The sequence below is a fragment of the Oratosquilla oratoria genome, chromosome 20, assembly GCF_046742065.1.
Source record: "Oratosquilla oratoria isolate Oo_2021 chromosome 20, ASM4674206v1, whole genome shotgun sequence".
Classification (NCBI taxonomy): Eukaryota; Metazoa; Arthropoda; class Malacostraca; order Stomatopoda; family Squillidae; genus Oratosquilla; species Oratosquilla oratoria.
This window is the reverse complement of record NC_134796.1, coordinates 25,433,564-25,944,230: the sequence shown is the minus strand read 5'-3', so window position 1 is coordinate 25,944,230 and position 510,667 is coordinate 25,433,564. Positions and strand designations below refer to the sequence as shown.

General features: G+C 40.1%; 1 protein-coding gene and 1 long non-coding RNA gene across 5 annotated transcripts; one reads left to right on the top strand and one right to left on the bottom strand.

The window, feature by feature from the left end:
• The first annotated feature begins 99,563 nt into the window (after nucleotides 1–99,563).
• LOC143036416 (putative ATP-dependent RNA helicase vasa-like) lies at nucleotides 99,564–488,523 on the top strand. Of its 4 annotated transcripts, none has more exons than XM_076203753.1 (16): nucleotides 99,564–99,622; nucleotides 179,356–179,446; nucleotides 204,693–204,879; nucleotides 250,537–250,583; nucleotides 273,191–273,247; nucleotides 273,497–273,569; nucleotides 298,522–298,649; nucleotides 327,421–327,609; nucleotides 364,907–365,125; nucleotides 369,814–370,035; nucleotides 446,135–446,297; nucleotides 460,051–460,248; nucleotides 480,340–480,512; nucleotides 487,099–487,209; nucleotides 487,850–488,003; nucleotides 488,276–488,522. In XM_076203753.1, the coding sequence occupies exons 2-15, from the start codon at nucleotides 179,369–179,371 to the stop codon at nucleotides 487,994–487,996; spliced, it is 1,992 nt and encodes a 663-aa protein (XP_076059868.1). In that variant the 5' UTR covers nucleotides 99,564–99,622; nucleotides 179,356–179,368; the 3' UTR covers nucleotides 487,997–488,003; nucleotides 488,276–488,522. The 4 variants fall into 4 exon arrangements, with proteins under 4 accessions (XP_076059868.1, XP_076059870.1, XP_076059867.1 ...); XM_076203755.1 differs by lacking the exon at nucleotides 99,564–99,622 and adding an exon at nucleotides 99,788–99,920 and having other exon boundaries at nucleotides 460,054–460,248; nucleotides 488,276–488,523; XM_076203752.1 differs by lacking the exon at nucleotides 99,564–99,622 and adding an exon at nucleotides 99,789–99,920.
• A 5,697-nt stretch (nucleotides 488,524–494,220) lies between these two features.
• On the bottom strand, nucleotides 494,221–503,273 carry LOC143036415 (uncharacterized). Its single transcript, XR_012967351.1, has 3 exons — nucleotides 503,125–503,273; nucleotides 500,381–500,681; nucleotides 494,221–496,904 (listed from the first exon to the last, which is right to left on the bottom strand). It is a non-coding gene; the product is annotated as an uncharacterized LOC143036415 (long non-coding RNA).
• Nucleotides 503,274–510,667: the final 7,394 nt, after the last annotated feature.

The following is a 510,667-nucleotide window of genomic DNA, read 5'->3' as shown; positions in this document are numbered from 1 at the left end:
AATTGTCAGAGAAACCTACAACTTTCTAAGATATATAAAAGTGGCTTTTACTTACTTGGATGAAGAAATGGTAAAGAAAATACTAGTCACACTGATAAGGCCTAAATTGGAGTACACAGCGACACTTTGGTCACCCAGTACCAAAAAGAATATAAGGAAAATTGAGAGAATCCAGAGTGCAACTACGAAGATGACCCCAACACTTATAAAACTGTCATATGAAGATTGTCAAATAACTAAAATTACCAGCTCTGGAACAGAGAAGAGAAAGAGGTAACTTGTTTACTATCTAAAGAATCATGAGAGGTATGGAAATCCTTGATAGAGAAGACTTACTAAATTGGGATAAGAAAAATAGAAGGGGATGGAAGAAAAAAAAAAAAAAAAAAGTTACAGAGACCTGAAAAACAACAGCTTACCCCACAGAGTGGTGGATGTATGGAACAAACTAGACCAAACAATAGTGTGTGCAAGAACTATACATGAATTTAAGAGCAATTTAGACACTGCTAGATACAGAGATGAGACACCATGAGCATAGCTCCTCTTCCCGTAAGATACAACTAGGTAAATACACACACTTTCTCTATGTATTTATTTACCTAGTTGTATCTTATGGGAAGGAGAGCTATGCTCATGGTGTATTGTTTTTGCACACACTATTGTTTCATCAAGTGTGTTCCATTCATCCACCACTCTGTGGGGAAAGCTGTTCTTTTTCAGATCTCTTCTATAACTGTCCTTTTTGAGGTTCCTTCCTTGTCCTCTTGTGTTTCTCTTATACAAGTTTGTAAAGTAAGTCTTCTCTATCAAGGACTTCTATACATTTCATAATTCTGTAGCTGGTCAACAAGTCACCTCTTTCTCTTCTTTGTTCAATAGTTAGTAATTCTAATTTTGACAATCTGTCTTCATATGACAGTTTTGATAGTGTTGGGGCCATCTTTGTAGTTGCTCTCTGGATTCTCTCAATTTTCCTTACATTCCTTTTAGTACTGGATGACCATAATGTCGCTGCATACTCCAATTTTGGCCTTATCAGTGTGACTAGTATTTTCTTTACCACTTCTTCATCCAAATAAGTAAAATCCACTTTCATTGATCTTAGAAAGTTATAGGTTTCGCCAACAATTTTATTTATCTGTTTGTCAAGGGACATATCCTTTGTAATGTTTACTCCCAGTTTGTTTTTTTCAGATTCCACTTTTTTTTTTTTTTTTTTTTTCACCAATCTTATATTTTGTGTTTTCAAAATTGAGGTGATACTGTTGAAATAATAGGATTCTTTTTTGGTTTAGTATAATTTTGCATCAAAAACTTGATGCAACTACTCATGATATTTCTTGTTTTAGGAAGCATTGCATAGAAAATTCTCTGACATCTCAGACTCAGAGGTTCATATGAGATATAGGTAATTTATCATGGAAACAGGTATCATTCAAACGATTTTGTCTATATATTTTAGAGGTTGTACAATGGTTAACAGTTTGGATGAATTGTAAATAGTCATATATACCTCATAAAATGCATCTCATGAAGCCAAGATGTATTTCTGAAAAGTTGCAATGTAGCTTGTGGTTATGGATGGGTTCTAGTCATGGATATATTTTGTAACGACATTAATATTTGCAGTTCTTGAGACTGTCAAGTGATAGTCTAAGTTGTTTGCATTGTCACTTGATAAGACCCAGATTTAGAGTTTGATCTGACAAAGAGCATTTATGTTGAAAAATGAGTAAATTATTCTGCCCATCAAAAAGAAATCAAAATAAGTTTTATAAAAGCAGGGCTAGCACAAGTTTAATTGGGGCCCATAGAAGGACTGCAGCTGGTGTCCCCACCTACCTCTCACTTCACAACTAGATTTATATACAAAGTTATCCAGATACCCTTTTGAAGAAATTGTTAACCTTACACTAATTGATTTTTTATTTGCTAATGAATGTATGTCATACATATACTAAAGGCGTTTTCCCCCTTACACTGGAGATAGCCAAAAATAGAAAGGCATAGAAACCACTCCCACCCATTCCATCCCCTACATACTCCACTCCCATCTACCCTCTTCCCTTCCTTTTATCTTGGTACCTCCTGGATGAAGGGTCATTCCTGCATCTTTTCCATTGACCTGGGTCAGAAGCAGTGTCACAAGACACAGCACATCCACAGCAAGGCCGCTTCATTAAATCGGTGACCCCCCTCTCCATCCCCTCACGCAGAAAAGAAGATGGGGAGAAAAGTTTTTGGGCTGCGTCAATTTATTTCTCATACATACTCTCTCACCCCCATCCCCCACCCACTCCCCCTCATGCATCATAGCATCATCCATACATGACCATTCTCCATTCACCCCTATCTTCTGTCCTCTCCCATCCTTCCTCAACAGACATTCCCCTCTTTCCCAATGCGCCTTTTACACCATTCATCTCATCCTAGGTTGCCCCCTCATGTTTACTCTTTCCACCTCTGCCTTCCACACCTCTTTTACTAATCTTCACTCATTCTTTCTGTGTGTCCAAACCATCCCAATACTCTGTCATCAACCGTATCTCCCAACTCCCTTTCCACCCCTGTTCTCCTCACCTCATTCCTCACTCTAGCCTAGTAACCCCTAACATACTTCTCAGGCATTTCATCTGGAACACATTGAAACTCCTCTCTTCCTCTCTTATGTTCCATGTTTCTGCTCTGTACAGTGCTGTTGGCACAATCACTTCTTCATATAATCTGTTAGCATCCATTCCCAAATGTCTGTTTCTCATTACACTTTTTAATCCCCCAAGGCATTTACTTGCTTCTCTCAATCTACATTCTACCGCCACCCACACTCCTCCCTCTCCTGCCACATTTGCACCCAAGTATCTAAAACTATCCACTTCCTCCAGTCTCTCTCCCTTAATACTCATTTCCAGTCTGTTGCCACATTCTCCCCTTGTACCTCTCATCACCTTACGTTTTCCCACATCTTCAACTTCTTTCACACACCTTTCCAAACTCACTAACTTCCTCAGTCCCTCCTCTGATCCTGCTACAAGCACAGTGTCATCAACAAACAAGAACTGGCTTATCTCCCACTTTTCTCCATTTTCTTTAACCATCTCCAATCCCTGACTCACCACCCTTGCATTTATCTCTCGCACCACCCCATCCATGTATAAATTGAACAGCCAGTGCAACATAACACATCCCTGATGAAGCCCACCTTTACCCAAACCACTCTTTCCATTTCTAATCCTAACACATGCTCTACTACTCTCGTAAAAACTCTTGACTGCTCTTAACAGCTTTCCTCCTATCCCATATATCTGCAATACCTCCCATAGTGCCTTCCTGTCTACCCTGTCATAAGCCTTTTCCAGATCCATAAAAGCCCAAAATACATCCTTACCATTTCCTATAGCTTTCTCTTATGTCTTACTGCAAGAATCTGATCTACACAACCCCTACCTGTCCTAAACCCAAACTGTTCCTCACCAATTACTCCCTCTGTTCCTCTCCTAATCCTCTCAATCAAGACCCTCCCATAAGACTTCCCAACTACACTTAACAAACTGATCCCTCTGAAACTACAACACTCACATTTGTCCCGTTTTCCCTTCTAAAGTGGAACTGTACAGGCACTCCTCCAGTCCTCCAGCACTCTACCCTCTCTTAAACAAACATTAAACAACCTCACCAGCCAGTCCACCATCACTTTTTTCAGACATTCTGCATGGCATCCATCCAACCCAGGTGCCTTACCTGCTCTCATCATCTTAACAGCTGCCTTCACTTCATCTTTCCTTATTTCTCCTCCATTTTCCTCGCTCATCATGGTCATTTTCTTAGTGCTTCCCACTACAACTACCTTTCCCTCCTTATCCTCCTTTACTTCTCTTCTTTACTTTGTACCTCTCATATGATTCCCTCGTCCTAATTTGTAACCAATCTATGAAAGCCTGCTTCTTCTCTTCTACACCCTTCTTTGCTTCCTCATCCCACCACTCACTACTCTTCCTTCTATTTCCTCCCATCCTCCTTGTTCCACACACTATCTTTGCACACAATATAACTCCCTTCTTGAACCATCCCCATTCCTCCTCCACTCCTAGTTCTACTCTATCCTTCACTCCCTCCCACTCCTCTCTCAGCTTCTTATACTCCTCCTTTTCTTTCTCATTTAAGCAGTTCACTCTAAGTACCTCCCTACCTTCTGCCCTTTTCCTCTTTCTCCACCTATCCTCCACTCTCAACTTACCTTCCACCAAAAAATGGTTTGATATTTCCCCACTCTCTCCCCTTAGAACACGTACATCCCTAACTCTTCCTACTATACTCTTGGTTACCACTAATTAACAAATCTGTTTAAATTGTGAAATCTATCTATATATACCTAGAGCTTTTTCCCCCTTATAAGGGAGGTAACCAAGTCACAGGCATGTACCTACTCCCATCCATTCCACTCCTATCCACCACCCTTTCCCTTTCCTTCTGTGAAATATCGAAAGAAAAACGAAAAGCTCAGCAACTTAAAGTAATGACATGAAAAGTAACTAACAAACACTCAAAATCAAACTACCTTTGTAGTTAAACAATAATTGGTTGTTTTGTTGGATAATGATGAATAAGATGAGCATACCTTTATTCTTCTCTTACCTCTTTTCTTCCTTATTTCTTCTTTTCCTTTCCTAAACATCAGATAGCTATTGCTGTCATGATATTCTAACAGTAACTACTTGTAACTTTTAATTTTCAACCAGTGTACAAATTACATAGAAACAGGTCATTTGAGAATCACTTCACCAACGAAGACCTTGCTTGTGATGTTCTCAGTAGGACTGGGCATACATCGATAACTGCTCATGATTGAAAGTGGTTGTTTTTTACTATTTGCAGAGTGGATGGTGACTTGATGACTATTTTTTAAAATGATACAAGGCTCAGAATTTTCAGTAAAAAAAAAATTGAATTTGTCAAAATCATTAAATTATGTGGTGTTTTTTTTATCATACTGTTTGTACATGATACAATCATATGTGTTCAGGGTAAACGGGGGGTGGGGCAGACTTTTAGTGTCCTTAGCTTTTGCTAACCTTGCCAAATGGAATTTTCAGCCTGGGTAAAAAGAATGAAAAAGCTTCAAGAGAGAAATGGTTTAAATTGAATTTCAAGTATTTGCTTTGCTCCTGCCATGCAAAAATTTTTGTGTTGATGGAGAAAGGCAGAATGGATTACATTTGTATTTTCCTTCATCTATGTGTTTAACTGGTCAGGTAAAATTAACGTGTTATATGCTGAATTGCACAACATTCTTCCTTGTATATTCTTGTTGTGATAGTTTACCCATTGATCAGCATATGCTTTAAAAATGCTGAGAAAATTTATAATCTGCTCCATTCTACATCTCATGTTACTTGTGTGAGAATTTGAAGTATAGTTAAGTAATGTCTGACAATAATTATATATTAGATAGCCAGAAGAGATGGATCACCAAGCCAGTTAAGGAAACTCACATGTTGTTCATTTTCCTCTGGTTATAGTTTCCTTATATTTGTATATCAAAGGTCATTGTCATGCCTTTCACTCTGCTTGTACCTCCACTGTTTACCTTCATACATGTATACCAGTACACATCAGAAATGCCTTTTCACCCATGTGTGGGGAGTGACTGGTTCAAAGCACACACATGCCCCACATTCACTCCACACCCACCCAAATCCATTCATTGCCCTGCCCACCTTAGCACCTTTTGGATGAATGGTCATTCAAGTTCCACCACCATACTCAGATCAAAGGCAGTGTAGTGAAACACAGCACCTCCATAGCAAAACCCAACAGTTAGAGCTGATTAACCCCCACTGCTTCATTATATGGTGGACCACCAACCCTCCTCATCTGCTCAAAAAATATGAAGCAAACAAGCACATCCCTTCCAGCCAAGTCACTCCAATTCACTCCAACATTTTATACACACACTTCCTTGCTCAGCAGACATTCCTCATGCATCCAATACCCCATTACATCCATCCACCACATTTATATTAAAAATAAAATTGAAAAAACAGTTTGTCAGTGTGTGGTAGATGTGTAGATAGGCCTCTTTATATGAAGTTACAAAGTCAAACATTTACTTTTTTCATGAAATTTTATTCATATCTGAAGCATTTCCTCTGTTAGCTTGCAAAATAGATGTACATAAAGTTATCCTTTCCCAGTACTTGTTGTCCTTTTTCACTGCTTATTAGCTTCCAATGGTTTATTTACAGCTGTATTGTTACTAGTGATATATGTCTATTAATTATGAAGGCCTTACTGTATTGATACTTTCTTGTGCCATAATACAAGTTTTGAACAGTTGTTTTGCTTATTGCCTGCAGATCTCATCAAAATTATTTGTGTTAAATGGATATAGATGTGCATGAAAAATACATCTTATCTATAAGTTGTCTGCAGATTTCATCAAAATTATTTGTGTTAAATGGATATAGATGTGCATGAAAAATGCATGTTCTTGTTTATATATATGTTTGTATATATTTTGTATGCTCTACAGTTCTTCCCTCATAAATTGGGGTTATCAACCCACCTATTACTGGTAGGTCATCAAACCCCAAAAACCAATAATGAGTTCTACTTTTTCCTTCCATGTATATAGAATAGAAAAAAAACAGTAAAGCTTCTTCTCTCAGGTGTTCCTCCTACATCCTTCTAGGTTAGGAAACCTGTCCTTTGTGAATGGGAAATCAGATGTAGATGAAATGTGTACTGTATATACATATATGGAGAAAAAAAAAAAAAGTCATATCCTTTCCCAGGCCCTTTGTTTTCAAGAGGGAGCAGTGATAGTTGCCTGCAAGTGGTGGTCCTGCAGGATGGACATCAGTCCAAGTGAATTATTTTCCATCCATCTTCAAAACCTATGAATACCCTGACCTCCATCTGGGGGCTGACACTTGGTGTGTAGACTTGGACCAAGATCTATTTTTCAGTTTCAGCTGTATTTCCTCCAGCATTTCACATAAGGTGAGCCAACAACCAGCAACTGCTCCCCTTTTACTACTATAAACCAGTAACAAAGAAACCTCCACAATAGTACAACACATACATCAGTGTTAAATTTATTCCCAGAGAGAGGGACCCATGATGGATACCTGGTTGTGGTGGTCCTACAAGATGGATATTAGAGCTGTCCATTTTCAAAACCTGTCAACCCTCACCTTTACTGGGTACCCAGTGCACCCCTCGGGTTGATAATCAATCAGTCTCCAGATTGGGCCCAGGATCTCACTCCATCAACTTCATTTGTATTTACACCTTTTCATTGGAGAGCTGATACCTGATAACTGCTCCCTCCTATTAATGATTTCAACTAGTGACATAGAATCAATCCCACACCAATACAACACAGACAACAGGCCAAAGTTTCTTCCCAGAGAGATCAGAGGAAGGGCTCAAGGACTGTTGCTAGCCATTGTGGAGTTGCAGGTTTTCCACTCTTTAAAATTTGAGGGAACAATTATTATTATCATTATCATTCACATAAAAGAGACTTGACACTTGTGACAGTAACGAATAGAAGTGCAGAGGTAATTATCAAACTCTAGTGATTGCTAGACCCATCCTTGACTATGCGGTACAGTTTTGGTCTCTGTCCTACAGAATGGACATCAATTTACTAGAATCAGTACAGAGAAGAATGACCAAAATGATACATGGACTCAGAAATTTGCTTTACGAAGAGAGGCTAGGCACCTTAACTTACACTCTCTGGAAAGATGCAGAGTGCAGGGTGATCAAATATAGGTGTTCAAATGGATCAAAGGCTTTAACAAGGGTGATGCAAACAAGGTCATCATATTAAAAGAACAGGACATGACTCACAGTAATGGATTTAAACTGGACAGATTTAGATTTAAAAAGGAAATAGGCAAGAATTGGTTTGCTAATAGGGTGGTCGACGAATGTAATAAACTTAGTAACAATGTAGTAAGCACTGAAACTATCAGTTGTTTTAAGAAATGATTAGACAACTTTATGGATGGGAATGACAGGTGGTGATGGATATGGAACTGCCTAGTGTAGGCCTTATGGTCTCTTGCAATCTCCTTCATTCTCATGTTCTTGTGTTAACTATTCTCCTCTTATCAGCCAGTGACAGAAACAAGTCAACATTAATATGACACAGACAGCTCCAACATGTCTTAGTAGATCAATGGGAGTACATAGGACTATTGCTTGTTTCTGCAGTGCTGTAGGTTTCCATTCATTTAAACTGAAAAAATTATATAGATTAATTATTACTGCATGTTGTCGACAAAAGCTACATTCTTGCCTGTATTTGTATATTTAACATCATGAACTCCTCCTTTCAGAGAGGGCTAGGACTGTCACACTTTAAGGAGGGCTTTTTGGAGAAGGGAAATTAATGTTGTATGCCCTTACGATGAACTTGCTTTTTGTCAGGCATACTTAATCCACCTCCACTCCAGAACACCACAGCCAGTAGCTGGCCACTCTGAACCCTCCCATAAATCTAACTAGAAACATTGGACTATTTTCTTTGTTGTATTAGTTCAGGACTGTGTTGACAGACCAAGTCTCTACTTCATCACTTCACTCAACATTTTACATGCACTCTTTCTTGCTCAACAGACATTCCTCTTGAATCCAATATTCCATTTACTACATCCATCTACCATATTTATACTAAAAATAAAATTAAAAAACGGTTTGTCAGTGTGTGGTAGATATATAGAAAGTCAAACATTTGAAATGATACGAAGCAGTCACCAATTGTTGGTTCTCCTTTACTGAATGAATACAGTTGAAGTTGATAGAGAAAAGTGTCAGGTTCAGAGACCAAGTGTCAGTACCTCCTGATAGAAGTGAGGATGTTAGGTTTTGAATGTTGGTAGCCAGAGATGATTCTAAAGTCCATCTTGCAGGACCACTGCTTGGAGATACCTATCTTAGGTCCTTATATAATAAATAAATTGCCTTGGTTTTCTTACAGGAGTCCTGTAGCCCTCATATACAGTAAACCTTTGCCATAACAAACCTCAGCATAATATATTTTGGCTTTAAAGAAACTCTGTAAGCCTATCAAATGACACCCCATATTTATGGAATGATATTCATTGAAAATGGACGTACTGAATGCCTGCATGTATTTGTGACTCGTGCAGTCATATAAGGCAAATGGCAGGTCATACACATGGGTGGCAAAGTAAAGATCAGTTTGTACCAAGCACTGTGTACAGTGACTTCCTGTTTAATTTTTTCTTCTTTTTCCTCTTCTGAATAGCAAATTTCTTGCCCAATTTGTTTATCATAGTAAAGATTTACTGATCATACATATACATATATTTACATTCAGAACAACCCCAAAACTACAAACACTGAAGTAAATTCTGGAGAATAATGATTTTGGCCAAAATATGAAAATTAACACATGTGGCAACACTGGACCAAGATCAGTAATAATTGTATTAGTATACAGGACTGTTCTCTTGTATATGCACTTAAGGCTACATTACTGAACATTCTTTTGAATAATATCAATATTATGTTAATACTGTACTAAAATTAAGGTATGATTGTATGATAATGCATTTATTTACTGACAATTACCGACAACTCCAATTATATTAGTTGTTTTTAATTAGTATTGGTATAAATAAATTATATGTGCCATAGCTTATTGTTTCTGTAATTTTTAAAGCATTTGGCCACATCCATATCAAGATAATCAAGATGTGATACACTAATAACAAATCTGAGTTTGATGTATTCAGTCCTAGTCCTACTCCAACTACTCAATATTCAAGATAGGTCCATCCTCAGACTTCCAAAGTTCATCTTCCACAACAAACATGATGGCTCAAAGCTTGCATTTAGCTGTGAGTTGTCAGTAGTGTATAACATCTTGATTATCTCTATTGATTTAACCAAATGCCTTAAAACTTACAGATATAATGAAATATAGCAGAAATTATGTTAATATTAACTAAAAACAATGAATATCGGAGTTCACAGTAGTTATTGGTAATTAGTTCATCTATGTCATGTTCAACACACAGAACCTATGGACAAATGGCTTTAATGGACCACTCATCACCCCATGTAGTCTGAAGTTTCAGGGTTCTTCTGTATATGTATACAGGGGGTCCTCGACCTATGTCACCCTTGATGTGCATCATTTTGGCTCTATAGAATGTACAATTTCATTTTTCATTTTAGGGATTGCTCTTATTTTTATATTCTTTTAAGGGACTGTAGGGCGCGAAAACACAAAAAATTCTGGAAAATTAACGAATTTTAGGTAAACATTTCAAAAGATTCTCTATGATGGTGGTAACACTTTGGCCAAATATTACAGCTCAATTCCATTTCTTTTCTTATATATAAAATAAAATAGATAAATTTTTGGCAACCTCTGGCAACCCCATTGCATGAAAAAACATTCTGTATATTGAAATAAAGTCAAAATTTTGATACCCAGTTCTGTTTTGTTTACTATAATTAATATATATGGAGATATCTGGCAACTTGCCCAACACTAATCGTCAATCACCACAAGTATCAGTATCTCTTCAAAGCTAAAGGAGAAAGGATGTCGCCCTGTCGCGTATCTGTTAGCCTACCAGTCATGCATGCGATCGTATTATCTTTTTTTCTACCAACAGGTATTCAAAATATTCTCTATGATGGCTGTAACACTTCGACCAAATATTATAGCTCAATTCCGTTTCTGTTCTTATATATAAAATGAAATAGATAAATTATTGGCGACATCTGGCAACCCCATTGCATGAAAAAACATTCTGTATATTGAAATAAAGTCAAATTTTCGATAGCCAGTTCAGTTTTGTTTAAAGTTTTAAACGGAAACGTAAAAAAAATAGACAATGTCACGAGTGAGTACACGGCCGGAGGATTTTAAATGCTGGTGCGCTCCTTTAAACTTTAAATGCCTCTCCTGAAAAGTTTGTTTTTTATATTTAAATAACCATATCTCTGTTTCTTTTTGTCCGATTTCATTCATTCTTTCGAATTTGTAAAGAGAAAGAGTAATTCTTTAATTTGATCAGAAAAAACAAAGGAAACTGTAACTTAATTTTTTTGTTTAATTTATCATAGCAGATTTTCACTGAAGTTTCTACTATTCAAAATAAAAAAATAATAAAAAAAATATAAAAGAGAGTAGGAAAAAATCTAACTTAATGAAGCTGTTCCTAAGACTCTAATCTTTCATTTCCTATATAGTAGGCTGATTTCCTATGCCTATAGATACTTCAATGATTACAGATACTATCATAAAAAAAAAAAAAAAAATTAACTACACGTAATATATACATGTTACTAAAACAATTTAGTATGCAATAATACTCTTTCCGATAGAGTAAGTATACATAAGTTCACCAAAGAAACTGAACAACTTTTATGACACATTCACCTATAAGCACTTCCCACAGTCCCTTAATTGCAGTTTCATTTTTGTCATTTTTCTGTACTATAATCATGTTCTCCCATTTATTTTCCTATGAAAACAGTGGGTCACCTAAATGGCGTAAAATCCAAATGGGGGGAGTGTTACTAGTGGAGTTCCCCAGGGCTTGGTTTTGGGTCCCTTATTGTTCATTATGTATACCGCTTCTGACCCAGGGCAGTGGACAAGATGCAGGGATAGTAGAGGGTGGAGGGGAGTGGAGTGTCTTGGGAATGGAATGGATGGGAATGGTTTTTATGCCTTTGTTTTATGGCTACCTCCCTTGTAAGGGAGAAAAAGCCTTTGTATATGTATGTATGTATGTATATAAATGACTTGGACAATGAGATTAACAGTGATGTTAGTAAGTTTGGTGACAACATTAAAATACATATATACATATACCAAGGGAAAGAAAAAGGCATTAAATCATTCCCACCCATTCCATCCCCAAATACACTCCACTCCCCCCACCCTCCCTCTTATCTAAGCACTTCCTGGATGACGGGTCATCCCAGCACCTTGTCCACTGCCCTGGGTCAGAGGCAGTGTCGCAAGTCACAGCACATCCACAGCAAGGCCACTTCATTAAATAGGCAACACCCCCTCTCCATCCCCCCATGTATAGAAGGAGAAGACGGGGAGAAATCCTTTAGGGCTGCGTCAAATTTTGCTCACACATACTACCTCACCCCCCCATCCCCCACCCATTCCACCTCATGCATCACAACATCATCCATATACAACCATTCTCCATTCACCCCTGTCTTCTGTCCTCTCCCGTCCTTCCTCAACTGACATTCCCCTCTTCCCCAAAGCCCCCTTCACCCCATCCATCCATCTCTTCCTAGGACATCCCCTCATGTTCACTCCCTCCACATCTGCCTTCCATACCTCTTTTACTAGTCTTTCTTCACTCATCCTTTCCATGTGTCCAAACCATCCTAATACTCTTTCATCAACCCTATCTCCCAACTCCCTTTCCACCCCTGTTCTCCTCCTCACTTCCTCATTTCTCACTCTATCTAGCCTAGTAACCCCCATCATACTTCTCAGACACCTCATCTCAAACACATTCAAACTCCTTCTCTCTTCCTCTCTTATGTTCCATGTTTCTGCTCCATACAATGCTGTTGGCACAATCACTCCTTCATACAGTCTCCTCTTGGCATCCATTCCCAAATGTGTGTTCCTCATTACACTTTTTAATCCACCAAGGCATTTACTTGCTTCTCTCAATCTACATTCTACCTCCACCTTCACTCCACCTTTTCCTGCCACATTTGCACCCAAGTATCTAAAACTATCCACTTCCTCCAGTTGCTCTCCCTTAATGCTCACTTCCAGTCTGCTGCCACTTTCACCCCTTGTACATCTCATCACCTTACTTTTACCCACATTTATCTTCAGCTTTCTTCTTTCACACACTCTCCGAAACTCTGTCACCAACTTCCTCAATCCCTCCTCCGATCCTGCCACAAGTGCAGTGTCATCCACAAACAACAGCTGGCTCACCTCCCACTTTTCTCCATTTTCTTTAACCATCCCTGACCCACCACCCTTGCACTAAAATAGGAAGCCTAATTAGGTCAGGAGAAGACACAAGAACATAAGAATGAAGGAGACTGTAAGAGACACATAAGGCCTACACTAGGAGTTCCATGTCCATTATCACCTGTCATCCCCTTCCATAAAGTTGTCTAACAGTTTCTTAAAACAGCTGATAGTTTCAGCACTCTCTACATGGTTAACTATATTCCATTCATTGACCACCCTATTAATAAACCAATTCTTGCCTATTTCCTTCTTAAATATAAATTTGTCTAATTTAAATCCATTACTGCAAATCCTGCCCTGTTGTTGTCACCCTTGTTAAAGCCTTTGATCACTTGAACACCTCTATTAGATCACCCCACACTCTGCATCTTTCCAGAGAGTGTAAGTTAAGGTGCCCAAGCCTCTCTTTCATAAGGTAAATTTCTGACCCCATGTATCACTTTGGTCCTTCTCCTCTGTACTGACTATAGTGAATGGATGTCATGTTTAACATGCTGCACTTTGAAATATTGAAGTTCATTTGCCATTTCACCGACCATGTGAACAATTTAAGATCATCCTGCAGAATCTCAGCATCATCTCCTGACTTTATTAGGCATCCTATTTTAGTGTTGTCCACAAACTAACATCAACATTAGTCCTATTGTCCACGTCATTTATGTACATAATGAACAATAAGGGACTCAAAACTGAGCCCTGGGGGACCCCACTAGAAACAGTCCCCCACCTGGATTTTACACCATTTATGGTGACCCACTGTTTTCGGTCACTGATCCAATTTCTAATCCATTCTAACACTTTTCCTCCTATGCCATGGGCTTTATATTTAGTAGTCTCTGGTGGGGCACCTTGTCGGATGCTTTGCTAAAGTCAAGGTAAATAACATCGTAACTGTCAATTGTTATCCGACACCTTATATACTTCAGTGTAAAAGGATAGAAGATTAGTCACACATGACTTACCCTTGGAGAAACCATGCTGTGTGTCAAGAATTAAATTATGTCTCTCATTATGTTCTCGGAGTCTATTAACTGTTATTGATTCAAGCATTTTACCTATAACTGATGTCAAACTGATTGGCCTGTAGTTGCATATAGACAATTTATCTCCCTTTTTGAAAACAGGAACAATGTTTGCCTACCCCCCAAGCAATAGGCACAAAACCAGTGTCTAAAGGCTTGTTAAATATTTCTTTTAACTGATTGCAGATTTCAATTTTACACTCTTTAAGCGCTCAGAAAATTTTCATCTGGACACAGGGATTTTGGAGCTTTAAGTCTTTCAATCTGCTTGACTACTTGTACCTTACTAATGCTGATATTAGTCTACTTTCTTCATCCCTCTGAAAATTGGACACTGAGGTTCTGCAGGAAGATCATACATTCACATGGTGGGTGAAAGGACAAATGGACTTCAATATCTCAAAGTGCAGCATGTTAAATGTACGGTTACACGACCCCAAAAGCAGATATACAAGGTCTGTTAGAAAAGTATCCTTTTTTTTTTCTTTCTTTTTTTTTCAAAAAAAAAACCCTCATGGATTTGAATCAAGCACGCTTTCATGAGCCAATCTTGAACCTTCATGTGCATGCATGAATTTTTTCCTGCCTGTCAATAGCATCAGTTGTTGGCAAGCAGCATTTGGGTGAGGTAGTGTGTAGTGCTCTCAGTGGTTTTTCATTGCAAGGAAAATGACAGAACGACTGGAGCAGCACTACTGCATCAAATTTTGCCAGAAACTGGGCGACAGCCAGGTGGAAACCATTCGGAAGATTCAGACAGCTTTCAGTGACGATGCTATGGGCATCACACAGATTAAGGAGTGATCCAACCAGTTTAAAGACGACCGCACAACAGTGGAGAGCAAGCCACACTCCAGTCGGCCATCAATGTGCCGAAATGACCAGGTCATTGCCAAAGTGAACACTGTGGTGATGTCGGACCGTCGTGTGACTATCTGAGAAATTGTGGAAGAGGTGGACATCAGCTTTTTTTTGGCACATTCCATTGTGACCAAAAATTGGCCATGAAGAGAGTGGCAGCGAAATTCGTGTCGAAGCTGCTGACGGTGGAGCAAAATCATCTTCATGTTGAATTTTCAAAGGACATGCTGGACTTCACAGTGACCCCGACTTCATGAATACCAAAATCACTGGTGATGAGTCCTGGGTGTACAGGTATGACCCAGAAACCAAATCCCAGTCGTCATAGTGCAAATACTGCTTGCCAGGAACTGATGCTATCGACAGGCAAGAAAAAATTCATGCATGCACACAAAGGTTCAAGGTCAGCTCATGCAAGCGCACTTGATTAAAATCCATCAGGTTTTCACACAAAAAAATAATGATAATAAAATCGGATACTTCTAACAGACCTCGTAGCTTAGATAACATATTTTTAGAGAAAACTGAGTGTGAGAGAGACTTGGGAGTTCTATTGGATCCTGACCTTAAATCCAAGAAACAGTGTATTAGTGCCAGGAATAGAGCTAACAGAGCATTTCATTGCTAGGATGTTTATGAGTAGAAGTGCAGAGGTAATTATCAAACTATCTGGCATTAGACCCTTCCTTGACTATGCAGTACAGTTTTGGTCTCTGTCCCATAGAATGGATATCAATCCACTAAAATCATTACAGAGGAGAAGGATCAAAATGATACATGGGCTCAGAAATTTACCTTACAAGGAGAGGCTTAGGCACCTTAACTTACATTTTCTGGAAAGAGAGTGTGGAGTGATCTAATAGAGATGTTCAAGTGGGTCAAAGGCTGTTACAAGGGTGAAGCAAACACAGTCATATTAAGACAACAGGGCAGGACTCACAGTAATGGATTTAAATTGGACAAATTAAGATTTAAGAAGGAAATAGGCAAGAACTGGTTTACTAATAGGATGGTCAACAAATGGAATAGTCTTAGTAACCATGTAGTGAACACTGAAACTATCATTTGTCTTAAGAAACTGTTAGACAACTTTATGTATAGGGATGACAGGTGATAATGGACATGGAACTACCTAGTGTAGGCCCTGTGTTCTCTTGTAGTCTCCATTATGTTCTTATGGCCCACTTCTATTTTTTGATGTATGAAGTTAGGGCATTTTAGGTTAGGTAAGTGACTCAGGCTATGGTAATTCTGACTTGCATTGAAAATTGCCTTATACAAGTCTGTAGGAATGGATCTCCAAAGTAACTCGAGAACTCCATGTATGTATGTATGTGTGTGTATATATATATTTAGAAATGTACATACATGTATATGTGTACATGTATTTATGTAACTGTACTACACAGGAAAGGAGCAGTGCCCATAGGGTCCTGTCTCTTACTCTCCAATTACTTGGCTACAAATTGCATGTATTTACCTAGTTGTATTATACGGGAAGGAAGCTATTCTCATGGTGACGCGTCTCTGTATCTTTCAGTATCTAGTTTGTACTTAAATTCTTGTATTGTTTTTGAACACACTGTTGCCTCATCCAATTTGTTCCAGATATCTACCACTCTGTGTGGGAAAGTATTCTTTTATAACTATCCTTTTTGAGTGTCTTTTCATGTCCTGTTGTTTTTCTCTTATCCCACATTAATAAATCTTCTCTGTCGAGGACTTCCATCCCTTTCATAATTCTTTAAATGGCCAGTAGATCTACTCTTTCTCTTCTTTGCTCCAGGGTTGGTAGTTCCAGTTTGGACAGTCTTTGTTCATATGTCAATATTGAAAATTGTTGGTGCCATTTTTATTATTGCTCTTTGGATTTTTTCTAATTTCTTTATATTCTTTTTTGTACAGGGAGTCCATAGTGCTGCAGCATACTCCAATTGTGGTCTTATCAGTGTGACTAATATTTTCTTTACCATTTCCTCATCCAAGTAGTCAAAGGCCACTTTCATTGACCTTAGTAAATTGAAGGTTTCTCCGACTATTTTGTTGATATGCTTGTCTGGTGACATGTCTTTGCTGATAATTACTCCTAGGTCCCTTTCCAAGCTAACTTTTTTTTTTTTTACTTTGTACCAATTTTATATTGCCCTGATATTCTATTTTTACTTTTTCTAAATTCCATTATACTACATTTTTTTATGTTGAAGTTCACTTCCCACCTTTGATTCCATTCCCAGACTTTATCTAGGTCTTTCTGTAGTGATTCAGTCTTCCTCTGTATTTACTTTCTTTTAGTAGTTTTGCATCATCTGCAAAGAAGTTTATATAACATTCCACACCATCCATGTCATATATATGGCAAACATTATTGGAGCCAATACAGAACCTTGTGGGACTCCACTTATCATTTCTTCCCAGGTCGAGTTTTTGTCTCTAAGTACCACCCTCATTTTTCTCCCATTCAAGAAATTTTCCATCCATTTCAATAACTTTCCTTGTACACCACCTATTATTTTGATTTTTCTTTGTAGCTTTTTGTGTAGCATAATCAGCCTATCCATCCCTTTCTTGCATTATTTCTATTAGCCTCAAGTAAGAGCAAATCAAGTTAGTGGCACATGATCTTCAGTGTCTAAAGCCAAGTTGTTTTAGATTCGGTATATTATATTTCAGATGTTTAATCCATCTACTTTTAATAACTTTTTCACATGTGTATGTACAATTAGGTAAATATGTGTGTATGTGTATTTATCAAATTGTATACAGAAAATGAGCAATGCTTATACAGACCTCTCTTTGACTCATTCTTTCAGTGATAACAGGTCTTATGTTTCTAATCTCCTCATATGGCTTATTTGCCTGACTGGGCTTATATCATTCACTCTGTATTTACCTAGTTGTATCTCATGGGAAGGGGAGCTATGCTTGTGGTGTCCTGCTTTTGTATCTTGCAGTGTCTAGTTTGCTCTTAAATTATTGTATGGTTTTTGCACACACTATTATTTTGTCCAGTTTGTTCCAAGTGTCCACTCTGTATAGGAAAACTTTTTTTTTTTTTTTTTCCTCCAGATCTCTTCTATAGTTTTTTTTTTTTTTTATGCCCTCTTGTGTTTCTCTTATCCCAATTTAGTAAGTCCTCTCTATGAAGTATTTCTGTGCCTTTCATGATTCTGTAGATGGACAGTAGGTTGCCTCTCTTTGCTCCAAGGGCAGTAACTTCAATTTAGCCAGTCTCTCTGTATGTGACAGATTTGAAAGTGCTGGGGCCATTTTCGTGGCTGCTCTCTGAATTCTTTCAATTTTTTTTATATTCTTTTTGGTACTGGACGACCATAGTGTTGCAGCATACTCTAGTCTAGGCCTTATTAGTGTAACTAATATTTTTTTAACCATTTCTTCATCTAACTAGGTAAATGCCACTTTTATTTTTCGTAGCAAGTTATAAAATTCTCCAACAGTTTTGTTTATTTATCAGTCAGGGGACAAGTTGTTTGAGATAATTACTCCCAGATCTTTTTCAGATCCCACTTTCATTACTTCCTATGTAATTGTATATTGTCCTGATATTCTCTTTTTAACTCCATTATGTTATATTTCTTAATGTTGAAATTTACTTCCTACTTCTAACTCCATTTCCAAACATTGTTTAGGTCTCTCTGTAGTGATTCACAATCTGTTTCAGTTTTCACTTTCCTCAACAATGTAGCATTGTCTGCAAAGAACCTCATATAACATTTCACATCTTCATACATGTCATTCACATAAATAGCGAGTATTATTGGAGACAGTGCTGATCCCTGCGGAACTCCACTAATCACCTCCTCCCAACCTGAACACTTTTCTCTGAGCACTACTCTCATTTTTCTACCACGCAGGAAATCCTCCATCCAGTTTATTAGGTTACCTTGTATCCCACCTATATGTACCAATTTGTTTTTAATCATTTTTTGTGTGGTATTTTGTCTAAGGCCTTTTGTAAGTCTAGGAAAGCACAATCCATCCATTTTTTGTATTATATCTATTAGTCTTGAGTAGAAACAGATTAAATTTGTAGCACATGATCTTCCCTGTTTGAATCCAAATTGTCTTGAGGTTATTATATTGCTTTCTTCCAGGTGTTTTACCCATCTATTCTTGATCATTTTCTTACAACTTTTGGATACAGTGTTTGTAAGGGAGACCAGTTTGTAATTAGTTGGTTCTTCTTTGTTTCCTCTTTTATATATTGGTAGAAGGTTGGCATTTTTCCAGTCCTTTGGTATTTTTCCTTCTTGAGTGAGCAACTTATTATGTTGTATATTTTGTCCGTTAGTTCCTCTTTGCACTCTTTTAGTATCCAATTTGCAATTTTGTCCAGTCTGTGCAATTCCCTAATGTCATGGTTCATTAATTAATCCAGTATTTCTTTTTGTGTTGTTGTTATTTCCCTCGTGGTGGGGAGATCACACATCACTTCCTTTGTCCCAGTGTAGTACTTTTTCTCTAGTGAAAACAGACTTAAAGTGATTGTTCATGACTTCAGCCATTTCTAGATCTTCTGTGTATTCTGTATTTCCATAGCATAGTTTCACCATTTCCTTATTTACCTAGTTTTTACCTAGTTGTATTATACGGGAAGGGGAGCTATGCTCCTAGTGACCCATCTTTATCTCTCTCAGCATCTAGTTTGTTCTTAAATTCTTGTATGGTGTTTGCTCATACTATTGTTTCATCTAATTTGTTCCAGACATCTACCATTCTGTGTGGAAAACTATATATATTTTATATATATATATATATATATATATATATATATATTTTTTTTTTTTTTTCAGATCTCTTCTATAACTATCCTTTTTGAGTTTCTTTTCATGTCATCTTGTTTTTCTTTTATCCCACTTTAATAAATCTTCTCTGTCAAGGACTTCCATGCCTTTCATGATTCTTTAAATGGCCAATAGATCTCCTCTTTCTCTTCTTTGTTCCAGGGTTGTTAATTCCAGTTTAGACAATCTTTGTATGTAAATTTTGAAAGTGTTGTTGCCATCTTTGTCGTTGCTCTTTGGATTCTTTGTAATTTCTTTATATTCTTTTTTTGTGCTGGGTGTCCATAGTGTTGCAGCATACTTCAATGTTGGTCTTATCAGTGTGACTAATATTTTTTTACCATTACTTCATCCAAGTATTTAAAAGCCACCTTCATTGATCTTTGTAAATTGTAGGGTTTTCCGACTATTTTGTTTATATGCTCATCTGGTGATGTCCTAGGTCCTTTTCAGAGCTAACTTTCTTTACTTCCTTTATACCAATTTTATATTGTCCTGATATTCTTTTTTTACTTTTTCCAAACTCTATTATACTACATTTCTTGATGTTGAAGTTCACTTCCCACATTTGACTCCATTCCCAGACGTTGTCTAGATCTCTCTGTAGTGATTCACAGTCTTTCTCTGTACTTAATTTCTTTAGTAGTTTTGTGTCATCTGCAAAGAAGTTCATATAACATTCTACATTTTCATCCATGCCATTTATATATTTAGCAAACATCAGAGCTAATACTGAACCTTGTGGGACTCCGCTTATTATTTTTTTCCCAGGTCAAGTTCTTATCTCTTAAGTACCACCCTCATTTTTCTCCCATTCAAAAAAGCTTCCATCCATTTCAATAATTTCCCTTGTACACCTGTTATTTCAAGTTTTCTTAATAGCTTTTTGTGTGGTATTTATCAAATTGTTTTGGATTCGGTATATTGTTTTCTTCCAGATGTTTAGTCCATCAGTTTTTTATAACTTTTTCATATATTTTAGCAATTGTGCTTGTAAGGGACACTGTTGAATCTTCCTTATGTCCCCCTTTATATATTGGCACAATATTGGCATTTTTCCAGTCTTGCAGTACCTTGCTTTGAGTGAGCAATCTATTATATGTTTTGTTCATTAGTTCATCTATACAGTCTTTTAGTATCCAGTTTGCAATTCTGTCTGGTCCATGTGATTTTCTGACATTAAGGTTTATTATTTGGTCCAATATTTTCCTGTGTCACAATTATATCTCTCATTTTTCATTGGAGGGATCTTTCTCCCTTTCCTTCATCCCAATTTTGTGTAGTTTCATTAGTGAATACCGATTTGAAATGTTTGATCATAATATCAGTCATTTCTATATATTCTGTATTCCCTTGATGTAGTTTTACTATTTCCTGTTTATTTTTAATTTACCATTTACATATCTAGAATAATTTAAGTCAATCCTAACAAGCATGGCTTTGTGATGCATTATTGATCATCAGGCAGGTCAATTACCCCCAACAATTACTAGATGCATTAGGATGGGTAGTGGGAGGAAGAAGGGGAGGAGGAGGAAGGAAGAGGGGTTGCAGGACCTTGTGACCCCTCAGGGGGTTAGGACCTCCACTTTAAGAACCTCTGGTGTAGAGTTGTTCAAAATACATACCAACTATTGTTGGGCTGCAGGTTTCCTGTGAGAGAGACTTAGAGCAACAGCTGTTTAATTGGTAATAACCAGTTGCTGATTTGTTTGTATAACACTACATACTTTCAGTCACATCCAAATGTAGTCCCCTTTTTTTTTCAAAATTTTAAAAGTTGATATGGAAAAGAGTGTATATAGAAAGGCATGATGATTATAGGTAATTATGTAAGTTATCTCTGACAATGTGATGCAGCACACTTTAATACATGACACATTTTAGGCAGACAATATTTCTGGTACATATTTTTAAAGTTTTATTCATAACAAACACATACCTGTCAAGCTACAGTGGTGTTTTGCCATGAAATTTTGAGTTAGAGACCATAATTTTGTGTATAAAATGGCAAATAAACTATAAGAAAACCATATTTTTTTGTCATTCAATATTTATTTGTTTCAAAACAAATGCATATTGAAAACACATGACAGTATGAACATCACATAATGAAAAACAGTACTGTTTATAAAGGTTCTTGTAAACAGTACTGTTTTTCATTGTGTGATGCTCATACTGTGTCATGTGTTTACACTGTGTACAACAACATTACAACAAAGACCATCAGTGAGGCAGAGCTGCAGTGAACCTACTGCAACTCACTGATGCTCTTTGTTGTACTCGGCAGTACAAGACCTAGCTTCCTCTAGCATGCTGGCAATCACATGGAAGTCAATACAATACTCATCTGAGTTCAGTTTGATCCACAAGAAAGCAGTCAGTGTGGCTGCCCCCAAGCTGCTCCTGGCTTCAGTGTAGATCTTCCTGACCATTGAGATCCTCTCACTGTTATTGTTACTGTGAGTGAGGCAGAGAAGGGCAGGCAACACTTTGCCCATCAAAGGGAAGCTTGGTGCTCCAAAAGGAGTTTTCTTCTTAAGTATGTCCTTCCAGGCAGCATCAAGCTTCTTGGGTTGCCTTTCTTGGTCCACAGAGACCACCTCCTGATCGTTCATGAGCTGGAAGTCTTTCCACTCATCTTTCAGATATTCTTGGTCAATAGCAGGGGCGAACTTTGTTGCAAGGCTCACAACATGAGTGTACAGCAGCTCCACCCTTTTGCTGGAGGTCAGGTAGGATCTCATTGTCAAATGGGAACTTGTCCAGCATCTTCACACATGCCATGTAGAACTGACAGACATCGAACATGAACTTTCGTTGAGTGGCTGGTGCAATTTCCTCGCAGTCAGCAAAAAGTATACGGCACTGCATACCGATGGCCAGCTCATCATCATCCAGTTGGTTCAGCCTGTCTGAAAAGTCAATTTCACTCCGGTCAGTGCTCTTGATCAATTGTGTCATGACAAACTTGCACATGAACTTCCTGAGTAGTTTTGCCATCTGGAATTAGTATGCCAACCTTTGACATGTCAGCCCGGAAGACTTTGTTGAAGTCATTGAGAAGTGGCAGTGCAAATGTGAGGAAAGTGAAAGTGAGCCTTGTCATGGGATCTTCCAGGTGCTCTATGAGTAAGATCCTCTTCACCTTGCCTCACTTGTCATATTCAGGGTGACTTCTGAAGTAGCTGAAGAGAGTTGAATACTGCTGCAGCATTGTTGACCACCCTTTCCAAGCTCAGCCATCAGGAAGGGCAGTGCTTGAGAATAACTTTGTCTTCCACTTTGGTGAACAGCTGAAATCCTTGAACTCAATTCTCCGCTTGGAATTGTAAAGACACTAAAGAAAAATATAATTATGTACCCAAAAGAGAGAGAGAGAAAAAACAGGCTAATACTAAATTAGACTGGTTGGCACGACCTCTGCAATACTGAAAATAAACAAGAAATAAGAAAACAACATACCTGTGTTGAAAGTAATAGTAAATGTCAATCAAAATCTGATCTACTGGAACACATATCACTTTGACTGCAGAGGTTGGCCAGATGGCAGATGGAGCTCAATGTGAAGATGCCCAGGTTCTCCTGCAAATGGGTTAGGACGGAGTTGTTCCAACCCATCATATCACTGCAATTGTCACTGGTGAAACACACCATGTTATATCAGGGAATTTTGTGCTTCTGTAGAAAGAGGAAATAAATTAATTAAGAAAGCTAAAAAAAATTACCAATTTTTTTATAATTCATGAAAGCTTCATTGATGAATATGATGTTCATCTGAGAATATGATGTTCCTTTGGGCTAAATGATCAGGAAAAAAATTACTCATTCATTGCAGCGATTGCAGTAAACCCTTTCTCTGCTGTTCCTCCAGACAGCAGTGGAAGGTCAAGAATCCAATTGTTCATCCCAGACTCCAGATTGTAGAACTGCACCAGCACAACAAGGCATTTCTCATAGTTCTTGTCATTACTCTCATCAATCAGTAATGAAAATGGTCCATTTCTGCAACTGATATAAACAGCAAATAAACACTCACCTCAACAATGTTCTATTCGAGTTATACTGCAAAAAGTCAATATATTCAATTTCACATTATAAAAATTAAAATCCACAACCACCAACCTGTTGAGCACAGAAGCTGTTAGCTCCGTGGCGAGGCACATTTTGATGACCTATGTGGCCTTGGTTCGTTTGCAGGCAAAGGCTTGAGCGGCTTTCGATTCAGGAAACATTTTACATATCAAATCAGTGAAGTGGTCAGCTGTTGTCAATGGCAAATTATGTTTTGCCAAAAACTGGCAAAATAGGATTTCTGATTCAGCTATGTTCTTTTCATTGTCAATCTTGTTGACTTGCTGACGAAATTGCTGATCAAATAGTACATACTGTTTGGCCATTTTGAATGTAAGCTTGTGCTTTTTGGATTCCATGTGCCACAAGTCAAATCACAGTAGATTTCGATGCCATGCTGACCATGATGACATATTAAATCTTAAAAAATAAATTGAGCACATGATTAGAATAAAACCACATGACCATAACATAATTATTGCAGGTGATATAAACATTGCATCATGGCTTCCTGCTATGCCACCACCAACTTACCACCACCGTGTGGGACAACGGTAAAACGAGAGGACATGGAAAAAAACTGAAAAAAGATAGCTATAGAAAAAACTTGAAAAGGAACAGTTTCCCACACAGAGCGATTAATACATGGAACAAATTAGACAACAAAACAGTATGTGCAAACACTATACAAGATTTTAAAATAAAACTTGATGTGGAGAGATACAAAGACGGGTCACCACGAGCATAGCTCCCCTCCCGTATATTACAACTAGGTAAATACCAGGTCCAGGAATTGAGAGAGCTAGATGACCCGCAGGTCACACTTATATGCCCCCAAAACCCACACCAATTCCTAGTAGGCTCCACCTACTCTTTCTCGCTCTGGAACTTGCCATTGCTAACACAGAAGAAATTGATGCACCCAACGAATTCTGATGATCGATGATGCCACTGTTTTATTTCAGAATGTCAGTCCTGTTGGAAATTTATGTGTTAAATAATACCCACCTGGCAAGTCTCCGGTTCCTTGCAAGTATCATATTTAAACTGTGACTAGTAACCATCACCTCAGCTTAGTGGGATGGTGTGAGATGATGTCTGCGCTCCCCTCCTACACTCATGATACAACTTGCTCATCATTTCAACATTGGCATCTTCCAGAACGCTCAAAATGGGACCTACCAAGCTGGACATGACAAGAAAAGAGTATAATGATGGCTTTGGTGGATTAAGCAATCAAGAAATTGGAAGAAAATTAAGATCAGGGGCAGCTGTCCGTCATATCAAGAAAGCCGCCACCGTGCTCAGGACAGGCACTGCACTGGAGAGAAAGAAAGGGACAAGGAGGAAGAGAAAGACACACCCAAGGACTGACAAGCTGCTGGAGCATGAAGAGAAAAAGACCTTTTCATAACTGCCAAAGAACTGAAGGAAGCATACCCCGATGTGTGTATATAACACTTGGAAAATGAAATTCATTTCAAATTGTTTAAAACAAAGACATTAAAAAACACATTGCATACAGAGAAAAAACACAAGATTTTCAGTTTATGCCGTAAAACTTGAAAATCAGAGAAATAACATAAGACTTGCACAAAAAATTTAAGACTTGACAGGAATGCAAACATGTAAATTTTAGAAAATGGTAAAGCATTGAAAGTGTATACAAGAATTTTTTTTTCACATATGAAATGTATGAGGAATTTTTCATGAAGTTTTTCAAGCCAGTATGTGGTTGTAGTCTCTTTTTCTCATGAGTCCATATTTATGAATAGAAGGTAAATAGAAAAAACTCGTGTTTATTCATAATTTCAAAATAATTTGGGTGGTGAACATATGCCAGAGGACATTCAGATATGACCAAAGCTATGTACCTTTGCCCTTTGTACATTTTACTTAAATGTCTTGGGAAAGTGGAAATCACTTGTAACTTTTGAGACTCAAACCAGACCTTTACGTCTCACAAGGTAGGATTAATGCCAAGAGTGTCACAGTGGCATGTATAAGAACTAGCTTTCTTCACATTTATCCTAATTCTTACATTATAGGAAAGATCATTATCATGCATCATCAGATTCTCCTGTCTTGAAAAGTATTCTTGTGTAACATTACAAGGATTTTTGAGAGGCACAAAATAAATTACATATTCCATTGTGACCATATCTTTACCACAGTACTCTGTAATCTTCATATAATTCATAATCAGTTGGTTCAACCAGAAAAAATATAAAAGAAGATTATTGGCAGCAGTACACACTAGTAAAACTTTTAACGGTTCTCAAGATATATATTTAAATGAATACAAATGGAAAATAAAACATGCATATTTTGTCACTTAGCTTTTCTGAAATGACAAAAACTGTCATAAACACCTTGTCATGAAGACCCACAAGGTTCCATTCTTTATTATTTAACCATTTCTTTTAAACTTATTATTGCATAACCTACTTTGCTCATACCAGAGATAACTCTGTCCTTTGCAGACATTTTTAAAGCAACCTCTCAGCATAAGTACCGTATTTTTCGGACCATAAGGTGCTTCGTACCATAAGGCGCACCCGTAATTTGCTATTCCCCATCCTTACATAAGGTGCACCTGGTCTCATCATCGGATAATCATGTATATGTGAGTGCATTCAGAACTGAACATTTTCGTTGTTGAATGAGAAAAATCGGTTGGGATTTAGCAAAATTACAAAAATAAATATATTTCTTTATTTTGGTCAGTGAAATCAGACCACCTCCATGGACAGTCTGCCCTGCCAATACTAAAAAACAACATAAACATGTTACGGGAATTGTGGGGAATAAAACCAAAATTAGCAATTTTATTCCCGGAATTCTCTATTCACAAAACACAAGATTTATTACAAATGGTGGTAAATTTTTAGTTTCGACCATGGGCGCAATATAGCAATAGAAAATTAATTATTAATTTTGTAAATTATAATGTATCAACGTAATATGCAATTTTGTGAGCGGAAATAAAATACAAAAAAGGTGCTAAACAGATTTCATAAGTATCGAAGTCTTGTCGGACGAATGGTACGCCATGTTTGTTATGATAGATGCCGACGTCGAAGAAATGAAAGGATAAATTTGTCTAACCTAACCTAACCTGCAAATTAAATGTCATCCGGCTCGTTCTCGTTGTCGTCGTCGTGAGAGACGTTGGCGGGCTTTTCAACCACTCTCTCAGCTTGCGGGGTATACAAAGTTCTTGCAGCTTGAAGGCATGCATGTATCTCCGCTCCATAACATTCCTTCAAGAAAATGTACCTGGCGAGGTACTGTTGGAAGTACCGAGGCCGTCAATTGACAGACAACAAGATGGCATCCCGATTCTACGCTACTGACTTCGTTCATAAGTATATTTGCTTGTAGCAAGGCATTTTTTATTTTCATTTCCGCCCACAAAATTGCATATTACGTTGATACATTTTAATTTAAAAAATCAATAATCAATTTTCTATTGCTATATTGCGCCCATGGTCGAAACTAAAAAATACCCAAATGACTACAGTCGGAGTGGAGCGAGACTAGACCAATGCAAAATGGCTGTCTGTGTTGTGGACGCTATCATGTCATAGCCATGATAGTATGAATGAATGCGGTGGCATGGACTCAAAAACTGTCGAAGTTTTCGCAATTTTCTTGTCAAGATACATGCATCTTGGTTATAACTTGGTTGTAACTTTTGCTAGGCCTATGCACTGTCGCCGTCAGCAGGCTAGCTACGAAACATGTCAAAATAGTATGTCACTGTCCGAGGCATTTCTTTGCACTGAAGCCACACATATGGCGCACCTCACGATAAGGCGCACCACCTATTTTTGGCCGATTTTAAGGATTTTGCCCGCATCTTATGATCTGAAAAATACGGTACTTCCATTAAGCAGCTACATTCTACAATAGTACTTGCTCTGTAAAAGAATAGATCTCAACACTATCCAAATCTATTGTGATATTTATAAACCCAAATTTACATGAACTATACAGCTACCAAGTTAATTTCCACAAGAGAGGCAGCCTGCTATATTTGGCATAGTCCTTAATCCACACATGACATTAGTTAAGCACTTATAACACACAAAACTCCCTGAAACCAATCTGTTGCCACTTGTCTCTCTTGCAAACCAAACTCACTCCTAAACCAAACTCGGTCAAACCCCTCTCAGGGAATGCCTCTGGGCAGCACACATTAACTTGCTCAGTCTATAGACAGTAATAAGAGCAATGCTAGCCCTTACTGAGGCTCTGCAGAGCTAATCTCAAATACTAAAACTCGGAACAAAATATTAAGAGTAACAACAGAATGCACAAAGACAAGTACGGGTATTAATCATCATTTGCACCATAAGACCACAATTCTTTCAATTGCAGAACAACTGAAAGAGGTACTAGAATCATAGCACAAAATTCACCCAGTATGTACAATGACTTGTTTATGCACCCTTTACCCCCACAGACAGAAAATTATAACATCCTTACAGGACAGCATAGATATACAAAACTCCATTCCTACTCATAGTATGGTAAAAGATACGAGTATACAGCTATATTCACATATACTAAACACAGCACAAAGCAGTTTGGTTCCTGAATTGCCTATTGCACCATATCCATCTGAAGAAATTTCAGTGAGTCCATAATCTAATGTGCTTGATAACACAGAATAGCAGACTCCAGCAAACAAAATATTCTCTCTAACCACAATGTAAAACATCCCAGTACACTATAGTGCACATGTTCACATCATGTACCTCAAGATTCTAATATCAATCAGAAAGTCTTCATACCATAACTCTGAGCCCAGAAACTGTGATTCAGGTTCAACAACAATTTTATGCATACATAAGGCCTTCCCATTTTAGGGGGATGGCTGAGTCAAAACACCTACTCATATAAATAAAAACATATATTGTAATAAATCACCTCATTTATCTCAACATCTTGGGATGAAAGGTTCCTGTGTCCCTCAACACACTGCTTGCCTCAAAAGCAGTGCAGCAGAGTACTGTAAGGCCCAACAGCTGAAGCTGGTTTACTTCACCATATACTGTACAGTAGTGATTTCCTCATATTCGTTTATCCATACATGTATGGAATAAAGTAGGGGAACAGTCTTTAGAGCCATTTCATCCCATCATCAATTACCCTCTTTTCTTACTCTTCAGATTAATTTGAGTAATATTTATTTTATAGAGAAAAAAAAAGTGACAAATAGTGAATGGTGCCTACCCTGCATAGAGATGAAAATGAATATGTATATACATGATGGTTGTCTGGAAAGTATCCAGCCATTTACAATTTCAAAAATGCTACTAACCTACTCTCCTTCAAAGTAGTCTCCATTGGATCTCTCACACTTCTCCCAGCATCCCTTTCATGTTTCAAAACATTTCGCAAAGTCCTCGTTCGTGATCTTCATCAGCTGGCTCATCACATTATTCTTAATCTTGTTTATAGACTGAAATTTCCCATTTAATGGCAACTTCAGCTTTGGGAAAATCCAGAAATCACAGGCTTTAGCAGGGCTGAGTGAGCTGGGCGATGGAATGTTTTGCCAAAATCCCTGCAAGACATGTGAAGAATGGACAGGTACATTATCATGATGAAAGATCCAGTCTCCACTAGCCCACAACTGTGGCTATTTTCTTCACACTGCATCCTTCAGACAGCAAAAAACTTTCATATAATACTCCTTCATTATTGTTTGGCCTTGAGGAGCTTACTCGTGGTGGACAACACCCTGATAATCAAAAAACACTGTCAACATGACCTTGACATTGCTTCGACTTTGCCGTGCCTTCTTTGGATGTGGAGACATAGGTGACTTCCATTGGCTAGACTGGGCTTTTGTTTCTGGGTCATAGACATAGACCTAGAACTCACCTTTGGTTATTACTTGTTTCAGGAAATTAGGGTCATTTGTAGAAACTTAAAGCAAGTTCTGTGAATTTTCAGCACAAAATTCCTGCTGCTCATGGGTCAGGAGACACACAGGACAAGTTTTGCTGCCACACATGTCATGCCAATATCTTAATCAAAATCTCTGAAACATTTTTGGGTGTTCTTTGAACCATTTGTAACACATTTTTATCAGTGCTTCACTTATTGAATCATCCTGGAATTCTTTCTTAATCATTCAAATAGTTTCTGCTGATGAAGGTTCAAATTTGCAACAAAACTTGATACAGATTTGCTCATTTACTCACTCAGTCATTGTCAATGTGACAGTCAAACAGTACAAACCTTTACTCAGCAATGTCTGGCAGGTAGCTGAGGTGTCATGGTAGTAAGGCTGCCCACACATGGATTGTATGGTCCTCTATCAGTGTCCACCAAGTTCTGTTAGGATCGCATGACCAGTTCTGCAAATATTCATAATGGCTGAATACTTTCCAGACAGGCCTCGTGTGTATATGTAAATATATGTGTGTGTGGGTGTGTATATATATATATAATATGAAATAACAATAATCATAATTATAATAATAATGATATTCAAACTTACACACATGTACATAAAGTGGGCTTGAAACTTCTGTGTAAGTTGACTGTGGTGATTCACAAGGACTGCATGATACCCTAAACTCCCCAATTTTCAACATTTACACTTGATGCTCACAATGTCCATAGACTTGCCACACATTTTTTACATCTGCAACCATCATTATGATGTCACTGTAAGGATGTTGAGTCTATTTGCCTCATAAATGGATATGAAAAATAATTTTTGTAAGATGCTTCCTTGTAGTACCACATGTTATGTATATGAGCTTGAATCACACTCATAAAAAAAGAAAAGAAAAAAAAGAGCTGTTGTCCAATACACCAGGTGTCAAATTTCAAACTTTATGGAAGCCCTAGATGTAATAGGTAACACAGGTAAACACTCAACCTTCCATTTAGAAGTGTAAATCAGTAGCAAGGTTTTACCTAAAAAATAATGGTGAATTAATCCTTAATTGGCACATTAATGGACAGCTGGAAACTAGACAACAGTGGAAGTATATGATTAGGTGTTTGTAAATACAGTATATATGTTTTGAATACCTGTAATATTTCTATCACATGTCCATGTGTCTCATTTCCTCTACAATAATGATAAAATTTGTAGAATAAAAGTCAGTATTCCATTTGGACATATGAAGTAACTATAAACTGAAATAACACCACAATTTGCCACAACTGATTGATTGTAAATGCAGTTGCAATATTCATATCTCAGTAGTTTTCTGCTGTGGACCTTGCGTAAAGTATTATGCAGTCACATGAAATTTTGCCACAAAACATTGAAATATTTTTACACGTCAAGAAATAGTAGCCAGCGGAAGAATTTGCTTAGAACTGCATAACTAGTAAATGGGCGAAAGTGGAAGTATGTGATTGGCCACTCATAAACAAATATATGCTTTGAATACCTCCAATCTTAACTCCCATGTCCCAATGACTTTTTCCTTGCTCTAGAATAATGCTAAAATGTGAAAAAAAAAAAAAAAAATTGTCAGGAATCACCTTAGTAGTCCATTTGGAAATGTGAATTGATATTAAGCTAAAATAATACACTGCCATGTGCTACAGCTAGTTTGTAAACAAGATCTTGATGTTTTTCTGTTGCACACATCAAGTGAATTATTAGCCAGTGCTTGTTACTTTAGTTCTTTGCAAGAAACCAAAATTTTAATGAAAAAGATATTTCTTAAACTTCTTGATTAATATAATGTAAATATGACGTGTATATTTCAAATGTGATAAAATGTTGACTGACTTAATTATCAAGAAATTCACACAGGATTAACCTAACTGAAAGGCAGTTAAAGTGAGTCCAACTGCCCACATCCCTGTACAGTTGGCATATCTCCCTATTGTCCATGTACCTTTCCTGTGTATATATATATATATATTACCACAACATTTATGTCTTTATTACTCTGAGGAAGTAATACATGAAAGTACTGTTGTCTTTAAGTTTCTCCTTTGGTAAGTTTACATATATATATATATATATATATCTATATATATATATATATATATATATATATATATATATATATATATATATATATATATGCTACAAAGTCCTCTGTGAGAGGCATCGTCCTAGCCCCCTGATAGGAGGAGTTCACTATGTTAAACCAAATCAATCAATAAATATATAAATATATATATATACACACACACTATTCAAGATTTCAAGAAAAACTTGATGCTGAGAGATACAAAGACGGGTCACCACGACCATAGCTCCCTTCCCATATAATACAACTAGGTAAATACACACACACACACTTTCGTCGGATTCACGGCATGGATTGGAACTCCGGAAAAAAACGCATTTTTCGTGGATCTCAACTACGAGGAAGTACCTTATTGTATTTGTAGGGAAGGGGAAATCTCGTGGTGTAGTAAAAAGGTAATGAAAGGGGAGAAGGGGAGGGATTACTGAGGGAAATGGAAGAAAATGAGGGAGATGAACGGGCTCCCCCTGACAGCAGAAAAAATGTAAACAAAAGAGCAGCTGACGACACTGGGGAAATGGAAAATATCAGTAAAAGCATTAAGATTAGAAATATAGATAAGAGCAGCACAATGGAAGGTGAAGAAAATAATTTCCAGGGATTTAATGAGGGGGGGGGAGGATACCAACCTCCCCCGATTGGCAAGACTAGAAGAAAAACTTTAACAAATGACCGAACATTGGGAGAAGACGTTCAGTAACATAGCAAAGATTGCGCAAAGAGTTGAAAAACTGGAAGAACTTGAGAAGGTGAACAAAAACTTAACTAAAGAAATAGAAGATTTAAAAAGGCAGTTAAAAGAAGTAAAAGAGGAGAATGAGGAATTAAAGAGGAATAATAAAGACAATAAAGAGGCCATAGCAAAGGAAGCATAGGGTTGGAAAAAGATCCAAGAAAATAGTAGAGTTGCATTTACAGTACTGACATAATTAAACAGCAAATGAAAGAACAAACTGAAGACTCAGTTATTAAAGTGATGAGACAGAAGGAGAATATAGTAAGGGACTTAGCAGATAAAAAGAAATGTATAATTATATTAGGAATGGAAGAGAAATATAACCTAAGTGGAACCGCAAAAATGAATGAGGAAAAAGAAAAAGTAAGCAGTTTACTAGAATTAGTTCAGGAAAATGAACCTGAAATCACGAAACAAATTGAAGAGATGTATAGACTTGAGAAGTATAGTACAGATAAGTCCAGACCAATTGAGATTAAATTCAGGTCACAAACGACGGCAGAGAATATAAAAAGGTATGAATAAAAAGAGAAATGAATAAAGAGGAAAAAAGAAAAGACATGAAGCTAAGGAAAAAAACGAGAACAGAACAGAGTCGGAAAAAGAGAAATTCTATTGGAGAGTAGTGAATATGAAAATAAGGAAATACGACATACTAGAGAAAAACAAAAGGAAAACAGAGAATACAATGGAAGTGGCAGAAAACTAAAAGTGTCTTACACAAATATAGATGGATTAATAACAGGACTGAATGAGCTGAATGATTATCTGAAGGAAAAAGAACCGGACATAATGGGAATTGTAGAAACTTAATTAAAAGGTCCACTACCACCCAACAGTGTAGGCAATGATGCATATAATTATTGGATTAGAAACAGAGAGACAAAACAAGGGGGTGGAGTTATGTTCCTGACTAAGAAGGATATAAACGTGAGGTGTGTCACATATGGAAAGAATACAGTAGAGATGATTATGATCGAAGTGGAAGACAGAGATAAGAAGAGCAGAAAGTTTGTGATAAATTATGTGCCTCCAAAAACAGCCTTGTGGGAAGAGAGTGAACATAAAAGTATGTTAGAAGACACAAAGATAACATTAAATAAGATAATGGAAGATGGAGGAAAAATAGTTATGATGGGCGACTTTAATTGCAAAGAAGTCTGCTGGGAATAGATGACAGTAAAGGGTGGAGACGGTTCATGGGGAAATGTTCTACTCGAGATGATTATTGACCATACAATGACACAGTGGATACAGGAGAACACTAGGTATAGAAATGAAGAAGAACCATCGAGACTAGACCTAATAATCACATCTGAACCTAGAATATGGAAAAGATTGAATATAAAACACCAATAAGTAAAAGTGACCACATATTGATTGAACTGGAACTAAATGAGGAAAAATACATGAAAAGAAATTAACAATATAGAAAAGGAAGAATGATGTATGAAAAAACAAACTTTGATAAAATAAGAGAGTTCTTTAAAAAAGAAAACTGGGAAGAAATATACAAAGAAGAAACAACAGTGATAGAGAAATGGAATATTTTGAGAAAAATTTATTTAAAAAGGAGTGGAAAAGTATGTCCCAAGACTTTTTAAAACAAGAAAAAGAATATAAAAAGTGCTGGTAGAGCAAAAGTTGTAGAGTTAAAAGACAAAAGAGATCAAGCTTGGACCAAATTGAAGAAATTCAAAAGGCCAGAAAATTGGAAAATATATACTTGTTATAGAAATGAATATGTACAAGTGTGCAGAGAGGAAAAGAGAAAATATGAAAAAGATGTCATAGAAAAATGTAAAGATCAACCAAAATTATTTTACAGATTTGTAAACAACTGTAAAACAAACAAGATTTGGAGAAATTAAGACAAGAAGGAGTTGAATATACAGAGGAAATAGAAATGGCAGAAATTATGAACAAGCATTTTAAATCAGTGTTTACTAGGGAGAACATACAACTGGAGCTGCAACGTCTACGTCGTGGGACCACCCCCCAACCCCAAGAGTTGGGGGCCAATCAGCAGCAACTACCCCTGGCCATCAGCTATACGCAGATGGCACCGATCCCCAAGGAGGAGCTACGCCTACATGGGGGAGTACCACAATCCTTTTTTCTCCAACACACAATGTTACGTTTTTTCTGCACTGAGGGGTCATTTTCCGGCGATCACCCCTCTTCTTCTACTTTTAGCCGGAGATGTAGAGAGCAATCCTGGGCCCACCACAAAATACACATGCCCAACATGCTCTAAACCCATTACTTCGAGCAGACAGACAAAGGGCTCAGTTCAGTGCAATATGTGCAAAAACTGGGCCCACCTCACTTGTACAACACTTGCTGACACAAACCAATACACAAACACTTGGACATGTTCTACCTGCCCTCCAGTAACCCCAATCCCACCTCCCCAACCACAGCCAACACCCTTACCCACTCCCAATTTCCCTTTGCCCTTACCCCCGATTAGTACTCCCCTTCCTTTGTCCCCGATCTCTCCTTTCCCCCCCTCTGACCCAGATCCTACACCTTCCCCACTACCACCCCAACCTCAACCCCAAACGGCAACATACAACACATACAAAACACACAACATCAACATATTACAACACAACATTGACGGCATTAACACTAAAAAATATGAACTTGAACACTTTCTTAAACAACACAACATACACATTGCAATTCTACAAGAAACAAAATTAAGACACTCACACAAAACACCATCATTTCATAATTACACCACCATCAGACAAGACCGGACTGACGGCAATGGCGGTGGACTCATCACCCTGATCCACCATTCCATCTGTTTTGTGGACACAAGTGCCACAACCAAAATTCTCCTCCCTACCACAGATAACACAACAGAAACCCAATCCATTCGTATCCGCACAGGCAACAATTCAACACTAACAATAGTTAACATGTACATTCCCCCCCAATCATCCCCCACAGTTCCAAACACCTTCAGACCTCAACTCAGCCAACTAACCTCAATCCCCAACCTGATCATGGGTGGTGACTTCAACGCCAAGTCGTCTGCCTGGTTTGTCGACAACCCTGACACAGACAGAGGGCTTGATATACAGACTCAATTCGACTCATTGACTATCATGAACAACACGCATAATCATACACATATCCCATACCAAGCCCTCTACACTCCCTCCTCTCCTGATATCACCTTTTGCTCCCCCTCCCTAACCCCAACAACATCATGGAGAGTGGTCGGAGCCCTTGGTTCTGACCACCTTCCAATCATCATCACCACCAAAACAAGATGCACCCCAGCTGGCCACAGACACACTTACACCAATTACAAGAGAGCTAACTGGGAGGCCTTTAATGAAGAGACAGAACAACATTTTGAAACACTTAACAGTACACCAATCACAAACATAAACAATGCTGTGCACGCTTTTAATACAATCATACAAAACGCAGACAAGAGATACATCCCTAGAGGCAACAGAAAATCACACAACCCCAACTTCACACCAGAAATCCAAGGCCTCATCAGACAACGTGACACACTTAAACACGATACCCCCACACCTATCCCTCAAAACATAGCAGACCAAATACAAACACTAAACACTGTGATTGCCAATAAAATACATGAACAAAAAACACAAAATTGGCAAAACTTTATCAATACACTTGATCACAAAACAAACACCAGCAAATTGTACAAAACACTCAACAGCATCACACTATCCAACACTAACACTACACGCTCTCACGCAGCAATAATCACAACAACAGATAATCTACCCTCAAACAGACAACAAGCAAACGCACTCATACGTCATTTTGCACAGACGAGCCATCTTACATCTCACCCTGACGACCGACGCACCATTCGACGTAAGAAAGACTTTCCCACAGACTCAGACTATACACCCTTCATAGACAGTCAGACAAAACTCATAATGCATAGTCTCAAGCACTCATCTGCCTATGGCCCTGATAACATAAGCAACATCCACCTAAAACACATTGGACCACAAGGTATACACGCACTCACAAACATTGCAAACTACAGCTATTCACACAACACTATACCCGACATCTGGAAGCATGGTAAAATAATCACCATTCCAAAACCGAACAAAGACCCAACAATCCCAACATCACACCGCCCAATCACACTTCTCTGCACCCCCTCTAAAGTCATTGAACGCCTAATACTTAAACTTGTCACACCATATATTCCCCTTGCTGACTCACAACACGGTTTTAGGCCACTACACTCCACAAACACTCTTCTGACAAACCTCACACAAAGAATTTTAGATGGCATCAATTCAGATAGGCCCCACCACAGAACACTTCTTGTAACATTGGACATTAGTAAAGCTTTTGATGCTATCCCCCGCCACAACCTAACAAATAAAATATATAACACAGACATGCACAATAACACCAAAAGATGGCTGGCCAATTATCTGGCAGGCAGGAATGCTCATGTGTCATATAATGGCCAATCATCGCACATCAGAAACATTAAGAACGGAGTACCACAGGGCTCAGTTCTATCCCCCTCATTATTTAATCTATACATGCATGACTTACCCACGCCAGACACCTCAGAAATACAAATCTCTTCCTACGCAGACGACATAACAATCACATGCACACATCGTAACACAGACAAAGCTGCAGAAATAATCCAGCCTTACCTTGACACACTCAACACATGGTTCATCACAAACAGACTCAAAATAGCTCCAACCAAATCTACAGCAACACTTCTCACCAACTGGACAAAAGAACACAAATACATACCTCATCTCTACATCAACAACACTCTAATACCACACACAAACACACCGAAAATTCTTGGTGTAACATACGATACATCCATGTCTTTCAAACAACACCTCACAAACATAAAAAACAAATGCACACCTAGACTTAACGCACTTAAGTCAATCACTGGAACAACATTTGGACAAAACAAAGAAACTAATATAACAATATACAAACAATGCATACGCTCAGTGATGAATTATGCGAGTCCTGCGTGGGCTCCTAATCTCAGTGAGACACACCACAACACCCTTCAAATCATACAAAACAAAGCCCTAAAAACAATTACAGGCTGCACAAATACATCACCTACAGACCATTTACACCATGAAACAAAAGTCCTCAAAGTCAGGGACCACCTCGACATGAGAGGCACACAAACACTTGCTGCAGCCACCACAAACACATCACACCCGCTACACTACATAGCAGAACACCCACACACACCAAGAAACATTAAAACTACACCCAAAGACCTTTATTACACACAGATACTCTCTTCTCTTCCTCCACAACCACCAAATACCAGCCTCCGGAAACATATTAATAATCATATCACTCACCGCTCCATTAACACACTGAAAGACAACACACTGCTGCATGCCAGACCCCCTGATATCCACCCTTCTGAATCCTCTCTCCCACGTAAGGACAGAGTCCACTTGGCCAGACTGCGATGCGGTCACCACCCAGCACTTCTAAGCTACCAGAAGAGGCTGGACGACCGTGTTGTGAACAGCTGCCCAGGTTGTAACACTTCACCCCATACCATACAACACATAATGGAAGACTGCATTATACACAATCATGCACGCAAACAACACAACATACACTCTATAAAGGATTTGTGGGAAAACCCAGTTTCGGCTGTGGCCTTCCTTGGGGAGACGGGACTGCTCGGACAGACAGTCTAGGGAACGACAACAACAACTGGAGGAGATCGAATGGAAAGAGAGAGTCCCCCCTATGAAAGAAATAGAGGTAACAAAGAATGAAATAATGAAACACTTGAGTAATCTTGATGTCAGAAAATCGCATGGACCAGATGAAATAGCAAACTGTATTTTGAAAGAATGCAGGAATGAACTGGCTGACAAAATACATAACATAATAAACAGTTCCTTGAAAGAAGGAAAAGTTCCAAAAGATTGGAAAAAAGCAAATATAGTACCTATATATAAAGGGGGAAATAAAGAAGACCCTACCAACTACAGACCAGTCTCTCTAACAAGTACAATAGCAAAAATTTGTGAAAGAATTATCAAAAGTAGATGGGTAAAATATTTAGAAAAAAACAATGTGCTAAATCCAAGGCAATTTGGATTCAGACGAGGACAATCATGCGTCACCAATTTAATATGTTTCTATTCAAGGCTAATAGATATAATACAAGAAAGAGATGGGCTGATTGTGCATTTCTAGACCTAAAAAAAGCTTTTGACAAAGTACCACATAAGAAGTTGCTTAAGAAAATAGAAACTGAAGGAGGAATACAGGGCAAACTGCTTAAATGGATGGAAGAAAGAAAAATGAGAGTAGTGATAAGACACACTCAAAATGGGATGAAGTCATAAGTGGTGTTCCACAAGGAACAGTTTTGTCCCCAATAATGTTTGCTATAGATATTAATGATATGGATGAAGAAATTTAAAGTTATATGAGCTTTGCAGATAATGCAAAACTATTAAAAAAAGTAAACACGGAAGAAGATTGTGAATCACTACAGAGTGATCTAAATAAAGTCTGGGAATGGAGTAAGAAGTGGGAGATGGAGTTCAATACTAAAAAGTGTAGTATAATGGAATTTGGAAAAAAGCAAAAACAGAATAACAGGATCATATAAATTGGGAGAAGAAAGTATAAAAAAGTTGAAAATGAGAAGGACTTGGGAGTCATTGTTATGAATAATATGTCACCTGAGAAACATATAAATAAGATTTTTGGTGAAACTTATAATTTAATAAGAACAATCAAAGTGGCATTTACATACCTGGATGAAGAAATGGTGAAGAAAATACTAATCACTGATAAGACCAAGATTGGAATATGCAGCAACGATGTGGTCACCAAGTACAAAAAAATGTATAACAAAACTTGAAAGAATACAAAGAGCAATTACAAAATTGGCACCAACACTCTCAAAACTATCATATGAAGAGAGACTAGCAAAACTTGAACTACAGACACTAGAGCAAAGAAGAGAGAGAGGAGATTTGATAGCTATTTACAGAATCATGAAAGGCATAGAAATTATTGATAGAGAGAATCTGATAAAATGGGATGATAGAAATACAAGAGGACATGGAAAGAAAATCAAGAAAGACAGCTATAGAAGAGATGTGAAAAAGAACAGCTTTTCTCACAGAGTAATAGAGAGTTGGAACAAGTTAGATGAGAAAGTGGTGTGTGCAAAAACAATACATGAATTTAAAAATAGTTTAGATAAAATGAGATATGAAGATGGGACACCACGAGCATAGCTCCCCTTCCCGTAAAATACAACTAGGTAAATACACACAGTAACAAACATTGAATAAGACAAAAAAAATTCAATAGTGCAAGGAGAGCAGGAGGCCTGGGTTGTATTGACTGAGAAGGGGAGCACTTGTGGTTGTCCAAAAAGAGAAAGAGGAGATTTGCTAACTATCTACAGAATAATGAAAGGAATGGAAGTTTTAGACAGGAACGACCTGTTAGTGTGGGACAACGGTAAAACGAGAGGACAAGGAAAAAAACTGAAAAAAGATAGTTATAGAAAAAACTTGAAAAGGAACAGTTTCCCACACAGAGTGATTAATACATGGAACAAATTAGACAACAAAACAGTATGTGCAAACACTATACAAGATTTTAAGATAAAACTTGATGCGGAGAGATACAAAGACTGGTCACCACAAGCATAGCTCCCCTCCTGTATATTACAACTAGGTAAATACAAAAGGGTCTAGTGCAGTGCTAATAGTGTCTATTGAGAGAAAATGGAAAGGAAACAAGGCAGAACAAGGAAAAATGGTAACGAGTTTGAGCTGAAAGATGACACAAATGCAGAGCCCTCTAGAGGAGCCAAACAGAAATTTAATGTAAACAGAGGCCTAGAAATGCCAAGACATCTTCTTAAGCTAGGTGATGATGACCCTTTTTCTTGATTTGGTAAGTATGAGGGAAGAAATTTGAGTTGAATTGTAGACATGTAAAGGGAAATGAATTTTATTAAAAGTTTATGGGATAAAGAATTCATGGAACTAAAGAGATTATGAATTTAAGAAAGAACTACCTCAAAGTAAACAAAGAGGTTTGTGATCTAAAGAAAAAGAATGTTGAAATAATGAACTGAGTGAATTAAGAAAAAAGAACTAATAAAGGTAAAATGAAAAGATGAAAAACAGACACCAATAGTGAGAATTAAAAAAAAAAAAAGGTAAATTATCAAATACAGGCAATGTCTGAAAGAATTTAAGAAAATTTAGAAGTGGACAATTTGCGGATCAAGAAATGGCAAGAAAACAAGGAAAGCAAAGAGATAGATTTTAAGAAATAGTACAAAAAATACAGGAGAATGTAAAGGACACACTTATACAAGTAATCAAAGAAAAAGCAAAATGGGTTAGAGATACAGTGGATAATTTTTTTTTTATTGTAGTATATGGACTAAAGGAAAAACATGGCCTGGTTAGGTACTTGAGAGAAAAAGCAGAAAAAGAAATAGCAAATACAATTCTAAAAAGTACAAGGTGGAGATCAAGAATGGAACAATATTCAAAAAAAAGAAATTGACCTCTAAAGATAAAATTAAAGTCACAAATGATAGCAGAAGACATATTCGCAAAATCAGGAAAGTTAGCAAAGAGTGAACTACAACAATATATGGATAAAAAGAGAAATGAATGTTGAAGAAAGAGAAAGAAAAGACACTAAGCGATGAAGCTTAAAGAAAAAAAAAAATGCAAAAACAATGGAGACCGAAAGAAAGTTCTATTGGAGAGTCTTAGACATGAGGCTGAGAAAATGGTATACTGAGGTAAGGGAAATGAAAGGAACAGAAAATGAGATGCAGAAGGAAAAAGAATTAAAATGGCTTATACTAACATAGATTAATCTCAGGATCAAGTGAACTAAATGATTAATTTGAAAAAAAAGGGAAATGTAGAGATAAAATTAAGGGGTCCACTACCACCAAGTAGTGTTGGATATGGATTATCTAATCATTGGAATAAAAATAGAGGTGAGAAACAGGGTGGAGGAGTCATGTTTTTGGCCAAGAAAAACTTAAAAGTAATGAAGGTTACAGATGGTAAAAACAGTGTGAGAATTATCATGATAAAAGTTGAAGATAGCGACATAAAAAGTAGAAAGTTTGTGGTGATTTGTGTGCCCACAAAAACAGGCTCTTGGAAAGGAAGTGACCATTCAAAATTTTTAGAAGATATTAGGCATTCATTAACTGAGATGCTGAAAGATGGGGTTAATCTGGTACTTATGGGAGCCTTTGATTGCAAAGAAATTTGTTGGGAAGAGATGACAGTGAAAGGTGGAGAGGATCTATGGGGAAATGTAACTTGACATGACTATAGAACACACACTTGGTAAAAGAAAATACCAGATTTAGAAGTAATGAAGAACCGTCGAGACTAGATTTAATATTTACAACAGAACCTGAAATTGTGGATAAAATTGAATACAATTCACCATTTGGAAAGAGTGATCACATATCAATAGAGTTTGAACTAAAGGAGGAAATATATATAGAGAGAAATGAGAAATATAGAAAAAGGAAGACTGATGTATAACAAAAATGGACTTCTGAAAAACTCAAGAATTTTTTTTCACAATGCAAGTTGGGAAAGATTCTACAATGAAGAGACACAAGTAGAAGGGAAATGGATGATTTTGATGGAAATTTATAATGAAGGAGTGGATAAATGCGTACCAAGACAGAAATGGGAAAAGGTGTATATAAAGTGCTGGTTTAACAGAAGGTGCAGAGAGGTAAAAGAAAAGACAAAGCTTACAAAAGAAGAAAAAAAAAATTAAAAGTGGCAAATATATATCAACCAAAGGAATTAACATTTAAAAGTATGCAGAGAGGAAAAAAGAAACCATGAGAAAGATATAGTAGAAAAATATAAAGACCAACCTAAGCTATTCTATAGATTTGTGAATGGAAACTTAAGAATAAGCAGGAAATGGTGAAACTGTCATGGAAATATAGAGTACTGTACATAGAAGATTTAGAAATGGCTGAAATCATGAACAATCACTTTAGCTCAGTTTTCACTAGAGAAAAAGTACAGCATCATGATGAAGGGAGAGAAATGCGATCCCACCCCCCTGAGGGAAATGATAATATAAAATGAAATAATGGAACAATTAATGAACCTCCATGTCTGTAAATCACACAGCAGAGATGGAATTGCAAATTGGATACTAAAAGAATGTAAAGAAGAATTAATTGACAAAATATATAATAACTTGCTCACTCAAAAAAGGAAAAATACCAAAGGAATGGAAAATGCCAATATTGTACCAATATATAAAGAAGGAAACAAAGCAGATCGAACAAATTACAGACTAGTTTCCCTTACAAGCACTGTAGCCAAAATTTGTGAAAAGGTTATTAAGAATAGATGGATAAAACATCTCAAAGAGAAGAAAACAATATAATAAAACCAAGACAATTAGGATTTAGACGGGGAAGATCATGTGTCACAAATTTGATCTGTTTCTACTCAAGATTAATAGACATAATACAAAAAAGGGAGGGATGGGCTGATTGTGCTTTCCTAGATTTACAAAAAGCCTTCGACAAAGTACCACATAGAAAATTATTTCAAAAAATGGAAAACGTAGGGATACAAGTTAAACTTCTATACTGGATGGAGGATTTCTTGCATGGAAGGAAAATGAGGGTAGTGCTCAGAGAAAAGTGGGAGGAGGTGATAAGTGGAGTTCCACTGGGACCAGTATTGGCTCCAATAATGTTTGCTATTTATGTGAATGACATGGATGAGGGTGTGGACAGTTACATGAGCTTCTTTCCTGATGACACAAAGTTGTTAAGAAAAGTGAGTATTGAAATAGACTGTGAGTCACTGCAGAGAGATCTGAACAGGGTTTGGGAATGGAGGCAGAAATGGGAAGTGGACTTCAACATTAAGAAATGTATAGTGGGATTTGGAAGTAAAATCAGGATATTTGGACAATATTAAATCAGTGAAAATGAAGTAACGAAAGTGGAATCTGAAAAAGACCTGGGAATAATCATCACAAAGGACATGTCCTCTGATAAACAGCTAAACAAAATTGTTGGAGAAACCTACAATTTGCTGAGATCAATAAAGGTGGCATTTACTTAATTGGACAAAGAAATGGTAAAGAAAATACTAGTCACACTGATAAGGCCAAGACTGGAGTATGCAGTGACACTATGGTTACCCAGTACCAAAAAAATATATAAGGAAAATTTCAAGAATCCAAATAGCAACTATGTAGATGGCCCCCACACTTTCAGAACTGAAAGAGATATTATCAAAACTAGAGTTACAGACCCTGGAACAAAGAATGGAAAGGAGATCTGGTGACCATCTATAGAATCATGAGAAAACTTACTAAATTGAGATAGAAATACAAGGGGTCATGGAAGGAATCTCATAAATGACGGTTATAAGAGACCTGAAAAAGAACAGCTTTCCCCACAGGATAATTGATGTTTGGAACAGGTTAGATGAGAATGTGGTGTGTGCAAAAACGATACACGAATTTAAAAACAGTCTAGATAAAATGAGATATGGAGATGGGACACTATGAGCATAGCTCCCCTTCCCATAAAATACAACTAGGTAAATATATATATATATATGTATGTATATAGCCCTCCTACCACCAGAGTTTTGGCAATACAGTCTCTAGAAATTCAATATGTGGGTTCCTGTGCATCCAGAAAAGATTTTGCTGATTTGCTTAATAGTTGTGCAAAAAAAAAATAATAATAATAATAATTTAACATTACAGGTATTAATTGAGGTCTCACACAACCATGTGACATCATGGCATCACATTACCTAGAAGTGTTGTCATGGACATTTTGTAAGACCCAATTGTGATTTCATTGGTATTACATGTAACTCAAGTGTGATGTTATTGGAAGCCTGATGGGAATTAGTCTGAATCACCAGTGAGAGGTAGGAACTTGATGAAGGTTTTGGTTTTCTAGTATCTTCATGTGTATATATCATGTATGTCATGTATGTATGCATATTTGACACAAGGGACCAACAATAGGTACCTGCTTATGGTCCTGCAAAATGGACAGCAGACCTCATTTTCAGAACCCATCAACCCCTAACTTCCAAAAAGAGGTGCAGCCCTGAAGGGCAGACACTTGGTCAGACTGGGCTGAAGATCTCTTCCTATAAACTTCAACTGTATTTCTTACACCTATTTACACATGGGGACCTGATAACTGACAGCTGCTTCCCTCCTACTACTTTCAGTTGGTGACACAGAAACAGTTCCACACTAAACACAGACAAGAGTCCAAACTTGCTTTCCAGAGAGGTCTGTGGGAGAGCCCAATTACCATTGCCAGCCATTATGGAGCTGCACATCTTCCACTTTGTAACATTTGAGGCAACATTTTTTATTAAAAATTACATATTTTTTTATTTACAAAAAAGTACATGGTTGTGATGCCATATCTTCTTATTATCAGCAACATATCTCATATTTTAACATTTCCAAAGCAGTGTTCCTGGGTTGTATCAACGCAATGCTTTAAAATGAGCTCTGGCTTGGAAAGTATAATTTCTAAATGTGAAAAAACATTAATTTCTTTGAAGTTTTTCAAGGGGATAAAAAAGGATATTCTAGCCAGTACCTGGTAGAAATTTCTAAGTGAATTTTTTTTAACTGAAATAGTATTTTTTTTTTTTTTTTTTTTTTTTTTTTTTTTCTCCAGTAACAAAGTACACATGTAAGGATAATAAGAAATATATAGTGTCCATTACTATTGAATCACAAGCAGAGCTCTTACATGCCTAAGTGCTACCCCGGGGCAAAGCTCTCAGTGACACACACCCTCTCCCCCATCACCACTTCCAATTTCCACCATCACTTACAGCCTGTTTTAGCTATTGGCTTGCAAAATAATTAAACAGATTTTAAAAATCTTATTTAATGCCCCTACTGCAGAAAGGATAATGGAAAAATATTTCATATTCCATTGATTCTAATACAAAATTCATGTATTATGGTAAAATATTCAGGGCTCCTTTGACTTTTTTTTTTATTATGATTACTTTGTTAGCCTTGTGGGCGGCATGTCCAGACTAGAATTGGCGCCCCCCTAAATGTGCCACCCCATGTGAGGATCCTGATCACAAATAGACTACCAGTTGCTTTCCTTAGATGAAAAAAAAAATCACATGGCAAGAAGCTTATGGTGTTGAGGATGCTTAAAGAAATAGACATGTATTAACACTAAACCAGGAAAGTTGATTTTGTATTAAAAATATTTATTATTATTATTATTATTATTATTATTATTATCTATTAATTTATTTAATTTTATTTTACTTTTTTAAGTCATCAGCACTCCTGTCAGATGTTAAACTGGTAATGGCAAGTTTCAACAGTACCTGATACAGCCATCTTGTTTTCTGACTGTTGATAGTAAACTTAGCAAGTTTACTACAGCTTAAGCTTATTTAGTAGTATGTCATATTTTATGAATCTGATTTTGTTGCATTTTGTTCAAGTTGGGTAATGTCACTAATATATTGCAAAGCTTAGTATATGTATATATATATATATATATATTGAAGGGCATACTTTTGGTTGTACTGATTCTTAATTTCCCTCTATTGTGCCAAGATGTTTATTTGTGGAAAGTAAAAGAAAATAATTTCAAGTGTAAAGTGATCATAATTCTAACTGTATCAAAATCATGTGATGCTCTTATTACGTGTATATAGCACAAAAATAATCATTCTCTTAGTACTTTGTAGAAAGTATGGTCAGCATGTGTGTGCAGTTCTCCAATTTGCCTCATGGTATGTTGTAGTGTGTGTGTATGTACATACATGATGTCAGGCATGGTGTGCTCTGCAGCCTTGTGTTATACAGTAGTGTGTGTATGTATGTATTGCCACCAAGAAAGTGCAGTACATCTCTGGTGCACTTGCTGCCTTTCTTTTGCATGGCTGGTTCTCATTTATAGACTACACAAGTCTTAGTAGTACAATATTCAAATGGTCATCCATATGATTTTAAAACAGCATAAAGGTTTTGAGGTTTATTTAGTTACACATGCATTTTATCATATAAATCATGCCAAACATAACTGTACAACATAGTATTTTTCATCCTCATAAGTTTCATCAAGTCATGTATTGTGTCAACATAACAGAGTTTAAATATTTTTATTCTTCATACATCTGCTAAAGATTTTCAGCAGTGGTCACATTGTTGTATTTATTTTCATGTTGAGATCCTTGTTTTTCTTGTGCTTCACTTGTCATCTGTGCAAGTGCTCATCTGCTATTTGTAAGTTGTTTAAATGAAAAATAAAAAAATTGATAAAAATAAACTTTTGACATTGTTGAATGCAATCCTACAGTTTGATGTCAAGAATCCCAATGCTTATGATTGCATTACAAGTTTTTGCTAACATTCTTAATACCTTTGTACAGCTTATGTCAGCTGGCATACTAGCAAGAAGACCTGTAACACAGGTTACTCTGCAAGGTGTTTAGGTGTACTTGAGTGGTTTCTATATGAAAATTATAGTGTTCATAGGATATTTACTATCTTGTACTGAGCAGTTGTACTAACTAATCTCCTGATGTATGAGTAATGTATTGTACACAGATGTCTACCTAAGAATAATGTTTATACTCAGTGTTGCCAGTTATTGGTCAGTGTGTACCTTCCAACCTCATTTAACTATTAGGTTGATTTGTATGCTCTGCCTGTTTATATAGCTGAAAACAAGCATTCTGTCTACATAAAAAGTAGTCTTTTTTTAAAACCATATACAATATTTACAGTGTACTGTAATGCTTCCTCTTCCTTCTTTTTTCAAATATCTTTGGCTCCCAGAGTTAAGAAAGAGAGAAAAAAAAAGTGAAGTTTAAAAAGGATGGTCAATTTTCAAAATTATTATGAAGGATAAGTAAAGTTTAGGAAAAGAAAGTACAAGTAAATTGAAATTGATTAACATGGAGCTCAAACTATTTGTGTGTGTGCTGCCATGCAAAAAGGCATAATATTATTATGATTATTATGATTATAATAGTTATTATTTTTTTTTTTTTGTGAATTACTTTATAGCATGTAGTATTTGGGTTCATGTTACATTGAATGGGCATTAAATGTCACAAATGGTCTTTGTTTTACTTTTAATCCCCCAATTAATCTTTTTTTATTGCAATTATTTTATTTCTTCATGGATCAAAATATTTGAATTGTGATCACACTTCTGAGTATATATATATATATATATATATATATATATATATATATATATATATATATATATATATATATATACATACATATATTATAAATGAAGACATTGACAAATAAGAGGAGTGTAGAGAAAACAAATAGAACAATAGTTTTTGTGCATATATATATATATATATATATATATATATATATATATATATATATATACAGTCGAACCTCAAAAGCCCGGACTAATTGGGGGGAAGGGTGGTCCGTTCATGCCAAAAGTCCGGTAATCGAAAATATCGCCCTAACACCCGTAGATTTTCGTATAGGTAATGTATGATATGGTGGGTAGTGAATGGTGGGATGAGGAAACAAAGAAGGTTGTAGAAGAGAAGAAGCGAGCTTTCACAGATTGGTTACAAAAGAGGACAGGGGAGTCATATGAGACGTACAAAGAAAAGAAAAGAGAAGTAAAGCAAAAGGTAAAGGAGGCAAAGAGGAGAGCAGATGTGAAATGGGGTAGGAGTATGACAGAAAATTTTGAAAGTAATAAAAAGATGTTTTGGAAAGAAATTAAGAGAGGAAGAGGAGGCGAATCAAGTAGGGAAGAAAAGGTAAAAGGTACAGATGGAGAGATGATAATGGAAGAGATGGCAGTGAGGGGAAGATGGGCAGAATATTTTAGGGAGTTGCTGAATGTGAAGGAGGATAGGGAAGGAAAGATAGCTGCAGTGGGAAATGCGAAGAAAATGAGAGTGATGAGTGAGGAGAATGGAGGAGAAATAAGGAAGGATGAGGTGAAGGCAGTTGTAAAGATGATGAAAGCAGGTAAGGCACCTGGTCTGGATGGATGTCATGCAGAATGTCTGAAAAAGGGAGGTACAGTGATGATGGACTGGTTGGTGAGGTTATTTAATGTTTGCTGGAGAGAGGGTAGAGTACCGGAGGACTGGAGTAGTGCCTGTATAGTTCCTCTTTACAAGGGAAAAGGGGACAAGTGTGAATGTAGTAATTTCAGAGGGATTAGCCTGTTGAGTGTAGTAGGGAAGGCTTATGGGAGGATCTTAATTGAGAGGATTAGGAGAGGAACAGGAGTAATTGGTGAGGAACAGTGTGGATTTAGGACGGGTAGAGGTTGTGTAGATCAGATCTTTGTGGTAAGACAGATATGTGAGAAAGCTATAGGAAAGGGGAAGGATGTTTTTTGGGCTTTTATGGATCTGGAAAAAGCTTATGATAGGGTAGACAGAAAGGCACTGTGGGAGGTTATGCAGATTTATGGGATAGGAGGAAAGCTTTTGGGAGCTGTCAAGAGTTTTTATGAGAGTAGTAGAGCATGTGTTAGGATTAGAAATGGAGAGAGTGAGTGGTTTGAAGTAAAGGTGGGACTTCGTCAAGGATGCGTTATGTCGCCCTGGCTGTTCAACTTATACATGGATGGAGTGGTGCGAGAGGTGAATGCTAGGGTAGTGAGTCAGGGATTGTAGATGGTTAAAGAAAATGGAGAAAAGTGGGAGGTGAGCCAGCTGCTGTTTGCGGACAACACTGCGCTTGTGGCAGGGTCAGAGGAGGGATTGAGGAAGCTGGTGATAGAGTTTGGGAGAGTATGTGATAGAAGAAAGCTAAAGATAAATGTGGGTAAAAGTAAGGTGATGAGATGTACAAGGGGTGAAAGTGGCAGTAGACTGGAAGTGAACATTAAGGGAGAGCGACTGGAGGAAGTGGATAGTTTTAGATACTTGGGTGCAAGTGTAGCAGGAAAAGGTGGAGTGAAGGTGGAGGTAGAATGTAGATTGAGAGAAGCGAGTAAATGCCTTGGTGGGTTAAAGAGTGTAATGAGGAATAGACATTTGGGAATGGATGCGAAGAGGAGACTGTATGAAGGAGTGATTGTGCCAACAGCACTGTATGGGGCAGAAACGTGGAACATAAGAGAAGAAGAGAGAAGGAGTTTGAATGTGTTTGAGATGAGGTGTCTGAGAAGTATGGTGGGGGTTACTAGGCTGGATAGAGTGAGAAATGAGGAGGTGAGGAGGAGAACGGGTGAAAAAGGATTTGGGAGATAGGGTTGATGAAAGAATATTAGGATGGTTTGGACACATGGAAAGAATGAGTGAAGAAAGACTAGTAAAAGAGGTATGGAAGGCAGATGTGGAGGGAGTGAACATGAGGGGACGTCCTAGGATGAGGTGGATGGATGGGGTGAAGGAGGCTTTGGGGAAGAGGGGAATGTCTGTTGAGGAAGGAAGGGAGAGGACGGAAGACAGAGGTGAGTGGAGAATGGTTGTATATGGATGATGTTGTGACTGTATGAGGAGGAATGGGCGGGGGGGTGGGGGGTGGGGTAGTATGTGTGAGTAAATTTTGACGCAGCCCGAAGGGATTTCTCCCCGTCCTCGCCTTATATGCAAAGGGGGACGGAGAGGGGGGGTCGCCGATTAAATGAAGCGGCCTTGCTGTGGATGTACTGTGTCTTGCGATACTGCTTCTGACCCAGGGCGGTGGGCAGGGTGCAGGGATGACCCGTCATCCAGGAGGTGCTCAGATGAGAGGAAGGGTGGGAGGGGTGTGGAGGGTATTTAGGGATGAAATGGGTGGGAGTGTTTTTATGCCTTTCCCTTTTTGGCTACCTCCCATGGAAGGGGGGAAAAGCCTTGGTATATGTATGTATGTATGATATGGCATAGAAACACAAGAATAATACTCTAACACTGTAATAATAACAATACTGTAATAATAATACTATAATACTAATAAGTCTGTAATAATTGTAATACGGGCATGTAAATGTACTGTATATACAGTGTACTGTACTGAACTTTTTATTACGTACACTGTAAATATCGGAAGGTATGCACGCGGGACAGTGGTGGCGGGCAGGGTTGCCGCGTTTTCTACACTGCCGTGTAGAATGGGAGTGTTGCCATACCGGGGCATACATTTTTCTCGGGAGTGTGCAGACTTTCATAGCAAGATATACTTGTCAAACTTTGACAAAATGTTGGTTCTATTTTTTTTTATTCTTGAATGTATATAAGTCCCTCATGCCCTAACATATTCAGTAAGATATAAAAAATAGTTTTTTAATATTATTATCGCTAAAAGAAAGCTGAAACTTTAGCGTAGATTTTTTTTTTCTACACGGTAAAAACGTATCTTTTGGGGTATGATATTTTATAAGTAACACAATTACCATTAAAAGTCAGATTTTGATGTACCATTTATTATTTGATAACTAGTTCTATGATTTTTAAACAAAAGTTTGAGTTTTTGAATGTTTTTAACAGCCCGCTGATATGTAGAAAAAAATGACTCGTGTCCTTGTGCAGTTGCCACATGCCGCTATTTTACTACGTTTTGGTACAAAATCTACGAAACGGCAGCCCTAGTGGCGGCTTGACTGGGCCGGGTTTGAGTACACGTGTACGGCCGTCGCTGCCACCTACCAGACAAATAGGGAACTTTGCTAGAAAAGTCTGCACTTTGTTCATTTCGACCGGTCATACGAGGGTCCGGGCATTCGGGGCCCGGGCTTTCGAGGTTCGACTGTATATGTATATATATATATATATAATATATATATATATATATACACGTCTATACCTAGTTGTATTTCATGGGAAGGGGAGCTATGCTCATAGTGTCCCGTCTTCAAATCTCGTTTTATCTAGACTGTTTTTAGATTCGTGTAGCATTTTTGCACGCACCATATTTTCATCTAACTTGTTCCAAATGTCTATTACCTCGTAGGGAAAGCTGTTCTTTTTCAGGTCTCTTTTATAACTCTTTCTTGGTTTTCTTTCCGTGTCCTCTTGTATCTCTACTATCCAATTTTATTAGATCCTATCAATAGTTTCTATGCCTTTCATGATTCTATACATATTTATCAAGTCCCCTCTCTCTCTTCTTTGCTCTAATGTATGTAGCTCAAGTTTTGCTAGTCTTTCCTCATATGATAGTTCTGAGAGTGTTGGTGCCACCTTTGTAATTGCTCTTTGTATTCTTTCAAGTTTTGTTATACATTTTTTTGTACTTGGTGACCACGTCGTCGCTGCATAATCCAATCTTGGTCTTATCAAAGTGACTAGTATTTTCTTCACCATTTCTTCGTCCAGGTATGTAAATGCCACTTTGATTGTTCTTATTGAATTATAAGTTTCTCCAAAAATTGTGTTTATATGTGACTCCCAGGTCCTTCTCATTTTTTTTTCTTCCAAATTCCATTATACAGATTGACCTCTCATTAATGGACACCGCATTACCGGGTATCGGATACAATGGACAAAATCCGCTGGTCCGGTTTGACAGTCTAAATTTCGCGGGTAGGGTGAATGCGTCCGTCAGTTCGGCGTTCGTCCGCTGAGTGGCTGATGGCGTGATGGTCTACACTTTGTTTTGTTAGTAGTTAACAAGATTGTGATCGGTGTGGAAATTTGGACGTTTATTAGCTGTGTTTGCGGTGTTTTCGCAGTGTCTTCTGTTTTTGGTGATCTCCCCCCAATACACACACACACAAACCACTCCATATAAAGAAAATAGAAAGAATCCAAAGAGCAGCTACAAAAATGGCACCTGCACTTGCAAACCTATCATACGAAGAGAGATTGGCTAAACTGGAGTTACCGACACTGGAGCAAAGAAGAGAGAGAGGTGACCTATTGACCATCTACAGAATCATGAAAGGCACAGAGGTACTCGATAGTGAGAACTTACTTAACTGGGACAAAAGAAACACAAGAGGACATGGAAAGAAAATAAAAAAACATAGCTATAGAAGAGAACTGAAGAAAAACAGTTTTCCTCATAGAGTTTTGGACACTTGGAACAAACTGGACAATGGAATAGTATGCGCAAAAACCATTCATGAGTTTAAAAACAAACTAGACACTGCAAGATACAAAGGCGGGACATCACGAGCATAGCTCCCCTTCCCGCAAAATACAACTAGGTAAATACAACTAGGTAAATCAACAGATTATTCACATCAACGGGCACCATTACCCCCCTTTTAGTCCGTTAATGAGAGGTCAATCTGTACTATACTTCTTAATATTGAATTCCATCCCCCACTTCCTACTCCATTCCCATACTTTGAGATTACTCTGCAGCTACTCACAATCTTCTACAGTGTTCACTTTTTTCAACAATTTTGCATCATCTGCAAAGAAGCTCATATAACTTTCAATTCCTTTAGCCATATCATTAATATATGTAGCAAACATTATTGGGGCCAGAACTGTTCCTTGTGGAACTCCACTAATCACTTCATCCCAATTAGAATGTTTGTCTCTTATCACCATTCTCATTTTTCTTCCATGCAAGAAGTCTTCCATCCACTTCAGCAGTTTGCCCTGTATTCCTCCTGCAGTTTCTAATTTCTTTAGCAATTTCTTATGTGGCACCTTATCAAAAGTTTTTTTCAGGTCTAGAAATGCACAATCAGCCCATCCATCTCTTTCTTGTATTACATCTATTAGCCTTGAATAGAAACACATTAAGTTTGTAACACATGATCGTCCTCGTCTAAATCCAAATTGCCTTGGATTTAGTACTTTGTTTTTTTCCCAAATGCCTTACCCATCTAATTTTGATAACAGATTTTAGCTATCATACTTGTAAGAGAGACCAGTCTATAATTAGTAGGGTCTTCCTTGTCTCCCCTTTTATATATTGGTACTATATTGGCTATTTTCCAATCTTCTGGAACTTTTCCTTCTTACAATGAACTGCTTATTAGACTATGTATTTTGTCTGATAATTCCTTCTTGCTTTCTTACAAAATCCAGTTTGCCATTTCATCTGGTCCATGCGATTTTCTGACATCGAGATTGCTCAAGTGATTCATTATATCTTTTCCTGTTACTTCTATGTTTTTCATAGGGGGGACTTTCTGCTCACACTTGACATCTCTAAGTTGTATGTTCTCCCTCGTGAACACAGATTTAAAATGCTTGTTCATAATTTCTGCCATATCTAGTTCCTCTGTGTATTCAACTCCTTGTCGTAGTTTCTCTAATTCTTGTTTGTTTTTCAGTTTGTTGTTTATAAATCTATAAAATAGTTTCGGTTTATCTCTACATTTTTCTATGACATCTTTTTCGTATTTTCTCTTTTCTTCTCTGCACACTTGTGCATATTGATTTCTATAACTATACTGTATGTTTTCCATTTTTCAGGTCTTTTGTCTTTTTTTCCCATTTTATCCAAGCTTTATCCTTTTTGTCTTTTAAATCCCTACATCTTTTGTAGTACATATAGTTTTTCTCGTTTTTGTCTTGGAACATACTTTTCCACTCTATAATTTTTTTTCAAAATACTCCAATTCTCTTCTACTGTTGTTTCCTCCTTGAGTATCCTTTCCCAGTCTGTTTTTTTTTTTTTTTTTTTTTTAAGAATTCTCTTATTTTATCAAAATTTGTCTTTCCATACATTAATCATCTCTTTTTATATTGTTCGTTTTTTCCATTTATTTTTCTTCATTTAGTTCCAGTTCAACCAATATGTGGTCACTTTTACTTATTGGTGTCTTATATTCAATCTTGTCCACTATTTCAGGTTTTGAGGTGATTAATAGTTCCAGTCTCGATGGTTCTTCCTCATTTCTATACCTAGTTTTCCCTTGTATCCATTGTGTCATTGTATGCTCTATAATCATATCAAGTAGTAAATTTTCCCATAGGTCATCTCCACCCTTCACTGTCATCTCTTCCCAGCAGATTTCTTTACAATTAAAGTCACCCATTATAACTATTCTTCCTCCATTGTCTTATTTAGTGTTATCCTTGTGTCTTCTAACATATTTTTGTGTTCTCTCTCTTCCAACGAAGCCATTTTAGGAGGCAAATAATTTACCACAAACTTCCTGCTCTTCCCATCCCCGTCCTCCACTTCCATCATAATCAGCTCTACTCTATTCTTTCCATATGTGATATTCCTCACATTTATATCCTTCTTAGTTAGGAACATAACTCCACCACCTTGTTTTACCTCTCAGTTTCTAATCCAATAATTATATGCACCATGTCCTACACTGTTGGGTGGTAGTGGACCTTTCAATTTTGTCTCTACAATTCCCATTATGTCCGGATCTTTTTCCTTCAGGTAATCATTCAGTTCATTCAAGCCTGTTATTAAGCCATCTATATTTGTGTAAAACACTTTTAATTTTCTGCTACCTACATCCTGTTTTGTTTCCCTTCCGTTCTTCTCCACTGAACCATTTCCTCACTTTCATATCCACTCCTCTCCTATAGAATTTCTCTCTGACTGTTCTGTTCTCGTTTTTTTCCTTAGCTTCCATTCTTTTTGCTTTCTCATCCTCTCCTCTTTATTCATCTCTCTTTTTATCCATACCTGTTTATATAGATCACTTTTTGCTAGTTTCCCTGTTTTTTGCTAAGATATTCTCTGCTGTCGTTTGTGACCTGAATATAACCTTAATTGGTCTGGTCTTATTTGTATTGTATTTCCCTATTCTATATATTTCTTCAATTTCTTTCCTTGTTTTTTGTTCATCTTGAACTACTAATATCTTGTTTACTTTTTCCTTCTCCATTACTCTTGTAGTCCTATTTGGACTATGCTTCTCTACCATCCCTAATATAAATTATACATTTATTTTTATCCACTAAGTCTCTTACTATACCCTCCTTCTCCATCATCACTTTAATAACTGTCCTTAGTTTATTCTTTCATCTGTTGGTTTACTATATCTAAATTAAATTTTGTTGTTCTCTTGGAATTTTATCCAACCCTGTACCTCTTTTTGCTATGGACTCGTTATTCTCTGTATTATTATTTAATTCCTCATTCTCATCCTTTACTTTTAACTGTCTTTTTAATTCTTCTATTTCTTTATTTAGGTTTTGGTTCTCCTTTATTTCTTCCAATTTATCAACTCTTTGTGTAATCCGTGTAAGTTGACGAACGGCCAGCTTGGTTCTTCGTGATGCCGAACGGAGGTGCATGAGGAGCGAAGAGGAACGGGGTAAGCTGTGAATATATAAGCTGTCAATGATTTGTTTGTGTACACTCTGAGGGAGTCCTTTCAGGACGAAACGTTAGCAATAAAACTCAAACGGTTCCTGTTTACCTCACCACCCTTCCATTGAACCTAACCTCCCACTGTTCGTTCATTTTCTCTAGTTTTTCCTCTAGACTTGCCAATCGGGGAGGTTGTCATCTCCCCCCCCATTAAATCCATGGAAATAATTATCTTCATCTTCCATTGCCATGCTCTTATCTATATTTCTAATTTTTACATTTTTACTAACCTCTTCGATTTCACCTCTATCGTCTGTGCACCTTTTGTTGACATTCCTTTTGATTTCCGGGGCCCGTTCGTCCCCTTCCTCATTTCCTCCCCCCCCCCCCCGCCCACCCAGGGGCCCAGTACTTTGATGTAGTTCGGGGGCTTGCGTGAAGCAATGAAGGGTAAAGCAGTGGCAACGGGGTAGTCTTTCACCCTGGTAGGTTTGACCATGCTGCTATTGACCCAGAGCTTCCAGACGAAATATGTTGGCCTCCTTTTCACCCTCAGCCTAATATTCCATTTTTCCCTCCATCCACTTCCAGTTTGTGCTGGCACTAACTGGATAGGTAAAAATGGGCGACCCCTCACTCTTCCCCTTGGTGAACTCGCCTATCCCTTTTCTTCATATTGCCTACCCAACTCTGCACTCCAGTCTTTCTCTTGTACTTACTGGGAAGGTTCTGGTAACGTGGTGCCTTCCAAGCTGCATGCTTAAACCCAGTCAATTGGGGATGTATACCGTGAGGTCCCTACTCCCTGCGAGGGCCGAAAGCCCGCCGACTGGGGAATACATGTTTGTGATGAAGGTACCTGGCTGCTGACTTCCTTTCCCCCCTTTCCTGTACACATGCAGGATGACTACGCCGGCCCCATTCTTTATGGGACAAAACTCCAGAGGACAAATCGGGTTTTCAAAGTCTACAGCTCAATTCCGAGGTCCTGCATGTGTAAATCACCATATTCTGGAACTTTCTGGTCCTATGGGGAACTTTCCTTCACCTCCCAAGGCATTGGGAGGCCATGGTATCTTTCTTTCATGCATTTCTCTTAACTAACTTTCAAATATGACCACAACCAATGCAGAAAACGAAAAATCTGCAGCAAGTAACAAACTGGCACCTATACCTCCACCTCCAGACCCCCCAGATCCTCCTGACAAACCTGGACCTAACTTGGACCCCTCTCTCGACACAACCAAGGATAAGGAAAAAGGCAAATCTCAGAATAAATTTATCAAGCCCCAGACGGGAAAGTCAACAAACATTAAAAATCTTAAGGGTTTTTCACATTGAAGATATTCCTCTCCAATGTAATTATGAGATTATCTCAAATACCCTAGGTGATTTTGGTAATATCTCTGAAATTCGAATGAACTTCCTTAAAATAAACAAAAGTGGGAAGCTTGGGTTAATTTAAGTAAATATGAAGATGCACTCAAAGCCAGCTGTTACATAGGCAGCCTAAAAAAATATATGAATATGATTTACGAGGAGCTTTAACAGACGGAGTTCCAACTAATCTAGACATATTTACTATCTGAATGGGCTCCAGCTATTGATCAGCAGAGGTGGGCGCGCGAACCTTTTTTTGTGTTCCGAATCCGAACCCGAATCTTCGCCGGTTTTGGGTTCCGAACCTCCGAATAGCGAACCCGATTTTCAAAATTTCGGTGCGAACATTTATTCCGAACATTTGTCCGCGAACCTCCGAATCTTTAAAAAATAGCAAAGCGAACCTTAATTCCCATACCTTCCGAACATTTCCAAACCTAAATTTTACTCATTCCGAATCTCCGAATCTAAATTTAAAGCTTTCCGATTAATTTTTTTTTTAAGATATCTACATTATTTATTAAACAAATTATTACTAGAATTTTTTTTTATTAATACAAGACAGTAAAAAGTAAAAACAAAAGTTCACAAAACAAACAGTAAAAACATTTAAAACAAAAATTCACAACACTTCAGTCTTCACTCTTCACTCTTCACAGATTCACTCTAATTAATTTATTAAATTATTTTCATACTAAACCATTGGAACTTTTAAAAGTAAAACTTACCTCAGGTCAAGGGCCTTCTGCTGGTCAAACCTCTCAGCCATAGCTTCCTCAATACAGCCCTGCCTGAGGCTTTTGGCATCCCGACCACCGCCAGAAGCAGAGCGGCCACGTTTACTGCTGCCATCTAAGGCTGCTTTTAAGGCAGGACTATCTAAAGGGTGCTTGGTGCATAATGCTTCTTTAAGTTGCTGTTGGTGTCATTGTGAAGCTTCAGCCTCGCAGTGCAATTTTTATTGGCACAGAGGGCAAACCCGGCGTCCCTGCCGACACCACACTTGAAGAAGGGCTTAAGAATGTCCCAATCTCTGTAGAGGTCCCTTTCCCTCCTGGAACCGTGACCTCCCTCGGCTTGCTCGGCCTCGGTGTCGGCAATGTCCATGTCCTCGGCTCGACTTGTGCCAGGCATCAGCTCCGGACTCGAAAACTCTGGCAATTGGATATCGCTGGCGTCAGATTCACTCTCAGCGAGGCCGCTTGGGTTCGTGGACTTTGGTGTGTCAGACTGAGCACTTGGGTTTCTCGACCTCGGTGTGGATGTCACGTACTTATCCATTGTCAGCGGTGAGTGTGATGTGAGTAGAGTAGTCTAGCCTCCTTGGGTGTTCTCTCCAGAGTGTTGTCAGTGCAACGGTTGAAGAATGTCTGACTATTGTAGCACTGTTTAACTAAATCGTAACTTACGGGACGTGGTGACAAGAAGGTCTGCAGACTGTGCAGATTTGTAAACATTAAACAAGCGCTCTGATTGGCTGCTGCAGTCACCGGCGCATGCGCGGTGGCTGCGCGTCACTAACAAGCGTTCTGATTGGCTGGCAGCCAGCTGCGGTCACAAAATGACGAGTCTGTGTGGTACAGATAAAACAACGAGTTAAACACCACGAGTATATTTCCAAGTTCAAAGAAGGGCAGTCCAGGCAGTACTACTAGTCTTTGTTTCGCATTACTACACACAGTCACACAGGCTTGCATATCGAGCACATTTCGAGCAGTGGTTATTTGAGACACACACACACACTTACACGCCCATACTGAAATAGAAGTAGAGAGAAGCGATAAAGTAAAACACAATGCTAATGGTCAAAGGCGTCTCTAGTTGTTACAGAAACATAGGCGTCACCACATCTGTATGCCGCGGAAAAGTTGAAAACCAATGTTTGGTCGTCTTCGTTTTTTCGAATTTTTCCCGGGATACGGAGGTTCGGATTCGCGAAAAAAGACGTTCCGAACCCGGAAGTCCGAATCTTTTTTGACGTCGGTCCGAATCCGAACCTCCGAACCCAAATCCGGGATTTTGCCGGTCCGAACAAATCCGCGGATAAATGTTCGCGAACATTTGTTCGGAACGCCCACCTCTGTTGATCAGCAACTAGATGATGATTACTCAAGGACTCACAATCCTCCTATGTGGTTGATTGCTACAGCAAAGGAAGAAAATTATAATTATCACAAATTTAGCAGGTACCTCCAATAGAAAGTAGGTGGCATTAAAAGTGGAGATATTTCCCGCTTTGGAAAATTCACTGTTAGTAAATGCAAAATCCAAAGCGCAAGCCCAGATGATGCCTCTGCTGCAGGTTTAAGGGAGCCGTCGCGCTCGAGAACGAACTTCGCCAATTACGTTCGGAATTTCGCGAATTTTTAATGTGTTATATATACATAAACTGAGATGTTCACCACCAATTTTCATATCATTTGGTTGAAAAACAATGAAGTAATTACAAAAAATATATTTTTTGAACAATCACAAACGTTCTATCTCCTCATCCATTGACTGAACATACTGAAAAAATACCACAAATGCTCTATAGCAATACCTAAATAATTATTGTACAGTTTTTGGAATTTCCTATGGTTTAGGAGAAAAAAAATTAATGTCCATTTTTTTCTTTTTACATAAAATACAATATATGGACTTCTATCACAAAAAATGAAAAACGCAAAAAAAAAAAATGCAAATTTATTCAGCTTTCAAATTATCTAAACCCCATTAAAATTGGCCAAGTAGTCATGGAGGAGATAGAAAAAATGTAGAGAAAATTGTAGTTTTGAGATATTGAGCTTTAAAGTTCAAAATACATTTCCCTGCATTTTATTTTATATTTTTCATTTAGATTTTTTTTTTTTTTTTTTTTTTTTTTGCACCAATCTTCATGCATTCTATGTCATTCACATGTTATAAAGTGTAGCTGGTACCTGGTCCCCCCTTTTACGAGGTATTAGCAGCTCAGAAGGCGAGGGTTACAGGAGGCACCACCTCCCTCATTGTCGCCAGGTTCGCTTACTAGATAGCTCCCGGCTGGTAATCGGAGCTGAAGGATAGTTTTCTCTTCCTCTTTCTGGTCTTTGGTGTCCCTTTCCGTTCTGTGTCTTTGTCTTGTTCCTCAAATGCTTTTGTAATGATGGGATTGACTCCAAGTGAGAAAGAAGATTATGTGTCCTTCCAAAGTTATGATCAATGACAGTCGCTCTTGTGACGAAAAGCACTCGGAGCGTTTCAGTTGAAGAGGCACGTGATGGTACGTTACGCATGCTTGATGTTGATGGTTGCGGTGACGTCATTTGACAAACAGGATGTGGAGGGACAGAGGAGGGTGACAACGCGGTCAGCCTAGGCGAGCCCGGCTGCACCGCAGCACTGCTATGATCATCTCCAGTAATAACCGAGGCAGAAGTACACTCTTTCTCAATAATTTGCTTCAGTTTCTAAGCTCTTTCATGAAACGCGCGTTTCTTCTTTAAATGTTTAGGCATTCTTGAAATGATTATAGCTTCAAATAAAAGTAAATAAAAGTTCTCCAGGGAGCGACAATTCGCTTTCTCCGCCTACTCACAATAATTCTCTCAGTTTACTTACGTTTCTGACGTATTCGAGTGCGAAGTGCTTTCTAGTGGTGGGCAGTAGTGGTGGGCAGCTACCGGTAAAGTTACCGGTTTTATCGGTAACAGCCTTGACGGTAGCTTACCGGCAATAATTCTGCTACCGTTAAGGTTCCGTTAACCGATAAGCTATACCAAACACTCGTGGAGCGGTAAGCACGTCTCGGCTTGGTGGTACTGAGTGACGGTAGTGGTGGGCAGCTACCGGTAGTTACGGGTTTTATCGGTAACAACCTTGACGGTAGCTTACCAGCAAAAAATCTGCTACCGTTTAGGCTCCGATAAGCTATCCCATAATACTCAGAGAGCGGTAAGCACGTTTCGGCTTGGTGGTACTGAGAGACAGTACTGACGGCCCTACGTAGGATGAAAATTAACAGGAACGTATTCAACGTGCTAGATCGTCCTGCTCCCTTCTCGGCCCACAGATGCACAGTACGAAATGTACGTATTCGAATATGAAAATTAACAGTCGTGCTAGATCGTTTTGTTCGCATCTCGGCCCGCAGAGGTTCAGTGCAAAATGTACGTATTCGATTAGTCAGCCTATGTTCCGGTGGGCATGTATCCAAATGGATGCACAGAATAAAAAATTAAAATAAAACATATGCGTGTGTTTTTTGTCCATTTAAAGGTACTATAATATAAATATAGGGATCGTAGAGTCCTGCTAATACAAAATTAACGTAATTCCAATATAAAAAATGGCAACTATGAACAATTGAAAAAAACTTTGACAGAAATTCAAAGGGTTGAGATTGTGTTCCTGAGCCTAATATAAGAGGAACTTGGTAAAAAAAAAACATTATGAAAATGACCTACGTATGTCAATTCATCTCGCACAAAACCTTTAAAACCTCAATTGTACAAAAAAAACTTTGTCCTGACTAAATGAAAAATGGGTGATTTTGGAAATGAATGTTTATGTGTAATGTGTAAAAATGATGCATGTAATTATTTTTCTTTTATGAAATTGTGTTTCTATGTGAAAAATATATTCTTTGTATGAAATTGCACTTACATAGAGACGGAAGTGGGGTGTGAGAGGGGGAGGGGGGATTGGTGCGTAGGCCTATGCACTGAGGGAGAGGAGGTAATGCTGTGACCTTACACTCGGAGCGCAGGATTTTTATAGTGACGACGTTACAAAACTTGTGACTACACACCATAGTAGGATGAAATTTGTTTAGATTTAAGTCATAAAGGCGACTCGAACTTGGGACGTCACTACTACCTCACGAGTCTTTTACCGGTAAATTACCGGTAATTCCGGTAACGGCATTGTTGTTTACCGGTAATTCCGGTATTGAAATTAGCTGTATTTGCCCAGCACTAGTGGGCAGATACCGGTAAAGTTATCGGTTTTACCGGTAACAACCTTAACGGTACTTTACCGGTAAAAATTCTGGTACCGTTAAGGTTCCGTTAACCGATAACTCGATAAGCTATACCATAACACTCAGAGAGCGGTAAGCACGTCTCGCCTTGGTGGTACTGAGTGACGGACTGACGGCACGGGCCCAGTGTGCCGCTAACTTTACCTGTAAAATGCCGTTAAGGGGTGAACCGCTAAGGTCTCGGTAAGCGCGTCTCGGCTTGGCGGTACTGGCGGCATGACGGGCCCAGTGTGCCGCTAACTTTACCGGTAAAATACCGTTAAGGGGTGTAACGGTAAGCGCGTCTCGGCTTGGCGGTATTGGCGGCCTGACGGGGCTAGTGTGCCGCTAACTTTACCGGTAAAATACCGTTAAGGGGTGTACCGCTAAGGTCTCGGTAAACGCGTATCGGCTTGACGGTACTGACGGGCCTAGTGTCCCGCTAATTTTACCCGTTAAACTTTTACCATTAAGCAAGTATGTACAGCTAAGGTCTCGGTAATTTACCATTAAAACCGTTTTTTCGGCACTTTTTTAATTTCTCAATAGAATAAATGTTATTTCTGTGATCAGCATACGAAACTATATCAATTGTGAAAGTTTCATCGAAGAATTCCGCGTGTCGCCAAACGAAGACCCATATATGTATGTATATATATATATATATATATATACATATATATATATATATATATATATATATATGTGTGTGTGTGTGTGTGTGTGTGTGTGTGTGTGTGTGTGTGTGTGTGTGTGTGTGTGTGTGTGTGTGTGTGTGTGTGTTGCTTAAGTGATGAAAATGCCAATATGTTTCTGTTTCTAAATAAGAATATGAACTAATTTGTATGAAAAAATAACTGAGGAAAAAAAAATGCTGACAATGAAATCTAATATATCCTTGGGTATTCACCTTGGTCTTTGGATCACGTGCTGGGCTCGTGATCGACAGCTATTTCCCTCTCGGTAAAGAGCTCAGAGCTCGTATGACCGATCTAGGGGTAATGCTGTGACCTTACACGCACCCCCTCCCAACTCCCCGCCCACGAGAGTTGGAGTAACGACTCGGAGCGCAGCGATACTGAAATTATTTCAACCCTGGACAGATGTGTGTGTGTGTGTGTGATTCACCTTGGTCACCTTGGTCTTTGGATCACGTGTTGGACTCGTGATCGACAGCCATTTCCCTCTCGGAAGAGAGCTGTGTGTATGTGTCGTGTATAGTTTTGAATGCTGATTACAGAAATAACTAATTTTTTTGAGAAATTGAAGAAAGTGCCGAAGAAACGGTTTTAATGGTAAAAATTTACAGAAAATCTGTTTGAATGAAAAAAAGTTCGATTCCTTTTTTTTTTTTTCGTAAACAAATTAAAGTGGTGCTATAGTATGCTATCTACCGCGCGAGTGAGTGAATGGAGGGTGTCTGAGGGTGGGTGTGGTGTATAAACTTTCGTCTGCGTCTGTCTGCATGGCATGCAGACAGACGTGGACGAAAGTGTATACACCACACCCACCCTCTACTCACTCACTCGCGCGGTAGATAGCATACTATAGCCAGACGCGGATCCAGGGGGGGGGGGGGGGGGGCTGAAGCCTCCCCCAAATTTGTTCTTCCATGAATCATTGTAAGGATGTCATTTAATCGATTTTAGTACTTTCTGATGTTTTGCCAGGTCCGGGGGTCAAATAAATTGACAGCATGTGTGTGGTATTTGGGCGGAATTGTGCTGTGTTTGGCATTTGTTTAATTCCATTTATCTGTTTTGTGATGCGCGTGTTGTAGGGTTGCCAGGGTTCAGTGGCAAACTGAAAATTTAAAACACTCATTGAAATAATTTTATTAAGTGGAATTTTTAATTGCCAGGGCTAAAGATTTGTCAGCCATCAGTGCTAGCCCAACCATTAACCCCCTCCCCTTCTGAAATGAGGATAATATATGTGTATTATCATATTCTATTAGCCCCCCAAAAAATTTGCTATGCCCCCCTTAGCCTCCCCAACTAAAGATTCCTGGCGCCGCCGCTGCCAGGGTTGTGTCTCAGTTGCGCCGAAAAGGGATAGAAAGGAGATATACCACGTTCTTTGGCCGTTTAACATACCTGTTTTGTCACCTATATGATTGTTTTGTGTTGTTGAAGCAATCAAGTTGAAGCAATCAATCAAGAAGTATCATCTGCAAACAGTAAGTATTCAGGAATACCACAGGCTTTATAGATATCGTTAATGTAAATCAAAAACAAAATAGGACCTAGAATATTACCTTGAGGTACCCCTATACTTACACCCATTAATCTCGATTTAACACCGTTAAATAAGACAACTTGATTACGATGAGAAAAATATGACTGAAACATTTGAAGTTCAAAGTCTCTTATTCCGTACTTATTTCACGGAATCCAAATCGATTATTGAAAATTATCCCATGGTACTCAAGGTAATCCACCAATTGCTCAAGAATAACGGTTTCAAGTACTTTAGACAATACCGGAAGGATCGAAATCAGACGAAAATTTGATACGTTTGATGTAGGCCCATCTTTATGGATCAGGTGTACTACAGCAATTTCTAGGACATTAGGAAAGCAACTCTGTTGAAAGCACAAAGTGATTAAATGCATGAGTAAATGAATAATTTTGGGAGCAGCAAGTTTAAGGATCTTTGTATTAAGGCAATCATAGCGGGTGTGCAGCTGTGGTAGTGCGAGAATACCCGCTCGCAAAGACGATTCATTGTTTCAGTCATCGTCTCAACCTCGTCTCGACCAAGGCCTGTGACACCAAGGAGGTAAAGCTCGCTCTCCAGACTCTTAGCGAGGTGTATAACTATATCTATTCCTCAAACATGCGCTCGATGAGGTTTACTGAGCTCGTAAAAGACCACACGTCCACGAAGCGGAAGAAGCTGGTCAGCCTCTGCGCTACTAGATGGGTTGAGAAACACGACTCAGTCATTGTGTTTATGGAATTCCTGCCAGTTATTGCCATCTTTCTGGAGAACGAGAGCAACTTGGACGCGACGGCGGGACTACTACTAATAGCAATCCGGAAGCCGCGCTTTCTGATTGGTCTCGCCATCACTGAGTCTGTGCTAGCTCACACTGTGGAGCCGAGCCGAGCCCTGCAGTCCCCTATGGTCGATCTAGTCTCAGCGTACGCTACGATTGATGTGGTGACGCATCTAAACAAGACCCGGGAAGGTGCACTCACCAGCTTCCAGGACATCTTCAAGAAGGCAGAGGGGCTCCTCCAGGAGATCGGTTCATCACACGACACCATTCCTGTACCTCGAGTTTGCAAGCACCAAACGCAGCGAGCGAATTTACCCTTCCAGACAGCTGAGGAGTATTACCGAAGATCTGTAAATGTCCCATTCATCAACCATGTATTGACTGAGCTGCAGAACCGGTTCGGGAATGATACTATTCCTGTTGGCTTCAAGATCAAGAATCTGCTCAGCAGCGCTGACGGAGATGCTGCTGCTGTACTGGAAGCGGCAAAGGTTTGTGAGGCTGACATCGAGACCTTGAGCCTCGTGAAGGCGGAAGCAGAGCGCTGGTATTCAACAACAATGAAGTTCGAATCCATTGGAGATGCCCTTGCCCACGCCCAGACCCGAATGTATCCGAACCTGGCCAAGCTCCTCCGAGTTTTGATCACGCTCCCAGTCACGAACGCAGAGGCCGAGCGTTCATTTTCAACCCTGAAGCGACTGAAGACCTACCTAAGGAATACTATGGGTCAAGATCGCCTCAACGGCCTGGCGCTACTCGTTCACAATGAAATAAATATTGCAATAGTGTAATCAATGTATTTGCCCAAAAAAAACAGGAGGTTGATGTTTGTGTGAGATCCCATGAACAATGCTGTGTGTTATTAATGTAATTTAGATACTTTTATTAACAGGTTCAGAAGTTCATACACGTTTTTGTTTGTATTTGTTTTCTAAAGCTACTTTTATTTTTTATTACTTCCATGAGTCCATGTGCACTAACACTACACACGGATCCTGCAATAATTTCTCTCTATGCGAGAGTATACGCGTGCCAGTGCCTTATCACTGACTAGCACAAGCGTGTAACAATATAAAACGAATATACATTCTATTATATACAGTATGTCTAAAATACAGAAAAATCTGAAAAACATTATTAAATTAAGTATACCTCAGACTTCTTATACATCAGACTACTCAGAGGAAGGAATTCAGGTTAGCCCCCCCAAATTTTTATCCTGGATCCGCCACTGACTATAGCACCAATTAAAGTATGACTTTTCCCCTTTACAATGACATAAAAATCAAAATAATATGTAAAATAGAACCAGAGATATAGCTTATTAAAGGACAAAAACATTGATTTTTCAGGAGAGACATTTAAACTGGGAGGCTGGATAGGCGGCGTGCTTCTACCTCTTTGATAACGCACTGATATAAATAAAATTCAATATCATATGTTTACTGTTTAGAATCATAGCTTGCTTCCGATTGGTGGGAAGAGTTGCCAGATATCTCTATAAACACAATATCGTAAACAAAATAGAACTGGCTATCGAAATTTTGACTTTATTTCAATATACAAAATATGCAATGGGGTTGCCAGAGGTTGCCAATAATTTATCTATTTTAGTCTGTATAAAAAAGAAACTGAATTGAGCTGTAATATTTGGTCGAAGTGTTACCACCATCATAGAGGTGATGGCGACCGCTAACGTTACCGGTAAACTTCTACCGTTAAGCGAGTGTACCGCTAAAGTCTCGGTAAGCCCGTCTCGGTTTGGTGGTACTGACGGGCCCAGTGTCCCGATAACGTTACCGGTAATCTTGTACCGTTAAGCGAGTACCGCTAAGGTCCCGTTAACGTTACCGGTAAACTTTTACCAATAAGCGAGTATGTACCGCTAAGTTCTCGGTAATTTTTAACCATTAAAACAGTTTTTCGGCACTTTCTTTAATTTAAAAAAAAAAAAAAAAAAAAAAAAAAAAAAAAAATCTGTGATCAGCATACGAAACTATATTAAATGTGAAAGTTTCATCGAAGAATTCCGCGTCGCCAAGCGGAAAAGACCCATATATATATAATATATATATATATATATATATATATATATATATATATATATATTGAACATTTTTAGTAGCTCCGCCATGGGATACGAACCCTGACCCGTGCGTCGTTAATCACGAGGCCAAGACGCTAGCGACCATGCTATATGGTGTTCACGTAACATTGGAAGATCTAGTCTCATTTTCATCTAATCCCGTATTAGGCGAGCCCTCCGACAAGTTGTGTATGTTTTAAGACAGATTGAACATTTTTAGAAGCTCCACCATGGGATACGAACCCTGACCCGTGCGTCGATAATCACGAGGCCAAGACGCTAGCGACCATGCTATATGGTGTTCACGTAACATTGGAAGATCTAGTCTCATTTTCATCTAATCCCGTATTAGGCGAGCCCTCCGACAAGTTGTGTATGTTTTAAGACAGATTGAACATTTTTAGAAGCTCCACCATGGGATACGAACCCTGACCCGTGCGTCGATAATCACGAGGCCAAGACGCTAGCGACCATGCTACATGGTGTTCACGTAACATTGGAAGATCTAGTCTCATTTTCATCTAATCCCGTATTAGGCGAGCCCTCCGACAAGTTGTGTATGTTTTAAGACAGATTGAACATTTTTAGAAGCTCTGCCATGGGATACGAACCCTGACCCGTGCGTCGATAATCACGAGGCCAAGACGCTAGCGACCATGCTACATGGTGTTCACGTAACATTGGAAGATCTAGTCTCATTTTCATCTAATCCCGTATTAGGCGAGCCCTCCGACAAGTTGTGTATGTTTTAAGACAGATTGAACATTTTTAGAAGCTCCACCATGGGATACGAACCCTGACCCGTGCGTCGATAATCACGAGGCCAAGACGCTAGCAACCATGCTACATGGTGATGGTTCAAAAGGACTGTACTAGTCCCCGACCACGCTTCACGTAACATTGGAAGATCTAGTCTCGTGATTATCGACGCACGGGTCAGGGTTCGTATCCCATGGCGGAGCTTCTAAAAATGTTCAATCTGTCTTAAAACATACACAACTTGTCGGAGGGCTCGCCTAATACGGGATTAGATGAAAATGAGAATAGATCTTCCAATGTTACGTGAAGCGTGGTCGGGGACTAGTACAGTCCTTTTGAACCATCACCATGTAGCATGGTCGCTAGCGTCTTGGCCTCGTGATTATCGACGCACGGGTCAGGGTTCGTATCCCATGGCAGAGCTTCTAAAAATGTTCAATCTGTCTTAAAACATACACAACTTGTCGGAGGGCTCGCCTAATACGGGATTAGATGAAATTGAGACTAGATCTTCCAATGTTACGTGAAGCGTGGTCGGGGACTAGTACAGTCCTTTTGAACCATCACCATGTAGCATGGTTGCTAGCGTCTTGGCCTCGTGATTATCGACGCACGGGTCAGGGTTCGTATCCCATGGCGGAGCTTCTAAAAATGTTCAATCTGTCTTAAACATACCCAACTTGTCGGAGGGCTCACCTAATACGGGATTAGATGAAATTGAGACTAGATCTTCCAATGTTACGTGAAGCGTGGTCGGGGACTAGTCCAGTCCTTTTGAACCATCACCATGTAGCATGGTTGCTAGCGTCTTGGCCTCGTGATTATCGACGCACGGGTCAGGGTTCGTATCCCATGGCGGAGCTTCTAAAAATGTTCAATCTGTCTTAAACATACCCAACATATATATATATATATATATATATATATATATATATATATATATATATATATATATATATATATATATATGACCATTTTTAGAAGCTCCGCCGTGGGATACGAACCCTGACCCGTGCGTCGAATATCACGAGGTCAAGACGTTAGCAACTATGCTACATGGTTCGTATCCCACGGCGGAGCTTCTAAAAATGTTCAATCTGTCATAAGAAACATACACACACATATATATATATATATATATATATATATATATATATATATGTGTGTTTTTTTTTTCAGGCCTATCACCCGCCTGGACCTCAACCTTGTAGCAGTCCAGAACAGCTCACACATGAAACAGGTGTTGGTGTACACATGATGGCTCTGTTAGTAGCGACGTTGCCCAGAGGAGATCAGGGAGAAAGGCAACCCCTCAACATCAGGCAGTGCCAGGAGGAGGGTGTGCCTCGAAGAAGCTGAGAATTGCCTCGGAAGAGAAGACGGTGAGGTGCCACGCCATCCCTCCTGCGGTGAGTGGTAAGCTGAGACCTATGTGAAGAATGGTAGAAACTCTGCACTCTAGCAGGCAGGGGTGGAGGGACTTGCACAACAGTCCCACAAAGTTTGCAGCACTCGTGATTGCCTCCCTACACTTAACACTTGCCACCTACAGCGATATTCTAGGCGGATCCTGTGAACGATAGATCCGCCCTTCTACCAGGAAGCAGGTGGACTGCCTCATACCTAGTGACGAGGTAGTACCACAACGCGGATTCCGAAGTACGAATGTTGCTGCTGTCGGCCCTTGATCTGTGTAATCGTGGGTGCCAGGAGCAGTGCGATCCTGCTGAACCTTGTCCCTGCCTTGCCACCAGCATCTGCAATAGTGTTCCCTGGAACCCCAATATGACTGGGGATCCAGTGAAATGTTGTAGACCTCTCATGCTGGTGCAAGAGATTCAGTGAGTGCTGGATTGATTGTCTTCCCCGACCGGATGACGTCAGTAGCACTCCTTAACATAAGAACATAAGAAAATAAGAATTAAGGAAACTGCAAGAGACCATAAGGCATACACTAGGCAGTTCCATACCCATCACCACCTGTCATCCCCATCAATAAAGTTGTCTAATCGTTTCTTAAAACAACTGATAGTTTCAGCGCTCACTACATGTTACTAAGTCTATTCCATTCGTTGACCACCCTATTAGTAAACCAATTCTTGCCTATTTCCTTTTTAAATCTAAATTTGTCCAGTTTATAACCATTACTGTGAGTCCTGCCCTGTTGTTTTAATATGATGACCTTGTTTGCATCACCCTTGTTAAAGCCTTTGATCCACTTGAACACCTCTATTAGATCACCCCGCACTCCGCGTCTTTCCAGAGAGTGTAAGTTAAGGTGCCTAAGCCTCTCTTCGTAAGGCAAATTTCTGAATCCATGTATCATTTTGGTCATTCTTCTCTGTACTGATTCTAGTGAATTGATGTCCAATCTGTAGGACGGAGACCAAAACTGTACAGCATAGTCAAGGATGGGTCTAACTATTGCTAGATAGAGCTTGATAATTACCTCTGCACTTCTATTCGTTACCGTCCTAGTAATGAAACATAATGCTCTGTTAGCTTTATTCCTGGCGCTAATGCACTGTTTCCTATGTGGATCCTGTGTGGTTTCCTGTGTAGATCATGACTGCCCCCCTGCCCAGCAGAGATGGCCTTGGAGATGGCAGCAAGCTCCATCTGAGGAGTGGAGCTTCCGTCACTCACTCTCCTTTGCGTGGTCACCCCATCCCCATCGGCGGTTACAAAAGCTGCGCCAAATCTTCCTATGAGGGAGTCCACAGAGTCATTCGTGCAGTGCGACGAGCTCGCTGGGGGTGGGGGGTGATGGACCTTATTGCCACAAGGACCATGGGTCGCAATTGTCCCGGGTTGCAGTCAGCCTTCCTCCTGTTGAGGTGGAAGAATTGGAAGGTGGCTGGCGCAGGGAGATTGCCACGGGGGAGAAGGGTCATAGTCTGGATTAGCTTTGTCCTGAGCACGTCACCGAGCCAGTTCCTGGAGTTCGAAGGCACGGATCGCACTCACTGCATGGGCACTCCAGGAGTGACCGGTGGGGTCTTCCTCGACGTCCAGGGCACTCGGGAGGGAGGCCTTGACTTCATTCTCCCTTGGGCAGGTCAAAAATCGGACGAGAAGACAGGAAGAAAGTTTCTCCAGTAGGCGAAGAGAGGTAACTCCCGCCTCCTAAGATTCACCACACTGGTCCGTGTGTGTGTGTGTGTGTGTGTGTGTGTGTGTGTGTGTGTGTGTGTGTGTGTGTGTGTGTGTGTGTGTGTGTGTGTCTGTCTGTCTGTCTGTCTGTCTGTCTGTCTGTCTGTCTGTCTCGGGGGTGTAGTGATTGTGCGGAAAGCCTGATTTTGGAGGACCTCAAGCTTGTCCCTCGAGTTGAGACGGAATAGTTCACCAACAAACGTACCGCTTGAATATGGTATGCCTAGAGGACCTTGCGCCCGGCACCCAGCCGTAATCTCGTCATGGCTCTGGGGAAGATTTAATCTCGTCTTCGTACTTCACAGAGATACCCGGCCTCCGGAGCGAAGGAGAGTCTGGAATAGATCCAGACGCCCAAGTACTGATAGACATCCAGGGGAAGATATCGCCTTGAGTAAGATGGTGGCGTTGCTTCCACGTCATCAGACTCATTGCTCTGATTTTGGCCGTTGAAATCTTCAGTCCAAGCCGTCCTGGGAGAAGCAAATGAGTATCCGCTGAGCCCTACAAAGGAGGCAACCGCTCCAAGTGACCACCAGCTTGAGATCGACCGCATAGCAAAGGCGAGCATCTTCCCCTAGATCGAGGAGAACCAGGTTCTCCATGAGCGCGTTGAAGAGAGTAGGACTAAGAACACCCCTTTGTGTAATCCCATTTTCCTTCCTGTGGTATGAGGATAGGTGTCCCTGGAAGCGTACTCTCGCCACCTTGTCCGTGATGTAGTCTGCAACTTAGGACAGGAGTCTGCCTTGGACCCACTTGGTAGTCAAAGATGCAAGAATGGCAGAAGAACTCGCTAACTTGAATGCTTTATCTAAATCCAGAAACACCACAATAGCAGGCTGACTGCCGACCAGGCCAAGAAGTTTTGCCACACATTCACATACATATTGTGATGGAAGGGTCCCATCTACCATTGGAGGCGATTGAAGACAATCCGTTCAGTGGTTGTGCCAATGCAGGCCGTGGTGGAAATGTGCCTGTAGCTGTGTGAATCCCTGGGCTTGTGAGTCGGCACCACATCCGCCTTTTTCCATTCCGCAGGGAATCGCCCAGCCTCCCAAGAAGTATTGATGAATGCCAGTGTTGCCTGGCAGCTTCCCAGTTGCAGACTGCACCTGTTGCCTCGGGAAATGAGTAAGAAAAACAGTCACTACGTGGGGCAGCATCATAACTCGTTTTGCGAGCTCATCGTAACTCCAAGTGTAAAGGGACAGTCCGTCGGGACAGCTTTTGCCATGGCAGTGTGGACCACATCCTTTCTACCCCGTCGGAGATGCAGCCCCTGCCGGACAGGAAGAGGGAGATGGGCAGTGGAAAAGCGGTCCGCAGATTGCTGCGTCAACAGCTCCGACTGTTGTTTGAGCTGTGGGGAAGCGGGGGAGGGGGGGGGGAGACTGCACCTGTTGCCAGCCGTAGTTTCCTCCAGAGAGCGCTAGCGGTGGTTTTGGCAGAGAAAATGGCAAACCATTCCAGCCACTTTTCTTCCCAGGCCCTACGCATGGCAGCCCGCGCGTGCCTCAACCTGATGGCAGAGCGCAGGAAAGCCCGTACTTCAAGAGATGGATGGCGCCACAGAAATCTACGGAACACGTTGAATCAGTGATTCTGCTCCCATACAATACCGTTGCAATACCATCGGTCAGCGTGCCTATTGAATCCTAGCTTCGCCCTGGGAACAGCTCGTTCATCAGCGGCTATGGGAGGACATAGGACTGGTACCAGCGGGCTAGTTCCTCCACAGTCCAGAATTTATGGATGACGAAATGAGCAAAATTTATGACATCAGAACACAGTTGAGATATCCCAAATTCTTTTTTGAACAAATGTTTAAAAAAAAAAAAAGCAAAAAGAAAATTCTATAAAGGTGAACCAAAACAAAAGTTTGAAAAAAAAAATTTACTTGTACTTTCTTTTAATGAAAATCTTATAGTGATCCCCAATATACTTAAAAATTTCAATGTAAATGTAGCTTTCAAGAATTATGCAACCCTAAAAAATCTTCAAATAAAAAAATTCCCCTAATAAATCTACAGGCTGTAGTAAATGTGACAAATGTTATGTAGGTCAAACAGGAAAAGAATTAGAGGTAAGAATTAAACAGCATAAAAACAGTATTAAAAAGGGCCATGAATCTAGTGCCCTTTTTAAACATGTTCGTGAATTTGACTATCCCAATGACTGGAAAAATGCTTCAAAAATTATAGTGTAAGAATACAACAGAAAGAAATATCATAGAATCGGGAATTATTAAATACAATTATGACCAACTTATTAATAATAGTTTATGGTTATATAAATTAGATCCATATATTGTCAATAATATAAATAGTACATATTTTAAAAGTTAATGTGATAATAATGATCTGTTTTCACGACCTCGCCGAGGGACCCAGCCTGAGCTTTCAGACTTCGGAGAGGAGGGCAAATGTCTCACTTGTCCTATTTATACTCTGTATCTCCACTTTTTGTACTCACTTTTCTGTACTCCTTGATAATGTGAACATATCACGAAAGCGCTTGGACTCCGTGTGTTTTTCCTCTTCCTAGTGGACTCTGCATATATATATATATATATGTATGTATATATATATTCATGAAAGTGGCAGTTGCCGACAAGACTGACGAGTTAAACACCATATGAGGACGGAGCCTTATTACAGCTTTTTCAAGTACTTGAAAAAGCTGTAATAAGCGAAACGTCGTACAAATAAAGGCTCCGTCCTCATATGGTGTTTAACTCGTCAATATATATATATATATATATATATATTGTCATGGGTTGCTTGCTTGGTTTGGCCTGAGTTAACGTAATGAGTGGAACTTCAGTCGAATCTAGGGCTAAGTCGAGTTCCAGTTGAGAAGCAAACCCACAACAATAACGTGGAACGTATAGGTAAAATACGTTCCGAGGAAAAGCTCTATTTGAGACTGAATGTAAGTAAGAATTATAAGGATTATGGTTGAGGTAAGATGGACGTCTGCACGAAACTTAATTAACTATATTTACACATAAAGAAAAAAATAAAGTTTTACTGATCATTTACAAACATACACTCAACGTACACTGGGACATTTAACATAGACAAATACATACAAGACAAATAAAAGTTCAATACATGGAAAACACATAACATAAAGATATACAAACCTCATTGTGGGAGTTTGTAATGAACTAGCTCCTTTTTTTAGGGTAGAAGGCCAAAGGGAAGGGGAAATAGAATGTACTTGGGAAAACAGTGTAGAGTATAGCATTAATGTAGAACAATGTACCAGTATAGGACAAAATATAATTTTAGGATTTAATGTCGCTAGAGGACGAAATGTCACATTAGGATATAATGTCATAGGACAAAATGTCGCAATGGGATGTAATGACAGTGGAGGACAAAAGATCACGATGGGAAGTAATGATAGTGGAGAACAAAATATCACGATAGGATGTAATGATAATGGAGGAGAAAATATCACGGTAGGATATAATGTCATTGAAGGCCAAAATGTAATTTTAGGAAGGGATACCGGACAGAATGTCAATGAAGGCCAAAATATCATGATAGGATGTAATGTCGCTAGAGGACGATATGACACATTAGGATGTAATGTCATAGGACAAAATGTCACAATGGGATGTAATGACAGTGGAGGACAAAAGATCACGATGGGAAATAATGATAGTGGAGAACAAAATATCACGATAGGATGTAATGATAATGGAGGAGAAAATATCACGGTAGGATATAATGTCAGTGAAGGACAATATATAATTTTAGGAAGAGATACCGGACAGAATGTCAATGAAGGCCAAAATATCAAGATAGGATGTAATGACAGTGGAAGACAAAAGATCACGATGGGATGTAATTATAGTGGAGGAAAAAATATCATGGTAGGATATAATGTCACTGGAGGACAAAATATAATTTTAGAAAGGGATGCCGGACATAATGTCACTGAACGACGGGAGGCCGGCGTGAATCACGGTGACGTAGGGGGACAAAATGTACAAAATAGATCGGATGACCGTAATCCACCAGATGTCCGTGATGGGGGAAATGTTAATTTTGATAGGAGAAATGTTAATGAGGCATTGAATGTCAATGAAGGACCAAATAATAATAATATAGAGCAAGGCATAAATAAAAAACAAAATGATAATATAAGACATGATATTGAAACTCAAAATGTGTCAAAAAGAAATAATCACGAGTTCCTTAAAACTATGTGCTTTAATGCTCGTAGTATTAGGAACAAATTTCAAGAAATACAGGCGTATGTCAAAAGCGAAAATCTCGATATGATAGGAATAACTGAGACATGGTTAAATGGTACAGAGTTCGAAGCTGAATTTAATATTGCGGGATTTAAACACTTTCATCAGGATAGAAACCACAAGAAAGGTGGGGGTGTTCTACTGTACGTTAAAAACAATGGACAAAAAATGAATATAGGTGTAATATATAGGCCAAAGACATTATCATTAGCAGACGACAAACTGTTATTTCAAGAACTGTCTAGTTTCTGCAACCGGGATTTATTGATAATGGGTGATTTCAATTTTACTGACATTGATTGGATGACCCTTGAACATGGCCATATAGGTAGTCGCTTGATTGATTTTCTTGGTGACAATTACTTAATTCAGCATGTAAAAGAGCCCACAAGATATGGAAACTTACTCGATTTATTGATCACTAGCCGCGAAAGCATGGTAACTGATGTAGAAGTCGGTGAATCTGTTGCAAATAGCGATCACAACTTAGTCAGATTCAAACTCCTAAACAATTTTAGAATAGATACTTGTGCTTCTAAAATACCCGATTTCAGTAAAGCTCAGTTCATAGAACTACGTCAGGAGCTTCAGCTTACAGATTGGGAGGCAAAATTAAACGAGAGGCCTGTAGATCAGATGTGGGAAATATTTCAAAATACGCTCACTAAGATGATTCAAACTTACATTCCTTAAGGACAGACGTCCACCAAATCAGGCTCGCCCAAAGTGGCTCGACAAAGAAACTGAAAAAAGTATTGCTAAAAAGAGACAGGCTTATAAGAAATATAAGTGCATCTAATGACTATGAAAGTTATGTATCAATACAGAGAGATTTAAAAAAAGACAATAAGAAAAAGAAAACGACAATACGAAATGAACATCGCTGAGAAATCCAAAGAGAATCCCAAAGAATTCTATAGTTACATTAGAGATATAAAGGTTGTTAGGAATCACATTGGTCCACTATTATCTGCTGACGGTCAACTTGAATATTCAAATGAAGGAATGTGTAATATCTTAAACAATTATTTTAGCTCGGTATTCGTAAACGAAACACCTCAAAGTGAATTCCAAACTGAAACCTGTGAAAAGTCTGGGGTAAACTTACTCACTACGGTAAATATAACAAAAGATAAATTAAAAGGTGTATAGACAAACTCAAAGTTAATAAAACACCAGGGCCTGACGGTTGGCATCCAAGAATCTTAAAGGAAATGAAAAATGAGATTGTTGTTCCATTAGAAATTATTTTCAAGAAATCCATCATATCCGGAGATGTCCCAAGAGAATGGAAGCTAGCTAACGTTACTCCCATATTCAAAAAAGGTGACAAAAAGAAACCAAATAACTATAGGCCTATAAGTTTGACTTCGATCGTAGGAAAAATAATGGAAACTATCATCAGAGATGCCATCGAATATCATTTAGAAAGTAACCGTTTGATAAATGATAGCCAGCATGGTTTCAGACGGAAACGTTCTTGCGTGACTAACTTACTCGAATTCTACAACACAGTTATCTCGAATTATGACAAAAGAAACAATATAGATTTAATATATCTAGACTTTGCAAAAGCTTTTGATACCGTCCCACACGAAAGACTACTTACTAAATTAGCTTTGCATGGAATAAGTGGTAGCCTATTAGGTTGGACTAGTAATTGGTTGAAAGGTCGAAAACAGAGAGTTGTTTTAAATGGAAAAACTTCTGGATGGAAAAGTGTTGCAAGTGGAGTTCCTCAGGGTTCCGTTCTTGGGCCACTTCTATTCATAGTATATATAAATGATATAGACCATGGACTAAAATCTACTGTTTCCAAATTTGCTGATGATACAAAACTGTGCGGAGTGGCAAATGATCACTCAAACCAATTAGATATTCAAGAAGATTTAGATCAATTACAGCAATGGTCTGAAAAGTGGCTGATGAAATTTAACACAAGTAAATGCAAGGTAATGCACATAGGTAAAAATAACAGTAAGTACGATTACAAGTTATTTGGAAATTCGTTAACAAAAGTGGATAGTGAAAAAGATCTCGGCGTAATTATCAGTAACGACCTCAAATCATCCAAGCAGTGTATTTCAGCCTCTGAGAAAGCAAATAAGATTCTGGGATTGATTGCGCGATCTTTTGATTTCAAAAGTCCATCACTCATTAACAAGCTATATAAATCGTTAGTTCGTCCACATTTGGAATATGCTGTTTCCGTATGGTCACCGAATCTCATTAAAGACATTGACAGACTGGAAAAAGTACAACGGCGAGCCACAAAACTGATTCCAAATATCAAAAATAAATCATACGAAAATCGACTTAAGCACATGGATCTGTTTTCCCTAAAAAAGCGTAGACTCAGAGGTGACTTGATACAGGTCTTTAAGATTTTAAAGGGAATTGACAACATCAAAAGTGACCAAATTTTCACATTGAATGAGAATCAGACAAGAATCAATGGTCTCAAACTGTCCGGAAATAGATTCAATTTGGAAGTAGGTAGAAACAACTTTGCCAACCGTGTAGTTAATGAATGGAATAAACTTCCTGCACAGGTAGTGCAATGTAGTTCAGTTCAAAGCTTTAAGATAAATACCTAAGTAAGATGCTGTAATGATTATAATTTATGTTATATTATTTGTTTTTGTTTTGTTATAATTTGTCTGTCTGATTTTCATTTATTATTAGTTATATGTCAATTTATAATCATTTACTATTTACCTGTTTGTTTGTTATTCAACTATACCTATGCATTTATTTATGTATTTTATTTGTTATTTTTACATTATTATAGTTTTAATTTATTATTAATATGATATATATATATGTATATATATATATATATATATATATATATATATTTATATGTGTATGGTTTTTTTTTTTTTTTTTTTTTTTTTTCATCCGACCTAGATATGGATCAAAAGGTCTCCTGTCGGCATGCTCCGCCTTTGTAATCCTTTGTAATCCTTTGAATTTGGCCTACTAAAATACTTGCGAACAAAACAGCAATGCACCAATATACAACGTTGAAGAGGTGAGACCTGGGGTTGTGTGAGAGTGGGGGTGGACAGCCGGGGTGGCTCTTTTTATACCCGAGGAAGGCGGGGCCAATTGTTTCATGGCAAGGTTCGAACTCATACGTTGTCACGTCGTATGCTGGCCACGAGTCATGTTCGAAACCACAAGTAGTAGGCGGGCGATTTGAAAGTGGTTTGATTCACGGTTGGCTATAACAATATATATATATATATATATATATATATATATATATATATATATATATATATATATATCAGATAATTTTTATGACAGTTGCATGCAGGACTTAAACCTACTGCTCAGCCACTAGTGGGCACAGGCAGGATAAAGATCAGGGTCATCAAGAGGGGGATCTAGAACAAGGTTAGGGGTTTCTGTAACAATAGGCAAGGTTACTTTACTACCTGCAAAGTCGTTAGCTAAAAGTAGCTGGATCACTGGAACTGGCAACGAGTCTATTACCGCTACTTCAACAGGACCTGTGACCAAATCGGATGTTAGATATATCGTAAGCAAAGGACATTTACGGGTTCCACCGATTCCATCTAGGAGTACATCAGAATGTAAGTAAATTGAGGATTAGTAAGAGCCTGAGCCAGTATGAGACTCTGTTTAGCTGCTGTATCTCTAAGAATGGACACTTGTATAGGAGTATCATGTTCTGTCGTGGATATTGTTCCTGTAGAAATAAATGGGAGGAAACATGGATCTACGACATTCTTATAATCACATGTGGGGCTAGCATTACTAGACAAAACTGGAGGTTTGGAAGTTAGTTCTAATGGCGTAGCTTTGGGAGGACTAACGGGTTTTTTCTTGAGACAGACTATCAGAAACACAGTGTTGTGAGTCAATGTTGTTCTTTGGTTAGTCTGCATGGATTTACCTTGTTTCTGGAAACAGGTAGAGACTGTATGCCCGTGTCTGTTACACCAAGTGCAATGTAAGTCTCGGGAGTTTGGGTAGGACTTGAAAGGGTTAGTGTGAGGAATTTCGGGTTTTGAACTCTGAGTGGGTGTACGCTTAGTATTTGTGTTATAAGTAGTCCTCTTAAGGTTATCCGTATCTGCTGTTTTGTATTTCTTGGAGTGAGTCAGGGCATACTCTTCTGCTAATATAGCAGCTTTAGACAAACAATTCGGTTTCTGTACTTCTAGATAAACCCTAAGATCTGAGTCTAGTTGGGATTTAAACTGTTCCACTAAAATTAATTCTCGAAATTTCTCTAGAGAATCGACTTCACTAGCCGCACACCATTTATCTAGGAGGCGTTCTTGCATCGCCGCAAACTCTACAAAAGTTACTTGAGGCAATTTCTTAAAGTTTCGGTATTTTAGCCTATATGCCTCTGGGACTAACTCATACGCTTTTAGGACCCGAATTTTAACACTTTCGTACGAGTTTTCACTCAGGGGAAGAGAAGAATATATCTGTTGGGCCTTTCCTATGAACCGAGACTGCATTAACATAGTCCAGTATTCTCGGGGGATTTTGAGTTGAGTTGCAATTTTTTCAAATTGCACGAAGAAAGTCTCCGGCTCTTTCTCCGAAAAATGGGGAACTAATTTAATGTATCTAGTGACATCAAAATCTCTAGGCGAGAAAGAACTAACTCCAGAACTCAATCCTGCTCTACTTAATTCAATTTCAGCCAACCTAATTTTCGTCTCTTCCTCCTTAGCTTTCAACTCTAACTCCATTCTGAGCCTACGCTCTTCACTTTGCAATTCCATTTCTCTAAGCCTTAACCTCAGTTCTGAATCCTCTGATCTAGGGGGACGGGTATATAGAATAGCCTCTGGGGGTAACAAATCCCTCTCAATTAACTGGGATACCACTACTCTAAGTATATCTGCCTTATCAGTGTATCCGCTCAAATCTAACTCTAGGCTATCTCCTATCTCAAGCAACTGTGAAACGTCTGCACTTAGCAAAACCCTAAGGTCTCGGGACTCAAAGAAATCTCGGAAATTAAACTCCATCTGACCGGAATTGAGAGTTAAATCCGTTGGCTATCTTCTATCCTTCGATCCTTGGCAAAGTCGTCAGGCTTTTCCCTTCTCCCTGTGACGACTAGGGGGAAGAGCCAGGTTAAAAAAACTGAGTTCTAATAAAAGATTAATTATTTCTTTCAAACAGAAAAAAGAACAAGATCGAAAGATAGAGGTCGCCAAGCGAGCATAAGTTACAAGTTCCGATACAAAGTAATGTTCACAAAATCCTAAAAAATTGCCAAAACAAAATATATAAGAACCAGACAATGAGTCCTTTAGAACATAAACGGCTAAAGTCGCCAGGACATACGTAAATAATCAAAGTCGAGAAATTCAACGACTTTAGACACAAAAAATCTAAGTCCAGCAAAGTGGAAAATTTAAGTATAAGGCCAGACAAAGAAAGTGAGGGGTTAGCGGGGACTCTGTATGAACAGATAATTCTGAATTCTGAATTCCTAGGAAGAACAGAGACAATTTGTCCGTTGCAATCACCAATATATATATATACACTTCCCGGCTAGATAATGAAGGGCTGCCAAATGTCGCCAGAGGCAATGAACAACAAGGGTTTAGAATATATCCATGGACATATTCTTTACAAAAATGGGCATACGAATAATATATAATAATGTTACCTTGTCAATCTTAGATACAAGAAAAAACTTAATAGTTTTTATATGAACGTCTATACATTAATACATACGTAAATGGAACCTGGAACGTTGTTGCCAAAAACTACGCTCCCTCGCAATTTTTAGCTAAAGCGCGCACGGACAGGTGCAACTTTTTTCTCACACTAATGCATGCGATATCCAAAACCAAGAAAAAAAATGCAATTTCCCAAATATTACGTAAATCAGTTCCTAAGATTGACAAGATAGGTCCATAAGATAATACACATACATAAATTCTTATGCAATGAATGAAACACGTTGACAAAGCAAAAGAAGAAAATAATACGTATATAAAGGTAGCAATGACTAATTTGACAGTCTTCGTATGTCGCGCTGACAGTTGCTCGGAGAGGCGAGCTACATGACAATACCGTGGGAAAGCCGGCATATCTCGCACCTTACGTGCACATAACCTATACTTACGTATATACGTAAATATTTTAGTTCTTGACTACGACGGGTCTATAGTCGTAACGATATATATATATATATATATATATATATATATATATATATATATATATATATATATATATATATATATATATATATATCATCTCACAGTAATATGAATAATGTGCATTGCATACTCTAAACCAGTGGTCTTCAACCTTTTTTAATGTCGTCCACCCAGGGCCGTTTCTAGCTATAGGCGGTATAGGCGATTGCCTAGGGCCCCCAACCTACCAGGGGGCCCCCGGCCGGCCCAATGGCTAGGTAACGCTACCGAAGGTCAAATATGAGCCTGTGCCTCTCCCGCCCGCCGACGCAAATAAACAACACACCTCTTGCAGTGTTTGTTATTGTTTGAAATGTTTTGATCGTCTGCTAAAAATACTATCTTGTTAAAAATCACCTACATCTTATCTAATCTAAAGATATAATATGGTAAGCATTAATTGGCTTTATGCATTCATTTATGTGTTCACTAAGCTAGGGCTTATGGCTACAGATGTTATTAATTGTTGATTACAAACTCTTTTTGGCCATTAGCTTACTATTCTTTGTCCAATTGTTTGGCTTTATTTGTCACTGGAATTGGCATCACTAGCGTTCTTGTTTACTCTTTGGTCGCTTCATGCTTAGCTTCTAATAGTGTAAATTTGTAAGTTTATGTGTTCTGTGACTGTAAGTTGGAATTACTTTTATTATATTTGTATGCACAATAGGAAATGGTTGTATTCTATGGAATGTTTACCTTTTCCACCCTTTTCAATATTCAATGTTCATATATGTTCATATGTTCAATTTTGTTTATTTTGTATCGATATTTTATCCAATCCCTTATTCATTTATTCGCTTATTTCTTTATTATCAAAATTATGATTATTTATTTTCTCACTTCACCTACCTAATGAAAAAACATTAGATGGCTGGACCGAGGTTAGCTCAAAAGGAAGTGACAGAAATACATGAATTCTATTCCGTTTGTCGTGTGGTCCGTTTCTCTAGTTCGTATATAATATTAAGATAACCACAGGCTCAACAAGCACCCATCTGTTCACCTTTCAGGTCTACCCGAATTTCGTGTATGTAGAATTACACCATGTAACACATGTTTTGTTTATTTGTATTTTTTCATGTTTATATAGGTATTTCGTGTCACTGAATCCAAATATCACATTAGTTTTGACGTAACATCGATATTTCTTTATTTATTCTTGATTTTATATTTTATTGTTATATACGCAACCTTTCTCTACAGTAGTTAATTGATTCAATCTACTTTAGCATTCTAAGGATAATTATACAACATCTAGTATTTTTTTCATAATATGAAGTGTATTTAAGAGCTACAATATTAGTAAGAACAAAATAAACAACACAACTTTGCACTGCAAGTGTTTTGATGACTCTTCTGATGATTAGAAGTGCTTTGACGATCGAGATTTTCTAGAATGCATGCTTTCGTCTTTTCTGACTAGTGACCATATGTAATCTCCCATCATAGCAGTATTCCATCGTCCTTGATATCTTCTTTCCATAGTTGCGATATCCTGATGAAATCTCTCGCCATGCTCCTCACTGACAGCCCCCAAGTTTTCGGGGAAGAAATCTAGGTGAGAATGCAAGAAATGTATCTTCAAGGACATACGACAACCAAGTTTCCTGAAGTTCTCAATAAGCTTTGCCACTATTTGTTTATAATTAGGGTCCTTGTGATTTCCTAGGAATTCACGAACTACATCACGAAATGAACATCAAGCTTCTCTTTCAACTTTCGTCATCGCTCTTTCCAGTTTCTCCGACTTCAACATTTTGTTTACCTGGGGTCCAACAAATATACCACCCTTGAGCTTAGCCTCAGATAGCTTGGGAAACATGAGACAAATTTCTTGGAAAGTTTCGCCTCCAAAATCCAAAGACTTCACAAACTGTTTAATTAACCCTAGCTTGATATGAAGTGGGGGTAATAAAACTTTTTTCGAATCTACTAGAGGCTGTCTGAGAACATTTAACATTCCTGGCTGCAGTTCAACTCTTGGGGGCCAATGAACTTTATTATAATGATCATCATCAGCCCTGCTGTCCCATAAACAAAGAAAACAGGAATAATTTGTGTATCCCCCTTGTAAGCCAAGCAAAAAGGCTAGCATCTTGAAATCACCACAAACATCCCATTTGAATTCAGCAAATTGATTTTTTCAGGAAGCTGTTTGACATTATGATAGTTTTCTTTCTTCTGTACTGAGTGTGCAAGAGGCAAAGATGGGTTTTTATTTCCATTGTGGAGAAATACTGCTTTGAGACTTCGTGTTGAGCTATCTATGAACAGTCGCCATTCTGCAGGATCATGTTCGAGTCCTGCAGTCTTTTCCTAGTAGATTCCATTCTTTCATCCTTGATGTAAGAAGCTCAGCTCCTGACTTAGTAAGAACTAAGTCTCTGATTAAGTCATCTAGCTCACTCTGACTTGGAAAGTGAGGCTCCGAAGTCGTTCTTGGTGCGAAATCTTCGTCTCCCATTTTATGGCTGCTGCTACCTACTGACCCTTCAGATGAAATTTCCATTGCATCTTCCATCTGGAAAGAAAGAAATAACTAAATATAGCAACTTCAACAAAGACGAATAGCATTAGTATTCCATATATCTTTAGGAAAGTGAATGTATATTAAGTACTTAATATTGAAGTTAATTAAAAGTAAAGAGAGTATGATAAAAATAAACTTGCATTTTCTGGTGGTTGTGGTACTGGTAAGCTATCATCATGTGGGACAGGTGCTCTAGATGATGGTATGTCTGGATACTGCAGAGCTTGTCTTCCTTTCACTTTCCTGTACTTCGTCACATCAATCATACAAAAGTAGCAGTCGTCGTGATGGTTCTTCGGCTCTCTCCATATTCTAGGAATGGCAAAAGGCATTGCCCTTCCTGTACCTCTCAGCCATCCTTCTAGAGTAGATCGGCAGCTTCCACATATCACATGAGGTGCCCATGGCTTGTCCTGGTCACCCATGGGCATTCCGAAATAGAGTCTGTACGCTATCCACACTTTAGCACCTCTCACGATCTTATGTAGTACTTGTTTTTTCCCAATATAATAACCACACACATAGCAAAATGTATCAGGAGAATTTTCACATCCTCTAGTAGCCATCTTAACAGGTAAATAGTTCAGTCATTGATCTGAAGGAGAAAATTAGATAAACATTTAGTAGCAGACCACACAACAATTCCAAAATATACATAGTAACATTGAAATTATATGTATTTCTATAACGGTCGATGATACAGAAAAAATAATTGCATATTTGAAATCAGCAGGAAAAATGGATTAATAAACTCTAAAAAAAATACAATAAACAAAACTTTTGAAAAAAAATGTTACATTGTGTTATTTTTATTAATAAGGGGTATTTAAAAGGTTTACACTTTACAGATATCTGTGTTAGGCCTACACTGATAAAAATAATCATATTTATTCTACTCGAATATCGTGTATGTAAAATTGATTCCATGTATTTATAAGGTTTTCACTTAATTAACAGATTTCTGTGCTAGGCCTACATTAGACTCTAAGACTCGCCAATCATCATTCCCGTAATGGCATCAAAACGAATTTATCTCAGCGGAGCAGAGAAACGAAAGAAAAAGAAATTTGACGAAGAAAAATGGTCAAAAGAAAAAGGTAATTCATTATCGTTTATTTAATAATTTTAAGAAACATATTAAAGTTTGGTTTTATTATGTTTTCTGAATGGTGAGTATTATTTTAGACTAACGCCTAATCATCTAAGGAAATTTGTAATTTTGCAGGATCAATTCTAAAATATATTTGAACTCCAGACAGCAAGCCAGAGGAATATTCTGAACTTCCTGAACAGGATGCTCCAGTGCCATCACATTCATCAGAATCTGTCCAGGAAGCTGTACTGCCACCAAGACCACCACATTCCCCAGAACCACAGAAGGCATCATCTACTTCTGAGCAGCCTCCCATTTATTATAAACCACTAGATCCTGCTAACTGGCCAATCATTCTGTCTGATGCATTCAGAACGGATGCAGTAGGTAGAGGGCCATTTCAGATTAGTTCTGATTTCACATTTCCCCAAAATGAAGACGGAAGAAGTTTTCATTATCATTATTTTTGTAGAACATTGGTTAATGGAGAAAAGATGACGCGGACTTGGCTTATCTACTCAAAAACAAAAAATGCTCTCTATTGCTTTTGTTGTAAACTATTTTCAACCAAAGAACAAAAGTTAGTGACAGAAGGACTGACAGACTGGAAAAACATAGGCACACTTTTGAAAAGTCATGAAAGCAGTCCAGCACACATAGCGCACATGGCAACCTGGAAAGATTTACAACTCCGTTTGCAAACTGGAAAGACAATAGACCAAGCTGAAAGAACACTATTGGAGGCTGAAAAGAGGCGCTGGAGAGATGTCCTGACTCGCTTAATCGCCATTATCCAATCCTTAGCCGAGAGAAATCTTGCATTTAGAGGTTCATCAAACACGTTACACCAGCAGAATAATGGGAATTTTCTAAAAGAGGTGGAGCTGCTTGCTAAATTTGATCCTGTCATGAAGCAGCACATTGAGCGTGTTGAGAGTGGCCAGTTCAGTCATTCCAGCTACCTTGGAAATATCATCCAAAATGAACTTATTGCTTCAATCAGTACTAAAATAATGGACACAATGGTGACTGAAGTTAAACAGTCCAAATATTATTCAATTATTTTGGACTGTACTCCCGATGTAAGCCATCAAGAACAGATGTCAGTAGTTGCCCAGTGGGATCCTTTGGAGCAACTCATGGTTACCCTTAAACGAAATCTGGGTGTCCCGGGCGCGCCGACGACCGAATTGTCCACCCCACACCCCAGCCCGAGTACCAGCAGGGATCCTCGAGCGGGCTGGAATTCGATTACCAGCCCGGATCCGAGTACAGCCGGGACCCGAGTACCGCGCGGATCACTCTCTCTCCCCGTGCGCTGTAGGTACTCAGATCCAGATTCGAATCCCACGGATCCAGTAAGCTCAAGTACTCGGATCCACGAATCCTAAAATGTCGGATCCTGCCCAGCAATACCCGCGGGTCATGCTTACATGTCCCCGAAACCCACGCCGACCCCTAGTAGGCTCCACCCACTCCTTTTTCTCTCTCTGGAATTTGCCCTCGTTAACGCAGAAGAAATCGACGCACGCCACGGTTTTATTTCGGCATGTCAGTTCTATTGGAAATTTATTTGGCATATAATATCCTCCTAGCAACTCTCTGCTTCCTTGCCAGTGTCTTATTTAAACTGTGAGTGACTAGTAACGTCACCTCAGCTTCTACGCTCGTGATACAACTTGCTCATCATTTCACCGCTGGCATTTTCCAATACGCTCAAAATGGGACCTACCAAGGTGGACATGACAAGAAAAGAGCATAATTACGGCTTTGGTTGGTGAAGGATTAAGCAACCGAGAAATTGGAAGAAAAATAAGATCAGAGGCTGTTTGCCGTCGCATCAAGAAAGCTGCCACCGTGCTGGGGACAGGCACCGCACCGGAGAGGAAGAAAGGGACAGGGAGCAAGAGCAAGACAGACCCAAGGACAGACAAGCTGCTGGAGCGTGAGGGGGGAAAGACCCTTTCATCACCGCCAAGGAACTGAAGGAAGCATACCTCAATGTGTTGGGAGAGGTATAACACTTGAAGAGGGGAATTTATTTCAAATTGTTTAAAACAAACACATTAAAAACACATCGCATGCGGAGAAAAAGCCTAAGATAACTTACGCCGTAAGACTTGAAAATCATAGAAATTACGTAAGACTTGACAAGTATGGTACCAGATGCTTCTTCAGACAGAAGACGAGAGACGTAAAATGTAGGCAGATTACAATAACGAATGACAATTTCCCACTTGTATTGGACCTCTGGCAAACCTGTGAAATCTGGGGCAACATACTATAACTACAAAAGCAACACATTAGTGTAATTATGCTGGCTCTTATTGATGCCAGATAGAGTACAAGTTTTTATATGGTGATGTTGGTGGAGTTGGGCGTGCAAATAATGGAGGCATCTGGGACAAATGCTCACTGAAAAGAGCTTTACAGGAAAACATTATCAGAATCCCAATACCTACTTCACTTCTATATTTAAATCTTATCTGTTCAAGTGTTGTAGCTGGTGATGACGCCTTCCCCTTACGAAAGAACCATACCCTGGTAAGGACTTGACCCCTGAAAGGTTGAACTACAAATATCGGCTATCACGTGCAAGGCGCACCTCTGAAAAGGCGTTCGGTATATTGTTTGTAAAGTTTAGAATTTTCCGACAAGCTATATATCCTAACTTCTCCCCAAAATGTTATTTAAAACCACGTTGGCAACGGTTGTCTTTCATAACTACCTCCATCCAGACTCCTGACGAAAACACATGTGATGAGCAGGCAAGGTAGGAACACCATCGGGGCAGTGTAATGCCGTGATTCCGGATTATATTAATTGCATGTGTATGTTTATAGGGTTAGGAACACATAATAAATCTAATTAGACGTAAGACGTGCCACCCCTCTGGGGCTTCCTCAGACTTACAATTTGGTGTCTGGCTTATAACTGGTCCAGAGGGACTAATGCACAAATGGTTAGCGCCTAATGTCCCTCTGGACCAGTTATAAGCCAGACATCAAATTGTTATCCCCATATGCATGAGGTCACAACTCCTGCAGTTGGCCCATGACATTCCTTTGGCAAGCCATCAAGGAGTCTGAAAAAACACACATCACGAGACATTTTCATTGGTCTCCTATCAGAAAAGATGTATCACGTTACTAAAAAAAAAAAAAAAAAAAAAAAAAAAAAAAAAAAAAAAAAAAAAAAAAAAAAAAAAAAAAAAAAACGTGTCAGATGGTAGGCAAACCAAATCAGCCCGTTCCTAAACCCCCCTTACCACCCATTCTTGCTTTGGAAGAACTTTTCTCCAAAATTATCATAGTTTGCGTAGGACCGTTACCTCCTTCAGAGAAAGGACACAAGTTCTTGTTGACAATCATGTGTCTCAATACCAGATTCCACGAAGCAATTCCACTGAGAAACATTAGGTCTCAAACGATTGTGAAGGAATTCATTAAGTATTTTTCTTTGGTAGGTTTCCCCATGGAGATACAAAGTGACCAAGGCACAAACTTGATGTCAAACCAGTTTGAACAAAACTTGAAAGGATTAGGAGTGCATCATACTATCTCTACCCCTTAACCCCCTCAATCTCAAGGTGCATTAGAACGATTCCATGTCACACTAAAGTCTATGCTGAGAAAGTATGTTTTAGAAAACGGCCCTGACTAGGAGGAAAGATTACCTTTATTAATATTTGCAGCAAGATCCACCAAACAAGACTTTACAGGCTATAGTGTAGTCAAACTCATTTTTGGTCATGAAGTCAGAGGACCCCTTAAACTATTGAAAGATAGTTGCCTTACTCTTGATTCCAAGGTCTTAACCACTGTACATGTAGAGAGAATATTAGAAAGATTAAAGACAGCTTGGAACCTAGCCAAGAAAAATCTGACTCGGGCTCAAGAGAAGATGAAGAGAAAGTATGACAAAATATAAAGAGTTTCATCCAGGTGATGAAGTCCTCCCATATCTACCTATACCAAGAGATTCTCTTCAGAGTAGGTTCACCAATTCAAGGGTCATATACCACCAAAGAGAAAGTAAGCCCTTTAAATGATATTATAGAAACTCCAGAGATACGAAAGAAATTTAGGAAGTGCCATATAAACTCAGTGAAATTATTTCATTCTAACAAAGCTGTCTTGGCTAATATAATAAAGGAAGACACAAGCGAATACTACTCACCACATCCTGATCTCCCATTGCAGAACTCCGTAGCGTTGATGAACTTGGCTACGATAAACAGTAAAATGTTGTAAGATTAGTTCGGGATTACCCACAGTTATTTTACGATGTTCTGAGGCAAAACACAGATTTATTCATGACATCGAACTAACTTCTACTAGACTCATGAAGAAAGCCCTTTACAGGTTAAATCCAGAGAAAAAGAGTATCCTTAAAACTACTACAATGACTAATAGAACCATTCTCCAGTCCTTGAGCTGCTCTCTGTTTACTAGTACCAAAACTAGGAGGGAAACATAGATTAGTAATAGATTATAGGAAGTTGAATGAAATGACGAGAGCAAACGCTTATCCACTTCCTAGGATTGATGATCTAATAGATGATATTGGCTCTTCTAAATGTGTCAATACCATAGATTACTAAAAGGTTATTACCAAATATCAATGCACTCGATGCTCAAGACAAAACAGCCTTTGTAACACCAGATGGATTATTTCAGTTTAAGGTTCTTCCCTTTGGATTAAGGAATGCTCCTGCTACCTTCCAAAGAATGGTTAATAATATTATTTGAGGCATGAGAGGAATTAAATTGTATCCAGATGACATGGTGATATTTAGGGACACATGGGAACAACATCTAAATATGTTGCATGAGTTCTTTGAGAGAGCCGACAAAGCTAACCTAACCATTAATTTAGAAAAAAAAGTCATTTTGGACATGCCCAAGTATCCTACTTAAATTTCAAAGTAGGTCATTCTAAAATATCCCCCTTATCAGCTAAAGTTCAAGCCATCAGAGACCTCCCTACATCCACGAATAGAAGAGAGCTAAGGCGATCCCTAGGAATGGTAGATTACTATAGAAAATTCTGTCCAAATTTCTCTGATATTGCAGAACCAATGACATATTTGTTGAGAAAAGAGCGGAAGTTTGTTTGGATAGAACAATGCCAGCAAACTTTAAAAAAATTAAAAGTAATTATTATGAATGACCCTGTCCTGAAAAGCCCAGATCCATCAAAAGCCTTCCACTTGTTCACAGACGCAAGTGATGCTGCTTTAGGAGCAACACTAATGCAAGAAACAAATGGAGTATTGCATGCTACAGCTTATTTCAGTAAGAAATTGAACCCCAGCCAACGTAACTATGCCACAATCGAAAAAAGAATGGCAGTTGTGACAGTTTTGCAGAATTTTGAACCCTATTTAGTATTTACATCCATCTTTAGCCATTCATTTACATACTGACCACAACCCTTTAGTCTTCTTAAACAAGATTTCCGTTACTAAATCTAACCAAAGACTCACCAGATGGAGTCTCCTTCTACAATCCTACTTTTTCCACATACATCATGCATGCCATCATCATATCTTGTCGTACCAGAACCGTGTCCATATACGGGCAGTTTCATTTGCTTCCCTAAGGTCTTGGTCGGAGCAATGGGGACTCAATGGACATTCCCGGAGGACGTGGACCAGTCTGTACTTCGCCACAGGGACATTGGGGGCTATTGGTGTATCCCCACTTGTGTTGATTTTCTCTCGTTTTGCTCACCTTGGCTCTTCCTCTGTTTATGGTAACCCAGTCCTTTCAGGTTAGGTTTGCTCCTGGGGGCAAGGTCTCGTTTGGGCATGGTATGGCCATACATCATGTAAAAGGATCAGATAAAGTCCTTGCAGATTTCCTATCGAGAATCGACTTAAAAGGGTGAGGGTGCCACGTCCTTAGCGTGAATTGAATCCTGTGATTGTGCTGTGTTACGCCCTTGTATGAAATAAAGTATCCTATTTGTAATTTTAAGGCACGCCTTGCATAAATATGATGTGTATTATCATTAATATATATTATAATTGCATGTCAAAATTTGTGTTGTGGCGCGCTTCATTACGTTGTCATGAAGCCAAGCTCGGTAAAACCAAGGTCTAAGTAAACAGGTCTAACCGCTGGAGCAGTTCTGCGCAGCTTCTGACGTCAATTGGATGCGTCCATTTTCTCTTTGTGATACACTGAAGAAAACTGTGAAACGCCAAGGTAGACAGGAACTATAATATTATATATCATATATATTATATATTCATATATATAGACAGGAACTATAATATTTTATATATATTTATATATATATTTTATATAATATTTGTCAGAATATAACTAATTGAGTGGAGCGGTGCGAGCGAAGGCGACGTCATTTTCGAACGACGGACCAACTTCAACTGACAGCTAGTGGTGGGCAGCTACCGGTAAAGTTACCGGTTTTATCGGTAACAGCCTTGACGGTAGCTTACCGGCAATAATTCTGCTACCGTTAAGGTTCCGTTAACCGATAAGCTATACCAAACACTCGTGGAGCGGTAAGCACGTCTCGGCTTGGTGGTACTGAGTGACGGTAGTGGTGGGCAGCTACCGGTAGTTACGGGTTTTATCGGTAACAACCTTGACGGTAGCTTACCAGCAAAAAATCTGCTACCGTTTAGGCTCCGTTAACCGATAAGCTATCCCATAATACTCAGAGAGCGGTAAGCACGTTTCGGCTTGGTGGTACTGAGTGACAGTACTGACGGCCCTACGTAGGATGAAAATTAACAGGAACGTATTCAACGTGCTAGATCGTCCTGCTCCCTTCTCGGCCCACAGATGCACAGTACGAAATGTACGTATTCGAATATGAAAATTAACAGACGTGCTAGATCGTTTTGTTCGCATCTCGGCCCGCAGAGGTTCAGTGCAAAATGTACGTACAGTATTCGATTAGTCTGCCTATGTGATCTAGAAATGAAGAGGTGGTCAAACTACTCGAAAACTTTTCAGTCTGCCTGGTTAAAGGATCCCCTGTTTAAAAAATGGTTAGCGGAAGTGAAAGAGGATGGAAATAAGGCACGTTGTAAAGTTTGTAGAACGGACATGAAAGCTCACAGAACGGGGAGATTGGAGAGACACTGTTTCCACACTTATCAGATCTTCATATTTAACTTTATATTTAATGTTTATTAATATATGCATATTTACATAAATGTACGCAGTTGCTCATGAAAGACACCATCTGCATGTTACAATCTATTTGTACTGTACTTGTATTGGAGTTAATCACAAACAAGTTCACAAATACACTTATCAGACACGCACGAGTGATGACTGACAAGGATATATATATAAGCTATGGGTTGGGGCAGGGAATACAGTAATAAAGGTCTTTGGGTGTAGTTTTAATGTTTCTTGGTGTGTGTGGGTGTTCTGCTATGTAGTGTAGCGGGTGTGATGTGTTTGTGGTGGCTGCAGCAAGTGTTTGTGTGCCTCTCATGTCGAGGTGTTCCTTGACTTTGAGGACTTTTGTTTCATGGTGTAAATGGTCTGTAGGTGTTGTATTTGTGCAGCCTGTAATTGTTTTTAGGGCTTTGTTTTGTATGATTTGAAGGGTGTTGTGGTGTGTCTCACTGAGATTAGGAGCCCATGCAGGACTCGCATAATTCATCACTGAGCGTATGCATTGTTTGTATATTGTTATATTAGTTTCTTTGTTTTGTCCAAATGTTGTTCCAGTGATTGACTTAAGTGCGTTAAGTCTAGGTGTGCATTTGTTTTTTATGTTTGTGAGGTGTTGTTTGAAAGACATGGATGTATCGTATGTTACACCAAGAATTTTCGGTGTGTTTGTGTGTGGTATTAGAGTGTTGTTGATGTAGAGATGAGGTATGTATTTGTGTTCTTTTGTCCAGTTGGTGAGAAGTGTTACTGTAGATTTGGTTGGAGCTATTTTGAGTCTGTTTGTGATGAACCATGTGTTGAGTGTGTCAAGGTAAGGCTGGATTATTTCTGCAGCTTTGTCTGTGTTACGATGTGTGCATGTGATTGTTATGTCATCTGCGTAGGAAGAGATTTGTATTTCTGAGGTGTCTGGTGTGGGTAAGTCATGCATGTATAGATTAAATAATGTGGGGGATAGAACTGAGCCCTGTGGTACTCCGTTCTTAATGTTTCTGATGTGCGATGATTGGCCATTATATGACACATGAGCATTCCTGCCTGCCAGATAATTGGCCAGCCATCTTTTGGTGTTATTGTGCATGTCTGTGTTATATATTTTATTTGTTAGGTTGTGGCGGGGGATAGCATCAAAAGCTTTACTAATGTCCAATGTTATAAGAAGTGTTCTGTGGTGGGGCCTATCTGAATTGATGCCAGGGGTTGGGGGTGGGGGTGGTTAGAGAGTGGTTATTTGTGAATGATATTTTGACGCAGCCCGAAGAGATTTCTCCCCGTCTTTTCTTTTTCTGTATGATGGGACGGAGAGGAGGGAGGTCACCGATCGAGTGAAGTAGCCTTACTGTGGATGTGTTGTATCTTGTTGCATTCCTTCTGACACAGGGCAATGGGCGAGATACAGAGATGACCCGCTTTCCATGAGCTGAGACGAGAGGGAGAAATGGGTGGTGGGTGGGAGTGGATATATGCTTTTTGACTTTGGCTACCTTCCTAATAAGGGGGGAAAGCCCTTGGTATTGTAGCGATGTTACTGTGAGAAGAGAAAGAGGTTTTGGTGAGTTCGTCTCCTTTATTGTAATGTAAGGGTGAACTGATTTTACATGCGGCAGGATCCGATATATACATATCGCGTGGGTAGTCACACGTGGTGCGTAATTACATAATTGCACTTGATTAGGTTAGGTCGGGTCAAGTAGGGTCGCACTCACAAAGTCACGTCAGGTCTACCCTTGTGGTCGACATAACGCGCATTCTCTGACACGTGGTTATCGTGGTTTGCACAATATTCCCCTCTCAAAATTGCCTTGGCTTCAGAAGGCGTCCTGCATGTGAGAATTTGGTGGGCAGAATGTCGACGTGTGCCTGTTTTAGGCGATCGATGAAGACCCATTCTGGCCTGACGAAGATAGAGATGTGGAAGGTCTTGTCCTTACATATAAGGACAAGATGGGGGCCAGTGTAGGGACAGGTTAGTGATGGTGTGTGAGCGTCCGTCCTCAGGAAGACGTGCGTCGAGGTGTGGAGGTGTTTTGGAAGGTATTCCTTGACCTCCCGGTGATGTGTCGGCACGCATGGGGCGAATTTGCCGACAGTGCGTCGCAGCTGCTGCAGGCTCTCGGGAGAATCCTGTGGAGGGAAGAATTCGACGGGCACGACGAGGACCATCTCTGCTGGAGACACGTTGAAGTCGCCCTTGATAGCTGTCCTGAGGCCAAGGAGTATCCATGGTAGTTGGGGTAGCCAGGAGCCGTTGTTGTAACGTGCCATAAGATATGCTTTGAGTGAACAGTGGGTTCGTTCGACCATGCCGTTGGCTGCAGGATTGAGGGATGGTAGTGTGGTGGGCTGTAGTACTCAGGAGTTCAGCGAGGGAGTGCAACAGCCGCGACGTGAAGCAAGTTCCTCGGTCAGAGGTGACGTGCTCCGGGAGGCCAAATTTGGTGATCCATCCACTGAGGAAGGCTGTAGTGCAGGACGAGGCGGTACTGTCCTTCACGGGGATAGCCTCCAACCAGCGGGTCGATCTGTCAGTGGTGGTGAAGAGGAAGCGATGGCCTTCCGACAGGGGGAGTGGGCCGTCAACGTCGACATGAATATATGCGAAGCGTCGTCGGGACTGATGGAATGATCCTATGTCTGATTAAGTGTGACGATGAATCTTACTTTGCTGGCAGGCGATGCAGGATCTGGCCCACTCTTTTACGTCCTTGGAGATGCTGTGCCAGATGTATTTATGCTTCAGGAGCTTCGCAGTGACGCGCCCTGAAGGGTGAGGCAGGCCGTGTATTAAATTGAACACTTGACGTCGGAAGGCGGCTGGGATGAGGGTTCGTGGGCGGCCGGTACTGATGTCGCGGAAAGGAACGTCCTGCCACTGAAGGGATGTGATGGATGTCCTGTAGGCAAAAGTTTCACGATTCTCCCGTTGCTCTATGGCGATGGCTTCGTAGTCGAGGCCGAGTTAAACTGCGTCGGTGGCTATTCGGGAGAGGGCGTCTACGACAATGTTCTTTGTACCGGGTACGTGCCTGATGGTGCAATTGAACCCGGCGATGGTGGAGAGGTGGCGGCGCTGTCTGGCAGACCAAGCGTCCTGTTGTTTCGTGCAGGCGTGCACCAGAAGTTGATGGTCGGTGTTGATGATAAATGAAGAGCCTTCGAGGAAATTGCGAAAGTGGCTGACGGCGTGGTGGATGGCGAGGAGCTCTTTGTCGAAGGTGCTGTAGTTGAGCTCGGCCTTGGAGAGTTTCCTGCTGAAGAAACCGAGGGGTGTAGGTGTGCCACGGAAGATTTGTTCGATCGCACCCAATATGGCGACATTGCTGACGTCCGTTGACAGTTGTAGCTGGGCCCCTGGTGCAGGGGAGAGAGTGGTGGTACGGGCAAAGGTTTTTTTTGGCGTTGACGAAGGCAGCTTGCATAGCGGGGTTCCACAGGAGGTCCTTCGGTTTTCCATGAAGGGCGTTATAGAGTGGGTGCAGCGTTTGCGCGATGTTAGGGAGGAAACGGTGGTAGAAGTTGACCATCCAATAAATTCCTGCAGGGCTTTGATGGTAGTCGGTTTGGGAAATTTGTGGACTGCGGCGACTTCATCCTGCAAGGGGGGGGGGGGAAGAACTCCGTCAGGAGAGATGAGGTGTCCCAAAAATGGAACGGACTTTTCCCAGAAACTGCATTTGTCAAAACGGACGACGAGGCCGTTGTCCTGGAGACGCCCGAGGATGGTCCGCAGATGTTGAAGATGCTGGTCAGGCGAGTTAGAGAATACCAGAATATCGTCGACGCAGCAGACGCAGAAGTCGAGGTCGCCGAGGATACCGTCCATTTGGTGCTGGAAGGTCGCACCTGAGTTTCGCAAGCCGAAGCAGGAGTAATTAAAGGTGTACGTCCCGAAGGGGGTAGTGATGGCGGTCTTCGGGATGTCATCTGTATGTACCGGAACTAGGTCCAGTGTCGAAAAGATCTTGGCGCCGTTGAGGTATATGGTGACATCGACGATGTTTGGGAGTAGGTAGTGGTCAAGTTCCGTCATCATGTTCAACCGCCGGTAGTCTCTACTGGGGTTCCGCAGTGGATGCAGGAAATATGGACCTGCAAGCGCCAGTGTCGACAAGGAAACGACGTTTAGAGGCCTTGTCGTTGATGTAGAGGACGGTTGCGTCTGTAGAGGTCACCGTGATGGACGGTGGCCTTTGTAGGAGTTTTTTGTCCAGGTACATCCTGGTTGGCAATTCTTGGCGAAGGTGCCGAATCTTGTGTGGTAGTAGCACAGGTGGAGAGAAGCGGTGGTCCGGCGTCGTTATTTTTGCTTGTGTTGGTGCCTGTTGGTTGGCGATGCTGCTGCGGTGGTGATTTCTTACGTGACGTCATCAGCAGTACAGACGTCCTGGCTCCTTGCTGCGGCGGCGTGGGCTTCGGCGAAATGGTCCGCCTTCCGTGAAACTTCGTCAATGGTCATGTCCTCGGCGTTGCCAAGAGCGGATCGGACAGGCGCTGGGAGGAGTAGGAGCCGCATTTGACGGAGCATATCGATGGTTCTGCTGGTTCCGTTGGCTGTGGGTGGGAGGCGGGCGATAGACATCATCTTGAGGTATGCTGTACTTGGTTTAATGTACCTCAGTGGCTTTTGGGAGAGTTGGAGGGTGTTTGCGGCTCTGAAGGCCGCTGACGGCGTGAATTCCTGAAGCAGGTACTGTTTCAGAGCGTCATACTGGATAGCGCCGTCATGTTGATCGAGCCATTGGGAGATAAGTGGAAACATCCTCGGGGATTGCCTCGAGAACATAGTCTGCCTTTGTTTGGGACGCGTTAATGGATTTCTGTGGATTTACAGTTTCTTTTGCGCCATTCTTTTAATATTTAGAGCAAAACTAGGATACCAAATGAAAGAAGAATCTTCACTCTACAATGTCATCTATATTGCATTTTGACGAGAAATTAGTAGTTTAAGAGTAAGCGTGAAATGCATCTTTTTTAGATTTTGGCGAAAATGCATCTTCTACTTTCAGGCTCATTTGCGCAAAAAATATAATATTTAGAGCAAAAAGGCATAGAAATGTATTTATGCAAAATTTATTTCTATATATTTTTGCACCTATACCTTTTATCCGTATGATGCACTGTTTTGGAAACGTATGATGCACTGTTTTGGAAACGGTAAATATGGGAAAAGGTACCCTACTAAGAGAGGCGTTCCCCCCAAAAAGGGGGGTTGCACCCATCTGACGGAGGGAAACTCTTTGGATCTTTGAATTGTGACTCTTGAGGAGTCTTTCTGCCAAATATGAAAACCTTATTATTTTTCCCCTAAAAATGCTAATTTGCCTGGACTATTATTACAATAACCAAGAATATCTCGTGCGTGTTTAATTATATTATGTATATGAAATTAAATAAAAAATTAAAAGTGCATTAGCTTATCTCACTTGTTCTCGCGGAACCCTTAGGGAAAAAGCAAGTCCACGAGACCATAAAAATAACCGAGCAGTGGGTCTGCCCCACATCTATTAAAACTCTAAATTCCTTCCATTTCATGCTTTCCTTCCACTAAACCCCCAAATCCCCCCTCCCTCCCTCTCCCCCATTTTATCTATCCTGCCCCCCCCCCCCTAACCCTTAGGGACCTTTTGCGGAACCTTAGGGTTCCGGGGCACCATGGTTGAGAAACGCTGGTCTAGAGGATGCGGTATCACTCCCAAAATTCGACAGATATCCAAACCTGTATTCCAGTCAAGATGTAACATGTTAGAACGTAGGCTAACATATAGCAAAGTTAGCTGTTATGCATTGTGCATACATAAATGTGAAACAGGAGAAGAGTGCTAGAGAGGGGTCCTCTAAAAACACTGATCTATCAGTACCCAGTAAAGGCACCTGTAGTTTGTGGGAGGTGTTATAGTGGGGTGGTTACCAGAAAATTTGAAGTTAAATTTTTGAAATATTCCAGGAAGGGCAGTCGACTCCGACCTCCCCCCCCCCCAAACCTGACCCCCCGGAATACGGCCCTGACCTCAATGCTCCGAGTCTAGCCATTAGCTATTGATGGAGATCAGTGGCAGATCCAGGATAAAAATTTGGGGGGGGCTGACCTGAATTCCTTCCTCTGAGTAGTCTGATGTATCAGAAGTCTGAGGTATACTTCACTTAATGTTTTTTCAGATTTTTCTGTATTTTAGACATATATAATAGAATGTATATTCGTTTTATATTGTTACACGCTTGTGCTAGTCAGTGATAAGGCACTGGCACGCGTATACTCTCGCATAGAGAGAAATTATTGCAGGATCCGTGTGTAGTGTTAGTGCACATGGACTCATGGAAGTAATAGAAAATAAAAGTAGCTTTAAAAACAGAAATACAAACAAAAACGTGTATGAACTTCTGAACCTGTTAATAAAAGTATCTAAAGTACATTAATAACACACAGCATTGTTCATGGGATCTCACACGAACATCAACCTCCTGTTTTTTTGGGGGGCAAATACATGATTCATACAATGATTCATGGAAGAACAAATTTGGGGGGGGGCTTCAGCCTCCTCAGCGCCCCCCCCCCCCGTGGATCCGCGCCTGATGGAGATGACAAGGACAAGGAAGTAGAAAATGCCATCTGGCAAGAAAGGGGTTAATTGGGTTATATTCGTAATATAATTATTTTACTATCGAGGTGGTACCAAGGAAATGGGGTGACTATCCTGGGGCAGTCAGAAGTAAAGGAAAAATGGAACCACGAACTGAATCGAGATCTATCTAAGGAAACTTATCCGAATACATTAAAATACATGTTTAAGTATTTATCATCATCTATTTACATAAAAAGACATTGATATATATCCTGTCATATATAGATACCAAGTGGTTATAATTTTCTTTCGATAACGTTTTATTCTTTTGCGGAATTGTATTAAATTTTGTATTGAATGCGTGCATAAATATTTGTCCCAATTCATTCAAATTTTGACTTCGCACAAATCTAAGCACAAATCTCTTTGCGAAACCAATATGAACAATATTATTTGTTTTCATTTGTGATTAAATATACTTTTGTTAATTTGTATTTGTATTGACTTTTATTTGTATTATTTGTAATTATCAAACATAATTTGATGTGAACTAAACAAACGGATCGAAACACTGAAGCGAAAAACAGTTACCTATCTGTACCCGGACGATCGGAAGAATTCAGTGTTTATAGGTAAGTATATTGTAGGTTCATATATTTCATCAAATTACTTTATAAAAACATTTGTATTATGTAAATTAGTAAGCCAAAAATTGGATATAACTGAATTGTATTACCGTCCACACAGGTCAGAAACGTTGATATGTACATTGGTATTTATGTAGAAAATGGGTTGTTTTAAAAATGTTCGTACCATTGGAGCTTGGTTTTGAAATTCAAAAGAATTGAGATCGGTTATCAATCTGTCCGGGAAGGATCAGAATGTTTTAGTGGCAAAGGAGAAACATATCAGTATATATCGTGGTAATCGGTTAGTACAATACAGTTTCTTATATTTCATCAAATTACTAAATATTAACACATTGATTATGTAAATTAGTGAACCGGTTAGTAGACAAGACAATGTTTTAGGAAAGCTCTTGAAATTCAGAGAAATTTTGCATTTTCATGGTAATCTGGCATTGTAAAGTGGCTGAGTACATCATCAAATTACTTTACTTTACAATAAGAAATGTTGAATCGTAAATTAGTAAATATTTAATGTAACATATGTATTACCGTTCGTTCGGGTGAAACGTGGATGTTTACAGATTTCATTGAGAAAATTGGTAGTTTTAATATATTTTGTGAGATATCTAGCTGAAACTATTGCACTGACTGAATGTTAAAGTTATTTTTTTTATTCTCCAAGTGCTATGATATAAATAATGTTACTTATTGAATATGCACTATGTAACTTTTTTAATGGGGGGGTCTATTTGTATGATTTTTTTTATTTCAATTCTGGCTGTGTGTATTTCTAGTGTAAATAAACTTTGTAACATGTATATATTATGTATCAGATTAAAAGAAAAATTGTCAGTCCTAGAGAGTGGTCTGGCATAATAGGACAAAAAGAACAATAAGTAATAATTGAGAAGAGGTTTATTCAATGAAAGGGCCATCGTATTTTTCGTAGAATTAGGTGTCATCCATATGGCCAGTATGGGGATCCACCACTTCCACACCTATTTTTCTGTCTTTGTGTTTTGGAGTATGTTGATGATAGTTTTATGCAGCTCTTGAAGTAGGACTGAATGGGACTGGAGGATCATTGGTATTTTTTCAAAGAATATCCAGTCACCTTTTGATCACATGTGCTGAATCTAGTTGTGCCTCTGATCTCTCAGGGCAGGCTGTGAAATAGCCATAGACCTGCACAGTGGAAATTTTATGTAGATAGGCCCAAAAACAAGTGCGGCGTCATCTTTTTCGACCCATTGGATTTTATTGGGATTAGTTTGAATGCTTTGTGCATTCAGCACATGTGCAGGATATTCATATTATCTTGTACAAGTGTGTGCCCGATTCTTCCACAGGAAACAAATATTCACCGATTCCAATGCAAATTTGGTTATCAACCTTGGCAAATTAGTTTTCCAATTAAAAATATAAAGGTAAGACATCAATAAAATACTTTAATGTAAAAAAACTTTTTTAACCTAATTTCTCCCATATATGAGCAGCTCAAGATTGTTGGGTATTATACACCCGGTGATTTGACCTAAAATCTTTCACATGCCAAGTTGCATGTGCACTGAATGGCCTTCAAGCCAAAATTTTCATAAATCAGTCAATCAGCCAAGTTGCATGTCAATTGGGTCAGTGGTTTGGATTTTGTTGATTATTTCTAAATTGTCGACATAAATTGACAACATTGACCCATAAATTTTATGGGTCAATAAATCACCTGAGCATGTCATTAACATTACAGGACCTTCTTCTTGTACCATTCTTACTAACACCTATCATGTTGCCATGGCAACTGTTGTCAATTTAGAAATAATTGATAAAATCCAAACCACTGGCCCAATTGACATGCAACTTGGCATGCGAAGGTTTGTGTGTCAACAAATCACCCAGTATATAATACCCAACGATCTTGCTCAGCTCATATCTGGGAAAAAATATATTAAAAAAAAAAAAAAAAAATCTTAAAATATTGGTTTCTTGGTGCCTTACCGTAATATTTTTACTCAGAAAACTAATTTGCTGAGGTTGATAACCAAATTTGCTTTTGAATCGGTGAATATTTGTTTGCTTGTGAAGAATCAGGCTTTATGGTAAAACCTTAACATGCCAAGTTGCATGTCAATTGGGCCTGCAGTTTGGATTTTATTGATTATTTCTAAATTGAAAATTGTTTCCATGGTAACACGATAGGTGTTAGTAAGAATGGTATAAGAAGAAGGTCCTGCAATGTTAATGAGATGCTCAGGTGATTTGTTGACCCATAAAACCTTAACATGCCAAGTTGCATGTCAATTGGGCCAGCGGTTTGGATTTTTATTATTTCTAAATTGACAACAGTTGCCATAGTAACATGATGTAGATACTGGCGCATCCGCTCGTGGTGTCATGATCGCACGTGTACTGTTTACAATGCAATCTTTTGCGGCCCATGCCTCAGTTTGAATGCTTGCATCGTTCAGCGCATGCACAGAGTATTCAAATTATATTGTTGTGCAAGTGTATGCCCAATTCTTGAAATACAAATTTTCACTGATTTAAACGGAAGTTTGGTTATCAACCTCGGTAAAATAGTTTTCCGAGTAAAAATATTAAGGTAAGACATCAATAACCAATATTTTAACCTAAATAAACATATTTTTCAACTTAATTTCTCCCGGAAACGAGAAGCTTAAGATCGCTGATTAATTGATATTTGAGCTTAATGGCAATACATGTAGGCATATAGTCACGCACGAAACCATGCGCGGCGCCGCTATCGCCATCTTTTGCGCCCCCTTGGATTTTTATTTTTGTTTGGCTTAGTTTGAATGCTTGGAGCGTTCAGCACATTCGCAGGGTATTAAAATTATCTTGTTAAACAAGTTTATGCCCAGTTCTTCAAAACTTTACTAATTCTTACCGATTTCAATTTAATTTTTGATATTAGCCTTGGCAAATTAGTTTTCCGAGTAAAAGTGTAAAGGCAAGAAACTAAATCATATAATATTTAATGTAAAAATGTTGTTTATTAGCCTCTAGTCTACCGGATATGAGCAACTTTGAAATCATTGGTAATAGCGCAGTTGTGCAATCTAAGTTTCTTGAAGCTTAGATGCCTATTTGACATATTGTTGCCATGGCAATGTGATAGGTGCCAGTAAGAATGGTGTAAGGGGAAAGTCCTGCATTGTTTTAGACATGCTCAGGATATTTTTTGACCCATAAAACCATTACATGCCAAGTTGCATGTCAGTTGGGCCAGCAGTTTGGATTTTATTGATTTCTAATTTGACATCAGTTGCCATGGCAACATGATAGATGTTAGTAAGAACAGTATAAAAGGAAGGTCCTGCATTGTTTTTTATATGCTCAAGTGATTTGTTGACCCATAAAACCTTCACATGCCAAGTTGCATGTCAGTTGTGCCAGTGGTTTGGATTTTATTATTTCTAAATTGACAACAATTGCCATGGCAACATGATAGGTGTTAGTAAGAGCAGTATAAAAGGAAGGTCCTGCATTGTTTTTGACATGCTCAGGAGATTTGTTGACCCATAAAACCTTCACATGTCAAGTTGCATGTCAGTTGTGCCAGTGGTTTGGATTTTATTGATTATTTCTAAATTGACAACAGTTGCCATGACAACATGATAGGTGTTAGTAAAAATGGTATAAGAAGAAGGTCCTGCAATGTTAATGACATGCTCAGGTGATTTGTTGACCCATAAAACCTTCACATGCAAAGTTGCATGTCAATTGGGCCAGAGGTTTGGATTTTATAATTTCTAAATTGACAGCAGTTGCCATGGCAACATGATAGGTGTTAGTAAGAATGGTATAAGAAGGTCCTGCAATGTTATTGACATGCTCATGTGATTTGTTAACCCATAAAACCTTCACATACCAAGTTGCATGTCGATTGGGCCAGCGGTTTGGATTTTATAGATTATTTCTAATTTGACAACATTTGCCATGGCAACATGATAGGTGTTAGTAAGAATGGTATAAAAAGAAGGTCCTGCAATGTTAATGACATGCTCAGGTGATTTGTTGACCCATAAAACCCTCACATGTCAAGCTGCATGTCAATTGGGCCAGCGGTTTGGATGTTATTGATTGTTTCCATATTGACAACAGTTGCCATGACAACATGATAGGTGTTATTAAGAATGGTAAAAGAAAAAGGTCCTGCAATGTTAATAACATGCTCAGGTGATTTGTTAACCCATAAAACCTTCACATGACAAGTTGCATGTCAATTGGGCCAGCGGTTTGGATTTTATAGATTATTTCTAAATTGACAACAGTTGCCATGGCAACATGATAGGTGTTAGTGAGAATGGTATAAGAAGAAGGTCCTGCAATGTTAATGAGATGCTCAGGTGATTTGTTAACCCATAAAACCTTAACATGCCAAGTTGCATCTCAATTGAGCCAGTGGTTTGGATTTCATTGGTGATAATCTGAAAATTGACAAGTTCATGGTTGCCATGAAAAGGCAAATATGGTATGATGATGTCTCACATTGTTTTTGACATGCTCATGTGAGTTGTTGATCCATAAAACCCAAGTATTCCAAATTTTAATAAAATTGGACCAGTGGTTTAATGTGTATTTACCGAAATCTGTACAAATTACTACCCTTAATTCTAACATTTTGTTATGGTAAAGTCTAGCCAAAAATAATTAAAAAAAAATCGTATCTCTTGTTTTTCAAGCTATTTCAAAAATTTAAAAAGCATTTTGTTGCTAATAAAATTCTTTCATATGCAACTGATTTTTTTTTTTTTTTTTTTTTTTTTTTTTTTCCCCTTCCCATACCTATTGATAGGTCTTAATAAGAATGGTATAAAAAAAAGTTTCTGCAATGTTAATGAGATGCTCAGGTGATTTGTTGACCCATAAAACCTTCACATGCCAAGTTGTATGTCAATTGGGCCAGTGGTTTGGATTTTATTTATTATTTCTAAATTGACAACAGTTGCCATGGCAACATGATTGGTGTTAGTAAGAAAGGTATAAGAAGAAGAGAAGGTCCTGCAGTGTTAATGAGATGCTCAGGTTGTTTGTTGACCCATAAAACCTTCACATGCCAAGTTGTCAATTGGGCCTGCTGTTTGGATTTTATTGATTATTTCTAAATTGACAACAGTTGCCATGGCAACATGATAGGTGTTAATAAGAATGGTATAAGAAGGTCCTGCAATGCTATTGACATGCTCAGGTGATTTATTGACCCATAAAACCTTCACATGCCAAGTTGCATGTCAATTGGGCCAGTGGGATTTTATTGATGATAATCTGAAAATTGACAACTTCATGGTTGCCATGAAAAGGCAAATATGGTATGATGGAGATGTTTCACATTGGTTTTGACATGCTCATGTGATTTGTTGATCCATAAAACCCAAGTATTCCGAATTTTAATAAAATTCGACCAGTGGTTTAGAGTTAATGTGTATTTCTTCACCGAAATCTTCACAAATTACCACCCTTAATTCTAACATTTTATGGTAAAGTCTAGCAAAAAATGTGGGCTAATTTTCGCTCTCTCTCTCTCTCTCTCTCTCTCTCTCTCTCCAAAAAAATTGTATCTCAATTGGGCCAGCGGTTTGGGTTTTATTATTTCTAAATTGACAACAGTTGCCATGGCAACATGATAGGTGTTAATAAGAATGGTATAAGAAGAAGGTCCTGCAATGTTATTGACATGCTCAGGTGATTTATTACCCATAAAACCTTGATATGCCAAGTTGCATGTCAATTGGGCCAGTGGTTTGGATTTTATTGATGATAATCTGAAAATTGACAACTTCATGGTTGCCCTGAAAAGGCAAATATGGTATGATGGAGATGTCTCACATTGTTTTTGACATGCTCACGTGATTTGTTGATCCATGAAACTCTAGTATTCCGAATTTTAATAAAGCTGGACCAGTGGTTTAGAGTTAATACATATTTCTTTACCGAAATCTTTACAAATTACCATCCTTAATTCTAACATTTTGTTATGGTAAAGTCTAGCCAAAAATGTGGGCTAAAAAAATAATTCAAAAAATCGTATCTCCCTTATTTTTCAAGCTATTTAAAAAATTAAAAAAACATTTCGTTTCTAATAAAATTGCCTTCCATATGCAACAATAATTTAAGGATTAGAAAAAAAAACCAAATTGTGCCCGTACCTACTTTATGCCTGGATTGTTTTTGTGCCATGGAAGTTTCCTCTTGATGTTTTCCTATCTTGCTGCCCTCCGAATCCTAGGGTGATTTTGGGGTGTGATGTAAATATAACAAATGAAAAAATTAAAAGGTGTATATAGAGAAACTCAAAGTTAGTAAAACACCAGGGCCTGACGGTTGGCATCCAAGAATCTTAAGGAAACGAAAAATAAGATTGTTGTTCCATTAGAAATTATTTTCAAGAAATCCATTATATCTGGAGATGTCCCAAGAGAATGGAAGCTTGCTAACGTTACTCCATATTAAAAAAAAAGGTCACAAAAAGAAACCAAATAACTGTAGGCCTATAAGTTTGACTTCAATCATAGGAAAAATAATGGAAACTATCGTCAGAGATGCTACCGAACATAATTTAGAAAGTAACTGTTTGATAAATGATAGCCAGCATGGTTTCAGACGGAAACATTCTTGCGTGACTAGCTTACTCGAATTCTACAACACAGTTATCTCAAATTATGACAAAAGAAACAACATAGATTTAATATATCTAGACTTTGCATAAGCTTTTGATACCGTCCCCCACGAAAGACTACTTACTAAATTAGCTTCACACGGAAAAAGTGGTAGCCTATTAAGTTGGACTAGTAATTGGTTGAATGATCGAAAACAGTGAGTTGTTTTAAATGGAAAAACTTCTAGATGGAAAAATGTTACAAGTGAAGTTCCTCAGGGTTCCATTCTTGGGCCACTTCTATTCATAGTATATATAAATGATATAGACCATTGACTAAAATCTACTGTTTCCAAATTTGCTGATGATACAAAACTGTGTGGAATGGCAAATGATCACTTAAACCTATTAGATATTCAAGAAGATTTAGATAAATTACAGCAATGGTCTGAAAAGTGGCTAATGAAATTTAACACAAGTAAATGCATGGTAATCCACATAGGTAGAAGTAACAGTAAGTACAATTATAAGTTGTTTCGAAATTCGATAACAAAAATGAATAGTGAAAAAGATCTTGGCGTAATTATCAGTAACAATCTCAATCCTCCAAGCAGTGTATTTCAGCCTCTGAGAAAGCAAATAAGATTCTAGGACTGATTGTGTGATCTTTTGACTTAAAAAATCCATCACTCATTAACAAACTATATAATTTGTTAGTTCATCCACATTTGGAATATGCTGTTTCCATATGGTCACCAAATCTCATTAAAAACATTGACAGACTGGAAAAAGTACAACGGCGAGCCACAAAACTGATTCCAAATATCAAAAATAAATCATACAAAATTCGACTAAAACATATGAATCTGTTTTCCCTAGAAAAGCGTAGACTCAGGTGACTTGATACAAATCTTTAAAATTCTAAAGGGAATTGACAACATCAAAAGTGACAAAATTTTCACACTGAATGAGAATTGGACAAGAAACAATGGTCTCAAACTGTCCAGAAATAGATTTAATTTGGAAGTAGGTAGAAACAACTTGGCCAACCGTGTAATTAATGACTGGAATACACTTCCTGCAGAGGCAGTGCAATGTAGTTCAGTTCGAAGCTTTAAGAATCATTTAGATAAACACCTAAGCAAGATGCTGTAATGATTATCATTTATTTTATATTATTTGTTTTTGTTTTGTTATCATTTGTCTGTGATTCTCATTTACTATTAATTTGTTTATATTTAACCATACTTATGCATTTATTATATTTGTTTACATTACTATAGTTTTTATCTATCTATTATTATGATTCTCTCTCTCTCTCTCTCTCTCTCTCTCTCTCTCTCTCTCTCTCTCTCATCCGACCTAGATATGGACCAAAAGGTCTCCTGTCGGCATGCTCCACCTTTGTAATCCTTTGTAACACCCTCTAGGCAGTGGCAGATACAGGATCAAAATTTGGGATGGGCTAACCTGAATTTTGTAAATGTAGATGATGTCTGGACCTGAATTTTGTAAATATGGATGACACTTTTAACCATTTTGGTAAGATGATGCCTATGTAGGAGTCATGAGAGGCGAGTGGGTATGTGAGGATGCCAGCATCAGCGTCTTGATTATGTATATTTTTTGTAATTGTACATGAGTGACCCCCAGATTTTGTGAACTGGTTTAATCATATTTTCAGTGTTTATTATTACTCAGAGTAAAAGAGAATGAGTAATACAGCACTGAGTATATTTTATAATGCAAGTAGTGTGATGTAAATAACATATGGCAGCTGATGCTGCACATAAGAATTTGAGTCGTACTGAAGTGTTTAAAGAGATGTACTCTAGCATGAATATGATGATTTTGAATATAAGTTTGTATGTTCTCACTTTTAAGAATATAGGGCAAAGGTTAATACTAATCATACATTTTAAAGACTTAATCTCAAAGTTGTGTTGAATATACTGCCACTGTAATACTGCTTTCTGGAATGTATCAGTGTATCACTCCAGTTGGGAGGGTCTCAGGAGTGAAGAGAGGACAAGGAAGAGAAGGGGTGGCTACACTAGTAAGTGAAGAGGGTAAGCAACTGGTGGAGTGGAAGGAGGTTTCTTGTAGGTTAATGTGGATGAAGGTGAAACTGGGAAGGGAGATTATTTACCTAGTTGTAATCAGGAAAGGAGCAACGCTTATTGGGTCCCGTCATATATTCTCTAATTTTCTTACCTAGACTTGAATTCATATAAGGTTCCAACTTGATTCACATCTTTGATTTCCAATTATAGTTAGATTTGAACTTGTTTGAGCTTGGGCTACCAAAGCTATTCCACATTTATACATCTATATGGAAAATTGTATTCCTTCATATCCTTTTGACATGGTCTTAATTTACTTCCATGACCTCTTAAAGCCCTCCCATCTTTGCCCAGGAAATCTCTTCTATCAATGTGAGTCTGTATGTGCAATGGGCCTGGAAATAATAGTGTAGAGGGAAGGGAGGCTTTTTGGATAGATTTAACCTCTTCACTCCGGGGCACATAGCACGTCTGGCAGCATTAACTGCCTGACGTGCGATGTTGCGTCATAATAATCGCATTATAAAAAATAAAGTTGGTACTCAATCGTTCATTCTCTTTCACCCGTGTATTTTGATAACCATAGAAAATTGATGAAGCCAGTTTAGAGAGAATGGAGATTACGTAGGTACGACTACATTAAATATAATCAAGATGCTGACGTGGACATAAAGTACCCACTTGCTCCTCATGCCGCCTACGTAGGTGTTATGAGGCATGAGTAGGTACACAAGATGTCTGCATCGTGATTATATATATACATATATATATATATATAATTTTTTTCCTTTTCTTTCTTTCCTTCTTTCTTCCATGAGTTATCCCTGGATTCTGTGAACTGGTTTGATCATATTTTCAGTGTTTATTACTACTCGAAGTAAAAGAGAACAAGTAATACAGTAGTGATTATATTTTATAAGGTGAGTAGTGTGGTGCAAATTACACATGGCAACTGATGTTATGCTTGAGAATTTGAGTTACTGACGTAGTTCATGGACTGTATAGTGGTACACGAGTTTTAGATGTACAAGTTCTTAGGGGGGAATGTGGGAATATCAGATAATTTTTTGGTGGAAGGTAAGGTGAGAGTGGAGGATAGGTGGAGAAAAGAAAAGGACAGAAGGTAGGGAGGTGCTTAGAGTTAACTGCTTAAAAGAGAAAGAAAAGGAGCACAAGAAGCTGAGAGAGGAGTGGGGGGAGTGAAGGATAGCATAGAGGTAGTTGAGGAGGAATGGGGATATGCATAAAGATAGTGTGTGGAACAAGGAGGATGGGAGGAAATAGAAGGAAGGGTGGGATGATGAAGCAAAGAAGATTATAAAAAAATTAAAACTCATTCACAGACTGGTTGCAAAATAAGATGAAACATACAAGAAGTACAAAGAAAGAAGTAAAACAGGATAAAGTAGGCAAAAGGAGAGCAGGTGTAAAATGGAGGAAGAGTATGATGGAAACTTTTGAAAGTAATAAAAAGTTTGGAAGGAAAATACAAAAGGAGGGGGAGGCAAGTCAAATAGAGAAGAAAAAGTAAAAGGTGCAGATGGATAGATGATAATGAAAGAGGTAGCAGTAAGAGGAAAGTGGGCAAAGTATTTTAGGAAGTTGCTAAATGTGGAGAAGGATAGGGAGGGAAGGGTAGTTGCAGTGGGAGGCACTAAGAAAATGCCCATGAATGGATGAGGAAAACGGGGGAGATATAAGAAGAGATGAGGTGAAAGCAGTTATGAACCACTTCAGTAAGAGTCAAATTCTTGTATTTACCTAGTTGTATTTTGCGGGAAGTGGAGTTATGCTCGTGGTGTCCTGCCTTTGTATCTCGCAGTGTCTAGTTTGCTTTTAAACTCATGAATGGTTTTTGCACATACTATTTCATTATCCAGTTTGTTCCATGTGTCCACTACTCTACGTGGAAAACTGTTTTTCTTCAGTTCTCATCTGTAGCTACGTTTTTTATTTTCTTTCCATGTCCTCTTGTGTTTCTCTTGTCCCAGTTTAGTAAGTCCACTCTATTGAGTATCTCTATGCCTTTCATGATTCTGTAGATGGTCAGTAGGTCACCTCTCTCTCTTCTTTGCTCCAGCATCGGTAACTCCAATTTAGCTGATCTCTCCTCATATGATAGGTTTGCAAGTGCAGGTGCCATTTTTGTTGCTGCTCTCTGGATTCTTCCCCCCCCCCCTCGAGGCCCAGTACTTTGATGTAGTGGGGGGGCTTCCATGTAGTAAGGACGGGCTGAGCTGTGCCAGCCAGGTGCAACCATACTGGAGAGGTCAGCCCCGAGCTACCAGACGAAAACTGAGCCAAAACTCTTTTTGTTGACGACCCTAGCTTGGCACTGATTATGGACTGGAATATTCGTAGGATTTGTCGCCCTCATCCTATGACAGTTGTTTTAGGATGAGGTTTTTGGGGTAGTGAATAGATAAGGGGTCCCTCACCCTTTTCCTTTGTGAATTCCCCTATCCCTATCCTTCATATTTGCTACCCTACTCTCCTTTATCACCATCTTTCTCTAATACTTGTTAAGGAAGGTTCTGGTATCTTGGTGCCTTCCAAGCTACATGTCTGAACCCAGTCAAGTGGGGATGTATACCGCGAGGTCACTACTCCCTGCGAGGGCCGAAAGCCCACCGACGAATGCATGTTTGTGAGGTAGGTACTAGGCTGCTGACTTCCTTTCTCACACATGCAGAGTGACTACGCCGGACCCATCCTAAATGGGACAAAACAAAAGAGGACAAACCCCGGGTTGTCAAAGTCTCTAACTCACCTCCGAGGCCCTGCATGTGTAAATAGTCGTTTCTGGAACATCCCGACTCTGCAGAGACTTTTCTTTTATTGCGCGTGGCAACGGGCAACTGCAGTATCTTCCTTCTATGCACTGATTTTTCTTTCTTAATACATGGTGCGGCCTCATAGATATACACGATGATGGCGGCTGATGAAACAATGTTCTAAACCTCCACCACTACCTGATCCTCCTCCTAAAAACCCCGATCCCTCTCCTAATATTGCCAATCCTAATGTTGACAATATTGACTCGACAAAAATAAAACCCCCAGTTGACGACTCCGGCTTGAAAAAGGAACTCGGTAAAACCAATCAATCAAAAACTGTCCCTAATAATCATAGAATCTTACATTTACAATATGTCTCTCTTGATAAGAGTTATACAGACTTGTATGAAAAGTTCCGTAAATTTGGACAAATTAAAGAGATCAGAGTTAAACTAACTGACAACTTTAAAGCTTGGCTAGTGTGGATCTCATTTCTTTCTAATCAGGATGCAGCTGCTGCCTGCTTGGATTATAATAATTGTAATGGGAATGAATCTTCAGCCCAACTTGTTGGTAGAGTGCCACCTAATTTGGATATCTTTTATCCAGAAAAGCCGGTAGAGGAAAGGAAAGAAAATGTGCAGAGACCTCCCAACCCAGCTAAGTGGCTCATTATCACTCTTGCAAAAGAACGTGCTAACTTGTTCGAGTTCAGAAGATTCTTGAAGAGTCACCTTGGCTCTGGTAATTGAATAACTCACAGGTATCACTATTTGGAAGAAATTCCTTCTTAATTCATGTAAAATCCTATGAACAAGCTGCCATGGTGCTTAACTTGAAACAGAAATCGGACATTAAGGAAGTTAAACCCCACTACACCTTTAGTTATGCCAAAGGGGTAATTTTTGATAGAGGTCTGTATGACTTTGATGAAGAGATTTTAGAAATGTGCCCAACTAATGTTTGGAAGGTTGGTAAAAATCCCTCGTTCTTCTATGGTTATCCTAAGTTTTTGTGGTGAAGATCTACCTCATTATGTAGAGATAGAAAAAGAAATTGTTTATGTGAAGCAGTTTAAGCCCCGTCCCCTTCAGTGCTTTAACTGCTATGGTTTTGGCCAGCCTTCCCGCAGATGTGCAAGGGACAAAATGTGTTTAATATGTGCTCAGCCTGAACATGGGGATTGTTCCCGCCCAACAGTCTGTATAAATTGTAAAGAAGAGCATGATGCCAGAGATAAGAACTGTGTAATTTATAAGAAGGAACAGGAAATACTACTAAAAGCTCATGCTGAACATATAAGCGTAGGACATGCTAAAAGACTATTAAGTAATTCCTAAAGATACAGTGATGTTGTTAAAACAAATAATAAAGTGGATCAGCCAACAGTAGAAGGCAATAGAAATAAAAATGCCAATATAAATTCTGTTAACACTGAACCCAAACCTCAGTGTAAAAGTGTTACTATGAAACCTAATGGTCTTTCTTCTTCTCAAGTAGGAATTTCTATTATTTCTAAAGCCTCCTTTGCGAAGGTTTCCTCACCCCTTGTTGAAGGGGTGTCCCCTGCCCCATCTGGAGGGTCACCTAAGGTTTCTATTGTAGAAACCTCACAGGCTTCTTGTAATGAAGCCTCCTCTCAGGCAATCTCTCTTCCAGACTTGGGAGACTCCCCAGTAGAGGGATTGCTGACTAGTGTGCCTCACTCGGTAGAGGTGCACAAGAGCAATGAGGATCAAAGAAATGCTGAACCCAAGCCTCAGCGTGAAAGAGTCACTACTAAACCAAATCGTTCCTCTCCACAAGTTGGAAATTGTAGTACTCGTCAACCCTCCTCTGCAGAGGTTCTCCCATCCCCAGTTGAGGGAATGCCCCCTAACCCATCTAGAGGGGCACCTAAAGTTCTCATTGCTGGGACCCCACAGGGTTCCTCTAATAAAGCCTCCTCTCAATCAATCAAACTTCCAAACTCAGGGGGCTCCCCAGTAAAGGGATCACGGACTGCTGTGCCTCACTCAGTCGAGGCACACAGAAGTGAAGCTATGGAGTCTGAAGCTGTGTGCAGTAAAAGACTCCACAGTCCACCCTCATCTCCATCCTCTTCCCCAAATCGTGATAAACAATCTAAGAAAGAAACTAATAACCCGGACTCTACATCGTCGGTTGGACCATTGTCAGAGAGGAGGATGCCACCCGCGAAAGCAAAGACATTAGAAAGAACCCACCGTGTAAACCCTCTCTCCCACAGACTTCTCTTACCAGACCAGTAGACCCCAAAAAGAAAAAGAAAACAGTATAATGTCCATAATTCAATGGAATATTCAAGGTTTTAATTCTCATCGAGAGCAGGTTGGGATTCTCTTTAAAGAACATGATGTGTCTGTTTTTTGTCTGCAAGAAAATATGCTTGGCAATTTATCCCCTAATGTTGGACTTAATTATAAATTTTACAGATTTCCTATGATTGGGGGCCGTGCCCATTGAGGTACTGGTATCATTGTTAAGAAATGTGTAAACCACAGAAGTGTCCACCTACATTCGATGTTGCAGGCTTGTGCAGTACAAATCTTTACCACTAAATGGATCACTTTGTTCTTTATATTTGGAACCTGAACTGGAAGATCGACTCATAGACATATATAAGCACCCCCGTCAGTTTGAGTTAAATGACCTACAATCTTTGGTTGACCAGCTCCCTGAGCCTTTTATTCTAATGGGTGACTTTAACGCCAAGCATCCTCTATGGGGTGAATCAAGGTGTGACCCTTGGGGCAATATAATTGAAGAATTTATTGATAGTAACGATGTCATTTTGATGAATGACAGTTCCAAAACTAGGTTTGATGTCTTTCACAACTCAAGTTCTGCTATAGACCTAACTATTTGTTCATCATCCTTAAGATTAGACTACAGTTGGTCAATAGATGAAGAATTACATGGTAGCGACCACTGGCCTATCCATATGAAATATTTAAAGAACACTCCCTCCTGTTGCTTACCTAAATGGAAGACAGGAGAGGCTAATTGGGAATTATTTAGGAGATCCACAGAGATTGATTATAAGACTAGTGATTTTGGTAGTAACAATGATGCATATGACTACCTGGTAGACATGATACTCTCTGGTGCTTTCTCTTCCATTCCTAGGACAACTGGTAAACCTCAACGCCCAGTAGTCCTCTGGTGGAACGATGAATGTACTTTAAGCAGAAAGATTACAAGAACTTGCTATTAGAGATATCGGAGATACCCTTGTTTAGTCAATAAGATAACGTACAGAAGAGCTCGAGCAAAGCAGAAGAAAATCTTCAAGAAAGCAAGGAGGGAATCCTTCATTAAATATATTAGCGAATTGAAATATGACTCTTCCCCTACCTTAGTATGGAATAGGATTCGAAAATTACAAGGAAAGTTTACTCCATCTCCTTTACCCATTCTGAAGATAAAGGACTGTTTTATATCAGATACAAGTAGAGGCTTTTGGAAGACATTATGCTGATATTTCAAGCCCACTACATTATTCAGATAATTTCAGAAGAATTAGAGCCAAGACCATGATTATTCCTCCTACCAATACGAACTCGGAGGCATATAATCTTCTCTTCACCTTGGATGAAATGGATCATGCCTTATCTCTATCCTCCCCAACCTCTCCTGGAGAGGATGACATTCTTTATTCCATGGTTGGTCACTTATCCATATCGTCGAAAAAATTCCTTTTAAATGTGCTGAACAAATTTTGGTCTTCTGGATCTTCTCCTAAATCTTGGAAGACTTGTATCATCATAGGAATCTTAAAGGCAAGAAAAGACTCTCATGACCCACAAAGTTACAGACCTATTGCTCTCACTAGCTGCATTTGTAAGATATACGAAAGAATGGTTAATACGCGTTTAGTTTGGTTTTTGGAATCTAAAAATCTGCTATCTAACAGACAGTTTGGATTTAGAAGAAATAAATGCACTCTGGACCCTTACTTTTTATCACTCGTGAGATTCGGAATGCTTTCGCAATTGAGAACTCTAGCATTGGTGTGTTTTTTGACTTGAAAAATGCCTACGATACTACCTGGTGGGGAGGCATTCTGAAGCAAGTTGCAGAGTGGGGTATCGGGGGTAATATTTTCAATTGTTTAAAGGACTTCTTATCTGACCGTTATCTAAAAGTCCGAGTGGGCTCTTCTTTCTCTTGTGCATATCTCCAAGAGGAAGGGATTCCCCAAGGAAGTGTTCTGAGTCCTACACTCTTCAGCATAGCCATTAATAGTTTATTAGAACAAGTTCCCACAGGAGTTCATGGATTGGCTTATGCTGATGACTTCGCTATTGTGTGCAGCAAATCGACAACATTAGAAACGGGCCAAAAGACTCAAGAGGTTATTAACTTAGCAACAGCATGGGCTAATTGCAGGGGCTTCAGGTTCTCTGCTGGAAAAAACCAAAGCCATAAGGTTTTCCAGACTAAGACGCAAGGAAGAAATACCAACACTATTCTTAGAGGGTGTCATATTACCATATGAAGATCAATTAAAATACTTTGGTCTGGTATTGGATAAAAGGTTGACATTCACAAATCACATAAACGAGGTTGTATACACTGTCAAACAGTGACTTAATATACTAAAAGTAGTGTCTCGTTTCAACTGGGGGAGCAGATCGTGTAACTTTAATTAGGCTTTACCAAACATTATGCCTTAGCAAAATGGATTACGGATGTCAAATTTATGGATCGGCATGCAAAAGTTCACTGAAGAAGCTTGATATAGTCCACAATATGGCTTTACAAATCTGTTCGGGAGCCTATAGAACATCTCCAATGGATAGCTTGCATGTGGACGCAGGAATTCCTCCCCTGTATATTCGCAGGGAGGAATTAAGCCTTAGATATATATCTTGTGTCTTGACATCCAAACAGAATCCAAACTTCAAATTTGTAAAGCAGCCGGTAGACAGAGCTCCAAGGAAAAGTACTCTGCCAAAACCTTTAGAAGTGAGATGTAAGTTGGGACAGAATTGCCGAGATCACACCTCCCAAATTCCCACCGAAAAGTCCCACATACGGACTTGAAACAAGTGATCCATTGTTATACAATGAAGAAGTGGCAAGAGCAATGGACAAGGCTGGACGGCAGTTATAAATTAAAAGAAATTCACCCCTTAGTGAACCCTTGGAAGTGTCCTCCTGGGGACAGAAGGTCAAGCATTGTCTTGACAAGACTGAGAATTGGCCATTCCTACATTACACATTAATTTTTCATGGCAAGTGGGGGCAGAAAGGCTGGCCCCCCAATGTCCCACTTGCCAAGTAGTTTTGACATTAAGACACATTTTAGTTCAGTGCCCTGCATTCTCTAATAAGCGCAGGGCAAATTTTTTAACAGATTTATCTTTTAAACAAATTTTAGAGGAGGAAGCTTGTGTGAAGAACGTTTTAAAGTTTTTAAAAGACATAAATTTGTTTTATGAAATTTAAAATTGTGTGTGTGAATGCTTGCGAGTGTGTTGCTGAAGTGTGTTCGTGAATGTCTATTGTTTTAATTGTTTTACTTGAATTCTATTTTTAAACTAAAAGATAAATATGTGCTGAATGGCCTACCGGCTCTGGCGCTTGGCCTTCAAGCCAAAAACTCCATAAATCAATCGATCTGGATTCTTTCTTTATATTCTTTTTGGTACTGGGTGACCACAATGTCGCTGCATACTCTAGTCTAGGCCTTATCAATGTAACCAATATTTTTTTTATCATGTCTTCGTCCAAGTATGCAAATGCCACTTTTATTGATCTTAGCAAGCTGTAAGCCTCCCCGACAATTTTGTTATACTGTTTATCATAGGACAAGTCGTTTGTGATACCGTATTTTCCGGCTTAAAATGCTCATCGGGTTATAATGCGCTCCCATGCACTACGTTATCTCAGTACACAGATAGTGCACACCGGCGTATAACGCGCATGCCAGGAAAAGTCACTGGTGGCTAAAGCTCGTGAACTGCATGTATGCGACTCCTGCTTGCGTTGGTCCATTGTTTTGTGGGAAATTTGAGCCATGAAAAGTTTATTGAATACAAAATGTACATGAAAAATTTCGGATTTTTACAGAAAAAATTGTAATTTACTATCCTGAGGGAATAATTCATCTTACAAGTTTTTATCGCCATGCAGTAACTATGTTTCGGTTCATAAGTGTCTTTACTGAAGTGACGTTTAGTTTAACAAACTCTCGCAAGAGGGTGTTTAGTGTAGGCTAGATTGGCAATGGAACTGTCAATCTCGGCCCTGATCTGCATATTCCGGGTGAGCTAAAACGGCCAACGTTCATGATGTTGGTACCAGTGCTGTTTTACGGATCCCAAATATTTGCATAGACTACGATAATTAATGTTAGTAAAAATAAACCAATGAAATAACGGCGATTAATTACTTAGTATCATGTGAACGAGGTTACATGGAGAAGTATTTTTCATTGGCTAGAGCCACCGCTGGGAAATCTGTTGATTTGTCACTAAAGTGTAAGTTTAGGCATCAATCAGGACACGACTAAGAAAAAGTCGGAACTACATGTACCGGTATATGACTCATGTTGTGCGTTGGTCCCTTATTACTTTGTAGCTTAAATAGTTTGTAGGAAATATGATCTAAAAAAAGTTTATTGAAAGTAAAATATACAGAAAAATTTCGGGATTTTTACAGAATGTTCATTTTATATCTTAAGAAAATAATTCGTCTTTACCATTTATTTCTAATACTGAAACAAACTACAGACTGCTTCGTTTTAGCTTTGAACCTGCAATAACAGTGGTGAAATAGGACAGTCTCTCATCGAGGTGACGTTTAGTTAATATAACTCCCGAAAGAGGGTGTTGTAGTCACGAGTTTATGAACGGCCGCAACGGAATTTGTACCATACCTAAAGTGAAGCAACAAAGCCAACATAAAAATTCAAACTAGGATGCTGTGAACATGGGCAAATGTTATGAATATTGATCATATTTCACGGTGTTTAGGCCTATTTAAACATGAAAAATAAGATTCGATAGATACCTACCTATACCAAATATTTACATGGCCCATGCTGGCGTATTCTTTCATATCACCATGGCTGTTCTTCTTGTTCTCACGGAACGTCACAGAGAAGTGTCCGTCCCGATTTGTGACGGCCAACATCGTCACGTTGTTGTGACAAAAAATGACACACAGCCGCAGATTTTTATCGTAGGCCGTAGATAATGCGCACCACCGGATAACGCGCACCCCCCATGTTTAGGCCCTTCCAACGGAAAAAAGTCGCGCACTATACGCCGGAAAATACGGTAATTACCCCCAAATCTTTTTCGGATCCTGCCTTCTTTACCTCCTTGGTTCCAATTGTATATTTTCCTGATATTCTGTTTTCGCTTTTTCCAAACTCCATTATGCTACACTTCTTAGTATTAAAGTCCACTTCCCATTTCTGACTCCAGTTCCATACCTTATTCAGGTCTTCCTGCAGTGCTTCACACTCCTTATCAGTTTCTACTTTCCTTAACCTCTTCACTCCGGGGCACATTGCACGTCTGGCAGCATTAGCTGCCCGACGTGCAATGTTGCGTCATAATAATCGCATTATAAAAAATAAAGTCAGTGCTCAATCGTTCGTTCTTTCACCCGTGAATTTTGATAACCATAGAAAATATGATGAAGCCAGTTTAGAGAGAATGGAGGTTACATAGGTACGACTACAATAAATATAATCAAGACGCCGACGTCGGCATCATCGCATACCCACTTGCTCCTCATGACGCCTACGTAGGCATCATCGTATGGAAGTGGTTAACAGTTTGGCATCGTCTGCAAAGAAGTTCATGTAACATTTCACATCCTCATCCATGTCATTCACATAAATAGCAAACATTATTGGTGCCAATACAGATCCTTGCAGTACTCCACTGATCACCTCTTTCCAATCTGAATATTTTTCTCTGAGCACTACTCTCATCTTTCTACCAGTCAGGAAGTCCTCCATCCATTTTAGTAGTTTCCCTTGTATTCCTCCTATGTGTTCCTTTTTGTAATTTTCTGTGTGGTACTTTGTCAAAGGCTTTTTGCAAGTCTAGGAAGGTACAATCACCTCATCCGTTTCTTTCTTGCACTATGTTTATTAACCCCTTCCATACGGTGCCGCACACGTAGGCGTCATGGACTTAGATCTCGGTGGCAGCAGCCAATGCCAGCCGTACGACGTGTCGTAATAATACTCGCATCATAAAATATAGTCACCGCTTATATCGATCGTTCTCTCTTCACCCGTGAATTTTGATAACCATAGAAAATGCGATTACAAAAGAATTAGAAAGAATGTCATTATAGAGGGGCGACTACAATAAATATAATCAAGACGCCGATATGGCAGCCTCGCGAATACACTCGCTCCCCATGACGCTTACGTGTGCGGCACCGTATGGAAGGGGTTAATCTTGAGTAGAAGCATATTAAATTTGTGGTACATCATGTTACTTGTCTGAACCCAAATTGTCTTGGGTTTATCATGTTTGTCTTCCAGATGTTTTATCCATCTATTCTTGATGATTTTCTCACAAATTTTGGCTTTAGTGCTTGTTATTGATACTGGCCTATAGTTGGTGGGTTCTTCCTTGTTTCCTTTATATATTGGTACAATGTTGGCATTTTTCCAGTCTCTAGGTATCTTTCCTTCTTTGAGTGAGCTATTTATTATGTTGTGTATTTTGTCCGTTAGTTCTTCTTTGCATTCCTTTAGAATCCAATTTGCCATACCATCCAGGCCATGTGATTTTCTAATGTCAAGTTTTGATAGGTGTTCTGATATTTCTTTTTGTGTTGTTGTAAACTCACTCATGTGGGGAGATTGCTTGTTATTATCTTCATCCCAATTTTGTATATTCTCTCTGGTGAAGACAGATAAAGTGATTTTTCATGACTTACGCCATTTCTAATTCTTCTGTGTATTCTATATTTCCTTGGCGTAGTTTCACCATTTCCTGTTTGTTTTTAAGTTTACCATTCACATATCGATAGAATAGTTTGGGTTAATCTTTGCATTGTACAATGCATCACACCACTTGCATTATAAGTCAGTGATGTATTATTCATTTTCTTTAACTCTGAGTAAGTATAAACTCTGAAAACTTCAAACCAGTTCACAGAGTCCTGGGGTAACTCATGCACAACTACAAAAAAATATGTAGTCAAGATGCTGACACCAGCATATTCATGTTTCCTTTCGCGCCTCATGATGCCTATGTAGGCGTCATCTTAATAATTATAATAATAAATACTTTATTTAGTCAATTTGTAATGATACATACAAATTGAAACTCGTTGTGGATCCAGATCATTCAAAGTTACAGTTACAACACATACAGTACAACCCACAATAAAAGTATCTGTGACAGGGTAAGGTCCAAGATTAAAACTACACACAATACACTATTTTAAAAACACCATGCTGTAGATTTATCATTCATCAGAATCGAAAATGCAATGGAAGCAATAACTTTACCTTTTTGCATAGACAGAATTATACAATTTAATGCTAACTGGTACAAATTAATTTTTATATCTAGATGTTTTCTGTGAAGGCAAACCCAATCTTTTTCCAGATCTTAAGAACACATAGTTATCATTGAGAGGATGGGTATTGTTCATTATTTTCCTAGTTGTACACAATACGTTTCTAGAATATAGGTCATCTAGTGATGTTACCTTTACACCCAATTTACTAGCAATTCTCACAACCTTTTTGAATTTCTTGTTTTTTATAGTTAAGCACCCATACAGTGTTGTTAAACCAAGACATAGAGTTGACTCAATAACAGACTTATAGAACATAGTAAGAACAGTATTTTCAACTTTATGATTTCTTAAAATTCTCAGAAAATTAATTCTCTGCATACATTTGCCATGCACCTTTTTTGTGTTTACATCGCCAGTTATTTGATCATCAATTTGCACCCCTAAATATTTATAATCATGTACAATTTCTACCTGTTCCTCTTAAATTACAAGATTTTGAGTACACCTCTCCCTCTTACGAAAATCTATTTACATTTCCTTTGTCTTTTTTACATTTAAATTCAAATAATTATCATCACGCCATTTAACAAAATTATTTACTTGAGAACGGTATTCACTTTCATTATCATCTGTTATTTTCCCAATGATCACAGTGTCGTCAGCATATTTAATTACTGAACAGCTTTCATATTTACCAGTGCATCATTGGTATAAAGAGAAAAAGGGGCGAAAGAACACAGCCCTGTGGGGCACCAGTGTTTGTGACAATAATATCTGATCTAACATTTTTTAGTTTAACAAATTGAGGTCTTTCTGTTAGGTAGCTATAAATCCAGTAGATTAGTCTACTGTTAACATTCATAGAGAGGAGTTTATTCAACAAGATGTGTGGTTGTATGGTATTAAACACTACTAAAATCAATAAATAAGATTCTTGCATAGGTATTTGATCTTGTGTCAAGGTGTTGTGTCACTTGGTGTAACAAAAATGTAGTGGCATCCTCTACACATCTTCCCTTACAATAGGCAAATTACATACTATCCCTGAGTGGATCAACATATTTACATAGACATTTTTTAACTATCTTCAAAACATTTCATCACTAATGATTTGAGAGCAACAGGTCTTAGGTCATTTATTACAACAGGTTGCTTTATCTTAGGGACTGGTATTATTTCTGAGGTTTTCCACAATGATGGAACTTTACACTGATTGAGTGAGGCTTGAAATAGAACATGTAAGGGCTTAAGCAATTGTTGACAACACAAGTTCAACACATTTGCACCAATGTTATCCGGACCACCAGATTTACCAGTCTTACATACATTCATACATATATTCCTCATAGAGTTTTGGACACTTGGAACAAACTGGACAATGAAATAGTATGCGCAAAAACCATTCATGAGTTTAAAAACAAACTAGACACTGCAAGATACAAAGGCGGGACAACACGAGCATAGCTCCCCTTCCCGCAAAATACAACTAGGTAAATACAACTAGGTAAATATACCAAGGCTTTTTCCCCCCTTACCAGGGGGGTAGCCAAAAAGGACAAGGCACAAAAACATTCCCACCCATTTCATCCCCGAAAACACTCCACACCCCTCCACCCTCCCTCCCATCTTAGCACCTCCTAGATGACAGGCCATCCCTGCACCCTGTCCATTGCCCTGGGTCAGAAGCAGTGTCGCAGGACACAGCACATCCACAGCAAGGCCGCTTCATTAAATCGGGGACCCCCCCCTCTCCGTCCCCCCATATAAAGGAGAGGACGGGGAGAAATCCCTTTGGGCTGCGTCAAAATTTTTGCTCTCACACACTACCTCACCCCCATTCCCCCGTCCAATCCACCACATGCATCACAACATTTTCCATATACAACCATTCTTCATTCACCCCTGTCTTCTGTCCTCTCCCGTTCTTCCTCAACCGACATTCCCCTCTTCCCCAAAGCCCCCTTCACCCCATCCATCCATCTCATCCTAGGACGTCCCCTCATGTTCACTCCCTCCACATCTGCCTTCCATACCTCCTTTACTAGTCTTTCTTCACTCATTCTTTCCATGTGTCCAAACCACCCTAATACTCGTTCATCAACCCTATCTCCCAGCTCCCTTTCCACCCCTGTTCTCCTCCTCACTTCCTCATTTCTCACTCTAGCCTAGTAACCCCCATCATACTTCTCAGACACTTCATCTCAAACACATTCAAGTTCCTTCTCTCTTCCTCTCTCATGTTCCATGTTTCTGCTCCATACAGTGCTGTTGGCACAATCGCTCCTTCATGCAGTCTCTTAGCATCCATTCCCAGATTCCTATTCCTCATTACAATTTTCAAACCACCAAGGCATTTACTCGCTTCTCTCAATCTACATTCTACCTCCACCCCCACTCCTCCCTTTCCTGCCACATTTGCACTCAAATATCTAAAACTATCCACTTCCTCCAGTTGCTCTCCCTTAATGCTCACTTCCAGATTACTGCCACTTTCACCCCTTGTACATCTCATCACCTTACTTTTACCCACATTTATCTTCAGCTTTCTTCTATCACACACTCTCCCAAACTCTGTCACCAGCTTCCTCAATCCCTCCTCCGATCCTGCCACAAGCGCAGTGTCGTCCGCAAACAACAGCTGGCTCACCTCCCACTTTTCTCCATTTTCCTTAACCATCTCCAATCCCTGACCCACTACCCTTGCATTCACCTCTCGCACCACCCCATCCATGTATAAGTTGAACAGCCAGGGTGACATAACGCATCCCTGACGAAGTCCCACCTTTACCTCAAACTACTCGCTCTCTCCATTTCTAATCCTGACACAAGCTCTACTACTCTCATAAAAACTCTTGACAGCTCCCAGAAGCTTTCCTCCTATCCCGTATATCCGCATAACCTCCCACAGTGCCTTTCTGTCTACCCTGTCGTAAGCCTTTTCCAGATCCATAAAGGCCCAGAACATCCTTCCCCTTACCTATAGCTTTCTCACATATCTGTCTTACCACAAAGATCTGATCTACACAACCTCTACCTGTCCTAAACCCACACTGTTCCTTGCCAATTACTCCCTCTGTTCCTCTCCTAATCCTCTCAATCAAGATCCTCCCATAAGCCTTCCCAACTACACTAACAAGCTAATCCCTCTGAAACTACTACATTCACACTTGTCCCCCTTTCCCTTGTAAAGTGGAACTATACACGCACTCCTCCAGTCCTCTGGCACTCTACCTTCTCTCCAGCAAACATTAAATAACCTCACCAACCAGTCCACCATCACTATACCTCCTTTTTTAAGACATTCTGCATGGCATCCATCCAGACCAGGTGCCTTACCTGCTTTCATCATCTTAACTGCTGCCTTCACTTCATCCTTTCTTATTTCTCCTCCATTTTCCTCACTCATCACTCTCATTTTCTTAGCATTTCCCACTGCAGCTATCTTTCCCTCCCTATCCTCCTTCACATTAAGCAACTCCCTAAAATATTCTGACCATCTTCCCCTTACTGCCTTCTCCATTATCATCTCTCCATCTGCACCTTTTACCTTTTCTTCTCTACTTGATTCGCCTCCTCTTCCTCCCTTAATTTCTTTCCAAAACATCTTTTTATTACTTTCAAAATTTTCTGTCATACTCTTGCCCCATTTTACATCTGCTCTCCTCTTTGCCTCCTTTACCTTTTTCTTTACTTCTCTTTTCTTTTCCCTGTACGTCTCATATGACTCCCTCGTCCTACTTTGTAACCAATCTGTGAAAGCTTGCTTTTTCTCTTCTACAACCTTCTTCATTTCCTCATCCCACCATTCACTACCCTTCCTTTTATTTCCTCCTGACCTTCTTGTTCCACACACCATCCTTGCACACTTTGTGACTCCCTCCTTGAACCATCCCCATTCCTCCTCCACACCTACCTCCACTCTATCCTTCACTCCCTCCCACTCCTCCTTCAGCTTCCTCTTGTACTCCTTCTCCTTTTCCTCTTCGTTTAGAGAGTTCACTCCAAACACCTCCCTACCTTTTGTCCCTTTCCTCTTCCTCCATCTGTCCTCCACTCTCAACTTACCTTCTAGAAAATGATTTGATATTCCCCCACCCTCTCCCACATGTACATCCCTAACTCTTCCTATCATAATCCTATTTACCACTACATAGTCCATTAAAGCTCTATCTACCACCTTTCCCTCTACCACCCTCTCCCATGTGTACTTATGCTTGACTTTCTTCCGAAACACTGTATTTGCTATCATCAACTCTCTAGACACATATCCACCATCAACTCTCCACTACGATTCTTTCCTGGAACACCACATTTCCCAACCACTCCATCAATTGGCTTCTTTCCTACCCTAGCATTAAGGTCTCCCAGTACTATTACATTTACACTTCTCCCTAAACCCTCTATGCACTCGTTTAAATCTATCCAAAAGGCCTCCCTTTCTTCTACATTCTTCTCACTGCCAGGCCCATATACACTTACAAAAACCCACATCTCCTTTGCCAGTTTCACCTTCATCCACATTATCCTTGAGGAAACCTCCTTCCACTCCACTACACGTTTACCTATCTCTTCACTTACTAGTATAGCCACCCCTTCCCTCCCTCGCCCTCTCTTCACTCCTGATAACCTCCCACTTACACTCCCAAACTTACAATCGCCCTTCCCTTTCAGCTTAGTTTCACTCAAAGCCAACACATCCATCTTTCTTCTCACAAACATACTACCTATCTCTTCCCTTTTACTCTCATCTGTACCACATCCACGCACATTAAAAGACCCAAACCTTAGGGTGCTGGACCGAGGCCCTCCAGCCCCTCTTATGCCTCTGCCTTTTTTTCTAGGAATGTGCCCTGTAGGGCTACAAGGAGAGGGATGCATAGTCCCAATCCCCGTCCCTTTTTTTCTCGCCTCTTACGATCCAAGTGGGAATACTTGGCAGTATTCTTTTCCCCCACCTTCTTGAGAGATCATGATAGATGGATCATTTACACTATTTATATTTCTTTACACATCAAAACATTCATTTGAAAAAATTTTCGTCAAACCTAGCATAAAAACGATATAGTTAATTTACGTACTCAACTATGTTATCTGGGTCAGGCATAGAGTTTTTAGAAGCCCAGTCCATGCATTTTTAGTCTTATTTGTACGAAATAAATGTTCAACTGTATTTTTATACATCAATTTAGCATGCTTGATTTTAATATTTAACTCCTTCTGTACATTCTTAATTACATTCCTATTACCAGATGACAAAGCTATTTTCTTTTCGATTAACCAAACTTTTAGATCTTTAGTAACCCAAGGTTTGTTATTCGGATATATTTTAACTTCCTTGATGGGTACCACCATACTAACACAGAAATCTATGTAGCTTGTAAACACTTCGACATTAAAATCAATTCCACAATTTTCATCATGCATCACTGAAAAATCTGTACAACCGAAGCCTTCCTGTAAAGTAAGAGAACAATCGTTGGACCATTTACATAGACATAGTTTCTTACATTCATCAATTTTCATTTTTTGTCTGTATATAGGCAAACAATACAGCATATTATGATCAGTTTCCTAATGCTGGCTTTTTGATAACCCTATAACCATTTTTCACATTACAAAACATCAAGTCAAGAGTACTATTTTCTCTAGTGGAACATTTAACAAACTGTGTGTAATTAGGTATTGTATAGTGGAAAACACAACCATAAAAACCACCGAGCACAATCTATACCCTCAGGACATTCGTTATCAATTTTGTTAATACAGTTCGATAACTTTTCTGTTGCCTCCGAATAATCATTTGATGGTGGAATATAAACAATCGTAAAATAAACATTATTAAACTCATGTGGCAAGTAAAAAGGTCTACGAGATATCACTAAATATTCAATATAATCATTGCAAAACTTCTCTTTAACAGTACTCTGCTCGCACCACTTTTCATTCACAAAACAAACTGAAAAACAAACAAGACTTGAAGAAATTAAGACAAGGAGGAGTTGAATACACAGAAGAAATAGAAATGGCGGAAATTATGAACAAGCATTTTAAATCAGTGTTTACAAGGGAGAATATACAACCGGAAGAGATCGAATGGAAAGAGAAAGTCCCCCCTATGAAAGAAATAGAAGTAACAAAGAATGAAATAATGAAACACTTGAGTAATCTTGATGTTAGAAAATCGCATTGACCAGATGAAATAGCAAACTGGATTTTGAAAGAAATCAGAAATGAACTGGCAGACAAAATACATAGCATAATAAACAGTTCCTTGAAAGAAGGAAAAGTTCCAGAAGATTGGAAAAAAGCAAATATATTACTTATATATAAAGGAGGAAATAAAGAAGACCCTACCAACTATAGACCCTCTCTAACAAGTACAATAGCAAAAATTTGTGAAAGAATTATCAAAAGTAAATGGGTAAAATATTTAGAAAAAAACAGCATGCTAAATCCAAGGCAATTTGGATTCAGACAAGGACGATTATGCATCACTAATTTAATATGTTTCTATTCAAGATATAATACAAGAAAGAGATGGATGGGCTGATTGTGCATTTCTAGACCTAAAAAAAGCCTTTGACAAAGTACCACATAAGAAGTTGCTTAAGAAATTAGAAACTGAAGGAGGAATACAGGGCAAACTGCTTAAATGGATGGAAGACTTTTTGCAAGAAAGAAAAATGAGAGTAGTGATAAGAGACAAACACTCAAGATGGGATGACGTAATAAGCGGTGTTCCACAAGGAACAGTTCTGGCCCCAATAATGTTTGCTATATATATTAATGATATGGATGAAGAAATTGAAAGTTATATGAGCTTCTTTGCAGATGATGCAAAACTATTAAAAAAAGTGAACACGGAAGAAGATTGTGAGTCACTACAGAGTGATCTAAATAAAGTATGGGAATGGAGTAGGAAGTGGGAGATGGAGTTCAACACTAAAAAGTGTAGTATAATGGAATTTGGAAAAAGCAAAAACAGAATAACAGGATCATATAAATTGGGAGAAGAAGGATATAAAAAGTAGAAAATGAGAAGGACCTGGGAGTCATTGTTATGAATAATATGTCACCTGAGAAACATATAAATAAGATTTTTGGAGAAACTTATAATTTAATAAGAACAATCAAAGTGGCATTTACATACCTTGATGAAGAAATGGTGAAGAAAATTCTAATCACTCTGATAAGACCAAGATTGGAATATGCAGCAACGATGTGGTCACCAAGTACAAAAAAAGTGTAAAAAAAAATTGAAAGAATACAAAGAGCAATTACAAAATTGGCACCAACACTTTCAAAACTATCATATGAAGAGAGACTAGCAAAACTTGAACTACAGACACTAGAACAAAGAAGAGAGAGAGGAGATTTGATAGCTATTTACAGAATCATGAAAGGCATAGAAGTTATTGATAGAGAGAATCTGATAAAATGGGATGATAGAAATACAAGAGGACACGGAAAGAAAATCAAGAAAGACGGCTATAGAAGAGATGTGAAAAAGAACAGCTTTCCTAACAGAGTAATAGACAGTTGGAACAAGTTAGATGAGAGAGTGGTGTGTGCAAAAACAATACATGAATTTAAAAATAGTTTAGATAAAATGAGATATGAAGACGGGACACCACGAGCATAGCTCCCCTTCCCGTAAAATACAACTAGGTAAATACATATACTGCTACACCACCTCCACGTTGTTTGTTGGTGTACTTCCTATCCGATCTGACCAGGTGAAAACCATCAATACTCATAGTACCGTCGGAGTCTTTTTCCTTGGGCCAGGTCTGTCAGGGCTATCACGGCACTTTCACTATACTCATGTTGGAATCGACAGCAGGCAGCCAGTTCAACCATTTTTCTATGAAACGACCACCACATTACCAAACACCATAGGGGGAAGGTGGGGTCTGGCTGCACGTCTACAATGTCGTACCCGGGCACCCCCTCATCTACCACATCTACGTCCACCAAGTCGATCTTTATCTTATGCTATCTTGGTATTTAGCCATCCCAGCCTATTTAATAAGAGTTCACTGGGTTGGGCAGCCGTAGACCTTAACGCCAGTAGAGCCTGACGGCCATATCGGATGTTTACAGTAGCACTAGCCAAGGTCATAGCAAGTGTTATGGCTATACCAAGCTACCACAGCAACAGTTTCATCCAAAACATTGTGATATCGAATCTCGAACTATTCTGTCACTTCACACATACTTCACAGCAAAATACAAGAGTCTAAAAGTAATAAAAAGAGTAAAAAACTAAAAAAAAAAAAATCACGGATCTCTGGATCCGTGGCAGCCAGCTGAGCAGCGCCACCTAATAATGATGAGAGCAGGTAAGGCACTTGGTTTAAATAGGTGCCGTGCAGTGTGTCTAAAAAAAAAAAAAAAAGGTTTAATGTGTGTAAGGGAGGTTAGAGTGCTGGTAGTAGTGTAGTAGTTTCAGAGGGATCAGTTGTTGAGTAGTTGGAAAGGCTTATGGGAAGGTTTTAATTGAGAGGATTAGAAGAGGAACGGGGTAATTGGTGAGGAACAATGGGTTTAGGAAAGGTAGGGGTTGCATGGATCAGATTTTTGTGGTAAGATGTGCGAAAGCTTTAACAAAAGGATGTATTTTGGGCCTTTATGGGCTTGAAAAAAGCTTATAACAGGGTAGACAGGAAGACACTGTGGGAGATTTTGTTGATATATGGGATTGGGGGAAAGCTGTAAAAAGCAGTCAAAAGTTTTTATGAGAGTAGTAGAGTGGATACATGCCTTTTGACTTGGCTATCTCCCTTGTAAGGGGGAAAAAGCTTGTGGTATATAGACAGATATACCTTGAACTTTTTTCCCCTTACAAGGGAGATAGCCAAATCAAAAGGCATGTATCCACTCCCACCTCTTTCACTCCCATCCATCACCCTTTATTAAAAACTAATTCTAGTAAAATTAGACACATTTTATTTGCAAACCAGTTACCCCTAATCAGCATGGTTTGTCCCTTGGTCCTAGCAACTTCCTCTGTTTGCCTATCCCATTCAACTCCATTTCTGTTACATGGTGTGGCTGATGTCCTTCCTGAGTCAGTATTACTGACCTGGTGCTAAGTGGCCATAACTTTGTTGCTCGTTTCAATAGATGGTTTGCTAGGCTGGTTAAAAGTAGTTGTATGTCAGGCACACACTGCTCAGAAAAGTTCACACTCCTGGCTGGCACTTGTGATCTCATGGCCTCCTCTTTGTCCATGTTGTATTTCTTTGTGCAACACTTTTTGCACATGTACAACCTACTAGTTCTGACAAAGCACATTAGATGGTAAACTGTGAGTTTGCTACTATTATAGGGTACCCAGTCTCTAGTCACATCTTATAGTGTGTTCCATGTCTTCCAATTGGTCACAAATGCCACACCAGATCACTTTGTTGTGCACACATCTGCTGTGGCACTCATAACCTCCCACCCTCTTGATATGCAGATCAAGTAACAGTGTTACACATTTTGGCATGACTCCTTTTGAGTAATTTTGATCAAGTGTGTGACAAGATCAGGGGATATTGAGTGTGTCACACTATACTGATATTAAAAGTTGATATTTCAAATACACAATGAAAAAGGAACTTTGTAACTTGTTCTTGGGTATTCATTGGCTTTCTGCACGTGGTTTTGTTTTACTGTAAGATTAAATCTAACCACCCAAATAAGGCATTTTCAGCAAACTACATTTGCACTGAAAAATTCTGTATTCTTTTGGAAGTGCACACCTACATGATATAGCAATAGAAAATTGAATATTATGTAAATTATAATACATTAACATATGTGTTTCTCAGCAGAAATCAATAACTAAAAACATTACTAAAAGCAATACACAAACAAATGGAATTGTGGTGACTCCTTGAGACACAATCTTTTGATAGATTTGAAGATGATGACGACCCTGATGACCTCAAGAATTACAGATACCGCATTACTAAATGCAGGTTAGGTAGGTAAGTTAAGTTAGAATAGACTTTATCATAATTTAATTTCCTTGACCTCTGCATCTACCAAAACAAAGATGATGTCACAAGCAGTTACTGCAACTATGAGTATCACTTTTAGCAACTTTTTCTGTTATTACTGCCAAGGAAAATGTATATTACATTGCTGTATTGTAATTTACAAAATATCTAATTTTCTATTGGTATATCATGTAGATGTAGACTTCTAAAATTTAACCAAAAATTCCTCTAATTCTGAAAAAATTTAACAAATGATAGGATGACATTCAGAACAACATCCAACCCAGACATCTACCTTGCCCTTGTATAATTCATCACTGCATCGCTCAGTGATGAATTATGGAGTCCTGCATGGGCTCCTAATCTCAGTGAGACACACCACAACACCCTTCAAATCATACAAAACAAAGCCCTAAAAACAATTACAGGCTGCACAAATACAACACCTACAGACCATTTACACCATGAAACAAAAGTCCTCAAAGTCAAGGACCACCTCAACATGAGAGGCACACAAACACTGGCCTCAGCCACCACAAACACATCACACCCGCTACACTACATAGCAGAACACCCTCACACACCAAGAAACATTAAAACAACACCCAAAGACCTGTATCACACACAGATACTCTCTTCTCTTCCTCCACAACCACCAAATACCAGCCTCCGGAAACATATAATAATCATATCACTCAGCGCTCCATTAACACACTGAAAGACAACACACTGCTGCATGCCAGACCCCCTGATATCCACCCTTCTGAATCCTCTTTTCCACGAAAGGACAGAGTCCACCTGGCTAGACTGCAGTGCGGTCACCACCCAGCACTTCTAAGCTACCAGAAGAGGCTGGATGACAGCATTGTGAACAGCTGCCCGGGATGTAACACTTCACCCCATACCATACAACACATAATGCTCGGACAGGCTGTCTAGGGAACGACAACAACAACCTTGTCCTTGTTTGTCTTCTTTATATTACAGAATTGATAGTATTTGCATTATATTTCCTGTATAGGCTAGTAGTTCAGCAGAATGTTACGTGTACCAATGGCTTTTTCCCCCCCTTACAAGGGAGGTAGCCAAAGGTCAGGCATAAATCCACTCCCACCCATTTCATTCCTACATACTCCACTCCCATTCACCACCCCCACCTCCCTGTTTTCTTGGCTCCTCTGGGATGACTGGTCATCCCTACATCTTGCCAACTGCCCTGGGTCAGAAGCAATGTAGCAAGACACAGTACATCCACAGCAAGGCTGCTTTGTATATAATCAGCGACCTCCCCCCCCCCCAATCATCATCCCCTCATGCAGAAAAAGAGAAAACTTGTATAAATCCCTTTGGGTTGCATCAGAATGACATTCACACATACTCTGTCAGCCTATCGCCCACCCACTCCCATGCATTGCAGCATCATCTATATACACCCATTCCCCACTTGCCCCTATCTTCTGTCTTCTCCCTTCCTTCCTCAACAGACATTCCCCTTTTCTCAATGCCCCTTTTACCCCATTCATCCATCTTATCCTTGGATGCCCCCTTATGTTCAGTCCTTCCACCTCTGCCTTCCACACCTCTTTTACTAATCTTTCTTAACTCGTTCTTTCCATGTATCCAAACCATCCCAATACTCTTTCATCAACCCTATCTCCCAACTCCCTTTCCACCACTACTTGCCTCCTCATCCTCACCTCGTTTCTTCAGATGTAAAAGTACCAGAAAAGCAAGAGAGCAAAGAAAATAAAGTCACTGCCCATCATTCAAGAAATGGAATGGAAAACTTGAAACAGATCACCAAGGAATCCACCCACCAAAAAGAGAAAACAAGATCTGAAATAAATAATGAAATTAAAACTAAAAAGAAAGAGAGAACTCCAGAACAAAATTCTAATGAAAGAATTCCTAAAAAATCCAATAATGTAGCTAACAAAAACACTTTAACTACAAATAGTATAACCAAGATAAAACATAAACGGCCACCGTGAATAACAAACTCACCCTACTACAATGGTGTTGTCAAGGCTTGAGAGCTAAATACGAATCTTTAAAAATACTAATAAAGGAAAAAATTTCCCATCTGCATCTCGTGACAAGAAATAATGCTTGGACAAAATAGAATATGCCCCCAAAAAAGATCTATTTTATTGTAATGAACATGAAACAGATGGAGGACTAAATCCACACTGTTCCTCACCAATTACTCCCTCTGTTCCTCTCCAAATCCTCTCAATCAAGATCCTCCCATGAGCCTTCACAACTACACTTAACAAGCTATCCCTCTGAAACTACTACACTCACACTTGTCCTTTTCCCTTGTAAAGTGGAACTATACAGGCACTCCTCCAGTCCTCCGGCACTCTACCCTCTCTCCAGCAAATATTAAATAACCTCCGTCTGGGGTATTGGCTGTATGTTATTGTGGCAAAGAAGCATGCAGTTGATACTTTAGGGTCTACATGGGGCACCCCTACGGACCAGAGCCACACATAATTTTGTCTGTGATAGAGAAATGATGACACTTTTATACTACGACTGTCCCTCCGTTATGCTGTCCCCCAACCCCTTGTTACTGTCCTGTACAATTTCTCTGAATATTTATTTCCTTTTTCACCTACCTACCCTGTGGTGGGGGCAAAAGAATACTGCCACCAAGTATTTCCACTTGAATTGTAAGAGGCGAGAAAAAAGGGATGGGGATTGGGACTAGGCATCCTTCTCCCTGTAGCCGCACAGGGGACATTCCTAAAAAAAAAAAGTAAAGGCATAAGAATTAAAATTTAGAACAACGAAAAATGAATCTTATAACCTGCCATTCAGCATGAAAGAACTCCTTTATCTTCATGTAATGACTCCTCTCCAGGCAATGATGAAATAACTTACTCTGATCAAGCACTTCACTGTGGAGACTAAAAGATTTTTACTAGGTATAATAAATAGAATATGGAAAGAAGTCATTCCCTAATATCTGGAACATAGCAATAATATTGGTTATCTTAAAACCAGGAAAAGATAATAAAATCATGACCCACTATCGTCATATAGCACTCACATCTTGTATATGTAAATTAATGGAGAAAATGGTAAATGTACGCCTAGTCTGGTATTTGGAGAAAAATTGACTTTTTAACCCCACACAGAGTGGATTTCGTAAGATGCAATCGTGCACAGATGCATTGATAAGATTGAAGACATCAATTTGCAAGGCTTTTGCTAATAAGAAACACCACTGGCCCATCCATATTAAATATTTAAGGAACATTCCCTCCTTGCTTACCAAAATGGAAGACAGGAGAGGATTGGGAATTCTTTAGGAGATCCATAGAGATTAATTATAAGAATAGTGATTTTTCTAGTAACTGATGCATATGATTATCTGGTAGGCATCATACTTTCTGGTGCTTTTTCATCCATTCCTAGGACAGCTGGTAAACCTCTATGCCCAGTAGTCCCCTGGTGGAATGATGAATGTGCTTTAAGCAGAAAGAACTTGCTATAAGAGATATTTGAGATATCCTTGTTTAGACAATAGGATAATGTACAGAAGAGCTCAAGCAAAGCAGCACCCCCTGAGGCCCAGTACTTTGATGTAGTGGGGGGGGCTTGCGTGTGGCAAGGACGGGCTGAGCTGTGCCAGCCAGGTGCAACCATACTGGAGAAGTCAGCCCTAAGCTACCATATGAAAACTGAGCCAAAAGATTTTTGTTGACGACCCTAGCTTGTCTTTGACCATGGACTGGAATGCTCATAGGATTTGCTGCCCTCACCCTATGACAGTTGTTTTAGGATGAGGTTTTTGGGGTAGTGAATAGATAGGGGGTCCCTCACCCTTTTCCTTTGTGAATTCCCCTATCCCTATCCTTCATATTTGCTACCCTACTCCCCTTTTTCACCATCTTTCTCTAATACTTGTTAAGGAAGGTTCTGGTATCTTGGTGCCTCCCAAGCTACATGTCTGAACCCAGTCAAGTGGGGATGTATACCGCGAGGTCACTACTCCCTGCGAGGGCTGAAAGCTCACTGACTGGGGAACACATGTTTGCGTGGTAGGTACTAGGCTACCGACTTTCTCCCTATCCAGTACACATGCAGAGTGACTATGCCGGACCTATCCTAAATGGGACAAAACAAAAGAGGACAAACCCTGGGTTGACAAAATCTCTAACTCACCTCCGAGGCCCTGCATGTGTAAATAGTCATTTCTGGAACTTCCCGACTCTGCAGAGACTTTTCTTCTATTGCTTGAGGCATCAGGCAACTGCAGTATCTTCTATGTATTGATCTTTCTTTCTTAATATATGATGTGGCCTCATAAATATACACGATCATGGCGTCTGTTCAAACTGTACATTCTAAACCACCACTACCTAATCCTCCTAAACCCCCTGATCCCTATCCTAATGTTGACAATATTGACTCTGCAGAGAGTATGTGATAGAAGAAAGCTAAAGATAAATGTGGGTAAAAGTAAGGTGATGAGATGTACAAGGGGTGAAAGTGGCAGTAGACTGGAAGTGAACATTAAGGGAGAGCGACTGGAGGAAGTGGATAGTTTTAGATACTTGGGTGCAAGTGTAGCAGGAAAAGGTGGAGGTAGAATGTAGATTGAGAGAAGCGAGTAAATGCCTTGGTGGATTAAAGAGTGTAATGAGGAATAGACATTTGGGAATGGATGCGAAGAGGAGACTGTATGAAGGAGTGATTGTGCCAACAGCACTGTATGGGGCAGAAATGTGGAACATAAGAGAAGAAGAGAGAAGGAGTTTGAATGTGTTTGAGATGAGGTGTCTGAGAAGTATGGTGGGGGTTACTAGGCTGGATAGAGTGAGAAATGAGGAGGTGAGGAGGAGAACAGGGGTGAAAAAGGAGTTGGGAGATAGGGTTGATGAAAGAATATTAGGATGGTTTGGACACATGAAAAGAATGAGTGAAGAAAGACTAGTAAAAGAGGTATGGAAGGCAGATGTGGAAGGAGTGAACATGAGGGGACGTCCTAGGATGAGATGGATGGATGGGGTGAAGGGGGCTTTGGGGAAGAGGGGAATGTCTGTTGAGGAAGGAAGGGAGAGGACGGAAGACAGAGGTGAGTGGAGAATGGTTGTATATGGATGATGATGTGATTGCATGAGGAGGAATGGGCGGGGGGGTGGGGGTGGGGTAGTATGTGTGAGTAAATTTTGACACAGCCCGAAGGGATTTCTCCCCGTCCTCTCCTTATATGCAAGGGGGGGTCGCCGATTAAATGAAGCGGCCTTGCTGTGGATGTGCTGTGTCTTGCGACACTGCTTCTGACCCAGGGCGGTGGGCAGGGTGCAGGGATGACCCGTCATCCAGGAGGTGCTCAGATGAGAGGGAGGGTGGGAGGGGTGTGGAGTGTATTTGGGGATGAAATGGGTGGGAGTGTTTTTATGCCTTTCCCTTTTTGGCTACCTCCCTTGGAAGGGGGAAAAAGCCTTGGTATATGTATGGTATATGTAGAAGTAAAACCCCCAGTTGATGGCTTGAAAAAGGACTTCGGTAACAGTACTAAGACTTCATTGACAGATAATTCTGTAGCCCAAAAACTTACAATTGGAATGGATTCTGAAGTGACGAAAACATCTTTAGATACTCGGAAACCAATAAACAGCTCAAATATTGCCCCTAATAGTCATAGACATTTAAAATATGTCTCTCTTGATAAGAGTTATATTGACTTAAATGAAAAGTTTTGTAAATTTGGACCAATTAAAGAGATCAGGGTTAAACTAACTGACAACTTGGCTAGTCTGGATCTCATTTCTTTCTAATCAGGATGCAGCAGCTGCCTGCTTGGATTATAATAATTCCAAAGAAAATGAATCTTCGGCCCAACTCGTTGCTAGAGTGCCACCTAATGTGGATATCTTTTATCCAGAAAAGCCGGTAGAGGAAAGGAAGGAAAGTATGTAGAGGCCTCCCACTAAGTGGCTTATTATCACTCTTGCAAAGGAACATGCTAACTTGTTCGAGTTCAGAAGATTCTTGAAGAATCACCTTTGCTCTGGTAATTTGACTAACTCGCAGGTATCACTATTTGGAAGAAATTCCTTCTTGATTCATGTAAAATCTTATTAACAAACTGCCATGGTGCTTAACTTGAGACAGAAACCAAACATTAAGGAAGTTAACCACTTCACTACGGGACTTAAATCTCGTGGGCAGCAGCCAATGCCAGCCGTACGTGTCGTAATAATACTCGCATCATAAAATATGGTCACCGCTTATATTGATCGTTCTCTCTTTCACCCGTGAATTTTGAAAACCACAGAGAATTGGATTAAGAGCAGATTAGGGAGAATGTAAAAACACAGGGGTGACTAAAATAAATATAATCAAGACGCCGATATGGCAGCATCGCGAATCCACTTGCTCCTCATGACGCCTACGTGTGCGGCACCGTATGGAAGGGGTTAAACCCCACTATACCTTTAGTTATGCCAAAGGGGTAATTTTTAATAGAGATCTATGACTTTGAGGAAGAAGAAATATTAGAAATGTGCCCAACTAATGTTTGGAAGGTTGTTAAAATCCCTTGTTCTTCTATGATTATCCTAAGTTTTTGTGGTGAAGATCTACCTCATTATGTAGAGATAAAAAAAGAGATTGTTTATGTGAAGCAGTTTATGGCCCGTCCCCTTCAGTGCTTTAACTGCTATGGTTTTGGCCATCCTTCCTGCAGATGTGCAAGGGACAAAGTGTGTTTGATATGTGCTCAGCCTGAATATGGGGATTGTTCCCACCCAACAGTTTGTATAAATTGTAAAGAAGAGCATTATGCCAGAGATAAGAACTGTGTAATTTATAAGACTGAACAGGAAACACTACTAAAAGCTCATGCAGAACATGTAAGTGTTGGACATGCTAAAAGACTATTAAGTAATTCCAAAAGATACAGTGATGTTGTTAAAACAAATAGTAAAGTGGATCAGCCAACTATAGAACCCAATAGAAATAAAAATGCCAATAAGAATTCTTCTGTTAACTCTGAACCCAAACCTCGGTGTAAAAGTGTTACTATCAAATCTAATCATCTTACTTCTTCTCAACTTGGAATTTCTAATACTTCTCAACTCTCCTCTGCGGAGGTTTCCTCACCCCTTGTTGAAGGGGTGTCCCCTGCCCCATCTGGAGGGGCACGTAAGGTTTTTATTGTTGAAACCTCACAGGCTTCTTCCATTGAAGCCTCCTCTCAGGCAATCTCTCTTCCAGACTTGGGGGACTCCCCAGTAGAGGGATTACTGACTAGTGTGCCTCACTCAGTAGAGGTGCACAGAAGCAATGAGGATCAACCAACTCTAGAATCTAATAGAAAAACAAATACTAATACGAATTCTTCAGTTAATGCTGAACCCAAGCCTCAGTGTGAAAGAATCACTATTAGACCTAATCGTTCTTCTCCACAAGTTGGAAATTGTAGTACTCCTCAACCCTCCTCTGCGGAGGTTCTCTCATCCCCAATTGAGGGAATGTCTCCTGACCCATCTGGAGGGGCACCTAAAGTCCCCATTGCTGAAACCTCACAGGGTTCCTTCAATAAAGCCTCCTCTCAATCAATCAGCCTTCCAAACATGGGGGGGCTCCCCAATAAAGGGATCACGGACTGGTGTGCCTCACTCGGTTGAGGTCCACAGAAGCAAAGCTATGGAGTCTGAAGCTGCACAGTAAAAGACTCCACAGTCCACCCTCATCTCCATCTTCTTCCCCAAATCGTGATATGCAAACTAAGAAAGGAACTAATAACCCAGACTCTACATAGTCTGTCGGACCATTGCCAGAGAGGAGGATGCCACCTGCGAAAGCAAAGAAATTAGAAAAGAACCCATCTTGTAGACCCTCTCTCTCCCAGACTTCTCTTCCCAGACCAGTAGACCCAAAAAAGAAAAAGAAAACAGTATAATGTCCATAATTCAATGGAATATTCAAGGTTTTAATTCTCATCGAGAGCAGGTTCGGATTCTCCTTAACATGATGTGTCTGCTATTTGTCTCCAAGAAACTATGTTTGGCGATGTATCCCCTAATGTTGGACTTAATTATAAATTAACCCCTTCCATACGGGGCCGCACACGTAGATATAAGCGGTGACTATATTTTATGATGCGATTATTATTACGACACGTCGTACGGCTGGCATTGGCTGCTGCCACCGAGATCTAAGTCCATGACGCCTACGTGTGCGGCACCGTATGGAAGGGGTTAAACAGATCTCCTGCTATGATTGGGGGCCATGCCCATGGAGGTACTGGTAATATTGTTAACAAATCTGTAAACCACAGAAGTGTCCACCTACATTCGGTGTTGCAGGCTTGTGCAGTACAAATCTTTACCACTAAATGGATCATATTATGTTCTTTGTATTTGGAACCTGAACTGGAAGATCAACTCATAGACATATATAACTACCCCTGTCAGTTTGAGTTAAAAGGCCTACAATCTTTGGTCGACCGGCTCCCTCAGCCTTTTATTTTAATGGGTGACTTTAACGCCAAGCATCCTCTATGGGGTGAATCAAGGTGTGACCCCTGGGGCAATATAATTGAAGAATTTATTGATAATAACGATGTCATTTTGATGAATGACTGTTCCAAAACTAGGTTTGATGTCTTTCACAACTCAAGTTCTGCTATAGACCTAAATATTTGTTCATCATCCTTAAGATAAGACTACAGTTGGTCAATAGATGAAGATCTACATGGTAGTGACCACTGGCCTATCCATATCAAATATTTAAAGAACACTCCCTCCTTTTGCTTGCCTAAATAACAGGAGAGGCTAAATGGGAATTTTAGGAGATCCACAGAGATTAATTATAAGACTAGTGATTTTCCTACTTTCTGGTGCATTCTCATCCATTCCTAGGACAGCTGGTAAACCTCTTTGCCCAGTAGTCCCCTGGTGGAATGATGAATATGCTTTAAGCAGAAAGATTACAAGAACTTGCTATAAGAGATATCGAAGATATCCTTGTTTAGTCAATAAGATAATGTACAGAAGAGCTCAAGCAAAGCAGAAGAATATCTTCAAGAAAGCAAGGAGGGAATCCTTCATTAAATATATTAGAGAATTGAAATATGACTCTTCCCCTACCTTATTATGGAATAGGATTCGAAAATTACAAGGAAAGTTTACTCCATCTCCTTTACCCATTCTCAAGATAAATGACTTTTATATCAGATACAAGAGAAGTAGCAGAGGCTTTTGGAAGACATTATGCTGATATTTCAAGTCCACTACATTATTCACATGATTTCAGAAGAATTAGAGCCAAGACCACGATTATTCCTCCTACCAATATGAACTCTGAGGCATATAATCTTCTTTTCTCCTTGGATGAAAGGATCATGCTTTATCTTTATCCTCCCCAACCTCTCCTGGAGAGGATAACATTCTTTATTCCATGGTTGCTCATTTATCCGTATCCTCGAAGAAATTCCTTTGAAATGTGCTGAACAAATTTTGGTTTTCTGGATCTCCTAAATCTTGGAAGACTTAAATTATCATAGCAATCTTAAAGGCAGAAAAAGACTCTTATCACCTATACAGTAACAGACCTATTGCTCTCACTAGCTGCATTTGTAAGATCTATGAAAGAATGGTTAATATGCGTTTAGTTTGGTTTTTGGAATCTAAAAATCTCCTATCTAACCGACAGTTTGGATTTATAAAGAAATAAGTGCACGCTGGACCCCTTACTTTTTATCACTCGTGAGATTGAGAATGCCTTTGCAATTCAGAACTCGAGCATTACTGTGTTTTTTTTTTACTTAAAAACTGCCTACAATACTACCTGGCAGGGAGGCATTCTGAAGGAACTTGCAGAGTGGGGTATTGGGGGTAATATGTTCAATTGTTTAAAGGATTTCTTGTCTGACCGTTATCTAAAAGTCCGAGTGGGCTCTTCTTTCTCTTGTGCATATCTTCAAGAGGAAGGGATTCCCCAAGGAAGTGTTCTGAGTTCCACACTCTTCAGCATAGCCATTAATAGTTTGTTAGAAGAAGTTCCTGCAGGAGTTTATGGATTGGCTTATGCTTATGACTTCGCTATTGTGTGCAGCAAATCGACAACATTAGAAACAGGTCAAAAGATTCAAGAGGTTATTAACATAGCAACAGCATGGGCTAATTGCAGGGGCTTCAGATTCTCTGCTGAAAAAACAAAAGCCATAAGGTTCTCCAGACTAAGACACAAGGAAGAGATACCAACATTATTCTTAGAGGGTGTCATATTACCATATGACTATCAAGTAAAATACTTTGGTCTGGTATTGGACAAAAGGTTGACATTCACTCATCACATAAACGAGGTTATATACACTGTTAAACAGCGACTTAATATACTAAAGGTAGTGTCTCACTTCAACTGGGGAGCAGATCGAATAACTCTAATAAGGCTTTACCAAACATTGTGCCTTAGCAAATTTGATTATGGATGTCAAATTTATGGATCGGCATGTAAAACTTTATTAAAGAAGCTTGATATAGTCCACAATATGGCTTTGCGGATCTTCAGGAGCTTATAGAACATCTCCAGTGGATAGCTTGCATGTGGACGCAGGAATTCCTCCCCTGTATATTCGCAGGGAGGAATTAAGCATTAGATATATATCTCGTGTCTTGACATCAAAACAGAATTCAAACTTCAAATATATAAAGCAGCCGGTAGACAGAGCTCCAAGAAAAAGTACTCTGCCGAAACCTTTAGGAGTGAGATGTGTTGGGGCAGAGGAGGTAGGACTTGTTCCTATTACAATTGCTGAGATCACGCCTCCCAAATTCCCTCCTTGGAACCGATACCCTACTGTAATTTGTCCTCGTAAAAACAAGAATAATAGAACTGCTGTAGAGCTAAAAAGTGAATTTTTAGAACATTTATCAGTACATGCTGATTCAATTTTTATACAGATGGATCAAAATCCCAAGATGGTGTTGGTTGTGCTGTTGTATCTGATAGCACAGTTTTAAAGAGGAAGTTACCTCATTTTAGCTCTGTTTTAACTGCTGAACTGCTGGCAGTCAGCAACGCCCTCAAATCTGTTTTTAATTCTGTTCCATCTAATAAGAACGTTATTTTTACAGACTACATGAGCATTCTATCCTCTCTAAATACATTATTGCCTCTTCACTTTTTAGTCCAAGAAATACAGGACTGGTTGATTCTTATTAACAACCGAAAGAAAATAAAAGTAAACTTTTGCTGGGTGCCGTCCCATGTGTGTAACACTGGAAATGAACAGGCCGATGCTGCAGCCAAAGCCACCACTAGGCTCATCCATATAACAGACAAAAAAAAATCCCATATACAGACTTAAAACAAGTAATTCATTTTATGCAATGGAGAAGTGGCAAGAACAATGGACAAGGCTGGACGGTAGTTACAAGTTAACCACTTCCATACGGTGACGCCTACGTAGGTGGCATGAGGAGGAAGTGGGTACTCGATGATGCCGACGTCGCCATCTTGATTATATTTATTGTAGTCGTACCTACGTAATTTCCATTCTCTCTAAACTGGCTTCCTCAATTTTCTATGTTTATCAAAATACACGGGTGAAAGAGAACGAACGATTGAGCACTGACTTTATTTTTTATAATGCGATTATTATGACGCAACATCGCATGTCGGGCAGCTAATGCTGCCAGATGTGCAATGTGCCCCAGAGTGAAGAGGTTAAAAGAGATTCACCCCTTGGTGAACCCTTGGAAGTGTCATTCTTTGGATCATCTATGTATAAGTTGAACAGCCAGGGCGACATAACACATCCCTGACGAAGTCCCACCTTTACCTTGAACCACTCACTCTCCATTTCTAATCCTGACACATGCTCTACTACTTTTGTAAAAACTCTTGACAGCTCCTAGAAGCTTTCCTCCTATCCCGTATATCTGCAAAACCAGTGCTGTGGCGTCAGAACACAAAACCTTCGACTCCTCTATTTTTGGCACCTCTGACTCCGACTCCTCTATTTTTGGCACCTCTGACTCTGACTCCAACTCCTATTCATGTAATAAACTGATTATGGCCTACACATTTAAAAAGCCTATACAACACACGCTCCAATCATGAGTAGATTTATATCATTATAACTGGTTTATATCAAAGAATAAAGATATATGTTATAGTGTGGCTTTCCTATGTTTGACCTCTTCATTATTACTCTATCACTGAAGTAGAGATTTTTTGAAAGGATATTGAAGAAAATTCAGTAAAATATTCTATTATGTACCTCTTGATTTAACTACATACTGGTACTGCTATGCAATTATTGCGATGGACATTACTCTGGTTCTGGAACCGATCTTATCGTTAAGAGTACAAGATACAGCTGAACGTGTTTGAAATGTGAAACTTTTTTTTTTTTTTTCCCAACTTTAAATATCCTTATTTCAATAATTCAATGTTATAAAGTATACAGGGGACAAAGAAGGGGAAAGGAGAGAAGAGATAGTATTATTGCATTAGTCTACAGTTGAAATCATAATTATCCTACTGTTTGGCAATACAACAGTGGGAGAAACCACCAAACTGATGGAGTGATGGAAATGACGCATATGGAACTTGACAGGAATATTACAGCTCCTGTGACTGTGTGTCAACAGGTGTAAAATGGAGGTGTTTATCTAATTTATACAAGTAATACTTTGGATGGTTATCACTATGTATAAATTTGAAAACCAGCATTGCACAAGGACGTTTTGGGGGTTTAGTGGAATGACCAGGAAGATAAGATGATAAGAATTATTACATTTTATACATATATTTTTTTATCTACTTATAAGGACTGTGCACTGCATAACTGGAGTCAGTCGGTATATTTTTACTGACTCCGCCTCCAGTGACACGGTAATTGCTTCCGACTCCAGTGACACTGTAATTGCTTCCGACTCCAGTGACACGGTAATTGCTTCAGACTCCAGTGATACGATAATTGCTTCCGACTCCAGTGACCGTAATTGCTTCCGACTCCAGCTCCACAGCCCTGTGCAAAACCTTCCATAGTGCCTTCCTGTCTACCCTGTCGTAAGCCTTTTCCAGATCCATAAAATCCAAAAAAACATCTTTACCACAAAAATCTGATCTACACAACCTCAACCTGTCCTAAATTCACACTGTTCCTCACCAATTACGCCCTCTGTTCCTCTCCTAATCCTCTCAATCAAGATCCCATAAGCCTTCCCAACTACACTTAACAAGCTAATCCCTCTGAAACCACTACACTCACACTTATCCCCTTTTCTCTTGTAAAGTGGAACTATATAGGCACTCCTCCAGTCCTCTGGCACTCTACCCTCTCTTAAACAAACATTAAATAACTTCACCAGCTAGTCCACCATCACTGTACCTCTTTTTTTTTTTTCAGACATTCTGCATGGCATCTATCCCGACCAGGTGCCTTACCTGCTCTCATCATCTTAACAACAGCCTTCACTTCTTCCTTATTTCTCCTCCATTTTCCTCACTCATCAGTCATTTTCTTAGCACTTCCCACTGCAACTACCTTTCCCTCCCTATCCTCTTTTACATTTAGGAACTCCCAAAAATACTCTGCCCATCTTCCTCTTACTGCCTTCTCCTCCATTATCATCTCTCCATCTGCAGCTTTAACCTTTTCTTCTCTACTTCATTCGCCTCCTCTTCCTCTCTTAATTTCTTTCCAAAACATCTTTTAATTCCTTTCAAAATGTTCTGTCATACTCTTACCCTATTTCACATCTGCTCTCTTCTTTGCCTCCTTTATCTTATGCTTTACTTCTCTTTTGTTTTTACCTCTGATATGACTCCCTCATCCTAATTTGTAGCCAATCCGTGAAAGCTTGTTTTCTTCTCATCTACAACCTTCTTTGTTTCCTCATCCCACCACTCACTACCTTTCCTTCTATTTCCTCCCATCCTCTTTGTTCCACACACTATATTTGCACACCTTGTGACTCCCTCCTTGAACTATCCCATTCCCTCCTCCACTCCTAGTTCTACTCTATCCTTCACTCCCTCCCACTCCTCTCTCAGCTTCTTGCACTCCTTTTCCTTCTCATTTAAGCAGTTCACTAAGCACTTCCCAACCTTTTGTCCTTTTCCTCTTTCTCCATCTATCCTCCACTCTCAACTTACCTTCCACCTAAAAATGATCTGATATTCCCCCACTCTCTCCCCTTAGCTCCCCTGAGGCCCAGTACTTTGATGTAGTGGGGGGGGGGGGCTTCCATGTAGTAAGGACAGGCTGAGCTGTGCCAGCCAGGTGCAACCATACTGGAGAGGTCAGCCCTAAGCTACCAGATGAAAACTGAGCCAAAAGTCTTTTTGTTGACCACCCTAGCTTGTCTTTGATTATGGAATGGAATACTCCTAGGATTTGTCACCCTCATCCTATGACAGTTGTTTTAGGATGAGGTTTTTGGGGGTAGTGAATAGATAGGGGGTCCCTCACCCTTTTCCTTTGTGAATTCCCCTATCCCTATCCTTCATATTTGCTACCCTACTCTCCTTTTTCCCCATCTTTTTCTAATACTTGTTAAGGAAGGTTCTGGTATCTTGGTGCCTTCCAAGCTACATGTCTGAACCCAGTCAAGTGGGGATGTATACTGCGAGGTCACTACTCCCTGCGAGGGTTGAAAGCCCACCGACTAGGGAATGCATGTTTGTGAGGTAGGTACTAGGCTGCCGACTTCCTTTCTCCCTATCCAGTACACATGCAGAGTGACTACACCGGACCCATCCTAAATGGGACAAAACAAAGAGGACAAACCCTGGGTTGACAAAGTCTCTAACTCACCTCCGAGGCCCTGCATGTCTAAATAGTCGTTTCTGGAACATCCCGACTCTGCAGAGACTTTTCTTTTATTGCTTGTGGCATCAAGCAACTGCAGTATCTTCTATGCATTAATCTTTCTTTCTTAATATATGGTGTGGCCTCATAGACATACACGATCATGGCGGCTGCTCAAACTGAATATTCTAAACCTCCACCACTACCTGATCCTCCTCCTAAACCCCCCAATCCCTCCTAATATTGCCAATCCTAATGTTGACAATATTGACTCAACAAAAATAAAAACCCCAGTTGATGACTCCGGCTTGAAAAAGGAACTCGGTAAAATCAATCAAATACTGCCCCGAATAGTCATAGAATCTTACATTTAGAATACGTCTCTTGATAAGAGTTATACAGACTTGTATGAAAAGTTCCGTAAATTTGGACAAATTAAAGAGAGCAGAGTTAAACTAACTGACAACTTTAAAGCTTGGCTAGTGTGGATCTCATTTCTTTCTAATCAGGATGGAGCTGCTGACTGCTTGGATTATAATAATTGTAATGAGAATGAATCTTCAGCCCAACTTGTTGGTAGAGTGCCACCTAATTTGGATATCTTTTATCCAGAAATCCCAGTAGAGGAAAGGAAGGAAAGTGTGCAGAGGCCTCCCAATCCAGCTAAGTGGCTTATTATCACTCTTGCAAAAGAACGTGCTAACTTGTTCGAGTTCAGAAGAATCTTGAAGAGTCACCTTGGCTCTGGTAATTGAATAACTCACAGGTATCACTATTTGGAAGAAATTCCTTCTTAATTCATGTAAAATCCTATGAACAAGCTGCCATGGTGCTTAACTTGAAACAGAAATCGGACATTAAGGAAGTTAAACCCCACTATACCTCTAGTCATGCCAAAGGGGTAATTTTTAAGAGATCTGTATGACTTTGATAAAGAAGAAATTTTAGAAATGTGCCCAACTAATGTTTGGAAGGTTGTTAAAATCCCTCGTTCTTCTATGATTATCCTAAGTTTTTGTGGTGAAGATCTACCTCATTATGTAGAGATAGAAAAAGAGATTGTTTATGTGAAGCAGTTTAAGCCCCGTCCCCTTCAGTGCTTTAACTGCTATGGTTTTGGCCATCTTTCCTGCAGATGTGCAAGGGACAAAGCGTGTTTGATATGTGCTCAGCCTGAACATGGGGATTGTTCCCGCCCAACAGTTTGTATAAATTGTAAAGAAGAGCATTATGCCAGAGATAAGAACTGTGTAATTTATAAGAAGGAACAGGAAATACTACTAAAAGCTCGTGCAGAACATATAAGCGTAGGACATGCTAAAAGACTATTAAGTAATTCCAAAAGAGTGATGTTGTTAAAACAAATAATAAAGTGGATCAGCCAAATGTAGAAGGCAATAGAAATAAAAATGCCAATATGAATTCTTCTGTTAACTCTGAACCCAAACCTCAGTGTAAAAGTGTTGCTATGAAACCTAATGGTTTTTCCTCTTCTCAAATAGGAATTTATAATACTTCTGAAGCCTCCTTTGCGGAGGTTTCCTCACCCCTTGTTGAAGGGGTGTCCCCTGCCTCGTCTGGAGGGGCACCTAAGGTTTCTTTTGTAGAAACCTCACAGGCTTCTTGTAATGAAGCCTCCTCTCAGGCAATCTCTCTTCCAGACTTGGGAGACTCCCCAGTAGAGGGATTGCTGACTAGTGTGCCTCACTCAGTAGAGGTGCACAGAAGCAATGAGGATCAAGCAAATGCTGAACCCAAGCCTCAGCGAGAATGAGTCACTACTAGACCTAATCGTTCTTCTCCACAAGTTGGAAATTGTAGTACTCGTCAACCCTCCTCTGCGGAGGTTCTCCCATCCCCAGTTGAGGGAATGTCTCCTGCCCCACCTAGAGGGGCACCTAAAGTTCCCATTGCTGAAACCCCACAGGGTTCCTTTAAGAAAGCCTCCTCTCAATCAGTCAACGTTCCAAACTTGGGGGGCTCCCCAATAAAGGTATCACGGACTGATGTGCCTCACTCAGTTGAGGCGCACAGAAGCAAAGCTATGGAGTCTGAAGCTGTGTGCAGTAAAAGACTCCACAGTCCACCCTCATCTCCATTTTCTTCCCCAAATCGTGATGTGCAATCTAAGAAAGGAAGTAATAACCCAGACTCTACATCGTCTGTCGGGCCATTGTCGGAGAGGAGAATGCCACCCGCGAAAGCAAAGAAATTAGAAAAGAACCCATCTTGTAGACCCTCTCTCTCCCAGACTTGTCTTTCCAGACCAGTAGACCCAAAAAAGAAAAAGAAAACAGTATAATGTCCATAATACAATGGAATATTCAAGGTTTTAATTCTCATCGAGAGCAGGTTGGGATTCTCTTTAAAGAACATGATGTGTCTGCTATTTGTCTCCAAGAAACTATGCTTGGCAATTTATCCCCTAATGTTGGACTTAATTATAAATTTTACAGATCTATGATTGGGGGCCGTGCCCATGAAGGTACTGGTATCATTGTTAAGAAATGTGTAAACCACAGAAGTGTCCACCTATATTTGGTGTTGCAGGCTTGTGCAGTACAAATCTTTACCACTAAATGGATCACTTTATGTTCTTTGTATTTGGAACCTGAACTGGAAGATCGACTCGTAGACATATATAACTATCCCCCGTCAGTTTGAGTCAAATGACTTGAAATCTTTGGTCGACCAGCTCTCTGAGTCTTATTATGGGTGACTTTAATGCCAAGCATCCTCTATGGGGTGAATCAAGGTGTGACCCCTGGGGCAATATAATTGAAGAATTTATTGATAATAACGATGTCATTTTGATGAATGACTGTTCCAAAACTAGGTTTGATGTCTTTCACAACTCAAGTTCTGCTATAGACCTAACTATTTGTTCATCATCCTTAAGATTAGACTACAGTTGGTCAGTAGATGAAGATCTACATGGTAGCGACCACTGGCCTATCCATATCAAATATTTAAAGAACACTCCCTCCTCTTACTTACCTAGATGGAAGACAGGAGAGGCTAATTGGGAATTATTTAGGAGATCCACAGAGATTGATTATAAGACTAGTGATTTTGGTAGTAACTCTGATGCATATAATTATCTGGTAGACATCATACTTTCTGGTGCTCTCTCTTCCATTCCTAGGACAGCTGGTAAACCTCTTTGCCCAGTAGTCCTCTGGTGGAACGATGAATGTACTTTAAGCAGAAAGATTACAAGAACTTGCTATAAGAGATATCGGAGATACCCTTGTTTAGTCAATAAGATAACGTACAGAAGAGCTCGAGCAAAGCAGAAGAAAATCTTCAAGAAAGCAAGGAGGGAATCCTTCATTAAATGTATTAGCGAATTAAAATGCGACTCTTCCCCTACCTTATTATGGAATAGGATTCGAAAATTACAAGGAAAGTTTACTCCATCTCCTTTACCCATTCTGAAGATAAATGACTCCTTTATATCAGATACAAGAGAAGTAGCAGAGGCTTATGGAAAACATTATGCTGATATTTCAAGTCCACAACATTATTCACACAATTTCAGAAGAATTAGAGCCAAGACCACGATTATTCCTCCTACTGGGACCCCTGTCCCGTCCCCATCTCCGGTCCGGGCTGGGACTTCTGTCCCGGCATGTGATCTGGAGCAGGCTGGGACCTCAGCTCCGGCTACCGTTCCCGTGCGGTCAGGAGCTTCTGTCTCGGTTTGCCCTCCGGAGCAAGCTGAGACTTCTATAATGGCTTGCGCTCCAGTGCAGGCCAATAATTCTGCCCTAGGTTGTGCTCTAGCTCAGCCTAAGACTTCAGTTTTATCTAACAAACCTACCTTGGATGGCACAGTGGTCCAGGGGAAGAAGTCATCTGTCTCAGCTGGGAATACTGAAGTCATACCAAAATCTGTGGTAAAAGTTCCTAAAGAACAAAGAACATTAAGTAATTCAAGGCGAAACATAGAGGTGCCAATTAAGAACAAGAAGGCATCAGAAAAAGATTAAATGTAAAAAATCCTGATCCAAGGAAGACTAAAGAGTCTTCCAAATAAAATAAGATAAATTCTCTGCTATTTTGCAGTGGAATTGTCAAGGGTATAGAGCTAAATATGAAGAGCTTAAACATCTAATATATTCTCATTCACCAATATGCATAGCCTTACAAGAGACCATGTTTGGAGAAAACCAAATATTTAGTCCTAGAGAGTACATTATGCATCATTCCTATCAACCCTTTACAAGGAAGCCATGGTGGAAGTGCTCTTCTAGTCAGAAATGATATTCCTCATAAAAGTTTACCCTTGAATACTCCTTTGGAAGCAGTAGCAATTCAGATTAATATAACTAGAGTATATAACATTTGCTCTCTCTGTCTCTCGCCTAATAGAGAATTTTCTAGTAGTGACTTTACTAGTTTATGCAATCAGCTCCCCCAACCGTTTTTAATTTTGGGAGATATGAATAGTAGGCACCAGTCTTGGGGTGATGTGACATCAAATGCAAAAGGGGAACAGCTTCAGCAAATCATTGAGAACACAGATCTTACTGTTCTTAATACTAATAAACCTACTCATTTTCATATCCAAACAGGGACCTTTTCTTGCATTGACCTATCCCTTGCGAGTCCTAATGCTTTCATGGATTTTGAGTGGGATGTACTTGATGATCTCTTTGGAAGTGATCATTTCCCAATCATCATTTCAAATGGGAATTCAGTACCTGTTGCTAGAGCTCCCCGTTGGTGTACTGATAGGGCAGATTGGCCTCTTTTCCAAGAACTAAGCAATATAGAGGCAGATGTAAATGACTTGCCAGCAGTAAGTGAAGCTATTTTTTATTTGAATAGTATTTTAATAAATGCAGCAAATCATTCAATTCCCAAGACCAGTGGAAAATTTCGTCGGAAGCCTGTTCCCTGGTGGAATTTACAGTGTAGTATAAGACATAAAGCAATGAGGGCTGCTTTCACCAGATATCGTAGGCATAGGTGCACCGTTTACCTTTGCTTCAAGAAAGCCCGAGCCCAATTTAGATGGCATATAAAGAAAGCTCGCAGAGAATGTTGGATACAGTTTCTCTCTAGTATCACATGGAAAACTCCAATGACGTTGGTTTGGGCCAAGATCAAGAAGATAGCTGGGAAATTTAAACCTTCCCATCCTCCTGTTTTGAAAATTAACGGATTATTTGCTTCAGATCCAAAAACTGTAAGTGAAGCTTTTGCAAGGCATTTTGCCAAAGTATCTAGCAAAAATCTTGACTCACCGTATTATCAATTACGCTCATGAGGAAGCTCGTTATCTTGATTTCACTGCTAATGTAAGTGAATCATACAATATACCCTTTTCCATGAAAGAATTCTTATCAGCCTTATCTAAAAGTAAAAATCTTCTCCTGGACTTGACGAAATTATATATGACATGATAAAGAACTCGTCATATAATACTAAAGTTTTTATCTTGGATGTTTTAAATAGAATTTTTAAGGATAGCGATTTTCCTGATGTTTGGGAAATAGCTTTAATTTTACCCTTCCTCAAGCCTGGTAAAGATTCCTCCATCCCTTCGAGTTATCGACCGATTGCATTGACATCTTGTCTCTGTAAATTAATGGAAAAGATGGTCAATGCCAGGTTGGTTTGGTTTCTAGAACGGAGAGGGGTGATCTCTTCTGCTCAATGTGGATTCCGTAGAATGCACTCTTGTACTGATGTACTGATTCGATCTGCAATGCTTTATTAACCAAGCAGCATCATATCACTGTCTTTTTTGATCTTGAAAAGGCATATGATATTGCCTGGAGGTATGGCATTTTGAAAGTTCTTCATAACATCGGGTTGAGAGGTGAATTGCCACTTTTTATCAAAGCTTTTTTAAAAAATGGTCTTTTTAAAGTTAGAGTAGGCAATACTCTATCCAAATTAACGGTACAAGAAGGAGTTCCTCAGGGCAGTGTACTAAGCGTAACCCTGTTTGCCCTTAGTATCAATGGTATTACCTCCGTTATTCTGCCTGAAGTAATGTTTACGCTTTTTGTTGACGATTTGACTCATTTGCGGCATCTAGAATGTCTGTAGCAGAGCGAAAACTACAGTTGACAATCGATAAAGTAGCTAGATGGGCCTCTGAGCATGGATTTCGTTTTTCACCATCAAAAACAGTAGTGATGCATTTCTGCTGCATTAGAGGTCACCATCCTGACCCAGATTTATACCTATATGGTCAGAGAATTTCATGCGTGGAGGAGGAAAAATTTTTGGGTCTGCTATTTGATCCAAAACTATCTTGGGAGCCTCATATTAAAAACCTTAAGATAAAATGCATGAAAGTTTTAGATGTTCTCAAAGTTATTTCCTGTACCAAATGGGGGGCTGATCGTAAACACCTACTCCAGTTGCATAAGGCACTGGTTATACCCAAACTTTTATATGGATCTGAAATATATTCATCAGCAAGAAGCACAAAGCTAGAGAGACTGAATGCTGTTCATCACACTGGGGTGAGGATTGCTACAGGAGCATTCAAGTCCTCACCAATTCCAAGTCTCCTTGTTGATGCTGGGGAATTACCCCTAGTCTTAATGAGGCAGTCCCAGATGATAAAGTACTGGACTAGAGTTCAAAGACTTCCTAACTCCTTAAGTTTTATAATTATTTTTAATGGCAATTTTAATCATTTTAATAATAAATCTTCATGTCCACTTCCCTTTGGACTTAGAGTAAGACATGTTTTAGAAGAATTAGGTTTGCCCCAATTTCAAGTTCTTCCAGTTAAGCATTCAGCATTTCCCCCTTGGAGGCTACCATATGTAGATCACTGCAGCTGCTTAGAAGTATCTAAGACTGGAATACCGGAGCCTATGATCAAACAAATATTTCTCGCCCACTTTGAAGATCACAGAAATTCAGTTTGTATATATACAGATGGCTCCAAATCCAATGCTGGCGTTGGATTTGGAGTCGTTTTTCCCAGTTTTAATTGCAGTGGAGCATTGCCTAGCTCTGCTTCAATTTTTACAGCTGAGCTGCATGGAATTCTAATGGCTTTAAAAAGAATAGTAAACCATGCTGGTTTTAGTTTCACAATTTTTAGCGATTCTAAGAGTGTGTTGGAAGCCTTAAGTTCTTATAATCCTACCCATCCATTAGTTTCAGAAATTTTAGAATGGATGTTTTTATTAAGTCGTAAAAGAAAATTAATTAGATTTTGTTGGGTTCCGTCCCATGTCGGTATAATAGGCAACGAGGAGGCTGACAGGTTAGCCAAAGAAGGATCATTAAAACATCCTATTAACAAGGCCCTTCCAGATACCGACTATCAGCCTGAAATTAAGAATGCAATAAAATCTTCCTGGCAATTCTCATGGTCTTTGATCGAATCTAATAAGATGAGAGAAATCACAGACTCAGTTAATCCATGGATATATTTATCCAGCTGTCGTAGAAGAGAAGTGTCAGTGTCGCCTCCGAATTGGACACACAAACTTCTCTCACGGCTTTTTAATGAGTGGTAACTACCAGCCTTTTTGCAGCGATTGTTTGGTGCCACTAACGGTTAAACATTTACTGGTCGAATGTCCTAGCTTGGTGGAACAGAGAGAGAGACATTTTAACAGGGACAGGGCTGGGAGTTTTAATTTGAGTTTTATTTTGGGAAAAGATTTGGACTAAGACTCTCTTTTCAATTTCATTGAAGATGTTGGTTTCTCTAACTTGATCTGATTTTAATATACAGGACATGTTTTATTTTATCTAGTAGTATATACATATTGAGTTTACTTTCGGTGTCAATAACCCAGTAGTTACGACACCAGACTGAATGCTTATAATCAATCAATCAAATCCTACCAATACGAACTCGGAGGCATATAATCTTCTTTTCACCTTGGATGAAATGGATCATGCTTTATCTTTATCCTCCCCAACCTCTCCTGGAGAGGATGACATTCTTTACTCCATGATTGCTCACTTATCCATATTGTCAAAGAAATTCCTTTTAAATGTGCTGAACAAATTTTGGTCTTCAGGATCTTCTCCTAAATCTTGGAAGACTTCAATTATCATAGGAATCTTAAAGGCAGGAAAAGACTCTCATGACCCACAAAGTTATAGACCTATTGCTCTCACTAGCTGCATTTGTAAGATCTATGAAAGAATGGTTAATATGCGTTTAGTTTGGTTTTTGGAATCTAAAAATCTATCTAACAGAAAGTTTGGATTTAGAAGAAATAAGTGCACCCTGGACCCCTTACTTTTTCACTCGTGAGATTGAGAATGCCTTTGCAATTCAGAACTCGAGCATCGGTGTGTTTTTTTGACTTGAAAAATGCCTACAATACTACCTGGCGGGGAGGCATTCTGAAGCAAGTTGCTGAGTGGGGTATCGGAGGTAATATGTTCAATTGTTTAAAGGATTTCTTGTCTGACCGTTATCTAAAAGTCCGAGTGGGCTCTTCTTTCTCTTGTGCATATCTTCAAGAGGAAGGGATTCCCCAAGGAAGTGTTACGAGTCCTACACTGTTCAGCATAGCCATTAATAGTTTGTTAGAAGAAGTTCCCGCAGGAGTTGTTGTTGTTGTCGTTCCCTAGACTGTCTGTCCGAGCAGTCCCGTCTCCCCAAGGAAGGCCACAGCCGAAACTGGGTTTTCCCACAAATCCTTTATAGAGTGTATGTTGTGTTGTTTGCGTTCATGATTGTGTATAATGCAGTCTTCCATTATGTGTTGTATGGTATGGGGTGAAGTGTTACATCCTGGGCAGCTGTTCACAACACGGTCGTCCAGCCTCTTCTGGTTGCTTAGAAGTGCTGGGTGGTGACCGCATCGCAGTCTGGCCAAGTGGACTCTGTCCTTTCGTGGGAGAGAGGATTCAGAAGGGTGGATATCAGGGGGTCTGGCATGCAGCAGTGTGTTGTCTTTCAGTGTGTTAATGGAGCGGTGAGTGATATGATTATGAATATGTTTCCGGAGGCTGGTATTTGGTGGTTGTGGAGGAAGAGAAGAGAGTATCTGTGCGTAATAAAGGTCTTTGGGTGTAGTTTTAATGTTTCTTGGTGTGTGTGGGTGTTCTGCTATGTAGTGTAGCGGGTGTGATGTGTTTGTGGTGGCTGTGGCAAGTGTTTGTGTGCCTCTCATGTCGAGGTGGTCCTTGACTTTGAGGACTTTTGTTTCATGGTGTAAATGGTCTGTAGGTGATGTATTTGTGCAGCCTGTAATTGTTTTTAGGGCTTTGTTTTGTATGATTTGAAGGGTGTTGTGGTGTGTCTCACTGAGATTAGGAGCCCATGCAGGACTCGCATAATTCATCACTGAGCGTATGCATTGTTTGTATATTGTTGTTTTAGTTTCTTTGTTTTGTCCAAATGTTGTTCCAGTGATTGACTTAAGTGCGTTAAGTCTAGGTGTGCATTTGTTTTTTATGTTTGTGAGGTGTTGTTTGAAAGACATGGATGTATCGTATGTTACACCAAGAATTTTCGGTGTGTTTGTGTGTGGTATTAGAGTGTTGTTGATGTAGAGATGAGGTATGTATTTGTGTTCTTTTGTCCAGTTGGTGAGAAGTGTTGCTGTAGATTTGGTTGGAGCTATTTTGAGTCTGTTTGTGATGAACCATGTGTTGAGTGTGTCAAGGTAAGGCTGGATTATTTCTGCAGCTTTCTGTGTTACGATGTGTGCATGTGATTGTTATGTCGTCTGCGTAGGAAGAGATTTGTATTTCTGAGGTGTTTGGCGTGGGTAAGTCATGCATGTATAGATTAAATAATGTGGGGGATAGAACTGAGCCCTGTGGTACTCCGTTCTTAATGTTTCTGATGTGCGATGATTGGCCATTATATGACACATGAGCATTCCTGCCTGCCAGATAATTGGCCAGCCATCTTTTGGTGTTATTGTGCATGTCTGTGTTATATATTTTATTTGTTAGGTTGTGGCGGGGGATAGCATCAAAAGCTTTACTAATGTCCAATGTTACAAGAAGTGTTCTGTGGTGGGGCCTATCTGAATTGATGCCATCTAAAATTCTTTGTGTGAGGTTTGTCAGAAGAGTGTTTGTGGAGTGTAGTGGCCTAAAACCGTGTTGTGAGTCAGCAAGGGGAATATATGGTGTGACAAGTTTAAGTATTAGGCGTTCAATGACTTTAGAGGGGGTGCAGAGAAGTGTGATTGGGCGGTGCGATGTTGGGATTGTTGGGTCTTTGTTCGGTTTTGGAATGGTGATTATTTTACCATGCTTCCAGATGTCGGGTATAGTGTTGTGTGAATAGCTGTAGTTTGCAATGTTTGTGAGTGCGTGTATACCTTGTGGTCCAATGTGTTTTAGGTGGATGTTGCTTATGTTATCAGGGCCATAGGCAGATGAGTGCTTGAGATTATGCATTATGAGTTTTGTCTGACTGTCTATGAAGGGTGTATAGTCTGAGTCTGTGGGGAAGTCTTTCTTACGTCGAATGGTGCGTCGGTCGTCAGGGTGAGATGTAAGATGGCTCGTCTGTGCAAAATGACGTATGAGTGCGTTTGCTTGTTGTCTGTTTGAGGGTAGATTATCTGTTGTTGTGATTATTGCTGCGTGAGAGCGTGTAGTGTTAGTGTTGGATAGTGTGATGCTGTTGAGTGTTTTGTACAATTTGCTGGTGTTTGTTTTGTGATCAAGTGTATTGATAAAGTTTTGCCAATTTTGTGTTTTTTGTTCATGTATTTTATTGGCAATCACAGTGTTTAGTGTTTGTATTTGGTCTGCTATGTTTTGAGGGATAGGTGTGGGGGTATCGTGTTTAAGTGTGTCACGTTGTCTGATGAGGCCTTGGATTTCTGGTGTGAAGTTGGGGTTGTGTGATTTTCTGTTGCCTCTAGGGATGTGTCTCTTGTCTGCGTTTTGTATGATTGTATTAAAAGCGTGCACAGCATTGTTTATGTTTGTGATTGGTGTACTGTTAAGTGTTTCAAAATGTTGTTCTGTCTCTTCAGTAAAGGCTTCCCAGTTAGCTCTCTTGTAATTGGTGTAAGTGTGTCTGTGGCCAGCTGGGGTGCATCTTGTTTTGGTGGAGATGATGATTGGAAGGTGGTCAGAGCCAAGGGCTCCGACCACTCTCCATGATGTTGTTGGGGTTAGGCAGGGGGAGCAAAAGGTGATATCAGGAGAGGAGGGAGTGTAGAGGGCTTGGTATGGGATATGTGTATGATTATGCGTGTTGTTCATGATAGTCAATGAGTCGAATTGAGTCTGTATATCAAGCCCTCTGTCTGTGTCAGGGTTGTCGACAAACCAGGCAGACGACTTGGCGTTGAAGTCACCACCCATGATCAGGTTGGGGATTGAGGTTAGTTGGCTGAGTTGAGGTCTGAAGGTGTTTGGAACTGTGGGGGATGATTGGGGGGGAATGTACATGTTAACTATTGTTAGTGTTGAATTGTTGCCTGTGCGGATACGAATGGATTGGGTTTCTGTTGTGTTATCTGTGGTAGGGAGGAGAATTTTGGTTGTGGCACTTGTGTGCACAAAACAGATGGAGTGATGGATCAGGGTGATGAGTCCACCGCCATTGCCGTCAGTCCGGTCTTGTCTGATGGTGGTGTAATTATGAAATGATGGTGTTTTGTGTGAGTGTCTTAATTTTGTTTCTTGTAAAATTGCAATGTGTATGTTGTGTTGTTTAAGAAAGTGTTCAAGTTCATGTTTTTTAGTGTTAATACCGTCAATGTTGTGTTGTAATATGTTGATGTTGTGTGTTTTGTATGTGTTGTATGTTGCCGTTTGGGGTTGAGGTTGGGGTGGTAGTGGGGAAGGTGTAGGATCTGGGTCAGAGGGGGGGAAAGGAGAGATCGGGGACAAAGGAAGGGGAGTACTAATCGGGGGTAAGGGCAAAGGGAAATTGGGAGTGGGTAAGGGTGTTGGCTGTGGTTGGGGAGGTGGGATTGGGGTTACTGGAGGGCAGGTAGAACATGTCCAAGTGTTTGTGTATTGGTTTGTGTCAGCAAGTGTTGTACAAGTGAGGTGGGCCCAGTTTTTGCACATATTGCACTGAACTGAGCCCTTTGTCTGTCTGCTCGAAGTAATGGGTTTAGAGCATGTTGGGCATGTGTATTTTGTGGTGGGCCCAGGATTGCTCTCTACATCTCCGGCTAAAAGTAGAAGAAGAGGGGTGATCGCCGGAAAATGACCCCTCAGTGCAGAAAAAACGTAACATTGTGTGTTGGAATAAAAGGATTGTGGTACTCCCCCAGGTAGGCGTAGCTCCTCCTTGGGGATCGGTGCCATCTGCGTAGAGCTGATGGCCAGGGGTGGTTGCTGCTGATTGGCCCCCAACTCTTGGGGTTGGGGGGTGGTCCCACGACGTAGACGTTGCAGCTCCAGGACCTCCCGCAGGAGTTCATGGATTGGCTTATGCTGATGACTTCGCCATTGTGTGCAGCAAATCGACAACACTAGAAACAGGTCAAAAGATTTAAGAGGCTATTAACCTAGCAACAGCATGGGCTAATTGCAGGGCCTTCAGATTCTCTGCTGAAAAAACAAAAACCATAAGGTTTTCCAGACTAAGACGCAAGGAAGAGATACCAACACTATTCTTAGAGGGTGTCATATTACCATATGAAGATGAAGTAAAATACTTTGGTCTGGTTTTGGACAAAAGGTTGACATTCACTCATCACATAAACAAGGTTGTATACACTGTTAAACAGCGACTTAATGTACTAAAGGTAGTGTCTCGTTTCAACTGGGGAGCAGATCGTATAACTTTAATAAGGCTTTACCAAACATTGTGCCTTAGCAAAATGGATTATGGATGTCAAATTTATGGATCGGCATGTAAAACTTCATTAAAGAAGCTTGATATAGTCCACAATATGGCTTTGCGGATCTGTTCGGGAGCCTATAGAACATCTCCAGTGGATAGTTTGTATGTGGACGCAGGAATTCCTCCCCTGTATATTCGCAGGGAGGAATTAAGCCTTAGATATATATCTTGTGTCTTGACATCCAAACAGAATCCAAACTTCAAATGTGTAAAGCAGCCGGTAGACAGAGCTCCAAGGAAAATTACTCTGCCGAAACCTTTAGAAGTGAGATGTGAAGTTGGGACAGAGAAGGTAGGACTTGTTCCTGATACAATTGCTGAGATCACGCCTCCCAAATTCCCTCCTTGGAACCGATGAACCACTGTAATATGTCCTCTTAAAAAGAAGAAAAATAGAACTGCTGTAGAGCTAAAAAGTGAATTTTTAGAACATTTATCAGTACAAGCCGATTCGATTTTAATTTATACAGATGGATCAAAATCCCAAGATGGTGTTGGTTGTGCTGTTGTATCTGATAGCACAATTTTAAAGAGAAAAATGCCTCATTTAAGCTCTGTTTTTACTGCTGAACTGCAGGCAGTCAGCAACGCCCTCAAATTTGTTTTTAATTCTGTTCCATGCAACAAGGTTATTTTTACAGACTCCAAGAGCATTCTATCCTCTGTAAATACATTTTCGCCTCTTCACTTTTTAATTCAAGAAATACAGGACTGGTTGGTTCTCATCAACAACCGAAAGAGAATAAAAGTAAACTTTTGCTGGGTGCCGTCCCATGTGGGTATCTCTGGAAATGAACAGGCCGATGCTGCAGCCAAAGCCGCCACTAGGCTCAGCCATGTAACAGACCGAAAAGTCCCACATACGGACTTCAAACAAGTGATTCATTGTTATACAATGGAAAAGTGGCAAGAGCAATGGACAAGGCTGGACGGTAGTTATAAGCTAAAAGAGATTCACCCCTTGGTGAATCCTTGGAAGTGTCCTCCTTTGGACAGAAGGTCAAGTATTGTCTTGACAAGATTGAGAATTGGCCATTCCTACATTACTCACAAATTTTTGATGGCAAGTGGAGCAGAGGGGCTGGCCCCCCAATGTCCCACTTGCCAAGTAGTTTTTACAATAAAACACATTTTGATTCAGTGCCCTGCATTCTCTAATAAGCGCAGGGCAAATTTTTTAACAAATTTATCTTTTAAAGAAATTTTAGGGGAGGAAGCTCAAGTGAAGAATGTTTTAAAGATTGTGTATATGAGTGTATGTTGTTGTGATGTGTTTTTGTGAATGTTTATTGTTTTTACTGTTTTGCTTGAACTTTTATCTATAAGATAAATATGCGCTGAATGGCCTACCACCTCCGGCGCTTGGCCTTCGAGCCAAAAATTTCATAAATCAAATCTCTCCCCTTAGAACATGTATATCCTGATGAGGTTGGTTACCTCATCATGGTGGTTGTTGTTGTTGTTGTTGTTGTCGTCGTTCCCTAGACTGTCCGAGCAGTCCTGTCTCCCCAAGGAATGCCACAGCTGAAACTGGGTTTTTCCACAAATCCTTTATAGAGTGTATGTTGTGTTGTTTGCATGCATGATTGTGTATAATGCAGTCTTCCAATATGTGTTGTATGGTATGGGGTGAAGTGTTACATCCTGGGCAGCTGTTCACAATGCGGTCATCCAGCCTCTTCTGGTAGCTTAGAAGTGCTGGGTGGTGGCCGCACCGCAGTCTGGCCAAGTGGACTCTGTCCTTTCGTGGGAGAGAGAGGATTCAGAAGGGTGGATATCAAGGGGTCTGGCATGCAGCAGTGTGTTGTCTTTCAGTGTGTTAATGGAGCGGTGAGTGATATGATTATGAATATGTTTCCGGAGGCTGGTATTTGGTGGTTGTGGAGGAAGAGAAGAGAGTATCTGTGTGTAATACAAGTCTTTGGGTGTTGTTTTAACCCCTTCCATATGGTGCCGCATATGTAGGTGGCATGAGGAGCAAGTGGATATGCGAGGCTGCCATATCAGCGTCTTGATTATATTTATTGTAGTTGCCCCTGCGTAATGACATACTACTCCTGGAGCCAGGGGTCATTTGCATGCATAAGAGTGCCATTCAGTTTCTCCCTTGATCTGGTTAGAGGGTCACATCAGACATCTGAAAAATCAAGGTGGACGCTCAGCTGACCGGCAGCAGGGTCGATATTTGAGGATTTATGATGGGCATCGGCTTTCGGAATAATGACCAAAATCTTGGGTAGGGGAAAGTCAATTTGACCTGGAACGGTCAGTTTTCAACAAAATTTAATGAATGACCACTCATTTGAATTCACTAAGTATCAGTTTTATAATAATGGGTAGATCATTGCAATTGGTCAAGACCAGAGGTCACCAGAGGTCAAACTATGACATAAAACGTCACCTGCTCAAAATCTGGGCCTCCAAACAAAATAATACCATGGTATAGGAAAAAATGATAGCTTATTCTTCAGTTTTCTCTTATTTCCACCTCAGGTCATGGGCAAGTTTTTAAATCAACAGTGGAGAAAATATCGTAATAATTAAACGCTTGGTGGCTAACTCAAAATTGACCAAAATTAGGAAAATAAATATTTTGGCCAAAAACGCTGAAAATTATAAAGTCGGTCTAGTGAAACAAATAAGTGACAAAATTGACAAATCAAACAATAATTAAAGTGTTAAAATGAACTTTCATATTTTCCATGCTTTGTATCCTATTTTAGAGAAATTTGAAATGCCAATTTTGACTTAAACACAAATATATGTATGTTTTTTTTTTTTTTTTTTACTGTTTCGTTTCATCCACAGGTCTTGTCCAAATACCTAGATACAAATCCTCTAACATATCTACAATGGGTTCTTACAGCCATTGTTTATGACTCAGTATTATTTACAACATTGCAACCCCAATTTAAAGGGGCATCTCCTCATGGCGCATGGTTGGCATTTACATGGGTGCGGAAAATCCTCTTGCAGAAGAACCACCATCTTGTCTGGCACCAACATGTTACCTTCTCTGAGGTAACCAAATTTGGTTGGGTCTATAGACACCTGGGAATGGTCAAGACAATGCATTTGAAGATAAGAACCATACAATGCCCTCATGATATGACCATGCAATGCTCGGCTGGTAGGAGGAAGGTCCAAAATGGTTGTCTTACTGTGATGGTACAAGTGATATCGGAGTTCATCCATTGACTTATAAGTCTCTGACTTCATGTATACCTTCACAAGATACTATTCAGTGAGCGTCAGATCTACTTCCAAATCCTTGCCAAAATCACTCAAGTATTGCACAGAATTTGCCTTCAACACAGCAACTTTTGTGCCGAATTTACTGGTTGAATCACACCCAGTTAAAAAGTACATGGCTATGATAACCTCACAGAAATTCTCTCCCAACCTCTCCGCCATTGTGTGGAGAGGAAGATACCTTGTTGTATTCCCTTCACCAACGCGTATCCAGAACTCAATCAGCCCATGTTCTTTGAACAATTTCCAGTAATACAGCCCCAGAATTACAACATTACTCTCATTCGAGAGGAGCACAATCCTCTTTGATCCAGATTTGACAGCATCAAGCGTGTGCGGAATCAAACAAACATCAGCTTCTTCAATATAGACACCAAGATTTGGCAAAACGTGGAAACTACCATTCAATACAGGTTTGCAAGGTTCCATATTCTCTCCACCCATTGCACTAACAACTAGTTCAGTATTTTCATAATGTTCCTCTAAGATGTGACACCTAAGCGCCTTCTGCAACTTGGTTTCAATTGACGATGATGCCCTAAATGCATCTTTTGACACCGGCAACCTTGTTTCTTTACCAAGTTCATTTATGTCAATTGGGTTTGTGGTGCACCGTCTGATACGTTCACTGTCTTTAACTGACCCGTCAATGTATGTGTCAAATACAAAGTCAATTCGCTTTGAATTGATACTCATGCTGTAGATCATTTTCAAAAAGTTGGTAGAGATCACTGCACATCTTGATAGACCCAAGCTGCATTCGGCGCACCCAACCCATCACATCTAAAATGGTGGCAGTCTGTTCTGGTGACCATGTTTTTGGTGAACCATAGTCATCATCTGAGAGAAATTTTTCCAGTTGTTGTTGTCGTTCCCTAGACTGTCTGTCCGAGCAGTCCCGTCTCCCCAAGGAATGCCACAGCCAAAACTGGGTTTTCCCACAAATCCTTTATAGAGTGTATGTTGTGTTGTTTGTGTGCATGATTGTGTATAATGCAGTCTTCCAATATGTGTTGTATGGTATGGGGTGAAGTGTTGCATCCTGGCAGCTGTTCACAATGCGGTCATCCAGCCTCTTCTGGTAGCTTAGAAGTGCTGGGTGGTGGCCACACCGCAGTCTGGCCAAGTGGACTCTTTCCTTTCGTGGGAGAGAGGATTCAGAAGGGTGGATATCAGGGGGTCTGGCATACAGCAGTGTGTTAATGGAGCGGTGAGTGATATGATTATGAATATGTTTCCGGAGGCTGGTATTTGGTGGTTGTGGAGGAAGAGAAGAGAGTATTTGTGCGTAATAAAGGTCTTTGGGTGTAGTTTTAATGTTCCTTGGTGTGTGTGTGGGTGTTCTGCTATGTAGTGTAGCGGGTGTGATGTGTTTGTGGTGGCTGCGGCAAGTGTTTGTGTGCCTCTCATGTCGAGGTGGTCCTTGACTTTGAGGACTTTTGTTTCAAGGTGTAAATGGTCTGTAGGTGTTGTATTTGTGCAGCCTGTAATTGTTTTTAGGGCTTTGTTTTGTATGATTTGAAGGGTGTTGTGGTGTGTCTCACTGAGATTAGGAGCCCATGCAGGACTCGCATAATTCAATACTGACTGAGCGTATGCATTGTTTGTATATTGTTATATTAGTTTCTTTTTGTCCAAATGTCGTTCCAGTGATCGACTTAAGTGCGTTAAGTCTAGGTGTGCATTTGTTTTTTGTGTTTGTGATGTGTTGTTTGAAAGACATGGATGTATCGTATGTTACACCAAGAATTTTCGGTGTGTTTGTGTGTGGTATTAGAGTGTTGTTGATGTAGAGATGAGGTATGTATTTGTGTTCTATTGTCCAGTTGGTGAGAAGTGTTGCTGTAGATTTGGTTGGAGCTATTTTGAGTCTGTTTGTGATGAACCATGTGTTGAGTGTGTCAAGGTATGGCTGGATTATTTCTGCAGCTTTGTCTGTTTTATGATGTGTGCATGTGATTGTTATGTCATCTGCGTAGGAAGAGATTTGTATTTCTGAGGTGTCTGGTGTGGGTAAGTCATGCATGTATAGATTAAAGAGCGTGGGGGATAGAACAGAGCCCTGTGGTACTCCATTCTTAATGTTTCTGATGTGCGATGATTGGCCATTATATGACATGTAAGCATTCCTACCTGCCAGATAATTGGCCAGCCATCTTTTGGTGTTATTGTGCATGTCTGTTATATATTTTATTTGTTAGGTTGTGGCGGGGGATAACATCAAAAGCTTGACTAATGTCTAATGTTATGAGAAGTGTTCTGTGGTGGGGCCTATCTGAATTGATGCCATCTAAAATTCTTTGTGTGAGGTTTATCAGAAGAGTGTTTGTGGAGTGTAGCGGCCTAAAACCGTGTTGTGAGTCAGCAAGAGGAATATGTGGTGTGACAAGTTTAAGTATTAGGCGTTCAATGACTTTAGAGGGGGTGCAGAGAAGTGTGATTGGGCGGTGCGATGTTGGGATTGTTGGGTCTTTGTTCGGTTTTGGAATGGTGATTATTTTACCATGCTTCCAGATGTCGGGTATAGTGTTGTGTGAATAGCTGTAGTTTGCAATGTTTGTGAGTGCGTGTAAACCTTGTGGTCCAATGTGTTTTAGGTGGATGTTGCTTATGTTATCATGGCCACAGGCAGATGAGTGCTTGAGATTATGTATTATGAGTTTTGTCCGACTGTCTATGAAGGGTGTATAGTCTGAGTCTGTGGGGAAGTCTTTCTTACGTCGAATGGTGCGTCGGTCATCAGGTTGAGAAGTGAGATGGCTTGTCAGTGCAAAATGACGTATGAGTGAGTTTGCTTGTTGTCTGTTTGAGGGTAGATTATCTGTTGTTGTGATTATTGCTGCGTGAGAGCGTGTAGTGTTACTGTTGGATAGTGTAATGCTGTTGAGTGTTTTGTACAATTTGCTGGTGTTTGTTTTGTGATCAAGTGTACTGATAAAGTTTTGCCAATTTTGTTTTTTGTTCATGTATTTTATTAGCAATCACAGTGTTTAGTGTTTGTATTTGGTCTGCTATGTTTTGAGGGATAGGTGTGGGGGTATCGTGTTTAAGTCTGTCACGTTGTCTGATGAGGTCTTGGATTTCTGGTGTGAAGTTGGGGTTGTGTGATTTTCTGTTGCCTCTAGGGATGTATCTCTTGTCTGCATTTTGTATGATTGTATTAAAAGTGTGCACAGCATTGTTTATGTTTGTGATTGGTGTACTGTTAAGTGTTTCAAAATGTTGTTCTGTCTCTTCAGTAAAAACTTCCCAGATAGCTCTCTTGTAATTGGTGTATGTGTGTCTGTGGCCAACTGGGGTGCATCTTGTTTTGGTGGTGATGATGATTGGAAGGTGGTCAGAACCAAGGGTTCCGACAACTCTCCATGATGTTGTTGGGGTTAGGCAGGGGGAGCAAAAGGTGATATCAGGAGAGGAGGGAGTGTAGAGGGCTTGGTGTGGGATATGTGTATGATTGTGTGTTGTTCATGATAGTCAATGAGTCAAACTGAGTCTGTATATCAAGCCCTCTGTCTGTGTCAGGGTTGTCGACATACCAGGCAGACGACTTGGCATTGAAGTCACCACCCATGATCAGGTTGGGGATTGAGGCTAGTTGGCTAAATTGAGGCCTGAAGGTGTTTGGAACTGTGGGGGATGATTGGGGGGAATGTACATGTTAACTATTGTCAGTGTTGATTTGTTGCCTGTGCGGATTCGAATGGATTGGGTTTCTGTAGTGTTATCTGTGGTAGGGAGGAGAATTTTGGTTGTGGCACTTGTGTGCACAAAACAGATGGAGTGATGGATCAGTGTGATGAGTCCACTGCCATTGCTGTCGGACCGGTCTTGTCTGATGGTGGTGTAATTATGAAATGATGGTGTTTTGTGTGAGTGTCTTAGTTTTGTTTCTTGTATAATTGCAATGTGTATATTGTGTTGTTTAAGAAAGTGTTTTTCTTGTATAATTGCAATGTGTATGTTGTGTTGTTTAAGAAAGTGTTTAAGTTCATGTTTTTTTGTGTTAATACCATCAATGTTGTGTTGTAATATGTTGATGATGTGTGTTTTGTATGTTGCCGTTTCGGGTTGAGGTTGGGGTGGTAATGGGGAAGGTGTAGGATCTGGGTTAGAGGGGGGGAAAGAAGAGATCGGGGACAAAGGAAGGGGAGTACTGATCGGGGGTAAGGGCAAAGGGAAATTGGGAGTGGGTAAGGGTGCTGGCTGTGTTTGGGGAGGTGGGAGTGGGGTTACTGGAGGGCAGGTAGAACATGTCCAAGTGTTTGTGTATTGGTTTGTGTCAGCAAGTGTTGTACAAGTGAGGTGGGCCCAGTTTTTGCAAATATTGCACTGAACTGAGCCCTTTGTCTGTCTGCTCGAGGTAATGGGTTTAGAGCATGTTAGGCATGTGTATTTTGTGGTGGGCCCAGGATTGCTCTCTACATCTCCGGCTAAAAGTAGAAGAAGACGGGTGATCGCTGGAAAATCACCCCTCGGTGCAGAAAAAACGTAACATTGCATGTTGGGAAAAAGGATTGTGGTACTCCCCAAGGTAGGCGTAGCTCCTCTTGGGGATCGGTGCCACCTGCGTAGAGCTGATGGCCAGGGGTGGTTGCTGCTGATTGGCCCCCAACTCTTGGGGTTGGGGGGTGGTCCCACGACGTAGACGCTGCAGCTCCAGGACCACTTTTTCCAGTTCAGCACAAAGGTCACTCTTTTGTGACTTGATCATAAGCCCTTTGCCATCAAAAAGATAGCAGGCATCAAACAGGTCATACTTCAACAAATCTTCTATGTCAGGGGTTCTTAACATTTTTTCTCCAATTCCCCACTTTTTAGTGAGCCAACTCTCCATTCCCCACCACAGCATCGGTCTTTGACAAATTTGATTTTAACCCATGCAGTGTTTAGTTACTAAACACTGCATGGGTTAAAATTGAAGTTGTATATTTACAAATTCACGAAATGTGACAAGAAGAAGACACCAGAAACAAACAAAAAGAAACAAAAACACACTGATTAAAAAAAAAAAAAAAAAAAAAAAACCGGTGGTTCTTCTGTCCGACCAGTCATTCCCCACTTGGCAACTCCGCCATTCCCCACCAGTGGGGAATTCCCCACAGGTTAAGAACCACTGTTCTATGTCATATCCTCGCATGCGTGCTATGTCAAATAGCTTCTGTTCTTCACCCAACTGCTTTAGACCTTTATCCTTTTGTTCACTTGCTACAGCTGACTTCCCAGGTTCAGGACCCTTGAATGTTTTCAGATTGTTCTTATGAATTGTGTCAAAGACAGATCTCTTTTTCGTTACAAATGTCTTTGTCCGATATGTTTCATAGAGCTCAGTGGACTTAGATGTGAAATTAAGCAAACTTTTGCTTACATCATCAGAGACAATTTCCTGGGTGATGATATTGTGGAGCTTTTCACCATCACTACCAACATCGGTTGGGACCAGATATGCCTTCACATCTCAATTCGTAAATGAACCACAGTTGATCTGTTGCTCAGCAGAAGCTTTGTTGCAACACTCAGTCATGTAAGACAGGCTAAAGCATCTACCCTGTTTCAACTCTGGTAGAATATGTTGAAGGACACATTGAAAGACATTCCACTTCTCTGAGCTAGGCACTGAGACCATGTTACTGGCCTGTCTTTCAGCCTTTCGCAAATAATTACGTAGACACTGATTATGGCAGTACAGATCTGCGGCAAAAACATCAGCAGCATTGTTCAGGTCACATGTCCGAGTGAGAACGTCGTCCAGGAGTACCGAAGTAGCCCTCAGGAATGATTCAGCTCTGGCCACCTCTGATATTCTGAATTTATTGTATTCTCCATTGTGTTTTGCTGGAGAACATATCACACACTTTTTAGAATACTTATCAACGTTGTCTGGTTTGCAAGGTTGGTCACGAGAGAGGGACATAGATCTACGCTTTTTTTTTTTTAGGTTCATTTGGGCTTACTTGGTCTTTTTGACCAGTTTCATGTTCCTCTGATTGTCTTTTCAGGCCATCTATTGTCATTTTATGAGTACTGTTTATAATACTTGAAATTGTCAGTTACATGATACACGAAGTTGCAGTTCTCAACTTGTCTCAACCTTTCAAACACTAGTCCTTTCGTAGTGATGCTGCATCAACGACCTTCTGCCTTCCTTTCTCTGACGAAGTTGGCTCCCGTTCAGGATCATTCTCTTGGCATATGATGCGAAGTTCAGGATTGGAGGAGATTATAGATTGTGGACCTGGCCTCACAACTGTTGATTGTTCTCTCTGTGAAGATGCCATTGATAATCTGAAAAAAAACCATTTGATTTGAAACTCAATCCAGACTTCCACACATGCTGCGGTTAATGTAACCTCCACTAGGATGTTGCAGAAAGCACAGTTTGTATCTATCTAGAATAGTGTACATTACTACCTAGGCCTTACTGTGCATCTAGCTCTGCTGACCCTCCCTTACCATGGGGATCAATCTAAAATAAGAGTATAGGCATGGTCTCCTAGCTAATACAGGCCTTTAAATCATTAAAATGCACTGTATGCAGTCTTCACATTTCAGAAAGCGAACTGGTGATATTCACCAAAAAAGTGAAAAAAACGGGAAACCACTCCCCCAGCATAGGCATGTACTATCGAGAGATTCACTCAATCTAGGTGAGATTCACTCAATCTAGGTCAAATGATGTAACAAGAGATTTGATTTGTATTTGTGTTTATTTGATTAATGATCTGGAAAAAGAAGTTGAATAAAGCAAGTTTGTAATTGATCTGTCATTTGCGGCATTTTCTGGCCAAATGATTGATTTTTCCAAATTTTGGTCAATTATGAGTTGGCCAACAAAGGGTTAATTATTACCATATTTTCTCCACTGTTGATTTAAAAACTTACCCATGATCTGAGGTAGAAATAAGAGAAAATTGAAGAATAGACTATAATTTTTTCCTATACCATGGTATTATTTTGTTTGGAGGCCCAGATTTTAAGCAGGTGACATTTTACATCATAGTTTGACCTCTGGTCTTGACCAATTCCAATGGTCTACCCATCATTATATAGCTGATACTTAGTAAATTCAAATGAATGGTCATTCATTAAATTTCATTGAAAACTGACTGTTCCAGGTCAAATTGACTTTCCCCTACCCCAGATTTTGGTCATTATTCCGAAAGCCGATGCCCATCATAAATCCTCAAATATCGACCCTGCTGCCAGTCAGCTGAGCGTTCACCTTGATTTTTCAGATGTCTGATGTGACCCTCTAACCAGATCAAGGGAGAAACTGAATGGCACTCTTGTGCATGCAAATGACCCCTGGCTCCTAGAGTATACTCTCTAAACTGTCTTCATCACATTTTCTATGGTTATCAAAATTCACGGGTGAAAGAGAGAATGATCGATATAAACAGTGACTATATTTTATGATGCGAATATTATTATGACACATTGTACGTCTGGCAGCTAATGCTGCCCGCGAGATTTTGGCCCGGAGTGAAGAGGTTAATGTTTCTTGGTGTGTGTGGGTGTTCTGCTATGTAGTGTAGCGGGTGTGATGTGTTTGTGGTGGCTGCGGCAAGTGTTTGTGTGCCTCTCATGTCGAGGTGGTCCTTGACTGAGGACTTTTGTTTCATGGTGTAAATGGTCTGTAGGTGTTGTATTTGTGCAGCCTGTAATTGTTTTTAGGGCTTTGTTTTGTATGATTTGAAGGGTGTTGTGGTGTGTGTCACTGAGATTAGGAGCCCATGCAGGACTCGCATAATTCATCACTGAGCGTATGCATTGTTTGTATATTGTTGTTTTAGTTTCTTTGTTTTGTCCAAATGTTGTACCAGTGATTGACTAATGTGCGTTAAGTCAAGGTGTGCATTTGTTTTTTTGTGTTTGTGATGTGTTGTATGAAAGACATGGATGTATCGTATGTTACACCAAGAATTTTCGGTGTGTTTGTGTGTGGTATTAGAGTGTTGTTGATGTAGAGATGAGGTATGTATTTGTGTTCTTTTGTCCAGTTGGTGAGAAGTGTTGCTGTAGATTTGGTTGGAGCTATTTTGAGTCTGTTTGTGATGAACCATGTGTTGAGTGTATCAAGGTATGGCTGGATTATTTCTGCAGCTTTGTCTGTTTTACGATGTGTGCATGTGATTGTTATGTCATCTGCGTAGGAAGAGATTTGTATTTCTGAGGTGTCTGGTGTGGGTAAGTCATGCATGTATAGATTAAAGAGCGTGGGGGATAGAACTGAGCCCTGTGGTACTCCATTCTTAATGTTTCTGATGTGCGATGATTGGCCATTATATGACACGTAAGCATTCCTACCTGCCAGATAATTGGCCAGCCATCTTTTGGTGTTATTGTGCATGTCTGTTATATATTTTATTTGTTAGGTTGTGGCGGGGGATAACATCAAAAGCTTGACTAATGTCTAATGTTATGAGAAGTGTTCTGTGGTGGGGCCTATCTGAATTGATGCCATCTAAAATTCTTTGTGTGAGGTTTATCAGAAGAGTGTTTGTGGAGTGTAGTGGCCTAAAACCATGTTGTGAGTCAGCAAGAGGAATATGTGGTGTGACAAGTTTAAGTATTAGGTGTTCAATGACTTTAGAGGGGGTGCAGAGAAGTGTGATTGGGCAGTGCGATGTTGGGATTGTTGGGTCTTTGTTCGGTTTTGGAATGGTGATTATTTTACCATGCTTCCAGATGTCGGGTATAGTGTTGTGTGAATAGCTGTAGTTTGCAATGTTTGTGAGTGCGTGTATACCTTGTGGTCCAATGTGTTTAAGGTGGATGTTAGTTATGTTATCATGGCCACAGGAAGATGAGTGCTTGAGATTATGTATTTTGTCTGACTGTCTTATGAAGGGTGTATAGTCTGAGTCTGTGGGAAAGTCTTTCTTATGTCGAATAGTGTGTTGGTCGTCAGGGTGAGAAGTGAGTTGGCTTGTCTGCAAAATGATTTATGAGTGTGTTTGCTTGTTGTCTGTTTGAGGGTAGATTATCTGTTGTTGTGATTATTGCTGTGTGAGAGCGTGTAGTGTTACTGTTGGATAGTGTAATGCTGTTGAGTGTTTTGTACAATTTGCTGGTGTTTGTTTTGTGATCAAGTGTATTGATAAAGTTTTGCCAATTTTGTTTTTTGTTCATGTATTTTATTAGCAATCACAGTGTTTAGTGTTTGTATTTGGTCTGCTATGTTTTGAGGGATAGGTGTGGGGGTATTGTGTTTAAGCGAGTCTCATTGTCTGATGAGGCCTTGGATTTCTGGTGTGAAGTTGGGGTTGTGTGATTTTCTGTTGCCTCTAGGGATGTATCTCTTGTCTGCATTTTGTATGATTGTATTAAAAGTGTGCACAGCATTGTATATGTTTGATTGGTGTACTGTTAAGTGTTTCAAAATGTTGTTCTGTCTCTTCAGTAAAAACTTCCCAGATAGCTCTCTTGTAATTGGTGTATGTGTGTCTGTGGCCAACTGGGGTGCATCTTGTTTTGGAGGTGATGATGATTGGAAGGTGGTCAGAACCAAGGGTCCCGACAACTCTCCATGATGTTGTTGGGGTTAGGCAGGGGGAGCAGAAGGTGATATCAGGAGAGGAGGGAGTGTAGAGGGCTTGGTGTGGGATATGTGTATGATTATGTGTGCTGTTCATGATAGTCAATGAGTCAAACTGAGTCTGTATATCAAGCCCTCTGTCTGTGTCAGGGTTGTCGACATACCAGGCAGACGACTTGGCGTTGAAGTCACCACCCATGATCAGGTTGGGGATTGAGGCTAGTTGGCTAAATTGAGGCCTGAAGGTGTTTGGAACTGTGGGGGATGATTGGGGGGGAATGTACATGTTAACTATTGTCAGTGTTGATTTGTTGCCTGTGCAGATTCGAATGGATTGGATTTCTGTAGTGTTATCTGTGGTAGGGAGGAGAATTTTGGTTGTGTGCACAAAACAGATGGAGTGATGGATCAGGGTGATGAGTCCACCGCCATTGCCGTCAGTCTGGTCTTGTCTGATGGTGGTGTAATTATGAAATGGTGTTTTGTGTGAGTGTCTTAGTTTTGTTTCTTGTATAATTGCAATGTGTATGTTGTGTTTAAGAAAGTGTTCGAGTTCATGTTTTTTCGTGTTAATACCATCAATGTTGTGTTGTAATATGTTGATGTTGTGTGTTCTGTATGTGTTGTATGTTGCTGTTTGGGGTTGAGGTTGGGGTGGTAATGGGGAAGGTGTAGGATCTGGGTTAGAGGGGGGGAAAGGAGAGATTGGGGACAAAGGAAGGGGAGTACTGATTGGGGATAAGGGCAAAGGGAAATTGGGAGTGGGTAAGGGTGCTGGCTGTGTTTGGGGAGGTGGGAGTGGGGTTACTGGAGGGCAGGTAGAACATGTCCAAGTGTTTGTATATTGGTTTGTGTTAGCACGTGTTGTGCAAGTGAGGTGGGCCCAGTTTTTGCACATATTGCACTGAACTGAGCCCTTTGTCTGCTCGAAGTAATGGTTTTAGAGCATGAATCACAATGGCAAAAGCCGACAAGACTGTGAGAATAAACACCTTGTGAGATCGAAACCTTTATTAGTACTACGTTTCGCTTGTTACAGCTTTTTCAAGTACAGACAGGAAACCAACCAATAAGGACGATTTGACTCACTTCCTATCCCACCATGACCTCAGTATTAAAAAAGGTGTAGTGATAGGTTTCTACCTCAGAGCTCTCAGAATATGTAGCCCTGAATTCTTAGAGGACGAGTTTAGGCACATAAAGGAGGTTTTTCATAAATTAAAATATCCAGAGTGCATCATCCACCAGTGTAAGAAAAAGGCACTCAAAATAATGGAAGGGCGGGAACCAACAAAAGATCCAGCTAGGAGGCTTATCCTTCCAGCCAGCAGCGTCACCGCCACCCTCACCCGGACACTTGGGCGTTGTAACATTCAGGTAGTGGGCCAGTCCAGTAGAACTATCAACGAGCTTTCAAGAAGGAGTGACAGCAAGGACGAGATGTGGGGAAAAAACGCTGGTGTCTACCGCATACCCTGTGCTGGATGTGATAAAGTATACATCGGCGAGACTTCCCGTGACCTGAAGACCCGGATCCGGGAGCATCGCTACGATTCCCGGAACAACATCACCACCAACGCCTGTGTTATCCACCGGAACACCAACGACCACCTGATGGATTGGGATAACGCAGAACTTCTGTTTAGTGAACCAGACAGGATGAGGAGAAAATGCCTCGAAGCGGCCGCCATTCAAAGCTTCAAAACCATTGAGCAGAACAGAGGCATGTTTAACATCGCCCCTCCTATAATCCATCTGTTACCCGCATTAAATAAATGTATGAAATGTCCCCCTTAGTCCACTTCAACAAACTGTCCGAAATGTCCTCCTTTGTCTCCACCAAGTCCCACCCGTCCCCCTCCTCCCCCTCCACCTACCACCCACCCCTCCCTGATAACCTCTCCCAGTTCCTTCCCTGTTGGCTTATATGTGCTCAGAGTGTGTGTCATGTCTGTACTTGAAAAAGCTGTAACAAGCGAAACGTAGTACTGTACTAATAAAGGTTTCGATCTCACAAGGTGTTTATTCTCACAGTTTTAGAGCATGTTGGGCATGTGTATTTTGTGGTGGGCCCAGGATTGCTCTCTACATCTCCGGCTAAAAGTAGAAGAAGAGGGGTGATCGCCGGAAAATCACCCCTCGGTGCAGAAAAAACGTAACATTGCATGTTGGGAAAAAGGATTGTGGTACTCCCCAAGGTAGGCGTAGCTCCTCTTGGGGATCGGTGCCACCTGTGTAGAGCTGGTGGCCAGGGCTGGTTGCCGCCGTTTGGCCCCCAACTCTTGGGGTTGGGGGTGGTCCCACAACGTAGACGCTGCTGCTCATCATGGTAGAAGATGGTTATCGTCCCAGTTGTTGGAAGGAGTTACTCAAACTTCGATACTGTTTGGGACTTGTATTCGATTTGCCCGTCTGTCATGACATACATAATACATGTACATAGAGAATAGATACAAGCTTTGAACAGAGAATGCAAATAAAACTATATATATATATATAAATTTAATACAAAAGTCATCCTCATATGAGATACAATATTTGGAACATACTGTATTATTTATAATAGACATATAATGATTTGATAAAGATTAACAATTTTATGTACATTTGAAGCTATGTACACTTAGGGGACACTGCAGCAATTGTGGCGTGTTGCCACAATCCTTAACTCTTCCTATTATACTCCTATCTACCACTACATAGTCCATTAATGCTCTACCACCCTCTCCCATGTGTACTTAGGGTTGACTTTCTTCCTAAACACTGTATGTGCTATCATCACCTCTAGACACATCACCATCCACTCTCCACTGCGATTCTTTCCTGGAACTCCACACTTCCCAACCAATTCGTCTATTAGTTCATTTCCTTACCCTAGCATTAAAGTCTCCCAATACAACTACATTGACATTCCTCCCTAATCCCTCTATGCACTTACTTAAATCTATCCAAAAAGCCTCCCTTTCTTCTACACTCTTCTCACTACCAGGCCCATTTGCACTTACAAAAACCCATATCTCCTTTCCCAGTTTCATCTTCATCAACTTAAATTTTGAAGAAACCTCATTCCACTCCAGTACATGTTTACCTATCTCTTCACTTACTAGTATAGCCACCCATTCTCTCCCTCTCCCTCTCTTCACAACTGAGAACCTCTCGGCTACACTCCCAAACTCACACACCTCCTTCCCTCTCAACTTAGTTTCACTCAAAGCCAACACATCCATCTTTCTTCTCACAAACATACTACCTATCTCTTCCCTTTTACTCTCATCTGTACCATATCCACACACATTAAAAGACCCAAACCTTAGGGTACTGGTTGGAAGACTCCTAGACCCTCTTATGATTTTTTTTTTTTTAATGTCCCCTTTGGGGCTACAGGGAGAAGGATGCCTAGTTCCAATCCCTGTCCCGTTTTTTTGCCTCTTACAATCCAAGTGGGAATACTTGGTGGCAGCATTAATTTCACCCACCAAAAGGTTTATTTCTGACAGATCAACTGTACTCCAACTTGTCAAGGTTACCAGTGAATGAGGTCTTGATGACAAGCTGGCTGTATAGTGGGACAGCATAGCTAACCTAATGTGTATTTAGTGATAAAAGCACCAAATTGGGCACACTTGTAGAACGACATATTATGAAGCGATTTGGATATTTGGCCACCACAGATTTAGCCTCTGAGGGCTGTGGCAGCCATTTTACAAAATGGCGGCCAGGTGACATTAAAATAGCTACCAGAGGAATTAAAATGGCTATGGCTTCTACATTTGTGGAACGATTTCATCGTTTATGGGGTCTATGGATGCACCTCACTGCGTACTACAAACGTATGGGACTAAATTTCCGAAATTCGGAATTTTTAGGGGGGGGTTGGGGGGGGGAAAAGGGGGTATTTTTCAAATCACTGTGGCTTCTACGTTTATACTTTGGTGACAACTATGAGGCTCTACACAAGGGGGGTGGGAGAAAAATACAATAATCACTGTATCCCACTACATTTAGGATTTTTTTTTTTTTTTTTTAGACTGTCCGCGCGACTACGTAAAGGGTCACGCAACTGGTTGGCCCCCAACATGGCAGCAGGAAGGCCTAACTATAGCTAAGCTGCCCGGGGGAGCGCTACTCCCCCAACTATCGGTTGGACTAAACTAGCTAACCTAACCTAACCCTAAACTATAGTCCAACCTATAGCTCTGCGGGTGACATAATTACCTAGCAAGCGTAAAAGAAATGACAATGGAATGGCGTGTAAAAGAAAGACAAAAGAAATACAAAAGAATTTACTCAAGAAATACAAAATTCAGCATAATACGTTTCAATGAAACATGATGTTACAGTGCTATGATGAAACACTCAAAATTAAATGTAGAAATGTCTAGTTCTGGGTGCACTCCCCCTCACACAGGCACATAGCAGTACATTCAAGTGCAGCCTTTTTGCGTTTGCAACGATTCACACAACCCATCTTACATTTACATGACAGCAGTTCACGGCACATTTGGGCTGCTTGTTATAATCTTGTCCAGTGGGGATCATGCAGCCCGTCCTCACTTTTGATCCACCCCCAGCTGGTTGCCGCCGGCAGCTCTGGTGCAGGGAGCAACACCTGGCCCCATACATGACCTCCCTGGTAGGCTGCCCTCTTAACGTGCTCTTCCAGAGCTGCCTTGGTTGGAGGAATCAACTCAACATTGTTCTTGCGTGCCTTGTCAATGTCTGTGCATGGACTTGTTCTGTCGCCCACCCACTACCATCCAGCCAGTCTCCCAGTGTTTTCAGGGCAGCCATCTCGATATGGAGACCACCAAACAGCACGACAACCTTATCTTCACCATATTTCTGTGGCCACTTCCACTGAATTTGCTTTGCCAAGGCAAATAGTGGCTGATTGAATGTGACCACTGGTGCCTGTCCTGGATTCAGATGTTCAACAGCAGTCTTCACGACATCTATGGAGTGGCGGATCATGGCCACTGTGTGGGCACTGTCCTGGAACATGGGAAGCAGGGCAGTGGGGCTGATTGGTCTAACTTCTGGTGGCTGACGGCTGGCATGGAAAGCGGCCCAAGATATGTTCTCGCCTCCCTGATCATTTCCATCTATGACCTGCCTTGCATTGTGTAGCCAGAGATATTCTTCCTCAGTGCTTTTTAGCCTCTCTGTCAAGTGACGTCACCCTAACAGCAGGAACAGGCACATTCTTGACACTGCTTGTTACAGGAGGGACGTCAGTGTAGCACTGTGGCAGCTGGTGGATGAACGTGCTTGCGTTCCCAGATCCTCCAGTTACGACTATGGTTCAATCCACACCTTCTCCCATGAAACTGGTATGTTGGATCAATGAGATAGCTGTGCCATGGAATGAGGACTTCACTGTTGTTGAACTCGGATTGTGATCTATATTATCTACTGCAGCAGTAGTAAAAACTTTTCCACGCATCGAGGGCGGGCAGACAACTTGCTCCAAGTGAAACTGCTCGCAGACATTGTTCGCCATCTGCACTGTGAGGCGGAGGACACGATCATACGAGATGCTCAGGCCAACGTGTGCCAGCCTATCCACCAGTTCCTTCTTGCGCGTGTGGGCGTTTAACATCATCCCCACATATATTGGAAGAGGCGTTTCTTGCGCATGGCTGTGCCGTACAGTGGATGATGGTGAGGTGCTTTGCATACGTTTGTGTTTTACGCTGTTGAACTTCAAAATTTGAGCAATGGCAACCGCTGCAGTGCCTGTGTCTGTCATCTGGTCCTTGATGTTGGGTCCCTCTAAAATCATGTTGACCAGGCAAATCAGCATTTGGGGCACAGACTCTTTTTGGCATCCTTCAGGGAACCCAGTGAAAGGCTTGGATTCACCAAACATCTGGCAGCGCACGATTTCTGCAGCACGTGCAAGATGGATAGCATCATTGTCGCTGTCCATTTCACAAGCTTTAGCAATAGCATCGCCAACATCTTTTCGGAATGCCAACAGGATGTCTCTTCCCTTGCTGTGTGATTGCATGTCAGGGAAGTGGGCAAGGAGTCTCTGCTTGAGACGTGTGGATGTACTGTTGCACCTGACGCCTAGCTGTTCAATTCTTAACTGGTATAGTTCAGCCAGTTCTGCTAACTTGAACACTGGCGCCGTCTCCTCATGCTGCCTGGTCTCTTCAATAAAGAGCACAAGTTGAGCAAAAGCTACTCTTGACAGCTGTTTCTCTTGTTCAGTTTCTTCTGTCGCTTCAGAACATCGGGCCGCTCTGGCACGATTATACAGCTGTGACAAACATTTGGCATGGTATTTACATTCCAGGACCACCATATCCCCAGCACTGAGTTTGCGAAGTAGGGTACTGTCTTCAAGGAGGGTTGCACAGTCCCTCACGTGCCTGTCAATTGTGAAGGTCGCTGCCTCATGAAGCCGTTCCGAGCCTGCAGGTTGTTCACAGAAGAAACAGGAGGGGGGCCCTGAATTACCTGTGCTCGCTGAGAGGGACCTGGTGCGCTTGCATGCACCAGTATTATGGCTGTCATTAACAGTTACACGCTTTCGCTTTTCGGCTCTGTAGTTTTGTCCTGTTATATTTTAGTTGACAGGTTTCGTGATAACCAGCACTGTTTGCAACCATAGCTGCTTCAATTCCATGACCTTCGTCAAGCCAGTGTAACTGAAGTGTACATGGAAGCTCATTTAGTTCATTGAATCTGATCAGATTTTCGGCAAGGGAACTGTAGCCGCTCCCGACATCTTTTCGCTTGGACTGTGAGGGACGAGTCAGTGTCTCTTTTGTGTCGTCTTGACAGATGATACACAGGTTCCAGTTCGTTGTTGGTGGATGTGACGATGTTGAGACAGGTCGCTCTTGGTCGACCAACTTGAAGCTCTTGGACATGGCTGCTGTTAAGTGACGACCACCATCAACAATCTGCAATGAAAAATAAATACATTAGAGTCCCTTCCCCCCCCCCTTAGGCCTATGGCAGCCATTTTACAAAATGGCGGCCAGGTGACATTAAAATGGCTACCAAAGGAATTAAAATGGCTATGGCGTCTATATTTGTGGAACAATTTCATCGTTTATGGGGTCTATGGATGGTTTGACCCCCCCCCCTAAAAATGTAGTTTCGGAAATTTAGTCCCATACGTTTGTAGTACGCAGTGAGGCGCATCCATAGACACCATAAACGATGAAATCGTTCCACAAATGTAGAAGCCATAGCCATTTTAATTCCTCTGGTAGCTATTTTAATGTCACCTGGCCGCCATTTTGTAAAATGGCTGCCACAGCCCTCAGAGGCTAAATCTGTGGTGGCCAAATATCCAAATCGCTTCATAATATGTCATTCTACAAGGGTGCCCAATTTGGTGCTTTTATCACGAACTGCACAATTCTTCTGAATATTTGAGCTGTGCAGCCCCACTAGTAAACATGATTTACCCAGATTTCATGAAGGCCTTCAATAGCATACCTTACAAATTATTTCCTTGAAAAAAATGCCAAATTACAACATTGGAGCTAGAGTATTAAAATGGATTTGGAACTTGACAGGATGTAAACAGAGGAGGTAATTGTTGAAACATCAGATGGGAAATTTTCGTATGGTGTCCCACAGTGTTGTATTAGGACCACTGTTTTTTGTAATGTTCATCAATGACCTTGAAGCAATAAGACATGGTAACGAGGTTCTCTATGCAGGTAATGCCACGATTTTTAGAAAATATAATCAGGACGCCAACGCCAGCATCCTTGTATACTCACACCTCATGACACTCGCGTAGGTGTCATCTTATGGAAGAGGTACATCACACAGCCAACAAATTGTCAGTGCTCAGGCTGCCTGTCATGCTGGAGCCACTGGCACCCTAGGGGATCTTCCAAGAATTTATCTGTTAGGTGCATGCTGTCATTACTTTTAGTAGTCCATTCTGTAGTAGTTATAAGTTGTTTGTGTTTGATTTGCAGATTGTTAGGAACCATGCTGTGGAGATTTTTCTAATGTGATTCTTATGAATTTGTTATACTTTAGGTACTGCCACTCCCAACAGAGTGGTATAAGGTGGACATTTTCTCTAGAGTTTATATGTAAATTGTTTTGAACTGCCTCAAGGTTGAGGTCCATAAGCGCCAGAACACCTTCCTTAAATGGGGGGGACACTTCCATCTTCAGTCCTCATTTATAAATGGTTCTCCCTGTCCCCAGCCACATTACTTGGGTTAGAGGCAATGCAGCAAGGCATGGCACTTATATAGCAGGGCCCAAAAATTTACCTAGTTTAACCCCTACAGCTTTATTACATGTGGAAACTGACTCGTAAACACACACCTGAATCCATGCAAGATATTTACAAAGCAAACAAGAAAGACTCCCGTTGAGCCATGTCATTTCCTCAGCCATGTATTTTGACATATATTTCTAATTTCAGATAATTTGAAACCATGTCAGACTGGGAAGATGATGATTTTGTAGAGGTGACACCTTATCCACAACCTAGTGGTTGTAATAGCTTCTCTAAGGTAGGTGGGCACTATAGGATAAGTACTTACCAACCATTCGTCAGGTATTCACCCAACATCTTGCTGGGAAAGCATGTAGGAAAAATAAATCTGTTTGTACCTGTGTATTGTGGACCTGGAGAAGGTATATGATTGGAGCAGTGGCGAATACAGTGCTATCTGCAGAATCTCTTGTTTATACAACCACCACTTAGCATCCATTCCCAATGTCTATATCTCATTACACTTTTTAATCTCTCAATCTACATTCTACCTCCACTCTCCCTTTCCTGCCACATTGGCACCCAAGTATCTAAAACTACCCATTTCCTCTAGTCTGCTGCCACTTTCTCCCCTTGTACATCTCATCACCATACTTCAACCCACATTTATCTTCAACTTTCTTCTTTCACACACCACCCCAAATTAAACAGCCAGGACAACATAACTCACCCCTGACAAAGTCCCACCTTTACCTTGAACCACTCATTCTATTCATTTCTGATTCTAACACAAGTTCTACTATTGTAAAAACTTTTGATTGCTCTTAAAAGCTTTCCTCCTATCCCATATATCTGCAGTACCTCCCATAGTGCCTTCCTGTCGACCCTATCATATGCCTTTTCCAAATTCATAAAGGCTCAAAAAACATCCTTACCTTTTCCTAAAGCATTCTCACATGTGTCTTCCCACAAAAATCTGATTCATGCAACCCCTACCTGTCCTAAACCCCCACTGTTCCTCACCAATTACTCCCTCTATTCCTCTCCTAATCCATTCAATCAACTCCCCCCCCCCCATAAGCCCTCCCAACTACACTTAACAAACTGGTCCTTCTGAAACTGCTACACACTTCCACTTTTTTCTTGTGAAGTGGAACTATACTGGCACTTCTCTACTCTACCCTCCTAAACATTAACCTCACCAGCCAGTCCACCATCATTCGTCCAGCCAAGGTGCCTTACCTCCTCTCATCATCTTAATTGCCTTCACCTCTTCTTATTTCTCCTCCATTTTCCTCACTTTTATACAACGACTGTCCCTCCGTTATGCTGTCCCCCAACCCTTTGTTACTGTCCTGTACCTTTTGTCTGAATATTCATTTTTTTTTTTTTTTTTTTTTTTTTTTTTTTTTTTTGCCTACCGTGGTGGGGGAAAGAGAATGCTACCACCAAGTCTTTCCACTTCAGTCATAAAAGGTGATGAAAAATGGGACGGGAGATGGGATTAGGAGGCCTGCAACCTGTAGCCCCAAAAGGGAACATTTCTAAAAAACAAAGTAAAGGCATAAGAGGGTCTGGGAGTTTTCCAACCAGTACCCTAAGGCTTAGGTCTTTTAATGTGCATGTATGTGGTACAGATGAGAGCAAAATGGAAGAGATAGGCAGTATGTTTGTGAGAATAAAAATGTGCTGGCTTTGAATGAAACTAAAATGAAAGGGAAGGGCAAGTGTGAGTGTGGGAGTGTAGCAAGATGCAGCACATCCACAGCAAGGCCGCTTCATAAATTCGGCAACCCCCCCCCCCCTCCGTCCCCTCATGCGGAAAAGGAGAAGATGGGGGGAAAATCCCTTAGGACTGCGTCAATTTTTTTTCTCATACTTAGCCTCACTCCCATCCCCCACCCACTCCCCCTCATACATCACAGCATCATCTATACACAATCCCTCTCCATTCACCCCTATCTTCTGTCCTCTCCCGTCCTTCCTCCACAGACATTCCTCTCTTTTGTAATGCCCCTTTCACTCCATCCATCCATCTCATCCTAGGACACCACCTCATATTCACTCCTTCCACCTCTGCCTTCCACACTTCTTTTACTAATCTTTCTTCACTCATTCTTTCCACGTGTCCAAACCATCATAATACTCTTTCATCAACCCTATCTCCCAGTTCCCTTTCCACCCCTGTTCTCCTCACCTCCACATTTCTCGCTCTATCCAGCCTAGTAACCCCAATCATACTTCTCATACATTTCATCTCAAACACATTCAAACTCCTCTCTTCCTCTCTCATGTTCCATGTTTCTGCCTCATACAATGCTGTTGGCACAATCACTCTCTCATATAACCTCCTCTTAGCATCCATTCCCAGATGTCTATTTCTCATTACACTTTTTAATCAACCAAGGCATTACTTGCTTCTCTCAATCTACATTCTACCTCCACCCCCACTCCTCCCTTTCCTGCCACATTTGCACCCAAGTATCTAAAACTATCCACTTCCTCCAGTCTTTCACCCTTAACCCCTTCCATACAGTGCCGCATACATAGGCGGCATGAGGAGCAAGTGGATACACGAGGCTGCCATATCGGCGTCTTGATTATATATATTGTAGTTGCCCCTGCGTAAAGACATACTCTCTAAACTGTCTTCACATTTTCTATGGTTATCAAAATTCACAGGTGAAAGAGAGAACGATCGATATAAGCGGTGACTATATTTTATGATGCGAGTATTATTACAACACATCGTACGTCTGACAGCTAATGCTGCCCGCGAGATTTTGGCCCGTACTGAAGAGGTTAATGCTCACTTCCAGCCTGCTGTCACTCTCTCCCCTTGTACATCTCGTCACCTTACATTTACCCACATCTATCTTCAGCTTCCTTCTCTCTCACACCTTCTCAAACTCTGTCACTAACTTCCTCAATCCCTCCTCTGATCCTGCCACAAGTGCAATGTTGTCAGCAAACAACAACTGGCTTACCTCCCACTTTTCTCCATTTTCTTTAATCATCTCCAACCCCTGACCCACTACCCTTGCATTCACCTCACACCACCCCATCCATGTAAAGATTGAACAACCAGGGCGATATAGCACATCCTTGACGAAGTCCCACCTTTACCTCAAACCATTTACTCTCTCCATTTCTAATCCTAACACAAGCTCTACTACTCTCGTAAAAACTCTTGACTGCTCATAACAGCTTTCCTCCTATCCCATATATCTGCAAAACCTCCCACAGTGCCCTCCTGTCTACCGTGTCATAAGCCTTTTCCAGATCCATAAAAGCCCAAAAAACATCCTTACCTTTTCCTATAGCTTTCTTGCATATGTCTTACCACAAAAATCTGATCTACACAACCCCTACCTATCCTAAACCCACACTGTTCCTCACCAATTACTCCCTCTGTTCCTCCTAATCCTCTCAATCAAGACTCCTAAGCCTTCCCAACTACACTCAACAAGCTGAGCCCTCTGAAACCACTACACTCACACTTGTCCCCCTTTCCCTTGTAAAACTGAACTATAGAGGCACTCCTCTGGCACTCTACCCTCTCTTAAACAAACATTAAATAACCTCACCAGCCAGTCTACCATAACTGTACCTCCTTTCTTCAGATATTCTGCATGGCATCCATCCAGACCAGGTGCCTTACCTGCTCTCATCATCTTAACAGCTGCTTTCACTTCATCCTTCCCTATATCTCCTCCATTTTCCTCACTCATCACGGTCATTTTCTAAGAGCTTCCCACTGCAACTACCTTTCCCTCCCTATCCTCTTTCACATTTAGCAACTCCCTAAAATACTCTGCCCACCTTCCTCTCACTGCCTTCTCTTCCATTATCATCTCTCCATCTGCATCTCTCCATCTGCACCTTTTACCTTTTCTTCTCTACTTGATTCGCCTCCTTTTGCTTTTAATTTCCTTCCAAAACATCTTTTTATTGCTTTAAACATTTTCTGTCATACTCCTACCCCACGCACCCGGTCAAATTTGCCGCCACTCCCGATGCGCCATTCTGTCTCACTCTCGCCCCAGCCATCGTCGAGGCAAGCCATGCTCCGCTGTTCCACCACCATGCTGCGGAAATCCACCTCCGGCCCCACCCCTAAGAAACGCACTTTCCTGCCTTTCAAAGATAAGCTTGAGCTTATAAAAAAGTGTGAGGCAGGTATGGCTCATTCTGCCGTTGCAGTGGAAATGGGTGTCCCGAGATCAACAGTATCAACGATTTGGAAGAACAGGGACAAGTACCACCAGGCCGCTGCATTAGCATCTTCCATGACTTCCCTTGTTCTCCATGGCTCAAGGGACTCCCGTCTCAACATGATGGAGGACATGTTGATCAAGTGGATAGAGGACAGGACACAATGCAAGATGCCGATCAGCATGGGGCTCGTGCAGGAGCATGCCTTGTCACTGTGGGAGGACTTGCAGGCCACAACATCCACCACCTAAAATGTACTGTACAGCAGCTTAATGTGTTTGATAAACAAAACTAGATAAAAATTAAGCCTTTAATATTACTGATTTAGTCTAAGTTAGTGTTTTTTAGAGGTCATAGTGATATTTTGGGGGGTCTGGGATGGAGGTCGGTCCCTATCCCCCCTAATTACAATGTATTCCTATGGGAAAAACTGCATCATGATTCGACAGAACCCAGGTTCGACCGATGATAGACCACCCCATCCCTGTCGAATTGTGGTGACCCCCTGTATTTGGGATTGGGGGAAAGCTGGGCAGTCAGTTTTTTCGAGAGTAGTGCCTGCATTGGAAATTGAGAGAGTGAGTGGTTTGAGGTAAAGGCAGGACTGCAACAGGGATGTATTATGTTGCCATGGCTATTCAATGTATACATGGATGGGGTGCTGTGGAAGGTAAATGAGAGGGTAATGGGCAGGGGACTGGAGATGGTTAACCTCTGCAATATGAGTTGAATTTTCACAAGCAATGTCAGCTGCCTGATGTACAATGGCACATCACAATACTCGCTTTATAAAATATAAAGTTACAGTTGTATTACTTGTTCTTTCACTCTTGAATATTAATAACCACAGAAAATATAATCAGGCTAGTTCACAGAATATGGGGGTCACTCGGCTACAACTACAAAATATAAGCAAGACACCTATACCAACATCCTCATATACCCACTCACCTCATGACACCTACATAGACGTCTTCCTATGGAAAGGATTAGGGGGGGGGAAATAGGAAGGTGAGCCAGTTGTTGTTTGATGACACTGTACTTGTGGCAGGGTCAGAGGATGGATTAAGGCAGTGAGTTTAGGAACTGTCATGAGAAAGGCAGTTCACAGAATATGGGGTTCACTCAGTTACAACTACAAAATATAATCAAGATGCTGACGCCGACATCCTCATGACGCCTACATAGGCATCATCCTATGGAAAGGGTTAGGAAAAAAAAAAAAAGTGGAAGGTGAGCCAGTTTGCTGATGACACTGTACTTGTGGCAGGGTCAGGAAGGTATGTGAAAGAGAAAGTTGAAGGTAAATGTGGGTAAAAATAAGATGTTCAAGGGGAGAGGATGGCAGTGAGTTTGAAGTAAGTATTAAAGAAGCTGGAGGAAGAGGATAGTTTTAGGTGTTTGGGGTTGTATGTTGTAGGAAAGAGATTGGAGATGGAGGTGAATTGTAGATTGAGAAAAGCAAGTAAATGCCCTGGGGGATTAAGAAGTGTCATGAGAAATAAGCAGCTGAGAATGGATGCAAAAAGGAGATTATATAAAGTGGTAATTATGCTGATGGCACTGTATGGAGCAGAAACTTGGAATTTAAGAGAGGTAGGAAAAGTTTACCCCCTAGATTATGACGATGCCTAAATAGGCGTCATGAGGTGCAAGTGGGTATTCAAGGATGCCGGCGTTGGCATCCTGATTAAATATATTTACTTTGTAGTTGTAGCTGAGTGACCTCCATATTCTGTGAACAGGCTTGATTGTGTTTTATGTGGTTATAAACATACAGGGTGAAAGTTGTATGATAGGGGTGACAAAGTTGGATAAGAGTGAAAAACAAGGTTAGGAGGAGAATGGGGGGTGAGTAGAGGATGGCTGTGTATTGATATTTGGATGCAAGGATGGGATGGTGGGGGGGGAGTAGGAAGTGGTTATATGTGAATGATATTGTGATGCAGTCATGCAGCCCGAAGGGATTTCTCCCCACCCTCTCTTTTTCTGCATGAGGGGATGGAGAGTTGTGGTCACCAATTAAGTCAAGCTGCCTTGCTGTGGATGATCTGTCTTTCTGCATTGCCCCCCTGGGGCCCAGTACTTTGATGTAGTGGGGGGGGGGGGGCTTGCGTGTAGCAAAGATGGGCTGAGCGGTGCCAGCCAGGTGCAACCATACTGGAGAGGTCAGACCTAAGCTACCAGACAAAATCTGAGCCAATGGACTTCTGTTGATGACCCTAGCTTGTCTTTGACCATGGACTGGAATACTCTTAGGATTTGCCGCCCTCACCCTATGACAGTTGTTTTAGGATGAGGTTCTTGGGGTAGTGAATAGATAGGGGGTCCCCCACCCTTTTCCTTTGTGAATTCCCCTATCCCTATCCTTCATATTTGCTACCCTGCTCTCCTTTTTTCACCATCTTTCTCTAATACTTATTAAGGAAGGTTCTGGTATCTTAGTGCCTCCCAAGCTACATGTCTGAACCCAGTCAAGTGGGGATGTATACCACGAGGTCACTACTCCCTGCGAGGGCCGAAAGCTCACCGACTAGGGAATGCATGTTTGCAAGGTAGGTACTAGGCTACCGACTTCCTTTCTCTCTATCCAGTGCACATGCAGAGTGACTACACTGGCCCCATCCTAAATGGGACAAAACTAAAGAGGATAAATCTCCAGGTTGACAGTCTCTAACTCACCTTCGAGGCCCTGCACGTGCAAATAGTCGTTTCTGGAACTTCCCAACTCAGCACAGACTTTTCTTTTATTGCTTGAGGCATCAGGCAACTGCAGTATCTTCTGTGTATTGATCTCTGTTTCTTGATATATGGTGTGGCTCTATAAATATACACGATCATGGCAGCTGTTCAAACTGTATATTCTGAACCTCCACCACAACCTGATCCTCCTCCTAAACCTCCTGATCCCCCTCCTAATATTGCTGATTCCAATTTTGACGATGTTGGCTCGGCAAAAGTAAAACTCCCAGTTCTTGATTCTGGCTTGAAAAAGGATTTTGGTGATGATGCTGAGACTTCATTGACAGATAATTCTGTTGTCCAGAAACTTACAATTGGAATGGATTCTGGAGTGACAAAATCATCCTTAGATACTCAGAAGCCTATAAATAACTCAAGTATTGCTCCTAATTGTCATAGTCTTACATTTAAAATGTCTTTCTTGATAAGAGTTATGTTGACTTACATGAAGAGTTCTGTAAATTTGGACCAATTAAAGAGATCAGGGTTAAACTGACTGAGAATTTTAAGGCTTGGCTAGCAGGGCTGTGGAGTCGTAGAGTCGGAGTCGGAAGCAATTATGGTGTCACTGGAGTCGGTTGTTATATTTTTACAGACTCCAACTCCAGTTAAATTTACACATTATATGACCTTCGTTTAGTCTGTAGAGTTATGCAGTGCACACTCCTTGGAAGTAGATTATATAATATGTATACATTTTTTTTTTTTTTTTTATAAAATGTAATATACCTCATCGTCATATCTTCATGGTCATTCCACTAAACCCCCAAAACGTCCTTGTGCAACACTGGCTTTCAAATTTATACATAGACTGATAAACATTCTAAGTATTACTTGAATAAATCAAACACCTCAATTTTGCACCTTCTGTTGACACACAGTCACGGGAGCTGTAATATTCCTGTCGAGTTCCATATGCATCGTTTCCATCACTCCATCAGTTTGGTGGTTTCTCCCACTGCTGTGTTGCCAAACAGTAGGATAATTATGATTTCAACTGTAGACTAAAGCAATAATGCTATCTTCTCTCCTTTCCCCTTCTTCTTTTTCCCCTCTATACTTTTTAACAATGAATTATTGAAATAAGGATATTTAAAGTTGAAAAAAAAAAATTCACATTTCAAACATGTTCGGCTGTATCTTTTTATACTCATATCGATAAGATCGGTTCCAGAACCAGATTAATGTCCATCACAATAATCGCATAGTAGTACCAGTATGTAGTTAAACCAAGAGGTACTTGTATCAGTAATTTCAGTACATTAATACAAAAGAAGGTATGAAAACATATGAAGTATAATGATACCCAAAAAGTATGTATGATACATATACCTTTCAGTATCATACATGTTCAGCTGTAACACTCGACCTTGTACCATACTCGTATCAATAAATTTTATTTTCTCTATACACTCATACCTCGATTTAACGGACCTCACTTTAACGGATTTTGGATGCAACGGACAAAATCTGTAGCTTCCGGATTGTCCAGAGCGACCGGACGCGGTCCGATGTTTTACGCAGTTGACCGCCAGATGACCTATGGTCGCTTTGTTTACAACTGTGCCGGAACACGTGGAGCTGTTTGGTCCGTGTTTTTCGACCTTTTTGGCCCTGTTTTGTGTGTTGTTTGTGAAATAATTCAACAGTTTTTTTAACCATGGCACCTGTACATCCTGTAGAAAAGAGGAAAAGAGTCTATTTAACAGTATCACAGAAGCTTGAGTTGATTAAAAAGTTGGAAAGTGGAGTGTCGGTGAAGCAGGTGTGTGATGAATATCCACTTCACTCCGGGCGAAAATCTCGCGGGCAGCATTAGCTGCCAGACGTACGATGTTGCGTCATAACTCACATTATAAAAAATAGTTACCGCTTATATCGATCGTTCTCTCTTTCACCCATGAATTTTGATAACCATAGAAAATGTGATGAAGACAGTTTAGAGAGTATGTCATTACGCAGGGGCAACTACAATAAATATAATCAAGACGCCGATAAGGCAGCCTCGCGTATCCACTTGCTCCTCATGCCGCCTACGTAGGCGGCACCGTATGGAAGAGGATATGGAGTAAAGAAACAAACTGTGTCTGATATTCGTAAACAAAAGGAACAACTTACCCAATATTCGGTTGATGAAATTTTTGGACTTTGTACTCTTGGGGTGAAAATTTTGGGCCAGATCTCAGGTATTTACACTAACAGATTGGATAGTGTGCTTAAGTAAAAGTACTGTACTGTATTCATTCCTCATTTTTTCGTAACGTAATCGTTGATATACAGTAGTATCGGAAACTTCGGATAATCGGGTATATCAGACTGGTGTTCCCCCCTTTTAGTCCGTTAAATCAAGGCATGAGTGTATTTACTGTTTTCTTTCAAGAAATTTGCTTAAACTTTTTATATATATATATATATATATATATATATATATATTTTTTTTTTTTGCAAAACTATATATGTAAAATAAAATCATCCATCATATTTTCTTTATTATTAGGTTTGTATATCCTTTGCAAAGGTTATATTTCAACCTTTGTTATAAAGTACAGTATTTTTGTATAGGCTTTATAAAATATGTAGGCCATAATCAGTTAATTACATGAAGAGGAGTCGGAGTCAGAGGTTTTGTGTTCCGACTCCACAGCCCTGTTGGCTAGTCTGGATCTTATTTCTTTCTAATCAGGATGCAGCTGCTGCCTGCTTGGACTATTATCAATTCCAAAGGAAATGAATCCTTGGCCCAACTTGTTGCTAGAGCACCACCTAACCTGGATATCTTTTACCCAGAAAACCAGGTAGATGAAAGGAAGGAAAGTGTGCAGAGGCCTCCCAATCCAGCTAAGTGGTTTATTATCACTTATGCAAAGGAACGTGCTAACTTGTTCAAGTTTAGAAGATTCTTGAAGAGTCACCTTGGCTCTGGTAATTTGACTAACTCACAGGTATCACGATTTGGAAGAAATTCCTCTTAATTCATGTAAAGTCTTATAAGCAAGCTGCCATGGTGCTTAACTTGAGTCAGAAATCAGACATTAAGGAAGTTAAACCCCACTATACCTTTAGTTATGCCAAAGGGGTAATTTATAATAGAGATCTCCGACTTTGAAAATGATGAAATATTAGAAATGTGCCCAACTAATGTTTGGAAGGTTTTTAAAATCCTTCATTCTTTTATGATTATCCTAACTTTTTGTGGTGAAGATCTGCCTCATTATGTAGAGATAGAAAAAGATTGTTCATGTGAAGCAGTTGAAGCCACGTCCCCTTCAGTGCTTTAACTGAATGGTTTTGGCCATCCTTCTGGCTGATGTGCAAGAGACGAACTGTGTTTGATATGTGTTCAGCCTGAGCATGGGGATTGTTCCTGCCCAAATGTTTGTATAAATTATAAAGGAGAGCACAATGTCAGGGATAAGAACTGATAATTTATAAAAAGGAACAGGATGCACTACTAAAATCCCATGCAGAACATAGTAGTGTTGGTCATGCCAAAAGAGTACTAATTCCAAAAGATGGTGATGTTAAAACAAATAGTAGAGTGGATCAGCCAACTATAGAACCCAATAGAAATAAAGATGCCAATATCAATTCTTCTGTTAACACTGAATCCATTGTAAAAGTCTTACTATCAAATCTAATTGTGTCTCTTCTTCTCAACTTGGAATTTCTAGTACTTCTCAATCCTCCTCTGCAGAGGTTTCCTCACCCCCTGTTGAAGGGGTGTCTCCTGCCCCATCTGAAGGGGCATCTAAGGTTTCTATTGTTGAAACCTCACAGGCTTCTTCCAATGAAGCCTCCTCTCGGGCAATCTCTCTTCCAGACGTTGGGACTCCCCAGTAGAGGGATTACTGACTGGTGTGCTTCACTCGGTTGAGGTGCACAGAAGCAATGAGGATCAACCAACAAATGCTAATACGAATTCTTCTGTTAATGCTGAACCCAAGCCTCAGCATGAAAGAGTCAGTATTAGACCTAATCATTCTTCTCCACAACTTGGAAATTCTAGTACTCCTCAATCCTCCTCTGTGGAGGCTCTCTCATCCCCTATTGAGGGAATGTCTCCTGCCCCATCTGGAGGGGCACCTAAAGTCCCCATTGCTGAAACCTCACAGGGTTCCTTCAATAAAGCCTCCTCTCAGTCTCTCTCCCAAACTTGGGGGGCTCCCCAGTAGAGCGATCACGGACTGGTGTGTCTCACTCGGTTGAGGTGCACAGAAGCAAAGCTATGGAGTCAGAAGCTGTGCACAGTAAAAGACTCCACAGTCCACCCTCATCTCCAACTTCTTCCCCATATTGTGATATACAGTGTAAGAAAGGAAATAGTAATTCAGACCATTAACAGAGAGGAGGAACCTGCGAAAGCAATTAGAAAAAACCCCATCTTGTAAAACTGTATAATGTCTATAATTCAATGGAATATTCAAAGTTTTAATTTTCATGGAGAGCAGGTTCGGATTCTCTTTAAAGAACATGATGTGTCTGCCATTTTTCTCCAAGAGATGCTTGTCGATATATCCCCTAATGTTGGACTTAATTATAAATCTTACAGATCTCCTATGATTGGGGTTCATGCTCATAGAGGTACTGGTATCATTGTCAACAAATCTGTAAACCACAGAAGTGTCCACCTACATTCAGTGCTGCAGGCTTGTGCAGTACAAATTTTTACCACTAAATGGATCACTATATGTTCTTTGTATTTGGAGCTTGAACTGTAAGATCGACTGCTAGATGTATTTAACCACTCCCGTCAGTTTGAGTTAAATGACCTACAATCTTTGATCAACCAGCTTCCTCAGTCTTTTATTTTAATGGGTGACTTTAATGCTAAGCATCCTCTATAGCAGTGGTTCTCAAACTGGGGTCCCTGAGAAGGTCCTAGGGGGTCCATGACAATGAAAAAAAAAAAAATCCAGAAAAAACTATATAATTATAAAAAATATACAAAACTGATTCTGTCATTATAGTGTCGGTGATATCGATATTTTGTTGTGCAATCAGCCAGCACTTCTCTATTACATTTTTATATGTCATAATATTTCATTTGTTTCTTTCTAATTAATATTTATATTCATTCAAGCTTTATTCTATGCTTACAGAAAGTGTGAACTGAAGATGGAAATGTTTTTAAACCGAAACTCGACAAAATTTTGAAAATATTTTAAATGCTTATTTTTATACTTTCTTTGTGTAGGAATATGCAAATAGTAAATTTACTGCATTATAATCATGTAATGGGTATCTTGGTATGGTAATAACTTTTGACTGGGGGTCCTCGGATGGGACTTAAATATCTGGGGGGGTCCTTGGCATGGTAAAGTTTGAGAACCACTGCTCTATTGGGTGAATCAAGGTGTGACCCCTGGGGTAATATAATTGAAGAATTTATTGATAATAACGATGTCATTTTGATGAATGACAGTTCCAAAACTAGGTTTGATGTCTTTCACAACTCAAGTTCTGCTATAGACCTAACTATTTGTTCATCATCCTTAAGATTAGACTACAGTTGGTCAATAGATGAAGATCTACATGGTAGCGACCACTGGCCTATCCATATCATATATTTAAAGAACATTCCCTCCTCTTGCTTACCTAAATGGAAGACAGGAGAGGCTAATTGGGAATTATTTTCGAGATCCACAGAGATTGATTATAAGACTAGTGATTTTTGTAGTAACTCTGATGCATATGATTATCTGGTAGGCATCATACTTACTGATGCTTTTTCATCCATTCCTAGGACAACTGGTAAACCTCTTTGCCAGTACAGATGCTCCTCTACTTACGTTCATTCGTTTTACGTTTTTTCTATTTTACGTTTTTTCTATTTTACGTTTGAACTGACTGTAAAAAAAATATTTTCGAGTGAATTTTTTAGTTTAGCACGCTCTCCGTAGTTCAAACGATACTTACGCATGATGCTGCGTCTATTGTTTACATGGCACAAACGACAGACTGAACGTGCCTTGCCTCATCCTCCTCATCCTCCTCCCCCTCCTCCTCCACCATCTCAATTTATGTTGCTTGAATTTAATTTATTTGAAATTAATGTTATCATTTTACAATGTTATGTGTGTAATTAATGATTTAGGGGTATTTTATAAGATACGGTAATAGAATTTACGAATGTATGGTACAGTAACGACTTACGTTCATTTTCAACTTACGTTCGGCCGTTCGGAACGTAACTAAAACGTAAGTTGAGGAGCGTCTGTAGTCCCCTGGTGGAATGATGAATGTGCTTTAAGCAGAAAGATTACAAGAACATGCTATAAGAGATATCAGAGGTATCATTGTTTAGTCAATAGGATAACACAGAAGAGCACAAGCAAAGCAGAAGAAAATCTTTAAGAAAGCAAGGAGGGAATCCTTCATTAAATTTATTAGCAAATTGAAATATGACTCTCCCCCTATCTTAGTATGGAATAGGATTTGAAAATTACAAGGAAATTTTACTCCATCTCCTTGCCCATTCTCAAGATTAATGACTCTTTTATATCAGATACAAGAGAGGTAGCAGAGGCTTTTGGAAGACACTGCTGATATTTCAAGTCCACTTCATTATTCACATGACTTCAGAAGAATTAGACAACACCACGATTGTTCCTCCTACCAATACGAACTCCGAGGCATATAATCTTCTTTTCACCTTGGATGAATTGGATCATGCTTTAATCTTTATCCTCCCCAACCTCTCCTGAAGAGGATGGCATTCTTTATTCCATGGTTGTTCAGTTATACATATCCTCGAAGAAATTCCTTTTTAATGTGCAGAGCAAATTTTGGTCCTGGGTCTTCTCCTAAATCTTGGAAGACTTCAATTATTGTAACAATTTTAAAGGCAGGAAAAGATTCTAATCTCCCACAAAGCTACAGACCTATTTCTCTCACTAGCTGCATTTGTAAGATCTATGAAAGAATGGTTAATATCCATTTAGTTTGGTTTCTGGAATCTAAAAATCTCCTATCTAACCAACAGTTTGGATTTATAAGAAATAAGTGCACTCCGGATCCCTTAATTTTTATCACTTGTGAGATTCAGAATGCCTTTGTAATTCAGAATCCAAGCATTGCTGTGTTTTTTTTTACTTAAAAAATGCCTACGATACTACCTGGCAGGGAGGCATTCTGAAGGAACTTGCAGAGTGGGGTATTGTGGGTAATATGTTCAATTGTTTGAAGGATTTCTTGTCTTACTGTTATCTAAAAGTCAGAGTGGGCTCTTCTTCTTTTTCTGCATATCTTCAAGAGGAAGGGATTCCCCAAGGAAGTGTTCCGAGTCCTACACTCTTCAGCATAGCCATTAATAGTTTGTTAGAACAAGTTCCTGCTGAAGTTCATGGGTTGGCTTATGCTGATGACTTTGCTATTGTGTGCAGATCAACAACATTAGAAACCACACAAATCAACAACATTAGAAACAGGCCAAAAGACTCAAGAGGTTATTAACTTAGCAACAGCATGGTTGTTGTTGTTGTTGTTCCCTAGACTGTCTGTCCGAGCAGTCCCGTCTCCCCAAGGAATGCCACAGCCGAAACTGGGTTTTCCCACAAATCCTTTATAGAGTGTATGTTGTGTTTGCGTGCATGATTGTGTATAATGCAGTCTTCCAATATGTGTTGTATGGTATGGGGTGAAGTGTTACATCCTGGGCAGCTGTTCACAATGCGGTCATCCAGCCTCTTCTGGTAGCTTAGAAGTGCTGGGTGGTGGCCACACCGCAGTCTGGCCAAGTGGACTCTTTCCTTTTGTGGGAGAGAGGATTCAGAAGGGTGGATATCAGGGGGTCTGGCATACAGCAGTGTGTTGTCTTTCAGTGTGTTAATGGAGCGGTGAGTGATATGATTATGAATATGTTTCCGGAGGCTGGTATTTGGTGGTTGTGGAGGAAGAGAGTATTTGTGCATAATAAAGGTCTTTGGGTGTTGTTTTAATGTTTCTTGGTGTGCGAGGGTGTTCTGCTATGTAGTGTAGCGGGTGTGATGTGTTTGTGGTGGCTGTGGCAAGTGTTTGTGTGCCTCTCATGTCGAGGTGGTCCTTGACTTTGAGGACTTTTGTTTCATGGTGTAAATGGTCTGTAGGTGTTGTATTTGTTTTTAGGGCTTTGTTTTGTATGATTTGAAGGTGTTGTGGTGTGTCTCACTGAGATTAGGAGCCCATGCAGGACTCGCATAATTCATCACTGAGCGTATGCATTGTTTGTATATTGTTATATTAGTTTCTTTGTTTTGTCTAAATGTCGTTCCAGTGATTGACTTAAGTGCGTCAAGTCTAGGTGTGCGTTTGGTTTTATGTTTATGATGTGTTGTTTGAAAGACATGGATGTATTGTATGTTACACTAAGAATTTTCGGTGTGCTTGTGTGTGGTATTAGAGTGTTGTTGATGTAGAGATGAGGTATGTATTTGTGTTCTATTGTCCAGTTGGTGAGAAGTGTTGCTGTAGATTTGGTTGGAGCTATTTTGAGTCTGTTTGTGATGAACCATGTGTTGAGTGTATCAAGGTATGGCTGGATTATTTCTGCAGCTTTGTGTTACAATGTGTGCATGTGATTATGTCATCTGCGTAGGAAGAGATTTGTATTTCTGAGGTGTCTGGTGTGGTAAGTCATGCATGTATAGATTAAATAGTGTGGGGGATAGAACTGAGCCCTGTGGTACTCCATTCTTAATGTTTCTGATGTGCGATGATTGGCCATTATATGACACGTAAGCATTCCTACCTGCTAGATAATTGGTCAGCCATCTTTTGGTGTTATTGTGCATGTCTGTGTTATATATTTTATTTGTTAGGTTGTGGCGGGGGATAGCATCAAAAGCTTGACTAATGTCTAATGTTATGAGAAGTGTTCTGTGGTGGGGCCTATCTGAATTGATGCCATCTAAAATTCTTTGTGTGAGGTTTATCAGAAGAGTGTTTGTGGAGTGTAGTGGCCTAAAACCGTGTTGTGAGTCAGCAAGAGGAATATGTGGTGTGACAAGTTTAAGTATTAGGCGTTCAATGATTTTAGAGGGGGTGCAGAGAAGTGTGATTGGGTGGTGCGATGTTGGGATTGTTGGGTCTTTGTTCGGTTTTGGAATGGTGATTATTTTACCATGCTTCCAGATGTCGGGTATAGTGTTGTGTGAATAGCTGTAGTTTGCAATGTTTGTGAGTGTGTGTATACCTTGTGGTCCAATGTGATTTAGGTGGATGTTGCTTATGTTATCAGGGCCACAGGCAGATGAGTGCTTGAGATTATGTATTATGAGTTTTGTCTGACTGTCTATGAAGGGTGTATAGTCTGAGTCTGTGGGGAAGTCTTTCTTACGTCGAATGGTGCGTCGGTTGTCAGGGTGAGAAGTGAGATGGCTTGTCTGTGCAAAATGACATATGAGTGAGTTTGCTTGTTGTCTGTTTGAGGGTAGATTATCTGTCGTGATTATTGCTGCGTGAGAGCGTGTAGTGTTACTGTTGGATAGTGTAATGCTGTTGAGTGTTTTGTACAATTTGCTGGTGTTTGTTTTGTGATCAAGAGTACTGATAAAGTTTTGCCAATTTTGTGTTTTTTGTTCGTGTATTTTTATTAGCAATCACAGTGTTTAGTGTTTGTATTTGGTCTGCTATGTTTTGAGGGATAGGTGTGGGGGTATCATGTTAAAGTGTGTCACGTTGTCTGATGAGGTCTTGGATTTTTGGTGTGAAGTAGGGGTTGTGTGATTTTCTGTTGCCTCTAGGGATATATCTCTTGTCTGCATTTTGTATGATTGTATTAAAAGTGTGCACAGCATTGTTTATGTTTGATTGGTGTACTGTTAAGTGTTTCAAAATGTTGTTCTGTCTCTTCAGTAAAAGCTTCCCAGATAGCTCTCTTGTAATTGGTGTATGTGTGTCTGTGGCCAACTGGGGTGCATCTTGTTTTGGTGGTGATGATGATTGGAAGGTGGTCAGAACCAAGGGTTCCGACAACTCTCCATGATGTTGTTGGGGTTAGGCAGGGGGAGCAGAAGGTGATATCAGGAGAGGAGGGAGTGTCGAGGGCTTGGTGTGGGATATGTGTATGATTGTGTGTTGTTCGTGAGTCAATGAGTCAAACTGAGTCTGTATATCAAGCCCTCTGTCTGTGTCAGGGTTGTCGACATACCAGGCAGACGACTTGGCGTTGAAGTCACCACCCATGATCAGGTTGGGGATTGAGGCTAGTTGGCTAAATTGAGGCCTGAAGGTGTTTGGAACTGTGGGGGGGGGGAATGTACATGTTAACCATTGTCAGTGTTGATTTGTTGCCTGTGTGGATTCTAATGGATTGGATTTCTGTAGTGTTATCTGTGGTAGGGAGGAGAATTTTGGTTGTGGCACTTGTGTGCACAAAACAGATGGAGTGATGGATCAGGGTGATGAGTCCACCGCCATTGCCGTCAGTCCGGTCTTGTCTGATGGTGGTGTAATTATGAAATGGTGTTTTGTGTGAGTGTCTTAGTTTTGTTTCTTGTATAATTGCAATGTGTATGTTGTGTTGTTTAAGTGTTCAAGTTCATGTTTTTTCGTGTTAATACCGTCAATGTTGTGTTGTAATATGTTGATGTTGTGTGTTCTGTATGTGTTGTATGTTGCCGTTTGGGGTTGAGGTTGGGGTGGTAATGGGGAAGGTGTAGGATCTGGGTCAGAGGGGGGGAAAGGAGAGATAGGGGAGTACTGATTGGGGGTAAGGGCAAAGGGAAATTGGGAGTGGGTAAGGATGCTGGCTGTGGTTGGGGAGGTGGGAGTGGGGTTACAAGAGGGCAGGTAGAACATGTCCAAGTGTTTGTATATTGGTTTGTGTCAGCAAGTGTTGTACAAGTGAGGTGGGCCCAGTTTTTGCACATATTGCACTGAACTGAGCCCTTTGTCTGTCTGCTCGTAGTAATGGGTTTAGAGCATGTTGGGCATGTGTATATTGTGGTGGGCCCAGGATTGCTCTCTACATCTCCGGCTAAAAGTAGAAGAAGAGGGGTGATCGCCGGAAAATCACCCCTCGGTGCAGAAAAAACGTAACATTGCATGTTGGGAAAAAGGATTGTGGTACTCCCCAAGGCAGGTGTAGCTCCTCTTGGGGATCGGTGCCACCTGCGTAGAGCTGATGGCCAGGGGTGGTTGCTGCTGTTTGGCCCCCAACTCTTGGGGTTGGGGGTGGTCCCACGACGTAGACGCTGCAGCTCCAGGAGCTCAACAGCATGGTTAATTGCAGGGGCTTCAGATTCTCTGCTGAAAAAACAAAAGCCAGGTTCTCTAGACTAAGATACAAGGAAGATACCAACGTTAGTCTTAGAGGGTGTTATATTACCAAATGAAGATCAGGTTAAATATTTGGGTCTGTTTTCGGACAAAAGTTTGACATTCACTCATCACATAAATGAGGTCATATGCACTGTTAAACAGCGACTTAATATACTAAAGGTAGTGTCTCGCTTCAACTGGGGAGCAGATCGTATAACTCTAACAAGGTTTTACCAAACACTGTGCCTTAGCAAAATGGATTATGGATGTCAAATTTATGGATCGGCATGTAAAACCTCATTAAAGAAGCTTGATGTAGTCCACAATATAGCTTTGCAGATTTGTTCAGGAGCTTATTGAACATCTCCAGTGGATAGCTTGTAAGTGGACAGAGGAATTCCTCCCCTTTATATTTGCAGGGAGGAATGCCTTAGATATATATCTCGTGTGTTAACATCAAAACAGAATCCAAACTTCAATTATGTAAAGCAACCGGTAGACAGAGCTCCAAGAAAAGGTACTCTGCCTAAACCTATAGAAGTAAGATGTGAAATTGGGGCAGAGGAGGTAGGACTTGTTCATGTTTCAATTGCTGAGGTTGCGCCTCCCAAATTCCCTCCTTGAACTGATGTCCCTAAGTAATTTGTCCTTTTAAAAACAAGAAAAATAGAACTGCTGTAGAGCTAAGGAGTGAATTTTTATCAGTACATGCGATTCAGTTTTTTTATACTGATGGATGAAAATTCCAATATGGTGTTGGTTGTGCTCTTGTGTCTGATAACACAGTTTTAACCCCAGACAGGTAGCGTGGACAAACTCTCCCGGTACAGGTAGCGTGGTGTCATATCTGTTACTTTCACTTTGGGTGCTTATACCCAGTTACCATTATGCCCTTATTTTTTTATAGTTTACTAATATAAAGACTCATTTTCTACTGGTGAAGGAGGAGAAAAAAATGCTGAATATAAAAATAACACATGATTACGAAAATTTTGGTAAAAATAGACATTTGGTCAAATAACAGACACTGTACACTTTAGAATACCAAATTCCACCACTAATGAGTGTTCTTTTCTTTTTTAAGTAGAAGAGTTCCTGAGTTGATTGATGTAAAAACATTGTTGATTGGAGCAAAACTGCAGAATCTGTAAAGAAGAGAAAAAGTGGTTATTTTTTTTATGTACAAAATCACAAAAAAAATTGTGAAAGGAAGGCTGTATCTATAGTAGTAATACTTGTTAGATCTGGAAAAAAAAAATTCCAGAAGTCATCTACAATTATTCTAGATGACAAAACCCTAGAAAATGATATTTAGTGACTATAAACTAAAAAAAAAAAAAGGCTTGGTTTCAATGTAACCCTTACTGTGCGCAATTTACGTAAAAGAAAGGCATATTTAGAGTGTTAATAATTGATGGATATGCATGAAATTTTGCAAAAGTAATCAATAATGGCCCTAGATGAGAATAAAAATGTTAAAAATTATATTCAGGAAGAATAAGTATACCCCATCTGGGGTATTGGCTGCTTGTTACTGTGGCAAAGTAGCATGCAGTCGATACTTTAGGGTCTATATGGGGGGCTCCTACGGACCAGAGCCACACATCATTTTGTCTATGATAGAGGAAAACTGTTCATAGAAAAATGATGACACTTTTATACTACGACTGTCCCTCCGTTATGCTGCCCCCCAACCCTTGTTGCTATACTGTACCATTTCTCTGAGTGTTTTCTTTTTCTATGGTGGGGGAAAAGAATACTGTCACCAAGTATTCCCACTTGGATCATAAGAGGCGAGAAAAAAAGGGACGGGGATTAGGACTAGGCATCCCTCTCCTTGTAGCCCTACAGGGCACATTCCTAGAAAAAAAGGCAGAGGCATAAGAGGGGCTGGAGGGCCTCGGTCCAGCACCCTAAGGTTTGGGTCTTTTAATGTACGTGGATGTGGTACAGATGAGAGTAAAAGGGAAGAGATAGGTAGTATGTTTGTGAGAAGAAAGATGGATGTGTTGGCTTTGAGTGAAACTAAGCTGAAAGGGAAGGGCGATTGTAAGTTTGGGAGTGTAAGTGGGAGGTTATCAGGAGTGAAGAGAGGGCGAGGGAGGGAAGGGGTGCTATACTAGTAAGTGAAGAGATAGGTAAACATGTAGTGGAGTGGAAGGAGGTTTCCTCAAGGATAATGTGGATGAAGGTGAAACTGGGAAAGGAGATGTGGGTTTTTGTAAGTGCATATGGGCCTGGCAGTGAGAAGAATGTAGAAGGGAGGCCTTTTGGATAGATTTAAAGAGTGCATAGAGGGTTTAGGGAGAAGTGTAAATGTAATAGTACTGGGAGACCTGAATGCTAGGGTAGGAAAGAAGCCAATTGATGGAGTGGTTGGGAAATGTGGAGTTCCAGGAAAGAATCGTAGTGGAGAGTTGATGGTGGAAATGTGTCTAGAGAGTTGATGATAGCAAATACAGTGTTTCGGAAGAAAGTCAAGCATAAGTACACATGGGAGAGGGTGGTGGAGGGAAAGGTGGTAGATAGAGCTTTAATGGACTATGTAGTGGTAAATAGGATTATGATAGGAAGAGTTAGGGATGTACATGTGCTAAGGGGAGAGGGTGGGGGAATATCAGATCATTTTCTGGTGGAAGGTAAGTTGAGAGTGGAGGACAGATGGAGGAAGAGGAAAGGGACAAAAGGTAGGGAGGTGCTTAGAGTGAACTCTCTAAACGAAGAGGAAAAGGAGAAGGAGTACAAGAGGAAGCTGAAGGAGTGGGAGGGAGTGAAGGATAGAGTGGAGGTAGGTGTGGAGGAGGAATGGGGATGGTTCAAGGAGGGAGTCACAAAGTGTGCAAGGATGGTGTGTAGAACAAGAAGGTCAGGAGGAAATAGAAGGAAGGGTAGTGAATGGTGGGATGAGGAAATGAAGAAGGTTGTAGAAGAGAAGAAGCTAGCTTTCACAGATTGGTTACAAAGTAGGACGAGGGAGTCATATGAGACGTACAGGGAAAAGAAAAGAGAAGCAAAGAAAAAGGTAAAGGAGGCAAAGAGGAGAGCAGATGTAAAATGGGGTAAGAGTATGACAGAAAATTTTGAAAATAATAAAAAGATGTTTTGGAAAGAAATTAAGAGAGGAAGAGGAGGCGAATCAAATAGAGAAGAAAAGGTAAAAGGTGCAGATGGAGAGATGATAATGGAGGAGAAGGCAGTAAGGGGAAGATGGGCAGAATATTTTAGGGAGTTGCTTAATGTGAAGGAGGATAGGGAGGGAAAGATAGCTGCAGTGGGAAATGCTAAGAAAATGAGTGATGAGTGAGGAAAATGGAGGAGAAATAGGGAAGGATGAAGTGAAGGCAGCAGTTAAGAAGATGAAAGCAGGTAAGGCACCTGGTCTGGATGGATGCCATGCAGAATGTCTTAAAAAAGGAGGTATAATGATGGTGGACTGGTTGGTGAGGTTATTTAATGTTTGCTGGAGAGAAGGTAGAGTGCCAGAGGACTGGAGGAGTGCGTGTATAGTTCCACTTTACAAGGGAAAGGGGGACAAGTGTGAATGTAGTAGTTTCAGAGGGATTAGCTTGTTAGTGTAGTTGGGAAGGCTTATGGGAGGATCTTGATTGAGAGGATTAGGAGAGGAAGAGAGGGAGTAATTGGTGAGGAACAGTGTGGGTTTAGGACAGGTAGAGGTTGTGTAGATCAGATTTTTGTGGTAATACAGATATGTGAGAAAGCTATAGGTAAGGGGAAGGATGTTTTCTGGGCCTTTATGGATCTGGAAAAGGCTTACGACAGGGTAGACAGAAAGGCACTGTGGGAGGTTATGCGGATATACGGGATAGGAGGAAAGCTTCTGGGAGCTGTCAAGAGTTTTTATGATAGTAGAGGAGCTTGCACCAGGATTAGAACTGGAGAGAGTGAGTGGTTTGAGGTAAAGGTGGGACTTCGTCAGGGATGCGTTATGTCACCCTGGCTGTTCAACTTATACATGGATGGGGTGGTGCGAGAGGTGAATGCAAGGGTAGTGGGTCAGGGATTGGAGATGGTTAAGGAAAATGGAGAAAAGTGGGAGGTGAGCCAGCTGTTGTTTGCGGACGACACTGCGCTTGTGGCAGGATCGGAGGAGGGATTGAGGAAGCTGGTGACAGAGTTTGGGAGAGTGTGTGATAGAAGAAAGCTGAAGATAAATGTGGGAAAAAGTGAGGTGATGAGATGTACAAGGTGTGACAGTGGCAGTAATCTGGAAGTGAGCATCAAGGGAGAGCAACTGGAGAAAGTGGATAGTTTTAGATATTTGGGTGCAAATGTGGCAGGAAGGGGTGGAGTGAAGGTGGAGGTAGAATGTAGATTGAGAGAAGCGAGTAAATGCCTTGGTGGTTTAAAAAGTGTAGTGAGGAATAGGAATCTGGGAATGAATGCTAAGAGGAGACTGTATGAAGGAGTGATTGTGCCAACAGCACTGTATGGAGCAGAAACATGGAACATGAGAGAGGAAGAGAGAAGGAACTTGAATGTGTTTGAGATGAAGTGTCTGAGAAGTATGATGGGGGTTACTAGGCTAGATAGAGTGAGAAATGAGGAAGTGAGGAGGAGAACAGGGGTGGAAAGGGAGCTGGGAGATAGGGTTGATGAAAGAGTATTAGGGTGGTTTGGACACATGGAAAGAATGAGTGAAGAAAGACTAGTAAAGGAGGTATGGAAGGCAGATGTGGAGGGAGTGAACATGATGGGACGTCCTAGGATGAGATGGATGGATGGGGTGAAGGGGGCTTTGGGGAAGAGGGGAATGTCGGTTGAGGAGGGACGGGAGAGGACAGAAGACGGGTGAATGGAGAATGGTTGTATATGGAAAACGTTGTGATGCATGAGGTGGATTGGACGGTGGAATGGGGGTGAGGTAGTGTGTGTGAGCAAAAATTTTTGACGCAGCCCGAAGGGATTTCTCCCCGTCCTCTCCTTTATATGGGGGTACGGAGAGGTGGGGTCGCCGATTTAATGAAGCGGCCTTGCTGTGGATGTGCTGTGTCCTGCGACACTGCTTCTGACACAGGGCAATGGACAGGGTGCAGGGATGACCCGTCATCTAGGAGGTGCTAAGATGGGAGGGAGTGTGGAGTGTTTTCGGGGATGAAATGGGTGGGAATGTTTTTGTGCCTTGTCCTTTTTGGCTACCCCCCTGGTAAGGGGGGAAAAAGCCTTGGTATATGTATGTATGTATGATAAGCTGGTAAAAAAAAAATAATTCGTGAAACTTACCACGCGCGATGGCACTGGTCACAGATGTAGTTGACCTGCGAGTTACATGCAGGTTTATGGCACTTTGCACATAGAAGCTTGGTCCTGGCATTAGAAGAGGAAGGGCAGAGAGGGCATCTGCCTCAAAAGTCACTGTAGAATGTTCTTCATCGCTACTCACGAAAAGGGCCTGTAAATACTTCTCCTCTGTCAGGCTTCTCTTTACCATGCTGAAATCTGATAATAGATAATAAAAATTAGAAATTAGCCTGAAAATCACATTTTCGCTGCCCTCTGATCCAATATGGCGATTGATACGGGTAGCTACACCATTCACTGATATTTTCTGATAAACACAATAAAATTATTTCACTAAGTAATAGTGCAGTAATGTAAAATGCAAAACTTTTGCAATTGTGTGACTTACCTGAGTGACACTAGCGTGGTGTTAGATATGCACCATTTACAACATTGGAGGGCGATAGCGGGTGAAGGTGGCGGAGCAGAGGTGACACACATGTTGCTTCCTCTGAGGCCGGTGAATGACTAACAGTCCCTGAAATACAAGCGAGATCATGCAAGATGTCTATGCGCAGAGACAAAAAAACGCATTTTGCGCAGCGCCTTGGTGCGGATCTGACACAACGCTACGTTTCCAGGGTTAAAGAGGAAGTTGCCTTATTTTAGCTCTGTCATCTCTGTTTTTACTGCTGAAATGCTGGCAGTCAACAACGCCTTGAAATTGGTTTTTAATTCTTTTTCATCTAATAAGAACATTGTCATTTTTACAGACTCTATGAGCATTCTATCCTTTCTAAGTAAATTATTGCCTCTTCACTATTTAGTCCAAGAAATACATGACTGGTTGAATCTTAACAACTGAAAGAAGATAAAAGTACACTTTTGCTGGGTGCCGTCCCGTGTGGGTATCACTGGAAATGAGCAGGACAATGTTGCAGCCAAAGCCGCTACTAGGGTCAGCCACATAACAGACAAAAATCCCACATACAGACTTCAAACAAGTAATTCATTTTTATGCAGTGAAGTGGCAGGAACAATGAACAAGGCTGGATGGTAGTTACAAGTTAAAAGAGGTTCACCCCACAGCCCTTGGAAGTATCATTCTTTGGACAGGAGATCAAGTATTGTTTTAACAAGGTCAAGAATTGGCCATTCCTACATTACCCATAATTTTTTTATGGCAAGTGGAGCAGAAAGGCTGCCCCCCCCCCCCCCAATGCCCCACTTGCCAAGTTGTTTTTACAATTAAACACATTTTAATTCAGTGCCCTGCATACTCTAATAAGCGCAGGGCAAGCCTTTTAACAAATTTATCTCGAAGAAATTTTAGGGGAGGATGCTCATGTAAAGAATATTTTAAAGTTTTTAAAAGACGTCAATATATTTTATGAAATTTAAAATTGTGTATAAGATTGCTTGTGAGTGTATCTTGTTTTGATGTGTTTTTGCGAGTGCTTATTGTTTTTACCGTTTTACTTGAATTTTTTATTTGTACATGATAGATATGCGCTGAATGGCCTACTGGCTCCGGCGCTTGGCCTTCAAGGCGAAAATTTCATAAATCAATCGATCAATCTTTCTGCATGCTTCTGACCCAGGGCAGTGGACAGGATACAGCAATGACCTGTCACCCACATGTAGCGAAAATGAGAGGGTGGTGGATGGGAGCGAGTACATGCAACTTGGCTACCTCCCTTATAAGGGTAAAAAACATTTTCTATATAGAAAAGGTTCCCCTAAAACTTAAAGATGATGATTAATATGTTCCCAGCAATTTTGATTGGCTCATGAAGATGGGATGATTTTGGCATGTACGTTTAATTCATTGAGATGATGTTCTAACAGAGACTGAGCATGGCTTACAGAAGTTGGTGAGAAAATTTGGTAAAATTTATTGAAGTAGCACCTGGTCATTAAGATATCGTAAGAGTAAGGTAATTATGGCACCAAAGAGTGAAGAGCAGAATACATAGGGTGGTGGGTAACTTGCAGAGTATCATAAACTTTGCCTCAAATTTAACTAACTGGATGCTTAATTGACAGATTTTTACTTATATTTCATGTATTTATTTAATTGTTGTTTCCCTTTTTCTCTTCACCTCTTTTAGGAGAACCAGACACGTGGAAGGGGTTTCAAGCCATTTGATGGTGAGGATGGAAGAAAGAGTTTCAAGTCATCTTTTGGCAGCAGTGCAAACACTTTCAACTCATCTGATGGTGATATTGGAAGAAGTTTAAATTCTGATGGTTACAAAGGAAGGAGTTTTAAGTCATTTAATGATGATGATAGTGGAGGTAGGTATCTTAATTTTGATCAGTGGTGTTGTTGTTATGGGATTGATTGATTAAAGGTTATCTGGCGTCGTAACTGCAGAGGTCATAGACGTCAAATTGTTAAATTCTAAGATTCAATTTTGGGTATAGATAATAATAGTGATTTACTATGTATAGATGAAGGTAAATATTAATAAATCTAAATTCAGTATCAGGTATTAGTTATCAAATAGTGTAATGGTTATAACAAAGGATTACAAAGGCGGAGCATGCCGACAGGAGACCTTTTGGTCCATATCTAGGTCAGATGCAAAAAAAATCATAATAATAAAATGATGAATAAAAACTCTGATAATGTAAATAACAAATAAAATACATAAATGCATAGGTATAGTTAAATAATAAACAAACAGGTAAATAGTAAATAATAATATATTAACATATACATACATATACCAAGGCTTTCTCCCCCTTGCCAGGAAGGTAGCCAAAAAGGACAAGGCATAAAATCATTCCCACCCATTCCATCCCCGAAAACACTCCACCCTCCCTCCCATCTTAGCACCTCCTAGATGACGGGCCATCCCCGCACCCTGTCCACTGCCCTGGGTCAGAAGCAGTGTCGCAGGACACAGCACATCCACAGCAAGGCCGCTTCATTAAATCGACGACCCCCCCTCTCCGTCCCCCCATATAAAGGAGAGGACGAGGAGAAATACCTTCGGGCTGCGTCAAAATTTTTGCTCACACAAACTACCTCACCCCCCATTCCCCCGTCCATTCCACCTCATGCATCACAACATTTTCCATATACAACCATTCTCCATTCACCCGTCTTCTGTCCTCTCCCGTCCTTCCTCAACAGACATTCCCCTCTTCCCCAAAGCCCCCTTCACCCCATCCATCCATCTCATCCTAGGACGTCCCCTCATGTTCACTCCCTCCACATCTACCTTCCATACCTCCTTTACTAGTCTTTCTTCACTCAATCTTTCCATGTGTCCAAACCATCCTAATACTCTTTCATCAACCCTATCTCCCAACTCCCTTTCCACCCCTGTTCTCCTCACCTCCTCATTTCTCACTCAATCAAGCCTAGTAACCCCCATCATACTTCTCAGACACTTCATCTCAAACACATTCAAGTTCCTTCTCTCTTCCTCTCTTATGTTCCATGTTTCTGCTCCATACAGTGCTGTTGGCACAATCACTCCTTCATACAGTCTCCTCTTAGCATCCATTCCCAAATTTCTATTCCTCATTACACTTTTTAAACCACCAAGGCATTTACTCGCTTCTCTCAATCTACATTCTACCTCCACCTTCACTCCACCTTTTCCTGCCACATTTGCACCCAAATATCTAAAACTATCAACTTCCTCCAGTTGCTCTCCCTTAATGCTCACTTCCAGATTACTGCCACTGTCACCCCTTGTACATCTCATCACCTTACTTTTACCCACATTTATCTTTAGCTTTCTTCTATCACACACTTTCCCAAACTGTCACCAACTTCCTCAATCCCTCCCACTTTTCTCCATTCTCCTTAACCATCTCCAATCCCTGACCCACTACCCTTGCATTCACCTCTCGCACCACCCCATCCATGTATAAGTTGAACAGCCAGGGTGACATAACGCATCCCTGACGAAGTCCCACCTTTACCTCAAACCACTCACTCTCTCAATTTCTAATCGTGACACAAGATCTACTACTCTCATAAAAACTCTTGACAGCTTCGAGAAGCTTTCCTCCTATCCCGTATATCTGCATAACCTCCCACAGTGCCTTTCTGTCTACCCTATCATAAGCCTTTTCCAGATCCATAAAGGCCCAGAAAACATCCTTCCCCTTTCCTATAGCTTTCTCACATATGTCATACCACAAAAATCTGATCTACACAACCTCTACCTGTCCTAAACCCACACTGCTCCTCACCAATTACACCCTCTGTTCCTCTCCTAATCCTCTCAATCAAGATCCTCCCATAAGCCTTCCCAACTACACTTAACAAGCTAATCCCTCTGAAACTACTACATTCACACTTGTCCACTTTTCCCTTGTAAAGTGGAACTATACAAGCACTCCTCCAGTCCTCTGGCACTCTACCTTCTCTCCAGCAAACATTGAATAACCTCACCAACCAGTCCACCATCACTATACCTCCTTTTTTAAGACATTCTTCATGGCATCCATAATAAATGAAAATCAGACGGACAAATGATAACAAAACAAAAACAAATAATATAAAATAAATTATAATCATTACAACATCTTGCTTAGGTGTTTATCTAAATGATTCTTAAAGCTTTGAACTAAACTACATTGCACTACTTGTGCAGGAAGTTTATTCCATTCATTAACTACACAGTTGGCAAAGTTGTTTCTACCTACTTCCAAATTGAATCTATTTCCGGACAGTTTGAGACCATTGTTCCTTGTCAGATTCTCATTCAATGTGAAAATTTTGTCACTTGATGTTGTCAATTCCCTTTAGAATTTTAAAGACCTGTATCAAGTCACCTCTGAGTCTACGCTTTTTTAGGGAAAACAGATTCATATGTTTTAGTCGATTTTTGTATGATTTTTTTTTTATATTTGGAATCAGTTTTGTGGCTCGCCTTTGTACTTTTTCCAGTCTGTCAATGTCTTTAATGAGATTCAGTGACTATACGGAAACAGCATATTCCAAATATGGATGAACTAACGATTTATATAGCTTGTTAATGAGTGATGGGCTTTTGAAATAAAAAGATCACGCAATCAGTCCTGGAATCTTAATTGCTTTCTCAGAGGCTGAAATACACTGCTTAGATGATTTGAGGTCGTTACTGATAATTACGCAGAGATCTTTTTCACTATCCACTTTCGTTAACGAATTTCCAAATAACTTGTAATCGTACTTACTCTTATTTTTAACCTATGTGCATTACCTTGCATTTACTTGTGTTAAATTTCATTAGCCACTTTTCAGACCATTGCTGTAATTTATCTAAATCTTCTTGAATATCTAATGGGTTTGAGTGATCATTTACCACTCCGCACAGTTTTGTATCATCAGCAAATTTGGAAACGGTAGATTTTAGTCCATGGTCTATATCATTTATATATACTATGAATAGAAGTGGCCCAAGAATGGAACCCTGAGGAACTCCACTTGTAACATTTTTCTATCTAGAAGTTTTTCCATTTAAAACAACTCTGTTTTCGACCATTCAACCAATTACTAGTCTAACCTAATAGGCTACCACTTATTCTGTTTAAAGCTATATATATGGTGTTAACCACTTCACTCCGGGACTTAAATCTCGCGGGCAGCAGCCAATGCCAGCCGTACGACGTGTCGTAATAATACTCGCATCATAAAATATAGTCACCGCTTATATCGATCGTTCTCTCTTTCACCCGTGGATTTTGAAAACCATAGAGAATGGGATTCAGTGCATATTAGGGAGAATGTAAAAATGCAGGGGTGACTACAATAAATATAATCAAGACGCCGATATGGCAGCGTCGTGAATCCACTTGCTCTTCATGACGCCTACGTGTGCGGCACCATATGGTAGGGGTTAAATTATGTTAAGATCTGAATAGAGTTAAAAGCTATTTGGTTTTAATTATTATTGTTATTACACAATTTATGACTAACCAGTCCAAAGAGTCTAACTAGGCCCTTAGTGTTGGTCAGGACAGAATTGAGAAGATTGAGTAAATATATGTAGGAGTATATCAAATGAAATGAGAGTGGTAGGATTATATTTCAATATTAATTTGTATTTGTTACTAAATTTGATCAAGTAGGTTAACTTCTTTTAAGAATTTAATGATTCCCTCATAATCATTCTGCAGTTCTTTTCCCAATATCTTGGCCAAATTATAGTTACCATCTCTCTCTTTCTTATTTGGGAAGTGATGCACTCTCAGTTCTCTGTGATTAGGGCATTCAACCAGCAAATGTTTAATAGTCATGGGGATTAAGCAATCTTCACAGTATGGTTGATTTTCACCACTCGTGAGATATCCATGGGTCAGCCTTGAATGTCCTGTGCGGAGACGGCATATAATTACTTCCCATTTCCTTGGCATAATTTCATATTTCCAATGGTGTATATTTGTGGTGATCTCTTTCATTTTGTTATGTCCCACTTCATTCCACTGTTGTTTCCATGACTTGTGGATGATATTCGTGATGCTAGGAAGGATATCTCTATATGATATTGTGCACCGTTTAGGGATCAGACTGGTTGCTGCTGACTTTGCTAGTTGGTCAGCTTTTTCATTTCCATATATATGTACCGGTACATGTGCTGGAACCCAGCAAAATGATATAGTGATCCCTCTACATTGTAGTAGAAACACCCACTGTGAGATTTTCATTGTTAGAGGATTATTGCCATTGGAGATTTCTATTGCTTGTAATGCACATTTTGAATCACAATAGATTGTGAAGTTGGGTGTCTGAAGAGTTATAATGTGTTCTAAAGTGGTTAACCCCTTCCATACGGTGCCGCACACGTAGGCGTCATGGACTTAGATCTCGGTGGCAGCAGCCAATGCCAGCCGTACGACGTGTCGTAATAATACTCGCATCATAAAATATAGTCACCGCTTATATCGATCGTTCTCTCTTCACCCGTGAATTTTGATAACCATAGAAAATGCGATTACAAAAGAATTAGAAAGAATGTCATTATGGAGGGGCGACTACAATAAATATAATCAAGACGCCGATATGGCAGCCTCGCGAATACACTCGCTCCCCATGACGCCTACGTGTGCGGCACCGTATGAAAGGGGTTAAAATTCCATATAGCTCTGCTGTAAAATTTGATGCTGCAATTGGTAGTGCTCCTCTACAGCTAAAATTATCGCTAAAAACTCCATATCCAACGCCAGCATCTGTTTTTGAGCCATCCGTGAAAACGAATGTGGAATCCAAATGTTCAGTAATATGTTCTAAAAACTGTCCTTTAATTTCTGCTTCTGATTTATCTCTCTTAAAACCTTTAAAATATCTACAAAATTTAATTATGGGAAACTTCCATGTTGGGGTAACTGGTAATTTAACTGGGCAGATCTGATTTGTGATATTTATAGTCTCCAGTATTTTTCTTATTCTAAAACTAAACGGTCTAGGATATCTTGGATGATTTTCATAAAAGTTATTAAAATAATTTCTGTTGGCTGTAGTAAATGCTCTTGATTCAGGGAGTCTCTGTGTCCTAAACCAGTACCGGATGATAGATGACTGTCGGTATAGTTCTAGTGGAATCTCTCCAGCATCAATTAGTAAACTGGGGATGGGGGAAGATTTGAAAGCTCCTGTTGCCAAACGTATGCCATTGTGGTGTACTGAATCTAGGATCTTTAGATGTTTGCTTGATGCAGAAGAATAAATTTCACATCCATATTGTAGTTTGGTAATTATCAGAGATTTATGTATTCTGTCTGTATATCTGATCCCCAGTTTGTATTTGATAAAACTTTAAAAATGTTTAAAGCCTCTTGACATTTGGTTTTAATATGTTTCAGATGGGGGATCCAAGTAAGCTTTTTATCAAATATGAGACCTAGGAATCTAGTCTCTTCAACACAGGGTATTCTATTGCCATATAGATAAAGGTCTGGGTCTAGGTGTATCCCCCTAATGCGACAAAAGTGCATGATTATTGTTTTGCTGGTAGATATTTTAAATCCTTGTTTTTCAGCCCAGTTGACGATCTTGTTGATAACGAGTTGTAGCTTCCTTTCTGCTACAGGCATATAGGTAGCAGTGAAGGATATTGAGAGGTCATCTACATATAATGTGCTTAATATTTTATCTGGTATGATATTTGCTACCCCATTTATTGCCAAAGCAAAAAGTGTTACACTAAGTATACTCCCTTGTAGAACACCCTCTTCCTGGCATCTCTTATCTGATAAAGTATTACCAATTTTAACTTTAAAATATCTATGGGATAAAAGTGCTTTAATGTATAGGGGTAATTCTCCTCATAGACCACAATCATGAATGGTCTTAAGAATTCCATGTCTCCATGCAGTGTCATATGCCTTTTCTATATAAAAGAATACAGTTATATGATGTTGCTTTGAGGCATATGCTTCACATATGGAGGTCTCCATCTGCATTAGAACGTCTATTGTAGAATGCATTTTCTAATCCACATTGTGATAGTAATATAATATTACGCTCGAGATACCAGACAAGTCTTGTATTTACCATTTTTCCATTATTTTGCCAAGACAGCAGGTTAAAGCAATAGAACAGTAACTGGAAGCTGAATATGGGTCTTTTCCTGGCTTTAGAAAAGATAATACAAAAGCCGTTTCCCATATGGTTGGGTATTTGTGCTCCCGCCACAATCTATTTATAATACTTAAAGTTTTGTATTCCTTGTAGTATGTTTAAACATTTCATAGGGGATCTTATCTGGACCAGGGGCCGTATTTTTGCTTCTATCTAGGGCAGCATCAAATTCTCTGTCTGTAAAGGGTATGTTGTATGATTCTGTCTTGTCTGATGAGAAATCTAAATGTTGTTGTTCTTCTTTTATTCTGTATTGGTGTCTTGGGCTACTGTCAGTCTTTTGTGAGACTTGAGCAAAATGGTTAGCCAAAATATTACTAACTTTTTTGAATCGGTGACAAGGGTATTGTTAACTTTAAGCACCGGTGGAGGGTTGGGTGTAAATTTCCCTGCTATCTTATTAATTTTTTTTCCAAATACTGGGGATGGGTGTTCGACTATTGATGGTAAATACAAAGGATGCCCATGATTGTCTTCTGGCAGCTTTCATTGCTTTATGGAATCTAGCTCTGCATTGTTTATAGATCATATTCTCAATTGTTCGATGTCTGCGGTAACGGGTAAGTGATGTTCTTGTAGTTCGATGTAAAATTCTGAGCTCTTCAGACCACCATGGAACTGGGCGTCGCTCAAAGAGTCCTGTAGTTTTTGGTATAGAGTGTATACCTGCTGTATGAAAAGTTATCCATCTGGGGTATTGGCTGCTTGTAATTGTGGCAAAGTAGCAAGCAGTCGATACTTTAGGGTCTATATGAGGCACCCGTATGGACCAGAGCCACACATAATTTTGTCTATGATAGAGGAAAACTCTGTTCATAGAGAAATGATGACACTTTTATACTACGACTGTCCCTCCGTTATGCTGTCCCCCAACCCCTTGTTGCTGTCCTGTACCATTTCTCTGAGTATTCTTTTTCTGTGGTGGGGGAAAAGAATACTGCCACCAAGTATTCCCATTTGGATCATAAGAGGCGAGAAGAAAAGGACGGGGATTGGGACTAGGCATCCTTCTCCTTGTAGCCCCACAGGGGACATTCCTAAAAGAAAAGGCAAAGGTATAAGAGGGTCTGGGAGTTTTCCGACCAGCACCCTAAGGTTTGGGTCTTTTAATGTGCGTGGATGTGGTACAGATGAGAGTAAAAGGGAGGAGATAGGTAGTATGTGAGAAGAAAGATGGATGTGTTGGCTTTGAGTGAAACTAAGTTGAAAGGGAAGGGTGAGTGTAAGTTTGGGAATGTAAATGGGAGGTTATCAGGAGTGAAGAGAGGGCGAGGGAGGAAGGGGTGGCTATTCTAGTAAGTGAAGAGATAGGTAAACATGTAGTGGAGTGGAAGGAGGTTTCCTCAAGGATAATGTGGATGAAGGTGAAACTGGCAAAGGAGATGTGGGTTTTTGTAAGTGCATATGGGCCTGGGAGTGAGAAGAATGTAGAAGAAAGGGAGGCCTTTTGGATAGATTTAAATGAGTGCATAGAGGATTTAGGGAGAAATGTCAATGTAATAGTACTGGGAGACCTGAATGCTAGGGTAGGTAATGGTCCAATTGATGGAGTGGTTGGGAAATGTGGAGTTCCACGAAAGAATCGTAGTGGAGAGTTGATGGTGGAAATGTGTCTAGAGAGTTGATGATAGCGAATACAATGTTTCGGAAGAAAGACATGGGAGAGAGTGGTGGATGGAAGGGTGGTAGGTAGAGCATTAATGGATTATGTAGTGGTGAATAGGATTATGATAGGAAGAGTTAAGGATGTACATGTGCTAAGGGGAGAGGGTGGGGGAATATCAGATCATTTTTTGGTGGAAGATAAGTTGAGAGTGGAGGACAGATGGAGAAAGAGGAAAGGGACAAAAGGTAGGGAGGTACTTAGAGTGAACTATTTAAAGGAAAAGGAAAGGAGTACAAGAAGAAGCTGAAGGAGGAGTGGGAGGGAGTGAAGGATAGAGTAGAGCTAGGTGTGGAGGAGGAATGGGGATGGTTCAAGGAGGGAGTCACAAAGTGTTCAAGGATGGTGTGTGGAACAAGAAGGACAGGAGGAAATAGAAGGAAGGGTAGTGAATGGTGGGATGAGGAAACAAGGTAGAAGAGAAGAAGCGAGCTTTCACACTTTGGTTACAAAATAGGATGGGGGAGTCGTATGAGAGGTGCAAAGAAAAGAAAAGAGAAGTAAAACAAAAGGTAAAGGAGGCAAAGAGGAGAGCAGATGTGAAATGGGGTAAGAGTATGACAGAATTTTGAAAGTAGTAAAAAGATGTTTTGGAAAGAAATTAAGAGAGGAAGAGGAGGCGAATCAAGTAGAGAAGGAAAGGTAAAAGGTGCAGATGGAGAGATGATAATGGAAGAGAAGGCAGTAAGGGGAAGATGGGCAGAATATCTTAGGGAGTTGCTAAATGTGAAGGAGGATAGGGAGGGAAAGATAGCTGCAGTGGGAAATGCTAAGAAAATGACTGTGATGAGTGAGGAAAATGGAGGAGAAATAAAGAAGGATGAAGTGAAGGCAATTGTTAAGATGATGAAAGCAGGTAAGGCACCTGGTCTGGATGGATGCCATGCAGAATGTCTAAAGAAAGAAGGTACAGTGATGGTGGACTGGCTGGTGAGGTTATTTAATGTTTGCTGGAGAGAGGGTAGAGTGCCGGAGGACTGGAGGGGTGTCTGTATAGTTCCTCTTTATAAGGAAAAAGGGGATAAGTGTGAATGTAGTATTTTCAGAGGGATTAGCTTGTTAAGTGTAGTTGGGAAGGCGGGAGGTTGTGTAGATCAGATCTTTGTGGTAAGACAGATATGTGAGAAAGCTATAGGAAAGGGGAAGGATGTTTTCTGGGCTTTTATGGATCTGGAAAAGGCTTACGATAGGGTAGACAGAAAGGCACTGCGGGAGGTTATGCAGATATATGGGATAGGAGGAAAGCTACTGGTAGCTGTCAAGAGTTTTTATGATAGTAGTAGAGCTTGTGTCAGGATTAGAAATGGAGAGAGTGAGTGGTTTGAGGTAAAGGTGGGACTTCGCCAAGAATGCGTAATGTCACCCTGGCTGTTCAACTTATACATGGATGGGGTGGTGCGAGAGGTAAATGCAAGGGTAGTGGGTCAGGGATTGGAGATGGTTAAGGAAAATGGAGAAAAGTGGGAGGTGAGCCAGCTGTTGTTTGCAGATGACACTATGCTTGTGGCAGGATCGGAGGAGGGATTGAGAAAGTTGGTGACAGAGTTTGGGAGAGTATGTGATAGAAGAAAGCTAAAGATAATGGGACTGTGGGAGGTTATGCCTTCCTGGCATCTCTTATCTGATAGAGTATTACCAATTTTAACTTTAAAATATCTATGGGTAAAATATCTATGGGATAAAAATGCTTTAATATATAGGGGTAATTCTCCTCATAGACCACAATCATGAATGGTCTTAAGAATTCCATGTCTCCATGCAGTGTTATATGCCTTTTCTATATCAAAGAATACAGTTATATGATGTTACTTTGAGGCGTATGCTTCACATATGGAGGTCTCCATCTGCATTAGAACGTCTATTATAGAATGCATTTTCTAATCCACATTGTGATGGTGATATAATATTATTACGCTCGAGATACCAGACAAGTCTTGTATTTACCATTTTCTCCATTATTTTGCCAAGACAGCAGGTTAAAGCAATAGGACGGTAACTGGAAGCTGAATATGGGTCTTTTCCTGGCTTTGGAAAAGATAATACAAAAGCCGTTTCCCATATGGTTGGGTATTTGTGCTCCCGCCACAATCTATTTATAATACTTATCACATAAAATTTTGTATTCCTTGTAGTATGTTTAAACATTTCATAGGGGATCATATCTGGACCAGGGGCTGTATTTTTGCTTCTATCTAGTGAATGGTGGGATAAGGAAACAAAGAAGGTTGTAGAAGAGAAGAAGCGAGCTTTCACACTTTGGTTACAAAATAGGACGAGGGAGTCATATGAGAGGTACAAAGAAAAGAAAAGAGAAGAAAAGCAAAGTAAAGGAGGCAAAGAGGAGAGCAGATGTGAAATGGGGTAAGAGTATGACAGAAAATTTTGAAAGTAATAAAAAGAAGTTTTAGAAAGAAATTAAGAGAGGAAGAGGAGGCAAATCAAGTAGAGTAGAAAAGGTAAAAGGTGCAGATGGAGAGATGATAATGGAAGAGAAGGCAGTAAGGGAAAGATGGGCAGAATATTTTAGGGAGTTGCTTAATGTGAAGGAGGATAGGGAGGGAAAGATAGTTGCAGTGGGAAATGCTAAGAAAATGAGAGTGATGAGTGAGGAAAATGGAGGAGAAATAAAGAAGGATGAAGTGAAGGCAGCAGTTAAGATGATGAAAGCAGGTAAGGCACCTGGTCTGGATGGATGCCATGCGGAATGTCTAAAAAAAAAAAGGAGGTACAGTGATGGTGGACTGGTTGGTGAGGTTATTTAATGTTTGCTAGAGAGAGGGTAGAGTGCTGGAGGAGTGCCTGTATAGTTCCTCTTTACAAGGGAAAAGGGGACAAGTGTGAATAGTAGTTTCAGAGGGATTAGCTTGTTAAGGGGGTACGCGACACCTGGGGGTAATTTTCTAAACTATTTTGAGTAAAGAGCCGAAACTTCTCAGGTAAATAGGTATCTATGTTGCCTACATTTTAGGTGAAATAGAATTGATGTATGTACACATGTACGTATACCAGTAGCGACATTAAAAGTGCACAGCACCATAATATGTTGACCAATTTGTTTTATATTTTGGCTATGATTAGTCAGTAGGCACATCTAGGGCCGGTCATTGAGTAATTGAACAATTTCCTTTATACTTTTGCATACAGGCATTTCAATTTTAATGTCTGGCAAAAATCGTGAAAAATAAAAAATAAAAATTATCGTTTCCATTATTACTCCGAATTCAAAATATTCGAACGACCGGCCCTAGCAGTTACTAAAAGTAATATTCCCTGTAAGTTTCATCTAAATCTGATGTATTTTAGATTTTTTATGATTAAAAAAAAATAGTAAAAAAATATTGAACGGAGATATGGCAGCTTGAAATATAAATATATCTGTAACTTGCTTATAGTTTCACCAATGTGACTGATTTTTTCATGGCTTAATTCCTATTATATAATGGGTAAGTACAGTAAAAATCATCAACATATTTTAATTATAAGTACTTTAAATACTGAAAAACTAAAGTTTAAGTATATCACAGTAGTGACTACTCACAGACGACACCATCATATAATTTGCTTTTTTGCACCTTTGGCAGTTTCTTCATATGAAACCTCACTGCTGGGGGTCTTCAGGGTATCTAAATAATTGGAAAGAGGTTTATTTTAACCAGCAGTGGGTGCCTTCTCTTTCCTCATCACATTCCCCTCACCAATCTATGTTGGTAGGGCACCACCTTCTTTCTATCTTCTTCCTGTATAGCCTTGATCTTTTTCCTCTTGCTTTCTTCTTTGGGTTCAATCTTCCTCTTTGAATTGTTTAGTCTAATGTTGTCCTTTACCTCTGTCACTTTTGCTGCAATTTCACCAAGGTTCTCCACCTCAGCTGCTGTATGGCCAGGGTTGAACTTTGTCACACCGCGATGCACACCGTACAGCATTCGTTGTAGACCATAGAATTTAACCATGGGCAGTTCACTCCAGATGACACTATGCAAGCTTTCGTTTTGATTTTGAGTGTCTCCTCCACAACTTTCTAGTAGCTTTGGGGTAACGATACGCTGGTAAATGGGTATCATCTGTCTCACAACATCAGGACGTGGTGGTGTGTGGATGTTATCTTTGTGTGAAGGTATGGGCATGTCATTAGCTATAGCCCTTTGCACAAAACAAAAAGAGTCTTTCCCTGGTGGACAACAGCTGTGCTGAGGATTCTCATCCGTGCCTAAGCAGTGCCGTAGTGTGGCATATATAGCCATCTTCATCTCCTCTTTGTTGCCACCATTATCCTTGATGGCTTTGGTGAAGTAGTTTTGCAATTTCTTCACAGTTGTAGTAGTAAGTGAACCTTTCTTTCTTCCCCCTAGTTTTAATTGGAGCAATCCTTTTCCAATTCTTTTTGAGACATGATTCGTACACTCCTTCTCTATCTTTGTATCTCCATATATGCCTTGCACTGCATTAAAGCCATTCCCATCACCATCAGACACCACACGTGTATATTTCATCTTGCATTTTTCAATTGACCTGCCAAACAATATCTTCCACCCTTCCACTTCCATAGCGGGACTGCTTCCATCAAAATTCTTCTCACACATACATTCATGTTCAGGCCACCACTCCTTGGGATCTTGCTTAGTGTTACATGGTCCACTACCATTCCTGTCTGGAATTCTATTGCACTTACAAAGCCATATTTGGAAGTGAATCCTCTCTTACTCCACGAACTATCGATAGTAACTTTTACTTCTTTTACTTCTGGTAAAGTTGGGTCTTTCTTTTCTAATGCAGTATGTACATGTTCTCTTTGTTTTTTCCAAGAGTTCCTCCTATTTCTTTATGCTGGTCTCTATAATAGGATGGCTAAGTTTACTAAACGTCTTGTGATGTATCATTTTCATGTTCATTTCCATGCACATTTTCTGTACTGCAACATAACCATCCCCACAGTGTAAGCTGGCCTCCACAGCCCTGTTATGTAATTTACTTCATAGCTTTCATTTCCACCGCCTGGTGAAGTACACCATTTGCTCTTATCAGAGCACAACTTTCATTCTGCCTGAAATGTCTTCACCATTCCACATTCTCCTATCACTTCAACATACATCTTCTCACCACACTGGCATCTAACAAGCAAATTTATCCACTGCAAAAAACTGCTCTTCTCCACAATCATGAATTCATGTTCATTCTCGTCTCCCCTCTGTACAATTTCAGAACTGATATCTAATTTTCTTGCTGTATTAGTGATGAATGAAGTGCTTGATGGTGTAGACCTGGCCACAGGTGTCGAGAGAGGTGAAGGTGAGGGCAGTGGTGGAGTGAGAGATGGTGAGGTCTCGGCTAGTCGTCTTTGACTGCTTGCCATCTTTAACGGCTGTTTTTCTTCTACCCATGGTGACTGTACAATAGAGTAATATGTACTAGCTAAGGTAATAGATTGCAAGGAGAGCTTATGAGACGTGCGCACTTTCCCTTTCAGAGCTAGCAGGTAACTGATGCCTAGCTGTGCTCAAAGTTGGCAAGAGCTATCCCTCCACCTTCCTCCCTTCCCCTCCACCCTCGTACTGGCCGTTGAAGCATTTGGCGAGCGTAAACTCAATCAAATTTCAACGTTATTCGATGCACCTGAAGGTCCTAAGTGGCACGCCTCCCTCAAGTGTGGGTTGCGCCTTTAACTCGGTCCCTTTAAACCTCACCCAAGACTTTTAAATTGCGCGCGGCTGGAAATTATTTGTCGGGATTTATTTCTAAATGGTATACGAACATTTTGAACACAGTTTTGAAAAATGCTATATCTTGAACAAATTCACCTCCCTCAGGTGTCGTGTACCCCCCTTAAGTGTAGTTGGGAAGGCTTATGGGAGGATCTTGATTGAGAGGATTAGGAGAGTAACAGAGGGAGTAATTGGTGAGGAACAGTGTGGATTTAGGATGGGTAGAGGTTATGTAGATCAGATCTTTGTGGTAAGACAGATATGTGAGAAAGCTTTAGGAAAGGGGAAGGATGTTTTTTGGGCTTTATGGATCTGGAAAAGGCTTACGATAGGGTAGACAGAAAGGCACGGTGGGAGGTTATGCAGATATACGGGATAGGAGGAAAGCTACTGGAAGCTGTCAAGAGTTTTTATGAGAGTAGTAGATCTTGTATCAGGATTAGAAATGGAGAGAGTGAGTGGTTTGAGGTAAAGGTGGGACTTCGCCAAGGATGCGTTATGTTGCCCTGGTTCAACTTATACATGGATGGGGTAGTGCGAGAGGTGAATGCAAGGGTAGTGGGTCAGGGATTGGAGATGGTTAAAGAAAATGGAGAAAAGTGGGAGGTGAGCCAGCTGTTGTTTGCGGACGACACTCGCTTGTGGCAGGATCGGAGGAGGGATTGAGAAAGTTGGTGACAGAGTTTGGGAGAGTATGTGATAGAAGAAAGCTAAAGATAAATGTGGGAAAAAGTAAGGTGATGAGATTTACAAGGGGTGAAAGTGGCAGTAGACTGGAAGTGAACATTAAGGGAGAGCGACTGGAGGAAGTGGATAGTTTTAGATACTTGGGTGCAAATGTGGCTGGAAAAGGTGGAGTGAAGGTGGAGGTAGAATGTAGATTGAGAGAAGCGAGTAAATGCCTTGGTGGATTAAAGAGTGTAATGAGGAATAGACATTTGGGAATGGATGCGAAGAGGAGACTGTATGAAGGAGTGATTGTGCCAACAGCACTGTATGGAGCAGAAACATGGAACATAAGAGAGAAGGAGTTTGAATGTGTTTGAGATGAAGTGTCTGAGAAGTATGATGGGGGTTACTAGGCTAGATAGAGTGAGAAATGAGGAGGTGAGGAGGAGAACAGGGGTGGAAAGGGAGTTGGGAGATAGGGTTGATGAAAGAGTATTAGGATGGTTTGGACACATGGAAAGAATGAGTGAAGAAAGACTAGTAAAAGAGGTATGGAAGGCAGATGTGGAGGGAGTGAACATGAGGGGACGTCCTAGGATGAGATGGATGGATTGGGTGAAGGGGGCTTTGGGGAAGAGGGGAATGTCTGTTGAGGAAGGACGGGAGAGGACAGAAGACGGGGGTGAATGGAAAATGGTTGTATATGGATGATGATGTGATGCATGAGGTGGAATGGGCGGGTGAGGTAGTAGGTGTGAGGAAAATTTGACGCGGCCCGAAGGGATTTCTCCCCGTCTTCTCCTTTTATGCAATGGGGGGACGGAGAGGGGGGGGGGTTCGCCGATTTAATGAAGCAGCCTTGCTGTGGATGTGCTGTGTCTTGCGACACTGCTTCTGACCCAGGGCAGTGGACAAGGTGCATGGATGACCCGTCATCCAGGAGGTGCTCAGGTAAGAGGGAGGGTGGAGGGGTGTGGAGTGTATTCAGGGATGGAATGGGTGGAAATTATTTTATGCCTTTTCCTTTTTGGCTACCTCCCTTGTAAGGGGGAGAAAGCCTTGGTATATGTATATATGAAAAGTTCCATTTAATAAGTCAATAGCATCTTCTGGAGTTGGAAAGTCATTTGCATTGCCTTCGATTTCACTTAGTTCTTTAAACTTAAACCAATCAGCTTTGTCGGTACTCCACTTTGGTGATCTTTGAGTTGGTGGGTCATCATTTGTTTCAGTTATTATCGGGGCGTGGTCACTGCTATGCCAGTCATCATTTGGTCTCCATCTGAAATCAATTGTGCAGTTGGGACTAGAAATTGTAAGATTTAGACAAGAGACAGTACCTGTTTGAATATGGTAATGGGTGGGCTCCCCAGTATTCAAAAGTCCTTGATCTTCATATTCTATAATTGAAGCTATAATATTCCCTTTTTGGTTTGTAGTAACATCTCCCCATAGTAGGTGTCTGCCATTTAGGTCACCCATGATGAGAAACGGTCGCGGGAGTTGATTAATCAAAGTTATTATTTCTTCCCGGGTAACCATGGTGTTTGGGGGCAGGTAAAGAGAGCATAAGGTGTATTTTCTTTTTAATTGTATTTGAACTGCTACTGCTTGTAATGTTGTATTTATACTAATTGGAAAAAGGGGAATATCTCTTCGTACATAAACAAGGCATCCTCCATGACTTCCCATTTCTATATTATATGGAGTTCTGAAGGATATATATTCTCTTGGACAGGGTGTATGTTCATCCAACATTGTTTCTTGTAAGCATACACCTACTGGAGAATATTCGTAAATTAAGATTTTAAGCTCTTCATACTTTGCTCGAAGTCCCTGACAGTTCCACTGTATTAGTGATGTGAATGTATCTATTTTCTGGGGGGAGGTCCTTTATTCAAGGTTGTTTTTGAGTGTTTTTTGTCTTTATGAGCTTTTTGTGAAGATGGTGGTTTTTCTTCAGTAGCTATTTTGGTAGTTTTGGCTTTTGCTCCTTTATCTTTTTCTTGTAATATATATCTGCTAGGGTTACATTTCTTTGGAATTGATGGAGAGGGTGAGGGTGTTCTTGTTCTTTTGTTTTGTTTTTTTGTTTCAATCTCCATTGAGTCCGGTAGTGATTCTGCCCGAGACACTACGCTGGAAGATGGAGGAGGGTTGGGGGGTTGCCCCTCTTTTTTATATGGAATGTTTTTATGATCAGGGGGTAAGTTATCTGCCTTAGTGTTTTGTGTTCTTGCCGAGGTATGTTGATCATCTGGCCCTGGATGTTGGGCTGCTATCCCAGAGGTTGAGGTTTCATTTGCAGAGAAGGGATTTGTTGTATGGGGTGGATTTCTTGGAGTAGTATCAGTATTTGCGGATTCTGCTTGAGGTATTTCGCTAGAAGGTGGTTTATGATCAGGGGGTAGTATATCTGTCTTAGTGCTTATTGTTTTCATTGAAATATGTTGATTATCTGGTCATGAGGGTTGCATTTTCTGTAGAACAAGGTGGACTTCTGGAATGTGGAGGGGTATTTGAGGGTTGCACCTCTTTACTATGTGAGGTGTTTTGGTAATCTGGAAGTAGATTATCTGTATTTGTGTTTGGAGTTCTCACCATAGTATGTTGATTATTTGGCCTTGAATGTTGGGTTGCTACAACTGAGGTGGAAGTTTCATTTGTAGTGGGGAGATTTGTAGAATGAGGTAGATTTCTTGGGGTAGTAAGAGTGTTTGCATAGCTCTTTTTTCTTCCTAAGAGTCGCTTAGCATGTCCTATTGTGATATGTTCAGTATAAGCTTTATTTATAGCTGCTGCTTCAAATTTGTATTCTTCACATACTCGAATAACTGGTTTGTGATCCAATTGACAGTTGATACATTTGGGAGTATCTAAGCATTGGCCGTGTGTTGGGCCAGAGCAATTACCACATACCTCATTATTCTTACATATCTTTGATGGATGGCCAAATTTAAAACAATTATAGCACTGTAGAGCTTTGGGATAGAAAGGTCTAATTCTCGCTCTTTCATTTTCAATTGCTATACGAGTTGGTATATTGTTATCCTCAAAAGTAATTATAATCACATTACTGTTTGGGATATTTTTCACTTTCTAAATAAATGTGGGGCACATTTCTAATATTTCTAATTCAGTCAATTCATACAAGTCTTTATCATGATAACTCCTCTTCCATAACAAAAATTTGGGTGAGGACCAATTTTTTCTATTATATCACTATTTTCAACATTCATCATACAGAGCATCTTGGATTGTGTCTTTGATTTGGCATGAACAAGTATTGAATTCTTACCAAATCTTGTTATATCTACATTCTTAATGCCACCTACCCTCTGTTGTAGGTATCTATTTGATTTATAGTAATTAAAATGTTCTTCCTTAGCCTTAATTACTATCCACATAGGAGGTTGGGGGATTCTTTCTTTTATAGTATTATCTTGATGGTTATCTGAATTCCATTCTGCAGGTTTATATACATCTAGATTTTTAGGAACCTTATCTGTTAAGGCTCCTTTGACTAAGGAATTGTAAATTTTCAGGGTATTGAAGTTTCTGCTCAGGTTAAAGGCATCTTCATGCTTATCAAATGTTACCCAAGCTTCCCATTTTTTCTCAATGTCAAGAAATTTCATGCGAATTTCTACTATAATTCCAAATTTGCTCAGTGGAGTAGATATATCATCATAGTTACACTGTATTGGAATATCTTCTATGTGCACAATTTTCAATTGTTTTATATTACTATCAGTATTTGGTGGTGTCAAAGAAGAGTCTTTTTTCGAGTCTGAGGTCGTCATCTGTGCTTGACATTTTTCTGCATCTTGACTGCAATGAGGGTGACCTTACTGGGGGTGGTTCCCCAATCAGGTGGATGTGAGGCAAACTATTTTTAGGGCACCTTTTCTAGCCCCCTCCCCATGTGGGGTGAGCAGAGTGGATCCTGAACAGGGCTGCTCAGTCATGTGGGTAGCTGCTGAGCTGTGATGTTGCCTCCATCCCATCACAGAACGACTATCTTGCCCACATCGCCTATGTGCAGTTTGTGACTAGAGGCTCCCAGAGATCACCACCTCCTGCCCCTGTCATCACTAGCCATCGCCATAGGATTTTTTTTTTTTTTTTTTTTTAATATAGTGATAATGAATGAAAAGTTTGACTTATAATGATTGTATATGAAAATTTGTTACTGAGAGGTTTCAAAATTTGGCCATGTCATCAGGAGGGTAAATCATGAAAGAATAAAGGGGTAGAAAGTTGGGTGAGGGGGAGAGAAGGTAATGGGTGGGTAAGAAATGCAGGTATAAAAGTCTATTCAGCAACGGTTGAGGCTATGTCGTACTGAGGGTCATGGGTAGTTGGCCTCCATTAGGCTACTGCCATCGGCCGTTCCCACCCCCACCACGTGGAGGCAAGAGCCTGGGGTCGCTCCCCCGCAGAATAGAGCGGCTCCAGGGGGGGCTGTTATTATAGGAAAAGCAGAGGTGGATGGGTTGAACTAAGGGAACGACTGAGGACGAGATGGCTGGATGGGGAGAAAGGGACTTTGAGCAAGGGGTAGGGGTGAGTGGAGAATGGGTCAGAGACACAGTGGATAAAAATAGTGCATTGTAGTTTATGGTATTAAAGAAAAATGTAGTGTACCTAGATACCAAAGAGATACAAGAGGAGGGACAGGTAATGGACAAAGAGAAGATAGAAGAGGTACATCAGATGGGGCAGTACTCAAAAGAAAAACAATATAGGGCACTAAAAATCAACCTAAGGTCTCAAATGATAGCAGAAGTACTATAAAAAATAGCAAAGCTGGCAAGTAATGAGAATTACAAAAATGTATGGATAAAAAAATAAATAAGTGGTGAGGAAAAAGAGAAGACACTTGGAATTGAAGCAAATGAAACAAACAAGAGAAGAACAGAGACTGAAAAGAATGTGTTTTTGGAGAGTAGACCTGAAGCTGAGAAAATGGTATATATATGTATATATATATATATATATATATATATGCAATAAAAACACTAGGAGTGTGTGTTCAGAAATGTGTAAGTAACCACGGTTCAAACGTCTGTCACGTGTACTTCTTCCACTACCTCTCCGAGTGCCCTCTTCACTATGTCTCACTCGGTCATATATTCTGTACCTTGTTTCTTCATTTTATAATTCCTTCTTTGTATCTGCACTGAAGATGTAATTATATGCAAGCGCTCTGCTTCGCTAATTTACTTTTCCTAGTGGTTACTTATGCATATATATACATATAAAAGGAAATGTAATAAGAGAAGGGAAAAGATTAAAAATAGACCACGGCATGATTTCTGGACTAAACAGATTAAATGACTATCTGGCAGTAGAGAAATCAGACATAATGGGAATTGTGGAGACAAAATTAAAAGCTCCACTACCATCAAATACTGTGGGACAAGGTCTATACAACCATTGGATGAAAAATAGAAAGGAGAAAGAAGGTGGAGTCATGTTTTAGACTAAGAATGGCCTAAATGTGTGACAAAGATAACAGAAGGAAAAAATAATGTGGAAATTATGATAAAAGTTGAAAATAGTGATATGAAAAGTAGAAAAGTTGTAGTAATATATGTGCCCTCCAAAAAAACAGTCTTGGACAAAGAGTAATCATTCTAAAATGTTGGAAGACACAAAGAATGCATTGATTTCCTGAAAGGAGGAAACATAGAAGTTATGGGTGACTTTAACTCATAAGAAATATGTTGGGAAGAAATGACTGAAAGGTGGAGAAGACCTTTGGGCAAATATACTACTGGATATGACCATTGAATACAATGACTCAATGGGTAAAGGAAAATACCAGATAAAGAAATAATGAAAAACTGTCGAGACTAGATTTAATATTTGTCAGAACCTGAAATTGGATAAAATAGAATACAAGACACCAATTGGGAAGTGACCACATACTAATAGAGTTTGAACTAAAAGAACAAATTGATTTAAGAAGTAATGAGAAACATAGAAAAGGAAGACTAATGTACAACAAAATGGATTTTGAGAAACTTGAAAATTCATTCAAGATGTAAATTGGGGAAACTTAAATGAAGAAACAAAGATGGAAGAGAAATGGAACATATTAAAAGAAACTTATAATGAGGGAATAGACAAATATATACTAAGCAGAAGCAAGAAAGGGTGTACATTAAGGCAGCCTACACACGTCTTTGTGACGTGCGTCATTTCTGACGACCGTCGAAAAAGACGCTCGTTTTTAGATAACTATACTCGCAAACGTCCTACAATGAATTAAAAAATAATTTAGATAAAATGAGATATGAAGACGGGACACCACGAGCATAGCACCCCTTACCGTAAAATACAACTAGGTAAATACACGCAGCGTTAAAATGACGGTCGTCATTATGGCGCCTGAGCGTTGCGCGTCATCCTGCTAATTTCTGAGAGCCTACACACGCGCCTTGTGACGTGCGTCATTTATGACGACCGTCGAAAAAGACGCTCGTTTTTCATTTATGACGACCGTCGAAAAAGACGCTCGTTTTTAGATAACTATACTCGCAAACGTTGTCCTACACACGAATCACAGAACCACAAGAATCAAAGAGGAAAATGAAAAAGTAAGAAATTTACTAGAATTAGTTCAGGAAGATGAACGAATCACAGAACCACAAGAATCAAAGAGGAAAATGAAAAAGTAAGTAATTTACTAGAATTAGTTCAGGAAGATGAACCAGAAATAATGAAACAAATCGAAGAGAAATTCAGGCTCGGGAAATACAGTACAGACAAGACCAGACCAATTAAGATTAAATTCAGGTCACAAACTACGGCTGAGAATATCTTATCCAAAACAGGGAAACTAGCAACAAGTGAACAATATAAAAAGGTATGGATAAAAAGGGAAATGAATAAAGAGGAAAGACAGGAAGAAAAACAGAAAAGACTTGAAGCAAAGGAAAAAAACGAGATAAGAACGGAGTCAGAAAAAGAGAGATTCTATTGGAGAGTAGTGAATATGAAACTAAAGAAAGTCGACATACAAGAGAAAAACAAAAGGGAAACGGAGAACACAATGGAAGTGGCAGAAAACTAAGAGTGTCTTACACAAATATAGATGGATTAATAACAGGATTGAATGAGCTGAATGATTATTTGAAAAAGAACCAGACATAATGGGAATTGTAGAAACAAAATTAAAAGGTCCACTACCACCCAACAGTGTAGGACATGATGCATATAATTATTGGATTAGAAACTAGAGTGAAAAAGGAAGGGGGTGGAGTTATGTTCCTGACTAAGAAGGATATAAATGTGAAATGTGTCACATATGGAAAGACTACAGTAGAGATGATAATGATGGAAGTAGAAGACAGAGATAAGAAGAGCAGAAAGTTTGTGATAAATTATGTGCCCCCGAAAACAGCTTCGTGGGAAGAGAGTGAACATAAAAGTATGTTAGAGGACACAAAGATAACATTAAATAAGATAATGGAAGAGGGAGGAAAAATAGTTATGATGGGCGACTTTAATTGCAAAGAAATCTGCTGGGAAGAAATGACAGTAAAGGGTGGAGACGGCTCGTGGGGAAACGCTCTACTTGAGATGGTTACTGACCATACAATGACACAATGGATACAAGAGAACACTAGGTATAGAAATGAAGAAGAGCCATCGAGACTAGACCTAGTAATTACATCCGAACCTAGAATAGTGGACAAAATTGAATATAAAACACCAATAGGTAAAAGTGACCACATATTGATTGAACTGAAACTTAATGAAGAAAAATATATGAAAAGAAATGAACAATATAGAAAAGGAAGAATGATGTATGAAAAAACAAACTTTGATAAAATAAGAGAATTCTTTCAAAAGGAAAACTGGGAAGAAATATACAAAGAAGAAACAACAGTAGAAGAGAAATGGAATATTTTGACAAATATTTACAAAAAAGTAGTGGAAAAGTATGTCCCAAGACAAAAACAAGAAAAAGAATATGTAAAATGCTGGTACAACAAAAGCTGTAGGGAGTTAAAAGACAAAAGAGACAAAGCCTGGACCAGATGGAAAAAAGACAGACCTGAAAAATGGAAAATATATACCTGTTATAGAAATGAATATGTACAAATGTGCAGAGAGGAAAAGAGAAAATATGAAAAAGATATCATAGAAAAGTGTAAAGATCAACCAAAACTATTCTACAGATTTGTAAACAATAAACTGAAAAACAAACAATACTTGGAGAAATTAAGACAGGAGGGAGTTGAATACACTGAGGAAATGGAAATGGCGGAAATTATGAACAAACATTTTAAATCGGTGTTTACAAGGGAGAACATACAACCTGAAGAGAACGAATGGAAAGAGAAAGTCCCCCCTATGGAAGAAATAGAAGTAACAAAGAATGAAATATTAACACACTTGAGTAATCTTGATGTCAGAAAATTGCATGGACCAGATGAAATAGCAAACTGGATACTGAAAGAATGCAGGAATGAACTGGCAGACAAAATACATAGCATACTAAATAGTTCCTTGAAAGAAGGAAAAGTTCCAGAAGATTGGAAAAAAGCAAATATAGTACCTATATATAAAGGAGGAAATAAAGAAGAACCTACCAACTATAGACCAGTCTCTCTAACAAGTACAATAGCAAAAATTTGTGAAAGAATTATCAAAAGTAGATGGGTAAAATATTTAGAAAAAAACAGTGTTAAATCCAAGGCAATTTGGATTCAGACAAGGACGATCATGCGTCACCAATTTAATATGTTTCTATTCAAGGCTAATAGATATAATACAAGAAAGATGGATGGGCGGACTGTGCATTTTTAGATCTAAAGAAAGCTTTTGACAAAGTACCACATAAGAAGTTGCTTAAGAAATTAGAAACTGAAGGAGGAATACAGGGCAAACTACTAAATTGGATGGAGGACTTTTTGCAAGAAAGAAAAATGAGAGTAGTGATAAGAAACCAGCACTCAAAATGGGATGAAGTAATAAGCGGTGTTCCGCAGGGAACAGTTCTGGCCCCAATAATGTTTGCTATATATATTAATGATATGGATGAAGGAATTGAAAGCTATATGAGCTTCTTTGCAGATGATGCAAAACTACTGAAAAGAGTGAAAACTGAAGAAGATTGTGAATCACTACAGAGAGATCTAAATAAAGTACAAGAATGGAGTAGGAAGTGGGAGATGGAGTTCAATACAAAAAAGTGTAGTATAATGGAATTTGGAAAAAGCAAAAACAGAATAACAGGAGCATATAAATTGGAAGAAGGAATAAAAAAAGTAGAAAATGAGAAGGACCTGGGAGTCATTGTTATGAATAATATGTCACCTGAGAAACATATAAATAAGATTTTTGGAGAAACTTATAATTTAATAAGAACAATCAAAGTTGCATTTACATACCTGGATGAAGAAATGGTGAAGAAAATCCTAATCACCCTGATAAGACCAAGATTGGAATATGCAGCAACGATATGGTCACCAAGTACAAAAAAATGTATAAAAAAAACTTGAAAGAATACAAAGAGCAATTACAAAACTGGCACCAACACTCTCAAAACTATCATATGAAGAGAGACTAGCAAAACTTGAACTACAGACACTAGAGCAAAGAAGAGAGAGGAGATTTGATAGCTATTTACAGAATCATGAAAGGCATAGAAATTACTGATAGAGAGAATCTGATAAAATGGGATGACAGAAATACAAGAGGACACGGAAAGAAAATAAAAAAAGACAGCTATAGAAGAGATTTGAAAAAAGAACAGCTTTCCTCACAGAGTAATAGACAGTTGGAACAAGTTAGATGAGAAAGTGGTGTGTGCAAAAACAATACATGAATTTAAAAATAGTTTAGATAAAATGAGATATGAAGACGGGACCCCACGAGCATAGCTCCCCTTCCCGTAAAATACAACTAGGTAAATACACGCAGCGTTAAAATGACGGTCGTCATTATGGCGCCTAGCATTGCGCGTCATCCTGCTAATATGACGCGCAACGCTCAGGCGCCATAATGACCGTCATTTTAAAGCTGCGTGTGTAGGACAACGTTTGCGAGTAGAGTTATCTAAAAACGAGCGTCTTTTTCGACGGTCGTCATAAATGACGCACGTCACAAAGACGCTCCGTGTGTAGTCTGCCTAAGTGCTGGTATAACAAAAAAATGTAGCGAGGCTAAAGATAGAGGAGACAAACCTGGGAAAAGATGGAAAAATTAGTGGCAAATATATATCAAACTAAGAAATGAATGTGTAAAAATACACAGTGAAGAAAATAGAAACTGTGATAAAGACAATAGAAAAATGCAAGGACCAACCTAAACTTTTCTACAGATATGTGAATGATAAATTAAAAGATAAACAAGAAATAGTAAAACTGCATCAAGGGAATAATGAATATATAGATGTAGAAATGGCAGAAATTATGAACAAACATTTTAAATTTGTGTTCACAATTGAAAGTACACAAAATTGGTAGGAAGGACAGAAATAACCCCCCCCCCCCAATGAAATAACTGTTGACACAGAAGGATATAAGGGACCAAATAAAAAAAAACCTTGATATCAGAAACTCACATGGTCCAGATGAAATTTCAAATTTTATATTAAAAGAATGTATAGATGAACTAATGGACAAAATATACAAGATAATTGATTACTCAAAAAAGGAAAGGTACCACAGGATTGGAAAATGCAAATATTGTACTAATATATCAATGAGGGGACAAGGAAAATCCAACTAACTATAGACTGGTCTCCCTAACAAGCTCAATAGCAAAAATGTGAAAGTTATCAAAAGTAGATGGATTAAACATCTGGAAAAAAAATAATATACTGAATCCAGTACTTTGATGTAGTGGGGGGGGGCTTGTGTGTAGCAAGGACGGGCTGAGCTGTGCCAGCCAGGTGCAACCATACTGGAGAGGTTAACCCTAAGCTACCACCCCTCCGCCCTGTGAGCAGGTTGCTGTCCTGGAGGGGCTTGTGCATAGTGATGAAGATATGGGCTATGGCAGCGGGGAGAGTTTTCCTCCCTGGCAGATTCAATCATGCTGCACAGACTATACTGTAGCTGTCAGACCAAGACTCACAGACTGGAGTGTAAGTAACTGGTAAACGACTCCCACCCCTCTTTCATTTGATGGCTCGTTTATCCCTACCCTTCTTAGTTGCACTCTTTCTTCTCTTTCTGAACAGGCTATTATCTCTGGGTAGGCTCTCTGAAAAACTCCAGATTGCCTTCCCTAAGAAGCACCCTCGACTTTCTCTTGCACCTACTTAAGGTAGTTCTAAGTTCCCGGTTTCTCTCTGACCTGTGTGCTGGTAGCTGACCGAGTTGGTGGGGGCTCACCTGGCGACACGTGCCACCGGCGAGGGCCCGCAAGGTTCGGTGGTCAGTGGATGCGCATGGGAAGGAAGACTCCTGAGCTTGATACTGTTCTCCCTTCCAGTACAGGTAAAAGGGTGGCTACGCCGGCCTCATACTATATGAGACAAAACTACAGAGGACAAATGGGTTGTCAAAGCCAAAAAACTCGACGCCGAGGCCCTTTGCCTGTAAATAGCCATTTCTGGACCCTTTTCTGGCTCTGCAGGGACTTTCCTTAAGTGACTGGGGCGCCAGGCACCTGCAGTATCTCTTTCCATGCACTTCAAACCTCATGTTGCTTATGGTGTGGCCCTACAACTTACCGAAAGCGCTCTTTAAGTAGTAGGTTATACCATAAAACTTTGATTCTATCCAATTATGGATGAATCATCCTCCCAGGTTTTGGAGTCCCCTCCTCCAAAACCCATTGACCAGGAGGGAACCGATGCTGACCCTTCCGCCATATCAAATCCCGATTTGGATAATTCTCACTCTTTGTGTCCTTCAAAGGAGACTATAACTCCTAATGAAGGACAGCATTATGATTCAACTAGTAAAGATAATGTGGTAAAAGTTACTCCTGAGTTGGGTTCTCCCTCCTCCAGAGCTTTGGAAATCAAGAATGTGAAAAACTTGTCTGTGATCCATATCCTCCAGCTTCCTAAGTCCTGTAACTATGAGACTCTTACGAAGTACTTTGGTTGCTATGGTAAAATTACATAAATCTGTATGTGTTATGCTGAACCTGGAAATTCTTGGGAAGTCTGGCTGTCATATACTAGCCACAATGCTGCTCTGAAAGCTAGTAGCAATATTCCAAATTTGAAGGTTTGTGGAGCAGGCGTCACTGGGGCTTTATGTGCCAGTACCCCTAATGCCCTAGATGTTTATGTACCTTCTTTGTATGCTCCTTCTGAGAAGGAAAACGGCTTAAATACTCCCCACAAGGAGAGACTACCGAGTCCTCCAATGTGGTTGGTGGCCACTGCCCAGGAAGAAAACTATAATTACTATAAGTTCTGTAAATATCTGCAGAGGAAAGTTGGTGGAATTTGTAGTGGTGATATCACCAGATTTGGCAAGAACAAAGTTCTAATTTTATATGCCGAGTCACTTAAGCTGAAAGTGGTGAGATGCTGAAGGAAATTAAGCCACACATAGACTTCAGCTACGGTAGAGGTGTCATATATGACAAAGACCTATATGATTTTGAAGAGGAAGAGATTCTGGACATATGCCCTGATGACATCTTCCATATCCGGAAACTACGGGGCACCAAAATGATTGTACTAATCTTTACTAGCCCTGACCTGCCTATGCATATCATAATTGAAAATGAAAGGATTGCTGTGCGCCCTTTTAAGTGAAAGCCATTACAATGTTTCAAATGTTTTAAATTTGGCCATACGTCGACTGCTTGCAGTGGAGAGCAACTGTGTGCTATATGCTCCTACCCCATTCATGGTGAATGCACAACACCGCCCAAGTGTGTGAACTGTGGCCAGGATCACCAGGCCCGTGACAGGACTTGTCAGTCCTATAAGGATGAAGAAGCAGCACTTCAAAAATCCAAAGCAGAGCATATCGGTATCTGATGTGCAAAGAAGCTTCTAGGCCAAACTAGAACATATGCCCAGGTCACAAAGAAATGAGCTACTGTCTCTTAAGGCGCCTCAGCCTACCGCTTCACACAGTAGAACCCCTGAGGTAACAGATACCCACCTTAAACAGACTTCGACCATTGCTGAGGTAGCACCTCCCAGCTCCCCCACCCCTCCTTCTCAGGAGTTAACTCGGGCATCATCTGTGCCCGTTATTGAGGGCTCAGAGGACACTCCCTCTCTAGCGAATGTGCATTTGCAAGATGATGCGCGGCCAGCAAAGGGTGTTACGGCGGAGAGATCCCCAACACGTGGTAAGAAAAGGGGAGGAACATCTCCTACCCTGAGCATCCCTACCTCAAACAAATATAAGGTGCTTTCATCGGATGCTACTGGTCCTCCAAAAACTAATACATCAACACCAAACGCATCAAAGAAGATCAAGATTGAGAGCCACAATCTTGGCCATATTAACTCCTCTCAGGGCAACTCAAAGGATGAGAGACATAGAGGTGGAAAGCCTCCAGCCGGAATTGCTGGCAGGCCTACTATCTCTAGACAAAACACTGATCAGGCAGAAAAGAAAAAGTCTCTAAAAGTCGGAAGTGGAAAGCTCCCTAAATAAAAATATCCATCATACAATGGAACTGCCGAGGTCTCGACAGTAGCTCTGAACACATCCGAACACTGTTTAGAGACTACAACACCATGATTTTGTGCCTTCAAGAAACAAAACTAGGAGATACAAGTTATAATCCTGGACTCAATTATAATTTTCATAGATCACCCCCCAATTATTGAGGAGAGGGCACAGGGTGGCACTGCTTTCATAATTCACAAGTCTATTAGATTTTCTACAATCCAGCTCAATACAGACCTTCAAGTCTGTGCTGTACAGGTTCAGCTTGAGAGAAAGATCACTTTGTGCTCCCTTTATTTAGACCCTAAACTTGAAGACCACCTTTTCGACGGCCTTAGGCGAAATAGACAGCTGGATGTCTCAGATATCCAAGACTTAGTGAACCTCCCTCCACCATTTATTTTAATGGGTGACTTAAATGCCAAGTACACCTTATGGGGTGACGTACACTGTGATAGATGGGGTTACATCATTGAGCAGCTACTTGATGCCAATAATGATTTAGTGCTGCTGAACGATGGCTCTCCCACTCGATATGATATTTTTCATAACACCACCTCAGCCATCGACTTAACTATAAGCACAGCATCCCTCCGGTTGGAGTACAATTGGGCTGTTGATAGAGATCTGCATGGCAGTGACCACTGGCCAATACTACTTCAATATGTTAAAAGTATCCCATCACCCTGCCTGCCAAAATGGAAGATCAAGGAGGCTGATTGGAAAGAGTTCACTAAATCATCACCTATCAATGAATCACACACCAATTTTCTATCCCCTGTTGCTGCTTATGCCCACCTTTCACAGACCATCATAGATTCTGCGCAACAAACCATCCCCAAAACTGCTAGCCTACCCAGGCGCCCTGTAATCCCTTGGTAGAATAAACAGTGTGAGGTTGCCAGGAAAATAACCAGGACATGCCTTTGTAGATTGCTCAGGTCACCGTATGAGGCAAACCGACTTGCTTATTCTAGAGCCCGTGCGAGACAGAAGAAAATATTTAAAGAAGTCAAGCATGAATCCTGGAAGAAGTATGTTTCGGAATTAACCATTGCTACCCCTACGAGTCGGATTTGGAATAAAATCCGTAAATTACAAGGTAAATTTGTACCGACTGCCTTGCCTGTTTTAGAATCTAACGGTACTCAAGTTTGTAACACTAAGAGGGTTGCCGACATCTTGGGTGCCCACTTCATTAGTTTTTCAAGTGCAGCTAATTATGCTCCTGAATTTCAAATACATCGTGACTCGGCAACAGTTTTCCCTCCGCCTTCAAACAATACAGAGTCCTTTAATCTACCTTTCACCTTTGATGAAATGAAACATGCTTTATCAAGCTCAGCCCTCACTTCCCCTGGTGATGATGACATTAGATATGAGATGATTGCCAACCTTCCCCAGTGTTCACAGCTGTTCCTGCTTATGGTATATAACGGTCTATGGACCACACACACTTCACCTGATACCTGGGATCTGTCTATACTAATCCCCTGTCATAAGCCAGGGAAAAACCCAGAACTTCCAGGAAGCTATAGACCTATTGCCCTCACTAGCTGTCTTTGTAAACTCTTTGAGAGAATGATTAATAACAGACTTGTCTGGTATCTAGAATCCAGAGAGTTACTGTCAAACAGGCAGTTTGGATTCCGGAAGAATCTCAGCACACTTGACCCTTTGCTAATACTCTCAAGAGAAATCCAAAATGCCTTAGCCAGAAGACATCAAACCATTGGTGTGTTCTTTGACTTAGAGAAGGCCTATGACACAACCTGGTGGGGTGGCATCTTGAAACAGCTAGCATCATGGGGCATTGGAGGCCACATGTTTGCATTTGTACAGAACTTCTTATCGAACCGACGACTAAAAGTCCGAGTTGGATCTGTATTTTCATAATCTTATCTGCAGGAAGAGGGGGTCCCCCAGGGTAGCATGTTAAGTGTTATGCTATTTGCAGTGGCCATTAATAGCCTCCTGGACCAAATACCACCGACAGTTCAGGGTACCCTATTTGTTGATGACCATGCTATTTACTGTAGTGCCCCAACAGCCCTTGAAGCTGGTAGAAAAATACAAGCTACGATAAATGCAGTCGCTAAATGGGCTGACAGGAGAGGTTTCAAGTTCTCACCTCAAAAAACTAAGGCCATCAGATTTATAAGGTGTAGGAAGTGAGAAGAGATACCAACTCTGTTTTTGAAGGGAGTTATCCTCCCATATGAGAGTGAGGTGAAGTTCCTTGGTGTGATTTTTGACAAGGGCCTCACATTCGTTTCCCATGTTAACGACTTGTGTTAGAGTATGACAGTCCACCAACATTCTGAAAGTTGTCTCACATTATGATTGGGGAGCTGATTGTACTATTTTATTAAGGCTCTATAAAACTCTCTGCCTCAGCAGAATTGATTATGCTTGCCAGATATATGGCTCTGCTACTAGAACCACCCTTGAAAAATTAGATGTGCACAATCTGGGTTTGAGAATCTGCACGGGTGCCTATCGTACCTCCCCTGTTGATAGCCTATATGTGGACTCAAGTGTACCACCTCTTTCCTTACGCAGAGAGGAGCTGGGACTACGATATTTGGCCAAATGTTTGACATCAAAGGATAACTTCAGCTTTAAATTTGTTATGAACCCTTACGACGGCTCTCCAAATAGGCCCCGTATCCCTAAGCCACTGGAGGTTCGATTGGAGAAGGAATCAAGAGAGATCGGTCTCTATGACTGTACTATAGCCAAATTAGGCCCAACAAAGTATCCTCCTTGGTGTAAACCCCCTTTGGAGATTTGCATTTGTACCGGTGGTAAACAACACCATGACCCTCAGGCTGTCAAGGCGCAATTCTTAGAACTCCTCTAAACACAACACCTTTGTCTCTGATGGCTCTAAGTCTAAGCAAGGTGTAGGCTCTGCTGCAGTTTTTAACGGAGAAATTATTAAACGTAAATTACCCTCTCTTTGCTCAAATTTTACTGCAGAAGCTTATGCAATACTCCTGGCAGTGAAAGAGATCTACAACAGTTGCTCAAACGAGCAAAGTTTTATCATTTATACAGATTCCAACAGTGTTTTAGCTTCTCTTCGGCAACTTTTGCCCACTCCCACTGGTGCAAGAAGTGCAAGATTGGCTGGTCCTCCTGCACTCACGAAAACGTACCAAGGTGAACTTTTGTTGGGTACCTGGTCACACTGGTGTCATGGGGAATGAAACGGCAGATAAAGCTTCAAAGTTGGCAGTAGCTGATCTACAGCCGACTACTGCCGTCCATATACCCCATGGCGACCTTAAGGAGATTATACACACTCGTATACAAAATAAGTGGCAGCATAGATGACCTTAACTGATAACTTGAAGCTAAAAAAGATCCGTCCCTTCATAAAGAAATGGGAATCATCCAATTGCCCAAATAGAAGGAACAGCATCATCTTGACCAGATTGCGAATTGGACATACACATCTGACACACAGTTTTTTAATGACAGATGGCGACGAGCGGCAGGTACCATTCTGCCGCATATGTCAGGCTCACATTACTGTACAGTAGAAGCCTGATTTAACGAATCTCAATTTAGCGGAAGCTCAAATTAGCGAACTGCAAATAGCTATAACGAAAATGCTCAACTAAGAGGAAATGGTCCGCTAAGTTGACCATTTTCCGCTAGCTGGCCAGACGCACGTCTACGGAAATAGTTCAATTCAGTGGGAACGGTAAGCTAAGTCGAGCATTTTCTGTCAACTGGCCACATGCGTGTCTCAGAGTCCAATGTTACCAGATGTTTCCAGATTGTGGTGGTGGAGTCAAGGAAAATTTTATAATTTAGTACTTTGGAGGTATATAAATACATATATATATATATATATATATATATATATATATATATACATACTATAATATATATACAATAATATATAATTCAGTATATGTAAAAAGTATAATTGTAGCAGAAATATATTCAAGTAGAAATAGACGGTATAATAGGGAAACAAAGTAATGAAACAGAAAGTTGATGGGAAAATTCAAAATCAGTACACGAGAGTAATCACCACGAAAAACACTTCTATAACAACGAACTACGTTTTCTGCAACAACACAACAATAATGCTCACTATCCAAAAACCAACTGCCCAGTCCTATTAATCGCTAGAATTATGTACATCGAACCAAACACGAAGCTATGACTAATATTCCGCGAAATTCACAGACAGCTCATATTGTTACACGACACACACAGGTGAACAATAAACTACAAGAATTGACACAAAAGATCGAAGAGAACCTAGGTGGGGATAGTATCTAGGAAATTAAGAAGTGGAAGGAAAACATTGAAAATAAGGAAATTGCTTTCAAAGAAAGTCAAGCAGCAAATGCAGGATAATGCAAAAGACACAATCATACAAATGATTAACGAAAAAGCAAATTGGGTCAGGGATACAGTAGATAGGAAAAAATGTATTGTGGTATATGGACTAAAGGAAAAACAAGGATTGGCGAGGTACATGAGGGAAAAAGAAGAAAAAGAGACAGCAGTAGAAATCCTAAATGAAATTCAGGGGGGAGACAGAGATTCAGGCATAGACCTGGAAGAGACTTAAAGAATCGGTCGCTATACTAAGGATAGGAATCGACCTCTAAAGATAAAACTAAGGTCACAAATGGTAGTAGAAGACATATTTGAAAAAGTAGGCAAGTTGGCAAAGAGTGAAAAGTACAATAAGATATGGATAAAAAGAGAAATGAGTACTGAGGAATTAGAAAAAGAAAGGGCACTAAGAGAAGAAGCAAAGGAAAAAAACTTGATGAGAACGGAGACAGAATGCAAAGAATTCCAGTGGAGAGTAATAGACTTGAGATTAAGACAATGGCGCATCAAAATGAAAAAACCAAGGACAGAAGAAACCAGGGAGAAGGAAGAAAATTAAAAGTGGCCTATACCAACATTGACGGACTAATTTCAGGACTGAATGAACTCAATGATTATCTGTTAGAAGCAAAACCAGACATAATGGGAATTGTAGAGACTAAACTAAGAGGTGAAATACCATCCATCGTTATTGGACAAGGTCTATACAATTACTGGATATAAAACAGGGACAAGAAACAGCGAGGGGGAATCATGTTCTTGGCCAAGAAAGACCTAAAGGTGACAAAAATTGCAGAGGGCAAAGGTAATGTTGAACTGATCATGATAAAAGTCGAAGGCAAGAATATGAAAAGCAGAAAGTTTGTGGTGACCTATCTGCCTCCAAAAACGAATGCTTGGAAAGAAAAATAACATACAAAAATGCTAGAAGATACAAGAAAATCACTAAATGAGATACTAATGGGTAAGGGTAATTTGGTAATTATGGGGGACTTCAATTGCAAAGAAATTTGTTGGGACAGCATGACAGTGCAAGGAGGAGATGACTCGTGGGGCAATGTACTGCTAGACATGACCATGGAGTACACAATGACCCAATGGGTCCGTGAAAACACAAGGTACAGAAACAATGAAGAGCCATCGAAACTAGATCTAATATTTACAACAGAACCTGAAATGGTGGATAAAGTCCAGTACGAGACACCAATTGGAAAGAGTGACCATGTACTCATCGAAACTGTACTAAAGGAAGAAATAGACATGGAGAGGAACGAAAAGCATAGGAAAGGAAGATTGATGTATAACAAAACAGACTTTGCAAAACTAAAGACATTCTTCCGGAATGCAAACTGGGAAAAAATTTATAGGGAAGAGACAACAGTGGAAGAGAAATGGAATATATTGATGGATAATTACAATGAAGGGGTAAACAGGCATGTACCAAGGGACAAAGCTTGGAAAAAGTGGAGAGAAGACAAAAAACAAAGCAAATGACAAATTTATATAAACTGTAGAAATGAGTATGTTAATGTGAGAAGAGAGGAAAAAAGGAACCATGAGAAGGACATTATAGACAAATGCAAAGATCAACCCAAGCTATTCTATCGGTATGTGAATGGTAAACTTAAAACCAAACAGGAAATGGTGAAACTATGCCAAGGAAATAGAGAATACACAGAAGATTTAGAGATAGCCGAAGTCATGAACAATCACCAGAGAGAAAATACAAAATTGGGACATAGATAATAACAAGCAATCTCCCCACATGAGTGAGTTTACAACATCACTAAAAGAAATATCAGAACATCTATCAAGACTGGACGTCAGAAAATCACATGGCCCGGATGGTATTGCAAATTGGATTCTAAAGGAGTGCAAAGAAGAACTAACAGACAAAATACACATCTTAATAAACAGCTCACTCAAAGAAGGAAAGATACCCAAGGACTGGAAAAATGCTAACATTGTACCAATATATAAAGGAGGAAACAAGGAAGAACCCACCAACTATAGGCCAGTATCACTAACAAGCACTATAGCCAAAATTTGTGAGAAAATAATCAAGAATAGATGGGTAAAACATCTGGAAGACAACAACATATTAAACCCAAGACAATTCGGGTTCAGATAAGGAAGATCATACACCACAAACTTAATATGCTTTTACTCAAGACTAATAGACATAGTGCAAGAAAGAAATGGATGGGTTGATTGTGCATTCCTAGACTTGCAAAAAGCCTTTGACAAAGTACCACACAGAAAATTACTAAAAAAAAAAACTGGAACACATAGGAGGAATACAAGGAAACCTACTAAAATGGATGGAGGACTTTCTGACTGGTAGAAAGATGAGAGTAGTGCTCAGAGAAAAATATTCAGATTGGAAAGAGGTGATCAGTGGAGTACCGCAAGGATCTGTACTGGCACCAATAATGTTTGCTATCTATATGAATGACATGGACGAGGACGTGAACTGCTACATGAGCTTCTTTGCTGTTGACGCCAAACTGTTAAGGAAAGTAGAAACTGATGAGGACTGTGAAGCACTGCAAGAAGACCTAAATAGGGTATGGAACTGGAGTCAGAAATGGGAAGTGGACTTTAATACTAAGAAGTGTAGCATAATGGAGTTTGGAAAAAGCGAAAACAGAATATCAGGAAAATATACAATTGGAACCAAGGAAGTAAAGAAAGTAGGATCCGAAAAAGATTTGGGTGTAATTATCATGAACGACTTGTCCTATGATATACAGATTAACAAAATTGTCGGGGAGACTTACAACTTGCTAAGATTAATAAAAGTGGCATTTACATACTTGGACGAAGACATGATAAAAAAAATATTGGTTACATTGATAAGGCCTAGATTAGAGTATGCGGCGACATTGTGGTCCCCCAGTACCAAAAAGAATATAAAGAAAATAGAAAGAATCCAAAGAGCAGCTACAAAAATGGCACCTGCACTTGCAAACCTATCATACGAGGAGAGATTGGCTAAACTGGAGTTACCGACACTGGAGCAAAGAAGAGAGAGAGGTGACCTATTGACCATCTACAGATTCATGAAAGGCACAGAGATACTTGATAGAGAGAACTTACTTAACTGGGACAAAAAAAACCACAAGAGGACATGGAAAGAAAAGAAAAAAACAGCTATAGAAGAGAACTGAAGAAAATCAGTTTTCCACAGAGTTTTGGACACTTGGAACAAACTGGATAATGAAATAGTATGCGCAAAAACCATTCATGAGTTTAAAAACAAACTAGACACTGCGAGATACAATGGCGGGACATCACAAGCATAGCTTCCCCTCCCGCAAAATACAACTAGGTAAATACACACACACACACGCACACATAGATATAATACAAGAAAGAGATGGCTGATTGTGCATTTCTAGACCTAAAAAAAGCCTTTGACAAAGTACCAGATAAGAAGTTGCTTAAGAAATTAGAAACTGAAGGAGGAATACAGGGCAAACTGCTTAAATGGATGGAAGACTTTTTGCAAGAAAGAAAAATGAGAGTAGTGATAAGAGACAAACACTCAAGATGGGATGACGTAATAAGCGGTGTTCCACAAGGAACAGTTCTGGCCCCAATAATGTTTGCTATATATATTAATGATATGGATGAAGAAATTGAAAGTTATATGAGCTTCTTTGCAGATGATGCAAAACTATTAAAAAAAGTGAACACGGAAGAAGATTGTGAGTCACTACAGAGTGATCTAAATAAAGTATGGGAATGGAGTAGGAAGTGGGAGATGGAGTTCAACACTAAAAAGTGTAGTATAATGGAATTTGGAAAAAGCAAAAACAGAATAACAGGATCATATAAATTGGGAGAAGAAGGATATAAAAAGTAGAAAATGAGAAGGACCTGGGAGTCTTTGTTATGAATAATATGTCACCTGAGAAACATAAATAAGATTTTTGGAGAAACTTGTAATTTAATAAGAACAATTAAAGTGGCATTTACATACCTTGATGAAGAAATGGTGAAGAAAATTCTAATCACTCTGATAAGACCAAGATTGGAATATGCTGCAATGATGTGGTCACCAAGTACAAAAAAATAAATAAAAAAAAACTTGAAAGAATACAAAGAGCAATTACAAAATTGGCACCAACACTCTCAAAACTATCATATGAAGAGAGACTAGCAAAACTTGAACTGCAGACACTAGAGCAAAGAAGAGAGAGAGGAGATTTGATAGCTATTTACAGAATCATGAAAGGCATAGAAGTTATTGATAGAATCTGATAAAATGGGATGATAGAAATACAAGAGGACACGGAAAGAAAATCAAGAAAGACAGCTATAGAAGAGATGTGAAAAAGAACAGCTTTCCTCACAGAGTAATAGACAGTTGGAACAAGTTAGATGAGAAAGTGGTGTGTGTAAAAACAATACATGAATTTAAAAATAGTTTAGATAAAATGAGATATGAAGACGGGACACCACGAGCATAGCTCCCCTTCCCGTAAAATACAACTAGGTAAATACACACACATGTTGCAACAAATTACTGCACATTGCTGTTTGTTTGCAATTCACGATTGTGCTGCCTATAATTCACTTACAATAATATATATACTGTATGTGTGTGTGTGTACACTAGGGAATTTTTAGGTATGTATCATTTTTATAATCCGCTCTGGCAACACTGTTACACCAACGCTCACTCGCTCAATTTAACGGAAAATTCAATTTAGCGGACTGGACCTTGGCTGAATTAGTTTGTTAAATCGGGCTTCTACTGTACAGCACTTTTTAACGGAGTGCATATGTTTTCAACGTGAACGATGAGCATGTTCAATCACAGGCAAGTCCATGACGGACTTGCTTGATGATAACTGTGAAGTAGCCCATGTGGTCAGATTTTTAAAGCTTATCAAGTTTTATCACCTATTAAAACGCACTGTAATTTTCAATTTTATTATCTTTTTAATGAAATCACTGAACTTTTAGCTCTCATCCGCCTTTTAGCTTTCATAGCGCTGAATAGCCTTTGATGCTCCAGTGCTTGGCTTTTGAGCCTATAACTCATAAACCAACTAACCAACCTAATGAAGGACAGCATTAAGATTCCACTAGTAAAGATAATGTGGTAAAACTTACTACTGGGTTGGGTTCTCCCTCCTCCAGAGCTTTGGAAATCAAGAATGTGAAAAACTTGTCTGTGGTCCATATCCTCCAGCTTCCTAAGTCCTGTAACTATGAGACTCTTACGAAGTGCTTTGGTCGCTATGGTAAAATTACAGAAATCCGTATGTGTTATGCTGAACCTGGAAATTCTTGGGAAGCCTGGCTGTCATATACTAGCCACAATGCTGCTCTGAGAGCACTCCCCCCCCCCGAGGCCCAGTACTTTGATGTAGTGGGGGGGGGGGCTTCCGTGTAGCAAGGATGGGGGGGGGCTTCCGTGTAGCAAGGATGGGGGGCTTCCGTGTAGCAAGGATGGGGGGCTTCCGTGGTGTAGCAAGGATGGGCTGAGCTGTGCCAGCCAGGTGCAACCATACTGGAGAGGTCAGCCCTAAGCTACCAGACGAAAACTGTGACCACTTTTTTCTGTGAATAGATAGGGGGTCCCTCACCCTTTTGCTTAGTGAACTCCCCTATCCCTATTCTTCATATTTGCTACCCAACTCTCCTTTTTCACCATCTTTCTCTAATACTTGTTAAGGAAGGTTCTGGTATCTTGGTGACTCCCAAGCTACATGTCTGAACCTAGTCAAGTGGGGATGTATACCATGAGGTCACTACTCCCTGCGAGGGCCGAAAGCTCACCGACTGGGGAATGCATGTTTGCAGGGCAGGTACTAGGCTAACGACTTCCTTTCTCCCTATCCAGTACACAGGCAGAGTGACTATGCCGGACCCATCCCAAATGGGACAAAACAAAAGAGGACAAACCCCGGGTTGACAAAGTCTCCAACTCACCTCCGAGGCCCTGCACATGTAAATAGTCGTTTCTGGAACCTCCCGACTCTGCAGAGACTTTTCTTTTATTGCTTGCAGCATCAGGCAAATGCAGTATCTCCTATGCATTTCCCATTCTTTCTTAATATATGGTGTGGCCTCATAAATATACACGATCATGGCATCTGTTCAAACTATTCTAAACCCCCACCACCTGATCCTCCTAAACCCCCTGATTCCTCTTCTAATATTGCCAATCCTTATGTTGATGCTATTGACTCAGCAAAAATAAAACCCCCAGTTGATGACTCCGGCTTGAAAAAGGACTTCGATAAAATCAATCAATCAAATACTGCCCCTAATAGTCATAGAATATTACATTTAAAATATGGACAAATTAAAGAGATCAGAGTTGAACTAACTGACAACTTTATAGCTTGGCTAGTCTGGATCTCATTTCTTTCTAATCAGGATGCAGCTGCTGCCTGCTTGGATTATAATAATTGCAATGAGAATTAATCTTCGGCCCAACTTGTTGCTAGAGCGCCACCTAACATGGATATCTTTTATCCAGAAATCCCAGTAGAGGAAAGGAAGGAAAGTGTGCAGAGGCCTCCCAATCTAAGTGACTTATTGTCACTCTTGCAAAAGAACATGCTAACTTGTTCGAGTTTAGAAGATTCTTGAAGAGTCACCTTGGCTGTGGTAATTTGAATAACTCCCAGGTATCACGATTTGGAAGAAATTCCTTCCTAATTCATGTAAAATCTTATGAACAAGCTGCCATGGTGCTTAACTTGAAACAGAAATCCGACATTAAGGAAGTCAAACCCCACTATACCTTTAGTTATGCCAAAGGGGTAATTTTTAATAGAGATCTGTATGACATTGATGAAGAAGAGATTTTAGAAATGTGCCCAACTAATGTTTGGAAGGTTGGTAAAATCCCTCGTTCTTCTATGATTATCCTAAGTTTTTGTGGTGAAGATCTACCTCATTATGTAGAGACAGAAAAAGAGATTGTTTATGTGAAGCAGTTTAAGCCCCGTCCCCTTCAGTGCTTTAACTGCTATAGTTTTGGCCATCCTTCCCACAGATGTGCAAGAGACAAAGTATGTTTGATATGTGCTCAGCCTGAGCATGGGGATTGTTCCCGCCCAGCAGTTTGTATAAATTGTAAAGAAGAGCATTATGCCAGAGATAAGAACTGTGTAATTTATAAGAAGGAACAGGAAATACTACTAAAAGCTCATGCAGAACATATAAGTGTAGGACATGCTAAAAGACTATTAAGTAATTCCAAAAGATACAGTGATGTTGTTAAAACAAATAGTAAAGTGGATCAGCCAACTGTAGAAGGCAATAGAAATAGAAATGCCAATATGAATTCTTCTGTTAACACTGAACCCAAGCCTCAGTGTAAAAGTGTTACTATGAAACCTAATGGTCTTTCTTCTCAACTAGGAATCTGTAATACTTCTAAATCTCCTGTGCGGAGGTTTCCCCACCCCTTGTTGAAGGGGTGTCCCCTGCCCCATCTGGAGGGGCACCTAAGGTTTCTATTGTAGAAACCTCACAGGCTTCTTGTAATGAAGCCTCCTCTCAGGCAATCTCTCTTCCAGACTTGGGGGACTCCCCAGTAGAGGGATTGCTGACTAGTGTGCCTCACTCAGTAGAGGTGCACAGAAGCAATGAGGATCAAGCAAATGCTGAACCCAAGCCTCAGCGTGAAAGAGTCACTACTAAACCAAATCCTTCTTCTCCACAAGTTGGAAATTGTAGTACTCCTCAACCCTCCTCTGCGGAGGTTCTCTCATCCCCAGTTAAGGGAATGTCTCCTGCCCCATCTAGAGGGGCACCTAAAGTTCTCATTGCTGAAACCCCACAGGGTTCCTCTAATAAAGCCTCCTCTCAATCAGTCAAACTTCCAAACTCGGGGGGGGGGGGGGGCAATAAAGGGATCACAGACTGTTGTGCCTCACTCAGTTGAGGCACACAGAATCAAAGCTATGGAGTCTGAAGCTGTGTGCAGTAAAAGACTCCACAGTCCACCCTCATCTCCATCTTTTTCCCCAAATCGTGATAAGCAATCTAAGAAAGAAACTAATAACCCGGACTCTACATCGTCTGTTGGACCATCGTCAGAGAGGAGGATGCCGCCCGCGAAAACAAAGAAATTAGAAAAGAACCCACCTTGTAAACCCTCTTTCTCCCAGACTTCTCTTACCAGACCAGTAGACCCCAAAAAGAAAAAGAAAACAGTATAATGTCCATAATTCAATGGAATATGCAAGATTTTAATTCTCATCGAGAGCAGGTTGGGATTCTCTTTAAAGAACATGATATGTCTGTTTTTTGTCTGCAAGAAACTATGCTTGGCAATATATCCCCTAATGTTGGACTTAATTATAAATTTTACAGATCTCCTATGATTGGGGGCCGTGCCCATGGAGGTACTGGTATCATTGTTAAGAAATGTGTAAACCACAGAAGTGTCCACCTACATTCGGTGTTGCAGGCTTGTGCAGTACAAATCTTTACCACTAAATGGATCACTTTATGTTCTTTATATTTGGAACCTGAACTGGAAGATCGACTCATAGACATATATAAGCACCCCCGTCAGTTTGAGTTAAATGACCTACAATCTTTGGTTGACCAGCTCCCTGAGCCTTTTATTCTAATGGGTGACTTTAACGCCAAGCATCCTCTATGGGGTGAATCAAGGTGTGACTCCTGGGGCAATATAATTGAAGAATTTATTGATAGTAACGATGTCATTTTGATGAATGAGTTCCAAAACTAGGTTTGATGTCTTTCACAACTCAAGTTCTGCTATAGACCTAACTATTTGTTCATCATCCTTAAGATTAGACTGCAGTTGGTCAATAGATGAAGAATTACATGGTAGCGACCACTGGCCTATCCATATGAAATATTTAAAGAACACTCCCTCCTGTTGCTTACCTAAATGGAAGACAGGAGAGGCTAATTGGGAATTATTTAGGAGATCCACAGAGATTAATTATAAGACTAGTGATTTTGGTAGTAACTGTGATGCATATGACTACCTGGTAGACATGATACTTTCTGGTGCTTTCTTTTCCATTCCTAGGACAGGTGGTAAACCTCTTTGCCCAGTAGTCCCCTGGTGGAGTGATGAATGTGCTATAAGCAGAAAGATGACAAGAACTTGCTATAAGAGATATCGGAGATACCCTTGTTTAGTCAATAAGATAACGTACAGAAGAGCTCGAGCAAAGCAGAAGAAAATCTTCAAGAAAGCAAGGAGGGAATCCTTCATTAAATATATTAGCGAATTGAAATGTGACTCTTCCCCTACCTTAGTATGGAATAGGATTCGAAAATTACAAGGAAAGTTTACTCCATCTCCCTTACCCATTCTGAAGATAAATGACTGTTTTATATCAGATACAAGAGAAGTAGCAGAGGCTTTTGGAAGACATTATGCTGATATTTGAAGCCCACTACATTATTCAGATGATTTCAGAAGAATTAGAGCCAAGACCACGATTATTCCTCCTACCAATACGAACTCGGAGGCATATAATCTTCTCTTCACCTTGGATGAAATGGATCATGCTTTATCTCTATCCTCTCCAACCTCTCCTGGAGAGGATGACATTCTTTATTCCATGGTTGGTCACTTATCCATATCGTCGAAGAAATTCCTTTTAAATGTGCTGAACAAATTTTGGTCTTGTGGATCTTCTCCTAAATCTTGGAAGACTTCAATCATCATAGGAATCTTAAAGGCAAGAAAAGACCCTCATGACCCACAAAGTTACAGACCTATTGCTCTCACAAGCTGCATTTGTAAGATCTATGAAAGAATGGTTAATACGCGTTTAGTTTGGTTTTTGGAATCTAAAAATCTGCTATCTAACAGACAGTTTGGATTTAGAAGAAATAAGTGAACTCTGGACCCCTTACTTTTTATCACTCGTGAGATTGAGAATGCCTTCGCAATTGAGAACTCTAGCATTGGTGTGTTTTTTTACTTGAAAAATGCCTACGATACTGCCTGGTGGGGAGGCATTCTGAAGCAAGTTGCAGAGTGGGGTATCGGAGGTAATATGTTAAATTGTTTAAAGGACTTCTTATCTGACCATTATCTAAAAGTCCGAGTGGGCTCTTCTTTCTCTTGTGCATATCTTCAAGAGGAAGGGATTCCCCAAGGAAGTGTTCTGAGTCCTACACTCTTCAGCATAGCCATTAATAGTTTATTAGAACAAGTTCCCACAGGAGTTCATGGATTGGCTTATGCTGATGACTTCGCTATTGTGTGCAGCAAATCGACAACATTAGAAACGGGCCAAAAGATTCAAGAGGTTATTAACTTGGCAACAACATGGGCTAACTGCAGGGGCTTCAGATTCTCTGCTGAAAAAACCAAAGCCATAAGGTTTTCCAGACTAAGACGCAAGGAAGAAATACCAACACTATTCTTAGAGGGTGTCATATTACCGTATGAAGATGAAGTAAAATACTTGGGTCTGGTATTGGATAAAAGGTTGACATTCACAAATCACATAAACGAGGTTGTATACACTGTCAAACAGCGACTTAATATACTAAAAGTAGTGTCTCGTTTCAACTGGGGAGCAGATCGTGTAACTTTAATAAGGCTTTACCAAACATTGTGCCTTAGCAAAATAGATTACGGATGTCAAATTTATGGATCGGCATGTAAAAGTTCACAAAAGAAGCTTGATATAGTCCACAATATGGCTTTACGGATCTGTTCTGGAGCCTATAGAACATCTCCAGTGGATAGCTTGTATGTGGACGCAGGAATTCCTCCCCTGTATATTCGCAGGGAGGAATTAAGCCTTAGATATATATCTTGTGTCTTGACATCCAAACAGAATCCAAACTTCAAATTTGTAAAGCAGCCGGTAGACAGAGCTCCAAGGAAAAGTACTCTGCCGAAACCTTTAGAAGTGAGATGTGAAGTTGGGACAGAGAAGGTAGGACTTGTTCCTAACACAATTGCTGAGATCACGCCTCCCAGATTCCCTCCTTGGAACCAATGCCCCACTGAAATATGTCCTCTAAAGAAGAAAAACAGAACTGCTGTAGTGCTAAAAAATGAATTTTTAGAACATTTATCAGTACATGCTGATGCAATTTTAATTTATACAGATGGATCAAAATCCCAAGACGGTGTTGGTTGTGCTGTTGTAACTGATAGCACAGTTTTAAAGAGAAAGTTGCCTGATTTTATCTCTGTTTTTACTGCTGAACTGCTGGCAGTCAGCAATGCCCTGAAGTTTATTTTTAATTCTGTTCCGTGTGGTAGGAACGTTGTTATTTTTACGGATTCCATGAGCGTTCTATCCTCTGTAAATAATTTGTTGCCTCATCATTTTTAAGTGCAAGAAATACAGGAATGGCTGATTCTCATAAACAACAGAAAGAAGATAAAAGTAAACTCTTGCTGGGTGCCGTCCCATGTGGGTGTCACTGGAAATGAACAGGCCAATGCTGCAGCCAAAGCCGCCACTAGGCTCACCCATATAGCAGGCCGAAAAGTCCCACATACGGACTTGAAACAAGTGATCCATTGTTATACAATAAAGAAGTGGCAAGAGCAATGGACAAGGCTGGACGGCAGTTCTAAATTAAAAGAAATTCATCCCTTAGTGAACCCTTGAATGTGTCCTCCTTTGGACAGAAGGTCAAGTATTGTCTTGACAAGACTGAGAATTGGCCATTCCTACATTACACATAAATTTTTAATGGCAAGTGGGGCAGAAAGGCTGGCCCCCCAATGTCCCACTTGCCAAGTAGTTTTGACAATAAGACACATTTTAGTTCAGTGCCCTGCATTCTCTAATAAGCGCAGGGCAAATTTCTTAACAGATTTACCTTTTAAAGAAATTTTAGAGGAGGAAGCTTGTGTGAAGAACGTTTTAAAGTTTTTAAAAGACAAATTTATTTTATGAAATTTAAAATTGTGTGTGTTGTTGAAGTGTGTTCGTGAATGTCTATTGTTTTAATTGTTTTACTTGAATTTTATTTTTATTTTATCTTTTAAACTAAAAGATAAATATGCGCTGAATGGCCTACCGGCTCCGGCGCTTGGCCTTCGAGCCAAAACTCCATAAATCAATCAATCACTTTTGCGGGGTGCCATCCCATGTGGGTGTCACTGGAAATGAAAAGGCCAATGCTGCAGCCAAAGCCGCCACTAGGCTCACCCATATAGCAGACCGAAAAGTCCCACATACGGACTTGAAACAAGTGATCTATTGTTATATAATGAAGAAGTGGCAAGAGCAATGGACAAGGCTGGACGGCAGTTATAAATTAAAAGAAATTCATCCCTTAGTGAACCCTTGGAAGTGTCCTCCTTTGGACAGAAGGTCAAGCATTGTCTTGACAAGACTGAGAATTGGCCATTCCTACATTACACATAAATTTTTAATGGCAAGTGGGGCAGAAAGGCTGGCCCCCCCAATGTCCCACTTGCCAAGTAGTTTTGACAATAAGACACATTTTAGTTCAGTGCCCTGCATTCTCTAATAAGCGCAGGGCAAATTTTTTAACAGATTTATCTTTTAAAGAAATTTTAGGGGAGGAAGGTTGTGTGAAGAACGTTTTAAAGTTTTTAAAAGACAAATTTATTTTATGAAATTTAAAATTGTGTGTGTGAATGCTTGTGAGTGTGTGTTGTTGAAGTGTGTTCGTGAATGTCTATTGTTTTAATTGTTTTACTTGAATTTTATTTATTTTATTTTTTAAACTAAAAGATAAATATGCGCTGAATGGCCTACCGGCTCCGGCGCTTGGCCTTCGAGCCAAAAACTCCATAAATCAATCAATAAATCAATCATAAATCAATCAGTCAAGTGAAGAATGTTTTTGAAAGACATCGGTTTATTTTATGAAATTTAAGATTGTGTATGTGAATGCTTATGAGTGTGTGTTATTGTGATGTGTTTTTGTGAATGTTTACTGTTTTTACTGTTTTACTTTAATTTTTATCTATAAGATAAATATGCGCTGAATGGCCTACCGGTTCCGGCGCTTGGCCTTCGAGCCAAAAATTTCATAAATCAATCAATCAATCTAATAAGTGCAAGGGAAACTTTTTAACAAATTTATCTTTTAAAGAAATTTTAGGGGAGGAAGCTCATGTGAAGAATGTTATAAAGTTTATAAGACATCAATTTATTTTATGAAATTTACAATTTATTTTATGAAATTCAAAATTGTGTATATGAATGCTTGTGAGTGTACCTTGTTCTGATGTGTTTTTGTGAGTGCTTATTGTTTTTACTGTTTTAATCAAATTTTTATCTATTTAAATAAGATGAATATGCGCTGAATGGCCTACCGGCTCCGGCACTTGGCCTTCAAGCCAAAAATTTCATAAATCAATCAATCATATTGTTTTCTTTTCAGGAAACAGATCTGGTGGATTTAAAAGTTTCCAGAGAGGTGGTAGTTTGGTAAGGATATTGGTTGGCTTTTTATTTACATAGTTGTATTATATGGCAAGAGAGCTATGCTCTTAGTGACCTGTCTTTGTATTTTTCAGCATCTGTTTTGTTCTTAAATTCTTGTATATTTTTTGCACACAGTTGCAGCATACAGTTTGTTCCAGGTATCTACCACTTTGTGTGGGAAACTCTTCTTTTTCAGATCTCTTCTATAACTATCCATTTTGAGTTTCTATTCATGTCTTGTTTTTCTCTTATCCCACTTCAATAAATCTTCCCTGTCAAGGACTTCCATCCCTTTCATAATCATGTGAATGGCCAGTAGATCTCTTTCTCTTCTTTGTTACAGGGTTGGTTGTTCCTGTTTGGACTATCTTTGTTTATATGTCAATTTAGAGAGTGTTGGTGCCATCTTTGTCATTGCTCTTTGGATTCTTTCTAGTTTCTTTTTATTTATTTTATATATATATATATATATATATATATATATATAATTTTTTTCTATTTATTTATTATTTATTTATTATTTATTTATTTTATTTATTTATTTATTTATTTTTTTTTTTTCTGGGTGTCCATAGTGTTGCAGCATACATCAGTCTTGGTCACATCAGTGTAACTAATATTTTCTTTACCATTTCCTCATCCAAGTAGTCAAAGGCCATTTTCATTGATCTTAGTAAATTGAAGGTTTCTCCAACTATTTTGTTGATATGCTTGACTGGTGATGTGTCTTTGATGATAATTACTCCTAGGTCCCTTTCCGAGCTAACTTTTGTTTACATCCTTTGTACCAGTTTTATATTGCCCTGATATTCAGTTATACTTTTTCCAAACTCCAGTATACTACATTTCTTGACGTTGAAGTTCACTTCCCACTTTTGACTCCATTCCCAGGCTGATATCAAGGTCTTACTGTAGTGATTCACAGTCTCCCTTTGTACTTTAGTAGTTTTGCATCATCTGCAAAGAAGTTCATATAACATTCCACACCTTCATCCATGTTTTTTATTACATGTTATCTTTTAAAAATTGAGTGAGTGATTGGTGAGGAACAGTGTGGATTAAGGATGGGTAGAGGTTGTGTAGATCAGATTTTTGTGGTGAAACAGATATGTGAGAGGGTTGTTGGAAAGGGGAAGGATGTTTTTTGGGCTTTTATGGATCTGGAAAAGGCCTGCGACGGGGTGGACGGGAGGGCACTATGGGAGGTTTTGCGGATATACGGAATAGGAAGGTTGCTTCTAGGAACTGTAAAGAGTTTTTATGAGAGTAGTAGAGCATGTGTAGGGATTAGAAATGGAGAGAGTGAGTGGTTCGAAGTAGGGGTGGGACTTCGTTAAGGATGTGTTATGTCACCCTGGCTGTTCAACTTGTACATGGATGGGGTAGTGCGAGAGGTAAATGCAAGGGTGGTGGGTTAGGGATTGGAGATGGTTAAAGAAAATGGAGAAAAGTGGGAGGTGAGCCAGCTGTTGTTTGCAGATAACACTGCGCTTGTAGCAGGATCGGAGGAGGGATTGAGGAAGTTGGTGACAGAGTTTGGGAGAGTGTGTGAAAGAAGAAAGGTGAAGATAAATGTGGGTAAAAGTAAGTTGATGAGATGTACAAGGGGTGGAAGTGGCAGCAGACTGGAAGTGAGCATTAAGGGAGAGCGACTGGAGGAAGTGGATAGTTTTAGATACTTGGATGCAAATGTGGCAGGAAAAGGTGGAGTGAAGGTGGAGGTAGAATGTAGATTGAGAGAAGTGAGTAAATGCCTTGGTGGATTAAAAAGTGTAATGAGGAATAGACATTTGGGAATGGATGCGAAGAGGAGACTGTATGAAGGAGTGATTGTGCCAACAGCACTGTATGGGGCAGAAACATGGAACGTAAGAGAGGAAGAGAGAAGGAGTTTGAATGTGTTTGAGATGAAGTGCCTGAGAAGTATGATGGGGGTTACTAGGCTAGATAGAGTGCGAAATGAGGAGGTGAGGAGGAGAACAGGGGTGGAAAGGGGGTTGGGAGATAGGGTTGATGAAAGAGTATTAGGATGGTTTGGACACATGGAAAGAATGAGTGAAGAAAGACTAGTAAAAGAGGTATGGAAGGCAGATGTGGGGGGAGTGAACATGAGGGGATGTCCTAGGATGAGGTGGATGGATGGGGTGAAGGAGGCTTTGGGGAAGAGGGGAATGTCTGTTGAGGAAGGACGGGAGAGGACAGAAGACAGTGGTGAATGGAGAATGGTTGTATATGGATGATGTTGTGATGCATGAGTAGTGAGGTTGTATGTGTGAGCAAATTTTGACGCAGCCCGAAGTTATTTCTCCCCGTCTTCTTCTTTTATGCATGGGGGGATGGAGAGGGGGCGTCGCCGATTTAATGAAGTGATCTTGCTGTGGATGTGCTGTGTCTTGCGACACTGCTTCTGACCCTGGGCAGTGGACAAGGTGCAGGGATGACCCGTCATCCAGGAGGTACTAAGATGAGAGGGAGGGTGGAGGGGTGTGGAGTGTATTCAGGGATGGAATGGGTGGGAATGAATTTATGCCTTTTCCTTTTTGGCTACCCCCCTTGTAAGGGGAAAAAAGCTTTTGTATATGTATGTATGTATGATATCTTTTATTTTTACAAATTCCAGTATAGTACATTTGTTAATGTATACATTTGGACAAAGCCTTAGATATTTTTCAAGCACAAAGTCTTCATTTTGAATGAAGTGGAAAAGTTCCAATTACAATAACAAATGCTTCTGCATGTTACCAAGACATTCATGGAAAGTAAAAAGCTTCCTGTGAGCAGACAGCTCTTGATTTTTTAAAATGATATTTACAAGTCCATCTATAAGTATTTACCTAGTTGTATTATACGGGAAGAGAGCTATGCATATAGTGCTCTTCTTTCTTTCAGCATCCAGTTTGATCTTAGATTCTTAAATAGTTTTTGCACTCGCAGTTTCCACGTTTGGTATGTTCCAGATATCTACCACTCTGTGTGGGAATCAATTCTTTTTCAGATCTCTTCTGTGACTATTCTTTTTAAGTTTCTTTTCATGCTCTTGTTTTTCTTCTATCTCGTTTTAGTAAGTCACCTCCATCAAGGACCTCCATTTCTTTCATAATTCTGTAGATGGTTAGCTGGTCTCTTTCTCTTCTTTGTTCCTGGGTTGGTGGTTCGAGAATGTTGGTGCCATCTTTGTTGTTGCTCTTTGAGATTTTCTAATTTCTTTGTTCTTTATAGTACTAGGTATCCATAGTGTTGCAGTGTACTCCTATTTTGGTCTTATCACTGTAACTAATATTTTCTCTACCATTTCTTCTTCCATATAATCAAAGGCCTTTTTCATTGATCTTAATAAATTGAAAATTTCTCAGAATAATTTGTTAATATGATTGGTGTCATGTCATTGGTGATAGTTACTCCTAGGTCTTTTTTCAAGTTGACTTTTTTAATTTCCTTTGTACTAATTTTGTATTGTCCTGATATTATGTTATTGCTTTTTCCAAATTCCATTATACTACATTTCTTGATGTTGAAATTCACTTTGCACTTCTGACTCTATTTCCAGATTTTGTCCAGGTCTTCTTGTGATTTGTAATCTTCCTCTGTGCTTACTCTCTTTTGTAGTTTCATGTAATCTGCAAAGAAGTTCATATAGCATTCCACACCATCCATGTCATTTATATATATGGCAAACATTATCAGAGCCTTGGGGGACCTGCTTATCATATCCTTCCAATTTGAGTTCTTGTCTCTAAGTACCACCCTCATTTTTCTCCCATTCAAAAATCTTTCATCCATTCCAATAACATTCCTTGTATTCCACCTATTGTTTCAATTTTTCTTAGCTTTTTGTGTGGTACTTGGTCAAATGCCTTTTGTAAGTCAAAGAAGGAACAATCTGCCTATCCTTCCCTTGTAATTAGCCTCAAGTAAAAGCACATTAAATTTGTGGCACATGATCTTCCACGCCTAAATCCCAATTGTTGTGGATTTAGTGTTGTGTTCTCCAAATGTTTAATCCATTTAGTTTTGATAACTTATTTTGCATATTTTTGCTATTGTACTTGTAAAGGAGACCGGTCTTTGTCCCCCCCTCCTTTATATATTGGTACAATATTTGCATTTTTCCAATCTTGTGGTATTTTTCCTTCTTTGAGTGAAAAATCAATTGTCTTGTGTATTTTTTCCGTTAGTTCATCTATACATTCTTTCAATATCCAATTTGTAATTCCATCTGGCCTGTGTGACTTTCTGACATCAAGGTTTATTATTTGGTCCCTTATTTCTTTCTGTGTCTTGGGGGGGGATATTTTTCTGTCCTTCCAAATTTTGTGAGCTTTCAATTGTGAATACAGATTTAAAATGTTTGATCATAATTTCAGCCATTTCTACATCATATATTCCTTATTTCCTTTGCACTGTTTCGTGTTTGTCTTTTAGTTTGTCATTTACATATCTGTAAAATAGTTTAGGTTGGTCCTTGCATTTTTCTATTATGTCTTTTTCATGGTTTCTTTTTTCTCCCCTATGTATTTTTACATATTCATTTCTCAGTTTGATGTATCTGGGTTGTTCCAAAAGTAATGCCTCCTATTTTTTAACTCAAAAAGTTGAAGAGCTATGAAGACAGGAGTGGCACCATCAAAACGAGCGACCTTTTGTGCTCCAGAATGTATTTTTCTAAGTAGTCACCACCATTATCAATGCACTTTTGCCAGCGATGAACGAGAGCCTTGATGCCTTAGTCGTAAAAGTCCGCTCCTGCTGAGGCTGTCCATTTTTTCACGGCTGCGATTATGGTGGTGGCATCGGGGAAATGCTGCCCATGTAATGCATCCTTCAGAGGTCCAAACAAGTGGAAGTCTGACGGTGCTAGGTCGGGACTATACAGTGGGTGAGACAACACTGTCCAGCCAAACCTGTCACACATTCCGTGGTCTTCAAACTTGTGTGTGGTCTGGCATTATCCTGTTGCAAACGGAATGTTCCCTTTTCTCTGGCTTTACACGGGCAATCCGGGCCTTCAGCTTGGTCAACGTTTCAATGTAATGGTCAGAGTTGACAGTCGCCCCCGGTTCCAAAAAACCCAGAAGGATGATGCCCTTCCTGTCCCAGAAGACAGTGCACATCACTTTGCCTACAGATGTCTGCATCTTGAACTTCTTTGCTGGGGAGTGTGAGTGGTGCCATTCCATTGACTGCCGTTTGGACTCCGGCTCATGGTGACACCATGTCTCATCACCAGTGATGATGTGGTCCAAGAATCTGTCACCTTTGGCTTCATACTGATCCAACAAGTCCTGACAGACATCCCGTCAGTGGTCCTTTTTGGTCCTGCATGAGCATTCGTGGAACCCACCTAGCACAAACTTTCCTGTATCCTAGGGATGACAATATCGTTTCCAGTGTACTGACACCCACATCCAGCTCTACACACATTTCATTCACTGTTATCCGCCGATCAGCGCAGATGAGTTGATTGAGGCGCACTTTGTTTTCCAGGGTGGTGGCTGTGCATGGGTGTCCGGAGAGCACTTTGTCACTCACATCTGTGTCGCCACTCTGAAATTGACAAACCCATCTCCTAACTGTGGTGACATTAACTGCATCAGTTTCATAAACATTCACCAGGCACCAGTGAATGTTGATTGGTTCAATTTTTTCTGCATGGAGGAATTCAATGACGCATCTCTGCTTCTGATGCACGTCCATGACAGGGATTGCTTTCTTAGAGTGTCACACTGTCAATATCTGCAACAGAGAGATGAAACTTTCAGGTCATGAGTGCATAAGGTCAGTCATTATAACAATGCAATTTGCAATCCCCTTGGATCCCTTCAGGCTGATTAAAAAAAAGAGGTATTACTTTTGGAATGAGCCTCATATGTTTGACATTTTTTTCTCTCTCTCTCCCCCCCCCCCCCCGAGGCCCAGCACTTTGATGTAGTGGGGGGGGGGGCTTCCATGTAGTAAGGATGGGCTGAGCTGTGCCAGCCAGGTGCAATCATACTGGAGAGGTCAGCCCCGAGCTACCAGATGAAAACTGAGCCAAAAGTCTTTTTGTTGACGACCCTAGCTTGGCATTAATTATGGACTGGAATACTCGTAGGATTTGTCGCCCTCATCCTATGACAGTTGTTTTAGGATGAGGTTTTTGGGGTAGTGAATAGATAGGGGGTCCCCTCACCCTTTTCCTTTGTGAATTCCCCTATCCCTATCCTTGATATTTGCTACCCTACTCTCCTTTTTCACCATCTTTCTCTAATACTTGTTAAGGAAGGTTCTGGAATCTTGGTGCCTTCCAAGCTACATGTCTGAACCCAGTCAAGTGGGGATGTATACCGCGAGGTCACTACTCCCTGCGAGGGCCGAAAGCCCACCGACTGGGGAATGCATGTTTGTGAGGTAGGTACTAGGCTGCTGACTTCCTTTCTCTCTATCCAGTACACATGCAGAGTGACTACGCTGGACCCATCCTAAATGGGACAAAACAAAAGAGGACAAACCCCGGGTTGACAAAGTCTCTAACTCGCCTCCGAGGCCCTGCATGTGTAAATAGTCGTTTCTGGAACTTCCCGACTCTGCAGAGACTTTTCTTTTATTGCGCGTGGCAACGGGCAACTGCAGTATCTTACTTCTACGCACTCATACGTCATTTTGCACAGGCGAGCCATCTTACATCTCACCCTGACGACCGACGCACCATTCGACGTAAGAAAGACTTTCCCACAGACTCAGACTATACACCCTTCATAGACAGTCAGACAAAACTCATAATGCATAGTCTCAAGCACTCATCTGCCTGTGGCCCTGATAACATAAGCAACATCCACCTAAAACACATTGGACCACAAGGTATACACGCACTCACAAACATTGCAAACTACAGCTATTCACACAACACTATACCCGACATCTGGAAGCATGGTAAAATAATCACCATCCCAAAACCGAACAAAGACCCAACAATCCCATCATCGCACCGCCCAATCACACTTCTCTGCACCCCCTCTAAAGTCATTGAACGCCTAATACTTAAACTTGTCACACCATATATTCCCCTTGCTGACTCACAACACGGTTTTAGGCCACTACACTCCACAAACACTCTTCTGACAAACCTCACACAAAGAATTTTTGATGGCATCAATTCAGATAGGCCCCACCACAGAACACTTCTTATAACATTGGACATTAGTAAAGCTTTTGATGCTATCCCCCGCCACAACCTAACAAATAAAATATATAACACAGACATGCACAATAACACCAAAAGATGGCTGGCCAATTATCTGGCAGGCAGGAATGCTCATGTGTCATATAATGGCCAATCATCGCACATCAGAAACATTAAGAACGGAGTACCGCAGGGCTCAGTTCTATCCCCCACATTATTTAATCTATACATGCATGACTTACCCATGCCAGACACCTCAGAAATACAAATCTCTTCTTACGCAGACGACATAACAATCACATGCACACATCGTAACACAGACAAAGCTGCAGAAATAATCCAGCCTTACCTTGACACACTCAACACATGGTTCATCACAAACAGACTCAAAATAGCTCCAACCAAATCTACAGCAACACTTCTCACCAACTGGACAAAAGAACACAAATACATACCTCAGCTCTACATCAACAACACTCTAATACCACACACAAACACACCGAAAATTCTTGGTGTAACATACGATACATCCATGTCTTTCAAACAACACCTCACAAACATAAAAAACAAATGCACACCTAGACTTAACGCACTTAAGTCAATCACTGGAACAACATTTGGACAAAACAAAGAAACTAATATAACAATATACAAACAATGTATACGCTCAGTGATGAATTATGCGAGTCCTGCATGGGCTCCTAATCTCAGTGAGACACACCACAACACCCTTCAAATCATACAAAACAAAGCCCTAAAAACAATTACAGGCTGCACAAATACATCACCTACAGACCATTTACACCATGAAACAAAAGTCCTCAAAGTCAAGGAACACCTCGACATGAGAGGCACACAAACACTTGCTGCAGCCACCAAAAACACATCACACCCGTTACACTACATAGCAGAACACCCACACACACCAAGAAACATTAAAACTACACCCAAAGACCTTTATTACACAAAGATACTCTCTTCTCTTCCTCCACAACCACCAAATACCAGCCTCCGGAAACATATTCATAATCATATCACTCACCGCTCCATTAACACACTGAAAGACAACACACTGCTGCATGCCAGACCCCCTGATATCCACCCTTCTGAATCCTCTCTCCCACGTAAGGACAGAGTCCACTTGGCCAGACTGCGATGCGGTCACCACCCAGCACTTCTAAGCTACCAGAGGAGGCTGGACGACCGTGTTGTGAACAGCTGCCCAGGATGTAACACTTCACCCCATACCATACAACACATAATGGAAGACTGCATTATACACAATCATGCACGCAAACAACACAACATACATTCTATAAAGGATTTGTGGGAAAACCCAGTCTCGGCTGTGGCCTTCCTTGGGGAGACGGGACTGCTCGGACAGACAGTCTAGGGAACGACAACAACAACAACTTCTATGCAATGTTTTTTTTCTTTCTTAATATATGGTGTGGCCTTACAAATATACATGATGATGGCGGCTGTTGAAACGGAATGTTCTAAACCTCCAATACTACCTGATCCTCCTCCTAAACCCCCTGATCCCTCTCCTAATATTGCCAATCCTAATGTTGACAATATTGACTCAACAAAAATAAAACCCCCAGTTGACGACTCCGGCTTGAAAAAGGACTTCGGTAAAATCAATCAATCAAATACTGCCCGTAATAGTCATAGAATCTTACATTTACAAGACGTCTCTCTTGATAAGAGTTATACAGACATATGAAAAGTTCCGTAAATTTGGACAAATTAACGAGATCAGAGTTAAACTAACTGACAACTTTAAAGCTTGGCTAGTGTGGATCTCATTTCTTTCTAATCAGGATGCAGCTGCTGCCTGCTTGGATTATAATAATTGTAATGAGAATGAATCTTCAGCCCAACTTGTTGGTAGAGTGCCACCTAACTTGGATATCTTTTATCCAGAAAAGCCGGTAGAGGAAAGGAAGGAAAGTGTGCAGAGACCTCCCAACCCAGCTAAGTGGCTCATTATCACTCTTGCAAAAGAACGTGCTAACTTGTTCGAGTTTAGAAGATTCTTGAAGAGTCACCTTGGCTGTGGTAATTTGAATAACTCGCAGGTATCACGATTTGGAAGAAATTCCTTCTTAATTCATGTAAAATCTTATGAACAAGCTGCCATGGTGCTTAACTTGAAACAGAAATCGGACATTAAGGAAGTTAAACCCCACTACACCTTTAGTTATGCCAAAGGGGTAATTTTTAATAGAGATCTGTATGACTTTGATGAAGAAGAGATTTTAGAAATGTGCCCAACTAATGTTTGGAAGGTTGGTAAAATCCCTCGTTCTTCTATGATTATCCTAAGTTTTTGTGGTGAAGATCTACCTCATTATGTATAAATTGTAAAGAAGAGCATGATGCCAGAAATAAGAACTGTGTAATTTATAAGAAGGAACAGGAAATACTACTAAAAGCTCATGCAGAACATATAAGTGTAGGACATGCTGAAAGACTATTAAGTAATTCCAAAAGATAGTGATGTTGTTAAAACAAATAGTAAAGTGGATCAGCCAACAGTAGAAGCCAATAGAAATAAAAATGCCAATATGAATTCTTCTGTTAACACTGAACCCAAGCCTCAGTGTAAAAGTGTTACTATGAAACCTAATGGTCTTTCTTCTTCTCAAGTAGAAATTTCTAGTACTCCTGAAGCCTCCTGTGGGGAGGTTTCCTCACCCCTTGTTGAAGGGGTGTCCCCTGCCCCATCTGGAGGGGCACCTAAGGTTTCTATTGTAGAAACCTCACAGGCTTCTTGTAATGAAGCCTCCTCTCAGGCAATCTCTCTTCCAGACTTGGGGGACTCCCCAGTAGAGGGATTGCTGACTAGTGTGCCTCACTCAGTAGAGGTACACAGAAGCAATGAGGACCAAAGAAATGCTGAACCCAAGCCTCAGTGTGAGAGAGTCACTACTAGACCTAATCGTTCTTCTCCACAAGTTGGAAATTGTAGTACTCGTCAACCCTCCTCTGCGGAGGTTCTCCCATCCCCAGTTGAGGGAATGCCTCCTGCCCCATCTAGAGGGGCACCTAAAGTTCTCATTGCTGAGACCCCACAGGGTTCCTCTAATAAAGCCTCCTCTCAATCAATCAAACTTCAAAACTCAGGGGGCTCCCCAATAAAGGGATCATGTACTGCTGTGCCTCACTCAGTCGAGGCACACAGAAGCGAAGCTATGGAGTCTGAAGCTGTGCGCAATAAAAGACTCCACAGTCCACCCTCATCTCCATTTTCTTCCCCAAATCGTGATAAACAATCTAAGAAAGAAACTAATAACCCGGACTCTACATCGACGGTCGGACCATTGTCAGAGAGGAGGATGCCACCCGCGAAAGCAAAGAAATTAGAAAAGAACCCACCTTGTAAACCCTCTCTCTCCCAGACTTCTCTTACCAGACCGGTAGACCCCCCCAAAAAAAAGAAAACAGTATAATGTCCATTATTCAAATTCAAGGTTTTAATTCTCATCGAGAGCAGGTTGGGATTCTCTTTAGAGAACATGATGTGTCCATTTTTTGTCTGCAAGAAACTATGCTTGGCAATTTATCCCCTAATGTTGGACTTAATTATAAATTTTACAGATCTCCTCCTATGATTGGGGGCCATGCCCATGGAGGTACTGGTATCATTGTTAAGAAATGTGTAAACCACAGAAGTGTCCACCTACATTCGGTGTTGCAGGCTTGTGCAGTACAAATCTTTACCACTAAATGGATCACTTTATGTTCTTTATATTTGGAACCTGAACTGGAAGATCGACTCGTAGACATATATAAGCACCCCCGTCAGTTTGAGTTAAATGACCTACAATCTTTGGTTGACCAGCTCCCTGAGCCTTTTATTCTAATGGGTGACTTTAACGCCAAGCATCTTCTATGGGGTGAATCAAGGTGTGACTCCTGGGGCAATATAATTGAAGAATTTATTGATAGTAACGATGTCATTTTGATGAATGACTGTTCCAAAACTAGGTTTGATGTCTTTCACAACTCAAGTTCTGCTATAGACCTAACTATTTGTTCATCATCCTTAAGATTAGACTACAGTTGGTCAATAGATGAAGAATTACATGGTAGCGACCACTGGCCTATCCATATGAAATATTTAAAGAACACTCCCTCCTGTTGCTTACCTAAATGGAAGACAGGAGAGGCTAATTGGGAATTATTTAGGAGATCCACAGAGATTAATTATAAGACTAGTGATTTTGGTAGTAACTGTGATGCATATGACTACCTGGTAGACATGATACTCTCTGGTGCTTTCTCTTCCATTCCTAGGACAGGTGGTAAACCTCTTTGCCCAGTAGTCCACTGGTGGAGCGATGAATGTGCTTTAAGCAGAAAGATTACAAGAACTTGCTGTAAGAGATATCAGAGATATCCTTGTTTAGTCAATAAGATAACGTACAGAAGAGCTCGAGCAAAGCAGAAGAAAATCTTCAAGAAAGCAAGGAGGGAATCCTTCATTAAATATATTAGCGAATTGAAATATGACTCTTCCCCTACCTTAGTATGGAATAGGATTCGAGAACTACAAGGAAAGTTTACTCCATCTCCTTTACCCATTCTGAAGATAAATGACTGTTTTATACCAGATACAAGAGAAGTAGCAGAGGCTTTTGGAAGACATTATGCTGATATTTGAAGCCCACTACATTATTCAGATAATTTCAGAAGAATTAGAGCCAAGGCCATGATTATTCCTCCTACCAATACGAACTCGGAGGCATATAATCTTCTCTTCACCTTGGATGAAATGGATCATGCTTTATCTCTATCCTCCCCAACCTCTCCTGGAGAGGATGACATTCTTTATTCCATGGTTGGTCACTTATCCATATCGTCGAAGAAATTCCTTTTAAATGTGCTGAACGGTTTTTGGTCTTGTGGATCTTTTCCTAAATCTTGGAAGACTTCAATCATCATAGGAATCTTAAAGGCAGGAAAAGACTCTTATGACCCACAAAGCTACAGACCTATTGCTCTCACAAGCTGCATTTGTAAGATATATGAAAGAATGGTTAATACGCGTTTAGTTTGGTTTTTGGAATCTAAAAATCTGCTATCTAACACAGGATTTAGAAGAAATAAGTGCACTCTGGACCCCTTACTTTTTATCACTTGTGAGATTGAGAATGCTTTCACAATTGAGAACTAGCATTGGTGTGTTTTTTGACTTGAAAAATGCCTACGATACTACCTGGTGGGGAGGCTTTCTGAAGCAAGTTGCAGAGTGGGGTATCGGAGGTAATATGTTCAATTGTTTAAAGGAATTCTTATCTGACCATTATCTAAAAGTCTGAGTGGGCTCTTCTTTCTCTTGTCCATATCTTCAAGAGGAAGGGATTCCCCAAGGAAGTGTTCTGAGTCCTACACTCTTCAGCATAGCCATTAATAGTTTATTAGAACAAGTTCCAACAGGAGTTCATGGATTGGCTTATGCTGATGACTTCGCTATTGTGTGCAGCAAATCGACAACATTAGAAACGGGCCAAAAGATTCAAGAGGTTATTAACTTAGCAACAGCATGGGCTAATTGCAAGGGCTTTAGATTCTCTGCTGAAAAAACCAAAGCCATAAGGTTTTCCAGACTAAGACGCAAGGAAGAAATACCAACACTATTCTTAGAGGGTGTCATATTACCGTATGAAGATGAAGTAAAATACTTGGGTCTGGTATTGGATAAAAGGTTGACATTCACATATCACATAAACGAGGTTGTATACACTGTTAAACAGCGACTTAATGTACTAAAGGTAGTGTCTCGTTTCAACTGGGGAGCAGATCGTGTAACTTTAATAAGGCTTTACCAAACATTGTGCCTTAGCAAAATGGATTACGGATGTCAAATTTATGGATCGGCATGTAAAAGTTCACTGAAGAAGCTTGATATAGTCCACAATATGGCTTTACGGATCTGTTCTGGAGCCTATAGAACATCTCCAGTGGATAGCTTGTATGTGGACGCAGGAATTCCTCCCCTGTATATTCGCAGGGAGGAATTAAGCCTTAGATATATATCTTGTGTCTTGACACCCAAACAGAATCCAAACTTCAAATTTGTAAAGCAGCCGGTAGACAGAGCTCCAAGGAAAAGTACTCTGCCAAAACCTTTAGAAGTGAGATGTGAAGTTGGGACAGAGAAGGTAGGACTTGCTTCTAACAGAATTGCTGAGATCACGCCTCCCAGATTCCCTCCTTGGAACTGATGCCCCACTGAAATATGTCCTCTTAAAAAGAAGAAAAATAGAACTGCTGTAGAGCTAAAAAGTGAATTTTTAGAACATTAATCAGTACATGCTGATTCAATTTTTATTTATATAGATGGATCAAAATCCCAAGATGGTGTTGGTTGTGCTGTTGTATCTGATAGCACAGTTTTAAAGAGAAAGTTGCCTGATTTTAGCTCTGTTTTTACTGCTGAACTGCAGGCAGTCAGCAACGCCCTGAAGATTGTTTTTAATTCTGTTCCGTGTGGTAGGAACGTTGTTATTTTTACGGATTCCATGAGCGTTCTATCCTCTGTAAATAATTTGTTGCCTCATGTTTTAGTCCAAGAAATGCAGGTATGGCTGATTCTCATAAACAACAGAAAGAAGATTAAAGTAAACTTTTGCTGGGTACCGTCCCATGTGGGTGTCTCTGGAAATGAGCAGGCCGATGCTGCAGCCAATGCCGCCACTAGGCTCAACCAAATAACAGACCGAAAAGTCCCACATATGGACTTCAAAGGAGTAATTCATTGTTACACAATAGGGAAGTGGCAGGAAGAATGGACACTGCTGGACGGCAGTTCTAAACTAAAAGAGAACCCCTTAGTGAACCCTTGTAAGTGTCCTCCTTTGGACAGAAGATCAAGCATTGTCTTGACAAGATTGAGAATGGGGCATTCCTACATCACTCATAGATTTTTTATGGCAAGTGGAGCAGAGGCTGGCCCCCCAATGTCCCACTTGCCAAGTAGTTTTAACAATTAAATACATTTTAGCTCAGTGCCCTGCATTCTCTGATAAGCGTAGGGCAAATTTTTTAACAGATTTATCTTATAAAGAAATTTTAGGGGAGGAAGCTCGTGTGAGTTTTTTTTAAAGTTTTTAAAAGACAAATTTATTTTATGAAATTTAAAATTGTGTATATGAATGCTTGTGAGTGTATGTTGTTGATGTTTGTTCGTAAATGTTTAATGTTTTAACTGTTTTACTTGAATTTTATTTTTATTTTATTTATTTATTATTATATATATATATATATTTCAATCTAAAAGATAAATATGTGCTTAATGGCGTACCGGCTCCGGCGCTTGGCCTTCGAGCCAAAAATTCCATAAATCAATCATTCTCTCTCTCTCTCTCCCTCTCTCTCTCTCTCTCTCTCTCTCTCTCTCTCTCTCTCTCTCTCTCTCTCTCCCTCCCTCTCTCCCTCTCTCCCTCTCTCTCCCTCTCTCTCCCTCTCGATATTTTCCAGGCTTTGTGTCTTCTATATTTAGCTTTATTACACTTTTTGTTGTACCAACACTTATGTTTACCCTTTTTTGTTTCTTCTTGGTTATGTATTTGTGTTCCCTCCTTGTATTTTTCTTTTAATATGTTCCACTTCTCTTCCATCTTTGTTTCTTCATGTAAAAATTTGTACCAGTTTGCATTTTGAAAGATTTTTCTAAGTTTTTCAAAGTCAATATTGTTGTATAGTCTTCCTTTTCTATGTTTCTCATTTCTTCTCACATTATCTTATTACAAACTCTATAAGTATGTGGTCACTCATCCCAAATGGTGTCTTGTATTCCATTTTGTCCATGATTTCAGGCTCTGAAATGAATATTAAGTCTAGTCTCGAAGGTTCTTCATTGTTTCTATATCTGGTATTTTCCTTGACCCATTGAGTCAACTTGTACATGGATGGGGTGGTGCGAGAGGTAAATGCAAGGGTGGTGGGTCAGGGATTGGAGATGGTTAAAGAAAATGGAGAAAAGTGGGAGGTGAGCCAGCTGTTGTTTTGCGGATGACACTGCGCTTGTAGCAGGATCAGAGGGATTGAGGAAGTTGGTGACAGAGTTTGGGAGAGTGTGTGAAAGAAGAAAGTTGAAGATAAATGTGGATAAAAGTAAGGAGATGTACAAGGGGTGAAAGTGGCAGCAGACTGGAAGTGAGCATTAAGGGAGAGTGACTGGAGGAAGTGGATAGTTTTTGATACTTAAGTGCGTATGTGGCAGGAAAGGGAGGAGTGGGGGTGGAGGTAGAATGTAGATGGAGAGAAGTGAGTAAATGCCTTGTTGGATTAAAAAGTGTAATTTGAAATAGACATTTGGGAATGGATGCTAAGAGGAGACTGTATGAAGGAGTGATTGTGCCAACTGCACTGTACGGGGTAGAAACATGGAACATAGAGAGGAAGAGAGGAGTTTGAATGTGTTTGAGATGAGGTGTCTGAGAAGTATGATGGGGGTTACTAGGCTGGATAGAGTGAGAAATGAGGAGGTGAGGAGGAGAATAGGGGTGGAAAGGGAGTTGGGAGATAGGGTGGATGAGAGACTATTGGGATGGTTTGAACACATGGAAAGAATGAGTAAAGACTAGTAAAAGAAGTAGGGAAGGCAGATGTGGAGGAGTGAACATGAGGGAGCGACCTAGGATGAGATGGATGGGGTGAAGGGGGCTTTGGGGAAGAGGGGAATGTCTGTTGAGGAGAGGACAGAAGACAGGGGTGAATGCAGAGTGGTTGTGTATGGATGATGATGTGATGCATGAGGTGGAATGGAGGGGGGTTAGGTAGTATGTGTGAGAAAATTTTGATGCAGCTCGAAGGGATTTCTCCCCATCTTCTCCTTTTCTGTATGAGGGGACGGAGAGGAGGGGTCGCCAATTTAATGATGTGGCCTTGCTGTGGATGTGCTAAATCTTGCGACACTGCCTCTGACCCAGGGCAGTGGACAAGATGCAGGGATGACCCATCATCCAGGAGGTGCCAAGATAGGAGTGAGTTTTGAGGATGGAAAGGAGTGGAGTGTATTCAGGGATGGAATGGGTGGAAATGGTTTTTATGCCTATTTCTTTTTGGCTACCTCCCTTGTAAGGGGGAAAAAGCCTTGGTTATATGTATTTATGTATGTATTGAGTCAATGTGTATTCAATGGCCATATCCAGTAGAATGTTTCCCCGAAGGCCCTCTCCACCTTTTACCATAATTTTTCTTACCATCTTGTTTCCTTTGAGTTAAAAGTCACCCATAATTACTATGTTTCCTCCTTTCAATAAATAATTGCATTCTTTGTGTCTTCCAGCATTTTGAAATGATCACTATCAGTCAAAGCCTGTGCTTTTTGAGGCACATATACTACTATATTTCTACTTTTCATATTTCTGTTTTCAACTTTAATCATAATCAATTCTACATTATTTTTTCCATTATCTTTGTCACATTTAAACCTTTCTTAGTCAAAAACGTGAGTTCTCCACCCTGTTTTTCCATTCTATTTTTTACCCATTGGTTGTATAGACCTTGTCCCTCAGTATTTGATGGTAATGGCCCTTTTAATTTTGTCTTCACAATTCCCATTATGTCTGGTTTCTCTATTAACAGTTAGTCGTTTAATTTGTTTAGTCCAGAAATACCGTCTTGTGTATTTACCTAGTTGTATTTTACGGGAAGGAGAGCTATGCTCGTGGGGTCCCGTCTTCATATCTCATTTTATCAAAACTATTTTTAAATTCATGTATTGTTTTTGCACACACCACTTTCTCATCTAACTTGTTCCAACTGTCTATTGCTCTGTGAGGAAAGCTGTTCTTTTTCAAATCTCTTCTATAGCTGTCTTTTTTTATCTTCTTTCCGTGTCCTCTTGTATTTCTGTCATCCCATTTTATCAGATTCTCTCTATCAGTAATTTCTATGCCTTTCATGATTCTGTAAATAGCTATCAAATCTCCTCTCTCTCTTCTTTGCTCTAGTGTCTGTAGTTTAAGTTTTTGTAGTCTCTTCATATGATAGTTTTGAGAGTGTTGGTGCCAGTTTTGTAATTGCTCTTTGTATTCTTTCAAGTTTTTTTATACATTTTTTTGTACTTGGTGACCATATCGTTGCTGCATATTCCAATCTTGGTCTTATCAGGGTGATTAGGATTTTCCTCACCATTTCTTCATCCAGGTATGTAAATGCCACTTTGATTGTTCTTATTAAATTATAAGTTTCTCCAAAAATCTTATTTATATGTTTCTCAGGTGACATATTATTCATAACAATGACTCCCAGGTCCTTCTCATTTTCTACTTTTTTTTATTCCTTCTTCTCCCAAATTATATGATCCTGTTATTCTGTTTTTGCTTTTTCCAAATTCCATTATACTACACTTTTTTGTATTGAACTCCATCTCCCACTTCCTACTCCATTCTTGTACTTTATTTAGATCTCTCTGTAGTGATTCACAATCTTCTTCAGTTTTCACTCTTTTCAGTAATTTTGCATCATCTGCAAAGAAGCTCATATAGCTTTCAATTCCTTCATCCATATCATTAATATATATAGCAAACATTATTGGGGCCAGAACTGTTCCCTGCGGGACACCGCTTATTACTTCATTCCATTTTGAGTGCTGATCTCTTATCACTACCCTCATTTTTCTTTCTTGCAAAAAGTCTTCCATCCAATTTAGCAATTTACCTTGTATTCCTCCTTCATATTCTAATTTCTTAAGCAGCTTCTTATGTGGTACTTTGTCAAAAGCTTTTTTTAGGTCTAGAAATGCACAATCAGCCCATCCATCTCTTTCTTGTATTATATCTATTAGCCTTGAATAGAAACATATTAAATTGGTGACGCATGATCGTCCTTGTCTGAATCCAAATTGCCTTGGATTTAGTACGTTGTTTTTTTCCAAGTATTTTACCCATCTACTTTTGATAATTCTTTCACATATTTTTGCTATTGTACTTGTTAGAGAGACTGGTCTATAGTTGGTAGGTTCTTCTTTATTTCCTCCTTTATATATAGGTACTATATTTGCTTTTTTCCAATCTTCTGGAACTTTTCCTTCTTTTAAGGAACTGCTTATTATGCTATGTATTTTGTCTGCCAGTTCATTCCTGCATTCTTTCAGAATCCAGTTTGCTATTTCATCTGGCCCATGCGATTTTCTGACATCAAAATTACCCAAGTGTGTCAATATTTCATTCTTTGTTACTTCTATTTCTTCCATAGGGGGGACTTTTTCCTTCCACTCAATCTCTTCAGGTTGTATATTTTCCCTTGTAAACACTGATTTAAAATGTTTGTTCATAATTTCTGCCATTTCCATTTCCTCAGTGTATTCAACTCCTCCTTGTCTTAATTTCTCCAAGTCTTGTTTGTTTTTCAGTTTATTGTTTACAAATCTGTAGAATAGTTTTGGTTGATCTTTACACTTTTCTATAACATCTTTTTCATATTTTCTTTTTTCCTCTCTGCACTTTTGTACATATTCATTTCTATAACCAGTATATATTTTCCATTTTTCAGGTCTTCTGTCTTTTTTCCATCTGGTCCAGGCTTTGTCTCTTTTGTCTTTTAACTCCCTACAACTTTTGTTGTACCAGCATTTTACATATTCTTTTTCTTGTTTTTGTCTTGGGACATACTTTTCCACTCCTTTTTTGTAAATTTTTGTCAAAATATTCCATTTCTCTTCCACTGATGTTTCTTCTTTGTATATTTCTTCCCAGTTTTCTTGTTGGAAGAATTCTCTTATTTTATCAAAGTTTGTTTTTTCATACATCATTCTTCCTTTTCTATATTGTTCATTTCTTTTCATATATTTTTCTTCATTAAGTTCCAGTTCAATCAATATGTGGTCACTTTTACCTATTGGTGTTTTATATTCAATCTTGTCCACTATTCTAGGTTCAGATGTAATTATTAAGTCTAGCCTCGATGGTTCTTCTTCATTTCTATACCTAGTGTTCTCTTGTATCCATTGTGTCATTGAATGGTCAGTAATCATCTCAAGTAGAGCATTTCCCCATGAGTCATCACCACTCTTTACTGTCATTTCTTCCCAGCAGATTTCTTTGCAATTAAAGTCGCCCATCATAACTATTCTTCCTCCGTCTTCCATTATTTTAGTTAATGCTATCTTTGTGTCCTCTAACATACTTTTATGTTCACTCTCCTCCCATGAGGCTGTTTTCGGAGGCACATAATTGATCACAAATTTTCTGCTCTTCTTATCTCGGTCTTCCACTTCTATCATAATCATCTCTACTGTATTCTTTCCATATACGACACCTTTCACGTTTATATCCTTCTTAGTCAGGAACATAACTCCACCCCCTTGTTTTTTCTCTCTGTTTCTAATCCAATAATTGTATGTATCATGTCCTACACTGTTGGGTGGTAGTGGGCCTTTTAATTTTGTTTCTACAATTCCCATTATGTCCGGTTCTTTTTCTTTCAAATAATCATTCATTTCATTCAATCCTGTTATCAATCCATCTATATTTGTGTAAGACACTCTTAGTTTTCTGCCACTTCCATTGTGTTCTGTTTCCCTTATGTTTTTCTTTAGTATGTCGAACTGCTTTATTTTCATGTTCACTACTCTCCAATAGAATCTCTCTTTCTCTGACTCCGTTCTTTCCTCGTTTTTTGCCTTAGCTTCAATTCTTTTCTGCTTTTCTGCCTCTCTTTCCTCCTTATTCATTTCTCTTTTTATCCATACCTTTTTATATTGATTATTTGTTGCTAGTTTCCCTGTCTTGGATAGAATTTTCTCTGCCGTTGTTTGTGACCTGAATTTAATCTTAATTGGTCTGGTCTTATCTGTACTATATTTTCCGAGTCTGAATTTTTCCTCAATTTCCTTTATAATTTCTGGTTCATCTTCCTGGACTAATTTTAATAAACTGCTTACTCTTTCATTTTCCTCCTTGATTCTTGCGGTTCTATCTGGGTTATGTTTCTCTTCCATTCCTAATATAATTATACATTTCTTTTTGTCAGCTAATTCTCTTACTATATTCTCCTTCTGTCTCATCACTTTAATAACTGAGTCTTCATTATGTTCTTTCAATTGCTGTTTGACTATGTCAGTGAATGAAACCTTATTCCCTTCTTGAGTTATTCTCCAATTTTTAGCTTCTGTAGCTATTTTCTCTCTGTTTTCATTACTATTCTTCTTCAATTTCTCATTCTCCTCCTTTACATTTCCTAACTGTCTTTTTAGGTCCTCTATTTCTTCAGTTAAGTTTCTGTTAGCCTTCTCTAGTTGTTCCAACCTTTCAATTTTCTGGAAAATGGAGTCTACATTACCTAACTTACGCTCCAAGTCCTCGATCACCTTATCAACTCTCTCCTCTAGTCTTATCAGTCGGGGGGGGGGGTTGTGTCCCCCCCACCCTCTTTAAATCCCTGGAACATATTCTCGTCACTTTCTTCTGTATTGCTTCTCTCTATACTTCTAATCTTTACATTTTTATTAGACATTTCATCCTCACTCAGTCTTTTGTTTACCTTCCGCTTGTCTGGCTGGGCCAAGTCTACTCCCTCCTCATTTCCTTCCATTTCCCTCAGTAATCCCTCCCCTTTTCCTCTTTCCCTACTTTCCCACTACTCCACGAGCAATTTCCCCCCCACCCTGCAAAAACACTAGGCACTTCTCTTTGCGTTGGGATCCACAGACTTCAGTTTTCTTCAGAACGTCATCCAAGCCGTCCATTCGCTGAAGTGTGTGTGTGTGTGTGTGTTAATGCTGTGAAAACCAGCTCAGTAACAGTTGACAGTGTTGTAAAAAGCCGAAATAAAAGTAGGGAAAATGTTCATCAAGCAGGTGTTCACTGTGTGCCATGTTTAGGTTGTAAAAAGGTCTACATTGGTGAAAGTTTCCATGGTGTTGATAAAAGAATATCGGAACATAAATATGATATGAAAACTTACATATATATACCAAGGCTTTTTCCCCCTTCCAAGGGAGGTAGCCAAAAAGGGAAAGGCATAAAAACACTCCCACCCATTTCATCCCTAAATACACTCCACACCCCTCCCACCCTTCCTCTCATCTGAGCACCTCCTGGATGACGGGTCATCCCTGCACCCTGCCCACCGCCCTGGGTCAGAAGCAGTGTCGCAAGACACAGTACATCCACAGCGAGGCCGCTTCATTTAATCGGCGACCCCCCCTCTCCCCCTCTCAATATGAATAATGGCATTGTTAGACATAGATATGATACAGGCCACAATGCTGACTGGAATAATTCTAAGAATATTAAATATGAAAATCATACTATGAAAAGTAGATGTTTTGTATCTGCTTTTATATCTCTGATTGATAATATAAATCAAAACAATGGATTTTTTTAAATAAATCTTTTACAATTTCAATAAAGTAACAAGCAATTTAGGCAAATTGAGTTTACACCAGTTTCATGTTCGTTTCTCCCCGCAAGTTTGGGTTATATAAGGAGTCGTATGTTTGTCCATTATGTTATTTCTGAAGAAGCCCTGCTGGGCAAAACGTAATACATTGGATCCCATACTCTGTGTTTGGCTTCTCTCCTACATTTGTATACAGCATTGTTTTCAGTTGCTTAGTTGTTAATATGATATGGTAGGTTAAAGAAAGAAAATACTTATAGAGTATTCTTATTAGTAAACTCATAATAGGTATCTGCTAGACATGGTTGTAAGTACGTAAATATCCTTCATCCTTAATTTATCAAACTCTTCCACAAATGCCTTAGCTGCAGATGCATTACTGCTAGCAGCCTCACCTATCAACAACACGTGGTGAACCTGGTAATGCTCTTGAAAGCAACGAAACCACCCAGCACTCGCTATGAATTCACGTGAAGCGTATTCTTCACCTGCATGTTCTTTCAACATGCTAAATTAACTTGTAGCCTTACTTTGCACTGCTTACAACATTACTTTCACATTTCTTTGCCTATTATCTTCCAACCACATGTATAGCAAATTTTCCATCTCTGCCATAACTGTCGGATGTGATGCCGGGCTGCCACAACTATCTTACATGCTGTGCTGCCAGACATATACAGTAAACTCATAATAGGCATCTGATAGACATGGTTGTAAATATGGGTGGTTATAACTCGGATAGTGACTGTATTGAGGGTAAATCTTTAAAAATGTAAGGTCAGTATTATTTTTGCCCAATATTTTTAAAGAAACTAAATCACATGAGAACATATACTTTTATTTATATTCAAAATTCCTATTTGTGCTGCAGAGTACATTTAACAGTGTCATCTGTATTTACAAGATTCAGGTTAACCACTCCCAAAGTGTTGTCTACGTTTACAAAATTCAGATTAGCTTTCCCCCCCCCCAAAAAAAAAAAAAAAAAAAAAATGATCTGCCACTGACTACAGAATATTGTTCCAGACAGTATATGAAATGACATAGGATATACCTTAATGATATTTTAGTCCAATTTCTATCACAGGGAGGCACTAGATCTGGAGGGCCCAAAGAAAACAATAAGACCAAAGGATGTTTCAAGGTAAGAATATTTGCTGTGAATTGTTGGTCTGATTAGTTGCATTGAATTTTTGGCATTGGAAGTGGGTCCTCAGATTCTTAGGAACCTTTTCTCCTCTCTGCACTCCCATTGTACTTCTACCTCAGTTATTATGTAATTTGCAAATTCCTTCAGACTGATGTGCCTATCTCAACATTTTATTATTTTGTACTGTATGAATGATGGAAATGGATAAAAATATTTGTTAATGGTAATTGCTTTCATTTTCAGTGCGGAGAGGAAGGTCACTTATCCCGTGACTGCTCACAGGGTTCTGATGGTGACAGGAAAGGAAGGAAAGAAGGTATATCTTGGTGCTTTTCTCACTATATTATTTATTTGCTATCTATTTACCAAGAGCTTTTTTCCTCCATATAAGATAGGTAGCAAAGTCAAAGGCACGTACCTACTCCCCATTCCACTCCCACCACCCTTTCCCCCTTTTCATCTTAGTTACTCATGGATGACAGGTCACCCCTGCATTCTTCCCACCACCCTGGGACAGAAGCAGTGTAGCAAGACACAGTATGTTCACAGCAAAGTCGCTTAACTTAATTGGTGACACTCGTGCACACACACACACACAATTGTTGGATTGACGGCAAAGATTGGAACTCCGGAAAAAACACAATTTTCGTGGATTTCAACTATGAGGAAGTACCTTTTTGTAATAGGTAAGGGGAGAGCTTGTGGTGTAGTAGAAAGGTGATGAAAGGGGAGAAGGGGAGGGATTACTGAGGGAAATGGAAGGAAATGAGGAGGGAGATGAATGGGCTCCCCCTGACATTAGAAAATATATAAACGAGGTCTGCTGACGGCACAGGGGAAATAAAAAATATCAGTAAAAGCATTAAGGTTAGAAATATAGAAAACAACAACACAATGGAAAGTGGAAATAATAATTAACATGGCTTTAATGAGGGGTGGGATGCCAACCTCCCCCAATTAGCAAGTCTAGAAGAAAAACTAGAGAAAATGACCGAACATTGGGAGAGTAGGTTCGGTCAACTTACACGTAGAGTTGATAAATTGGAAGAGTTAAAGAAGGAGAACCAAACCCTAACTAAAGAAATAGAAGAATTAAAAAGACTGTTAAAAGAAGTAAAAGATGAGAATGAAGAATTAAAGAGGAATAATAAAGAGAATAAAGAGTCCTTAGCAAAAGAAGTACAAGGTTGGAAAAAGTCCAAGAGAATAACAAAATTGTATTTAAGGATATAGTAGCACAACAGATGAAAGATCAAACTAAAGACACAATTATTAAAGTGATGAGGGAGGAAGAGAATGTAGCGAGAGACTTAGTGGATAAAAAGGAATGTATAATTATATTGGGCATGGAAGAGAAATATAATACAAATTGGACTACAAGAATAAAGGAGGAGAAGGAGAAAGTAAATAAGATATTGGAAGTAGTTCAAGAAGATGGAACAGAAACAGGGAAAGAAATAGAAGAAATATAGACTAGGGAAATACAATACAGATAAGACCAGACCAATTAAGATCAAATTCAGGTCACAAACAACAGCAGAGAATATCTTAGCAAAAACAGGGAAACTAGCAAACAGTGATCAATATAAACAGATATGGATAAAAAGAGAAATGAACAAAGAGGAAACGGAGGATGAGAAACCAAAAAGACAAGAAGCTAAGGGAAAAAAATGAGAAAAGAACAGAGAAAAAGAGAAATTCTATCAGTAGTGAATATGAAAGTGAGAAAATAGTACATAGCAGAGGAATACACGATAGAAGTAGAAGAAAATTGAAAATTTCTTACACAAATATAGATGGCTCAATAACAGGCTTGAACGAACTGAATGATTACCCGAAAGAAAAAGAACCGGACATAATGGGAATTGTAGTGACAAAATTGAAAGGTCCACTAACACCCAATAGTGTAGGACATGGTGCATATAATTGTTGGATTAGAAACAGAGGTAAAACAAGGGGGTGGAGTTATGTTCCTGACTAAGAATGAATGTGAGGAATGTCACATATGAAAAAAATAGAGTAGAGATAATTACGATGGAAGTGGAAGACAAAGATAGGAAGAGCAAAAAATTTGTAATAAATTATGTGCCTCCTAAAACAGCCTCGTGGAAAGAGAGAGAACATAAAAGTATGTTAGAAGATGCAAGGATAACATTAAATAAGATAATGGAAGATGAAGAATAGTTATAATGGTTGACTTTAATTGTAAAGAAGTCTGCTAGGAAGAGATGACAGTAAAGGGTGGAGACGACTCATGGGGAAATGTACTACTTGATATGATTATTGACCATACAATGACTCAATGGATTCAAGAGAACACTAGGTATAGAAATGAAGAAGATCCATCGAGACTGGACCTAATAATCACATCAGAACCAGAAATAGTGGAAAAGATTGAATACAAGACACCAATAAGTAAAAGTGACCACATAATGGTTGAAATGGAACTACATACATATACCAAGGCTTTTTTCCCCTTACAAGGGAGGTAGCTAAAAAGGAAAAGGCATAAATTCATTCCCACCCATTCCATCCCTGTAAACACTCCACACCCCTCCACCCTCCCTCTTATCTTAGCACCTCCTGAATGATGGGTCATCCCTGCACCTTGTCCACTGCCCTGGGTCAGAAGCAGTGTCGCAAGACACAGCACATCCACATCAAGGCCGCTTAATTAAATCGGCGACCCCACCCCCTCTGTCGCCCCATGCATAAAAGGAGAAGACAGGGAGAAGTCCCTTTGGGCTGCATCAAATTTTGCTCACACATACTACCTCCCCCGCCCATTCCACCTCATGCATCACAACATCATCCATATACAACCATTCTCCATTCACCCCTGTCTTCTGTCCTCTCCCGTCCTTCCTCAACAGACATTCCCCTCTTCCCCAAAGCCCCCTTCACCCCATCCATCCACCTCATCCTAGGACGTCCCCTCATGTTCACTCCCTCCACATTTGCCTTCTAGACCTCTTTTACTAGTCTTTCTTCACTCATTCTTTCCATGTGTCCAAACCATCCTAATACTCTTTCATCAACCCTATCTCCCAACTCCCTTTCCACCCCAGTTCTCCACCTCACCTCATTTCTCACTCTAGCCTAATAACCCCCATCATACTTCTCAGACACCTCATCTCAAACACATTCAAACTCCTTCTCTTCCTCTCTTATGTTCCATGTTTCTGCCCCATACAGTGCTGTTGGCACAATCACTCCTTCATACAGTCTCCTCTTAGCATCCATTCCCAAATGTCTATTCCTCATTACACTCTTCAATCCACCAAGGCATTTACTCGCTTCTCTCAATCTACATTCTACCTCCACCTTCACTCCACCTTTTCCTGCCACATTTGCACCCAAATATCTAAAACTATCCACTTCCTCCAGTCGCTCTCCCTTAACCCCTTCCATACGGTGCTGCACACGTAGGCGTCATGAGGAGCAAGTGGATTCGCGACGCTGCCATATCGGCGTCTTGATTATATTTATTGTAGTCGCCCCTGTGTTTTTACATTCTCCCAAATGCGCCCTGAATCCCATTCTCTGTGGTTTTCAAAATTCACGGGTGAAAGAGAGAACGATCGATATAAGCGGTGACTATATTTTATGATGCGAATAATATTATATTACGTCATACGGCTGGCATTGGCTGCTGCCCGCGAGATTTAAGTCCCGTACTGAAGTGGTTAATGCTCACTTCCAGTCTACTACCACTTTCATCCCTTGTACATCTCATCACCTTCCTTTTACCCACATTTATCTTTAGCTTTCTTCTATCACATACTCTCCCAAACTCTGTCACAAACTTCCTCAATCCCTCCTCTGATCCTGCCACAAGCGCAGTGTCATCCGCAAACAACAGCTGGCTCACCTCCCACTTTTCTCCATTTTCTTTAACCTCTTCACTCTGGGGCACATCGCACGTCTGGCAGCATTTGCTGCCCGATGTGCAATGTTGCATCATGATAATCACATTATAAAAAAGTCATTGCTCATTCGTTCGTTCTCTTTTACCCGTCTATTTTGATAACCATAGAAAATTGATGAAGCCAGTTTAGAGAGTGGAAATTACGTAGGTACGACTACAATAAATATAATCAAGATGGTGACGTTGGCATCATCGAGTACCCACTTGCTCCTCATGCCGCCTACGTAGGCGTCACCGTATGGAAGTGGTCAACCATTTCCAATCCCTGACCCACTACCCTTGCATTTACCTCTCGCACTACCCCACCCATGTATAAGTTGAACAGCCTGGGCGACATAACACATCCTTGACGAAGTCCCACCTTTACCTCGAACCACTCACTTTCTCCATTTCTAATCCTGACACAAGCTCTATTACTCATAAAAACTCTTGACAGCTCCTAGAAGCTTTCCTCCTATTCCATATATCTGCATAACCTCCCACAGTGCCTTTGTCTACCCTATCGTAAGCCTTTTCCAGATCCATAAAAGCCCAAAAAATATCCTTCCCCTTTCCTATAACTTTCTCACATATGTCTTGCCACAAAAATCTGATCTACACAACCTCTACCCGTCCTAAATCCACACTGTTCCTCACCAATTACTCCCTCTGTTCCTCTCCTAATCCTCTCAATCAAGATCCTTCCATAAGCCTTCCCAACTACACTTAACAAGCTAATCCCTCTGAAACTACTACACTCACACTTGTCCCCTTTTCCCTTGTAAAGAGGAACTATACAGGCACTCCTCCAGTTCTCCGGCACTCTACCCTCTCTCCAGCAAACATTAAATAACCTCACCAACCAGTCCACCATCACTGTACCTCCTTTTTTTAGACATTCTGCATGGCATCCATCCAGACCAGGTGCCTTACCTGCTTTCATCTTAACTGCCTTCACTTCATCCTTCCTTATTTCTCCTCCATTTTCCTCACTCATCACGGTCATTTTCTTAGCATTTACCACTGCAGCTATCTTTCCCTCCCTATCCTCCTTCACATTTAGCAACTCCCTAAGATATTCTGCCCATCTCCTTACTGCCTTCTCTTCCATTATCATCTCTCCATGTGCACCTTTTACCTTTTCTTCTCTACTTGATTTGCCTCCTCTTCCTCTCTTAATTTCTTTTCAAAACATCTTTTTATTACTTTCAAAATTTTCTGTCATACTCTTATCCCACTTCACATCTGCTCTCCTCTTTGCCTCCTTTACCATTTGCTTTACTTCTCTTTTCTTTTCTTTGTACCTCTCGTATGACTCCCCCGTCCTATTTTGTAACCAAAGTGTGAAAGCTCGCTTCTCTTCTACAACCTTCTTTGTTTCCTCATCCCATTCACTACCCTTCCTTCTATTTCCTCCTGCCCTCCTTGTTCCACACACCATCCTTGCACACTTTGTGACTCCCTCCTTGAACCATCTCCATTCCTCCACCACACCTAACTCTACTCTATCCTTCACTCCCTCCCACTCCTCCTTCAGCTTCTTCTTGTACTCCTCTTTTTCCTTTTCATTTAAAGAGTTCACTCTAAGCACCTACCTACCTTTTGTCCCTTTCCTCTTTCTCCATCTATCCTCCACTCTCAACTTACCTTCCACCAAAAAATGATCTGATATTCCCCCACCCTCCCCTTAGCACATGTACATCCTTAACTCTTGCTATCATAATCCTATTTACCACTACATAATCCATCAACACTCTATCTACCACCCTTCCATCCACCACCCTCTCCCATGTGTACTTATGCTTGACTTTCTTCCGAAACACTGTATTTGCTATCATCAACTCTCTTTCTAGACACATTTCCACCATCCACTCTCCACTATGATTCTTTCCTGGAACTCCATATTTCCCAACCACTCATCAATCGGACCATTTCCTACCCTAGCATTAAGGTCTCTCAGTACTATGACATTGATATTTCTCCCTAAATCCTCAATGCACTCGTTTAAATCTATCCAAAAGGCCTCCCTTTCTTCTACACTCTTCTCACTGCCAGCCCCAAGTGCACTTACAAAGACCCACATCTCCTTTCCCAGTTTCACCCTCATCCACATTATCCTTGAGGAAACCTCCTTCCACTCCACTTCCACTCCACTTCCACTCCCATTATAACAAATATTTAACTTTATCCATGCTCAATGGCAACCCCATTTACTCTTTAGAAATTTTTGATAGAGAAATTATCCAATGTATTGGCAGGGAACCCAAAATCCTTTCCCAGTTCCACCTTCATCCACATTATCCTTGAGGAAACCTCCTTCCAGTCCACTTACACTCCCATTATAACAAATATTTAACTTTATCCATGCTCAATGGCAACTCCATATACTCTTTAGACATTTTTGATATCCATAGAGAAATTATCCAGTGTATTGGCAGGGAACCCAAAATCATCCCCCAAAGTAGTGGATCACTTCTGATAGAGGTTAACTCTGCAGAAGAGAGCTCAAAATTGCAGAACATTGGAAAAGTTGCTGGGTATGAGGCAGATTGTACCCCTCACAAGACACTCAACCAATGTAAAGGAGTTGTCTACTCCAAGGAACTACTGAGGTTTTCTGAAGAAAAGCTCTTAACAGAGTTGAAATCCCAGCATGTTTTAAGTGTTAGCTGGATGAAATGAAAATAAAATGGCACTCTTGTAGACCAACCTCTAATAATCTTAACATTTGACCTGCTTAATCTTCCATCATCAATATCTGCTGCTTGTTATAAACTGAAGGTTAGACCATATTATACCTTCACCAAGATGTTACCACTGCCAAATGTTTGGTCATATATTCTCCACATGTCGCAAGAAATTAGCAGGAACACCACCGATTTGTGTCAATTGCAGTGAAAGCGAACATGGAGAATGTACAAAAACATTGAAGTGTCTTGACCTCTTCACTCTGGGGCACATTGCAGGTCTGGCAGCATTAGCTGCCCGACGTGTGATGTTGTGTCATAATAATCGCATTATAAAAAATAAAGTTGGTGCTCAATTGTTCATTCTCTCTCACCTGTGTATTTTGATAACCATAGAAAATTGATGAAGCCAGTTTAGAGAGAATGGAAATTACGTAGGTACGACTACAATAAATATAATCAAGATGGCGACGTCGGCATCATCGAGTACCCACTTGCTCCTCATGCCGTCTACGTAGGCGTCACCGTATGGAAGTGGTTAATTGTCATGAAGAGCACCCAGCTTCCTCTAGATCTTGTGAAAAATATATACTAGATAAAAATCCTAAATATAAAGGTCAGAGAAGGTATTAGCTACTCTGAAGCAAGAAGAAAAGTGCTTCATTCATCAAAACCTGATACTAAGACATACTCAGAATCCCTTGGCAACAAATTACAGCCTACAGGCCACCTCACCACTAAAACACAGCCTTATACGGATAAAATGGAGACCAATCAGTCACACCAGATAAAGTGCAAACCATCAACCAATTGATCAGTTGACCAACCAACTCGCAGTAAGTGAACACGGAGTTCAGACTCTTTGGATTGCCCAAGTGGCAAAATTCAGAATAGAGATTCTACAACAGCTGTATCCAAAATGCCATCTAACAACTCTTCCCATATTGGGGCCATGGGAGGCCCTACACCATCACCCAAGGGCCCAGATAGTGGCCCTCTTCCCACCCCTGAGAGGGGAGTGGGAAACCTTTCCCTCAACCTAGAAGGATCAACAGGAGATCCTTCTGTACCTATAGAGAAAGTGCCACAGGGAAGTACTACCACCTCTGGTAGACCTAAAGAAGGTCCTACTAAAATTAAACCTGGAGTTCAATCATCTAAACCACCAAAGCTTCTAATTAAAGCTGAGGTCCATTCAGTCCCACAATCTAAGACCAAGAAGTCGGGTAACAACACCACCCGACATTCCCTGAACCATAAATAAATTCACTTTGCTCCAATGGAATTGTCAGGGACTAAGAGCCAAGTATGAGGAATTGAAACTGCTAATCCATGACCAGCAACCTAATATTATTTCCTTACAAGAAATAATGTTAGACTCATTCACCCCATGCCCTAAAGACTTCATAGCATACCTTACTACATATGATCCAGATATTGGTATCCATGGGGGAAGCATGTTGTATATCCGTAAAGATATACCTCATGTTCCTATCCCTCTTCAGTCTCGATTGCAAGCTGTTGCGATACAAGCCGGCTTGAATCGCAGATATACAGTCTGCTCCCTATATCTACCACCAAATACTAATATAACCAAAGATAATCTGTTGAATCTTATTCAACAGTTACCTCAGCCACTTGTTATTATGGGTGACTTTAATGCTCATCACCCATTATGGGGTGATGTTACCTCAAATCAGAAAGGAAATCTAATTTCATCTATTTTGGAGCAGGAGGACATTACTGTTTTAAATACTGGTGAACCTACTCATTATCACATTCAGACTGGATCTACATCATGTATAGATTTATCGATCTGCAGCTCAAATTGTGCTTTGGACTTTGAATGGAAAGTCCTTGATGACTTACGAAGCAGTGATCACTATCCCACTGTATTGTATACACAGGAAGGTGCTCCTACTGATGGTATTCCTCGCTGGTGCACTGAAAAAGCTGACTGGGACAAGTTTGAAGAATTGAGTACTATCCATAACAGAATTGACAGTTTTTCTTCAGTAGAAGCTGCACTGGAGTGCTTAAATGACACACTCACTGCTGGCATTAATTCCATCCCAAAGTCATCTGGAAAGTTTAGGAGACGCCCTGTACCGTGGTGGTCTGACACCATACGAAATCTACATAGAGCAACATGATGAGCTTTGACTAGATTACATTGCCATAGAAATGATGAGAATTTAGTTGCTTATCGTAAAAGCAAAGCACCGTCTTGGGCTAAATTTGTATCATCATACAACTATAGAACACCGGCATCGATTGTTTGGAAAAACTTGAGAAAAATATCGGGGAAATACATCATTAGCCCTCCACCTGTTTTAAAATTAGATGGCTCTTTGGTCTTTGATCCTAAAGATGTCAGTAATGCCTTAGCAAATAATTTTGCTAATATATCTAAACCAGACAACAGCTCTCCTGGATATCAATACTGAATGAGAGAACAACAACGTAATCTTGACTTCACTGCTCCTCATGAAGAATCCTATAACCTCCCTTTCACTGAAAAGGAATATGATTCAGCTTTGAACTCCTGCAGTGATACTTCTCCAGGTCCTGACGACATTACATATGCCATGTTGAAACATATATCTCCTATAACTAAAGGTTTTATTCTTGCACTTCTTAATAGGATGTGGTTTGAACATTCATTTCCCAGTGTTTGGGAAATGGGTATTATTTTACCTTTTCTTAAGCCTAATAAAGATGGTTCAATTCCCTCAAATTACCGTCCTATTGCCCTCACCTGCTGCATGTGCAAAATTTTAGAAAAATTTGTCAATGGACTAGTCTGGTATCTTGAACGAAACCACATCATATCTGATATTCAATGTGTTTTCCGTCGCATGCACTCCACTGCAGGTGCCTTACTTCAGCTGGAATCTTCTATTTGTAAAGCCTTTGTCTCTAAGCAACATCATATCACCTCCCCAACCACAGCCAACACCCTTACCCACTCCCAATTTCCCTTTGCCCTTACCCCCGATTAGTACTCCCCTTCCTTTGTCCCCGATCTCTCCTTTCCCCCCCTCTGACCCAGATCCTACACCTTCCCCATTACCACCCCAACCTCAACCCCAAACGGCAACATACAACACACAAAACACACAACATCAACATATTACAACACAACATTGACGGTATTAACACTAAAAAACATGAACTTGAACACTTTCTTAAACAACACAACATACACATTGCGATTTTACAAGAAACAAAACTAAGACACTCACACAAAACACCATCATTTCATAATTACACCACCATCAGACAAGACCGGACTGACGACAATGGCGGTGGACTCGTCACCCTGATCCACCACTCCATCTGTTTTGTGGACACAAGTGCCACAACCAAAATTCTCCTCCCTACCACAGATAACACAACAGGAACCCAATCCATTAGAATCCGCACAGGCAACAATTCAACACTGACAATAGTTAACATGTACATTACCCCCCAATCATCCCCCACAGTTCCAAACACCTTCAGACCTCAACTTAGCCAACTAACCTCAATCCCCAACCTGATCATGGGTGGTGACTTCAACGCCAAGTCGTCTGCCTGGTATGTCGACAACCCTGACACAGACAGAGGGCTTGATATACAGACTCAATTCGACTCATTGACTATCATGAACAACACGCATAATCATACACATATCCCATACCAAGCCCTCTACACTCCCTCCTCTCCTGATATCACCTTTTGCTCCCCCTGCCTAACCCCAACAACATCATGGAGAGTGGTCGGAGCCCTTGGCTCTGACCACCTTCCAATCATCATCACCACCAAAACAAGATGCACCCCAGCTGGCCACAGACACACTTACACCAATTACAAGAGAGCTAACTGGGAAGCTTTTACTGAAGAGACAGAACAACATTTTGAAACACTTAACAGTACACCAATCACAAACATAAACAATGCTGTGCACGCTTTTAATACAATCATACAAAACGCAGACAAGAGATACATCCCTAGAGGCAACAGAAAATCACACAACCCCAACTTCACACCAGAAATCCAAGGCCTCATCAGACAACGTGACACACTTAAACACGATACCCCCACACCTATCCCTCAAAACATAGCAGACCAAATTCTCACCTTTCTCACCATACACCAGGTAGGGCGATGCCCTGTCAGCGATGATGCCTCACGAAGTCCCTCCACAAGTCCCTATCAGCATATAGCTGCACACTCTCCACCTCTTCCATAGTTCTTCCTCTTGACTCTATGGCTTGTCTGATACCGTCTCTCCATCTCTTCCTGGGTCTTCCTGTTGGACGCTTTCCTTGTGGCTGCCACTGGTAGTATTTTAATGGGTACTGATGCTCATTCATCCTCATGACGTGGCCAAACCATCTTAATTGGCTTTTCTCTACATATTCTAATATTGGCTCTATTTCCAGCTCTTCTTATTTCTTCATTTCTTATTCTGTCACACCTTGTTACACCTTTTATTATTCGCAGTACTCTCATTTCTGCTGCTTGTATCTTACTTTTCAGCCTTTCTGTCAATGTCCATGTTTCTGACCCATATGTTAGAACTGGTCTTAAAATATTTTTGTAAATTGTTAACTTAACCTGCTTGGGTATAAGTTTTTCTCGCATCAATGGATATAGCGTTCTTAAATTATTTGTATGGCACTATTCTATTTAATATTTCTTTTTCCATTTGACACCTTTCATCTATCTTTACTCCTAGGTATTTAAATTCTTCAACTAATTTCAGTTTTTCGCCTCCCAACCATATTTCTATCCCTTCATTTTGCCTTGCGACCATCATTACTTCTGTTTTATTTGTGTTTATTTTCATTTTCACTCTTTTCAATGCACTGTTCCAAGCAGTTAATGCATTTTGAAGTTCAATGGGGTTGTTTGCAACCAGTGCAATATCATCTGCGTATGCCAATGTAAGAACTTCCTCTCCAGATCTCAAATTTTTCATACATTTGTCCATAAAAAGTACAAAAAGCAATGGGGATATAACCCCACCTTGTCTTACTCCAGAATTTACATCAAACCAGTTATCCTCGCGAGTTTGTGTTCTTACAGCGCTGGTACATTTACTATATAGACTTTTGATTGCTCTAACAAGTAATCTATCTACACCATATATAGGGTCTTCCAATGTATCCCAAATCATCTTCCTTGGTAGCCTGTCAAAGGCTTTTTCTAAGTCAACAAAAGCTATACACACTGGTTGATCCCATTCCCATCTCTTCTCCATCAGCATTTTCAAGGAGAAAATTGCATCTGTTGTACCTCTCTCAGGTCTAAATCCATACTGTCCCTCCTCTAATTTTTCTTCTACCGTCGCTCTTAACCTTCTTTCAAGTATTCTTTCATATATCTTCTCCACATGTGATAATAAGGATATTCCTCTCCAATTTTTGCATTCTGACTTGTCGCCTTTCTTTGGTACTTTACATATAATGGCTTTCCCCCAATCCTCTGGTACTCTACCTTCACACCAAGCTATATTGAAAATTCTCGTTAGCCACGTGACTGTGTTTTCATTTCCTTTTAGCAGCTCTACAGGTATGCCATCGCATTCAGGACTTTTTCCATTTTTCATTTTACTGATGGCAACTCTAGTTTCTTCGATAGATATTTCGTGGTAGTAGTTTAGTCTCAGGCTGGTGTTTTCACACTCATCGTCCAATTCCTGAGGATTCAATAATTCTGAGAAATATTCTCTCCACCTTTCATCTACTTCGTTCTCATCTGTTAGTAACACTCCGTCTTTATTCTTAATTGTATTTACTACTGTTTCTTCGCCCCTTTTATAACTCTTCGCCAAACTATATATGAGCTTCCTAGTTCCCAGCAGATCCTCTTCAAGCTCTTTTCCCAATTTCTTCCAAGAATCTCTCTTGGCTCTTGCTTTTACTGTCTCTGCTTCGTTTCTTGCTGTTTCGTATTCCAACCTATTTTCTGGGGTCCGTCTTCTCATCCATCTTCTAAAAGACTGACTCTTCTTTTTAACAACATCCCGGACTTCATCCGTCCACCATATAGTTTTCTTTTTTCTCCCACCACTTATTTTCTTGGTCTCCAGGACCTCTTTTGCTATTTTTGTAATTTTATCCTTCATGCATATCCATTCTTCTTCAATGTCTCTGGTTTCTTCCGGCTCGCTCAGATAAACTTCTGAAATCTTTTCCTTATATAATCTTGCCTTTTCTGGTTCTTTTAGATTCTCTAATTTGATTCTTTCTCTGACAAGTTTTTTCATTGGCTTTGGCTTCCTAATGTTTAGTTTCGCAAGAACTAAACGATGATCCGAGTCAAAGGAAACCGATGGTATGCTCTTGACATCTTTGAAAAGTTTCTTGTTAGTTGTTAACATAGTCAATCAGTGATTTTTCAGTATATTCACCAGTTACGCTATTCCACCGATACCAGCTCCATTTATGACTTTCTCTATGCTGGTAAAAGGTATTCATCACAGACATGCTATTACCTATGCAGAAATCTATCAGTCTTTCTCCTTCATCATTTCTTTCTCCAACACCATGTGCACCGATGACGTTTTCTATATTATTCCTCTGTCTTCCTACATGTGCATTCATGTCTCCCATGACAACTTTGATAGTATTTCCACATGAATCCAGGGTACTGTGTAGTTTTGTATAGTATTCTACTTTTTCTTCTTGAGGCCTTCCCTGGTGAGGTGCATATACCTGCACAAAAGTTATTCTTTCTGCATTCACTTTTATTGTTATTGCTAGAATTCTTTCATTAATATAAAAGATGTTCTCTACCTTTTCTGCACTAGTTGGTGTTAGAATAAAAGCCACCCCATATTTTCTTTCATTATCCATTCCTTTGAAAATTAGCTGGTAGTTGTTGTGAATCGCTTTTGTTCCCTCTCCAAGAAGTCTGGTTTCACATATTCCCATTATTTCAATGTTTCTGTCAGTCATCATGTCTACGACTTCTTCCAACTTATCATTCATTGTAGTGGCATTGATGGTTGCTATTCGTGTATTCCTTAGAGAAGGTCCAGTGTCATTTCGTGATCGTTGCCGTGTGGTCCATCCAGTCCGAGGCATCATCTGTGTTAATTGAGCTGTATAGTAAGGCCACTGGCTAGCTAGGCTGTCGTGGTCTACTGCTGTCGTTAGCGTTACCCAGGGAGCACTACGTGGAAGTGACAGTCGGATTTTTCCCCCCAGTTACAAGAGCAGACCAAATACAAACACTAAACACTGTGATTGCCAATAAAATACATGAACAAAAAACACAAAATTGGCAAAACTTTATCAATACACTTCATCACAAAACAAACACCAGCAAATTGTACAAAACGCTCAACAGCATCACACTATCCAACACTAACACTACACGCTCTCACGCAGCAATAATCACAACAACAGATAATCTACCCTCAAACAGACAACAAGCAAACGCACTCATACGTCATTTTGCACAGACGAGCCATCTTGCATCTCACCCTGACGACCGACGCACCATTCGACGTAAGACTTTCCCACAGACTCAGACTATACACCCTTCATAGACAGTCAGACAAAACTCATAATGCATAATCTCAAGCACTCATCTGCCTATGGCCCTGATAACATAAGCAACATCCACCTAAAACACATTGGCCCACAAGGTATACACGCACTCACAAACATTGCAAACTACAGCTATTCACACAACACTATACCCGACATCTGGAAGCATGGTAAAATAATCACCATTCCAAAACCGAACAAAGACCCAACAATCCCAACATCGCACCGCCCAATCACACTTCTCTGCACCCCCTCTAAAGTCATTGAACGCCTAATACTTAAACTTGTCACACCATATATTCCCCTTGCTGACTCACAACACGGTTTTAGGCCACTACACTCCACAAACACTCTTCTGACAAACCTCACACAAAGAATTTTAGATGGCATCAATTCAGATAGGCCCCACCACAGAACACTTCTCATAACATTGGACATTAGTAAAGCTTTTGATGCTATCCCCCGCCACAACCTAACAAATAAAATATATAACACAGACATGCACAATAACACCAAAAGATGGCTGGCCAATTATCTGGCAGGCAGGAATGCTCATGTGTCATATAATGGCCAATCATCGTAACACAGAAACATTAAGAACGGAGTACCGCAGGGCTCAGTTCTATCCCCCACATTATTTAATCTATACATGCATGACTTACCCACGCCAGACACCTCAGAAATACAAATCTCTTCTTACGCAGACGACATAACAATCACATGCACACATCGTAACACAGACAAAGCTGCAGAAATAATCCAGCCTTACCTTGACACACTCAACACATGGTTCATCACAAACAGACTCAAAATAGCTCCAACCAAATCTACAGCAACACTTCTCACCAACTGGACAAAAGAACACAAATACATACCTCATCTCTACATCAACAACACTCTAATACCACACACAAACACACCGAAAATTCTTGGTGTAACATACGATACATCCATGTCTTTCAAACAACACCTCACAAACATAAAAAACAAATGCACACCTAGACTTAACGCACTTAAGTCAATCACTGGAACAACATTTGGACAAAACAAAGAAACTAATATAACAATATACAAACAATGTATACGCTCAGTGATGAATTATGCGAGTCCTGCATGGGCTCCTAATCTCAGTGAGACACACCACAACACCCTTCAAATCATACAAAACAAAGCCCTAAAAACAATTACAGGCTGCACAAATACATCACCTACAGACCATTTACACCATGAAACAAAAGTCCTCAAAGTCAAGGAACACCTCGACATGAGAGGCACACAAACACTTGCTGCAGCCACCACAAACACATCACACCCGTTACACTACATAGCAGAACACCCACACACACCAAGAAACATTAAAACTACACCCAAAGACCTTTATTACACAAAGATACTCTCTTCTCTTCCTCCACAACCACCAAATACCAGCCTCCGGAAACATATTCATAATCATATCACTCACCGCTCCATTAACACACTGAAAGACAACACACTGCTGCATGCCAGACCCCCTGATATCCACCCTTCTGAATCCTCTCTCCCACGTAAGGACAGAGTCCACTTGGCCAGACTGCGATGCGGTCACCACCCAGCACTTCTAAGCTACCAGAGGAGGCTGGACGACCGTGTTGTGAACAGCTGCCCAGGATGTAACACTTCACCCCATACCATACAACACATAATGGAAGACTGCATTATACACAATCATGCACGCAAACAACACAACATACACTCTATAAAGGATTTGTGGGAAAACCCAGTCTCGGCTGTGGCCTTCCTTGGGGAGACGGGACTGCTCGGACAGACAGTCTAGGGAACGACAACAACAACACAGACAAAGCTGCAGAAATAATCCAGTCATACCTTGACACACTCAACACATGGTTCATCACAAACAGACTCAAAATAGCTCCAACCAAATCTACAGCAACACTTCTCACCAACTGGACAAAAGAACACAAATACATACCTAATCTCTACATCAACAACACTCTAATACCACACACAAACACACCGAAAATTCTTGGTGTAACATACGATACATCCATGTCTTTCAAACAACACCTCACAAACATAAAAAACAAATGCACACCTAGACTTAATGCACTTAAGGGGGTACGCGACACCTGGGGGGGTGAATTTGGTCAAGATATGGCATTTTTCAAAACTGTGTTCAAAATGTTCGTATACCACTTAGAAATAAATCCCGACAAATAATTTTCCAGCCGCGCGCAATTTAAAGGTCCTGGGTGAGGATTAAAGGGACAGATTTAAAGGCGCAACCCACACTAGAAGGAGGCGTGCCACTTAGGACCTTCAGGCGCAGCGAATAACGTTGAAATTTGATTGAATTTACACTCGCCCAGTGTATCAACGGCCAATACGATTGTGGAGGGGAAGGGAGGAAGGTGGAGGGAGAATATTTCGCCAACTTTGTGCGAAACTAAGCGTTAGTTACCGGCTAACTCTGAAAAGGGTAGTACGCATGTCTCATGAGCTCTCATTGCAATCTATTACTTTAGCTAGTACATATTACTCTTTAGTACAGTCATCATGGGTAGCAAAAAGAACAAAAGAACATCACAATGACAAAAAACAGCAGTTAAAGATGGCAAGCAGTCAAAGACGACTAAAGATCTCACCACCTCTCACTCCACCACCGCCCTCACCTGCACCTCTGTGACGGTGACAGAGGTAAAGGACAACATTAGACTAAACAATTCAAAGAGGAAGATTAAATCCAAAGAAGAAAGCAAGAGGAAAAAAATCAAGGCTATACAGGAAGAAGAAAGAAGAAGGGACATCATATGATGCTGGAGGGGGTGCCCTACCAACATAGATTGGCGAGGGGAATCTGATGAGGAAAGAGAAGGTGCCCACTACTGGAAAATAAACCTCTTTCCAATGATTTAGATACCCTGAAGACCCCCAGCAGAGAGGTTTCATATGAAGAAACCGCCAAAGGTGCAAAAAAGCAAATTATATGATGTTGTCGTCTGTGCGTCGTCACTACTGTGACATACTTATACTTTAGTTTTTCAGTATTTAAAGTACTTATAATTAAAATATGTTGATAATTTTTACTGTACTTACTTATTATATAATAAGAATTAAGCCATGAAAAAATCAGTCAAATTGGTGAAACTATAAGCAAGTTACAGATATATTCATATTTCAAGTTGCCATATCTCCGTTCGATATTTTTCTACTTTTTTTTAATCATAAAAAATCTAATATACATTAGATTTAAATGAAACTTACAGGGAATATTACTTTTAGTAACTGCTAGGGCCGATCGTTCGAATATTTTCAATAGGATGAAAGAGTTTGGAGTAATAATGGAAACGAGCAAAAAAATTGTATTTTTCACGATTTTTGCCAGCCATTAAAATTGAAATGCCTGTATGCAAAAGTATAAAGGAAATTGTTCAATTACTCAATGACCGGCCCTAGGTGTGCCTACTGACTAATCATAGCCAAAATATAAAACAAATTGGTCCACGTATTATGGTGCTGTGCACTTTTAAATGTCGCTACTGGTATACGTACATGTGTACATGTGTACATATGTACATGTGTACATACATCATTCTGCTTCACCTAAAATGTAAGCAATATGGATACCTATTTACCTGAGAAGTTTCAGCTCTTTACTCTAAATATTTTAGAAAATGACCTCCAGGTGTCGCGTACCCCCTTAAGTCAATCACTGGAACAACATTTGGACAAAACAAAGAAACTAATATAACAATATACAAACAATGCATACGCTCAGTGATGAATTATGAGAGTCCTGCATGGGCTCCTAATCTCAGTGAGACACACCACAACACCCTTCAAATCATACAAAACAAAGCCCTAAAAACAATTACAGGCTGCACAAATACAACACCTACAGACCATTTACACCATGAAACAAAAGTCCTCAAAGTCAAGGACCACCTCGACATGAGAGGCACACAAACACTTGCTGCAGCCACCACAAACACATCACACCCGCTACACTACATAGCAGAACACCCACACACACCAAGAAACATTAAAACTACACCCAAAGACCTTTATTACGCACAGATACTCTCTTCTCTTCCTCCACAACCACCAAATACCAGCCTCCAGAAACATATTCATAATCATATCACTCACTGCTCCATTAACACACTGAAAGACAACACACTGCTGCATGCCAGACCCCCTGATATCCACCCTTCTGAATCCTCTCTCCCACGAAAGGACAGAGTCCACTTGGCCAGACTGCGATGCGGTCACCACCCAGCACTTCTAAGCTACCAGAAGAGGCTGGACGACCGTGTTGTGAACAGCTGCCCAGGATGTAACACTTCACCCCATACCATACAACACATAATGGAAGACTGCATTATACACAATCATGCACGCAAACAACACAACATACACTCTATAAAGGATTTGTGGGAAAACCCAGTTTCGGCTGTGGCCTTCCTTGGGGAGACGGGACTGCTCGGACAGACAGTCTAGGGAACGACAACAACAACATGGAAGCATGGTATTCTTAAGGCTGTACATGCTATTGGCATTCGAGGAGAAATGGCCTTTTTCATCAAGAATTTTTTTGCAAATCATGATTTTAGAGTAAGAGTTGGGAACGTCATATCTGAAATAAGACAACAGGAAGGTGTACTTCGGGTTTGTTCTCAGTGTCACTCTCTTTAGTTTAGCTATAAATGGGGTGACATCTGTGATTCCTCCTGATATACTTGCCACCCTTTTTGTAGATGACTTCTCCATTTCATTTAGAGCTAGTAACATGGCAATAGCTGAAAGAAAACTACAACTCTGCATCAATAAAATAGTTTCATGGTCAGATAATAATGGTTTTAAATTTTCACCCAGCAAAACTGTCGTCGTACATTTCTGCCGACTAAGAAGTCTGCACCCTGGCCCTACTATTTGGTTAAAGGATGACCAGATTCCTTGTGTTGATGAAACCAGGTTTTTAGGACTTGTTTTTGATAAGCACCTTTCTTGGGTACCCTACCTGAAAACCCTGAAGACACGATGTCTAGAGACAATGCAAATTTTAAAAGTTTGAGCACATACCTCATGGGGCGCTGACCGCAGAACAATTTTGCAGTTACATCTCTCCCTTATTTTATCGAAACTATCGTATGGATGCAAGTTTTACTCATCGACCACTTCATCCAGACTGAAAATTTTAGATACGGTACACCACGGTGGAGTTCGTTTGGCCACAGGTGCTTTCAAGTCTTCCCCAATACCAAGTTTATTAGTTAATGCAGGAGAAATGTCATTAGATCATATGTGCCAGACCTCATCTATTATCTACTGGCATAGTATGGGAAGAGTCGTATATTGTTGAAACACAATGGCAAAAGCCGACATGACTGAGAATCAACAGCGTGTGAGATCGAAACCTTTATTGGTACGACGTTTCGCTTGTTACAGCTTTTTCAAGTACAGACATATGGCAAACACTCTGAGTACATATAGGCCGATGGGGAAGGAACTGGGAGAGGTTATCAGGGAAGGGTGGGTGGTAGGCGGAGGGGTGTGTGAGCAGGGGACGGGTGGGACTTGGTGGAGATAAAGGAGGACATTTCAGACAGTTTGTTGAAGTGGACTAAGGGGGACATTTGATACATTTGTATAATGCGGGTAACAGATGGATGACGGGTGGGACTTGGTGGAGATAAAGGAGGACATTTCGGACAATTTGTTGAAGTGGACTAAGGGGGACATTTCATACATTAGTATAATGCGGGTAACAGATGGATGATAGGAGGGGCGATGTTGAACATGCCTCTGTTCTGCTCAATGGTTTTGAAGCTTTGAATGGCAGCCACTTCCAGGCATTTCCTCCTCACCCCGTCTGGTTCACTAAAAAGAAGCTCTGCGTTATCCCAATCCATCAGGTGGTCGTTGGTGTTCCGGTGGATAACACAGGCGTTGGTGGTGATGTTGTTCCGGGAATCGTAGCGATTCTCCCGGATCCGGGTCTTCAGGTCACGGGAGGTCTCGCCGATATTTACTCTATCACATCCAGCACAGGATATGCGGTAGACACCAGCATTTTTTCCCCACATCTCGTCCCGGCTGTCACTCCTTTTAAAGAGCTCTTTGATAGTCCTGCTGAACTGGCTCACTACGTGAATGTTGCAACGCCCAAGTGTCCAGGTGAGGGTGGTGGTGACGCTGCTGGCTAGAAGGATAAGCCTCCTAGCTGGATCTTTTGTTGGTTGCCACCCTTCCATTATTTTGAGTGCCTTTTTCTTTCACTGGTGGATGATGCACTCTGGATATTTTAATTTCTGAAAGACCTCCTTTATGTGCCTAAACTCGTCCTCTAAGAATTCAGGGCTACAAATTCTGAGAGCTCTGAGGTAGTAACCTATAACTACACCTTTTTTAATACTGAGGTCATGGTGGGAAAGGAAGTGAGTCAAATCGTCCTTATTGGTTGGTTTCCAGTAGACTGTAAATTTGAAAAGATTATCATGTTTGATGATAAGGGTATCCAAAAATAGAAGGGAATCGTTGACTTCTTCCTCCAAGGTGAACTGGATGGATGGCTCAACCTCGTTCAGTGCCACTTGGAGTTTGGGGATGTCAAACCGTCTGGGGGAAGTTAGTAGTATGTCATCCACATAGCGAAGCCATACTACATTGTCAGGAATGATATCTGAGAAAGGTCCTGCTTCTAGAAATTCCATGAACAGGTTGGCAAGGAGAGCCCATGGCCATGCCAAACCTTTGGTGAAAGTAATGGTCCTGGAATTTGAAATAATTGAATTGGACACAAAGCTGTATTAAATCCACAAAGTCATTGGGGGGAATTGGGAGGTCGGTGTCGGAACTAGTGATTTTAGCCCTAAGGAGGTCAATCGCTTTAAGGGTCTGGACACGTGTGAATAAAGAATAAAATAAAGAACGTCCTTAATTCTATTCAATAGGTCCCCTGAGTGTTTCAAATGAGTGCCGCTGATGGTACCCAAAAGGCGAGACAAATGTTTGGCCAGCGCACCTGCCAGTTTGTGTGGCGCACTCCCGATCCCTGATGTAATGCGTCTCATGGGTATATTGGGCTTGTAGGTTTTTGGGAGCCCATACAGGGTGGCTGGACGTGGGAGGTTTGGCAGGAGGTGAAGTAAACACTTAGCAGTTTCTGATTTCCTAAGAATCCTCCTGGCTGCTTTAAGGGACCGTCAGGTTGCTTTATAAGGGAGCATGTCCTAAAACTTTTTGAATCTCTTTGATGAACTTAGGTATAATTACCATTTACATTTGTCTATAATTCCCCAGGGTATTGTATTCCTCACATGTATATATAAAGTGTAGTGAAGATATAATGAAGTTTAATGAAGCTGTAATTAATCATATGGAAATCCTTCCACATAATTAAGCTTGGTATATATTGCAAGCTTAGATTCTGGGGAATATAAGTTATATTGTACATTTGACCAAACTTGTACCTCTGATTTTTTGTGAATTTTCTTATCTGAACATTTCAAAGATGCTGCAAAATTCAGGTTTCATTAAAAATATATATATATATATATATATATTTTAGTATAGGAAATAAAGAGCATAATTTTATCTTTCAAATGAAACAAAAATGACAAAAATCCATCAAGAACAACCAAAGATATAACAACAAAAAGAACAAAAACATTAAATGTACATGAGAAGGCATTTAAATTTTGCGCGACATTTTTAAAAGGCCCCAGCCCCATAGTTCCCGCTTTTGGTCACTTTACCACTTTTACTTTTCACTTTTTTCTCCTCTCGTTTCTTGTCTCTTCTTTCGTAGGCAGACTTGTGAATATGGGTGTAGGGTTCTCCAAGAAGAGGAACAACAAATCCTTCTTTATAACCAACATTGTAGTCCAGGATCGCTTGGGCGACACTGTACTCAAGAATGTTCTTGTTGGCATTCTTATATTTTGAACCACACTCTAAGTCAATCTTATAATCCATGTATTTATTTATAAAACTGACATTTAGTTTCTCATAGCACTTACCGCACGCAACATGTGTGAATAATTCTTTGATATAACTTTTTTTCAAAATTAAGTTCTCGTCATCAACTGTGGTCTTCTCTGATGGTTGCAATGCATAGCATACCTCCAGTTTCCTCTTCTTAGCAGATGAGGTGTGAGGTGCGGGTTCAACTTGTGGTGTGGGTGGAGTAAGGTGGGTGGGGCCGCTCGCTCGTGAAGCTGCAAGAGGGTTGGATGCTGTCCTCTTCGTTTGTTTTTTTTCCTTCTCGTTTCTTCATCTGGCACGCAAGGGCCTTCACTGCATTCTTCCTCCTTGCTCGCTGGCTTTTCGTCAATCTTGCCATGATTACCGCAAGAAATTACAGTGAGGAATCAAAAATATGACGCACGGTGAGAGCTTCAAAAGAACGTGACCTCACTTTGACGTTTGGATGGGTACTGATGCCCTGATGTCTGCTATTTCTGATCTATGCTTGTGGGAGGTGTTGCTAAATACCTCCATAAACACAATTCCGTAGCAAAAAACAATAGCTATAGAAAAAAATTAACGCTACTACAATATACAGAATATTTGTTACGCAATGGGTTGCCAGAGGTTGCCAATAATTTATCTATTTTATTCTGTATAAAAAGATAGAAACGAAATACAGCTCTATAACTTTGTAGGAGTGTTGCCAACATCATAGAGATTCTTTTTAAATGTTTTCCTAAAATTCGTTCATGTACCAGATTTTTTCGAATAATTGCCCCTGACGGTCTCTTAAGGAAGTTATTTGTCTCGACGTCCACTTTCCCCTGGGTGACTTCGGCGTAAGTATTTTCATCGCTGAGGAGGTCAGTCATCTTATGTAGGTAGAAAGATGCGTCCATCACTGCTACTCCTCCACCTTTGTCCGCGGTGGTGATCCTGACGGCAGGGTCCTTGGCGAGTGCCTCCAACGCTCGAAAGTATCTCTTGGGTAAAGTGGGATTGGGAGGGTCGCAAAGTGCTGAGGTTAGCAGTCCTTGTATGTAGCCTTGCTGGAATTCGCTGTCTTTGTACCTGTAGTTCTTCGTGACGAGGTCGATGTTCTGGTTGGGTTTCGGGATGCCAGTGGCGAATTTAAGTCCAGGCTTAGCACTTCAGTATCGACGTCGGACAGCGGCCTGCTGGAGATGTTAGTGATGATATCTGGTCTACCCATGCTCTTCCAACGGCTGTTGGCACATAGACTGGACAGTTGGCGCACGAGCCTCACCATCTGTTGGAAGTTGAAATTTGCTACGTCGTCTCTAATGGCCACATCGTGAGAGTTGGACATGATACCGCGGAGCTGGGAACCTAATTTCCTGGCTTTCTCGAAAGCCTGGCTGGATGACGTAGCAAATTTCAACTTCCACCAGAAGGAGAGGCTCGCACGCCAACTGTCCAGTCTATCTCCCAACTCCCTTTCCACCCCTGTTCTTCTCCTCACCTCCTCATTTCTCACTCTAGTAACCCCCATCATACTTCTCAGACACCTCGTCTCAAACACATTCAAACTCCTCTCTTCCTCTCTTATGTTCCATGTTTCTGCCCCACACAGTGCTGTTGGCACAATCACTCCTTCATACAGTCTCCTCTTAGCATCCATTCCCAAATGTCTATTCCTCATTACACTCTTCAATCCACCAAGGCATTTACTCGCTTCTCTCGATCTACATTCTACCTCCACCTTCACTCCACCTTTTCGTGCCACATTTGCACCCAAGTACCTAAAACTATCCACTTCCTCCAGTCGCTCTCCCTTAATGCTCACTTCCAGTCTACTGCCACTTTCACCCCTTGTACATCTCATCACCTTACTTTTACCCACATTTATCTTTAGCTTTCTTCTATCACATACTCTCCCAAATTCTGTCACCAACTTCCTCAGTCCCTCCTCTGATCCTGCCACAAGCGCAGTGTCATCCGCAAACAACAGCTGGCTCACCTCCCACTTTTCTCCTTTTTCTTTAACCTGAGTGATCATCACCATCTGAAATATATAGATAGGAATACAGGGGAGGGGAAAATGACTGGTTAGACAAGTGGACATCAGTACTCCAGGGATATGATGTAAGTATTCAACACACCCCGGGAAAATAAAATGTAGGTGGTGGTGCTTTGTTGTGTCCTAACAAAAATGTTCAAGCCTTGCTTCACAGGCAACATTTTTTTATCCTGGGAAGGGGGATATCCCATGTTCCATGATGTGTCGTGGGTCCAGTTTAATGGTGTGTCATGACATATCACGATAACACAAAGAGAGGTAGGTGTGGCACCAATAGCCACACATTCTAACAAGTCATATTTGCTTGCTATCCATAATGATAATGCATATGGATGTAGAATTTGACCACAGCTCTGTTATCTTAAGCTAGATATTGAGAAATAGGATTATAAATATAAAGTTGTGGTAAATGACCAGTTACAAGATGTTTTGCTGTGCAGATGTCAGGGAAGTACATAACTGGGGCTTTTTATTGAAGAGGTCAAAGTGCATCTAAACAATGATGGCACATAAAAGTAGTATCTCTGTGTATATGGATTGATATTTAAATTAATTTTTATAAGTAATAATTGACAAGTTGTAAACTTCACACAGAAAAGAAGTGGATGGATTGTGTGAAGTCAGGTAAATAGAAATAGGTCAGGCTTATAGACATAAATTGGCACCTTCGTTGTGTCCCCGTATAAAAAGATGGGACACTGGCAGTAGCATCCCCTCACTCTCATGTCCTGTTCATACCCCTCTGTTCTAGAGTAAGTCTATTCTTCATATTTTTATATAAATAGTTCTTGCACCTCGCCTTTAATTTCAATCCAAGTGAAGACAGAAAATCCTAAGAAAAGCCATTAGGCATGCTAGCTACTGGATTGAAGGAACTGATCAAATCACTGCCATGTTTGATACATAAACTCTAATACAAATGCTAGTCTGTGACAAAGGGATTTGCACTGCTTGGCAAGACAGTCTAGATGACAACAACTATATATCCTTTCATTCTTATCCACCAGTGTCAGAATTCTGTGTAGTGTTTCATGTTTACTTACCCACTACCCCATTCATATACAGTAATATATTTAGTTATTTTGTTTTATTTATTTATAATTTTCTTGTTTTTATTCTAGGTCCAATTGGTGAAGATGGCAAACCAAAGTCAGTTTATATCCCCACAGACATTGATGACAGTCAGCTCTTTGACCAAGGTGTTAATGCTGGCATCAACTTTAACAAATACGGAAACATTCCTGTTCAAGTAAGTATTACTAGGGTACATATGAAATAGTGATTAAGACTTTGAGATACATTGATGGAATATGTTATGTGCATATCACTTAGTTTTGGATGGATTAATATGATACAAGATAAATTTTTAACTACAGCACTTCAACATGTACATGAACGAGGTAGAATGGAATTAATGCGAAGGTGATGGGTGGATAGAGATTAGAGAGTGGAGGGAAGTAGAAAGCGAGCCCGTTGTCTGTTGATGATGCATTGCTTGTGGCTGGGTCATAGGTTTTAAGTTTGTGTGTGGTTTGTCATAGATACATTCTCCCCCATGTATGTACAGGTGAGGAGGAGAATGGGGGTGGAAAGGGAGTTGGGAGATAGGGTGGATGAAAGAGTATTGGGATAGTTTGGGCACATGGAAAGAATGAGTGAAGAAAGACTAGTAAAAGAGGTGTGGAAGGAGTGAACATGATGGGGGCAACTTAGGATGAGATGGATGGTGAAAGGGGCTTTGGGGAAGAGGGGAATGTCTGTTGAGGAAGGATAGGAGAGGACAGAAGACAGGGGTGAATGGAGAATGGTTGTATATGGATGATGATGTGCTCCACCAGGTGAAATGGGTGAGGGAGTATGTGTAAAAAAATTTGATGCAGCTTGAAAGGATTTCTCCCCATCTTCTCCACTTCTGTATGAGGGGATGGAGATGGGGGGTCACCGATTTAATGAAGTGGCCTTGCTTTAGCAAGTCCTCTCTATTAAGGACTTCCATGCCTTTCATGATTCTGTAGATGGTCAGCAGGTCACCTCTTTCTCTTCTTTGTTCCAGAGTTGGTAAATTTAATTTTGACAATCCTCATATGACAGGTTTGAAAGTGTTGGGGCGATCTTCATAGTTCTCTGGATTCTTTCAATCTTCATTATTTTCTTTTTGGTATTGGGTGACGATAGTGTAGCAGCATACTCCAGTATAGGCCTCATCAGTGTGACTACTATTTTTATACCATTTCTTCTTCCAAATAGGTAAAAGCCACCTTTATTGGTCTTAACAAGTTGTAGAATTCTCCAGTAATTTTATTTACATGTGTGAGGGATTGATATTTGTGTTTTTTTTTTTTTTTTTTTTTTTTTTTTTTTTTTCCCTTTTTTCTTTTTTCTTTTTTCTTTTTTCTTTTCTTTTCTTAAGTTAAGTTTGGCATTCACATATAGAATAGCATAGATCGATCATTACTATTTCTCTCTCTTACATATTTCTTTGGTTGATGTGTATAGGAAAGGGGAAGGATGTGTTTTGGGCTTTTATGGATCTGGAAAAGGCTTATGATAGGGTAGACAGGAAGGCACTGTGGGAGGTTATGCGGATATACGGGATAGGAGGAAAGCTTCTAGGCGCTGTCAAGAGTTTTTATGAGAATAGTAGAGCTTGTGTCAGGATTGGAAATGGAGAGAGTGAGTGGTTCGAGGTAAAGGTGGGACTTCGTCAAGGATGTGTTATGTCGCCCTGGCTGTTCAACTTATACATGGATGGGGTGGTGTGAGAGGTAAATGCAAGGGTAGTGGGCAAAGGATTGGAGATGGTTAAAGAAAATGGAGAAAAGTGGGAGGTGAGCCAGCTGTTGTTTGCGGACGACACTGCGCTTGTGGCAGGATCGGAGGAGGGATTGAGGAAGTTGGTGGCAGAGTTTGGGAGAGTATGTGATAGAAGAAAGCTAAAGATAAATGTGGGTAAAAGTAAAGTGATGAGATGTACAAGGGGTGAAAGTGGCAGTAGACTGGAAGTGAGCATTAAGGGAGAGCGACTGGAGGAAGTGGATAGTTTTAGATACTTGGGTGCAAATGTGGCAGGGAAAGGTGGAGTGAAAGTGGAGGTAGAATGTAGATTGAGAAAAGCGAGTAAATGCCTTGGTGGATTAAAGAGTATAATGAGGAATAGACATTTGGGAATGGATGCTAAGAGGAGACTGTATGAAGGAGTGATTGTGCCAACAACACTGTATGGGGCAGAAACATGGAACACAAGAGAAGAAGAGAGAAGGAGTTTGAATGTGTTTGAGATGAGATGTCTGAGAAGTATGATGGGGGATACTAGGGTAGATAGAGTGAGAAATGAGGAGGTGAGGAGTAGAACAGGGGTGGAAAAGGAGCTGGGAGATAGGGTTGATGAAAGAATATTAGGATGGTTTGGACACATGGAAAGAATGAGTGAAGAAAGACTAGTAAAAGAGGTATGGAAGGCAGATGTGGAAGGAGTGAACATGAGGGGACGTCCTAGGATGAGGTGGATGGATGGGGTGAAGGGGGCTTTGGGGAAGAGGGGAATGTCTGTTGAGGAAGGACGGGAGAGGACAGAAGACAGGGGTGAATGGAGAATGGTTGTATTTATTACCTAGTTGTATTTTGCGGGAAGGGGAGCTATGCTTGTGATGTCCCGCCTTTGTATCTCGCAGTGTCTAGTTTGTTTTTAAACTCATGAATGGTTTTTGTGCATACTATTTCATTGTCCAGTTTGTTCCAAGTGTCCAAAACTCTGAGGAAAACTGTTTTTCTTCAGTTCTCTTCTATAGCTATGTTTTTTGATTTTCTTTCCATGTCCTCTTGTGTTTCTTTTGTCCCAGTTAAGTAAGTTCTCTCTATCGAGTACCTCTGTGCCTCTCATGATTCTGTAGATGGTCAATAGGTCACCTCTCCCTCTTCTTTCCTCCAGTGTCGGTAACTCCAGTTTAGCCAATCTCTCCTCGTATGATAGGTTTGCAAGTGCAGGTGCCATTTTTGTAGCTGCTCTTTGGATTCTTTCTATTTTCTTTATATTCTTTTTGGTACTGGGGGACCACAATGTCGCCGCATACTCTAATCTAGCCCTTATCAATGTAACCAATATTTTTTTTATCATGTCTTCGTCCAAGTATGTAAACGCCACTTTTATTGATCTTAGCAAGTTGTAAGTCTCCCTGACAATTTTGTTAATCTGTATATCATAGGACAAGTCGTTCGTGATAATTACACCCAAATCTTTTTCGGATCCTACTTTCTTTACTTCTTTGGTTCCAATTGTATATTTTCCTGATATTCTGTTTTTGCTTTTTCCAAACTCCATTATGCTACACTTCTTAGTATTAAAGTCCACTTCCCATTTCTGACTCCAGTTCCATACCCTATTTAGGTCTTCTTGCAGTGCTTCACAGTCCTCATCAGTTTCTATTTTCCTTAGCAGTTTGGCGTCATCAGCAAAGAAGCTCGTGTAGCAGTTCACGTCCTCGTCCATGTCATTCATATAGATAGCAAACATTATTGGTGCCAGCACAGATCCTTGCGGTACTCCACTGATCACCTCTTCCCAATCTGAATATTTTTCTCTGAGCACTACTCTCATCTTTCTACCAGTCAGAAAGTCCTCTATCCATTTTAGTAGGTTTCCTTGTATTCCTCCTATGTGTTCCAGTTTTTTTAGTAGTTATGTGGATGATGTTGTGATAGCATGAGGTGGAATGGGGGGTGAGGCAGTATGTGTGAGCAAAATTTGACGCAGCCCGAAGGGATTTCTCCCCGTCCTCTCATTTTATGCAATGGGGGGACGGAGAGGGGTGGTCGCCGATTTAAAGAAGCAGCCTTGCTGTGGATGTGCTGTGTCCTGCGACACTGCTTCTGACCCAGGGCAGTGGACAAGGTGCAGGGATGACCCGTCATTCAGGAGGTGCTAAGATAAGAGGGAGGGTGGAGGGGTGTGGAGTGTATTCAGGGATGGAATGGGTGGGATTGATTTTGTGCCTTTTTCTTTTTGGCTACCCCCCTTGTAAGGGGGAAAAAGCCTTGGTATATGTATGTATGTATGTATGGATCTTCTCCTAAATCTTGGAAGACTTCAATCATCATAGGAATCTTAAAGGCAAGAAAAGACCCTCATGACCCACAAAGTTACAGACCTATTGCTCTCACAAGCTGCATTTGTAAGATCTATGAAAGAATGGTTAATACGCGTTTAGTTTGGTTTTTGGAATCTAAAAATCTGCTATCTAACAGACAGTTTGGATTTAGAAGAAATAAGTGCACTCTGGACCCCTTACTTTTTATCACTCATGAGATTGAGAATGCCTTCGTAATTGAGAACTCTAGCTTTTTTTTTTTTTTTTTGTTTTTGTTTTTTCTTTTTTTTATATATATACTTGAAAAATGCCTACGATACTACCTGGCGGGGAGGCATTCTGAAGCAAGTTGCAGAGTGGGGTATCGGGGGTAATATGTTCAATTGTTTAAAGGACTTCTTATCTGACCGTTATCTAAAAGTCCGAGTGGGCTCTTCTTTCTCTTGTGCATATCTTCAAGAAGAAGGGATTCCCCAAGGAAGTGTTCCGAGTCCTACACTCTTCAGCATAGCCATTAATAGTTTATTGGAACAAGTTCCCACAGGAGTTCATGGATTGGCTTATGCTGATGACTTCGCTATTGTGTGCAGCAAATCGACAACATTAGAAACGGGCCAAAAGATTCAAGAGTTTATTAACTTAGCAACAACATGGGCTAATTGCAGGCGCTTCAGAGTCTCTGCTGAAAAAACCAAAGCCGTAAGGTTTTCCAGACTAAGACGCAAGGAAGAAATACCAACACTATTCTTAGAGGGTGTCATATTACCGTATGAAGATGAAGTAAAATACTTGGGTCTGGTATTGGATAAAAGGTTGACATAAATCACATAAACGAGGTTGTATACACTGTCAAACAGCGACTTAATATACTAAAAGTAGTGTCTCGTTTCAACTGGGGAGCAGATCGTGTAACTTTAATAAGGCTTTACCAAACATTGTGCCTTAGCAAAATGGATTACGGATGTCAAATTTATGGATCGGCATATAAAAGTTCACTGAAGAATCTTGATATAGTCCACAATATGGCTTTACGGATCTGTTCTGGAGCCTATAGAACATCTCCAGTGGATAGCTTGTATGTGGACGCAGGAATTCCTCCCCTGTATATTCGCAGGGAGGAATTGAGCCTTAGATATATATATCGTGTTGTGACATCCAAACAGAATCCAAACTTCAAAATTGTAAAGCAGCCGGCAGACAGAGCTCCAAGGAAAAGTACTCTGCCGAAACCTTTAGAAGTGAGATGTGAAGTTGGGACAGAGAAGGTAGGACATGTTACTAACACAATTGCTGAGATCACGCCTCCCAAATTCCCTCCTTGGAACCGATGCCCCATTGAAATATGTCCTCTTAAAAAGAAGAAAAACAGAACTGCTGTAGAGCTAAAAAATGAATTTTTAGAACATTTATCAGTACATGCTGATGCAATTTTGATTTATACAGATGGATCAAAATCCCAAGACGGTGTTGGTTGTGCTGTTGTAACTGATAGCACAGTTTTGAAGAGAAAGTTGCCTGATTTTAGCTCTGTTTTTACTGCTGAACTGCTGGCAGTCAGCAACGCCCTGAAGTTTGTTTTTAATTCTGTTCTGTGTGGTAGGAACGTTGTTATTTTTACGGATTCCATGAGCGTTCTATCCTCTGTAAATAATTTGTTGCCTCATAATTTTTTAGTGCAAGAAATACAGGAATGGCTGATTCTCATAAACAACAGAAAGAAGATAAAAGTAAACTTTTGCTGGGTGCCGTCCCATGTGGGTGTCACTGGAAATGAAAAGGCCGATGCTGCAGCCAAAGCCGCCACTAGGCTCACCCATATAGCAGACCGAAAAGTCCCACATACGGACTTGAAACAAGTGATCCATTGTTATGCAATGAAGAAGTGGCAAGAGCAATGGACAAGGCTGGACGGCAGTTCTAAATTAAAAGAAATTCATCCCTTAGTGAACCCTTGGAAGTGTCCTCCTTTGGACAGAAGGTCAAGCATTGTCTTGACAAGACTGAGAATTGGCCATTCCTACATTACACACAAATTTTTAATGGCAAGTGGGGCAGAAAGGCTGGCCCCCCAATGTCCCACTTGCCAAGTACATACATATACCAAGGCTTTTTCCTCCTTTCAAGGGAGGTAGCCAAAAAGGGAAAGGCATAAAAACACTCCCACCCATTTCATCCCTAAATACACTCCACACCCCTCCCACCCTCCCTCCCATCTGAGCACCTCCTGGATGACGGGTCATCCCTGCACCCTGCCCACCGCCCTGGGTCAGAAGCGGTGTCGCAAGACACAGCACATCCACAGCAAGGCTGCTTCATTTAATCGGCGACCCCCCCTCTCCGTCCCCCCTTGCATATAAGGAGAGGACGGGGAGAAATCCCTTCGGGCTGCGTCAAAATTTGCTCACACATACTACCTCACCCCCACCCCCTACCCATTCCTCCTCATGCAATCACAACATCATCCATATACAACCATTCTCCACTCACCTCTGTCTTCCGTCCTCTCCCTCCCTTCCTCAACAGACATTCCCCTCTTCCCCAACAGACATTCCCCTCTTCCCCAAAGCCCCCTTCACCCCATCCATCCACCTCATCCTAGGACGTCCCCTCATGTTCACTCCCTCCACATCCACATTGCCAAGTAGTTTTGACAATAAGACACATTTTAGTTCAGTGCCCTGCATTCTCTAATAAGCGCAGGGCAAATTTCTTAACAGATTTATCTTTTAAAGAAATTTTAGGGGAGGAAGGTTGTGTGAAGAACGTTTTAAAGTTTTTAAGAGACATAAATTTATTTTATGAAATTTAAAATTGTCTGTGAATGCTTGTGTGTGTTGTTGAAGTGTGTTCGTGAATGTCTATTGTTTTAATTGTTTTACTTGAATTTTATTTTTATTTCATCTTTTAAACTAAAAGATAAATATGCGCTGAATGGCCTACCGGCTCCGGCGCTTGGCCTTAGAGCCAAAAACTCCATAAATCAACCAATGTCCCACTTGCCAATTAGTTTTGACAATAAGACACATTTTAATTCAGTGCCCTGCATTCTCTAATGAGCGCAGGGCAAATTTTTTAACAGATTTATCTTTAAAAGAAATTTTAGGGGAGGAAGCTTGTGTGAAGAATGTTCTAAAGTTTTTAAAAGACATAAATTTATTTTTTGAAATTTAAAATTGTGTGTGAATGCTTGTGAGTGTTGTTGAAGTGTGTTCGTGAATGATTATTGTTTTAACTGTGTTACTTGAATTTTATTTTTATTTTTATTTTTTTTAATCTAAAAGATAGATATGCGCTGAATGGCCTACCGGCTCCGGCGCTTGGCCTTCGAGCCAAAAACTCCATAAATCAATCAATCATTTAGATTTCAATCTTTTTTTATTTTATTTATTTTTTAAGCTTTTTACCACTTCATTTTCTTAATCATAAATACTACAGCATCAATGACCATTGATGTTGCGACGCCAGATAAATCCAAATTCAATTCATAGTTTCTTTTTTCTTCCCTGTGTATTTTTACAAATTTGTTCCTTTGATTAATATTTGCCACTTTCAAGGTTTTTGGTCTTTTCCCCATTTCAAAGCTTTCTCTTCTGTTTTTTTGCTTTGATGCACCTATTGAACCAGCACTTAATATATATATATATATATATATATATATATATATATATATATATAAATTCCTGGTTTTGATTTGGGACATATTTATTCGTTACAGATATTCATCAGAACGATCCAATTCTCTTCCACTTGGGTTTCTTCTTTGTAGAAGTTTTCCCAGTTCACTTTAGGAAAAAAATCCTAAGTTTCTGAAAGTCTGTTTTACTATATATCAGTCGTCCATATTGTTTCTCATTTCTCTTTATATATATTTCCTCTATTTCTAACTCAAGTTGTATGTGGTCACTCTTTGCAATTGGTGTCTATTAAATTTTCTGTACTATTTCAGGTTCTGACAATCTAGTCTCAATGGTTCTTCATTATTTCAAAATCTAGTGTTTTCTTTAACCCATTGTGTCTTTTTCTTTAACCCATTGTGTCTTTGTTCTATAGTCATGTCGAGTAATACATTTCCCCCATTGATCCTGTCCACATTTCACTGTCATCTCTTCCCAACATATATCTTTGCAATTTTATTTTCATCCTTCAGCATCCTTTTTAATGAAGATCTTGTATCATCTAACATTTTGGAATAATATCTCCAAGACCTCATTTTTGGGGGCACATAAATTACTGCAAACTTTCTGCTTTTCATGTTATCTTGTGCTCTCATTGAGATCATCACCCTTTTTTCTTCATATGAGAAATTCATCACATTTATTTATTTATTTTTACTTATTTATTTATTTATTTTTTATTATTATTATTTTTTTCCAGGAACATGACTCCACCTTGTTTCTCCTCCCCATTTCTAAGCCAGTTGTTATATAATCCATGTCCAACACTAGTACTAGTGGACCCCATAATTTTGTGTCCACAATTCCCATTATGACTGGTTTTGCTTCTGACTGGTAAATGCTCAGTTTAATCCTGAGATTATGCGATCTATGTAGGTATAAGGTAAAAAAAACATATATTTCCCTCTTGAATATATATATATATATATATGTCATATCTAACACACTCCAAAAGAACTGCACTGTCTACATTCCCCCATTTTTTTTCTCTCTCCCTCTCTTTAGATTCATTTCTTAATGTCTTAATATTTAATCTTTCCACATTCATGTCCCTTTTTATCCATATATTTATATAGTGTTCGTTTCTTGCTAATTTTCCTGTTCTTGCTAGAATTTTTTCCACTGCCATTTGTGACCTTAATTTGATCTTTGGTTGTCGACTTTTTTCCTTTTACTTCTGCATCTTTACACATTCTGTGCACTTCCAATATTTCCTTTTCTATTTCTTGTTTATCTTGTACTACTTTTTGAATATTTCTTGCCAATTCTTTGTCTTTATCTCCTGTGAACCAATTTGGATTAATTTTTTTCTATAAACCATATATTAATACACTTTTTTGTCTACTGTATCTCTTGCTGTATTTTATTTTTCTTTAATTACCCAGATGAGAGCATGTTCGGCCTTCTGCATTTATTGATGAACTTAAAAATTACCGTATTTTCCGGCGTATAGTGCGTGACTTTTTTCCGTTGGAAGGGCCTAAACATGGGGGGTGCGCGTTATCCGGTGGTGCGCATTATCTACGGCCTACGATAAAAAATTCTGCGGCTGTGTGTGTAATTTTTTTCACAACAACGTGACGATGTTGGCCGTCACAAAGACGGGACGGCACACTTCTCCGTGACGTTCCGTGAGAACAAGAAGAACAGCCATGGTGACATGAAAGAATACACCAGCATGGGCTATATAAATATTTGGTATAGGTAGGTATCTATCGAATCTTATTTTTCATGTTTAAATAGGCCTAAACACCATGAAACATGATCAATATTCATGATATTTGCCCATGTTCACAGCATCCTAGTTTGAATTTTTATGTTGGCTTTGTTGCTTCTCTTTAGGTATTGTTGCGGCCGTTCATAAACTCGTGTCAAACACCTGACTACAACACCCTCTTTCGGGAGTTATATTAACTAAACGTCACCTCGATGAGAGACTGTCCTATTTCACCACTGTTATTGCAGGTTCAAAGCTAAAACGAAACAGTCTGTAGTTTGTTTCAGTATTAAATAAAAAATGGTAAAGACGAATTATTTCCTCAGGATATAAAATGAAAATTTTCTATAAAAATCCCGAAATTTTTCTGTATATTACTTTCAATAAACTTTTTTTAGATCATATTTCCTACAAACTATTTAAGCTACAAAGTAATAAGGGACCAACGCACAACATGAGTCATATACCGGTACATGTGGTTCCGACTTTTTCTTAGTTGTGTCCTGATTGATGTCTAAACTGACACTTAATTTAGTGACAAATCAACAGATTTCCTAGCGGTGGCTCTAGCCAATGAAAAATTACTTCTCCATGTAACCTTGTTCACATGATACTAAGTAATTAATCGCCGTTATTTCATTGGTTTATTTTTACTAACATTGATTATCTAGTCTATGCAAATATTTGGGATCCGTAAAACAGCACTGGTACCAACATCATGAACGTTGGCCGTTTTAGCTCACCCGGAATATGCTAGATCAGGGCCGAGATTGACAGTTCTATTGCCAATCTAGCCTACACTAAACACCCTCTTGCGAGAGTTTGTTAAACTAAACGTCACTTCAGTAAAGACACTTATGAACCGAAACACAGTTTGTTGCTGCATGGCGGTAAAAACTTGTACACGGTGATAAAAACTTGTAAGATGAATTATTCCCTCAGGATAGTAAATTACAATTTTTCTGTAAAAATCCGAAATTTTTCATGTACATTTTGTATTCAATAAACTTTTCGTGGCTCAAATTTCCCACAAAACAATGGACCAACGCAAGCAGGAGTCACATACATGCAGTTCACGAGCTTTAGCCACCAGTGACTTTTCCTGACATGCGCGTTATACGTCGGTGCGCGCTATCTGTGTACTGAGATAACGAAGTGCATGGGTGCGCATTATAACCCGATGCGCATTTTAAGCCGGAAAATACGGTACCATATCTGCCTTTTTTCCAATCATTCCAGAGCTGTTGCAAATCGTTTTCTCCTGTGCTTTTCCATGCTTACACAGTCATTGCTTTTATTTGTTCATCCACCTATTTCCTTATGGTCATGTTATTAGTGTTTTCATTATTTTTCAACCTCTCATTTTCACATTTTAACTGCCATTTCTTATTAAGTGCATCATCATTTATTTCTGTTTACTTTTTTTTTTTGTCACTTCCTTGCTTAGGTCTTTATTTGTCTTCCATAGATTGATAGTTTCTCACTTCCATGATTCATTCCTATTTTGCATGCCCCTCTTAAAAAAAAAAAAGTTTGTACCCACTAAATCCAGAGAAATTATTCTCATCGCTAGTATCAAGTTGAAACCTTTTCATGCCTCTCTGATATCTGAAACCTATGCTTGCATTTTCTTCCATCCTTGCGCCAGTAGATTGCTCTTGGTATGCATTTATATTGTAACACTAACATATGAGCAAAGGCTGTCCAAATTAGAACTACCAACTTTGGAATAGAGAAGAGAAAGAGGTGACCTGCTGACTACAGAATAATAAAAGGAATGGAAGTTTTAGATAGGGATGACTTGTTAATATGGGACAGCGGTAAAACGAGAGGACATGAAAAGAAACTAAAAAAAAGATAGTTACAGAAGAAATTTAAAAAGGAACAGCTTCCCACACAGAGTGATAGATACATCAAATGAATAAGACAACGAAACAGTGTGTGCAAACACTATACAAGATTTTAAGAAAAAACTTGATGCTGAGAGATACAAAGATGGGTCACGATGAGCATAGCTCCATTACCAAAAGGAAAACCTGGTTTGTACTGTAGGGGTGGGGAGTGAACGTGAGTGCCCGAAATGGTATCTATGCAGTGCTAGTTAATTGTGTTAACTCGAAATTAGCAAAAATGAATGAAAACGACTCGAAAGCCAGTTGCGAATCAGAGCCATCTGGCGACAATCCACTGAACCGCGATGTAAACAATCAACAAAGCACGTGTTATGACAATGATTTCTTAGGGTTTGGTAAGTACGAAAGAAAGAACTTAAGTAGATTATTAGAGATAGAGAGAGAGATGAGCAAAAATAGGACTCGGTGGGAAAATGAAATCATGGACTTAAGAAAGGAGGTCATTGGTTTAATTGATTGTTTATCTAAGACTAACCATGAAATTTCTGACCTGAGAAAAGCTAACTTGGATCTTACAAACGAAATTAAAGAAATGAAAAGAGACATAAATGAACTGAAGAATGATAATGAAAAGAAGAAAACTAATGATAATAACAATAGCGAAAATCTAAAGCAGGAAGTGAACAACAAATTACAAGAATTGACACAAAAGATCGAAGAAAACTTAGGTGGGGACAGTATCCAGGAAATTAAGAAGTGGAAAGAAAATATTGAAAATAAAGAAATTGCTTTCAAAGAAATAGTCAAGCAGCAAATGCAAGATAATGCAAAAGACACAATCATTCAAGTGATTAACGAAAAAGCAAATTGGGTCAGGGACACAGTAGATAGGAAGAAATGTATTGTGGTTTATGGGCTTAAAGAAAAACAAGGATTGGCGAGGTACATGAGAGAAAAAGAGACAGCAGTAGAAATCCTTAATGAAATTCAGGGGGGAGACAGTGATTCAGGCACAGACTTAGAAGAGACTTACAGAATTGGTCGCTATACTAAGGATAGGAATCGACCTCTAAAGATAAAACTAAGGTCACAAGTGGTAGTAGAAGACATATTTGAAAAAGTAGGTAACTTGGCAAAGAGTGAAAAATACAATAAGATATGGATAAAAAGAGAAATGAGTACTGAGGAATTAGAAAAAGAAAGGGCACTAAGAGAAGAAGCAAAGGAAAAAAACTTGAAAAGATCGGAGACAGAATGCAAAGAATTCCAGTGGAGAGTAATAGACTTGAGATTAAGACAATGGCGCTTCAAAACGAACAAAACAAGGGAAGAAGAAACCAGGGAGAAGGAAGAAAATTAAAAGTGGCCTATACCAACATTGACGGACTAATTTCGGGACTGAACGAACTCAATGATTATCTGTTAGAAGCAAAACCAGACATAATGGGAATTGTAGAGACTAAACTAAGAGGTGAAATACCATCCACTGTTATCGGACAAGGTTTATACAACTACTGGATAAAAAACAGGGACAAGAAACAGGGAGGGGGAATCATGTTCTTGGCCAAGAAAGACCTAAAGGTGACAAAAATTGCAGAGGGCAAAGGTAATGCTGAATTGATCATGATAAAAGTCGAAGGCAAGAATATGAAAAGTAGAAAGTTTGTGGTGACTTATGTGCCTCCAAAAACAAGCGCTTGGAAAGAAATCGAACATACAAAAATGCTAGATGACACAAGAAAATCACTCAATGAGATACTAATGGGTAAGGGTAATCTGGTAGTTATGGGGGACTTCAATTGCAAAGAAATTTGTTGGGACAGCATGACAGTGCAAGGAGGAGATGACTCGTGGGGCAATGTACTGCTAGATATGACCATGGAGTACACAATGACCCAATGGGTCCGTGAAAACACAAGGTACAGAAATAATGAAGAGCCATCGAAACTAGATCTAATATTTACAACAGAGCATGAAATAGTGCATAAAGTCCAGTATGAGACACCAATTGGAAAGAGTGACCATGTACTCATCGAAACTATACTAAAGGAAGAAATAGACATAGAGAGGAACGTAAAGCATAGGAAAGGAAGACTGAGGTACAATAAAACAGACTTTGCAAAACTAAAGACATTCTTCCGGAATGCAAACTGGGAAATATTTTACAGGGAAGAAACAGCAGTGGAAGAGAAATGGAATATATTGATGGAAAACTACAATGAAGGGGTAAACAGGCATGTACCAAGACAAAAGCGAGAGAGAGAGTACATTAAATGTTGGTTCAACAAAAGATGCAGTGAGGCAAAAGACAGAAGGGACAAAGCTTGGAAAAAGTGGAGAAAAGACAAAAAACAAAGCAAATGGCAAATTTATGTTAACTATAAAAATGAGTATGTTAATGTGAGAAGAGAGGAGAAAAGGAACCATGAGAAGGATATTATAGACAAATGCAAAGAGCAACCCAAACTATTCTATCGGTATGTGAATGGTAAACTTAAAAACAAACAGGAATTGGTGAAACTATGCCAAGGAAACATAGAATACACAGAAGATTTAGAGATGGCCGAAGTCATGAACAATCACTTTAAATCTGTTTTCACCAGAGAGAAAATACCAAATTGTGACATAGACAAAAACAAGAAATCTCCCCTCATGAATGAGTTTACAGCATCACTAAAGGAAATATCAGAACATTTATCAAGGCTGGATGTCAGAAAATCACATGGCCCGGACGGTATTGCAAATTGGATTCTAAAGGAGTGCAAAGAAGAACTAACAGACAAAATACACATCTTAATAAACAGCTCACTCAAAGAAGGAAAGATACCCGAGGACTGGAAAAACGCTAACATTGTACCAATACACAAAGGAGGAAACAAAGAAGAACCCACCAACTATAGGCCAGTATCACTGACAAGCACCATAGCCAAAATTTGTGAGAAAATAATCAAGAATAGATGGGTAAAACATCTGGAAGACAATGACATATTAAACCCAAGACAATTCGGATTCAGACAAGGAAGATCATGCTCCACAAACTTAATATGCTTTTACTCAAGACTAATAGACATAATGCAAGAAAGAAATGGATGGGCTGATTGTGCATTCCTAGACTTGCAAAAAGCCTTTGACAAAGTACCACACAGAAAACTACTAAAAAAACTGGAACACATAGGAGGAATACAGGGAAACCTACTAAAATGGATAGAGGACTTTCTGACTGGTAGAAAGATGAGAGTAGTGCTCAGAGAAAAATATTTAGACTGGAAAGAGGTGATCAGTGGAGTACCGCAAGGATCTGTGCTGGCACCAATAATGTTTGCTATCTATATGAATGACATGGATGAGGACGTGAACTGCTACATGAGCTTCTTTGCCGATGACGCCAAACTGCTAAGGAAAATAGAAACTGATGAGGACTGTGAAGCACTGCAAGAAGACCTAAATAGGGTATGGAACTGGAGTCAGAAATGGGAAGTGGACTTTAATACTAAGAAGTGTAGCATAATGGAGTTTGGAAAAAGCAAAAACAGAATATCAGGAAAATATACAATTGGAACCAAAGAAGTAAAGAAAGTAGGATCCGAAAAAGATTTGGGAGTAATTATCACGAACGACTTGTCCTATGATATACAGATTAACAAAATTGTCGGGGAGACTTACAACTTGCTAAGATCAATAAAAGTGGCGTTTACATACTTGGACGAAGACATGATGAAAAAAATATTGGTTACATTGATAAGGCCTAGATTAGAGTATGCAGCGACATTGTGGTCCCCCAGTACCAAAAAGAATATAAAGAAAATAGAAAGAATCCAAAGAGCAGCTACAAAAATGGCACCTGCACTTGCAAACCTATCATACGAAGAGAGATTGGCTAAACTGGAGTTACCGACACTGGAGCAAAGAAGAGAGAGAGGTGACCTATTGACCATCTACAGAATCATGAAAGGCACAGAGGTACTCGATAGTGAGAACTTACTTAACTGGGACAAAAGAAACACAAGAGGACATGGAAAGAAAATAAAAAAACATAGCTATAGAAGAGAACTGAAGAAAAACAGTTTTCCTCATAGAGTTTTGGACACTTGGAACAAACTGGACAATGGAATAGTATGCGCAAAAACCATTCATGAGTTTAAAAACAAACTAGACACTGCAAGATACAAAGGCGGGACATCACGAGCATAGCTCCCCTTCCCGCAAAATACAACTAGGTAAATACAACTAGGTAAAAATATAATACAACTAGGTAAATACAACAGATGGCCATCATCAGGTTTCTGTGGCCCATCATTGCTTCCATTTTACCTCAGTTATATACTATTTATGTTGTAAATTAACTAGTATAGGTATCTACAAGCACTCTCCTTTCCATATGTCATAACCTAGGTATTCTATAATTGTATCACTGGTACGATGTTTCGTTTTTAAATTATTTAAGGAGCTGCAATTTATACATGTCACTATGACAAATGATGTATTTACCAAGTTGTCTTTTCTTGTTCCTCTCTGCATCCGTCCTGATATTCACATCTTGACACTTTTCAATTCCCGAAGACATTTACTTGCTTCACTTGCCCTGCAATTGACCTTCACCCCCCACTCCTACATTCCCTGCAAAATGTGACCCTAAATACTTAAATTTACTGTCACCCTCACCTCCTGTATATCTCATCAGCGCACGCTTACCCACACTATTCTATATATCAAAAAAAGGAAAGCCTTTGGCATATAGAATAGTGTGGGTAGGAGCGCATTGATGAGATATATAAGAGGTGAGGGTGGCAGTAAGTTGAGGAAGAAAGAGAGACTAGAGAAAATTTATCATTTTATACACGATCACTTTTAGCAGGGAATGAAGGAGTCGGGGGCAGAGGTTAATTGCAGGGTGAGTGAAGTAAGTAAATGTTTCGAAGGAATAAAAAGTGTCGTGAGACGTGGATATCAGGATGCATGCAGAGAGAAGATATACAGTGGCCGCAAAGGAAAAGGTCTCGCTAGGTTCTTTGGGATAAAAAAAAAAAAAAAAAAAATACAAGTACAAGTTACATTTGTTTTATTGCATCCTTATGTTTACTCCTAGTACTTAGACATGTTTCCTTTTGTTTTTAACACCTGTTCACCTCTTTGGCATCGAAATGGCTAGGTTTTCAAAGTAGGAGGCATCCATTGTGATCCACAACTTCTGCAAGGTTTCCTTCAGGCTGGTGATCGAGGTGGGGCGCGACTGTTCCACTTCATTTTTCATTTGGTTCCAGACATTTTTGATTGGGTTTAGATCTGGAGAATTACCAGGCCAATCCAAAACATCAATATTACTACCTGCCAGGATTTTTTTTCACAGCTTTTGACTTATGGGCAGGGCCACCATCATGCATAAAAAAAATCACACATGAATTTCCCACATAAGCATCAAGTGATCTTTCAGTACATCAATATAATTACTTGCCCTCATTGTTACATTCTTGGGGAGGTAATACAGTCCACCCCTGCCCGTTTTCCCACTGAAGCACCCCCAAACCATCACACTATCCAGGTGTTTCAGTCTTCATGGTGTACCGTGGGTCATACCTGGACACATCACTAGGCCTCACCAATTTGGTGCCCCCCCCGAGTCGGAAGGTGCTCTCATCAGTCCACATCACATTCTTCCTCTACTGGGTCCAGTCCTTATATTTCTTTGCAAATAGCATCCTCTTCTTCATGGTCTCCGTCAACAGCATTTTCTTGGCAGCACGCTGACAGGGCAAACCCAGGAGCTTTTGAAGGTGATATTGAATTGCTCGAATAGCAACATTTTTCAGCAGCTCAGGGTACTTATTTTTTAACTCCGTTGCTGTTATCGAAGGATATTTCTCTATTCGCTTTAAGATGCTATCTGTCTTCGGAGAAGTCTTTCTTTGGCCCCCCAGAGCCTGCTTTCCTTGGTGGGACGGTGCCAGCAGGGAGTGTAGCAGCATCTTTCAGCTTGTAGATAGTCTTTCTGGCTACATGTATCATCGGCACTCCCTGCTCCAGTAGGGTGAGTGCACGGGTCTTCTCCATAGTGAGCTTTGTACGCCCCATTGTGATCAGCTGGAGTCGTTTGGCAGAGCTTCAAAGTTGATGAAAATCTTTGAGAAGTGTGAACAAGGAGCAGAGCATCATAGATCCTCTCTCACTGGGCTCTGGAAGCAGACTGAGGCATCCCACATGGGTGAGGAGAGGAGTCAGTCGGGCTGGTGTGAGCCACGTCACTCCAAGCTTCTCCCACTATTTGCATGGCAGGAATGCAGTGGAAAAGTACCCTACAAATCTCGTGGAAACATTTCACATGCGTTTTTCATGGGAACATTTCCCTTGTGGGCACTGTACACGGGGGAATATGCCTAGGATTGGCAGAAACTTAGAATTTGGGGGGAGGCAGGAAGGAGAAATTTAAATATTTAAGATGAAGTGTGAAAAGTATGGTGGAAATTTTGAGGATAGATATCAAGAAATTAGGAGAGCAGAGGTGGAGAGGGAGCTGGCAGTTAGGGCTGATAGAGGAGTGCTGAGATGGTTTGGTGTGTGGAGGTTGTGTGAGTAGGGACTGGCTACAAAATTGGAGAGCAGAGGTGGATGGACTGAACATTAGGTGGGATTGAGAATTACATGGATGGGTGGGTGGTAAGGGGGCCTTGAGTAAAAAGGGGAATGTGTATTGAGCAGGGAAGGTGGAAGGTACAACATAGATTTGAGTGTTAGAATTGGAAATGGAGAGAGCAAGTGGTTTGAGGTAAAGGTAGGGCTGCATTAGGGCAATGTTCTTTTTACATGGGTTAGTGTGGGCAATGAATGTGAGGGTAAGGGTGTTGTGACTGGTAATGGTTAGAAAAGTAGGAGGTGAGCCAATTTTTGTTTGCTGACAACACTGCTTGTGGCAGGGTCAGAGGGGAGATTAAGGCAGTTAATGACAAGAGTTGGGAAGGTGTGTGATAGAAAGCTGAAGGTAAGTGTGGGTAAAAGTATGATGATGAGATTACAAGGGAAGAGGACGGCAGAGAATTGGAAGAAGTGGATAGTTTTTGGTATTTGTGGCTGCATGTGGTAGGAAAGACAGGAGTGGAGGTGGAGGTAAGTTGTAGATTAAGAGAAATAACTAAATGCCTTGGAGAATTATGAAGTGTCATGAGAAATAGGCATCTAGGAATGGATGCAAAGAGATATGAAGAGGTGATTGTATTTTAGTTGCATTATATGGGAAGGGAGCTGTGCTTATAGTAATCCATCTTTGTATCCTTCAGCATCAAGTTTTTTCTTAAAACCTTGAATAGTGTTTGTACTCACTGTTTCCTTATCTAATTTATTCCAGGTATCCACCTCTCTATGTGGGAAGCTTTTTTTTTTTCTCTCCCTCTTCTTCTTCCAGATCTCTTCTATAGTTATCCTTTTTGAGTTTTGCATGCCATCTTGTTTTTCCATTGTCCCATTTAAATAAATCATCTATAGGGTTTCCATTCTATTAGTAGATCTTTCTCTTTGTTGCAGAGTTGGTAGTTCCAATTTGGACAGTCTTTGTATGTTAATTTGAAGAAGTTGGTGCCAACTTTGTCGTTGCTCTTTGTATTCTTCCTAATTTCTCTATATTCTTTTTAGTACTGGGTGTCCATAGTGTTGCTGAGTACTCCAGTTTTGGTCTTATTAGTGTAACTAATATTTTTTTTTAGTCATTTCCTCATCCAGATAATCACATTCCACTTTCATTGACCTTAATAGGTTGAAGGATTCTCTGACTATTTTATTGATATGTTTGTCTGGTGTCATGCCTTTGCTGATTATTACTCCAAGGTCTCTTTCTGAGTTCAATTTTTTTACTTCACCTATTTTATAATTTCTTTATATTCTATTTTTACTTTTTCCAAACTCCATTATACTACACTTGATATTGAAGTTTACTTCCCACTTTTGGGTCCATTTCCAGATTTTGTCTAGGACTAACTGTAATGATTCACAATCCTCCTCTGTTATTACTTTCTTCGGTATTTTTTAGTCATATGCGAAGAAATTCATATAACACTCCACTCCTTCATCTATGCCGTATATATGGCAAACAAGATTGGAGCCAATACTGATCCTTGCGGGACACCACTTATCATTCCCAATTTGAGTATTTGTCTCTAATTACTGCCCTCATTTTTCTCCCTGTCAGGAAGTCTTCCATCCATTCCAATGATTTTCCTTTGATGCCACCTATTGATTCTATTTTTCTTGTTAGTTTTTTGTGTGGTACTTTATGAAATGCTTATTGTAGGTCTAGAAAGGCACAGTCCACCCATCCATCCCTTGTATTATTTCTATTAATCTAGAATAAAAGCAGATCCGGTTTGTTGTACAGGTACTCCTCGTTTAACGACCTACTCGGAGTAACGACGGGCTTTATGACGTTTAACATAAATCTCCCGAAGTTACGACGTCGTGTACGATAATTACGTTGGCTGAGGCAAATTTGTTTGATGTTATAAATGAACTTGTACGGTGGATATTAGCTGTGAGGTAAAGTGTTCTGAAGCTCAGGTCTACATTACCATCCTGCAAGCTGCAAAAACTACCTGGGGTACAGTGTATACCGGTAGTGGTAAATTTTTAGTTTCGACCATGGGTGCAATATAACAATAGAAAATTAATTATTAATTTTGTAAATTATAATGTATCAACGTAATATGCAATTTTGTGAGCGGAAATGAAAAAAAAAATGCTAAAACAGATTTCGTAGATGCCGATGTCGAAGAAATGAAAGGATAAATTAATTCGTCTAACCTAAACTAAACTAACCTAACCTGTGTTTAATAAATCATTACCTGCAAATTAAATGTCATCCGGCTCGTCCTCGTTGTCGTCGTCGTGAGAGACGTTGGCAGACGACAAGATGGCGTCCTGAGCCTATGCTACCAACTTCGTTCATTAGCATATTTTCTTGTAGCAAGGTATTTTTTACTTTCATTTCCGCCCACAAAATTGCATATTACGTTGATACATTTTAATTTACAAAATTAATAATTAATTTTCTATTGCTATATTGCACCCATGGTCGAAACTAAAAAAGATACCCCGGTATTCAATATGGAATGTCAGCATATGCGGATTTGGTCATATACGGTAATTTTAGGAACCTAACCACCGTGAATAAACAGTAAAAGCTTTAATGTACTGTATAAAAGAGGGAAAATACACGAAAATAAAGATACATGTATTGCTGGACATTGTACATACAGTACATGTACATATATGTATACACTTTCGCTTAACGACCAATTCGGTTAACGACGGCGCGCTGGTCCCAATTGTCGTCGTTAAACGAGGAGTACCTGTACATGATCTTCCTTGTCTAAATCCAAATTGATTTGGATTCAGTATATTTTTTTCTTCCAGATGTGTAACCTATCTAATTTTGATAACTTTTTCACACATTTTTGCTATTGTGCTTTTAAGGGAGACCAGTCTGCAGTTGGTTGGATTTTCCTTGTTTCCTCCTTTATATATAGGTACAATATTTGCATTTTTCCAGCCCTGTGGTGCCTTTCCTTCTTTGAGTGAGTATTTATATTGTATATTTTGTCCATCAACTCCATGCATTTTTTTCATTATCCAATTTGCAATTCCATCTCGACTGTGTGATTTTCTGACATCAAGGTTTTTTATTTGGTCTGATTTCCATCTGTGTTACAGTTATATCCTTCATTTCGGGGGTGGGGGATCTCTCTTATTACCTCACAGTTTTGTGAACTTTCAATTGTGAATGCAGATTTGAAGTGATTGTTCATAATTTCAACCATTTTTACTTACCTATATTCATAATTTCCCAGGCACAGTTTTTCCATTTCTTGGTTGTTTTTTAGTTTACCATCTACATATCTGTAAAAAAGTTTAGGTTCCTTGCATTTTTCTATTATATCGCTTTCATAGTTTCTCTTTTCATGTCTTAGTTTGATATATGTTATTTACTTTTTTTTTTTTTTTTTTTTTTTTTTTTCTGATTCCAAGCTTTGTCTCTTTTATCCTTAGCCTCACCACATTTTTTTTTTGTTCCAGCTTTTTATGTATACTTTATCGCTTTTGTTGTGATACATATTTGTTCACTCATTTCTTTTAGAATATTCCATTTCTCTTCCATCTTTGTTTCTTCATTTAGGAAGTTATCCCAGTTTGCCTTTCAAAATGATTTTCTGTGTTTCTCAATATTTTTTGTACATTAGTCTATCTTTTCTATGTTTCTCGTTTCTTCTTAAGGGAGTGTCGCATTGCTTTATAGAGTAGGTGTATAATTCCTCAGGGTATTGTGTTCCTCTCATATATACAAGGCATAGTGAATATTTAATGAAGATATAGTGAGCCCTAGTGAAGCTCGAATTATTTAATGGAAATACCTTCCACATCATAGCTTGGTATAAAATGAAAGCTTAGGGTCTAGGGAACAAAATCTATTGAATACATTTTATCAAAGTAATACATGTGATTTTTTATTAATTTGTTTCTCTGAATAATTAAAAAAAAATGCTGCAAAATTCAGGTTTTACATATACAGTACAGTATATATATACGTGGAGTTAAAAACGACAGCATTGTTGTAGTTCAGTTTTTTCTTCTTATTCTCGATTTTCCTGATAAGAGATTTTCCATTAACTGGGTGATTTGAAACTAGGTCTCTATATTCTTCCATTTGTTCTTATTTGACATCGACGTTTCGTCTTAAACAAGACATTATCAAGATATAACTGAAATAACAAAAATTACATGGTAACAGTAAAGGTACTAGACAATATCAAGATATAACTGAAATAACAAAAATTACATGGTAACGGTAAAGGTACTAGACAATATCAAGATACAACTGAAATAAAAAAAATTACATGGTAACAGTAATAATAAAGGTGACAAATTTGTAAAAATAAATACATACAGGTATTTAAAGAGAGGAAGAAGGGTGTGACAATCCAGAGATGACAGAAGTATATATACCTAAGATCAGGTCAGACGAAGGGGGGGTGGGGGACAGACAATAAGGACCTCAGAGGTCAAGGGTAAGGGGGGAGGGTTAGGTGGGTGCGGTCACCGAGGGTGGGGGAGGAGGTGAAGGGAGAGAGGGAGAAGGGGTAGAGGGAGAGGGGGGATTTTTATTTCTAAATGGGATAGAAGAGATTACATTGCATTGAATGTTAATAACCGGAGTTTTGTCCTTAATGTGGAAGGCTTTGAGTAGTTGTAGTCTCCTAGGGTCATTGCTCAATCCAATAATTTTGGTGTTGTTGATCAAATCATTTCTCCTGAGTGCAGCGTTATGGGAACTCCTATGGTGTTCTTTGATTGCTCCCTCTTGTAGGTGGAAAGTTAGGCGACGGCTGACTTTACATCTAGTAAAACCAATGTAGGAATGGGGGAGGAAATTACAATTTCCTGTAGAACATTGATATTGGTATACTACATTAGTTTTAGATGTGAAGTCCGATCGCTTTGACAAATTGTTTGTCATGATCAGGGAGGAAGTTTTTGGATTTTTATAATAGATGAGAACTCTGATTTTGTTGTTCTCATTTGTAGGAAGGCAATTTTTATGAATGATGTCTCTGATGACTTTTTCATCTTTTTTATAATTACTAGTGAAGGTGTTTCTGTAGTAAATGTTAATGAAGTTATGCTTTTGTGGTTCCTTGATTGTGAAATGGGATTCTAGCATTTTGGAGGTAATAGAATCAAAGTGTGTTAGAATACCCATTATTTGTGAGCATATGTCTCAGGTGTTGAAGTTCACTATGTAAAGCTTGCCATGAGGAACATACTGATATGGCTCTTTTTATATATGCTCTAATGACTCCTTTTTTTTTTTTTTTTTTTTTTTTTTTTTTTGTAGTTGTCTGTGCACTCGCTCTTGCCATTCATGCACTTATCCAAGTTGGAGGGTTTTCTATATACACTAGTAATGGATTTGTCGGAAGTAGAATCGACCAGCACATTCAGGAAGGGGAGTAGACCATTGCTGTTCATTTCAGTGGAAAAAGTTAAGCCTGAAATTTCCTGAAGTTGGCACTGTATATTTTCTAACAAATCAACAGAAGGGGTGCTGACAAAGATGTCATCTACATATCTACAGTATATAGGTGGTTTTAACTCTCCGTCCTGGAAGGCTGATCTTTTTACCGCCGACATGAAGGCTTCAGCGAAGAGGACACCTAATGGTGATCCCATCGCTACCCAATCTTGCACATAAAGGTTTCCCTCAGGGCACCTGAATGGAACTTCTGTGGTGCAGGTGACCAGTAATTCTTTCAAAGTGGACTCAGGGATACGGGGGGGTGGGATGTCATCAATATGATGCACATATTCAAGGATGATATTGATTGTTCTTAATATAGGAATTTCAGTGAAAAGATTTTTAGCATGATGCCAGGATTCTGACAGGTTTATTAACCCGTAGGATGTCAACAAAGTCTTCAGTAGAGCGGAGGGAGTAAGTTCTAGGAATGTAAGGGGAGATGATATCATGTAGCCGTTTGGCAACATGGTAAATCCAAAAATTCCTCCCTGATCATGACAAACAATTTGTCAAAGCGATCGGACTTCACATCTAAAACTAATGTAGTATACCAATATCAATGTTCTACAGGAAATTGTAATTTCCTCCCCCATTCCTACATTGGTTTTACTAGATGTAAAGTCAGCCGTCGCCTAACTTTCCACCTACAAGAGGGAGCAATCAAAGAACACTATAGGAGTTCCCATAACGCTGCACTCAGGAGAGATGATTTGATCAACAACACCAAAATTATTGGATCGAGCAATGATCCTAGGAGACTACAACCACTCGAAGCCTTCCACATTAAGGACAAAACTCCGGTTATTAACATTCAATGCAATGTAATCTCTTCTATCCCATTATTTAGAAATAAAAATCCCCCCTCTCCCTCTACCCCTTCTCTCTCTCTCCCCCTTCTCTCTCTCTCCCTTCACCTCCACCTCCCCCACCCTCGGCGACCGCACCCGCCTAACCCTCCCCCCAACCCCCCCCTTACCCTTGACCTCTGAGGTCCTTATTGTCTGTCCCCCCCCCCCTTCGTCTGACCTGATCTTAGGTATATATACTTCTGTCATCTCTGGATTGTCACACCCATCTTCCTCTCTTTTAATACCTGTATGTAAGTCTTTGTATTTATGTTTACAAATTTGTCACCTTTATTATTACTGTTACCATGTAATTTTTTTTTATTTCAGTTGTATCTTGATATTGTCTAGTACCTTTACTGTTACCATGTAATTTTTGTTATTTCAGTTATATCTTGATATTGTCTAGTACCTTTACTGTTACCATGTAATTTTTGTTATTTCAGTTGTATCTTGATAATGTCTTGTTTAAGACGAAACGTCGATGTCAAATAAGAACAAATGGAAGAATATAGAGACCTAGTTTCAATTCACCCAGTTAATGGAAAATCGAGAATACGAAGAAAATTGAACAACTACAACAATGGTGTCGTTTTTAACTCCACGTGTATTACTGAGAATCTGCTCCCCCCTTTAATAATATATATATATATATATATATATAGAAAATTAAGAGCATGTTTTCTTTCAAATGAAACAAAAATGGCAAAAATCCATAATGAACAACTGAAGCTATTACAAAAGAAAGAACAAAAACATAAACTTCATAGGATGGGGGGGTTTAAATTTTTGCGAACATTTGTTTGATATTTGTGATGTATAGCAAATCTCCAATTTCCTCTCTGCTGGTGAGGTGAGGGTGAATGGTGTGGCGTGGGTGGAGGTGTAAGGTGGGTATGGCTAGTAAATGCTTGTGGAGTGCTGGGTGCAGCTGTGCTGCTTTTCTCCTCTTTCATTTTCATAGTTTCTATTTCAGGCACTCATGAGCCCTCTATATTCTGCCGCTTCACTCTCTTGCTTCTTATTAATTTTTCCATGATCACAGCAATACAGGGCGAGGAATCAAATTTGTTGCATACGGTGCCCTGTCCATTGTCTTTGTGTGGTATGGTGGTGGGAGGAATTCCCAAATAACTCCATAAACACAATTCTATAGCAAAAAAACGAAATGGCTATAGAAATGTTGATGCTATTACAATATGTATAATGTTTTTTATGCAATGGGGTTACCAGAGGTTGCCCATGTTTTATCCATTTTATGCTGTATAAAAAAAAAAATCAAACAAAATATAGTTGTATTTGTATGAGTGTTGCCACCATCATAGATTTTTCGAATGATCGCTGGCGACGCTTCCTTAAGTCCATTTGCTCTTGTAGTTTGAATTCTATTAGTATATGGTCACTCTTCCTTATTGGAGTTTTGTAATCAATTCTGTCCACAATTTCAGGTTCTGATGTAAGTATTAAATCTACTCTTGATGGTTCCTCATTGTTTCTGTATCTGGTATTTTCCTTTACCCACTGAGTCACTGGTCTTCACCCTTCACTGTCATTTCTTCCCAACTTATTTATTTTGAGTTAAAATCACCCATAATTACGAGCTATATTTCCTTGTTCTTTCAGTATATTAGTTCATATTTTATATCTTCCAACAGCTTGGAATGATCGCTGTCTAGGACTGCTACAAATTTTCTACTTTTCATGTTACTGCATTGAACTTTTATCATTATTGATTCAACATTGTTTTTTCCTTCTGTTACCTTTGTCACATTTAAGTCTTTCCTTGTCAAAAATTATACTCCCCCACCTTGTTTTTCCTTTCTACTTTTTGTCCAGTAGTTTTATAGACCTTGTCCCACAGTATTTGGTGGTAGAGTATTTTTTTTATTTTGTTTCTAGAATACACATTACAAATTTTACAAAGGATTACAAAGGCGGTGCATGCTGACAGGAGACTTTTGGTCCCTATCTAGTTCGGATGCAAAAAAAAAAAAAAAAAAAAAATGAATAAATTAAAACTAATGTAGATAAATAAAATACATAACTAAATCCATAGGTATAGTTAAATAATAAACAAATAGGTAAATGGGAAATAATAATAAATTGACACAACTATTAATAAATGAGAATCAAGCAAATAATAAACAGACAAGTGATGAATAATATAAAATAAATGATAGTCATTACAGCATCTTGCTTAGGTGTTTATCTAAATGATTCTTAAAGCTTCGAACTGAACTACATTGCACTGCCTCTGCAGGAAATTTATTCCATTAACTACACAGTTGGTGAAGTTACTACCCACTTCCAAATTAAATCTATTTCTGGACAGTTTGAGACCATTGTTTCTTGCCTGATTCTCATTCAGTGTGAAAAATTTGTAACTTTTGATGTCGATTCCCTTTAGAATCTTAAGACCTGTATCAAGTCACCTCTGAGTCTACGCTTTATTAGGGAAAACGGATTCATTATGTCTAGTTTTTCCAATGCCAGATAGTTATTTATTTCATTCAGTCCTGAAATTATTCTGTCTATCTTTAATTTTTTTCCTTTCTCGTCCTTTTCAGTCTACTTTGTATCCCTTTTCTTGATATACCATTTTGTCAGCCTCGGGTCCATCACTCTTAAAATGCTTTTCAGTCTTGGCTATCTTTTATTTTTAATTTGCTTCATTTCTAAGTTCCTTTTCTTCAACCCTCATTTCTTTTTTATCCATATATTTTTGTAATGTTCAGTATTTGCTAGTTTTGTTGTTTTAGATAGTAGTTTCTATGCTATCATTTGAGACCTAAGTTTAACTTTTAGTGGCCTTTATTGTTTTTTCTATTTTGTATGTTTCCTCAATTTCTTTATATTCTGTCCTTCCTCTTGAATCTCAGAATTTCTTGAGCAATATTTCTCTTTTTCTTGCTGATATTTAGGAACATTGTTTCTCTTTAATACCATAGATTGCAATGCATTTTATTTCTCTCTCTCCCTCTCCCCACTGTGTCCTTTACTTTCCACTGTTTCTTTATTTCTTGGAAATGATTTCTTTGATCTTCCACTTTCTTGATCACTGCCAATATTTGGGCCTTTTTTTTTTTTTTTTTTTTTTTTTTTTTCCTCCTCTTTATTTATATCATTTTTCAATCTTTCATATTCTCCCTTGATCCTATTTAGCTCTTTTTTCAAATTTATCTCCCTGTTAATCTCATTTGCCCTTCTTAGTAGGGTTACCTCATTATACATCGTCGTTGATCTCTCTATTTCTAATGTTTTTAAACTTGGGCTCTTTATCTATTTCTATCTCTATTCATAATTCCACCTTGTCTGTCAAAACCAGAAAATATCCCCCCAAACCTTTGGTACGTCTGGGGTTTTGTTCAGGCCACTTGGGGATCACCCCCAGAGGCGATTCCACCCTACTTATGTCCAGGCATCTCTTCGTTGGTTCTTTATTCCATAAATTGCTATTATTTTATTCCATTTCTATAGTAACTGATATCACGAGAAAAAATAAAGACACAAAGAACATCTTTTTGTACGTTCTACTTCAACCACTGTTGGTGTGCGGCGGAAACTGTGTGGGGCGGAAATTTGGAAGTTGAGAGGCAGAGAGAAGTTTAAATGTGTTTGAGATGAAATGTCTGAAATATGGAAGGGATTATAAGGTTGGATAGAGTGAGAAATGGGGTAAGGAGAGTGGGGAAAAAGAGATAGCAGATTGGGTTGATGAAGTATTAGAATAGTTTGGACATGAGGAAAAATGAGTGAAGAAAGGTGTGGTAGGCATAGGTGCATAGAGTGAATATGAGGTGACAACTGAGGATGAGATGGATAGAGGGGATGACAGACTGAGCAAGATGGGAATGCATGTTGAGCAAGGAATGGAGAAGGCAGGAAATAGGGATGAGTGAAGAATGGCTGTGTATAATGATACTGTGATGCAAGGGAGAGGCTGGGGATTTGGGGAGGGGGAGGATGAGTGGTTATGTGTGAGTGATATTTTGATGCAGCCCAAAGTTATTTCTATGTTTTCTCAATTTTCCACATTAAATGATGGAGAGGAGGCCTCACTGATTAAGTTGAGCAGCCTTGCTATGAGTGTGTTGTGTCTTTCTGCATTGCATCTGACCCAGGGCATTGGGTGGGAGACATGGATGACCCTTCATCCACAAGGAGCTAAGATGAGTGGGAGGAAGGGAAAGGTGTGGGAGTAGGTACTTGCATTGGTTACCCTCCTTATAAAGGGGGAAAAGCCCTTGATATATAGATAGCCTTTGACAATTAAGTAGTGGCAGAAGATGGGGATTGATACTTCATCCATAAAGTGGATGTGGAGCGTAATGGTAGTATAGAATAGAATGATATACAAAGAGGATCGGAAGTGATGAAAACTGAAGACATCTGAGTTATACCGGTTTCATGGAATGTCTGATGAGAGTAAGAACAGTTATAGTGAATTAGATAGAGAAAATAAGAAGAGGGGAGTAGGTAGCCTAATAAGCTGTGGGTTATAAACAATCTCTGGCTGTTAGGTCTTGCTTTGGAATTGTATGGGGACAGAAGAGGGGAGTAGGTTGCCTAATAATGAAGCTGTGGGTTATAAACAATCTCTGGCTGTTAGGTCTTGCTTTGGAATTGTATGGGGACAGGGATAATCTATCATCCACATATACTGAGATGAGAGGGACAATGGGTATAGGATGGGCATGCAGGTGTATGATTTGACTTGGGCATCCCCTAACAAAAATAATCATAACCAGGTCTCTTTTTCAGTGCATATGTATAACAAGATATTACTATGATTTAGGTGACAGGTGATGACCCTGTCCTTCCACCATTCATGGATTTTAACGAGACGGGTTTGAGAAAAATTTTGCTTGATAATGTGGCAAAAGCTGATTACAAGATTCCAACCCCAATCCAGAAGCATGCCATTCCAAACATCATGATAGGGCGAGACATAATGGCATGTGCTCAAACAGGATCAGGAAAAACGGTAAGTATACCTTTATTAGCTAGTCCAGCATGTGTAGAATGCTGGATTTTCCTGCCGATAACATGTACCAACATACCGTATTTTTCGGACCATAAGGCGCTTCCGTAATTTGCTATTCCCCGTCCTTACATAAGGCGCACCTGGTCTCGTCATCGGATAATCATGCATATGTAAGTGCATTCAAAACTGAACATTTTCGTTGTTGAATGAGAAAAATCGGTTGGGATTTAGCAAAATTACAAAAATAAGTGATATATTTTTTCATTTTGGTCAGTGAAATCAGACCACCTCCATGGACGGTCTGCCCTGCCAATACCCCTAAAAAACAACATAAACACGTTTCGGGAATTGTGGGGAATAAAACCAACATTAGCAGTTTTATTCCCGGAATTCTCTATTCACTTAAAAACACAATATTTATTACAAATGACGGTAAATTTTTAGTTTCGACCATGGGCGCAATATAGCAATAGAAAATTAATTTTTAATTTTGTAAATTATAATGTATCAACGTAAAATGCAATTTTGTGAGAGGAAATGAAAAATGAAAAAAATGCTTAAACAGATTTCGTAAGTAACGAAGTCGCGTCGGACGAATGGTACGCCATATTTGTTATGATAGATGCCAACGTCGAAGAAATGAAAGGATGATAAATTTGTCTAACCTAACCTAACCTGTGTTTAATAAATCATTACCAGCAAATTAAATGTCATCCGGCTCGTCCTCGTTGTCGTCGTCGTGAGAGACGTTGGCGGGCTTTTCAACCACTCTCTCATGTTGGGAAAAAGGATTGTGGTACTCCCCAAGGAAGGCGTAGCTCCTCTTGGGGATCGGTGCCGCCTGCGTAGAGCCGGTGGCCAAGGGTGGTTGCTGCCGTTTGGCCCCCAACTCTTGGGGTTGGGGGGTGGTCCCACGACGTAGACGCTGCAGCTCCAGGACCATAATGGAAGACTGCATTATACACAATCATGCACGCAAACAACACAACATACGCTCTATAAAGGATTTGTGGGAAAACCCAGTTTCGGCTATGGCATTCCTTGGGGAGACGGGACTGCTCGGACAGACAGTCTAGGGAACGACATGAACAACAACAACCACTCTCAGCTTGCGGGGTATACAAAGTTCTTGCAGCTTGAAGGCATGCATGTATCTCCGCTCCATAACATTCCTTCAAGAAAATGTACCTGGCGAGGTACTGTCAGAAGTACCGAGGCCGTCAATTGACAGACGACAAGATGGCTTCCCGATCCTATGCTACCGACTTCGTTCATTAGCATATTTGCTTGTAGCAAGGTATTTTTTATTTTCATTTCCGCCCACAAAATTACATATTACGTTGATACATTTTAATTTACAAAATTAATGATTAATTTTCTATTGCTATATTGCGCCCATGGTCGAAACTAAAAAAAAAATACCCAAATGACTATAGTCGGAGTGGAGCAAGACTAGACCAATGCAAAATGGCCATCTGTATTGTGGACGCTATCATGTAGCCATGATAGCGTGAATGAATGCAGTGGCATGGAATTGAAAACTGTCGAATTTTTCGTAATTTTCTTGTCAAGATACATGCATCTTGGTTATAACTTGGTTGTAACTTTTGCTAGGCCTATGCACTGTCGCCGTCAGCAGGCTAGCTACGAAATGTGTCAAAATAGTACGTCACTGTCCAAGGCATTTTTTGCACTGAAACCATACATAAGGCGCACCACCCGATTTTGGCCGATTTTAAGAATTTTGCCCGCACCTTATGGTCCGAAAAATACGGTAGACCATTCACCAGGTTTTTTTTTTTTTTTTTTTTTTTACAGGGTGTCCATAGTGCCAGTCTGTTTGTCTGGGGACATGTCTTTAATGATAATTACTCCTTGGTCCTTTTCTGAACCATCTTTCTTTACTTTTACACCAATTTTATATTGACCTGATATTACTTTTTTACTTTTTTCCAAATTCCATTATACTACATTTCTTTGTTGAAGTTCACTTCCCACTTCTCTCTCCATTCCCAGACCTTGTTCAGATCTCTCTATCAATTCATAATCTTCCGTAGTTTCTTTAGTAGTTTTGCGTCATCTGTAAAGAAGTTCATGTAACATTCTTCACCTTAATCCATGTCATTTATATATATAGCAAACATTATTGGAGCCAGCACTAAACCCTGTGGGACTCCACCAATCATTTCTTCCCAAGTAGAGGTTTTATCTCTGAGCACCATTCTCCTTTTCCTTCCATGCAAGAAATCTTCCATCCATATAGTTTTCTGTGTATGCCTCCTGTTTCAGTTTTTCTTAATTTTTTGTGTGGTACCTTATCAAACACCTTTTCTAAGTCCAGGAATGCACAGTCTACCCATCCATCCATTTCTTGCATTATATCTGTTAACCTTGAATAGAAACAAATTTGTGGCACACGATCTTTCCTGTCTAAATCCGAATTGTCATGGATTTAGTATATTGTTCTCCAGATGTATAGTCCTTCTACTTTCCATAACTTTCTCACAATTTTTCGCTATTGTACTTTTAAGGGAGACCCGTCTATAGTTAGGTCTTCCTTGTTTCTCCATTTGTATATTGGCACGATATTGGTATTTTTCCAGTCTTGTGGTACCTTTCCTTCTTTGAGTGAGCAATTAATGTTTTGTCCATTAGCTCATCTATACAATCTGTCCAGGCCATGTGATTTTCTGACATCAAGGTTCATTATTTGGTTTATTTCTTTGTGTCACAATTATTTCTCTCATAGTGGGGAACTTTCTCCCCGTTCATCCCAATTGTGTGTGTTTTCTTTAGTGAACATGGATTTGAAATATTTGTTCATAATTTCAGCAATTTCTATATCCTCTGTATTTTATGTTCCCTTGATGTAGTTTTACTATTTCCTTTTTTAGTTTAACATTCACATGTCTAGAATAATATAGGTTGATCTTTACATTTGTCTATTGTCTTTATCATTGTCTTTTTTTTTTCCTGCATATTTTTACATATTCATTTATATATATATATATATATATATATATATATGCCACTTTCCAGGATTTTTTCCATCTTTTCCAAGCTTTTTCTCTTCTATCTCTTGGCTCACTTCATTTGATTTTATTATAACAGCACTTAATGTACATTTTTTTTTTTTACATATAAAGCCTTCACTGTGGTGGGGGAAAAGAATGCTTCCACCAAGTATTCCCACTTGGATCGTAAGAGACGAAAACGGGACAGGGATTGGGACCAGGCATCCTCCCTCTAGCCCCACAGGGGACATTCCTAAAAAACGAAAGGTATAAGAGGGTCTAGGAGTTTTCCAACCATCACCCCAAGGTTTAGGTCATTTAATGTGTGTAGATATGGTACAGATGAGAGTAAAAGGGAAGAGGTAGGTAGTATGTTTGTGAGAAGAAAGAGGGATGTGGCTTTGAGTGAAACTTAGGTTGAGAGGGAAGGTTGAGTGTGAGTTTGGGAGTGTAGTTGGGAGGTAATCAGGAGTGAAGAGAGGGAGAGAATGGATGGCTATACTAGTAAGTGAAGAGATAGGTAAGTGTGTGGTGGAATGGAAGGTTTCTTAAAGGTTAATGTGTGATGGTGAAACTGAAAAGGAGATGTGGATTTTTGTAAGTGCATATGGGCCTGGTAATGAGAAGAGTGTAGAAGAAAGGGAGGCTTTTTGGATAGATTTAAATGAGTGCATAGAGGGATTAGGGAGAAATGTCAATGTAGTAGTATTGGGAGACCTTAATGCTAGGGTAGGAAATGAACCAATTGACGGAGTGGTTGGGAAATGTGGAGTTCCAGGAAAGAATTGTAGTGGAGAGTTGATGGTGATGTGTACAGAGAGTTGATGATAGCAAATACAGTGTTTTGGAAGAAAGTCGAGCATAAGTACACATGGGAGAGGGTGGTGGATAGAAGGGTGGTAGAGCGTTAATGGACTACTTAGTGGTAGATAGTAGTATCATAGGGGAGAGAGTGGGGGGGAATATCGGATAATTTTTTGGTGGAAGGTAAGTTGAGAGTGGAGGGTAGATGGAGAAAGAGGAAAAGGACAAAAGGTAGGGAGTGTGCTTAGAGTGAACTCTTTGAATGAGAAGGAAAAGGAGTACAAGAAGCTGAGAGAGGAGTGGGAGGGAATGAAGGACAGAGTAGAACTAGGAGTGGAAGAGGAATGGGGATGGTTCAAGGAAGGAGCCACAAAGTGTGCAAAGATGGTGTGTGGAACAAGAAGGACAGGAGGAAATAGAAGGAAGGGTAGTGAGTGGTGGGATGAGGAAGGTAGTAGGAAAGAAGTGTGCTTTCACAGATTGATTACAAAATAGGATGAGGGAGTCATATGAGAGGTACAAAGAAAAGAGAAGTAAAGGACAAGGTAAAGGAGGCAAAGAGGATAGCAGATGTGAAATGGGGTAAGCATATGACAGAAAACTTTGAAAGTAATAAAAATATGTTTTGGAAAGAAATTAAGAGAGGAAGAGCCGAATGAAGTAGAGAAGAAAAGGTAAAAGGTGCAGATGGAGAGATAATAACAGAAGAGGAGGCAGTAAGAGGAAGATGGGCAGAGTATTTTAGGGAGTTGCTAAATGTGAAGAAAGATAGGGAGGGAAAGATAGTTGTAGTGGGAAGTGCTAAGAAAATGAACATGATGAGTTAGAAAAAAAACAAAACACGAAGGATGAAGTGAAAGCAGTTGTTAAGATGATAAGAGCAGGTAAGGCACCTGGTCTGGATGGATGCCATGCAGAATGTTCGGAAAAAAGAGGTACAGTGATGGTGGACTGGCTTGTGAGGTTTAAAAGTTTGTTGTAGCGAGGGTAATGCCAGAGGACTGGAGGAGTGCCTGTATAGTTCCACTCTACAAGGGAAAAGGGGACAAGTGTGAGTGTAGTAGTTTCAGAGGGATTAGCGTGTTGAATGTAGTTGGGAAGGCTTATGGGAGGATCTTGATTGAGAGAATTAGGAGAGGAACAGAAGGAGTAATTGGTGAGGAACAGTGTGGATTTAGGACAGGTAGACATTGCGTAGATCAGATTTTTGTGGTAAGACAGATATGAGAAAGCCATAGGAAAAGGTAAGGATGTTTTTTTTGGCTTTTATGGATCTGGAAAAGGCTTATGATAGGGTAGACAGGAAGGCACTGTGGGTTTTTTTTGCAGATATATGGGATAGGAGGAAAGCTTCTAGCTGTCAAAGAGTTTTTATGAGAGTAGTAGAGTATGTGTCAGGATTAGAAATGGAGAGTGTGAGTGGTTCAAGTTAAAGGTGGGACTTAGTCAGGGATGTGTTGTGTCGTCCTGGCTGTTCAACTTATACATGGATGGGATGTGTCGTCCTGGCTGTTCAACTTATACATGGATGGGATGGTGTGAGAGGTAAATGCAATAAATGCAAGGGTGTAGGTTCAGGGATTGGAGATGATTAAGGGGCTGTGATGCACGAAAACATGAAATTTTTTGGAAAATTAACTAATTTTAGGTAAACATTTAAAAAAATTCTCTGATGGTGGTAACACTTTGACCAAATATTACAGCTCAATACCGTTTCTTTTCTTATATATACATACATACATAGACCAAGGCTTTTTCCCCCTTACAAGGGGGGTAGCCAAAAAGAAAAAGGCATAAAATCATTCCCACCCATTCCATCCCTGAATACACTCCACACCCCTCCACCCTCCCTCTTATCTTAGCACCTCCTGAATGACGGGTCATCCCTGCACCTTGTCCACTGCCCTGGGTCAGAAGCAATGTAGCAAGACACAGCACATCCACAGCAAGGCCGCTTCATTAAATCGGCGACCCCCCCCCCTCTCCGTCCCCCCATTGCATAAAATGAGAGGACGGGGAGAAATCCCTTTGGGCTGCGTCAAATTTTGCTCACACATACTACCTCATCCCCCATCCACCCGCCCATTCCACCTCATGCTATCACAACATCATCCATATACAACCATTCTCCATTCACCCCTGTCTTCTGTCCTCTCCTGTCCCTCTTCCCCAAAGCCCCCTTCACCTCATCCTAGGACGTCCCCTCATGTTCACTCCCTCCACATCTGCCATCCACACCTCTCTTACTAGTCTTTCTTCACTCATTCTTTCCATTCCAAACCATCCTAATATTCCTAATATAAACCATTCTTATATATAAAATAGATAAATTTTTGGCGACCTCTGGCAACCCCATTGCATGAAAAAACATATTGAAATACAGTCAAAATTTTGATAGCCAGTTCTGTTTTGTTTACTGTAATTAATATTTATGGAGATATCTGGCAACTTGCCCAACCCTTAATCACCAGTCACCAGACTCACCACCAGCATCTCAGTGTCTTTTCAAAGCTGGAAGAGAAAGGATGTCGCTCTGTTACGTAACAGTCAGCCTACCAGTCACACACGTGACATTGACAACCCCATTGCATGAAAAAAACATTCTGTATAATGAAATAAAGTCAAATTTTCGATAGCATAAGTTGCGTGAGAAAGTAAGTTGTACACGAAAACGTAAACAAAGAGACAATGTCACGAGTGATTACGAGGCCGGAGGATTTTAAATGCTGGTGCACTCCTTTTAAACTTTAAATGCCTCTCCTGAAAAGTTAATGTTTTTGTTATTTAAATAGCCATATCTCTGTTTCTTTTTGTCCAATTTTATTCACTCTTTCGAATTTGTAAAGAGAAATAGTCATTCTTTAATTTGGCAAGAAAAAAACATTCTTTAATTTGGCAAGAAAAAACAAAAAACTTTTTTTTTTTTTTTTTTTTAATGAAAAAAATCGTAAAAAAATAAGAGTAAGAGAAAATTTAATTTTTTGAAGTTGTTCCCAAGACTAATCTTTCATTTCCTACATAGTAGGCTGATTACCTATGCCTATGGGTACTTCAATGATCACAGATTCCATCATTAAAAAAAAAAAAAAAAAAAAAACGTATATATACCAAGGCTTTTTCCCCCTTACAAGGGAGGTAGCCAAAAAAGGGAAAGGCATAAAATCATTTCCACCCATTCCATCCCTGAATACACTCTACACCCCTCCACCCTCCCTCTTATCTGAGCACCTCCTGGATGACTGGTCATCCCTGCACCTTGTCCACTGCCCTGGGTCAGAAGCAGTGTCGCAAGACACAGCACATCCACAGCAAGGCCGCTTCATTAAATTGGCGACCCCCCCCCTCTCTCTGTCCCCCCATTGCACAAAAGGAGAGGACAGGGAGAAATCCCTTCGGGCTGCGTCAAATTTTGCTCACACATACTACCTCACCCCCCATCCCCCCACCCATTCCACCTCATGCAATCACATCATCATCCATATACAACCATTCTCCATTCACCCCTGACTTCTGTCCTCTCCCGTCCTTCCTCAACAGACATTCCCCTCTTCCCCAAAGCCCCCTTCACCCCATCCATCCACCTCATCCTAGGACGTCCCCTCATGTTCACTCCCTCCACATCTGCCTTCCATACCTCTTTTACTAGTCTTTCTTCACTCATTCTTTCCATGTGTCCAAACCATCCTAATGTTCTTTCATCAACCCCATCTCCCAACTCCTTTTCTACCCCTGTTCTCCTCCTCATCTCCTCATTTCTCACTCTAGCCTAGTAACCCCCATCATACTTCTCAGACACCTCATCACAAACACATTCAAGTTCCTTCTCTCTTCTCTTATGTTCTATGTTTCTGCCCCATACAGTGCTGTTGGCATAATCACTCCTTCATACAGTCTCCTCTTAGCATCCATTCCCAAATGTCTATTCCTCATTACACTCTTTAATCCACCAAGGCATTTACTCGCTTCTCTCAATCTACATTCTACCTCCACCTTCACTCCACCATTTCCTGCCACATTTTGCACCCAAGTATCTAAAACTATGATTTAATGAAGCGGCCTTGCTGTGGATGTGCTGTGTCTTGCGACACTGCTTCTGACCCAGGGCAGTGGACAAGGTGCAGGGATGACCCGTCATCTAGGAGGTGCTAAGATAAGAGGGAGGGTGGAGGGGTGTGGAGTGTATTCAGGGATGGAATGGGTGGGAATGATTTTGTGCCTTTTTCTTTTTGGCTACCCCCTTGTAAAGGGGAAAAAGCCTTGGTATATGTATGTAACTATCTTTCCCTCCCTATCCTCCTTCACATTTAGCAACTCCCTAAAATATTCTTCCCATCTTCCCCTTACTGCCTTTTCTTCCATTATCATCTCTCCATCTGCACCTTTTACCTTTTCTTCTCTACTTGATTCGCCTCCTCTTCCTCTTTTAATTTCTTTCCAAAACATCTTTTTATTACTTTCAAAATTGTCTGTCATACTCGTACCCCATTTCACATCTGCTCTCTTCTTTGCCTCCTTTACCTTTTGCTTTACTTCTCTTTTCTTTTCTTTGTACCTCTCATATGACTCCCTCGTCCTATTATGTAACCAATCTGTGAAAGCTCGCTTCTTCTCTTCTACAACCTTCTTTGTTTCCTCGTCCCACCATTCACTACCCTTTCTTCTACTTCCCCCTGTCCTTCTTGTTCCACACACCATCCTTGCACACTTTATGACTCCCTCCTTGAACCATCCCCATTCCTCCTCCACACCCAGCTCCACTCTATCCTTTACTCCCTCCCACTCCTCCTTCAGCTTCTTTTCATACTCCTTCTCCTTTCCCTTTTCATTCAAAAAAAAAAAAACAACTACACGTAACATATTCATGTTACTAAAAGAATTTAGTATGCAATAATACTCTCTCCAATAGAGTAAGTATACATAAGTTTACCAGAGAAATTGAACAACTTTTATGACACATTCACCTATAAGCACTTCCCTCAGTGCCTTAAAGAAAATGGAGAAAAGTAGGTGAGTCAGCTGTTGTTCGTGGATGACACTGCATTTGTAGCAGGATCGGAGGAGGGATTGAGGAAGTTGGTGACAGAGGTAGGGAGAGTGTGTGAAAGAAGAAAGTTTATGATAAATGTGGGTAAAATAAAGGTGAGATGTACATGAGGTGAAAGTGGCAGCAGACAGGAAATGAGCATTAAGGGAGAGTGACTGGAGGAAGTGGATAATTTTATATTCTTGGGTGCGAATGTGGCAGGAAAGGGAGGAATGGAGGTGGAGGTAGAATATAGATTGAGAGAAGCGAGTAAATGCCTTGGTGGATTAAAAAGTGTAATGGGAAATAGACAGTTGGGAATGGAGGTTTAAGAGGAAATTTTAATGAAGGAGTGATTATGCCAACAGCACTGTATGGGGTAGAAACATGGAACATAAGAGAGAAGGAGTTTGAATGTGTTTGAGATGGTGTCTGAAAAGTATGATAGGGATAAAGTGAGAAATTAGAAGGTTAGGAGGAGAACGGGTGGAAAGGGAGTTGGGAGACAGGGTTGATGAAAGAATATTGGGATGGTTTGGACACATGGGAAGAATGAGTGAAGAAAGACTAGTAAGAGAGGTATGGAAGGCAGATGTAAAGGGAGTGAGCAGGAGGGGGCGACTCACATATCATGTTTTTCCTCGATACCATGGACCACAATGCTTTTACCTTTGTCAACTGTATATCTCACCCAATTTTCCTAATTAAGGAAAAGGAAAATTGTGTGAGATGAGAGATACAGTGGACAAAGGTAAGTGCATCATGGTCCATGTTGTCCAGAAAAAATATGTATAGACACCAGAGAGAAAAGGAGAAGGAAATAGCTAAGGAAATTTTGAAAGAAATATAGGATGAAGGGCAAAATTTTGATAAAGAAATTAATGGAATCCAGACGATAGGCAAATATTCAAAAGAACAACATAGACCTCTGAAAGTAAACTAAGAACTCAAATTATAGCCGAGGAGGTATTATCAAAAGTGGTTAAATTGGCAAATGGCGAGAAATTCAAACACATATGGATACAAAAGGAGTGATGAGGAAAAAGAGAAAGACAAAGCCCTCAGAATTGAAGCCAATGATAGAAATGAGAAAAGACAAATATCAATGGCATGATCTGTGGAATCAATGACCTATTTATTTCTGATGACTTTTTTCACATATTTTGGCTACTGTTCTTGTAAGGGATACCAGTCTGAAATTTGCAGGATCTTCCCTATTTCCTCCTTTATATAATGGTACTATGTTTGCATCTTTCCAGTCTTGTGGTACTTTTCCTTCTTTGAGTGAGAATTCTATTATATTGTATAGTTTGTCTGTTAGTTCGTCTGTACACTCCTTCAGTATCCTATTTACAATTCCATCTGGTCCATGCGATTTCCTGACTTTTTCTTTCTTTCCATCTTTTCCAGGCTTTGTCTCTTCTGTCTCTAGCCTTGCTGCACCTTTTGTTATACCAACACTATATAAATCTCTTTTTGTTTCTTTCTTGGTACACATTTGTCAATTCCTTCCTCGTACTTTTCTTTGAACATGTTCCATTTGTCTTTCATCTTTTGTTTTCTTTTTAGAGAATTTGCCCCAGTTAGTGTTTTAGAATTTTTTTCTTAGTTTTGCAAAATCAATTTAGTTGTACATTAATCTTCCTCTTCTATGCTTATCATTCCTACCTACATTGTTCTGTTCCTTTAATTCGAACTCTATTAGTATATGGTCACTCTTTCCAATTGGTGTTCAGAAGTTAATATCAAGTCCAGATTTGACAGTTTCTCACTGTTTCTATATCTAGTATTTTCCTTAACCCATTGTGTTAGGGTGTATTCGATGGTCATATCTAGTAGGATGTTGCTCCAGTGATCTCCCCCTTTTACTATTTTTTCCCAGATTATATCCTTGCATTAAAATCACCCATGATTACTATGTTTCCACTCTCTTTCAGTAACTCACTTAGCACATTCATTGTGTCTTCCAGTAATTTAGAATGTTCGATATGTGACCAAGCCTGTGTTTTGGTGGTACATACATTGCTACAAATTTTCTGCTTTTCATCTTTTTGTTTACAATTTATATCATAATTAATTCTACATTGCCTTGGCCTTCATTAATCATTGTCACATTTAGACCCTTATTAGTCAATATCATGACACCTCCCTGCTTGTCTGTTCTATTTTTCACCCAGTGGTTGTATAGACCTTGTCCCACTATACTAGTTGATAGAGGTCCTTTCAGTTTTGTCTCCACAATTCCCATGATGTCAGGTTTTTCCATTTCTAGATAGTCATTTAGTTCATCGATTCCAGAGATCGTGCTGTCGATATTTGTGTATGCCACTTATAGTTTCCTATTATCCTTTCTTTTTTGGTTTAAGTTTCCATTGTCTTGGTGGACCATTTTCTCAGTCTCAAGTCCAGCACTCTCCAAAAAAACTCGTTTTTTCCCCCATCTGTTCTTTTCTCATTTTTATCATTGGCTTCAATTGTGAGAGCTTTGTCTTTCTCTTTTTCCTGGCTCATTTCCTTTTGTTTCCATATATGTTTGAATTTCTTGCTGTTTGCCAATTTAACCACTTTTGATAATATCTCCTATCATTTGGGTTCTTAGTTTTATTTTCAGAGGTCTTATGTTGTTTTTCTTTTGAATATTTGCCTATCCTGTGGATTTCATTGATTTCTTTATCAAAATTTTGCCCTTCATCCTGTATTTCTTTCAAAATTTCCTTAGCTATTTCCTTCTCCTTTTCTCTCTGGTATCTATACATATCATGTTTTTCCTGGATACCATGGACCACAATGCACCTACCCTTGTCAACTGAATATCTCGCCCAATTTTCCTTTTCTTTGATTACTTTGATAACTTTCTTTTCATTTTCCTCCATCTGTTTTTGTAATATTTCCCTAAAAGATATTTTTTTATTTTCCTGTTCTTGTTTCCATTGATTTTTTATTTCAATGAGGTCTATTTCATTGACTCTTCCACCTTACCAGTCACTACTTGTTATTGTTCTTTGACGTCTTTTTTCAGTTCTTCATTTTTATTTTTGTCCTCGTTTTTCATTCTTTTGTTTTCTCTCTTGAGGATTTCAATTCCACTTTAGGTCACTTAATTCTTGAATCCTTTGCTCATTACTCTTATGCAAAGTAATTGACCGTCCAAGTACAGGTCAGTAATCCAATTTTAAATTTATTTTTTCCATTAAGTCATTTACCTTGCGATTTCTTAATGAATTACTATATCGAATATCTCCATAAGCTTTTACCTATTTCACCTGGGTTTCTGTGAAACCCTGAAAAAACTTTTATTTTCACACCTTTGATTTTTCCTTGGTGTATCTATCAAACAATGTCTTTTGGGGATGACACCTCTTGGACTTTCCACTATGCCTACATCTAGTCCTCTCTTTGTTGGTTCATTTGTTATTCTTTCTCTTGCTCCATTATGCCAAAACTATACCTATTTCAAGAACTGTATTACTTTAATTGACCACTCAAGTACCATAGCTGACTCATTGCATACAATAACAACGACATCTTTGTTAGTGTTCTTTGACTTCTTGCTAGTTTTTTGTACTGAGTGTGCACAGTGATGCAGCAAACTCTAATTTTGGTCTTATCAGTGTAACTAGGATTTTCTTCACCATTTCCTCGCCCATGTAGTCAAAGGCCACTTTCATTGATGTTATTAAGATGTAGGTTTCTCCGACTATTTTATTTACTTTCTCTGGTGTCATGTCATTTGAAATGGTTTCTCCTAGGTCTCTCTGAATTTACTTTAGTAACTTCTTTTGTTCCAATTTTGTATTTACCGGATATTATATTTTTGCTTTTTCCAAATTCCATTATACATTTTTAATGTTGAAATTCACTTCATTCTTTTTACTCCAATTCCAGACTTTGTCCAGATCTCCCTTTAAGGATTTACAGTTTCTTTGTTACTCTCTTCAATAGTTTTGCATGATCTGCAAAGAAGTTTATGTAGCATTTAATTCCTTCATCCATGTCGTTTATTTAAATAGCAAACATTATCAGAGCCAACACAGAGCCTTGGGGTACTCCACTTATCATGTCTTCCCATTTTGAGTTCTTTTCTCTAAGTATCACTCATTTTTCTTCCAAGAAGTCTTCCATCCATTCCAACAATTTCCTTGTATTCCACCTATTAGTTCAATTTTTCTTAGTTTTTTGTGTGGTAATTTGCCGAAAGCCTTTTAGAATCTCCTTCGCAATTTCTTTCTCTTCCTTTTCCCTTTGGTATTTGTGTACATTGTTTTCCATTTATACCATAAACTACAATGCATATCTTTTTGTCAACAGTGTCTCTCACCCAATTTTCCTTCTCTTTGATCACCTTGATCATTGTTTCATTTGCATTCTCATCTACCTGATGCTGTACTATTCCTGTGAATGATAGTTTTTGACTTTTGCATTCCTTTTTCCACTTTTTTTTTTTAGATCAGTCTCTTTGATTCTTCAATTTTTTCTGTTACTGCTTTCAATTGTTGTTTTACTTTTTTTTTTTTTTTTTTTTTTTTTTCGGTTCATTTGCAACCTTAACCTCGTTTTCCTTTCTTTCATTATCTCTTTTTATCACACTTAGTTTACTTTTTTGTTCGTTTAATTCCCTCAGTATTACCTTGTTTGTTGTACGCAGGTTGGTTACTTCTAGTTGCAAAGCTTTGTAGTCTAATAAATCAATCACTTCATCTGCTAAGTTGTTAATTTCTCAGTGTCCAAGGTTTTCTCCTTGCCTCTTAAACCCTGAGAAACACTCATCACTTGCAGACCTGCTGGTTGCTTTGGGAGTGTTGTTCAGGCCTTTTTCTTTTTTTTTATTCTTTCCTGCATATTACCCCCCACGAGGACTCGATCCTGGATTTGTCTAGTCCGCTTTACGTTGGTTCATTGATTCTTCCTATATTACTTTTCATTTTGTATTAAACTATTCACTCAAGAACTGGATTGGTTACAAACCCCGGCAGTCCCACAAATACATAATAATATTCTCCACAATACCAACAAGGAGTTTTCCCTGGTGTGTTTGAGATGAGGTGCCTGAGCAGTATGATAGGGGTTACTAGATTTGATAGAGTGAGAAATGGAGAACGAGGGTGATAAGGGAGTTGGGAGATAGGGTTTATGAAAGGGTATTAGGATGGTTTGGACATATGGAAAGAATGAGTGAAGACTAGTAAAATAGGTGTGGAAGGCAGAGGTGGAAGGAGTGAACATGAGGGGTTGACCTAGGATGAGATGGATAGAGTAAAAGGGGCTTTGTGAAAGAGGGGAATGTCTGTTGAGGAAGGACAGAAGACCTGGGTGAGTAGAGAGTGGTTGTATATGGATGAAGCTGTGATGCATGAGGTGGGATGGGGGGGGGTGAGTGAGCATGTATTTACCTAAAGTTATTTTTCAGGAGAGCTATGCTCGTAGTGACCCGTTGTTGTATCATTCTGCATACAGTTTTTTCTTAAGTCATGTATAGTTGTTTCAGTTTGTTCCAGATATCTATCTCTTTATGGAAAGCTATTCTTTTTGAGATCTCTTCTGTAACTGTCCTAAGTTTCTTCTCGTGTCCTCTTGTATTTCTTCTGTCCCATTTTAGTAGGTCATCCCTATCAAGAATTTCCATCCCGTTCATAATTCTGTAAATGGTTATCAAATCACCTCATTCTCTTCCTTGTTCCAGGGTTGGTAAATTTAGTTTGTCCAGTCTTTGTATGATAAAAATTGCAGTGTTGGTGCCGTGTTTGCTATTGCTCCTAGATTTTTTTGTATTAGGTGTCCATAGTGATGCTGCATATTACAATTTTAGTCTTATCAGTGTAACTAGTATTATATTTACCATTTCTTCATCCTTGTAGTCAAAGGCCACTTTCATTGATCTAAATTAAAAGTTTCTCCAACTAATTTGTTGACATGTTTGGTGTCATGTCATTTGAGATAGTTACTCCTACTTTCTTTTCCGAGTTTACTTTTGTAACTTTGTTTTTACCAATTTTATATTGACCCAAGATTCTATTTTTGCTCTTTCCAAATTCCATTATACTACATTTCTTAATGTGGACATTCACTTCCCCTTTTTTTTTTTTATATACTCCATTTCCAGACTTTGTCCAGTTCTTCTTGAAAAGATTTGCAATCTTCCTCTGTACTTACTCTCTATAATAGTTACGCATCATCTGTAAAGATTTTCATGCCTTCATCAATGTCATTTATACAAGTAGTGAACATTATCAGAACCTTGAGGGACTCCACTTATCATATCTTCCCAATTTGAGTACTCATCTTTAAGTACCACCCTCATTTTTCTGTCCGAGAAATCTTTCATCCATTCCAATAGTTTTCCTTGTATTCCACCTTTTATTTCAATTTTTCTTAGCTTTTTGTGTGGTACTCTGTCAAAAGCCTTTTGTAAGTCCAAGAAAGCACAATCAACCCATCCGTCTCTTGTATTATTTCTATTTATCTTGAGTAAAAGCATAATGTTTGCTGGAGAGAAGGTAGAGTGCCAGAGGACTGGAGGAGTGCTTGTATAGTTCCACTTTACAAGGGAAAGGGGGACAAGTGTGAATGTAGTAGTTTCAGAGGGATTAGCTTGTTAAGTGTAGTTGGGAAGGCTTATGGGAGGATCTTGATTGAGAGGATTAGGAGAGGAACAGAGGGAGTAATTGGTGAGGAACAGTGTGGGTTTAGGACAGGTAGAGGTTGTGTAGATCAAATTTTTGTGATAAGACAGATATGTGAGAAAGCTATAGGAAAGGGGAAGGATGTTTTCTGGGCATTTATGGATCTGGAAAAGGCTTACGACAGGGTAGACAGAAAGGCATTGTGGGAGGTTATGCGGATATACGGGATAGGAGGAAAGCTTCTTGGAGCTGTCAAGAGATTTTATGAGAGTAGTAGAGCTTGTGTCAGGATTAGAAATGGAGAGAGTGAGTGGTTTGAGGTAAAGGTGGGACTTCATCAGGGATGCGTTATGTCACCCTGGCTGTTCAACTTATACATGGATGGGGTGGTGCGAGAGGTAACTGCAAGGGTAGTGGGTCAGGGATTGGAGATGGTTAAGGAAAATGGAGAAAAGTTGGAGGTGAGCCAGCTGTTGTTTGCGGACGACACTGCGCTTGTGGCAGGATCGGAGGAGGGATTGAGGAAGTTGGTGACAGAGTTTGGGAGAGTATGTGATAGAAGGAAGCTGAAGATAAATGTGGGTAAAAGTAAGGTGATGAGATGTACAAGGGGTGAAAGTGGCAGTAATCTAGAAGTGAGCATTGAGGGAGAGCAACTGGAGGAAGTGGATAGTTTTAGATACTTGGGTGCAAATGTGGCAGGAAAAGGTGGAGTGAAGGTGAAGGTGGAATGTAGATTGAGAGAAGCGAGTAAATGCCTTGGTGGTTTAAAAAGTGTAATGAGGAATAGAAATTTGGGAATGGATGCTAAGAGGAGACTGTATGAAGGAGTGATTGTGCCAACAGCACTATATGGAGCAGAAACATGGAACATAAGAGAAGAAGAGAGAAGGAACTTGAATGTGTTTGTGATGAAGTGTCTGAGAAGTATGATGGGGGTTACTAGGCTGGATAGAGTGAGAAATGAGGAGGTGAGGAGGAGAACGGGTGGAAAGGGAGCTGGGAGATAGGGTTGTTGAAAGAGTATTAGGATGGTTTGGACACATGGAAAGAATGAGTGAAGAAAAACTAGTAAAGGAGGTATGGAAAGCAGATGTGGAGGGAGTGAACATGAGGGGACGTCCTAGGATGAGATGGATGGATGGGGTGAAGGGGGCTTTGGGGAAGAGGGGAATGTCTGTTGAGGAAGGACGGGAGAGGACAGAAGACAGAGGTGAATGGAGAATGGTTGTATATGGAAAAATGTTGTGATTGCATGAGGTGGAATGGGGGGGTGAGGTAGTGTGTGTGAGCAAAAATTTTGACGCAGCCCGAAGGGATTTCTCCCCGTCCTCTCCTTTATATGGGGGGACAGAGAGGGGGGGTCGCCGATTTAATGAAGCGGCCTTGCTGTGGATGTGCTGTGTCCTGCGACACTGCTTCTGACCCAGGGCAGTGGACAGGGTGCAGGGATGACCCGTCATCTAGGAGGTGCTAAGATGGGAGGGAGGGTGGAGGGGTGTGGAGTGTTTTCGGGGGTGGAATGGGTGGAAATGATTTTATGCCTTGTCCTTTTTGGCTACCTCCCTGGTAAGGGGGAAAAAAGCCTTGGTATATGTATGTATGTAAAAGCATATTAAGTGTGTAGAACAAGATCTTCCACTTATAAATCCAAATTGTTTAGGGTTTAGTATATTGTTCTCTTCCAAATGAGTAATCCATTTATTTTTAATTACTTTTTTGCATATTTAGCTGCTGTGCTTGTAAGGGATACTGGTCTATAGTTTGTTCGATTTTCTTTGACTCCTTTGTATATTGGTAAAATATTTGCAATTTTCCAATCTTGCAGTACTTTTCCTTCTCTGAGAAGTTGATTATCTTTTGTATTTTGTCTGTTCATCTGTACATTCTTTCAATATTCAGTTCACTATTTCATCAGGCCTGTATGACTTTCTGACATCAAGGTTCTTTATTTTGTCCCATATATCTGTGTCACCATTATTTCTTTTATTTCGGGGGATCTTTCTTACTGTCCTTCATCCCAAAATTGCGAGCTAATTGTAAATACAGAACTTTGTTTTATAATTAGAAAAATTCCCAATTTCAGTTTAAATTTTTTCTAAGTTTTACAAAGTCCTTTTTTTTTTTTTTATCTGTGTTTCTCGTTTCTTCTCACATCATTTTGTTCCTTAACTTCAGACCCTATTAGTATGTGGTCAGTCTTCTCAATTGGTGTCTTGTTATTCATTTTGTCCATGATTTCAGGCTCCGAAGTGAATCAAGTCTAGTCTCTGTGATTCTTCATTGTTTCAATAGTGTTTTCCTTGACCCATTGAGTGAATGTACAATCAATGGTCAAATCCAGTAGAATGTTGCCCCAGAGTTCCTCTCCACCTTTTATTGTCAGTTCTTTCCAATTTATTTCCTTTGCATTAAAGTCGCCCATAACTACTATGTTTCCTTCATCAATCAGTATCTCAGATCATTCATTGTGTCTTCCAGTAATTTTCAATGACCATTATCAGACCAAGCCTTTGTTTTGGGGGCACATATACTATTCTAATTTTTCTGTTTTTCATAATACTATTTTCAACTTTATTTGTGATCATTTCCACATTTTCTTTACCTTCTGTTATCTTTATCACATTTAAGCCCTTTTCAAGTCAATAACATGACTCCTCTCCCCTGTTTATACCTTCTATTTTTCAACCAATGGTTATAACCTTGTCACACCATACTTGATGATAAGGACCTTTCAATTTTGTCTTCACAATTCCTATTATGTTTGGTTTCTCTCTTAACTAAATGTTTAATTCGTTTGTTCCAGAAATACAGTCCATGTTTGTGTATGCCACTTATAATTTTTTCTTTTCTTTTTTTGGTTGATGTACCATTTTCTTAATCTCGGATCCATTACTCTCTCTCTCTCAAAAAAAAAAAAAAAAAAAAATCTGTTCATCTTTTTCATTTCTCAGTGCCCTATCTTTTTCAATCTCTTCATCATTTATTTTCTTTTTTATTCATATTTTTTGTGATTTTCACTGTAGCTATCATTTGAGTCCTTTGATTTTCATTGGCCTATCATTTTTTTTTTTTTTTTTTTTTCTTCTTCTTTCTTTAGAGTATGTACGCACTCTATGCACATCATCAATTTACTTAAACTCTTGGCCCTCATGAATTACTTTCAGTATTTCCTAAGTAATTTCTTTCTCTTTGGTATTTGTGTACATTATGTTTTTCATCCAGGAGGTGCCAAGATAATAGGGAGGGAGGAGGGGAGTGGAATATATAGGAAATTGAACAGGTGGGAGTGGTTTCTATGCCTTTTTCTTTGTGGCTACCCCCCCATGTAGGGGGAAAAAGCCTTTGGTATATGTATGTTTTTCTTTGATACCATGAACCACAATGCATTTCTTTTTATCCACTAGAGTTTCTTTTCTTTGATTACCTTAATGACTGTTTACTTTGCATTCTCTTCTACCTGATGTACTATTTCTTTGAAAGAGATTTTTTTACTTTCACGTTCCTGTTTCCACTGATTTTTTTTATTTCAATGAGATCTGTCTCTTTCAATGATTCTCCCATCTTTTCGGTCACTGCTTGTAATTGTTCTTTGACCTCTTTCTTTAGTTCTTCATTTTAATTTCTATCCTCATTTTCTTTTCTTTCATTTGCTCTTTTGATCATACTTAATTCACTTTTCAGATTGTTTACCTCTAATTATTTCGTTGTTAGTTCTACGTAAGTTTGACATTTCTAAATGCAAAGCTCTATGGTCTATTTTTAAATCAATTAATTCATCCATCAAGTTTGATATCTCGATTCCTTTATGCCCGACTAAATCTAATTTCTCTTTCCATATCCATAACTTTTGTGAGAAATAATTTGATGTAGCCTGAAGGGATTTCTCCCTGTCTTCACCTTTTCTGCTTGTGGGGATGGAGAGGTTGGTGGGGGGGCTCTAGATATAATGAAGTGGCCTTGCTGTGGTTGTGCTGTGCCTTGTGACACTGCTGACCCTGGGAAGTGGGAGAGATGCATAGATGACCTGTCATCCTGGAGGTGCCAAGATAAGAGAAGAGGGAGGGAAGTGGAGTGGAGTGTGATGGGAATGGAATGGGTGGGATTGTTTTGTTTTTGTTTTTTTTCCTACTCTTATAAGGGTGGAAAGCCTTTGGTATACAGTATATACCTAGTTGTATTATACGGGAAGGGAGCTATGTTGTGGTGACCCGTCTTTGTATCTCTATGCATAATTTTTTTTTTTTTTTTTTTCTTTCCCTTAAAATTTTGAGTAGTGTTTGCACACACTGTTTCCATATCTAATTTATTCCAGGTATCCACTACTCAACGTGGGAAGCTATTTTTATTTGAGATCTCTTCTATAGTTATCCTTTTTGAGTTTCTTTTCATGTCTTGTTTTTCCATTGTTCCATTTTAATAAATCATCTCTAGGATTTCCATTCCTTTCATGATTCTATAAATAGGCCATAGATCTCCTCTTTCTCTTCTTTGTTCCAAAGTTGGTAGTTCTAATTTGGACAATCTTCCTTTGTTAATTTGGAGAGACTTGGTAACAACTTTGTTGCTCTTTGTATTCTTTCTAATTAATTTATATTCGTTTTAGTACTGGGTGTCCAGTGTTGCTGCATTTTCCAGTTTTGGTCTTATTAGTGTAACTAATATATATATTTTTTTAATTTCCACATCCAAATAGTCAAATGCCACTTTCATTGACCTTAATAGGTTAAAGGTTTCTCTGACGTCTTTACTGATTATTACTCCAAGGTCTTTTTCAGAGTTCATTTCTTTTATTTATTCGCAAATTTTATAAATTCTTTATATATATATATATATATATATATTTTTCCAAACTACATTATACTGTGTTACTTGATATGGAAGTTTACTTCCCACTTTTGAGTCCATTTCCAGATTTTGTCTAGGTCTAACTGTAATGATTCACAATCATCCTCTTTTCTTACTTTAAATATTTTTGTGTCATCTGTAAAGAAATTCATATAACTCCATGTCATATATATGGCAAACATGATTGGAGCCAATACCAAACTTTACGGGACACCACTTCTCATTTCTTCCCAATTCGAATATTTCTAATTACTACCCTCATTTTTCTCCCAGTCAGGAAGTCTTCCATCCATTCCAATAATTTTCCTTTGATACCACCTATTGATTCTGTACATTTATATATATATATATATTTGTGTGTGTGTGTATAAACCTAGTATTTTATGGTACGGGAATTATGCTCATTGTGGCCCCGTTTTCGTATCTCTCCACGTCCAGTTTAGATTTGAACTCGTAGTTCTGGCATTCAGTGGTAAACTTTTCAACCCGTTCCAGACATCGTTCACTCTGTGTGGGAAACTTCTTTTTTCAGGTCTCTTCTGTAACTGTCTTTAATTTTTTTTTATTTTTTTTTTTATTTTTTTTTTTTTTCTCTCTTCCATCCCTTTCATAATTCTGAATATGGTCAACAAGTCGCCTCTTTCCCTTCTCTGCTCTAATGTTGACAGCTGTAATTTCTCCAATCTTTGTTCATATGTCAAATTTGATAGTGTGGGTGCCATCTTTGTCGCCACTCTTTGGATTCTTTCCAACTTCCTTGTGTTTTTATTTGTGCTTGGTGCCCACATTGATATAGCATAATGTAACTTCAGTCTTGTCATACATACATATAACAAGGCTTTTTCCCCCTTACAAGGGAGGTAGCCAAAAAGGAAAAGGCATAAAATCATTCCCACCCATTCCATCCCTGAATACACTCCACACCCCTCCACTCTCCTTCTTATCTTAGTACTTCCTAGATGACGGGTCATCCCTGCACCTTGTCCACTGCCTTGGGTCAGAAACAGTGTTGCAAGACACAACACATCCACAGCAATGCCACTTCATTAAATCGGTGACCCCCCCTCTCCATCCCCCCATGCATTAAAGGAGAAGACGGGGGGAAATCCCCTCGGTCTTATCAATTTAACAATTAATATCTTAACCATCTCCTCATCCATGTAGTCGTAGGCCACTTTCATTGATCTTAATAAATTGTAGGTCTCTCCAAATAACTTGTTTACATGTTTGTTGGGAGTCAAATCACTTGAAATGATTACCCCCAAGTCCCTTTCTGAGTTTACTTTCTTTACTGCTTTGTTTCCCATCGTATATTTTCCCGAAACTCTATTTATGCCTTTTTCCAAATTCCATTATGCTACATTTCTTAATATTGAAATTCATCTCGTGTTTCTGGCTCCATTACCATACTTTATGTAGGTCATCTTGTAGCAATCTACAATCTTCTTCTGTTTTCACTCTTGTGTTATATAGCATCATAGGCAAAAATATTCATATAACGATTTACTCCTTCATCCATATCATTTATGTATATGGCAAACATTAAGGGAGCCAAAACAGAGCCTTGTGGGATGCCACCTTTTACATCTTCCCATTTCGAATTTCTGTCTCTAAGTACCACTCTCATTTTTCTCCTAGTTAAGAAGTCCTTTATCCATTCCAAGAGTTTGCCATGAATTCCTCCTATTTTTTCAATTTTGCTTATTGATTGTGTGTGTGGTACCTTGTCAAAAGTTTTCTGCATATTCTGCAAATCCAGGAAGGTGCAGGCTGCCCATCCATCTCTTGTATTATTTCAATTAGTCTCGAATAAAAGCAGATTAGATTTGTGGTGCACAATCTTCCACTTCAAAAACCAAATTGTTTGGCATTTATTTTCTTTTCTTTCAAATGTTTGGTCCATCTGCTCCTGATGACCTTTTCGCATATTATTGCTTCTGTGCTTGTGAAGGACACCGGTCTAAAGTTTGTAGGATCTTCCTTAGTTGTATTTTGCGGGAAGGGGAGCTATGCTCATGGTGTCCCGCCATTGTATCTCGCAGTTTCTAGTTTGCTTTTAAACTCGAATGGTTTTTGTGCATACTATTTCATTATCCAGTTTGTTCCAAGTGTCCAAAACTCTGTGGAAAACTGTTTTTCTTCAGTTCTCTTCTATAGCTATGTTTTTTTATTTTCTTTCCATTTCCTCTTGTGTTTCTCTTGTCCCAGTTAAGTAAGTCCTCCCTATCAAGTATCTCTGTGCCTTTCATGATTCTGTAGATGGTCAATAGGTCACCTCTCTCTTCTTTGCTCCAGTGTCGGTAACTCCAGTCTAGCCAATCTCTCCTCGTATGATAGGTTTGCAAGTGCAGGTGCCATTTTTGTAGCTGCTCTTTGGATTCTTTCTATTTTCTTTATATTCTTTTTGGTACTGGGGGACCACGATGTCGCCGGATACTCCAGTCTAGGCCTTATCAATGTAACCAATATTTTTTTATCATGTCTTCGTCCAAGTATGCAAATGCTGCTTTTATTGATCTTAGCAAGTTGTAAGTCTCCACGACAATTTTGTTAAAATGTTTATCATAGGACAAGTCGTTTGTGATAATTACTCCCAAATCTTTTTCGGATCCTACTTTCTTTCTTTACTTGGTTCCAATTGTATATTTTCCTGATATTCTGTTTTTGCTTTTTCCAAACTCCATTATGCTACACTTCTTAGTATTAAAGTCCAGTTCCATACCCTATTCAGATCTTCTTGCAGTGCTTCACAGTCCTTATCAGTTTCTACTTTCCTTAACCACTTCAGTACGGGACTTAAATCTCGCGGGCAGCAGCCAATGCCAGCCGTATGACGTAACGTAATAATATTCGCATCATAAAATATAGTCACCGCTTATATCGATCGTTCTCTCTTTCACCCGCGAATTTTGAAAACCACAGAGAATGGGATTCAGGGCGCATTTGGGAGAATGTAAAAACACGGGCGACTACAATAAATATAATCAAGACGCCGATATGGCAGCGTCGCGAATCCACTTGCTCCTCATGACGCCTACGTGTGCGGCACCGTATGGAAGGGGTTAACAGTTTGGCGTCGTCAGCAAAGAAGCTCGTGTAACAGTTCACGTCCTCGTCCATGTCATTCATATAGATAGCAAGCATTTTATTGGTGCCAGTACAGATCCTTGCAGTACTCCACTGTACTCCCTGTTTCCTCCTTTATGTATTGGTACTATGTTTGCATCTTTCAAATCTTGCGGTACCTTTCCTTCTTCTATTGAGAAGTCTATTATCTTGTGTATTTTATCTGTCAGTTCGTCTGTACACTCAATATCCAATTAGCAATTTCATCCAGTCCATGCGGCTTTGTGACATCTAGGCTTTTTATTTGATCTCTTATTTCCCTCTGTGTTATTTTTATTTCCTTCATCATGGGTGAACTTTCCAATTGTTCATCCTCCCAGGGTTGAGAACTCAATTGTAAAGACAGACCTGAAATGTCTGATCATAACTTCTGCCATCTCTGTGTCGTCTGTGTACTCTTTATCTCCTTCACGCAATTCAACTATGTCATGCTTGTCTTTTAGTTTGTCATTTACATATCTGTAAAAGAGTTTCAGTTGATCATTACATTTGTCTATAATATCCCTTTCATATTCTTTTTTCTTGCGTATGTTTACATATTCATTTCTAAATTTTTTTATATGTTTGCCATTTGGATGTTTTTTCTATCTTCTATTTTTTCCACGCTTTATCTCTCCTGGCTTTAGCCTCGCTACATCTTTTGTTAAACCAATATTTTATGTAAATCTTTTAATTTCTTTTTTTGTACATATTTGTTGACTCCCTCTTTATAATTTTCTTTAAATATGTTCCATTTGTCTTCCATGTTTGTTTCCTCTTTTGAGAACCTATCCCAATTTGCATTTTGGAAGAATTTCCATTTTGTTGTACATAAATCTTTCTTCTCTGTTTATCATTTCTGTCTATATTGCTTTCTTTTAATTCAAACTCTGTTAGTATGTGGTCACTCTTTCCAATTGGTGTTTTATACTCCATTCTGTTTACAATGTCAGGTTCAGAAGTCAATATTAGGTCTAGTTTTGATGGTTCGTCATTATTTCTATAGTATTTTCCTTAACCCATTGTGTTAGTGTATTCAATGGTCATATCTAATAGCCTGTTGCTCCAGAGTTCATCTTCCCCTTTAACCCCTTCCATACGTAGGCGGCATGAGGAGCAAGTGGATACGCGAGGCTGCCATATCGGCGTCTTGATTATATTTATTGTAGTTGCCCCTGCGTAATGACATACTCTCTAAACTGTCTTCATCACATTTTCTATGGTTATCAAAATTCACGTGTGAAAGAGAGAACGATCGATATATAAGCGGTGACTATATTTTATGATGCGAGTATTATTACGACACATCGTACATCTGGCAGCTAATGCTGCCCGCAAGATTTTGGCCCGTACTGAAGAGGTTAACTGTCATTTCTTCTCAAATTATGTCTTTTGCATTAAAATCGCCCATGATTACTATATTTCCCCCTTCTTTCAGTAACTCGTTTAGCACCTTTATTGTTTCTTCCGTTTAATTTGGAATGTTCACTATCTGACCATGCATGGGTTTTTGGTGGTACATACACTAATACCAAATTTTCTGATTTTCATCTTTTTGTTGGCAATTTTAATCATAATTACTTCTGTATTTCCCTGACCTTCAATAACACAGGGGAACACTTTTTCAGTAACTTTGAGTTGCATTGGATATTTTAACGGATTTTGAAAGAGTTTTAGGCGCTGATTTCAAATCTGAAATTAGTTTTTCTCTACAAGCTCTAGTTTGTATGCAATTTGAGGTTAATGAAATTGTACATATGTGAACTTGCGTAAACCATGTATAAGCATTTTAACGTCCATATATATAGATAGCTTCTAATATTTTGATCATTCTTCTTTTGTTTCAGTTCAAACATGGCTTCCAGAATGAGACATCATTGCAGAAACAAGCCTGATGCCTTCTGCTACATATGTGGATGCTACACACTCAATCGTCAGAGACGTAACATATCCTCGTTCGTCAAGCGTGCCTACAAGGCATATTTTGAAGTTCATCTCGGTGATCAAGACAAGCAATGGGCTCCTCATGTTGTGTGCCACAATTGTGAGGAAATGCTTCGAGACTGGACCAAAGGAAAACGCAAAGGTCTGCCTTTTGGAGTTCCAATGATTTGGCGCGAACCCACCAACCATGTAACTGACTGTTATTTCTGCATGGTAAACACAACGGGTGTTGGGAAGAAAAACCGACATAAGATTACGTATCCGAACATTCCCTCAGCTATTCGGCCTGTTCCGCACTCTGAAGAAGTACCTGTTCCAGTTTTCAAAGGCTTGCCTTCATTGGACGATAAAGACATTGGACATGATACAAGCCAGCAAGACAGTTGTGACAGTGAATTGTCAGAAAAGTGTTCACAATCGGAGGAATGTTCTTCAGACACTGAACCTTTCCCCGTCCCTAAGCCTCTTCCCCAGGCTGAACTGAATGATTTAGTGCGGGATTTAGGTCTTTCAAAGAAAGCAGCAGAGCTTTTGGCATCAAGATTACAAGGCAGAAATCTTGTTGATCACTCTGTTAAAGTATCATATTTCAGAAAGCGTGACCAGCTTTTTGTGACCTTCTTTTCAAAAGACAGACAGTTTGTTTACTGCCATGACATCCCAGGGCTTCTCAAAGAACTGGGTGTACCTTACTATAGTCCTGCTGAATGGAGACTCTTTTTAGACAGTTCAAAACGCAGTCTAAAGTGTGTTCTTTTACATAATGGCAATGTTTATGGAGCAGTACCTGTCGGTCACTCAGTGCATTTGCGGGAAGACTATGATGATATGAGAATGGTCATGGACTTATTAAAGTATCATGAGCACAATTGGATAATTTGTGTAGACTTAAAGATGGTCAACTTTCTTCTTGGACAACTGAAAGGTTTCACCAAGTTTCCATGTTTCCTCTGTATGTGAGACAGCTGAGCACGAGACAGACATTGGGTCCAGAAGGACTGGCCTATTCGTGACACCCTTGAAGCAGGCATGCCAAATATCATACAAGACCCAATTGTAAACAGAGATAAGATCATCTTTCCTCCTCTTCACATCAAATTAGGTTTGATGAAACAATTTGTCAAGGCACTGGAAACCGAAGGTGAATGTTTCCAACACATCATCACAGCTTTACCAGGGTTATCATTTGAGAAGATCAAAGCAGGCGTGTTTGATGGCCCACAGATTCGAACCCTAATTCGTGATGATCAGTTTGTTGCTAAGATGACCGCTTTAGAAAGGGCAGCATGGTTATCCTTTGTGGCAGTCGTTCAGAACTTCCTTGGAAACAATAAGGCGGAGAACTACAGTGAACTTGTGAACAGAATGCTCCTCGCTTTTCGTGATCTCGGGTGCAACATGAGCATCAAGCTTCATTTTTTGAACAGCCACCTTGATCAGTTCCCTGACAACCTGGGGGCTGTGAGTGACGAACAAGGAGAACGATTCCACCAAGACCTAAAGATCATGGAAGAACGCTACCAAGGGCGCTGGGACAAAAGTATGATGGCTGACTACTGCTGGAGCATTAAACGAAATTGCCCAGATGAAATGTACAAACGCAAAAGTTACAAACGCAAATTCCTGCCTGAAAAAAATACACAAAGAAATTGATAAGCTTCCATCAGCTGTGGTGATGTTCTGAAGGATGCTAATCTAACTTTGGGATAGATGTTCTGTTAATGTTCTGTTTCTTTTGCCTTAATAAATGTACAGAAATGGCTTTCATACTGTTTTAAGATTCAAGTGAACAAAAGAATTGGGGCTGATATTGCAATTTCCTATAATAACGAAAATTTAAAAAATAAATAAAAATGTCAAATTACATAAAATCTGTAGCTTGCAGACAAAACCCGACTTCAGATTTGAAATCAGCACACTCAAGTTGACTAAAGAAAAGTCTTTTTTTAAATGCAACAAAATGAGTGTTCCCCAGTGTAATCTTTGTCACATTTAACCCTTTTTTAGTCTATCATGACACCACCTTGCTTTTCAGTTCTGTTTTTTGCCCATTGGTTATATAGACCATATCCTACTATACTTGTTAATAGTTAATAGCGGTCCTAATTTTGTCTCTACTATGCCCATGATGTCAGTTTTTTTTTTTTGTTTCTAGATAGTCGTTTAATTCGTTTATTCATTTATCACAGAGATCATACCGTCGATGTTAGTGTATGCCACTTTTATTTTCATGTATTCTTTTCTTTTTTGGTTTAGGTTTCCATTTTCTTGATATACCATTTTTTTAGTCTCAAATCCAGCACTCTCCAAAATAACTCGTTCTTTTCCGACTCTGTTCTCTTTTCATTCCTATAATTTGCTTCAATTCTAAGTGCTTTGTCTCTCTTTTTCTTCATCATTCATTTCCTTTTGTATTCTTATATGTTTGAATTTCTCGCTATTTGCCAGTTTTACAGCTTTTGATGATGCTTCCTCTGCCATCATTTATGTTCAGTTTTATTTTTATAGGTCTATGATGTTTATCTTTAGAGTATTTACCTATCCTGTGAATTTCATCGATTTCTTTAACTAGATCTTGATCTTCATCCTGTATTTCTTTCAGAATTTCTTTGACTAGTTCTTTCTCCTTTTCTTATTGGTATCTATACATATCATGTATTCTTGTTTTCCATGGACCACAATGCACTTTCCTTTGTCCACTCTTTCTCTCACCAGGTTTTCCTTTTCTTTTATTACATTTATTACTGCCTTTGTGTTTTCTTCCATCTGCTCTTTTAATATTTTACTAAAAGATATTTCTTGGTTTTCCTGTTCCTTCCACTCATTTTTGGAAGATGTTGTGATGCATGAGGTGGAATGGATGGGGATGGGGGGTGAGGTAGTGTGTGTGAGCAAAATTTGGACGCAGCCCAAAGGTATTTCTCCGCGTCCTCTCCTTTAGAGGGGGGGTCGCCGATTTAATGAAGCGGCCTTGCTGTGGATGTGCTGTGTCTTGCGACACTGCTTCTGACCCAGGGCAGTGGACAGGGTGCAGGGATGACCCGGCATCTAGGAGGTGCTAAGATGGGAGGGGTGTGGAGTGTTTTCAGGGATGGAAAGGGGTGGGAATGATTTTATGCCTTTTCCTTTTTGGCTACCTCCCTAGTAAGGAGGAAAAAGCCTTGGTATGTATGTGTCAATTAGGTCTGTTTCTTTAATTGATTCTGCTACTTTACTGGTCACTACTTTCAACTGTTCTTTAACTAACTTCCTTTTTTTGTTCGTCATTTTTACTTTTATCCTCACTTTTCAAATTTTCATTTTCTCATTGTATATTTACTTAGTATTTTACGGGAAGGGGAGCTATGCTTGTGGTGTCCCGTCTTTATATCTCATTGTATCTAAACTGTTTTTTGATTCATGAATTGTTTTACCATACACCACTTTTTTGTCCAACTTGTTCCAGATGTGGGGAAAGCTGTTCTTTATCAGATCCCTTCTATAACCGTCTTTCTTGATTTTCTTTCCATGTTCTCTTGTATTTCTACTATCCCATTTTATTAGATCCTCTCTATCAATAGTTTTTATGCCTTTCATGATTCTATAAATAGTTATCAAGTCTCTCCTTTGTACTAATATCTGTAGTTCAAGTTTTGTTAGTCTCTCTTCATATGATAGTTCTGAGTGTGTTGGTGCTAAATTGTGTGTGTATTTACCTAGTTGTATTTTGCGGGAAGTGGAGCTACGCTCGTGGTGTCCCGCCTTTGTATCTCGCAGTGTCTAGTTTCCTTTTAAACTCTTGAATGGTTTTTGCACCCACTATTTCCTTGTCCAGTTACTTCCAAGTGTCTACCACTCTATGTGGAAAACTATTTTTCTTCAGATCTCTTCTGTAGCTATGTTTTTTTATTTTCTTTCCATGTCTTGTGCTTCTCCTGTCCCAGTTTAACAAATCCTCTCAATCAAATATTTCAGTGCCTTTCATGATTCTGTAGATGGTCAGTAGGTCACCTCTCTTCTTTGCTCCAGAGTCTGTAAATCTAGTTTAGCCAATCTCTCCTCATATGACAAGTTTGCGAGTGAAGGTGCCATTTTTGTTGCTGCTCTTTGGATTCTTTTTATTTTCTTTATATTCTTTTTGGTACTGGGTGACCACAATGTCGCCACATATTCTAGTCTAGGCCTTATCATTATGACCAATATTTTTTTAATCCTTTCTTCGTCCAAATATATAAATGCCACTTTTATTGATCTTAGCAAGTTGTAGGATTCTCCAACAATTTTATTTATCTGTTTGTCATAGGACTAATCGTTTGAGATAATTACACCCAAATTTTTTTTGGATCTCTCCTTCTTTACCTCCTTGGTTCCAATTTTATATTGTCCTGATATTCTGTTTTTGCTTTTTCCAAACTCCATTATGCTACACTTGTTAATATTGAAGCCCACCTCCCATTTCTGACTTCAGTTCCATACTTTATTCAGGTCTTCCTGCAGTGATTCGCAATCCTCTTCAGCTTTTACTTTCATTAACAGTTTGGCATCATCAACAAAGGTGCTCACTTAACATTTCACATCCTCATCCATGTCATTCACATAAATAACAAACATTATTGGAGCTAGTACAGATCCTTGCGGTACTCCACTGATCACCCATTTCCAATCTGGATATTTTTCTCTGAGCACTACTCTCATCTTTCTACCAATCAGGAACCACCTGGGGCTAGGGGGTATGGTATAAAATATAGCCCCCACCACGTCGACTGCGTGTCGTAAGAGGCGACTAATGCCGATCCCCGAGCGGGGCTCTTGTTTCCCCGCACAGGGCTTCCTCTTAGACTTCCTTTTCCACTCTTCTCTTCCGCTTGCTGTCCCCTCCCTCCGACCTAATTTTCAGCCGCCCCTCTCAGTAGCGGCAAAGAAAGCCCTATGGCGATGGCTAGTGACGATGGGGGCAGGAGAAGGTGATCTCTGGAAGCCTCTAGTCACGAACTACACATAGGCGGTGTGGGCAAGATAAATTGCTCTCGTATTGGGATTGAGGCAACAGCACGGTTCGGTAGCTACCCACATGACTGAGCAGCCCTACTCAGGATCCACTCTGCTCACCCCACATGGGGAGGGGGCTAGAAAAGGTGCCCCAAACATAGTTTGCCTCGTAACCACCTGACTGGGGAACCGCCCCCAGTAAGGTCACCCTCACTGCGGTCAAGACAAACCCTTAAGAGAAAACTCTCCTAACGCTGACGACCTATGCATGACCAAGGATATGAGCAAGGCCTCTACTGGTTCTAGAGATGAAAGTCCACAGTCTTTCATCACACTGGAACCCTATTCCGCTAAACCACAGCGGAAAAATAAAAATAAAGAAAAGTCTTTCCCCCCTCTAACTAATCCACGAGGACAATTGGAAGTTTTGCCTGGGATTTTTGAGTCCCATTATAATAAATATTTAACTTTATCCATGCCCAATGACAACCCCATTGACTCTCTAGACATTTTTGATGTCCATAGAGAAATTATGTAATGTATTGGCAGGGAACCCAAAATCATCCCCCAAAGTAGTGGATCACTTCTGATAGAGGTTAACTCTCCAGAAGAGAGCTCAAAATTGCAGAACATTGGAAAAGTTGCTGGGCATGAGGCAGATTGTACCCCTCACAAGACACTCAACCAGTGTAGAGGAGTTGTCTACTCCAAGGAACTACTGAGGTTTTCTGAAGAAAAGCTCTTAACAGAGTTGAAATCCCAGCACGTTTCAAGTGTTCGCCGGATGAAACGAAAAGAAAATGGCACTCTTGTAGACCAACCTCTAATAATCTTAACATTTGACCTGCTTAATCTTCCATCATCAATATCTGCTGCTTGGTATAAACTGAAGGTTAGACCATATATACCTTCACCAAGAAGATGTTACCACTGTCAGATGTTTGGTTATATATTCACCACATGTCACAAGAAATTAGCAGGAACACCACCGATTTGTGTCAATTGCAGTGAAAGCGAACATGGAGAATGTACGAAAACATCAAAATGTTTTAATTGTCATGAAGAGCACCCAACTTCCTCTAGATCTTGTGAAAAATATATACTAGAAAAATAAATCGTAAATATAAAGGTCAGAGAACATATTAGCTACTCTGAAGCAAGAAGAAAAGTGCTTGATTCATTAAAACTTAATACTAAGACATACTTGGAAGCCCTTGGCAGCAAATTACAGCCTACAGACCACCTCACCACTAAAGCACACCCTAATACGGATAAAATGGAGACCGATCAGTCACACCAGATAAAGTGCAAACAATCAACCAACCGATCAGTTGACCAACTAACTCGCAATAAGCGAACACGGAGTTCAGACTCTTTGGATTGCCCAAGTGGCAAAATTCAGAATAGAGATTCTACAACAGCTGTATCCAAAATGCCATCTAACAACTCTTCCCATATTGGGGCCATGGGAGGCCCTACACCATCACCCAAGGGCCCAGATAGTGGCCCTCTTCCCACCCCTGAGAGGGGAGTGGGAAACCTTTCCCTCAACCTAGAAGGATCAACAGGAGATCCTTCTGTACCTATAGAGAAAGTAGTCCCTCCCCCTGTACCTGTAGGGCCACAGGGAAGTTCTACCACCTCTGGTAGACCTAAAGAAGGTCCTACTAAAATTAAACCTGGAGTTCAATAATCTAAACCACCAAAGCTTCCAATTAAAGCTGAGGTCCACTCAATCCCACAATCTAAGACCAAGAAGTCAGGTAACAACACCACTTGACATTCCCTGAACCATAGATAAATTCACTCTGCTCCAATGGAATTGTCAGGGACTTAAGAGCCAAGTATGAGGAATTGAAACTGTTAATCCATGACCAGCAACCTAATATTATTTCCTTACAAGAAATAATGTTAGACTCATTCACCCCATGCCCTAAAGACTTCACAGCATACCGTACTACATATGATCCAGATATTGGTATCCATGGGGGAAGCATGTTGTATATCCGTAAAGATATACCTCATGTTCCTATCCCTCTTCAGTCTCGATTGCAAGCTGTCGCGATACAAGCCGGCTTGAATCGCAGATGTACAGTCTGCTCCCTATATCTACCACCAAATACTAATATAACCAAAGATAATCTGTTGAATCTTATTCAACAGTTACCTCAGCCATTCGTTATTATGGGTGACTTTAATGCTCATCACTCATTATGGGGTGATGTTACCTCAAATCGCAAAGGAAATCTAATTTCATCTATTTTGGAGCAGGAGGACATTACTGTTTTAAATACTGGTGAACCTACTCATCACATTCAGACTGGCTCTACATCATGTATAGATTTATCGAGCTGCAGCTCAAATTGTGCTTTGGACTTTGAATGGAAAGTCCTTGATGACTTAAGAAGCAGTGATCACTATCCCACTGTATTGAATACACAGGAAGGTGCTCCTACTGATGGTATTCCACGCTGGTGCACTGAAAAAGCTGACTGGGCCAAGTTTGAAGAATTGAGTACTGTCCAGAACAGTACTGACAGTTTTTCTTCAGTAGAGGCTGCACTGGAGTGCTTAAATGACACACACTACACTGCTGGCATTAATTCCATCCCAAAGTCATCTGGAAAGTTTAGGAGACGCCCTGTACCATGGTGGTCTGACACCATACGAAATCTACATAGAGCAACATGAAGAGCTTTGACTAGATTACATCGCCATAGAAATTATGAGAATTTAGTTGCTTATCGTAAAAGCAGGGCATTACTTCGACGTACCATCAAAGAAGCAAAGCATCAGTCTTGGGCTAAATTTGTATCATCATTCAACTATAGAACACTGGCATCAATCGTTTGGAAAAACTTGAGAAAAATATCGGGGAAATACAACATTAGCCCTCCACCTGTTTTAAAGTTAGATGGCTCTTTGGTCTTTGATCCTAAAGATGTCAGTAATGCCTTAGCAAATAATTTTGCTAATATATCTAAACCAGACAACAGCTCTCCTGGATATCCATACCGAATAAGAGAACAACAACGTAATCTTGACTTCACTGAAAAGGAATATTATTCAGCTTTGAACTCCTGCAGTGATACTTCTCCAGGTCCTGATGACATTACATATGCCATGTTGAAACATATATCTCCTGTAACTAAAGGTTTTATTCTTGCACTTCTTAATAGGATGTGGTTTGAACATTCGTTTCCCAGTGTTTGGGAAATGGGTATTATTTTACCTTTTCTTAAGCCTAATAAAGATGGTTCAATTCCATCAAATTACCGTCCTATTGCCCTCACCTGCTGCATGTGCAAAATTTTAGAAAAAATGGTCAATGCACGACTAGTCTGGTATCTTGAACGAAACCACATCATATCTGATATTCAATGTGGTTTCCATCGTATGCACTCCACTGCTGATGCATTACTTTGACTAGAATCTTCTATTTGTAAAGCCTTTGTTTCTAAGCAACATCATATCAGTGTTTTCTTTGACTTAGAGAAAGCATATGATACCACATGGAAGCATGGTATTCTTAAGGCAAAGCATATGATACCACATGGAAGCATGGTATTCTTAAGGCTGTACATGCTAATGGCATTCGAGGAGAAATGGCCTTTTTCATCAAGAACTTTTTAGCAAATTGTGTTTTTAGAGTAAGAGTTGGGAACATCATATCTGAAATAAGACAACAGGAAGAAGGTGTACCTCAGGGATGTGTTCTCAGTGTCACTCTCTTTAGTTTAGCTATAAATGGGGTGACATCTGTGATTCCTCCTGATATACTTGCCACCCTTTTTGTAGATGACCTCTCCATTTCTTTTAGAGCTAGTAACATGGCAATAGCTGAAAGAAAACTACAACTCTGCATCAATAAAATAGTTTCATGGGCCGATAATAATGGTTTTAAATTTTCACCCAGCAAAACTGTCGTCATACATTTCTGCCGACTAAGAAGTCTGCACCCTGGCCCTACTATTTGGTTAAAGGATGACCAGATTCCTTGTGTTGATGAAACCAGGTTTTTAGGACTTATTTTTGATAAGCACCTTTCTTGGGTACCCTACCTGAAAACCCTGAAGACACGATGTCTAGAGACGATGCAAATTTTAAAAGTTTGAGCACATACCTCATGGGGCACTGACCGCAGAACAATTTTGCAGTTACATCACTCCCTTATTTTATCGAAACTATCGTATGGATGCAAGTTTTACTCGTCGACCACTTCATCCAGACTAAAAAGTTTAGATACGATACACCACAGTGGAGTTCGTTTGGCCACAGGTGCTTTCAAGTCTTCCCCAATACCAAGTTTATTAGTTGATGTAGGGGAAATGTCGTTAGATCTTATTCGCCAGACCTCATCTATTAGATACTGGCATAGATTGCAGAGGCTTCCCAACTCTCTCGCTTTTAAAACAGCTCAAGCAGATTTTAACAGCACTTGTTTCAACAATCACCCAAGACTTCCAAAGCCTTTTTGATACCGGCAGTTCCAATGGGATCTTGAGGCTGGTAAGAAGATGAGAGAGATTACTAATAGTATTCATCCTTGGTCTTATACATTACTGAACAGAAAACAGGAAGTAACCCTTTGACAGTTGAGGATTGGTCACTAGATTATCCCATGGCTTTCTTATGGAGGGCAGTCCTCCTCCATTTTGTAATGATTGCCTTGTTCCTATGACCATTAGACACATTATGGTGGAATGCCCCAGTTATGATGAAGAAAGACAACAATATTTGTCAAAACACAGAGATGAAGGAGATCTGTCCCTTCGAAGTGTTCTGGGATGTAACTGCAATATAAATTCTATTTTTAATTTTCTTAGTGCTATTGATCTTCTCAATGATCTTTAGATTTCAATCTTTTTTTATTTTATTTATTTTTTAGGCTTTTTACCACTTCCTTTTCTTAATCATAAATACTACGGCATCAATGACCATTGGAATGTGTTGCGACGCCAGATAAATCCCAATTATTCTATTCTATTCTACCAATCAGGAAGTCCTCCATCTATTTTAGTAGGTTCCCTTGTATCCCTCCTACATGTTCAAGTTTCTTTAATAATTTTTTGTGTGGTACTTTGTCAAAAGCTTTTTGTAAGTCCAGGAAGGCACAGTCAACCCATCCATTCCCTTCTTGCACTATGTCTATTAATCTTGAATAGAAACATATTAAGTTTGTGGTACAAGATCTTCCTTGTCTGAACCCAAATTGTCTTGGGTTTATTATATTGTGGTCTTCCAGGTGTTTTACCCATGTATTCTTGATGATTTTCTCACAAATTTTGGCTATAGTGCTTGTTAGTGAGACTGGCCTATAGCTAGTTGGTTCTTGTTTCCTCCTTTATATATTAGTACAATGTTAGCATTTTTCCAGTCTTTTTGCATTTTTCCTTCTTTGAGTGAGGAATTTATGTTATGTATTTTGTCCGTTAGTTCTTCTTTACATTCTTTTAGAATCCAATTTGCAATTCCATCCAGGCCATGTGATTTCCTGACATCAAGGTTTGATAGGTGTTCTAATATTTCTTTTTGTGGTATTGTTATGTTGCTCATGGGGGGGAGATCGCCTTTCATTACCTTCGTTCCAATATTTTGTTTTCTCTCTAGTGGAGACAGAATTAAAATTATTTTTCATGATTTCGGCCATTTCTAAATCTGTGTATTCTATATTTCCTTGTCGTAGTTTCACCATTTCTTGCTTGTTTTTAAGTTTACCATTCACGTATCAATAGAATGCTGTATGAACTTATTTGCAGATGATGCAAAACTACTAAAGAGAGTAACTACAGAGGAAGACTGCAAATCACTAGAAGACCTTTTGCTTCATGCTCTCCCTTTTCAACAAGCAATTTTGTAAAAAAAAAAAAAAAAAAAAAAAAAATTATGTATGTATGTATAAATTGTATTTTATTTTGTTGAATAAACCTTAACTAACTAACTAACCTGTACAAATTCTGGAAATGGAGTCAGAAGTGTGAATTGAATTTCAACATCAAGAAATGTAGTATAATGGAATTTGGAAAATGCAAAAATAGAATATGGGGACAATACAAAATTGTTACAAAGGGAGTTAAAAAAGTCTACTCGGAAAGGGACCTAGGAGTAACTATCACCAATGACATGGCACCAGACAAACATATCAACAAATTAGTTGGAGAAACTTTCAATTTATTAAGATCAATGAAAGTGGCCTTTGACTACATGGACACCTAGTACTAAAAAGAACATAAAGAAATTAGAATTAATTCAAAGAGCAATGACAGATGACACCAACACTCTCCAAATTGACATATGAATAAAGATTGGCAAAACTCGAACAACCAACCCTGGAATAAAGAAGAGAAAAGGAGACCTGCTAACCATCTACAGAATTATAAAAGGGATGGAAGTCTTTGATAGAGATGATTTACTAAAGTGGGATAGGAGAAAAACAAGAGGACATGAAAAAGGATAGTTACAGAGGAAATCTGAAAAAGATTAGCTTCCCACACAACGTGATAGATATCTGGAACAAACTGAATGAGGAAACAGTAAGTGCAAAAACTATATAAAGATTTAAGATCCAACTGGATGCCAAAAGATACAAAAACAGGTTACTATGAGCATAGCTCTCTTCTCGGAAGATACAACTATTTAAATAACCAGCCTTGCCAACTTGGCACTCCTGACATCTTCCCCACTACACTGCCAAACTCAAATTCACCCCTCCCATTCAATTTGGCTTCACTAGTTTCAAACACGTCCATCTTTATTCATGCAAACATACCCCCAGTCTCTTCCCTTTCACTTTCATTTGCATTTGAGAGAAGATTGGGAATTCAGTTTTGGTTCAGGAGTTGGTCATCAGTACAAAACTCAAATGGCAGGGTAAAATGTCACTAGTTGTCTTATACAATTTATTGATTGAATTGTTTTTTATTTATTTATTTAATTATATATATATATATTTATCATCTATTTTCTCTTAGGCTGCATTCTTGTTACCTATTCTGCATCATAGCTTGGAAAATGAATGTCCATCTTCTGATGGTGACATGGCAGAACCAACAGCCATTATTGTGGCTCCAACAAGAGAGCTTGCAATACAAATTCATTGTGAGGCTCGAAAGTTTTCCATAGGTTCCTATCTTCGATGTGTGGTTGTATATGGTGGGACATCAGTGGGTCATCAGTTAAGAAACATTGAAGTAAGTTAATCTTGTTTTTTGTTAAGTATTTATTCATTCGTTTAGTTATCTCTTTTCATCATTGATTATTTAGAATTTTCACTGATTATAAATAATAGATGGAAGAAAATAGTGATTTATTATATTTTGGTCTGTAGGGGTATCCCAAAGCAGGCCATTACAGTATAGGCTGCATGTTACCATGCAGTCATTATCCCAGTATGGGTGTATATTTATTTTGTATTTATTAATTTTTTATGCTGTAGATAATCATTCAGTATTTTTGTTAATGCCTATTTTAGCATATGGTGGCATTGCCAGTGATATATAACTTCAGGTATTTTAAATGTATGACCATTTAGTAGCTTCTACCCTTACTAGGGAGGTAGCCAGCCAAGGCATGCATCCACCCCCACCCTTCCCACTCCCATCTATGACTTTTGTTCCCTTTCTATCTTAGCTCCTTGTGGAGAAAGAACCATCCCTGTTCCCCCACGTATTGCCCTCAACAGAAGCAATACAGCAAGACAACATCCATAGCTGGACCCCACTTATTTATTTGGTGATCCTCCCCATTCTCACGTGTGAAATTAGAGAAGAAAAAAAGAAATTCCTCTAGGCTGTGTCAATTTATTGTTTATTCACAGCCATTCTCTACCCAGATTTCTCTCTCCTACCTTTGCTCAACAAACATTCCCCTTTTATTTCAGGCCCCCTTCACCCCATCCATCCAACTCACTCTAAGTAGTCTCCTGAACTTCATTCCATTCACTTCAGCATTCTACTATTTATTATTATTAGGAGTGTTTGGACACATGGAAAGAATGAGTGAGGAAAGACTAGTAAAAGAGGTGTGGAAGGAGTGAACATGAGGGGGCAACCTATGATGAGATGGATGGGGTAAAAGGGGCTTTGGGGGAGAGGGGAATGTCTGTTTAGGAAGGATGGGAGAGGACTGAAAACAGGGGTGAATGAAGAATGGTTGTATATGGATGATGTGATGCATGAGGTGGAATGGGTGGGGATGGGGGTGAGATAGTATGTGTGAGAAAAATTTGACGCAGCCCGAAGGGATTTCTCCCCCATCTTCTCCTTTTCTGCATGAGGGGATGGAGAAGGGGGTCGCCGATTTAATGAAGCAGCCTTGCTGTGGATGTGCTGTGCCTTGTGACACTGCTTCTGACCCAGGGCAGTGGACAAGATGCAGGGATGACCTGTCATCCAGGAGGTACAAAATAAAGAGGGAGGGTGGAGGGGAGTGGAGTGTATTAAGGATGGATAGGGTGGGAGTGGTGTTTATGCCTGTTTTTTTTGCTTCCTTGTAAGGGGGGAAAAGCCTTTGGTATATGTATTATTATTTATTTATTTTTTGGAGATGTGTCTAGAGAGTTAATGATAGCAAATACAGTGTTTTGGAAGAAAGTCAAGCATAAGTACACATGGGAGAGGGTGGTGGATAGAAGGGTGGTAGATAGAGCATTACTGGATTATGTAGTGGTAGATAGGAGTATAATAGGAAGAGTTAAGGATGTACATGTGCTAAAGGGAGAGGGTGGGGGAATATCAGATCATTTTTTGGTGGAAGGTAAGTTTAGGGTGGAGGATAGATGGAGAAAGAGGAAAAGGACAAAAGGTAGGGAGGTGCTTAGAGTGAACTCATTAAATGAAAAGGTAAAGGAGAAGGAGTACAAGAAGGAGCTGATAGAGGAGTGGGAGGGAGTGAAGGATAGAGTAGAGCTAGGAGTGAAGGAGGAATGGGGATGGTTCAAGGAGGGAGTCACAAAGTGTGCAAAGATGGTGTGTAGAACAAGAAGGACAGGAGGAAATAGAAGGAAGGGTAGTGAGTGGTGGGATGAGGAAACAAAGAAGGTTGAAGAAGAGAAGAAGCGAGTTTTCACAGATTGGTTACAAAATAGGACGAGGGAGTCATATGAGAGGTACAAAGAAAAGAAAAGAGAAGTAAAGCAAAAGGTAAAGGAGGCAAAGAGGAGAGCAGATGTGAAATGGGGTAAGAGTATGACAGAAAATTTTGAAAGTAACAAAAAGATTATTTGGAAAGAAATTAAAAGAGGAAGAGGAGGCAAATCAAGTAGAGAAGAAAAGGTAAAGGTGCAGATGGAGAGATGATAATGGAAGAGAAGGCAGTAAGGGGAAGATGGGAAGAATATTTTAGGGAGTTGCTAAATGTGAAGGAAGATAGGGAGGGAAAAATAGTTGCAGTAGGAAATACTAAGAAAATGAGAGTGATGAGTGAGGAAAATGGAGGAGAAATAAGGATGAAGTGAAGGTAGTTGTTAAGATGATGAAAGCAGGTAAGGCACCTGGTCTAGATGGATGTCATGCAGAATGTCAAAAAAAAAAAAGAGGAGGTACAATGTTGGTGGACTGGCTGGTGAGGTTATTTAATGTTTGCTAGAGAGAGGGTAGAGTGCCGGAGGACTGGAGGAGTGCCTGTATAGTTCCACTTTATAAAGGAAAAGGGGACAAGTGTGAATGTAGTAGTTTCAGAGGGATTAGCTTGTTAAGTGTAGTTGGGAAGGCTTATGGGAGGATCTTGATTGAGAGGATTAGGAGAGGAACAGAGGGAATTGGTGAGGAACAGTGGATTTAGGACGGGTAGAGGTTGTGTAGATCAGATTTTTGTGGTAAGACAGATATGTGAGAAAGCTGTAGGAAAGAGTAAGGATGTATTTTGGGCTTTTATGGATTTGGAAAAGGCTTACAACAGGGTAGACAGGGAGTTTTTGCGGATTTACGGGATAGGAGGAAAGCTTCTAGGAGCTGTCCAGAGTTTTTATGAGAGTAGTAGAGCTTGTGTCAGGATTGGAAACGGAGAGAGTGAGAGGTTCGAGGTAAAGGTGGGACTTCATCAAGGATGCATTATGTCGCCCAGGCTGTTCAACTTATACATGGATGGGGTAGTGCGAGAGGTAAATGCAAGGGTGGTGGGTCAGGGATTGGAGATGTTTTAAGAAAATGGAGAAAAGTGGGAGGTGAGCCAGCTGTTGTTTGCGGAGGACACTGCGCTTGTGGCAGGATCGGAGGAGGGATTGAGGAAGTTGGTGACAGAGTTTGGGAGTGTGTGATAGAAGAAAGGTGAAAATAAATGTGGGTAAAAGTAAGGTGATGAGATGTACAAGGGGTGAAAGTGACAGTAGACTGGAAGTGAGCATTAAGGGAGAGCGACTGGAGGAAGTGGATAGTTTTAGATACTTGGGTGCAAATGTGGCAGGAAAAGGTGGAGTGAAGGTGGAGGTAGAATGTAGATTGAGAGAAGCGAGTAAATGCCTTGGTGGATCGAAGAGTGTAATGAGGAATAGACATTTGGGAATGGATGCTATGAGGAGACTGTATGAAGGAGTGATTGTGCCAACAGCACTGTATGGGGCAGAAACGTGGAACATAAGAGAGGAAGAGAGAAGGAGTTTGAATATATTTGAGATGAGGTGTCTGAGAAGTATGATGGGTGTTACTAGGCTAGATAGAATGAGAAGGTGAGGAGGAGAACAGGGGTGGAAAGAGAGTTGGGAGATAGGGTTGATGAAAGAGTATTAGGATGGTTTGGACACGGAAAGAATGAGTGAAGAAAGACTAGTAAAAGAGATATGGAAAGCAGATTTGGAGGGAGTGAACATGAGGAGACATCCTAGGATGAGGTGGATGGATGGGGTGAAGGGGGCTTTGAGGAAGAGTGGAATGTTTATTGAGGAAGGACGGGAGAGGACAGAAGACGGGGGTGAATGGAGAATGGTTGTATATGGATGATGTAATGCATGAATTGGAATGGGCAGGGGGATGGGGGGTGAGGTAGTATGTGTGAGCAAAATTTGATGCAGCCCGAAGGGATTTCTCCCCGTCTTCTCCTTTAATGCATGGTGGGATGGAGAGGGGGGGTGGTCGCCGATTTAATGAAGCGGCCTTGCTGTGGATGTGCTGTGTCTTGCGACACTGCTTCTGACCCAGGGCAGTGGACAAGTTGCAGGGATGACCCGTCATTCATGAGGTGCTAAGATAAGAGGGAGGGTGGAGGGGTGTGGAGTGTATTCAGGGATGGAATGGGCGGGAATGATTTTATGCCTTTTACTTTTTGGCTACCTCCCTTGTAAGGGGGAAAAGGCTTGGTATATGTATGTATTTTTTATTTTATTTTTCATTTATTTATTTGTTCTTTATTTATTATTATTATTATTATTTTTTTTTCTTCATCTTCTTCTTCTTCTTCACTCATTCTATGTACCCAAACCATCCCAATATTTTTTATTGACCTTATCAGCCAACTCTGTGTCCACCCATGCTCTCCTCAGTGTTTTCATTCTATCCAGCCTCAAAATATCATACTTCTCAAACATGTTTAGATTTCTCCTTTCTGCCTCCATTTTATTCTAAGTCTTCCCCTATACTGTGTCATTAAGCACAATTATCATTTCATTTACCTCAAATTTACTGCCACCCTTGTCCCTTTTACATCTAGTTGCCTTGCTTTACTTACATTTGCTTTCAACTTCCCATCACATACCTCCCCAAACTCCATCACTACTGCCTTAGACTCTTCTGACCCAACTGCAAGTGCACTGTAGAAGTATCAAAATATTTTGATCCTGCTAAGTGAATGATGTTCTTTGTAACAACAGTTAGTTTATATTAAGGACACACCACTCACTAGTTTTAACAGCATAAGTAATGAAACTTGCCCTCTTGCCTAATTGTAGAGTGGATGCCAAGTGCTGGTTGCAACACCAGGACGACTTTTGGACTTCATAACACGAGGGAAAGTTGGCCTTGGGAAACTCAAGTTTTTGGTCCTGGATGAGGCTGATAGAATGCTTGATTTAGGATTTATGCCAGATGTGAAAAAACTTGTCCATAATAAAGCCATGCCAGAAAAAGGGATGAGACAAACACTCATGTTTTCTGCAACATTTCCAGTAGAGGTAAGCTTATATTTTGTAAATGTTCACAATTTGTGGTAATGAAAATCTAAGGGTCACCAATTTTTTTTAAAGAGGTCCCTATAATTACCTAATTGTAGTATACAGGAAAGGAGCAACACATGATGTGCCCTTTCTCCTACCCTTCAATAGATCATGCATAGTCTTATACTTAAATTCATGGATAGTTCCAACTTAGTCTGTATCCTTGATTTCCAAGCATATTTAACCCTCTGTCATTGTGCTTAATTGGTGATAATATAGCTTTGCAATTGCTGAAAACATGGTAACAAAACTTAATACATACACGTACCAAAGGCTTTTTCCCCCTTACAAGGGAGGTAGCCAAAAAAGGAAAGGCACAAAATCATTTCCACCCATTCCATCCCTGAAAACACACCACACCCCTCCACCCTCCCTCCTATCTGAGCACCTCCTGGATGACGGGTCATCCCTGCACCTTGTCCACTGCCCTGGGTCAGAAGCAGTGTCGCAAGACACTACATCCACAGCAAGGCCGCTTCATTAAATCTTAATAACAAAAAACTTAACTTGGTAAAAATAACAGTGCAATGCTGAGGAACATGTATTTGCCTTCAATATACCAAAAACTATTTCCCCTCTCGGGTATTGGTTGGATGTTATTGTGGGGTTAAAAGCTACTCAGTAGCATCCAACTGATCCTTCAGGGTTTATATGGGGCACCCCTACGGACCAGAATCACACATCGTTTTGACCGTGATAGAGGAAGTCTCTATTCATAGAGAAATTATGCTACTTTATTATACTGCAACATTTCCCCCCCACCCTTAACCCCTTCCATACGGTGCCGCACACGTAGGCGTCATGGGGAGCGAGTGTATTCGCGAGGCTGCCATATCGGCGTCTTGATTATATTTATTGTAGTCGCCCCTCCATAATGACATTCTTTCTAATTCTTTTGTAATCGCATTTTCTATGGTTATCAAAATTCACGGGTGAAGAGAGAACGATCGATATAAGCGGTGACGATATTTTATGATGCGAGTAGTATTACGACACGTCGTACGGCTGGCATTGGCTGCTGCCACCGAGATCTAAGTCCATGACGCCTACGTGTGCGGCACCGTATGGAAGGGGTTAATACTGTCCGGTACCACTTCTTTGAATGTTCATATCCTCTTTTGCCGAACCCTGTGGTAGGGGAGAAATAATACTGCCACTAAGTGTTCCCACTTAAGTAGTAAAAGGTGACAAAAAAGGGATGGGGGATAGGAATAGGCATCTTACTACTCTCTGTAGCCCCAATAAGGACATTTCTAAAAAAAAAAAAAAAGCAAAGGTTATAAGATGGTCTGGGATAATTTTTCCAACCAGAACCCTAAGGTTTGGGTCCATTAATGTGAGTGGATGTGTGGTGCCCCAAATTGTGGGGGCTATTGGTAGCTCATCTTATCTGTGGTTAGCAGTGAAGTAGATGGCTCCTGCTCATTTTCTCTTTTGGAAGATAGCTATGATGGCCAGGTAATGTGGGTAGTGTCCCAGTCTGCTCAGGGTAATTATTTCAAGAAACTTCCATTGTCCATACTACTCTTGTCTCCAGGATGGGATAAAAAGAAAATATATTTAAAGGAACTTAAATATGTATCTCAGTTTCAACTATGAACAAAAAAGAATCTGTCAGTAGGTAGCTGCCACCACCCTTCCTGACTTGATAGGATCGTTAGACACAGAATTCCCTCCCCCATCCATTTCTCCCGAGGGGCCTTGGGACTCTATCCAGTTAATGGTCCACCTATATTGCCATACATTGGGTGGTCAAAAAAAATAGTACCCTCTTAATTTCTATCCCTAGCACAATTTTCTTTTACATATATATATATATATATACATACATACAGTCAATTCCCCGTTAACATGATTTTGATCTTACATATACCAAAGGCTTTTTCCCCCTTACACGGGGGGTAGCCAAAAAGAAAAAGGCATAGAAACCACTCCCACCCATTCCATTTCCTATTTACAGACGCTCCACAACTTACGTTCTCGTTACGTTCCGAACGGCCGAACGTAAGTTGTTACTGTACTATACATCCGTAAATTCTATTACCGTATGTTATAAAACACCCCTAAATCATTAATTATACACATAATATTGTAAAATAATAACATTAATTTCAAATAAATTAAATTCAAGCAACATAAATTGAGATGGTGGAGGATGAGGCAAGGCACGTTCAGTCTGTCTTTTGTGCCATGTAAACATTGGACGCAGCGTCATGCGTAAGTATCGTTTGAACTATGGAGAGCTCGCTAAACTAAAAAATTCACTCCAATTTTTTTTTATTTTTTTTTATTTTTTACAGTCAGGTCAAATGTAAAATCGAAAAAACGTAAAGTAGAGGAGCGTCTGTATACCACTCCCCTCCACCCTCCATCCCTCTCATCTTGGCACCTCCTGGTTGACGGGTCATCCCTGTATCCTGTCCACCAACCTCGGTCAGATTCAGTGTCGCAAGACACAGCACATCTACAGCAAGGCCACTTCATAAATTCGGCGACCCCCCTCTCCGTCCCATCACGCAGATTTCGATCTTACACGACTTAAAATTTATTAATACAGGGGGTCACCGCAATTCGATAGGGATGTCTATCATCGGTCGAACCTGGGTTTTGTCGAATCATGATGCAGTTTTTCCAATAGGAATACATTGTAATTAGGGGGGATAGGGACCGACCTCCAGCCCAGACCCCCCCAAAATATCACTATGACCTCTAAAAAACACTTAGACTAAATCAGTAATATTAAAGGCTTCATTTACATCTAATTTTGTTTATTAAACACATTAAGCTGCTGTACAGTACATTTTTGGAAATAAAAAATTTGCAATAAAAAACTAACTTTTATTTAAAGATAAACCCATCTCCCACATACACATAGTACAAACACTTAGCGAAATATATGTAAAATAAAGAGCATTTTACTGGACTTGCAAACCTAGCTGCTCCACCTCCTCCTCGTCCTCCCCCTTAAATCCCCTGAAGTGTGTCATTGGTGAACTCCACCTTGGTGATGGTGGTGTGGCCTCAGTGGTTGGCTGTGCTGCCTCTTTGGTTGGTGGTGGTGGTGGTGGTGTGAATGTTTCTAGTGTCCTACTGGTGGTGGATGTTGTGGCCTGCAAGTCCTCCCACAGCGACAAGGCACGCTCCTGCACAAGCCCCATGCTGATCGGCATCTTGCAATGTGTCCTCTATCCACTTGATCAACATGTCCTCCATCGTGTCGAGATGGGAGTCCCTTGAGCCACGGAGAACAAGGAAAGTCGTGGAAGATGTTGATGCAGCGGCCTGGCGTTACTTGTCCCAGTTCTTCCAAATTGTTGATACTGTTGATCTCAGGACACCCATTTCCTCTGCAACGGCAGAATGAGCCATACCTGCCTCACACTTTCTTATAAGCTCAAGCTTATCTTTGAAAGGCAGGAAAGTGTGTTTCTTAGGGGTGGGGCCGGAGGTGGAATTGCGCAGCATGGTGGAGGTGGAACAGCAGAGCTTGGCTTGCCTCAACGATGGCTGGGGCGAGAGTGAGACAGAGCGGCGGTAGATTTGACCGGGTGGGTGGCGCGCGAGATTTGAATGTCGAATTGTCGAGTCTGGCTGTTGAACCTTGAGGGTTGGGTATAAATTAGCTACTGTCGAATTTGCGATAATTCGAATTGTGAATGGTCGAATTGCGGTGACCTGTATATATTCTGATAACACAAAATGTCCAATGTTAAGTGAGTTGAATTTCCCACCTACTATAGTTGAATATCTCACCGCCAGAGCGCAGGAAAGACACTCTGACTCCCGTGCTCTGCCTCTTGTCCTCAGTGTGAAAGCAGCCCCCACAGCGTGTGGAACTCGTAAACAATTTTATCAAAGTTTTGTGTTACATAAATTCATGTGTTATGACACCCAAGTGTCCTGGTACTCCAAAGGAGAGTGAAGTAAAGAGGTCAAGAAAACTTTTGACCATAGAAAAGAAGTTAGAAGTGTTGGATCGTTATGATCGTGATGAAAGAACTTCTGTTATTGTTCATGCTACTGAACTAAATTTGAGAACTTTGCGGACCATCAGTGCGAATGCTGACAAGATCAGAGCCAGTTCTGTTGCAAGATCCATGGAGATGGAGAAGTTATTGGCACAATGGATCCAAAACCTAAACAAGCATAATGTCCCTATCAGCATGGCCATCATACAAGCTAAAGCTTTAAGTCTCTACCAGGATGTGCAAGACAAGAATGAGGAAGACAAAGACAAAGCCAAGACCTTCAATGCCAGTTCTGGGTGGTTCTCCAGGTTCAAGAAACGATATAGCTTCCACAATCTCAAAATAACTGGGGAAGCTGCATCTGCCAATGTGGAAGCAGCCAAAACGTATCCAGCTACCCTCAAGACCATCATCAAGGAAGGCTACACTTCCAAGCAGATTAATATAGATGAGACAGGTCTATATTGGAAAAAACTGCCCTGACCGGACCTATATCTCGGTTGAGGAGACAACTGCACCTGGATTTAAGGCCTCCAAGGATCGTCTTATGCTCTTGTTCGGTGCCAATGCAGAGGGAGACCGCAAGTTGAAACCTGCCCTCGTCTACCACTCGTAAAATCCACAAGCATTGAAGGTGTGTATGTATGGATGTTGATTATTAGTCATGAAAGCTTTGAAATTTTTTACCGAGATTGTAAAGGCTCATTTTTTTCATGCACCAAAACAAAAAAGAAAATTGTGTCACCAACTCACCATTTACGGTACACTAAACTAATTTTGTTTGTTCTTGTGTCTTCACAGGGCTACGTCAAGACCTTCCTAATCTGCTACTGGTATTCCGACAAAAAAGGATGGATGTCAGGGAGTATATTCAAGGACTACTTTGGGAAATTGGAGAAAGAGTTAGAACTTTACTGCGAGAAGGAAGAGATTCCATTCTAGATTCTCCTGATCTTGGATAATGCTCCCAGCCATCCCCCGTCAATAGAAAATCTCTCCAACAACATCCAGCTCGCTTTCTTGCCGCCAAACACCACTTCCATTCTGCAGCCATGTGATCAAGGAATTATTAAAACCTTCAAGTCGTATTATCTACGTTCGACCCTGACTGACATGGTTGAGAGGACACAAAAAGACATGACCGTGAAGGAATATTGGAAGCAGTTTACCATCAAAGATACTCTGCTTCATTAAAGAATCTTGGGAGAAAGTGCCAAGGAAATGCCTAAACGTGATTTGGAAACATCTGTGTCCTCAGTTTGTGTACAATTTCGACGTTTTGACATCCAAGAAAATGTCTCTAAAGCTAACAAGGAAAGTCTTGACAAGGCCAGGGAAGCCGGGTTTGACCAACTTGAGCAGAAGGACATTGATGAACTGCTAGAATCGCACACAGTGGAGCTGACTAACAAAGAACTGTTAGAGATGGAGACGATACAGAATGCAGAATTGGAGGCAGCTGCATCTCGGCCTATATCAGAAACCCCGGAGCCCGAGAGAGTCTTGACCAAAAGTGATCTCGAAAAAGCACTCTCGTTTATACGAGAAGGCCTGGATAATTTGGAAGCCAAAGATCCAAATATTAACAGAAGTGCAACAGTGGCCAGAAAAGTTATGCCAGAGCTAAACTGTTACAAAGTGATGTTAAATCAAAAGACGATGCAGACAAAACTCCACCATTTCTTTAAAAAAAAAAAAAAAAAAGTCAAGAAAGAGGAGGCAGAGCAAGGTGAGGAGGGAGAGGGAGGTGAAGAGGCAGGGCGAGGTGAGGAGGGAGAGGGAGGTGAAGAGGCAGGGCGAGGTGAGGAGGGAGAGGGAGGTGAAGAGGCAGGGTGAGGTGAGGAGGGAGAGGGAGGTGAAGAGGCAGGGCGAGGTGAGGAAGGAGAGTAGAGCGGGAGGAAGGATAGGGGAGTGAGGTTGGGGACGGGAGCACGCCAAGCGATAGTGATGGTAGTGATGCGTCATAATGTTTACATGCATAAAAGAATATTATTTTACCGCACAATAAATACCAATATAGTAAGACTGTGTTTTTATTGTTTCTGTAACCTTCAAATGTATTAATCGTGTATTTATTTAGGATTTTTAGTAATAAAAGCCCAAAATAGACGGACTTTTCCGTTGTCCAGGAACGTAACCCCCACTATTAACATTATTTCATATGGAGATATTATGTTCCATTCACACAATTTCCATTAACACGACATCTCCAGGAACATAACCCTCACGTTAATGGGGAGTTGACTGTATATACATACATATACCAAGGCTTTTTCCCCCTTACAAGGGAGGTAGCCAAAAAGAAAAAGGCATAAAATCATTCCCACCCATTCCATCCTTAAATACACTCCACTCCCTCCACCCTCCCTCTCATCATAGCACCTCTTGGATGACGGGTCATCCCTGCACCCTGTCCACTGCCCTGGGTCAGAGCCAGTGTCGCAATGTACAGCACATCCACAGCAAGGCCGCTTCATTAAATCGGTAACCCTCCCCTCTCTGTCCCCCCCATGCAGAAAAGGAGATGGGGAGAAATCCCTTTGGGCTGCATCAAATTTTGCTCACACATACTACCTCACCCCCCATCCCCCCACCCATTCCACCTCATGCATCACATCATCATCCATATACAACCATTCTCCATTCACCCGTCTTCTGTTCTCTCCCGTCCTTCCTCAACAGACATCCCCTCTTCCCCAAAGCCCCCTTCACCCCATCCATCCATCTCATCCTAGGACGTTCCCTCATATTCACTCCATCCACATCTGCCTTCCATATCTCTTTTACTAGTCTTTCTTCACTCATTCTTTCCATGTGTCCAAACCATCCTAATACTCTTTCATCAACACTATCTCCCAACTCCCTTTCCACCCCTGTTCTCCTCACCTCTTCATTTCTCACTCTATCCAGCCTAGTAACCCCTACCATACTTCTCAAAAGCATTCAAACTCCTCTCTTCCTCTCTTATGTTCCATGTTTCTGACCCATACAGTGCTGTAGGTACAATCACTATTTCATACAGTCCCCTCTTAGCATCCATTCCCAAATGTCTATTCCTCATTACAGTTTTTATTCCACCAAGGCTCTCGCTTCTCTCGCTTCTCTCAATCTACATTCTACCTCCACCTCCACTCCACCTTTTCCATTCACATTTGCACCCAAGTATCTAAAACTATCCACTTCCTCCAGTCACTCTCCCTTAATGCTCACTTCCAGTCTACTGCCACTTTCACCCCTTGTACATCTCATCACCTTACTTTTACCCACATTTATCTTCAGCTTTCTTCTTTCACACACTCTCCCAAACTCTGTCACCAACTTCCTCAATCCCTCCTCCGATTCTGCCACAAGCGCAGTGTCGTCCGCAAACAACAGCTGACTCGCCTCCCACTTTTCTTCATCTTCTTGAACCATCTCCAATCCCTGACCCACCACCCTTGCATTTACCTCTCGCACCACCCTATCCATGTAAAAGTTGAACAGCCAAGGAGACATAAAACATCCTTGACGAAGTCCTACCTTTACCTCAAACCACTCTCTCCATTTCTAATCCTGACACATGCTCTACTACTACTGTAAAACTCTTGACAGCTCCTAGAAGCTTTCCTCCTATCCCATATATCTGCAAAACCTCCCACAGTGCTTTCCTGTCTACCTGGTCATAAGCCTTTTCCAAATCCATAAAAGTAAATAAAACATCCTTCCCCTTTCCTATAGCTTTCTCACATATGTTTTACCACAAAAATCTGATCTACACAACCTCTACCCATCCTAAATCCACACTGTTCCTCACCAATTATTCCCTCTCTTCCTCTCCTAATCCTCTCAATCAAGATCCTCCCATAATCCTACCCAACTACACTTAACAAGCTAATCCCTCTGAATCTACTACACTTGCACTTGTTCCCCTTTCCCTTGTAAAGTGGAACTATACAGGCACTCCTCCAGTCCTGCGGCACTCTACTCTCTCTCCAGCAAACATTATAAACTCACCAGCCAGTCCACCATCACTGTACCTCCCTTTTTTAGACATTCTGCATGACATCCATCCAGACCAGGTGCCTTACCTGCTTTCATCATCTTAACAACTGCCTTCACCTCATCCTTCCTTATTTCTCCTCCATTATCCTCTCTCACGGTAATTTTCTTAGCACTTCCCACTGCAACTATCTTTCCCTCTCTATCCTCCTTCACATTTAGCAACTCCCTAAAATATTCTTCCCATCTTACCCTTACTGCCTTCTCTTCCATTATCATCTCTCCATCTGCACTTTTTACCTTCTCACTTGATTTGTCTCCTCTTCCTCTCTTAATTTCTTCCCAAAACATCTTTTTATTACTTTCAAAATTTTCTGTCATACTCTTACCCCATTTCACATCTGCTCTCCTCTTTGCCTCCTTTACCTTTTGCTTTACTTCTTTTTTTTTTTTTTTTTGTATCTCTTATATGACTCCCTCATCCTATTTTGTAACTAATCTGTGAAAGCTCGCTTCTTCTCTTCTTCAACCTTCTTTGTTTCCTCATCCCACCACTCACTACCCTTCCTTCTATTTCCTCCTGTCCTCCTTGTTCCAGACACCATCCTTGCACACTTTGTGACTCCCTCCTTGAACCATCCCCATTCCTCCTCCACTCCTAGCTCTACTCTATCCTTCATTCCCTCCCACTCCTTTCTCAGCTTCTTGTACTTTCTCCTTTTCCTTTTCATTTAAAGAGTTCACTCTAAGCACCTCCCTACCTTTTTGTTCTTTTCCTCTTTCTCCATCTATTCTCCACTCTCAACTTACCTTCCACCATAAAATGATCTGATGTTCCTCCCTCTCTCCCCTTAGTACATGTACATCCTTAACTCTTCCTATTATACTCCTACCTACCACTACATAGTCCATTAATGCTCTATCTACCACCCTTCCATCCACCACCCTCTCCCATATGTACTTATGCTTGACTTTCTTCTGAAACACTCTATTCTCTATAATCAGCTCACTTTCAAAACACATCTCCACCATCAACTCTCCACTATGATTCTTACGTTTCTCCCTAATCTCTGTATGCGCTCATTGAAATCTATCCAAAAAGCCTCTCTTTCTTCTACACTCTTCTCACTACCAGGCCCATATGCACTTACAAAAACCTCATCTCCTTTCCCAGTTTCACCTTCATCCACATTATCCCTGAGGAAGCCTGCTTCCACTCCACTACACGTTTACCTATATCTTCACTTGCTAGTATAGCCACCCCTTCTCTCCCTTGCCCTCTCTTCACTCCTGATAACCTCCCAATTACACTCCCAAACTTACACTTGCCCTTCCCTCTCAACTTAGTTTCACTCAAAGCCAACACATCTATCTTCTCACAAACATACTACCTATCTCTTCCCTTTTACTCTCATCTGTACCACATCCACGCACATTAAAAGACCCAAATCTTAGGGTGCTTGTTGGAAAACTCCTAGACCCTCTTATGCCTTTACCTTTTTTAGGAATGTCCCTTGTGGGGCTACAAGGAGAAGGATGCCTGGTCCCAATCCCCGTCCCTTTTTTCTCGCCTCTTACGATCCAAGTGGAAATACTTGGTGGCAGTATTGTTTTGCCCCCACCACAGGGTAGGTAGGCGAAAAAGGAAATGAATATTCAGAGAAATTGTACAGGACAGTGACAAGAGGGGGGGGGGGGCAGCATAATGGAGGGACAGTTGTAGTATAAAAATGTCATCATTTCTCTATGAACAGAGTTTTCCTCCATTAAAGACAAAATGATGTGTGGCTCTGGTCCGTAGGGGCGCCCCATATAGACCCTAAAGTATCAACTGCATGCTACTTTGCCACAATAACATGCAGCCAATATCCCAGATGGGGAACTGTATATACAGGTAGTCGTCGACTTACGACCGAGTTTGGTTTCGACAGATAGGTCGTAAGCCGATCAGGACGCAAGTCGGACTTTATATATACAGACACTCCTCTACTTACGTTTATTCGTTTTACGTTTGAACTGACTAAAAAAAAAAATTGTATTTTTTATTTTATTTTTTAGTTTAGCGCGCTCTCCGTAGTTCAAACGACACTTACGCATGACGCTGCGTCCATTGTTTACATGGCACAAACGACAGACTGAACGTGCCTTGCCTCATCCTCCTCCCCCTCCTCCACCATCTCAATTTATGTTGCTTGAATTTAATTTATTTGAAATTAATGTTATTATTTTACAATGTTATGTGTATAATTAATGATTTAGGTGTGTTTTATAACATACGGTAATAGAATTTACGGATATATAGTATAGTAACAACTTACGTTCATTTTCAACTTACGTTCGGAACGTAACTAAAACGTAAGTTGAGGAGCGTCTGTATACAGTATATATTACCCTTTATATAAATATATATATATTACCCTCTAAATATTTGTTACTGTATATATATATATATATATATTGTATATTATATTTAGCATACTGAAATAATTACAAAACATAAAAATACAAAATGCAATGCAAAATTAGGAAATATTTTACTTCAAACAAACAAAATGAAAGAATATTTAGTTGGCTGGGATGCTGATGCTGCCGGCAGCCTGCCAAAATAATTGTACTCGTGTTTTGCGGTGTGCTGAGTAATTGTACTGCACTAAAATTGTTGGAAAAATAATGGAAACTATCATCAAAGATGCTATCGAACATCATTTAGAAAGTAACCGTTTGATAAATGATATCCAGCATGGTTTCAGACGGAAACGTTCTTGCGTGATTAACTTACTCAAATTCTACAACACAGGTATCTCAAGTTATGACTAAAGAAACAATATAGATTTAATATATATAGACTTTGCAAAAGTTTTTGATACCATCCCCCATGAAAGACTACTTACTAAATTAGCTTCACACGGAATAAGTGGTAACCTATTAAGTTGGACTAGTAATTGGTTAAATGATCGAAAACAGAGAGTTGTTTTAAATGGAAAAACTTCTAGATGGAAAAATGTTACAAGTGGAGTTCCTCAGGGTTCTGTTCTTGGGCCACTTCTATTCATAGTACAGCGGTACCTCTACTTACGAAAGGCTCTACATACGAAATTTTCAGGTTTCGAAACACTTCTTGGAAAAATATTGCCTCTTGTTACGAAAGAAATTTCAGGATATGAAAGGCGAAAATTTCAAAATACGCGCTGCTACTCACAGCTCCCAGAGTCCACCCCCTCCCCGAGGCCCAGTTCTTTGACGTAGTGGGGGGGCTTCCGTGTAGTAAGGACGGGCTGAGCTGTGCCAGCCAGGTGCAACCATACTGGAGAGGTCAGCCCCGAGCTACCAGACGAAAACTGAGCCAAAAGTCTTTATGTTGACGACCCTAGCCTGGCTTTGATTATAGACTGGAATACTCTTAGGATTTGTCGCCCTCATCCTATGACAGTTGTTTTAGGATGAGGTTTTTGATCTATCACTATTTTCAATTTTTCCTTCTCTTATCAGGATTGATCTAAAGTTGACGACCTTGGTTCTCTCTTGGAATATTCTTTTGACTGCTCTTTTGATCTGATGGAGGGTGGAGTGGCATGACATGCCGCTCCACCTGTAAAATTCGAGTACCTGACGTGCACGAGCGAGGGGAAAGTCTAAATGTCAAACATGGCTCCCAGAGCTGGGCCTGAACTCGACGGACGGATGGCGCCTTAAGCTCTGGAAGTCATATGTATAACCAGGCAGTAGTCTCTAGGGAGGCCACTTATGTGGCCATCACATCCCTCCCTTGTTGGGCTCCGATATTCTTGGGAATTTTGGTGGGCGGAGGACTGCCAGGTCGAAGTAATATACACTCGTACAAATGGCAAGTGTACCCCCTTCTTCCCCTCCTTCTCCACTGGGACACCAGGGTGACAAAACTGGTGTCAAAAATGTAAACGAAAATTTAAGAGTCATATTCAGCCCTAATGTTGGTTTAGACTTAAATTATAAAGTTTGTTATGAGACAGTAAAGAATTTTGGACCTGTAGAACGAATGAAGTTAAAGGTTTCTTGTAATGAGCAGTTTTTTAATCTCTATATTACATATGAAAAGGCTTTTTCAGCCCGAGAAGTAATTGAATATATAAAGAAAAAGGAAGATGAAGACCTTATATTCTCAAGACAATCTAAATTACTGGATGTTAGAAATATTGATGATGAAGATGGTGATTTTATTCCTAAAATTTCTGAACCAAATGGCAAAGATCCAAAGAAGAGGAAAATGCAAATTCCCATTTGGCATATCGCTACATATAAAGAGGGACAAAGTAATCTAATAAAGGCCTGGGAGAATCTGGAGGAATTTGTAGGATCCATTCCAGATGGAAATGTGAAAAAGTATGGAAAGAAAATATTAATTAAGGCAGTCGGCAAAAGTCAGGCTATTTTATTATCATCATTTAAAGATCAACCTAGCAATGTTGTAGAGGCCATAACCCCTCATAGATCATTTAACACCGCTAGAGGGGTTGTATACTGCAAAGATTTGTGTGACTTTAATGAAGAAGAGATCCTTAGACGATGTCCTGATATTATATTAGCTGTAAAAAAACTTAAAGGAATTAATGGTGCCATACAGCTCACTTTTCATTCACCTTACCTTCCAGACTATGTAAAGATTAGTCGTTTAAATTTACAAGTTAAGGAATTTAAAGCACGACCTATGCAATGTCATCATTGCTTTGACTTTGGTCACATTAAGGAAAAATGTCCTAACAATGCACGATGTTATATATGTTCAGGTATGCATGCACTAGGTGAAACTTGTGAAAAAGAAAGGTTCCGTTTTCATTGTAGAGGTGGCCATTCACCAAATTGGCGTCACTGCCCAATCTACAAATTTGAAGGTGAAGTGCTAGAAACAGCAGCCAATGAGCACATCAGTTTTGCAGCTGCTAAATATAAGCTTAAAAGAAACAAAAATCCACTATTTACCTATGCAGATGCTGCCAAGAAGTCTAACAATGATCCTAACGTTCAATCTGGAATGAATAAAAGGGATGCCCCTGTTTCATTAGACAACACCTCTACAGTTCATAGCGAGAACACAATTGTAGTTCTACCCACCACCTCTTCCAAGCCTAGTGTCCTTCCAACAACCTCCTCACCTTCAGTCAAGCAAAAAACCAACATCTCGAAATCCAAAGATGGATTCTGGACCCCCCCTAGACCAAAGAAAGGTAGACCAGCTTCTCCTCAAAATTTTGTATTAGAAACATCTAATAAGTTTACTGCCCATGATCCTTTTGGACCATCACATTCTATTACACCTTTTAAAGATATGGCATCATCCAGCTCGTGCTGTGAATTGAATTTGGTAGGTGCAGGCAACTCTAATCAGATGCAGAGTGGAACATCACATTTCAAAAGCAGTATTAAACCTTTGGGCTCTTCTGAAATGGAGATTTCTACTGACAGTAATTCCGGGGTTAGACGGGTAAGTGCCTCTGAATTGAAGGGGGAAAAAATTGAAAAATCTAACTCTCAAAAGAATAAACAAGACATAAAGAGAAAGACATTATCGCCTGATTCTAAAAGTAAAGATCAGGGCTCCAAGGTAAAGAGACTAAATTACAACTTCAAGTCTTTTAATAAAAATACCCCAGAATTCCAGTCCAAAGATAATTTGGCTGGATCCAAGAAAAAATCAATTATTTTCACGTTCAACATCCTCCAATGGAACTGCCTGGGTCTTCGTACTCGAGCAGAGGAATTGAAAGTGCTGACGAAGGATAGTAATCCAGGTATCATTTGCCTCCAGGAAACAAAACTTGGAAATACATCTATTAATCCTGGGTTGAATTACAATATTTACACCTCCACTCCTCCTGGAGACAGGGCACATGGAGGAGCTGCAATTATAATAAATAAAGGTATTCAGCATGCAATTGTGAGATTAAATTCACCTCTTCAGGCTGTAGCAATTAAAGCTATATTGGGAAAATCAATTACTGTTTGTTCCATCTATCTGCCTGGTGCAGCTGGTTTCACTAATGTAGATCTACAGAACCTTAATATTAGGAGATTTTAATGCGCACAATCCACTATGGGGTGGAAATGATCGAGATATGTATGGCAACATTGTTGAAAACATTTTATATGCAAATGACATTATCCTTTATAATGATGGATCAATGACCTATCATAATATCCATACTAATACATATTCAGCCATTGATCTAAGCATAAGCTCATCGAATATTGCTATGGATTTTAATTGGTCAGTTGACAATTATTTGCATGGCAGCGATCATTACCCTATACATTTGAAATATACAGAAAATATCCCTACTTGCTCTCCACCCATGTGGAAAGAGAAGGAGGCAGACTGGAATAAGTATAGGCAGGTTTTACAAATAGATAGGGAATTTGATTCTTTTGACTCTCATTTGGAGGCTTATTCATACCTATCAGAGAAAATCATAAATAGTGCTGAAGAATCAATACCTCAAACAGGAAACCAACCCCGAAGGCCTGCAGTTCCTTGGTGGGACAAGAAATGTAATGTTTTTCGTAAGATAACAAGAAAATGTTATAGGAGGTATAAAACCACTGGATCTCAAACATCCAAGATAATTTATCAGCGTGCATTGGCTAAGAAACACCAATATTATAGAAAAGCTAAAAGAGAATCCTGGTTATATTATATCTATGGAATATCTTCAAAAACACCATCTCGATTTGTTTGGAGGAAGATTCGCAAACTTAGTGGAAAATTTATACCTTCACCTCTTCCAACTTTGAAAATAAACAACAATCTAATCACTGACCCTGGTGAGGTAGCGAACACTCTAGGGAAACATTTCTCAGATGTCTCGAGTCCAAACAATTATTCAGAAGAATTCCAACAAATAAGAAGTTCTCAAGTTACCATAAATTTCGCATCCAACTCTTCTGAAGAGTATAATACAGAGTTCTCTCTAGAAGAACTGCATAGTGCGTTGTCTTCAACTGAAGACACGTCTCCTGGAGAGGATAGAATTTTGTACTCGATGATACGCCAACTCCCTGCTGAAGCTAAGCTCTTTCTCTTGAAAATCATCAATAAAATATGGAAAACGGGGGCTTTACCTAGGAGCTGGAAAATTTCCATCGTCATTCCAGTTCAAAAACCTTTCAAAGACCCCTTTCAACCAACCAGCTATCGACCTATAGCACTGACTAGCTGCGTATGTAAATTAATGGAAAAAATGATAAACACTCGTCTGGTATGGTACTTGGAATCGAAGAATTTACTTTCTCCCCATCAATACGGATTCCGAAAAAACCGAAGTACCTTGGATCCTCTTTTAAAACTCTCTAATGAGATCCAACAAGGTTTTGCTACAAGCAAACACACTATTGGAGTGTTTTTTTTATATGGAGAAGGCTTAAGACACCACTTGGCGACATGGTATACTTAAAAAGTTTTATAAAATGGGTGTAAGGGGAAATATGTTGAGATTTTTAAGTTCCTTTTTATCTAATCGGTATCTCAAAATACGGGTGGGAAACACTTTATCATCTTCCTTTTGTCAAGAGGAAGGGGTCCCACAAGGTAGCATTTTAAGCGTTACTTGTTTTGCTGTTGCTATTAATGGGATAATGAACACACTTGGCCCCCGAGTTAAAGGGACATTATTTGTTGATGACTTTGTCATATATGTTTCATCATATGATGCCCTTTCTGCATGTCATGACCTACAAAGATCTATAGATGATACATCAAAATGGGTTTTGAATAATGGTCTTAAATTTTCTACCACCAAGACTGTGGCAGTACGTTTTACCAGAGGTAGACGTCAGGAGGAAGTTCCAAATCTGATTTTAAATGGGGAAATTTTACCTTATGAGGATGAAGTCAAATTTTTAGGGTTAACATTTGATAAAAAACTAACTTGGGAAAGTCACGTAGATAACTTGAAGCGAAAAGTAAGAAAATCTTTGGATATTTTGAAAGTCGTGTCCAGTTTTGATTGGGGGGCAGATAAAAAATCATTACTGCGTCTTTATGATGCTTTATGTCGCTCTAAGTTGGATTATGGTTGCCAAATATATTCTTCAGCATGTAAAACAAGACTGAAGGAACTGGATGTTATTCACAATATGGGTTTAAGGATCTGCTCTGGAGCATTCAGAACATCTCCTGTGGAGAGTATTTATGTAGACTGTCATCAGCTTCCTTTAGACCTTCGTCGGGAGGAGCTAGGTCTACGATATCTAGCAAGAATTAAAAGTACTCCAGAGAATCCAACCTTCAAACTGATAAATCAGAACCTGTCAGTAAAATATAGAGCTAATACAAAGCCTCTCCATGTTCGTTCTAAAGATCAACTGGGAAATGGCAGTTTGCTTGATGAACATATTTTACCTGTTAAATATCCAGACAACCCTCCATGGCTGGTACCACAAGTTGAGCGTTGCTCAGTTAATATTGTCAAAAAGAACTCTCCTCCAGAAGTGGTTCGAGCAAAGTTCTTAGAACATGACCGACAGCATGTCAAAGATTTTAAAATTTTTACCGATGGCTCTAAATCGAATGAAGGTGTTGGTTGTGCAGTTGTCACCAGAGACCACTCGAGATTGGGACGGCTGTCCAATGCAGCGTCGTCATTCACAGCTGAACTAACAGGAATTGTCCATGCCTTAAAAGAAGCTTCATTAACGGTAAAGGAAACATGGACTGGAGGTGAAGCTTTATTCCTGACGTTTCGTCTAACGACTTTGAGAAAGTCGTTAGACGAAACGTCAGGAATAAAGCTTCACCTCCAGTCCATGTTTCCTTTACCGTGTCTATACAACTTGTTCACATGGATTTTCAAGCTTCATTAACTAAAGCTAAGAAATTTGTTATATATACAGATTCAAAAAGTGCCATAGATGTTGTATGCCAGTTCAATACTTCCCACCCGCTAGGACAAAAAGCGCAAGAGTGGCTACAATTCATTCACTCCCGTCATAAATCTGTGTGTTTTTGCTGGATCCCTTCCCATGTGGGAATAAGAGGGAATGAAGTGGCTGATGAAGAAGCTAAGGAAGCTAGTAAGAAAAGCAGAATTGATGTGCGAAAATTGCCCCATTCTGATCTGTATAAACCTATCAAGTCTTACATCAGACAGAAGTGGCAGGACCGTTGGTCTGATCCTCTTCTTGCCACTAATAGGAAATATAAAAGCATTAGGCCTAACACATCATACTGGCCTTCTGTGTTCCATGCTGATAGGAGAACTGAAATAGTCCTAAGTAGGTTGAGAATGGGTCATACCCATCTGACACATAAGTTTCTGTTAGAAGGATCAGATGCATCCGAGTGGGATTGTGGCAGTCCTCTGACAATTGGTCACATTCTGATGCACTGTCAGCTGTATGCTAGAGCTCGACGTAAATATGGGCTTGCTGGCAAGCCCATGCCAAATCTTTTAGGGGATGACACAGATGTAGCTGGACTAGTTAAATTTTTAAAAAATTAATTTGTTTTATAAGCTCTAACTTTTATGTAAATATTATCTAGATCTTACTTTATTTTATGTATTCGTTAATTCATTATCATCATATATATGAATTCAATTTTTCAAATTTGTAAATTCATTTTGGTTTTTATCCATTCAAATTTTTAAATTCATTTTGGTTTTTATCCATTCAAATTTTTAAATTCATTTTGGTTTTTATTCATTCAAATTTTTAAATTCATTTTGATTTTATTCATTCAAATTTTTAAATTCATTTTGATTTTTATTCATATGCATAGTCTTACTATGCAACTTATCTTTATTTTAAATTCATTCCATTAACATCTCATTAATTTCGATTTTCATAAATTCATTGTGGCGCTGAATGATCATTTTGGTCCCAGTGCCTGGCCATCGGCCAAAAACTCATAAAATCAATCAAAAACCCAGAGTCCACCGAACGTAAACATGCTTGTAGCATCCTGTATCTTGGTTTGAAAGTGGCGCGTCCGAGCTGCTCTGCCATTGGCTATTGCCCAGCATCTTCCTGGCATCCCATTGGCTAGGAGGGACCTCTGTGTGTATGTGCGTATACCCAGAATCCTCTTCATTTTCCCGTCGGCCCACAAGGATCACCGAAGCCTCAGTCTCACACTAGCGAAATTCAGTAAAGCACGAAGTGTTCGGACAGTTTTTCGTCAGCTTTTGTTAGTGTTTATTGCAAATTTACGTGTATGTATTAACTTTTATTCACTATGGGCCTCAAGAAAGTGATGGAGAAAAGTGGTGAGAAGAAGAAGAGAGTTGTTTTGTCCATACAAACAAAGCAAGAGATAATAGAAAAGTACGAAAAAGGGATGCGTTTGGTAGATCTTGCCAAAGAATATGGCCGTAATCCATCTACGATCGGCACGATATTAAAACAAAAGGAAGCCCTAAAAGCTACGACTCCTTCCAAAGGCCTCTCTGTCATTTCGAAGAGGAGGTCGGCAGTGAACAATGAGATGGAGAGATTGTTACTCGTGTGGATAAAGGAGAGAGATAGCTGGAGACACAGTGACCGAGACCATAATTTGCGAAAAGGCGACTGCCATCTTTAATGACCTCGTAAAGATGGATGCAGGCGAGGGAACTTCGGCGCAATAGTTTAAGGCATCGCGTGGGTGGTTCAAGAAGTTCAAAAGGAGGACTGGAATTCACTGTTGTTCGGCATGGCGAGGCATCTAGTGCCTACCAGAAAGCGGCCGACGAATCTTTGCGAAAATTTGAACAATTGGTGATCGATGAAGGCTACGTTGCACAGCAAGTTTTTAATTGTGACGAGACTGGCCTTTTTTGGAAAAAGATGCCTCGCCGTACCTTCATCACAGTAGAAGAGAAAAAAAATGCCAGGCCACAATCCCATGAAGGACCGCCTTACACTTGCCCTTTGTGCCAATGCCAATGGGGATTGTAAAATCAAGCCCCTGCTGGTGTACCACTCCGAAAATCCCAGAGCATTTAAGGCCCACAAAATATTAAAAGAAAAACTTCAGGTGCTATGGAGGGCCAATGCCAAGGCCTGGGTTACCAGACACTTTTTTGTTGAGTGGGTCAATTTGGTTTTTGGCCCTACTGTTAAGAGGTACCTAGAGGAGAACAATCTCCCCATCAAGTGCCTCCTCATTCTCAATAATGCACCTGCCCACCCGCCCAGCCTCGAAGATGATATCCTGGAGTTCTCATTTATTAAGGTGCTGTACCTCCCACCTAACACCACCTCTATCCTCAAGCCCATGGACCAACAAGTCATTTCGAACTTCAAGAAACTACACGAAACACTTGTTCAAGAGGTGTTTCGACATCACTGAAAACACCCAGCTTACCCTTCGTGAGTTTTGGAAGCAGCACTTCGATATTGTTGTTTGCCTCAAGATAATCGTCATGGCTTGGCAGGAGGTGACCAGGCATGCCCTTAATGCAGCTTGGGGAAAGCTGTTGCCCCACGAGATTTTGAGGGGTTCGAGGTGGAGTTGGAGGGTAAAGTTGAGCCTGAAGTTGACGAAATTGTTTCGCTGGGAAAGTGCATGGGGCTTGAGGTGAATGACGAGGACATCGACGAGTTGATTCAGGATCACCACGAGGAGCTTTCGACGGAGGAGCTGAGGGAGTTGGAGGCGATGCAACACACGGCAGTGCAGGAGTTCAGTAAAGACGAAGAGGAGGCAGCCATTATTCCGACAGCCCGAATAAAATACATTTTAGGAGAATTCTATGAAGTTTCGGAATTTGTTGAAAAGAATCACCCAGAAAAAGTATTCACTAGTCGGGCTATCGCTCACTATGATGTTTGCCTTGCACATTTTCGAAAGATTGTTAAAAGCCGACAAAAGCAAACGACCTTGGATCGGTTCTTTACAAAACGTCAGGCAAAAACCACTGCTGAGAGTGAACCTGAACCGAAGAAGGGGAAAGGTGACAATGATAGCAGTTAAAACGAGAAAAATTAAATGCAAAAAAGAAAAGAAAAGAAAACAAAAAAACTTTATTCCTTACATTATGTACAACTCTCATTTTTATGTTTATTGTGCAGTGATTTAATTCTAACATTCCCTGCTACTGGACCAAAAGTATAGTTACATATTTGCCAATATAACTATTCAGAAATAAGAAAACTAACTGGGTTACTTCTATAATTTTTAGGAGGCCTTTTAAGTTGTGGGATATTACTGCACCTAGCCTCCAGCCATCTTACTTAATGAGCAATGCTCACCACCCGAACTGAGGGGACACAGTGGGTCACAATCATTACAATATTTCATTGGTAATGGTCTAATTTCTGGACACGTATGACACTAATGTTCAGTCCCTTTACTACCTTGCACTTCCCGTAAGGATAAACTTTAATATTCTATTCACACACACCCTGTCGTATATACCTGTGGTGTATCACTCCTCGAATAACCAATATCACTTGCGTTTAATTACACTTACTGGCAAATATGCTCAATTACCGCTTCATAAATTCATATATACCTTAACTCGCTTCTTCATAAACTTCTGCCTGGCCAGGTCATGTATTTTTCTTGAAATTCATTATAATTTCCCAAGTTCACACTATCTCTTTCCGCTTCCAATCCTCGTTTCCTGTTTTAAGTGTTGGCAGTTCGCTGATTCGCAACCAATTCGCTTCGCGTCATCAATACTCGTACGTCTCGATAGGTTTCAACTCCAATATTCATTTTCATTTCATTACCCTTTTCTCTCCATAATACATATCACAAATATGCATATATTTATTTATAATCTTAACACATTCCCTTTCTCTTCTTCTTTTCTTTCTCTCTTTTTCTTTCCATATATAATAAAAACATTTCCAATTTTATTGTATCATTTCTGGTTTGCTGATCTCCTTCCTCAGCAGTACTGATGAAGCACCTTTCTTAGGCAGTCTGCCAACTGTTTCGTGGTTTCTACCCACTTCACTGATTCAATTTCCCCTCTATCCATCATGTCTCGCAAAACTGCCAAATTGATTCTCATACTTTTGTCTCCCCTGTGTGTAGTGGATTTTAAACTATTAACCAAGGACTTGTCAACAAGGCATGTCACAGGGATATCACGTTGGGTGCCTAAACTAGCCTTCAGCAATCCTGCTAAATAGATTCCATTTTCTGTGGCATCAAGCAAACTTAGAGTCTTTGCCTCCAAGGTGGACTTCACCACTCTTCTCACCTTTTTTGATTTCCAGGTGATGGGACAACTATTACCATCATGATCTGTCGAAAATGTTATGTGTCCACCTTGAGACCCATGATCTGTCAAATTTGCAAATGCGGCATCACTGTAGCACAGGAGAGTACATTCATGCTGATTAACCCAACTGGTACCAATGTGCTTTTCTATGTTTCGATTTTTGATAAACTCAATTTCTGAAGAGTTTTTGATATATTTGATTACCTGTTACTGGAATTTTGTTATCATTTGTATTTGCATGGAATATACAGGTGTGACTCCCTAGGGAGTCAATGGGAGTTGAGGGTATAAGGAGTAAATGAAAATGGTCGATTTCATACTTTATTTGAATGCTTTTTATACAGCATTTTATTGATATAAGAATGACAAATAAGTAAGTCTCTTTGAATTATAAGCATATGAACACATGCTTGTACAATCATGAGTGGAAGCACAACTAATCCAAAGAAAGCAAGTAAACAAATGGGAATAAACAAAAATACAAAGTTCCTGTGCTGAGTAAATACTAAAGGAAACATTTCATATAAAATACATAAAAAATACATAAAATCTAAGAACATAATAAAGGATTTGTGCATCACTGTACAGCAGAAAAGGGTATGCATAGAGCAAAATTCTATTTTTCGTGAAATATTTGCCAGCATGACTTCAGATGAAGGGTGACCTTACATATTGTGCACTGAATTTTCCCCTTCTTCTTACACACAAATCATCTTCTTGAAGTTGGTAGAGATTAAGTATGATGTTTAGTGTTGTCTGTCCTTACTTCCCTTGGTGGGAGAGCTTTGCATCCTTTTGGGCCTGACCTTAGGGCTTTTGAATGCATCCTTTCAGGCTTTGTTCTTTTGACAAGGATCTAAGCAATAGACCGTCAATATTCTTTGTTAGGAATTGTCATTCCTGTGCTGATTTCATAAAGTCGCCAGCAAATCACCATCCCTGTGTTCAGAGCAGCAATAATAAGAGGAAAATACCACTTTTTACCTCTGATTGCAGGACGAAAATCTGACAAACCTCTGTCGAATAAGTCGACACCACCCATGTCTTTATTATATGCTTTTACTATGAAAGGTTGTTCAATGTTCACTCTTCCTACACCTTTTTGCCACCGTTTTACCATGCCAATCAGATTTAGACCCTCACAGTTACTGCAAAGAGTAACAACAGCATTATCATTCCAAGTAACGATTTCAACATTTCCTTCTGATCGATAGTCATAGGATCCTCTTGGCTTCTTTTTCATATCTTTTGCAGTAGGTATTGGACAGTGCTTTGTTCTGTTTGATCAGATTGTACCAGTGGCATTTATTTCCTTATCTTTCAGATCTATGACTATGTCAGATGAGGTATAAAAATTGTTAAAATAAAACCTGTACTTATTAGGTTCAGTGCAAGCTGAAATGCATTCCCGGATTACTGTACTTCCTAAAGGTTCCTTGGACGACTGGTTTTCTGATTTACCTTCATAGATCTTTACATAATAGGGCATCCCAGTTGAACTGGCCATGATCCATGATTTGAATCCAAATCTTATTGGCTTTTGTCTGATGAATTGCTTGCAGGAATGACGTCCATAATAAGGCGTCATAGATTCGTCAATACTCAGAATTTCATGAATTACAAATTGCCTAATGTTTTCATTCAAAAGATCATATGAAGGTTTCACTTTAGCCATTTTCTCATTACCAAGGTTTACATTATCAGCACAATGAAGAAACTTCTTGATTTTTTGAAACCTATTTCTGCTCATAGTTGCAGCAAAGATAGGCACTCAAGATATTGTGCCTTACTCCAATAATCCTTCTCACTTGATCTGATTTTATATCCTGATGAGAACAAGAGTCCTATAAAATTCATCATTTCTTCTAATGTAACTTCAAAGCTTTGGCAATTCTTCTCATGTTTTGCATATTGATTAGTTTCATGCACAAGGAGTTCAATAAGACCTTCAAAGACCTTTATGAAAATATCCCGTGTGTGCATGTTATGTATTAGTATATGTATATGAATGTGTTTGTTTTGTATATATGTGTAAGATGTGTGTGTGTTTGTATTTACCTAGTTGTATTTTACGGGAAGGGGAGCTATGCTCGTGGTGTCCCGTCTTCATATCTCATTTTATCTAAACTATTTTTAAATTCATGTATTGTTTTTGCACACACCACTTTCTCATCTAACTTGTTCCAACTGTCTATTACTCTGTGAGGAAAGCTGTTCTTTTTCAGATCTCTTCTATAGCTGTCTTTCTTGATTTTCTTTCTGTGCCCTCTTGTATTTCTATCATCCCATTTTATCAGATTTTATCAATAATTTCTATGCCTTTCATGATTCTGTAAATAGCTATAAAATCTCCTCTCTTCTTTGCTCTAGTGTCTGTAGTTCAAGTTTTGCTAGTCTCTCTTCATATGATAGTTTTGAGAGTGTTGGTGCCAATTTTGTAATTGCTCTTTGTATTCTTTCAAGTTTTTTTTTATACATTTTTTTTGTACTTGGTGACCACATCGTTGCTGCATATTTCAATCTTGGTCTTATCAGTGATTAGAATTTTCTTCACCATTTCTTCATCCAGGTATGTAAATGCCACTTTGATTGTTCTTATTAAATTATAAGTTTCTCCAAAAATCTTATTTATATGTTTCTCAGGTGACATATTATTCATAACAATGACTCCCAGGTCCTTCTCATTTTCTACTTTTTTTATTCCTTCTTCTCCCAATTTATATGATCCTGTTATTCTGTTTTTGCTTTTTCCAAATTCCATTGTACTACACTTTTTAGTGTTGAACTCCATCTCCCACTTCCTACTCCATTCCCATACTTTATTTAGATCACTCTGTAGTGACTCACAATCTTCTTCCGTGTTCACTTTTTTTAATAGTTTTACATCATCTGCAAAGAAGCTCATAAAACTTTAAATTTCTTCATCCATATCATTAATATATAGCAAACATTATTGGGGCCAGAACTGTTCCTTGTGGAACACCGCTTATTACATCATCCCATTCTGAGTGTTTGTCTCTTATCACTACTCTCATTTTTCTTTCTTGCAAAAAATCTTCCATCCATTTAAGCAGTTTGCCCTGTATTCCTCCTTCAGTTTCTAATTTCTTAAGCAACTTCTAATGTGGTACTTTGTCAAAGGCTTTTTTTAGGTCTAGAAATGCACAATCAGCCCATCCATCTCTTTCTTGTATTATATCTATTAGCCTTGAATAGAAACATATTAAATTAGTGATGCATGATCTTCCTTGTCTGAATCCAAATTGCCTTGGATTTAGCACGCTGTTTTTTTTTTTGTTTTTTTAGATATTTTACCCATTTACTTTTGATAATTCTTTCACAAAGTTTTGCTATGGTACTTGTTAGAGAGACTGGTCTATAGATGGTAGGGTCTTCTTTATTACCTCCTTTATATATAGGTACTGTATTTGCTTTTTTCCAATCTTCTGGAACTTTTCCTTCTTTCAAGGAACTATTTATTATGCTATGTATTTTGTCTGCCATCTCATTTCTGCATTCTTTCAAAATCCAGTTTGCTATTTCATCTGGTCCATGTGATTTTCTAACATCAAGATTTCTCAAGTGTTTCATTATTTCATTCTTTGTTACTTCTATTTGTTTCATAGGGGGGACTATCTCTTTCCATTTGATCTCTTCCGGTTGTATATTCTCCCTTGTAAACACTGATTTAAAATGCTTGTTCATAATTTCCGCCATTTCTGTTTCCTCTGTGTATTCAACTCCTCCTTGTCTTAATTTCTCCAAGTATTGTTTGTTTTTCAGTTTGTTTACAAATCTGTAGAATAGTTTTGGTTGATCTTTACATTTTTCTATGACATCTTTTTCATATTTTCTTTTTTCCTCTCTGCACGCTTGTACATATTCATTTCTATAACAAGTATATATTTTCCATTTATCAGGTCTTTTGTCTTTCTTCATTCTGGTCCAAGCTTTGTCTCTTTTGTCTTTTAACACTGCAACTTTTGTTGTACCAGCACTTTACATATTGTCTTTCTTGTTTTTGTCTTGGGACATACTTTTCCACTCCTTTTTTTTTATCAATTTTGTCAAAATATTCCATTTATCTTCTACTGTTGTATCTTTGTGTATTCTTTCCCAGTTTTCATTTTGAAAGAATTCTCTTATTTTATCAAAATTTGTTTATTCATACATCAATCTTCCTTTTCTATATTGTTCATTTCTTTTCATGTATTTTTCCTCATTTAGTTCTAGTTCTATCAATATGTGGTCACTTTGACTTATTGGTGCCTGGTATTCTATCTTATCCACTATTTCAGGTTCTGATGTGATTATTAGGTCTAGTCTCGATGGTTCTTCATTTCTATACCTAGTGTTCTCTTGGATCCATTGTGTGGTCAATATTCATCTCAAGTAGAACATTTCCCCATGAGTCTTCTCCACCCTTTACGGTCATCTCTTCCCAGCAGATTTCTTTGCAATTAAAGTCGCCCATCATAACTATTCTTCCTCCATCTTCCATTATCTTGTTTAGTGTTATTCTTGTGTCTTCTAACATACTTTATGTTCACCCTCTTCCCACGAGGCTGTTTTTGGGGGCACGTAGTTTATTACAAACTTTCTGCTCTTCTTATCTCTGTCCTCTACTTCTATCATAATCATCTCTACTCTATTCTCTCCATATGCGACACTCTTCACATTTATATCCTTAGTCAGGAACATAACTCCACCCCCTTGTTTTATCTCTCTGTTTCTAATCCAATAATTATATGTATTGTGTCCTATGCTGTTGGGTGGTAGTGGACCTTTTAATTTTGTCTCAATTCCCATTATGTCCGATTCTTTTTCCTTCAAATACTCGTTCAGTTCATTCAGTCCTGTTATTAATCCATCTATATTTGTGTAGGACACTCTTAACTTTCTGTTATTGGTGTATTCTCTGTTTCATTTTTGTTTCTGTTATGGTCCATTTCCTCAATTTCATATTCACTATTCTCCAGTAGAATTCTTGTTTTTCTGACTCCGCTCTGTTCTCGTTTTTTTTCTTTAGCTTCTTTCCTTTTCATTTTTTCTTCCTCTCTTTCCTCTTTATTCATTTCTCTTTTTATCCATACCTTTTTATATTGTTCACTTGCTGCTAGCTTCCCTGTTTTTGCTAAGATACTCTCTGCTGTTGTTTGTGATCTGAATTTAATCTTAATTGGTCTGGTCTTATCTGTACTATACTTTTCGAGTCTAAACTTCTCTTCAATTTGTTAAATTATTTCAGGTTCATCTCCCTGAACTAATTCTATTAATCTGCTTACTTTTTCATTTTCCTCATTGATTCTTTTGGTTCTATCTGGGTTATGTTTCTCTTCCATTTCTAATACAATTATACATTTCTTTTTATCTTCTAAGTCTCTTACAATATTCTCCTGTCTCATCACTTTGATAACTGAGTCTTCAGTTTTATTCTTTCATTTGCTGTTTAATTATATCAGTAAATGCAACTTTACTGTTTTCCTGTATTTTTCTTCACCCCTGTGCTTCTTTTGCTATGGCCTCTTTCTTGTTCCTTTTTAATTCTTCATTCTCCTCTTTTACTTCTTTTAATTGTCTTTTTAGTTCTTCTATTTCATTAGTTAAGTTTTTGTTCGCCTTCTCTAGTTTTTCCAATCTTTCAATCCTTTGCCCAATTTTTGACATTCTACCGAATCTAATCTCCCAATGTTCGGTCATTTGTTCAAGTTTTTCCTCTAGTCTTGCCAGTTGGGGGAGCTTGGTATCCGCCCCCCCCCCCCCATTAAATCCCTGGAAATTATTATCCTCACCTTCTATTGTGCTGCTCATATCTATGTTTCTAATCTTTACATTTTTGTTAGTCCCTTCATCGTCACCAAATTGATCTGGCCCGCGTTTGTTTACATGGCGTCTGCCTGCCTGGACCAAGTCCTCTCCTTCCTCATTTCCTTCCATTTCCCTCAGTAATCCCTCCCCTTCTCCTTTTTCCTCACTTTCCCACTACACCACGAGCAATCCCCTTCCCTGCAAATACAATAGGTACTTCCTTTGCGTTGAGATCCACGAAAAATTCGCTTTTTCTACAGGACGTCAATCCTCGCCGACTGTCCGACGTGTGTGTGCACCCAATCTGTATACAGTAGAGCAAAGGTGAAATTATAATTTCCCCCACTGAAATTCAGAGTATGTTGTTATTGTTGATGTTTTTATTTCATGTCGATAATCAACAATATATTGTATATATCTATACCCCTAAGTCCCATTAACTCCATCGGGAGTCACTAGGAAAAAATAATTTGAATAAAATCAGCTTTTAAGAAAACAATATAACATGTTTTTTTGAAGGGAAATATGTTATTTTTAATTTAGAGGGTAATGAATGTGTAAGGTGACATTTACTATTTTCTAAAAATGAGATGGTGTGTAAGGGTGAATTACGCAAAATCGCTGAAAATTCAAGTCAAGAAAAGTAATGAAATTTTAGAAAATCATCATTTTGCTTCATAGACAAGTAGTATCTCGTGATATCTGTATCTTAAGACAATTTAAAGTTAAAATAATCATGTAGATAATTTATAAAGAATATTTCAAAACATGACTCCTCAGGGAGTCGCAGAGTGCCACAGGATTATCTTTCACCTTTATTACTTTTTTCGCCTTTACATCACCGACACATGTCTGATTAAAAACCATGCTTAACTCACATACATCATATGCCACATATGATCTTGTCTGAGTTGCTAACCAGTTAAATTGACCCACAAGGGCTCTATATTTAGTATTTTTCTTTCTCATTCACTTCATCGCCTTTTCTATTCATGTGTGCCTTGGATATACCTATTTCTTGAATCCCGTGCTTTATGTAGTTATCCTGGTTAACTTTGATACCATTATCTTCCTTATTTATTACTGTACCCAGGTAACGGAAACATTTATGTTCCTCTGTACCAATGAGGAATTGTTCTTCTAGTCTATCAGTTATTCTTCTCTCAAAACATTTTGTCACACTTCATAATAAGTCATACACATGGGTACAGACTATGCCTTGTAGCTGTCCATTCTGATGTCGGTAAAACAATGCAGATTCCAATCCACACAATGACATGCCCAATGTGATAAATTCCCTTTTTACTCTCTCATACCATAATCTTGCTGCATCGTTTAGCCCATATATGGTCTTTTCCAGTTTCCATGGTGAACCTTTGTTAAATTCAGCGGGAGGCCATAGATATACTTCTAGGGTAATAGGATGCCCTTGTAGAAATGCACATTTTACATCCAGAGAATGACACTCCCAATTCTTTCAGGCTATGATACTGAAGGCTAATCTCAACGCTTCTTTGGAACATGTTGGCAAATCAACAGGCACATCATTTATATCTTCCTCAAAACCACGTGCTACCAATCGTGCCTTTATTACTGTTGAGCCCTCTTTTACATTTTGGGTGATCACCCACCTTGTTGTTATGGCTTTTTGACCATGGTATTCCACTTCTTCAAATGCATCATTGTCTACCCAGTTAGCAATTTCCTTTCTTTTTGCTTCTAAACACTCGTCTTCACAAGATGCAACCATCACCTCCTCTATGTCATTTACCACCCTCCAGTCACATAAATCTGTGTCCAAGTCCATCCATCCCTCTGTGTTGTCAGACTCATTCCTTATATTGAAGCAGGATTTTTATTTACCAGTTGCCTTTCCTGCTCTACATAATATTGTGATATTTACTTTGTCATGGTTTTCTACCAAATACCCCTCTAGCCTCTCTCCCTTTTTTTGGTATTTTTCTATTTATATGGGTGTCAACAGACACAGCATCATCTTCATCCCTAATATTCTCTTCCTCTTCACTTTCTGTGTCCTCCGTTTGCTTCTCTATTTTCATCGGTGTTTTCTTCAGGATTATCCTCGGGTATTGTACTTTTCATATGTATTGCGCTGGTGTATACTAGGTTTAGGAGCTGTTTGTAATCTACAAATGTGTGCTCGTACATATGTTCCTCCTTGCTTCACCAAAACTTGCTTCCCATCTTTACCAATAACTATTCCAGGGCCTCTCCATGTATCTTCATTATTTCTTTTATAGAACACCTCATCGCCATTCTGCAGATCCTCCAGTTTGTCACATATCACGTTGTGTAGCAATGCCCTCCGAATCCTTTCATTTGATTCACTCATGATGATAGCTTCCCTTGCTATCCTCATCGCATTTAAGTTATTTGCTGCTACTTCCGAAGTAGTCTTACTTTCCAAGGCAGGCATCCGATTTTCAGAAACATTTGGAATACTTGATTTGGTGAAAATCCATGGTTATTCTGTAAAGCAATCATCTTGCATATCCCATTGCTCCAGGGACTTTCTGACGCTGTGCACATCACTTTCACATTGTAATTCTCTCCCATACTCTGAAAATCTTCGTTATTAAATTCCCGGCCATTATCAGTCAAAATCTTGTGAGGTGCACCAAATCTGCTAATCCATTGTGTTATTACCTCCTTTATCTTGGATCTCTTGCTAGCAATGACTGATGCCACACAATATCTTGTTGCTAAATCCACTATCACCAGAAAATATACCTTTCCCCAGGTTTTCAGATCCATTCCAACTGCTTCATTAAACTTTCTACCAATTGGAAGACTTACCACTGGGTGCGCCGGGGTTTTCTTAAATTTCTTAAAATTTTCACACTTGTCACTGACTTTATCTCATTTCCATGATTCATCCAGCATGCCAGCCTCTTCATTCAACCTTATCAATTCATCAGCACTGGGATGTGCAAATTGTCTATGTAGCCTCTTCATTCAACCTTATCAATTCATCAGCACTGGGATGTGCAAATTGTCTATGTAGCTTAAGCACCTTCTCTGGTATCTCATTTGCTTGCCCTGTAAATAGCACTAACTCTACAGCCTTTCTATTTGGTGCCCTCACAGTCTGGAAAACCTAATGTCCAGTTGAAGTTATTCCCAGCTTACTTTCCCGACCAAACATTTGCATTGTATCAGTTTTAACCACTTCCATGCGGTCACGCCTACGTAGGCGGCATGAGGAGCAAGTGGGTACTCGATGATGCCGACATCGGCATCTTGATTATATTAATTGTAGTCGTACCTACGTAACCTCCATTCTCTCTAAACTGGCTTCATCCTATTTTCTATGGTTATTAAAATACACGGGTGAAAGAGAACGAATGATTGAGCACTGACTTTATTTTTTATAATGCGATTATTATGACGCAACATCGCACATCGGGCAGCTAATGCTGTCAGACGTGCAATGTGCCCCAGAGTGAAAAGGTTAAAGTTCTAGATCATTCCTCCACGTTTCATTGCTGATCTACTCATAAGTAGTGGTATACAGCAATCTACCACTTCAGTACAGATCATGACCTTTTTTCCGTGTATATAACATGGAATAAGAACAACCTTGGGATATGATCTGTTTCCCATCACCAAATCAAAAAGTAATGTTAGATGCCTTTCTTGTTATACTTTCACTATCGTGTGGAGATAATGTCTCAATGTCTCAATGGCTGGGTTCCCCAATTGACCTCTTACATACTACTTGACTGGACATGCATAGCCGCTACGACCGAGCTAAGCCACGACTCTCTCTTGTGGTTTCGCCCCATGGGTGGCACACTTCTCCCCCTACTGTGGGCTCACTTCTGGGCAATCGGCGATTGACCACCAGGTCCTGAAGTCCTACACCCCTGTCAAGCGGGCAATTGTGAATTGAGTTGGGTTCATGATCCCAACTCGAACTAAAGAATTTCCCCATTTACCCATACTACTCCAACTGAGAGTCCTCGCTAACCATCGTGTATAATCTCTCTCCTAGACTGTTCTGTATGTCTTTATCCTCCCTTTAAGTCAACATTAAGTTCCTTCACCTGGTTGTTGCTAAAAAATTTCCTTTTTGCAACTACATATGCACTACATGTATCCCTTAATCCTAAGACTAACCTTACACATGTATAAAGAATGCCTTAATCCTAACACATCTTAACTTAACACATAGGAACACTGAGAGCACCTTCGGATTAATTGCACAGTGCCGTCTCCAAAAATGTAGCGGCGTGCAGCGTCTAGAACGACTTTTATCAAGGTCTTATAACTGAGGGGTGGAAGGGCGAGGTGGTTGAGGCGCCTCGTCTGACTAGGGTTCAACCAAGAGCTCCTCGAATGAGAGTGATCAACAATACCCATATAAGGACGGATTGGGAATTTAAAAAAAAAGAGGTATACGCTGCCACCACCCAATCGCTTATAAGGATATGTGTGATCAATGAAGGAACCATTAGTTAATCCTGTCTATCAAACGTCTCCTCCCTCTCAGGTCGTTAGGGGTCGGTTCTGGGTAGCGAGTAGCCTCCCGTGACACTACAACAACGATGTCCCAGTTGGGTAATGAAAGAATGTAGGTTAGGTTTTTCTGTGAATTAATTATTAAACTGTAGAAAGGTAAAAACATACAAAAATATATTGTGGATATTTCCCACTAGACAACATTGAATACAGATTGAAATGTATAAGTACCCGAACGTGCGAGGTAGATATATGACGTAGTTATGGAACTACGAGTCGGTGGGTATGGGAACTCTTAAGTAGGTCACGAACGCGTATGGGGGCGTGGTTATTACGCTCCAACCTTCTGGCCACAGTCTGTCTATCTAAATCTATTATAGATATCGTCCTCAAAATACGTATTCTTACGAGAGGACGATCTCAGTCAGAATTGCACTCGAAAAATAAGAAATGGCTTCTATTGAATATACGTGACACCTTCGCCTAACCCCCCTTTCTAAGCAACAAGTGGTCTGTGTTTACACTCCCTTAACAACCCTTTTCTCCCTGTAAATGGGAGGAGGTAGGGCGTTACACGGCGTAGGGGATTAATTGCACGCATTCGTTTTTTTCTTTGGATATTACTGGCACGGTATGATCACTACACTACTATTGCAGTTAATTAATGTCATCTTAGCACCTTAAGTCACTAGGCATGGCGCCAACTGGGTGGATTGTTCCAATTGATTCCCTTCAGTATTCTTCGATGAGCCGTCTTGGTGCACGACGCATCCTTGGTGGTAGTATTTCCACTTCCGGGTCCGGGTGAAACTCTCTTTCAACAGGCTCCACCAGCCACTCCTCGGAACCAAAGTAAGGTTTCACTTGAGCAGCGGCTCTCCTTGTCTCCTTTCCTGTGAAGGGATTTCTTAGTCCATATACACTACGTCCTGCTACCACCTCTACCACTGTATAGGGTCCTTCCCACTTGGGATTCAGCTTGCGGCAGGTACCCGGCATCGTAGTTTCTTTCCGGATCCATACTAAAGTTCCCACTTCCACTTTTTGCTCGCCTCTCCTGCGGTTAGCCACATTCCGGTACTCCGTTGTCATCTTGTGGTGGGTCTCTCGGATGATTCGATGAGCGATCTCTGCTTCATCTTCTGTTCCTTCCACACCGGGGAGTCTGTGTCCGGCCAATCTGGGTGGATGTCTTTTGAAGAAGGCGAAGTAGGGAGTATGTCCAGTGGAGGTGTGTGTGGCTCCATTCATCTTCCTCTGACAGGCCTGCAGTAGACCTGGCCATTGGTTTGGGTGGCCCTGGCAGAGCGTCGGCAGGATGCTCTTCAATGTTCGATGCATCCGCTCCACCATTCCAATTGCTTGGGGATGGTATGGGGTAGTGTAGAGTAGGGTGATTTGCTGTTCTCCACACAACTTTTTGTAAGCCGTGTTGGTGAATTCTGCTCCATTATCTGTTAAGATGCTCTCTGGGGTGCCTTAGTCTGCGAAGAACTGGGTTAGGGAGTGTAGTATGTGTTGGTGGTGTTTTGTTCTCAATGGGAAGAACCTAACGAACCTACTGTAATGATCGATTATTGTCATAATATACCTATACCCCTGCGTCCCGGACACCATATCTGTTAGGTCTATGGCTATTCGCTCCATTGCCTTTGTAGCAGGGCAAGTGATAACCCTTGTGTACCCTTGAACCTCTGACAAGTAATGCACCTCTTTACAAAATTACATACATCTACCTTTAGGTTTGGCCAATAGAACAGCTCGGCTTGTTTAATGGTTTTCTTTTGCCCTAAATGACCTGTTAACTCGTGTGCATGTTTTATTGCTTCCTGTATCAAACTGTGAGGGATTATGAGTGCATAGTGAATGCTTCCATCCGATTTTTCTCTAATATAATATAAGACCTCGTCTATCAATGCAAACTGATCCAGGGTTGTCTTCCTTAAGCGCCTATTTGGGATTGGGCCCCCTTCTAAGTAGTTGGCTAACTCCAGCCATGTGGGGTTCTCTCTCTGTTTATCCTTGAAAGCGGGTCTGTCACATCCCAGCGAAGTGGCTTCTGGTACTCTCGTGATCACTCTAACTGGTCTCGACAGCTGGTCGGCCACAACATTTTCTTTCCCTTTCACATACTGGATCTCATACTGGTACTCTCTCATTTCTAGGATCCGCCTATTCATGCATGGAGACTTTCTTTCTTTTGAATACACTGGTTAGGGGCTGGTGATCTGTTATAATGGTGATCTGTTATAATGGTGAACTTCATCCCCCACAAGTGATGGTGAAAGTTCCTGCAAGCTAGCACTATTGCGAGTGCCTCCTTATCTGTAACCACGTATCGCGTTTCACATGGGTTTAACTTCTTTGAGAAATATCCTATGGGTTTAATGCTCCCCTCTGGTTGTACCTGGCTCAGTACTGCCCCCACATGGGTGTCGCTGGCATCAGTAGTTAGTAGGAACGGTTGGTCATTACGTACTTTTGCTAGTATTGGTACACTGGTTAACTTCTCCTTCAGGTGTCCAAATGCCTCCTGGCACTTGCCGTTCCAAACAAATTCAGAATCTGACTTTGTAAGATTAGTGAGAGGTACCGCGATCTTCGCGAAATCTGGTATGTACTTCCTATAAAATCCACACATCCCCAGGAATCTCCTCACTTCTTTCACATTCTTTGGTGCCTTCATTTTAAGTATGGCATCCACGTTTTTTTGGTAATGGCTTACTACCTTTTGCTGATACCACATGTCCTAAAAATGTAACCTCTTTTAATCCGAAGAGACATTTGCTTAAATTTAATTTGACTCCGTTCTGTTCCAGTACTGAGAATAATTCACCTAGTCGTTCCACTAGCTCTGGGAAGGTGGGTGCCCATAGAATAAGGTCATCCAGATAATTCCTGACCCATCCTTTCCGTAACAGGGGCTTCAATACCTCAGTCATGCGTCTTGAAAATATAGCAGGAGCACAATTCAGTCCGAAAGGCTATCTCCTAAATCTATATAATGATACACCATCACTGAAGGTAGTGAGGTCTCTGCTATCCTTGTCCAACATGATTTGGAAGTATGCGTCCTTCATATCTAATGTCACATAGTATTCATGACCACTGGATTGGTCTACTAATTCCTCTAGTCTAGGCAAAGGGTAGACATCTGTGGTCAGTTTTTAATTCACACGCCTATAGTCCAGGCACATCCTTTTGCTCCCATCGGGTTTGTTCACCAGGACAATTGGAGATAGCCAGACTGCCGTTGATTTCTCAATAATCCCCTTTTCTTCCATATCCATTAGCATATCTGAGATAATGGTCTTTGCCTGTTCAGGGTAACGGTATATAGGAGCTCTACTGGGTTGAGGGTCATTTACCTGTATATGAGCGGGTGGTCCTTCAATTAACCCCAGATCATTGTTTCCCAGTATGAATAGTCGTTCGTGCTCTAGGATCAATTTGCTCGGCTCTCTCCGCTCCATGTTTGTAAGATGGTCCCAGTTTTGTTCCCTTATTTTCTTTTCCAACTTCTCTGACTTAGTACCTTCCAACTTTGCTGATTCATAATTAGGTAGTAGATCATTGTGTATTTCTCTGGTCATATTTATTCTAAGAGGGGCTATGCCCCTAATCACCTCGTATGAACCTATTACAGTCCCCTGCTGGTACTTCCGCTCTTTCTTAGAATTGTTAATCAGTGGTACGTATATTGATCTCTCTTTGTTGACATCTACTAAATATGGGTGGTCGTTATGGCTGTAACTTGCTTGGGGATTTACTATAAGACTTGTGCCTGGTTTTTCTCTCACTGGGACTGTTACAAATTTAGTCTGATATGGCTCTAAGAATACTGGAGCCTTCAAGCCCACTTGTAAGTGATGCTTCGGATTTCCATTTAGGGTAATGGGACTCTCTCGTACTTGTCGGACTTCCCCCCGTTGACTCTTAACAGTGTTAAATGGATACGACACCTTACCCCAGCATAGAGTTCTCTTCCTGGCGTTCCAGTGATAGTCTGCTTGATTCAAAATGTCACATCCTAATAGCATGTCAGTAGTTAGGTACGAGTCTGGTACTATCGGAATCCATTGTGTAACTACCTTTGCATTACCTACATTAACCTTTGTTTTCATCATTCCAATTATCCTAAGTGGGTTCCCTGTGACCCCTTGCAATCTTGGAGGGTTCCTCCGCAAGTTGAGTTCTCCTATTATCTTGGATGCTTTCTCTGACACTAATGTGTGATCACTCCCCGTGTCTACCAATGCTCTCAGTTGTTGGTCTCCTACTTCTGTGGTGATCACGGGGGTTGATTTTCTGTAATTCTGTCACTTTGAACCTTTGGAGTTTGAGCGGTATTGGCTCTTTATCAAGGCCGGGCAATTCGGGTCTCCCCTCCTGCAATTCAGCATTCCGCAATCAAAACAATGGCCAGGGGGTGGTTTCCTCCAACAGTCTTTTAACCAATGGGAGGCTGTTTGACAGTACTGGCAGTATCTGAGACGGTCGCTACCTTCTTGCTTATTCCTCCCCATCTCCTACTCTAATCGAACCTCCAGTTTGCGGATACTATCCATGAGTGCATCTACATCGATATCACCCCGGGTACGGTTGTCTCTACTCTCCTTGGCGTGTATCACGTTCACTGGTGAGTCCTTTTGAACCATCAGGTACTGCCTCTCGTTCTTAAACCTAGTTAGGAAGTGGCTAAGGGGGTACCTATCATTTAAGAACCCCTCCATTCTTTCCCTGGATTGTGGGGGTAACCCATTACACAGCTTCCTTTTGATGGTCTGGTCCAGGTGTGGCAAGCATTCACTTGGGACTCTCGTCTCGAGAACTGCATGAAGGTATCTAAATTCATGCATGAATGTCTCTCGTGACTTTATCCAGTCATATCTCATGCTCTCTAAGTCCTGCCATGCTCGATCTAGGTTAACTTCGATGCCGTATTCCCTCTGTAACCTCGTCTTAAAGGACTCCCATGAGTGGATGGTTCCTCTTTTTTGATTGTTGTATATTACGGCGGCTAATTCCGGGCAGGCCCTTCTCTTTGCAATCAGGACTCTTTCCTGGTCATCGTCACTACATCGCTCCACTAGCTCGATGAAGAGTTGGAATTTGGGTATGGCATCAAGTCCCCGTAAATCTTCCAACTTTAGTATGGGGATGCCGTTTGGGTCCGCGAGTATCTTTGGTTTTTCCTCCTTTATTGTGGTTTTGTGTGTGAATTGGGCATTCTTTGCCTGTATGTCTATTACGTTCCTTAACGCATCTATTACATCCCATAGTCCATCGTTACCCCTTCGTTCATATGTAGCACCTGTTCCTTGGCCTCCGCCTGGGTGAGTTTCCCAATCAGGCCTGTTTTCCGTCCTTACCCTTGCTCCTTCTCCTCCTGGGTTAGACTCCCCTTCTTGTCTATCTTCCACCCTTGCTCTCGCCTCTTCTTCTTCTCCTGCATTAAATTCCCAATCAGTTTTGGTATCCATCTTCACTTGATTGACTTTAATAATGCTTAGTCCTATCAAAGCTGTACACCTTAACACATCACTTCCCCTCACAATTTCATTCGTTATTACTTTTATACCCCTACTTAGTGACTGTCGAGGACCTATCCTGTCTGTGATGACACTACTGTCAATCCGAAAGGTACACAAGCTTTTCCGACAAACAGATAAGTGGGCTTCAGGTTGGTTAATAGCGTAAATCCCACCGCTGCCACCAAAAATGTAGTGCCGTCTCCAAAAATGTAGTGGAGGGCAGCGTTTAGAACGACTTTTATCAAGGTCTTATAACTGAGGGGTGGAAGGGCGAGGTGGTTGAGGCGCCTCGTCTGACTAGGGTTCAACCAAGAGCTCCTCGAATGAGAGTGATCAACAATATCCATATAAGGACGGATTGGGAATTAAAAAAAAGGTATACGCTGCCACCACCCAATTGCTTATAAGGATATGTGTGATCAATGAAGGAACCATTAGTTAATCCTGTCTATCAAACGTCTCCTCCCTCTCAGGTCGTTAGGGGTCGGTTCTGGGTAGCGAGTAGCCTCCCGTGACACTACAACAACGATATCCCAGTTGGTTAATGAAAGAATGTAGGTTAGGTTTTTTCTGTGAATTAATTATTCAACTGTAGAAAAGTAAAAACATACAAAAATATATTGTGGATATTTCCCACTAGACAATATTGAATACAGATTGAATGCAGATTGAAATGTATAAGTACCCGAACGTGCGAGGTAGATATATGACGTAGTTATGGAACTACGAGTCGGTGGGTATGGGAACTCTTAAGTAGGTCACGAACGCGTATGGGGGCGTGGTTATTACGCTCCAACCTTCTGGCCACAGTCTGTCTATCTAAATCTATTATAGATATCGTCCTCAAAATACGTATTCTTACGAGAGGACGATCTCAGTCAGAATTGCACTCGAAAATAAAGAAATGGCTTCTATTGAATATACGTGACACCTTCGCCTAACCCCCCCTTTCTAAGCAACAAGTGGTCTGTGTTTACACTTCCTTAACAACCCTTTTCTCCCTGTAAATGGGAGGAGGTAGGGCGTTACACTCGTCTAAACTCCTTAATGCTAATATCTATCTACTATATTATCAATATTTCATATAAATCTCGGATATCGCCACTTGATTTCATTACTCTTACAGAGCGTACTCATGTATCTGTAAATGGGAGGAGGTAGGCCGTTACACTAATCTCAGCTACGCATAACGGGACTAGAGAGACGGAATATGTTCGTATCCCTGCGTAATCTACGAACTCCCCCTCTTGTGTTATATAGTGAAACTTCATTTCACTTCTTGATGCATCTCATAGCGGCCGAAATCTATCCCTAACTATCCCTCAAGTGGGATCCTGAACTGGAGGTTTTGGAATTTTTCCTAATCCTCTTAATGTTAATTGCTCTAATCTACGCCTCCGTCTGAACGCGTCTTAGTGACATCACGGGTGGGCGGAGCTACATTATGCTCGTACGCACTACACTAAAAATAAAATGCAATTACGAAAATAATATTCCTTAAAAAAAATCCCTGGCCTTACAGCCAGTCTTCTCCACAAACTGTTGTTGCACATCCTGAATGTAAAACAATAGCACCCAGAGACTCCATTAGCAATTTCTCCTGCCTGTCAGCACTATCATCAGCTAATAATGTTAATTGTACTTCTTTATAACCATTTTCACCCTCATCCATTGCTTCCATTACATCACTGCTAAGATTAGGCCTTTTTCCCTTTTCATTGCAGTGTCTAATCCAATGATCTGTTTATCCACATTGAAAGCATTTTGATGAACCACCACCTTGTCCTCTAGGCCATTTTCCACGACTATTGGTCCACCTGCTTCCATACCTTGGCCTAAATCCTCATGGACGAGTGTCAAGTCAGTTTCCACTAGCTTGCAACACAGGTTCACTTTTGACAGGTTCACACTTTACAACTCCATTCGAAATATTTCCACTCAAACTGTGATCCATAATACCTTCACCAAACATCCTTTGCAACCTATTCCTCATTTCACCAAAAGTAACTGTTGCTGTTATGGACATTGCCAATTGAAATTGAATATCAGAAAGATCACAACTTTTCAGTAGTCAAAATGCCAGAACTTGGTCAGGCAATTCCATCTCATACTCCCTTAACTTGAAAAGTCTTCTGTCAAACTCGACCAAGTACTTAGGAATACTCATTTCAATTGGGCACTTAAACATCTCAAACTCTGAATAAGTGATAAAAGCTCATCTGTTTTTGTCCAATCAAAACACTTCATCCAATTTATTCATTAGTTTCTTCATTCCATCTTTACTGGCTAATTTACTATTTCAGTTTCACTACTCACCTCTCTGTCTTTGCCAGTCAATGTCAAATGCACAGCAAGAGCTTGCTTTTTTTTCAGCAATGGTAGTTAACCTCTGCCAAATAACAATATCCTTCTTCCACTGTTCATAATATTTTTCGTCTACTAATTTAGGTGGATCCTTTAATACCAACTCTGAATAAGTGATAAAAGCTCGTCTGTTTTTATCCAATCAAAACACTTAATCCAATTTATTCATTAGTTCCTTCATTCCATCTTTACTGGCTAATTTACCTATTTCAGTTTCACTACTCACCTCTCTGTCTTTGCCAGTCAATGTCAAATGCACAGCAAGAGCTTGCTTTTCTTCAGCAATGGTAGTTAACCTCTGCCAAATAATAATATCCTTCTTCCACCATTCATAATATTTTTCGTCTACTAATTTAGGTGGATCCTTTATTACCAACGATGCCATTATCGCAAAAGTTTGCCAGCAACTAAACTCTGCTACCAAAGTGTTTAATTACACTTACCAGCAAATCTGCTCAATTACCGCTTCATAAATTCACGTATACCTTAGCTCGCTTCTTCATAAACTTCTGCCTAGCCAGGTCTTGTATTTTTCTTGAAATTCATTATAATTTCACAAGTTCACACTATCTCTTTCCACTTGCAATCCTTGCTTGTTCATAACTAACTCGTTTCCCCATTTTCAGTGTTGCCAATTCGCAACCGATTTGCTTCACATCATCAACACTTGTATGTTTCGACTCCAATATTTATTTTCATTACCCTTTTTCCTGCATAATGCATATCACAAATATGATTACTGTATATTTATAATCTTAAGAGCTTGCACTGAGGGGAAAAGATGAGTCACGATCATTACAATATTTTGTCGGTAATGGACTATTTCCTGGACATGTATGACACTAGTGGTCAGTACACCCCTTTCTACCTTTTACTTCCCCTAAGGGTAAACTTTGTAATATTCTATTTGTTGTATTCACTCCCCCCCCCCCCATCATATAACCTATGGTGTCTCATTCCTAAGAGATGCTTCCCCTTTTAATTGACTTAAGTGTAAGTTTAATGGGAACTGCTTAATCTCACTCCTAAGAGATTCTTCCCCTTTTAATTGACTTAAGTGTAAGTTTAATGGGAACTGCTTAATCTCGCTACTTCTCGGAAAGTCCTGTAATGCTGGGTTCCTGTTTGTAAGTATATATATATATATATGTGTGTGTGTGTGTGTGTTCACATTATTTCATACATACATATACCTAGGCTTTTTCCCCCTTACAAGGGAGGTAGCCAAAAAGGAAAAGGCATAAAATCATTCCATCCCTGAATACACTCCACACCCCTCCACCCTCCCTCTTATCTTAGCACCTCCTGGATGACGGGTCATCCCTGCACCTTGTCCACTGCCCTGGGTCAGAAGCAGTGTCGTAAGACACAGCACATCCACAGGAAGGTCGCTTCATTAAATCGGCGACCCCCCCCTCTCCGTCCCCCCATGCATAAAAGGAGAAGACGGGGAGAAATCCCTTCGAGCTGCGTCAAATTTTGCTCACACATACTACCCCATCCCCCCACCCATTCCACCTCATGCATCACAACATCATCAATATACAACTATTCTCCATTCACCCATCTTCTGTCCTCTCCCGTCCTTCCTCAACAGACATTCCCCTCTTTCCCAAAGCCCCCTTCACCCCATCCATCCACCTCATCCTAGGACGTCCCTTCATGTTCACTCCCCCCACATCTGCCTTCCATACTTCTTTTTCCTAGTCTTTCTTCACTCATTCTTTCGATGTGTCCAAACCATCCTAATACTCTTTCATCAGCCCTATCTCCCAACTCCCTTTCCACCCCTGTTCTCCTCGCCTCCTCACTTTTCGCTCTATCTAGCCTAGTAACCCCCATCATACTTCTCAGACACCTCATCTCAAACACATTCAAACTCCTTCTCTCTCCCTCTTTTATGTTCCATGTTTCTGCCCCATACAGTGCTGTTGGCACAATCACTCCTTCATACAGTCTCCTCTTAGCATCCATTCCCAAATGTCTATTCCTCATTACACTTTTTAATCCACCAAGGCATTTACTTGCTTCTCTCAATCTACATTCTACCTCCACCTTCACTCCACCTTTTCCTGCCACATTTGCACCCAAGTATCTAAAACTATCCACTTCCTCCAGTCACTCTCCCTTAATGCTCACTTCCAGTCTACTGCCCTTTTCACCCCTTGTACATCTCATCACCTTACTTTTACCTACATTTATCTTCAGCTTTCTTCTATCACATACTCTCCCAAACTCTGTCACCAACTTCCTCAATCCCTCCTCTGATCCTGCCACAAGCGCAGTGTCGTCCGCAAACAACAGCTGACTCACCTCCCATTTTTCTCCATTTTCTTTAACCATCTCCAATCCCTGACCCACCCTTGCATTTACCTCTCGCACTACCCCATCCATGCATAAGTTGAACAGCCAGGGCGACATAATGCATCCTTGACGGAGTCCTACCTTTACCTCGAACCACTCACTCTCTCCATTATTTCACTTTATATTAACCTCTTCACTCCGGGGCACATCACACGTCTGGCAGCATTAGCTGCCCGACGTGCGATGTTGTGTCATAATAATCGCATTATAAAAAATAAAGTCAGTGCTCAATCGTTCGTTCTCTTTCACCTGTGTATTTTGATAACCATCGAAAATTTATGAAGCCAGTTTAGAGAGAATGGAAATTACGTAGGTACGACTACAATAAATATAATCAAGATGGCGACGTTGGCATCATCGAGTACCCACTTGCTCCTCATGCCGCCTATGTAGGCGTCACTGTATGGAAGTGGTTAAAGTATGTCCATAGGATAAGGTCACTCAACTGTAACACAGGGTTCCCATTATGTTAGTGACTCTTCCAGGTGTCCCCGGCTTCCCATTACCCAGGCTATCGTCAGAATGCTCTGGGGCATCTGGCTTCAGTTCATGTGTGGGGAGAATGAGGCTCCCTATCATAGCATATCTGTGTGAGACGGGCTTTAAGAATTGTTACCGAGAAGTCAACTGACTGAAATCCAGAACTTTGTGGCAGGAATGTTTCTGATTTTATTTATGATCTATAACAATGATTAACCCACTATCCGAAGGCAGCTGATAACAGCACCCCCTTTTGGCGGGTCAACCCATAGCATGAATCACTTTAGTCATGTACACACAAAGCTAATACATACCAAAAGTATCAAAATATAGAATTTTCCATCCTTACATTAATATGTACAAAAGTAACAAAAACATAATTCCCATCCTTACAGATGTAGTAAAGGTTATAATAAAAGGAAAGAGATAGGCAATATGTTTGTGAGAAGAAAGATGGATGTGTGAAAATAAATCGAAAGGGAGGGGTAAGTTTGAGTTTGAAAGTAGTTGGGAGGGTGTCAGAGTGAAGAGAGAGAAAAGGTGGCTATACTAGTAAGTGAAGAGATAGGTAAATATGTGGTGGAACGGAAGGATTTTTTTTTTTTTTTTTTTTTTTTTCAAATTTGATATGAGAGTGAAACTGGGAAGGGAGATGTATTGACCTAGTTGTATTTTACGGGACAAGAGCTATGCTCGTAGTGACCCATTTTGTATCTCTCCACATCGTTTATTCTTTATATCCTGTATAGTTCTGGTATTCACTGTTTCTCTGTTCAGTTTGTTCCAGACATCAATCACTCTATGTGGGAAGCTATTTTTTTCCAGGTCTCTTCTGTAACTGTCTTTAGTTTCTTTTCGTGTTCTCTTGTTTCTCTTCTGTCCCACTTTAATAAGTCGTCTCTATTGAGAACTTCCATCCCTTTTATAATTCTGAAAATGGTCAACAATTCACCTCTTTCCCTTCTCTGTTCTAGTGTTGACAACTGTAATTTCTGAAATCTTTGTTCATATGTCAGATTTGACAGTGTGGGTGTCATTTTTGTCGCTGCTCTTTGGATTCTTTCTAATTTTCTTGTGTTTATTTTTTGTGCTAGGTGCCCACATTGATGCAGCATATTCTAATTTCGGTCTTATCAGTGTAACAACTATTTTTGTAAACCATATCCTCATCCATGTAGTCGAAGGCCACTTTCATTGATCTTAATTTGTAAGTCTCTCCAAATAATTTATTTACATGTTTGTCAGGTGTTCAGGCACTTTAGATGATTACTCCTAGTTCCCTCTCCGAGTTTACTTTTTTGACTTCTTTGTTTCCAATTTTATATTTACCTGAAACTCTATTTTTACTTTTTCCAAATTCCATTATGCTACATTTTTTAATGTTGAAGTTCATCTCGTATCTCTGACTCCATTCCCATATTTTATCCAGGTCATCTTGCAGCGATCTGCAATCTTGTGTTCTTACTCTCTTGAGTAATTTGGCATCATCAGCAAAAAAATTCATGTAACAATTTACTTCCTCATCCATATTATTTATGTATATGGCAAACTTTAAAGGAGCCAAAACAGAGCCTTGTGGGATGCCACTTTTTGCATCTTCCCATTTCGAATTTTTGTCTCTAAGTACATACATATACCAAGGCTTTTTCCCCCTTACAAGGGAGGTAGCCAAAAAGGAAAAGGCATAAAATCATTCCCACCCATTCCATCCCTGAATACACTCCACACCCCTCCACCCTCCCTCTTATCTTAGCACCTCCTGGATGACGGGTCATCCCTGCACCTTGTCCACTGCCCTGGGTCAGAGGCAGTGTCGCAAGACACAGCACATCCACAGCAAGGCCGCTTCATTAAATTGGCAACCCCCCTCTCTGTCCCCCCATGCATAAAGGAGAAGACGGGGAGAAATCCCTTCGGGCTGCATCAAAAATTGCTCACGCATACTACCTCACCCCCCATCCCCCCACCCATTCCACATCATGCATCACAACATCATCCATATACAACCATTCTCCATTCACCCCTGTCTTCTGTCCTCTCCCATCCTTCCTCAACAGACATTCCCCTCTTCCCTAAAACCCCCTTCACCCCATCCATCCACCTCATCCTAGGATGTCCCCTCATGTTCACTCCCTCCACATCTGCCTTCCATACTTCTTTTACTAGTCTTTCTTCACTCATTCTTTCCATGTGTCCAAACCATCCTAATACTCTTTCATCAACCCTATCTCCCAACCCCCTTTCCACCCCTGTTCTCCTCCTCATTTCTCGCTCTATCCAGCCTAGTAACCCCCATACTTCTCAGACACCTCGTCTCAAACACACTACTTTCCTTAACAGTTTGGCGTCATCAGCAAAGAAGCTCATGTAACAGTTCACGCCCTCGTCCATATCATTCATATAGATAGCAAACATTATTTGAGCCAGTACAGATCCTTGCGGTACTCCACTGATCACCTCTTTCCAATCTGAATATTTTTCTCTGAGTACTACTCTCATCTTTCTTCCAGTCAGGAAGTCCTCCATCCATTTTAGTAGGTTCCCTTGTATTCCTCCTATGTGTTCCAGTTTTTTTTAGTATTTTTCTGTGTGGTACTTTGTCAAATGCTTTTTGCAAGTCTAGGAATGCACAATCAGCCCATCCGTTTCTTTCTTGCACTATGTCTATTAGTCTTGAGTAGAAGCATATCAAGTTTGTTGTGCATGATCTACCTTGTCTGAACCCGAATTGTCTTGGGTTTAATATGTTGTTATCTTCCAGGTGTTTTACCCATCTATTCTTGATATCCTCACAAATTTTGGCTATAGTGCTTGTTAGTGTTACTGGCCTATAGTTGGTGGGTTCTTCCTTGTTTCCTCCTTTATATTATTAGAAATTGCGTAAAAGGTGACGTCATATTGAACTCGTTTATTGAACTCTAGAAGTTTAATTTCATTAAAGTAATAAATTATGTATATTTAAATTATTGGATAAAATCTGAATAATTAATAATGTTAATGATCAATTGCTACTGATAATTTGTAGTCTATTGAAAATTCTAAACATTTGAAATAAATACCGAAAAATCTGGTCGGTGAAAAGTAAACAATGGTCGCGAAAATTATAGATATTGCATGTGGCCTGCGACCGGATTCACTCGAATACTTGTTCTCGTCAAGTCAAGACGCTTAGAATTTGTGTCAACTGAAACTACAGAAAATCAATTTCGGAGGAACATTTACTCCCAACTGTAAAGAGAAACCTCTCTTTAAAGAATAAAATTACACAATTGAAAATAACGGATAAACTTAATAAGGCGAAAGGGACGTAAGTATAACTCGGCCGAGTTAAAACCGGTCTCTCAAAAATCCGCCTTTTCTAAAATTTACATCTAAAATATCAAGAAGAAGGTAAGATTGAACTTTCTCTTTTGAATTAGTTTAACGAAAGTAAGAATTATTTGTTTGGATAAGGAAAACAGATCCTTTTCCAATAATATATTGGTACAATGTTAGCATTTTTCCAGTCATTAGGTATCTTTCCTTCCTTGAGTGAGCTATTTATTATGATGTGTATTTTGTCCGTTAGCTCTTCTTTGCATTCTTTTAGAATCCAATTTGCAATTCCATCCGGGCCATGTGATTTTCTGACGTCCAGTTTTGATAGATGTTCTGATATTTCTTTTTGTGATGTTGTAAATTCACTCATGTGGGGAGAATGTTTGTTATTATCTACGTCCCAATTTTGTATTTTCTCTCTGGTGAAGACAGATTTAAAGTGGTTGTTCATGATTTCGGCCATCTCTAATTCTTCTGTGTATTCTATATTTCCTTGGCGTAGTTTCACTAGTTCCTGTTTGGTTTTAAGTTTACCATTTACATACCGGTAGAATAGCTTGGGCTGATCTTTGCATTTATCTATAATATCGTTCTCATGGTTCCTTTTCTCCTCTCTTCTCACATTAACATACTCATTTCTATACATACATACATATACCAAGGCTTTTTCCCCCTTCCAAGGGAGGTAGCCAAAAAGGGAAAGGCACAAAAACACTCCCACCCATTTCGTCCCTAAATACACTCCACACCCCTCCCACCCTTCCTCTCATCTGAGCACCTCCTGGATGACGGGTCATCCCTGCACCCTGCCCACCGCCCTGGGTCAGAAGCAGTGTCGCAAGACACAGTACATCCACAGCGAGGCCGCTTCATTTAATCGGCGACCCCCCCTCTCTGTCCCCCTTTGCATATAAGGCGAGGACGGGGAGAAATCCCTTCGGGCTGCGTCAAAATTTACTCGCACATACTACCCCACCCCCCACTTCCCCGCCCATTCCTCCTCATGCAGTCACAACATCATCCATATACAACCATTCTCCACTCACCTCTGTCTTCCGTCCTCTCCCTTCCTTCCTCAACAGACATTCCCCTCTTCCCCAAAGCCCCCTTCACCCCATCCATCCACCTCATTTGCTTTGTTTTTTGTCTTTTCTCCACCTTTTCCAAGCTTTGTCCCTTCTGTCTTTTGCCTCACTGCATCTTTTGTTGAACCAACATTTAATGTACTCTCCTGCTTTTGTCTTGGTACATGCCTGTTTACCCCTTCATTGTAATGAGCCAACAGTATGTTCCATTTCTCTTCCACTGTTGAGACTCTTCCATACAGAATTTTTCCCAGTTTGCATTCTGGAAGAATGTCTTTAGTTTTGCAAAGTCTGTTATGTTGTACATCAATCTTCCTTTCCTATGCTTTTCGCTCCTCTTCATCTCTATTTCTTCCTTTAGTACAGTTTCGATGAGTACATGGTCACTCTTTCCAATTAGTGTCTTGTAGTGGACTTTGTCCACTATTTGAGGTTCCGTTGTAAATATTAAATCTAGTTTTGATGGCTCTTCATTGTTTCTGTACCTTGTGTTTTCACTGACCCACTGGGTCATTGTGTACTCCATGGTCATGTCTAGCAGTACATTGCCCCACACGTCATCTCGTACTGTCATGTTGTCCCAACAAATTTCTTTGCAATTGAAGTCTCCCATAATTACTAGGTTACCCTTACCCATTAGTATCTCATTTAGTGATTTTCTTGTATCTTCTAGCATTTTTTTGTGTGCATTTTCTTCCCAAGCATTCGTTCTTGGGGGCACATAGCTCACCACAAACTTTCTACTTTTCATATTCTTGCCTTCGACTTTTATCATGATTAGTTCAACATTACCTTTGCCCTCTGCAATTTTTGTCACGTTTAGGTCTTTCTTGGCCAAGAACATGATTCCCCCTCCCTGCTTTTTGTCCCTGTTTCTTATCCAGTTTTGATAAAATGAGATATGAAGACGGGACACCACGAGCATAGCTCCCCTTCCCGTAAAATACAACTAGGTAAATACATTCAAACTCCTTCTCACTTCCTCTCTTTTTTCCCACTCTTTTTTTTTTCTCCCAGTTAAGAAATCCTTCACCAATTCCAACAGTTTACCTTGAATTCCTTCTATTTGTTCTATGTTACTTATTAATTTTTTGTGTGGTATTTTGTTAAATGCTTTCTGCAAATCCAAGAAGGCACAATCTGCCCATCCATCCCTCTCTTGTATTATCTCAATCTCGAGTAAAAGCAGATTAGGTTTGTGGTGCACCATCTTCCACTTCTTAAGCCAAATTGTTTGGGGTTAATTATTTTGTTATCTTCAAAGTGTTTGGTCCATTTGTTCCTGATGACCTTTTTGCATATTTTTGCTACTGTGCTTGTGAGTGATACTGGTCTGAAGTTTGTAGGATCTTTCCTATTTCCTCCTTTATATATTGGTACTATGTTTGCATCTTTCCAATCTTGAGGCACCTTTGAGTGAGAAGTCGATTATCTTGTATAGTTTGTCTGTCAGTTCATCTATACACTCTTTCAGTATCCAATTTGCAATTCCATCTGGTTCTTGCAATTTTCTAATATCTAGGCTTTTTACTTGGTCTCTTATTTCTTTTTGTGTTATCTTTATTTCTTTCATCATGGGTGATCTTTCTTGTCCATATTCCCAAGATTATGAGCTTTCAATTTTAAAAACAGACCTGAAATATCTGATCATAACTTCTGCCATCTCTGTCATCTATGTATTTTTTATCTCCTTCACGCAGTTTCACTATTTCATGCTTATCCTTTAGTTTGTCATATATATATCTGTAAAAGAGTTTAGGTTGATCCTTAAATTTGTTTATGATATCCCTTTCATATTCTCTTTTCTTTCCTGCGTATATTCACATGTTCATTCCTAAGTTTTATATATGTTTGCCATTTAGATGTTTTTCTATCTTGTTTCCATTTTTCCAGGCATTGTCTCTCCTGGCTCCAGCCTCACTACACCTTTTGTTTAACCAACATTTTATATGAATCTTTTTGTTTCTTTTTTTGGTGCATATTTATTAATTCCTTCTTTACTTTTCTTTGAATATGTTCTATTTGTCTTCCATCTTTGTTTCCTCTTTTGAGAATTTATCTCAATTTGTGTTTTGGAAATTTTTTCTTAGTTTTACAAAATCTGTTTTGTACATAAATCTTCCTTCTCTATGTTTATCATTCCTATCTACATTGTTCTGTTCTTTTAATTCCAACTCTATTAGTATATGGTCATTCATTCCAATTGGTGTTTTATACACCATTTTGTTCACAATATCTGGTTCAGAAGTTGATATTAAGTCTAGTTTCGATGGTTCCTCATTTCCATATCTAATATTTTCATTAAGGGGATCGTCCATCAGAAAATCACGATATTATTATTATTATTATTATTATTATTATTATTATTTTTTTTTTTTTTTTTTTTTTTTTTTTTTTTTTTTTAATACGAAATTCTGACAATATTACCTCTAAAAGTGTTGCTCATTAGCTATCTCGTGGCCGAGTACGGATGTATATCGATTTTGACTAAAACAAAATATAATACAGTACCCCCCACCCTACTGTGTCTGGGTCGTGTGCGCTGCGTACTGCATTTCACGTTTTCTGTTACATATATTTGCTAACAAAAGTAGCTGTGTATTTTGCACAATATTTATGCTTTTGTATGATAAATGATAGCATACAATATGACAACAGAGACCTGACTGCATGGCGTACAGTATGAATCATCCATCAGAAAATCACGAAAAAAAAAATTAAATTCTGAAATTATTTCCTCTGAAAGTGTTGCTCATTAGCTATCTCGTGACCAAGTATGGATGTTGTATCTTGATTTTTACTATCTTAAAAAGAAATATAATACAATACCCCCCACCCCACCCACCCCCCATGTGTGGCTGAGTCGTGTGCACTGCGTACTGCATATCACGTTTTCTGTTGTTACATATATTTGCTAACAAAAGCTGCGTATTTTGCACAATATTTATGCTTTTGTATGATAATAGCATACAATATGGCAACAGGGACCTGACTACTCAGCGTACTGTCATACAGTATGTCAATGTGACTTATTCATAGCTTGTCTTTCAAGTAAGTGAGACGTATTATTTTCTAGAGTTCAATTCTGTGCTCAAGTTGCAGTTCTGAACCACATCTTTGGTTATGAACTTGCATATATGCCATCACCAAGAGGGACAACAACCAGTGCTGCCATAAAACAGCTTAGGATGGCAGATAAAGATTGTCTGTCGCCAAAGATGCATCGCGCCAAGAAAAGGAAAAGTGTACACTTGGAACCTGAGCAATATAACCCTGGTGAATACTAACTGGATTCACCATATAAACCTGTAATTAATCAAAAGCTGGCAATAAAGAGTAGGGTGGTGCCTATGATACCCTTTCAACACCATAACATCCTAAATAATGAATGGGAACCAGTAGCCATGAACAATAAACTATGAAACTCGTTCCTGAAAGACTTGATTTTTGCACATTTAACTTGATTCATATTCAAAACGCCTTTACTGATTTTCAACTGAAAATCCTTTTTGGATTCAGCATAATTGGGAGAACATTTGTAGGCAGATTTATGTCCTGTCAAGGACTAGTAGGATTTTTTTCATATTTTTTTTCACATCAACTTTTTTTTTTTATCAGAGCATCATAATTTTGCCTCTGTTTCTTCATCTATCTTAGCCTATTATAAAGATAAAAGATAATCAATATCCAGTCAAAGGTCTATCCTCTGAATCAATTTCAAAATTTTCAAAAATTACCCCTCGAGAAAAAAAAAAAGTGTAAGCATGAATGACTTGAAAACTCGGTGGTATCTTCTCTTAGACAAGACAGTTACTAGGAAAAAATCTTAGCCACTTTCACCCCAAACAAAAGAAGTTCGATTTTCCAACGGATGATCCCCTTAACCCATTCCGTTAGGGTGTATTCAATGGTATCCAGTAAAATGTTGCTCCAAAGTTCATCTCCCCCTTTAACTATCATTTCTTCCCAAATGTCTTTTGCATTGAAATTGCACATGATTACTATGTTTCCACCCTCTTTCAGTAACTCATTTAGCACATTCATTGTTTCTTCCAGTAATTTAGAATTTTTGCTGTCCAACCACGCCATTTTTGGTGGTACATACACTGCTACAAATTTTCTGCTTTTCATCTTTTTGTTTGAAATTTTAATCATAATTACTTACATTGCCTTGGCCTTTAAAAATCTTTGTCACATTTAAATCCATTTTGGTCAATATCATGACACCTCCCTGTTTGTCTGTTCTATTTTTCACTCGGATTGTATAGATCATTTCCCACTAAGGTTGTTGATAGCGGAACTTTTAATTTTGTCTATACGATGCCCATGATATCAGGTTTTTCGGTTTCTAGATAGTCATTTAGTTCGTTGATTCCAGAGATCATACATACATATACCAAGGCTTTTTCCCCCTTACTAGGGAGGTAGCCAAAAAGGAAAAGGCATAAAATCATTCCCACCCATTCCATCCCTGAAAACACTCCACACCCCTCCACCCTCCCTCCCATCTTAGCACCTCCTAGACGATGGGTCATCCCTGAACCCTGTCCACTGCCCTGGGTCAGAAGCAGTGTCGCAAGACACAGCACATCCACAGCAAGGCCGCTTCATTAAATCGGCGACCCCCCCTCTCCGTCCCCCCATATAAAGGAGAGGACGGGGAGAAATCCCTTTGGGCTGCGTCAAAATTTTGCTCACACACACACTACCTCACCCCCCATCCCCCCATCCATTCCACCTCATGCATCACAACATCTTCCATATACAGGTAGTCGTCGACTTACGACTGAGTTCGGTTCCGACAGACAGGTCGTAAGTCGATCTATATATATATACAGTATATATTACCCTTTATATAATATATATATATATTGTATATTTAGCATACTGAAATAATCTTAGCATCTTTGAACTATGTTGTATAGTATTTTTAACCTTTTTATAATTTCATCTGATTTTCTTTGGGAAACGTAGCCTAGGCCAAGCATATTGAATAAAATCCTATCATCTTTGACCTATGATATTTAATACTGTATTTGTTAACCTTTGTATTATTTTACCATCGGACTTTCTTTAGGAAACGTATGCATACTGAATAAAATCTTATTATCTTTGAGCTACGTTGTTTAATATTCATTAACTTTTTATCATTTTCGTTAGGAAACGTAGCCTAGGCCTACGCATACTGAATAAAGTCCTGTCATCTTTGACCTACAAATCCTTTTTTGTTGGTTACATTAAAATCATTGTAAAGCAAAATTAGGAAAAAAAAATATTTCGAAACACATTCTTTTCGTTTACGTACTGTACCGAAAATATTGTTATCGACAACAGGCTAGGAATAAACAAAGTTTACTGTTACATTTTATTAATCGCAAAACATAAAAATACAAAATGCTGTGCCAAACATTTTGTCATCGACAACAGACTAGGCATAAAAAAATAGTTACATTTTATTAATTGCAAAACATAAAAATACAAAATGTAAGGCAAAATTAGGATTTTTTTTTTATTTCAACAAAACGCATTCTTTTCGTTTAAGTACTGTACCGAACATATTGTTATCGACAACAAACTAGCCTAGGCATAAAAAGTTTATATTTTATTAATTGCAAAACATACAAAAATACAAAATGCAATGCAAAATTAGGAAAAATTTTACTTCAAACAAACAAAATTAAAGAATATTTAGCTGGCTGGGATGCTGACGCTGCCGGCAGCCTGCGAAAACTTTCGTACTCGCGTCTCGCAGCGTGCGGAGTAATGTACTGCACTGCCAGGCATAACATTCCAATTCTATTACTCTATTAAATGTTAGATATTATTGCACCATCTCGTGGTCGTAAAGTCGATCAGTCGTAAGTCACATAGGTCGTAAGTCGACAACTACCTGTACAACCATTCTCCATTCACCCTTGTCTTCTGTCCTCTCCTGTCCTTCCTCAACAGACATTCCCCTCTTCCCCAAAGCCCCCTTCACCCCATCCATCCATCTCATCCTAGGACGTCCCCACATGTTCACTCCCTCCACATCTGCCTTCCATACCTCCTTTACTAGTCTTTCTTCACTCATTCTTTCCATGTGTCCAAACCATCCTAATACTCTTTCATCAACCCTATCTCCCAACTCCCTTTCCACCCCTGTTCTCATCCTCACCTCATTCCTCACTATCTAGCCTAGTAACCCCCATCATACTTCTCAGACACTTCATCTCAAGCACATTCAAGCTCCTTCCCTCTTCCTCTCTTATGTTCCATGTTTCTGCTCCATACAGTGCTGTATGCCACATTTATTTATTTTTATTTATTTACTATTATTATTATTATTGTTATTATTATTATTATTATTTTTTTTTCCAATTTTTATGTACCATTTTTTCAGTCTCGAGTCCAGCGTTCTAAAAAAAAAAAAAAAAAAAAAAAAAAAAAAAAAAAACTAAGTTCTCTTCTCATTCCGATCATTTCCTTCAATTCTGAGTGCTTTGTCTCTCTTTTTCCTCATCACTCATTTCTTTTGTATCCTTTTATGTTTGAATTTTTCACTTTTTGCCAGTTTGACTGCTTTTGATAATACCTTTGCTATCATTTGTGTTCTTAGTTTTATTTTCAGAGGTCTATGATGTTTTTCTTTTGAGTAATTGCCTATCCTGTGAATTTTGCCGATTTCTCTATCAAGGTTCTGACCTTCATCCTAATTTTTTTTTTGTTTTTTTTTTTTTTTTCAAAATTTCCTTAGCTAATTCCTCTTCCTCCATTTCTCTCAGGTATCTATACATGTCATGCTTTTCCTGGATACCATGGACCACAATGCACTTACCTTTGTCAACTGTATCTCTCACTCAATTTTCCTTTTCTTTAATTACTTTCATAACTGTTTCTTTTGTATTTTCCTCCATCTGCTTTTGTAATATTTCTCTTAAAAGATATTGATTTTCCTGTTCTTGTTTCCATTGATTTTTTATTTCAATGAGGTCTGTTGCTTTGACTCTGCCACTTTTCCGGTCACTACTTGCAACTGTTCTTTGACCTTTTTCAGTTCAACATTTCTATTTTTATCCTCATTTTTCATTCTCTCGTTTTCTCTCTTTAAGAATATAGGTTTTGACAAGTTAAACACCATAGGAGGACGGAGCATTAATTTGTATGGCGTTTCGCTTATTACAGCTTTTTCAAGTACCAAAGCTGTAATAAGCAAAACATCGTACAAATAAAGGCTCCGTCCTCATATGGTGTTTAACTCATCAGTCTTGTCGGCAACAGCCACTCTCATGAAAATATCAGTTTTACTCTTGGGTCACTTAATTCTTTAACCTCTTCACTCCGGGGCACATCGCACGTCTGGCAGCATTAGCTGCCCGACGTGCGATGTTGCGTCATAATCTCATTATATAAAATATAATCAGTGCTCAATCATTTGTTCTCTTTCACCCGTGTATTTTGATAACCATAGAAAATTGATGAAGCCAGTTTAGAGAGAATGGAAATTACGTAGGTATGACTACAATAAGTATAATCAAGATGCCGACGTCAGCATCATCGAGTACCCACTTGCTCCTCATGCCGCCTACTAGGCATCACCATATGGAAGTGGTTAATTGTGTTTGTTTTTTAAGTGCATATGGGCCTAGTAGTGAGAACAATGTAGAGTAAAGGGAGGCTTTTTAGATAGATTTAAATGAATGCATAGAGGGTTTAGGGAGAAATGTCAATGTACTTGTATTAGGAGATCTCCATGCTATGATAGGAGATGAACCAATAGACAAAGTGGTTGGGAAGTGTGGAACTCCAGGAAAAAATCATAACGGAAAGATGATAGTGATGTGTCTAGAGTTGATGATAGCAAAAAGTGTTTAAGAAGAAAGTCGAGCATAAGTATGCATGGGAGAGGGTGGATGGATGGAAGGATGGTAGATAGGCTTTAATGGACTATATACTGGTAACCAGGAGAAGAGTTTTGGATGTACATGATTAGGAGCAAGAATAGGAATATCAGATAATTTTTTGGTAGAAGGTAAGTTGAGTGGAGGATAGTTGGAAAAAGAGAGAGGACAGAAATTAGGGAGGTGCTTAAAGTAAACTGCTTAAATGAGAAAAGGATAAGGAGAACAAGCAGCTGAGAGAAGTGTGGGTGGGAGTGAAGGATAAAATAGAACTAGAAGTGGAGGTGGAATGGGGATGTTTCAAGGAGGGAATAAGGTATGCAAAGGTGTGTGAAACAAGTAAGACAGGAGGAAATAGAAGGAAGGATAGTGAATGGTGTGGTGATGAAGCAAAGAAAGTTGTAAAAGAGAAGTAACAAGAATTCACAGATTGGTTACAAAAGGATGAGTGAATCTTATGAGAGGTCCAAAGAAAAGAGAAGTAAATCATAAAATAAAGGAAGCAACTAGGAGAGCAGATGTGAAATTGGGACAAGAGTGTGATAAATTTTTAAAAGAAGTAATAACATGTTTTGGAAGGAAATTGAGAGGAAGAGGAGGCAAATCAAGTAGGGAAGAAAATGTTAAAGGTGCAGATGGATAGATGATAATAGAAGAGACAGCAGTAAGAAGAATATGAGCAAAGTATTTTAGGGAGTTGCTAAATGTGAAGGATGATAGGGAGGGTAAGGTAGTTGTAGTGGGAAGTGGTAAAAAAATGAATGATGAGTGAGGAAAATGGAGGAGAAATAAGGAGAGATGAGGTGAAAGCACTTATTAAAATGATGAGAGCAGGTAAGGCACCTGCATTGCATGTGTGTCATGTGGAGTGTCTAAAAAAAGCAAGGTACAGCGATGGTTGACTGACTGGTGAGGTTCAATGTCTAAAAGAGGGTAGAGTACTGTATAGGTCCACCCTACAAGGGAAAAGGGGACAAATGTGAGTGTAGTAGTTTAAGAGGGATCAGTTTGAGTGTTGTTGTTCCCTAGACTTTCTTTCCAAGCAGTCCCATCTCCTTAAAGAATGCCACAGCCGAAACGGGGTTTTCCCACAAATCCTTTATGGAGCGTATGTTGTGTTGTTTGCATGCATGATTGTGTATAATGCAGTCTTCGATGATGTGTTGAATAGTATGGGGTGAAATGTTACATCCTGGGCATTTGTGCACGAGGTCCTCCAGTCTCTTCTGGTAGCTTAGAAGGGCTGGGTGGTGGCCACATTGCAGTCTGGCCAGGTGGACTCTGTCCTTTCGTGGGAGAGAGGATTCAGAGGGATGGATATCAGGGGGTCTGGCATGCAGCAATGTGTTGTCTTTTAGTGTGTTAATGGAGCAGTGAGTGCCTGGTATTTGGTGGTTGTGGAGGAAGAGAAGAGAGTATTTTTGTGTGATCGATTTTCTTCTTAGTGTGTGTGTGGTGTTCTGCTATATAGTATTTACCTAGTCGTATTTTACGGGATGAGAACTATGCTCTTAGTGACCTATTTTTGTATCTCTCCGCATCCAGTTTATTCTTAAAATCATTTTGGCCTTCAGTGTTTGTCCTTTAGTTTCTTATTGTGTCCTTGTTTCTCTTGTCCCAGCTTAATAAGTCATCTCTGTCGAGAATTTCCATCCCTTTCATAATTCTGTAAATGGTCAATAAATGACCTCTTTCTCTTCTCTGTTCCAGTGTTGACAGATGTAATTTCTTCAATCTTTGTTCGTATATCAGATTTGACAGTGTAGTTGCCATTTTTGTCACTGCTCTTTGGATTCTTTCTAATTTTTTTATGTTCTTTGTGCTGGGTGCCCACAATGTTGCGGCATATTCTAGTTTAGGTCTTATCAATGTAACCACTATTTTTTTAACCATCTCCTCATCCATGTAGTCGAAGGCCACTTTGATTGATCTTGGTAACTTAAAAGACTCTCCAAATAATTTATTGACATGTTTGTCAGGTGTCAAGTCACTTGAGATGATTGCTCCCAGGTCCCTTTCTGAATCAACTTTTTTGAATTCTTTGTTTCCAATTTTATATTGACCCAATACTCACTTTTTGCTTTTTTACAAATTCTATTATGCTACATTTCTTAATGTTGAAGTTCATCTTGCATTTCTGACTCCATTCCCATATTTTCTAGGTCTTCTACAATCTTCTTTCGTTTATACTCTCATGAGTAATTTGGCATCGTCAGCAAAGAAGTCCATGTAACAATTTACTCCCTCATCCATATCATATATATGGCAAACATTAAAGGAGCCAATACAGAGCCTTGCAGGATTTCACTTTTCACATCTTCCCAGTTTGAATTTTTGTCTCTTATGTACCACACTCATTTTCTTCCAATTAACCTCTTCACTCCGGGGCATATCGCACGTCTGGCAGCATTAGCTGCCCGACGTGCGATGTTGTGTCATAATAATCACATTATAGAAAATAAAGTCGGTGCTCAATCGTTCGTTCTCTTTCACCCGTGTATTTTGATAACCATAGAAAATTGATGAAGCCAGTTTAGAGAGAATGGAAATTACGTAGGTACAACTACATGAATATAATCAAGATTTGCGACATCAGCATCATCGAGTACCCACTTGCTCCTCATGCCGTCTACGTAGGCATCACCATATGGAAGTGGTTAAGAAATCCTTCATTCAAGCAGCTTACCTTGTATTCCTCCTATTATTTCAATTTTTCTCATTAAAGTTTCACTTTATGTGATACCTTATCAAATGCCTTCTGCAAATTCAAGAAGGCGCAATCTGCCCAGCCATCTCTTTCTTGTATTATCTCAATTAATCTTGAGTGAAAGCAAATTATCTTGGGTAAAAAGCAAATGGGGATGGTTCAAGGAGGGAGTCACAAAGTGCGCAAAGATGGTGTGTAGAACAAGAAGAACAGGAGGAAATAGAAGGAAAGGTAGTGAATGGTGGGATGAGGAAACAAAGAAGGTTGTAGAAAAGAAGCGAGCTTTCACAGATTGGTTACAAAATAGGACGAGGGAGTCATATGAGAGGTACAAAGAAAAGAAAAGAGAAGTAAAGCACAAGGTAAAGGAGGCAAAGAGGAGAGCAGATGTGAAATGGGGTAAGAGTATAACAGAAAATTTTGAAAGTAATAAAAAGATGTTTTGGAAGGAAATTAAAAGAGGAAGAGGAGGCGAATCAAGTAGAGAAGAAAAGGTAAAAGGTGCAGATGGAGAGATAATGGAAGAAAAGGCAGTAAGGGGAAGATGGGCAGAATATTTTAGGGAGTTGCTAAATGTGAAGGAGGATAGGGAGGGAAAGATAGCTGCAGTGGGAAGTGCTAAGAAAATGACTGTGAGTGAGGATAATGGAGGAGTAATAAGGAAAGCAGGTAAGGCACCTGGTCTGAATGGATGCCATGCAGAATGTCTAAAAAAAAAAAAAAAAAAAGTACAGTGATGGTGGACTGGCTGGTGAGGTTATTTAATGTTTGCTGGAGAGAGGGTAGAGTGCCAGAGGACTGGAGGAGTACCTGTATAGTTCCACTTTACAAGGCAAAAGGGGACAAGTGTGAGTGTAGTAGTTTCAGAGGGATTAGCTTGTTAAGTGTAGTTGGGAAGGCTTATGGGAGGATTTTGATTGAGAGGATTAAGAGAGGAACAGAGGGAATAATTGTTGGTGAAGAACAGTGTGGATTTAGGACAGGTAGAGGTTGTGTAGTTCAGATTTTTGTCGTAAAACAGATGTGAGAAAGCTATAGGAAAGAGGAAGGATGTTTCTTGGGCTTTTATGGATCTGGAAAAGGCTTATGACAGGGTACACAAGAAGGCACTATGGGAGGTTTTGCAGATATACAGGATAGGAGGAAAGCTTCTAGGACCTGTCAAGAGTTTTTATGAGTAGTAGTAGAGCATGTGCCAGGATTGGAAATGGAGAGAGTGAGTGGTTCGAGGTAAAGGTGAGACTTTGTCAAGGATGCAATATGTCTCCCTGGCTGTTGAACTTATACATGGATGGGGTAGTGCAAGAGGTATATGCAAGGGTAGTGGGTCAGGGATTGGAGATGGTTAAAGAAAATGGAGAAAAGTGGGAGGTGAGTCAGCTGTTGTTTGCGGACGACACTGCGCTTGTAGCAGGATCAGAGGAGGGATTGAGGAAGTTGGTGACAGAGTTTGGGAGAGTGTGTGAAAGAAGAAAGTTGAAGATAAATGTGGGTAAAAGTAAGGTGATGAGATGTACAAGGGGTGAAATTGGCAGTAGACTGGAAGTGAGCATTAAGGGAGAGCGACTGGAAGAAGTGGATAGTTTTAGATACTTGGGTGCAAATGTGGCAGGAAAAGGTGGAGTGGAGGTGGAGGTAGAATGTATATTGAGAGAAGCAAGTAAATGCCTTGGAGGATTAAAAAGTGTAATGAGGAATAGACATTTGGGAATGGATCCTAAGAGGAGACTATATGGAATGATTGTGCCAACAGCACTGTATGGGGCAGAAACATGCATCATAAGGGAGAAGGAGTTTGAATGTGTTTGAGATGAGGTGTCTGAGAAGTATGGTAGGGGTTACTAGCCTGGATAGAGTGAGAAATGAGGAGGTGAGGAGGAGAACAGGGGTGGAAAGGGAATTAGGAGATAGGGTTGATGAAAGAGTATTAGGATGGTTTGGACACATGGAATGAATGAGTGAAGAAAGACTAGTAAAAGAAGTATGGAAGGCAGATGTGGGGGGAGTGAACATGAAGGGACGTCCTAGGATGAGTTAGATGGATGGGGTGAAGGGGGCTTTGGGAAAGAGGGGAATATTTGTTGAGGAAGGATGGGAGAGGACAGAAGACGTGTGTGAATGGAGAATGGTTGTATATGGATGATGATGTGATGCATGTGGTGGAATGGGTGGGGGGGATGGGGGTGAGGTAGTATATGTGAGCAAAATTTGACACAGCCCAAAGAGATTTCTCCCTGTCTTCTCCTTTTATGCAGGGGGGGTCGCTGATTTAATGAAGCGGCCTTGCTGTGGATGTGCTGTGTCTTGCGACACTGCCTCTGACCCAGGGCAGTGGACAAGGTGCAGGGATGACCCGTCATCCAGGCGTTGCCAAGATAAGAGGGAGGGTGGAGGGGAGTGGAGTGTATTTAGGGATGGAATGGGTGTGAATGATTTTATGCCATTTTCTTTTTGGCTACCTCCCTTGGTATATGTATGTACCATTTTCTCAGTCTCAGATCTAGCACTCTCTCTCAAAAAAAGCTCATTTTGTAAGTCTCCGTTCTTTTCTCGTATGTGTATGTGTGTGCTTTCTCTCTAGGTAAAACCAACTTGAAATGATTATTCATGACTCAAGCTATTTCTAGATCTTTGTATTCTATACCTTGGCTTAGTTTCACCATTTCCTGTTTATTTTAAAGTTTACCACTCTCATATCTTTAAGAATAGTTTGGGTTGCTCCTCTCATTTTTTCTGTCTTTTTCATAGTTCCTTTTTTCCTCCCCACATTTTTACATATTCATTTTTATACACATACCAAGGCTTTTTCCCCCTTACACGGGGGGTAGCCAAAAAGAAAAAGGCATAGAAACTACTCCCACCCATTCCATCCCCTGCATATTCCACTCCCCTTCACCCTCCTCCCTCCCTCTCATATTGGCACCTCCTGGGTGAGAGGTCATCCCTGCATCCTGTCCAGTGCCCTGGGTCAGAAGCAGTGTTGCAAGACACAGCACATCCACAGCAAGGCCTGTTCATTAAATCGGCAAACCCCCCCCCCCCCTCTCCGTCCCCTCATGGGCTGTGTCAAATTATTTTTCATACATACTTCCTCACCCCCCATCCCCCACCCACTCCCCCTCATGCATCACAGCATCATCCATACACAACCCTTTTCCATTCACCCCAATCTTCTGTTCTCCCCCATCCTTCCTCAACAGACATTCCTCTCTTTTGTAATGCCCCTTTTACCCTAGCCATCCATCTCATCCTAGGACGCCCTCTTATATTCACTTCTTCCACCCCGTCTGGTGTATTGGCTGCATGTTATTGTGGCAAAGTAGCATGTAGTTGATTCTTTAGGGTCTATATGGGGTGCCCCTATGGACCAGAGTCACACATCATTTTGTCTGTGACAGGAAACTCTGTTCATAGAGAAATGATGACACTTTTATACTGCAACTGTTCCTCCATTATGCTGTCCCCCAACCCCTTGTTACTGTCCTGTACCGTACCATTTCTCTGAATATTCATTTCCTTTTTTAACCTACCCTGTGGTGGGGGAAAAGAATGCTACCACTAAGTCTTCCCACTTGAGTCGTAAGAGGTGACAAAAAACAGGACGGGGGATGGGATTAGGAATCCTGCTACCTGTAGCCCCAAAGAGGACATTCCAAAAAAAAAGTAAAGGCATAAGAAGGTCTGGGAGTTTTCCAACCAGTACCCTAAGGTTTGGGTCTCATTTCTATAGTTTATATTTATTTGCCATTTTCCAGTTTTTATCTTTTATCCATCTTTTCCAAGAACTCTCTTCTATCTTTTGCCTCACTACATCTTCTGTTGAACCAGCATTTCATGTACACTCATGTATCTGTCTTGGTACATGCCTATTCACTCCATTATAATTATCCATCAGGTTATCCCATTTTTCTTCCACTTTTGTCTCTTCCATGTATTTACCTAGTTGTACTATACGGTAAGTGAGCTATGCACGTGGTAACCTATCTTTCAGTATCAAGTTTTTTCTTAAAATCTTGAATAGTATTTGCACACACTTTCTTTAAGTTATTCTAAATATGCTGCACTGTGTTGTTTTTTTTCTCCAGATCTCTCTTATAGTTATCCTTTTTGAGTTTCTTTTCATGACCTCTTGTTTTTCCATTGTCATCTTTTAGTAAATCATTCCTATCAAGGATTTCCATTCCATTCATGATTCTATAGATAGTAGATCATCTCTTTATCTTCTCTGCTCCAGTGTTGGTAGTTCCAATTTGGATAATCTTTGTTCGTATGTTAATTTGGAAAGAGCTGGTGCCAACTTTAATGTTGCTCTCTGTATTCTTTCTGCATACATATATGTATCAAAGGCTTTTTCCTCCTTACAAGGGAGGTAGCCAAAAAGAAAAAGGCATAAAAACCATTCCCACCCATGCCATCCCTAATACACTCCACTCCCCTCCATCCTCCCCCTTATCTTGGCATCTCCTGGATGACGGGTCATCCCTGCATCTTGTTCACTACCCTGGGTCAGAGGCAGTGTCGCAAGACACAGCACGTCCACAGCAAGGCCGCTTCATCAAATCAGAGACCCCCCTCTCTGTCCCCTCATGCAGAAAAGGAGAAGACTGGGAGAAATCCCATCGGGCTGCATCAAAATTTTCTCATACATACTACCTCATCCACCCATTCCACCTCATGCATCACATCATCCATATACAACCATTCTCCATTCACCCGTCTTCTGTCCTCTCCTGTCCTTCCTCAATAGACATTCACCTCTTCCCCAAAGCCCTTTTCACCCGATCCATCCATCTCATCCTATGTCACTCCCTCATGTTCACTCCCCCCACATCTGCTTTCCATATCTCTTTTACTAGTCTTTCTTCACTCATTCTTTCCATGTGTCCAAACCATCCTAATACTCTTTCATCCACCCTATCTCCCAACTCCCTTACCACCCCTGTTCGCCTCCTCATTCCTCACTCTGTCCAGCCTAGTAACCCCTATCATACTTCTCAGACACCTCATCTCAAACACATTCAAACTCCTCTCTTCCTCTCTTATGTTCCATGTTTCTGCCCCATACAGTGCTGTTGGCACAATCACTCCTTCATACAATCTCCTCCTAGTATCCATTACCAAATGTCTATTCCTCATTACACTTTTTAATCCTCCAAGACATTTAGTCGCTTCTCTCAATCTACATTCTACCTCCACCTCCACTCCACTCTTTCCAGCCACATTTGCACCCAAGTATCTAAAACTATCCACTTCCTCCAGTCGCTCTCCCTTAATGCTCACTTCCAGTCTACTGCCACTTTCACCCCTTGTATATCTCATCACTTTACTTTTACCCACATTTATCTTCAACTTTCTTCTTTCACGCATTCTCCCAAACTCTTGTCACCAACTTCCTCAATCCCTCCTCTGATCCTGCTACAATCGCAGTGTCGTCCGCAAACAACAGCTGACTCACCTCCCACTTTTCTCCATTTTCTTTAAACATCTCCAATCCCTGACCCACTACCCTTGCATTTACCTCTCGCATCACCCTATCCATGTATAAGTTGAACAACCAGGGCGACATAACATATCCCTGACGAAGTCCCACCTTTACCTCGAACCACTCACTCTCTCCATTTCTAATCCTGACACGTGCTCTACTATTGTAAAAACTCTTGACAGCTACTAGAAGCTTTCCTCCTATCCCATATATCTGCAAAACCTCCCACAGTGCCTTTCTGTCTACCCTGTCATTAGCCTTTTTTCAGATCCATAAAAGCCCAAAAAACATCCTTCCTCTTGCCTATAGCTTTCTCACATATATGTCTTTCCACAAAAATCTGATTTACACAACCTCTACCCATTCTAAATCCACACTGCTCCTCGCCAATCTCTCCTTCTTTTCCTCTCCTAATCCTCTCAATCAAGATCCTCCCATAAGCCTTCCCAACTACTCTTAACAAGCTAATCCCTCTGAAACTACTACACCCACACTTGTCCCCTTTTCCCTTGTAAAGCAGAACTATACAGGCACTCCTCCAGTCTTTCGGCACTCTACCCTCTCTCCAGCAAACATTAAATAACCTCACCAGCCAGTCCATCACTGTACCTCCTTTGTTTTTTTTTTTAGACATTCTGCATGGCATCCATCCAGACCAGATGCCTTACCTTCTCTCATCATCTTAACGGGTGCCTTCACTTCATCCTTCCCTACTTCTCCATTTTCCTCACTCATCATGGTTATTTTCCTAGCACTTCCCACTGCAACTATATTTCCCTCCCTATCCTCCTTCACATTTAGAAAATCCCTAAAATACTCGGCATTCTTTCTAATTTCCTTATATTCCTTTTAGTACTGGGTGTCCATAGTGTCGCTGCGTATTCCAGTTTTGGTCTAATTAATGTAAATAATAATTTTTTTTTTTAATCATTTCTTCATCCAAATAGTCCAATGCCACTTCCATTGACCTTAAGAGGTTGAAGATTTCTCCGAATATTTTGTTTGTGTGTTTATCCAGTGTCATGTCTTTGCTCATTATTACTCCAAGGTCTCATTCCGAGTACACTTTTTTTATTTCTTCTTCACCATTTTATAATTTTTTGAAATTCTGTTTTTACTTCCAAACTCCATTATACTACATTTCTTGATATTGAAGATCATTTCACACTTTTGAGTCCATTTCCAGATTTTGTCCATATCTGATTGTAATGAATCACAGTCCTCTGTTCGTACTTTTAGTATTTTTGCGTTATCTGCGAAGAAATTCATATAACACTCAACTCCTTCATCCATGTCATTTATATATGTGGCAAACATGAATTGGAGCCAGCACCAACCCCTGTGAGACACCACTTATCATTTCTTTCCATTTTGAGTATTTGTCTCCAATTACTACCCTCATTTTTCCCCCAGTCAGGAAGTCCTCCATCCATTCTAATAATTTACCTCCAATGCAACCTATTGATTCCATTTTTCTTAATAATTTCTTGTGTGGTACCTTATCAAATGCTTTTTGTAGGTCTAGATAGGTATAGTCTGCCCATCCATCCCTCTCTTGTATGATATTTATTAGCCTCGAATAGAAGCAGATCAGGTTTGTTGTACATGATCTTCCTTATCTAAATCCAAATTTATTTGGGTTCAGTATAGTTTTTTCTTACAGGATGTTTAACCCATCTACTTATGATCTCTTTTTTACATATTTCTGCCACTGTGCTTGCTAGGGAGACTGGTCTGTAGTTAGTTGGATTTTCCTTGTTTCCTTCTTTGTATATTGGTACAATATTTGCATTTTCCAGTCTTATGGTACCTTTCCTTCTTTGAGCGAGCATTTGCTTATATTGTATATTTTATCTGTTAATTCCTCTAACTATTCTTTCAGTATCCAATTTGGAATTCCATCTGGAGCATGTGATTTTCTGACATTGTGTTTTTTTTATTTGGTCGCTGATTTCCTTTTTTGTAAAAGTTATTTCCTTCATTCAGAGATTTGTCTCAATTCCCTCAGGTGAGTTCTCATTTGTGAATACCGATTTGAAGTGATTGCTCATAATTTCTGCCATTTCTTGTTCTTCTGTATATTTCTATTGTTTGTTTTTTAGTTTACCATTCTCGTATCTGTAAAATAGTTTAGGTTCTTCATTGCATTTTTCTGCCCCCATACAGTGCCGACAGCCTTGAATGTGGCAGAAACATTGAACATAAGAGAGGAGGAGTTTCAATGTGTTTGAGATGAGGTGCCTGAGTAGTATGATAGGGGTTACTAGCCTAGAAAGGGATTTGGGAGATAGGGTTAATGAAAGAATATTCGGATGGTTTGGACACATGGAAAGACGAGGAAGATCATGTACAACAAACCTAATTTGCTTCTACTGAAGAATAATAGATGTAATACAAGAGAGGGATGGATGGGCAGACTGTGCCTACATGGACCTACAAAAGGCATTTGACAAAGTACCACACAAGAAATTAACCTCTTCACTCCGGGGCACATCGCACGTCTGGCAGCATTAGCTGCCCGACGTGCGGACTCACGATGTGATGTCTCTTCACTGTCTTCAAAATTAATTTTTAATGCAGAGAGACAAACATTCTAAACAGAGACATACGTGATTTCATGAAAATAAATAAAGATAAATAAATATGAATATACTGGTAAATAGATAAACAACAAAAGTGAAACCATTGAATGAATTTTATTTTAAGTACTCGATGAATAAAGGCAATTAATGTATTTTTTTAATATTCCTTCTCGTAACCGGGATTTCCCCTTTCCGGCACGTCTTTGGTCCCACTTGTGCCGGTTAAAAGAGTTTATACTGTATTTTGATAACCATAGAAAATTGATGAAGCCAGTTTAGAGAGAATGGAAATTACGTAGGTACAACTACAATAAATATAATCAAGATGCCGACGTCGGCATCATCGAGTACCCACTTGCTCCTCATGCCGCCTACGTAGGTGTTACCGTATGGAAGCGGTTAGTAATAAAATTAGAATCGGGTGGCATTGCAGGTAAATTATCAGAATGGATGGAAAACTTCTTGACTGGGAGAAAAATGATGTTAGTAATTAGAGACAAATTCTCGAAATGGGAAATGATAAGTGGTGTTCCACAAAGTCGGTGCTGGCTCCAATCATGTTTGCCATATACATAAATGACATGAATGAAGGAGTTGAATGTTATATGAATTTCTTAATAGATGACTCAAAAATTGTGAAGAAAATAACAGAAGAGGACTCTGATTCATTACAATCAGAACTGGACAAAATCTGGAAATGGACTCGAAAGTGGGAAGTGAACTTCAATATCAAGAAGTGTAGCATAAGGGAGTTTGGAATAAGTAAAAACAGAATTTCAAAAAATTATAAAATTGGTGAAAAAATAAAAAAGTGTACTTGGAAAGGGTCCTTGGAGTAATAACCAGAAAAGACATGACACTGGATAAACATATAAACAAAATATTTTGAGAAACCTTCAACCTATTAAGGTCAATGAAAGTGGCATTTGACTATTTGGATAAAGAAATTACTGAAAAAATAAGTTACATTGATTAGATCAAAAGTGGAATATGCAGCAATACTATGGACACACAGTACTAAAAAGAATATAAGGAAACTGGAAAGAATATAGAGAGCAACGACAAAGTTGGCACCAGCTCTTTCCAAATTAACATACGAACAAAGATTATTCAAATTGGAACTACCAACACTGGAGCAGAGAAGAGAAAGAGGTGATATACTGACTATATTTAGAATCATGAATGGAATGGAAATCCTTGATAGGAATGATTAAATACAAAATGACAATGGAAAAACAAGAGGTTATGAAACGAAACTCAAAAAGCATAACTAGAGAAGAGATCGGAAAAAGATTAGCTTCCCACACAGAGTACTAGATATCTGGAGTAACTTAGATAAACAGTGTGTGCAAATACCATTCAAAATCTTAAGAAAAAACTTGATGCTGAAAGATACAAAGACAGGTCACCACGAGCATAGCTCTCTTCCCGTGTAATACAACTAGTAAGGGATGAAAGACTAATAAAAGAGGTGTGGAAGGCAGAGGTAGAATGAGTGGAAATGAAGGGGTGACCATGGATGAGATGGATGGATGAATGGGGTACAGGGGGTCACCGCAATTCGAATTATAGCAAATTCGACAGTAGCTTACTTATACCCAACCCTCAAGGTTCAACAGCCAGACTCAACAATTCGACATTCAAATCTCACGCGCCACTCACCCAGTCAAATTTGCTGCCACTCCCAATGCGCCACTCTGTCTCACTCTTGCCCCAGCCATTGTCGAGGCAAGCCATGCTCCGCTGTTCCACCACCATGCCGCGCAAATCCACCCCTAAGAAACCCACTTTCCTGCCTTTCAAAGAAAAGCTTGAGCTTGTAAGAAAGTGAGAGGCAGGTATGGCTCATTCTGCCATTGCAGCGGAAATGGGTGTCCTGAGATCGACAGTGTCAACGATTTGGAAGAACAGGGACAAGTACCACCAGGTCGCTGCATCAGCATCTTCCACAACTTCCCTTGTTCTCATTGGCTCAAGGGACTCCCGTCTCAACACGATGGAGAACATGTTGATCAAGTGGATAGAGGACAGGACACAATGCAAGATGCCGATCAACATGGGGCTCGTGCAGGAGCATGCCTTGTCATTGTGGGAGGACTTGCAGGCCACAACATCCACCACCAAAAATGTACTGTACAGCAGCTTAATAAATGTGTTTGATAAACAAAATTAGATAAAAATGAAGCCTTTAATATTACTGATTTAGTCTGTGTTTTTTAGAGGTCATAGTGATATTTTGGGGGGGTCTGGGATGGAGGTCGGTCCCTATCCCCCCTAATTACATTGTATTCTTATGGGAAAAACTGCATCATGATTCGACAAAACCCAGGAAGGATGGAAGAAGAAAAGAGATAGGGGTGAATGGAGTATGGTTGTGTATAGATTATGCTGTAATGCATGAAAAGGGGATGGGGGTGAGGGAGTGTGTGAAAAGTATTTTGACACGGCCTGAAGGGTCTCCCTGTCTCTCTTTCTGCACGATGGGACGGAGAATGGGGGCTTGCTGACAGCATTCCCCCTAAGCTGTACATGTGTGCCCGCACACATTTTAGAGTGATACGAAAAGTAGAAATCCTGTAGTAATTTGTGCCCCCAAAAACAGTCTTGGACAGAGTGATCATTCCAAAATGTTGGAAGACACAACTAATGCATTAATTGAATTAATGAAAGGAGGAAACATAGTAATTATGGTTTACTTTAACTCTAAAGAAACAAGTTGGGGAGAAATGATGGTGAAAGGTGGAGGAGACCTTTGAGGTAATATACTACTGGATATGATCATTGAATACTGAGCCTGAAATTGTGGCTAAAATGGAATTCAAGACATTAGGAAAAGTGACCATATACACCATTAATAGAGTTTGAACTAAAAGAACCAATTTATTTGAGAAGAAATGAGAAACATAGATAAGGAAGACTAATGTAGAACAAAATGGCTTTTGAGAAACTGAAAATTCTTTCAGAATGTAAATTGGGAAAACTTCTTAAATGAAGAAAAAAAGATGGAAGAGAAATGGAACATATTAAAAAATATATATATATAATGAGGGAATAGATAAATATGTACCAAAGCAGAAGCAAGAAAGGATGTACATTAAGTGCTGGTACAAGAAAAAAAAATGTAGCTAGGTCAAAGATAGAAAAGAGACAGCTTGGAAAACATAAAAAAAAAAAAATGGTAAATATATATCAAACTAAGAAATGAATATTTAAAAAGTTATCAAAGTAAATGGATTAAACATCTGGAAGAAAATAATGTACCGAATCCAAAACAATTTGGATTTACACAAGGAAGATCATGTGCCACTAAGTATATTTTATTTTTCTCGAGGCTAATAGAATTAATGCAAGGAAGAGACAGATGGGCAGATTGTTCTTTCCTTGATCTACAAAAAGCATTTGATAAAGTACCAAACAAAAAGCTACTAAGAAAAATTGAAGTAGTAGGTTGGTGTACAAGGAAAGTTATTGAATTGGATGGAAGATTTCTTGAATGGGAGAAAAATGAGGGTAGTACTTAGAGGCAAGAACTTGACCTGGGAAAGAAATGATAACTGGAGTCCCATAAGTTTCTTTATTGGCTTCAATAATATTTGCCATATATATAAATAACATGGATGAAATTGTGGAATGTTATATGAACTTCTTTGCAGAAGATGCAGAACTACGAAAGAAAGTACAGAGGAAGACTGTGAATCATTACAGAAAGACCTGGATAAAGTCTGGAAAGTGAATTTAATCATCAAGAAATGTAGTATAATGGAGTTTGGGAAAAGTAAAAATGGAATATCAGGGCAATGTAAAATTTGTACAAAGGAAGTTAAAAAAGTTTACTTGGAAAGGGCCCTAGGAGTAATTATCAGCAAAGACATGTCACCAGACAAGCATATCGCCCAAATAGTTGGAGAAACGTTCAAATTACTAAGATCAATGAAAGTGGCATTTACTACTTGGATGAGGAAATGGTAAAGAAATTATTAGTTACACTAATAAGACCATAATTGGAGTATGCTGCAACATTATGGGAAGAATTCAGAAAGAATTCAAAGAGCAACAACAAAGTTGGCACCAACTTTCTCTAAATTGACATATGAACAAAGATTGTCTAAACTGGAGCTACCAACCCTGGAACAAAGAAGAGTAAGGAGATCTACTTACCAGTTACAGAGTTATGAAAGGGATGGAAGTCCTTGACAGATGATTTTTAAAGTGGGATAAGAGAAAAACAAGAGGACACGAAAAGAAACTGACAAAGGGTAATTATAGAAGATATCTGAAAAAGAATAGTTTCCCACACAGAGTGGTAGATATTTGGAACAAATTGGATGAAGCAACTGTGTGTGCTAAAACTATACAATACTTTAAGAATAAACTTGATGCCGAAAGATACAAAGGTGGTTCACTCTGAGCATGGGTCCTGTGATTCAAAAGTACTTACTTGTGCGTCGATGACGTCGGTTCTTCGGTTTCGGTCGCTCCTGGGTGGGCCCTTACATTCCTTTGCGGCACACTCTAAACTTCTCTAGCCTAATTCCCTACCTCCTAACCATTAATGCTAGCTTATCATATCCCCCTTTCCGGGTACTGTACACTCCACTCACACTCGCATTCACCACCACCCACGCGCGGTCCTTGTTCGGCACTGTGCCACCCAAGCCAACGTGAGGCCACCCCCCCGCATTCGGGTGGGAAGGGGGATACCAGCGCTCGTGCCCTTTGACCCCTTCCCCCCCCCCCTAGAAAGAGGGGGAGGGGATGCCAACCGTCCGTCCCCATCCGCGCCATACACACTCACGCTCATACCACACACACCCCCCCCCCCCTTGATCTAGAGATCACCCTACTCCTCGTCTTCTCCTTCCTCTACATCGTAGTCCTGTAGCCACCTTGGCGGGCGTCTTTCGCGCTGGGGTCTCTGAGACACCCCATCCTCTTCTGTTGTCGCCCCGTGGCCTTCCTCCTCATCTTCTCCTTCACTCACTACCCGCCGTATATCCAAGATATGTCGCGGCACTCCCTCAACAGAAACATTGTTCCGGGAGTTCACCTCCGTCACTGTCCCTCTCGTCCACTGTGACGTGCACTTCCTGTCCTTTGGTCTCACCCATACCTGCACTGGGTGAGACCAAGGCGGGGCACTGAGGCGGGGCCTTCTTCGGCGTTGGCCGGCAGTTTCGGTCCCTGCAGCTGATGGCGCCAATCATATTTGAACACAGCCTTTTGCGGAACCGAGCGGTCGTCTTGGCCTGACCTGGGGGAGATATTATACCAGAAAACTGCATCCGTCGGCGGTATTCGCGCCCTCTCAGCTATGGCCTTAATTGTACGATGGTGTCGTTCTACTATCCCATTTCCGCTTTCCGGTACGCTGCCCGGAAGAAGCGTCTTGTGTTCCACTTGTCCAATGTACCTTTCAGTGCCTCCGACCGAAACGCCGTGCCGTTGTCCATCAGGACTTCATCCACTGGGCCCCGCTCCAAAAATACCTCGTCCATCACCCGCGCAATCTCTTCTCCAGTCTCCGCCTTCAGTTCTCGCCAAATGCCGAACCGCCCTGGGCCGCAGTCGACCATCGATAAGTATCTGGTGCCTTGATAGTGGGTTACGTCAATTGCCAGCCGCCCCCAGTTCTCTTCCACGCAGAGCTCCCCCCGCTGAATGCGGTCTGGGGGCTGGGTTTATGGACTGACAGCGGGCACACGCCCTCACCGCATGCCGCACCTCTTCCCTTGATATGTTCGGGTTAACCTTCCTTGCCAGGAACAATGACCTATCGACCCCTAGATGATGCGTTTCGTGCTACTCTTTCGCACGAAAGGACCCAGCGGCGCACATCTCGAGCTTCTCTTCCCGTTCTTCCTTCGCCTTCAGCCAGCTCCTCTTTACTCTGGTAAGCGCGTCCGCTTTGTTCGCCTCCGAGGATACCTTCCTCACCCTTATCTTCATGTCAAACTCGTCGATTAACTCTCTCAGGATCCCGAGGCGGCGCTTCACCAGGATCTCTGCAGCTCCTTTCGTGCGTACTCTCTTTTCAGCCGTCAGCACCGAGTTCATCCACCCCGCTACCGTGGCTGAGTCCGTCCTGATCTCGATCTCACGCAGCCCCCATTTCAGCGCCAAATTTGTTCCTTTTATGACCGCGTCCAACTCTGACACGTTAATATGGTGGTAGTCGTCCTTCTTCCGCTGCCACGCTCCATATTCGACTATCACGTTCCCTATCTCCAAGACGGCGCCGGTTGCGATACTACTCGCGTCGCACCATACTACGCCATGGCTCTGCTGGGGCGCGTTCCACTGTCCTCTCACAGGATCATCGTGCATCGTCCTCTGGACAACGTCGCGCATCATGGTTAGCGTGTCCTCATCAACCTTCTCTCCCCAATCTTTCGATCCCGCCCTCCTCTTAATGTAGCTACATGCCGTACGAAGCCATCCGGCGATCGGGTAGTGGCCCACTAATTTGCCGCAAAGGGAGAAAAGTTCTCGTTTACACATTTCGTCCGTCACCTTTGGGATCTCGTTCCCTCGCTTGAACATCAGCGTTCCTGCCGCGTTCCTTTCCAGTCGCAGTCCCAACACCGCTCCTCCCTCCAACGGCTCCGGTTCCTTAGCTGTCAATCCGTATCGAGCCAGATGTTCCACCACGTTCGACGTCGATACTATGCCATCGTCCACCAGTATGTCGTCTAGGTACGAGTCAGTGCCCTTCTTCATCGCTTCAGTCTTCCCCAGTACCGTCTTCAGGATTCTCGTCATGATCCTCGGGGCCGAGCTGAGCCCAAAACCAAGTCTGGTCAAGCAGTAAATTCTCCCTTCGTATTTTACTAGCTGGTACTTCCATAACTTCTTAGTCACGTGAATTTGCAAGTAAGCCGCCCGCAAGTCTACAACGGCGGACGCCCCCCTCCTTCGGCGCCACCTGCGTAGGGTCTCACTACATACATCTACAAAATCGTCGCCAGTATGACACTTCACGAACTGGTTCAGCTCTCGGAAGTCCAGCACCGGTCGTACCTTTCTCTTGGTTGGCTGCAGTACCGCCATCAAGGGCAGGATTCCGCCCTCCACCGGTTCCTCCCAGGGACTCAAGATTCCTTCCTCGATCCATCGCTCCACTTCGAGGTCAAAGTCCTCCCTCACCCCCTCTCTGAGGGTCTGTGTGTAGCAGTCGACTTTGTTCTTCAAGACGGGCGAGCTTTCCTTCGGATACCACTCTACTTCCCACTTCCGGCCGTCAAATTCCGCCCGGAAGTCCTCATCCTCAATCGTGCACGGCGTCGCCCTCTCCTCAGGGTCGAGCTTCGGGCCAGCACCGCCCTCCGCGGCTCCCATTGCCATTCCTACGTCCTCACCCGGCCTCGGTCGGTTCTTCATCCTCTCTTCCGAGTCCTGCCTCATTCCAATCCGTACGAATCCACCGATGAACGTGACTTCTCCAAGCTGGGTAATTCCGTCCATTCCCAGCACCACGTCAATTCCCTCCAGAATCGTTCTAATGACGAGCACTCTTAGTCGTATCGGGATACCCTCCACTAACATTTCAATTTCCTGGTCGCCATCGCATATCGTCTCTCTCCCGTCGACTGTCGTCAGGGCCACATCTCCCCGTCTGAACTCTTGAACTATATCGGTCCTCACGATCGTGGTTGAACAGCCCGAGTCTATCAGCGCCCTCGCGCGTCTCCCTCTCACCCAAATATGCACGATCGGCATACGACTGAACGGTGTCCTTACATTTCCTCGGCGGCCCCTCGCATAGTGGCCGCCGATGTCCCGTTTCCCTGACTGCAATTTCGGGCCATGTGCCCTGGCTGATTGCACGAGTAACAGATAAGCTCTACCTCCTGACATTCCCTTGCCAGGTGACCCAGTCTCCGGCACTCGTAACAACGGACCCTCGACAGCCCGCGCCATCTGTTGTAGTCACCCCCGAGCTCGCCCGTTCTCCCTTCTCGGTCCGTGGCCGCTCTCGCCCGCGCGCCTTCTCCTGCCGAGGGCACTCTCCTTTGTGTCTGTTCGTTGGCCACAGCCACCATCGGCCCTTCATCCTTAGCCTTAGTCAGGAGCCTGGCGCGGGCTATAAGTTCGCTCATGTCTGCCTTTGCTGCATTTTCCATTGCCTGCAGCCCAGTCGATATGTAATCCGGAAACCCATTCACGAAAGCCATCCTCACTACCATCTCCAGGGAGTTGCCTTCGAGATTAATCAGGCCTGCCAATCGCCTAATGTCATTTGCGAACACGTCAACCTGTTCTCCCGTCCACCGCATTCGCCGTAGTTTGCAGTACGCTTCAAAGGGACTCTCGCCAAAAACTCCCTGTAACCTCTCCTTCACCTTTTCCACTTCCTTTTGATCTTCGGTTGCCATCTCCATGTAGACGGATAAAGCCGCGCCCTCTAAATTTAGCGCGATGTAACTCGCCACATCCCTCACTCCCGTTAGCCGCGCGACCAAGGCTGCCTTTGTTAGCCACACGGAGACATCTCCTGTCCCGTCAAACGGCCTTAAGGTGACATTATTCACCTTGAACGGTTCTTTTTCACTCTCAGGTGCGGACATTGACGGCCCGTTTCCACTTGCGGGCGTAGTCATTTTTGCAGTGCCTAGATAGCTTCTGATTCAAAAGTACTTACTTGTGCGTCGATGACGTCGGTTCTTCGGTTTCGGTCGCTCCTGGGTGGGCCCTTACATTCCTTTGCGGCACACTCTAAACTTCTCTAGCCTAATTCCCTACCTCCTAACCATTAATGCTAGCTTATCATATCCCCCTTTCCGGGTACTGTACACTCCACTCACACTCGCATTCACCACCACCCACGCGCGGTCCTTGTTCGGCACTGTGCCACCCAAGCCAACGTGAGGCCACCCCCCCGCATTCGGGTGGGAAGGGGGATACCAGCGCTCGTGCCCTTTGACCCCTTCTCCCCCCCCACCCCAGAAAGAGGGGGAGGGGGTGCCAACCGTCCGTCCCCATCCGCGCCATACACACTCACGCTCACACCACAGGTCCCTTCCCGTATAATACAAGTAGGTAAACTAGGTAAATAGAACACAAAGAAAAAATGTGCACACAAGATTTTAAAATAATCCATTCAATAGAGAAGTTGTACCCAAGCATCCACTTATATTCTCTAAAATTATATATATATATATGTATATGTGGTAAGTTGACAATCATCAAACCAATATATATACAGTAGAACCTCGAAAGCCCAGACCCCCGAATACCCGGACCCTCATATGACCGGTCGAAATGAACAAAGGGCGCACTTTTCAAGCAAAGTTCCCTATTTGTCCGGTAGGTGGCAGCGACAGCCGTACACGTGTACTCAAACCCGGCCCAGTCAAGCCGCCACCAGGGCTGCCGTTTCGTAGAATTTTGTACCAAAACATAGTAAAATAGTGGCATGTGGCAACTGCACAATTACATGAGGAATTTTTTTTCTAGATATCAGCGGGCTGTTAAAAAATTCAAAAACTCAAACTTTTGTTAAAAATCATAGAACTAGTTATCAAATAATAAATGGTACATCAAAATATGACTTAATTGTGTTATTTATAAAATATTATACCTCAAAAGATACGTTTTTACCTTGTAGAAAAAAATTCTACGCTAAAGTTTCAGCTTTCTTTTAGCGATAATAATATAGAAAAATAGTTTTTATATCCTACTGAACATGTTAGGGCATGGGGGCCTTATATACATTCAAGAATAAAAAACTAGAACCAACATTTTGTCAAAGTTTGACAAGTATATCTTGCTATGAAAGTCTGCACACCCCCGAGAAAAATGTATGCCCTGGTATGGCAACACTCCCATTCTACACGGCAGTGTAGAAAACGCGGCAACCCTGGCCGCCGCCACTCCCGCGTGCATACCTTCTGATATTTACAGTGCACGTAATAAAAAATACAGTGCAGTACATTGTATATACAGTACATTTACATGCCTGTATTACAGTTATTATTACAGAATTATTAGTATTATAGTATTATTACAGTGTTAGAGTATTATTCTTATGTGTTTCTATGCCATATCATACATTACATGTACGTATACCGCTACGAAAATCTATGGGTGTTAGGGAGATATTTTCGATGACCGGATTTTTGGCATGACCAGACCATCCTTCCCCCCAATTAGTCCGGGCTTTCGAGGTTCGACTGTATATATATATATATATATATATATATATATATATATATATATTTCCCCCCTCCCCATCATCTAACTCTAGCACTTCCATTGCAAAAACATTTTTGGTGCCATGGGTGCACATATACTTTTCAGAGAAGGCAAAGTTTGCACACAAGCAAATTTCTGCGAACACTCGCAACAAAAAATTAGATGGAACATTGGTTGCCGATTTAATAAAGTCTTGTCGTGGATGTGCTATATCTTGCATCACTGCTTCTGAGCCAGGGCAGTGGGCGAGATGTAGGGATGACCCTTCATCCAGGAGCCAAGATAAGATGTTAAATTGTATATGTATGTTCTCCTGACCCAATTCCTTCTCATTGTTTATCAAGAGATCTCATCTTTCAGTGTATTCTATCCCCTTCATTAACCTGAATACTATAACCATGTCTCATAATTCTCTTTGATCTTTCAAAGATGGTAGGCCCAGTGCCTTTAGTCTTTCCTCATGGTTTGTCTGCCAGGATGGGGACCAGTTTGGTTGCTGCCCTTTGTATTCTCTCAGACTTGTGTGTGCCTTTCTCCTCCTTCAGTACCACTTGTAGTTCCACCCTGTCATTTTTTCTCACTTGTAAGTCATTCTAGATATATCCTCACATCTTATATTTTAGGACTAATGCTTATCATAAAATTTGCAGGTTCAGAACTTGGCAGCAGAATTTCTGAAGGACCACATATATATTGTAGTTGGAGTGGTTGGTGCGGCTAATATTGATGTGAAACAAAAAATCATTCTTACACCCCAGGGTGAAAAGAGAGAAACACTGGTTGAACAGCTGAAAAACATTTTGAAAAATGATTGTAAGTAGAAGCTTTGGTTTTATAGGGATTTATGTTTATAAATAACCTAATTTTCACTTGATACTTGTTCATACCTTGCAGAACCTAGATAGAGTTCATTGTTTCTGAGATTAATTTAGATTAGAAGCTATCTACTTCCAGTTTCTCTTCCATAATACTCACTTCCAATTTGCTACCATTGTCTCCCCTTGTACATCTCGCCTTACTTTTACTCACGTTTATCTTCAACTTCCTTCTTTGGCACACCTTCCCAAACTCCGTCACTACTTTCCTTGGTCCCTCCTCTGATCCTGTTACAAGTAGAGTGTTGTTAAGAAACAATAACTGGCTTATCACCCACTTTTCTTCATTTTCTTTAACCAACTTCAGTCCCCAGCCCATTACCCTTGCATTTACCCCTTGCACTACCCCCATCCATATATAAATTGAACAACCAAGGCAACACAACACATCTCGTATGAAGTCCCAACTTTACCTCAACCACTCACTCTCCGTTTCTAATTCTAACACAAGCTTTACTACTCTCATGAAAACTCGTGACTGCTCTTAAAAGTTTTCTCATATATCTTAAAAGTTTCCTCATCTGTAATACCACACACACCGACCACGGAACTGACAACACCGTCGCTGGGCCTCAAAGAAGAGGATAAACAACAAAAAAGGAAACCTGGTTTGTATTGTATGGGAGGGTAGAAATCATGGGTGTCCGAAATGATATCTCTGCAGTGCTAGTTAAATGTATTAAGATGTATTTAAAAAAAAAAAAAAAAATGAACGAAAACAATGAAAAGTCTGACTCGAACTGCAACTTCGAATCGGAGCCGTCTAGTGACGCCATGCTGAACCCCAGTGTAAACAAACTTTATGAGACTTCAGCGACCACAAGGAAATATCAAAATTATGCTATTTTTGGATTCAGTAAGTAAGAAAGGAGGAGTTTAAGTTGAATCTTAGAGAGGGAAATGAGCAAAAATAGGATATGGTGGGAGAATTAAATTATGGACTTAAGGAACGAAATCGTTGGCCTAATGGATTGCTTAGTGGAAGCAAACATTGAAATTTCCAACCTGAGGAAAACTAACTTGGATCTAAGAAACGAGATTAAGGAAATGAAAAATTATACAAGAGAGCTGAAGAGTGATAATAAGAAGAGAATTAATGATACTACCAATAGTGAAAACTTGAAAAAAAGGTAAACAACAAATATAAGAAATGACTGAAAAAATCGGAAGATAACTTAGGTGAGGAAAGTATCCAAAAGTTAAGAAATGGAAGGAAAACATTGAACATAAAGAAATTGTTTTCAAAGAAAGAGTCTAATAACAATGCAGGAAAACGCAAGAGACACAATTATCCAAGTAATTAATGAAAAAGCAAATTGGGTCAGAGACACAGTGGATAGGAAAAATGTATTGTGGTATATGGACTAAAAGAAAAACATGGTCTGGCAAGGTACTTGAGAGAAAAAAGAAAAGAAAAAGAGACGGTAATAGCAATCCTAAAAGAAATTCAGGATGGAGCCCAAGATGCATGGAAAGACGTCGATGATGCATATAGGATTGGTCACTATTCTAAGTATAGAAACACCCCCGAGGCCCAGTTCTTTGATGTAGTGGGGGGGCTTCCGTGTAGTAAGGACGGGCTGAGCTGTGCCAGCCTGGAGAAGTCAGCCCCGAGCTACCAGACGAAAACTGAGCTAAAAGATTTTTTTATTTTTATTTTATATATACAGGTATATATATATATATATATATATATATATTTTTTTTTTTTTTTTTTTGGGGGGGGGGGTAGTGAATAGATAGGGGGTCCCTCACCCTTTTCCTTTGTGAACTCCCCTATCCCTATCCTTCATATTTGCTACCCTACTCTCCTTTTTCACCATCTTTCTCTAATACTTGTTAAGGAAGGTTCTGGTATCTTGGTGCCTCCCAAGCTACATGTCTGAACCCAGTCAAGTGGGGATGTATACCGCGAGGTCACTACTCCCTGCGAGGGCCGAAAGCTCACCGACTGGGGAATGCATGTTTGCGAGGCAGGTACTAGGCTACCGACTTCCTTTCTCCCTATCCAGTACACATGCAGAGTGACTACGCCGGACCCATCCTAAATGGGACAAAACAAAAGAGGACAAACCCCGGGTTGACAAAGTCTCTAACTCACCTCCGAGGCCCTGCATGTGTAAATAGTCGTTTCTGGAACCTCCCGACTCTGCAGAGACTTTTCTTTTATTGCTTGAGGCACCAGGCAACTGCAGTATCTTCTTCCATGCATTAATCTTTCTTTCTTAATATATGGTGTGGCCTCATAGATATACACGATCATGGCGTCTGTTCAAACTGACTATTCTAAACCCCCACCACTACCTGATCCTCCTCCTAAACCCCCCGATCCCTCTCCTAATATTACCAATCCTAATGTTGATGCTATTGACTCAGCAAAAATAAAAACCCCAGTTGATGACTCCGGCTTGAAAAAGGACTTCGGTAAAATCAATCAATCAAATACTGCCCCTAAAAGTCATAGAATCTTACATTTAAAATATGTCTCTCTTGATATTAGTTATACAGACTTGTATGAAAAGTTCCGTAAATTTGGACAAATTAAAGAGATCAGAGTTAAACTAACTGACAACTTTAAAGCTTGGCTAGTGTGGATCTCATTTCTTTCTAATCAGGATGCAGCTGCTGCCTGCTTGGATTATAAATTGCAATGAGAATGAATCTTCGGCCTAATTTGATGCTAGAGTGCCACCTAACCTGGATATCTTTTATCCAGAAAAGCCGGTAGAGGAAAGGAAGGAAAGTGTGCAGAGGCCTCCCAATCCAGCTAAGTGGCTTATTGTCACTCTTGCAAAAGAACGTGCTATCTTGTTGAAGTTGAGAAGATTCTTGAAGAGTCACCTTGGCTATGGTAATTTGAATAACTCCCAGGTATCATGATTTGGAAGAAATTCCTTCCTAATTCATGTAAAATCTTATGAACAAGCTGCCATGGTGCTTAACTTGAAACAGAAATCCAACAAGGAAGTCAAACCCCACTATACCTTTAGTTATGCCAAAGGGGTAATTTTTAATAGAGATCTGCATGACTTTGATGAAGAAGAAATTTTAGAAATGTGCCCAACTAATGTTTGGAAGGTTGCTAAAATCCCTTGTTCTTCTATGATTACCCTAAGTTTTTGTGGTGAAGATCTACCTCATTATGTAGAGATAGAAAAAGAGATAGTTTATGTGAAGCAGTTTAAGCCCCGTCCCCTTCAGTGCTTTAACTGCTATGTTTTTGGCCATCCTTCCTGCAGATGTGCAAGAGACAAAGTGTGTTTGATATGTGCTCAGCCTGAACATGGGGATTGTTCCCGCCCAACAGTTTGTATAAATTGTAAAGAAGAGCATGATGCCACAGATAAGAACTGTGTAATTTATAAGAAGGAACAGGAAATACTACTAAAAGCTCATGCAGAACATATAAGTGTAGGACATGCTAAAAGACTATTAAGTAATTCCAAAAGATACAGTGATGTTGTTAAAACAAATAGTAAAGTGGATCAGCCAACTGTAGAACCCAATAGAAATAGAAATGCCAATATGAATTCTTCTGTTAACACTGAACCCAAGCCTCAGTGTAAAACTGTTACTATGAAACCTAATGGTCGAGAGCAGTTTGGGATTCTCTTTAAAGAACATGATTTGTCTGCAAGAAACTATGCTTGGCAATTTATCCCCTAATGTTGGACTTAATTATAAATTTTACAGATCTCCTATGATTGGGGGCCGTGCCCATGGAGGTACTGGTATCATTGTTAAAAAATCTGTAAACCACAGAAGTGTCCACCTACATTCGATGTTGCAGGCTTGTGCAGTACAAATCTTTACCACTAAATGGATCACTTTATGTTCTTTGTATTTGGAACCTGAACTGGAAGATCGACTCCTAGACGTATATAACCATCCCCTTCAGTTTGAGTTAAATGACCTACAATCTCTGGTTGACCAGCTCCCTGAGCCTTTTATTCTAATGGGTGACTTTAACGCCAAATATCCTCTATGGGGTGAATCAAGGTGTGACCCCTGGGGCAATATAATTGAAGAATTTATTGATAATAACAATGTCATTTTGATGAATGACTGTTCCTAAAGTAGGTTTGATGTCTTTCACAACTCAAGTTCTGCTATAGACCTAACTATTTGTTCATCAGACTACAGTTGGTCAATAGATGAAGATTTACATGGTAGCGACCACTGGCCTATCCCTATGAAATATTTAAAGAACACTCCCTCCTGTTGCTTACCTAAATGGAAGACAGGAGAGGCTAATTGGGAATTATTTAGGAGATCCACAGAGATTAATTATAAGACTAGTGATTTTGGTAGTAACTGTGATGCATATGACTACCTGGTAGACATCATACTTTCTGGTGCTTTCTCTTCCATTCCTAGGACAGCTGGTAAACCTCTTTGCCCAGTAGTCCCCTGGTGGAACAATGAATGTGCTTTAAGCAGAAAGATTACAAGAACTTGCTATAAGAGATATCGGAGATACCCTTGTTTAGTCAATTAGATAACGTACAGAAGAGCTCGAGCAAAGCAGAAGAAAATCTTCAAGAATGCAAGTAGGGAATCCTTCATTGAATATATTAGTGAATTGAAATATGACTCTTCCCCTACCTTAGTATGGAATAGGATTCGAAAATTACAAGGAAAGTTTACTCCATCTTCTTTACCCATTCTGAAGATAAATGACTCTTATATATCAGATACAAGAGAAGTAGAAGTGGCTTTTGGAAGACATTATGCTGATATTTCAAGCCCACTACATTATTCAGATGATTTCAGAAGAATTAGAGCCAAGACCACGATTATTCCTCCTACCAATACGAACTCGGAGGCATATAATCTTCTCTTCACCTTGGATGAAATGGATCATGCTTTATCTTTATCCTCCCCAACCTCTCCTGGAGAGGATGACATTCTTTATTCCATGGTTGGTCACTTATCCATATCGTTGAAGAAATTCCTTTTAAATGTGCTGAACAAATTTTGGTCTTCTGGATCTTCTCCTAAATCTTGGAAGACTTCAATCATAATAGGAATCTTAAAGGCAGGAAAAGACTCTCATGACCAACAAAGCTACAGACCTATTGCTCTCACTAGCTGCATTTGTAAGATCTATGAAAGAATGGTTAATACGCGTTTAGTTTGGTTTTTGGAATCTAAAAATCTGCTATCTAACAGACAGTTTGGATTTAGAAGAAATAAGTGCACTCTGGAGCCCTTACTTTTTATCACTAGTGAGAGAGGGTGGTGGAGGGAAGGGTGGTAGATAGAGCGCTAATGGATTATGTAGTGGTAAATAGGATTATGATAGGAAGAGTTAAGGATGTACATGTGCTAAGGGGAGAGGGTGGGGGAATATCAGATCATTTTTTGGTGGAAGGTAAGCTGAGAGTGGAGGATAGATGGAGAAAGAGGAAAGGGACAAAAGGTAGGGAGGTTCTTAGAGTGAACTCCTTGAATGAAAAGGAAAAGGAGGAGGAGTACGAAAAGAAGCTGAAGGAGGAGTGGGAGGGAGTAAAGGATGGAGCAGAGATGGGTGTGGAGGAGGAATGGGGATGGTTCAAGGAGGGAGTCTTAAAGTGTGCAAGGATGGTGTGTGGAACAAGAAGGACAGGGGGAAATAGAAGAAAGGGTAGTGAATGGTGGGATGAGGAAACAAAGAAGGTTGTAGAAGAGAAGAAGCGAGCATTCACAGATTGGTTACAAAAGAGGACGGGGGAGTCATATGAGACATACAAAGAGAAGTAAAGCAAAAGGTAAAGGAGGCAAAGAGGAGAGCAGATGTGAAATGGGGTAGGAGTATGACAGAAAATTTTGAAAGTAATAAAAAGATGTTTTGGAAAGAAATTAAGAGAGGAAGAGGAGGCGAATCAAGTAGGGAAGAAAAGGTAAAAGGTACAGATGGAGAGATGATAATGGAAGAGATGGCAGTAAGGGGAAGATGGGCAGAATATTTTAGGGAGTTGCTAAATGTGAATGAGGATAGGGAAGGAAAGATAGCTGCAGTGGGAAATGCGAAGAAAATGAGAGTGATGAGTGAGGAGAATGGAGGAGAAATAAGGAAGGATGAGGTGAAGGCAGTTGTAAAGATGATGAAAGCAGGTAAGGCACCTGGTCTGGATGGATGCCATGCAGAATGTCTGAAAAAGGGAGGTTCAGTGATGGTGGACTGGAGAGAGGGTAGAGTACCGGAGGACTGGAGAAGTGCCTGTATAGTTCCTCTTTACAAGGGAAAAGGGGACAAGTGTGAATGTAGTAGTTTCAGAGGGATTAGCCTGTTAAGTGTAGTAGGGAAGGCTTATGGGAGGATCTTAATTGAGAGGATTAGGAGAGGAACAGAAGGAGTAATTGGTGAGGAACAGTGTGGATTTAGGACAGGTAGAGGTTGTGTAGATCAGATTTTTGTGGTAAGACAGATATGTGAGAAAGCTATAGGAAAGGGGAAGGACGTTTTTTGGGCTTTTATGGATCTGGAAAAGGCTTATGATAGGGTAGACAGAAAGGCACTGTGGGAGGTTATGCAGATTTATGGGATAGGAGGAAAGCTTTTGGGAGCTGTCAAGAGTTTTTATGAGAGTAGTAGAGCTTGTGTCAGGATTAGAAATGGAGAGAGTGAGTGGTTTGAAGTAAAGGTGGGACTTCGTCAAGGATGCGTTATGTCGCCCAGGCTGTTCAACTTATACATGGATGGGGTGGTGCGAGAGGTGAATGCTAGGGTAGTGGGTCAGGGATTGGAGATGTTGTTTGCGGACGACACTGCACTTGTGGCAGGGTCAGAGGAGGGATTGAGGAAGCTGGTGGCAGAGTTTGGGAGAGTATGTGATAGAAGAAAGCTAAAGATAAATGTGGGTAAAAGTAAGGTGATGAGATGTACAAGGGGTGAAAGTGGCAGTAGACTGGAAGTGAACATTGAGGGAGAGCGACTGGAGGAAGTGGATAGTTTTAGATACTTGGGTGCAAGTGTAGCAGGAAAAGGTGAAGGTAGAATGTAGATTGAGAGAAGCGAGTAAATGCCTTGGTGGATTAAAGCGTGTAATGAGGAATAGACATTTGGGAATGGATGCGAAGAGGAGACTGTATGAAGGAGTGATTGTGCCAACAGCACTGTATGGGGCAGAAACGTGGAACATATGAGAAGAAGAGAGGAGGAGTTTGAATGTGTTTGAGATGAGGTGTCTGAGAAATATGGTGGGGGTTACTAGGCTAGATAGAGTGAGAAATGAGGAGGTGAGGAGGAGAACAGGGGTGAAAAAGGATTTGGGAGATAGGGTTGATGAAAGAATATTAGGATGGTTTGGACACATGGAAAGAATGAGTGAAGAAAGACTAGTAAAAGAGGTATGGAAGGCAGATGTGGAGGGAGTGAACATGAGGGGATGTCCTAGGATGAGGTGGATGGATGGGGTGAAGGGGGCTTTGGGGAAGAGGTGAATGTCTGTTGAGGAAGGAATGGAGGGGACGGAAGACAGAGGTGAGTGGAGAATGGTTGTATATGGATGATGTTGTGATTGCATGAGGAGGAATGGGCGGGGGGGTGGGGGGTGGGGTAGTATGTGTGAGTAAATTTTGATGCAGCCCGAAGGGATTTCTCCCCGTCCTCTCCTTATATGCAAGGGGGGACGGAGAGGGGGGTGGGTCGCTGATTAAATGAAGCGGCCTTGCTGTGGATGTGCTCTGTCTTGCGACACTGCTTCTGACCCAGGGCGGTGGGCAGGGTGCAGGGATGACCCGTCATCCAGGAGGTGCTCAGATGAGAGGGAGGGTGGGAGGGGTGTGGAGTGTATTTAGGGATGAAATGGGTGGGAGTGTTTTTATGACTTTCCCTTTTTGGCTACCTCCCTTGGAAGGGGGAAAAAGCCTTGGTATATGTATGTATGTATGTATGAGATCCAGAATGCCTTCGCAATTGAGAACTCTAGCATTGGTGTGTTTTTTGACTTGAAAAATGCCTACGATACTACCTGGCAGGGAGGCATTCTGAAGCAAGTTGCAGAGTGGGGTATCGTGGGTAATATGTTCAATTGTTTAAAGGACTTCTTGTCTGACCGTTATCTAAAAGTCCGAGTGCGCTCTTCTTTCTCTTGTGCATATCTTCAAGAGGAAGGGAGTCCCCAAGGAAGTGTTCTGAGTCCTACACTCTTCAGCATAGCCATTGATAGTTTATTAGAACAAGTTCCCACAGGAGTTCATGGATTGGCTTATGCTGATGACTTAGCTATTGTGTGCAGCAAATCGACAACATTAGAAACAGGCCAAAAGATTCAAGAGGTTAATAACTTAGCAACAGCATGGGCTAATTGCAGGGGCTTCAGATTCTCTGCTGAAAAAACCAAAACCATAAGGTTTTCCAGACTAAGACGCAAGGAAAAGATACCAACACTATTCTTAGAGGGTGTCATATTACCATATGAAGATGAAGTAAAATACTTGGGTCTGGTTTTGGACAAAAGGTTGACATTCACAAATCACATAAACGAGGTTGTATACACTGTTAAACAGCGACTTAATATACTAAAGGTAGTGTCTCGTTTCAACTGGGGAGCAGATCATGTAACTTTAATAAGGCTTTACCAAATATTGTGCCTTAGCAAAATGGATTACGGATGTCAAATTTATGGATTGGCATGTAAAAGTTCACTGAAGAAGCTTGATATAGTCCACAGTATGGCTTTACGGATCTGTTCGGGAGCCTATAGAACATCTCCAGTGGATAGCTTGTATGTGGACGCAGGAATTCCTCCCCTGTATATTTGCAGGGAGGAATTAAGCCTTAGATATATATCTCGTGTCTTGACATCCAAACTTCAAATTTGTAAAGTAGCCGGTAGACAGAGCTCCAAGGAAAAGTACTTTGCCAAAACCTTTAGAAGTGAGATGTGAAGTTGGGACAGAGAAGGTAGGACTTGTTCCTAATACAATTGCTGAGATCACGCCTCCCAAATTCCCTCCTTGGAACCGATGCCCCACTGAAATATGTCCTCTTAAAAAGAAGAAAAATAGAACTGCTGTAGAGCTAAAAAGTGAATTTTTAGAACATTTATCAGTACATGCTGATTCAATTTTTATTTATACAGATGGATCAAAATCCCAAGATGGTTTTGGTTGTGCTGTTGTATCTGATAGCACAGTTTTAATGAGAAAGTTGCCTGATTTTAGCTCTGTTTTACTGCTGAACTGCTGGCAGTCAGCAACGCCCTCAAATTTGTTTTTAATTCTGTTCCTTGTGGTAGGAACGTTGTTGTTTTTACGGATTCCATGAGCGTTCTAACCTCTGTAGATACATTGTTGCCTCGTCATTTTTTAGTCCAAGAAATACAGGAATGGTTGATTCTCATCAACAGCAGAAAGAAGATGAAAGTAAATGTTTGCTGGGTGCCGTCCCATGTGGGTATCACTGGAAATGAACAGGCCAATGCTGCAGCCAAAGCCGCCACTATGCGCTGAATGGCCTACCGGCTCCGGCGCTTGGCCTTCAAGCCAAAAATTCCATAAATCAATCAATCAAAGCCGCCACTAGGCTCAGCCATATAACAGACCGAAAAGTCCCACATACGAACTTGAAACAAGTGATCCATTGTTATACAATGGAGAAGTGGCAAGAGCAATGGACAAGGCTGGACGGTAGTTATAAATTAAAAGAAGGTCAAGCATTGTTTTGACAAGACTGAGAATTGGCCATTCCTACATTACTCATAAATTTTTAATGGCAACTTGAGCAGAAAGGCTGGCCCCCCAATGTCCCACTTGCCAAGTAGTTTTGACAATAAGACACATTTTAATTCAGTGCCCTGCATTCTCTAATAAGCGCAGGACAAATTTTTAAACAGATTTATCTTTTAAAGAAATTTTAGGGGAGGAAGCTTGTGTGAAGAATGTTTTAAAGTTTTTAATTTTAAAAGACATAAATTTATTTTATGAAATTTAAAATTGTGTATATGAATGCTTGTGAGTGTATGTTGTTGATGTGTGTTTGTGAATGTTTATTGTTTTAACTGTATTACTTGAATTTTTATCCATAAGATAAATATGCGCTGAATGGCCTACCGGCTCTGGCGCTTGGCCTTCGAGCCAAAAATTCCATATATCAATCAACCAATACCCTATGAACAGTTGACTAAGTTTCTTGGGGTCATTTTTGATCAGCACCTTACGTGGAACAGCAACATCCTCAGTCTTAGACGATCTTCCCTCTCCGCCCTCAACATCTTAAAGGCGGTTTCTGGACGCGACTGTGTAGCAGACCAGCCTTCGCTCCTCAGATAAGATCACGGCTGGATTACGCGTGCCAGATCTATTCCTCGGCAAGTGCGACGTCCCTCCGCTCCCTCGATACAGTACACCACCAGGCTTTGCGACTGTGTACTGGTGCCTACCGTACCTCTCCTGTCGAATCCCTCTACGTCCTCTCTGGTGATTTGCCCTCTAATCAAAGGGAGCAACTTTTACTCTCCTTTTACTTCATGTGCAAATCGTCCAGAAAGATACCATCTTTTGACGTGGTTAATAACGTGAGACTCAGGGATACGTACAACACCAAAAGATCAGCCTCAGTACCAGCGCACCTACGCACGCTCCGTCTACTTGAGGAGGGAAGCGGCTGCCCCCTTAAGGTGTCTGAGTCCAGAAACTTTGATACCCCGCCTTGGTGCAGGCCCATTCCTGAGTTCTACCCCATGAAATGGTCAAAAAGTGGGCACCTGCCCTACATCGTTGCTGCCTCGTTTGAGGAGCATAAAGAATTACATGCCAACTCCATCGCAGTCTATACTGACAGGTCAAAATCTCCCACTGGTGTGGGCTGCGCAGCCGTTACATCATCTCAAACTTTCACAGCAAAATTACCCTTCACCTCATCTGTTTTTACGGCTGAACTTTACGCAATTTTACTCGCTTTGAAGCATTTTATTATTCATTCAGATTTTAATGATTTTACCATTTATAGTGACTCTCAATCATCAATTTTAGCACTTACTAGCTTTATTCCGTCCCACCCCGTGATATCTGAGATCCAAGAGTGGCTAACGAGAACAGCGGCCAGGGGAAAAACTATCCGATTCTGCTGGTCCCCTGGACATGTCGGTATCATTGGCAATGAGAAGGCAGACAGGGCGGCCAAGTCTGCGGCAGCCCATCCCTTAGCATCGCGCAGGGACTCTCCCTTTTCCGACATCCGCACTACCATCTCCCGCGTGCGTAGAAAGTTTGACACCACCTGGGACAATATTAGAACGAACCAAAAGCTACGGAGCATAAAATGTTCTGCAGATCGCTGGCCACTCCTTTCCCACCACAACCGTTTCTATCCGAAACTTTTAAACCGTTTACGTATTGGACATACAAAGGTAACTCACGAATTTTTATTTTCTCTTCCCCGGATTCCCCCCTCTTGCGTGAGGTGTGGCTCCCCCTTTTCCGTCCATCATTTCCTGCTCGAGTGCAGATACTACGAGCCTTGGCGGCGGAAGTGGGGCCTTCCTCCTGACCTCCGTAAGATGCTTGGTGCTACACCCATGATACAACCCCTTGTAGGATTTTTAAAAGACGTTAATTTGTTTTATTATATTTAATTTTAACTGTGTTGTACCTACATTATTGGTAGTCCTACTTCTTGTGTAGTTCGCTGCTTAATGTCTAGGTTTCATATATATTTTGTAGGTTATTTTGATAATTAGTCAGACAGTAATGTTTTTGTTCTAATTTTTAGAATTTAATATTTTAACCTCGTTATCTATTTTATCCCTTGGCACGAATGGTCTAACGACCCTGTGCTGGGCTTTTGCCCACTCTAATTAATCAATCAATCAAACTGAGATGGTCTTTGAGTATGTTTCCAGTGAAGGCCAAGTCATTCCACCTCGCATCTCTGAAGGACTCTGATTCACTTCATATGGCTATATTGAGTTGCTGTCCGTTGTTGTCAAGTGCTGGGTGGAGAGGGTGGTTGTGAGAAGACCATACATGTGGCAACAGGACTTGGCTCCATGTCACACCTCCAGGAAAACCCAGAAGTGGTTTTCTGAGAACTTCTATGACTTCACCAGTCCCAACATCTGACCCCCCAACTTGCCAGATTCTAACCCCATGGAAAATGACACTAATTGTACAGCCTGCAACACCAAGGACAAGCTTATTACCAGGATCAAACTGGTGCTCAGGCGTCTCTCAAAGCACACCGTGAAGGCCATGTGCTGCAGGTTCATGTCCTGTGGTGGAGGTTCAAGGCTGCTTCATTGAGTGAGCTATATTTGGCAAAAGATCTCCTAAGAGATGCAATATGAAATTTGAGAGCACATCAACCTTTGGCCAAGATATGACTTCCTTTCTGAAAAAGTGAAATTTATCCTGAACACCCAGTATATTCCCCCACTCTCTCCATTAGAACATGTATATCCAAAAATCTTCCTACTCCACTGATTACCACTATATAGTCCATTGAAGCCCTATTTACCTAGTTGTATTTTGCGGGAAGGGGAGCTATGCTCGTGGTGTTCCGCCTTTGTATCTCGCCGTGTCTAGTTTGCTTTTAAACTCATGAATGGTTATTGCGCACACTGTTTCATTGTGCAGTTTGTTCCAAGTGTCCACTACTCAATTTGGATAACTGTTTTTCTTCAGTTCTCTTCTGTAGCTATGTTTCTTTATTTTCTTTCTATGTACCACCCTTTGATCCACCACTCTCTCCCATGTGTTCTTATGCTTGACTTTTTTCCTAAACACTGTTTGCTATCATCTATTCTTTTTACAGACACATCTTCACCATCAACTCTCCATTATGATTTTTTCCTAGAACTCCACACTTCCGAACCACTCTGTCTATTCATTCACTTCATACCCTAGCAATAAGATCTCCCAATACCACTACATTACCATTTCTCACTAAACACTCTATACACTCATTTAAATCTACCCAAAAAACTTCCCTTTCCTCTATATTCATCTTGCTTTGAGGCACATATGCACTTACTAAAACCCACATCTCCCAAATTTCAACTTCATCCATATCAACCTTGAAGAGAACTTACTCCACCACACATTTGCCTATCTCTTCACTTACTATTACAGCCACCCCTTCTCTCCCTCCTCTTCACACCTGGCACCCTCCCAAGCTTAAACTTGCCTCTCCTGTTCAACTTAGTTTCACTCAATGACAACACATCTATATTCTCACTAATATACTGCCTATATTTCCCTTTAATTCTCATTTGTACCTCATCTATGCACATTAAAAGACCCAAACCCTAGGGTTCTGGTTCGAAAACTCCCAGACCCTCATATGCCATGCTTTTATATATATATATATGAATGTCCTGTTTGTGACTATAGGGAGTAGGATGCCTACTCCTATCCCCATCCCGTTTTTGTCACCTTTTATGACCTAAGTGGGAACACTTAGTGGGAGTATTCTTCTCCCCTACCAGAGGGTTCAGCAAAAAAAGGAAATTAATATTCAGAGAAGTGGTACGGGACAGTAGTAAGAGTGGGGGACAGCATAATGGAGGGACAGTAGCAGTATAATAAAATTTCATAATTTCTCTATGAATAGAGATTTCCTCTATAGCAGATATAATATGTGGCTCTGGTCCATAGTTGCACCCCATATAGACCCTAAAGTATCAGGTGCATGCTACTGAGCATCTTTTAACCCCATGATAACATGCAGTCACCCAATATTGTCTTACATTTTTTTATATCAATAGCAGATGAGAAGACACTTGTGTTTGTCGAAACAAAAAGGAATGCTGATTTTATTGCATCGTATTTGTGCTTACAAGATTTAAGTGCAACCAGTATACATGGAGACCGTATGCAGAAACAGAGAGAAGAAGCCCTTGCTCAGTTCAAGACAGGAATTAGGAATATTCTTGTTGCTACAGCTGTTGCTGCAAGAGGATTGGGTAAGTGGTTAATATTTTCATCTTCCCATGTATCATTTAATTAATTTTTTGACTGCCACATAATTGTGGTCCAGTTTATGATCATTTAACCCATATTACTGGACTTGTATACCATATTTTTCGGACCATAAGGCGCGGGCAAAATCCTTAAAATCAGCCAAAATTGGGTGGTGCGCCTTATCATGAGGTGCTCCTTATGTGTGGCTTCAGTGCAAAAAAAAATGCCTCAGACAGTGACGTACTATTTTGACATGTTTCGTAGCTAGCCTGCCAACGGTGACAGTGCATAGGCCTAGCAAAAGTTACAACCAAGTTATAACCAAGATGCATGTATCTTGACAAGAAAATTGCGAAAACTTTGACAGTTTTCAAGTCCATGCCACCGCATTCATTCACATTATCATGGCTATGACATGATAGCGTCCACAACACAGACAGCCATTTTGCATTGGTCTAGTCTCGCTCCACTCAGACTGTAGTCATTTGTTAATAAATCTTGTGTTTTTAAGTGAATCAAGAATTCCGGGAATAAAACTGCAGAGGGATCTTCACTACTGAAACAAACGTAAGATGGTTACCATATTCAATTATTGGAAGATACGATATCACCACTCTATTGCCATCCCCAAAGATGAAACAAAACGGCCCATGTGGAATTGCAAACGACGACAACGGATGCTGTGCATCATACATGTCATACATGCTGTAAACATGGTAAACCGTATGAGATGCATGATGCAGTCAGTGTGGATGGGGGGACATGATGGGTGAAAAGTTTTAAGTAAGGCTATGCGATACTAAAAAGGGCTAAATAATTGTTGGGATAGCCTAAAATCTAGATTGCTTTATTGTGCTGTTCGGTCATGCCAGCCAGACAGCTCCATTGTCCTTGGCCTGCCTCATGTGGACGCGGGATCAATCGACCTCGTGTCGTTGGTTGTCATGCATGATTATCCGATGACGAGACCAGGTGTGCCTTATGTAATGACGGGGAATAGCAAATTACGGGTGCGCCTTATGGTCCGAAAAATGCGGTACCTTATGAATATCATGTAACTAAAAATATATACTTGATGAAAGAAATTGTATTAAAACCAAAAAGATTTTACCCAAAACATGAAAACAATGTATTACCAGTTAGCCCCCCCCCCCCACCCACCCCCCGAGGCCCAGTACTTTGAAGTAGTGGGGGGGCTTGCGTGTTGCGAGGAAGGACTGAGCTGTGCCAGCCAGGTCCAACCATGCTGGAGAGGTCAATCCTGAGCTTCCAGACTAAAACTGTGCCAAACAGACAAATATAAATTGACGACCCCGGCCTGATCTTGATTATGAACTGGACTATTCTCCGGATTCGACGCCCTCACCCCATGACAGTTGTCAGAGAGCGAGATATCAGGGGTGACGAATATATAGGGGACCCTCCACCCTCATTACCCAGTGAACTCCCCTATACCTTTTCTTCTTATTCGCTACCCTAACCTCCTTTTCTCAACTTTTTCTTTTACTACTCGAGAGGTTCTGACAGTTAAAGGTTTCCCTGAAACCCCACCAGAAACCAGCTGGGTGTTGGGATATACCGCGAGGTCCCTACTCATTGCGAGGGGCAAAACCCCATATGCTGGTGGAGGAGGGGCAGAGGGGATACCTTTGACTGCCGACTCTATCCATCTTCCAGTGCACAAAGGGAGTAGCAACGCCGGCTCCATACTCTATGGAACAAAACTAAAGGACAAATCGGGTTGTGAAAGCTTATACTCGTGACCGAGACCCCCTGTTTGTAAATAGTCATATTCTGGATCCTTCCGACTCTGCAGAGACTACTTCTTTCATTGCTTGAGGCATCAAGCAACTGTAGTATCTTCTTCCATGTACATTAACTAAAAATTTCTAATGTATGGTGATGCCCAAGAGATAAACTTGACAATGGCGACTCCACTACCTGCAATTACAGTAGACCCTAAACTCTTACCTCCTCCCATTCCTCCTGATCCTCCTCCTAATCACCCTTCCAAAGTACTAACGAACACTCCCACAAATTTGACCCTTTCAAATAAACCCTCCTCTGACCCAGTTGACGACCCGCGCAAGGCAAAGGAAAATCTCGACAACAAAGACCCTGGACTGAATATGGATAAAGATTCAAATGAAAAGGCAGTTTCCACTAGTACCGCCAAACCAACAATGATCACACTAGAACCATTTGAAATGCCAAGCTTTAAAGGCAATGAAAAGACTTTACATATTGAGTCTAACTTTAAACATGAATTATGAAAATATTTCACAACAATTCAGTGAATTTGGATGCATAAAAGAAATTAGGCTACGGCTGTCAGACACTTCCAACTATTGGCAAGTGTGGATAATATATTCTTCCCACAATGAGGCAAAGAAGGCCTATTCAGAAAATATAGCAAAAGATATCAAATGCTCCTTGGTCAATAAGGTACCACCCAATCTAGATGTATATTACCCTACAGTGCATAATGAAAGCTCACAACACGGAAACATCTCAAGAACACCTAAGCCAGCTACTTGGCTCATTGCAACAACCAAGGGTGAACGAGCAAACTTGTATACTTTTAGGAAACAAAGGTTAAAGCTGGAGATATGGAAAATTCCAGAATTACAAGATTTGGACGAACAAGTTTCTTAATACATGCTAAGTCTCCCACTCAAGCAGCAATGATATCCAACTTAAAAATCGAACCTGATGGAATCATCAAAGAAATAAAACCCCATTACAATTTTAGCTATGCCAAGGGAGTTATTTTCAACCAAGACCTACATGAATTGCCGGAAGAAGAAATTCTTGAAATGTGCCCCGAAACAATATGGAAAGTTGATAAAATTCCAAGATCTCACATGATTGTTATCACATAACAATGAAAACCTCCCTTATGATATTATAATCGACAAGGAAAAAATGAATATTCGCCCTTATAAACAAAGACCCTTACAGTGTTACAATTGTTATGGCTATGGTCATCCCTCAAGGAAATGCACAAGGAACAAAGTCTGTGCTAGGAAACACTTCCCCAAATTTAGGACATGAATATGCTATCTACATATCCACACCTCCAGGTGTACCTATACAAGGAGGACCAGGGATAGGTACAGGCATAATTGTTCATAAGTCAATGAATCATCGAAGCCTTCACCTAAATTCAGCTTTACAAGTATGTGCAATTCAGATTTATACAACTAAATGGATTACTCTATGCTCATTATATCTAGAGCCTGCACTAGAAAACGGATTGCAAGATGAATTAGGCAATCACCGACAACTAAAACGGGAAGACCTACAAAACCTAATGTACCAGCTACCCCAACCATTCATTTTAATGTGGGATTTTAATGGCAGACACAGGCTGTGGGGAGAAAGAACATGTAATCGTTGGGGCAATATAGTAGAAAACCTACTAGACAATAACGAAATTGTACTACTAAACAGTAGGGATGGGCTGAGCCGAGCTGTGCCAGCCAGGTGCAACCATACTGGAGAGGTCAGCCCCGAGCTACCAGATGAAAACTGAGCCAAAAGAATTTTTTTTTTTTTTTTTTTTTTTTTTTTTTTTTTTTTTTTTTTTTTTTTTTTTTGGGGGGGGGAGTAGTGAATAGATAGGGGGTCCCTCACCCTTTTGCTTTGTGAACTCCCCTATCCCTATTCTTCATATTTGCTACCCTACTCTCCTTTTTCACCATCTTTCTCTAATACTTGTTAAGGAAGGTTCTGGTATCTTGGTGCCTCCCAAGCTACATGTCTGAACCCAGTCAAGTAGGGATGTATACCACGAGGTCACTACTCCCTGCGAGGGCCGAAAGCTCACCGACTGGGGAATGCATGTTTGCGAGGCATGTACTAGGCTACCGACTTCCTTTCTCCCTATCCAGTACACATGCAGAGTGACTACGCCGGACCCATCCTAAATGGGACAAAACAAAAGAGGACAAACCCCGGATTGACAAAGTCTCTAACTCACCTCCGAGGCCCTGCATGCATAAATAGTCGTTTCTGGAACCTCCCAACTCTGCAGAGACTTTTCTTTTAATGCTTGCGGCATCAGGCAACTGCAGTATCTCCTATGCATTTCCCATTCTTTCTTAATATATGGTGTGGCCTCATAGATATACACGATCATGGCGTCTGTTCAAACTGACTATTCTAAACCCCCACCACTACCTGATCCTCCTCCTAAACCCCCCGATCCCTCTCCTAATATTGCCAATCCTAATGTTGATGCTGTTGACTCAGCAAAAATAAAAACCCCAGTTGATGACTCCGGCTTGAAAAAGGACTTCGGTAAAATCAATCAATCAAATACTGCCCCTAATAGTCATAGAATCTTACATTTAGAATATGTCTCTCTTGATAAGAGTTATACAGACTTGTATGAAAAGTTCCGTAAATTTGGACAAATTAAAGAGATCAGAGTTAAACTAACTGACAACTTTAAAGCTTGGCTAGTGTGGATCTCATTTCTTTCTAATCAGGATGCAGCTGCTGCCTGCTTGGATTATAATAATTGCAATAAGAATGAATCTTCGACCCAACTTGTTGCTAGAGCGCCACCTAACCTGGATATCTTTTATCCAGAAAAGCCGGTAGAGGAAAAGAAGGAAAGTGTGCAGAGGCCTCCCAATCCAGCTAAGTGGCTTATTGTCACTCTTGCAAAAGAACGTGCTAACTTGTTCGAGTTTAGAAGATTCTTGAAGAGTCGCCTTGGCTGTGGTAATTTGAATAACTCCCAGGTATCATGATTTGGAAGAAATTCCTTCCTAATTCATGTAAAATCTTATGAACAAGCTGCCATGGTGCTTAACTTTAAACAGAAATCCGTCATAAAGGAAGTCAAACCCCACTAAACCTCTAGTTATGCCTAAAGGGTAATTTTTAATAGAGATCTGTATGACTATGATGAAGAAATTTTAGAAATGTGCCCAACTAATGTTTGGAAGGTTGCTAAAATCCCTTGTTCTTCTATGATTATCCTAAGTTTTTGTGGTGAAGATCTACCTCATTATGTAGAGATAGAAAAAGAGATAGTTTATGTGAAGCAGTTTAAGCCCCGTCCCCTTCAGTGCTTTAACTGCTATGGTTTTGGCCATCCTTCCCGCAGATGTGCAAGAGACAAAGTGTGTTTGATATGTGCTCAGCCAGAGCATGGGGATTGTTCCCGCCCAACAGTTTGTATAAATTGTAAAGAAGAGCATGATGCCAGAGATAAGAACTTTGTAATTTATAAGAAGGAACAGGAAATACTACTAAAAGCTCGTGCAGAACATATAAGTGTAGGACATGCTAAAAGACTATTAAGTAATTCCAAAAGATACAGTGATGTTGTTAAAACAAACAGTAAAGTGGATCAGCTAACTGTAGAACCCAATAGAAATAGAAATGCTAATATGAATTCTTCTGTTAACACTGAACCCAAGCCTCAGTGTAAAACTGTTACTATGAAACCTAACGGTCTTTCTTCTCAACTAGGAATTTGTAATACTTCTGAACCCTCCTGTGCAGAGGTTTCCCCACCCCTTGTTGAAGGGGTGTCCCCTGCCCCATCTGGAGGGGCACCTAAGGTTTCTATTGTAGAAACCTCACAGGCTTCTTGTAATGAAGCCTCCTCTCAGGCAATCTCTCTTCCAGACTTGGGGGACTCCCCAGTAGAGGGATTGCTGACTAGTGTGCCTCACTCAGTAGAGGTGCACAGAAGCAATGAGGATCAAGCAAATGCTGAACCCAAGCCTCAACGTGAAAGAGTCACTACTAGACCAAATCCTTCTTCTCCACAAGTTGGAAATTGTAGTACTCCTCAACTCTCCTCTGCGGAGGTTCTCTCATCCCCAGTTGAGGGAATGTCTCCTGCCCCATCTAGAGGGGCACCTAAAGTTCTCATTGCTGAAACTCCACAGGGTTCCTCTAATAAAGCCTCCTCTCAATCAGTCAAACTTCCAAACTCGGGGGGGGGGGGCCCCCCAATAAAGGGATCACGGACTGATGTGCCTCACTCAGTTGAGGCGCACAGAATCAAAGCAATGGAGTCTGAAGCTGTGTGCAGTAAAAGACTCCACAGTCCACCCTCATCTCCATCTTCTTCCCCAAATTGTGATAAGCAATCTAAGAAACTAATAACCCAGACTCTACATCGTCGGTCAGACCATTGTCAGATAGGAGGATGCCACCCGCGAAAGCAAAGAAATTAGAAAAGAACCCACCTTGTAAACCCTCTCTCTCCCAGACTTCTCTTACCAGACCAGTAGACCCAAAAAAGAAAAAGAAAACAGTATAATGTCCATAATTCAATGGAATTTTCAAGGTTTTAATTCTCATCAAGAGCAGGTTGGGATTCTCTTTAAAGAACATGATGTGTCTGTTTTTTGTCTGCAAGAAACTATGCTTGGCAATTTATCCCCTAATGTTGGACTTAATTATAAATTTTACAGATCTCCTATGATTGGGGTCCATGCCCATGGAGGTACTGGTATCATTGTTAACAAATCTGTAAACCACAGAAGTGTCCACCTACATTCGGTGTTGCAGGCTTGTGCAGTACAAATTTTTATTATGTTCTTTGTATTTGGAACCTGAACTGGAAGATCGACTCGTAGACATATATAAGCACCCCCGTCAGTTTGAGTTAAATGACCTACAATCTTTGGTTGACCAGCTCCCTGAGCCTTTTATTCTAATGGGTGACTTTAACGCCAAGCATCCTCTATGGGGTGAATCAAGGTGTGACCCCTGGGGCAATATAATTGAAGAATTTATTGATAATAACGATGTCATTTTGATGAATGACTGTTCCAAAACTAGGTTTGATGTCTTTCACAACTCAAGTTCTGCTATAGACCTAACTATTTGTTCATCAGCCTTAAGATTAGACTACAGTTGGTCAATAGATGAAGATTTACATGGTAGCGACCACTGGCCTATCCATATGAAATATTTAAAGAACACTCCCTCCTGTTGCTTACCTAAATGGAAGACAGGAGAGGCTAATTGGGAATTATTTAGGAGATCCACAGAGATTAATTATAAGACTAGTGATTTTGGTAGTAACTGTGATGCATATGACTACCTGGTAGACATGATACTCTCTGGTGCTTTCTCTTCCATTCCTAGGCCCCCTGGGGCTAGGGGGTGTAGTATAGAATATAGCCCCTGCCACGTCGGCTGCGTGTCGTAAGAGGCGACTAATGCCGATCCCCGGGCGGGGCTCTTGTTTCCCCGCACAGGGCTTTCTCTTAGACTTCCTTTTCCACTCTTCCCTTCTCTTCCCTTCTCTTCCGCTTGCTGTCCCCTCCCTCCGACCTAACTTTCAACCGCCCCTCGCAGTAGCGGCACTACACCCATCCTACGGTAATGCGTCCCTGCCAATAGGTTTGTTGGTGGCAGGGTATCATGCCACCTCAAAGGGCGCCTGCATTGCAGCACGGTAAGCCGGTGCAGTAGGATTACGATCCAAGTCCTAGCCCAGGCGTGAGGCTCCGCCTGGTGCCGTCCTCCCTATCCTCACTACAACCTGGCCCTGGCAGCCAATCATGAAAAAATCTCCTTCTAGTGTGGTGGCCGCCCCCCCAAATCCGGCTCCAGCTGACGCAGCTGGTAAGACAGCGTCGTCTACCCCGAATAAAAGACTCCTTGGCATCGAACATGCCCCAAGGCGCCTAAACTTTTTCGAGCTCATGAAGCTAGGAGGAAAGCTTTTGGGAGCTGTCAAGAGTTTTTATGAGAGTAGTAGCGCTTGTGTCAGGATTAGAAATGGAGAGAGTGAGTGGTTTGAAGTAAAGGTGGGACTTCGTCAAGGATGCGTTATGTCGCCCTGGCTGTTCAACTTATACAAGGATGGGGTGGTGTGAGAGGTGAATGCTAGGGTAGTGGGTCAGGGATTGGAGATGGTTAAAGAAAATGGAGAAAAGTGGGAGGTGAGCCAGCTGTTGTTTGCGGACGACACTGCGCTTGTGGCAGGGTCGGAGGAGGGATTGAGGAAGCTGGTGGCAGAGTTTGGGAGAGTATGTGATAGAAGAAAGCTAAAGATAAATGTGGGTAAAAGTAAGGTGATGAGATGTACAAGGGGTGAAAGTGGCAGTAGACTGGAAGTGAACATTTAAGGGAGAGCGACTGGAGGAAGTGGATAGTTTTAGATACTTGGGTGCAAGTGTAGCAGGAAAAGGTGAAGGTAGAATGTAGATTGAGAGAAGCAAGTAAATGCCTTGGTGGATTAAAGAGTGTAATGAGGAATAGACATTTAGGAAGGGATGCAAAGAGGAGACTGTATGAAGGAGTGATTGTGCCAACAGCACTGTATGGGGCAGAAACGTGGAACATAAGAGAAGAAGAGAGAAGGAGTTTGAATGTGTTTGAGATGAGGTGTCTGAGAAGTATGGTGGGGGTTACTAGGCTGGATAGAGTGAGAAATGAGGAGGTGAGGAGGAGAACAGGGGTGAAAAAGGATTTGGGAGATAAGGTTGATGAAAGAATATTAGGATGGTTTGGACACATGGAAAGAATGAGTGAAGAAAAACTAGTAAAAGAGGTATGGAAGGCAGATATGGAGGGAGTGAACATGAGGGGACGTCCTAGGATGAGGTGGATGGATGGGGTGAAGGGGGCTTTGGGGAAGAGGGGAATGTCTGTTGAGGAAGGAAGGGAGAGGACGGAAGACATAGGTGAGTGGAGAATGGTTGTATATGGATGATGATGTGATTGCATGAGGAGAAATGGGAGGGGGGATGGGGGGGTGGGGTAGTATGTGTGAGTAAATTTTGACGCAGCCCGAAGGGATTTCTCCCCGTCCTCTCCTTATATGCAAGGGGGGTCGCCGATTAAATGAAGCGGCCTTGCTTTGGATGTGCTGTGTCTTGCGACACTGCTTCTGACCCAGGGCGGTGGGAAAGGTGCAGGGATGACCCGTCATCCAGGAGGTGCTCAGATGAGAGGGAGGGTGGGAGGGGTGTGGAGTGTATTAGGGATGAAATGGGTGGGAGTGTTTTTATGCCTTAACCTTTTTGGCTACCTCCCTTGAAAGGGGGAAAAAGCCTTGGTATATGTATGTATGTATGAAGCTAGTTACTCCTTTTGGTACTATCGAACGTATTTCTCTTCGTGTTAAGTCAAATTATAACAACTTTTATGTGTGTTTCTTAGCTCCATCAGAATGCATTGCAGCCACCGGTGCCCTCAATGGTAATAAAATCGCGGATTCGACCTTGAAATGTTCCATCTTAAAAATATCAAATATTGAAGAACAAGACGATGACTTCGTCCCTAATGATACATACCTTACTCCCAAGCTCCCTGAACGTCCCCATCCCTATGCTTTAGCCCCCGTGTATAACCTAGTGACTATCGAGGAGGGCAGTAACGATGTCCTAGTATTTAATATGATCAATAAAATGATCGCCAACCTTCCACTCACTCCAGAAACCTTCACACGCTTTGGTCGCAACACCTACCTAGTGAAGGTAAAACCCCACCAGGGATTTATGCTCCAGGGTACATCCGGAGATTTTTATGGCAGCGGAATCCTCAAGATTTCTCCATATGATAACTAATGGCTCAAAGGGTAAGATTTTTAACTCTTCCCTTAGTAGCCTTCCAACCACTACCCTTCTTAACATGTGCCCCCAGAACGTCTTGGATGCCCACGTAGTATCCAAGTATAGCCCAGAAGAACAAAAGTTTGTCCCAACACCGCTGATAATATTAAAATTCTCCGACCCAAATCCCCCAGACGTGATCGTGATTGGGCCCCACCGCTGTACGGTTAGGTCCTACGATCAATCGCCAAGGACATGCACCCGCTGCCTGCGGTACGGTCACTCCTCCAAGATCTGTAGTTCTCCTGCCCTCTGCCGCAACTGCGCCAAACCATCCCATGTCACTGAGGGTGAATGCTGCGATCTCGCGCCAACCTGCGCTGCTTGTAATGGCACTCACCGCACATTCTCGAGGGAGTGTGAGGAACACTCCTGGCAAAGACTGGTCTCGGAAACTGCGTACAATAACCGAACCAGCTTTCGCGGTGCGGCAACCATCCTACGGGGGGGTCAGCGCCCCACGTCTTACGCATCGGCAACGAAGGCTTCAGTAAAGGCTAACCCGTCGCCCCTTCCCTCATCATCACATCCGGATACCACATCATCCGCACAATCCTCTCAATCTTCACGCCAGTCGACCTCCCAACGTGTCATATCTCGCGTCACCGACGGTAATCTCATACTTGATTCTCCCCCTCCACATCTGACAAATACATCCAATCTTGGCACTCTGGATCCAGTTAATCCTTCTTCTCGACCCGTAATGTCTTCTGATAGATCACCGAAGAAGCGCCCTGAAGCCAGTAAGTCACAATTGCCCCAGAACAACTCTAAGCCTAGCAAGTCATCAAAATCTTCAACTAAGGTCTATAGATCGCCCACACCATCCTTTGAGAAAAAGCCCCCCTCTTCGGGACAATCGTGCTCTCAGCCTCCATTGGCGCAATCTAGCGCAAACTCTTCATCAATGAGTGACTCCCCCCAGATGACATCCATTTCCACCCCGTCGTCTGTGCAGGATGGGGAGATTCCTGATACCGAAGACGTTATGATGAAGAGCCCAAGCTACTCCACAACTTCGCTCTTGGACCTTCCATCATTCCCGCAGTTACCTAAACATCCCCCTGCCCTTTCCGGCAAGAAGCTTCCCCAGAAACGACCCCTGCCCGTCGGCGACTCGAACGACCGCCCATCCAAGACCGCGCCCTCCAACACCTCCCTTCAGCCTCCTCCCTCAGTGTCCCCCAAATCCAATAAAAAGCTTACACAGCCTCACCCTATCAAAACCACGCCAGATCCGTCGAGGAAACAACCGCCTCCTAATCCCGATCCATCTTCTAAATCACCAGAACAAAGACCGAAAGAAAGAGACCAGAGAGCCGAGACCTTACCTCAAAAAACTCCTATGGGACGCGATTCTCGTAAACCCCATGATGGCCAACTTAAGCCGTCCCCCATCGGGGGGCGGCACTCTAATTAATTCTTCAAATTCTCACCACCCACGACACTCCTTCAATGGAACATCCGAGGTCTTCGTGCGAACGGGGAGGAATTGAAGTACCTCCTCCGTGAACACAACCCCGGAGTTGTCTGTCTTCAAGAAACTATGCTTCCCTCCAGTCACTATAATCTAGGTATGAACTACAGGTTCTACGGTACCGTTCCTGCAGCCGGTTCTCCAAGCAGGGGCGGTGCTGCAATAGTCGTCCACGCAAGCGTTCAACATTCTACCATCCCTTTGCGCACAACTCTCCAGGCGACCGCTGTACGGGCCATCCTTAGCAAGAGCTACACGATCTGCTCCCTATACCTGCCACCAAGCTCTAGCGTTAATGCTTCAGACATTCAAGAACTTGTCGATGCACTCCCATCCCCATTTATCATTCTTGGTGATCTGAACGCACACAGTCCTTTGTGGCATAGCTCTTCCCGTAACGAGAAGGGCCGCGCCATTGAAAAACTTTTAGAGGAGAACGAGGTCTCCCTCATTAACGATGAAAACCCGACTTATCATAACATCTTCCTCAACACTACTTCTGTCCTGGACCTCGGAATCTGCACTTCAGCGGTCCTCGTGGACTTCTCCTGGAGGGTGTGTGCGGATTTACACGGCAGCGACCACTACCCGATAGTAGTCTCTCGTGTTTCTCCTCCCCCCCATCTCCCAGCCCCAAAGGTGGAAGTTGAAAGCGGCAAATTGGCCACTCTTTGGGGAGCTGTGCTCCGAACTAAGTGACTTGCGAGTGGATGACCCGATTCAAGCTTATAATCAATTCGTCTCAATTGTTCTTAACGCCGCCGGCGGTTCTATACCGGTTAGCCGCCCACCGATTGGCAGACCACCTGTTCCCTGGTGGGACAACACCTGCCGGAAGCTTCGTGACACCGCTCGTTCCTGCTACCGGCGTTTCCGTCGCCTTCCGACGGAGACCAATAAGATGGTATACCAGAAAGCGGTTGCGACCAAACAAAAGTATATGAAGGAGGCGAAGCGCACATCATGGCAGAACTACGTATCGACCATTAAAACGTCGACGCCTTCGGCGTCAGTTTGGAACCAAGTGAAGAAGCTTTCCGGCAGGTACATACCATCTCCTCAACCGTCCCTCCTTATAAATAACACCGTTATCTCAGACCCGTGCGAGGTGGCCGAGGAACTCGCCACACACTTCTCCCGTATTTCCAGCTCTACTACCCTACATCGAGAACTCCAGCTACCGGATCACGTGACGAATTCTGATGACCACGCTCCTACCGACACTCAAACTTACAATCTGACCTTCTCCCTCCGCGAACTCAAGCATGCCATCGACCAGACGCCGAATACTAGCCCAGGCGACGACACGATTAGTGTGGACATGATTAAACACCTTCCTTCAGAGACTCTCACAACCCTTCTAGCGATATATAACAGGATTTGGTACTCTGGTCTCTTACCATTATCTTGGCGATTGTCTACGATCATCCCCATAGCCAAGCCAGGCAAGGATCACCAGATCCCTTCTAGTTACCGGCCGATCGCCCTGACGAGTGTATTATGCAAGATATTTGAGAGGATGGTCAACCTTCGACTTACCCACTACCTGGAGAGTAGAGACTACCTCACCCCTTACCAATTCGGCTTTCGCCGACACCGCTCCACCTTAGATCCTCTACTCCGTTTTTCGACACACGTGCAGGACGCCCTAGTGCGCAACATGAATACCATCGCCGTCTTCTTCGACCTGGAGAAGGCGTACGACACGACTTGGAGAAGGCGTACGACACGACTTGGAGAGGGGGTATCTTGATGAACCTCCTCGAGATGGGAGTAAGGGGTAGGATGTTTTCCTTCCTTCGAGCTTTCATATCAGATAGGACTCTGAGAGTGAAGATCGGTGGAGCATATTCGTCGCCCAAACCCCAGGAGCAAGGTGTCCCCCAAGGCAGCGTCATCAGCCCCACCTTGTTCTTGGTCAGCATCAATGGAATAGTCCAGGCGGTTGCTGAGGCAGACACTTCACTCCAGTGCTCACTCTTCGCTGATGACTTCCTTTTGTACTTCTCCATAAACCTTTTCACAGCAATCACATGCACTCAGAGCGGTGTAAATGCTGCTACTTCCTGGGCCTCTCGCAGAGGCTGCCGATTCTCCTCATCGAAGACGGTGGCGATGCACTTTTGCAAGTCTCAACAACGACTGTGCCAGAAAGTTCCTCCACATATTATTCTGGGAGGCATTCCAATACCCTATGAGCAGTCGACTAAGTTTCTTGGGGTCATTTTTGACCAAAACCTTACGTGGAATAACCACATACTCAATCTTAGACAATCTTCCCTCTCCGCCCTCATAAGATCATGGCTGGATTACGCGTGCCAGACCTATTCTATCGGCAAGTGCGACGTCCCTCCGCTCCCTCGATACAGTACACCACCAGGCTTTGCGATTGTGTACTGGTGCCTACCGTACCTCTCCTGTCGAATCCCTCTGCGTCCTCTCTGGCGATTTGCCGCTCTCTAACCGAAGGGAGCAACTTTTACTCTCCTTTTACTTCAAGTGCAAATCGTTCAGAAAGATACCATCTTTTGACGTGGTTAATAACGTGAGACTCAGGGATACGTACAACACCAAAAGATCGGCTTCAGTCCCAGCACACATCCGCGCGCTCCGTCTACTTGAGGAGGGAAGCGGCTGCCCCCTTAAGGTGTCCGAATCCAGAAACTTTGATACCCCACATTGGTGCAAGCCCATTCCCGAGTTCTGCCCCATGGAACAATCAAAAAGTGGACACCTGCCCTACATCGTTGCTGCCTCGTTTGAGGAGCATAAAGAATCACATGCCGACTCCATCGCAGTCTATACTGACGGGTCAAAATCTCCCACTGGTGTGGGCTGCGCAGCCGTAACATCGTCTCAAACTGCCACGGCAAAATTACCCTTCACCTCATCTGTCTTTACGGCTGAACTTTACGCAGTTTTACTCGCTTTGAAACACTTTATTCTTAATTCAGATTTTAATGATTTTACCATTTATAGCGACTCTCAATCATCAATTTTAGCACTTACCAATTTTATTCCGTCTCACCCCGTGATATCTGAGATCCAAGAGTGGCTAACGAGAACAGAAGCCAGGGAAAAAACTGTCCGATTCTGCTGGTCCCTTGGACACGTTGGTATCATTGGCAATGAGAAGGCGGACAGAGCGGCCAAATCTGCGGCGGCCCATCCCTTACCATCGCGCGGGGACTCTCTCTTTTCCGACATCCGCACTACCATCTCCTCCCGCGTGCGTAGAAAGTTTGACACCACCTGGGACAATATTAGAACGAACCAAAAGCTACGGAGCATAAAATGTTCTGCAGATCGCTGGCCACTCCTTTCCCACCACAACCGTTTCTATCCGAAACTCTTAAACCGTTTACGTATTGGACATACAAAGATAACGCACAATTTTTTATTCTCTTCCCCGGATTCCCCCTTCTTGCGAGAGGTGTGGCTCCCCCTTTTCCGTTCGTCATTTCCTGCTCGAGTGCAGATACTACAAGCCTTGGCGGCGGAAGTGGGGCCTCCCTCCTGACCTCCGTAAGATGCTTGGTGCTACACCCATGATACAACCCCTTGTAGGATTTTTAAAAGGCGTTAATTTATTCTATTATATTTAATCTTAACTGTGTCGTACCTATGTATTGGTAATCTTACTTCTATTGTAGTTCGCTACTTAATGTCTAGGCTTCGTATATATTTCGTAGATTATTTTAATAATTAGTCAGACAATAACGTTGCAGTTGTTTTTATTTTTAGAATTTAGTATTTTAACCTCGTTATCTATTTTATCCCATGGCACGAATGGTCTAACGACCCTGTGCCGGGCTTTTGCCCACTCTAATTAATCAATCAATCAATCACTGCCGAACTGACGGGAATACTGTCCGCAGTGGAGATTATATCCTCCATGAAAAAGAGAGGCAAATGTTTTACAATTTTTAGTGACTCAGTGTCTTGCAGTCTCTAGAACAATTCGACTCAAGGCAACCAATAGTTTTAAAGATCTTAGAATGGCTTTTTTTAATCGAGAGTCGAGGTAATGAAATAAACTTCTGCTGGGTTCCAGCACATGTCGGAGTACCAGGGAATGAACAGGCCGATAAATTGGCAAAGGAAGCCGCTCTCTCACCCTTACCTCGCTTACGGCCTATACCTTATGAAGATTATATCCCTCTAATCAAAGCCGAGATCTCATCTCTTTGGCAGTTCCAATGGGATCTTGAGGCTGGTAACAAGATGAGAGAGATTACTGATACTATTCATCCTTGGTCTTGTACATTGCTGAACAGAAAACAGGAAGTAACCCTTTGCCGGTTGAGGATTGGTCACTCTAGATAATCCCATGGCTTTCTTATGGATGGCAGTCCTCCTCCATTTTGTAATGATTGCCTTGTTCCTATGACCATTAGACACATTATCGTGGAATACCCCAGTTATGATGAAGAAAGACAACAATATTTGTCAAAACACAGAGATGAAGGAGATCTGTCCCTTCGAAATGTTCTGGGATATAACTGCAATATAAATTCTATTTTTGATTTTCTTAGTGCTATTGATCTTCTCAATGATCTTTAGATTTCAATCTTTTTTTATTTTATTTATTTCTTAAGCTTTTTACCACTTCCTTTTCTTAATCATAAATACTACGGCGTCAATGACCATTGATGTTGCGACGCTAGATAAATCCCAATTATTCATTCATTCCTTAAGATTGCAAGCAGTGCCTTGTCTTGGGAAAATAACTTGCACAGGAGAATTGAGATGTTACTTTTTTATTTGACAACTTCAAGGCTAGTCTTATCTAGGAGCAAAAATGGAAAACAAATCGGTGAAGGGTGGGTGCATGTCTTGACGGGCTGCTTCTATTTTGATATGTACTACTTCCCTTATCAGGGGGAAGAAGCCCATGGTGTGTTTACCTAGTTGTATTTTACAGAAAGGGGAGCTATGATCGTGGTGTCCCATCTTTATATCTCATTTTATTTAAACTGTTTTTAAATTTGTGTATTATTTTTGCACACACCACTTCCTCATCTAACTTATTCCAAATGTCTATTACTCTGTGGGAAAAGCTGTTCTTTTTCATATCTCTTATATAACTGTCTTGATTTTCATTCTGTGTCCTCTTGTATTTCTACTGTCCCATTTTATTAGATCCTCTCTATCAATAGTTTCTATGCCTTTCATGATCCTATAAATAATGATTAAGTCTCCTCTCTTCTTTGCTCTAATATCTGTAGCTCAAGTTTTGCAGGTCTCTCTTTATATGATAGTTCTGAGAATGTTGGTACCAATTTCGTAATTGCTCTTTGTATTCTTTCAAGTTTTGTTATATTTTTTTTGTACTTGGTGACCACATTGCTGCATATTCCAATCTTGGTCTTATCAAGGTAACTAGTATTTTCTTCACCATTTCTTCATCGAGGTATGTAAAAGCCACTTTGATTGTTCTTGTTAGATTATAAGTTTCTCCAAAAATTTTATTTATATGCTTCTCTGGGGACATATAATTCATAATAATGACTCCCAGGTCCTTCTCATTTTCTACTTTTTTATTTCTTCTCCCAATTTATATGATCCCACTATTCTTTTTTTGCTGCTTCCAAATTCCATTATACTACACTTCTTGATATTGAATTCCATCTCCCACCTCCTACTCCATTCCCATACCTTTATTGAGATGACTCTGTAGTGGCTCGCAATCTTCTTTGTTCACTTTTTTAATAATTTTGCATCATTTGCAAAGAAGCTCATATAATTTTCAATTCCTTCATCCATATCATTAATATATATAGCAAACATTATTGGGACCAAAACTGTTCCTTGTGGAACACCACTTATCACTTCATCCCAATTAGTGTCTCTTATCACAACTCTCGTTTTTCTCTCGTGCAAGAAGTCTTCCATCCATTTCAGTAGTTTGTCCTGTATTCCTTCTGCAGTTTCTAATTTCTTGAGCAATTTCTTATGTGGCACCTTATCAAAAGTTTTTTTCAGGTGTAGGAATGTACAATCAGCCCATCCCTCTCTTGTATTACATCTATTAGCCTTGAATAGAAACACGTTAAGTTTGTGACGCATGATCGTCCTAGTCTAAATCCAGAAAGTGGATTGGCACCTCCTGAGTTTCGAACTCGGGACACCTCGGGATGCAACCCAGTGACTAACCACTGAGCCACCGTGTGTGTATGTATATGTATACATATATACAGGTACACCTCACCTTGCGTCGTTAATTGGTTCCAGGAGACACGATGTAAGTCGAAAAACGACGTAAGTCGAATTTGCTTACAAGTAGGCTAGGTAGGCCTGGTGTAGCCTAGGCTAAACTGCCAATAGCCATTTTTCAGTACTTTATTTTACTTTTGATTGCATTTTTTATTAAACAAGGTTAATAAAAATCTATTTTAAGTTTCCAAACAGAACATTTATTTATCATTTTGTAATAAAGTATAAAAAAGTACCTGTACTTATTCATCAATACGTACAATTTGCTGTACTTTATGAATGCATTGTCAATTACATTTGGTGAAACAAAACAAAAAACAAATAAATAAAAACTAGTTTAAGCTTACAATCATTTTGTAATAAGTGAAAAATTGAATAAAGTATTTTTAATTTACCAATGCAGTACATACATTATGTCGATGTTTACGCGTTGCTATTTCGCGGTGCTGTACTCTATGAATGCATTGTCAATAACATACGGTAAAACAAAACAAAAAACAAATAAAAACTATTTCAAGCTTACATATAATCATATTGTAATAAGTGAAAAACTTTAATGTATTTTCAGTTTACCAAAACAGTAGATACAATATGTTGATGTTTACGTTGTAGACGTAGATGGCTGGGGATTGTCGACATCAACATCAGCTGATTCTCGTCGTTCGACGCGTAAAAACTGGTCAAGAGTGCCTTGAACCGTCTTCTTGTTCTTTTCTTCAAGGATTAGATTATAAGGAGCAAAAGCTTCATAACAAGCCCCCATTATCTTGGAAAAGCGTTGAGCATTTGGATCCATATCCTCAAACATAGCAAGACCTTTTTCGATGTGTGCAAATGCTTCCTCCATTTTCTTAATAGTGAAGTGGCGTGGCTCAGATTCATCATCCTCTTCTCATTTCTTTTGTTGCTCCTGAAGTTCCATCAAATCCTTGTTCGTCAGTAACTCCTTGTCTTTTTCAAATAAATCTGTGAAATCCTCTTCCTCCAAATTCATATCCAGCTCTTTGCTCATTGTAACCAAATCTTTGTTGACAACAACAGTATCGAAGCCCTTAAACTCGTGCACAAATTGCGGGCATAGCTTTTTCCATACACCATTCATAGCAGTGCTCTGAACATCATTCCATGCTACTGCTACATTCTGTAAAGCTTTGTAGATGTCATATCCCTTCCAAAAGTCGCAAAGTGTGATAGACTCATCCATTTCAATTGCAGCTATTGCTTGCCGTAGCGTACGCTTCATATAATAACGTTTGAAGATAGCAATTATCCCCTGATCCATTGGCTGGAGAATAGACGTAGTGTTTGGGGGGAGGTATATGACGGTAATGTTGGGGTGAAAATCTGCGATGTTTTGTGGGTGGCCAGGAGCATTATCTAAGATAAGTAAAACCTTAAAAGGAATCCCCTTCTCCTTACAATACTTCTCTGCTGCTGGGACAAAATTATTGAAAAACCAATCTTCGAAAATAACAAGTGACCCAAGCTTTTGAGTTAGCCATCCATATAACAGGGAGAGATGCTTTGGGTATATTCTTCAGGGCACGGGGGTTGTGTGCATGATAAACAAACAGAGGCTTTAATTTAAAATCTCCTGCACAGTTACCTCCCAACATTATGGTCACACGTTCTTTTGAGACCTTGTAACCTGGAATCGTTTTCTCTTCCTTGGAAACAAATGAACGATCTGGTAATTTCTTCCAATATAATCCTGTTTCGTCTACGTTGAAAATTTGCTCAGGAAGAAACCCGTTTTCTTCGATGATTTTCTTCAGTGTAGCAGGAAATTCCGCTGCTGCTTGTTCATCAGCTGATGCGATGTCACCTTGTCTTTTAAGGAAGTGATAATTTCTCCTGTTTTTATATCTCATAAACCATCCAGGACTTGCTTTGAAATCTACATCTTTCTCATCTGGATATTTTTCCTGTAGGTCCTCAAACAAAGACAACGCTTTTTCCTGAATGAGCTCTTGACTAAGATTCGCATTCTGACGATTCCTCCCATCAACCCAAATCGAAAGAAGATTTTCCATTTCTTCAAATATCTTACCTCTTTTCTTGTGGATGATCGTGTTCTTCATCAATGGGGCTTCAGATGTGACATGTGTTAAAATCTTGTCTTTATTATGCACAATCGTTGATACAGTTGTCTGACTTACTCCAAAACATCGTGCAATCGATACAACTTTTTCACCATTACAATGACGTTTTATCATCGCCATTTTCTCCTCCAGCGAAATAGCATGACGCTTAGCACTTTCACTAGAACTTTTCTTAGGAGGCATGGGGGCAAATATTACAGTTACAAGTGAATGTTAATGAGAAAATTGACAAAACTTCAGTAAACAGATAATAATCCAAAAGAATTGCGGGAGTTGAGACGCCGCTTACGGTAAATATGTATTGGAAGTACCGTTGCGATTTCATGTTCTAGTGGACTAGGCCATACTACTTTATGGTATATATTTTAGCAGTTACTGAATCTTTATATAATTTTACATGCTTTTATTCTTATTTATTGTAACATGAATTGCTTGAAACGCTTGAAACGTTTTTTGGTGTTTATGCGATTCCATTATTGGCTGACCGACGTAAAGTCAAGTAAAACGACAACTTGAATTTTTTTCCATATTATTTTTGAAAACCGACGTATCTTCAAAAACGACGTAAGTCGAGGTGTGCCTGTATATATATATATATATATATATATATACATGCATGCATAGATGTCAAATCTTGAACAGTAGATGTTATTTAATGAAATGCATTTTTTCATGTAACGAACAAATTTGTCTCCACAGATATCAGGGGTGTTGGATATGTAATTAATTATGATCTACCCAAGTCCGTGGATGAGTATGTTCATCGTATTGGCCGCACAGGACGAGTAGGAAACCTTGGAGTTTCTATAAGTTTTTATGATGAAGGTGCTGATGCACCTTTGGCAAAGGACCTTGTTAAGATATTGAGTGAGGTAAGCAATGACAGTTTTAAGTAATTGGTAAGTAATGATGCCACCACCATGTGGCTTACATGGTGACTAAATACGACAAAGTAATGAGATTTTTTCAGCAAAAAAAAATCAGTAGTGCCTGTAGATAATTCTTCTTGTATGATGAGTTAATTTTATGAGTGGATGGGTGGGTGGAGTGCACCATGTAATGAAGAGATGGGGGGGAGGGGTGAAACAGCTCCAGCGTTCAAGCCTTGCTGTGGCACTGGTGCCTTGCTGCATTGTCTCTGACCCAAACATTGTAGTGGCCCCCCCGAGGCCCAGTACTTTGATGTAGTGGGGGGGGGCTTGCATGTAGTAAGGACAGGCTGAGCTGTGCCAGCCAGGTGCAACCATACTGGAGAGGTCAGCCATAAGCTACCAGATGAAAACTGAGCCAAAAGCAATGAGGATCAACCAACTCTAGAATCTAATAGAAAAACAAATACTAATACAAATTCTTCTGTTAATGCTGAACCCAAGCCTCAGCATGAAAGAATCACTATTAGACTTAATCGTTCTTCTCCACAACTTGGAAATTCTAGTACTCAACCCTCCTCTGCACAGGTTCTCTCAACCCCAGTTGAGGGAATGTCTCCTGACCCATCTGGAGGGGCACCTCAAGTCCCTATTGCTGAAACCTCACAGGGTTCCTTCAATGAAGCCTCCTCTCAGTCAATCAACCTTCCAAACTTGGGGGGGGGGGGGGCTTCCCAATAAAGGGATCAAGGACTGGTGTGCCTCACTTGGTTGAGGTGCACAGAAGGAAAGCTATGGAGTCTGAAGCTGTGCGCAGTAAAAGACTCCACAGTCCACCCTCATCTCCATCTTCTTCCCTATATTGTGATATGCAATCTAAGAAAGGAACTAATCCAGACTCTACATCGTCTGTCGGACCATTGTCAGAGAGGAGGATGCCACCCGCGAAAGCAAAGAAATTATAAAAGAAAACATCTTGTAGACCCTCTATCTCCCAGACTTCTCTTCCCAGACCAGTAGACCCAAAAAAAGAAAAAGAAAACGGTATAAGGTCTATAATTCAATGGAATATTCAAAGTTTTAATTCTCATTGAGAGCAGGTTCGGATTCTCTTTAAAGAACATGATGTATCTGCTATTTGTCTCCAAGAAACTATGCTTGCCGATTTATCCCCTAATGTTGGACTTAATTATAAATTTTACAGATTTCCTATAATTGGGGGCCATAACCATGGAGGTACTGGTATCATTGTTAACAAATCTGTAAACCACAGAAGTGTCCACCTACATTCGGTGTTGCAGGCTTGTGCAGTACAAATTTTTACCACTTAAATGGATCACTTTGTTCTTTGTATATGGAACCTGAACTGGAAGATCGACTCCTAGACATATATAACCACTCCCATCAGTTTGAATTAAATGACCTACAATCTTTGGTCGACCAGCTCCCTCAGCCTTTTATTTTAATGGGTGACTTTAATGCCAAGCCTCCTCTATGGGGCAAATCAAGGTGTGACCCTTGGGGCAATATAATTGAAGAATTTATTGATAATAACGATGTCATTTTGATGAATGACTGTTCCAAAACAAGGTTTGATGTCTTTCACAACTCAAGTTCTGCTATAGACCTAACTATTTGTTCATCAGCCTTAAGATAAGACTACAGTTGGTCAATGGATGAAGATCTACATGGTAGCGACCACTGGCCTATTCATTTCAAATATTTAAAGAACACTCCCTCCTCTTGCTTACCTAAATGGAAGACAGGAGAGGCTAAATGGGAATTATTTAGGAGATCCACAGAGATTAATTATAAGACTAGTGATTTTTCTAGTAACTCTGATGCAAATGATTATCTGGTAGGCATCATACTTTCTGGTGCATTCTCATCCATTCCTAGGACAGCTGGTAAACCTCTTTGCCCAGTAGTCCCCTGGTGGAATGATGAATGTGTTTTAAGCAGAAAGATTACAAGAACTTGCTATAAGAGATATCGGAGATATCCTTGTTTAGTCAATAAGAGAACGTACAGAAGAGCTCAAGCAGAGCAGAAGAAAATCTTCAAGAAAGCAAGGAGGGAATCCTTCATTAAATATATTAGCGAATTGAAATATGACTCTTCCCCTACCTTAGTATGGAATAGGATTGGAAAATTACAAGGAAAGTTTACTCCATCTCCTTTGCCCATTCTCAAGATAAATGACTCTTTTATATCAGATACAAGAGAAGTAGCAGGGGCTTTTGGAAGACATTATGCTGATATTTCAAGTCCACTACATTACTCGCATGATTTCAGAACAATTAGAGAGAAGACCATAATTATTCCTCCTACCAATACGAACTCGGAGGCATATAATCTGCTTTTCACCTTGGATGAAATGGATCATGCTTTATCTTTATCCTCCCCCATCCTCTCCTGGAGAGGATGACATTCTTTACTCCATGGTTGCTCATTTATCCATATCCTCGAAGAAATTCCTTTTAAATGTGCTGAACAAATTTTGGTCTTCTGGATCTTCCCCTAAATCATGGAAGACTTCAATTATCATAGCAATCTTAAAGGCAGGAAAAGACTCTTATCACCCACAAAGCTACAGACCTATTGCTCTCACTTGCTGCATTTGTAAGATCTATAAAAGAATGGTTAATATGTGTTTAGTTTGGTTTTTGGAATCTAAAAATCTGCTATCTAACAGACAGTTTGGATTTAGAAGAAATAAGTGCACTCTGGACCCCTTATCACTTGTGAGATTCAGAATGCCTTTGCAATTCAGAACTTGAGCATAGCTGTGTATTTTGACTTGAAAAATGCCTACGATACTACCTGGTGGGGAGGCATTCTGAAGCAACTTGCAGAGTGGGGTATCGGGGGTAATATGTTCAATTGTTTAAAGGATATCTTTTCTGACCGTTATCTAAAAGTCCGAGTGCGCTCTTCTTTCTCTTGTGCATATCTTCAAGAGGAAGGGATTCCCCAAGGAAGTGTTTTGAGTCCCACACTCTTCACCATAACCATTAATAGTTTGTTAGAACAAGTTCCTACAGGAGTTCATGGATTGGCTTATGCTGATGACTTCGCTATTGTGTGCAGCAAATCGACAACATAAAAAATGGGTCAAAGGATTCAAGATGTTATTAACTTAGCAACAGCATGGGCTAATTGTAGGGGCTTCAGATTCTCTGCTGAAAAAACAAAAGCCATTAGGTTCTCTAGACTAAGACGCAAGGAAAAGATACCAACATTATTCTTGGAGGGTGTCATATTACCATATGAAGATCAAGTAAAATACTTGGGTCTGGTTTTGGACAAAAGGTTGACATTCACAAATCACATAAACTAGGTTATATGCACTGTTAAAGAGCGACTTAGTAAGGCTTTACCAAACATTGTGCCCTAGCAAAATCAATTATGGATGTCAAATTTATGGATCGGCATGTAAAACTTTATTAAAGAAGCTTGATATACTCCACAATATGGCTTTGCGGATCTGTTCGGGAGTTCATAGAACATCTCCAGTGGATAGCTTGTATGTGGACGCAGGAATTCCTCCCCTCTATATTCGCAGGGAGGAATTAAGCCTTAGATATATATCTCGTGTCCTAACATCAAAGCAAAATCCAAACTTCAAATATGTAAAGCAGCCGGTAGACAGAGCTCCAAGAAAAAGTACTTTGCTGAAACCTTTAGAAGTGAGATGTGAAGCTGGGGCAGAGGAGGTAGGACTTGTTCCTATTACAATTAATGAGATCATGCCTCCCTAATTCCCTCCTTGGGGCCAATGCCCCACTGTAATTTGTCCTCTTAAAAACAAGAAAAATAGAACTGCTGTAGAGCTAAAAAGTGAATTTTTAGAACATTTATCAGTACATGCTGATTCAGTTTTTATATATACAGATGGATCAAAATCCCAAGATGGTGTTGGTTATGCTGTCGTATCTGATAGCACAGTTTTAAAGAGAAAGTTGCCTAATTTAACTCTGTTTTTACTGCTGAACTGCTGGCAGTCAGCAACGCCCTCAAATTTGTTTTTAATTCTGTTCCATCCAATAAGAACGTCGTTATTTTTACAGACTCCATGAGCATTCTATCCTCTCTCAATACATTATTGCCTCTAAACTTTTTAGTCCAGGAAATACAGGACTGGTTGATTCTTATTAACAACCAAAGGAAAATAAAAGTAAACTTTTGCTGGGTGCCATCCCATGTGGGTATCACTGGAAATGAATAGGCCGGTGCTGCAGCCAAAGCCTAGGCTCAGCCATATAACAGACAAAAAATCCCACATACAGACTTCAAACAAATAATTCATTGTTATGCAATGGAGAAGTGGCAAAAACAATGGACAAGGCTGGACGGTAGTTACAAGTTAAAAGATTCACCCCTTGGTGAACCCTTGGAAGTGTCCTTCTTTGGACAGAAGGTCAAGTATTGTTTTGACAAGATTAAGAATTGGCCATTCCTACATTACCCATAAATTTTTTATGGCAAATGGAACCGAAAGGCTGGCCCCCCCAATGTCCCACTTGCCAAGTTGTTTTTACAATAAAACACATTTTAATTCAGTGCCCTGCATACTCTAATAAGCGCAGGGCTAACTTTTTAACAAACTTATCTTTTAAAGAAATTTTAGGGGAGGAAGCTCATGTGAAGAGTGTTATAAAGTTTTTAAAAGACATAAATTTATTTTATGAAATTTAACATTGTGTATATGAATGCTTGTGAGTGTATCTTGTTCTGATGTGTTTTTGTGAGTGGTTATTGTTTTTACTGTTTTACTTGAATTTTTATCTATTTATATAAGATAAATATGCGCTGAATGGCCTACCGGCTCCGGCGCTTGGCCTTCAAGCCAAAATTTTCATAAATCAATCACCCCATCCATCCATATCATCCTAGGTCGCCTCCTCATGTTAACTCCCTCCACATCTCCCTTCTATACCTCTTTTACTAGTCTTTCTTCACTCATTCTTTCCATGTGTCCAAACCATCCCAATACTCTTTCATCAACCCTATCTCCCAACTCCCTTACCACCCCTGTTCTCCTCCTCACCTCATTTCTCACCCTATGTAGCCTAGTAACCCCCATCATACTTCTCAGACACCTCATCTCAAACACATTCAAACTCTTTTTCTCTTCCTCTCTTATGTTCCCTGTTTCTGCCCCATACAGTGCTGTTGGCACAATCCCTCCTTCATACAATCTCTTAGCATCCATTCCCAAATGTCTATTCTTCATTACACTTTTCAATCCACGAAGGCATTTACTTGCTTGTCTCAATCTACATTCTACCTATACCTCCACTCCACCCTTTCCTGCCACATTCACACCCAGATATCTAAAACTTTCCTTTTCCTCCAGTTGCTTTCACTTAATGCTCATTTCCAGTCTGCTGCCACTTTCACACCTTGCACATATCATCATCTTTTACCCACATTTACCTTCAATTTTCTTCTTTCACACACACTCCCAAATTCTGTCACCAATTTCCTCAATCCCTCCTCTGATCCTGCTACAAGCACAGTGTCGTCCGCAAACAACAGCTGGCTCACCTCCCACTTTTTTCCATTTTCTTTAACCATCTCCAATCCCTGACCCACCACCTGTGCATTTACCTCTCGCACCACCCTATCCATGTATAAGTTGAACAGCCAGGGCAACATAACACATCCGTGACGTAGTCCCGTGTTTACCTCAAACCACTCACGCGCTCTATTTCTGATCCTGACACGTGCTCTACTACTCTCGTAAAAACTCTTGACAGCTCCTAGAAGCTTTCCTCCTATCCCGTATATCTGCAAGACCTCCCACATTGCCTTCCTGTTTACCCTGTCTTAAGCCTTTTCCAGATCCATAAAAGCCCCAAGAAAATCCTTACCTTTTCCTATAGCTTTTTCACATATCTTACCACAAAAATTTGATCTATGCAACCTCTACTTGTCCTAAATCCACATTGTTCCTCGCCAATCACTCCCTTTGTTCCTCTCCTAATCCTTTCAATCAAGATCCTCCCATAAGCCTTCCCAACTACACTTAACAAGCTGATCCCTCTAAAACTACTACACTCACACTTGTCCCCTTTTCCCTTGTAAAATGGAACTATACAGGCACTCTACCCTCTCTTCAGCAAACATTAAATAACCTCACCAGCCAGTCCACCATCACTGTACCTCTTTTTATTTTTATTTTTTTTATTTATTTATTTATTTATTTATTTTTTTTTTTTCTTTCTTGGACATTCTGCATGGCATCCATCCAGACCAGGTACCTTACCTGCTCTCATCATCTTAATAACTGCCTTCACTTTATCCTTCCTTATTTCTACTCCATTTTCCTCACTCATCACGGTCATTTTCTTAGTGTTTCCCACTGCAACTACCCTGAATGTAATTGTGCCATTTTGGTTTTTACATTCCTTATTGGGGATTTTTAGTGGTCTATTTTGAAGAGGTTTTTAGTGATCTGGACATGAATGTATTTTTGTGTGGGTTTATTGTGCATCATGAATGGTAGGGTTTCATATATATTGGAATAAAAAACTGCTGTTCTTTTGTCATCAACTGATTTATTGACGAGTGTTTTCTTTTGAAGGCCTCACAAGAAGTACCAGATTGGTTGATGAGTGCTGCAAAAACTAGTGGTCATGTACAAACATACCATGGCCAAGGTCAATTTTTGAACAGGGACATCAGGAGAGACAAAGTAAGTAGACAGTATGATGAGGATTAATAATGTATAAATGAGGTGGGAAAAAGAATTGTGAAAAAATATTATGAAACTGGAAACCAGAATGGATGGAGAGAACTTGGGTGAAAACCAAAAATAGAGTGGATACATGAGTTCAAGGGAGATTAAGGAAAAGGATTCTCAGTTTGTCGAGGAAGAGAGAGGGGTAAAAGATGTGTGTAAATGGAGTAGTTGTAACTGGATGATTAAGTGATGTGGCATGAAAGGGTCTCTTGTCTATTTTGTACATTTTTTGAATAGCTGAGGGGGTGAGGTCACTGTAATGAAGCAGTCTCTACAACCAGCTCTGGTTGTAGAGCCTTCAGTAGAGGTACATCTATTAACATTGCCTCTGACCTGAGCAGTGTGGTATGGGTCAGGGATGGCCATCTACATGGAACTAAGTTGGGAGGAATAACAAATGGGTTTTTGGAAATGGGTAGGGTGGACTTATGTATGCTTCAGTTTTCCTTTCCTCATATGAGTGAGAAAAGACTTTTTGGTACATATGTAGTTAGCTAATTGTAGTATACAGGAAAGGACCAATGCTGATTGGGTCCTGTCTCCTACTTTTAAATTTTTGATACCTAACCACAAATTCATTTTCCCCTCCCAGGCAAGTTTTGGCATTCCAAAGAAATCTGCCGAATCTGATCAAGCTGTTTGGCATTCTGAAGATTCATCTTCAAGTAACCGTGGAGCCATTGGTTATACAGAACCAGTTTCATTTGGTCTTGGAGATGAAGATGAAAGCTGGGACTAACATCGATGTAGGCAAATTAAATTATGTGAAAGAATGTACCATATGGTTTCAAATTGTTTAAATGGCAACTTTATATATATATATATATATATATATATATATGACTTGTTTGTGATGGTCAGCTATGAATATACTATGTTTGCCATTCACCCCTAGATTATAATCCATATTGTTCTCACAAAGGATAAGAAAATTTTTGCCAGGAAAGGGTTAGGACCTAAACTGAAATGGGGTTGTCATGTATCAAGTCCTAACCACAAATTCATTTTCCCCTCCCAGGCAAGTTTTGGCATTCCAAAGAAATCTGCCGAATCTGATCAAGCTGTTTGGCATTCTGAAGATTCATCTTCAAGTAACCGTGGAGCCATTGGTTATACAGAACCAGTTTCATTTGGTCTTGGAGATGAAGATGAAAGCTGGGACTAACATCGATGTAGGCAAATTAAATTATGTGAAAGAATGTACCATATGGTTTCAAATTGTTTAAATGGCAACTTTATATATATATATATATGTATATATATATATATATGTATATATATATATATATATGTATATATATATATATGTATATATATATATATATATATATATATATATATGTAATATATATAAATAATATCTATGTGTATATATGTATATATGTACATATAATATATGTGTATATATGTATGTATATATATATATATATATATATATATATGACTTGTTTGTGATGGTCAGCTATGAATATACTATGTTTGCCATTCACCCCTAGATTATAATCCATATTGTTCTCACAAAGGATAAGAAAATTTTTGCCAGGAAATGGGGTTGTCATGTATCAAGTCCTCAACACCAATACTTTTATTTGTGATGGTCAGATATAAAATACTGTTTGACATTCACCCCTAGAATACAAGTTCATAGTATTCTGCAAAGGATAGACATTGTTTTTGAGAAAGTGTTAGATAACTGTAGTGAAGTTTTCACGTATCAAGCCAAAACCAGCATGTTTGTATTTGTAGTATTAAAAGGTACATAAAATTAATTTGTTACATTTATATCCCCCATGCTATTGGAAGGTAGTGTGAACATACAACCTTGTAATTTCCCCCAACTGTTTCTTCTTCCTCTTTTGTCTCTTTTGTCTTTTTTTGTGTGTGTGTGTGTCATGAGGGAATGGAGAATGGGGGTTGCCATTTAATTGAAGCAGCCTTGCTATGGATATGCTGTGTCTAGCTACATTGCTTCTGACCCAGGACAGTGGGCGAGATGCAGGGATGACCCATCATCCAGGAGGACCTAAGAAAACAGGAAGGGAAGGAGGGGTGGTGAATGGGAGTGGAGTATGTGGGGATGAAATAAGTGAGAGTGGATTTATGCCTTTGACTTTGGCTACCTCCCTTGTAAGGGGGTAAAAGCCCTTGGTATATGTATTTACCTAGTTGTGCTATATGGGGAGCTATGCTTGTGGTGACCTGTCTTTGTATCTTTCAGTATCAAGTTTTTTCTTAAAATCTTGAATAGTGATTGCACACCCTGTTCCCTTACCCAATTTATTCCAGGTATCCTTCTTCTTCTTCTTCTTCTTCTTCTTCTTCTTCTTCTTCTTCTTCTTCTTCTTCTTCTTCTTCTTCTTCTTCTTCTTCTTCTTCTTCTTCTTCTTCTTCTTCTTCTTCTTCTTCTTCTTCTTCTTCTTCTTCTTCTTCTTCTTCTTCTTCTTCTTCTTCTTCTTCTTCTTCTTCTTCTTCTTCTTCTTCTTCTTCTTCTTCATGTCCTCTTGTTGTCCCATTTTGATAAATCATCCCTATCTAGGATTTCCATTCCTTTCATGATTCTATAGTCAGCAGATCTCCTCTTTCTCTTTGTTCCAGAGTTGGTAGTTCCAATTTGGAAAAAAAAATTTCGTATGTTAATTTGGAGAGAGTTGGTGCCAACTTTGTCATTGCTCTTTGTATTCATTCTACATATACCAAAAGCTTTTTTTTTCCCTTATAATGGAGGTAGCCAAAAACAAAGGCATAAAAACCACTCCCACCCATTCCATTCCTATCACTTTCCACTCCCTTCCGTCTTCCCTCCCTCTCATCTTGGCACCTCCTGGACGACGGGTCATCCCTGCATCTTGTCCACTGCTCTGGGCCAGAAGCAGTGTCGCAAGACGCAGCACATCCACAACAAGGCTGCTTCATTAAATCGGTGACCCCTCATGTAGAAAAGGAGAAGATGGGGAGAAATCCCTTCGGGTTGCGTCAAATTTTCTCATACATACTCCCTCGACCCCCTATCCCCCACCCATTTCACCTCATGGATCACATCATCATCCATGAATGAATGAATTAAATGATTACCTGCCTTTAGAAAAAACAGACATAATGGGAATAGTGGAAACTAAATTAAAGAGTACTCCACCACCCAACACTGTGGGACAAGGTTTATACAACTGCTGGACAAAGAACAGAAAAGATTAACAGGGTGGCAGAGTATTAATTTTGACTAAAAAAGATTTAAATGTAACAAAAATAACTGAAGGAAAAAACAATGTAGAATCAATTATGATACAAGTTGAAAGCAAACCTATGAAGAGTAGAAAATTTGTAGTGGTGTATGTGCCCCCCAAAACACAGTCCTAGACAGAAAGTCATAATTCCAAAATATTAGAAGATACAAAATACAAATTAATTAATATACTGAAGGACAGAGGAAATACAGTAATTATCGGTGACCTTAATTCAAAAGAAACATGTTGGGAGAAAATGACAGTGAAGGGTGGAGAGCAACGTCCTGCTCAACATGACCATTGAGTACACAATGATTCAGTGGATAAGGGAAAATACCAGATACAGAGGTACTGAAGAACGATCAAGCCTGGATTTAATACTTACGACAGAGCCTGATATTGTAGATAAAATTTATTTAAAAACTCCGATAGGAAAGAGTGACCATGTACTAATAGAATTTGAATTGAAAGAGCAAATGGATCAAAGCAGAAATGATAAACATAGAATAGGAAGACTAATGTACAACAAAAATTCTGAGAAACTCAAAAAATCATTTCGCAACGCGAATTGGGAAAAATTCCTAAATGAAGAAACAGAGAGGGAAGAGAAATGGAATATACTAAAAGAAATTTACACTGAGGAAGTAAATAAATATCATAAAAAAAAATGGAAAGAACATACATGAAAAGCTGGTACAACAAAAGGTGTAGTGAGGCTAAGGATAAAAGAGACAAAGCTTGGAAGAAATGGAAGAGGCATGAAAACAAGCAAATGGCAAATGTACATCAAACTAAGAAATGAGTATGTAAAAATATGCAGAGATGAAAAGAGAAACTGTGAAACCCAAACTATTTTACAGGTATGTAAATGGCAAACTGAAGAACAAACAAGAAATAGAAAAGCTGCTCCAAGGTAAACATGAATATACAGAAGAACTGGAAGTGGCTGAAATTATGAACAACCATTTCAAATCAGTATTCACAATAGAAAACTTACCTAACTGTGAGGAAATAGAGATCCCCCTCAATGAAAGAAATAATTGTAACACAAAATGAAATCCATGCCCAAATCAAAACCCTTGACGTCAGAAAATCACATGGTCCAGACGGAATTGCAAATTGGATACTGAAAGAATGCATGGAAGAATTAACAGTCAAAATATACAATATAAAATTCTCACTTAAAGAAAAGTGCCACAGGACTGGAAAAAGGCAAACACTGTACCAATTTATAAGGGAGGAAACAAGGAAGACCCATCAAATTACAGACCAGTCTCCCTGACGAGCACAGTAGCAAAAATTTGTGAAAATCAATTTGGATTCAGACAAGGAAGATCATGTACAAGAAACTTGATCTGCTTCTACGCAAGATTAATAGACATAATAAAAGAGAGAGATGGTTGGGCAGACTGTGCCTTTCTGGACCTACAAAAGCCATTTGATAAGGTACCACACAATAATAAAGAAGATAGAATCAATAGGTGGCATCAGAGAAAAATTATTGGAATAGATGAAAGACTTCCTGACTGGGAGGAAAATGAGAGTAGTAGAGACAAATTCTCAAGTAGGGAAGAAATTATAAGTGGTGTCCTGCAGGGATTAGTACTGGCCCCAATCATGTTTCCTATATACATAAATGGCATGGACCAAGGAGTAGAGTGTCAGGGTGGGGCAGAGCAACTTGCTTATTTGGAAAATCAATTAAAACAAAATTAATGCAGATATGTGTATTCTTTAAACAACATCAAATACAACATTTAGATTTTGTTTTTATAGTTTTACAGATATCAGGCAGATGGCGTCCATTATTTTCAATACACTGCGACAATCGAACTCTGAAGTTTTGTTCAACTCAGTTCAGCACATCGACGGGTATGTTGGCGACTGCTTGACGAATGTTCTTCAGGTGAACCAGGGTCCTAGGACAATCATTGTAAACAAATTATTTTAGATAGCTCCATAAAAATAGTTGCAGGGTGCTAAATCAGGTGACTGTGTTGGTCACTGCAGATTGTCTCTCGAGGAGATGAGGCGTCCTGGGAAGTGTTCCCACAAAACTTACATTGACACTCACACTGTGTGTGCCGTGAAATTTTAGTTCCTCATGAAGGATTCACCTCACAGAACGAGCAGACAACCCAACAGCAGCTGCATGTTTGTGGGCAGAGCGTTGAAGGGATCGTAAAACGGAAAGCCTTACCACGTCAATGTTTTGGGGCGACCTTGCTGTTCGTAAAAGCCCAGTTTTTTTCCTTCACATCACCAGTTTCCTTGAAGATGTTTACTCATGAAACAATTGACTGCTGGCTAGGAACATGACCACGGGGCACAATATTGAAATGTGTACAGAATGCACGTTGCGTGGCGATGATTTGAGCGACTGCTGGAAAAGTATGCCTTGACAGCGAACGCACACTCCACCTTCATCCACTTCATAATGTTAACTAAACAAAGCGATGCAGCACAACTTTACACTCCGCCCTCTCGAATGTGCCCACCCCCACCCTCCTCAGAGCAACCATCGCTTCAGGGCACCAAATTAAATAATGCAAGTTGCTCTGCCCCACCCTGTATGAATTTCTTTGCAGAAGTCACAAAAGTACTAAAAGTAGAAATGGAGGACTGCAACTCATTACAACAGGACTTGGACAAGATCTGGAAATGGACTTGAAAGTGGGAAGTAAAATTCAATATCAAGAAGTGTAGTATACAGACGCTCCTCTACTTACGTTCATTCGTTTTACGTTTTTTCAATTTTACGTTTGAATTGACTGTAAAAAAAAATGGTAAAAATAAAAAAATTTGAGTGAATTTTTTAGTTTAGCGCGCTCTCCAGAGTATGAGACGTTCAAACAATACTAATGCATGATGCTGCATCCATTGTTTACATGGCACAACCGACAGACTGAACGTGCCTTGCCTCCTCCTCCTCCTCCTCCACCATCTCACTTTATGTTGCTTGAATTTAATTTATTTGAAATTAATGTTGTTATTTTACAATGTTATGTTTATAATTAATGATTTAGGGGTGTTTTATAAGATACGGTAATAGAATTTATGGATGTATAGTACAGTATGAACGGTCATACATTACTGGAACGTACAGTAACAACTTACGTTCATTTTCTCGTTATGTTCGGCCATTTGGAACGTAACTAAGATGTAAGTTGAGGAGCGTCTGTAATGGAATTTGGAAAAAGTAACAACAGAATATCAAGAGATTATAAAATTGGTGAAGAGGTCAAAAAAGTAAACTCGGTAAAAGACCTTAGAGTGATGATCAGCAAAGACATGACACTGGATAAGCATATCAATAAAATAGTCTGAGAAACCTACAATTTATTGAGGTCAATAAAAATGGCATTTGCTTATCTGGATGAGGAAATGATAAAAAAGAATTAACTACACTAATAAGACAAAAACTAGAGTACGCAGCAACACTATGGACACCCAGTACCAAAAAGAATATAAAGAAGTTAGAATACAAAGAGCAACAACAAAACTGGCACCAACTCTTTCCAAAATGACATATATCCAAATTAGAATTACCAACTCTGGAATAAAGAAGGGAAAGAGGAGACTTACTATCTATAAAATTATGAAGAGAATGGAAATCTTAGATAAGAATGACTTATTGAAATGGGACAATGGAAAAACAAGACACGAAAAAAAAAAAAAGATAGATCTAAAAAAAAAAAAAAAAAAATAGCTTCCCACAGAGTGATAGATATTTGGAACAAATTGTACAAAGAAACAGTGTGTGCAAACACTATTCAAGATTTTAAGAAAAAACCTGATGCTGAGAGATACAAAGATGGGTCACCACAAGCATAGCTCCCTTCCCATATAATACAACTAGGTAAATCCAACCATTCTCCATTTACTCCTATCTTCTGTCCTCTCCCGTCCTTCCTCAACAGACATTCCTCTCTTCCCCAAAGTCCCTTTTACCCCATCCATCTATCTCATCCTAGGCCGCCCCCTAATGTCACTCCTTTCACATCTGCCTTCTACACCTTTTACTAGTCATTCTTCACTCATTCTTTCCATATGTCCAAACCATGCCAATACTCTTTCATCAACCCTATCTCCCAACTCCCTTTCCATCCCCATTCTCCTCCTCACCTCATTTCTCACTCTAACCAAGTAACCACTATCATAATTCTCAGGCACCTCATATCAAACACATTCAAACTCCTCTCTTCCTCTCTTATGTTCCATGTTTCTGCCCCATATAGTGCTGTTGGCACAATTACTCCTTCATACAATCTCCTCTTAGCATCCATTCCCAAATGTCTATTTCTCATTACACTTTTTAATCCACCAAGGCATTTACTCACTTCTCTCCCCACATCTCCCTTTCTTGCCGCATTTGCACCCAAGTATCTAAAACTATCCACTTCCTCCAGTCATTCCCCTTAATACTCACTTCCAGTCTGCTGCCACTTTCACCCCTTGTATATCTCATTACCCTACTTTTACCTACATTTGTCTTCAACTTCCTTCTTTCACACACTTCCCCAAACTCTGTTACTAACTTCCTCAATCTCTCCTCTGATCCTGCTACAAGTTGTGACGACTAGGGAGGAAGATCCAGGTTAAAAAAACTAGTTCTAATAAAAGATAAATTATTTCCTTCTCAAAAAAAATATATAAATAAATAAACACAATCGAAAGATAGAGGTCGCCTAGCGAGCACAAAGTTATACAAATTTCATAAGTAGGAATGTTCACAATACCAAAAGATTTGCCAAATCAAAATATATAAGAACGAGTCAATGAGACCTGTAGAAAATAAACTGCTAAAGTCGCAGACATGCATAAATATACAAAGTCGAGAAATATATCAACTAGCAAAAAAAGAATACTAAGTCCTACAAAAGGCTGACGTAAATATACAAAGTCAAGAAACTCAATGACATGCAAACGAATTCTAAGTCCAGCAAAGGGGAAAATTTTAAGTATAAGGCCAGAAAATGAAAAAGGGGGATATAGCAGGGACTCCATGAAAAGGAACCGAGTCCATGAAGACAGTTACACGACTAATATACTTTCCTGCGAGCCAATGAAAGAGTTGCCAAATGACGCCAGAGGCAATGAACATAAAGGATTTAGAATATATCCATGGACATATTCTTTACAAAAAATAGGCATACAAATAACATATAATAAAGTTACCTTGTCAATTTTAGTTACAAGAAGAAACTTGAAGTTTTTATATCATGTCTATATATTAATACATACGGAAAAGGAAGCTGAAACGCTGTTGCCAAAATCTACGATCCCACGCAATTTTAGTCAACATGCTCGTCGTACAGGTGACCAACTTGACTTCCCACACTATTGCGGGCTGAATACGAAACCCAAGAAAAATTGCAATTTCCCAAATATTATGTTAATCAGGTCCTAAGATTGACAAGATAGGTCCATAAGGTAATACACATACATAAATCCTTATACATTGAATGAATCACGTTGACAAAGCAAAAGAAGAAATAGATACGTATATAAAGGTAGCAGTCCTAAATTTGACAGTTTTCATAGACTGCTGGCGGTTGCAAGTGAGAAAGATTGTGGGAAAGCCGGCATAATTTGAATCTCGCCAATGTCTACATGAGTACACACGTGCACATGTGTAATATATACGTAAATATTAAGTCTTGATGTTCGACGGGTCTATAGTCGTAACTCCTCCCTCTAGAGACACACAATGGGAGAGTGTCAGCTATGATATTACTTAGCTTCCTTCATGTGATGGAAGGAGATAGGGTATGACTGAAGTTCTAGGCTCCACCAGGTAAGTCTCTGGTTCGAATTTGCCATGCGATGGAGATACACCAGTGGATTATGGTCCGTGTGGAGATGTATCTCGAAGTGACCTCCGATGATGGGTTCGAAGTGCCAGAACGCTTCTATGAGGGCCAGGCATTCTTTCTCGATAGTGGAGTAATGGCGCTGCACCAGTTTCAGCATCCAGCTGAAGTACGCCACTGCACATTTGTTCCCGTGACGCTCTTGCAGTAGAACATCACTTATCCCTACTTCGCTGGCATCTGTATAGAGATAAAAGGGGAGAGTATAGCCTGGGGTTATCAGCACTGGACTATGCTTTAATAAGGATTTTAGATGCGCGAAGGCCTGATCGCATGTCAGGGTCCACTGGAACCGTTGGTCCTTCCTCAGAAGATTGGTCAGGGGCTCTGCTGTCTCTGCAAAATTTTTGCAATAATGTCGATAATAACAAACATACCTAATATTCTTCTTACTTCCCTGCAGTTAGTGGGTCTAGGTAGGTCGGTTATGGCCTTAACTTTGAGGTCAAGGGGGCGAATCATGGAGTTGCTGACTGCATGTCCCATATAAGCCACCTAGGCTTGTCCAAACTCACTCTTGGCAAAGTTCAAGGTGAGGCGAGCTTGATCAGCTCTGTTGAGGAAAGTATAAAGTTGGGTTAAATGCTCCTCCCACGAGTTACTGTAGATGATTATATCATGTAACTCCTTACTCCTGGCAAACCTGTAACAAGAGTGTTTATCAAACATTGATAGGTTGCAAGCAAGTTTCTTAAGCCAAATGGCATTACATTGAAATGGTATAAGCCGTCAGGGGTCACGAAGGCTGTAATTTCCTTCGCATCAGGGTGGAGGTTTCTTTGGTAGAACCCATGTAAGAAGTCCAAATTGGTTAGGTAGTTAGCTGTCCCTAAGTTATCTGTGATGTCCTCAATCCGAGGTAAGGGGTAAGCATCAGCCTTAGTTTTCTCATTTACCTTTCGGTAATCAACTACCAGCCTGAAAGTATTGTTAGACTTGGGAATCAAAATACATGGTGAACTCCAAGGATTTTGTGATGGTTCTATAATACCTTGATTAATCAAAGAATTTACCTCTTTACGTAGGCACTCTCTCTTCGTCGGGTTTAACCGATATGGGGGCAGTTTATTAGGCTCCGAGATCATATTAATTTCATGTTTAACTGTCCGTTTGTCTTGGATTATCAGTGAATAGGGAAGGGAACTTGAGAAATAGTTCCTTCAATGTACATTGCTGATAAGGTTCTAAATGGTTTACCTTAGAGTCGAGGTCCTCTAATATCTTAAAGTTTTGAAGAGGCAGTTCTGGCTGAGGGAAAAATCTCTCGTCTCTTCTACACCAACAGTAGCATAGTTGTTGTTGTTGTCGTTCCCTAGACTGTCTGTCCGAGCAGTCCCGTCTCCCCAAGGAATGCTACAGCCGAAACTGGGTTTTCCCACAAATCCTTTATAGAGTGTATGTTGTGTTGTTTGCGTGCATGATTGTGTATAATGCAGTCTTCCATTATTTGTTGTATGGTATGGGGTGAAGTGTTATATCTTGGGCAGCTGTTCACAATGCGGTCATCCAGCCTCTTCTGGTAGCTTAGAAGTGCTGGGTGGTGGCCACACCGCAGTCTGGCCAAGTGGACTCGGTCCTTTCGTGGGAGAGAGGATTCAGAAGGGTGGATATCAGGGGGTCTGGCATGCAGCAGTGTGTTGTCTTTCAGTGTGTTAATGGAGCGGTGTGTGATATGATTATGAATATGTTTCCGGAGGCTGGTATTTGGTGGTTGTGGAGGAAGAGAAGAGAGTATTTGTGCGTAATAAAGGTCTTTGGGTGTTGTTTTAATGTTTCTTGGTGTGTGTGGGTGTTCTGCTATGTAGTGTAGCGGGTGTGATGTGTTTGTGGTGGCTGCGGCAAGTGTTTGTGTGCCTCTCATGTCGAGGTGGTCCTTGACTTTGAGGACTTTTGTTTCATGGTGTAAATGGTCTGTTGGTGTTGTATTTGTGCAGCCTGTAATTGTTTTTAGGGCTTTGTTTTGTATAATTTGAAGGGTGTTGTGGTGTGTCTCACTGAGATTTGGAGCCCATGCAGGACTCGCATAATTCAACACTGAGCGTACGCATTGTTTGTATATTGTTATATTAGTTTCTTTGTTTTGTCCAAATGTTGTTCCAGTGATTGACTTAAGTGCGTTAAGTCTAGGTGTGCATTTGTTTTTTATGTTTGTGATGTGTTATTTGAAAGACATGGATGTATCGTATGTTACACCAAGAATTTTCGGTGTGTTTGTGTGTGGTATTAGTGTTGTTGATGTAGAGATGAGGTATGTATTTGTGTTCTATTGTCCAGTTGGTGAGAAGTGTTGCTGTAGATTTGGTTGGAGCTATTTTGAGTCTGTTTGTGATGAACCATGTGTTGAGTGTATCAAGGTATGGCTGGATTATTTCTGCAGCTTTGTCTGTGTTACGATGTGTGCATGTGATTGTTATGTCATCTGCGTAGGAAGAGATTTGTATTTCTGAGGTGTCTGGTGTGGGTAAGTCATGCATGTATAGATTAAAGAGTGTGGGGGATAGAACTGAGCCCTGTGGTACTCCATTCTTAATGTTTCTGATGTGCGATGATTGGCCATTATATGACACGTAAGCATTCCTACCTGCCAGATAATTGGCCAGCCATCTTTTGGTGTTATTGTGCATGTCTGTGTTATATATTTTATTTGTTAGGTTGTGGCGGGGGATAGCATCAAAAGCTTTACTAATGTCTAATGTTATGAGAAGTGTTCTGTGGTGAGGCCTATCTGAATTGATGCCATCTAAAATTCTTTGTGTGAGGTTTATCAGAAGAGTGTTTGTGGAGTGTAGTGGCCTAAAACCGTGTTGTGAGTCAGCAAGGGGAATATGTGGTGTGACAAGTTTAAGTATTAGGCATTCAATGACTTTAGAGGGGGTGCAGAGAAGTGTGATTGGGCGGTGCGATGTTGGGATTGTTGGGTCTTTGTTCGGTTTTGGAATGGTGATTATTTTACCATGCCTCCAGATGTCAGGTATAGTGTTGTGTGAATAGCTGTAGTTTGCAATGTTTGTGAGTGCGTGTATACCTTGTGGTCCAATGTGTTTTAGGTGGATGTTGCTTATGTTATCATGGCCACAGGCAGATGAGTGCTTGAGATTATGTATTATGAGTTTTGTCTGACTGTCTATGAAGGGTGTATAGTCTGAGTCTGTGGGGAGGTCTTTCTTACGTCGAATGGTGCGTCGGTCGTCAGGGTGAGAAGTGAGATGGCTTGTCTGTGCAAAATGACGTATGAGTGCGTTTGCTTGTTGTCTGTTTGAGGGTAGATTATCTGTTGTGATTATTGCTGCATGAGTGTGTGTAGTGTTACTGTTGGATAGTGTGATGCTGTTGAGTGTTTTGTACAATTTGCTGGTGTTTGTTTTGTGATCAAGTGCATTGATAAAGTTTTGCCAATTTTGTGTTTTTGTTCATGTATTTTATTAGCAATCACAGTGTTTAGTGTTTGTATTTGGTCTGCTATGTTTTGAGGGATAGGTGTGGGGGTATCGTGTTTAAGTGTGTCACGTTGTCTGATGAGGTCTTGGATTTCTGGTGTGAAGTTGGGGTTGTGTGATTTTCTGTTGCCTCTAGGGATGTATCTTTTGTCTGCGTTTTGTATGATTGTATTAAAAGTGTGCACAGCATTGTTTATGTTTGTGATTGGTGTACTGTTAAGTGTTTCAAAATATTGTTCTGTCTCTTTAGTAAAAGCTTCCCAGTTAGCTCTCTTGTAATTGGTGTATGTGTGTCTGTGGCCAACTGGGGTGCATCTTGTTTTGGTGGTGATGATGATTGGAACAGTAGCATAGTTGGCAATGGGTACTTTGTGGTAGAAGGGTTTAAGAGCATTGATAGGGACTAACCTCTTTTTTTTTTTTTTTTTTCCTCTGGAGTTTGAATAATGTAGTTTAAACTACTGGCCTTGTCTAAAATAGTATAAGGCCCTTGGTAATTGGCCATAAGGGGCTCACCTGGTACTGGGAGGTAGACCAGTACTTGGTTTCCTGGAGTAAAACTACGTGGTTTAGCTTTGCGATCATACTTTACCTTCATTACTTTGAGAATTTTCCAGATTCTCTCTGGCAATCTTCCAGGCAGTTGTCTTTCTTGAATTTGAGAGAGATATTGAAGTGACAGAACTTGACTTCTTCCATCCTCTTCTCTTTTACCATCTTGAGAGGACCATGAACTTCATGTCCGAAAAGAAAGATTAGCTGTCTTGAACAGCAGTTCTAGCAGCAAACAAAAGGAAGGGGAGGCCTTCTTCCCAACCCTTCTTCTGTTCTTGTAGAAACTTGCAGATCATACTTTTCAAGGTGTTGTGGAATCTTTCCAAGGCGCCCTGAAACTGGGGATGATAAGGTGAGGAGGTGGTTTGAATGACACCCAGTTCATATAAAGTATACTTAAAAGTTTTAGAAAGGAAATTGCTTCCTTGATCACTTTGGATCACATCAGGAAAACCAACTAATGTAAAATACTTCAACAGTGATTTGATTACTCTTTTTGCTTTGGTATCTTTGAGGGGAATAGCCTCGGGAAACCTGGTTGCTAAACACATAATGGTGAGAATATATTTGAAGCCTTTCTTAGATGGAGGAAGGGGTCCCACAACATCTATAAAAAATTTGGAAAGGGCTCTCCTATGGCGGGAATGGGGTGTAAAGGAGCTACAGGAATAGGTTTGTTACTTTTTCCTATCAACTGGCATCTGGGCCAAGCACAACAATACTCAGTGACATCTTTGACTAATGAAGGCCAATGAAAATGAGCATTTACTCTTTTTAGGGTCTTCCTGACACCTAGGTGTCCTGATAAAGCGGGAGAGTGGGCCAAATCTAAGACTTTCTCTCTGTAAGAAGTGGGAACAACAATTTGGTGTATTTTTTCCCAGGTTTGGTTAGCTGGGGTAGCTGCTGGGCGGAATTTACGCATTAACACACCTTAACGAATATAATGACCTCTGTCAATGTCATTAGCTTCTGCCTCAGTGGCAGCCTTTTTAAAAGCGGGACAAGAGTCTCATCGTTCTTGAGCTTTAATAAATTTTCTCTAGTTAAGGGGAGAGGATCTGTACTGGTTAATGTCTCTGGCTCTGAGGAAAATAAGCATGCTAAATTGAAGGAGTCTTCTTCATCTACCTTTCTACTCTGAGACCGAGTTACTGCACAGGCAGGATAAAGATCAAGGTCTTCAAGAGGGGGATCTAGAACAAGGTTAGGGGTTTCTGTAACAATGGGCAAGGTTACTTTACTACCTGCAAGGTCGTTAGCTAAAAGTAGCTGGATCCCTGGAACTGGCAACGAGTCTATTACCGCTACTTCAACAGGACCTGTGACTAAATCGGATGTTAGATATATCTTATGCAAAGGACATTTACGGGTTTCACCGATTCCATATAGGAGTACACCCCATTCCCTCCATAGGAGAGCCAGCATGAGACTTTGGCTGATGTATCTCTAAGAATTAACACTTGTATAGAAGTATGTTCTGTCGTGGATATTGTTCCTGTAGAAATGAATGGGAGGAAACATGGATCTACGACATTCTTATAACCACATGTGGGGCTAGCATTACTAGACAAAACTGGAAGTTTGGAAGTTAGTTCTAATGGCGTAGCTTTGAGAGGACTAGCGGGTTTTACTTGGGTCAGACTATCAGATACACTATTATGAGTCAATGTAGTCCTTTGGTTAGGCTGCATGGATTTACCTTGTTTCTTGAAACAGGTAGAGACTGTATGTCCGTGTCTGTTACACCAAGTGCAATGTCTGTCCTGGTAGTTTTTGGTAGGACTTGTAAGGGTTAGTGTGAGGAATTTCGGGTTTTGAACTCTGAGTGGGTGTACTCTTAGTACTTGTGTTATAAGTAGTCCTCTTAAGGTTGTCTATTTCTGCTGTTTTGTAATTCTTGGAGTGAGAAGGCATATTCTTCTGCTAATATAGCAGCTTTAGATAAACTGTTCTGTTTCTATGCTTCTAGATAAACCCTAAGATCTGAGTCTTGTTGGGATTTAAACTGTTCCACTAAGATTACCTCTCGAAATTTCTCTACAGAATCAACCTCACTAGCCGAACACCATTTATCTAGGAGGCGTTCTTGCATTGCCACAAGCTCTACAAAAGTTACTTGAGGTAATTTCTTAAAGTTTCGGTATTTTAACCTATATGCCTCTGGGGCTAACTCATACACCTTTAGGACCCGAATTTTAACACTTTTGTACGAGTTTTCACTCAGTGGAAGAGAATAATATATCTGTTGGGCCTTTCCTATGAACCGAGACTGCATTAACATAGTCCAATATTTTCGTGGGATTTTGAGTTGAGTTGCAATTTTTTTCAAATTGCAAAGAAAGTCTCCAGCTCTTTCTCCGAAAAATGGGGAACTAATTTAATGTATCTAGTGTCATCAAAATTTCTAGGCGAGAAAGAACTATTTCCAGAACTCAACCCTGCTCTACTTAATTCAATTTCAGCCAACCTTAGCTTTCATCTCTAACTCCATTCTGAGCCTACGCTCTTCACTTTGGAATTCCATTTCCCTAAGCCTTAACCTCAGTTCTGATTCCTCTGATCTAGGGGGATGGGTATATAGAATAGCTTCTGGGGGTAACAAATTCCTCTCAATTAACTGGGATACCACTACTCTAAGTAAATCTGCCTTATCACTATATCCACTTAAATCCAACTCTAGGCTATCTCCTATCTCCAGCAACTGAGAAACATCTGCACTTAACAGAACCCTAATGTCTCGGGACTAAAAGAAATCTCGGAGATTAAACTCCATCTTACCAGAATTGAGGGTTGAATCCGTTGGCTTCCTTCTGTTCTTCGATCCTGGCAAGGTCACCACTTTTTTCTCTTCTCCCTGTGACGACTAGGGAGGAAGAGCCAGGTTCAAAAAACTCTTGAGTTCTAGTAAAAGATTAATTATTTCCTTCTCAAAAAGTATTCCCTGTATAATAAATAAATAAATAGATAAACACGATCGAAAGATAGAGGTCGCCAAGCGAGAACAAAGTTATACAAATTTCATACATAGAAATGTTCACAAAACCAAAAGATTTGCCAAAACAAAATATATAAGAACAAGTCAATGAGACATGTAGAAAATAAACGGCTTAAGGCGCAAAGACATATGTAAATATACAAAGTTGAGAAATATATTGACTTACAAAGAATACAGTCCTACAAAGACATTTGTAAATATACAAAGTCGAGAAATATATCGGCTGGCAAAAAAAGAATACCAAGTCCTACAAAAGGCTTACGTAAATATAAAGTCGAGAAATTCAACGACATGTAAAAGAATTCTAAGTCCGGCAAAGGGGAAACTTTTAAGTATAAGGCCAGAAAATGAAAACGAGGGATATAGCAGGGACTCCGTGAAAAGGAACTGAGTCCATGAAGACAGTTACACGACTAATATATATACTTTCCCGCGAGCCAGTGAAAGAGCTGCCAAATGTCGCCAGAGGCAATGAACATTCCAGTAGGATTTAGAATATATCCATGGACATATTCTTTACAAAAATAGGCATACAAATAACATATAATAAAGTTACCTTGTCAATTTTAGTTACAAGAAGAAACTTGAAGTTTTTATATCAATGTCTATACATTAATACATATGTAAAAGGAAGCTGGAACGCTGTTGCCAAAATCTATTATCCCATGCAGTTTTAGTCAATATGCGCGTCGTACAGGTGACCAACTTGACTTCCCACACTATTGCGGGCTGAATACGAAACCCAAGAAAAATTGCAATTTCCCAAATATTACGTTAATCAGGTCCTAAGATTGACAAGATAGGTCCATAAGATAATATACATAAATCCTTATACATTGAATGAATCACGTTGACAAAGCAAAAGAAGAAATAAATACGTATATAAAGGTAGCAGTACTAAATTTGACAGTTTTCGTACACCGTGCTGGCGGTTGCAAGCAAGACACTCACATGAGAAAGATCGTGGGAAAGCCGGCATATTTCGTATCTCACCAATGTCTACATGAGTAGACACATGCACATGTGTTGTATATACGTAAATATTAAGTCTTGATGTTCAACGGGTCTATAGTCATCATTAAGTGCAGTGTCATCCTAAAACAACAACTGGCTTATCTCCCACTTTCCTGCATTTTCTGTAACCATCTCCAGTCCCTGACCCACCACCCTTGCATTTTCCTCTCGCACCACCCCATCCATGTATAAATTGAACAGCCATAGTGTTGCTGTGTACTCCAGTTTTGGTCTTATTAGTGTAACTATTTTTAAATCATTTCCTCATCCAAGTAGTCAAATGCATATATATGTCTATTACCAAGGGCTTCCCCTTTAACCAGGGATGTGACAAAAGGCATAAACCCACTCCCACTCGTTTTATTACTACCCATTCCACTACACTTTCCTCCCTCTCATCTTGGCTTCTCATGGATTGCATATCATCCTTCTATCCTACCCACTGCCCTGAGTCAGAAGCAGTGCAAGAAGACACAACAAGGCCGGTTTACTTATTTGGAGACCCCCATCTGTTCCCTCTTACAGAAAAATTGAAGATGGGGATAAATCCCTTTGGACTGCATCAATATATCATTCACATTGAACCACTTCCTAACACCACCCACTCCAGTGCATCATTATCATCTACCGGTATACACAGCATTTCTCCATTCCCTTATATCCTGCCTTCTCCCTTGCTCAACAGACATCCCTCTCATGCACAAGGCCCCTTTCACCCCATCCATCAATCTCATGTTCACTTGAGCCACTTTTGCCTTCCACACCTCCTTTACTAATCTTTCTTCACTCATTCTTTCCATGTGTCCAAACCATCCCAGTACTGTTTCATCAACCCAGTCTCCCAACTCCTTTTCCACCCCCACTCTCCTCGCCTCATTTCTCACTCTATCCAGCCTAGTAACCCCTCCCGATTGGTATTACTCATGACTGTCTCTGGTCCCCTTAACCCCTATATATGTTGTCTACATAACTTAGAGTAGAAAATCAGTCTATTGAGGACCACAATGGAAATAAGCTTACATTCATTTTTTGTGGTATCCTCGGCATTTGTAATTGTTTTTTCGAGGTACAGTATGTGTTCTTTTCTTTACACTTCATGTATATTGATTCAATGCCAAATAGAATTACATACCTCTCAGACATTTCATCTCAAACACATTTAAACTCTTCCTCTCTTATGTTCCATGTTTCTGCCCCATACAGTACTGTTGGCACAATCGCCCCTTTATACAACTAGGTAAATACAATCTGTTCTTAGCATCCCTTCCCAAACATCTACTTCTCATTACACTTTTTAACCTCATCAGTACGACGATGCCTACATAGGTATCATGAGGTGCAAGTATATGAGGCTGACAGTGTCAGTGCCTTAATTATATTTATTTTCTAGCTGTAGCTGGTGCAAGAGGTAAATACCAAGGGTAGTTGGTCAGGGATTGGAGATGGTTAAAGAAAATGGAGAGAAGTGAGAGATATGCCAGTTGTTTACTGACAACACTGCACTTGTAGTAGGATCAGAGGAGGGATTGAGGAAGTTAGCAACAAAATTTGGGAAAGTGTGCGAAAGAAGGAAGTTGAAGATAAATGTGGATAAAAGTAAGGTGATGAGATGTACAAGGGCAGACTGGAAGTGAGTATTAAGGGGGAGAGATTGGAGGAAGTGAATAGTTTTCTATACTTGGTTGTGAATGTGGTGGGAAAGGGAGGAGTGGAGGTGGAATGTAGATTGAGAGAAGCGAGTAAATGCCTTGGGGGACTAAAAAGTGTAATGAGAAATAGACATTTGGGAATGGATGCTCAGAGGAGATTGTATGAAGGAGTGATTGTGCCAACAGCACTGTACGGGGCAGAAATATGGAACATAAGAGAGGAGTTTGAATATATTTACCTGGTGGTACTCCCCCAGGTAGGCGTAGCTCCTCCTTGGGGATCGGTGCCATCTGCGTAGAGCTGATGGCCAGGGGTGGTTGCCGCTGATTGGCCCCCAACTCTTGGGGTTGGGGGGTGGTCCCACCAGATAGGCCCCACCACAGAACACTTCTTATAACATTGGACATTAGTAAAGCTTTTGATGCTATCCCCCGCCACAACCTAACAAATAAAATATATAACACAGACATGCACAATAACACCAAAAGATGGCTGGCCAATTATCTGGCAGGCAGGAATGCTCATGTGTCATATAATGGCCAATCATCGCACATCAGAAACATTAAGAACGGAGTACCACAGGGCTCAGTTCTATCCCCCACATTATTTAATCTATACATGCATGACTTACCCACGCCAGACACCTCAGAAATACAAATCTCTTCCTACGCAGACGACATAACAATCACATGCACACATCGTAACACAGACAAAGCTGCAGAAATAATCCAGCCTTACCTTGACACGCTCAACACATGGTTCATCACAAACAGACTCAAAATAGCTCCAACCAAATCTACAGCAACACTTCTCACCAACTGGACAAAAGAACACAAATACATACCTCATCTCTACATCAACAACACTCTAATACCACACACAAACACACCGAAAATTCTTGGTGTAACATATGATACATCCATGTCTTTCAAACAACACCTCACAAACATAAAAAACAAATGCACACCTAGACTTAACGCACTTAAGTCAATCACTGGAACAACATTTGGACAAAACAAAGAAACTAATATAACAATATACAAACAATGCATACGCTCAGTGATGAATTATGCGAGTCCTGCATGGGCTCCTAATCTCAGTGAGACACACCACAACACCCTTCAAATCATACAAAACAAAGCCCTAAAAACAATTACAGGCTGCACAAATACATCACCTACAGACCATTTACACCATGAAACAAAAGTCCTCAAAGTCAAGGACCACCTCGACATGAGAGGCACACAAACACTTGCTGCAGCCACCACAAACACATCACACCCGCTACACTACATAGCAGAACACCCACACACACCAAGAAACATTAAAACTACACCCAAAGACCTTTATTACGCACAGATACTCTCTTCTCTTCCTCCACAACCACCAAATACCAGCCTCCGGAAACATATTCATAATCATATCACTCACCGCTCCATTAACACACTGAAAGACAACACACTGCTGCATGCCAGACCCCCTGATATCCACCCTTCTGAATCCTCTCTCCCACGAAAGGACAGAGTCCACTTGGCCAGACTGCGATGCGGTCACCACCCAGCACTTCTAAGCTACCAGAAGAGGCTGGACGACCGTGTTGTGAACAGCTGCCCAGGATGTAACACTTCACCCCATACCATACAACACATAATGGAAGACTGCATTATACACAATCATGCACGCAAACAACACAACATACACTCTATAAAGGATTTGTGGGAAAACCCAGTTTCGGCTGTGGCCTTCCTTGGGGAGACGGGACTGCTCGGACAGACAGTCTAGGGAACGACAACAACAAAAACAATTTACCTGGTATTTTACGGGAAGAGAGCGATGCTTTTAGTGACCAGTCTTAGATCTTTTGACATCAAATTTGTTCTTAAATTCTTGTTTAGTTTTTGCTCTCACTGTTTCCTCATCCAATTTATTCCAGATATCCACCACTCTGTGTGGGAAACTATTCTTTTTCAGATGTCTTCTATAACTATCATTTTCTTTTCATGTCCTCTTGTTTTTCTATTATCCCACTTTAGTAAATCCTCTCTATAGAGGACTACCATCCCTTTCATAATCCTGTAGATGGTCAGTAGATGACTCTCTCCTCTTTGATCCAGGGTTGGTAGTTCGAGTTTGGACAATCTTTGTTCATATGTCAGTTTGGAGAGTGTTGGTGCCATTTTTGTCGTTGCTCTTATAATTCTTTCTAATTTCTTTATATTCTTTTTAGTACTGGGTGTCCATAGTGTCGTAGTGTACTCCAATCTTTGTCTTATCAATGTAACTAATATTTCCTTTAACAATTCTTAATCCAAGTAGTCAAATGCCACACCTTCATCCATGTCATATATGTATATATATAGCAAACATTATCAGAGCCAACACAGAACCTTGTGGGACTCAATTTATAATTTCTTCCCATGTTGAGTTCTTGTCTCTAAGTACCATCCTCCTTTTTCTCCCTTTCAAGAAATCTTCCATATATTCCAATAACTCTCCTTGTACTCCACCTATTATATCAATTTTTATTAGTAGCTCTTTGTGTGGTACTTTATCAAATGCTTTTTGTAGATCAAAGAAGGCACAATCTGCCCATCTGTCCCTTTCTTGTATTATCTCTATTAGCCTTGAGTAAAAGCAAATCAAGTTTGTGGCACATGATCTTCCTTGTCTAAATCCAAATTGTTTTGGATTTAGTATATTATTCTCTTCCAAATGTTTAATCCATTTACTTTTGATCATTTTTTTTTTCATATATTTTTGCTATCAGGCTTGTAAGGGAGAGCAGTCTATAGTTAGTTGGATTTTCCTTGCCCCCTCCTTTGTATTATATATTGGTATAATATTTTTATTTTTCCAATCTTGTGGTACTTTTCCTTTTTTGAGTGAGAAATCAATTATATTGTGTATTTTCTCCATTAGTTCATCTATACATTCTTTTAATATAAAATTTGCAATTCGATCCGGCACGTGTGATTTTCTGACGTCAAGGTATTTTATTTGGTCCCTTTATTTCCTTGTATGTCACAGTTATTTCCTTCATTGGGGGGATCTTTCTCTCAGTCCTTCCTCCCAATTTTGTGTACTTTCAATTGTGAATACAGATTTAAAATGTTTGTTCATAATTTCAGCCATTTCTACATAATCTATAATTCATTATTCCCAAGACGGAGGTTCACTATTTCATGTTTATCTTTAATTTGTCATTCACATACCTGTAGAATAGTTTAGGTTGGTCCTAGCATTTTTCTATTATGTCCTTTTCATATTTTGTTTTCTTCCCTGTGTATTTTTACATATTCATTACTTAGTTTGATATGATTACATTTGCCACATGCTCATTTTTTTGTATTTTTTCCGTGTTTTCCAGGCTTTGTCTCTTCTATCTTTAGCCTCATTACATTTTTTGTTGTACCAACACTTTATGTACATCCATTCTTGTTTCTTCTTTGGTACGAATTTGTCTGTTCCCTCATAATTTTCTTTTAATATGTTCCACTTCTCTTCCAACTTTGTTTCTTCATTTAAGAAGTTTTCCCAGTTTGCATTTTGAAAGAATTTTCTGAGTTTCTTGTAGCTTCCATTGATTCTTTATTTTGTAGGAGATCCATCTCCTTAATTGTTTCTCCTACTTTCTCGCTCACTGCTTGTATTTGTTGTTTGACTTCTTTTTTTCAATGCCTCATTTTTACATTTATCTTCATTCATCATACTTTCGTTATCACTTCTGATCATATTTAACTCGTTTTTTAGATCATTAAGCTCTTTGTTCATCTCATCATTAGCTCTTCGTAGTTGGTTTATCTCTCTGTGCATTGCCCTATATTTATATTCATCTTTCAAATATATTAATTCCTCCATCAAATCAGCAATATTCCAATTTCTAATTACATTTTTATACCTAGTTTCTCTTTCCACATCTAAACTTCTGCCTAATAATCTTCTTTTAGAAGTCCTGAAAAAACATTGGTGTCCCACCTTCGAGTTGATTTTGGGGTATCAATCATGCCTTTTTTTTGTATACCCCCATCGCTGACTATACTCTCTTCATGTCCAAACCTCTCTTTGTTTGTTCACTTTTTCTTTCTCCATTTTGTGTAATACACTATTTACTTGAAACTTGTTTTACCATTTCAGTCCCTCGATAAATACAACTGCTTCTCTTTTGTAAGTACAACTTGGTGTTTCCTTTTGTTGTTAGCAAAAAAAGTGCTGTGCAAGAGCTTGCTTTCTAGCCATTCACCCATGTCCGTTCATGTCTGTATTTACCTAGTTGTATTTTGCGGGAGAAGAGCTATGCTCGTAGAGACCTGCAGTTGTATCTTTCCACATCCAGTTCTTTCTTAAAGTCATGTATAGTTTTAGCACTCACTGTTTTCTCTTTCAATTTATTCCATGTATTTATCACTCTGTGTGGAAAGCTATTCTTTTCCAGATCTCTTGTGTAACTGTCCTCCGTAAGTTTCTTCTTGTGTCCCCTTGTATTTCTTCTGTCCCATTTAAGTAGATCACCCCTGTCAAGGATTTCTATCCCTTTCATAATTCTATAGATGGTTATCTCAGAGTAAACTCTTTACATGAAAAGGAGGAGTACAAGAAGAAGCTGAGAGAGGAGTGGGAGGGAGTGAAGGATAGAATAGAGCTAGGAGTGGATGAGGAATGGGG

What these genes read in the sequence shown, in the direction of transcription:
- LOC143036416 (XM_076203753.1), top strand. Translation starts at nt 179,369, where the DNA reads ATGTCAGACTGGGAAGATGATGATTTTGTAGAGGTGACACCTTATCCA. An exon ending in ACGGAAACATTCCTGTTCAA is followed by an intron (nt 298,650 to 327,420) that starts GTAAGTATTACT and finishes ACTATGATTTAG; the next exon opens with GTGACAGGTGATGACCCTGT. An exon ending in TTGTTAAGATATTGAGTGAG is followed by an intron (nt 480,513 to 487,098) that starts GTAAGCAATGAC and finishes TTTCTTTTGAAG; the next exon opens with GCCTCACAAGAAGTACCAGA.